Below are 576,716 nucleotides of genomic sequence, written 5' to 3' on the forward strand. Positions count from 1 at the left end.
TATGGAGGACAAAGACTCATATTTAACAGGGGTAGTCTGTGTAGTTAACAAGCTGTTATTAATGCATGTGATGGGAGCCTGTCAGCTTCAAACAGAACATTCTTGGGGAAGATTAAACCAAATTAAGTTTTATTACATTGGCCTCTTTTGGATGGACTGAATTCCATCAGGGTCTTACCCTGATGGAATTTAAACTGGGTATTAGTGCATTGTTTATGGGATGATTGGAGTTCTACTATCAGGCTGCACTTTGAAAGGTTTTCAAAATAATGATCAGATAACAAGCTCAATGCAGCAGTTTGATTTTTTTTTTGTTCAGATTGTACAGTAGTAGTTTTATCACTTTGTTCCAGCAGCAATATGTAGTCATGGCAGTGATTAAATTAAACTGTCAGACAAAGCTGCTACTTGCCAGACAGTTAACAAACAGAATGAAAAGGTGACATTCTTTAAGCAACTGAAACTGAAGGTAGAAAAACAACAGATATAGGATATTGCACCATCAATATTGTTCGTTCAAGAGTATGAAAGACTACTTTTGGGAGCTTTGAAGGTCTTTCTATCCAGTAAAATAATGTTTGTTCATGAACCAATTATATTAAACGTATTCTGCTTGCCAATTAAAAGTCGTTCTGCACTTCATAACACATGATTTGAGCAATAATATAGAAATGTTTACATATACTTGCAGGCCTATTATAAGTAACTAAGGGCACTGATATGATTATACTACAGGTTTCAGTACCTGTTTATCTGGTTTATCTGTTTGGAGCAATCCAGACTCCAGATATACTGCTGATTCTATGTGCAGAATTCTAACTGCTAAGGAGTGGGGGTGGGGTGGGGTGGGGTGGGGTGGGGGGTTCGTTGGGGAGGTGGGGAGGAAGGTTCGAGAGCAGGCAGGTGGGTTAAAGTCCCAAAAATTATCCCACCCACTTCCAGGATTTACCAGGGCACGTTTGCAGGCAAGTGGGAAACCCCATGGAGTTGTCAGCCGGAATTTTGTTCTTGTCAGATAGGAGCCGACCACCGACTGAAAGATCGGTAGTGATCCTGACTCTGCCGGGCCGGGGAATCCAGACTGGATTATACAGTCCCCAGGCCCTTAATTGGTCTTAGGCGGGACTTCCACCTCATTAAGGCAGGAAGTCCCGCCTCATGAAGCTGCTAGCCAATCAGGGGGCCGGCAGCTCTTAGTCCCAGCAGCGCTACCGGGAGCAGCTTCACGATCAAGATCAAGATGACGGAGAGGACAGAAAAGAGGTAAGTTTTTGGGGCCTCACCAGGGGTGATTCTGGTAAGGAAAGCGGGGGTGGGGGGGGGGGGGGGGCTGGGGCATTTGGGTGTTGGGGTGGTTGGGGCATTGGGGTGGCCCGCCGTTGACCACATGGTGTCAGATCAGGAGGGCCACCCCAAAGGTCGTCAGAAGACCACCTACTTTTTATAGGCGGCTTTTCTCAGGCCTGGGTCACCCGCCTACTAACGGTAAAATCTCCGTGGTGGCGGGCAGAGGCCCTTAAGTAACTGTTAACTGGTCACTTCAGGGCCTTGAATGGCCTGGGGCGGGCGGGCCATTTCCTGCCATCACCGCCCCTCGTAAAATGGCAGCGGGAGCGGGTCGGGAAGAGTTTCCCGAGCCTCCCGCTCCATTTTACGCCCCCCACCCCCCAACCCCACCACCAGCTCGCTCTTTGTAGGAGTGTAAAATCCGGGCTGTCGGGTCAGTAAATTAAATATTTAAATAATCAATTAATTGTGGATTTAACACTAACAACCAGCGCACGGGTTTCCCGAACTGTGTGGAACTTGCTAGGGTCAACAAAGTGAAAGCACAGCAGGGAGTCATTGAACAATGAAACTGACAGGCTGTAAAGTCTTTGAACAGTGAAACTGAAGGGCTGCAGCCCTGCCTATGTGAAAGGCATATGCTCACAGCAGTTGGTCTGAGAGCCTGAATTCAGTGCTTTATGGGTGATTTCCAACTTCTTGGAAGTCATTTCACCATGGACTTTACTCACCAGATCTGATCTTCCCTGCTGTCAGCCTTCACTGCAGCAACTTAAGCAGCTATAACATCAACCTGTGACGAGGAGTAGGAGGAGCAACCACACCAACAACAGCAGCAGCAGAAACAGCAACAATAACACCAACAGCAGCTGCCTTCTCCTTGGCCAAATGCTGCTCCATTGTTCATAGGGAATGCACACAGAGCTCCAACTCGAATGAGGTGATACTCCCAGCACAGGGTCTACAGGCAGAGAATCAGCTTCCTCGACATGACAGAGCAAAAGAGCCTCAGGAGACTCATGCTTTCATGGCAGGTGGTTGCTGACATCTGCAGCCTCCTAGAACAAGACCTCCTCGCAAAAGGGCTCAGTGGGCATGCTTTGCCAGTGGCTGTCAAGGTCACCACAAGCCCTGAATTTCTTTGCCTCAGGCTTCTTCCAGGGATCTGCTGGTGGTGCCTGCAGAATCTCACAATCAGCTGCTCACAAGTGCATATTCCGATGACCAATGCCATATTGGTCACTTCTGTTCACTTTGACACTGATGAGGCCAGTCAGACTCAGAGGGCTCTCACATTTGCTCCAGTGGCTGGATTCTCACAGGTACAGGGAGTCATTGACTGCAAACGTGTGGCAATCAAGGCGCCCTCAGACCAGCCTGAAGTGTTTAGCAATCGGAAGGGATTCTACTCCCTCAGTGTTCAGATCCTGTGTAACAACCGGAAGGTTACCATGCATGTCTGTGCAAGGTATCCTGGAAGTTGTCATGACTCCTTCATCCTGCTCCAGTCAAATCTCCCACAGGTTTCTGCACCTCCAAGCTGAGTGGGTAGTTCTATGGAGACAAGGGCTACCCTCTGTGGACCTGGCTAAGGACACAAAAGAACTACACGTATGCATGGACCAATTTCCGCACTCTGGCATCCAAATGTCGATTGCATTTTAATGTTAACAGCAAACCAAAACTTGGATCTATTAACATTAAGAAAATTACATGAATACTTTTTAAACTTCCCTTTGTAAAGCTATACTGCAACCAGCATGAAACCCAAGGTGTGTGAGACTGCCACATAACAAAAATAACCATATGTTTTTATCTTGCACCTTTAACATGGTAAAACATCCCAAGGCACTTCATAGGAGTATTATCAAACAAAATGTGACATCAAGCCACATAAGGAGATATTAAGGCAGATGACTAAAAACTTGATCAAAGAGGTAAGTTTTAAGGAGTGTCTGAAAGGAGGAAAGAGAGGTAGAGAGACAGGGAGGTTCAGGAAGGGAATTCCAGGGCTTAGGGCCTAGGCAACTGAAGGCCCTGCCACCAATGGTGGAGTGATTAAAATTGGGGGTGCCCAAGAGGCCTGAATTGGAGAAGCGCAGATATCTTGGAGGGTTGTGGGGCTGGTGGAAGTTACAGAGATAGAGAGGGGTGTGGTCATGGAGAGATTTGAAAACAAGGATCAAAATTTTAAAATTGAGGCGATGCTCAACTGGGAGCTGATGTAGGCCAGCAAACACAAGGGGTGATAGGTGAATAGGACTTGGTGTGAGTAAGGACACAGGCAGCAGAGGCTTGGATGACCTCAAGTTTAAGGAGGCTGCAAGATGGCAGGCTGGCTGGGAGTGCATTAAAAATGTCAAGCCTAGAGGTAATGAAGGCATGGATGAGGGTCAGATGAGTTAGGTGGGAATGCAGGAATGGAGTTGGGCGAGGTTGCGGAGAAATGGAAATAGGAGGTTTTAGTGATGGTGCAGATATGCGGTCAGAAATTCATCTCAGGGTCAAATACAACATCAAGGTTGTGACCAGCCCGGTTCAACTTCAGACAGTTGCTAAGAAGAGGGATGGAGTCAGTGGTTAGAGGGTGGAGTTGTGGCGGGGACTGAAGACAATGGTTTCAGTCTTCCCAATACTTAATTGGAGGAGCTTTCTGCTCATCCGGTACTGGATGTCGAACAAGCAATCTGACAATTTAGAGACAGTGAACAGGTCGAGAGAGGTGGTGTTGAGGTAAAAATGGGTGTTGTCAGCGTACATGTGGAAACTGACACTGCGTTTTCCAATGATGTCACTGAAGAGCAGCATGCAGATGCAAAATAGTAGGGGTCAAGGATAGATCCTTGGGAGACACCAGAGGTAATGGTGCAAGGAGAAGTCATTGTGGTTGATTTTCTGGCTATGGCTGGATAGATAAGAATGGAACCAGGCGAGTGCAGTCCCAACTAGCTGGAGGGGATCTGGGGAAGGATGGTCTGGTCAACTGTGTCAAAGGCTGAGACAGGTCGAGAAGGACAAGGAGAGATGGTTTACCACTGCCACAGTCATAAAGGATGTCATTTGTGACTTTGATAAGAGCCGTTTCAGTACTGTGGCAAGGGAAACTTGATCACAAAATCTAGACTGCCACTCCAGTGCAGTAGTGAGGGAGCGCTGTACTTTTGGAGGTGCCAACTTTTGAATGAGATGTTAAACTGAGTCCCCATTTACCCTCTCTGATAAAAGATCCCACAGTACTATTTTAAAGAAGAGCTGAGGAGTTCGTCCTGATGTTTTGGCCAATATTTATCCCTCAGCCAACATCACGAAAACAGAGTATCTAGTCATTATCACATTGTTAGTCATAGAATCATAGAGCGCTGAAGGAGACCATTTGGCCCATTATGCCTGTGCTGGCTCTTTGAAAGAGTGGTTTAGTCTCATTTTCCTGCTCTTTCCCCATAGTTCTTCAAATTTTTCCCCTTCCAGTATTTATCCAATTTTCTTTTGAAGGATATTATTGAAACTGCTTCCACTACCCTGTCAAACAGTCCATTCCAGATTATATTGACGCACTGCATAAAAGAAAAAGAAATCATCCTGCCTCTGGTTCTTTTGCCAATGACCTTAAATCTGTGTCCTCTGGTTATTGATCCTTCTGATAGTGGAAACAGTTTCTCCTTATTTACTCTATCAAACCCCTTCATGATTTTGAACACCCTTATCAAATTTCAGCTTAACCTTCTCTGCGCGAAGGAAAACAACCCCAGCATCTCTAGTCTCTCCACCTAACTCTGCATCTCTGGTACTATTCTGATAAATCTCCTCTGCACCCCTTTGAGGGCATTGACCCCCTTCCTAAAGCTTTAGGGCCAGAATTGGACACAGAACTTCAGCTAGGGCCAAAACTCTGATTTATAAATGTTTAGCAGAACTTCCTTGCTTTTGCACTGTATGGGGGAGATTTTATCCTTATGCCTTTTTAACAGCCTTATTAACTTGTCCTATCACCTTCAAAAATTTCTGTGCATACACCCCTCAAGCCTCTCTGTTCTTGCACCCACTTTTATCCCATAGGCTTCAATTTTGCTAACGTCTATTATGTGGTACTTTATCAAACGCCTTTTGAAATTCTATATACACATTAACCACACCACCTTCATCAGCACTCTCCTCCACTACAACAAAAACTCAATCAAATTGATAAAACAGGATTTGCCTTTAACCCATAGTTTTCCAAGTGGCAATTAATTTTGCCTTGGATTATCGTCTCTAAAAGTTTCCCCACCACTGATATTAGGCAGACAGGCCTGTAGTTACTGGGTTTATTCCTCTCACCTTTTTTTTAAAACATGGATGTAACACTTCCAAATGTCCAGACCTCTGGTACCACCCCCACATCCAAGGCGGATTGGAAGATTGTGGTCAGAGCATCCATTATTTCTACCCTTACTTCCCTCAGCAACCTGGATGTATCCCATTCAGTCTCTGACTTTTCTACTTTGAGTGCTGCCGACTTTTTAAGTGCCTCCGCTTTATTTTAATCTTAATAATAATACGTGGGAGCTTGTATAAACTGGCTGCCCTGTTTCCTGTAGCAGTGACTATACTTCAAAAGTTTTCATTTTCTTTCCCCGCAGCCCCTTCCAGGATGCATCCCGGCTGGCTGATCTTGATGCTCTCCGTGCCTATTGGGCTGCCTTTTGGAGCCATGACTGGCACCCGCTGCTCGCTGATAAGAAGTAAATGAGATCAGTGGACCAATTTGCCGTGGTTCTGCTACCAGGTACTTATGATGCATTCAGCAAGCCTCAATTTGGGCACAATCCAATTTCTCGGCTCATGTGTTACATCCCGCTTCAGCATAGTCAGTTTGTTTGGCTCCTCTCTGTCAATTCCTTTCACGACTGTAAAAACTTTAAGTCACCTCAAAGTTTCTTTGTATCCAAAGAAAACAAGCCCAATTTCCTTAGCGTTTCCTCCTAACTTCAAATCTGGGCATAGGGGGGCAATTTCACTGACTGGGCAGTAAACTGATGGAGTAGATCACCCACCCACACCTTATTATAGAACCTGCCCAATTTGAAATGAATATCAGGTGACAATCCACTCCATCAAATTACCACCCAAGTGATGAAGGTTAAAATAATCCCCATGGAATCACCCCCATAATCCTTCAAGGACAATAATTCCTTTCCTAGGGTCAGTTGACCAGACTGTTGTTGAGGAGATATATACAACCTCCTTTGATTTGTTCTCTGTCCCTGCTAATATAACTAGTCTCTTGGTCATTTTATTTTATGGCAACCAAGTACTCTGCTGTGAATGTCTAATTTATCTACAACCACTGTTAGATTTCTTCTCTGATCAATAAATTAACACATAATCTATCTTTTTCTTCCGTGTTCTCACACTGATTATTTTATACTTATCTGCATTGAATTGCATCTGCCATCTACTGGCCCAATTACCTAAAGGATCCACAGCCGGTTGTATTATTTCCTCATCAAGTTTGTAAATAAAACAAAAATATAAACATTTTGTTTTTTAACAGTCTAAATTGCATGTTGAAGTTCTGGAATGGGATTTGAATGAACAGACTCCTACACAGAGGCAAGAGTGTTACAAATTAGCCAATCTGGCATAGCCTTTTCTAGGACTCTCTACTAATTTGGTACCTAATTCTAAGGCATGCTTATTGCTGCTCTTGATACCTCCTTTATTGAACCTAGGTTGGTTTCCCAGCTTATGGTGACTGAAGAAGCAAGAATGTGCCAAGCCTCAAGGGTACATATTGTGGTGTTATACAATTTTATTGCTGCTGATAGCCCACAATGCTTCTTGGGTGCTTAGTTTTGGATTGCTACATTTCTCCTTAATCTGTTCCACTTAAGACAGTGGTAGTACTACATAATGGAGAATGTCCTCACTGTGGAGATGCCACTTTGTCTTCATCGGGACTGTATGTTCGTCACTCCTACCAATGTTATCATAGACAAATTTGTCTGCAACAGGTAGGTGGGCAAGGATGGGCTACAGCTACTTCCTTATTTTGGTCCCCTCACCACCTGAGACAGGTTCACTATGGCATCTATGTACTTTAGGATTAAGGAAAGATCTAGCAATTCAAAACTAAGCATCCAAAGGCAGTGTGGGGTTTCAGCAGCAGCAGCAAAATGGCCAGCTTAATCAATAGCAGTAATACTGAGCCATTCTTGGCGGTGGCAATTGAAGACCACCACGCACAGTGCCCTTGCTTCCCTCAGAGCTTCCTCCATCTCATATTCAACATGGTGTAACTACTGATTCGTCAGTTGAGGTGGTGATCAGCAAGAGGTTTCCTTGACTGCGTTTGACTTTAAGCTGTGACATTTCATAGGCTCCGGAGTCAATATTGAAGACTCCCAGGGTCACTCCCACCTGACTGGATGTCGCTGTGTCCTTAGTTCTGGTGGGTCTTTCCTGCCAGTTGGAGAGGACATAACTAGGGATAGTGATAGAGGAGTCTGGAATGTTAGCTGATACATATGATTCTGTTAGTAACACCATGTCAGGCTGTTGTTTGACTTGAACGTGTCCCAACTTGGGCACCGCTTCCCTGAGGTTACAGAAAAAGACTTTTCCGAGTCGACTGGACTGAGATTGCCAAGAGGTCCAATACCCTTGTCAGCAACTCTCATTTTCTCTGATCAATCAGCTTCATCCAAAATCATCACCAAAGTAAAAATAGATGATTGTTCCTGGAGAATTTGTATACCAAGGCAAATATCTCAACATCGATTAATAACCTGACAGTGATACCAAAACTATGTATTCCTGCATTTGAGAAAACACACAAACAAAGGTTGAAAGAAACTGGTTGCAATTACATTAGCTGTACAGAGACCAGCAGTGTGTGGTTGTCTTTGTGTAATATAATCATAATAAAAGACACAGAATACACTTTTCATAAAATAAGCATATTGCACAAACTGTTTATTATGCCATCTTCTTTAGCCAGACACTCCTAGCTCAACCACCATGTATTCTTCTTGTCTCAGTGAGCCAGCTGACTGCATCTGTCACAACACATAAATTTTGATGTATGTAACTGCACCAACTTTATAGTAACCCTATTCTTTCCTTCCAGCTGTCCTCTTTTCTCTTTCAAGGAATTTTTAATTTTGATGACATATTTAGGAATGAATTAGTGACTGAAGGTTGAAATTTGGTTCTAGTTTAATTGAGGGGAGATGCTTTTCCTGCCTGAGAAACAATTGAAGTGGCTCTTAGTTTAGATTTAGAATGTGAAAGCCAGGTTTTGATTGCTTAGAAATGCATTTCTAAATCTGTTGAATGGGACAATTCATTCGAAACCCACACAAAGGCCTTGGACAATCAACCCCGGTCTTTTCAAAAAGATTGACACTAAAAAGCAATGGGTGAAAAGGCCCAGAGTAAGGAGAAAGACATTTAACTATAAATAAATGAAGAAACTGCATCAGCTGGCTCTGATTTACAAGTACACAGCAGCCTATCTTTGACTTTGAATAAAACTAAACTATACGCAAATCTTGAAACTTCCTGGTAATCTTTTGAAAATAAGGAATCCTGGGATTGACGTCCTAGATCAGGTGCTGCAAGATGTCAAGCATTTTTCTCCTTGGCACAATTTGCACAAGATTTTTCAGAGCGGATTACTTTTTTTTGCTGAGAGTGACAACATAGAATCCCACCTTTTCACTTATTATAGTTCCTTCCAATTTTCTCAGTTTCAGGTTCACCTCATGTCCATGTGACTTGAATGGAGTTCTTATATCTATCACATTAATAAGCAGCATACTTTCAGGTAATCCTTTTAACCATTGTCTTCATTCCCTTACCAATTTACTTTCTTTCTTTTCATCTTGGATGCTTTTGATTCTCTGTTGGCTATTTTCTATGTCAGTGATTTTCATCAGTTATACATACCGAGATGGGTCATATTTGCCTAGACAATGGTCACACATATAAGACTGTGGCCAAACTACTCAAGCCCTCTTCTGATGTTGTTTGCTTAGCTCAGTACCTATACATTTGCCTGTTATTTCAAACCGTTTCCTCCCCTGCATGATATAGCTAATGAATGCATAAATCTGAAAGGGTGGACCAAACAAATAAACATTATTTTGGAATAGGCAAAAAACAATATTCTAATGAACTAGTTTTTCAAATGTTCTTTAGGTTGACTCTTTTGCAAGGGTGAATTAGTTTTGATGCTATAAACTATGATCTTGTAAATAATGCATGCTTTTTAAAATGAAGACAAGTTTCAGTTGTTACACAGATCGTAATACTCCTCGAATGCGAGGTCTTCTTATCAGAAGAGGGGAGGTTATTCTAATCATCTCTCAGTACATCCAAAATGGGCATATCTAATTTAATTTCAAGTAATTTGATAACTTAAAGCAATGTTCTAGATTGGATGCTGTAATTTAACTAAACAGGATTTGCAGCAATGATTACAAATCAGCCAATTTTTTCCCCATGGGTGTAGTTTCATCTTTATTGCTAAAAAAAATCACTTTGTAACACACACCAAAGGTAGAGAATGCCTTCAATGGGTACTGTCATTAGTTGTACCTCATTCAAAATATTGTTCTCAAGATGTATCAGTTGCGATCACTTTCTTGCCTATCGAATGTTCAAGTTAGTTCAGTACTTCAAAGGGATCCACCAAGAAAGTATTCCAGCCACAAAATATATGTAAAATTGTAAGGATAGGAAATAGAGAATTGGACATAAGCAACAATGAAAGCATCTGCAACACAGTGTACATTGGCAATGTTGAATCCAATGCTTAAAACAGTGCCTCAATTTATTTCCTTTCTGCTTTAGTTTAATGAAGTGATAACAGACTTAGAGCAGGTCAGCAGTTATGTTAATGATTTTATTATTTTGTTTAAACAGATCATGTTAGCATAAATATAACTGTTTTAAAAGACAGTTTCCATAGCAGATCTGAGGGAGCCATGTTTTTGGATGGATAGTGCCTTGTAAAGTGTTTCCCTCAGGGTACTTTTGTTCTGCCATTTCAGAAATGGTTGTGAATCTAAAAGAATTTTACACAGAGGAACATTAATGCATGTCACATAGCACAGTGGTCCATCATAAAATTTAGTAAATGGACATTATAAATAAATTAATACACTACTTTCTCTAAAAGACATTTTTGCCAAAAGGGCTCTAAAATTTGCAGTAGCTTTCAGAAACAGTCGCACATACATTTTTACGCACTCTTAACAAAGCATGTACTAGTCTGTCGACAGACCATAACACATTAAGAAATGAATAAATGAAAGTGATGAATAAATGAAAACTACTTACCCATAAAGAAAAAGATTCCCTAAAAAAAGTAGGTTTTTGAAATGTAAGATTTCTATTAAATACAGAATGCTGTATTTCAATGAAAACAAAATCTTGCATTTATATAGCAGCATCTCACATTACTCAGAAATGTCTCAAAGAACTTCACACACAATGAGCTGAATTTTATGAGGTTCTGGCGTCGGGGGTCATGACGGGACGCCCGGATATTTCTTCCGGGAGAGGCCCGCCATGACCCTCAACGCCAAGAAGGCCCCGCCACATTTTACCAGCGGCGGTGAGGCCTCGGTGCAGACCCCCCCCCACCACCCCACCCACCCCCCCCCACCCCCCCCAGGTAGGAGAGGGGAAGCAAAGTTGGAATAAATTTTAATTAATAATGTTAGTGCGGTGGGACTGTTAAACATTTAAATTTACCTGAAGGACTTGAAGCCCTTTAAAAATGGCACCAGGCCTACACGGTGCCGCTGCCCCCTCTATTTAAATGAGCCCCTGCGTGAAATATCCCGGGGGCACAGCAACGGCGCATCTACGCCTGAAGAGCGCCAAGATCACAGAGCGCACTGCCACAATTTGCGACACGCTCCTAAAATTCAGCCCAATTAATTACTTCGAAGTGCAGTGAATGTTGTTATGTAGGTAAACAAGACAGGAATTTTATGCACAGCTTTACTGAGCATCACACTTCAAAAGGTAATTAAATAAAGTTGTCAATTCAGTTGGAGTCATGGGACACTTATGACAGAGGCATGATTCGAATAATTCTTTCAAAAGGAAAATTTCTGTTATATTTTTGTATGAATTTAGATAGAGTAATATGGATAAAAATCTGCATTTGCATTAGCTGTGACTTTGAAAGATAATTCAATTTGTCTTGGTGACCACTGGGTAGTCAATGTATGAAATTGTCTAGAAATATCTACCTTTTCCATGGGTTTATTTGGCTGAACTAGATATACCCCATTTGATGTTTTGATAACAACAGCAAGTTGTTATATCCTGCAATGCATTTACCTAAAGGGGTGATGGAAGCAGATTCAATAGAAAATTTCAAGAGAATTGGATAGCTCGATGGGCTGAATGGCCTCATTCTGTGCTATGATTTTCTATGATCTCATGAAAGATTTTCAGGGGGAATATCTCTCACCAATCCCATCAGGTGTGTACTGTTCACAACTTATCTTCTTGACTGAAACAGTTAAGATTTTAGTTGTCTCATCATAGTGAAGAAAGTGACCAGAACATACCATAGGAGTTCTTAGCTCTCTGTATCACATTGCCTATTCCTCAGTGAGACATCAAAGTGGGACTTTGTTGAGATATTGTCCACAACATTTCATCACAAACTCAAATAAGTTAGATTTAGGTTGGAACACAGATCAGATGGTCAATTCTAGTTATGGAATGATGTGACCCATTAATGGTTTTATGTTGCATCTGAGTGACTCTATTAATTATGAAGGAGTTGTGCAGTGATAGGTGTTATCAAACCATTTCAGAAACATTGTATAATACCTTTTTGCCTTTTTATCGTTTCTCCTTGGCAATTTGCTTTTCTAATCTTAAACCAGCAATCCATTTTTCAGTGGCTGCCATGGCTGCTTGTGCGGGGAATCAACATCCATTGCTCCAGTTTGTTCACTGCATGGTCATTCTTTCCTTTCAGTCACATCTGGCCTCAGGATTTGACTTTTCCGCGTTTCTGCACCACGATATCTCCTTTTCAGCATCACATGCATTTGATAATAAAAAAGTCCAGATCAAAATTAGCAACATTGTGAAACCATTGTAGTCAGCTGAGTGAAAAGAATCTTCTGATAGATTCAGGAATCCTTATGTAGTACTTGATTGAATGTGAGTAGGTTGCTACTTTCTGAAAAAAACATAGTGCAGCAGTTTAGCTGATGTAGTGAGTTAGATATTGGTCTTTCACCCTACAGCCTGGCTTAAATGCAACTGGTAAGATACAAGCCTTCTTTGTCTGTGGGTTGCCCCAATCCCAAATGAAACATGTTTGAGCAGTTCTAGTGGATGTGGATCAACAGCAGAGAACTGCCTCTAATTTGTCGCACTCCCAGAGCTCACAGGATGGTCAATTTGGAAAATGAAAAATGGTACATCGTACTGATGCAGCATTTTTCCAATTTTGGGGCTGGGACACATTATTTGGGAAGAGCAGATGGAGCATTACTCTGCATCTGACATATTGGCTCAGGAATGTTTACCACTGTCAACAGTATGGTAAATGGAAAAATGTTCCATATTGCAGTGCTAACATCCTTCACCCTGATGAAAAAAAGTGAAAAAAGAAACAATTCAGGCATTTATGTCCTCATAGGAGAAGCATCATGTTGGTGTATTTTTTACAATTTGCTCCTTCCTCTCCCAAACATGCCAACTCTCATGAATTGATTGCAAGAGACATGATTTCTCAGTCCAATTCAGTCTCTCTCGTGAGAGGGCGCTGAAAACTCTGGATTTTTTACAGTCCTTTTACACACATGCATCTGGTCCAGGACTGTACATGCACACCCAACGGTCGCGCCCGCTCATGCACCTAGACACCATAAAGCCGACTGCAATTGGAAGCGGGGCCTGCCAAAGCACATTGCTTTGTCGAGCCTGGAGCTCGGGTGAAGCTGCCTCTCACAGGGATTTCCATCTTGTCCTGTTACTCATTGCTGCCTGAAACTCTTACTGAAGTTCTGAGTGATGTCAGGCAGATTCAGGCTCACTCTGATGAATGGGCCAGTACACAGCCACTGACTATCACTCTGAGAGTTGAGTCCTCACCTTCCTCTCTTCAGCTTTCAGAATGCTGAGCATTAGTTTTGACCTCAGTAGCTTACCACAAGCAGCACAGAGCAAGTGCATTCTTTGACCATCAAACTGAGGACTCCTCTCCCCATTCTCTTTTCCCTCTGACACTATAGGCTTTAGATATCCCAACTTGCCAACACCTGAGTTCTGCATGTTCATGAATTCCATCTGAGCTCCGACTCTGTTCATCCCCCGTTCCGGTTTGCATTGTGGGCATTGCTCCTTCTCCAAGGTATCTCAATGGTGTGTGTAAAACAATCACTCATTCTTTGTATAGACAGTGACTGAGGAGAGAGGAGTTAGTTCCTGCATAACTTACATACTTGAAAAGAGAAAGTTGCTAGGCTATGGGGTAAGTGTAGGGGAGTGGAACAAACTGAATAGCCATGATCATACCTGGATAACAAGTAGGATTTTTAATAGGTAATTTGTGAAGCATTTTCAGATGCAGTAATATAGTTTCTGTAAAGAGCTCTGACCTGTTAAGTGATTAAATAAGCCACTAATGAGGTTTATAAACCAACTGTCTATCTATATTGGTTTATGTTTGAAAAAAATAGAAACTCATAATTCTTTTAGCAAACCTCTTGACTTCTAAGAGTTTGTCTCATGATTAATGAGATGTTGGGATGGGACTGTCTGCTCTCCCGAAGGTGCTGACTCATGTTGGAGCATTGAACCACTAGTGCTGGTAGTCCCCTAGTACTTCATCCAAATTCTATTAATCATTTGACCATGGAGACAATATCATCCAAGCACAATTTTCTCCTCACTTAATTTTTGTTCAGTCGCACATGCACACACACGCACATCCATATGTTTCAATGCCAGTCATATAAAAGCAGTCAAAAATAAATTCACTAGCTACTTTCCCTATAACCTAGAATACACGTGGGCGTATTGTAGTATTTCCAACTTCACTGCAACTCACTCAATACAGGATTTCACCCTCGGATCTGTATCTCTCTGTACCATATGATGTGATACACTTATATTATGAGCTCTCGGAGCATATTAAGATGGAATGCAGCAGTGTGACAAAGCATTTCGTCACAAACTTGCATCCTCATTCATTGAAGAGAGGAGCAATTGCACATATAAATAATGTTAATTCAGCTATCAACTCAGAGATTCTGTTCTTCTAGGTTTTAGATACACCAGGGATCATCCACCATTCACTTTTACTTCGTAGCAAAATCGTTACTGATTTTCTCATGTTAATCTATGTAACTTTTTTTCTATCTTTAATGATCCTTATCTACTTGCATCAAATTATTTTTCATTCTGCCTTTTGGCATTTTTGTTTTCTGTTTTTTATATCTTCCTTGACTTCCTTATTTGATTTTTTGAAGAACATTTTATTTTTCTGTCCTTTGCGTGACTTCAAAAGGAATTTTTGAATCCGGCAGATTCCAGATTTGGACAAGGTGGTTCTAATATTACCCCTCCACTAGAAGCTGGAACATCTCTATTCACATTCTGAAGTGGAGGGCAGTATTATTTTAAAACCTAATTATATAGTTTCTGTGATCCCCTTGTATGAATTAAGCCAGACTATTTTAGCAAACAGCCTATTAAAGCTAGCATAAGGTGGGACCCAAACAAAAATAGGTCAATCCAAAGCAAACCAAAAAAAGTTGCGTGAGCTCTACTTGTACCATTTGGAAAGAGGTAGCGAGAGTATGACAGAGACACAAGATAGTACTTCGCAAACCACGCAAACTATGCCCAATTTATTAAAACTAGCTATCAGTATCTTTTATACTCGAGGCAAACTGGTATCTATGTACCTGCCATAACATAAAATCCTTCTGAATAGCAATAATTCTCATCCTTTTATGAATTAGCACTATTTGGCTACCTATAAATAATTCACATAAAACCAAAAGAAAAATCGTTCTAGATCTCTCTTATTTGACAACAAAAAGCCTGTAACCTATCCCAGTCTCTAGATTGCGAACGAGTGCATATGACCCTAGATATTGGAAAGAATAATATTTCACCTGCATTCTAACAAAGCTCTTCATCAATATAGTGAGAATCATTTGTAGAGGAAAAAATAGTGAGATTCATGCAAGGCTAGCCTTTCCGGTGGAAATTTATCACCCTAATCCCATTCTGATTACAATCATGATCAACAAGATCATTAGATGTTGTCAGTGCAAACCTAGAGCCAATTTCTGAGAGAGAAAAAATTGTGAATCAGTCATACATTTCAGTATAAAGCATCACTAGGAGAGTACTGATGTGAGGTAGTGCAAAGGTCCCTCTACACTGCCGCAGCAAATTGTAAACGCCAACCTTACTAAAGAATCCACGACTGCATCAGCATGATGCTTTCAGTTCCCATATTGTCAGTGACCTCTTTGAATAAGACGACCAATTTATTGGCCATTAATGCAAAAGTGTAAGTAAATTTGTGCTGTAGACTCATGCTAGTTATCTACTGGAATGAATCTGTCTAAAGCCATTTCACTTGGAAACCAAGCATTAGGGAGAAAAAGACGTAGCCTACGTTTTCCAAGTGTAGGCTGCTGGTTGGTATTTTGCCCACCACCAATTCACTTTAAAAGTCTCGTCCCAGATTTTCTAATATCGTTGATGGATGAGATACTGTATTATCAGCCTGAACTGAGAAAATTTACCTCCACATCTTATCTCTTTGATCTATCTTTGGTGACTTTGGTCTTATATAATGCATGCCTAATATCAAACAGAATATTAAAGAGGTCAACATCTAACTTCACCACATTCTATATTGTTTTATTTAGGCCAAATTGAGATCATAATTTAAAAAAAAACTTAGTTGTGGTGATTTATTTGTTATATTACACAAAGTAGGATCCAGTCACTTATTCATTTGGGAAGGTAGAGTAGGGATGATTCCCATTTTCTTTATTTGTAACTAAAACATAAACACATCTATAAAGAGCATATTTACCATTTTGCCACCAACAGTGAACAGGGGAAATCTTCGAGTCTGGGGCATTGACATCAAGTCAATCTCAGTATTTGGTCAGGAAGGAATAGGAAGAGTTCGTGAATGGAAAGAATGCTGACTTGAGATTTCTGAGCAGTCGTATCTCTGACTCAGCTTGTGGGTTGATGACAACTGTGCTGCTTTCAGGCCTCTACTCAACTTGAAATGTCAGATCTCCTCAGTGATACAGAGCAGCGACGTGATGCAACACATCTGTTGGCAGGTGTATTTTTTTCATGCCTGTAAATGGAGAGCGATTAAAAGGGAGAAATATCTTGTGTTATGCCATTCTTTATTAATATTATACAAACAAGTTTCTTCTGCTTCCTAAGAGGCATTACTGCAGCATAGATTGTGCCTTATATGTAGAAAATAGGAAAATAATGAATATAGACATCTTAGTCATCCAGGTAGATCGAGGACATTTCCCCCCCACACATCCACATGCCATACTTCCTCATCTCTGGACTGGTGATTCATCAGTCTACACTTGGGTGTTGAAGGTGTGTTTAATCTGCTCTGTTTTTATATAGGTGTCTGTTCATGGACATGATTTTGTTTATATACATAAATAAAGAATCTCTTTGGTTTCAATTGCAAGTATTACACTAAAATGTGCACTAACTATTTCTATTAAAACAATTGCATTAACCTTTATTTCCATTATAAGGGCTTTGGAACATTCCTGGATTATTTACAGCTACTCTGCTAAACATCAGTAATAAATTCTGTGCTGTTCAGAATACTGTATGCATAACAAAACGTTATTTGAAATTAAGTTCGTTTTTCAGATGAATATTAATTACTGCCATGTAATTACTACCTCCTCATCAAATTACTAATACATGATCATCTCCTTAGGTAAATTATTCATCCACATAAATATGAACAATTTGAGATTTCTTTTTAAACTGATAGTAACAAGACTAATGTTGACTGGCCAGAGAGAGAGAGCTCTATGGCTCCCATTTCCATACCAGCTTCGTAGGAAATGCTTCAATATGCTTGGCACTCATGTTGATTACAGACATTTCTTTTCCTCACCCGTATCTGATGACAACATAGCAATTTTTTGTTACACAGATGCAAAGCTGGCTCATTTGCCAATAACTCTGCTGCCAAATTACACTTGGCCAGGGAGATGAAAATTGTTCCCCATATGTCCTTCCTAAATATATGCTAAAAGTTCAAAATTATTTCTAAACTTGTTTCCCCAACACTCCTCTCCTCTAATCAGCAAGGGGAAAAGCTAGATAATTAGTTTGAAAAGTTTGGGACAAATTGTAGTTCATTTCTTAAGTCATAAATAGTGTTATGCTTATGGAAGTAGCTTGGGGTACATTATTTTATTATCTGAATTCCTAACTGAGCAAATTAAAACATTTACTTCAAGATTTCAGCTGCTCTGTAGCATTGCATGAAACCCCAAACTCTCAAAATGGCATGCACCGCGCTTCTGGCCACTTCCGGCACAGCGCCCCATATTGAAAAGGGTGCTGGCGCAGGCATTCCAAAAGCTCTTGATTTTTCTTGATTTTGGCAGATCATGACGCCAAACAGCCGTTTGGTTCATTCGACGCAGGTCCACTGAACACCTGTGCTAATCACTCTCTGGTTAACATGCTCAATGAACCTCCCCACCCCCACAACCACGCACCACCATCACCCCTTTCACACTAGTGCTATTTAAAGGGACAGGCAGGTGAGGTGCTTTTGACTTACCTCTGTCATTGGAAAGTTTGTGGAAGTACTGTGGAGTATTTTTGGAATTGCTGTGGTGAGTTGCTGGATTTGGCAGGGAGTGTTGCTGCATTGATACAGGGAGAGCAAAGAATTTGGTGACCAGTCCACACAAAAGCTACAACAGTAGGGGCTGTAGTTGCAGTGCCTCTGGGTCTGCAACATGACAGACAAATGGAGCACAGACTGCAAAGAGGGGAAACTTTGCGGTGAGGGATGGGGAAGAGGGTTCCCTATGGAAGGTCCTATCCACCAAGGGTTTTCAGGCAGCAATTCTCCTACCTCCACCTCAGCAGGAGATGACTGAGATTCATCAAGGACATGGTCACAGAAATTCCTTCAATACAACCTACAGCCTTACACCAGGGCAATGACGGCGCTACCAGAGGCCATCAAGGTCACTGTTGCGCTAATCTTCTATGTGACCCGGATCATTCCAGGTGGAAGCAGGCGACATAGCTAACATTTCCCAGTACACCAGACATTGCTGAATTAGGAGGGTGATGGAGGCCCTGTATTCAAGAAGAGGTGAGTTTATTGTCTTCTCTCTAAGCAGAGAGAAGCAGGATGAGCTAGCAGGCTTTGCCAGGAGGGCAGGATTCAAAATGGTGCAGGAAGCAATCAACTGCACACATATGGTTCTGCTGGCCTCACACGCCAATGGGGAGAGGGTCAAGAACTGCAGAGGGTCCCACTCCATTAATGTGCAGTTGGTGTGCAGCCATGCAGGTCGGTGAACGCCTGCTATCCTGACAGCAGCCATGATGCCTTCCTTCTGAGGCAGTCTGGTGTTCCCGTGTCTTCAGGTCACCAGGAAGAACCAGAGGGTGGCTGCTTAGGGACAGGGGAGACTCCCTCTACACATGGTTGATGACCTACCCCCTCTGCTACCTGACCATGCGAGGACAACGGACGTACAATGAGGCCCATGCCACCACCACCATGAAAACCATCGTAGAGCAAACCACCTGGGTGTTCTTAAGCAATGGTTTCCCTGCCTAGGTGGAAGCCTTACAATATTCTCCAGAGCTTGTCTCCAAATTTATGGTGCATCCTCCACAGCCTCGCTATTATGAGGGCATAGCCACTGCCACCAAGCATCTGGAGGCCACCTCGGGAGGAGGAGGAGGGGGAGGAGCATCCGGGACCCCTTTGCTCCTGACAGGCTGGCTGTGAGCACCTACTCAGACTCTGGTTCCATTAGGAGATCATCCCTTCACCACCATGGCTCTACTATTTCCCCACATTTCCATCCATTTGCGACATCCCATCAGTGTCCCCTTGGTCAAGATCTTACAATAAAAACCACCGACAAAAATCTTGCCACAGAACATCTTTATCCAATAACACATCCAATTATATAAACAGAAGTTAACTATTCAGCCTTGCGCATTCCCTTCGTGCCTGCCTTGCAGGTGCCTTTGCCCTGACCTGCTGCTCCTACACAGTACTACCCCAGTGGCTGCAGCATGGCTGCAGAGCGGCACCAGCAAGGGCACTGGTGTAATGGCAGCAGTGGGAGCATTAATGGTGTCATTCTGAGAGAGGACAGCAGGTTTGTACTCCATGTAGCCAATGGCATTCCCTTGGGGCAGCATCTCAGTAATTCTGCTGGAGCACAGATTGATGGACGCTGAGAGCCTGCAGCCCCTTTGAGCACTGAGAATGGCACCCATGATGGCAGCAGTCTGAGCCTGTGTGGCTGCAAGAATGGATCTCATGACCTCTGCCTGAACTTCCACTGTGGCACTGAGATGTTAGGTGCCTACTGCTTGTGCTGCAGTAGAAGCTGAGACAGTGGCCTTAAGGCGCAGTTTCAGGGCTGGGCCCGCATGTGCTGTCATGGAATCAGCCACCATTTCCATGGTGGAAAGGATGATATCCAAGCTTCGCTCAAAGCCTGCGCCTTGTTGGAGTCAGAGTCCTTCATGCTCCTTGACAGTGTCATGAAGGTGCTTCCATTATTAATATTTTTTGAGCACTCGTGTTTAAAGGATTGTGAAAATTGGTTCATTTGAAAGACTGAGAAGATGCCTGGGTTTTAAAAAAAAACTCTTACTGGAAAAGACACTGAAGTGCTAAATAAACTTAAGGAGCCTTGTTGGCTATTGGAACTATTTACAGAGATGTCACATGTCTAGGTTTATGGTTGTCAGGAGTTTTGGCTTTCTGATTTGGGCTTGGACTGTTGGTGTATAGCCTACCAAAAGAGAAGCCACCTTTTCCACCTGTTTTGACAAATCTTCTGAGAATCCAATGTGATAGCTGAAACCACTGATGCAGTAATTCTCCCCAAAAGCCTGCAAGACTACTCCTCGATGCCACTTGAACAGAACCGCTCCAGAAAGATCTCAGTGACAGCCATCTCCGTGCACCTAGATGCCAGACCAAAGGCCATCTGGAACCTTCCATCTTACCCTTTTTCTTCAAAAATTGACAATACTTTGGCCAAAGTATTTTTTTTAAGTTGATCTCTGCAGAGCCAGCCTTTTCATTTTTTTTTGCTTTAACTGCTGCGTGTATGTATATATGTTAGGTTATTTTAGAAGGGTATATATTTATACTTTCATATTTCAAACTGTGTGGTAATAAGCTTTGCAATTTTACTGAATACATCTTGTTTTATAATAAATCAATAATGTTGTTGTTTATTAAAGAAACATGGTTGGCAGATTTTTATTCTGAAACTAATATAGATAAAGAATATAGCTGACCATATCGGTAACTGTATAAAACATTTAAACATATGTTATGACCAGTGGAGTATTGGAACTAGATAAAGACAGTGCATTCCTCCAACCTTGGTCATAACAAGAGGCTGTCTGGCAGGCCTGTCAATGCACCAACCATCTTGGTGTGCATGTCCATCAGCATTCTTCTGTATGCTATCCACACTGAAGTCCTTATCTGAGTCCCCTGTAGAACTCGTGTGCAACCTTGTCCTCTAGTGAGCTGGCACATGAAATGTCCTTTTGCTCTGGCCTGGCTGCAGCCCAGTTGCCATATGCAGATCCCCAATCTATACTACATATCAAAGTTCATGCAATGCCAGTATCTGAATTGGTCTCTGTGACTGTCAGAGGAAGTGATGCTGCCTCTTTATTAGTAGTGTGGTATAGTTCTCGTTCTTTCTTCATAGGCTATTGTGGCTGAGCAGGCAGCAGTTCTTGGGTGTCTGAAAGCAGTACATCAGAAGAGGAGGATTGAGGATGAGGGAAGAGGAAACGGGATGGAAATCAAGAGGGCCACGGTTACACCACCTAGATCTTGCACATCATGCCAGACAGCAGGATGAGATCGAGGTGGGAGTTGAGAAGGGGCTTAAAGTAGGAACATACCATTATCCTGAATGTTCTCAGTGACGCTGGATGCAACTGATTCTGTTGTAACTGTTCCCATGATCATCTCCTCTGCGAAGCTCAGGAGATGTAGGTGTGCCTGGCCCCTGCCCGTTCTGCTCTTTCCCCTGTGATTGTGCGAAAGCTAATCCTGCCAGAGAGAGGGAAGAATGCCAGTAATTGTATTGCACTATGTTTGGGTGATGTGCTTGCCATAGCAGAATACCTGGAGCTATGTGGAGGCTGCAAGAGTTGGCTGTGAGTTTTGCATCACTGGAAGGTGTGTGAGGTTGAGGTGGAGTATCTGAATAAAAGCAAAATACTGCAGATGCTGGAAATCTGAAATAAAAACAAGAAATGCTGGAACCACTCAGCAGGTCTGGCAGCATCTGTGGAAAGAAAAGCAGAGTTAATGTTTCGGGTCAGCGACCCTTCATCGGATCCGATGAAGGGTCGCTGACCCGAAACGTTAACTCTGCTTCTCTTTCCACAGATGCTGCCAGACCTGCTGCGTGGTTCCAGCATTTCTTGTTTTTATATGGGGTATCTGAATGTTAGGTTTGAGATCTGACTGCCAGGGATGGCTGATGGATGAGAGATGGGGGCATGTGGTGCATTGAATAGTGTGAGAGATTGGTGGTGTGATGGGTACGAGATGTGCTTTGTAGATGCATACACTGGCTTTGACCACCCGTGTGAGAACATTCTTGCGACATTGCTGCTATGTCCTTGGGGCAAGACTCTGGTAGTTGGCCTCCCTTGCCACCTGCTCCTATTACCTTCAAACAGTGTTCTTTGAAGGCCTCTTTGCCCCCAGGAAAACATTAACTCTCTCCACCTGTCGATCTCCATCGCCGCATCTGTGAACCTAGGAGCTCTCTCTCTGCCCTGGTGCTCCAATTATTCAGCTTCTACTTGCAGCCAATTGCAGTACTGAAAGTCAGCAACAGCTTCCTCCTACTGAGTGCAGCTTCACTTTAAGAGGGGCAGGCTGGCTCTTAAGGTGTGTAGTCTAGCTGGAACACGAGCTAGCCATGCACACTGTGAGACGCCCTGATGAGCATTCTGCCAGCCAGCAGCGCATTTGACGTTGGGCTGAGTGCTACAATCAGGCAAATGAGGAGGCAGCACAAAGTTTACAAAGTGCTACGTGCCTCAATGCGACAGGGCCGCGCAGATCATAAATCGCAACCCTGTGCCCAAAAATGGGAGGAAACAAATTTTTAATGCTTCGTGTTGTAACACAAAATGTGTGCCTTTTGTTTTTGTCTCAATACTGTGGCTGCTCTGTGTCCTATCTAAGGGGTCCACTGCAGCAAGTCGTCAAGGCTACGTTGTTAGCACCTCCAAAACCCGCAACTCTCACCAAAACGAATAGCAAGGACAGCCGGTGCTTTGGAACACTGGTTCCCCTCCAAGTTGTAAACCATCCCCACTTGGGCATATGTCCTCATTCCTCCATTGCCACTGGGTCAAAATCCTGGTACTCTCTAACAGCATTATGGAAGTAGCTTCATCAGATGGACTGCAACAATTCAAGCAGACGGCTCACCATCATCTTCTCAAGAGCAACTAGGGATGGGCAATAAATGCTGGCCTTTACAGCAATGCCTATATCCCAAGAATTGAATACCTTTTTTAAAAAGTGTATGGAGGATAACTGTTGCATGACCCTTCAGCAGTTAAGAATGCCCTCTGAGATAATGCACCTTTTTAATGTTATATAATGAGCATATTTTATGGACATTTATCCATAATAAAAAATACTTTTTAAACTGAAAAGCTAGGCCATTTTTATAAGGTAGGAGTTGTGATTTTCCCTATGGATGCTGGTGTTTGTATGTCATTGATCAGTGTCACTATAAATGTGACAATATACTGTGGGATGTGTGAGTGTCAGTTTAACTTGGGAGTCAGATCAGCAATATGGAATTCAGTGAAACCGGGAGACATAGGAGACCAGCTCACGCAGGTAGTGTCGCATTTGTTGGTCTTTACACTAGCTGCAGTGTAACACCAGTCTAATATGAAGTACATGTTTGAAAGTGTCCAGGCAATGTCTTAGGAAGCTTTTTAAATTTGCGAAGGAATCTTTTCAATGTTATGAAAAAGTTAATGCTCTCAACTGCGCTCTCCCAATTTAAAAATGAATCCCCAAGGGGCGGAGCTCTATGCATGTTTATCACGGCTGGCTACACATCACGTTCTATAGGTATCAGTTTAAAACCAATATTTGTAGTCCAACACTTTATGACAATTGGGTTGCACTTATTTATTGGATAGTTCAGTGGCTCTGTAGTGACATTACACATGCATTTTCCCTCACATCTTATAACCAGTGGTAAGGAGCTACCATCAGGATTCAGAAAAGGGATAGATCCATGTCAGTTAATACTGATCCACTGCCTAATTATGCCAATTTTTTGGAATAGTAAAAGGGAGAAGTTGGCATAATCTACTCCATTTTTTTAAAAAAACCTTCTGCAACTTGAGTCTCTCCCAATGTTCATAACCATAAAATTATACAGTGCAAATGGAGGCCATTTGGCCCATCATGCCTGTGTCAGCTCTTTGAAAGAGGTATCCAAAGAGTCCCATTCCCCCATGTTATCAGTAATTTCAGTGCAGATGCCTATCCTAAGTGGAACAGAGCTCCAGTTGAACCTAGCTGACTAAATTCTCCCTTTGAAGCAAAAATGTTTTAGAGAGTTACCCTCAGCTCACAGGCAGAAATACAGCCTTCTATTCTCTAGCGTCAGACATGAAAAGAAACTTCAGCAGTGTAGAAAAGTCAGTGGATATCAAGGGCAAGTACAATGTTTAGACAGAAGTGGCATTGCCAACAGCAAAATCAATGATAAGCCCACTACAACCTGCAAAGAAAAACATTGTGGCCGCTCTAAACCTGAATTGCATATTAGATGTCGTCTAATAGGTTTTGGATTAAGTGTTCAGTTATGGGTAGTTCCAACATCCCATGTAGGCCTATTGTTATGGACCAAGATAGTGATTATAATATTTTGTTGCTTAGAAAAGGAACAAGATAATAAGATTAAATGGATAAGAACACAATCTTCCACTTTCAAGACCTTTTTATTCCTTCTTTTCATCTAAAATATTACCTGCAGAAGATGTTGATAGAATGACCCCTTGCACATGCTTAATAAAGATCTCATGCTGTGAACAGCTGCTGGTTGTGTCTGAACCATATGTGAAATATTACATCCTGTTATAAAATACAAACACCCAGTCAAACCTATATGCACACATTAATGTGCAACATAAGCATTTTTAATGAATTCATAATCCGATTCTGGTTTAGGCAGCATTTGTATAAGCTGTTCCTGTTAAGTGTCTGATTATAAGTCACATTTTACTTCATCTTGACTGATTCCATGCAATTGGATTTCATTGTGTACACATCTGTTAGGAATATATGGGGAAGTCTTAACAAGTTCCCACATAAGACAAGGCTGCCATCGTCAGACTGGATTGAGTAGTTCTGATTTTAATGTGTATTTCTTTGGTATGGTACGATGACAAATGAGTTCATGCATGCTTCTGACAGACTCAAGAACATGCTGTACGAGCTTAGCTAAAGCTAAATCTGAACTCCTTCAAACTGATGCAGCTCTGACACAGTCTTCTCAAAGCAGAACTCATTGATTGATGAGTGAGTGAGTAAAACCGTTTTAAAAGAGCAATGTCTGACATTTATGAGACTGTAGGCATTGTTCTACTTTATTAACAATGTAATATACCTCCAGAATATATAAAACATAGAATTTCCATGAAACTCAATGAAAGTATATTTGTCACTGTCTCCTCCTGTCACGATGCAATGCTGTTGTGAATGTTGACATAATAACAAGTCTCTAACAGTCTTAGGATCCAGACTTTCTCTGACTTTCGTAGTTGATGACATTACTTACAGTATGTTGTACACTATAATTTTGTGCAGTTGTGATGGGGTTTGTGGGTTCGTTTCTGATAGATCAGGGTCATATTAAAAGCTATGCTCTCCCAGGATTTTATAAACTACAGTAGATCTTACACAGGCTAATACATTGCTACTATACTGCCATTACAACACAAAAGGCAAAATGTATCAAACTATCCTCTCATTTGGCATTTCTCAGTAGTCTTTCCAGAAATGTTAACACGTGTGTTTAGTAGGTGCTTTCATGTAAAAAGACCATCTCTCAAAGAAGTTTCAAATCTCCCTGTACGATTACTTTGAAGTGTAGTGACTTATTATTGGGAAAACACAGCAAAAACTTTATGCAAAGCAAGATACCATAGGCAGCAACGAGGTTAATAACAAATTCCTTGTTTTTTTTTTAAATGGTAGTGCTGGTTCAGGAAAGATTGTTGGTCAGAACAATTGTTGCTCCTCCACAAATAGTGCTATGGGATCTTTACTGTCCACATCAGTTAACAGGCAGACTTCAGGTTAAGAATGAGGAGAAAGATTCGGAAAAAAATTATTTATGCAGAGTTGTTGGAGCGCGAGATGCTTTGCCACAGGGAGTAGTTGAGTCATACACCATTGCATCTTAAAGGGAAATGCGAATAATTACTTGAAGCCAACGAAGATAAAGGTTTATGGCAGGAAAGCTGGACAGTGCAATTAGTTCAGGATTGATTCTAGCAAAGGGGTGGCAGACATGATGGGGAGAGCTTTAACTAAAAAAGGCATGTTAAAGTCTTAAAAATCAGAATCTTAACTCACACCTGCCTCCAACTCACTCACTTCTGGCTTTAACTGTGGCGGGAAGATGGGCGGGGGACTGATTCACTGCAAGGAGGCGGGTTGGCACTTTAAATATTATGGTGAAGCTGCAAAGCCTCATTTTTATTTCTACTTTTCAGATTTAACTGTTGATGACTGTGTTTCCCAAATCTTGGGAAACCTGGCAGCCTCACCCAGGCGAGGGCTGCTGAATCCAGCATGCCTGCCAGTGCAGTTCTCTGCTATTAGGACCCCTCCTCTTGAGCCTACCACCTTTCCCACCACACCCCAGGTCTCCAATCCCGTCCAAGACCTCCGATTTCACACCCCTCCCCGCCAGCCTACTGAGGCCTTTGATGGCCCCTCCCACCCCGAGGCCTCTGATCCCCTTCCCAGTCCTCCAACTCGATCCCCCTCTGCCCCAGCCTCCTACCTCTCCACTCCAGACCTCTGACTCCATCCTTCCCCCCCACCCCCAAGCCTTTCACCTCCACTCCAGACCTCTGAACCCCCACCTGAGATTGGCAGCCCCACCAACACCGGGATCGACCACCTGCCCCCCCCCGGCGTTGATCTACCTTGTCCTGCAGCCTCCACCAATCTGCTCCCTATCCAACCAGAAGACAAGCCTGTCAATCAGGCTGGCTTCTAGACAGGGAATTGATCAGTGACATCATGCTCCACAGTATGTGCAAGAACCCCAACTTCCGCACACCTTACCAACCCACCCCAAGCTCCCGATAAGTTAAATTAAAATCCAGGCTGATGAGCTGAATGACCATTCCAAGTTGTAAACATCTATAATTCTGTGGAACAGTATCCCCATTACTTCTGTGCTTGTGGTGAATCCTGGTGAGAAAAGAGACAGGCAAAAAATAAATACTGCAGGTTCCTCAGTAATTTAAAAAAAACCTTTTATTTCAGCTCATATACAATGTTCATTCAGTTCTGGGAATGTAAGGGAGTTGAGGACTTGCTTCTTCCCTATTACATTGTAGCACCTGTCTGTCCTTAAATTCTGTTCCAGATCCATTCTTTTCTCATATGTACTGCTCTTCCAATTTGGTCCATTTCGATGAGTCTTTCCCACTTCCGTTCATATTGGTGATTTTTTTTAAAACCATAGAAAGATCTGTTTCTGATTTTTTTAAAAACCAAAGTAACAGTGGTCAAAGAGCTGCAAAGTCAGGTGATTGGATTTCAATGTGAAAATTGTATCTGAGGTGTGAGATTTGAATGTCAAATCAGTGAAGTAAGATGCATTTTACTGTGCTTTCATTGTCCAGAACTGTTCTGTTGTGATTTGTCACTGTTTTGTGAATGGAATCAAGCCAGCAGGTGTGAATTTTGCATGATGCACCGATTAAATGGAAGGCAAATACTCTGAACAGCATACGATGAAAACCAGTAAAGAAGGGACATACAAACTGAAAATGGAACAATGCGAATGCAGAATTAAGTTAGTTATTGAACTTGTTCAGGCACACCTTTTGATTAAAATTTTGTAGTTAACTAAGACTCAGCTGTTAACAAAAGCTTTATAAATAAAAATATCAGGATATTTCAAATTATCTTTCATGTACTGAAGCAGAAACTAAAGCACAATGTATTCTCCATATCACATTCGATCTGACAACTTTAAGCATTTTACTGTACATTTATTAGAATACTGTATTTAACAACTTAGCATTAATATTTTATATTGTAAAAAGTAAACAGAATACTTACATATTTGTCCAACAACAGATAGTTGACAACTGCATTGATTTTTATTGACTAGGAGGCATTATTCCAACAACAAATACCAATCAGCTAGATGCCTTGATGTTTTTGAACAGCACAAAGCCCCATAGAAAGTCACACAATGAGGTTTCTATTTTGCTCTGATTTTTGGTGCTCCGAAATGAGTTGCATATTGAGTGCACCTGGACATTTATTATAGCCTGCCTTATTGAGTGCACCTGACATGAAAGAGACTGAAAACAGGAATGAGTGGGGGTGGGTGAAGTGGATATGGTTCAGGGATAAAAAGAAAATAATGAAAACAAATTACTCTATTTACAAAAACATATTGTAATCCTTCAAAATTATATAAGTTAGAGCATCTTCAATGTGGAAAAACATTGGCAGAATTCGGTCTTGCTCATTTGATTTCCAGTTGTAATTGTGTTTAACTTCAGTTCTGACAAATTCTGAATTTTTAGGAAGTTTGAAGTGGTAATGTGTGTGAATATTTAGATGCACCAGAGATCCTTTGCCAATAGGTGAACCTAAGACAACAACTTGCATTGATATAGCACCTTTAACATAGTAAAATGTCCCAAGGCGTTTCACAGAAGCGTGATCAAACAAAATTTGACACCGAGCCACATAAAGGAGATAGCATGGCATGGCGGCACAGTGGTTAGCACTGCAGCCTCACAGCTCCAGGGACCCGGGTTCGATTCTGGGTACTGCCTGTGTGGAGTTTGCAAGTTCTCCCTGTGTCTGCGTGGGTTTTCTCCGGGTGCTCCGGTTTCCTCCCACAAGCCAAAAGACTTGCAGGTTGGTAGGTAAATTGACCATTATAAATTGTCACTAGTATAGGTAGGTGGTAGGGAAGGATAGGGACAGGTGGGGATGTTTGGTAGGAATATGGGATTAGTGTAGGATTAGTATAAATGGGGGGTTGATGGTCGGCACAGACTCGGTGGGCCGAAGGGCCTGTTTCAGTGCTGTATCTCTAATCTAATCTATGACCAAAAACTTAGTCAGAACTAGGTTTTAAGGAGAATTCTAAAAGACAGAAGGGTAGAACAGTGGAGAGATTTAGGGAGAGAACTCATCTGACCGTTAAAATTATCCATAGACAATCAAATCTGATGATAAGAGTAGACACCAGCAACTGGCCCAGGTCATGAAAATACAAGCTATCGAAATGTACTAGCACCACATTTTGACCAACAATGGTTATTTTCTGCCATCTAGTGGTGCATTTACATAATTCAAAGCGCAGAGCTCCAAATTCATTTATTATCCGGTAGCCTGACCATGCTGCACTTTGGGACGTTCAGCGATTTCAAAAACAAAACGCAGTTCCAAATTTCAGTGCAATCAATATAGTTTCTTTCTGAACTGCCAAACACCAAAACAAACTAATGAGCCCGGCCAGGTGGTCTAAGTTTCAGTAGGGGAGCATTTTGGGAACAGTGACCATAATTCCGTAAGTTTTACGATACTTGTGGATAAGGATAAGAGTAGTCCTCGGGTGAAGGTGCTAAATTGGGGGAAGGCTAATTATAACAATATTAGGCAGGAACTGAAGAATTTAGATTGGGGGTGGCTGTTTGAGGGTAAATCAACATCTGACGTGGGAGTCTTTCAAACGTCAGTTGATTAGAATCCAGGACCGGCATGTTCCTGAGAGGATGAAGGATAAGTTTGGCAAGTCTTCGAACCTTGGATAACGAGGGATATTGTGAGCCTAGTTAAAAAGAAAAAGGAAGCATTTGTAAGGGCTAGAAGGCTGGGAACAGACAAAGCCCTTGAGGAATATGAAGAAAGTAGGAAGGAACTTAAGCAAGGAGTCAGGAGGGCTAAAAGGGGTCATGAAAAGTCATTGGCAAACAGGATTAAGGAGAATCCCAAGGCGTTTTATACATATATAAAGAACAAGAAGGTATCCAGGGAAAGGGCTGGCACACTCTAGGACAGAGGAGGGAATCGATGCGTGGAGCCAGAGGAAATGGGCGAGGTACTAAATGAGTACTTTGCATCAGTATTCAGCAAAGAGAAGGACTTGGTGGATGATGAATCTAGGGAAGGGAGTGCAGATAGTCTGGGTCATGTCGATATCAAAAAGGAGGTGCTGGGCGTCTTGAAAAACATGAAGGTAGATAGGTCCCCAGGGCCTGATGGGATCTACCCCAGAATACTGAGGGAGGCAAGGGAGGAAATTGCTGGGGCCTTGACAGAAATCTTTGTATTTGGCTACAGTGAGGTCCCAGAAGACTGGAGAATAGCCAATGTCGTTCCTTTGTTTAAGAAGGGTAGCAAGGATAATCCAGGAAATTACAGGCCGGTGAGCCTTACGTCAGTGGTAGGGAAATTATTGGAAGGGATTCTTCGGGACAGGATTTACTCCCATTTGGAAACAAATGAACGTATTAGCGAGAGACAGCATGGTTTTGTGAAGGGGAGGTCGTGTCTCACTAACTTGATCGAGTTTTTTGAGGAAGTGACGAAGATGATTGATGAAGGAAGGGCAGTGGATGTTGTCTACATGGACTTCAGTAAAGCCTTTGACAAGGTCCCTCATGGCAGACTGGTACAAAAGGTGAAGTCACACAGGATCAGAGGTGAGCTGGCAAGATGGATACAGAACTGGCTCGGTCATAGAAGACAGAGGGTAGCAGTGGAAGGGTGCATTTCTGAATGGAAGGCTGTGACTAGTAGTGTTCCGCAGGGATCAGTGCTGGGTCCATTGCTGTTTGTAGTATATATAAATGATTTGGAGGAAAATGTAGCTGGTCTGATTAGTAAGTTTGCGGATGACACAAAGGTTGGTGGAGTTGCGAATAATGATGAGGATTGTCACAGGATACAGCAGGATACAGATCGGTTGGAGATTTGGGCGAAGAAATGGCAGATGGAGTTTAATCCGGACAAATGTGAGGTAATGCATTTTGGAAGGTCTAATACAAATGGGAAGTATACAGCAAATGGCAGAACCCTTAGGAGTATTGACAGGCAGAGAGATCTGGGCGTACAGGTCCACAGATCACAAAGTGACAACGCAGGTGGATAAGATAGTCAAGAAGGCATACGGCATGCTTGCCACAACCAGTATTTATTAAAAATGACAAACTTTTGAAGGAGCTATCAGCGCAAGCATCTTTGATTGGATCAGCCTCTGCAGCACACATCAGGCTGGCCATCAGAAAACTTAAAAGAAAGTCCCACTGGTGACATCTCCTAGATGCGTGTAAGAGATTGGCAGCTGGTATATTAATGCAGTTTGCAAGCTGATGAGAAATAAATCAGTACTTACACGTACATAGCAGTTTTAACATAGAAAGACATCCCAGCTCCATAGCAGCATAATTAGAAAAAAAGCTCAGTTAACAATGTCTAGCAAATTTTTCATACCATTATGCAAGGATGTGTTCATTTAGCTAGTTGGGAATGGCAATGGTAACTTCCTTAGAGCAGGCAATTATGGTTTGGATATGAAAGTATAATTTGTGCATATATAATTTTGGGCTTTGCGGCATAGATGTTTTAAAAGGTTGCTTTTTAGTTAGGCCATAACATGGTTATCTTCAAAATGGAAGCTTAGGTTGCTATTTTCATGTTTCCTTTGCTCATGTTTCTGGAGTTTCTGGAGATCCTGTAGGTTAAGTGAATATGCAATTCTGTCGGGAGGTGTTATATGTTAATAGTACAGACATTCTCTCTGGTCAGTGATATTTGATGGCAATTGACGCCTTGCTAATTGATGCATGTATTACAAATGGGGTGGGGGTGGGGGGGAAAGAGGGGAGTTATTTTGTTTCTTACTGTTACCTGGGTGTGAAGGACTGTGAGGATTAACATTGATTTCCAGGCTGTTGAGAAAGGACTTTGGGTTCTTAATGATACTTACTTATTGTGAAAAGGGTATTATTTACAGACAGAATGGCGAGAAAGAACTGAAACTCCAGTTGCCTTTCCTTTACTGCTGATAAATCAGCATGTTTTTGAAAAGGAAGAGGTGTGTGTTTCGCAATCCGAGTGTATGGCCAATTTGAATAATCAGCAGCACGCTTTTCATCAGTTTAAATAAAGAGGATTATTTTTATTCACACATTCACCCAGAAAGTCCAACGCTACGTCACTCACTCACCACTCCCACTCAAGAAAGAAAGCCAAAATGAGGATGATACCCTTTTACCAATTACAACCAAAGGAATAGTTATTCTGGCTCATCCTGGGGAAAAAGGCGTGCGTTGCAGACCCAGTGAAGAAGGCGTTTTTACTCTGGAAGTGGAGTTAGGTGGATTTGATAGCCAGGAGTTGTATATCGAAGTTGTTGCAGGACTCTCTCGAAGAGGTGGATTTTCAGCAGGTCATGGTTAGTTGCTTGCAGTCTCATTACCAAGACGTCGGTTTTCTGTACTGATGGACTTGGAAAGGAACAGGCTTGGAGACCAGAGGATGTTGTAGTCTCCGGTTTTAAGGCATAGGTGTTCTGCCTTTTGTTGCCGTCTCTCCAGCTATGGTTTGCCGACTGACCAGTTTCTCCCTGGTGCTTGGAGTAATAAGATGTGCTATCTGTGATTAGTTTTGGTCATGTGACCACCTGATCACTACTTTTATTGCCAGCCAGAATGATTTGAAGTTCGAAGCCATTGCTACACAATGTGGGATGGATGGTGGCCATTCACATCTACTTATGATTTAACTGCTTTTTTTTATAGCTCTCTGTTAAGTTTCGAGCTTGGAGACAGTGGGTCTAGGAGTCCATAGATATTGAGTAAATAAAAGAAAAATACTGCAGATGCTGGAAATTTGAAATAAAAACAAGTAGTGCTGGAAAATACTCAGCAGATCTGGCAGCATCTGTGGAGAGAAAAGCAAAGTTAACATTTCAGGTCTGATGAACTCTCAGATATTGAATTTTGGGTCAGACCAACAATAGGAGACGTGAATTCCACAAATGGTTTCGTCTTGGTATGTCCACATTTAAAGTTTAATCAGAGGTTGCCTGGATCCAGTATATCTAGTAAAGCATTTTGCCTTCTCTTCAGTAAATTCGTTATCATCTAGCTCCAATACACAGTGGTGGGTTGGAATTATAAGCACCCAAGTTACGACCACACAAGTTGGAGTTAAGCGATTAAGTATTCAAAACACTTTTGTTATTATGGTACCAGAAAGCATACACAGAAAGACAAAGAAGTTACAACATAGGAATAGGCATTCAGCCCAAGCAGTCAATATTGGCAGTTACCCTCCACATGAGCAAATGGTTTTAATCACATTTATCCTCCCCATTTCTATGTCCCTTCAACCACTTTTCTTTCATCCACTTATCAAATCTAATGTTAAACTTTGACATGGGGGAAATTTATATCTAACTCAGTGGCCAGGTGAGTTGGCTGCCCACTTTAAACCTTGTCCGATTTTACTCTCCTTTGACCTCAACCAAGAGTAAAATCAAGTCGGGGTGCAAAACGAGCAGTGGACCTGAAATCCATCCAGTGATTAGGTTAAAATTACCCCAATAGTTTCTGCCTCAACCATTAACACTGGAACAGAGTTGCACAACCTCACAAATCTGCGTGTGAAGTTTCTCCTGTTCTCTGTCAATCTTTTAATTTAAATCTTATACGTACAACCTCTCAACTACCAGAAAGTCGTCTATCTACCCAATCACATCCCATCATAATTTATATATAGTGCCTTTAAACATAATAAAATGTCCCAAAGCATTTCACAGGAGCGTTATAATTATACACAAAGCCACATAAGGCGATATTAGGGCCCAAAAGTTTGACCGAAAAGGTCAGTTTTAAGGAGCGTCTTAAAGGAAGAAAGAGGTAACAGGTCAGAGAGGTTTAGGGAGGAAATTCCAGACGTTAGAGCCCAGGCAGCTGAAGGCTCAGCTGCCAATGGTGAAGTAATTAAAACTGGGAAAGCTCAAAAGACCAGTTAAATGGTACAGATATTGCAGAGGGACGTGGGGCTGGTTTGTTCTTTAAAAATCAGTAAAAGTTGTACTTTATCTATTGATTTATTTTGCCTCTGTATAGATTTATGCCCTATTGTTTCGACCAAGGCGGGAGGAGCGCACTGTTAATTCAGTCCCACGTCTCCACAGGTCCTAACATATATTTAAATTTTCCCACTTACTGAAACAATCAGATATTCTATTTTTCCCAAGAATAAAGCACACCAACCAGGTTTCTTCAATAAACTAAATTAACCGATTATAAACCAAGTCTTAACCAATAATGAAGTAAACATACTCGTGAGCTGAAATATTAAAGCCCCTTATTTTATCCTAGCCCTCACACGCACACATACATACAAAAATTGGTTAACCGGGAAAAGGAAGGAAGGATTTTTGTTTACAGCTATTACAAAGAAATTGAAGGTATATAAAAAAAAAACTTAGACTGAATGGAAGTCCTTTGTTTTGATGAGGTGTCCCAAAGGCGAATAGTTGGCTGCCACTAGGAGTCTTCCTAGAACATTTTTTTCCAGGCGATGTTGAAGAACAATCTGGTTAGGCTTTCAAAGCTATTCAGCACAGAAGGCTTCACATAGCTCTGACATCAGGTGTGCAGCAACAAAGGCTTCAATTCTCTCACATTCAATGCAAAGTTCCTTCAAAGACACAAGGTTTTCTGCAAACATGCGGGATTTTTTCCAAACACATGAGGCAACAGTACAACTTCATGCAGGAAATGCTTTTCAAGAGCAGGCATTCTTCAAAAAGATATAATAGTTATGTGGATTTTCTTCTGTTCTCCTGGCAGGTCAATAAGCAAACTCCAACTGCTTGTTTTTAGCCAAACCAACTGGCTTTTAACAGTTCAAATTGAAACTAACTGTTCAGCAGCAATCCCGTGACAGCCATAAATTGTGGTCTGTCACTTCCTTGTAAACATCTGTCCCTTCAGGTTAGAACACAACCCCCTGCTGAGTTCTTTGCAAACATGTGCTTTCCGGTAAAATCTTGTTTACTGGTCAACCTTCTGGTGACCTTCATTTAAAAAAAATACCCAAAGTTCAGCACTCAATAGATGATTCGATGTCCAAAATTCAACTATAATTTCTTAGGACATATTTTACGAAGAAAAATAGAAGCACTCACCTAACACCTATAAAATGTTTAGCCTGAAATAAGGCTTCTCTTTGTGACTGTTACAACCAGGTGAGAAAGAGGTCTAGGATTCTCTTTCAGCCTTCACCTTTTCTTACTGTAACAGGGTTTAATTTTAAACAGTATGTTTTTAGCTCCCCCTTGATGAATCCTTTTTCACCACTTTCCAATTATAAGGCAAAGAAACCAGCATACAAGTTTTCTTAGACTTAAAAGATTGAAATTTATTAAACTTAAACACTAATTCGGCTAATGCCTACAGATACACGACACGCCCACACTTGCATGCATACGCGATACACACATGCAGATGGGGGCAAAAAGAAATAAAGTGCAACAGTTTCAGGCAATATCTGAAGAGTTTTTTGTTACGGGTCTTCGAGCTCACTGTAGAGTCCTTGCTTGTAAGTAGAGCTTGCTTTTCGTTGGGGCCCAGTAGTCTTCCTAAGCCTTGTTCACTGTAGGAGACTTTTCTCTCTTGGGGTTCATATGTCTCCAGTGGGTTTTTGGTGTCCGTAAAAGAGATGGGAGCAAAGAGTCAGGAGGTCTTCCTCAGTCCAAGAGCATACAGCTTTGTCAGTTCAAACACTGTCTTTCCAATTTAAAGCTCTCAGTTCAAACTGTGCAACAGCCAGTTAGTCATGTGACGAACTGGTGTAACCAGGTATGTTTGTGGATTGTATTGGAGCAAGCAATTGTTCTTTGTTCCAAGCAGTCTGCTAATATGCAAAAATGTCTTTCCAGCCAGGAGCCCTGGCAACCTCTTGCCACAGGCCTTCTCCCCTTCCCAGCAACAATTTGAAATTTAATGTACATATGGTAAAATTAATGTGACTCATTCTTGGCAGGTGGATTCCTGCATGACAGTGACACTTTTCTGTCCACCAGAGTGATTAGGAGAATATGGAGGGAAACACTGAGGAATAGGTTAATTGTAAATCCTGCAATGCTACGCAATTAATTCCACCTGTAAATTGTCTATGCCTGTTAATAGGTGGTATGGTCTGCTTATGGAAACTGCCTTGAACTTCCAAAGGCTAGAGGGGGCAACATGTGGGTACATTAAGCACCAGGGAGGCTTAAATCTGGATGAAAATGGGTTCCACCAGGCTTTTGTCCTCATAACCTCCCCAGGTTACAAGTGGTAATGATCTGGAACTCGCTGCCCATGAGGTTGAATGCAAGCAGAGACAATGATTTCAAAAGGAAATTGGATGAGCACTTGAAGAAATAAACTTGCAGGTCTACGATGATCGAGTGGAGGAGTGGGAATGACTGGACTGCTCTGTTGTGAGCCAGCCTGGACTCGATGAGCTAAATGGCTTCCATCTATTATATGACTCTTCTTTTGCAAGGCCTCAGGAGTTTAAAGAAATGTACTTTTTTTTTAAAAAAGCTGCTACAGCCACTCCACCTTCCACTTGAGGACTTGGATGTAGGTCTCTGCCATGCCCTTATTGATGTGGGTGACCTAAAAGCCTATTGGGTCAATTTGTGTCTTCACCACCTGGGCAGTAGCCTAATTAGGCAGATCACATGCCTTTCACAAAACCTCCCTGGTTCCCAATCCATTTAAATCAATGGAATGAAAATGAGACAGGCTATATAAATGACAGGCAAAGATAAAAATCCTCCCCCATTTTAGGCTTTGGGATCAAGTCGTCCATTCCCTGTGGGTAGACAGGGAGTTCTGCTTCACTGCCTTTATGTGCGCAGAATGGGACAGCTGGAATTTGAAGTCCATTGTGGGTGTTACTGCACAAAACTGACTAAAGCACGTTTGATGAAAGGTCACTAACCTGAAACATTAACTTAGTTTCTTGCTTTACAGATACTGCCTGACCTGCTTAATATTTCTGGCACTTTCACTTTATATATTGTTTGAATGAAAAAAGTAAACATACAGAAATTATGTTGTCAGCATTTAAAAAGGTATCAAGGTAGAAACGGAACCCCATTGCACCATTTTCTGGGGACAGTAAGGTCCAATTTTGTGGGTTGATGGCACACACCCCAAAAAGGCCTGAAGGAAACAAAACAAGGAATAGGAGCAGGAGTAGGCCAAACAGCCCCTCAGGCCTGCTCTGCCATTTAATAAGATCATGGCTGAACTTCTACGTCAACTCCACTTTCCCTCCCTATCCTGAATACTTCGGACTTCAAGTTGGTTTGGCGATTTTTCAGGTGCCATGTTTGCTCCAATTTGGTTTTCCACCCGTGGATGTGACCTAACAAGCAGCCATCAATGTAAAGAAAGATTTTTTTAAACTTTCACATGGAGCCGGGAGGAGCAGAAGTACTCCTTCCAGCTCCACAGCACTCGAGGGTGTCTGCAGGTCATGATCTGGAGCACCACTCCTTTTCTCCTTCCTCCCATTTTGGGACATCCCTGAAATGGCTGCTACAGTAGCAAGCAGGCTAAAATTGTTCATGGAAAATTAGCAAGCTTGTTCTGGAAAGGCAATAGATGGTCAGCTTGCTACAGGTGTTATGATGGGTCCCGATGCACAATTCTGGGCAAGCCTTGGGCCTCCTGGTCTGGGCACATGTTTGGTGTATTTATAAAATGTATTTACAACAGTTCATTTTGGGTACAAAACAGAACAAATTTTAATTTTGCAATATATAGCAGAAGCTATATTTATGGAATGTTGAAATAGAGGCAGCACTGCAAAGGTAAAGGGCCATTTATTTTTTTTCCTTTCAACTTTAGACGTCATTATGTTACGTTCATCTGTTCTATTTCTATGAACAGCACAGGTCAAAATTTACATTCAATTCAACTAATATGAAAATGAAGTCAATTAAATAAGAATCTAATTAAATACACAAGTGAAAATTGCAGTTCTCATTCAAAGATTCTGTACTCTATCTACTCTTTATAGTGTAGATGAACTACAGATCACAATTATAAATCAAACTTTAAAAGATTTTAGATAGTGTACCTTTAAACAAGAGTCACTAACTTTTACCACTATTGTTAAAAACCATATTAACCTTGTACAGAATCTTTAAACAAGGAGAAAAGATTTCACTGTTCACAAAAAACAAAAATTCAAAGACAGGAGTGTATTTATGCAAAAGTAGCACAAAAAATATGCAATGTTCACAAATAATACTGGAGTGAATTTATTAGTAGGTTCCTGCAAAAAACATACCTCAATATACCAAAACTTTGAATCCAGTACGATTCTACAATCTGGATTTTGACTTAATAATATTGTGATTTATAATAGTGATAATTTTGACAAATTACAACATTGGGAATAGCACAAATTATGGATCATTTTTCAAAACAAAGTATTTTAGTATTGTTTATTTTCAACAGATTGCAATCAACTGTATAAATGGTAGTTTTACAATTCTAAGGGATAAAAGACAATAAAGCATATTTTCATTTTATATAACATTCACATTTCAAATACTTTGATGTGCAATGCAATAAAAAAACTTAAAGTAGCAGCTTCAGAATGATCTATACTAGGAGTGTCATTACATGCCTCGAGTTGAAGTACGACATTTTGCTCTCAAAATAGAAAGGCCGCATAAAAATAATGCATAATTACAATTAGTATATGTCAGTCAAACCTAAATTGGCATTTTCAGCCACATAATCCAAATTAAATTATACTGCATACGGTTTAGTAACCAGCCTCCAGCAAGTGGTCAGTGCTTTTCACACCATTCCTTTTTGACTCAACAATGCACAATAAGCAATCTATTTTAAATAACGGTGAGCAAATTCATTGTGGTTCTCTATAGTAAGCATCTGCACATCAACATCAACAGACTACTTAACCTGTTGCAAATACCATTTTTACATTCTATGGTACAAAATGATTGTATAGAACTGGCAACAACCATTCTTTCATCTCAATGATTTTCAGTGCGACCTGATACAGACACCAACCTGGGGGCTCCATCACAATGCTGATGTCAACCAGTCATATTCTCAGCCGTCTAGGAAGGAAAAACAATGCCCAAATTAAGTACACTGCAGGTTCTCCAGTACACTTTCTTGGTACTATAAATGGAGACCAAGAAGTGCAGTATTTTATGGATCTCTTCTTGTATATATTATATATTCTTCTTAAAAAATAAAGATCAAACACTCTACAACTGAGTTAGCGTAATGAGTTAATTTCTAATTTTATGTAGTAATGCATATACTAATATATATACTAATGTATATACTATATACATACTAAGAGTTGAGATTGGTCAGCAGTCACAAACAAAAATTATGCTTCTATGGTATACAGCAGGTAAGATGAAGATGAGCTTTATTCATACATTTCCATACATGTAACTTTTATAATAGAAGTATTGAGTACCCAGAGTAGTCTACACATGATTTATACAAATTAATTTGCAGAAGTAACTGTACCAATAAATTACTTTAATTCAAATGAATGCAAGCGTAAAATGGCTATACAAGCCAAGTTAAAAATTCCCTTTGTGTATATAATGCATTTGTTTTTTTTCCTCCTTGTATTACATTTCAAAGACTGCTCCTTTATAGAAAAGGACATTCCAAACCCCATCTGTACTTCGTACTTTTCTCCTGCACCTACTGCTATGGATCACAGACACTAGAATTACAATGCATTCCATCTACGCCCTATATTGGATACTTGTGCGCCATGTCTTTAAATTTGGATTCAGTCCCACTGAAGAAATTTCTACAATATGCATACTTTAAAAATCAATTTAATCTTCATGAAAGACTTCATGTATGCCAAAGCGTGCCACATTGACCATAGAAGAAACAATAGAATTTTACAGCACAAAAACAGGTCATTTGGTCCAACTGGTCTATACCAATGTTTGCACCTCACTCAAGTCTCCTCCCAACCTACTTTATCTAACCCAATCAGCATAACCTCCTGCTCCTTTCTCCCTCATGCACTTGAGCTTTCCCTTAAATGCATCTACGCTATTCACCTCAACTACCCCATTTGGCAGCCAATTCCACATACTAACCATCCTCTGGATAAAGAGGCTTCTCTGATAGTGACTGTGTTATATTTATGGCACCTAGTTTTGGACTCCCCCTAAGTGGAAACTGTTTCTACACATATAACCCATCAAACCCCCAATCTTAAAGACCTCTATCAGGTCACCCCTCAGTCTTCTCTTTACTAGACAAAAAGAGCCCTAAGCCTGTGCAGTCTTCCCTGACAGTTACAACCTCTCAGTTCTGGTATCATCCTTATAAATAATTTCGCACCCTTTCCAGTGCCTCGATATCTTTTTTTTTTAAACACGGAGACAAGAACTGTGCATTGCACTTTAAATGTGGTCTAAATAAATTTCTACACAAATTTATAATTTTTCTGCTTTTCAACTCTATTCATCTGGAACTGAACCCTAGTGCTTTGTTTGCATTTTTATTGCCTTGTTAACCTATGTTGCTACTTTTAATGATTGTTGAATCTGTAATCCTGGAACTCTTTGCACCTCGAACCCACTAAAGACTCAATTTCCAAGGTCTCCTTATTTCTCCTATCAAAATGCAGGACCTCACATCTATCTATATTGAAGTTAATTTGTAATTTATACACCTATACTGCAAGATTATTAATGTCTTGTATTCTTTTGCAGTCTTCCTCAGTCTGAACTATACCCAACCCCAAATTGGTGTTCTCTGCAAACTTTGAAATTGTACTTCTGATTCCCAAGTCCAAATTATTTATGTAAATGGTGACCAGCAATCCCAGCAATGATCCATGTGGAAGACCACTTTACACCTGTCAGTCTGAGTAAATACTCTTATCCCTACTCACCTGTTTTGTAGGCAGCTTGCTTTCCATTCTGCTACTTGTTCTAACTCCACATTCTCTAGCCTTAGCCACAGTCTATAATGTGTTACCTTACAGCACAGAAGGTGGTCAGTCAGTCATTTGTGCCGGCTCTTTGAAAGAGCTATCCCAATTGGTTCCACTCCCCTGTTCTTTTCCAACAGCCCTGCAAGTTTCTCCCTTCAAGTATGCATCCAATTTCCTTTTGAAAATTACTACTGAATCTGCTTCCGTTACCCCTTGAGGCAGGACACTCCAGATTACTCGCTGTATACAAAAAAACCTCACTTCTGCAATTACCTTAAATTTATGTCTTCTAGTTTCCTTGGGGCAGTAGAAATATTTTTCCTTATTTACTCTATCAAAACCCTTCATAATTTGAACACCTCTACTAAGTCTCCTCTAACCTTTGCTCAAAAGGAATTTTGAAAATACAAAATATATTACAGCTACTGCATTATCCTTATCCACACTGCTACTCCTTCAAAGACTTCAATAAGGTTGATCGAGCATGACCTTCCCTTTTGAAATCCATGCTGACTATTCTTAATTACTGTGTTGATTTCTAGAGTTAAGTACCAGTTACCCCCGAATCCCGCCAAAGCAAATTCTTGTTGGAATCAACTGTTCAACCATGTGGATCTGCTAACCATAAGTTTGGTTATTATTCATTCTTAGGAACCTGCCTATTAACAGTTCTGTGAATCTTATTCTGTAGTGCCCTATTTCGTTGCAAATACATATCCTACTTGTATTTCCAGCATCAACATTCTGCTTATGTTCTGACCACATTCTACTTCCTTATTCATTTACTCAAAATACCTTTAAACCTTTTCCTTACATATAACTGCAAAATAGTAATTAAGCACGGACTAGTTACTCTAAAATATTGTGGCTTAAGAATATCATGTTTGATAAGTAAAAGTTGAAATTTATACTTGTATAAAACAAAGCCAAGCAATGCTAAACAGGCAGATTCCTCCATCAAATTAGCTGCAAGATTTCTGCTGATTTCCCTGATTAATCCTCTCCATACAATCTATTACAGATTTTATATCTAATATCCATCACATAGGGATTTTTTAAGGCAAAATGCAGGTTGTACTAGTGTAAAAGACTAGTCCTCCATAAAGGATGAAAACACTTCTAAAAGATGTCAGAAAGCTGACAAGTGTAAAGGGCTGAAAGGCTTTCTCTGCTGCAAAATTGTGAGATTGTATGTAACATGTATCAGATTTTATTGCACATCAATATTTCTTACTTTGAGTGAGTCAGTAGCCTTGCGCAGCTCCTTAATGACTGAAGCCAAGGCCTCAGGATTGATTCCTTGTTCACAAAGACGGACGCAAATTGAGAGAGACTCCATATCAAGACCAGTATTCAGCAATCTCGAAATTTCAAGGAGAACTGAAAGAAACACATTTATTTAATTTGATACTACTTGGTAACAAGTAAGACACTTGCATTTGAATAGCATCTTTCACAAACTCAGGACATCACAAACGCTTTACAGCCAATGCATTTTTTTTTTTAAAAAAGAGAAGTATTTCTAAACCACCACTGTTATAAAAGGTAGGAAATGCAGAAGGCAATTCACACACAGCAAGCTCACACAAACAGCAATGTAATAATGACCTGATGTTTAAAGGATAAATATTGGCCAGGATACTGGGAGAACTCCCCTGTTCAAATTAGAGCAAAGGGATCTTTATAGCCATCAGACAGGGCTTCAATTTAAAATCCTATCCAAAAAACAGAATCAGCCTAGACTTTATGCTCGAGTCTCTGGAGTGGGATTCAAAGGCAAGAATGCCCCCACTGAGCCATGGCTGGCATCTGTACAACACTACTAGCAGCTTACTTTGTTGTAATACTGCTCAAATGCTGCAGCTATTTGCATCTCAATTTGGTCATTACAATCACACTGAAGGCCTTTTATTGAAGTTCAATTCAAAAAATCTACAGCATTAATTAGGAAAATTCCCAAATACATAGATCAAAATTACTTAGCAATGCTCTACTTGAAGGGAACTGACAGAAATGTCAAGTTTGAACTTTCATGAATAGTAGGCTCATAATTAGAAGAGTGACGAAAGGAGCGTTCAAATTCTTCGCTGATTACAAATCAACTTTATGAAATAAGATGCCATAATTTTACAATATCTGTAAGTTACTCAAATAGGCCTGTATTCAACTTGTATGAAAGGTTGCTTATGCATGTGTTCTATTATGGGAAGTTTCTTTCAAGAAAAAAAAAATCAAATATTCATACATTTAAAATAGCAACTACTGCAATATGTGCTCGTCAAGTGAGAGATTTGTTTTTTGTTAGTGAGCAGACCTTTTTCTTGAATACAAGAACTTATAGTACAAAATTTCCTAAATCTCAAGACTTTGCCTCAAGAGCATTCCCTAGACTGTCAGCTGATGATGCCACAAGTAGATCTTCAATAAAGTACATTAGTTTCCATTTCAGGTCCGTGCAATACCAATGCTCAGAAATATTTAGTTCACACTTTACCACACAGGAGTGGATACTCAACAGACACCATTTTAAACCAGCAATGAATTAAAACCAGCAAAAACTAGAGGCAGAGTTTGAACCAGGTTGCTTTATATGAATGTCGAAAGGTTCATTATCCCACCCCAGGAAAAAGATACAAAAAATAAACACTTTATAACATAGGTTCTGTGTACTTGCGTTTTACCAACAGTTGTTGTATTGAAAAGCAATACCTACACCATCAATAAATGACTGTGATGTTAATGGTCAAAGCACACGGTGACAAAACCACACCTGCCAAATGGAAACTTATCAATATCATATGAACACTATTTGAACTTTTACTGGACATTGAACATGACTTGTTTAAAAAGACCACAGAACTGAACGGCTGAAAATATGGCTGCACATTTGCATTCTGAGAGACAGTTGAATACAGAGACAATGGAAGTGTGCCCTGATTCAATTAGCAAGATTTGGCTGGGCAACAGTGATGATCAAAAGACTGACAGCCATTGTCTATGTAAGAGCCAGAACTCCATCCCTCACCCAGAGTGTGTTGAGCAAGCTTTGATGAATCAACAACCCTTGCAGGCAATGCTGCTTCAAACAAAGAGCTGGTCACATGACTTACCTGGTCAACCTGGGAATTGATTGAATTGTGCCTCGCAGAAAGGTTTGGGGCAGACTGCAATTGAACTTCAAGAAGAAAGCACCGCTCTCTGTCTCTCTCTCTCCAAAGTTACAAGAGCCCCTGGAAGCAGCTGAAGAGAACTTCTTCAGCCTTCTGGTACCAACAAAACAAGTTGGAAAGTGTACACTGGGCCCTGAGAACTGCAAGACTTAACTCCAATAAAGGTTTTTACACCCAAACCAAAGACAGTAACTGAATTCCATTTACTACTCCAAACCCTTCCCCTTTAATTCTTTCTCCTCCTCTGTATGTGTGTTTATCATGTATGCACGCTAGCATGGTTGCGACACATATTTTTAGTAGTTTTAACTGCGAGTGATAAGGTTAATAAACTTACATCTTTCCTGTTTAAACCTAAGGATGCCGGTCTGATTGCTTTCTAATTGTAACTGTAAATGAACCAGTGAGCAAGGACTCACCGAGGTGAAGCTAAAGACACTGTTTTAAAAGGTTAAACCCTTTTACGGCCAAACTAGGAAAGGGTCGAGAGCGGAGACGGAGACCCTTTCCTTACCCAGTTGTAATAACATAATGAAGCATTTTCTCCTCCAATATGCCAGTTTCAGATGGTTGACTTATTTCACTGTATAGGGACAGGTGGGGATGTTTGGTAGGAATGTGGGATTAGTATAAATGGGTGGTTGATGTTCGGCACAGACTCGGTGGGCCGAAGGGCCTGTTTCAGTGCTGTATCTCTAATCTAATCTAATCTATGACCCAGAATATCATGCCAATACAGATTAAGTTCAATACTACAAAAACTCTGGAATACTTAACCCTGAAGGCAGCTTCCTTCCTTGCATCTGAGCACTTATCAAGAATGCTTATCTTCCCCTCTGGAAGAAAAAAATCACTCATCTCTAGCCCTACTGTTCCTCCAATGCTGCTGAAACCGAAATTCACACCTATATTAGTTTAATGCTCAACTTCTCCAGTGTTTTCCCAGTAATCCTCTCCATCTCCAACCTCCATAAATTACAGCTTATTAAGAACGTGGTGACCCATGCACTCACTGTACAAAGTCTCCAGTTTCTTTTTTTTTAACCCAATCCCTAGCTACTTGATTTCAAGATTCTTATACTTAGTTTCAAATCCCTCCATGGCCTTATCCTACCCAACTTCACTAATCTGCTCTAGGAATATCACAGAGACACATCATCAACAGCAGTATTTTACATACAAAATGCTAATTTAGCCTTGGAGCACTAGAATATTAATTATTAGAAAGAGTAGTAGTACTTCCAGCACTTTAGGTCCAACACTTTGAATTGGCACAGGACAAGTCCAATTGTTGTTACAAATCTCACCTCACCATCTGCAGAATAATTCCATTTCTCACACAAAGCATGAGACTTTAATAACAGCAATGAATATACTCGCTATCCCACCTATCATTTGTCAATCTGGAGAAAGGCAATGCAAGTAAATTAGAGCTACATTACAGGAATAATTAAGGAATACTTATGTAGAAATCAAAAGCTTTAAAATAACTGAATGCTTCTGATGGATGTGGGAACAACCAAAATTCCAATTTAAGTTCACAGTATTTACATCATTTTTCAAGATAAATTTATCAAAACAACAAAGCTAATACCATTTGCTACAGTTAAAAATATACTGATCATCCCAGCAAATGCAAGCCCTTGTTGAAGATGTTTTGACTGAGGTGGGAGGAGTGCACTGTTAATTCAGTCCCACAGCATATCAATAAATTATCCCACTTACTGAAACAGCCAATTAGATACTCTATCAACCCCCAGAATAAAGCACGCCAACCAGGTTTCTTCAAACAACAAAATTAACTGTTTATGATAAAACCAAGTTTTAACCAATAATGAAGTACATCTATATGCGAATTGAGGTTTTAAAGCTCCTTATTTTTTCCTTAGACCTCATGTACATACATCCAAAAACTGGTTAACGGGGGGGGGGGGGGGGGGGGGGGGGGGGGAAAGAATTTTTCATTACAACTGTTTCAAAGATATAGTCATGAAGACCCCCACCTGCCAAGAATGAGACATATTAATTTCATTATATGAACATTAACTTTAAGCTGTTGCTGGAGTGAAGAAATGACTTGTTTAAAGAGATCACCAGGCATTTGGCTGGAGGACACTTGCATACTAAGACAGTGCTTGTGGAGACAAAGCAACTACTCCCTGGTCCAATTAACCCAAGTGGATTTTGATTACCAGACACTGGTGTAGAAAGCTCACATTCCAGTGTCTGCGAAGATGGAGAATCCACAAACACAGGAGTGGTTAAACCAGCGAATCACATGACTAACCTGCTGGCCAACTTTTGGTTTTAAATTGCGTGCACAGGACAGTTTGAAGACAAACTGCAGATTGCAACTGAACTTGGAACGAGAGAGCCTCTCTCCTGGCTGGCGCTCTCTCGCTTTCTCACAAAGCTCTGAACCCAGTGAAGTCGCTAAATTGCAAGAGAAAAGACTCCTACATCGGAACGAGTTGAAGTGTGCACTGGGCCCCAATGAACAGCAAGACTTACCAACAACCAAAGACTCCACATCGAAGTCAAAAGGACTGTAATTACAACCCAGCTATTGCCTCAAACTATTCCCCTTTATTTTTTTTACTTTTTGTGTGTTTATCGCGTATGTTTGCTAGCGTGGTCACGTTGCATATTCGTACTCGTTAACCAGATTAGAGTTTAAGATTAATAAACTTCCACCTTTCTTGTTTAAAATTGAAGAAAACCTGTCTAATTGATTGCTTTACAACTGGAAAGCGGTGAATAAGGATTCACTGAAAGGGGAGCTAAAACAGTGTTTTTAAAAATTGAACCATGTTACGGTCAGACCAGGCAAAGGCTGAGAGGGAACCCCTAGACCCCTTTCTCACCTGGTTATAACAGTATGAAAGGAATAATAAAAACTTAAGACTATACTGATCTGGAAGGAAGTTCTTTGGTTTGGCAAGGTGTCCCAAAGTTGAACAGTTGGATGCCACTCAAAGTCTTTCCAGATGAAGTTGATGAACAGTCTGTGTCCGGTAGGCGTTCAAAGAAATTCAACAGTAGCAGGCTTCACATAGGTCTTCCATCAGGGTGTAGCAACAAGTTTCAGTTCTCACATTCGATGTAAAAGTCCTTTTTTTAAAATGCCAGATTTCTGCAAATTCAGGGTTTCTTCAAAAATGCAGGAGGCAACAGTACCACTTCATACAAGCTTTTGCTTTTCAAGAGCAAGAATTCTTTACAGCGAGGCAATACTTTTCTGGTTCCTCTTCTGATCTCCTGGCAGGTCCAAATCAAATTCCAATTGCCTGCTTTAGTCCAAACCCACTGGTTTTTAAACCGGTCAAAATGAAATCAAAACCTTCTAGAAACAAGTCACATGCCAAGTCATAAATCTTCTCATCACACAAAGGGTAGCTCAGGTCAAACCCCCTGCTGGTTTCCTTGAAATTACCTGGTCACCAGTATTTATTTACTGGTCAAAACCAGGGACCTCTCGTTGACCCTATCTTCCTTCCAAAAGCATCTATAAAGTTCAGCTATCTCCAGATGTCTCAATGTCCACTGAAATCCTTTTCAGTTTTAATATAAAATACCTAGTTTTAAACAAAAAATGGGAAATCCTCATAACAAAGAACATACCTAAAGAACATTTTAAAAAGAATGCAGCAATTAAAAGAGTCCTTTACTTCATAGTTCTTAGAAAAATTGATAATCCAGAAATATAAACTAAAAGAAATATGGTGTGTCGAATAACATCCTACTTGGAAACTGTATTTGTATGTAGGGAACCCGACTTTTGCCTTTCTCAATAGCTAAGGTGGACAATGATGTGCTACACAATGCCACTTCTGGGTCTTTAACAAAATCCATCCAAGTTAAATGGAAATTCTTCCACTGCATGAAGAAGTTGCAATTGAGGACATGCATCCTCATTAATGCAGTGAAAGTGCACTGTACAGTAACAGGGAAACATTATAAATTGCCCCTAGTATAGGTAGGTGGTAGGGAAATAGAGGGACAGGTGGGGATGTGGTAGGAATATGGAATTAGTGTAGGATTAGTATAAATGGGCGGTTGATGGTCGGCACAGACTCGGTGGGCCGAAGGGCCTGTTTCAGTGCTGTATCTCTAAACTATGTTAATGTATGAATTTCCTTTGCTCCATTTTAACAAAGGCATCAACTGGCCCATTCTAATATGCTTGCACACAAATATAACATGGCCCAATTTTGTTCCACAAAAGTGACCCAAAACTTGCACTCACTGCCTTTTCAAAACTTAATCCAAAGGAGGTCCTGCAGTTACACTGACTGCTGGAGGCCCCATCGTATTTGCGGAATGGGGTAGAGGTGAGGTAATGGTTAAAAGTTTAGAAAAAACAAATTAGTGATGGATCTGAGAATATGTTCAACATGTAATATGTGGTTGTACACAGGACATAACCAGCAGGGTTTGTCAAATGCGGTAGATAATTTTAGATTCATTAAACTCTACATATATCTAATCCACACTGACAATTTTATAAGAATTGCTTACAGCAAATATTGGATTCTTGAGTCAATGACATGCTGTAAGCCACATTACATATATTAAAAAATTAAGTATTATTATTTGTGTGAATCAAATACTCGGAGCTCTGAACTAATGTAATTTAAAGTTTGAAGTGATTTGGGCAGTGTTTTATGAAACTAGCAGGCCTGCCACTGAGTTGGAGGATATGCTGCTTTTTTTAAAATAAAAGGACAGGACCATTATACCACGTAATACCCAACACCACATTTTTCCGAGGCGACACAACTCTTTGGACTAAAAATCAGTTTAAAGAAAACTGAAGTCTTGCATCAGCCTGGACCCCAAGAAGAATATAGACCACCGAGCATAGTCAGCGAGGGAACCGAGCTGAATACTGCCAAGCAATTTACTTATTTGGGGAGCATCATCTCGTTTGATGCCACCATAGACAAGGAAGTGGACAATAGGCTCTCAAAAGCGAACAGTACATTTGGCAGACTCTACAAACGAGTGTGGAGCAGCCAGTCTCAGAGCACAGACCAAAGTGTACAAAGCCATAGTCCTCACCATCCTTATGTATGGCGCCAAGTCATGGGTCCTATATCGTCATCATGTATGCCTTCTAGAACGCTTCCATCAGCGCTGCCTCCGCAGCATCAAGATCCACTGGCAGGACCGCATCACCAACATTGAAGTCCTGGAAACAGCCATCATCACCAGCAGAGGCCCTTATCCTGCAAAGCCAACTGCATTGGGCGGGTCACGATGCCTGGATGGGCGACAATCACCTGCCCAAGATCATGTTGTATGGAGAGCTGAACACTGGTAAAAGGAACAGAGGGGCCCCATGCAAACATTTCAAGGACTCCCTTAAGATGTCCCTCTCTGTGCACCACTTCGGCCTTTAGATGCTACATCAGGAGGGCTACAAACACCATTGAGACTGAGCGAAGACTCAGCATCTAAAAGAAAAAGGAGAAGAATAGATGCAATTGCCTCCAGCAGCAACTACACTTTCACTTGTACCCATTATGGGAGAATTTGCTGGTCACAGATAGGCCTGACTAGCCACCAGCGGGCCTGCAACCAATGAGTACAACCTTCCCAAAATCTTTGTCTGCGAAGAAATGCAAACAGACCCAATGTTTTATAAAAGATAAATACAAGGAAGAACGATTACAGAATTGAATACATAGATAGATGCATCCCATGGCTTTTTGGAGATAAAAGTTTAAAAACACCATTCAATAAGCCACCATTACTGGATTTAAAAAGTTTTTAAGAAAACTACATATAGGACCAATGCCATTTTACTTGCAACTGAATGATTAGAAACTTGTAATATTAAGTGAAAGCTAGATACGACAATTAATAGATCATATGTATAACCGTGACATTGCTCATCATGGTTGGGAAGTATTTTTTTTTCTAAAAGCACGGAGTGTGATGCCAAGCAATATTACCAGTGACACTAACTTAGCAGCATTTGGGGCAGTCTTGGGATCTGACAGCACCGAAGGGAGTTGCGAAATGACTTTGTAAAAAATCTTTGAATGCTTAATTGAGTCTGTATTTGGCAGGCTCTCTGCAAGTTCAACTTACTTTAGTCCCACTCCCCCACCTTTTCCCCGTAGCCCTGAAAATTTACTCTTCAGATCTGATTCTCTTTTGAAAGCCAAAATTGAAGCTGGCTCCACCACACACTCAGACAGTGCATTCCAGATCCTAAACCAACTATTCACGGCGTAAAATTGTTTTTCCTCACGCTGCCGTTGCTTCTTTTACCAGTCAGTGTCCTCTGGTTGTCAATCCTTCCACAACAAGAACAGTTTCTTCACATCTACTCTGTCCAGACTCATGATTTTGAGCAACAAATCTACTCTTAATCTTCTCTAAGGAAAGCAGCCTCAGCTTTTCCAATCTCTCCATGTAACAGAGGTCCCTCATCCCTGGACCCATTCTTGTGAATCTTTCTGCACCTTCTTTAATGTCTTAACATCCTTCCTGAAGTGTGGTGCCCAAAACTGAACACAACATTCTAGCGGATGTTGGACCAGTGTTTTACAGAGATTTATAACTACCTCCTTTTGTTCTCTATGCCTCTATTTATAAAGCCCAGGATCCCATATGCTTTAACTGTTTAAATTCAAACTGGTTGATCAATATTTTTTCTTTGTTAACTTAGGCAAACTCAACAAATTTGTTTCAGCTGATTGAACACTGATTCATATCTATGCATAGCAACCAATCAAGGATGGCTGGTGCAGGAAAGGTGCTACACTGGTGCAGTAGGGAACATTCTCAGTTTATGGGGTAAGCATTTCTTTTATTCTTTCATGGGACGTGGGTGTCGCTGGAAGGCCAGCACTTGTTGCTCATTCCTAATTGCTTGAGCGGAGTGTCTTGCTAGGCCATTTCAGAGGGCAGTTAAGAGTCAACCACACTGTTGGACAGAATAAAAGGAACTTTATATCGTATGCAGAGGAAAATGTTTAATTTCGGAGGACCAACTTCCCTCGTGGATAAAAACATTTTTGGTGCAATTTATTAGAAACATTTGATAAAAATGGGTACAAAGTAGATACAGCACCTGGTACTGCTCAACCGTGTTGAAATGATCAACATAGCAAATACTATACAAAGAACAAAGAATTCCTGAGTGAGGGGAGAGTGACTGCCTCGACATCAAGGAAGCATTTGACCAAATGTGGCATCAAGGAGCACCAATAAAATTGAAGTCAACGGGAGTTGGGGGAATCTTCTCCACTGGTTGGAATCATACCTAACACAAACAAAGATGGTTGTGGTTGGTAGAGGCCAAACATCGCAGCCCCACTGCTGCAAGAGTTCAAGGGAGTGTCATCAGCCCAACCACTTATGGCTGTTTCATCAATAACCTTCCCCATCATCATAAGATCAGAAGTGAGGATGTTCGCACAGTGTTCAGTTTCATTCATACACCTCAGATAATGAAGCCATCCATGTATGCATGCAGGTTGCCATTGACCAGAAACGTAACTGGACTAGCCATATAAATACAAGAACAGGTCAGAGGCTGGGAATTCTGAAGAAAGTATCTCACCTCTTAACTCCCCAAAGCCTGTCAACCATTTACAAAGGCACAAATCAAGAGTGTGACAATGTTCTTCACTTGCCTGGATGAGTACAGCTCTGACAACACTCACCATTGAGGTAATGTTCCAGAAGTGAAGCTATCCAGCATTCATAGCATAAGACAAAGTACTGCACAAGGGAAAGTATTCCATTCAAACTACTGGTTTGTGCATTGATGAAACATAGCAGGTTTTGTGCAAAGGTCAAATCCTTCATAGAGGCCGACTTCACGAGTTATATCTACATTGTTACTCTGAAGCATAAGAGCTCAAGACAGATATGAAATGCTACTTACAGCAAATGAAGCAGCTCTATTTTGGTTACTTGATCTCCAATTGGTGAGTTTAGTTGTTTCTCCTTTGAATACGATCACACAACCAACTCTAATGTATCATTGACAAAAGTCCTGAAAGCAGGACTGTACCACCAGCACCATACCAGCAGGGCCTCATAGATCTTTTTTTTAACAAAAAAACAGACCAAGCACATAGAGTCAGAGTCGTACAGCATAGAAACAGGCCCTTTCATACCAGAGAACATCACCAAGGTTAAGAGTAGTTCAGGAAAGAAGGCCAATCAGATCAGGATATAGTGATTAAATCCAGATATAGTGATCAGGTGATGTCAAAACCTTTTTGCAGATTAGAATATAGCTTCCATTCATAGAGTACCTCCCATGTAAACACTTCACATTTAAAGGAGTTATTTTGAAGTGCAGTCATATTTGCCAATGTAATAGATGAGGTAAACAATTTGGAGGAAGCAAGGTCCCATAAACAGCAAGTGAATGGCTAGAAACACTCCTTTGGGGAGTTGGGAGAAAGGTACTTGAATTTATAAACTACCTTTCATGTCCCAAGGACATCACAGCCTCAGGTCTAGAAGGACAGTCAGCTAGAATTCCCTGTTCTACTTCAAATAGAAATATCAGTCAATATTATGTGCTCATGTCCTGGAGTGGGGATGAAGCAATAGTCTGATTCAGAAGGGGGTTAGGGAGAGAAAAGAATGGCATGATAAAAAATAAATCTTCTCGGAAGGGATTTTCAACTCTGGAAGATTGAGAGCTCCATTTGATAGGAAAATATAATGAAGCCTACTGTATTAATGCAAGAAGGGTGAAAGGGTGATGAGTTTTCAGCTCTATATTCTAACAAAGACTTCCACTACAGTAACACTACCTTTGTAGCTTCATGACACTACCACTGAGCCATAGTTGGCACCTTTAAATTAAATCATGGTGACCTGTACCTCAACCCCATTTACCCACCTTTGCTCCACATCCCTTGATACACTCCAGGAATAATGGCACTGCACAAAGACAAGTTACTTTTTTTAAAAATGTGTCCATGGGATCTGAGCATCACTGGCAAGGCCAGCATTTATTGCCCATCCTAAATACCCTTGAGACGGTGGTGGTCAGCTGCCTTCTTAAACCGCTGAAATCCATGTGATGTACCTTCATCCTGTGCTGTTAGGGAAGGAGCTCCAGGATTTTGATCGAACAGTGAAAGAGCAGTGATATAGTTCCAAGTCAGGATAGTGAGATTTGGAGGGGAACTTGCAGGTGGTGGTATTCCCATGCATCTGCTGCCCTGCTGTGGGTGACATTTGGGCCGTTTTTAACTGGAAACCATTCCGAATGAAATAGGGCAAGACTGAGTAACTCACCATTACTAAAACAAGAAACAACTCTTCCAAGTTTCACGCCTCAGGAGGTGGTCACCAGTAAAAAATATTAAGAGTCTAATTACATTAAAGGATACAATGAATAAAACACCTCTAAAATATACACGAGACAAACAAGCAGTCAACACGGCCCTCCCCATGGATCCTCCACATCCGGTACTTATGAACAGCAACTTTGGCCTGGCCAAGATAAAACCCAGGAGAAGAACTTCCCACGACAAGGCCTTCCATTGGATGCTCTCACCAGCACCGACATAATATTGCAATGAGGCGTGTCCAGACAGAAGTCGAAAACAATGAAGTGGAGAACGTGTAACAAAGGCAATTTGAGGCGAGGCAGGCGGGGGGGGTTTAAGGACCTCTTGCGAAACAGGCACCAAATGGCACAGGTCGACATATTTGAACTTCCTCAGCACATCTAGTCAAATAATGGTCAAGCTGTTCATGCCTAGATGGATTTGGCCACATGCCGGATGTGGATCTACAACATTCGGGCAACGGATGTCTAAATGTCCTGCCATTGCATCTGCATGCTCGAATCTGCATTCTAGTAGCTGACACCAGCCAAGTCCACTCTGTAATCATTCACTACCTCCACGACTCTGATTACCTTAGCAGCCGGGCTCTCCGCTCCACTAGCGCAGGCTGTATGTGGGAAAGGCCAAAGAAGTGGCTCGAACAAGGGGAAAAAAGGAGACAGACCACTACATCATCTCAACCCCATATAGATAATGAGAATGTACAGATCGGACACACGAAGAATGAAATAAACAAAGACTCACCATCCATCGTCTCCCTCACCGCATTCAGATTGGTGGCATTCGCCATTCCTCAACCTCTCACCCGGAAACACAGCCGGCTGGTCACCGCCCACCCGCTAAATAATTAAAAAAATATAAAATTCACAATATGGCCGGCACCTGCTTTAACTGGCTAAAATTATCGCACAGTGCAAGGACGAAAAATGAGACCTTTTGCTCATTCCAACATTCGGCTGTTGGTTTACTTTTGTTTCAATAAAGTTTATTGTCAGAGCGGCGGTTTGGAATCCTGGCGAGGGTTTGAATTTGATTGGCTGCTGCCAGAGTAAGCCGCTGATTGGTTATCAGCTGCCGAAGAGGAAGCTGCTGATTGGCCACCTGCTGCAGGAGGGCTATTCAACGCAACGTACTCGGGGAGAGAGGGAGAGAGAGAGAGAGAGAGAGAGAGACACGCTGAGGTAAAATATAATCAGTATAATTTAAAATAGAGAGAGAGACTGAGGTAAAATATAATCAGTATAATTTAAAATAGAGAGAGAGACTGAGGTAAAATATAATCAGTATAATTTAAAATAGAGAGAGAGACTGAGGTAAAATATAATCAGTATAATTTAAAATAGAGAGAGAGAGACTGAGGTAAAATATAATCAGTATAATTTAAAAGAGAGAGAGAGACTGAGGTAAAATATAATCAGTATAATTTAAAAGAGAGAGAGAGAGAGAGACTGAGGTAAAATATAATCAGTATAATTTAAAATAGAGAGAGAGAGACTGAGGTAAAATATAATCAGTATAATTTAAAATAGAGAGAGAGAGACTGAGGTAAAATATAATCAGTATAATTTAAAATAGAGAGAGAGAGAGACTGAGGTAAAATATAATCAGTATAATTTAAAAGAGAGAGAGAGAGACTGAGGTAAAATATAGTCAGTATAATTTAAAATAGAGAGAGAGAGAGACTGAGGTAAAATATAATCAGTATAATTTAAAATAGAGAGAGAGAGAGACTGAGGTAAAATATAATCAGTATAATTTAAAAGAGAGAGAGAGAGAGAGACTGAGGTAAAATATAATCAGTATAATTTAAAAGAGAGAGAGAGAGACTGAGGTAAAATATAATCAGTATAATTTAAAAGAGAGAGAGAGAGACTGAGGTAAAATATAATCAGTATAATTTAAAAGAGAGAGAGAGAGACTGAGGTAAAATATAGTCAGTATAATTTAAAATAGAGAGAGAGAGAGACTGAGGTAAAATATAATCAGTATAATTTAAAATAGAGAGAGAGAGAGACTGAGGTAAAATATAATCAGTATAATTTAAAAGAGAGAGAGAGAGAGACTGAGGTAAAATATAATCAGTATAATTTAAAAGAGAGAGAGAGAGACTGAGGTAAAATATAATCAGTATAATTTAAAAGAGAGAGAGAGAGAGACTGAGGTAAAATATAATCAGTATAATTTAAAATAGAGAGAGAGAGACTGAGGTAAAATATAATCAGTATAATTTAAAATAGAGAGAGAGAGACTGAGGTAAAATATAATCAGTATAATTTCAAATAGAGAGAGAGAGAGAGAGACTGAGGTAAAATATAATCAGTATAATTTAAAAGAGAGAGAGAGAGACTGAGGTAAAATATAATCAGTATAATTTAAAAGAGAGAGAGAGAGACTGAGGTAAAATATAATCAGTATAATTTAAAAGAGAGAGAGAGAGACTGAGGTAAAATATAATCAGTATAATTTAAAAGAGAGAGAGAGAGACTGAGGTAAAATATAATCAGTATAATTTAAAAGAGAGAGAGAGAGACTGAGGTAAAATATAATCAGTATAATTTAAAAGAGAGAGAGAGAGACTGAGGTAAAATATAATCAGTATAATTTAAAAGAGAGAGAGAGAGACTGAGGTAAAATATAATCAGTATAATTTAAAAGAGAGAGAGAGAGACTGAGGTAAAATATAATCAGTATAATTTAAAAGAGAGAGAGAGAGACTGAGGTAAAATATAATCAGTATAATTTAAAAGAGAGAGAGAGAGACTGAGGTAAAATATAATCAGTATAATTTAAAAGAGAGAGAGAGAGACTGAGGTAAAATATAATCAGTATAATTTAAAAGAGAGAGAGAGAGACTGAGGTAAAATATAATCAGTATAATTTAAAAGAGAGAGAGAGAGACTGAGGTAAAATATAATCAGTATAATTTAAAAGAGAGAGAGAGAGACTGAGGTAAAATATAATCAGTATAATTTAAAAGAGAGAGAGAGAGACTGAGGTAAAATATAATCAGTATAATTTAAAAGAGAGAGAGAGAGACTGAGGTAAAATATAATCAGTATAATTTAAAAGAGAGAGAGAGAGACTGAGGTAAAATATAATCAGTATAATTTAAAAGAGAGAGAGAGAGACTGAGGTAAAATATAATCAGTATAATTTAAAAGAGAGAGAGAGAGACTGAGGTAAAATATAATCAGTATAATTTAAAAGAGAGAGAGAGAGACTGAGGTAAAATATAATCAGTATAATTTAAAAGAGAGAGAGAGAGACTGAGGTAAAATATAATCAGTATAATTTAAAAGAGAGAGAGAGAGACTGAGGTAAAATATAATCAGTATAATTTAAAAGAGAGAGAGAGAGACTGAGGTAAAATATAATCAGTATAATTTAAAAGAGAGAGAGAGAGACTGAGGTAAAATATAATCAGTATAATTTAAAAGAGAGAGAGAGAGACTGAGGTAAAATATAATCAGTATAATTTAAAAGAGAGAGAGAGAGACTGAGGTAAAATATAATCAGTATAATTTAAAAGAGAGAGAGAGAGACTGAGGTAAAATATAATCAGTATAATTTAAAAGAGAGAGAGAGAGACTGAGGTAAAATATAATCAGTATAATTTAAAAGAGAGAGAGAGAGACTGAGGTAAAATATAATCAGTATAATTTAAAAGAGAGAGAGAGAGACTGAGGTAAAATATAATCAGTATAATTTAAAAGAGAGAGAGAGAGACTGAGGTAAAATATAATCAGTATAATTTAAAAGAGAGAGAGAGAGACTGAGGTAAAATATAATCAGTATAATTTAAAAGAGAGAGAGAGAGACTGAGGTAAAATATAATCAGTATAATTTAAAATAGAGAGAGAGACTGAGGTAAAATATAATCAGTATAATTTAAAATAGATAGAGAGAGAGAGAGAGAGAGAGAGAGACTGAGGTAAAATATAACCAGTATAATTTAAAATAGATAGAGAGAGAGAGAGAGAGAGACTGAGGTAAAATATAACCAGTATAATTTAAAATAGATAGAGAGAGAGAGAGAGAGACTGAGGTAAAATATAACCAGTATAATTTAAAATAGAGAGAGACTGAGGTAAAATATAACCAGTATAATTTAAAATAGAGAGAGACTGAGGTAAAATGTAATCAGTATAATTTAAAATAGAGAGAGAGAGAATGAGGTAAGATATAATCAGTATAATTTAAAATAGAGAGAGAGCGAGGTAAAATATAATCAGTATAATTTAAAATAGAGAGAGAGAGAGGTAAAATATAATCAGTATAATTTAAAATAGAGAGAGAGAGAGAGGTAAAATATAATCAGTATAACTTAAAATAGAGAGAGAGAGAGAGGTAAAATATAATCAGTATAACTTAAAATAGAGAGAGAGAGACTGAGGTAAAATATAATCAGTATAACTTAAAATAGAGAGAGAGAGACTGAGGTAAAATGTAATCAGTATAATTTAAAATAGAGAGAGAGAGACTGAGGTAAAATATAATCAGTATAATTTAAAATAGATAGAGAGAGAGAGAGAGAGAGAGAGAGACTGAGGTAAAATGTAATCAGTATAATTTAAAATAGAGAGAGACTGAGGTAAAATATAATCAGTATAATTTAAAATATTTAGCGATAACCTGCAATTCTCTGCATTTTTGCTACATGTGCTAATGTATGGACAATGTTTATTTGATTTAATGTACTTTATTTAATTTGTATCTAAGTGCAGTTGGCTAGTGTATTTGTGTACAATACATATTTTATACTGTGCCTCTGGACGTGCATGCGGTTCTGACAGGGCCACTTGGTTGTAGACCTCATTACAGACTTGGTCCAAAGATGGACAAATAGCTGAACGAGCAGAGGTGAACAGTTGCTGCCCTTGACTTCAAGCCAGCTTTGACTGAGTGTGGTGTCAAGGTCCCCTAGCAAATTTGAAGTCAATGGGAATTGGCGGGGCTGGAGAGGAACTCTCCACTGAGTGGAGTAATATCTAGCACAAAGGGAGATGGTTGTGATTGTTGGAGACCAATCATCTCAGCCCCAGGACGTCACTGCAGGAGTTCCTCAGGCCAGTGTCCTAAGCCCAACCATCTTCAGCTGCTTCATCAATGACTTTCCATCATAAGGTCAGAAGTGGGGATGTTCACTGATGATTACACAGTGTTCCATTCACAACTCCTCAGATAATGATGCAGTCCATGGCTGCATGCAGCAAGACCTGGACAACATTCAGGCTTTGGCTAAAAAGTGGCATGTAACATTTGTGTCAGGCAATAACCATCTCCCCTTGACATTCAATAGTCTTGCCATCGCTGAATTTTTTTGTATTCGTTTGTGGGATGTGGGTGTCGCTAGCTAGGCCAGCATTTATTGGTCATCCCTAATTGCCCTTGACCTGAGTGGCTTGTTAGGCCATTTCAAAGGGCATTTTAAAAGTCAATCATATTACTGAGAGTCTGGAATCACGTAGGCCAGACCAGGTAAGGACAGCAGATTTCCTTCCCTAAAGGACATTAGTGAACCAGATGGCTTTTTACAACAATCAACAATGATTTCATGGTCTAGCTTGTTAATCCCAGATATATTAATTGAATTCACATTCCACCATGTGTCATGGTGGGATTCGAACCCATGTCCCCAGAGCATTAGCCTGGGCTCTGGATTACTAGTCCATTACCACTGTGCCACCACCTCCCGACCATCAGCCTCTGGGGGTTACCACTGACCAGAAACTTAGCTGGACCAGCCACATAAATACTGTGTAGAAGCAGGTCAGAGGCTGGGAATTCTGCAAAAAGTAACTCACCCACCTGACTCCCAAAGCCTGTCCACCATCTACAAGGCACCAGTCAGGACTGTGATGGAACATTCTCTACTTGGCAGATGAGTGCAGCTCTAACCATACACAAGAAGTTTGACACCACCCAGAACAAAGCAGCCCGCTTAATTGGCACCTCATCCACAACCTTAAACATTCGCTTCCTCTACCAGCAGTGCACAGTGGCAGCAGTGTCTATCATCTACAAGATACACTGCAGCAACTCACCAAGGCTACTTCAACAGCACCTTCCAAACCTGCGAACTCTACACTTAGAAGAACAAGGGCAGCAGATGCTTGGGAACACCACCACCTGCAAGTTCCCCTCCAAGTCATACACTATCCTGACTTGGAATTATATTGCCGTTCCTTCACTGTCACTGGGTCAAAATCCTGGAACTCACTCCCTAACACCACTGTTGGTGTACCTACACCATGCACAGACTGCAGCTGTTCAAGAAAGTGGCTATCACAGCCTTTTCAAGGGCAATAAAATGCTGGCCTTACTAGCGATGCTCACATCTCATGAAAGAACAAAAAAAAGTGGTGATTTAACATAAGTGCAGCTTCTTGTCCTTCTGCATAAACTATGTTGCACTCAATATGTTTGCCCAGCTAGAAATTGATTCTTGTGAGTATATGAAAAATCCAGATCTGCAAGTTATGTTACTTGGACAATGGAGACAACAGTTCAATGAATTATATAGAGAACCTCAATTAGTTAACGTGGCTCCACAGAAACAGGGCATGTAAGCAGATGTGCTATGATACTGTTACTGGTGTATTGCAATTGGCACAACTTGCTTAGGCTAAGTAGTACTTCAAGGATTAATAACAAAAGATGTATAGAAAATATGGTTAAAATTAAACAGGGATCAGCCTAAACAGATGGATAGTAAAGAACTGATCCTCTATATGAGGAGACTTATTCAAGTAATTGTTTCATTTATCCAACTGAAGTGTGCAAAGAAACATTGATTCTTGGAAAAATAAATCAGAAATTCCATAGGTTCTCTTACAAGCTTTTATCCAAGTTTTCTATGAAGCTTACCCACTTATAACTACTTCCCTCTTTTGCAACACTTTTAGTTGAAATTTTCCTTTGCCTACATGTACTGAAGATCTTTGTCAAAAATAGTTATGTGAGCTCCATTGAAGAAAATCCTAATTTTATCTTATCACTAGTTTTAATTCAGTGATAATGACATGGCAATGGAGTAGAGATGTTATCGAGAATGTGCATTATATAGTGTTTTTAAGTAGAAAAATGTCCCAAAGTGCTTCAAAGAGACATAAGCAAAAAAAAATTATTTTAAAAAAATATATTGTTTACTTTTTCATGGTGTTTTGTTTCCCCAAGGATAAAACAACTGGAAGTGGAAAGGTGTTATATAAAAGAGTAATGGGAGATTTGAAGAATGAGACCAGGTTACGTGTAACACCAGACACACCTGGGCGCCCACCTGTCTCAAACCCTTTTGAGAGCCCCAGTGATTATGCAAGATTGCATGAGCTAGTGGTACCCAGTCCTTCTGTCTTCAGATTGGTGAAAACACCTGACTCACAGGTTAGACTGACACTTTTCAAAGTGGGTATTCTTTTCTGTTATGTTGCACAAAGTATTGTATTTTAATGAAACTTTTGGTTAAATGCATAACACTAATTAGCAGTACTGTAATTTGAGTTGATTGTTTTTGAAGAAAGGGTATATGCCATATGACAACTATATTTCAAAGAGTCATTCCAGATTGGATTAGCCAGTAGTAAATTAAAGATATTTGTAAATAGTTGGGTAAGAGGGAAAGGAAATGCTTCAATGCAAGGATTACACTGGCTGTCAAATTTTTTTTAAATTTACTCTAGTTTGGGATGATTTAAATTGTTAGTTTGAAAATTGCAGAAGGAATGCTTATTGTTCAGCTGAGTCCAGAACTGTAAGCACGTAATCTCGGCTGGCACTTCAGTGCAGTACTGAAGGAGTGCTGTACTGTAAGAGGTGTTGTCTTTCGGTCATTTGTTTCATTGCTGTTAGTGGGACTTTCCTGTGTGCAAATTGGTTGCTGTATTTCTTGCATTCCAACAGTAACTACACTTCAAAAAAAAAAAACTTCATTGGCACTTTGGGATGTCCTGAGATCTTGGAGGACAGTAAATAAATGGAAATTATCTCTTACTTTTGGTAAATGGCTTGAAAATGTATTACTTTCCTTACTTAGACACCTGGAAAATTCAGATGGTCCATTGGAGAGCTTGCCATCTTGCATCCGATTGAAATTGACCCAGAAGATGTTCATCAGCAATCTGCATACATGAACTGCTCCAGGTTACCTGTTTTATCCTACTATCTATCTAAATTACATATATAGTAGAATTTTGTTTGCCATTCAGCAAGGGGCTGAAGGCACTGGATACTGAAAAGGCAACGGGCTCTGACAACATTCTGGCAGTAGTGCTGAGTACTTGTGCTCCAGAACTGGCGACACCACTAGCCAAGCTGTTCCAGTACAGCTACAACACTGGCATCTACCTGACAATGTGGAAAATTGCCCAAGTATGTCCTGTCCACAAAAAGCAGGACAAATCCAACCTGGCCAATTATCGCCCCATCAGTCTACTCTCGACCATCAGCAAAGTGATGGAAGATGTCGACAGTGCCATCAAGTAGCACTTACTCAACAATAACCTGCTCCCTGACGCTCAGTTTGGGTTCTGCCAGGGCCACTTAGCTCTTGACCTCATTACAGACTTGGTCCAAACATAGACAAAAGAGCTGAACTCCAGAGGTGAGATGAGAGTGACTGCCCTTGACATCAGAGCAGCATTTGACTGAGTGTGGCATCAAGGAGCCCTAGCAAATGTGGAGTCAGTGGGAATCGGGGGGGAAAATTCCACTGTTTGAAGACATACCTAGCACAAAGGAAGATGGTTGTGGTTGTTGGAGGTCGGTCATCTCATTCCCAGGACATCACTGCTTGAGTTCCTCAGGGTAGTATCCTAAACCAAACTCTCTTCAGCTGCTTCATCAATGACCTTCCCTCCATCATAAGGTCAGAAGTGGGGATGTTCACTGATGATTGCACAATGTTCAGCACCATTCACAACTCCTCAGATACTGAAGCAGTCCATGTCCATATGCAGAAAGACCTAGACAACATTCAGGCTTGGAATGATAAGTGGCAAGTAAAATTTGTGTCACACAAGTGTCAGGCAATGACCATCTTCAACAAGAGAGAATCCAATCATCTCTCCATGACTTGAAATGGCATTACCATCGCTGAATTCCCACTGTCAACATCCTTGGGGGGTACCATTGACCAGAACCTGAACTGTACCAGCCATACAGGTACTGTGTTTACAAGAGCTGATCAGAGGCTAGGGATTCTGCAGCGAGTAACTCACCTCCTGACTCCCCAAAGCCTGTCCAGCAGTCAGGAGTGTGATGGAATATTTTCCACTTGCCTGGATGAGTGTAGCTCCAACAATACTCAAGAAGCTTGACACCATCCAGGACAAAGCAGCTCGCTTGTTTGGCACCTCATCTACCTACAACATTCACTCCCTAAACCACCGACGCACAGTGGCAGCAGTGTGTACCATCTACAAGATGCACTGCAGCAACTTTTTCGACAGCACCTTCTAAATCTGAAACCTCTACCACCTAGAAGGACAAGAGCAGCAGATGCATGGCAACACCACCACCTGCAAGTTTCCCTCCAAGCCACACGCCATCCTGACTTGGAACTATATCACCGTTCCTTCACTGTCAGTGGGTCAAAAACCTGGAATTCCCTTCTTAACAGCATTGTGGATGTATCTACACCACATATGGACTGCCACGGTTCAAGAAGACAGCTCACCACTATCTTCTCGAGGGCAATTAGGTATGGGCAATAAATGCTGGTCTAGCCAGCGATGCCCACATCCCATGAAAGAATAAAGAAAAGGGCGAACTTGTGAGGCCCTTTTGCTCTGGAGACGTTTTCTCGCTTAATTTCAATTCAGAATGATTTGATAATCTTAGCTCTGCTTTTTTTCTTAGTAGTATGTCCTCAATTAGTTCAGTAAGCCACCCATGATATTTTCTTCATAGCATTGCATTTTCTTGCACGAGAGGATTATATTGTGGATTAGACTTCATTTGACTGATGCCTGTTTTGAGCTTTAGGTTTAAATCCCACATTATAGTTTACTGATACCAATATACTGTTGTTTCCAATATTTATTTTGCTCAGGAGACAAGTATTTAAAGTGTGGATACTTTCGAATGTGGCCTACACAGGTATAAACCATGCAGTCTTGATTGTTCATTATCTGCATTAGTTGAGGGCCAAAACTTCTAATCACAATGTTGTCTGATTCTATTTTAAGTAGTAAGCTACAGTAATGAGCAAAACAATGTCTCTTGTAATTCAAAAATGTGGGTTAAAAAAAATTAAAAAGTTAAATTACCAGTGGAACAAGGTTATTTTTCTTTGTATTGTGTTAGGGGTTAGTTTCAAAGACAGCAGACTTGCGATGGTAATACTACTTTAAAAAAAATTTTTTTATGCTTTTAGATTAGATAATGATATTGAGGCAAGGAAACAAAAAGCCATTGAGGAGGTAAGTGCTTTGACCAAACTAATGAAAATGTTTCAGTGTGACATTAATTTTATGTAAAACCCTGCTAGCTAGTGTTTCTTTTTAATTTGTTCTTGGGATGTGAGTGTCACTGGCAAGGCCATCTTTTGTTGCTCACCCCTAATTGCTCTTGAGAAGTTGGTGGTGAGCCGCTTTCTTGAACCGCTGTAGTCCATATGGTGTAGGTGCTATTAGGGAGTTCCAGAATTTTGATCCAGCTTCAGTGAAGGAATAGCGATATAGTTCAAGTCAGGATGGTGTGTGGATTAGAGGGGAACTTCAGGTGATGGTGTTCCCATGCATCTGCTGTCCTTGTCCTAAATGATAGAGGTTGTGGTGGAAGGTGCTGCTGAAGGAGCCTTGGCGAGTTCCTGCAGTGCATCTTGTAGATGGTACACACTGCTGCCACAGTGTGCAGATGGTGGAGGGAGTGAGTATTTAAGGTTGTGGATTGGGTGCCGATCAAGTTGGCTGCTTTGTCCTGAATGGTGTCAAGCCTCTTTAGTGTTGTTGGAGCTGCACTCAACCAGGCAAGTGGAGAGCGTTCTATCATACTCCTGAATTGTGCCTTGTAGATGGTGGACAGGCTTTGGGGAATCAGGAGGTGAGATATTCTCCATAGAATTCCCAGCCTCTGACCGTCTCTTGTAGTTTATATGGTTGGTCCAATTAGGTTTCTGGTCAATGGTGACCACCAACACCACTGCGACCTAGGTTGTTGATGGTGGGCATTCAGCAATGGTAATGCCACTAAACATCAAGGGAAGATGGTTAGATTCTCTTAGTAGAGATGTTATTGCCTGGCACTTGTGTAGCACAACTGTTACTTGCTACTTATCAGCCCAAGCCTGAATGTTGTCTAGATCTTCCTGCATGCAGACATGGACTGCTTCAGTATCTGAGAAGTTGCAAATGGAACTGAACATTGTGCAGTCATCAGTGAACATAGCCACCTCTGATCTTATGATGGAGGGAAGGTCATTGATGAAGCAGCTGAAGATGGTTCGGCCTAGGACACTACCCTGAGGAACTCATGCAGTGATGTCCTGGGACTGAGATGATTGACCTCCAACAACCACAGCCATCTTCCTTTGTACAAGGTATTACTCCAACCACTGGAGGGTTTTCTCCCTGATTTCCATTGATTTCAATTTTGCTGGGGCTCCTTCATGCCACACTCAGTCAAATACTGCCTTGATGTCAAGGTCAGTCACTCTCACCTCACCTCTAGAGTTCAGCTCTTGTATGTTTGGACCAAGGCTATAAGGAAGTCTGGAAATGAGTGGCCCTGGTGGAACCAAAACTGAACTTCAGTGAGCAGGTTGTTTCTGAGAAAATGCTGCTTGATAGCACTGTTGACAACACCTTTCATCACTTTGCTGAGGATTGAGAGTAACTGATGGGGAGATAGTTGGCCGTATTGGATTTGTCCAGCTTTTTGTGCACAGGACATATTAGGGCAATTTTCCATAATTTCAGGTAGATGCCAGTGTTGTAGTTGTACTGGAAGAGCTTGGCTCGGAGTGCAGCTAGTTCTGAAACACAAGTCTTCAGTACTACAGCTGAGATGTTGTCAGAGCCCATACCTTTGCTATATCCAGTGCCTTCAGTCCTTTCTTGATATCGCCTGGACTGTATTGAATTGGCTGAAGACCGGCTTCTGTAATGGTGCAGTCCTCAGGAGAAGGCTGAGATAGATCATCCATTTGGCACTTCTGGCTGAAGATAGTTGTGAATGTTTCAGCCTTGTCTTTTGCACTGATGGACTGGGCTCTCACTATTGAGGATGGGGATGTTTGTGGAGCCTCCTTCTGTGGTTAATTGTTTAGTTGCCCAATACCATTCAGGACTGATGTGGCAGGACTGCAGAGCTTTGATTTGATCCGTTGCTTTGCTCTATCTATTGCTTCTGCTGTTTAGTATGCATGTAGTCCTGTGTTGTAGCTTCACCAGGTTGGCAGCTCATTTTTAGGTTTGTCTGGTGCTGAGTCTGGCATGATTTCCTGCGCTCCTTATTGAACCAGGGTTGATCCTCTGGCTTGATGGTAATGGTGGAATGAGGGATATGCCAGACCAAGAGATTACAGATTGTGATTGAAAACAATTCTGCTGCTCCTGATGGCCCACAGTGCCTCAAAGATGCTCAGTTTTGCAATGCTAGATGTGTCTGAATCTATCCCATTTAGTGCAGTGGTAGTGCCACACAACACGGTGGAGGGTATCCTCCATGTGAAGACAGGACTTTGTCTCCACAAGGACTATTGGTGGTCACCCCTACCAATACTGCCATGGACAGATGCATCTGTGACAGGTAGATTGGTCAGGACGAGGTCAAGTAGGTTTTTCCCTCTTGGCTTTCTCTCCACTTGCCGCAAGCACGGTCTGGCAGATATATCCTTCAGGACATGGCTCGCCCGGTCAGTTGTGGTGCTACCAAGCTACTTTAAGTGATGGACATTGAATTACCCCACCCAGAGTACATTCTGTGCCTTTGCTACCCTCTGCTTCTTCCAAGTCATGTTCAGCATGGAGGAGCAGTGAGTCATCAGCTGGGGAAAGTAATCAGATTTCCTTGCCCATGTTTGGCCTGATGCCGTGAGACTTCATGGAGTCTTGAGTCAATGTTGAGGATTCCTAGGGCCATTCTCTCCTGACTGTATATACCACTGCTGCCATCTGATGAGTGTGTCCTGCTGGTGGGACAAGCCATACCCAGAAATGGTGATGGAGGAGTCTGGGTAATGGCTGTAAGGTTGATTTGGTCATGTTGGGCTGTTGCTTGACTAGTCCCAAGTTTGGCACAAGTCCCCAGATATTAGTGAGGAGGACTTTGCAAGGTTGACTGGGCAGGGCGTGGCTTTGTCATTTTTGGTGCCTCGGTTCATGCTGGTGGTCAGTACCACTGACAATTAGTAAAGACCTTCTTCTCAAGTGAGTGGTTTCTACACAGCTCAGAGGTGTATACATCTATATGTGTACAGGTATGTATTGTTTAAGTCATGGCACTTGTTTTATAATACAATTCATCCATCCATGTACAATTGATCTTGGTCACAGATCGATTTTTTTTCTTAAGTTTAGTAATGCAGGGCAAATATAGATAACCTGGTAGAATATTAAAAGGTTGTAATTCAATTTTGCAGATCTAAATAACCAGGGCACAATTTGAATTTTCAACAATTTTTTAACTGATTGAATTATTCAATAATGTCAACTTTTTAAATTGTTTCATAGAATGGTACAGAACAGAAGGAAGCCATTCGGCCAATCGTGCCTTTGGTAGAACTGTCTAACTATCCTGCTGTTTCCCCCGTAGCTCTACAAATGTTTTCCCTTGCAGTATTTATCCAATTCCCTTTTGAAAGTTATTATTGAATCAGTTTCCACCACCCTTTCAGACAGTGTATTCTAGGTCACAACAACCCGAGTTGTAAAACAAAAATCTGATATCACTTCTGGTTTGTTGCCAGTCACCCTAAATCATGTATCCTCTGGTTAATGAACCTTCTTGCCACTGGAAACAATTTCTCCTTATTTACTGTATCAAAATCCCTCATGATTTTAAACACCTGTATCAAATCTCCTTTTGACCTTCTCCGCTCTAAGAACAGTACCAGCTTTTCCAGTCTTTCCACAGAACTGAAGTCCCACATCTTTAGTACCATTCCAGTAAATTTCTTCTGCACTCCTAAGCCTTTGACATCCTTCATAAAGTGCTAATTTGATTACTTTAGATCTATGGCAGGATGTTTCATAACTATATTGTCACTTGTAATGACTGGGCTATCACTCTTCGCTTTGTTTTGCACAAATGCTAGATGGGTACCATTCTATTTTTTGTTCATGGTTGATTGTCATTCTTAATCGATTGCTTTGAACACTAGTAAGCCAGTCATGTCAATGAGAGAACTCCCACTGGATTGTGTCTCAGGGTAGCAATTGAGAGATATGTGGCTAGTTTCTGCTAACTTTGTATTATGACACTGTAGACAGCATAGAGATGGATTCATGAAGACTTCACTGTGAATAGACAAACCTCATGCATAGGTGGCATCACTAGTGCATGGTTCAGTATCATTAGCAGAGTTTGTGAAGTTTTGCAGCTTTTATTAGTTTATTACCTGAGGAGATGGACATTAAAAGTTGTATAATGGATTGGTTTGCCATATAAACTTTCTGCTTTTTTTTTGAATAAACATGATTTGGGATTTATAGCCTAAGTCACATGGTCTCCGTGTTTTTATGCTATCTGATAGCTAATCGCAATAATGATTTTTGTTTATCGCTGAGCAATATTGCTATATCAGACATTGTGTGGATAATATCACACCTCATTTTGTTGGAGTAAGGGCTTACTTACAGGAGTGGCCTTTAGCACAGCTCATGAGAGGAATACCCGGTAAAACCCTAAAATTATAATTTTAAGCAGTACCATGTTGTAATATTGCTTGAATATTCACCTCGAGTTTGAGATTTCAGCATGTAATGTATCCTAATATTCTGTTTTAACTGACTTTTTTACTTTTAGTTTTTCTTGAATAGTCTCATTGTCCCTTCTCCCTGGACTCAAGCTGAGGGGAAACCAATTGCACAGTCCCATCGAGCCAAATGTGAGTTCTTTGAAAATAGCTGCGTTTTAGTGTTTTTAATTTTATGTAAAGAACAAAATTCTCACAAATGGGCCTTCTTCACAAAGTAGACTATGACAGCTGTTGGCTCATAGATGAGGATGTGAATAGAGCCATTATACATACCTAAGACCACAGCTTACACTTCTCAATCAGTTGTTTGCATGCCATTTACTTTTGGCTCAATATATTAGGTTCTGACAAAATCACTAATTATGTAATAAATTAAATATCTTCTTGGCATGCGAGATACCTAAAATAAGATGTTAAACACAAAAGTGAGGGATTTGTTTAGTGGGTGGAGTTGGATATGCAAGATTTAAAAATGTTTGGGAAATTAAAATGTAAATGCTAGATAGCGCAGTTTGATTCAGCACGCCAAGTTAGAGCTGTGTAGCAGTATTTGCCTCAATACAATTTGAAGATGTAATTTCAGAGTTTAAACAGTGTTCATTCTTAGTTTATCTATTTCGTTGCAACAGCAATTGTTTATATAATTTAAAATTCACATTTTTTTTATTAAATCAATAATTTGGACTTCAACTCCAACATAAAATTTTCTTATGAATTGGACCAAAGTTTCCTGAGTAAGTTGCTATTTTGCCTGATAATTCCCGAGGAAATCTAATAGCTGAGACCAGCAAAATCCCAGGTTTGCTAAGGGTCCAAAGTGTAGGAAATGGAGGCAAAAGTACCCACAGCTCCCATCCCTAGTCACTACACAGTGATGCCTGGGTCAGGCTCTGATACTGGTACTGCTGGTGCTCCGAGCTGTATCCCATTGTAAGCTTGATATGTTCAATGAAATTAGGATAAGGGGGTGGGTTGGTGGGCGACAGCGTGGAGAATTCCTGTTTGTCTATATTTGTGCTGAGTACCCCCAGTTTATGCTGTGTATTTTTGTTTTCCTGTTGGCTGCTACCTTTTCCAATATTCCAGTTGCTGTTGGTTCTCACATATGTATTCTGGTGCACTCAGCTTCTTTAGATGAGATTTATCTTTTTTTTTAAAAAATCGTGATTTTGTCTAGAGCCTTAATGGAATATGTAATGCATCTAAAGCAATTGCATTTCTTTAATTTCCCTTCCTTTCAGGTTCTTCCTGGGATAGGGATTCATCAGTTATATCAAAAAAATCTGTTGTATTGCCTGGGATGCATAATGGTTAGTAGTTGTCATGTAATAGCCTCGTGGAGTTCTGTCATTCTGTTGATTGCAATTTAGTGAATTATTTGTTCTACTTGTGTCCAGAACAAGTGCCCGTCTGAACTAAGAATTCATTTGTTCTTTGGATTTAAAATCAATTTAAATCACATAACAGACAATTTACAAAGCAACATAACCATAAGACAACATATTCCAAAAGTGAAACACTTGTGCCCTATGTCTCTCATAACTTTACTTTCTCACTAATTTTAATGCGATGAACAATTAAGTAGCTGCTTCATACTGGCATACATTTTGCATGCAAGGGGAACACATAACTAAATATGCCATATTTTGTTTTTATAGGAAAATTGCAATTTGTAATTCAGTGCTAACTATTACTTGTACAGTATATGATGAAGTGAAATTGTAAGAAATTAAACCTGCCTATTTATCTTTGTGCTTCATTTTTTTGGCCCATATATTGTCTTTACTAATATTTCCCCAGAAACATTTGGACATTCAGCTACAATATAATGCTCACCAATTGGTTCTCAAATTATAGGTGCTAAGAATTTTCCTGCAAATGATATTCGACTAACTGGTCTATAGTTACCCAGTTTCTCCGCCTTAAATGGAGGCTATATTGTGACAATACTTTAGTCTGCTGGCACAATTACATACCTAAAGAAGATTGAAAAAATATGATCAGAGCTTTTGCTAGCTGTTAAACATATCAAATATGTAATGCAGATAAAACATTTGTTAGTATAAGTATGAATAAGTAGTTTAAGGAGATTTATTCAATAATTAAAATTCTATTTTTTTGCAGCAGCTTGTCAGACTTTGCTGTCACTACCTGTGGACTTTGATCTAGAAAAAATAATAGGTAATGTATAAAGCATTAATGTGTTGTTTGAATGTTATAATTGAAACGGACAAAATATTGAGCATGTGTGGTACAAAACATTGCATTTCGGAGTGGCATGTGCCATTCTCTCTTTTTCAAAAGAAAGTGGAGACTGGGTGGGGGATAGGACAATCTGGAAAAGAAAAATGCATTCATCCTATCTGGGTCACCTTGTCACTTAGATCCATTTACAGTAGGGGTATTGATCTATGATCTTAAGGCTAAAAGTAGCTGCGGAGGCCACGAACTCTGGCTTTTGACGCCTAGGCAGCTCAGTCCTATTTAAACTTGTATTTATTTTTTGTTTTTTCCAGTTTGAATTTTTTGGGCTGGTGATTTGGAAAAGGCTATCTTTCACATGATTGTTTCATTGGTGGACAAGTTGTAAATTAGAACTTCAAATATATGCTAATTAATGGGAACATGAATTTAAGTGTTATATCCTGCCCTGAGGCTCCACAGTACAAAGACATGTGACCCACAAAGGCAAATATTTGGACATCCCTCATTTATAGGACCTGCTTAGACTCATTTAATATCATTTTGGCTTGAGACTTAAGACTGTTGTTAATTTCTGCAATTGCCCACTTGCTTTTATCTCCTTGCTTTTAATGAATCAAGGAGGGTTTTTATTTTGGCTAGTTGAGTGTTTGTCACATAGAAACCCCTCATTATGTTCTTAAATCTCCAAATCAAGCTGCTGAGAAACACAAATAACCAGAGTTTCTGGTTGCCCAATTTAGGGAGTGTGCACACTCTTCCCATAGGGGTTCTCCCAATTACCTTAGTGCAGAGAATTTAGATGCTGGTTGGTAAGGAAGAAGATTTGTAGATTCCTAGTATGCAACAGAGTATTGCTGGAGTTGAACCATCCAAATACAGAGTATACTAACACAGAGCACTGGTAAACTGTCACCTGTTTGTCTAGTTAGGGGCATTGGGTTGAAGAGTTTCCTGGAGCTGGATGCAAGATCCCCAGTTCAAGTGGCAGTTTTACCCCTCTGGGATCCATTTGTGAGTTTGGCTGGCTGGTCAATCATCAACAGTACTTTTGAATAATCCTAGACTTGCTTGGCTTAGGTATTGTATTACTGAGACTGCCACAGTTGACTTGGTTCCAAGCTTGCTTTATCAAGTTTGCCACCTTGGAGCCATCTAAATCCCAAAGACCATCCCATTCCCCAGGAGGATAAACACTAGTTGTTCATTTGACAAATGCTCACTAGCTAAACAGCAGCTACTAGGAGCTGTTCACAAACTTGCAGTTCCTTCTACTGGTAAACAATTTATATTTGTACCTTGACTTGACTTAAAATTAGTGCATCCATTTCTCTTGCCTTAATTAGGACAATCCATTACATCACGTTCATACTGCCAGTTTAGTTTACAACTTTAAGATATGTATCCTCTGTCTTGGTTACCTCATGATCAGATTAATCTCCCTTAGTAATAAAAACAAAAAGTGCTGGAAATACTCAGCAGGTCTGGCCACATCTGTGGAGAGAGAAGCAGAGTTAATGTTTCAGGTCTGTGACCTTGCATCAGAACTGGCAAAGGTTGGAAATGTAATAGGTTTTAAGCAGATAAAGTGGGAGTGGGGCAAAAGAGAACAAAGGGAAGGTGTTGATAGGACAGAGGGTCACAGAATAGCTGACAAGGAGGTCATGGGCAAAGGCAAAGAGTGTGTTAATGGTGTAGTGAAAAACAAAGCGTTAGTGCAGAGAGGGTGTTAAATGACAGAATAATGAAAGCCCTAGCCAAAAGCACAAACATGAAAAAAAATAGTGGGCAGGTACATGGTAAAAAAAAAATTGAATGATGAAACAAACTACAATAAAATAAAAAAAGGGGGGGAAGGGCAGGCAGTCATGCTCTGAAATTATTGAACTCAATGTTCAGTCCAGTAGGCTGTAGTGTGCCTAATCGGTAAATGAGGTGCTGTTCCTCGAGCTTGTGTTGATGTTCACTGGAACACTGCAGCATGCCCAGGACAGAGATGTGGGCATAGGAGCAGGGGGATGTGTTGAAATGGCAAGTGACAGGAAGTGGAGGTGTTCCGCAAAGCGGTCACCCAATCTATGTTTGGTCTCCCCAATGTAGAGGAGACCACATTGTGAGCAGCAAATACAGTATACTAAATTGAAAGAAGTACAAGTAAATCGCTGCTTCACCTGAAAAGAGTTTTTGGGGCCTTGGATCGTGAGGAGAGAGGAGGTAAAGGGGCAGGTATTACACCTCCTGCGATTGTATATGAAGGGGATGAGGTGTTGGGGCTAATGGAGGAGTGGACCAGGGTGTCGCAGAGGGAAGGATCCCTTCGGAATGCTGGGAGTGGAGGGGAAGATGCGTTTGGTAGTGGCATCACGCTGGACGTGATGTCTTTTTAGATACTAACAATCTATTGCTCTTTTAAACAAAAGTGTTCTGCTTACAGTGAGTCGTAAGCATTGTAAAATCAAAATTGGGCTCAATGCTCCCCAGTGCTTTGTTGATTCAGTATTATCTCCATGTAATAGTACCTTTTATGGATCTACTTGCACATTATAGTAGTTTTGCCTTGACATTTTTGGTCACATAGCGTTGCTGAATTTAATGCATTTTGCACTGGTACACCTAAATCCTTTTGGACTGTACAAATTGAGGGAATCTCAGAAATATTTGCCATTAACATGATATGCACTTCCTTGCCTTTATTTTGAAGAAAGGCACTTGCCATTCATCTGTCATAATACTAAATGTCTAGTTCATGGAATGCATAACTTCTGAACAACTTTGTATTACCAATAAACTTTAAGATATTTGAAGCAGAACTTCTGTTATTAATAATGGTATTTTGGGCAGAATACTTACAAAATTTTTGATAAATGATACTGTAGATGCTAACTATGACTATCAGTGATAAAAAGGTTTTCATTCATTGCAAATTTTAAAAACTAGTTTAATAATGGAAAATTTCTATCCTGGGCCACAACGGCTTGAACCAACTAAAACCAATTTTCACGGTCCAAAGACTGCAACATGATTGAGCTCAAACAGATTATATATTCTGAAAATTGGCATAAATTTTGCTAGCTAGTATTCCAGATGTGAGACCTCACTCAATGATAGCTAGATGCAGAAATCAGTGTAACCAATTTAAGTTTCTGGTCATTGAAATTAATAACTGAAAATTTAGGAGGGCCGTGAATGGAAATCACTAATTTTTGTACCTGATTGTCTGATTTGCCCTTCTAACCATTACTTAAAGGGCAATAAAGTATTGGGGGGAATGCTTTGTGTACCGAATAACTTGGATTTTGCTTTTTAAATAACATTTTTGGTGTCATGGGAACCATGAGTAAGGTCTCCTCTTCTATGTTGCTCCATTTCAAAAAAACAGGGGCTGCTTCTGAGCCTGCCAATCAGGAAATTCTCCTAGGGCAGCAAATTTCCTGCCTGTAATGTTGTTTCCCAGGATAGAGCAGCTCCAGAGTAATTCCCAATCCATCAGAAATTTTAGCTATGTTGTTAGTACTGGAGCTTCCTGTAGTTGATGACACTGGAGCAGCCAAGAGAGAGAAGCCCTATTTGATTGTCTCCATGGTGTTGAAAAATAATACCTCTGCCACAGGCACTTTTTCTTCTCCTTTAATTGTGCCTCAAATTTTACATTTATTGCAATCAAGTTTATTTCTGTGTTCAGGTGAACATTATAAGTTGGAAGACTCTGCTGATCAGTCCCATGAAAGCTTGAGTGCATCTTCACTTCGAAGGAAATTATTTATAGATGGTGAAAGAAGTTACTCTGATAACTCGTCCCTTCCTTCGCCAGAGCAAAGTCCATGTCCTGGCCCTATTCAATCCCACGGAAATCTAAGTTTAATGCAGTCTTCTCCATTTCGATGCAAGAGCCCCGCAAAAACTCCTAGTTCGGTAAGCTCTGTATAAAACTTCGAATATCATTTTTGGGACCCATACAGTGGATTATAAGGGCAAAGAGATTGCAGAATGTGCGGTTCCAATGTACTGTTCTGTAGTTGGGTAAGATGTGGCTTTATGCCTCCAGTCCTCCATAAACCGTTCCCGATTTCGGTCTCTGTCCATTGACTTCCAGTAACACAGCTAAGTGTTTCACCACAATAAAGAAGTGAAATAAGTAAACTTTCAAAAGTTCTGCTCACCAGCCAGTTATAAAGCAGCATTGGCAAAGCCATTGGCAGCATGTTGCCTGCCTCTTCGTCACTCAGGCGATGAATCTTGTTTTTATATTTGTTTATTGACGGGGCCGTAAAAGTGAGAAATTCTGATATATGGATTTATTGTAGTTAAACTCTTGAAAATATGGATGCCATTAACTAGCTTTATTGAATTCACTGTATTCTGTAATCAGTTGAAGGATGCTGCTTAATTTTTTTTTTATTCATTCATTCATGGGATGTGGGCATCACTCGCCAGGCCAGCATTTATTGCCCATCCTTAATTGCCCATTGAAGGCATTTCAGAGTCAACCACATTGCTGTGGGGTCACATGTAGGCCAGACCAGGTAAGGACAACAGGTTTCCTTCCCTAAAGGACATTAGTGAACCAGATGGGTTTTTACAACAATCGACAATGGTTTCACCACTAGACTAGCTTTTAATTCCAGATTTATGAATTGAATTCAAATTTCACCATCTGCTGTCGTGGGATACGAACCCATGTCCCCAGAGCATTAGCCTAGGTATCTGGATTACTGGTCCAGTGACATTACCAGTACGCCACTGCCTCCACATATTTTAAAATAAAAGTCCATCAATGGAGGATTTTCTTTTACGATTCACTGCATGGGGGCAAAAATGTTGCTCTGTGCCATTGTTGCATTATTAGCTGATGGTGGCTGCAGAATTGTTTTTTTAGAAAAAACTAATTTATGAAAAAAAAAACAGACAACTTGGTGCTATGATGCCAAAACTAAATTCACTTTCCTGATTTTTGATGACAAGCTGAGCTTCACTGTTTTCACCAACTCCAAGTCTCAATTTGATTAATGAATTATTGTGTGCTTCCATCTATTTGGTATCTTTTATTGTAGCAAGACATGACAGGAGATTTTTGGAGTTGGGATGGGAGGGAAACCAGTCTAAGGTGTTTTATATAATGAAAAGTTAATGTATTTTTCCAGTACAATTCTGTTTAGTTAAAAAATAAATTCACACTGCACGGTATTACTGCACTGAAAATTACTTCTGGATTGAAGACTAATTCATGAGAGGTCCCTCAGTAAACGGCTGGAATTCAGAAAATATTTTCAATATTCAATCTTAAATTTTTTTGGGGGGGCGGGGAGGGGAACGGTGGTAGAAAGGAAAGATGTTGTATGAAATTAACTTACTCTGAATGCAAAATTTTTTTTAAAGGTTGAGGTATCTTGTGTTTGTTTCAATAGTTTAATAAAATTAGTCAACTGTGCTCGTGAGAAACTTCTATCAAACTTGTTTGATTACTAACTGAGTTTTCAATATTTTTAGATTTAATTGACTGTGTAGTCTGGTCCATTTAGAACAGTAACTAGAGCAACATACCCATCATGTGGTTTCATTTGTTTCATTACTCTAGTATTCCTAAAAAAAACACATTATACCAAGAAATGATTGCATGCCACACAATACAGTAATGCTAGAGTATTATAAAGGATGTGATGGAACACCTGGAAAGCATGAACGGTATTGGACAAAATCAGCATGGGTTTACGAAAGGCAAATCATGCTTAACAAAGCTACTGGAGTTTTTTGAGAATGTAACTAGTAGAATAGATAAGTGAGAACCAGTGGATATGGTCTATTTGGATTTTCAGAAGGCTTTTGATAAGGTCCCACATAAGAGGTTAGTGTGCAAAATTAAAGCACACGGGATTGGGGGTAATATACAGGCATGGATTGAGGATTGATTGATTGACAGACAGGAAACAGAGAGTAGTAATAAACGGGTCTTTTTCCAGGTGGCAGGCTAGTGGGATACCGCAGGGATCAGTGCTTGGGGCCCCAGCTATTCACAATATATATTAATGACTTGGGTGAGGGAACTAAATGTAACATTTCCAAGTTTGCAGATGACACAAAGCTGGGGAGGAATGTGAGCTGTGAGGAGGATGCAAAGAGGCTCCAACATGATTTGGACAAGTTGGGTGAGTGGGCAAATGCATGGCAGATGCAGTATAATGTGGATAAATGTGAGGTTATCCATTTTGGTTGTAAAAACAGAAAGGCAGATTATTATCTGAATGGTGATTGATTGGGAAAGGGGGACGTGCAACGAGACCTGGTTGTCCTTGTACACCAGTCGCTGAAAGCAAGCATTCAGGTGCAGCAAGCAGTTAGGAGGGCGAATGGTATGTTGGCCTTCATTCCAAGAGGATTTGAGTGCAGGAGCAAGGATGTCTTACTGCAAATATACAGGGCCTTGGTGACACCAAATCTGGAGTATTGTGTGCAGTTTAGGTCTCCTTATCTGAGGAAGGATGTTCTTGCCATGGAGGGAGTGCAAAGATGATTTACTCGGCTGATTCCTGGGATGGCAGGATTGACGTATGAGGAGAGATTGGGTCGACTAGGCCTATATTCACTAGAGTTTAGAAGAATGAGAAGGGATCTCGGAAACCTATAAAATTCTAACAGGAGTAGACAGGCTAGATGCAGGGAGGATGTTCCCGATGGCTGGGGAATCCAGAACCAGGGGTCACAGTCTCAGGATACGGGGTGTGCCATTTAGAACCAAGATGAGGAGAAATATCTTCACTCAGAGGGTGGTGAACCTGTGGAATTCTCTACCGCAGAAGGCAGTGGAGTCCAAGTCATTAACTATATTCAAGAAGGAGATAGATGTATTTCTTAATGCCGAAGGGATCAAGGGATATGGGGAGAAAGCGGGAGCAGGGTTCTGCATTAGGCGATCAACCATGATCTTTTTTGAACGGCGGAGCAGGCCCATAGGGCCGAATGGCCTACTCCTGCTCCTATTTTCTATGTTTCTATGTTTTAATTGTTACATTTTTAATTTTAGGGGCAATTTTCATCAAGTCCCATCCAAGATGCCGGAAGAGCATGCAGTTTAGGGAGTCTGACAAGCCCCACGATTCCAGAGAAGTCTTCTGCTAATCCTGTGTCACCACCTTTGTCTCCGATTGGACTTCAGTTTGACAAAATACCAGTTTCAGGTTTGAACCGAATATTGTTCAGAACTTAACAGTGGTAGTCACTACTTCTATTACAAGCAAGCATTTTAAATGGAGAATTTGAAATTTAAAATTTGCTCTTGAATATTATTTCCCCTCTCCTCCCACACAAGGATAACCAAGTGATAATGTTATTTGTTATACCTGGAGGTGGTCCTGCTCTAAGGATCTTGCAGCGCTGTGCTTATTTATAACATTAGTTATAATAACACTAGTTAATCTGGCGTGAAGGAAGCCAGATTCCTAAAATAGACTGGTAAAACCCCTGAAAAGCTCATGCCTTCACATTCATTATTAAGGCATTCGTCCATTCAAACTGTAGCTCTAGAATAGTTTTTTTTGTGTCCTTGATTGCTTATTTAGAAGAAAAGTTATGGGGTAAACTGTCATGACTCTGCTCCCAGCACAAATTTTAATCAATGGAAGCATAGTTTGGAAATTTAAAATGCGTAGCTGACTGTACATTCTTTAAATATTGTTTGAATTTGCTACATCTCAGTAATGCTCCATTATGATTTGAGAAATACTTTTCTTCCAATTATCTTTTCGAAATAGCATGAATAGAGTCTCAAATTTTCCTTCAATATTCACTATGAATATTCTGATAACTGCTTATTTGGAAAAGTCTATTCTTTGCATAACTCATGTTTTTTTTTCCCTTTATGCAGAAGAAAAGGACTTTACTTTCATATCTCCTGTTGCTCCTTCTGCAGCAATCTTAGATGGGATTGTTGACCACTGTACAGAATCTCCTTTTATAGAAGGATGTTCGCCTATTAAAATATTCCCTCCTATGAATCCCAGGCTTCACAGTATTCTTTGTCACACTTCTCCTCATAAATTAACTCTTCTGCATGAACACAAAAATGAGGAGAGAACCCATTCTCCAGCACAAGCTAACTTGTACCCTGAAATGGATGCAGAAGTGTCCTCTCTGTATCTGGGAGCAGAAAATAAAACAAATTGTATTACACAACTCAATCTCACAGAAGTCAATGAAAATATAATAGTGCTTCAAGATGGGAATGAGGACCATACAGTCGATATGGCAGACCTAGGAACAACTGAAGGAGATGATAGCACATGGGTGAAAGAAACCGGGACCAATGTTAGTATTCCAATGACTAGCTCAATGACTGGAATTACATTTAATGTGGATAGCCCTCGCATGTACATGTCGCCTCTAGCAGAAAGCAGTGCTATTCCTTCTGAGAGCATTAGTATGCAGGTAAGGATAATGTTTTGAGCAGTTATAATTAAACTATCACTCCTATTGATTCTGAAGAAATCAATAAAAATAGTTTTGTTCTGTGATTTTTGACTGAATTATACGTGGAGAATAATATGGTTAGGTGTGCGTTGTAAAAATGTCTATAGTACTGAATTTTCAGTGAGTGTTAATGTACATGCCATGCCTTTTCTGTTATATGTATTGACTTTTTTAATTAATAGGCTGATAGTGGATATAATACACAAACCACTTCTGTGAGTAACATAATGGATGCTATTGGAACAGACAGCCAGCTTGGTAAAGAGCATTTGGAACTGCAGACTCTAGTTGGAACTTTACCTCCAAATAAGCTTGATCTAAAATCTAAGGTAATGTTACTGTGTCTTTTTAAAAAAAAATAAAACTAATGCATATGATCAAACAGTTTGCTTAGAGATGGAATTGAAATTAATATATAGACATAGCACTATACAGATTATGCATGCCAAAATATATTTTATGATTAACTTTTTTTATTATTAAGGTAAAATAATGGTAACAAATTAAAGTGAAGGTATTTACAGTTAGTCATTATGGCACAGAAGAGGCCGTTCGGCCCATTGAGGCCAAGCCAGCTGTCTGTAGAGCAGTCTAGTCCGTCCCATTCCCCTGCTGTATCCCCATTGCCCTGCAATTATATTTTCCTGCATAAAAATTGTTATATATTTAAATGTATTTTATATATATATATTATATACTTCTCGAGGTTCTGCCCCAGAATACAATTAGAAATCAGTGAACTGGTGAGAATTTCCACTGTTCTGCTGTAAAAAAAAAACCCTTGTTGAATGAGGTGTAACTAGGTTTTAACTGGCATATTAAGTTCATAATTATTGCCCTGAAAGAGCAATTTTGTATTTGTTAAATGTCAAATTTGTTGATTGGAAGAAATTCCACATCGTCACCGAGTCATTGAATATGTTTAAGGCTGAGATAGACAGATTTTTGAACTATAGGGGAGTCGAGGATTGGGGAACAGGCAGGAGAGTGGAGCTGAGGCCAAGTTCTATACTTTACTGTGATTGTAGAGAATATTGTGAGAATAAACTTTGAATTCCATTCTCAAATTCTTTGACTATTCTTTTTACCTTTAAGAGAAGTTTGATCATCTCAAATGTGTCATTGGGGTGGGCGAGGGACAGTATTTCAATCTGTCAGCCAGTGTTGTAGTGCATTCAGTTGACTATATTTTGTTTGGTGTTCTAGCCCAGTGTTCCTTTGGACTTGTGGGACAGTTTTGTTGGCCACCTCATTAGCCAGAATTGGAACATTTAATTATTGTATTGACACTGGCAGAAATCTAATATTGTACATCAATAAATTTTCAAGTCCCTAACAGTTTCTTGTTTACTATAGTGGAAAACCTCAATGATAAACCAGTGTCTAAACATAGAATAGCTAACTGGGTAAAGTGCATTTCACATTGTCTTCATTTAGTGGCCCAAAACGCAAAGTAAAGATCATTTCACTCATTTTACAGCTGCTTCCGGAACATCCCTCAATCGGGTGCAGATTGATAGCATTTTGCAGTGCTACCACATGGAGCAACTCGTGTTGCTAAAAAAAACACTAATTGACTCCACAGGGAGTTTGGCAGAGCTGACTTGATAGATGACAAAAATGTATTTTGCGGGTTGCCCTTCTAAATTGTATTGCTTTGGCATGCTATTACATGTGTTGAAAATATGGAATGAAAAAATATATATTGCTTACTTTGCATGCTTACATTCTGATGAGAACATTCTCTGATCACCATCATCCCACACAGTTATTCCCATAGATCCTGCTGAATGTTAAATCATCTAGGATTCGAGGAATACCAAGTAGTTAGTGGTTCACGTTTGTGTCAAAATATAGGCATGGCACATGACTTTTATAAGGAATGGGAAAAGCAAATTCTATAAGCTAACACCTTTTGTGCCAAGTATTGGTTCCTAAGGAATACATAAAAGGAGGCCAGTTTCTTATGTGCTTGAATGTTTGTTTGATGAATGAAGCCAACCCTACCAAGCAAGATCATTTAGTATGATGCATCTATGGGAGCTTATTTCTTCTCAGTGTATATTTACATAAATAATTTGGACTCGGGAATTGGAATTACAATTTCTAAAGTAGCGGATGACAGCAAAATGTTGGGGGTATAGTTAATACAAAGGAGGACAGCAAAAAATACAGGAAGAAATTAATAGACCTGCAGAATGGGCATGTAATTGGAAAATGAGCATCAATGTAGGCAAGTGTGAGGTGGTACACTTTAATAGGAGGAATAAGGAGTCCAAATACTGCTTGAAAATAAGTGCCTTAAATGAAGTAGAGGAAAAGGGATCTGGGGGTTCAGATACCCAAACTGCTAATGTTGTGACAGGGATTAATAAAGCCATTTTAAAAAGCAAACAAAGGACTAGGGTTCAATTCTAGAAAAACAGAACTAAAAAGCAGAGAAGTTATTTTAAATCTTGGTCAGACTGCACTTGGAGTACTGCAAAACATTCTGATCTTCATATTATCAATAGGCTTTAGTGGAACTGGAGAAGATACAACAAAAGTTTACTAGAACGATATCAGAACTGATAGGTTATGCCTATTGTGAAAGATTGAACAGGCTGGGACTCATTTTTTTATCCAGAAAAGGGGAGTCTGAGATGTGACCTGATGGAGGTTTTTTGATAAAGTAGACGTGGAAAACATGTTTCTATTTGCGGGGGAGACCAGAACTAGGGATGATAAATATAAGATAGTCGCTAATAAACCCAAGAGGGAATTCAGAAAAAATTTCTTTAACCAGAAAGTCGTTAAAATGTGGAATTCACTACCACAAGGAGGAGTTAAGGCGAATAGCATTTAAGGGAAAGCTGGATAGGTACATGAGAGAGAAAGGAACAGAAGGATATGTAGATGGGGTTAACCGAAGGATGGGAGGAGGCTAGTGTGGAGCATAAACATGGACCTGTTGGGTTGAATGACATGTTTCTGTGCTGTAAATACTACGTAACCTATGAAGGCTGATGTATTATATGCAAATTATTAACTTATCTATTTTATCAAAAGAACTTTTGTTTCAAATCAGAATTGACTTTTGGGAAAAATCATGTTCATTTCTCTAATTCCAGGATTTCCTTTGTTCGGAGTGTAAGGAGAATAAAGAAGTATTGGGAATGAACTCGGCTGCTAATTTAAATAAGCCTTTTTATATCAGTAGGCTGCGTTCAACACATGATGTGGTACTAAGCCAGAACATCTGCTACCTGAATGCTTGGAAACATCCCCATGAACAAACACTGAACAGAGTATTTAAAAAGAATGGTATGGCTTCTTGATGGAAGGCCTCTTGATAGCTTTAATCTGTAGAGAGAATGTGAAATTACCAAGTGCTGGAGTATAGTTATTAATGACCTGTTAAAGCAGGCTGTTATCTAGCAACTAGGGAGAATGTACACTTGAGTCTGCATTTAGGAAAGTTGTGCTTCTTGTCACCTCCACAAACACTGGCTAATCAGCTTCATTACACATGGCCATGTCACTCCTTTGCGGATGAGCTCACAGGTTATGATCTCAAAGTTTGGAATTGCTTGCTACTGGCTGCGATGCAGTGTGAAGTATAAAACTTTGTTCTTCATAAACTTTCTTTTATCATGCTCTTGTAATCAGACTCTTGTAATATTGGATTCAGGAGAGAAATAGTCTTACATCTGTAAAACATCCTATGAGATTTGCACATCATAATGCAGTTCTCAATCTAGTATGCATCATAGAAATTTCAACACAGAAGGTGGCATTTGTTGCATCATGCTTGTGCTGGTGCTAGCTGCATGTCAAAAGTACCCATTGTAACCTTAGTTCTGTACTCTTTTTTCCCAGACTGTTAATATTCTTCATATTTAATTCTCAAATTCTGAGATTGATTTGGCTTCAAAAGCCACTTGTGGCAAAGCATTTAATATTCTAATGACCCTGTGTTAATTTGGAAAATATTCTTTTAAGTTCTACATTTCTAATACTAATAGTAAATTTATACCAAGTCACTAACAATCCTAATCCTTGGCCAGCAACCTTTGCCAGAAGTACAATATTATTGGAGGGGGCAATTAATTGATATTGAGTGTAACTGCTGCGATTTCATCCTTAGCATGAAAAATTGTTCTGTTTCCAAATATTTTAATTTAAACCTCTTAGTCAATTTGACTTCAGATGCAGTAAAATAATTCATTTGTGCTTGTGCCTTAGGTGTTTGTGTCAAAGCTCAGAGAAACTATAACAATCAGTGGTAGGATACTGATCTATAGTTATGAATAGTTTTTTTTATTCTTTCATGGGATATGGTCTTCGCTGGCAAAGCCAGCATTTGTTGCCCATCCCTAATTGCCCTTGATAACTGAGTGCTTGCTAGGCTATTTCAGAGGGCAATTAAGAGTTGACCACAATGCTATGGGTCTGGAGTCACATGTAGGCCAAACCAGGTAAGGATGTCACATTTCCTTCCCTAAAGGACATTAGTGAACCAGATGGGTTTTTATGACAATTGATGAAAGCTTCGTGGCACCATTACTGAGCTTTCAATTCCAGATTTTTTTAATCAATTAATTGAACTTATTAATTAATTGAATTTAAATTCCACTAGCTGCTATAATGGGATTTGAACCCATGTCCCCAGGGAATTGGCCTGGGCCTCTAGATTCAGTGATATTACCACTACGCCACTGTCTCCATGTTTTGCATTATGATTAAGTACTGTGATTTCCAACTTCAAAATCTTCATACAAAATGCAGCCCAAATATTAGATTGAAGCTGGTTCATGTTGTATTTTCATAAAATCTGGTTCAGCAGTCTAAAGAATAGAGGATAGAGGGATTTTGTTTCACAACAGTAGCTGTATATTTTCAAGAATCACAATGAGAATTTTTTTACACTGCAGTTTGAGTTTTGAATGAGTACAAAGCATGAGTAATGCAATTTTTGAGCAATCTGTTGAATTTGGCTTTTGGGTCACTAGAGATTCTAATCAAAGCTAGATTATATTAAAAAAGCTACTGAAGATTCAATATCCAGTTCTTGTATAATTCATTTTATAAACCACCCCTGGATATAAATTGTTATGAAACTAATTACAATACAGGCTGTATTGTTTGCGTACATGTTTGCATTTGTATTCTCAACATCAGTAACTTTATGCAAGAGGCTATTTTATTTAAGCTAATTTTACCAGTGATACATTGTCTGAAGTATAGAAATGGCATTAAGTGATATAAATCAGACCAAAATTCATTATCTCTGCATGGTAGTTGATCAACATGCGCTGAATAATTGTGAGCAGATCCACTAGAATTTCGCTAAGTCATTTTATGCTCTCAGCAATTGTGTGGGTCAAATACATGAAACATTTGTCAATGTTGCTTCCAGCTGAACTGTAATGATACTTAAATTCAATGAAAAATAATTTCATACATATCTTGGATTCGTTTTTCTTTAAAAACTAACATTATATAGCACTTTTAGTATTGGAAAATATCTCGGTGCTTCAGAGGTATAATCAGACAAAAATTGACAGAGCAAAAGAGATATATTAGGAGAAGGGGGTGTATAGTATTATGGAGTGTATTGAATCGGAGGCTGGCCACAAGAGCACTAGAATAATCAAATCAAAATGTCAAAAGTCATGGATGAAGATTTCAACAGATGTGTTGAGGCAGGCAATGGAGGTGGAAGTAGGCGGAACTTGTGATGGACAGTATGTAGGGTTGGAACTTCGGATCAGAGCCAAATATGATACCATGGTTATGAGTAATCTGGTTCAGCCTGAGACGATGTCCAGTGAGGGGAATGGAATCGGTAGCGCAGTTAAGAAGTTTGAGATTGAGGCCATAGTTGATGGCTTCAGTCCTTCTGATATTTAACTGGAGGTAATTGCAGCATATCCAGGCCTGGATGTCAGATAAGTGGTCTAACAGCACAGAGACAGTAGAGGGACTAGTGAGATATGCAGGAGAGAGGAGGGCCAAGGACATCCTTGGTAAAGCCTGGCTCAGGTATAAAACTAAAACCCAATCCGGGCCCGACCCAACCACAGCCAACCTGAATCTGACCCGGGCCCAAGTCGTTCAATTTTTTGTTCATGCCCGATCCAAAAATATCGAACATGTTATTAGTACAGAAACAAAATAGTGTCAAAATGTAGATTAAAAAGAAAACTATACAAAACAAAACCCGACCACAGCCAACCCAACCCGACCCCGAATGCTGGACACAAAATATAGACCTGGCACGTAGTCGGGTTTGGGTCGGGTAGCCAGGCTTTAATCCTTGGTGGCCTTCAAAGGTAATTGTTCTGGGATGGGAAGAGGAGTCATTGATGGAGATGCTTTGGCTATGATTGGACAGGTGAGAACAAAGCCAAGCAAGGGCAGATCTGTTCAGTTGGACAACGGAGAAGTGTTGAGGAGGAGGATGGTATTAACTAACTGTGATGAAGGCTGCAGAGAGGATAGGAGAAATAATGTATCACAGTCACAAAGGATGTCATTTGTGACTTTGGTTCGGGCCATTTCATTGTTGTGGCAGGGATAGAAATGTTTGGAGAGATTCAAACATGGAACCACATGATAGATGGGCAACATGTTGAAGGACTTGCGAGGAAAGGGAGCAGGGAATTGGGACAATGGTTTGCAAGTATAGATGGGTTGAAGGTTTTTATTTAAGGGGAGCTGATGACTCTAGTTTTGAGAAAGATGAGCAGTACCTATTAAGGGGGAACCATTTACAATGTCAGCTAGCATAGGAGCCAGGAAGAAAGGTTGGGTGGTCAGTGGATTTGTAGGAATGGGGAGGGGGCAAGCAGGAGGTGGATCTCGTGGACAAGAGAGAGAGAATTAAGGGTGATGAGAGAGATGACGGTTTATGGTTAGGGCATGCAGAGAATCTGTGGGGGAGGGGTTTGGCTTGTTGGGAAGAGGAAAGGGTAGAGGCAGTTAAACGGAGGATCTCAATCTTCGTCATGAGGAAGTCCTCAGGTAAAGTCTATTTGAACCATACAGAACAGGAAGATTTGTTTCCAACTTGTTAATGTTAGCTGGTCTGAACTGGGATAGCAGTTAAGAATTCTTGAGTTTGCAGCAGTGACCCTTGATTAAATATTGTACAATAACGCCTGCTGAAAGTTCATGTGTGGATCGCAGACAAGGACTGAATCAGGTTTAGCTACAATTTACTGTTGAGGCTGACATGTGAATAATGGCCATTTGAGGCACTGGAGGGTTTATTTATTTATAGAATCAAACCCCAGATAAGAAGCCGATGCTTAGGTAAAGCAGTGAGGGTGGGGTGAAATTAATTGCTTTAAAGTTGAAAGGTTAATGTGGGTTTGGGGTAGTGCAAACCAGCTTCCTCTAACTCTTTGTTCTTTCCTTGCAGTACGATATTCTCCACCTCAGCTACAAGATGAGAAGTCGTCATGTTTTATGAAACAACCTCTTGAAATGACTGTGAAGGAACGTGAGCCCATTGGTGATACTTCTATGTCATTGTTTTAACTGTGTCCAAGTGGCAGCAAAATCCAGTCTCACAGGCTGGAAATTTTGTCTATTGACTGAATCGATGTAAAATCCATCTGTAAATGTCACGATTGACTTGGGGCATTAGTAACCTGAAAATGCCTAAACAGCCACTAGGATAAGTGGCAAAAAATCTTGACCAGCACTTATAAAAATGTTAATTGCATGTAGTTAAAGAAAAGCTATTTATAAAGTACCTGAATTTACTGATCAGTTACGCATAAAATCATGCATGTAAAGCAGCAGCTTGAGTCTATGCATTTTTTTTCATTCAAATTTATGTATAAGCAAAATATTCCCACTCATCAGACTTGTCAACAATGTTCTTATGGCCTGGCATGTATTGTATAATTTTTATTATGTAAGTATTTAGATGGAATTCATTATGAACTTTTTTAAACAAAACCTATAATCAGTGGTACCTTACCATCTTTTCAATGACTTGCCACCTGGCTCGGTCTGGAAACATCTAAATCAGGATCTTGACACTCCAAGAATAGTCTTGGATGCACAGAAAAGCTGGTACAATTAAGTTTAAATTTGGAATGAAAAATATACTCCCAAAATATTTTGATTTAATTTTTGCTTCTGATTTCAGTAATTAAATTTTTTAAATAGCAAAAAAATCTAATGTTTACATTTTAGACCTAAATGTTTAGTTACAATGGTCTAGTAGCAATATTTTATACTCAAATGGAACTACATGAACTTTTTAAAATCAAGATATTTAATAAAAAAAAGTTACCAAATCCTGTGTTTTAAACTTTTTGCTCCTTGGACTAGAATGTATTATTTTCTCTGGGTGTTGCACCAAAGGTGCATTTCAATATTTGTTCCATAAATGCAGATGTAGGATAGTTGAAGTAATGGCTTATTCATTCCTACACACTACTCTGCCAGAATTTAGGTGATTTACAGAAAGAAACACCATTTTTAAAGACCTACTGCAAACTCATATTTCCCAGAAGTTTTTTAAAAAAACAATTATAGTCTAGGATTGAAGCGAAGCTTGTTGTCACATGAACACATCAGATTTTCTAATTCTTACCACTGCCACTTTTTATATTAGCAGCTTACCTGTGGTGTTGGCTGATGGTGTTTAAGGGTAGGGGTGTAATTTTGTTTAATGGACAATTTTACTGCTCTGCTGCTTAGTTAAAGCAGTGTCTCTTTAAAGCATTTAAATATTGGTTGAAGCTCAGTTTAATTACTCTTTAAATTATTGGTCAGAACCCCAACATTAAGGTCAGTCAGCAATTGGCTATTCTGGTTCTTATCAACAGGTATTTTCTATTACTGGGTAAGCTCAGGACTACTTTGTTTCTTTATATTTGTCTGACTGTCACGAATGAGCTATAACAGCAGGAAGATCAAAGACATTATTTTCAGCTCAGCACCACAAATGCTGTTTCCTTACCTTTTATATTCTTCCCTCCCACTCAGTTAAGCTGAGCATAGTGGTACAGAACCTTGGTATTGTGTTCAATCCTGAGCTGAGGTTCAAATCCCATGTTCTATCCATTTATTTCCATGTCAACATCAATGTCTATTGACAACACCACTATCAGTCAATGAGATGGGGTTGGGTTGGGTTGGGTGGGCCTTAAGGCAGAAATTGCAGCAAAGTCTATTCAAACAGCGCACTACTGCAAATGTTTAAAGGGGTCTCTATGAACTAGAGGAAACAGAACTTGTAACTGAAACTGTAGCAACTTCTCCAAATTAAAGTTGGAGATTTCTTCAGCAAAATGCAGCAAGTGGAGAATAGTTACATATTTTACAAATTGTGTAAAATCAATCTGTCACCTATAGGTCTCCAGGTGTGATAGATGAGGAAATTGCTAATTCTAGCTGGGAATAGTGGTATATGTCGCCTCACAACACTGTCTACCTCTACTCCTACCTTAGCTACTCTGCTACTGAAAACCTCAAACACTTTGTGGTTTCCAAATTTGATTATTCCAATATCTTTGCTGGCCTTCCATCCTCCAGATGTCAATTTGTCCTAAACTCTGATTATTTCTTAGCAGCGAAGCCCACCTTTGACGGTTTCTGTCCCATTTGCTGGTGTTCTTACCTCCTCCCCTCCTGTCACAATAACAGTGTCCCCATGTTCCCTCACAACAGTCTCTACATTTTCTAGGTCTTTGTCTGCTGCTCCTGTCACTTTCAAAACAATCCCAAAACTAAATACTTTCCTATTCCCTCCACCGACTGTCAGAAGCACGGTTCCTCTGCCTACCCTTATCTGTTATTCCATCACTTCTACTTCCATCTGTCCTTCCCAGGCAAAACCTGTCCATTCTTCCATATGAAATAGCATTCCATCTAACCTGCTATATTCTATTCATTGCTCAGAATGGGATCACCTGTACATTGGGGAGACCAGCTGCAGATTAGGTGACTCCTGCACTGACCATCTGCTCTGGAAGTGAAACACTGACCTTTGGTTCACCATTTTACTCTTCCCCTCTGCTCTCTTGGCAAACCATATTTCACTTTTATAGCTGCAGCTTTGTCCCACCTCCCCTTTCTCTGTGAATAAAGGACCTCTGACTTCCCCCTTACCCTCCTCCACAACCCAGCCAGCCATGTGTCTATTATTTTGCCTTTCAATGGAGAATTTTCCCAAGCTTCCCTGATCTGTAATTTCCGAAGGAATCCCAGAGCAACCACCATTTTCAGCTATTTATGTACAGGGCTGTGGTGAGTGGGAGATCAATGAAAATTCCAGGCATCTATGTCTGACTACAATACTCCATTCTCTTGGGCTGGGACATCCCCATTGAAAAGCGACATTCATGACCCAACCATCAAGTGGCTTGCTCATGACTAAAATTCTTGGGCCCTGTGTACAAGAATCCAACCCCATATGCAAAAAGAACAGAGGTTTAAAAAAAATATGAACTTGGGCATATGTTGCTGCTCTTCCTGGCTTAGTCCACTCCTCTGCATTCTGTTCTACACCCTAGCCTGGCCCTCCACTGATGGCTCCCTACAGTTCATAAGATGGAAGCTCTCTTTAAATTTCCTGGGGTTGGAAGCTACTTCTTTATTGCAAAGGTTCTGCTCTACCTTGGACAGAAGCTGTAACTGGCCAGGAAACAATGCTCCAATAGCTATTATTGGGATCTATTGCTTTGGAAACTTAATTGAAAATTAAATATTAAAGATTTTTTAAAAAAGACTACCAAAAATATAATTCTCCCACTGTAATACATGAAAGAAATGTTGGGACGTGGATTCACTGGCAATGCCACATATATTGCCCATCCCTATTTGCATGAGTGCATTAAAAGTCAAGCATGTAATGTGGAACTGGAGTCACATGTGGACCAGATCAGGTAGGGGATGGCTGGTTTCCTTAAAGGATATTAGAACCAGTTTTTATGAATCAGGCAATAATCATGGTTATTCTATCCAGTGCCGGCCCTTGAACCCCAGCTTTAGTGAATTCACTTTCCAAACTTGCCATGATGAAATTTGAATTGACAACCTGGCTTGCTGGTCCAATACCAGAACCACTAGGCTACCATACCCTGTCCATAATGATTGTTTTCACAGAAGTGAAGGTAGACATAAAAACAGTAATGTGACTGAAAGCAATAATCAGAGGTAGGTAAGAGAGGTAGCTAGGCAGAGAGAATGGGGAACAGTATTCAGGAGTAGATGGCCTTGCTAATGAAGATAGTAGGAAAGGATGCAGATGCCAGGATTGGAAGAGACAAGGTATATGCTGACAGAGTTGTAAGAGATTACAAGGTTGTGGAACGATTTGTAAATAAAGATCAGGATTTTGGATTCAATGGATGGGAGCAGTTGCCCCTTTTGCTGTGTATATTTTGAAGAATGTAAGTTAGCAGACGACTGAGGAGTGTTGGAGACGTTCAGCCTGAAGTTGACATAGGCATTGAGGGTTTGGTGTTAGTGTGGGTGTAGTAGCATGTGTGGTTTGAAGGACATTAGGAGAAATGGGTTCAAAAATCAGCACAGTTGATATCCAGGGGTCAGTACCTGAAGACCTAGAAGTAAGGAACTTGAGAACTTGTAGAAAATTGGCACCTTCTGTGCTTTGTAGCCAAGGCAGGGATAAAAGAAAGACATTCATTTATATAGCACCTATCACAACCATAGGACACCCCAAAGCACTTTACTGCCAATGGAATACTTTTGAAGTTTAGTCATTGTAACATAGGAAATGATATCACAATAAATGTTTGTGTTGGGAAAGGCAAGGTTATCCTACATGTAAATTACAATTTCCCCAAGCATTATTAGGATTATCCAGATCAGTGAAATTAGAAACAGGACAAAAAGTGAGTAGTCTGCATTGTTCCACAGCCACAGAGATGGTTCCAGTTGGGATTTTATTCCTAGTACACAAAATAATCAGTTCATACTCTGTGTTTAGAAAGCAAACTCCTCAGTGGATAACTGTACAAAATGGCTGGGTAATTGGCTATGACAGACCTACTTGCATACAATCCTTTAATATGTGCGCTCACTGCAGCCACCCCTCCCACCACACAAATAAACTGCCACAAATGTTTGGACCACTTTTTCAACTGTTTACAGTTTGCTACCTAAAGTTTGTTTTAATTTCTAAACTGTAACTAAGATACTGTTGCTACGTTAAAGGATTATTGGTCAGTTTTCATTGCCTTTTTAAAAACTTGATTTTTCGATGTTTATAGTATTCTTAAAGGAGGAAAATCAGTGGAAAAAAGGGACTTAAACTTGCATCTATTGCTCTGCATAAATTGTTGTACATCATGCACAGAGACAGCAGAAATTCTGCTTTTAGTAAACAATGCTTTGAGGTGTGACCTTTAATGACTTCAGTCTTCAAGGGGTTATCAATGTGGTAACTGTCAATCCACTGCTCTCCTTGCTGCTGTATAAAGACCAATCTACACAGCTCCACATATAGATAATCTAAGCCCCCTTTTAATAAAAATCCAATCCAAAGATGCATGCACATCACATGTGACACGGGCACAGCACATTCAACCTGTTCGTGATACAATGCACATGCATCTCCAAACCAGATTTTAAGTAAGAAAACAATGGGGAATCTCATGGAATTTTTACCAATTCACCATGTGAACAAAAAGTCTGGGAATTTATGGGTCGAGATTGGTAAAAGCTGATTTTGATGACCCTTAGTTCTGGCCTAGAATAGTCAGTCACTCATCACAGACAAAGAAGTTTCAATACTGTGACTGCACCAACTCAACAGATTGTCCATATCCTTGTCCAGGAATGTGATTCCTCGGAATAGTCATCCTCACTGCCTTCAGAGTCTGATTCAGGTATATGTTTATGGTTTCTCTACCAATCGTTCTTTACAATATAACTGACAAATGGCAGGGAGGAAGTTGTCGAGCGAGGGAGCCGTGGTTTACTAAAGAAGTTGAAGCGCTTGTCAAGAGGAAGAAGGCGGCTTATGTTAGGATGAGACGTGAAGGCTCAGTTAGGGCGCTTGAGAGTTACAAGCTAGCCAGGAAGGATCTAAAGGGAGAGCTAAGAAGAGCAAGGAGAGGACACGAGAAGTCATTGGCGGACAGGATCAGGGAAAACCCTAAGGCTTTCTATAGATATATCAGGAATAAAAGAATGACTAGTGTTAGATTAGGGCCAATCAAGGATAGTAGTGGGAAGTTGTGTGTGGAATCAGAGGAGGTAGGGGAAGTGCTAAATGAATATTTTGCGTCAGTATTTACAGTAGAGAAAGAAAATGTTGTCGAGGAGAATACTGAGATTCAGGCTACTAGGCTAGATGGGATTGAGGTTCACAAGGAGGAGGTGTTATCAATTTTGGAAAGTGTGAAAATAGATAAGTCCCCTGGGCCAGATGGGATTTATCCTAGGATTCTCTGGGAAGCTAGAGAGGAGATTGCAGAGCCTTTGTCCTTGATCTTTATGTCGTCATTGTCGACAGGAATAGTGCCGGAAGACTGGAGGATAGCAAATGTTGTCCCCTTGTTCAAGAAGGGGAGTAGAGACAGCCCTGGTAATTATAGACCTGTGAGCCTTACTTCGGTTGTGGGTAAAATGTTGGAAAAGGTTATAAGAGACAGGATTTATAATCATCTTGAAAAGAATAAGTTCATTAGCGATAGTCAGCACGGTTTTGTGACGGGTAGGTCGTGCCTCACAAACCTTATTGAGTTTTTCCAGAAGGTGACCAAACAGGTGGATGAGGGTAAAGCAGTGGATGTGGTGTATATGGATTTCAGTAAGGCGTTTGATAAGGTTCCCCATGGTAGGCTATTGCAGAAAATACGGAAGTATGGGGTTGAAGGTGATTTAGAGCTTTGGATCAGAAATTGGCTAGCTGAAAGAAGACAAGAGGGTGGTGGTTGATGGCAAATGTTCATCCTGGAGTTTAGTTACTAGTGGTGTACCGCAAGGATCTGTTTTGGGGCCACTGCTGTTTGTCATTTTTATAAATGACCTGGAAGAGGGTGTAGAAGGGTGGGATAGTAAATTTGCAGATGACACTAAGGTCGGTGGAGTTGTGGATAGTGCCGAAGGATGTTGTAGGGTACAGAGGGACATAGATAGGCTGCAGAGCTGGGCTGAGAGATGGCAAATGGAGTTTAATGCGGAAAAGTGCGAGGTGATTCACTTTGGAAGGAGTAACAGGAATGCAGAGTACTGGGCTAATGGGAATTTTCTTGGTAGTGTAGATGAATAGAGAGATCTTGGTGTCCAGGTGCATAAATCCCTGAAGGTTGCTACCCAGGTTAATAGGGCTGTTAAGAAGGCATATGGTGTGTTAGCTTTTATTAGTAGGGGGATCGAGTTTCGGAGCCACGAGGTCATGCTGCAGCTGTACAAAACTCTGGTGAGACCGCACCTGGAGTATTGCGTACAGTTCTGGTCACCGCATTATAGGAAGGATGTGGAAGCTATGGAAAGGGTGCAGAGGAGATTTACTAGGATGTTGCCTGGTATGGAGGGAAGGTCTTACGAGGAAAGGCTGAGGGACTTGAGGTTGTTTTCGTTGGAGAGAAGGAGGAGGAGAGGTGACTTAATAGAGACATATAAGATAATCAGAGGGTTAGATAGGGTGGATAGTGAGAGTCTTTTTCCTCGGATGGTGATGGCAAACACGAGGGGACATAGCTTTAAGTTGAGGGGTGATAGATATAGGACAGATGTCAGAGGTAGTTTCTTTACTCAGAGAGTAGTAGGGGCGTGGAACGCCCTGCCTGCAACAGTAGTAGACTCGCCAACTTTAAGGGCATTTAAGTGGTCATTGGATAGACATATGGATGAAAATGGAATAGTGTAGGTCAGATGGTTTCACAGGTCGGCGCAACATCGAGGGCCGAAGGGCCTGTACTGCGCTGTAATGTTCTAATTCTAATAGGTAATTTTTCCACATTGTGTAACTACGCATTTAAAATTAAATTCTCATTGATATATTGTTCTGGAGACACCTTCCACATTCAGATCAGTCCTTGCTACACAAGTTCTGACTTCAGGATATCAGAAAATTTATGCTTTGTGCCAGAAACCTGCCCTTAGCTTCAACAAACATCTAGTTAGAATATACTCTGAACTAGTTTTGGAAAATGCAAAATGATATATAAAAATCTTCAACATTTTATTTTAAAAAATGACATTTTGTATTATAAAAAATGTGTAAACCACACAAATGATTTTCCTCATTATTATACATGGAGAGTCAACTCTGCTTAAAACAGACACTTTGCACTAAATGAGCTAGAACATGTACTGGCTGGAGTGATAGCCAAACAGAGTGGTAACTTTTCTAGCTTAGCTTGGTTTTCTTCATCTCAGGTTCTTCAGTTGCCGTACTTTTTAGTGATGAATTTCTTGGAACACTGACTCCAGGAATCTGTCACAAGAAACAAATTTACAAAATTTGTACACTGAGCTCTTTCAAAAGACTGATGGGTGGAGAGGACAGATGCTATTGGTTGAAACAAAGGAAATCTAAATTCCTCACATCTAATTATGAGATGCATTGTTAGTTTTGTCTTGAAGCAAAACTGCTAATTGGTAAAAGATTGAAAGTTTTAATCATCTCTAAAAAGGCCATCAGAAGAACACAAGAAATAGGAGGAGGAGTAGACCATATGGCCCATCGAGACTGCTCCGCCACTCAACATGATCGTGGCTGATCTTAAACCAATGAACTCCACTTTCCCGCCTGCTCGCCATATCCCTTGATTCCGAGAGTCCAAAAATCTGTCTATCCCAGCCTTAAATGTACACAATGATGGAGCATCCAGAACCCTCTGGGGTATAGATTTCTAAAGATTCACAACTCTTTGAGTGAAGTAATTTTTCCTCATCTCAGTCCTCAATGATCAGCCCCTTATTCTGAGACTGTGCCTCCGTGTTTCCCAATACATAGCATCTTCTGCACTAAAATGCACATCCATGTCTACTAGAACCAAAACCAAGTAGCCCCATATACATGGAAATGAGACAGCTTATCACAAATAGATGTGAGCCATACGTAAAACGAGCTAAAACAAAGTCACACACAGACTCTACATCTCCAGCTGTACTTACCACAATAGAGTGTGAACAGAGGGCATGTTTTCAAAATGGGTACCACCCCGAGCAGCAGAAACAATCTCTCAGTGTCTACCCTATCTAGACCCTTCAAAATCTTGTATGTTTTAATGACATTGTCTCTCATTCTTCTAAACTCCAGAGAGTACAGGCCTGACTTACTCAGCAATTGGAAACAAATGTATGGGAGCAAATTAGGGTTTATTAAGAAGGAAATGTTAACCCAATGAACTGATCAACCCTAGGCATAAACAGCAGAAAGGCATGGTTCATTACGAACATGATAAATATAGAACCTATTGCATACTGTAATGAATAATGGAGCAGGATCATGTATTGAGCAGCAAACAAGTTGGAACAAAAAGTAAAATGGAAAATTCTCCAAAACATCAACAAAAACCCAATTCACCACAAAGATGCTATTTGGCAATAAATCAGGCAAAAGAAGTGCCAAGATTGTAAGGATATCAGTCACAAAGCAAGGAGAGTTACTCTTTGGATGCCAATTATTTAACAAGGTGATTGATTGTTTGCTTGCTATTTAGGTAGAGAATCGGCATAAAGTGACTCCAATTGTCCTCTTTTTTTTATCATTGAGGGATAGACCATGGTGAATTGATATGGCTCCCTTCCTCAATTTGCTAGAAGTGAGGGAAGAGTACAAAACCTGGCTTATTCAGTCTGTCAAAGAACATCACTGAGAAGAGCTGAGTAAAGAGCTCTTTACAATAACTTATATTTCTATAATGTTCCTCACTTACAAAAAACTGTTTCAAAAGCACTTTGCACAGCAGAGTGAAAATGGAAACTGAAAAGGACCAAAAGTTTGCAGGAAGGAGCGGTGGATGAAGAGAAGTGTCTTTTATTTAATACAAGTGACACAATCTTAAAATTAGTCACGAGTTAAAGATACTGTGTTCCTGTCTCAGGGAGGGGACAGGAAAGCCAAAAGGCAAGCTAGATTATTTGGAATAGATACTACAATTTAAAAATGGCAAGCACTAATTATAAGCATTCAAAACAAGTATTTGTGCCAAATGGTTTACACATTAAACAACAGACAGCTAACTAGGAAAGTTACAAAATTGAACTCTTACCACTGGCTCAACCAATGCCATTCTAATCTTCTGGTGTTGGATATTTGATGCGTCCAATGTGATTGTCACAGTTACCTTATCAAACATGTTAAACGTTATGGATTCTACTGTTAAAGATGGGATCTGTAACAGTAAGAATAGAGATTGCCTTTATTTTCTAAATTCAATTTACCATCTCAGATCATAATTACTGCACATGCAACTTAGATATTAATTTTCCAGAATTTTTGTTTAAAAAACAATGTTTTTCTATGGCTTATAAACTCATTTTAAATTAATTAGGTTTTCTCAAGTCTGGGTGATAGTTCTAGTCTCCAATCTGATAATGTGTACATTTACTGTTCTGTGTACATTTACTTTAATGACACCTTAGTGTTTTAGACAAGTCTTTGCGCAAGCACTACAAAATTGGAGACGAGTCCAGCCAGAAAAAGAGTTTGTATAAAATTACATGAGGGTTAAGAATAAAAAGGATCTTAAATATTCTGCCAAAGTAAAATATAATTAGTTGTAAAAGGACTGGAAAGAAAATTCTGTACCTCTTCATTGTAGTGCACCTTTGGGGATTGTTTGCCTTTCTCTTCAAATAAAACAGTGCCCTCCAAGCCAAACTTTGGAATTAGCACCACAATGGCATTCTTTTTCACAAACAGAATATAACCGACTTCATCAACAAATCCTTTATTTTTAAAGAATAACTGCAATATGATTGGACAGAAATAAATTAGAACCTTATGGCAAACACAGAAAAAAGTAATTCTGAACCAACAAGATGACTTAGCATATTAACTGAACGTTCACAAAAAAAAAGTTCCTCTTAACAAAATCAGAATTATTACTTAAGAATGAAAAAGCATCTTGACTGTAGATAGGAAGATTGGCTTCATCAATACAAAAGAGTCTTAAAAGTTTGAGCAAACATCTGCATTTGTCTATAGAATAGGATGTACATCACTATATAGAATGTTTGTGCACAGCTGTAACATGCTAATATAAGCTGTTTGAGTAAAGAAATGCTTTACTTTACTTAGAAAACAGCAATGGGTAAGTTCCGGAAGTCTCTAACTTAAACAACAACAGCTCAGAAGTCAACTAAAGCTTCAGTTGTGCAGTTATATTACAGTTTTGTGAGCATTGGGGAGAGGTTTAAAGGAAAGAAAAATACAACAAAAAAGGTATTGAGTATGTACACTCTATTTAGCCTGGCAATAAAAATCTTCCTACCCAATAATCAGCAACAAGTCTGCAATCAATTGAGTAAACTTTGAAACTTGAAAAGAGAGCCTTTTCTACTAAGTTAAGCTTTTATGAGGTATGAAGTAATAACTGGATTATTTATAAATAAATATTTTGCTGTCCTATTAATTTTTACCTGAGTGTGGAACGCCACAGAGGCCCGCTGGGAATACTGTGCCATTTTGTGACGATAGTTGAGGTTATTACACAAAGCTTGTTGTTTGTGCTTGTCCATGATGTCTGGGTAGGTACAGTCAGCATTGATTGCCACAGCCAACAGACGATGTACTATTATATCAGAGTATCTACAATAAGGCAAAATACAGACATCATGAGTGACTAAATTACCAAAGCAATATCCATTACAACACTGGTCAAAAAACCCCAAAACGGTGTGTGAAACTTCCAATATCACATTTGCAATATACAACAAAGTATGGGATGTAAAACAGAAGACTGGAATTATATTTGTACAGGGCTAGTTTTAAAAAATTGTATGGCATTTGCTCAACATATGCTCTGACAAAATATACTAGATATTTGATCAGATCATATAACAGGATTCAAATTATTTTCAAACTAAACAGGAGAGAATTAACTGCATCCAACTATTACTCAGGCTGCAAAGAACATTTACCTAGTTTTAAGAACAGCGTGTAGCCTACACTAATTTGGGGGGGAAAAAACTGTCTCTGTAAAGAGACTTCTGCATGGAACTCCTTTTCAACACAATATGAGGATCCCCTCTCACAACCAACGGTCACTTATTTAAGGCTGCAGAAAGCACCCAAGCATCTGCAATGAGACCACCCTTCATAACAGTGGTTTCCTGTCCATGTCCTGCATTCATCTTACTCATGTGCTGAAGATTTTTTTTAAAAACTTGATACAAGATCCACACCTTCTGATAGGCGATGTGAAGTGGGTATAGATAGGTGAAGCGAGACCAAAGTGATGAAAGTCAGTATCCATTCCTGAGCAAAAATAGACAGCCTGCATCATACAACGTGTCGTCAGGATTCGCAAGAGCGTATTCAAATATGGGGAGCCAGGAACCTCAGCTTTATCCAGAGTTTCTGCCAGGGCCTTTGCTGAATCAGTCCTGATCTCTAAATTCTGAGATGAACAGGAAACAAATCAAGCACCACTGTTTTTTTTTTTATCTTGCTAGTAAAAAAAATTAACCTTACACCTTAATAGACATTAGTGCCGTGTCTGCGTAACAAATTAACATTTACGTTCCAGCTGTATGCTTTATAGAATTTCACTTAGCAAATCTATTTCTAACCATAGCTTGATAGCTAGGACTCCTGCTCGGGTGACCTCCACATCTTGATCAACAGATTTGAGAACTATTTTACAAGGCATTGTAAGAAATACACCAAATTTTTATTAATACTCCCATAATATAAGAAGCAATTTACTTACAGGGAATTTATTATCCAAACTTTGTGCTGTATTGTCTCTTGCCCCCCACATCTTCACAACACTTACTAAAGGCTAACCACACTCAAAATAACAATGTCAAAAACTATGATATCAGAGATTTATTCAGTACTTATCTATGATACCTTCACAGACTAAATTATTTCACTCAAAAAGCAGGCAGGGCATTCTGCCCAGCAGCTTTACATGACTTACTCAAATCCTCTCCAACAATACATTTCACAGCAGCACCTTGTTTGAGTCTCATGCAATTAAGAGAGCACTGAAACCATCACATGACAGTGATGTGTGTTTTATTTACTCACTTTGGATTTTGCTGCTTTGACAAGGATGTCATAGTTTGACGGTGGAGGTGCTGGATGCTTTCTGAGTAGTGCACACTCTGAAAACTCTTCATAAATTTTCTGTGCGACCGAAATATTAGCCAGCAACATGAACTCTTCTACCATTGAATTAGTTTCTCTGTAAATGAAATTAGGTTTAAATGTCAGTTGCCGAACCCATCATACTGGAGATTTATCTAATAAGCGACACAAATTTGCCTGGATGAATGCAGCCCCAACAACACTCAAAAAGTTCAACACCATTCAGGACAAAGTAGCCTATTTGATTAACATCCCATCCACCACCTTAAATATTTACTCGCTCCACCATCGTGCACAGCGGCAGCAGTGTGTAACATCTACAAGATGCCCTGCACCAACTCGCCAAGGCTTCTTCGACAGCACCTTGCAAATCTGCAATCTCCACTGCCTAGAAGGACAAGGCCAACAGGTGCATAGAACACGAAAACCTACAAGCTCCCCTCCAAGTAATACACCATCCTAGATTGAAAATATATCACCATTCCTTCATCGTCACTGGGTCAAAATCCCAAAACTACCAACCTAACAACACTGTGGGTGTACCTACGTTACATGGACTGTAGCGAAGCAAGGCAGCAGCTCCCCACCACCTTCTCAAGGGCAATTAAGGATGGGCAATAAATGCTGGCTTTGCCTGTGACAACCATTTCTCAGGCGTGAACAAAAAAAGCTTTACTCCTTCACAAAACAGGTGACATGTTTACAATTTCAATATTGTATGTTTTTGCTAAAGGGTTTGGTTTTCCTTTCACTTTCTTGCAACACAGAGTTTTACGACCAAATGATGAAAACGTACATAAACTTAAAGAGGGCTTTTCGAAGGAGATTAAAATTGACTGTTCCAAAAAACTAGAATTACAGCCCCTGCATTAGAAACAATGGATGAGATACTATTCAGACATACTGCTGTAGAATATCCTATCTAACCCCACATCTTTTCAGAAGGTCCAACAAAAAAATTACAAAGTATAAGATCTTGTATAAAACTTCATACTTTCAGACCCAAAGACTCAACAAGTTTACCCTGTAAGTAGCTGAGCCATTAGACTTGAAAAACCCCAGGTCAATCCTTAGTTTGTGGTAGGCTAGCCTGATCCAACCCAGGGTGGCAGCAGAGTTGCTCCAAGTAACATTAGCACCTCAGGTTAGGAAGGGAATAAAAAAGCAATTGCACAGGGTTCGCAATAAGATTTTTTTTTTCATTATTTTAAGTTGATCTGAACTGTGCAAAATATCACATTGCATCATGTAAAACATCCAATTCAGCTACTTTACAGTCGAGCATTTGGTGATGCAAGTTAAAGGCCTGCTACCCGACCCAAACCCAACGGGACCCGACAACATGTGTTGGGTTCGGGTCAGGTCGGGTTGTTCTTCTGGGTCCGGCTTTCGGGCTCGGGTCGGGTCTGGGTCAGGGTCAGGGTCGGACACACACAGTACTACCTTATGCTCTGCTGGGAGGAACAGGGAAGTTGAGTAAGTAAGCGTCAAAATTTGGAAAGCCTGCCTTAGCTGGCAGTCCGGGACGTCAAGAAGGGAAATGTGCATCCGGACTCCACAGACTCTGAGGCTGCACAGTGAGCGAGTGAGTGTCTCTATGACCTCATCACGCTCATGTTGCAGCTTCCTTCCATTCCATTCATCCAAAAGTGGTAAGTACAGTGAGTGTGGTTAGAAGTGTGTGTACAGAAGGGTGGTAAGGATAATCCAGGAAATTATAGGCCAGTGAGCCTTACGTCAGTGGTAGGGAAACTAATAGAGAGGATTCTTCGGGACAAGATTTACTCCCATTTGGAAACAAACAAACTTATTAGCGAGAGACAGCATGGTTTTGTGAAGGGGAGGTCGTGTCTGACTAATTTGATTGAGTTTTTTGAGGAAGTGACGAAGATGATTGATGAGGGAAAGGCGGTGGATGTTGTCTATATGGACTTTAGTAAAGCCTTTAACAAGGTCCCGCATGGCAGACTGGTGCAAAAGGTGAAGTCACACGGGATCAGAGGTGAGCTGGCAAGATGGATACAGAACTGGCTCAGTCACAGAAGACAGAGGGTAACAGTGGATGGGTGTTTTTCTGAATGGAGGGATGTGACTAGTGGTGTTCCGCAGGGATCAGTGCTGGGACCTTTGCTGGTTGTAGTATATATAAATGATTTGGAGGAAAATGTAGCTGGTCTGATTAGTAAGTTTGCGGACGACACAAAGGTTGGTGGAGTTGCGGATAATGATGAGGATTGTCAGAGGATACAGCAGGATATAGATCGGTTGGAGACTTGGGCGGAGAAATGGCAGATGGAGTTTAATCTGGACAAATGTGAGGTAATGCATTTTGGAAGGTCTAATGCAGGTGGGAGGTATACAGTAAATGGCAGTCCCCTTAGGAGTATTGACAGGCAGAGAGATCTGGGCGTACAGGTCCACAGGTCACTGAAAGTGGCAACGCAGGTGGATAAGGTAGTCAAGAAGACATACGGCATGCTTGCCTTCATCGGTCGGAGCATAGAGTATAAAAATTGGCAAGTCATGTTGCAGCTGTACAGAACCTTAGTTAGGCCACACTTAGAATATTGCGTGCAATTCTGGTCGCCACACTACCAGAAGGACGTGGAGGCTTTGGAGAGGGTACAGAGGAGGTTTACCAGGATGTTGCCTGGTCTGGAGGGCATTAGCTATGAGGAGAGGTTGGAAAAACTCGGATTGTTTTCACTGGAACGACGGAGGTGGAGGGGCGACATGATAGAGGTTTACAAAGTTATGAGCGGCATGGACAGAGTGGATAGTCAGAAGCTTTTTCCCAGGGTGGAAGAGTCAGTTACTAGGGGACATAGGTTTAAGGTGTGAAGGGCAAAGTTTAGAGGGGATGTACGAGGCAAGTTTTTTTTACACAGAGGGTGGTGAGTGCCTGGAACATGCTGCCAGGGAAGGTGGTGGAAGCAGATACGATAGCGACGTTTAAGAGACATCTTGACAAATATATGAATAGGAAGGGAATAGAGGGATATGGGCCCCGGAAGTGCAGAAGGTGTTAGTTTCGGCAGGCATCAACATCGGCGCACGCTTGGAGGGCCGAATGGCCTGTTCCTGTGCTGTACTGTTCTTTGTACACAATGGATGTAAAATGAATGTTGTCAACTGGAGAACGTGAACATCCCGGTGGTCGGATCAGGCGCGGGAAAAAATGGAAGGACTCGGGCCGGGTCGGGCTCGGGTCCGATGTGGTTCTGTCAGGTCCGGATCGGGTTTTTTTTTTCCAGACCCAAGCAGGCCTTTAATGTAATGTGAAATCATTGGAAAAATAGTGAATCCCAGAGCCATGGTTGGCACAGCCATTTCAAATGCTTCTGAGTTTGTACCCAGAATAAATATTGGGCATTAATTGCCACATGGGTACAAATATAAAACTAGTAATAAACAAGGTGCCAAAGTTTAACTGCTAGGGTTGTACCAAAATATTACTGAAATATGAAAGGTTTGCACTGGAGTCTTTTGAATTGATAGTGGTTCAAGTTCTGCAGTATAAATGGTACTACAGTTCCTTTTACAAACTGAATCATTTCACTCGCTGTGGCTCAAAAATTTTTTTTAAATGACTTGCATTTATATAGCCTTTCACGACCGCAGGACATCCCAAAGCATTTTACAACCCATGAAATACTTTTGAAGTGTAGTCACTGTTGTAATGTTTGAAACGTGACAGCAAATTTGCACACAGCAAGCTCCCACAAACAGCTATGTGATAATGATCAGATAGTCTGTTTTTTGTGATGTTGATTGAGGGATAAATATTGGCCAGGACAATATAATGTCATGGGATCTTTTATGCCCATCCGAGAGGGTAGGCAGGGCCTCGGTTTAAGGTCTGAACTGAAAGACAGCACCTCCAACAATGCAGCGCTCCCTCCACACTGCACTGGGAATGTCAGCTGGATTTTTGTGCTCAAGTCCTGCAGTGAACCTTGAACCTACAACCTTCTGAACCAAATAATAATTAAGAAACAATATAAGCACATAATTTTGAAATGTTAATACTAACAAACATGTAGTGATAGACAATAATGCAAGTTTTAAAGCATGTTATACAGAAGTAGAGAAACAAAATGGGTTCAATTCACATGATGGTTTGAAAGTCAATTTTGGAACTTCATTAAAAATCAGGTACTGTAATCACTGAATAAATTGCTTTAGTGCTTCATTTTTCAAAATTAACTGTCTAAAAATAAATAAAATCTAAAATAGAATTCTATTTTTTTCCTGTACTTTTAGAGGTTGATTAGCTTTAACCCATCACAATATGGGCGGCACAGTGGCGCAGTGGTTAGCGCCGCAGCCTCACAGCTCCAGGGACCTGGGTTCAATTCTGGGTACTGCCTGTGCGGAGTTTGCAAGTTCTCTCTGTGACCGCGTGGGTTTTCGCCGGGTGCTCCGGTTTCCTCCCACCGCCAAAGACTTGCAGGTGATTGGTAAATTGGCCATTGTAAATTGCCCCTAGTGTAGGTTGGTGGTAGGGAATATAGGATTACTGTAGGGTTAGTATAAATGGGTTGTTCTTGGTCGGCACAGACTCAGTGGGCCGAAGGGCCTGTTTCAGTGCTGTATCTCTAAATAAATAAATAATAAATTGGAAAAAAAGAATTCTACAAAATGAAATTCAATGACTTTCAAAGCTACCCAATTTGCAAATTCTTTTGTACATACTTTAGTTCTTTGGTTTGCAGGTCGATTGGATCATGGGTCTCGCTGTCTATGTGAAACCGCACTTCAGGAGAAGACAGCGTTAGAGCACTGAAAACAAAAACAGCTTTCAATTAAACAGTATTCAGATGCTCGTAGCAGCTACAACTCAAAGTCTGAGGCAGAATATAGCATCTAGCATTGAGTGAATTATTCAGTTATTCTCATTAATACTCAATATTATATGTCACATGGCCCCATCATTTTCTGTGGTTTGGGGGGAGGGGAGGGGAGGGGGCGGGGGAACTGGCTAACGATGCCTGGCCTTCTAAATGCACTAGGCCTCCCATCCGGACTATCTGGAGGCTGCCGGCATGCTCTAGTGGTCAACAGTCAGAGGTCAATTTGGGAGGAAAATCTACCCCTATATGTATTATATGGTGCAAGAACAGTTTTTTTAATCCGTTGATTCCAAGTCAGACGTGGCAACATTTTTACCATGTAATGCAAGTTGTAGATTTAAACTTAATTTAATATTTTGCCCTAGTGCTCGAAATCGAATAACCTTTGCTTATGTGCTCAGAAAATTGCCTTTGTTTAAATCAGGTTCATTGCAGGATAAATTTGGCCAAGACACCCCTGCAGCCTCAGTTTTACGCATCATCCAAAAGATGGCACCTCTGACAGTGCAGCACTCCTTCAGTACTGCACAGGAGCCTTGATTTTGTCCTCAATCCTGGTGTGGGACTTGAACCCACGACTTTCTAACTCAGAAGTGAGAGTTCAATAATAGAAACAACCCTAGATTATAGATTCCATTTTAGGAGAAGAGTGTTTTGTTTACATTTAAAATAAACTTTAAAATCTTACCCATTGTCAATCCTCTTCTTTTTCAGAACCTTTGCCAGTTTATTTAGACGGCGAAGTCCTAATGTAATCTCGTCATTCATACTTCCATCATCAATTCTCATCTGTGCTTCAGCATATGTGAGTGATGCCTGTTACACAAATGTGCAAGCCCAAAAGTAAACAGATACAAGTACACACACCAAATTTGTATAGAATTGCTTCCCATGGCCTCCAGAGTGCATCCTTAGGATTCAGAATGGAATGTAATGATATAACTAGCTAATTTAACTGCCAATGACCTACTCTCAATTTAAACCAATTCTCCCTTTACTCAGCCTGCTTGGACATCCTATATTTTGCTTTAATATACAGAGATTAAGATTATCAAACTATTAAATTTCGAACTGCATTACAGCTGTTAATACATTCTGCCACTGACTTTTTTTATTAAATAACAATCCTTCAAAGACATTAGATTTCACCACGATTAAATATGTATTCAAGAACTCACATGACAGCATTTTTGTGCCGTGCTCAATGTCCACGGCTTGCTTTTCAGTGAATACATATGAACATTTCAACAACAACATAGGCTATTGTGTCTGAATATACAACAAAGGATATTGAAGTTTAACAGGGTAATACTATAGATATTGTACATATGGAACACAATAATAGATACCTAGGAATAGTTAAAATACTGCAATCCAATCTCAGATTCAGATTTTATCAGCATTTAACCATTATCATCTGCACTGCAAGATTATAGATCCACAGAAAAATTATGGCACAGAAGGAGGCCAGTCAGCCGGTTGTGTGCGTGCCGACAGAAAAAAACAAGCTGCCCAATCTAATCCCACCTTCCAGCACCTGGTCCATAGCCTTACCAGTTACAGCACTTCAGCTGCATGTCCAGATACCTTTTTAAAAGAATTGAGGGTTTCTGCCTCCACCACCGTTCCTGGCAGTGAATTCCAGATACCCATCACCTGGGTGAAAAAGTTTTTCCTCTTGTCCCCTCTAATCCTTCTACCAATCACTTTAAATCTGTGCCCCCCCGGTAATTGACCTCTCCACTAGGGGAAACAGGTCCTTCCTGTCCACTCTATCTAGGCCCCTCATTAGGGTAATACCATGTAACTAAAAAAGGGATTTAAAAAAAATACATACACACTGTAAACATCATGGGGTTATTTAGATCATTTTCTGTTCTGGAAGCAGCTTTTCTCTAAGTTGATGACTGCTCACACAATCAGAAGCAACACTGTATGAGCATCATACTGAATAAAGGGTATACCATGATTGTGATGTTACAATTGCAAATTTATCCAGCATTAACTGGCAGTTGATTATTTTACATTTTTGGGTAGTATATGTTATATACTGTCTCATAAATCAGGACATCCAGGTAAGGTGCTGGCATGAAGTATAAAAGATTTCAATAAAAAGCAATTATTTATGTGCTAGATGGCATAAATTACATCTCTAGGCTTGTATGCCATAAGAAGCTGTGTAAAGATGAAATTCATACAAAAGACCTTTTAGTTAAAAAAAGGGAGCATTTAAGGATCATCGTAGATATGGTTCAAAATATTTCCTGTGTTCACACAAATTTATTTCTGGGGAAATGGAATGTGTGCTTGCATTTCAAAGATGTGACTAATGAAACTTCTTTCATTACATTAAATCTTAAATAAAGCTTTCTGGTTATCCCTCCCCATTCTCTTATACTTTCTATCATCTTCCCTGTTCCATCTCCCCAGCCACACAACCAAAATATTAAGCAGCCACATCAGGGAGCGTGCAGTGAATGAAAGAAATCCCTGAGCACATGGCATAAGAATATTACTTTACCTTAGAATTAATAACGCTTTTTGTAAACATAGTATGTAGGATTTCAGCATTTTGTGTCATTTCCCAAATGCAAGAAAATGAAAACCTATAAAAAAAATTGAAAACAAGTGACTTAAAATTTTCAAGTTAAAAAGAGGAACTGATTTATCAAATTACTACAAATTTAGTCTATTGTCCTCCTTATTTTTAGGCCTTGAGGAGGTGACAACTTCTTCCCAGGTTTCACTGAGTGCTGTGAAGTAGTGAATGCTAGACCTCATCTAATTTACTCACTGTAAGCAGATAGGTGGGGTAGAGGAAGGAAGGATAGTATACTTGTCTTTCAATGGCATAACTAAGTTCACGAAGCAAGCAAGTATGAACATAGGGCACGTACAGAAAAATAAGTTACCTCTCGACATTGGATCTTAAGGAGCAAAGATTTGAGCTCAGCAGTTCTGGAACCATGTCAATTCTCTATTGCAGAATAAAAATATCAGTATTATTGATATTGTGTCATCCTCTTTCTTGTACTGAAATAAAACAATACATCCCCTAGAGCTACAAACTTCACCAATGAAACAACATGAAAATATGGCTTTTACCTGCATAACTCAAAAAAGTCAATACAATTACGCCTGCATTATCATCTTTAATGCTTATAACATAATGATGGTTATGTACAAACCAAGTCCAATTTTAAAAAAGTGCATTTCAAAATTATTTTGATTAAAATTAGAATAGGAGGATCCTTACCTTGTCGCAAAGATATACTGTGGTCCCTCGATTTGCTGACTCCTGATCCAGAGCATTACCAGGGCGGATGAAATGGCTCACATCGGCTATATGTACTCCAACCTGTTTTGAACATTCATAGATGATATTATTATTCCCAAAGTACTCAGACAATATCTCAAATCAGATTCAAATTGAAGAATAGAATAAAATGACCACTTATAATCAAAAATAGGGTTGTAGTTCTAGGGAAGTACAACCTCTGAATGTTACCAAAATTAGAACATTTTATGCTTTAAAGTTTAACATATGAACATTTTAGTAAACGTAAATTAACTAGTACTAGAAGAACTCAAAATTATCTCATCTGGAGCATTAAAAACAAAATAACCCTCAGCAGTCCAGTTGTTTTCCCAACATTACTCAGTGAACTGTTTTGCTACATCCCACCATTCCAAAATTATTCTATTAACAGAGGTAGAAACAAATTAAATTCAATCAGTATTCTGATTTGTTAATGTTTAAACTTTCCAATTTAACAAGTGGTTCCAATTTTTCATTGGTGTGATCAGCAATACACAAACAAACTATTTCATTGGTCAGTTCTGATAAAGATGGCACCCAAAATATTAACCTCACTTTCGCTTTCTGAAGCCAGTGAACACAATAGTTTTAATAAAAACAGTTTTCTGCACAAATTATTTCTTATTTCAATATTTGCATTGCATTTCCACATCGACTGGAATTGAAGATAGCCAGCTGTTAATGTTAAGTGGTTCAGTCAACCTGCTAAACTGTGCTCAATTCAAAGGTACAAGGGAATTAGTTATTTCTTAAAACAAATACGTGGCACAAAGATGATTCTAGAACATAAAGTTACATGATGCCAATACCAGATGGAACTGGGAGTTCTAAATACCTCTTCATTACATCTTTCAATTTCTTGACTTCAAGTTTTTATTTCCAACTTTGTTCTTTTTAATCCAATTTCTTCCTTTTCAAGTATTTTTGTAGCATTCCCTTCCTTCTGTTATCACTTCATTACTTTCCCTCACAACACATTGATTTTCAAGATAACAATAATGAAAACAAATCTGTTCAAGAAAGATTTCTCTAACAAAATCATATGGATCGGGGCTACAGCAGACTGTAGCTGGGATAAGCTCCAAATGGAGTGGTACCCAGGAGAGCCCAAGACTGCCATTGCAACCACAGATGAAAGGTACAGATGCGGAGGAAACACTCAGGAAAATCAAAAGCTACAATTCTAATCTACTAGGAACTGCATGATTGGAGGCAAGCATGGGAACATGGGGTAATCTAAAAATGATGGACAGAATGGGTGGCCAAGGACTGAATTTAAGCATAACGGCCCATTAATAAGGAAATCTAACCTAAATATCTGTCTAAAGTCAGAAATCACCACCAACATATCCTTCGTGCTAAATTTGTATGATGCCAAGTTTGACCTGGAGAGGCATAATCAACCAAATCCCAAGTAATGCAACAATCCTGTTCTGATACTAAAATTTCTCATCTTCAAAACTACATCTAATTCCATCATGATGATACTGAATAAAAATGCTGTTAAATGATATTTTATAAAATGAACAGCTGGTCTTAAGTGTCTTGTTGCTTGAAAGAAGGTAAAATATTGTTTGAGGTTTCCACTCCCGATCATGGTTGTCTGACCCCCGCTGGAACAATAGGTGATTAGGCTTTGTGTGAGGAGAGATCTGGCTCAGATGTGATGGGCTCCTATCCTCAGGTAACTCACTAGCACTCAGTGTCCAATCTGACACAAAAAGAATGGACACCTGGTTGAGGTGCTAGATGACCAAAAGCATTTGTGGGACCATATTCAAACATGAATTGCTGCCTTCTACAGCACTGTGAACAGAAAACAATTTGTAGGGGAATGCAACCTTTCTTTTGAAAAGTAAAAATGCTTAACTGGAAAATTTTTACACATCAGAATATACCTAGAGCTGTTCAATAAACAGTCTGCAGCGCTGAAAGGTTAAAGAATAGAAAGAAGCAATTAGAAGCCAGTGAAGTAAATATGACCCCTCCATGGCCAACTAGAAATAACATCCTTCCACTATCTAAGCAGATGTAACACTGAATTACAAAAGTAATTCAATCAATCTAATTTCATAAGTTTAATCGGAAGTACTTCAGCAACAGAGAGAAAAATAATTGGTGTTTCAAGGAAATGCGTCTTGTAGTATTATGCAGTCATAACATTGATTATAATTATATGTTTTGTTTGTAGTGATATGGTAGTTCTTTATGTTATTTCTTGTATACTGGCCATCTCCTGTTATGTTGCTCATGCTAGATAGGAAGATATGTTGTATAAGGTCAGGAGTAATATAACATGTACTGTAAAATGTAATGTAATATTACTGAAGTGAATTACTAAAGTGTATCCTTTAAAAGGCTATAATTCAATTACTGTTAAATAAACACTGAGAGTCGATTTAGAATTTTATTCGTGTTTAGGCTGTAGTTCATAAACCTGGCTTTTTTTATTAAAGGGTTATTCCCAAGATAAGTTAAAAGTCTGCAGATATTCTGACTTTGCCATTTCTGTTGCTGGAAAGTGTCTCTACATCGCAAATGACTGCCTTTGTTTCATATCTTTTTAAAAAAACATACAAATTGTAATCTGTTAGCTGAGGGTAATGAAATTAAATTGTACGCTAAACATATCCACTTTATCACATTAACTAGATGATTTCCAACGGGTCAAAGGAAACACTGTTTCATAACATGAGGGGTGTTGTGCCATATAATGCACAACTTGCAGGGAAACCAATGTATTTTGACTGAATGAGTCAAATTACATTTTTATTACATGGCACCCATAGTATTTTTAAATGGCATTTTGGGGACGGAGTTTCATGAAACTGTCCATTTTTCTTCTCCTGTATAAATCTTCAGACCTCATTGCTGACCCGTTCTTGCTCTTCCACCCCAACTGCCAGCCAATTTGCTGTAGTACCAAACTGACAAGCTGCAGTGGAGTACCTACCTACTGGATGCCTGTAGCTTACGGATAAAATATTTTTAAAAAGAGGCCCGAACCTAAAAATGATTTTGGCCTTCCAAAAGTGGCCTTGGGTGGGTGCCCCACCAATATCGTATTCATTTTGGGCCCAACTTAAATGGCTCCTTAAGGTGCATGACAGCAGAATGGGGGCATACAGATTAGTCAAGTATAGTAGAAAACAGTAGGGGCCCTGGTGTTTGTTTGTACTGACGGTGATGATCCTGGGAACAGCTTTGAGTGCAGATGTTGTGAAATATCTAACTACTTTTATAACAGTTTTACATTACAAACTTCATTTTGAGCCTTTAAATGGTAAGGCTGAAGGAAATAAAATGGCAGATAATTGTTTTTTCTGTTTTTTAAAAAAAATAATTTAATTGGCTCATCTTCAACTAATAAGTTTGCATATCACTGAATTACATTTAATACATTTTAGTATCATCCAATTAATTGCAAGAAATTTGGATGTTATTAAGTTTTGCCAAATATGATGCTCACAGCACAGGAAGTGTACTCAGAGGTACCATTTTAATAGAAGGTAGGTAAGGTAGCTAGGCAACCTATTCCAGGTTGGTGCTCTAAAACTGATACAAACCAGATAATTTAAAGAAAGCTGTTACTACAATCTTTTCCTCTGGCTCAATCTAAATTTCTGTTCCAAGTCAAAAAGAGGCACTCTTACTCAAGCTTGTAAGCAGATTCAAATTCAATATTTTACCTCCAGATTTCCATTTTCTAACTCTCGACAATGCAGAGCATCATCAATATCAGTGCATCCAGGAGGGTCCACACTGCAAATATAGAGATGTCTTAGATCCATCCTCTCTTTCAAGTCCTGCAATAGTATAGAACAGTAACTTAATTGATGGATTATATGCGTTATGTCTGCTAAGATTCATGTTATTTTTCAATGTTTCTTTAAAAACAAGTACCGCAAACTACACATACACACACAAACTTCACTGTTAAAGTCTGATGAATTTAGTGAAATTAATCTAAGATGACAACTTCAAGAAGTCTTTAAATCTTCGAAATTGTGCCAAAAATTGTAACACAATTCCAGCCAGCTATAATCTTACGAAACACCTACAAGATGATCAGTGCTGGAAATATGTAGAAGGTGCATCAGCACTTGTAACTAGAAAATACAGGTTAATGTTTTGGTTCAAAAACAAGAAATGCTGGATTCACTCAGCAGGTCTGGCAGCATCTGTGGAAAGAGAAGCAGAGTTAACGTTTCGGGTCAGTGACCCTTCTTCGGAACTGACAAATATTAGAAAAGTCACAGATTATAAACAAGTGAGGTGGGGGTTGGGCAAGAGATAACAAAGGAGAAGGTGCAGATTGGACCAGGCCACATAGCTGACCAAAAGGTCATGGAGCAAAGGCAAACAATATGTTAATGGTGTTTTGAAAGACAAAGCATTAGTACAGATTAGGTGTGAATATACTGAATATTGAACAGCAGCAAGTGCAAACCTGAAGAAAAACAACCTGAAAAAAAGGTTTTGGTTATCTGCCCTTCATGCAAACTGAAAGCTAGAAGATAAAGTCAGCAGTTTATTGATTTTACATAACAGAAGGTGTTTTGGCGGGGGGTCACCAGGAGAAGATACTATGTGAATGTACAAACATGTTATAGCTTTGGTTATAATGCAATGACCTAGGAGACGAAAAGTGGTGGGCTTGTTCCCCACACGATGGTCCAGCGACCTAAACACTACTTTCATGTGACACGTCAATTTCATTAAATTTAGTGATTTATTTCCCGCTCGTGATTTGATCCCAACATACTCAAGAGGCGCAACAGAGTACATGACTACTTTGCTGAACACGTTCTTTCTGAAGAGTCAACCTGCCCTGCTTGTGGCATGCCACTTTATTTCATCACCCATTCTCACTCTTGGCCTTTCCATTTTTGGCCTCCTATACTGCCTCAACCAAGCTCACTAAAGAACAGCATTTTAGCTATTTCGTGGGAACCCTCTAATCCTTTTCATCTGAACAATGACTTTAATAACTTCCAACCTTAGGTATCGCTTTTACTTTCTTGATAATGCACAGTGGGTGCTTGTCATGTCTGTTGGCATCTGCGGCAAGAGAAGGCAGGTTGATACCTTTGTTGTGGGCCTTGGCCTCTGTTCAGTTATTACTGTGCTATGTGTTCTATTACGACCGACTGCTCCAGTCAAAGCCCCCAATCAAAATATACGATTCTGATTGTGGTGGGAGAAACGCACTGTTAATTCAATCCCATCGCTCCACAGATCACCTAACATATCATTTAAAACTTTCCAAATTAAATAAAGACCCAGCCAAATTACACCATCTATTAACCCCTTGAATGAGGCTAACCAAACCAGGTGTCTTTAAATCAACAAATTAACTCTTTAATTAGAAGAACTAAATTCTTAAACACTATGAAGATATAAACAACATTTAAAATAGAAAAAAAGAGTCCTTGCAAATTTACAGTCCAGTTTTGCTTGAAGTCCTCACAGAATGTTGCTTGAAGTCCTCACAGCCATCCAATGGGGAAAAAAGGTTCTTCCACAATAGAACAGTCTGTAGTCAAATTCCAGCAGTACGTGATGCTTTCCTTCTCCAGCGAATTTCAACAATTAACGACTTGCAAACACATTCGATAGAATCAATCTGACTTTAGAGTTTTTTTGAGGGATAAAAGATTGTCACAGTCTAACCTCCCTTCCTTCAGTTTAAATTACAAGAGATCTGTGTTTTGGCTTGACTTTTTTTTAAGAATTTTGAGAGATAATAATTCAACAAACTAAATTTCTCTTCCTCTCAGTTTAAATGGTTGAGAGCTCTTTTTTTCAGGTGCTAACATCAGCTGTCTATGTCTGTGTGTCTGTTAGAACAAACGGTCTTCAACTAAAAAGCCAGTTCAAAATTGAATTGTAACAAACATATTGCTTGATACTCATTCCCAGTGGCTGTTTCCATGGTATCGGGAATGCACCCTTTAAATCAGTCTCCAAATGGTTGTATCCAACGGCAACCGAAAATGCACCTTTCTATAACTCCTGAGGCTTGCTGGTTCTTAAAGCAACACTGATCCTTTGCAAGCCTTAAAGGCAAATCGCATACTCCCTGGAGAAAAAAACTACAGGACCATGACAGTTCCTTATGTTGCTTTCCTTCCAAGCTTCCTGTATCTCTGTTCTACCCTATCAACACTTTTATTCTTTTCATGTCTGTTTTATATCTTGGCACATTCTATACCACTTTTTACCTTTTTCAAATAAAACCTGTTTCAGAAATCACCTATTGCCTTACTCTTATTCCCCAGCTTTGTTTCACTCAGCTAGATTTTAAACCGTTTGCTTTAACTTCTAGCTTCCAGTTCTGTCAAAGAGTTGATAACCTGAAACATTAAAACAAAAGCAAAATACTGTGGATTCTAGGAATCTGAAATACAAACAGAAAATGTAGGAAATATTCAGCATGTCAGCCAGCATCTGTGGACACAGAAACTGCCTGTTTCTTTCATTTATGTAAGACAGTAATTGTGCAATTTTTATTGTTTACAGTGCGACATAACAGGGCACTCCAGGAGCAGTTATAACTCTTGGGAATTGAAACTGATCTTTTTTGTTAAACCTAATTTTTGAATACTTCTGAATTATTTAAAAGTTAACTTTAAAAAAAGTGCAGGATTTTCACACATTCTAATCTTAGTGCTTATAATCTGTTGTACTAAATCCAATATAGACAAGGGGCAGAATTTTCACTGACCCAACCCACAGGGAGCAGAAAGTCTGGGGAAATCCCACAGTTCCAAATTCCACCACCCCAACACTATAGAGTTTTCACAGCTTAACAGTTATCTTTAAACACTTTAACAGCTTAATGAACAGCTGGGCCTTCAGTCAGACGGGGAGCTGGTCCCTGACTACAGCAGCAGCAGTAAGTTGGCGCCAGGACTGGGTTTTCATTGGGGTGGTGTAAACGGAGGGAGCTCCTGATCCCAGAGGGGAAGTCAGTTCTTCAGAGGGAAGGCCTCATGGTTGGGGAGAGGGGAAATTGGGGAAAATTGGAGGCCTGGGCAGGTGGAGAGGGGAAGGAATCAGAGGTCAGGGTGGGGGGACATTGTGGAACCTCCTCAGGCAGGCACCTGGAACCAGGAGGTCAATGTGAAGGCACTTACCACCTGTGTTCCTCACCTTGAGAAAGCTGCCAAGTTCCCCAAGGCTCAGGAAACCTGGCCAACAACAGTTAAAGGTCAAAAGCTGCTTGAAAAAGAGACTCCCGGTATCATTATCATATTTAAAGCTGAAACCCACTTCCTTGAATCAGGTTGGCTGCCGGCCCACCTTCCAGCTTCAGTTAAAGCTGGAAATGGATGGGTTTGGGACAGGAAGATGATTTTTTCTGGCTTTAACATAGCACCTGACATAAACCTGCCTATTTTTTTCAGTTAAAATTTCCCCCAAGGCATTCAGTGGAAAAGTACATTAGAATTCAACACAGTTTTAAATGCAATGATTGTTGTTTTGGTCCTGGTTGCATTGACCTGTGCCTGAATTGGCCAATGATCACAACTATGAAAGCTTTTTAAACTAGCTAAAATGTCAAGAAAAATTCTCACTTCTTTATCTGAATTTGTACCGTAGTGGGATGAAAGAATGTCTTTCCAAACAATGTAAAGGTACAGTAACATATGAAAATTGTGGTGCTTTACACTTCAACACCCTCTCTAGACTGAATGAATAGAGGCTGAGATTTACTACACCTGTTCTGTGATTAGCCATGGCATCTTGGGCAGAAAACTAAGAACAGCCTGTGAAAAAGGCTGATGTGGGACATCGTGCTCCAGCAGAAGAACTTCAGTTTCTGTTTCTTTATCTCCAGCATTTCCTAGACTTCTGACAAAGTGGCCCTGTACAAATCCAAACACAGCACATTCATTTCTGGTTATATTTTGTTGCCTATTTTCCCTTTCTTTCTTGAGATCATTGAGTCTCTTTGGCATATGATTCCAGCAGCATCACCCACCCTCTAAGAAAGGGGGTGAAATTAGAATACTTACTAAACACATGGGAAAAAGTTAGGTTCTATGCATGCAGGTATAATGATTTCTTTTAACAGCCTACTAAGTCATAATATTTACTGCCAAACAACCTCTCTGGCACTGAAATTTTAATTTTACAAATGTGGAGTCTCATTTTTTCAGAATTTAATTGGTGTTGGAGTTTTTTTTTTAAAGAACTTTTTTCTGTTTGTCTTTTATCTCACAATCCCATCTTCCTTTACTTCCCTGTATTTCACTTTCTGTACATGATTTAAATCTAATTTATACTTCCTGGTTTAAACTATGCATGGCTCAGTGAGGATTCTTCAATCTGATTGGTTGAAGAGCCACACTGTTTTCCTGCCCTGCTCACTGATGCCACAGATGCCCTGTACAGGACACAATGCTGGATCAGACATCCAATGACAGTGAGTCTCCACTCAAAAGCCTGCAAAAGCGTTGCGGGCAGCTGCCTGCATAGTAAACGGTGAACGCTGACCACAAAGTCCAGGCATAAGGTTTCTCTCCTAAACCAGCTGAAACTATCTATGCTGTTGCTTTTTTTAAACACAGTTACATTATTCAATCTTTTTTTCTTCTCTTACACCCAAATCAACTCAAATTCAAGTTGTGTTTTGGGAACGAGGTAGAAAAGAGAATACTCTAGACATTCTACCACTAAACTGATTTTCCAAGATCTGGAGGGCAAAAGTTAATGAATTATGCACATTGGCCATGTTATTTACCAATAATCAATTATGAATTGTTTTAACGAACTTGCAATGATTACACTGTAGTTGTTGATCTTTTATTAAGGAAGTCATCAGGCACCAACAGCTGTTATTTGTCTGCAATAGCTGTTGTCAGCATGAAATAAAAACAGAAAACAGACACTCGTACATCTTATTTAAAATGACAGGTGCCTTTGAGTAATTTATGATAATCTTCAAACTCTGATGAAAGTTCTTGAGTTTCCTATTCAAATTTTATGTTGTCTGAACACTTTTGTTTGCAAGCTCTCCCAGGCAAACTAAACAAGCAAGTTTAACTGAAGTACTTACATTGGGATAGCGAGAATTTCTGGGCCAACCATCAATTACAACAATTATTCTCTGGTTCTCAAGTGCAGAGGACTGTCGCGTTTCTATTCGAATCCTAGGAATCCTGCGGTCTGCTGGTGTGAATAAGTGTCTTGTTGACTTGAAATACAAATAGAAATACAGGTAGTGGTGATACAAATTTCCAATTTTGAATCATTTATTACATTACTTAAAGAAAAGTAATATCACTCTCCAACTGTAAGCCCACCTCCTGAATTTGTGACTTTGAAATCATGCCACAGTACGATCTCCAGTTCCTTTTAATTACCCCAACTACTTTACCAGTCGGCTTTGAAAATTTTTTCTTCGTAGCGTTCTTCAGCTTAAAGAGAAAATAAAAATTTTACAACAGCATGTTATCAACTTTTATAAATGCATTCTTGATCTGAACAACTTGATAACAGTTGAATCAAATTTCCTGATTTTAAATCTTTTCATGTATAACAATTTTTAATGCAGATGAACGCTTTCTTCAATTTAACTAAACAAAAGCATGTAATTTCTACTATATAAATAAAAAAGCTATCACATAAAATAAAGTATAGAAGCTACGCAGCAAGATTACAAGTATTTAAATCTGATCTTAAAAAGTACAAGTCAGTATCATGTGCACAACAAATTACATGCCAATTGCTTTGTAATTAATGGCAACACCCAGCCAAATAGATACTGCACTCAATTTCTCCCACCCCTTTTAAGTCTCTTCAATATGTAGGTTTGTACCTACAAAATCAATCCTTTGACATTTTAAAGGTGCATAGACTCGCTACTCCCCCCGGCTTCCTTACCCTGCCCTAAACCTGTAGCGGTCAGCAAGATAACTCTTGTAGTTCCCATGAAGATCATGTCTATTTCATTTACTTTCAGATACTGGAATAGAAAGTTTGGTAAAAGCAATTTAAATTTCTTACTATGCCATCCACATTCCAGCCTGCACAATGAGTGGTTTTATTTCTGACAAGTTATGAAAGCATTGCAGTAAAGCACACAGCATTAGAACTCTTACAAGGCCTTCTTTCGCATCCTCGTCGTCAGCCTCAACTTGTCCCTCATCCTGAAGTACTACAGCTGATGGTGCCACCCACATCTCTTTGGACAGCAATTCCACCGCTACTACATCCTCATGTACAGCTCGATTGAGATTCTTCAGCCCCTGTATAAGGATCTGTAAAATCACAAAAACAAATCCAATTTTCATTTATATTAACAAAGCTTCTGAAAAATACTTTTTACAATTTCCAATTAACTTGGACAAAAAAATCCAATAAATTTACAAAGGAAGTGTGCAATGCATTATATGTCTATTTAATTTTATAGTATTATTGATACTACAAATGATTTTTTTCATTGATGCAAAAGAAAACCTAGCAGGAATACTTACAGTACAAAGTACACTGCCACATATATTATTTACAAAACCAGCTGAGATGTTTATTGTGACGTCTAAAGGATAGATTATATAATGAGGCCCACTATGAACTGCTATCAAGTGCCTCCCCTACCCCCAGCAGAGCTCATACGCTGTTCTCCGTAATAGAGATTCTCTCCAAGTAACTGCTTGCTATTCCACTGCATTCAACAGGACATTCTTTCCCATCAGTTGAGGTCTGTCCTTCTCTCCATGCGATTTGTTTTTTGTTATTATCTCCTCACTAATCTCAACCAGATATCTAACCTCCCTTTTTCACTCTGCTTAAAGACTCATTTCTCTTTCTCTCCTACTCAAATGTACCTTTCACTCTTGCTCCCATGTGCCTCACCCTCTTACTGCCCATCCCAACAAAGTGTAATCGGATGTTGCTCGTCCCTCACCTCATTCCCTTCCACCTCCGGTCTCTCTCTCTCTCTACAGCTCCTCATTAACCTTCCTCTACAACAATTTGTCTCTCATGTATTCCTGCCCAATTCCCTGACAGTGTTGTTAAAACTGAAGTCAGTTTATCTATTACACACTGGCTTCTTTAGTTATTTCCTTCACCCTCTCCTCTACTTTTCCCCTGTTCCATTACTGTTCACCTTTCCTTATTGGCTTTTTTTCATTCTCACATTTCAATATTTGTTTCTCCAACACTTTCTGCCTCCAATTCCTGAAGCATTTGCACTGTCACGTGGGAAGACTGTAAGGGAAGGACTGGACCATGGTATAAAATCTAGTCGTCAGGAAGTGCAGGATATAGTAGCTCCAGGAGGTGATGCTCTTAGGCATTGTAATCCTGAGCATCAAGGTTAATTGGCAGGCAAATTCCATCAGATGAACTCATGAATATGCTATGGCTGGGAGAGGAGATGAAGAGATGGTCATGCAATGGCTTCAGAGTTGCTTTGCTAAAGAAAGCTGGTTAATGAGAATTACAGGCCGGAATTGTATGCCACCCCAATGAGCCGGATGGTAGTGGGGGGGTGGCGTAAAATGGAGCGGAAGGCTCCGGGAGGCTTTCCCGACCCACTCCCGCCTGGGTCCCCCCTTTACGTAGGGCGGGGGGGTGGGGTGAAATTCGGCCCGCCCACCCCAGGCCAATTAAGGCCCTTAGGTGGCCTCTTAAGGGCCTTTGCCCGACTCCGAGCAGATTTTACGCATTGCAAGCGGGTGCCCTGCAGCCGGGAAAAGCCGCCTGTGAAAACCAGGCGGCTGCCATCGTCCGGAGGTTGGGGGGGGGGGGAGAAAAGAGTGCCTGCTCATCGGGCACAAGGTGCCCGATGGAGGGCTGCCCCCGCTACCCCAACCAGCCCTGGCACCCAACACGCTCCCCCACCCCCGCACTTTCTCCCAACTGACCACCCTTGCCTCACTGGGGCTCGACCGATTACCCCCGGTGAGAAAACTAAAACTTACCTTTCCTCCCCGCTCCCTGACATCTTTTCTTGACGCTGGCCTGTAGTCCCAGCAGTGGCCACCGCTCCCAGTGGCACTGCCGGGACTAAGAGCTGCCGGCCCGCTGATTGGCTGGCAGCTCAAGGAGGCGGGACGTCATCCCTCAAGTGGGTGGAAGACCTGCCTTGGGACAATTAAAGCCTGGGGACCCATAAAATATGGAACGGATCCCCAGCAAGACAGAAGCAGGTTCGCCACCGACCTTTACATCGGAGGCCGGCTCCCATTCGCCCACAGTAAAATTCCAGCCACAGTCCATGACAGACAAATTAAATATAAACTCCATCCCTAATAGAGTCTATTGTTCTGCTTGTGCAATTGGGTGAAGCAGTGGAGGGGGTTAAGTTCATTATTAAGTTGTGATTTCATTTTTTAAATCCATTTATGTGATGCAGATTTATTTTAGGAAGGGCGAGGAACAGTTATGGCAGCTGTATCCGAGAACTCCTCACTAGAATATGCATGGCAAAAACAAGTCGTGAAGAAAGATTTTGCTTAAAAAACCAACAGCAAATAAAGAAGTTTAACGAAAGTGGAAAATTATCAGAAAGGAGTAAAACAGGTACTTTACCAATAAGGATGGTCATGATAAATGAAGGCAAGAAATATTGTAAAGAGCTTGCAGGTGTCATCTTCAATTTTATGACTTATTCTCCTTGCCATTTCAGGTATTTGCTCACACTAAGCAACACTTTAATGACATATGTCATAGGAGTGGAAGACAATTCAAAGATGACTGAGGCTGTTAAAGTTACTATTGACTGAGTGCAAAGTAGTCACCAGCTAGCACTAATTGCTAAAGTGCTAACTTCTGTAAGTGAATGGAGAAGCTCTAGAGTGCATACTTCCGCCCCTTTTCCTGTACATCATTGGAATGGGTGCCAGGCATGTGGGTTGGAAAATTATTCAAGATCAAACATACATGTTCAAAGTTCAGACCTTAGTCCTCTCCTGAAGGCAGCAACTCATGCTGTGGCAACTGTAGTTCAAGTGATTATTTTTTTCAAATGAGTGCCAGGATAGTGATCATTGGTAAACTATAACTGTAGAGGCTAACAAATCTGAGGCTGATTACACACATGCACATCCATACCCAGCCAACAGGGACCAATTGATAACAAATGAGAAGAATTCTATCTAGTGCAATTGTCCCTTTGACAGCTTTCTTTCATCTAGACTATCAAAATATATTTTCTGGCCAGGCATCACAATTATTTTGTAAGCACCATTTCATTGGTTGCTTTAAACACAGATTACTGTGGATGACAAAAAAAAAATCAAAGGATATGGGGCGAAAGCAGGAACAGGTTACTGTGTTGGATAATCAGCCATGATAATAATGAATGGCGAAGCAGGCTCGAAGGGCCGAATGGTCTACTACTGCTCCTATTTTCTATGTTTCTATGTTTTCTAAACCTCAAAATATTCTCGGGTAAGGGAGGAATGTCACAAGGTGATGGAACATTCTTGGGATTCCAAAAAACACATACTCATACCTCACTGCACACAAATGCAGCATAAACCATGAATGTCAAAACTAACAACTGACTCCAATTACATCCAAATGATCTGTGGAGTTTGTGTCTCAATAAGGGAACAAGCCACAGACTGAGGGAGGGAATTCCTCCAGCATAAAATAGATCTGACATTTTTTAAAAATAGGTGGCAGGTTTGAAATAACTGCCATCTATGAGACTGAGACTATCAGTGGAGAAACTCCTAATAAAACATGTGGAATTTACAACTGATTTCTTGCCATGGAATATTAAAAAAAAAAAGATCCGAGTAGGATGCTATATGGCAAATTCATAAAACCGGCTGTAGTAGATATCAGAACATAATTTCCTGGAACTCCTGATAGAAAAGGCTTTTTTTTTTTCCATTTGAAGTCACTCACTTCCAAGAGCAGCTTTACTGCCCAAATTTGAACTTCATCAGTGTCCTGAAATCAAGACTGATAATTCATGCTGCAGGTATGACAATTTACAAGTGGATTAACATTGTCCAAACTCATTTGATGCAAGACCCTTACAGCCAGAGGCAACAGATTTTCACTGGTCAGTCTGGACTGAATTCCAAGGTTCCAAGTTTGAAATCCAGAGAACAACCTAAATTCCCCCAATAGCCAGACTTCCACTCCATTTTTCTAAAGATTTGATAACACCATTTAGGGAATTGAAGAAAGAAACAGAATTACCTCTTTGTTTTCTCCTTCTTCCCCATGGATCCAGACTGTGGCTTCCAGATAGTTGTCTCTGTTGGCTCGGAAGGTCCCTTGGAAGTAACGATTAGACTTTATACCTTGCTGTATTCTTGATAGAGGCAGATGTTCTGTGAAGATCACCCTACCACTCTCTATTTCATTCTACAGCGGGACAAAATTTTAGCTTTGATTATACCAATTAACTGTATTTGAGAATAACAACTTTGAATTCATATATCAGTATAAGGCATTTCATGTTAGATGATATTTCTATTCATTTCTTGTTGCAATTGAGAAAATCTGAGCCCACATTCCTCTAATATGCAGCTCAGCACAGTGCAGTACCTATTTATGACAAACTATTCGGGTAAATTCACTTATGGCAACTTCTTCTAACGTTGTAGTTCATCTGTATCCCTCAAAATCCTGCCTTAGACATACACGACCATTGGGTCAATATCTTGAAATTCTCTAGCTTAACACCATTGTGGGAGCATTAAAACCACCATGACTGCAGAAGTTCAAGGAAAAGGCCCATCAACACCTTCTCAGGGTATGTTGCCTTGTTAGCTCGCCCACGTACAAAAAAATATATATTTTTTTAATGGATGTTGGAACAATTAGATATGATCAAGTGTTTACTTTATTGGTGAGAGCAATTTTCATTAGAAAATGATCTGTGAGGGGCCTGTACAAAAAAACTAAAATCATAGACAACCATGAATGGGATGGTTGACCTTTGCGTTGTTTTAGCTTTTTTATATTCTTTTCTATTATTAGGAGTATATACACAAGGGAACAGCTACTGTGCTGAAAAAATGCAGATTTTATCCTTACATTTCAATCAGCCAATGGTGCATCAATGTAAAATAAGGGATATATTATGGCCACATATGTAAGACTGCATATCAACAAAGATCTGTGTTGAGAGAGAGCTTGGCAAGAACAAACACGCATATAATAGTCCTCAATTCAACCACAGTCATTTGCATTGCGATTGTAAAATTGAAACCATCACTCCAATTTTCTTTTGCAAAATACCTTCAGAAGACAGGGCAAAATAAAACCTAAAAACCACTTTGCCCCAACACCCCATCCCATGGAGCAATCTCGGAGAACGGTACTTACAGATGTATCTGAAATACAAGCTAGCCGATCAACCAGTTCAGGACTTCCAACCAAACTCTTGATATATTCATCACCTAAACGCAAGGAGGAAAATAGTGGATACTGAACAATGCAGAATCATAAACCACTCCAATGGAAGTTCAGTATGACAGCTGTAACATGAATGAAAATAACTAAACACATCAGGCATGAACAGCGTTGTAAAGTTGTGGCCTGAAATTATTCACGATTCAAACACAGGTCCATATGCTTTATAATAAACAATTATTCCAGTAATTCACAAGAATGATTGCTATTCCATTTCTAACATTCAGAGTTTTAGTATGTATTTGAAATCTTACAATATATTTATTATTGGCTTCAGGATGCTCTAAAAAGGGATTTGAACTAGTTGGCTTTGCTCAAAACCGAACACCCAAAAGGTTATTCATTATTTAAAGCAGGTACATTTGTCCTTGCTAATTCAATTTCAGCTGTTAATTCTTCTTTGTTGCTTTGATTTCACATCTTATCACGTTTATGTTAAAACTAACTTCATTTTGGGATTGAAGCATTGTGCGATTTCTGTAATTATAGACCTACATTGTTTTCAAGATATGAAGCAGCTCATATAGTAATTTTGGAAAATTTACTTTTAGAATGAAAATTGTGCAAAAAATACTAGCAGGTGTCTCACTGCATTACTGACGGGAAGTCAGAGGATGAGCAGGCTCTACCCCATGTGGTGGTGACAAGACTCTTCAGATTTATTGGCAATCGTATTATTTTTGGGCACGACAGCATAGTGGTAATGTTACTGTGAGAGAATTTGAACTCAATTAATAAACAAAATCTGGAATATAAAGCTGGGTTCAGTAATGATGATCATGAACCTACCAGATTGTCGTAAAAACCCATCTGGTTCAAATATCCTCCAGGAAAGAAAATCTGCTGTCCTTACCTAGTCTGGCTTACATGTGACTCCAGACCCACAGCAATTTGGTTGACTCTTAACGTCCCTCTGAAATAGCCCAGCAAGCCACTCAGTTGCATCAAACTGCTACAGAAAAACTGAATAGGAATAAAACCTGATGGACCACTTGGCATCGACCTAGGCACTAAAAACGACAAAGCCACACCCTGCCCAGTCGACCCTGAAAAGTTCTCCTCACTACATCTGAGAACTTGTGCCAAAATTAGGAGAGCCGTCCCACAGACTCGTCAAGCAACAGTCTGACATTGTCACACTGATTGAATTATATTTTATAGTGAATGTCCTGGGCTCCGTCCATCACCATCCCTGGATATGTCCTATCCTACTGCCAGGACAGACCAACCAGAGGTGGTGGCAGTGGTATACAGCTGGGAGGGAGTTGCCCGGAAGTCCTCAACATTGACTCCGGACCCCAAGAAGTCTCATGGCATCAGGTCAAACATGGGCAAGGAAACCTCCTGCTGATTACACCTACTGCCCTCCCTCAGCTGATGAATCAGTGCTCCTCCATGTTGAACACCACTTGGAAGAAGCACTGAGGGTAGCAAGGGCACAGAATCTACTGTGGTGGGGGAGTTCAATGCCCATCACCCAGTGAGGCTCGGTAGCACCACTACTGACCCAGCTGGCAGAATCCTGAAGGACACAGGTGTCAGACCAGGCCTCCGGAAACCAACAAGAGAGAAAAACCTATTTGGCCTCGTCCTCACCAACCTACCTGTTGCAGATGCATTTGTCCATGACAGCATTGGTAGGAGTGACCAGTGTAGAGACAAAGTCCCTTCTTTGTACTGAAGACATCCTCCATTGTGTTGTGCAGCACTACCATCATGCTAAATGGTCTAGATTCAGAACAGATCTAGCAGCTCAAAACTGGGCATCCATGAGGCATTGTGGACCAGCAGCGGAATTGTATTCAGCCACAATCTGTAGCCTTATGGCCTTGCATATCCCTCACTCTACCATTAAGTCATGGAACGAACCCTGGTTCAATAAGAAGTGTAGAAGAGTATTCCAGGAGCAGCACCAGGCATACCTAAAAGTGAGATGCCAAACTGGTGAACCTACAACACAGGACTACACGCATGCTAAACTGCAGAAGCAGTGTGCTATATATACAACTAAATGATCCCACAACCAACGGATCAGATCAAAGCCCTGCAGTCCTGCCACATCCAGTCGTGAATGGTGGCGGACAATTAAACAACGAACCAGAGGAAGAGGCTCCACAAACATCCCCATCCTCAATGATGGCAGAAACCATCACGTCAGCACAAAAGACAAGGCTGAAGCCTTTGTAACCATCTTCAGCCAGAAGTGCCAAGTGAATGATTAATCTTGGCCTCCTCCTGAGGTCCCAGCATCGCAGATGGCAGTCTTCAGCTAATTCAATTCACTCTACGTGATATCACGAATTGGCTGAAGGCACTGGATACAGCAAAGGCTATGGACCCTGACAACATCCCAGCTGTAGTACTAAAGACCTGTGCTCCAGAACCAGCCTAGCCAAGCTGTTCTAGTACAGCTACAACACTGGCATCTGTGTGACAATGTGAAAAATTGCCCAGGTATAACTTGTCCACTAAAAGCAGGACAAATCCAATCCAGCCAATTATCACCCCATCAGTCTATTCTCAATCATCAATAAAGTGATGGAAAGGGTCATCGACGGTGCTATCAAGCAGCAATTACTCAGTAACATACTGCTCACTGAGTTCCGCCAGGACCACTCGACTCATTACAGCCTTGGTCCAAAGATGGACAAGCTGGATGAGTTCCAGAGGTGAGGCGAGAGTGACTGCCCTTGACATCAAGGCAGCATTGACCAATTGTGGCATCAAGGAGTCCAAATAAAATTGAAGTCAATGGAGATCAGGGAAAAACTTTCCACTGGCTGAAGTCACAAAGGAAGATGACTGTGGTTGCTGAAGACCAATCATCTCAGACCTAGGACATCACTGCAGGAGTTCCTCAGGGTAGTGTCCTAGGCCCAACCACCTTCAGCTCCTCCCTCATAAGGTCAGAAGTGGGGATGTTCGCTGATAATTGCAGAGTGTTCAATAACATTCGCAAACTCCTCAGATACTGAAGCAGTCCGTGCCCGCTTGCAGCAAGACCTGGACAACATTCAGACTTGGGCTGATAACGGACAAGTAACATTTGCACCACACCTATGCCAGGCAATGACCATCTCCAACAAGAGAGAATCTAACCATCTCCCCATGACATTCAATAGCATTACCATCGCTGAAACCCCCCCTCCCCCCCACCACCATCAACATCCCGAGCACTACCACTGACCAGAAACTTAACTGGGCCAGCCATATGAATACTGTTGCTACAAGAGCAGGTCAGAGGCTGGGAATTTTACGTTGAGTAACTCACATCCTAACTCCCCAAAGCCCGAGCTCAACACCATCCAAGACAAAGCAGGCTGTTTGATTGGCACCCCATGCACCACCTCAAACATTTACTCCCTCCATCACCAGCACACAGTGGCAGCTGTGTATACCATTCACAAGATGCATTGCAGCAACCCAACAAGGCTCCTTCCACAGCACCTTCCAAACCTGCGACCTCTATCACCTAGAAGAACAAGGGCAGCAGGCACTTGGAAACGCCACCACCTTCACGTTCCCCTCCAAGCCACACTCCATCCTGACCTGGAACTATATCGCCGTTCCTTCACTATCACTGGGTCAAAACCCTAGAACTCCCTCCGTAACAGCACTGTGGGTGTACCTACACCACATAGACTGCAGTAAACCACCAGGTTCTCAAGGGCAATTAGGGATGGGCAATAAATGATGGTCTTGCCAGCGATGCCCACATCCCATGAACGAATAAAACAAATTGAAAAGCCACCTAGTGGCATGACAGGGGATCATGATTGGTCAGCGTGGAACATTTCTGCACTGGAATTTCCATAGGATCTGTTTAGTTTCCAATGGAGTTACCACTTAGGTGCACTGACTTTGGATTCAAAGCTTGTATTTTTTTTCTGAGACAGTACTTTACTAGAAAAGGAAACTGAAAGTTTCAGAGTTCGGGGAAGACAGAGCTGGTTAGGACCAGTTAAAACAGTCATACAATCAGAGGTGCAACCAGAGAGATGTGACTGGAGCTCAGGTTTCAGTTTACAAGATTACAGACTGCAGTGTTGAAGCAATCAGCAAGCTGTTGTTTTTAAAAAACAAGACAAGCTGCTGTGATTGGGACCTGCTTTTCTGGGAGCTGGCCCTTGGAAAATACAAGATGCTACAGCTGTTTTTGGTGCCTTAAACAGCTACTCTTGGAACCTCACCATCAAGAGTGTCGGGAGCACAACCGAGGACATTCGAGAGGCGACAAGACGGTTGAAGGGAAAACTGCAACGCTCGCTATCGATGGGAAGGCATCACATTTTGTGTCTGCATCTTGGAAGAGGGGATCTCGAAATCTACTTGAAAAGTTCAAAGGTCTGAAGGACGTTGTGGCCGTAACTGGTGCTATCTTTGCTGAGACGACTGCCCAGAAGACTTGTGAGATCTATCTTTGTTGCATTCGATAATTAACATGTAATCTTTAATCTCTATATAGACCATGATTTAACTGTTAGTTCATGTTTAATTTATGTTGGCTTTGGTTTGAATGTTAAAGTAAAATTTATAAAAGTGAAATCTTGCCCATTTGTTTTTTCTAAATTGGGGGCGGTCGGTGGATTGGATTCTTTTAGTTTGTGATCTCCACAGAGATCATAAAACTATGCATTCTTGAATACTGCCTATAGCAAATATAACTGGTTACAAACCTGGTTACTTCATAAGTGACTTTAGACACTTAGCAACAAAAGATTTGACACAAAAAACTAGAACAAACTTTCAGAAGCATCAATATTGCTTACTACAAGTGATTAATTACTAACCCTAACCCTTCATGTCCTGATAGTAATGACTCATGCTGGGATAGAGTCCCACAAGCAGCAAAAGCCCTATGGACCATTCTTCACAAATGGGCCTAGATAGCGCAATGTCAGCATACAATTTGACCATGACAGTCAATGTCCCTGATAGAATAAATGAGTTGGCTCTGTACGACTTAGTACCATATCAAATGGTGACTATTCTTATTGAACCAATATAGGAGCCTCTAAAGGACGTAACTGTTAAGCCAACCATCGTAACTTGATCATATGCTTGCCAATTACTGATATCTGGAGTATAACTAGGTATTTGCTGTTCTCAGCCAATTTACATAATTAGAAACCCGCTCACTACTGTTATTGCCCCTACCGCAATTGTAAAACACACTTTTCAAACAGTGTATTAAGCAGGATCTTACACTGGGGCGGCACAGTGGCGCAGTGGTTAGCACCGCAGCCTCACAATTCCAGCGACCCGGGTTCAATTCTGGGTACTGCCTGTGTGGAGTTTGCAAGTTCTCCCTGTGTCTGCGTGGGTTTCCTCCGGGTGCTCCGGTTTCCTCCCACATGCCAAAGACTTGCAGGTTGATAGGTTGTGGGATTAGTATAAAATGGGTGGTTGATGGTTGGCACAGACTCAGTGGGCCGAAGGGCCTGTTTCAGTGCTGTATCTGTAAACTAAACTAATACCTCGGTGGGGCTTGCCTACATGTTTTCCTAAAGAAATACTGTCTCTAATTCCATAAAGCACATACTTACACGTAAATGCTACTAGGCCATCTTCCACAGCACGCTCTTTGTTTTTTCTGTCATTTGTTATTAAGATAACCTGAAGCTGCACACTGTTGTTTGGGGATTTTTTCAGATGCTCGTTGTACCATTTCACCGCTATCCGTATTGCTCGGTCATTTCTGTCATTTGCACTTTCACCTTGTTCTTGCTCTATATAGGTATCCCTGAGGGGGCAACATATGCCATGAGTTACAGACTTGTTTTAACGGGAATTTTAAATTCTCATTCACAGATAGGTAAATCTATAAATCAGATCATCATCTGTTCTAGGCCAAACAGTAAGTTTTGCAAAAACCGCACTCGGAATTTTCACTGAAAACAGCACAAAGAGAATAACATGTTTAGAATTCACAAAGTGGCATCATCAATACGTTCAGAAAGTGTCACTAACCAAAAATGCTTTATAACTACCATCTGAACTGTGGGATGAGATAACGGTCTCATCACTCCAGGTATCTTTTTATACTTAACCTTATGATTCTACAGAATTTGAGGTTCACTAGGATTGTTTTAGTCAGTCTTCTGACAGTAGGCATCGCCATGTACAGGCTTGACCACTGCACTGAATCCTGTTGATGCATGATGGTATCATCACTAAAGCACTAAGATTGCAATATACTGTTTTGCAGATTTGTTATTACAAACTAATTATGAAACAATAGTCACTACATAATATCCATTTAACAGTAACACTAACTTGTATTTATATAGCAACATTAACGCAAAAGAAGTCCCAAGACGTGATACAAGAGAGCCACCTAACAAGAGTAGGGCAGATGACCAAAAACTTAGTCAAAATAGTAGGTTTCAAGAAGCATCTTAAAAGAGGAAAAAGAGACGTAGAGAGCCGGAGAGGTTTAGGAAGGGAATTTCAGTGCTTGAGGCCCAGGCAGCCAAAGGCACATCCACCAATAGCAGAACAATTAAAATCTGGGATGCTCAAGAGGCTGGGATTAGAGCAGCACAGACATTTCGGAGGATTTCACCACAGAATTTCACCAGTCCAGTTATATTTGAGAATCTCTCTTTTGGAAACATGTTAAGATCATGGACAATACTCTGCACAATTATACAGATATTTAGTAAAAATATTGCTTTTATGTTCCTAATTGTACCACTAGATGGAGAGGGAGGGAAAGGAGAAACAAGAGACAGTAAGAGAAAGAATGAGAGAATCAGGTCAGGAGGTCAAGTTCACACATTTTATTGTATAATCGGGTTGTCTCACATTTCCACTTAACCATATGTCCTTCACTGGTTTCATCATGTGCATCAACAGAAACCCACAATGACTTTTATTCTCCCAACTAAAGGCAATTTTAACAGTCAGACATTTGCCCCTACTGAGATTGGCTAAATTAGGACCGAAAAGGACCAAACTCAGTACATTTTTTCAGTGGCTCATTTTGTTCGGGGGATGGGGTTACAACATAGCACTTCATAAAATGCAATAAATGAAAAAAATTGCTTCATCCTGTGTTGGAATCCGTGGTTGCAAAGCTTGTTTTTTTTTTAAGACCCTAACAGAGAGGGAAACTCGAACTGAAATGGCAACCAAACAAACAGAAGCTGGAAAAACAACTTCAGGTTTCCAGAGAAACTGACACTGGTTAGAACCAGACAAAAGAAGACAGAGTCCTCCCCAGACCAAGCAGGAGTGCAGCGCTGGCAAGCAGAAGAAAGTGAAGACTGAATCCAGGCACAAAAACAAGAAATGCTGGATTCACTCAGCAGGTCTGGCAGCATCTGTGGAAAGAGAAGCAGAGTTAACGTTTCGGGTCAGTGACCCTTCTTCGGAACTGAATCCAGGAGTTGTTTCTGTTACTTAAAGTAGCCAACTAACCAGACCCGGCCATACAGTGCACAGGTTGTCGCCGATGGACTTGGATAAAGGGAAGATTAGTAAATCCATGCCATCAAGACTGTTGTAAGCAGAGCTGAGGGGTTCTGGAGAAGTGCACCTTGTGGTGAAGCTGGCAACCATGGAGGTCAGATTGAGAGGGAACTGCTGTCAGAGGAACAACAGCGGCTAAATGCTTGAAGAAAGGAGCAAAAAATCTACCTCAGGACCTTCAGAGTTGTGCAGAACTGTTGTAATTTGGTGCCATACATGATGAGTAGACTGCCCAGTGAAACCATGAGACCCATCTCTGTTGTATCTGATAGTTAAGGTGTAATTTGTAACATATATATGGACTATGATCTGTCTGTTGCTTCATGTTTAATTTATGTTGGTTTTGGTTTGAGTGTTAAAGTAAAATTAATAAAAGTAAACACAAGAACTAGGAGCAGGAGTAGGCAATTCAGCCCCTCAAGCCTGCTCCACCATTCAATACGATCATAGCTGATCTCATCTCGGCCACAACTCCACTTTCCTGCCTGTTCTCCATAACCCTTCAATCCATTACTAATTAAAGATCTGTCTAACTCCTCCTTAAATTTACTCAATGTCCCGGCATCCACCGCACTCTGGGGTAGTGAATTCCACAGACTCACGACTCTTTGAAAGAAGTAATTTCTCCTCATCTCTGTTTTAAATCTGCTACCCCTTATCCTAAAACTATGACCTCTCATTCTAGATTGCCCCACCAGAGGAAACATCCTCTCTTACTTTGTCACTTCCCTTAATCATCTTATATACCTCAATTAGATCTCCTCTCATTCTACTAAACTCCAGAGAGTAAAGGCCTAAACTGCTCAATCTCTCTTCATAAGACAAGCCCCCCATCTCTGGAATCAATCCAGTGAACCTCCTCAGAGTGAACTGCCTCCAATGCAACTACATCCCTCCTCAAGTAAGGGGACCAAAATTGTACGAAATACTCCAGGTGCGATCTCACTAATGCCTTGTACAGTTGCAGCAACACTTCCCTACTTTTATCCTCTATTCCTTTAGCAATAAATGCCAAAATTCCATTTGCCTTCCTTATTACCTGCTGCACCTGCATACTAGTTTTCTGCGATTCATGCACGAGGACACCCAGATCCCTCTGCACCGAAGCATTCTGAAGTTTCTCTCCATTTAGATAATAATTTGCCTTTCTTCCGACCAAAATGGATAACCTCACACTTATCCACGTTAAGCTCCATCTGCCAAATTTTTGCCCATTCACCTAACCTATCCATATCCATTTGTAAATTTCTTATTTCTTTATTGCAACTTACTATTCCACCTACTTTAGTGTCATCTGCAAATTTGGCTATAGTACCTTCTATCCCTGCATCCAAGTCTTTTATATAGATTGTAAATAGTTGGGGCCCCGAGGACCAAACCCTGTTGCACCCCACTAGTTACATCTTGCCAACCAGAAAAGGACCCATTTATCCCGACTCTCTGTTTTCTCTTGGTTAGCTAATCCTCTATCCAAGCTAATAAATTGCCCCTAACCCCATGTGAACAGACCTTGTGTATTAACCTTTTGGGCAGCACCTTATCACATGCCTTCTGGAAGTCCAGATAAACTACATCTACAGGATCCCCATTATCCACTTTACTTGTTCCAGCTTCGAAGAACTCCAGCAAATTAGTCAAACATGATTTACCCTTCATAAAACCATGCTGACTCTGATGGATTGAATTTTGACTTTCTAAATGTCCTGTTATTACTTCCTTAATAATGGATTCTAACAATTTCCCAACGACAGATGTTAAACTAACTGGTCTATAGTTTCCTACCTTCTGCCACTCTCTCTTTTTGAATAAAGGTGTTATATTAGCATTTTTCCAATCCACTGGAACCTTCCCCGCATCCAGGGAATTTTGGAATATTATAACCAATGGATCCAGTATCTCCGCTGCCACTTCCTTTAAGACCCTAGGATGTAGGCCATCAGGCCCTGAGGACTTGTCTGCCTTCAATCCCAATAGTTTCTCAGTACTTTTTCCCTCGTGATGATGACTGTTCTAAGTTCCTCCCTTTCAATAACCTCTGCATTACCTGTTACTATTGGGATGGTACTAGTGTCCTCCACCGTGAAAATTGAGGCAAAATACTGATTCAGTGTTTCCGCCATTTCTGTGTTATCTGTTTCCTAAATTGGGATCAATCGGTGGATTTGATTCTTTTTGTTTGTTGGTAGTCTCACAGGTATCATAACAATCCAATTTTATTCAGTAAAGGCAAGAAATATATCTGACTTGTAATACAACAGTTTGTTATTTCTTCATGTTTAGATCAGAATAGATTTTGCAGTTTCCTACTGAAGAACAAAATTCAGATTTCAACGGCACCAACAGAATGCAACTTTGCCTTCATCCAGAACAGTACTTCACCTTCTCAAATTATAAAGGAAATTACCATATGAAGAAATTAGCCGAGAGACAGAAGAAACATCACACAACCTCATGTTTTCTAAAAAAGATTAAATACTAAACACTAAATCTTAAACATTTATGTTTTATCTTTACTTACTTGTGATGTTCATTTGTGAAAGTGTAAAAATGCTTTTCATGGTTGTTAATCACATCTTTAATTCTTTTGTATACGGGAGCACTTCGATGCCTGACTTCTTGCAGCACTGTCTGTAGGATCACCACATTCTGGATCGTAGGATCCTCAAGAATATCAATCTAATAATATAAATAAAGAAAAAATGACAGTTTTGCACCAAAAAAAATAATAATCACAAAACTGTCTCAAATCTATATGTATGCATCCAATAAAATGTGGACACAATGCAGCAATATTCTGTTCCTTTTTAAACACTTACAGCTTCATGTTAGGAATCAGATGCATTCATATGATCTAACTGTATAATCAAATACAATTGAAGACACGTGGCACCAACACTTGAGCATGGAGCAAGAAAGTCACCAGTAGCTTCGTTGGCAGCACGCTCACCTCCAGAGACTTGAGAACAAAAGTATAGGACGACACTCCACTGCTGCATTAATGGGATACTGCATTGTCAAAAGTGCCATCTTCCGGATGAGACACAAATCCGAGGCATCAACTGCTCCCTCAGGTGGATGCAAAAGATCTCATGGAATTATTTTGGAGAAGAGCAAGGCAGTTACCCTAAGTGCCCTGGCCAATATTTATCCCTCAATCGACAATACTTAAAAAAAGATTATCTGGTTATCATCTTTTTGTTTGTGGCAGTTTGCTGTGCACAAATTGGCTGCCACCTTTCCTACAATACAACAGTGACTACATTTCCATAAGTACTTCATTGTTTGTAAAGTACTTTGAGACGTTCAACAGTCGTGAAAGGTGCTATATAAATGCAAGTCTTTCATTCAGCAAGAAGAAATATCAATTTAGTTTCCATTTAAAAGTTCAATTTTAGTTTCAGCATTTTCCTTCCACACACCTAGCTCATCAGAAGAATAGAACACACCAATAGTAGCTATGGGATGGAATCAAAGAAGCATTTGTGTTGCTGATTAAAGCTCACTTGCAATTTTGTCATGGGATACAAATTGCATCACATAGCTTCTCCTTGTTACTTATCTTCAAAACAAAGTACTGGGAGATCACCCTGTCATGGCATAACATTTTATAGCTAGGAATGTCAAGAACAGGGACAACATAGTAATGGCCAATTGGAAAAGGCACTAGTTTAACCAGATGTAAAGCACCACTTGCAGTCTTGGGCATCCCGTTAAAGAAAAGATTGCGCATCAGGTTGGCAACCTGCCAAAATTGTTTTGGTGTCTCTAGGAATCAACGATTTAATCTCCTGGACACTGCTGTGAACAAACCCACGACAAGAATCATAAGGTTACTGAAAAGTGGATTTTCTTTCCTTTTCTCTTTCAACACTTTATTAGTTATAAAAAATATTGGAGATAATGGAGCGGCACGTGGTGGAATGGTTAGCACTGCAGCCTCACAGCTCCAACGACCCGGGTTCGGTTCTGGGTCCTGCCTGTGTGCCTGATCGCGTGGGTTTCGCCGGGTGCTCCGGTTTCCTCCCACAGCCAAAGACTTGCAGGTTCATAGGTAAATTGGCCATTGTAAATTGCCCCTAGTGTAGGTAGGTGGTAGGAGAATGGTGGGGATGTGGTAGGGAATATGGGATTAACGTAGGATTAGTATAAAATGGGTGGTTGTTAGTCGGCACAGGCTCGTTGGGCCTGTTTCAGTGCTGTATCTCTAAATAAATAAATAAGATAAATAAATAACACAGGTCAGTGTCGATTGACACCACTGTGTCAGCCAATGCATGAAGGCAGGGCAGGACTCAAAGCAACCTGTCAATTTTACAGCAAATTAAATCTACTTAATCAACAGGATCTATTTAAATAGCGCACTACAGCAAACAGTCTACAGTATTTTTTCATAAAGAAACTCTACCAATTAAAGCAAACAGATGTCATGACTGAAACTTCTCCCAATTACAACAGGGCAATTTCTCCAACAAAAATGTGACAAGTGAAGGAGATATATGTTACAAATTGTGCACATAATGATCAAACTTAGTCACACGAACCAGAGGATGAAATTACCCAAGTATTTCCATTCTGACTGGGAATAATGTATGCAAACTATATGCAGAGATTGGTAGATCACCTGGATTAGGTACTGAAAAGGGGAATGGCAAGTGGCATCGTCGTCACAACACCTTCAAACCCACCTCCGAGTCAAAAGACTGGGGTTTCAAGTCGCACCCCAGGACTTCAGCACAAAAATCTTGGACAACACTGGCACCAAGGGAGTGCTGCACTGTCGGTGGTGCCGTCTTTCAGATGAAATGTTAAACCGTGGCTCCGTCTGCCCTCCCAAAAAGACATAAAAGGCGCTATATGAAAGAACAGACGGAGTTAACCCCAGTATCCTAGGCCAAATATTTATCCTACAATCACCACCACACACACAAAAAAATTACCTGGTCGTTATCACATTGTTGTTTGTGGGAGCTTGCTGTGCGCAAATTGCATACCAGGTTTTGTACATTACAACAGTCGCTACATTTCCAAAAAAAATACTTGGTTGGCTATAAAGCGCTTTGGGATGTCCTGAGGTGGTGAAAGGCACTATCTAAATGAAAGTCTTTTTTTCCTGGAAAAGCACGTGTCTCCCCTCCCCTTTACCTGGTGAAGCACCACGTTGGTGTCGGGCACCACATAGTGCGGCTGTGGGCAGAGGTCGCTGGTGGTGTGGGGCTGGTCGCTGAGGCCAGGCCGCGGCCCCGGGGCTTGGGTCGATCCCAATCCACGGGCCCCGCACTCCTCGCACGGCCTCCAGCCGCACAAAATGTCATCCCGCAGGTAGTGCTCGCGGACAATCTTCAGCACTCCTCCCGACCGCGTCTTCTTGACGAAAGTTTTAGATTTCAACATGGTTTTACTGAAAAAAAAATAACGATTTTATTTTTTAAATTTAAAAAAATCCGCCGCCATCAACCGCCTGCTCCCCCCCCCCAAACTGATGGCCGACCGAAACACAATTACCTTGCCTTCCCCTCTTCTTGTCACTCCTCGAATCTTTCATTTAGGGTTAAATCCAGGTACATTGCCAGATATCACATTTTGAGGATTCTTCCCCCCCTCTTTCCATCTATCTGTTTGAAGTTTATTTTTTTCTTCATTCGGTTGTGTCTGTCGTTGGATATTATTTTTATTTTTAAATTATTAATTATTATTGGATGAAATCCGCATAGAATATATAGTTACGATGTGAATAAATATAGTTGGAAAATGCTAAGAGTGTTTATGTAAAATGTAATGAAATTAAGGGTTTCCAGTCAGTTTTTGGTTGGCCAACTGTTTGCAATCTGCAGACGCTGGGTGATGGTTAACCTTTAACTAACTCAAACCCTCCTAATTTCCCACCACTCGTTTGGTTCTTTCCCCTGTGCAGTGTTTTGAAAATTATCATTGTTTTAATTGTCAGACAGCAAATGCAGCTGTTGCATATTCAAATAACCGAAAATATCATTCATGGTTATGTAAAAACGGCTGCTTTTGGTGACCTAGTTTGTGGCGGGGGAAGGCTGCGGTCCTCCGGCGCAGAGGGCGCTGTGATACGCGGACCTCCGGCGCGGGGAGTGGGGGCGCTGTGAGACGCGGTCCTCCGGCGCAGGGGGCGCTGTTGTTCCGTATCGCGTCGGCGTTGCTCGGGGTCCTACTGGTGATGGTGAGGCGCTGGGGTCTGGGCGGCATTTTCAAATAGCGGCAGTGTTTGTGTGTTCAGGCGCTGACTGAACCGGGTAAGTCGGTGCTGGTCGCTCTGAGCAGATTGTGCGCTGAGTTGGAAGGGTGCGGAGCTCCCTGAAGGGACGGCACGGTTGCTATGGGCCTAATGTAATCACACCGACAACTGACCTAGTGTCAGACGGTTGATGCCTGTCTTACCCTTTTGTCAATCGTTTGGGAAACGTTGCCTTTAAATCACACTTGCACCAGATGAAATGCTGTGTTTAACTAAAATTGTTAGCATTTCTATTGCAAATGCTGGAAATCACACAACGTTTGAAAATGCACAATAAATAGGGAAGGACGAGTTAATTTTTTGGGGAGTTGTGTGGGTGGGTCTAAATTGAAGAGCATTCATTCGGTCTGGAAAGAAAGGAAAACGGGTGAAGAAGGAACTACAAATATTCCAATCACGGGGCCAAAGTAGGAAATCGTTAGCTGACAAAAGATCCAAGTGAGGCAATGAAAAATAAACGAACAAAGAACGTGCGAATAACAAAAATAACGCAAAAAATGGGGAAATCATGCAGGGGTAAAGGCAAAATGGGGATAAAAAGGGCAAAGAAGATATGAGAGGTCTCCAATGAAAACAACACATACTGGAAAGATATTGTGCCCATGCCTATCTATTTCCAAAAAAAAACTTGCATTTATATAGCGTCTTTAATGTAGTGAAACACCCCAGTACATTTCATAGGCACATTAGCAGACAGACGCAGGGAGGATACGAGGAAGAACTATTTTGGACAGCGAGTGGAAATGACTTAGAACTCATTATCTACGAGGATGGTGGAAGCGGAGAGGATGAATGATCTTAAAAGGAAATTGGATACACTTGAGGGAAGTAAACTTGCAGGGCTACGGGGATAGAACAGGGGAATGGGATTGATTAAATTGCTCTAAAGAGAGCCAGCATAGGCTAAATGGGCTGAATGCCCTCCTGTGCCATAATGACTCTAAAATTTGACATTGAGCCACAAGGAGATATTAGGACAAATGACCAAAGGTTTGGTCAAAGAGATAGGTTTTAAAGAGTGCCTTAAAAGAGAGAGAGGTTTAGTGAGGGAATTCTATAATTTAGGGCCTGGACAACTGAAGGCACGACCGCCATTGCTGAGGAAATCGGGAATGCACAAGAGGCTGGAATTGGAGGAACCCACAGCTTCTGGAGGATTGTAGGGCTTGAAGAGGTTATAAAGATAGGGAGGGACAAGAACACAGGATGAGAATTTGAAATCAGACCAAAACCAAATTGTTCTGATGAAGGGTCACTGACCTGAAATGTTAACTCTGCTTTTCTCTCCCCAGATGCTGCCAGAACTGCTGAGTATTTCCAGCATTTTTTGTTTGTGTCTCTAATTGTTAACCTCCCTCTAATATTTCTGACAAAGGGTTTAGACCTCATGTCAATTTGCTTTCCCTCCCATTCCTAGATCTCTCAATACCCCTGCTGGAAAGAAAATGGAGATACAGGAAAAGTCTGAAAGAGTTTTTTTGATATAATGTCTGAATACACATTTAATTATCTTTCAAAATGCTGTCACTAGTATGTGGGCAAATGCAGAAGGCAATTTGACACAGAAAATTCCTCTAAACAGCAAATATGATAACATTTGTTTTCTCACTTGTATTGGTGGAAGGAGAATTGTTGGCCAGGCCACCAGGATAACCACCTGTATTTCTTTGAATAGTGCCATAGATGCTTCACGGCCATCTAACAAGGCAGATAGAGGGGAACCAGTGGATGCGGTGTATTTGGATTTTCAGAAGGCTTTTGATAAAGTCCCACACAGGAGGTTAGTAAACAAAATTAGAGCACATGGGATTGGAGGTAATTTACTAGTGTGGGTTGAGAATTGGTTAACAGACCGAAAGCAGAGAGTAGGAATACTTGGGTCATTCTCAGGATAGCAGGCTGTTACTAGTGGGGTATTGCAAGGATCAGTGCTAGGGCCACAGCTGTTTACAATCTATAGAAATGATTTGGATGTGGAGACCAATTGTAATATTTACAAATTTGCTGATACAGAACCAGATGGGAATGTAAGTTGTGAGGAAGATGCAAGGAGGCTTCAAGTGGACTTGGACAGGCTAAGTGACTGGGCAAGAACATGGCAGATGGAATATAATGTGAATGACTGTGAAGTGATCCACTTTGGTAGAAAAACAGAAAGATAGAATATTTCTTAAATGGTGAGAGGTTGGGAAGTGTTGGTGTCCGAAGGATCATGGGTGTCCTTGTTCATGGGTCACTAAAAGCTAGCATGCAGGTGCATCAAGCAATTAGGAAGGCAAATGATATGTTGGCATTCATCGCAAGGGGAATTGAGTACAGAAGTAAAGATGTCTTGCTGCAATTGTATAGAGCCTTGGTAAGACTACACCTGGAGCATTGTGTACAGTTTTGGTCTCCTTATCTAAAGAACGATATACTTGCCATTGAGGGAGGTTCAACAGAGGTTCACCAGACTAATCCCCAGGATGGCAAGATTCTCATATGAGGAGAGATTGAGGAAACTGGGCCTGTATTCTTTATAGAGTTTCGAAGAATGAGAGGTGATCTCATTGAAACTTACAAAATTCTTACAAGGCGTGACAGGGTGGATCTAGATAGGATGTTTCCCCTGGCTGGTGAATCTAGAAACAGGGGACATAATCTCAGAATAAGGGATAGGCCATTTAAAACTTAGATGAGGAGGAATTTCTTCACTCAGAGGGTGGTGAATCTTTGGAATTCTCTACCCAGGAGAGCTGTGGAAGTTCACTCATTGAGCATGTTCAACACAAAAATCAACAAATATCTGGAGACAAATGACATGGAGGTATATGGAGATAGCGCGGGAAAGTGGCGTTGAGATAGCTGGTCAGCCATGATCTAATTGAATGGCGGAGCAGGCTCGACAAGCTGAATGACCTACTCTTGTTCCTATGTTCGTGTGGCAGATGGAACCTTGGTTTAATGTCTCATTCAAAAGAATCTCCTCTAAAAACACTGCATTTCCCTATATGGCTCTGAAGTACGGGCTGAGGCTGATAAACGGCACGTAACGTGTACGTCTGAAGTGCCAGACAATGACCATCTCCAACAAGAGAGAGTCTAACCACCTCCATTGACATTCAATAGCATTACCATCGTAGAATCCCCCTCTATCAACATCTTGGAGGTGGTCAGTGGTGTGTGGAGCAGCGCCTGGAGTGGCTATAAAGGCCAATTCTAGAGTGACAGGCTCTTCCACAGGTGCTGCAGAAAAATTTGATTGTCGGGGCTGTTACACAGTTGGCTCTTCCCTTGCGCCTCTGTCCTTTTTCCTGCCAACTGCTAAGTCTCTTCGACTCGCCTTTATGGCTGTCCACCAGCTCTGGCGAACGCTGGCAACTGACTCTCACGATTTGTGATCAATGTCACAGGATTTCATGTCGCGTTTGCAGACGTCTTTAAAGCGGAGACATGGACGGCCGATGGGTCTGATACCAGTGGCGAGCTCGCTGTACAATGTGTCTTTGGGGATCCTGCCATCTTCCATGCGGCTCACATGGCCAAGCCATCTCAAGCGCAGCTGACTCAGTAGTGTGTATAAGCTGGGGATGTTGGCCGCCTCGAGGACTTCTGTAATAAAAGCAAAATACTGCGGATGCTGGAAATCTGAAACAAAAACAAGAAATGCTGGAATCACTCAGCAGGTCTGGCAGCATCTGTGGAAAGAGAAGCAGAGTTAACGTTTCGGGTCAGTGACCCTTCTTCGGAACTGACAAATATTAGAAAAGTCACAGATTATAAGCAAGTGAGGTGGGGGTGGGGAAAGAGATAACAAAGGAGAAGGTGCAGATTGGACCAGGCCACATAGCTGACCAAAAGGTCACGGAGCAAAGGCAAACAATATGTTAATGGTGTGTTGAAAGACAAAGCATTAGAATAGATTAGGTGTGAATACACTGAATATTGAACAGCAGCAAGTGCAAACCTGAAAAAAAACCTGAAAAAAACTGTGGACTTCTGTGTTGGAGATATGGTCCTGCCACCTGATGCCAAGTATTCTCCAGAGGCTGCGAAGATGGAATGAATTGAGACGTCGCTCTTGGCTGACATACGTTATCCAGGCCTCGCACCATAGAGCAAGGTACTGAGGACACAGGCTTGATACGCTCGGACTTTTGTGTTCCGTGTCAGTGCACCATTTTCCCACATTCTCTTGGCCAGTCTGGACATAGCAATGGAAGCCTTTCCCATGCGCTTGTTGATTTCTGCATCTAGAGACAGGTTACTGGTGATAGTTGAGCCTAGGTAGGTGAACTCTTGAACCACTTCCAGAGCGTGGTCGCCAATATTGATGGATGGAGCTTTTCTGAAGTCCTGCCCCATGATGTTCGTTTTTTTGAGGCTGATGGTTAGGCCAAATTCATTGCAGGCAGCCGCAAACCTGTCGATGAGACTCTGCAGGCACTCTTCAGTGTGAGATGTTAAAGCAGCATCGTCAGCAAAGAGGAGTTCCCTGATGAGGACTTTCCGTACTTTGGACTTCGCTCTTAGACGGGCAAGGTTGAACAACCTGCCCCCTGATCTTGTGTGGAGGAAAATTCCTTCTTCCGAGGACTTGAACGCATGTGAAAGCAGTAGGGAGAAGAAAATCCCAAAAAGTGTGGGTGCGAGAACACAGCCCTGTTTCACGCCACTCAGGATAGGAAAGGGGTCTGATGAGCCGCCATGTTGAATTGTGCCTTTCATATTGTCATGGAATGAGGTGATGATACTTAGTAGCTTTGGTGGGCATCCAATCTTTTCTAGTAGTCTGAAGAGACCACGTCTGCTGACGAGGTCAAAGGCTTTGGTGAGATCAATGAAAGCAATATAGAGGGGCATCTGTTGTTCGCGGCATTTCTCCTGTATCTGACGAAGGGAGAACAGCATGTCAACGGTCGATCTCTCTGCACGAAAGCCACACTGCCTCAGGCTAGACGCGCTCAGCCAGCTTCTGGAGCCTGTTTAGAGCGACTCGAGCAAAGACTTTCCCCACTATGCTGAGCAGGGAGATTCCACGGTGGTTGTTGCAGTCACCTCGGTCACCTTTGTTTTTATAGAGGGTGATGATATTGGCATCGCACATGTCCTGAGGTACTGCTCCCTCGTCCCAGCACAGGCATGGCAGTTCATGTAGTGCTGAGAGTATAGCAGGCTTGGCACTCTTGATTATTTCAGGGGTAATGCTGTCCTTCCCAGGGGCTTTTCCGCTGGCTAGAGAATCAATGGCATCACTGAGTTCCGATTTGGTTGGCTGTACATCCAGCTCATCCGTGACTGGTAGAGGCTGGGCTGCATTGAGGGCGGTCTCAGTGACAACATTCTCCCTGGAGTACAGTTCTAGGTAGTGTTCAACCCAGCGGTCCATTTGTTTGCGTTGGTCAGTGATTATGTCGCCTGATTTAGATTTGAGGGGGGCGATCTTCTTGATGGTTGGCCCAAGAGCTCTCTCAATGCCATCATACATTCCTCTGATGTTTCCGGTGTCTGAGGCCAGCTGAATATGACTGCATAGGTATTGCCAGTAGTCGTTTGCGCAGCGCCTGGCTGTTCTTTGTGCAGTGCTTCTGGCTGCTTTAAGTGCTACGGATGTTAACTCGCTGGGGGCTTTCTTGTAGTTCAACAGTGCAATGCGCTTAGCGGCTATGACAGGTTCCAGCTCTTCATTATGAGGTTGAAACCAATCTGCATTTCTCCTCGCATTTTTGCCGTAGGTGGTCAAAGCTGACTCATAGATGGTGTCTCTGATGTGGGCCCACTTAGTCTCAGCATCCCCTGTGGGAGTGTTTTGAAGGGCTGACACAAGTGAATTTAGAAATTTTTGTAACAGCTGTGGGTGAGAAATTCTGCTCGTGTTGATACGCGGGTGGCCCTTCTCTTGGAATGATGCAACTTCTTTGGTCTGAGTCTAACCTTGCTGCACACCAGGGAGTGGTCGGTGTCGCAGTCCGCACTGTGGAAGCTGCGTGTGATTTGAACACTGTTTAAGGTGGCTCGCCTTGTGACAATGAGGTCTAGCTGGTGCCAACGACGCGATCTTGGGTGCCTCCATGAAACCTGGTGACAGGGTTCAGTGTGAAAGAACAAGTTGGTGATGCAGAGGTTATGATAGGTATACAACTCAAGCAGTCTCTGCCCATTCTCATTCATCCTTCCAACGCCATAGCGCCCAAGGCAGGAGGGCCATGAGTCATGGTCGGCCCCAACCCTGGCATTCATGTCCCCCAGCAGGAATAGGTGTTCGGTGTTGGGGATGCTTCTAATGATATTATGGAGTTCCTCGTAGAACTGATCTTTAGCTTCAGGTGGGGAGCAGAGTGTTGGAGCATCGATGCTGAGTAGGTGTACTGGACCAGAGGTGGTGAGCAGTCGGATGGACAGTATGCGTTCCGAGCCATTTGAGGGAGGCTCTATCATGCTGAGCAAGGAGTTTCTGATGGCGAAGCCCACTCCACGCTGTCTTGGTTCTTCAGGATCCCTGCCCTGCCAGAAGAAGGTGTAGTCATGCTCTGCTAGAGATCCACTCGCGGGGAGGCGTGTCTCCTGAAGTGCTGCAATGTCGACATTAAGTCTACTGAGCTTGTTGTTAATGATGGCGGTCTTCCGAGAATCGTTGATTTGTGTAAGGTCTTCCGATAGGCCAGGACACACAGTTCTGACGTTCCAGCTTGCAAAGCGAAGGGTTGGTACTTTCTTTCCTTTTTTCGTGTTGTTTGGTGCGGTGTATCAGTCCACCTTTCGGGCAATGACCCTGAGCTCCAAGCACCCATTGAAGCAGGTGGCGGGACAGAACCTTATTGACCGAGGGCTGCCCGGTTTGAGGCGGGCGGTAGCTGTCCAGTGATGTGCGATGACCTCTCCCACCGACAAAGGCAACCCGTGGCGCCCAGTTTCTATGCCAATTTATCTGGACTTATAACCCGTAACTGCTGCCTTCCGTGTTGTTTCAGTCGCTGTGAGGCAACTATGGAGTGACCTCTCCATGGTGCATGCCTGGGCGAATTTATGGAGGTTGAGAGTTGTGTGTATTATCTATAAGATGCAGAAATCCACCAAGGCTTCTTTGTCTGCACCTCCCAAACCCATGACCTCTATCACCGAGAAGGACTAGGGCAGCAGTTGCATAGGAACACCACCACCTGCATGTTTCCCTCCAAGTCATACAACCTCCTGACTTGGAACTATATTGCCATCTGTTACGAACAGGTAGTTAATTTAATTTTTTTCCCTCTGATCAAATTTCCCTGTTTTTTCAATCACCTGTCTGTAAATTGATTCGTGTTTGAATTTCTTCCCCTCCCTCAAAAATGATAAATGACCGCTTCAACAATATGGATTTTAAAGTTAAAACAAAGAAGTATGGTTTATTAACACACTCTTAAACTCGGGAAGGGGTTTAACTTTGCCACGCCTGCTTACAAACATTCAGGGAAAGGTTAAAGGCATAAAAAAAGGCAAGGACATTTATTAAATAGAAGCTTATCTTAACTACTAGCTAATATGGATTTCAGTTAAAATTAGTGTCCATGAATTTCATTAAAAATGTCCGAAAGTTGGAGATCACTGATTAGAAATGCCGAATAGATGAGCTGTTGGAGATATCTCTTCTCTTGCAAATTCCTTTTTATTTGCACTCTCAAAGGTAGTAATGGAGATAGCTAAATTGCTGAAGTCACCTTATTTTTAGATGGAGAGGGAACTGATAAAAGTCAGAGCTTTTCTGGTGTTACTGCAGCTTGTCTTTGAGTTGGTTTATTTCTTGCTGGATTTTTCTTAGTGTGGCTTATATTTAATTTTTCTTGTTGAAAAGGCCTTAGAGAGAAAAGTCAATGCAGCTTGAAGGCAGGCTGTGGATTCTTGCAGCGAGGTGTATCTCTAGCACACGGCAGCTGTGTAGTAGAGGATAGGCTATGCTCTCAAACGGTTACAGTTTCAAGTCCACACAGGTTGGATAGGGATCTCCTGGGTCCTAAAGCTAGACTGTTCTCAAGTGGCTGTCCCACCGGACACCTCTCCTCCATTTTGACAATCAGAACACAGAAGTACAAACTTAAAACATGCTGTATAAAATGGCAGTTGACATTAATACTCAAATGAACAACATAATTTACAAGGGTAAAATATAAGCAAAATACTGCAGATGCTGGAAATCTGAAATAAAAACAAGAAATGCTGGAAATACTCAGCAGGTCTGGCAGCATCTGTGGAGAGAGAAACAGAGTTAACGTTTCAGGTCATTGACCCTTCATCAGAACTGGCAAAGGCTAGAAATATTTTAAGCAAATAAAGCTGGGGTGGGGCAAAAGATAACCAAAGAGAAGGTGTTGATAGGACAAGGTCACAGAGAATAACTGACCAGAAGGTCATTGAACAAAGACAAATGGTATGTTAATGGTATGGTGAAAGACAAAGTGTTAGTGCAGAGAGGGTGTTAATTGACAGAAAAATAGAACAGCCTGGCCCAAAGCACAAACATGAAAAAAAGCAGTGGGTAGGCACATGGTAAAAAAAAAAAATGAATGATGAGACAAAATAAAATAAATAAAGAAAAAATAACTAAAAATAAAAAGGGGGACCTGTCATGCTCTGAAATTATTGAACTCAATGTTCAGTCCGGCAGGCTATAGCGTGCCTAATCGGTAAATGAGATGCTGTTCCTCGAACTTGCGTTAATGTTCACTGGAACAATCCCAGGACAGATATGTGGGCATGAAAGCAGGGGGGTGTGTTGAAATGGCCAGCAACTGGAAGCTCAGGGTCATGCTTTCGGACTGAGCGGAGGTGTTCCGCAAAGCGGTCACCCAATCTGGGTTTGGTTTCTCCAACATAGAGGAGACCACATTGTGAGCAGCAAATACCTAAATTGAAAGAAGTACAAGTAAATCGCTGCTTCACCTGAAAGGAGTGTTTGGGGCCTTGAATAGTGAGGAGAGAGGAGGGAAATGAGCAGGTATTACACCTCCTGTGATTGCTTGGGAAGGGGATGAGGTGTTGATAATGGAGGAGTGGACCAGGGTCTCACGGAGGGAACGATCCCTTCGGAATGCTGACGGGGGTGGTGGGGGGGAGAGGGGAAGAAGCGTTTGGTAGTGGCATCAGGCTGGATGTGGCGAAAATGGCGGAGGATGTTCCTTTGGATGTGGAGGCTGGTGGAGTGGAAAGTGAAGGGGGTTTGCATCCATTTGTGACACATTCCTTCACTGTCACTGGGTCAAAATCTGGAACTCCCTACCTAACAGAATTGTGAGAGTACTTTCAGTATACAGACTGCAGCTGTTCAAGAAGGCAGCTCGCCACCAACTTCTCGAGCAGTTAGGGATGGGAACAAATGATGGCCTTGTCAGCGATACCCACATTACGTGAATGAATACAAAAAGGACAGGTATTAACCTGGCTTGAACCCTAGAATCTGAATTTTTGGGTTTTTTTCTATTTGCTGTTTTCCTTTTCATAATGTTACTTTTTAAAACCCCAATTTCTTATGTTATTTGCAACCTATTTCTCTGAGTCATTAAGAAGAGGTGGTTGGCTCATTCTAACCTTTGAGGAAGGGAGTGTTAAAAATACTTTTTTTTCCATTTTAAGATCCAGTGTCATCATCCTGTGCCAAAGTAAATCTTCCAAAGAAAAGCCATGTCCCGAAAGAAGTGTAAAGATGATAACAAAGCCCATGTTTCCAGCTCCTTTGAGTCAGAGGATATCAGTTTAGAAACGACTGTGCCTACGGATGACATTTCTTCTTCAGAAGAGAGAGAAGCTTCCACTAAAGTCACCAAACAGCTCATTGAGAGGAAGGAGCTTCTTCATAACTTACAGCTCTTGAAAATTGAGTTATCACAGAAAAACTTGGTCATTGACAACCTGAAGGTTGAATACCTCACTAAAGTAAGTCCTTTAATATGCCCCTTTCAGACCAATTTCAAATTGTTCAACAAGTGGTTAGAATGTGAAAGTTGCTACCATATGGAGTAATTGAGACAAATAGCATAGATGCATTTAAGGGAAAGCCAGATAAGTATGAGGGAGAAAGGCATAGAGGAATATGCTGATGGGGTTAGATGGTGTAGGGTGGAAGGAGGCTAAGGTAGAGCAGAAACACCGTCACAGACCAGTTATCGCAAAAGGTTAGTGTGCAGGTTCTGCAATTAATTGGGAAAGCTAATAGAATGTTATCGTTTATTGCGAGGGGAATTGAATGCAAAAGTAGGGAGGTTATGCTTCAGTTATACAGGGCATTGGTGTGACCACATCTGGTGCACAGTGTACAGTATTGCTTTCCTTATTTAAGGAAGGATGTAAATGCGTTGGAAGCAGATCAGAGAAGGTTTACTAGAATAATACCTGGAATGGGCAGGTTGGCTTATGAGGGAAGGTTGGACAAGCTAGCCTTGTATTTGCTGGAGTTTAGGAGAGAAAGAGGCGACTTGATTGCAACATATCAAATCCTGAGGGATCTTGACAGGGTGGATGTGGAAAGGATCTGGAACTAGGGGTCACTATTTAAAAATAAGGGTTCGCCCATTTAAGACAGATGAGGAGAAATTTGTTTCTTTCATAGGGTCGTGAGTCTTTGGAACTCTCTTCCTCAAAAGGCAGTGAAAGCAGAGTCTTTGAATATTTTTAAGGCAGAGGGAGGTAGATTCTCGATCAGCAAGGGGGTGAAAGGTTATTGGGGGTAGGCGGAAACGTGGAGTGTGATTACAGTCAGATCAGCCATGATCTTATTGAATGGTGGAGCAGGCTCAAGGGGTCGAGTGACCTACTCCTGCTCCTAATTCGTATGCATGTAAATTACCTGTTTGTGCTGTATATTCTATGTAAGTCTTCAAGTTATTGAATCCACATGGTTATGAAAGTCCTTCAATTTTTTTGAGGACTCCTATTTAAATTGTAAGAATGGATTCATTTTGGAAGGCTGAAGATTTCACAGATGTTCGACTTTGATTTTTGTTGAAAGTTCACTGAAAGGACACTTGAGATGTTATGTTTAAAAACAACCCTTACTGGATATCACATGCCTTAAGTTAAATAAACAACAGAAACCTTGGTGACTTGGGGGAGATGTTTACAGAGAAGTGACATGTCATGATTTATGAGGGTTAGTAGTTGGTTTCGTTTCTGAGATGTTGTTTTGGTTCAGTTGGGGTGTGGGATATTGTTGAAAGTAGTTGGAGATCAACCTGCTAGAGAGAACCCAGCTCATCTCTTTCCTCCTGTCTCTGTGAAACCCTACAATGATCCAGTGTGTGGGAGCTAAAACCCCTAATGCTACTTTTCTCCTGAGAAGCTGGAAAAACATGCCAGATTAATTCTCAACACCACCTGAACTGCTTCAGAAAAGATCCCGGTGACCTGTCTACATGTTCTCGGATGCCAGACTGTATGCCATTTTGGGACATGACATATCATCTGTTTTCTTCAAGAATTAACAAGTATTTTTTTTGTCTGTTTTTTGTAAAAAAAAAGCTCTGCAGAGAAAATTTCTTTTTTCCCCCTCTTTAACCAGTGTGTATGTGTGTGTGGGGTGGGGGTGGGAAGTATTTGAAAAGGGAACTTTCATATTTCAATCTTTGTGTTTTTGCTTTGTTACTGGATAAGTCTTGTTTTATAATAAACTGATAGTTTTGTTGTCTATTTATGCAACCTGGTTGGTGTATTTTATTCTGGGATAAAGAGTCAAGTATATGAACATATCGGTAACTGGGTAAACATTTAAATAGATGTTGTGACCTGTGAAGAAGTGGAAGTAGAAAAGACGGTGCACTCCTCCCACCTCGGTTGTAACAATGTGAAAAGATTGTGCATTAACTGTTTCCATAATACTGATCTGCCCTTTTCGAGATACTTCATAATAGGTAACCATGACTCCTGTTTTACTATCCTCAGTAAATGCTAAGCCTCTTTGAATAAAAAAAAAGTTGGTTTAAGTAGTACTCTCATTTTCCTCAATAGTAAATATTGGGAAGACTGAAGCCATTGTTTTCGGTTCCTGCTCTAAACTCCATTCCCTAGCTACCTACTCCAGCCCTCTCCCTGGCAACAGTCTCAGATCAATTCAGTTCCGAAGAAGGGTCACTGACCCGAAACGTTAACTCTGCTTCTCTTTCCACAGATGCTGCCAGACCTGTTGAGTGGTTCCAGTATTTCTTGTTTTTATTTCAGATTTCCAGCATCCGCAGTATTTTGCTTTTATTTATATGAGATCAATTCAGTCTGTTCACAACCTTGGTGTCACATTTGACCCTGAGATGAGCTTCCTGCCATCATTAATACCACTTGTTTCCACCTCTGTAACGTTGGCTGACTTTGCCCCTGCCTCATTGCACCTGTTGCTGAAACACTCCTTCATGCCTTTGTTACCTCTAGACTTGACTATTCCAATGCACTCCTGGCTGGTCTTCCACATTCTACTCTCTGTAAACTTGAGATCATCCAAAACTCTGCTGCCCATATCTTAACTCACACCAAGTCGCATTACCCTGTCATCCCTGTGCTCGCTGACCTACATTGGCTCCCAGTCAAGCGACATCTTGATTTTAAAATTCTGATCCTTGTTTTCAAATCCTCCACGGCATCGCCCCTCCCTATCTGTGTAATCTCCTCCATCCCCACAACCCTCCAACATATCTGCACTCCTCTAATTCTGGCCTCTTGTGCATCCCAGATTTTAATTGCTCCACTACACCTTCAGTTGCCTTGGCCCCAAGCTCTGAAATATGCTCCCCAAGTCTCTCTGTCTCTCTGCCTCACTTTTCCGTTTTAAGACACTCCTTAAAACCTACCCCTTTGATCGAGCTCTTGGTCATTTGACCTAATATCCCTTTTGTGGCTTGGTGTCATAGTTGGTTTTATAATGCTCCTGTGAAGCGCCTTGGGACTTTTTATTACGTTAAAGGCACTATTTTAATATAAGTTGTTGTTGGTAAGGATCCAGTGGGACATTGCGACCTTTGCTGGTTTTGTATTTCACGAAACAAAGATGTAAAAGCAGCAGAGTTCTTCATGAATGTTGCAGGATTTACATCCATTAAATGTGGGAACAAATCAGCGGACCAAGGAATTGATTCCAGCTCTGTGTAAATGTGGCTATAAGTGGGTGCGCAGTTTGTTAAATACAGAACACAGTGGATCATAGTTAATTTGCACTGAGGCATCAGATACTAAATATTAAAGCAGTCCTTTAGGATGCCGTTTTTTAGTCTAATTGCACACACTGATCTGGGATACATGTTACTGAAACAAGCATCTTTCTGGGTAGTTTGAGTCTTTCAAAACTTTGCAGTAATGCATTGTTTTAAACCAACTGAGTTTAACACCCTCTCCCCACCCCCGCCTAATTTCTCTCTCTGTTTCTCTGCGGCACAGATAGAAGATTTGGAAGAACGGCTGAATGATTCTCTTCACCAGAAGCAATTGCTACAGGTCCGTTTGGAGAACCAGCTGAAAGTTCAGCAGGATGATGCCAGGTGAGTCTTCAACACATGTATAATGCGATGACTTTTGAAATCCTCTCCTAGTATTCAGTTTTCCAAACTTTAAAGCTGCAGTCCCCTCTAATAGGATCCCTATGGGGAAAAAAGTTTCTATACATAATTAATGTGGAATGTAATTTTTTTTTTGATAAGTGTTTGAATCAGAAGAAAATATTTAGCATTCTTCAAGTGCTCATATCACCTTACCCTCGCTGCTCTGTCTGGAGCTGAACTGGAAGGGCAGAAGTCAGAATGGTAGGTACATGTGCAGTTTGGGGTATCTCCATCAGATAACTAAATCATTTTATCAGTTTTATTTCTCTGCTCCCACCTGTCAAGGTACAATTGTTTTAGTTTTGACACAGCCACAGAAAAAAAAAAGTGCACTTTTTAAAATAAAGTCTGTGCTAACAAATGACTTTATTTTATGATGCAGGAGACGTCAAGATTTACGAAAACAGGAAATGGAAACTATTTTAGAGAGACAGAAACAACTTGAAGAGACAAATCAGCAGCTGCAAGAACGAGCAGGGGACATTCGTCGCAGTTTGCGCGTTCTGGAATTGACTGACGATCAGTATGCAGAGTTGAAAACTAGACCTGAAGACCAGCTTTCCATCCCAGAATATGTATCTGTAAGTAAAAGCTTAACAGCTAGATTTTACTGTAATCCTTTGACTGTATGGTACTGTTGCAGAAAATATTTAATTGCCATAAACTGCAGTTCTGTACAATTTCTATTACTGAAACAGTGGGGATGGATTTAATCTAGAGTGTTGGGGTGATTTAAAGATTGGAAAACAAGTAGCATGGATTTGAGCCATATAGTGATCATATTGAAAATAGGGAATGTGGAGTAGGTTGAGAATGAGAGTAGACTAAGGAACAAATGAGGTATTATGGTGCAGGAAAAGCAGTTTTTTTCAAAGAGCTGGAGCAGATGTGATTGGCCGAATGGCTGCTTCCGCAAAATTCTGAGATTCTATAAAATTAAGGGCATTTTAAGGACTTTTATCTTTTGTTTAAAAATACAATAAGAACACAAAGGTACAGTAAGCCTGACTACAGCAATTTATTTTTAATGTATCTTGTATTATTATAAACTGTAATATTCAATAGCTCACCATGTTAAAAAAAATTGTCCTTACGTTCCTTTGTTTGCCCCTCTAGATCTGCTATGATTAATTTTCCTCACCAGATGGTGCCATCGTATCTCATTTGAAAATCACTATCTTGGTATTGAAGTAGTTTCTGCAGAGCACATGCTATGCATCTTCCACTGAATTTAATTCATAAATGCATCATACGTTTAAGATATTTCCAGAAGCATTTTGTCTCCAATCAGCTGCTCATTTGTTGATTTTTGTTGCAATGAGGTCTATGAAAAATGACTGCTTGCCATTCTGACTTGCATAGTTCCTATTCAACAATAACTACTTGTATTTGTAGAAGTTCTTTAAATGTAGAAAATCATCCTAAGGAGCTTCACAGAAAAGGAATGTTTGTTAGATTCATTTGGAAAAATTAGGAGTGATGACATAGAGGTTAGTTAAAGAAGTTAATCTTAAAAGCAGGAACGGAGATAAAGAGACAGACCTATGGCTGAAGCTTCTGCTATAAAATAGAGTTGGGGATATGCAGGGGTGGTTAGACTAGGTCAGACTCCGAGAACCAGAGGGGATGTAAGGCTGGAAAAAGTTGAGGACGTAGGTTGGGCCAAGACCTTGGAGAGATTGGTAGATGAGAACAAAGATTTTTAATTTGGTGGAAAGGAGCCGGTGAGGGGAGCAATCTTCGTGTGGAACAGGTTGCAGGTGGTGGGTTTGGATGAGCTAGAATTTTTGGAGGATGAAGGCTGGCAAGGAAGCATATGCAAAGAGAGAAAGAATGGAAGAAAGGAGAAGAAAAGAGATGGAGGAGGAATTGGGAACAAATTGAGAGAATGGGCTGAATTTTATTCGTGGTGAAGGGGCCTGGAATATCCTTCCGGGCGAGGCCTGCTACAGGCTTGATGCGGAGAAGGTCCCGCCCCATTTTACTGACAGCAGCAAGGTCTTGTGGCAGCCTCCCAGCCGCATGGCGACAAAGACTTTATTTAAATGTGTTAATTAAATTAAAATGAATGAATAATGACTTACCTTGTAGAGACAGCCATTCCACGCTGATATTCTGGCCAGTTGCCGGAAGTCCCGTGCTGTTCAGAGATCCCGGGGGGAGGAGTGAAGTTTTCAGGGCAGGAGTAGGGGGGAAGCGAGGAAAACTCTTAGGATTAGCTGAGGGGATGGTGGGAAGGGGTGGAAGGGCAAAGATAATTACATTTGGGGTGAAAGATCAGGACCGGCAAAAAAGCTTTTTAGAGGGGTGGGGTGGGTGGGTGGTGGCGGGAGAGAAATAAATTTCTTGTTTGGTCATTGGTGGGGGTGGAAGAGGGGCTTCGATCTTTGAATTCAAATTTAAACAGTCAATTAATGTGCAGCACTCTAAAAAATTTAAATTACCTGTCAGGGTTTGTAGCTGTTTAAAATGGCACCGGTGCCGGTGGCGCCAGATGACACTGCCAGGGACGAAGTGCCCACCCACTCTGTCATCGGAGGCGGGCAGTCCGCCCCCTCCACGTTAATGAGCTGCCACGTGAAATATCACGGTGGCTCCGCAGCGCACGTCTCATGCGTGCGCTGCGCACTTTTGGTAGTTCGCCGCCAAGAATGGTGGTGAGCTAATAAATTTCAGCCCAATGAGTGTGTGTGTCGTAGAGAGGGGGAAACATGAAAGATTTCAAGAGAGACAATAAATCAGAGACGGTAATGCGAAGAAACATTATCTGTACAAGCACCATACCATCGCCATGGATTCCATCCCTCTTCTCAGCCGTTGTCTTCGGTTGAACCAAACTGTTCACAATCTCTGTGTTCTTCTTGACCTCAAATTGAACTTCTGACTCCATATACTTTCCATCACAAAAACCATCTACTTCCACCTCCCTAACATCACCCATCTCTGCCGATGCTCCAGCCCATTGGCTGTTGAAATCCTTATTGACAGCTTTGTCAGCTCCAGGCTCAATAGTTCAGTGCTTCCCTGGCAAGGTTCTCATCCTTAACCCTGCATCAACCTAAGCTTTTACAAAATTCTGCAGCCCAAATCCAATCCAGCACCAAGCCCTGTTCACTCATCATCCTTGGCTCACGGTCCCCAAATTCCTCAAATTTACAATTCTTATTTTTCTGTTTAAATACCTTAATGGCCTCACCCCTTCCTACCTCTCTAATCTTCTCTAGCCCTTCACTACTCTCAGAACTCTTTGATCCTCCAACTCTGGCCCCTTGTGCATCTCCCAGTCCTTTCACCCCACCATTGGCAGCCATGTCATCTTGGCCTTAAGATGTGGGTTTTCCTCCCTGCGCCTCTCTGCCTCTTCACCTCCCTCTCCTTATTTAAGGCCCACCTCTTTCATCAAGCTTTTAGTCACCGTTCCTAATAGCCTTTTTGGCTCGGTGCACCTTGGGTTATTTTTCTATGTTAAAGGAGCTATATAAATGCAAGTAGTTGTTGTTAAACATATCTTCTGCTGACTTTAGAGCCACTTCTGTAAGCAAGTCAAATGGTTAGTTATGCTTCCAACAAATTTGTCTTCTACAGATCTAACAGAATATCTAAGAAAAGTCATGAGCAAAAACAAAGATCAGTACAGCTTGAACCAAACTGCAATTATTGAAATGAACATTGAAACAAAGCACTTAATGATATCCCACTGTAATGTAGCAATTTGATTATTTTCTTCTCAACATTCTGCTACAATGAAAGATGTAAAATGAAAACCCGACTAATAATTCAACAACTAGCTCTCAGACTGCGAGACTCTAAGATTTCCATTTTGACTATGCAACACAATACAACACTGTGTGTGCAATGTGAAATACCATCCTTTAACAGTTTTGTATCTGAATAATTTTATACTGTCCTCCACTTGTCTTGCCAAATTATATTGATTTCCATATATAAAGTATGGTGTTAGTGAAATCTTTTGTTTTCATTCTGGTTAACACTAGCCAAATTTGCATTTGTAGTTTAGTGTTCTTGAAGCATCATTGGAAATAAAAACATGGTTTGTCGACCTCATTTAGTAAACTGTAGAATCCAACACAAGTAATTATCAAGTCATAATGTTTATAATCCTCTATCATATCTTCCTTCTTATTGCTAGATACGATTTTATGAAGTGGTGCGACCTTTGAGAGAAGAGATTGAAGAGTTTCGACAAAAGAAAGCCAGTCTTTGGGAAGAGAGCAACAGCCAGAAAAATCAATTGAATAGCTTGATTGAGGTTGATAACTTTTTCTATTTTTTGAATTGAAATGAATATATTTTAAGTTGGATTGACAGTCTTAGAGTCCTCATGTTTGTAACTAATTATTAGCAGTACAGTCATGGCTGTGTGGATTTATTCAACACAATGTTTTGCACAGACAGCAGTTTTCAAAAAATTATGGCTTTGCACTGTTTACATCACAACAACTGTTTAAAAAAATGTTATTTCTACATTTTGATCTATATATTTAAGCAACTTTTTGGATGGGCCACTTTTTTTAAGATGTTATGGTGTCACATTATCTCAGCTTTATCTCTTTAAAAAGTAACTTCTCACATTTTGTTGTTTATTTCAGGGCACTTTTTGTTCTACTGTAACTTCTATTTTCCTCTACCAAATTTACTGCAGTTTAATTTTACTGTCCTACTTCCAATCCACTGAGTGTAGTCTCTCTTATCCATATTCATATTGCTCCTGCAATAGAATTTCTTTCCTGTTAACCTTTTCTGAATGACTGATGGAGCCTTACCGCTGGTGGATGTGAATGGCTTAAAAAGTGATCACCTTGACATTGCAGTAATTCAACTGACGCTGCAGTGAGAGTTTGTGTTTGATGTTTATTAGGTTCGTATACAAAAACATCTGTCTCCATTCATTAACATCAAACTTTATTTTCAGAAAATAAGGGTAATATGCTGCTTGTCTTAATCACTGTTAAAAGCAATTTCACAGGGCCTGATGGTGTGTATCCCAGAGTACTGAAGGAAGTGGCCCGAGAAATAGTGGATGCATTGGTGGTCATCTTCCAAGGTTCTATAGAGTCTGGAACAGTTCCTACAGATTGGAGGGTAGCTAATGTAACGCCACAATTTAAAAAGGGAGGTAGAGAGAAAGCAGGGAATTATAGACCAGTCAGCCTGACGTCGGTAGTGGGGAAAATTCTAGAGTCCATTCTCAAAGATTTTATAGCAGAGCACATAGAGAACATTGGTAGAATCGGGCAGAGGCAGCATGGATTTACGAAAGGGAAATCATGCTTGACAAATCTACTAGAATTCTTCAAAGATGTAACTAGTGGAGTTGATGAGGGGGAGCCAGTGGATGTGGTTTATTTGGACTTTCAGAAGGCTTTCCACAAAATCCCACATAAGAGATTAGCACGTAAAATTAAAGCGCATGGGATTGGGGGTAGTGTATTGCGATGGATAGAAAATCGCTTGGCAGACAGGAAATAAAGAGTAGGGATAAATGGATCTTTTTCCGAATGGCAGGCAGTGACTAGTGGGGTACTGCAGGGATCGGTGCTAGGACCCCAGCTATTCACAATATACATTAATGATTTAGATGATGGAACTAAATGTAATATCTGCAAATTTACAGATGACACAAAACTGAGGGGGAGGATGAGTTGTGGGGAGGATGCAGAGAGGCTTCAGGGTGATTTGGACAAGTTGAGTGAGTGGGCTAATGCATGGCAGATGCAGTATAATGTGGATAAATGTGAGGTTATCCACATTGGTAGCAAAAACAGGAAGGCAGATTATTATCTGAATGGCTATAAACTGAGAGAGGGGAATATGCAGTGAGACCTGGGTGTTCTCGTACACCAGTCGCTAAAGGTAAGCATGCAGGTCCAACAGGCAGTAAAAAAAGCAAATGGTATGTTGGCCTTCTTAGCGAGCGGATTTGAGTACAGGAGCAGGGATGTCTTGCTGCAATTATACAGGGCCTTGGTGAGGCCACACCTGGAATATTGTGTGTAGTTTTGGTCTCCTTATCTGAGGAAGGATGTTCTTGCTATAGAGGGAGTGCAGCGAATGTTTACCAGACTGATTCCTGGGATGGTGGGACTGATGTATGAGGAGAGATTGAGTCGGTTAGGATTATATTTGCTGGAGTTCAGTAGAGTGAGGGGGGATCTCATAGAAACCTATAAAATTCTAACAGGACTTGACAGGGTAGATGCAGGAAGGATGTTCCGGATGGTGGGGGAGTCCAGAACCAGGGGTCATAGTCTAAGGATACGGGGTAAACCTTTCAGGACTGAGATGAGGAGAAATGTATTCACCCAGAGAGTGGTGAGCCTGTGGAATTCACTACCACAGAAAGCAGTTGAGGCCAAAACATTGTATGTTTTGAAGAAGGAGTTAAATATATCTCTTGTGTCAAAAGGGATCAAAGGGTATGAGGCGAAAGCGAGAACAGGCTACTGAGTTGGATGATCAGCCATGATCATAATGAATGGCGGAGCAGTCTCGAAGGGCCGAATGGCCTATTCCTGCTGCTATTTTCTGTGTTTCTATGAGCTCCCACTTTGCGAATCCTTGTTCACAGCTTTCCAATTATAAGGCAAAGAAACCAACACACCAGGTTTTCTCAGGTTTAAAGGAGAAAAGTAAAATTTATTAAAACTTAGACTTAAACTCTAATATGGTTCATGCCTACGGATATATGACGCGCCCACACTAGCATGCAAATGCGATATACACATGCAGATAGGGACAGAGAAGAGGAAAATGTATTAGATTGGGGTTTGAGGCAATATCAGAAGAGTTTCTTGTTTACTGTGCTTCGAGCTCACTTTATTGTGGGTAGTCTTGCTTTTCGTCAGGGCCCAGTGTTCTTCTTAAACATTGTTCACAGAGGAGACTTTTCTCTCTTTGAGGTTCACGTGTTTTCACAAGATTCAGTTCCATGGGAAAGAGATGGAGGCAGGCAGGACTGTAGAGGAGGTTCTGTTCCAACCGGAAGCACACAGCTTTCTGACCTTAAAGACTGTTGTCTCCAATTTAAAACACTCTCAGTTCCGACCTGTGCAACAGCCAGTTAGTCACATGACTAAAACTGGTCTTACCACTTCTGTGTATTGGGGAAGCAACGACTTGGTCCCCATTGTTCCAACACTGTCGGTTACTATGCAAATGTCTTTCCAGTCAGGGGCTTGCAATTTTAAGTTTTACTGTTCATGTGGTGAAGTAATGTGTGCCTCAGTCTTGGCAGGTGGGTTGATTTGCCCAACAACACCTATTATTTTAGTCTTGGCTGCTGAGTCTGTCTACAACAGACTTTGTTAGCTCCATTCCTGAAGATAGGAGTTGTTCGCACGGAATGCACTGTTTTTGATTTCAATATGTTTTCCCTAAAGCTAATTCAGATGTGGATAATGGGTTTCGTCTTTAACAGATAAATCTGTTTATTGACAGTTCAGGTGGAATGAGCTGACCTCTACTCCATTTTGTCTTTGGCACAAATGTGTCAATTTTATTGTGGTTCAGTTCTACAGTTAACTTTTATTTCATAATTCCTCCAATTCATTTCATATTTCCTCACTGTTTCCTTCATTAGCATGACACTTTAACGTAATAAAACGTTTCAAGGCACTTTGCAGGAGCATTATAAAATAAAGTATGACATTGAACCACCGTAGGGCAGATGACAAAAACTTGGTCAAAAATATAGTTATAAAGAGTGTCTTAAAGGAGGAAAGCGAGGGGGAACAGGATAGGGAGCGTATTCCAGAGGTTGGGACCGAGGCAGCTGAAGACATGGCCACCAATGGTGGAGTGATTAAAATCAGGGATGCAAATGAGACCAGAATTAGAGAAGTGCAGATATCTTGGATGGTTGTGGGGCTGAAGGAAATGGGAGGGGTGAGGCCATGCAGGGATTTAGAACCGAGGAGGGGAATTTTAAATCAAAACATTGCTTGACCGGGAGCCCAAATAAGTCAGCCAGCACAGAGGTGATAGGAGAACGGGACTTCTTGTGACTTAAGGCATGGGCAGCAGAGTTTTGGATGACCTCAAGTTTGCAGAGGGTAGAATGTGGGAGACCAGCCAGAAATGCATTGGAATAGTCAAGCCTAAAGTAATAAAGGCATGAAATGAATGTTCCAGCAGCAGATGAGCTGAGACTTGGGTGAAGTCGGGCGATGTTACAGAGGTGGCAGGATGGCACGATGATGAAATTGGAAGCTCTTCTCAGTCAAATGTGATGCCAAGTTGGCGAACAGACTGGCTTAATCTCAGACTGTTGCCAGGGCGATTGTGGAGTCAGTAGCTAGGGAATGGAGCTTTGAGCGTGGACTGAAAACAATGGCTTCAGTCTTCCCAATATTTAATTGTGTGATATTTGTGCTCATCCAGTACTTGATGTTGGATTAGCAACAGTGAAGGGGTTGAGAGACAGGTGAGTGTCATCAGCATACATGTAAAAACTAACGTCCTGCTTTTGGATGATGTCGCCGAGGGGCAGCATGTAGATGAGAAATAGGAGGGCACTAAGAATAGATCCATGGGTGGCACCGAAGGTAACGGTACGGGAACAGGAAGAGAAGCCATTGCAAGTGATTCTCTGGCTACGATTAGGTAGAGAATCATGGAACCAGGTGAGAGCAGTCTCACCCAGTGGACAGTGGAGATAGAGATACGGCACAGGAGGAAGCCATTCGGCTTTTTTTCGGGGACTTTTTCCTGTTTCCAATTTTCTCCTCTGCTGAATGTGCCTGAGGGTCACTGGATAGTGATCAGGAGCAGGACTCCTGGCCATTTTGCCCCTCCCGAGGTCAGGGGAACTGAGGGACAGTACTACTCTGATAAAATCAGCATACTGTACATAGATGGTGGTGGCTGTATCTGCTGGATGGATGTTCTTGCTTTTCACCTCTCTCTTTGAAGGTTCATTATGTCATTCGCAAGTGGCAGGATGGGCGAGTGACCTGTACGAAGGCTGTTGGTGGTGGTGTCACTCTATCATCTGCTGCTGGAGGCCACACTTCACTGTGGGTCTCCTGATTTTCAGTCCATTGTAGTCTTTGAAGTGTCTGACCCCTCTGCTCAGCAACCCCCTTTGCACGAAAGAGAAACTGGTTCATCAGCATGTGGGAAGCTCAAGAGCACAAATCCATTCCTTTTCACAGTGCTGCAGACCAATGTGCAAGAAGACACTGTCTGCCAAATTCAGGGGTAGCTACAGTTGTAGCACCAATACTGTGCATTTGTATTGTGACTTTAACAAAGGAAAATGTCCCAAGGTGCTTAACAAAAGCATAATCAGACAAAAATGGACAATTAGCCAAAGAAGGATGTAATGGCAGGGGTGACTGAAAGTTTGGCCAAAGTAGTAAGTTTTAAGCAGGGTCTTGAAGGAGGAGAGAGCATTGGAAAGCGAAAAAGTTTTTGGAAAGGAATTCTAGAGGTTAGGGCTTGGACAGCTGATGATCCGGTGGTGGGGTGGAAGAGAGTGGGTAAGAGGCCCAAGTTTGGAGAGTTCTAGGGTTGGAGAAGGTTACAGTGACAGGGAGGGGCCATGCCATGGAGGGATTTAGACATGAGAATGAGAATTTTAAATTAGAGACCCCTCTAATTTAAAGGTCAGCAAGCACAAAGGAAATGGATGAACAGGACTTTGTGAAGGTTCAGATGTGAGCAGCATAATATTGAGAGAGCTCAAGTTTACAGAGAGTGGAGGACAGGAGGCTGGCCTGGAGGAATTAGAATAGTCAAGTATAAAGGTAACAAAGGCATGAATGAGTGTTTCCGCAACAGATGAGCTGAGGCGAGGCAGAGATTGGCAATATTCCGGAAGTGGAAATAAGCAGCCTTTGTAATAGAGAGGCTATGGAAGCTCAGCTTGGGGGCAGATAGGACAGTGAGTAAATGTAATCATTGAAAACACGTCTGTGTCAACAAACCCATTTAATATTTGTACTTCTGCAACTGCACACATTTCTCTATGTGTACAGTTATTGTTTAATGTTTTGGTCTGGGCAAAAGGTTACCCATAAGTTGCATCACAGTATCACCCTTCAGGGTCAAAACTTAACCCTCCAACAGGAGCCTCTGTATTTCACAATACTGATATAACAGTTATACTCTCTGTATGACTGGGTGTGGGAAGCCTTGGTGGAGAGGCACAGCCCAGTGGTTATGGATTGTGTTAGCTCTGGATACTTTGAGAATTGGTATCAGGTTCAGCAGCTCTTACCTTGCCATTGGAAAGAGTCGGGTTATGTTTTCTCTGCTTGCCGTCAGTTAGAACAGTGTTCTGCCATAATAGCAGTTCTTGTTAGTATGTATCGCAAACAGAAAAACCTGCTTTGCTCTATTTAATATCCGTTGGGTGGGGATGGTATGAAGAGAATGGAGGATCAGTGCAAGGGAGGCAATCTACCCTTTTCTCAACTGTGCTCCCTTATCTTTTTCCCACATTTTCTGTCAGGTTGGAACTGATTGTAATAAAATATACAGCAGTAGCTCTCAGCGCTCAATAGTTATAAACCACTGAACCATCCAGATTGGAAGACCACAGCTTTGTACCCAGCTAGCTCATCTCAGTGGAGCCACCAATGTAGGCACTATAGTTTTCCTCAGCTCCTCCAGCCAAGGTTACTAAAGCTAGTTATCTTTTTGCCCCATCTCCTCAATCACTATGCAGTGACTACTACTGCATGGTGTGCATGTAAGTGTTGGGTGAGGACAAGTTGTGATGCCCCAGAGTCAAATATCCTGTCAGCACTCAATATCTGGGCTCCCATGTGAACAATGGCCACTTAACATATCAAAGGTTCACCTATCATACTGCACCTAGGCTAAGTCAACATCTTGAGGAGGGCATGGAAGGTATCAGACAGAGGGCACCCAGTATCTGTGGAACTGTGCTCAGCAAGGGGCAGCACCTATAGCAGAGGAGAGCACCCAGAACCTCTGGTACCCAGAGTACCTTGATGCATAAATATGGGAATGGGGAATTGTGGTTTTAAGCAGCTGAGTGCTGGGAAGGAGCTTAGAGTTCCCTGGCTGTTGTTCTGCCCATACATCAGTGTACTGCTGCAGAGATCAGCGTGAAAGGAAACTAAATCTGAGCGTAAGAATGTACATACAAAAAATGCTTTTGGAAAAGGGTTGTTTTGACTATGTGTGTGGCAGTTGAAATGACAGGCATGCGTTTGTCCCATATCATTCCTATTTTATCCATCCCCGGCAGTGAGGAGATTGGATAAGTAAACATTTTCCCATCTCTGTTTCATCATTGCGGTTCACAATCTTTATAAGAATTTAAGCAGTTCCCCTAATGACTCTATTGGTAAATGCTCCATATGATGTGCACTGAGTCATGTACATGAGCAAGTGTGCAAGTTCAATGTCAGCTCATATCAGCTGGGACAGCAGTTGGCCTCAGGAGTGCAGGACCAAGGAAAAGTAAAATCAGCCAAGGTCCGTGCTCCTGATTGATAACCAGTGGCTGCTGAAAAGTGAATCAACAGGCAGTCCTTACAATCACACAACAGGCAATCTTTGCCCTGCTAAATAAATAGGAAGTCCTTAGAGTTACACTGTGAGTAGTAGCAGTTGGATGCTACAATTGGTAACCCAATCACCCCTGTGCTATGGAAAGGAAAACTTAACCAAGGCCCCAGAGGAGGCTGAGGGGTGACTTAATTGAGGTATACAAACTTATGAGGGGTCTAGATAGAGGAGACAGAAAGGACCTGTTTCTTTTTGCAGAGAGGTCAGTTACCAGGGGGCACGGATATAAGGTGATTGGTAGAAGGATTAGAGGGGACATGAGGAAAAACTTTTTCTCCCAGAGGGTGGTGGCTGTCTGGAATTCACTACCAGGATTGGTGGTGGAGGCAGAAACCCTCAACTCATTTAAAAGGTACCTGGACATGCACCTGAAGTACTGTAACCTGCAAGGCTATGGACCATGTGCTGGAAGGTGGGATCAGATTGGGCAGCTAGATTTTTCAGCCGGTGCAGACACGATGGGCTGATTGGCCTTGTTCTGTGCTGTACTTTTTCTATAGTTCTATCTCCCCTTGACACTCAATGGCATTTGGATCGCTGAATCCCCCACTATCGACATTCTGGGGGATACCATTGACCAGAAACTGAACTGGAGTAGGCATATAAATACCGTGGCTACAAGAGCCGGTCAGAGGCTAGGAATTCTGCGGCGAGTAACATACCTCCTGACTCCTCAAAGCCTTTGCAACAATCTTCAGCCACAAGTGCCAAGTTGATGATCCATTTTGGCCTCCTCCTGCTGTCACTAGCATCACAGGTGCCAGTCTTCAACCAATTCGATTCACTCTGCGTGATATCAAGAAACGACTGACGGCACTACATGCTGCAATGACTATGGGCCCTGACAATATTCTGGCAATGGTACTGAAGACCTGTGCTCTAGAACTTACCACGCCCCCAGCCAAGCTGTTCCAGTACAGCTACAGCACTGGCATCTACCCGGCAATGTGGAAAATTGCCAAGGTATGTCCTGTACATGAAAAGCATGACAAATTCAACCCGGCCAATTACCGCCCCATCAACCTACTCTCAATCATCAGTAAAGTGATGGAAGGTGTCGTCAACGGTGCTATCAAGTGGCACTTGCTTAGCAATAACCTGCTCACTGACGCTCAGTTTGGATTCTGCCAGGACCACTCAGCTCCAGACCTCATTGCAGCCTTGGTTCAAGCATGGACAAAAGAGCTGAACTCAAGAGGTGAGGTGAGAGTGACTGCCCATGACATCAAGGCAGCATTTGACCGAGTATGGCATCAAGGAGCCCTAGCAAAACTGGAGTCAAGGGGAATCGGGGAAAACTCTCCGCTGGTTGGAGTCATACCTAGTGCAAAGGAAGATGGTTGTGGTTGTCGGAGGTCAATCATCTCAGCTCCAGGACATCACTGCAGAAGTTCCTCAGGACCATCTATCTTCAGCTGCTTCATCAATGACCTTCTTCAAACATAAAGTCAGAAGTGGGGATGTTCGCGACTCCTCAGATGCAGAAGCAGTCCATGTAGAAATGCAGCAAGACCTGGACAATATCCAGGTTTGGGCTGATAAGTGGCAAGTAACATTCATGCCACACAAGTGCCAGGAAATGACTGTCGCCAACAAGAGAGAATCTAACCATCAGCCGATGAGTTGAGGGCACAGATAGACACATGGCAACACAATATCATTGCTATAACAGAAACTTAGCTTAAAGAGGGGCAAAAATGGCAGCTCAGCATCCTTGGATATAGAGTTTTCAGGCGGGTTAGAGAGGGGAATAAAAAAAGGCCGGGTTCTAGCATTATTGGTTAATGAATCAATAACAGCTGTGAGTAGGGATGATATGCTAAATGAATCATCAAATGAGGCCATATGGGTGGAGATCAGAAAATAAAAAGGGACAGCCACACTACTAGGATTGTACTATAGACTCCCAAATAGTGAGAGGGCGATAGAAGAGCAAATATGTAGGGAAATATCTGAGTGCAAAAACTATAGGGCAATAATAGTAGGGGATTTCAACTACCATAATATCAACTGGGATACAAACAATGTGAAGGGCACAAAATTCTTGAACCGCATTCAAGAGAACTTTTTAGCCAGCACATAAACCCAACGAGAGGGGGCACAATTCTAGATTTAGTCTTAGGAAATGAAGTTGGGCAAGTGGATGAAGTAGCAGTGGGTGACCATTTTGGAGATAACAATGATAATAGAGTTAGTTTTAGCACAATCATGGAAAAGGACAAAGATAAAACAGGAGTAAAAGTTCTAAATTGGGGGAAGGCAAATTTTACGAAACTGAGTGGTGATCTGGCGAAAGTAGACTGGAAAAATCAGTGGTAAACCAGTGAGAATCATTCAAAAGCGAGGTTCTACAGGCACAGTGTAGGCATGTTCCCACAAAGATAAAGGGTGGTACGACCAAATCTAGAGCCCCCTGGTTATCTAGAAGCTTACAGGGTAAGTTAAAGCAGAAAAAGAAAACTAATGACGATCACAAAAAACATAATGCTTTAGAAAGCCTAAAGGAGTATAGAAAGTGCAGGGATTAAGTAAAAAACAAAATTAGAAAAGCAAAGAGAGGACATGAAAAATTATTGGCAGGTAAAATCAAGGAAAACCCGAAGATGTTTTAACATTAAGAGCAAGAGGATAACTAAGGAAAGGGCAGGCCTATTAGAGCTGTGCAAGGGAACTTATGTGTGGATGCAGAATATGTGGGCAGGGTTCTTAATGAGTTTTTTGTCTCTGTCTTCACAAAGGAGAGGGATAATGCAGACATGTAGTAAAAGAGGAGGAGTGTGAAATATTAGATATGATAAGCATAATGAGAGAGGAAGTACTAGAGGATCTGACATCCTCGCAAGTGGATAAATTGCCAGGGCTGGATGGATTGCATCCCAGGTTGTTCAAGGAAGCCAGGAGGAAATAGCGGATGTGCTGAGGATCATCTTCAAATCCTCACGGTTTGCGGGCAAGGTGCCAGAGGATTGGAGGTTTGCGAATGTTATACCACTGTTTAAACAGGGTGCGAGGGATAGACCAAATAATTAAAGGCTGGTCAGTCTGACCTTGGTGATGGGTAAATTATTAGAATCAATTCTGAGGGACAGGATAAACTGCTACTTAGAAAGGTATGGATTAATCAGGGATAGTCAGTATGGATTTGTTAACGGAAAGTCATGTCTTACTAACTTGATTGAGTTTTTTGAGGAAGTAACAAGGAGGATTGATGAGGATAGTGCAGTGGATGTGGTCTACATGGATTATAGTAAGGTATTTGACAAGATCCCGCATGGCAGACTGGTCAGAAACATAGAAAATAGAAGCAGGAATAGGCCATTTGGCCCTTTGGGCCTGCTCCGCTATTCAAAAAAGATCATGGCTGATTGTCTAATTCAGTACCCTGTTCCCGCTTTCTCCCATATCCCTTGATCCCTTTGGCGTTAAGAAATATATCTATCTCCTTCTTGCATATATTTAATGACTTGGCCTCCACTGCCTTCTGCGGTAGAGAATTCCACAGGTTCACCACCCTCTGAGTGAAGAAATTTCTCCTCATCTCAGTTCTAAATGGCATACCCCGTATCCTGAGACTGTGACCCCTGGTTCTGGACTCCCCAATCATCAGAACATCCTCCCTGCATCTAGCCTGTCTAGGACCTGTTAGAATTTTATAGGTTTCTGTGAGATCCCCTCTCATTCTTCTAAATTCTAGTGAATATAGGCCTAGTTGACCCAATCTCTCCTCATACGTCAATCCTGCCATCCCAGGAATCAGCCAAGTAAATCTTCTTTGCACTCCCTCCATGGCAAGAACACCTTCCTCAGATAAGGAGCCCAAAATTGCACATAGTATGCCAAATGTGGTCTCACCAAGGCCCTGTATAACTGCAGTAAAATGAAAGCCCATGGGAAACAGGGGAATGTGGCAGGTTGGATCCAAAATTGGCTCAGTGACAGGAAACGAAGGGTAGTAGCTGACAGATGTTTTTGCGAATGGAAAGCTGTTTCCAGTGGCATTCCACAGGGCTCAGTGTTGGGTCCCTTGCTGTTTGTGGTATATATTAATGATTTAGACTTAAATGTGGGAGGCATGATCGGAAAATTTGCTGATGACACAGAAATTGGCCGTGTAGTTGATAATGAAGAGGATAGCTGTAGACTCCAGAATGATATCTGGAGTGGCGCAGTGGTTAGCACCGCAGCCTCACAGCTCCAGCGACCCGGGTTCAATTCTGGGTACTGCCTGTGTGGAGTTTGCAAGTTCTCCCTGTGTCTGCGTGGGTTTTCTCCGGGTGCTCCGGTTTCCTCCCACAAGCCAAAAAACTTGCAGGTTGGTAGGTAAATTGGCCATTATAAATTGCCACTAGTATAGGTAGGTGGTAGGGAAATATAGGGACAGGTGGGGATGTGGTAGGAATATGGGATTAGTGTAGGATTAGTATAAATGGGTGGTTGATGGTCGGCACAGACTCGGTGGGCCGAAGGGCCTGTTTCAGTGCTGTATCTCTAAACTAAACTAAACTAATTCCTCTTGTTTTGGTTTCCCTCTTGCAGCACGTTCTCCCCTTCAGTTGGTTGTACAAAAGTTAATTCCTGACATCCCTTTACTTGCTGTCACAGTCCACAAGGTTAATATCTTTGTGAAATTGAAAACACTTGACACGGTTGCTGAATTGGAAGTGCAAATTGTGTATATAGGCCTGAAATGACTCTGAAGCAAAGCAGACTGAGATGTCCACTTTGTTTAGGGCCCAATCTGACATTGGATTCAGGCTGTATTTCCGTCTAAAGCAAAGCCACATTTTACTGATGCTATGGTTATAGTATGAATGCATTCTATAACTCTCTGATCAGGTTTAAAAATAGTAAATTTCTATTGGGTATATCATTTAGAATATTCCAATCTTTGTACTTCCTCCTATTGTTGTGTCAGTCCTCTATCTTGGTTTATCTGTAAAGTAATGTAAAAACTGGCCAGTTATGTATTCTTCTCTGAAGCTTTCTCCATCACTTTTGTTTGCTTTTGTAGCTAGATTTTACAAAAATGTGATGATAAATATTTTACACAGAGCATAATTATGACCTGTTAAACATGTCAGAGTTTGTACTAGACATATTGGCTGGGATTTTATCTGGGTGATGGGGGTCTCGACCACTAGTAAAAGCACTGGCGAGAGCCCAACATCGCCTCCTCTGGGAAGCCCTGCCAGATCAAGTGCCCATTAGGAACTTGAGTGGACAGTGGCAGGCCTTCCCTGGGATCAAGGATCAAGGGGAGGGATGTGCAGGGGACTCGGCAGCAAGATGGCTCTCAGCGGGCTCCTTCCATTCTGATGCTGGGTCCCCCCACCCCTCCAGAGCTGGCAAGCAACTTACATGGGTTTGCTTAGCATGCTCCCTGTGCAGCAACAAGCCCACCCGTTGCTCAGCTAATTCTGGTGGCAATGGGATGAAGCCCTTAATTGGTTATTAATTGCCCACTTAAGGGCCTCAAATGGCAGATTTAATTTGGGTGGAGGCAGGAAGGTGCTGGGGCCCCCTCCCCCTTCCACCCCCGCCTGATTAGATGCTCTCCCCAGCTCCAAACCTGACACGGGGGAGAGCATAAAATTCCCTCCATTAAATTTTTTTAAGTGCTTTGGTAGGTGGTGGAACAATAGGACTGCAATTTTTAAAGAAATATGTTTTGTGTCTTTCCTTAGATATTTTGTCAGTACAGTGGTGCTCGTCACTCCTGTAAGCAAACTTAGTGACATATTTAGGGGTGGAACTGTGTATCCAATGTCTAACTATACAATAGGGGAGTCGCAGTAGAAAAACACTAAGATGAGGCTAGCTACGAATTGTTATGCTGCCCTCCTTCATACCATGTGAAAATACACAGTTACGGTTATGATCAGACTCACTTAATGCCAATTCTCTTCACATGATACACAATATTGAGCACGTTATGCTTCCTCATCAGAAGGTCGTCTTACTTAACATAAACAGAAATAACTCCTACATGCTAAATTTCTGAGCCTGTCCTCTGCTGAATCCGAATGCTTGTATGTGTGACTCTGCCTGCATCTTTTATCTCCATGTTCACAAATGGAAGTTACGTCGGATACCTGCTACTGACTGCCTGGAAGTAGCACAGTGGCTGTAAGCCGTTTATCAATTACTGCAACAAGCTATAAAATAATTAATGTTTACAGACTTTGGAGATGGTTTGCATTTTAACCACCTATCATTTTTTAAACTTAGTGAATACACTTCGATCTTAAAAAATCTAACAGTTAAGTGCAATTCTTTGAGACCCTTTCTACGGAAAGATGGTCAAAAATCCTGAAAGATTATTTCGCAACTTAGAGTCATGGAGAAATGCTAAATATCACAGGAACATTTATTTAACACTTAACCTGTTCCACACTTAACATCTTTAGAGTTATGAATCTGAAAGGAGAACTCGTTCTGATCTTGAAGTACGTTGTCAGCGCCTCACATTGGAACTAGCAGACACCAAGCAACTTATTCAGCAAGCGGATTATAAGAGAGAGAATTATGACCGGGTGAAGCAGTAAGTACATTCATTGTGATCTTTTTTGGTAGTTTTTAAATGATTGTGCATTTACTTTGTACATAACTTCAAATATGGACCCAAAACCTGATAAAGATAAAAGTAGTATCCATTTGCACCTGTCAAACCCCACCTGTACCTTGGGCTGTCTCTGATAGGAATTCCATTTCACCTCCATTGGAGAGTTCTACATTCAGATAGTTCATTTTGAAAACAGGGACAGACATTGGACTTCTTCAGGTCTTTTTTTAACTCGGTTTGACACCATATTGGAGTTGCATTCTGTGGCATCAAAACCAAGTGATATAATGTGGAATAAAAACAAAGTACTGGAAATATTTTTTAAAATTTCATGGGCGGCACAGTGGCGCAGTGGTTAGCACCGCAGCCTCACAGCTCCAGCGACCCGGGTTCAATTCTGGGTACTGCCTGTGTGGAGTTTGCAAGTTCTCCCTGTGTCTGCGTGGGTTTTCGCCGGGTACTCCGGTTTCCTCCCACCACCAAAGACTTGCAGGTTGATAGGTAAATTGGCCATTATAAATTGCCCCTAGTATAGGTAGGTGGTAGGGGATTATAGGGACAGGTGGGGATGTGGTAGGAATATGGGATTAGTGTAGGATTAGTATAAATGGGTGGTTGATGGTCGGCACTGACTCGGTGGGCCGAAGGGCCTGTTTCAGTGCTGTATCTCTAAATAAAAATATAATACTCAGTAGGTCTGGCAGCATCTATGGCAATATTCTGTGGTATAACGTGGCTTGCTTAAGGATGTCAAAACACTGCATTCCAGTTTTAGATTGTGTCCTAACTCCGGAGTTATATTGTCACTTGTGCACCCACTACCCTGTCTTTGGAGGACTGAAATGTAAGTATAATGTTCAATATGTATACCTTACAATTTATATAATTTAAAAGTATTACTCAAGTGTGACCGAAATAGTGTGCCAAAAGAAGTGTGCCAAATAGCAGGTGCAAGCTAGATGGAAGACATGTATATTAGCAAATCCCCTATTTGTACTGAATGTGGTGAGTCAGTAGATTTGCTGAAGTATGGTGTCTAAAGTGTGAGCCTGAAGAAAATGTGTGCTATACAGAAGACTTCTAATAAGGCACTGAACTTATGACGGATATTTATTCCTGTGAGTTGCCTTGTACTTGTGTACATATACTGCAAGTGAGTAGGTAATGAATAGTTCAAGTATCCATCAGCTTTGGTTCTATTGAATCAGAATGTAACAAGAATGAAAAATCAGTGGTACCTAATGGATATATGTGCCCTTTAGAAAGAGAAATCAAAGCTGATTAATAACAACATGACAGAAACTTTGGACATCTAATTTTGAAATTATAAAATATTGATGTAGCATTTTGCTATTATAAATGTTGACATAAAAGCAAGACTCAAAACTTGACGTAGGGAGTTAGCTTAATGGGGTTAGAGGGTTGCAGTTATTTGCAAGAGTTATAATGTACTATAGATATCTGCACACAAACAAAAATTGTGATTAAACCTCACGATATTGTTTGCCAAAGCTGTCTTGTTCGATATCTGCTGAGGTTTAGCAGTGACAAATGTATATGAATTGTGTTTAACTCTGAACATATTTATTATGGGTCAGGTCACATTCCATGTTATTTGTTTCAGTGAGAGAGATGCGCTTGATCGGGAGACTTCAGAGCTCAGGAAAAAGCTAGAATTACTTGAAGTGACACATAAGGCACAGACTAAGGAAAGAAATGATTTATCCAAAGAGGTATGTACATTGATATAGAAGTTTACTGTCCTTACTAATTTTACAGTTAATGTATCATCTAGCTCTTACTGGATGTTTACTGATTCATTTTCTTCAGTTTATTAATTGTCAGGAAATCTAACAGTATTACACCTGTGCGTCAGCCTTGACTCACTTTATCCTCTGACTCAGAAGGTCTTGTGTTCAAGCTCTGTTCCAGAGACTTGAGTACATAAACAAGGCTGACATCTTGGTGCTGTACAGAAGGAATGATGCATTGTTGGAATGAGATGTTAAGTTGAGGCTCGACTTCCTCTATCAGGTGGACGTAAAAGGTCCCACAAAACTATTCGAAGAGGAGCATGGGTTTATCCCAATATTCTGATCAACATTTATCCTTCAGCCAACATGACCAGTGTATCTGGTTATTTATCTTATTGGTTCAAATAACCCTTTTTCTATTATTAATCAAGTATCCAATTGACTAAATGTAAATGGACTAAAAGTCACAAAAATATCCATGATGCATCAGTAACCAATCGAGCAAATGTTTTTTTTTCTCTAAAGTTAGCATTCATAAACCAGCAAGTACCAGAAAACCATCTAGAATTATAGCTTTCATCCTGCTTTCAAATCATTCAGTTACTTCCATCATACTGTTTTCAGCCAACATTTTCATCATTCCCACTAGTCTGTGTATTCAGCTAAAAAAAAAACACAACTGCACAATTCAGAAAACATCAATACACTTAACTAGAAAATTGGCTGTTTAGAATTATGCCTGTAAGATGTTTCTCCATTTGGGCCTTCCCTTCTGTCTGTCTAAAGCCTGGCTCGAGTTGGAAATTTCACATGGACTTTGGGTTTTGAGGATTTCAGCTGTTATAGACAAATGCTATACATAGGACAGCTACATCATGGGCATTGTAGTTTTCACACTGCTGTGGGGCTACAATGTTTGGAGTGCATCACAATAATGGCAGAGATAAAGATCAGGGGTTATAGCGCATCTTGGCATTATCTGTGCAAGAGAAAGCTAGCTGTCGGCCCTGTTTTTGTAAACGTGAAACAGCCAGAGTGCATTGCGATATCTGTGTTAAAGAAGTAACTATTATGTGCAAGTATAAAATGCTTTAATTTTTATTTGTATTCTAAAGTAAAGATAATTAATTGATTTTATTTCTCTATTGACAATATGAAAGGCACAATTCAACATGGTGGCTCCTCATCAGAGCCCTTTCCTATCCTGAGTGGTGTGAAACAGGGCTGTGTTCTCGCACCCACACTTTTTGGGATTTTCTTCTCCCTGCTGCTTTCACATGCGTTCAAATCCTCTGAAGAAGGAATTTTCCTCCACACAAGATCAGGGGGCAGGTTGTTCAACCTTGCCCGTCTAAGAGCGAAGTCCAAAGTACGGAAAGTCCTCATCAGAGAACTCCTCTTTGCTGACGATGCTGCTTTAACATCTCACACTGAAGAATGCCTGCAGAGTCTCATCGACAGGTTTGCGTCTGCCTGCAATGAATTTGGCCTAGCCATCAGCCTCAAGAAAACGAACATCATGGGGCAGGATGTCAGAAATGCTCCATCCATCAATATTGGCGACCACGCTCTGGAAGTGGTTCAAGAGTTCACCTACCTAGGCTCAACTATCACCAGTAACCTGTCTCTAGATGCAGAAATCAACAAGCGCATGGGTAAGGCTTCCACTGCTATGTCCAGACTGGCCAAGAGAGTGTGGGAAAATGGCGCACTGACACGGAACACAAAAGTCCGAGTGTATCAGGCCTGTGTCCTCAGTACCTTGCTCTATGGCAGCGAGGCCTGGACAACGTATGCCAGCCAAGAGCGACGTCTCAATTCATTCCATCTTCGCTGCCTTCGGAGAATACTTGGCATCAGGTGGCAGGACTATATCTCCAACACAGAAGTCCTTGAAGCGGCCAACACCCCCAGCTTATACACACTACTGAGTCAGCGGCGCTTGAGATGGCTTGGCCATGTGAGCCGCATGGAAGATGGCAGGATCCCCAAAGACACATTGTACAGCAAGCTCGCCACTGGTATCAGACCCACCGGCCGTCCATGTCTCCGTTATAAAGACGTCTGCAAACGCGACATGAAATCGTGTGACATTGATCACAAGTCGTGGGAGTCAGTTGCCAGCATTCGTCAGAGCTGGCGGGCAGCCATAAAGACAGGGCTAAATTGTGGCGAGTCGAAGAGACTTAGTAGTTGGCAGGAAAAAAGACAGAGGCGCAAGGGGAGAGCCAACTGTGCAACAGCCCCAACAAACAAATTTCTCTGCAGCACCTGTGGAAGAGCCTGTCACTCCAGAATTGGCCTTTATAGCCACTCCAGGCGCTGCTTCACAAACCACTGACCACCTCCAGGCGCGTATCCATTGTCTCTCGAGATAAGGAGGCCCAAAAGAAAAGAATTGGTGAAGGAGACTTTGATTTACTCTAGTTTTATAGGAAAGTGCTCAAGAAGCACTTTGATGCTGACCTGCAACATTGTGACTGAGTCAGTTCATCCCAGATCATGGCAAATGACCTCTCGTTCAAGTGCTGGCCATTGGTCAGCTACATTAGTGCTACATTGTAGATTGAAAAAAAAAATACAACACTAACTTGTATAATCACTGAAAACCAAAACCTGATCACACATGTACAACCCACCACTTTCCACAAAAGCCCAGTAACACAAGTTACTCTCAGTTGTGAGTTTTATGTTCTGTGCTGACCTGAAATGCTTTAAATAGTCACTGTTCATAAATTCTATGTGATTAAGAAATGGAGTACCTTTAGTGTATATTTTAATCAGTTAAATGTATTTGAATAAATATTTGATGTAGAATTTTACAGTATTTACAGAACTCTCAATTTGAGTATGGTTCTATGTCGACGTCTGGTTAATAACCTTGCTTGAAAATGTACAACATCTTCGAATTTATTTGTCCGCTGATAACTGTTCAAATCAGTCAAGAATACATGTAAGATTCAATTACCTTCAATCAAAGCTGTTTCTTGGTGCCCCACACAGGTGGCAGCATTACAACAGTCTGTTAGTTTGCTGCAAAAAGATAAAGAATATTTGAATCGCCAAAATATGGAACTGAATGTCCGCTGTGCTCATGAGGAAGACCGTATAGAACGCCTTCAAACTCACCTTGAGGAGGCAAAGCGAGCTAGGGAAGAAATGTATGAAAAATATGTAATTTCAAGGTATGTCATATTCTCTAAGATTGAGATTTTCATGTTAAAATGAAGGATTCTTTTTCAGTTCATTGACCCGACAATGCAAATTCCATGGTTCAAAATAATTTTAAATGTCTTAGGACAGGAGACCCCCAAATGCGTAGCATTCCCTTCCCAGTACAGTCCAGCACTAATCTTTTTTTTTATTATTCTTTCATGGGATGTGGGCGTCGCAGGCCAGGCCAGCATTTATTGCCCATCCCTAATTGCCCTTGAACTGAGTGGCTTGCTAGGCCATTTCGAAGGCATGTAAGAGTCAACCACATTGCTGTGGATCTGGAGTCACATGTAGGCCAGACCAGGTAAGGACAGCAGATTTCCTTCCCTAAAGAACATTAGTGAACCAGATGGGTTTTTACAACAATCGACAATGGTTTCACGGCCATCATTAGACGAGCTTTAAATTCCAGATTTATTAATTGAATTCAAATTCCACCTTCTGCTGTGGTGGGATTCGAACCCATATCCCCAGAGCAATACCGGGGTCTCTGGGTTACTAGTCCAGTGACAATACCAGTACGCCACTGCCTCCCCTGAAGAAACACAAATGAGGTTGTTGTGAATTTGCTGTCCCTTGTTTCAAAAGCCATACACAGAAGCATTATAATTTTTGCAGCTTCATCACTGACCTTATCTATGTTCCACTTCAATTTTCTTCATTATGGCAATAATCCTATTGAATTTCCCTGATGTCTTTGAGACACCTTTGAGAGGTGTTGATTTTATGGATGTTAAAAAAAATATTTTGTAAAACAATGCTGCAAATTAGTTTCACCTTCCTGCAGATAACTAGCAGCAGAAATGAAAATGTTGTTATAGAGTATGTCAAATCACAGGTCTCAAATCAGTTTGCACTGCATCCTTTTGAATTTGGAGAATATGTAGGTTCTTCTACATTTAGACAAATTTGAAACAAGTGCTGTAGAGTTTACACAGACTGCCACACCAAGGTATGCAATGAAGGTAGACTGAGTTGACATAATTATTTTCACAAAAACTTGAATTTAAAATAGTTTGCACTATGCATAAGCTTTTATCTCAAACCAGGATGGGTAAATCATGTTTACACATATACAAGACTTCAGAACCCTGTTTCATTATTTAATTACTTCTGGAGTTGCCGTGACATATTTTTTGTTGAGTCAAAAACCCTGAACCAATAAGCATTTTTGTAATTTGTCAGCTGTTAACTTTTAAAGGATACAAATGTACTATTAATGTTATGGAAGGTTGTCTGTTGAGCTCTATATACGCCTCCAGTAATCCACGTATAAATTTTATCATTCATTTCACATGTTTGGTGTTAATTCTGACTATCAGCTCCACTTCATCACCACCTCTCTCAACCCCCACCACTGTTTGTCTGACATCCAGTCCTAAATAAGCCAAAAGTTTCCTTCAGTTTATCATTGGGAAGCCATTGTACTTGGTCCCCGCCATGAACCCCAATCCCCAGCCACCAATTCTACTGCACCCCTCGCCCCCGCCCAAGCCATTGTCTCAGGTTGAATCAGACTGTTTGCAAATTCGGTGTCCTATTTGACGCTGAGCTGAGCTTCTGACCCCATAGCCTTCCTATCACCAAAGACGACTCCTACCACTTCCATAATATTGCCAATCAATGCCCATGCTTTGTTCTATCTGCTATCGATACCCTCATCCATGCTTTTGTCACCTCCAGACTTGATTATTCAAATGCACTCCTGGTCAGCTTCCCATCTTTCAACTCCATAAATTTAAGCTCATCTAAAACTCTGTTGCCCATATACTAAATTGTGCTAAGTGTCATGGTCCTGTAGTTTTTGTTTCTGGGAATATGTGGTTTGCCTTTAAGGTTTGCAATTGCTTTAAGAACCAGCAAGCCTTGAGAGTTATAGGAAGGTGCATTTTCGTTGCCTTAGAAACAGCCATTTGGAGACTGCGATTCAAAGGGTGCATTCTCATTGCCATAGATACAGCCACTGGGAGTGAGTTTCATGCGATACATTTGTTACAATTCAATATTGAACTAGCTTTTTAGACAAAGACAGTTTGTTCTAACAGGACACACAGACAGAGGACACAGACAGCTGTGGTGTCAGCACCTGGAAAAAGAGCTGTCATCCATTTAAACTGAAGGAAGAGGGTTTTAGTCTGTTTAATTATTATTTCTCAAAATTCCAAAAAGAATGTCAAGCCAAAACAGAGATCTCTGGTAATTTAAATTGAAGAAAGGGAAGTTAGACAGTGACAATCATTTTTCCCACAAAAGCTCTAAAGTCAGATTGATTCTGTTGAAAGTGTTTGCAAGTCGTTAATTGTTGAGATTCGCTGGAGAAGGAAAGCAACATTCTGTGAGGACTTCAAGCAACTTTGGACTGTAAATTTGCAAAGGCTCTAATTTTTTCGATTTTATATGTTTATATCTTCATAGTGTTTAAAAATTTAGTTCTTCTAATTAAAGAGTTAATTTGTTGATTTAAAGACACCTGGTCTGGTTAGCCTCATTCAGGGGTGAATAGATGGTACAATTTGGCTGAGTCTTTTTTTAATTTGGAAAGTTTTAAATGATATGTTAGGCGATCTGTGGAGCGACAGGACTGAACTATCAGTCCGTCTCTCCACCACAATCAGAATCGTATATTTTGATTGGGAGCTTTGACTTGAGCGGTCAGTCGTAACACATTCACCAGCTTTGTGTTCATTGACCTGTATTGGCTCCTGGTCCACCAACGCATCAATTTTAAAATCCTCATCCCAATGTTCAAATCCCTTCATGATCTCATCCTTCCCTATCTCTGTAACCTCCTTTAGCTCTACCACCCTCTGAGAACTCTGCATTTTGCTGCCTCTGATCTCTTGTGCATCCCCTACTTCCTTCACCCTGCCATTGGCAGCTGTGTGTTCAGCTGTCTAGTCCCTGAGTCCTATAATACTTGCTGTAAACCTTGCCCTCTCTACCTGTCTCTTTATGATGCTCCTTAAAACCTAGCCCTTTGACCAAACTTTTGGTCACCTGTCCTAATATTTCCTTCCTTGACTTGGTGTCAGTTTTTTTTGTCTGAGTATATTCCTGCGAAGCACTTTGAGACGTTTTGCTACGTTAAAGATGTTATATAAATGCACATTGTTGTATATCATTCAATTATTTATTTATTGTAATAAAAACATAAATGTGCAAGGATTATAAACTTAAGGACAAGCCAGTCTGATTGTAGAATGTGTCCCATCGTTGTGTATTTTCTTAGCACACACTGGCTTTTATGCAGTGCTTAATGTAACATTTAATTCAGTATAAAAACTAAAATGAAAGCAATTTTGATTTTTTTTATTAAAGACTCATGTTCCACATGGCCGCAAAATATTTACTTAGCGGCAACAGATTGGAAATTGTTAAAGCTGACTGTATAGGGCCCTTTCAAAATGATGCAGTAGTGTGCACATCTTTGATAATGAACAAGCTTTAAAACAGTTATCAAACAGTAAAATATTTATTTAACTTGACTAAGTTTCCATTAATGTTGTTCTTTAGACTGATTCACTGCAGTGAGTATTTTAATCAGTTGTGTTATGGACCTGTAGAATTCACCATATTACTTTTCTTTTGATGGAGATAAATCTTAGCACATTTGAAACTTCTTTTAAAGGGACCACTATAAAAATGAATATGAAGACAAGCTTCGTCATGAACTAGAGCAAATCCGAGTGAAAACAGACCTGGAAATTGAGCATCTTCGAAGTGGCTCCAAAGAAATGTATGAGAGGGAAAACAGGTAAAACATTATCCACTATCTGTAAAAGAAGTAGCTGAATGAACTCCTTGAATTCCTACTCGTAAACTGCAAAGGAGCAGAAAGAGAGACAGACAACAAGTCATCAGAGAAGGGTGAAAGAGTAGTCATGTTCTCTGACTTGTCATATGCAATGCTATGGGAGACTGTCTCATGTGTTAAAAGCACTTTTACCAGAGTATTAGTATTGAGAATTATTCATGAGATACTTGAACCATGCTTATTTCAGACGGCAGCTCATAGAGTTTGTGGATGGGTGAGGGTTGGGGGTGGGGAGAAGATGGTTAGAAATATATCAGCCAAGCTACTGGATGGTTCAGCAAGTTTATCCGGTGAATAGCTGACAATACAGATCAACAAACTTTGACTTGGCTGATCTCAACTGCAACATTAGTAGAGGTATAACATTTGCTCTCAGTAAAATTCAGCTGGCTTCCCATTTCTGATTGTTGTTCAGCAACTCCTGCTAGAAGCACAGATGTGGGCACTGGATGAGTTTAAAATTCCATTGGGCTTTGCTGTCCCACAATAGGATGTGTTACTGGAGTATAATTGGCCTATGTAGCTTTACCTTAGCAAGGAGTCAATATCTTTGCCAAAACTTTGCGAGAAAAAGAAATTCAGACCATGTTTTAACCAGAATGGGCTGAGAAAGCAGTCCCTGACAAACTCTGTTCACTAGCCACTGACTCCGTCCCTCTTCCTGTCAACTGTCTGAGGCTAAACCAGATGGTTGACCAATCTTGGTTTTGCTTTTAACCCCGTGATGAATTTCCGACCACATAACAATGCTGTCACTAAGAGAGCCTACTCTGCACCTGTAACATAGCCCAACTCCAACCCTGGCTCAGTTCATTTGCTGCTGTAACATTTTTCTTACCTCTAGACTTGACTATTGCAATGCATTCCTCACTGGCCTTCCATCTTCCACCCTCCTTAAACTTAAGCTCATCCAAAACTCTGCTACCCATATCTAACTTGTAACAAGTCGCATTCACCCATCACCCCTGTGTTCGCTGACTTAAACTGACTCCCAATTAAATAATACCTGAATTTTAAAATTCTCATCCTTATTTTCAAATCCCTCCATGGCATGGCCCTTCCCTATCTCTGTAATCTCCTCCAGTTCTACAACTCTCCGAGATATCTGCACTCCTCTAATTCCGGCCTCTTGAGCATCTCTGATTGTAATCGCTCCACCCATGCCTTCAGTTGCCTAGGCCCTAAGCTCTGGAATTCCTTCCATAAAACACTCTACCTCGCTTTCCTCCTTGAAGACGATCCTTAAAACCTACCTCTTTGACCAAACTTTTGGTCATCTGCCCATATATCCCCTTATGTGGCTTGGGACGTTTATTAGTTTATTATGCCTCTGAAGCGGCTTGGGACGTTTTATTATGTTAAAGATGCTATATAAATACATGTTGTTGTATTCTGCCCCAAAGAATGTTTCCAAGAAAGTTTAATGTTTTGACATCATATAGGACAGATTCTTTTAAAATCAACGTTTAATAATCATGATCAGAAAGGCATGCATTCCAAAGTAAGCATTCTAAATACTCAGCAAACAACAGAGATGTTCATTTTCTGTGATTCAAATACACAAATATAGTCTTTAATTACTTGATCTGATTGAAGATGAATGCAAAAATAAAAAATGTACTTTATAACTATTTTATAGCTTATAAACTACACACAGTGTTAGGTCTGCAACTACACTGGCAACTGAGATTATAGGCAAGTGGACACAATAAATGTGTTTGCATCCGTATGCATGCATGTTGCCTGAGTAATTCCTGGTGATCCAGTTTATGCAAATGACCAAGTTCAATCTTGTACCATACGTGGTAAGCAATTACGTAATTCGTCATTTAAATATGCAAACAGTGTTAAATGAATTTAATCTAGGTATTTAAAATAGGCTAGACATTTTTTTGTTTCCTTATTTAGTTTAATCACTTAGTTTGAACTTATGAATTGGGCTATGAAGAATGTTTCATGTATTTTAAAATGTTTATGTAGATTTTTTTTAAAAGGAAGAAGTTGAGATATTCTTTTAAATGCAGATTTTGAGGTGCAATATTTTTTCAGTCCTTGTATGTACTCATGCTAAAGAGGACCACCATATAATTTGCAGTATGGAATTACATCTAATTTGCACACTATAAATCAACAAAATAAAGTGCAACAGAAACAGGGGGAAATAAAAATACTCAGCAGGTCAGGCAGCATCTATGGAGAGGGAAAGAGAGTCGACGTTTCATGTTGACCTCTTAAAGTGCACTTGATTTCTGAGCCTATGTGTGGAACCTCGATACTCCCTGGCAAATCTTTTGCACCATATTTGCAGGTAAATACTAAAGTCAAAATCAGGCACAAGGAATGTTAGTATTGCCTTCAAAATCTTAACCATGCAGCTGGACCCAGTGCCAGACGTTTCTCACCTCTGCTTCACTCCAGCATATCTGCTGCTGAAACCCTCATTCAAGCCTTTGTCACCTCCAAACTGGATGATTCAAATGGTTGCCTGTTTGGTATCCCATCCCCCACTCTGTAAATTTCAGTTTACTTAAAACTTTGCTGACCATATCCTACCCTAGAATAGGTCCTGTCAGGGAAGCTCCCCCTCGTGCCCGAGCCAATATTTATCCCTCAAGCAACATCCCTAAGATAACAAATTATCTAGTCATTTTCTCATTGCTGTTTGTGGAAGTGTGTTGTGCACAAATTGGCTGTCACATATCCTGCATTACAACAGTGCCTGCATTTTAGAAGTCCTTCAATGGTTGTAAAGTGCTTTGGGATGTCCTGAGGCCATGAAAGGTGCTATATAAATGTAAGTCTTTGTTTTTCATCTATCCTATCTTTGCTGCTGTGCATTGGCTGCTGCTCCTTCTCTGTTTCCAATTTAAAATTCTCATCTGTTTAAATCCTTTAAAGGCCTTAATCCTCCTTATCTCTCAACACCAGAAAAAGTTAGGGCTTGTCCATTCAAGTGCTCGTGAATTTTTAGCTATCTGATGAGTCTTAATTACTGCCAACAACCTCTCAGACACTAAAAATGTACTTTTATAAGTGTGGAGTCTCATTTTTTCAGATTTTAATTATTGGATATTTTATAAAAATTAAAATATTTTCTTCGTCTCTCCTTTCTCTCTCTCTCTCTCTGCATGATTTTACATTAAATTACATAGTCTAGCTTACTCTTCCTGGTTCAGACTTTGCGTGCCTCAGTAAGTATTCTTCAATCTGATTAGTTGAAGAGACACTCTATTGCTTGCCGGCTCATACATGCCCCAGATCCTCTGTAGAGAGTGCCGCACTGTTTCAGACTCCTGGTGACCGTAAGTTGCAGCTCAAAAGCCCAGGGCTGCTGTAAGTGTAATGAATGGTGAGTAGTGTTGGTTAGCCACTGACTGCAATATTCAGGCATTGTCTTTTTTGAATGTTTTGTATCAAGTCTGTATTTTCTGCATTATGTGGCAGTTCGATCTGTAAGTCAAATAATTCATTCCTTTGCTCATGGCTTGCTCAGTTTAAAGTTATGTTCTTCTCCTGGTTTTATCCACACGTGTCAGGTTCAGGTCGGGTTGGGTCGCTCTTCCGGGTCCAGCTTTTGGGCTCGGGTCTGGGTCGGGTCGGGCCGGGTCTGGGTCTGCTGGGAGGAAGAGGGAAGTTGAGCAAGTAAGCGTCAAAATTTGAAAAGCCTGCCTGAACTGGGATTCCGGGACGTCAAGGAGGGAAACGTGCATCCGGACTCCACAGACTCTGGGTCTGCGCAGTGAGCGTCTCTATGACGTCATCGCGCTCATGCTGCAGCTTCCTTCCATTCCATCTATCCAAAAGTGGTAAGTACAGTGAGTGCACTATGGATGTAAAACAAATGCTGTCAACTGGAGAAAGTAAACATTCCGGTGGTCAGGCTCGGGTCGGGTTGGGCGCGGGGAAAAATGGAAGGACTCGGGCCGGGCTCAGGTCCGATGTGGTTCGGGTCGGGTTTTTTCCAGACCCGAGCAGGCCTTTAGTTAGGGTGGGGCATTCAGGAGTAAGTGAATTTTTAGTGGCATGATCAGTCATAGTTGCTGCCAAGTAACCTCTCTGGCTCTGAAATATTAACTTTACTTGTGTGGGTTCCTATTCCTTCAGAATTTAATCAGTTTTGAGATCTTAAAAAATAAAATTTCTTAAAACGTTTTCTCTCTTTCTTTTATCTCTCTCTCATAATCCTATCTTTGCCAATCTTCCTTTCATTTTCTGTAATTCCTGGTTTATACTTCCTGGTTTAGACTCTGCTGGTAGGATTTTCACCCTGATATGGGGGTGGGAATGGAGGTGGATGGGCACGTAATTTTGCGTCGCCAGTGGGCACCATCCAGCCCCAAGCCATTTTGGGGAATGCAGGATTGGGGACGGCACGGCTACCAGCCCACAAGTGGCGGGTAGCTAGTTAAGGTCATTAAAAGGCCAACTAAGACCGTTTATCAGAAGTGGATTGGAATTTTTCAGTCAACTTGCAATGCAGCAGTCTGGAGGGCCAGCACTCCAGAATGACTGAGGCACTCCCCACCAACTGATCATAGCTGCAGCAACAGGCTGCCCTGTGAAGGAGTTTCCTGTCCACAATGGTGGCCTGAAAGTTGTGGCCATTTTTAATAAATCTTTTATAAGTGCTGAGAAGACACCTCTAAATGAAGGAGTCATCTTTCTCACTTACCTGCAACGGCAGGCTGCAGCTCCTTCCCTGCTGGAGGGCCTCTTACTGGCCCAGCAGCTTTGGGAGTCTGCCCACTGTCCTTAATTGGGAGCAGTGCCTTAACAGTACACCATCTGGAGAAGCATAGAATCACTGACAGCAACTTCTGGATTTCCACATTATTCTGTGCATGTGTGTAAACCTGGCTCGGGTATAAAATTAAAACCCGACCCGGCAGCTGCCAAGCCAACCCGGGCTTGAGTCCTTTAGCTTTTTTAAATGCCTGACCCAACCCGAAAATAACAAACATATTTTTGAAACAGAAGAAGATCATAGACTAAAACAAAAACAATACTAAACAAAACAGTACAGTCCAGCCCGACCCGAGCCCGATTGTTGGACGCCAAATACAGACCAGACCCGACCCGAACCCGACACATGTACTTGGGTTTAGTCGGGTTCGGGTCGGGTAGCCAGATTTTACATGTGTGGATTCCAGAAGTTACTGTCAGTTTCAGTGGAGTAATGACAGTGAATGCTAACAGTTTCTCCATTATTATTGCAAAATCTGGGCCATTATGTCCTTTTTTTGAACTTTTTTGGGGTATCAGCTGAGGTACTAGTTATGTCTATACCAACAAACTGCTTTATAGAAAAAGGTTAATCGATTTTATCGGAGAAAATGTACATACTAGGGGTGCAGGTTCACATCTGTGATTATCCACACTTTTACTCCTTTTGTATTATTTCTAATGTAGTGTAACAGCTTCTATCTTGTTTATGCTTGGAGTTGATTTGACAACAGTGGGAAACTGCACTTGTGTTAGATTCATGCCTACACCACACTGATGCTGCCACATATGATTGATTACATCCATGTGTAATTATTACTAAACTATATTTGCAACTTTGGAACACTTGCAACGAGTGGAAATTCAGACCAGTCTAACAGTCTAAGGGGCGGCACAGTGGCGCAGTGGTTAGCACCGCAGCCTCACAGCTCCAGGGACCCGGGTTCAATTCTGGGTGCTGCCTGTGTGGAGTTTGCAAGTTCTCCCTGTGACTGCGTGGGTTTTCGCCAGATGCTGCGGTTTCCTCCCACCGCCAAAGACTTGCAGGTGATAGGTAAATTGGCCATTGTAAATTGCACCTAGTGTAGGTAGGTGGTAGGGAATATGGGATTACTGTAGGGTTAGTATAAATGGGTGGTTCTTGGTTGGCGCAGATTCGGTGGGCCGAAGGGCCTATTTCAGTGCTGTATCTTAAAATTAAAAAAAATAAAAATAACAGTGCCAACAAGGGCCTTGCTGGACTAGTGGTCATCTCACCAAGTAGTCCTGCAACACCAAATTTTGCCACAGTACGCTGTTTATATTTGTCACTGCTGGTAGTTTTGATCAGAGGCAAAATCCCTAATTTTGAAGAGTTTCACTGCCTCACGTAATGAAGGTTGAGTTATTTATGTAACAGGGCTACCTCCATCTATGCTTTTGCTATCTAAGATGATACAGTAATAATGGCAGTAGACCATTTTAGTTACCAATCTTGACAGGGTCATGGGTGCTTGGATAGTGAGTGTGGGGGGTAATGAACCTGAACAGCTTTTCCAGTGTGACTAAAATTTCTATTCTTCTTTTCTTGGTGTTTACATATAGATTCAGTGTCCCTGGATTTACTTTGGTATGCAATTGGCTGTACCTGTTATTTTTCAATATTATTTTCTCTGCTAATTTGCCTTATTGCCTCTATCAAACTGAATTTTATATTCATAGGGCCTCAAATTTTCTCACCCTTCATGTGAATAAAAGGGAGAGGGAGTATTCGAATAATGTTGGTCGTTTTTTTGTCAGTGGTTCTAAATATTATTTTATGATTTACTATATCAGTCATCTCTACACCAAATTTGGTATGAACAAAGGTTGAAAATCTTTGTATTTCTTATAGGAAAACAGTGCCACCCACGAGTTGTTGAAAGAAAATAAATCTACACACATGGGGGTGGATTTCCACATTTGTTTCGCATTTACTGAAGTTTTTTTTTTAACTCTCTACTAATTCAGAAATTTGAGAGAAGCAAGAGACAATGCAGTTGCAGAAAAGGACCGAGCTGTTGAAGCAGAAAAGGATGCCCTCGCAAAATGTGACCAACTTCTGGAACAGTAAGTTATTGTTGGATTAGCCCTGTCCTTTGCTGGTTGAATGTACAGAAAATTCATCATTCTTGCAAGTCCATGTTGGTTCAAACTGGATAAACATTTTGTTTTTAGCCAATGCATTTCATATTATCTACTGCTGTAATAATTTATATACAAGTCATTTTAGAGATTTTACCTCTGTGCTGCAGGTGCGGTTTCCTTCACTGCGTGGTAGGTGTAATGCTAACTGTAGTGACTTGGGGCATTTGACATATTAAGACACAGTAGTCTGAGTCTTTGCTGAGAATAGCAATCTTTGCTATGGACCAGGATATTCAAAACAGCATAATTGAATTTCTATAAGATAAGAGCAAAATACTGCAGAAGCTGGAACTCAGAAATGAGAATAGAAAGTACCGGAGAAGAGCAGGTATGGCAGCATCTGTGTCTTTTGTTGTACACGTTCAATAAACTTTTAATAGAAATAATTCTAGCCTGAACATTGCCCATAAATTTTGTTTTATTCTTTTATGGGATGTGGACATCACTGGCAAGACCAGCATTTGTTTCTCATCCCTAAACGTCCTTGAGAAGGTGGTGGTGAGCTGCCTTCTTGAAGTGCTGCAGTCCATCTGGTGCAGTTGCACCCACAGTGCTGTCAGGGAGGGGGTTCCAGGATTTTGACCCAGTGACAGTGAAGGAATGGGGGTATATTTCCAAGTCAGGATGCTGTTTGACTTGTAGGGGAACTTGCAGGTGGTGGTATTCCCATGTGCCTGCTGTCCTTGTCCTTCCACGTGGAAGAGGTCGCGGTTTTGGAAGGTGGTGAGTTGCTGCAGTGCATCTTGTAGATAGTACACACTGCTGCCACTGTGTGTCGGTGGTGCAGGGAGTGAATGTTGAAGGTGGTAGATGGGATGCCGATCACGCAGGCTACTTTGTCCTGGATGGCGTCAATCTTCCTGAATGTTGTTGGAGTGGCACTCGTCCAGGCAAGTGGAGAGTATTCCATCACATTCCTGACTTGTGCCTTAAAGATGGTGGACAGACCTTGAGGAGTCAGGAGGTGGGTTACTCGCAGCAGAATTCCCAGCCTCTGACCTGCACTTAGAGCCATAGTATCTATGGCTGGTCCAGTTCAGTTTCTGGTCAATGGTAACCCCCAGGATTTTGATAATGGGGGATTCAGTGATCGTAATGCCATTGAATGTCAAGGGGAGATGTTAGATTCTCTCTTATTGGAGATTGTCATTGCCTGGCACTTGTGTGGCACAAATGTTAACTTGCTACTATCAGCCCAAGCCTGAATGTTGTCCAGGTCTTCCTGCATATAGACAGGGACTGCTTCAGTATCTGACGAGTTGTGAATGGTACTGAACATCGGACAATCATCAGCGAACATCCCCACTTCTGACCTTATGATGGAAGGAAGGTCATTTTTGAAGCAGCAGAAGATGGTTGGGCCTAGGATAGTACCCTGAGAAACTCCTGTACCAATGTCCTGGGGCGGAGATGATTGACCTCCAACAACCACAACCATCTTCCTTTGTGCTCAGTATGTCTCCAACCAGTGGAGAGTTTTTCCCTTGATTTCCATTGACTTCAGTTTAGCTCGGGCTTCTTAATGCCACACTCGGTCAAATGCTACTTTGATATCCAGGGCAATCAGTCTCACTTCACCTCTTAAGTTCAGCTCTTTTGTCCATGTTTAGATAAGAAAGCAGGAATATTCTAGATAGAGAATAAAGCATTATTTTATGGTGACAAAATAATTTGTTCATCACAGTATCAAGACAGATCAAAGTAGGATAGCAAATTGTGAGAAAACCATAACTGCTCTTCAGATGGTACAATGAGTAACTGGATCCATATTGTGCTAATGAGCTGTACAGATCAGGAGACCCCAAAGCTCGATTGCTAAATCATGCCGACTTTAGTTAATGTCAGGCAGTGCATGCAGTTGTTAAAAAGGGCCATTGTATTCCTGGGGTGGGAAAGATAAAAGTCACCTAGCTTTCTTATATTGATCTTTAATGACTTTTACTGCGAAGTGGACAACAAGTGACAAAAGAATCAGGCTTGGCTGAGGTACCTGCCACTGTCAAGCAGAATGCTGATTCTCATTGTAAAGGTTCACACATCAAATTGGCGATGGCCTGCTCCTGCCATAGAACTGTATCACAACTTTTGGGAAAGGAGTATAGAAAAGTGAGGAAGTAAAAAACGGTGCCAAGCTTTGATCCTCAATTTTCATATTTCTTCTTCCAGAAGGACTTGGTAGATGTTTGAATTATGATAGCTGATCAAAACTGGCCAACATTTCTGTGAAAAAGTGGAAACCATACTAATACTGCCCAAATGAATACTGCCTGTGTATTAGCAAGAGAGAAATACTGCTGACTTCTATGTTTGAATGACTGAGTGCCTGTCATGTGGCAAGCCCCTCCCCATCTGTGGTTTTAAGCTTGTTTTCTGCAGCAGAGAGTAGACAAGCAACTGAACCTTGACACCTGACTCATGCAGACCCACGTGGGGGTCCCTCTTTCTCCTCTCTCTCTGTTCATTCCAGCTTGAAAGCTTTCAAATCCTGCCTGTTGACTGACCACCTTTGCATACTCTAGCTAAAGTCAGAAACCCCGTTGGAGGAAATCATCAGCATCACTTTCTCTAAGAAACCCACCGAACCAGTCATCTACCTCTTCAACTAAAAACCTCAGGACCACTGAATTCAGCTGGAAGCCAAACTCCACAGACTGTATGCCTTTTTTTATGGACTCTAACTCAACCAATCTACCTTTCCCCACTCTGTAACCTATTTGTGTGCGTGGAAACCTCTAGTGTATCTGTGTGTGAGTGAAAGTAGGCATGTTTATTATTTTTATTAGTTCAGTTTAGGTACAATAAAGTTAACCTCTTTCTTTGTTAACTCAAGAAAACCTGTCCAGTTGGTTCTTGTTATGATCATAGCAAGTAAGTAATCAAACACCTACTGAATTGGCCAGTACATCCACTTTAAGAAAGAATTAAACCTGTTGTGGTCAAACAAGAAGAGGGAACTCCTTTGACCCCTCCTCACTTGACCCTAGCATTTCCGTGAATTGGTTTTGGTTCAAGCTCGTGGGGTTTTATATCAATGTTATGCGACACATCTGTTGATATGTAGTGTAAGGATGTTATAATGACATCATTGTGTAGTCTGGCATTGAATGGGAAATTGCATATTTAAGGTAGTTTCACATCATTAGCACTGCAGCATGGTGTTTAAAGTTTAACTTTGAATGTTCAGTGTAAAAAATCCTAATATTTTGTCACGTTTTATCTGCCATTCGAAATCTTGCCATTAGTTAGGGAAGCACACAGGGTACATGCTTTGCATATGTATAGAGGCCTTCCTTCAGTCTAATGGGAACAATGCAAGCAAGTTGTATAACTAGCTGCCTGGCCCTATCATTGTTGCAGTCATTTGTTGTAGTATTAATGAGGAGTTTTGTGCCTCATTCTTCTTGGGAGTTGGATCTCATTTTTAAGTGTTTCTTATCTTTATCTTGGTTTTCTCTGGATATGGTAGTGTTGTATCTAAATCATATATGCCCTTGGACATTCCCATTTTATGGTAAAAGATCAGTTTAAGTTAGAGATGTGGCCTGAATGCAAGTTCATTGAAATAAAATGCTGGAAAAGGGCTTATATTTGGAGCGCTGCATGAATGCATGACTTCACCTGCATAAGCTTCATCTCCATTCAAGGATCTTGTTTCTTTTTTCTAGATTGTGAGGGATATCAAGGACAACACTAAAAGTTTTTGCAACTATATTTAAGAGAAAGAAGGTGGCTATGAGTAATGTATGCCTTGTTATGTCGACACAGGTGATATTGTAATTGGCAGTCAGGAAATGGCAGACTTGCTAAACAGCTACTTTGTATCAAATAAAAACAATGTTGGAAATACTCATCAGATCAGCCTGCATATGCAAAGAGAGAAACAGAATTAATGTATCAGATAAATGACCGTTCATCAGAATTGGAAAAAGCTAGAGATGTACCAGGTTTTAAGCAAGTAGAGAGGCAGGGAAAGGGCTTCAGGGGAAAGAACAAAAGGGGAAGGTGTGTGATTAGGTGGAAAGCAGGAGAGATAAATGACAAAAGGGATTATGGTGCAAGGCAAAAGAAAAAAGGTGGTAATGGACAATAAGAGAAAGAAAAACTAGTTCCAGAGGAACTGCAAATGGCAAAAGCAGAATCATTTAACATGGTTCCACATCAGACTTATTTATATGGACTCCCAAAATACATTCAGCAAGGTTCCACCTAAGAGACTGTTAACAAAAATGGGAGAACATGAAATTGGAGGCAACCTATTGGTTAGAAAAGGGAATTGGTTAGGAGTTAAGAGAAAGTGAGTAGGGATAATCTATATGTACTCAAATTGGTAGAATGCGACAAGTGGTGTCCCCCAGAGATCTGTACTGGGGCCACAGTTTTCCACTATATTTAGGAAAGACTTGCATGAATGAATGGAGAGCTGTATATCTAAGTTTGTTGACACCAGTAAGTTGGGTGGCATAGTAAATAGTGTAAATGTGAGCAGAAAGTTGGAAAAGAAGTATGTGGGCAACATGTGAGATCATCCACTTTGGAACTAAGAAAGATAGATCAGGGTATTTTCTAAATGATAAGCTAGAAACTGTGGATGAACAGAGAGATTTCGTTGTGAACCCACAGAAATTACTAAAAGCAAGTGGATAGGCACAAAAAGTAATTGCAAAGTCTAATGGAATGTTGGGCTTTATCTCGAGAGCTGGAATGCAAAGGCTGGAAGTAATGTTATAGCCGTACAGAGCTCTGGTTAGACCCCTTCTGGGGTACTGGCCCTCATAAAGGATATTTTGGTCTTAGAGGGGATGCAGTGCAGATTCACCAGAATGATACCAAGGCTAACAGGGTTAAATTATGAGGATAGCTTGCATAGAGTAAACTTGTGAGCCCATGAATATAAAGGATTATGGGTGATCGATTCAAGGTGTTTAAGATGGTGAAATGATTTCATAGGGTAGATGGAGAGAAACGGTATCTCAGGTGTGAGAGCCCAGAAAAAGGGGACTTAACCTTAAAATTAGAGCTAGACTATTTAGGGGTGATGTCAGAAAGCACTTAGTCACACAAAGGGTAGTGAAAATCTGAAACTCGCCAAAAAATTATTGAAGTTAGGTCAATTGAAAATTTCTAAACCGAGATGGATAAGTTTTTGTTAGACAAGGGTATTAAGCGTTATGGAACCAAAACTTGTAGATGGAGCTAAGATACAGATCAGCCATGATTTAACTGAATGATGGAACAGACTTGAGGAGCAAAATGGCCTACTCTTGTTCCTATATTACATGAGTATTTCCATTAAAGAGGTGGAAGGAGGCAATCTTGAGTTTAATGTATATTTATACATCCACCATGGTCAGCAGAGAACTAGAACCTCTTATTGGGAGTCCATGTTCTTCACTGTGAGCATTTGGACAAGGAAGAGTGGTTAATGCACTGAATAAATACTGATGACTTCCTACACAACTTTTCATTATGTCGCAAAGTTTCTTTCTCCGAATTACATTGAACTTTTGTTCTTTTCTCCTTTTTTACCTAGTTTTCAAAGGTGTGAAATAAGCCGTAAAACATGGAGTCCTAACAACAGTATAATAGTTAACGACAATGACAAGCTGTTTAGCCTTAGGAACAAGGGAACAAAAATAGGCCATTCAGCCCTTTGAGCCTGTTCCACCATTCTATTAAATAATGCCTGATCTGTATCTTAACTACACCTACAAGTTTTGGTTCCGTAACACTTAATACCCATTTACCCGCATTTAATCTATATTCTTACCGAACAAAAATCTAATCATCTTAGTCTTGACAATTGACTGAGGAATCCGCAACCTTTTGAGAGAGAGAGTTCTAGATTTTCACTACCCTTTGTGTGGAAAAAGTACTTGCTGATTTCACTCTGAAATGGCCTAGCTCTAATTTGAAGATTATGCCCCATTTTCTGGATTACCACATCAGGGGAAGTAGTTTCTCTCTATCTACCCAATCTAATCCCTTCATCATTTAAGCAACTTGATTAGATCACATCTCAAATTTCTAAACTTAACAGAACACGAGTCAAATTTATGCACCTTCTTAAGGCGATGGCGTCATGGCTGATCTCAGTCATGTCCTTGTCTGACATCCACTTGTGTGCAGTTTTCATGGATCACTGGGTATTTCTTCATTTTACAGGCTAACAGCTATATTTTCATGCGATTCTTCGTAAAATTGGTTTGGCATTCCTGCTATAAAGAAACATGATGTTCTGCCAGACATAAGAAGGAAAGAAATGGTAATCAGATTATCATCAATTACAAGCCTGCTTGAACCTTGGTTGAACATGTTGAGGCAAACTGAGTTGGTTTGGCACAAAAATAGGGCTGATTATTATATTAGATTAATACTTGGTTTGGAAAATATTCATTTGTGCAAGGTGATAGCTCAGGGTGTAAAAGAATCACCAGATGATTTTGTATTGATTTATCATGTTAGTAATGTTTTGAGTAAATATTGTACACAGGGATCATTTTATAGTGCAGCCACTGTAATGACAGCATTTATACTTGAGTCTGGTGTCAAAACGGTATGAAAGACCTAAAGTGTAATTGGGCATGAACAGGAAATTTATTTGAAAACTAATACAGAAGTAGTGGTTCACAAATAAATGTTTTCAATCATGAAAGAGGGATATTAGGATTGTTTAGATTAGAGATACAGCACTGAAACAGGCCCTTCGGCCCACCGAGTCTGTGCCGACCAGCAACCACCCATTTATACTAATCCTACACTAATCCCATATTCCTACCAAACATCCCCATCTGTCCCTATATTTCCCTACCACCTACCTATACTAGTGACAATTTATAATGGCCAATTTACCTACCAACCTGCAAGTCTTTTGGCTTGTGGGAGGAAACCGGAGCACCCGGAGAAAACCCACGCAGACACAGGGAGAACTTGCAAACTCCACACAGGCAGTGCCCAGAATCGAACCCGGGTCCCTGGAGCTGTGAGGCTGCAGTGCTAACCACTGCGCCACTGTGCCGCCCGTTCTGAAGGACAGACTGATAGGTCAACTGAAGAATTGTAAAAGCAAGTAATATTCCTTCAAATGCACATAACCGTCTATGAAACTGCGTGTGAAAAAGAATTTCTGCATTAGAAAGAAACTAAATTTGGCCATAGGCACAGCATGGCCATGTTTCTAATTCAGCACCAATCACCAGTGCCAACTAGGAGCCTGAATTTAATCCAATGAACAAATAGAGAAAAAAAAGACCAGTAGGTGAATCTCCATTCTGGCATGTAGAGATTGGAAGCACAGTTGCAATTTTAGAAAGAATATTGTTCATTTAGCTGCTTTGTGGAGTATGAATTGGGCGCACCTGACAGATGCCAAGAGGCAATGATAAAGTTATATAAACCTTGATAAACGCTCAGATATAAGTATTGGGCTGCAATACTAGAAAAATGATATTAAGGCTTTAAGGAAGTATTAGCACAGATTCACTAGGATGCTGTCTGGTCTGAGAAATTGGGTCTTTTTTCATTCGAACAATGCAAATTGCGATATGATAGAAACGTGCAGAAGTATGAAAGGATGGTTAAGAAGGTAAGAGCCCATGGGATCCAGGACAATTTGGCATTTGGATCAAAAATTGGCTAAGTGGCAGGAAGCAGTGGGTGATGGTTGAGGGTTGTTTTTGCGAGTGTAAGCCTGTGACCAGTGGTGTGCCGCAAGAATCGGTGCTGGGACCCTTGCTGTTTGTAGTGAACATTAATGATTTAGGCCTGAATATAGGAGGTATGATCAATAAATTTACAGATGACACGAAAATTGGTGTCGTAAATAGTGAGGAGGAAAGCCTTAGATTACAGGACGATATAGATGGGCTGGTAAAATGGGCGGAGCAGTGACAAATGAAATTCAATCCTGAGAAGTCTGAGGTGATGCATTTTGGGAGGACTAACAAGGCAAGGGAATATACAATGGATGGTAGGACCCTAGGAAGTACAGAGGGACCTTGGTGTACAAGATCACAGAAGGCAGCAGCACAGGTAGATAAGGTGGTTAGGAAGGCATATGGGATACTAGCCTTTATTAGCCACGGCATAAAATATAAGAGCACGGAGGTTATGATGGAGCTGCATAAAACGCTAGTTAGGCCACAGCTGGAATACTGTTTATAGTTCTGGGCACCACACTATAGGAAAAATGTGATTGCACTGGAGAAAATGCAGAGGAGATTCACCAGGATGTTGCTTGGGCTGGAGCATTTCAGCTATGAAGAGAAACTGGATAGGCTAGGTTTGTTTTCCTTAGAGCAGAGAAGGCTGAAGGGGGACCTGATTGAGGTATACAAAATTATGAGGGGCATTGATAGGATAGATAGGAAGAAACATTTTCCCTTTGCGGAGGTGTTCATAACCAGGACGCATAGATTTAAGGTAAGGGGCAGGAGGTTTAGAGGGTATTGGAGGAAAGAACATTTCACCCAGAGGGTGGTTGGAATCTGGAACGCACTGCCTGAAGGGGGTGGTAGAGGCTGGAACCCTCACAACATTTAAGAAGTATTTAGATGAGCACTTGAAACACCATAGCATACAAGGCTACGGGCCAAGTGCTGGAAAATGAGATTAGAATAGCTAGGTGCCTGATGGCTGGCACAGAAACGATGGGCCGAAGTGCCTGTTTCTGTGCTGTCTAACTCTATGACTATGTTTTAGGGAAAAGGTTGCTCCTTGACTGATGCTTTTTGATCAATTAGGGAGCAGCCTTTTGAACCAATTAGGAATCAGCCTTTATCTAGTTCTCCATGCCCAGGAATCTTTAGGCAGAGGAGAATGGGTAGAGGAAGAGGGAGGTTTTGAATTTAATGTGTATGTGAATCTCAATTTGTGCGTAGAAGTGCATCTCTTTGGATGCCTCACTTTTGTGTTGCATGGTGGGAGAAAGGGTCTCAGTTTTTATGTATGAAGGATCACATTTCTGTGTGTACCCAACTCACAGTTTTGACGCAGCTTTAAAAATTGTCTTATGGTATATATTTCGGAAGATGTTAGAGACATATTGCTTTCATGCTCGTGATTGTAAAGAAACAATTTATTTTTACATTTGGTGTGTTCCGCAACCCCATTCAAAATAGCCATCCATAATTTTATAATTCTGATTAGTAGATGATCTGAGGTGTTGTCCTGGTCTTCAAATCCCTCTGCAGTCTTGCATCATCTCCCATACCCTTTGGTCCACCGATTTCAGCTTCTTGTGCATGCCACCGATCTTTGCCCCACCATTAGTGCAACAATCTTCTGGGGCTACCTGCGTAAACAGTCCTGCTTCTCTACCCTTCCGTCCACCCTTAAAAATCTTATGAAAGTGCATTTTTTAGGCACCTCTCCTAATATGTCTCCCATTAGTTGGCTTTTTACTTTGCTGCAAACTGCCTTGGGACATTCTGTATGCTAAAGGTGTATTGTAATACGAGTTGTTGAAGTGTTGAAATGCGATCTATTCTCTCAACCTTTGGTCTGAATTGTTATTTTGGTGGATTTGAAAATGTAACTTTCAGTTTTATTTTGGTTCCCATTTAGAATACATGCAAGAGTCCTGTCCACTCGGTTGAAATATTTTCTGTATACACTAAACTCTGCACGTATGTTAATGGCATATTATCAGGGAGGCGGTGGCGTAGTGGTAATGTCACTGGACTATTAATGCATTGCCCATACTCTGGGGACATGGGTTCGAATCCCACCACGGCAGATGGTGAAATTTGAATTCAATTAATAAATCTGGAATTAAAAGCTCGTCTAATAGAAACATAAAAAATAGGAGCAGGAGTAGGCCCTTCGAGCCTGCTCCGCCATTCATTATAATCATGGCTGATCATCCAATTCGGTAGCCTGTTCCGGCTTTCGCCCCATACCCTTTGATCCCTTGAGACCCAAGAGCTATATCTAACTCCTTTTTGAAAACATGCAATGTTTTGGCCTCAACTGCTTTCTGTGGTAGCGAATTCCACAGGCTCACCACTCTCTGGGTGAAGAAATTTCTCCTCCTCTCAGTCCTGAAAGGTTTACCCCGTATCCTTAGACTATGACCCCTGGTTCTGGACTCCCCCACCATCGGGACCATCCTTCCTGCATCTACCCTGTCAAATCCTGTTAGAATTTTATAGGTTTCTATGAGATACCCCCTCACTCTTCTGAACTCCAAAGAATATAATCCTAACCGACTCAGTCTCTCCTCACATCAGTCCCGCCATCCCAGGAATCAGTCTGGTAAACCTTCGCTGCGCTCCCTCTATAGCAAGAACATCCTTCCTCAGATAAAGAGACCAAAACTGACGATGACCATGAAACCATTGTCGATTGTTGTAAAAACCCATCTAGTTTACTAATGTCCTTTAGGGAAGGAAATCTGCTGTCCTTGCCTGGTCTGGCCTACATATGACTCCAGCTATGTGGTTGACTCTTAAAGCCACTCAGTTCAAGAGGAATTAGGGATGGGCAATAAATGCTGGCATAGCCAGCGTTGCCCACATTCCACAAAAAAATGAATTTAAAAAAATGAAGTTGGCGCTAACTGGTGTGTTCTGGATTGTGAATCACTGATCCCTCTATTAAAACCATTCCATGACATCTACAGGCATTCATGCCCATCAACAACAGATGCTGCAAGAGTATTTTCAATCTGGTATTTGGAAGACATCCAAGCTGGTGTTTCCTTAACCTCCTCTGTAGATATATTTGTACTGCAAGGCAGTACAAGAATTTTTAAGAATTTATGCTGAAATATTTATCAGTATAGGTAATCCAAGACTGAAATGTATATAGACTATTCTGCTGCCGTCAGTCAACTTGAACATCTCAAGTATAAAAAAGGTATTTCTCTATTTCAGTCTTGCAAATTTTATGAAAACCTAATCAGAGGTGATGATGTGTCATAACATTAGTGCTCTGAGCTTTAAGAATGCTCCAGAATGATGTACTACAAAGCCTGCTGCTTAAGTTAGTTGTAAAAGGCAATCTTTTAGTAAATTTTAAGCACAAATGATTATTTAAACATTCTTAAGCAAACTCTCCAGATGGAAGCTGAGCTCTCTGAGGACTGCTGTTGGCTTGACCTTAAAAAGAAAACAGCTCAGAGCTACATTTTCAGATACATACCTGAGTACAGACCTATGTGAGACCTACTGATGATTCTCCCTCTAATTTTCCCTCCCTTCGTGGAAACTATCTGATTTCTAACTGGCAGTATGAATTGTTTGCAGTTAGAGTTGTACTTGCACTCCATGGGTGGAATTTCAAGCTCTCCCCTGCAGCTGGTTTGGAGGCGGGAAGAGCCCGCCACCATCCCATCTTCGCCGAAATTTAGTCTGGGGCAGGAAGGCCTATGAACGACCTTCCCGCCCTGCTGCCAATTGAGACCCTTAACAGGGTATTTAATCCTCAATTAAGGGTCTCTTTCCACCGCAGCCACAATTGCCCATATGGCGGGTGGCCCTATCGCCGTACTGCAAGCACGGCACAGAAAACCGTGTGGTCTGCTTCCCGTGGGTATGGCGGGGGGGTGTGTTCCTTCGTTCAAAGGCACTTAGTGCCTGAATCAGGGACCTGGTATCGGGAAGTGGGGGGCCCGCTGATGGCCACACCCTTGCCCTTGCTACCGAACTCCCTCCCCCACCCCGCAAGACCCCTCCCGCCCTCTTCTACCTTAAGTCTTTGTTCAGTGCTGCTCCTCAATGTCTGGTTGCAGTGGCTTTGCAGTTGCCAGCCTCTGATTGGCCAGCAGCTCTGCAAGGCAGGGACTTTCAGTGACGGGGTCTATGGAAGGCCCACTGCTGTCAAGTTAAGTGCCTGATTAGCACTAAATTCTGCGGGCCTTCCGTGGAAGACGCAACCCGGGGATCTCAGAGTTGGTTTTCCCCAACGTCGAGACCCCCGCTGCCAGCATAAAATTCCACCCCATGTTTCCATGGCAATATTCATTGCTGCTTCAGCACATTTTGCATCATTGTTCCTGTCTCTATTTTTGTGACTCACAGTATGTAGTATAAAATAAAGTTTTCTGTTGGTTGACTGTTCAGTTGTATTTTAGCACTAAACCTGCACCATTGCAGAAATACCAAGAAAAGACAGGCTGTAGTAAGTTTTTGGATTTATGAATGGTTGGGAATGAATGAGAGAAATGCATGTTTTTTTTCTGTATCTTATATTTTCTCTTGACCCTTTTAATGAAATGCGCTTTTTTCAAATCGCATTTCATTCCGCTCGGTGTGGAGGTGTCATGCAGGCCTGCCAAGAAAGAGGCACATTAATTTTGTCATGAACATTGATGTTAAATTGTTGCTGGAGCGAGGAAATTACTTGTTAAACAGATCAGCTGTGGCTGTCAAAGACATTTGTACATTAACAGACAGTGCTTGGAAGGACAAAGGACCATTCCCTGACACATTTAACCCACAGTGGACCTTGATCACCAAATATTGTGTGTAAGAGGAGCATTCCAGAGACTGCTAAGCTGATACAATCCAGGATTGGTTAGACCAGCTAACTTGACTAACTGGTTGTTCCAGGGTCTTTTGAACTAGCCACAGAGAGTTTGAACTCAGAAAGACTGTTTGCTGAGAAGAGCTCTCCTGTCTGCTCCCATCTCTTTCTCACAAGCCTCTGAATCCACTGAAGACACATGAACCCCAAGAGAGAAAAGTACCCTACAGCGAACAAGGTTCAAGAAGAATACTGGGCCCCAACAAAAAGCAAGATCTATCTGCAATCAAGGGCTCTACAGTGAGCTCGAAGAACCATAACAAAAACTCTTCAGATATTGCCTCAAACTTTTCCACTTTATTTCTTCTGCTCTGTTCTGTCTCTATCTGCATGTGTGTATCGCATATGCATGCGAGCGGGGGCATATCGTGTATCCCTCGGCAATAACCGAATTAGAGTTCAAGTTTAATAAATTTCAACTTTACTTATTTAAACCTAAGAAAACCTGTTTGTGCTGGTTTCTTTGCCTTATCATTGAAAAGCGGTGAACAAAGGGGAGCTAAAAACACTGTGTTTAAAATTAAAGCCTGTTATGGTAAGACCAGGTGAAGGCTGAGAGGGGCCCCTAGACACCTTTCTTACCGGTCGTAACACTTAAGTTTTCTATATCTCATTGCAGCCTCTCTCTATCTTCTGCTCAAGTTTGCATTCCTGCCTCACTTTGTACCGTCAATAAACGTCGATATATTACTCTTTGTCTAAGTCATTAGTATAGATTGTAAATTGCTGAGGCCCCAGCACTGATTCCTGCAGCACTCCACTAGTTGCAGTCTGCCAACTTGAAAATGCCCCATTTATCTGTATTGTTTGCTTCCTGTCCGTTAGTCAATCCTCAATCCATGCTAATATATTAGCCCAACTCCACGAGCCCTTATCTTGCATATTAACCTTTCATTTAGCACCTTATCGAATGCCTTACTGTTCTATTCTATTCCTATTCCTAATATAAAAGCAAAATACTGCAGATGCTGGAAATCTGAAATAAAAACAAGAAATGCTGGAAATACTTAGCAGGTCTGGCAGCATCTGTGGAGAGAGAAGAAGAGTTAACGTTTCAGGTCACTGACCCTTTATCTACCCTACTAGTTAAATCCTCAAAAGCTCTGATAAATTTGAATTTCCCTTTCATAAAATCATGTTGACTTTGGCTGATCATACTTTGATTTTTCTAAGTGCATTGTTAAGACAGTTAATAATAGATTCCAGCATTTTCTTTACAAGTGATATCAGGCTAACTGGTCTGTAGTTCCCTGTTTTCTCTCCCTCCTTTCTTGAATAGCGGAGTTACATTTGCTAACTTCCAATCTTCTGGGACCATGGATCTCTACCTCTTTTGGAAACCTAGCATGTAGACCATCACGTCCCGGGGATTTGTCAGCCTTTAGTCCCTTAAGTTTCTGCAGTACTTTTCCCCTGCTGATATTAATTACAGTAAGTTCCTCACTCTTATAAACCACTTGGTTACCCTCTATTTCTGGTAAGTAATTTGTGTCTTCTACTGTGAAGCCAGACGCAAATTATTTGTTCAGTGTCTCTGCCATTTCTTCATTCCCCATGATAATTTCTCCTGTCTCTGCTGCTAATTTTACTTTAGCTGCTCTCTTTTTTTGATACTTGTAAAGGTGGTGTTGAAATGATGCAGATAATTAAATATGAAGTCAGAATTGAATGCTGAAATTAAATATTAAGAGAAACTCAAATGTGCACCATCCAGTATAGTAACAATGAACTTTGTCTCCAAAGTTCTCCATTTTATAAACCTAATTTTACAAAATTTAGATTATAACTGAAGTGTATCAAGCTGATCTTGAAATACTTCAAAGTTCAGAAGTACATATAAGTCAATCGAAAGCAATGTTTGCTACCCTCTATAAAGTGATTAAATGTCGTTTTAACTAAGGGAGCAAGAAGCTATTGTTGGACTTTGCGAATTGATAATTTGTCTTTATGACAGTTGTTGAAACTGAGATAAACATTTAAGAGTAGTGAACTTTTGCTGCATGATGTTATACATGTATGTATTATAGGATAATTTAAAAAAGGACTCATTGTTGGTATCTAATTATAGTGTAAATGTATTATATATGTGAATGGTAAATGCATTATAATTAACACAGCTACTGTTAGAAGGGAATTGGAAAGATATTATTTGTTAAAGAAAGAGGGAAGAAATGGATAATATTAAAAATGTGTTCAGGAGCTGTCCCAGAAGCCGTTAACAGTCAGCTGACCTAACTTATACTGAAGTACACCAGGAGGTCTCTGCAAAGCTGGTACAAATTGATCATGGTAGATACATTTCTAGTCGTCGTCTTCTTCTTTGGTCTCCTTGTCTCGGGAAACAATGGGTAAGTGCCTGGAGGTGGTCAGTGGTTTGTGAAGCAGCACCTGGAGTGGCTATAAAGGCCAATACTTGAGTGACAGACTCTTCCACAGGTGCTGCAGATAAAATTGGTTGTCAGGGCTGTTTCGCAGTTGGCTCTCCCCTTGCGCTTCTGTCTTTTGTCCTGCCAACTGCTAAGTCTCTTCGACTCGACACACTTTAGCCCTGCCTTTATGGCTGCCCGCCAGCTCTGGTACATTTCTAGTACCTCTCCAAAATATCCAAAAATGTATACACCCAAGAGGATCAAACTAACCCCGCTTCACAATAGTACCACCTTCTTTCTGGCTTTACCATTCTCAACAACTTCACTAAGTTGTTTGCATCCTACTGAAAATGACCTAGACTTGAGTGTACAGGGCATAATTTCAAAATTTGTGAATGACACAAAACTTGAAAGTATTGTGAGCTGTGAGGAGGATAGTGATAAACTTCAAGAGGACATGGACAGGCTGCTGGAATGGGTGGACAAGTGGCAAATTAAATTTTGTGCAGAGCAGTGTGAAGTGATTCATTTTGTTAGGAAGAACGAGAAAAGCAATATAAAATAAAGGGTGCAATTCTGAAGGGTGTACAGGAGCAGAGGGACTGGCGGTATATGTGCACAAATCATTGAAGGTGGCAGGGCAGGTTGAGAAAATGGTTAATAAAGCATAGGGACATGGAGTACAAAAGTGAGGAAGTTATGATAAACCTATGTAGAACCTATGTTTGGCCTCAACTGGAGTATTGTGTTCACTTCTGGGCACCACACTTTAGGAAGGATGTGAAGGCATTAGGGAGGGTGCAGAAAAGATTCATGAGGATGTTTCCAGGGATGAAAAACTTCAGTTAAGCTGGGGCTGTACTCCTGTACTGGCGAAGAGAAGATTAAGAGGAGATTTGACTGAAGTTTTCAAAATCATGAGGGGTCTGGACAGTACTTAGGGAGAAATTGTTCCCATTGGTGACACCGATTGAAGCTAATTGGCAAAAGAAGCTGTGGTGCCAAGAGGAAAACCTTTTTATGCAGTGAGCAGTTAAGATCTGGAATGCACTGCCTGAGAGTGTGTGAAGACAGATATAATCATGGTTTTCAAAAGGGTGTTGGATAATTATCTGAGGAGAACATATTTAAAGGGTTATGGGGAAAAGGCAGGGGAGTGGGACTAGGTGAGTTGCTCTTGCAGAGAGCTGGTACCGACACAATAAGCAGAATGGCCTTCTGTGCTGTAAGCATTCTATGAATGATCCAGAATTCAGTGCAGTCACAATTTTGGTGGCAAACTGTAAGTTAGACTGTTCTGTTCCCCAATAGCCCAGTGCTGAATTTCCACCACAGTTTGCTGGAACAATAATTAGAATCTGTCACAGGGAGCAAAGAAGCGGATCGGGGTTGGGGAGTGGTAGAGGCTGTGTGGCCAGTGGATAGTTCAGAATACATTTTGCATGTTGATTTCTGTGAGAATTTCAGTCTCATTTATTTATCGGTTTATTAATATTTTCCAGCAAATTACTTAAATCTATAAGCAAGAATAAATTTAAAATAAATTAATCTAAGCTGGTCAAACCGCACTTACAAAATGTGAACTGTATAATTTCAGTGAAAGTATAGTTTCCCTTTGGTTTCATGTATGTAATTAGTAACTATATAAAAGGTTAAAGCTTAAGCAGCAGATGTCTTTCTTTCCCTTTCTGTTTCCTTCTCTTTCTTTCTATTTCTCTGTCCCCTGTGCTAAAATTGATCTGCCATTTAGCCCTAGATGAATGCCTTGGTTCATTTACTTTGGGAATCTTGGGTGGGAAAAATTTGTTAACATTGATACTTTAGAAATATAGTGGATTTAAAAAGTAAGATGAAATAGTAACATTAGTAACGCTCTTACATTCGAATGCCCTCCAGCACCATTCTTTAATGATCACAATGGCATTGCCAGGTGAGGGGGTGGGGTGATGGAGTGCACAGTGTCATGACAATTAGCTGCTCAACTCTTTTTGTCCAGGAAAACGGTGAAACGCCACATATGTTACACCAAGGTACTGGAGCTTTAAACCCGAGATACCCCTAATTACGTAGATTAAAAACTTCATATTTTGTTGCAGAAAATGATTATAGCTCAAGTCCCCTAACAACGTGGATTGTTAACATTAATCTGGTGTGTTGTTACTTCCTTTGCCATTAAAAGGGCAGTTGCATTGTGGTTATCTTCATACTTATACATTATAGTTTTTATATTCCCTTGTGCAATATATCAAATATAAATATCAGATTGATTTAGATGAAACAAGGAAAGTAAATTGTATTTTATTTCAATAACTTCTCCATATAACAGCATTATTTAATACTGGTTTTGTATTTAATTTATATGTCCACAGAATAAATGTGACTGGAGCTATTTTATTATTGTTAATCTATAGTATTTAGGTGCTTTATAGCAATAATATCATATTCATGTACAGAATAAAGACAATAGTATTGTTTTGTTTACAGTGGCAATGAAATTGGATAGTATAGATTGGATTAACTTTTATCTGTTATTTATGGAGTTAAATATCTTGGCTTTATGACTTAATTGTTTAACATAACTCTGAATTTAGTACCTTATTCATCTTCAAAAAGTGGAGCTTCGAGATAGGAACAAGTTGCAGAATCACAGAATCAGTGCAGAAGGAGGCCATTCATCCCATTGTATCCACACTGGCTCTCTGAAAGACCAATTCCCTCAGTTCCATTCTCCTGCCTTCTCCCCATAACCCAGCACATTCTTCCTTTTCATATAACTGTCTAATTCCCTTTTGAATGCTTCAGTTGAACCTGCCTCCACCACGTTCTCAGGCAACGCATTCCAGACCTTAACCACTCGCTGCGTGAAAAAATTTTCCTCATGTCACTTTTGCTTCTCTTACCAAATACTTCAAATCTGTGCTCTCTCGTTCTCAATCCTTTCACGTGTGGGAGCAGTTTCTCTATCTACTCTGTCCAGAACCCTCATGATTTTGAATACCTCTATCAAATCATCTCTCAACCTTCTCCAAGGAAAACAATCCTAACTTAGAGTCATAGAGTCGTACAGCACAGAAACAGGCCCTTCGGCCCATTGCGCCCATGCCAACCATAATGCCTATCTATACTAATCCCATTTGCCTGCATTAATTCCATAAAACTTCTCCAATCTATCTTCATAACTGAAATTCCTCATCCCTGGAACCATTCTCGTGAATCTTTACTGTACTCTGTCCAATGCCCTCATGTCTTTCCTAAAGTGCGGTGCCCAGAACTGGACGCAATACTCTAGCTGAGGTCGAACTAGAATCTTATACAAGTTCAACATAACTTCCTTGTTCTTGTAACTCTATACTCCTGTTAATAAAGTCCAGGATACTGTATGCTTAATTAACTGTTCTCTCAACCAGTCTTGCCACCTTCAATGACATATGCACATATACACCCAGATCCCTCTGCCCCTGCACCCCCTTTAGAATTGTACACTTTATTCTATATTGTGTCTCCATGTTCTTCCTACCAAAATGAATCATTTCACATTTCTCTGGATTGAACTTCATCTGCCACATGTCTGCCCATTCCACCAACTTGTCTATGTCCTTTTGACGTTCTACACTATCCTCCTCACAGTTCACAGTGCTTCCAAGTTTCGTATCATCTGCAAACTTTGAAATTGTGCCCTGTACACCAAGGTCTAGGTCATTAATATATATCAGAAAAGCAAGGTTCCCAACACTGATCCCTGGGGAACACTACTACAAGCCATCCTGCAGCCCGAAAAACATCCATTCCCCACTACTCTTTGTTTCCTGTCACTCAGCCAATTTCGTATCCATGTTGCTACTGTCCCTTTTATTCTATGAGCTACAAGTTTGCTCACAAGTCTGTTGTGTGGCACTGTATCCAAACACCTTTTGAAAGTCCATGTACACCACATCAACAGCATTGCCGTCATCAACCCTCTCTGTTACCTCCTCAAAAAACTCCAGTAAGTTAGTTAAACATGATTTTCCCTTAAGAAATACATGCTGGCTTTCCTTAATTAACTTGCATTTGTCCATGTGACTTGATTTTGTCCCGAATTATTTTTTCTAGAAGTTTTCCCACCACCAAAGTTAAACTGACTGGCTGTACTTGCTGGAATTATCTTTACACCCTTTTTTGAACAAGGGTATAACGTTTGCAATTCTCTAGTCCTCTGTCACCACCCCCAAGACTAAGGAAGACTGAAAAATTATGGCCAGTGTCTCTGCGATTTCCAGCCTCACTTCCCTCAGTATCCTTGGATGCATCTCATCTAGACAAACACCAGAAGCAATTCATGTCTCATAATGCAGAATACTAAAGTACTTCTGTTGGTTTCCTTTAAAGCTAAATATAACTTAATTTAAACAAAATCACTTCCACATGTATTGTATAAATAAACTGTACTGAGGATCAGCTGAATATCTTTACGCTCATATATTGATTCATGACTTGGGGGTTCCCCTGTGTCTGTCTGCTGACTGATATATATGTTATGCATTGATTCAGCTGTACATCACCTCACTAAAGCCACTTTGATGAATCATGGTTATTGCTTTGTTTATACATCTTCATTAATCTTCTTCTCCTCCTTCTTCTTCAGTTAGTTAAACATGGCCTCCTTGTTTCGAGAGACAATGGGTAAGTGCCTAGAGGTGGTCAGTGGTTTGTGGAGCAGCGCCTGGAGTGGCTATAAAGGCCAATTCTAGAGTGACAGACATCTTCATTAATACAAATTATATATCCCTTCTCTCATCCCCTCATGATGATGTGATTTTTGCATGGCTTGTAAATAATACTAATGTACTATCATTCTTGATAGAAAGCAAAAAAAAAAATTCTTGGATTCCTGGAAAAAAGTGAACCTTACAGGATGCAACTTACACTGCAGTGTTTCGGAGGCAGTTCTCACGTAAATAAGGAAACATAGCGAGCAGCACTATTTAATAAATATTGCATTCTTTCAGTGCCCTTCAGTATCTTAAGAATTCCTGAACATTGCAGATTTGAATTGTGAGGAAGCTACATTTTCCATTGTGCGTGTGACATTTATATTTCCTGTTTGTTGTCCTGTGATAACTTTTTTAAAAAACATGTTGTTCCTTAAGTATTTTATTGTGATAGTTGGACTCTGAACTGAATGATCTGTACAGGTTAGGCAATTTCTTATCAGAATATCCTTTTTTTTTGCATGAGAACCATTGTAGTTTGTTGTGAAATAATTCTTGGTTGCTGCTACCCTCAGTAAAATTAGTTCACCTTACCTATACTTCACAATTGGTTTGATTAGATTGGTTTAACTTTGGTCTGTATTGATTTATGGAGTTAAATATCTTCGCTTGATGGCACAATTTTTTAACCAACTCTGAATTTAGTACTTTGTTTATCTTGAGGGGCTTTGAGCTAGGAACTAGTTGCATCTAGACAAACACCGGAAGCAATTCATGTGTCATAATGCAGAATACTGAAGTGCTTGTAATAATTTTCTTTAAAGCTACATATAACTTAGTTTAAATAAAATCACTTCCACATATATTGCAAAATAAACCACCATGACGGACACTTTTGCATACGCACCAAAGAGATCAATATTAGCTGAGCAAGAAGAGTGGCTGATAACCATTTGTTCTTAAGGGCTGCACTGTTGATCTAGCAGGGAAAAAGTATGAAAATTTGGAGAGGAGCCATAACCAGACATGTATTTCATATTCCCTCATGGTCATCAAGCAGACAGAGTGCAGAAGCAGGTTGCCTCCTCAAGTTCTTAAATGCATTTTATGCATGGCCAAAAGATACAAAAATAAAATAAAAAATGGAGAATTGCATCCCCAGTGTCCTGGAGAATATTCATTTTTCAACCATTATCACCCTAAACAGATTAATTGGGCCTTCATCTCATTTCTGTTTTTGGTATTGCGCTGTGTGTAATGTGGCTGCCAATTTTGGCTATATCGCAATAGCCATTGCACTTCAGAGCAGTTTGTTGTGTGTGAAATGTTTTCAGACATTTCTAAAAGATGTTCTCAGGACTACATAATGCAAGTCATTTTAGTTATGTTGAACATAACCAGTTGTTCAGAATCCACATGTTTGAACTATTGACACAAACAAATTGAGCAATGGTTACTGCATTTGAGGTCATTTGTGTTTGTATTGCACTGAAATAATTTTAAACATGTATTGGATCGTTAAAGATTGGTGTCTCATATCAAATTGAAGTTCTAATGAAATAAAAATTATTTGTTTCTCCAGACTAAATTACAATGGAATGCTTTCTCCTTGCAAAAATTGTTTTGGCTAATAGCAAACAAATGAATTCAGTAAGTGCCCGTGGACATAACTGTTCCCATTCGTGTTTTGGTACTTATCAATACAATATTATTGTGGTTTGAAGATTGACAGAATCATAGAATTGTTACAGTGCAGAAGGAGGCCATTCAGTCCATCGTGTCTGCACCAGCTCTCCAAATGAGCCAATCACTAGATGCCATTCCCCCGCCTTCTCCCTATAACCCTGCACATTCTTACTTATCATAAGTTCCATTTTGAAATGTCAGACCACCTTAGCTCTTTCTACAGTGTTGAAAGACAAAAATATTTTGAGAAAAATACACCTCGTTTGTACGACTAAACAGTTTAATCTTTTATATATACTAGTGGATTTACCATTGCCTACTCAGAGTAAATTGGAGGATTATGCAGTTTTATAACAGATGTGTTGTACTGAGTAGCAAGCAATATATTATTCTGGTGGCAGGATTGAACTATGTGTTTAACATAGCCTATTCCTTTAAGAACACAAAGACTAATTCCAATAAGTAGATACAGCATGAGATTAGTTTAAAAACATTTTTAATACTTGCTTGGTTGTGATTTGTTGTTGAATTTTATGAAGAGGATATTTGATTTGTTTAGGTGCAAGCTCGACACTTTTAATTTGATGGTTGCACTAGATGCAAAGTTTTGTTTGTATGTAGTTATGTATGTACCAACAAATATCCCATGGTTTTGCTCATGGTAAGTCAGAAGATTTAATATTCCAAAACATAGACATTTACAGACCATCCTACCTCTTTGAGCTCTTCACTAGAGCAATATAAATCTAAGCTCATAATTCTGCTCACTCCTCATAGCATTGGGTCTTCCTGTCCTCAAATATTTATATAATTTTTATCTTAAAAATGCAGCAGTCTCCATCTAAACCACTATCTGCAGCAAAGTGTTTCATTCACCAACAACTGCGTGTAGAAATTTGTCCTCACTTTTCCAGTGATCATTTTAAATTGGTGATTCCACATCACTCACTCTCCAACCAGAGGAAATAGGCTTCCCCTATTCATTGTCTCAAAATTCTTCATAATTACATAAATCTTTCTTGCGTCTCTTCATAAGCCCGGGAATAGCACCACCTCCCACCACCACCCCAATTCACAGTCAGCACTTTCAGATCCCAGAACATCATTCACACTATTCCTATACCCAGGTATCTTTACCTCCGTGTTCCCATATCTCAGGACCTGCCCTCCAATGTTCTCAAACTTCAGAAATTCCATTCCGACTGCTTTCACATCTAGAGACCTGCACAGTATATTTTTTTAACTCCTGGGAACCTTCTCCAATGTTCCTTTGACAGCTCAAGTGTACCAGTGAAACTTGCATTGCTTCCAGACCTGAGGACTTCACCCCAGTTCTACCAAACCATCGCACTGCACTCAAATCTCTGAAAACCTACCTGAAGCCAGTCATACACTATTAATACCAAAGACAAGAATCTCCCCTCTCATAAAGCCAAAGCCAAACCCCACTAATCCCTTCTCTTCCCAACAGTGGTGTACCTTACTTGCCATCTTCCTCCATATCCTTGGTTTCAGCAAGTAAGAGATAAAAATTGTGGGGCAGATAGCAGAAAATTCAATAATGAGATAAGATAAATATATTTGGAGATCTGAACGCATAGAAGGTTACAGTTAACAGGGTGAATGGTTGCTCTGGCTGGGGGAACAAATATGGGTGTGGGGAACGCAGGTGATAAAGGATGGGGTGAGGTTAGTTGAAAGGATGATGGGGTGATGCTGAAATGGCCTCTGCACGGAAGCAAGGTTTATATGACAAAATGGAGGAGAAAGGAGTCAATACAGTAGTGGGGGCATTGAATGCATATGCAAGTGGGTGGGGAGGCACTAAGTTGGGGTGGTATGGGGATAACAGGAAGAATAGTTTGTCATTATGAGGTGGGGAGAGATGGAGAGGATACTGAGGTGGCTTCTGACTGCCCTCCCTTCTGGTAGCATAGCAAGCAAGTGGGGGATGAGTGGAAATGGTTGAATGGATGCTTTGTGGGATAGGGGAAAAAATGGGAGCAAGCAGCTGGTAGTATGGTATTGAGAGGAAAGCAAGAGGCACATGAGAGGGAGACATAGGAAGTGAACCATCAGGATGTAGGCCCGACACTGGAAAACATGGCCTGAAGTCCTGAGTGACTCCCTTCTATACCACTGAACACCAAGGATCTCATTATTGAACACCATCTGCCCTTCCCCTTGTGCCCTCTTCCTTCCTTTATCTTCCTCTATCGTCTCTCTGCTCCTTTTCTTCCCTTACCCTTCTTGCCTTTCCCTTCCATGCCCCTCCCTTCCTCAGCCTCTCTGCCTCCTCTTCCTTCCACTCCCCTCCCAGCTTGTGAGGCTCACTCTATATGAGCAACACTTGACAATCCTTTATTACAGCAAGTAACTATAGAAAATTGTGGGGAGGTTTGAAAATTTCTTTCCAAACTTGATTATAAATTTGAATTTTGTGATTTGTGCATTGCAGCTGCAACATGAAATCAGTGCTTGATACCTCATCCAGGTACAATATCAAACTGTGACACTGCGCAATCTATAAATTTGGAAATGAGTAACAATGATTATGTGCAACATTCAGTTCAGTTTTGATGTACGTTGAACATGATTGCTCATTAAATGGTGCATGATGTAGCAATGTTAGATTTTTGATTAAAATGGTTCAACAGACAAATTTATAAGCTATGAAAACACCAACAGTTTAAAACTTAAATGTTTGGCATGAAGAGAGTTTACTACAGATGTTTTCATGAATCAAGACTTAAATTCACTTCTTGAAGTTCTATATCCCACAAAACATCAAATTTCATCATTCGTAAAAAATTGTGTTGCTTTAAGTGTTTAAATCTCTTGTGGAGTTTGGAAGGAGCTGCCGAAAAAATATGGTTTTATAAATGCTGTATTAGATCATTACTAATATATTTGACCAAACTGAAATTCTTTGGATAATTGCTTGCTGCAGAATAGCTTTAATAAAAGAAGCTGATGTATGTTAGCAATTTTAATGACGAGAGTAATTTACCACGACATACTTGGGCATGCACAGACTGCAGTTTGTGTGGTGAACAGTTTAATGAAGATAAAATATAATTGTATTGCATTTAGTTTACACTTTTACACAATTTTTCTTGCACCAACACACATATGCTTATAGTTCTTTAAATTTTCTATTTTTCATGAATTGTTGAATATTACAGTACTTGCCCTATTTGCTCATGGTATTAGAGATGTGCTGCAGCGCAGTAAATACATGCTTTGAATGCCTGTAAATCCTTGGTACAGTTGTTGAGCATACCCAGAGTTTTAAGCAAGCAAAAAAAGATTGCTCACATTCAGGCAATCCAAAGTTTCTGAGCCAACAATGACAGATGCTGTGATACAGCTGAGATCTAAAATGATTTAGGAAATTACTCAAACTACATTTTGTCTAGGTCAAGATGAAAAAAGGAACAACGTTTTTGAGATTCTTTTTCTATGCCTGGAGATGAGGACTCAGCACTAACTCGCTGTTGGTGCTCGCTGCCATGAAATCCTTTCATTTACAGATCCATAAACATGGCTACAGCATTTCATAAAGCTTGGCTCTCCATATGTGTTGTGCTAGGAATACAGTGTACAAAAAGCAAGTTAAAAGTCACCTTGATTGTATGTGTAAAATAAATCACTTATCTTATAAGTGTTTCCAATTACCGAGTTGGAAGATATTGTCTTACGCTATGTAGTGTATATTATGTTACCAGGGCCACTGTTGAAAAGTTATTGTGTGTTTAATATGTAAAGTATTATTGGCCTGTTAGAGCTATCTTTAGGTTCAAATTGTGTCATTAACTCCATGTCTTTGTGGAAATTGAAAATAATTGGCCTGTCTTTAAGTGGAGCTGTACATATGTACTCTTAACCTTTTCAGGACAAATATAACTGGAAGGGTTCTGCAACTCCATTGTAGTTCACGGGTGCGTGGAGCAGGGGGAGAAGTCATTTAACTAACATGATCACTTATTGGGTATTGACTAAGGTACAATGCCTGCATTTTATAAAATATCACTTCCTATTATGTTTTGCTTTATGATATCGTCTTGCCATAGTTTCATGTAATCTACTTGATGTTTGTGAATTAGCTTATGGAACTTTAACATTTAATAGTCTTGTCATATCATTGGAGGGGTTTTTTTTTGCTTTCCCATTTTTTATTTTCCCTGTCCAAAAATAGTCTCTCCTGGGGTATGGTTGCACTGAAGGCAATAACCCTCAAGTACCTCATCCAAGTGTTCAGTCTTCATGTATAGGCCTGAACAATGATTATCAACAACAAGCTTGTCTATTGAGATTTCAGCCTAGTCAGATGCTTTCCAAGTCCAACATGCATGCCAGGCTCATTCTGGTTAATGGTAATTGAGATTGGGAGTAACAGCCCTCACAAAAATTCTCCCACCTCCCCGGCCCCGCCCCATACTGGACACTAAGTGCATCCACCACTGTCAAACCTAAGACCAGCTCACTTAGAAAAAAAAATTGATCTAGGATAACCCTGGTCTGTGTGTCCTACTTAACTACCATAGTTCGTACATTTTAACAACTCACCCCATTCGGGAGAAGTCATATGTTCATCAAAAATCTTAATGGAAATGTGAGCACTATTATTATAAATTGATGTAAATTGACTAAAGCAGACATTCCATATATTTTCCTACCTCTCTCTCTTACTTTCTAGGTTTAGGCAGATGCAGGTCAACACAGACAGCCGCATATCTGAACTCATGAATCAGACAAAGCTAAAAACGTTTGAGGCAGAGCGAGCTCAGTTGATGCAAGAGGAAACAGCCAAGAATCTCAAGCAGTGCCAGGTGGAATGTGATAAGTACCAAAAGAAACTTGAGGTAACACAATTGATATTATTTCAGGGCTACCAAATCGAATATATGTACGGAAAAAATACCAATCAAAATGCTGAATTGCTATACAGAGTGCCAAATTGATCCACTTTTTGCATTGTGCATTTTACTGTTTAACTTAACCACCTTAGATAATGGCCCTGAAATTCCTGCACATCAGATGATGAACAAGGATGCAAGCAAAACAGGGTTGGAGGAACCAGAATTCGTGACTCATTTCTGGGTCTCTGCTTCCATTGTTTATATCCCAAAATTCTGGAGGAGGTGAATATTCCTTGCATCCATCCCTCTTCTGTCTTGAAGCCATTGCAAGTGGCGGAGCTACTGCCCCCTGCCTGTTCCAACTTCAAATACATCTGAAAAAAGCAGGCAGATTTACTAATCCACCATGGCAGTTGGAGCATAATGCCTCTTTCCCAATGGTAATATTGCTGTTACGGAAGCAGCACCAGAGAAACTGCCAGTGTTTACTTTTGGAAAAATGTAACTCGCTGCTGAAAGTGGCCAGGCCCCCCTCCCCACAATCGAGCAATGGGGTACCACTTCAACATCCTTGCCCTTCTACAGAACAGTGACCAAGGAATTAAATAGTGTAAGTGCCAACCCCTTTATGCAATTGACACCATGCCATGGATTTGGAACCGGAGCAATGCCTAGCTAAACTGGCAATCAGAAGTCCCAACACACCATACTTCTGGTAGTGGGGAGGGGCTCAAGGAATTTTCACTATGAACAATGTCACAGTACATCCACTGGTCTTAGTATAATTTTGCTAGTTATTTTGTATTCCAACTCTATGCACATCTAACTGTATTTACTTCATGTAATGGAATTTGACCCACATCCAATGAGGCCAATTCCATGGAACCAAAAGTAAATTTAGCAACTTGGCAAGGCACAGTACATACTAAGCTACATCACAGCACATATTGCATCTCGTTTCACTGACTTAAAACAAAAGCCCAGTATGAATCACTGTCTTCAAAAGGAGGGGGAGAAGAAGGGAAAATCTGACAAAGAAGTGTGGCTTCTTTCTTGAGCCTTCTTGTATTATGTGTCCTAAAACATTTGAGTTTATATCAGTAAGTGGCTATCCTTTTTTGGAAAGTATCTTTTCCCATTCCCGATAAAGCAGTCCATTAGCACTTTGCACTTAGTATTGGAGGGGAGAAAAGAAGCTAGCGCTTACCTTTCCTCTCTGGGGGCACAGGGTAGTTTTGGTAGAGGAGATTTGGACCTGATAGCACTTGATGTGTTCTAGCCATATTTGATAAAGATGATTAAACCAGATATGCTCTTGAGGGAGCAAATGTGTGGGGGTCTCAATGGGGGAATAACTATGATACGAGAGAGAGTAAAGATTTTACTGGGGACAAGGGCAACAAAAGTGGCAGTGGGGTGTGATTAGGCAGTTCAAGAGCTTCAGAAGTATCATGGTAAATGGAAAGTCAAAGTATAGGCAGTTGAGAGTTTGAAATTTCAGTTTAAATTGACTTGGGAGTTTTCTTTCAGAGAATGCAGGATTGACTTAGTTCATGGAAAAAAAAAACGCTCAACAACAGCCATTAAAATATGGTGCACTTGAATATTTATACAGCACCACAATCAGATTGAATAGGTCTGAGAGTTCTTAAAGGAAAATGGTTTCAGCTCATTAGGTAAAACTGTGGCACCAGAAGTCTGGAAAGTAACAAATGTTATTCCAATCTTAAAAAAGATCAGAAGCTTGATCCTGGGAATTATAGACTGTTACCTTGACTACTATAATGAAAAAAATATTAGAATGTACGATAAATGAAGCTTTTGAGGTGAATCTAATGAGTACAACCAGTGCTTTCCAGAAATCATTAAAATGTCTGCTTTATTTTCAACATTACCTACATACTCTGAAATTGCTACTTGATTTCTAAAATTAACAAATAAAATGTTCTCTTAAAATTAAAAAAACAAAGTTTTCTTTGGAACCTAAAATAGTTTTTCAAAAATATTTGCCTCTGCTTTCATTATTAGTGCTATCATTAAAAGCCAGTGGTTTGCCTAAGGCATGTTGTGCCGTTTTGGAATCCATTGACGATGTATAGGTGACCTTGTAGTGGATATTGGCTGCCATGTAGTTTTTAAAGCATTTGCTAAGACATCCAACATTTTTGAATTCCGTCATGAAGTTTAATCAATGTGCATGGTTTAAAATGGACTAATCATTAAAAGTAATTCTTAATTAAATTAATTTGAAAGAGTATCCAAATCCTTACTTTCTACATGACATGGATTAAATTGAAATATCTCCGTTTGATCACCTTTTCTCACATATATGAAAGCAACTTCTCTTCATTTCTTAGTGTAAGATGAACCATCTGAGGGGAGACGCTGTTGTAGTGGTAATTGTTGCTGAACTAGTAATCCAGAGGCCCCGTCTAATGCCCTGGGGACATGGGTTCAAATCCCACCACAGCAGCTGGTGGAATTTAAATTAATTCAATTAAAAAACCTGGACTTGAAAGCTAATCTCAGTAATGGTACCATGAAACTATCATCGATTGTCGTAAAAGCCCATCTGGTTCACTAATGTTCTTTAAGGAAGGAAATCTGCCATCCTTAACTGGTCTGGTCTACATGTGACACCAGACCCACAGCAATGTGGCTGACTCTTAACGGCCCTCTGAAATAGCCTAGCAAGCCACTCAGTTGTCAAGGGCAATTAGAGAATTACAACAAATGCTGGCTTTACCAGTGACGCCCACATCCCATGAAAGAATAAAAGAAGCCTTGTTAGTATAATTAAAATATTCTTCAATTCCTCAGTCTTCACGAGTAAGTGAATGGTTGTTATCTCAATGGGAGAAATGCAACTGGATAGTCTACTTTTAAGGTCATCTAGCTTCGCCTTGTACATAACTGTCTTAACATAGCATCTTTAAGGTTGTATTCCACGTAACATCTCTTTATTACTAGCAGGAGTCATGACTCGTACATTCATTCGAGAAAGGTACTAATCCTTTTAAGTCATATATTTTATGTGCTTAGTATAGTTCTGGTAGTTTAGTACAGAAGTTTATAAATGAGTTATTTAGAAAAGAGGAATATTCACAGATGTAGGGAGCTATACACCAGGTGACTCGTGTTTGTGTTGGTGGGGAGGGGGGGTGACTTGATGGACCAAAAGCCTTTTTGTTCTGTGACATTCTATGAAGCTTTTATGTTTTTGGTGGAATTTAAATTATTCAAACAATCAGCGAAATTTCAATTTCTTAATCATTTAAGCTACACAAAATGAGAGCTAGAATATGTTTTAAGACACACAAGTAACAGGATTCTTGCCTCCACTGGGTCAACACTCTATTTATTTGCACTGCACCTGGTAACAAAATTGCAAGGTAACATACTCCACTAGACATGCTAAATTGTAAGGTAAGATCTTCAGTATAGATGCAATAGAAGGACACTGCAGTTTTCATTCACTCCTATATATGACCTAGTCAAGGAATTACAAATTCTCTGAAGACTTGAGTGTAAAAATCAATCCAAACTGCAATTTCAACTCTGATCTCCCCAATGAGTAAGTACCATGTTACAATATTTTTAGAAGATTCAAGAAATTTTTACTGCAGTTATGGCTAAGCATATTCATCCTTGAGCATTTACTTTATTTCTGTGTCATGAATGTTAGAGTTGCATAATACTTGAAGTTAGGATATTGAAACTAGTATTTTTGTATAAAATAATATTTAAACTAGGTGCAAAGTTTCTGACTGATAATTGAAACAGACTTCTACATGCCAAAGTAGTAGCAGTAAAATCAAGACTTGAGCTCAAACATCTTATCTTTTCTGTGTTTATTCATTGTTATGAGTTTGAAGCTATGCAACAATAAATGTTACATAATTAAGCTTAAATATATTTTTCAGGACAAACGTGATTCTGGTCAAATTAGGGCTGTGTAAATGAAGTATAGGAGTTTCTGAAATAAAAACAAGAAATGCTGGAAACACTCAGCAGGTCTGGCAGCATCTGTGGAGAGAGAAGCAGAGTTAACGTTTCAGGTCAGTAACCCTTCTTCAGAACTGAAGAAGGGTCACTGACCTGATACGTTAACAATGCTTCTCTCTCCACAGATGCTGCCAGACCTGCTGAGTGTTTCCAGCATTTCTTGTTTTTATTTCAGATTTCCAGCATCCGCACTATTACACTTTTAATAGGAGTTTCTGACATTGTAATACTGTTACAACCAAGGCGGGAGAAGTGCACTGTCTTTCTCTAGTTTCATTTCTCCACAGGTCACAACATATATTTAAATGTGTACCCAGTTACCAATGCGACTAATTATATACTCTGTCTATTTTAGTTTCAGAATCAAATCCACCAACCAGGTTTCTTTAATAAACAACAAAAGTATTAATTTATTATAAAACAAGACTTAGTTAATAAAGATGCAAAGATTTAACACAACGTTTGAAATATGACAGTGTACCCTTCTAAATACCCAACACACATACATGCAACAGTTAAAGGAAGAAAAGAGATGCTTTGCCCAAAGTACTTGTTAATTCTTGAAGAAAAAGGATAAGATATGTTACGTTTCAGATGGAATACAGTCTGGCGTCCAAGTACACCTAGACAGGTCACTGAGATCTTTTCAGAAGCAGTTCGTTCAGGAGATGTCAAGAGGAAGTCTTCCAAAAGCTTCTCAGGACAATTGCAGCAACAGGCGTTACAGCTATCACACGCTTTTTTTTTTGCAGGGTTTCTCAGAGAGGTGGAGAAAAGATGAGCTGGGTATTTCTTTCAGCAGGCTACAAATCCAACTGACTCAAAACAGTATTCAAAAATGAAACCCATTCTTGAGCACCATAACTCTTGACATGTCACTTCTCTTGTAAACAGTTCCCATAGTCAGAAGGCACATGTTGTTTACTTAGCTGAAGGCGTGTGGCATCCAGTAAATGTTTTTAAACCGAGTCCTTCCAGTGACCCTTTAAAATAAAGTCCAGCATCTATGGAATCACTTCAGTCCTCCAATGAATCCATCTCCACAATTCTAAAACACGAGTCCTCAAAAAATATTTTTTAAAAATGGAGCACTTTCTTAACAATACACATGCTTAAATCGGGAGTATTGTTTCCCCAATTTTGCATGCTGGCTTTGGGCAAGGCACAAGGTGCATATGGACATTCATTCAGAAAATTATAGCTATTAAACTCTTTGATATGGGTTAATTCCCTTTGGTCCTGCACTGGTTAGCACATGTATGTGTTAACATTGCTGAGTGGGTTGCAAAATTTCATTTAATTATGCACTTAAGACCCCTGCGTCATCAAAGAACAGTACTTTATAGGAACAGGCCATTCGGCCCTCCAAGCCTGCGCCGATCTTGATGCCTGTCTAACCTAAAACTTGCACTTCCGGGGACCGTATCCCTCTATTCCCATCCTATTCATGTATTTGTCAAGATGCCTCTTAAACGTCGCTATCGTACCTGCTTCCACCACCTCCCCTGGCAGCAAGTTCCAGGCACTCACCACCCTCTGTGTAAAGAACTTGCCTCGCACATCCCCTCTAAACTTTGCCCCTCGCACCTTAAACCTATGTCCCCTAGTAACTGACTCTTCCACCCTGGGAAAAAGCTTCTGACTATCCACTCTGTCTATGCCACTCATAACTGTGTAAACCTCTATCATGTCGCCCCTCAACATCCTCTGATGTTGTAAAACTATCGACATCTACCCGCCTATAGAAGATGCTATAAATGACCAATTTCCAGCTTAAGTATGTCACATGACATTAGCTACAACAGCATAAGTTGCAAACCATTTTCTATAAATCGTCCTAAACTTCAACACATGGGCAACTCTCTGTCTCTACAGCAGTTCAAATAACAGGTTGCTGCCCCAACCCCAGAATTGGGAAAGCAAGCATTGCACAGTAAAAATCAACAATTCCTGTTAAACGGAAAAAAAAAACTTGCGCTTATATAGTACCTCTCACAGCCAATGAAGTACTGTTGAAATGTAGTCACTATGCAATATAGGAAATGTGGCAACTACTTTGTTCATAGTGAAGTCCGATAAGCCACAATGAAATAAATGGCCAGATCATTTTTTTAGATGTTGGTTGAGGGATAAACGTTGGCTTGGAAAGAAGGGAGAGAACTCCCTTGCTCCTCTTCAAATAATGCCTTGGGATCTTTTACGTCCACCTGAGAGGGCAGAAGGGGCCTCAATTTAACATCTCATCTTTAAGGTAGCATCTCCAATAGTACTGCACTCTTTCTGAAGTGCCAGTGTAGATTATAAGCTCCAAAATCTAGAGTGGGACTTGAACCCACAACCTTCTGACTAAGAGGCAAGAGTGCAGTGAGCCAAGGCTTACACCTGTTGATTGATGCTTTAGTTTCTTCCCCGTCCCCTGTCATACATGTCACAACTTAACACCCTTTTTCCTGCTTCCATAAATTTTACATTCAAAAACAGAAGCATGCGTACCTGTCTGGAATATTAATGCTCCTGAACTAGCTTTCAGCAATCTTCATGCATGTCTTGTCTGCTCTGAATGAGAGTAAAAAAGCCACAAACAGGTAATCATTTCCCAACAACAGGACGATTTCTCAAACTCTAGATGATATAACAAAGTGTTTGCACTTTTTGAAAGGCAACCCACCACATGCATTCACCCCGCCCCCCCCCCCCCCCCCACCCCCAACTCCTCCCGGAAAATAATTTTAGGGCACTGGAGAGATGGGAATCTGTTAATCTGTTATTCCTCAGGCAGGGGGAAGCTCCGTCCCCAGCGGAAATGAAAATTTGGATGCTGCTTCTCATTGAAGTAGTTTCCTCACCCTTGCTCTTCAAGTCCCTCACTCTCTACATCCTCCTCTGTCCCCTCCTCATCCCTCTACTGTATTCTTTTGCCCCTCTCCTCCGCCTGCCATCCCTATCCTCTACCTCTCACCAACTCTTCTCACTTGCCTATTCCCACTGCGTCTATGTCGTCCTTCCCCTTTCTTCCTCTCCTTCCTGCTTCCTCCACTCCTCTCATCCCATACTCACCGTTTCTTCACTCCCTCTATTCCATATTCCTCTTCCCTCCATTCTCCATCCTATCCTTCCATCTGCCTCCTCACCCCTCTTCCTCATTACCTTCCCCTGCCTAGCTCCAGTTATTCCCCTGCCTTCTCCTTTACCTAACTACAATAATTGTGTTTTACTTCTCATGTATAAAGGCACTGGAGATTCACTAGGTAATGTAAAACTCTTTAGTGTGTTAAATTAACAGCATAATTAGCATTTTAAAGTAAATAATTCAATACCTGTGCTTAATACGACAGAGGAATTTTATATGAATGTGTTAACTAGCTGACTGACAAAGTTAAACCTTCCACTGTGTAATTTATCTTTACAAGTTAATATGTAAAAACAGGTTTACAGTTACTTGCAATTTCTTGCATTATTGTCTTAACAGGTTTTAACAAAAGAATTTTACAGGCTGCAATCATCAGCAGACAAGCATACCACAGAACTTCAGGCACAAAACTCGGAGCTTCAAGCACGATTGGTGATCTATGAGAAGCTAGAAGAAGAGCTGGATGGTGTTATAATGCAATCAGCTGAAAGTAGGTCAACATGTAATAGTTGGAATTAGGCAGAGATCACTTTTTAAAAGTAATTTAAAACTTTGAAAATTAAGTCCTTAGAACAGGGTTGCCCAACCTTTTCGGGCGGAGAGCCGCATTATGATTTTTGCTGGGCCCAGGGGGCTGGTGAGCACATCTCGAAAAATAAAGGCATAAAAAATTTATCTTACTAATAAAAACAACAAATGTGCATTTTTGTGAAGAAGCTTTAAATGAGAAGACTTATTTATTGACACTTTCTCGTCACTATATTGAAAATTGATTTAGTGACATACCTGGCATTGTTTTTGCTGGCATAAGTAGCCATCGCTGTCTGCACACTTGAGGTAGCGATGCAGAGTATTTTGGTTAGATGACCACCTTTCTGGAGAGACCTTGATCTCTCTTGCCCCGCCTCCCTGCGCTCTGTATGCGTGTGTCTCGTTCCCTCTTCCTTCCCCTCTAACACAGATTGAAAGTTTTGTGCAAAAGATGCAGGGGGAGTATGAGGAAACACTTTTTTGCGCAGCAGGTGTTAATGACCTGGAACTCGCTGCCCGCAAGGGTCGTGGAAGTAGAGACGATCAATGACTTCAGGAGCAATTTGGATGGCCACCTGAGAGAAATAGACTTGTAGGGCTACAGGGATTGAGCCAGAGAGTGGGACTGACTACATAGCTCCGTGGTGAGCCGGCACGGGCTCGATGGACAAAATGGTCTCCCCTGGTCTCTCTCCCCTCCTCCCTCTCTCTCTCTCCACCTCCCCCCCATCTCCTTCTCCCCCCTCTCTGTCCTTCTCCACCTCCCCTATCTCTGTCCTCGCCTCTCTCTCTCTCTGTCCCCCCACCTGTCTCTCTGCCCTCTCTCTCTCTATCCCCTCCTTTATCTCTCTCTACCTCCCCCCGTCTCTCTGTCCCCGCCTCTCTTTTTCTGTCTCCCCCTCTCTCTGCCCCTACCTTTTTTTTGTCCCCCCCTCTCTCTCTGTCCCCCCCGTCTCTCTCTGTCCCCCTCTCTCTCTGTCCCTGTTCCACCTTCTCTCTCTCTCACTCTCTCTGTTTCTCCCCCCTCTCTCTTTCCCCCACACTCACTCTCTCCGTTGCAGAGAGTGGAACGCTCTTTTAAAAAAGATGACTGTCACTTCCACAGCTCACAGCTGCTGACCTCGGGAACAGTTGTTTCCCAACAGATTCTTGGTTTTCCGGCAGGATTTTCAAAAAATGTCAGAACCCGCCAGAAAACCCGGAGTCTGTTGGGAAACGACTGTTCCTGATGCCAGCAACTGTGAGCTGTGAAATTGCCAGCGCAATGTTTTTAAAAAGCACTGACTTTTAAAAGAACTTTAAAAGAGCGTTCCACTCTCTGCAACTGTGTGAGAGTCGGCAGCCATCATCTGTGAAACTGACAGCACAATAGTTTAAAAGCTGGATCTGACAAAGGGAAATTTCTCATCTCCAGTCACGGTAAGGATGAGGGACGGCCCCAGGAACAGTTTACATCCACAGGTCGGATGGAAACGTTTGGCAGGCCGGATGCTGGCCCGCGATGCGTATGTTGGACATCCCTGCCTTAGAAGGTCCAATGGATTTCTGTTTTGTTTTATTTATTCTCAGAATATGGGCATCACTGGTAAGGCTGGCATTTCACTGTCTATCCCTAATTGTCCTTTAGCACATAGGGAGAGAAAGAGAGTTTAAAAATAGCACAGGACCTCCAGGAGCAGCAGAGCACATCGAGAGCGAGAGAGTTTATAAACGGAGCAGGTACTCTGTGAGCAGCAGAGCACATCGGGGGGAGAGAGAGAGTTTAAAAACTGCAGGAACTCTGGCAGCTGCAGAGCACGTCAGGGGAAGAGAGGGATTTAAAAACAGCACAGGAACCTGAGGTGTGACATCACAGGAAAGTCATAAATTGGCTGAATATTACTGCTTTGAGGGGAGTGATCCGAGAGCTTTATCTTTCAAAACCCAGGTAATTTATCAGTAATTGTAAGGTTTTATTAGTATTAGTAAAGTTTACTAGCGGTAATTAAGCTTATTGAGAGTAGTAGGGTTTATTAATTATAAGTTAATTAAGTAAAAAACAAATTAATTATCGCATAATAAAAATGGCAGGGCAGGTGATGTTTTGTTTAGTTTAGTTTAGAGATACAGCACTGAAACAGGCCCTTCGGCCCACCAAGTCTGTGCCGACCATCAACCACCCATTTATACTAATCCTACACCAATTCTATACCACATCCCCACCTGTCCCTATATTTCCCTACCACCCAGCTATACTAGGGGCAATTACTAATGGCCAATTTACCTATCAACCTGCAAGTCTTTGGCATGTGGGAGGAAACCGGAGGAAACCCACGCAGACACAGGGAGAACTTGCAAACTCCACACAGGCAGTACCCAGAATTGAACCCGGGTCGCTGAAGCTATGAGGCTGCGGTGCTAACCACTGCGCCACTGTGCCGCCCATGTGTTGCGACTGCATCATGTGGGAGTTCCTGGATGTCAGTGTGATCCAGGGCAAACACTCTGCAGTATGTGTTTGCAGCTGCAGGAACTTCAGCTCAGAGTCAGTGAGCTGGAGGTTGAGCTGGAGACATTGCAATGCATTAGGGAGGGGGAAGGTTGCATGGATGCTTTGTACCAGGAGGCGGTCACACCACTTAGGATAGGGTCTTCTGATTTGGTCCACGGTCAGGGACAGGAGGGTGTGACTGCAAGTGAGGCAGTTATGGGGCCCCAGAACGTAGAAGTGGAGGAGCCTCAGCCTTTGCAATTATCTAACAGGTTCAGGTTCTTGCAACCTGTATGGATGAAAGCAGGGGCTGCAAGGTGGATGAGCAAACTGACCCTGGCACCATGGTACAGGAAGCCATTCAAGCGGGGGGCATTAATAGAAATGTATTGGTAGTAGGGGATAGCGCAATCGGGAGATAGACACAGTTCTCTGCAGCTGAGAGCGAGAGACCAAACGGCTGTGTTGCCTGCCCGGTGCCAGGTTTCGGGACATCTGCTCTGGGCTGGAGAGGAACTTGAAGTGGGAGGAGGAGGATCCAGTGGTTGTGGTCCACATGGGTTCCAACGACATAGGTAGAACTAGGAAAGAGGTTCTGCTGAGGGAGTATGATCGGCTAGGGTCTAAATTAAAAAGCAGAACCTAAAAGGCAATAATCTCTGGATTATTACCTGAGCCACGAGAAAATTGGTACAGGGTAAATAAGATTAGAGAGTTAAACGCGTGGCTCAAAGATTGGTGTGGGAGAAATGTTTTCGATTCGTGGGACATTGGCACCAGTACTGGGGAAAGTGGGAGCTGTACCATTGGGACGGTCTTCACCTGAACCGTGCTGGGACAAGTGTTCTGGCGGGTTGTATAACAAGGGCGGTAGAGAGAGCTTTAAACTAAAATAGTGGGGGCAAGGGATCAGGATTGAGAAGATGTGATAAATTAAGTAGAGAAGGCAAGCAAGTGAGCAAGGTAGCAATAAGAGAAATGATGATCAGAGTGTGGCAGGAAGGGACAAAGTGTCAAACCTAAGAGTGCACCAGCCGATAAGACTAGAGGTTACAAAAATAGTAAAAAGACAGAACTAAAGGCTCTATCTGAATGCTCGTAACATTCGTAACAAAGCAGATGAATTGACAGTGCAGATAGTAATAAATATGTGTGATCAGATAGCCATTACGGAGTCATGGCTGCAAGATGACAAAGACTGGGACCTGAATATTTAGGAAGGACAGGAAGCTAGGAAAAGGTGGAGTATTAGCTTTATTAATTAAGGATTACATTGTTACATTAGAGAGAGATGATCTTTGTTCTGGACATCAAGATGTAGAACCAGTTTGAGTAGAGATGAGAAATAGTTAAGGTAAGAAATCACTTGTGGGAGTAGTTTACAGGCCCCCTAACAGTAACCACGCTGTAGGATGGGGTAAATAGGATGAAATAATGGGGGCTTGTGTGAAAGGTGTGATGATAATCGTGGGTGATTTTAATGTACATATAGATTGGACGAATCAGATTGGCAAAGGTAGCCTGGATGATGAGTTCATAGTGTTTTCTAGACAGTTTCTTAGAGCAGCAGGTTCTAGAGCCAACCAGAGATCAGGCTATACTAGATCTGGTACTGTGCAATGAGACAGGATTAATTAATTACCTCATAGTGAAGGCGCCCCTAGGTAGCAATGATCATAATACGATCGAATTTCACATTCAGTTTGAGGGAGAGAAGGGCGAATCTAAGACTATTATTTTAAACTTAAATAAAGGCAATTATGAGGGCCTGAAGGCAGAGCTGGCTAAACTAAACAAGCAAATTAGGTTAAGGGATAGGTCTGTCGAGATGCAGTGGCAGACATTTAAGGAGATATTTCAGAATACTGAGATAGTAGTTTGGTTTTAATTTTGCAAAATTACCCAAATTCTGGAAAGGTCTCATCAGATTAGAAAATAGTGAATGTGACTCCTCTATTCAAGAAGGGAGGGAGACAGAAAGCAGGAAACTACAGGCCAGGTGGCTTAACATCTCTCATAAGGAAAATGCTGGAATCTGTTATTAAGATGATTATAGCAGGGCACTTAGAAAATCTCAATGTAATCAGGCAGAGTCAACGTGGTATTATGAAAGGGAAATCACGTTTGACTAATTTATTGGAGTTCTTTGAGGAAGTAACAACGTGGATAAAGGGGAACCTGTGGATGTGCTATACTTTGATTTCCAGAAGGCATTTGACAAATTGCCACATCAAAGGTTACTAAGCAAAATAAGAGCTCATGGTGTTGGGGTAACATATTAGCACAGATAGAGGACTGGCTAGCTAACAGGAAACAGAGAATAGGCATAAATGGGTTATTTTCAGTTTGGCAAGAAGTGACAAGTGGAGTGCCACAAGGATCAGTGCTGGGACCTCAACTATTTACAATTTATATCAATTACTTGAATGAAGGGACCGAATATATGGTTGATAAATTTGCTGATGACACAAAGATAGGTAGGAAAGTAAGTTGTGAAGAGGACTTAACAGTCTGCAAAGCGATATAGATGGGCTAAGTGAGTGGGCAAAAAATTGGCAAATGGAGTATAATGTGAGAAAATGTGAACTTAACCACATTGGCAGGAAGAATAGTAAAGCGGCATTTTATTTAAATGGAGCGAGATTGCAGAACTGTTAAGTACAGAGGGATCTGGGTGTCCTGGTACATGAATCGCAAAAGGTTGGTATGCAGATTAGGAAGGCAAATTAAATGTCTTTTATTGCAAGGGGAATGGAATATAAAAGTAGGGATGTTTTGCTATAGTTGTATAGGGTATTGGTGAGACCACATCTGGAATAGTACAGTTTTGGTCTCTTTATTTAAGAAAAGATATAAATGTGTTAGAGGCAGTTCAGAGAAGGTTCACTCAACTGATACCTGGACTGGGAGCGTTATGAAGAAAAGTTGGACAGGTTGGGTCTGTATCTTTTGGAGTTTAAAAGAATGAGAGGTGATCTTAATGAAACATATAAGATCCTGAGGGGACTTGACAGGTTGGATGCTGAAAGGATGCTTCCCCTTGTGGGAGAGACTAGAACTAGGGAACACAGTTTAAAAATAAAGGATCGCCCATTTAAGACGCAGATGAGGAGAATTTTTTTCTCTCAGGGTTGTGAGTCTTTGGAACTTTCTTCCCCAGAGAGCAGTGGAGGCAGGGTATTTGAATATTTTTAAGGCAGCGATAGATAAATTCTTAACTAACAAAGGAGTCAAAGGATATGGAGGTAGGCGGGAAAGTGGAGTTAAGGCCACATTCCGATCAGCCATAATCTTATTAAATGGTAGAGCTGGCTTGATGGGCCCGAATAGTTACTCCTCCTAATTTATATGTTTGTATGTATCATGAGATTTTAGGGAGGATACAGTTATAATACACTCACTAATCTCTATCAGTAGAGTCCAATAGAGTTTAATTGGGAGACCAAAATATATTGCCGACTAACTTAGACTGAGCTTATTGACCAATGAGCTATGCGCATGTACTTGGATGCATACTCCACATTTTTGACATTGAGATTGTGGTCAGAAACATCCACTTTCTCACAACATTAAAAACTTTGAAAATTAAGTCCTTAGAAGATCCAGTGGATTTCTGTTTAGTTTTATTAATTCTCAGAATATGGGCCGGCATTTCACTGTCTATCCCTAATTGCCCTTGAGCGGGTGGTGGTGAGCCATTTTGAACTGCTGCAGTCCATGTGGAGAAGATACTGTCACAGGGCTGTAAGGTTATGAGTTCCAGGATTTTGACTTAGCCACAATGAATGAATGACGATATATGTCCAAGTTTAGATGGTGTGTGACTTGCAGGGGAGCTTGGAGGTATTGGTATTGCCATCCACCTCCTTCCCTCATCCTTCTAGCTAATCGCAGATATGGATGATGCTGCCGAAGAAGTCTTGACTACTTACCGCTGGGTATCTTGTAGATCCTGTACATTGCAGTCATAGTGCACTGTTGATGGAGTGAGTGGTTTTTAAGCTGGCACATGGAGTGCTGATCAAGCTTTTTCCTGTATGGTGTTGAGCTTCTCAAGTGTTGTTGCAACTGCACCCATCCAGGCAAGTGGAGAGTATTCCATCACACTCCAAAGTTGTGCATTGTAGGTGGTGGAGAGGCTTTGGGGAGTCAGGAGGTGAGTCACTTGCCACAGAATACCCTGCTTTAGACCTGCACCAGTAGCCATGGCATTTACATGGCTGGTGCAGTTGAGTTTCTGGTCAGTGCAGTCTCCCAAGATATTGATCTTAGGGGAATTTAACAATGGAAATGCAATTGAATGTCAAAGGGAGGTGGTCGAATCTCTCTTGTTGGAGATGGTCATTTCCTGGCAGTGTGCAGGATAAAAGTTACTGGTCAGATATCAGACAATTCTAGGTGTTGCCCAGGTCTTACTGCATGCTACATTATTTCAGGAATTGTGAATGGAACTGAACACTGTGCAATCATTAGCTAACAGCCCTACTTATGTTTAGTTTTTTAGTTTAGAGATACAGCACTGAAACAGGCCCTTCGGCCCACCGAGTCTGTGCCGACCATCAACCACCCATTTATACTAATCCTACACTAATTCCATATTCCTACCACATCCCCACTTGTCCCTATATTGCCCTACCACATACCTATACTCGGGGCAATTGCTAATGGCCAATTTACCTATCAACCTGCAAGTCTTTGGCATGTGGGAAGAAACCGGAGCACCCGGAGGAAACCCACGCAAACACAGGGAGAACTTGCAAACTCCACACAGGCAGTACCCAGAATTGAACCCGGGTCGCTGGAGCTGTGAGGCTGCGGTGCTAACCACTGCGCCACTGTGCCGGATGGAGGGAAGGTCATTAATGAAGCTACTGAAAATAGTTGGGCCTTAGAGGCTGAAGAACTTGGGTGGAGCTAGTTCACTATTTTAGAAGCAATGAGGACAATTGTTGTGCCCTACTGGAACACTCAATATGGTCAGTTAACTCAGCACCTAATAGCCTCTCTGATTTGTATGGATCAGTTCCACACATATTGCACGTTTAGTCTGTGAACCATTGGAGAGCCTCAATCCTGTTTTTTTTTATATCCATTAGCCCCAGTCCTGTTTTTGTTTATATCCATTAGCCCCAGTATTTCATCTCAAAAGTGAGGAACAGTAAGATATTTACAAAATCCACAAAGATAAATACCTAATGAATAGTGCAATACAGATTTCCACATATTAACCCAAAGCTGCAATTTAAGGATAATAATAAGGATCATAATAAATGTATTATACGATCCAAAAGACTATACGTTAATGCATTAATAATTTTACAAGCTGCCATCTATGGTCAACTGATCAACCAGGCATATTTTAATCTTTCAAAGTCTATGAGCATATATTTAAATTAATTTTGTTGCTTTTCCACAGTGGAAAATGAGGATGATGCAGAACGGGTTCTTTTTTCTTATGGCTATGGTGCTAATGTTCCCACAACAGCAAAACGGCGCCTTAAGCAGAGGTAAGAAATTGAGACTATTCTTTCTTTGTTCTCTTTCTGGCTACTGAGTATTTTACCAGATGCAACATGAAATGTCACTAGAATGTAAATTGAAGAGATTTTTGAAGCAAATTTTGCAATCTTTTCCTTTCCAAACCAAATAATAGTTCCCAGGCAGCCTGTTTCAGCTTTCATTTAGTTGATATCAGAGCCTCGGCTGCATGCACGGGGAGGCAGTGGCGTAGTGGTATTATCACTGGATTAGTAACCCAGAGACCCAGGGTATTGATCTGGAGACATGGGTTCGAATCCCACCACAGCAGACGGTGGAATTTGAATTTAATTAATAAATATGGAATTAAAAGCTAGTCTAATAATGGCCATGGAACCATTGTCGATTGTTGTAAAAATCCATCTGGTTCACTAATGTCCTTTAGGGAAGGAAATCTGCTGTCCTTACCTGGTCTGGCCTACATGTGACTCCAGACTCTCAGCAGTGTGGTTAACTCTTACATGCCCTCTGAAATGGCCTAGCAAGCCACTCAGTTGTACCTCACCACTACGAAGTCAATGAAAAGGAATGAAACCGGATGGACCACCTGGCATCGACCTAGGCACCAGAAACGACAACGGCAAACCCAGCCCTGTCGACCCTGCAAAGTCCTCCTTGCTAACATCTGGGGGCTTGTGCCAAAGTTGGGAGAGCTGTCACACAGACTAGTCCAGCAACAGCCTGACATAGTCATACTCACGGAATCATACCTTACAGACAATGACCCAGACACTGCAATCACTATCCCTGGGTATGTCCTGTCCCACCGGCAGGTCAGACCCAGCAGAGGTGGGGGACAGTGATCTACAGTAGGGAGGGAGTTGCCCTGGGAGTCCTCAAAATCGACTCTGGACCCCATGAAGTCTCATGGCATCAGGTCAAACATGGGCAAGGTAATCTCCTACTGATTACCACCTACCGCCCTCCCTCAGCTGATGACTCAGTACTCCTCCATGTTGAACACCATTTGGAGGAAGCACTGAGGGTGGCAAGGGCACAAAATGTACTCTGGGTGGGGGACTTCAATGTCCATCACCAAGAGTGGCTCGGTAGCACTACTACTGACCGAGCTGGCCAAGTACTAAAGGACATAGATGCTAGACTGGGTCTGCGGCAGGTGGTGGGGGAACCAACACGAGGGAAAAACATACTTGACCTTGTCCTCACCAATCTGCCTGCCACAGATGCTTCTGTCCATGACTGTATTGGTAGGAGTGACCACTGCACCGTCCTTGTGGAGACGAAGCCCCGCCTTCACATTAAGGATACTGTCCGTCGTGTTGTGTGGCACTACCACCGTGCTAAATGGGATAGATTTCGAACAGATCTAGCAATGCAAAACTGGGCATCCATGAGGCGCTGTGGGCCATCAGCAGCAGCAGAATTGTACTCAACCACAATCTAACCTCATGGCCCGGCATATTCCCCACTCTGCCATTACCATCAAGCCAGGAGACCAACCCAGGTTCAATGAAGAGTGCAGGAGGGCATGCCAGGAGCAGCACCAGGCATGCCTCAAAATGAGGTGTCAACCTGGTGAAGCGACAACCCAGGACTACTTGCATACCAAACTGCATAAGCAGCATGCAATAGACAGTGCTAAGCGATCCCATAACCAACGGATCAGTCCTGCCACATCCAGTCGTGAATGGTGGTGGGCAATTAAACAACTAACTGGAGGAGGTGGCTCTACAAATATCCCCATCCTCAATGAAGGGGGAGCCCAGCACATCAGTGCGAAAGATAAGGCAGAAGCATTTGCAACAATCTTCAGCCAGAATTGCCGAGTTGATGATCCATCTCTGCCCCCTCCTGAAGTCCCCAGCATTACAGATGCCAGACTTCAGCCAATTTGATTCAGTCCGCGTGATGTCAAGAAACGACTGAAGGCACTGGATACTGCAAAGGCTATGGGTCCTGACAATATTCCAGCAATAGTACTGAAGACCTGTGCTCCAGAACTTGCCGCACCCCTAGCCAAGCTGTTCCAGTACAGCTACAACACTGGCATCTACCCTGCAATGTGGAAAGTTGCCCAGGTATGTCCTGTACACAAAAAGCAGGACAAGTCCAACCCGGCCAATTACCGCCCCATCATTCTACTCTCAATCATCATTAAAGTGATGGAAGGTGTCATCAACAGTGCCATCAAGCAGCACTTGCTTAGCAATAACCTGCTCACTGAACTCAGTTTGGGTTCTGCCAGGGCCACTCAGCCCCTTACCTCATTGCAGCCTTGGTTCAAACATGGACAAAAGAGCTGAACTCAAGAGGTGAGGTGAGAGTGACTGCCCTTGACATCAAGGCAGCATTTGACTGAGTATGGCATCAAGGAACCCTAGCAAAACTGGAGTCAATGGGAATCAGGGGGAAAACTCTCTGCTGGTTGGAGTCATACCTAGCGCAAAGGAAGATGACTGTGGTTGTTGGAGGTCAATCATCTGAGCTCCAGGACATCACTGCAGGAGTTCCTCAGGGTAGTGTCCTAGGCCCAACCATCTTCAGCTGCTTCATCAATGACCTTCCTTCAATCATAAGGTCAGAAGTGGGATGTTCGCTGATGATTGCACAATGTTCAGCACCATTCGTGACTCATCAGATACTGAAGCAGTCCGTGTAGAAATGCAGCAAGAGCTGGACAATATCCAGGCTTGGGCTGATAAGTGGCAAGTTAGATTTGCGCCACACAAGTGCCAGGCAATGACCATCTCCAACAAGACAGAATCTAACCATCTCCCCTTGACATTCAATGGCATTACCATCGCTGAATCCCCCACTATCAACATCCTAGGGGCCATTGATACCATTGACCAGAAACTGAACTGGAGTAGTCATATAAATACCGTGGCTGCAAGAGCAGGTCAGAGACTAGGAATCCTGTGGTGAGTAACTCACCTCCTGACTCCCCAAAGCCTGTCCACCATCGACAAGGCACAAGTCAGGAGTGTGATGGAATACTCTCCACTTGACTGGATGAGTGCAGCTCCAACAATACTCAAGAAGCTCGACACCATCCTGAACAAAGCAGCCCGCTTGATTGGCACACCATCCACAAACATTCACTCCCTCCACCACCGACGCACAGTGGCAGCAGTGTGTACCATCTACAAGATGCACTGCAGCAACGCACCAAGGCTCCTTCGACAGCACCTTCCAAACCCGCGACCTCTACCATCTCGAAAGACAAGAGCAACAGATGCATGGGAACATCACCACCTGCAAGTTCCCGTCCAAGTCACCCACCATCCTGACTTGGAACTATATTGCCGTTCCTTCACTGTCGCTGGGTCAAAATCCTGGAACTCCCTTCCTAACAGCACTATGGGTGTACCTACCTCACATGGACTGCAGCGGTTCAAGAAGGCAGCTCACCACCTCCTCCTCAAGGGCAATTAGGGATGGGCAATAAATGCTGGCATAGCCAGTGACACCCACATCCCATGAATGAATAAAAAAGAAAAAAAAATGCATGTAATGTCTGCCCTTGTTTTACCTGTAATATGTTGTTTTTTGTTGGATTATTTATTGATTGTGTTTCAAATATTGTGCTAACTAAACGAGACTCTACCACTGCTATTCATGTATATTATCTCTCATTTCTATTGACCGTGAATTCATCTTATATAGAAATGGTACATGTGTGCACAAGAGTATGAAATGCAAATGATGCTGAAAGCGAAGATACCCAGAAAAAGAGGTTGAAACTGAACAACAAATTCAGATTAGATTAGATTAGCGATACAGCACTGAAACAGGCCCTTCGGCCCACCAAGTCTGTGCCGAACATCAACCACCCATTTATACTAATCCTACACTAATCCCATATTCCTATCAAACATCCCCACCTGTCCCTATATTTCCCTACCACCTACCTATACTAGTAACAATTTATAATGGCCAATTTACCTATCAACCTGCAAGTCTTTTGGCTTGTGGGAGGAAACCGGAGCACCCAGAGAAAACCCACGCAGACACAGGGAGAACTTGCAAACTCCACACAGGCAGTACCCGGAATGGAACCCGGGTCCCTGGAGCTGTGAGGCTGCGGTGCTAACCACTGCGCCACTGTGCCACCCAAATGGTTGAATATCGGGTCCTTCTCTTACTACCCATTTCTCAGCCAGTATTGTTGACCCAACTTTCAACCTTGAGTTTCCTTGAGAAAAGTTATGCTTTAGAAAACTGTTGCACGTTGTTTTTCTAGTGTTCTCCATTGTTATTTGAGGTAGAATCAAATTCAAGACATGATTTTTTTTGTCCCAGAAACTGAAATTTTTAAGATTCTAATTGTAGAATTGTCCTGGTCAGTTTATGTCCCTCATTCTACATCACTTAAAAAAAATTACCTGGGTCATTTGTCTCTTAGCTATTTGTGTGTTCCTTGCTGTGTGTGGGCTGGCTGCTGTGTTTCCTGCATTGCAGTATTTGCTACACTCCAGAAGTACTTGATTGGCTGTGAAACGCTTTGGGACATTGTGGGGTTGTGAAAGGCACTATATAAAATGCAAGAAAGAACAGATTAAACTTTTGAAGACTAAGAACATACATCTAAATCTTCATACCTTCCTGTAAGTCCAAGGTTTTATAATTAGCTAGGGTTAAGAATAAAATCTTGGCAACTGTATGACAGAGGGTTAGTGTGCTACAGTATAACCTCACGCTAATGGCCCATACATTCAACCCTGGTTTTAACAATCCCAATGGAAAGACCCATTTTCTTTCAATGGAAATTAGCCCTACTACAATGAACACTAATGCAGGGATCGCCTCAACTGATCAGGAAATTTTTTTTTATTCATTCATGGGGTGTGGGCGTCGCTGGCTAGGACAGCATTTATTGCCCATTCCTGATTGCCCTTGAGAAGATGGTGGTGAGCTGCCTTCTTGAACCGCTGCAGTCCAGTGGGGTAGGTACACCAACAGTGCTGTTAGGAAGGGAGTTCCAGGATTTTGACCCAGCGACAGTGAAGGAACGGCAATATAGTTCCAAGTCAGGATGGTGTGTGGCTTGGACGGAAACTTGCAGGTGGTCATGTTCCCATACAACTGCTGCCCTTGTCCTTCTAGGTGGTCAAGGTCACGGGTTTGGAAGGTGCTGTCTAAGGAGCCTTGGTGTGTTGCTGCACTGCATCTAGTCAATGTTACACACTGCTGCCACTATGTGTCGGTGGTGGAGGGAGTGAATGTTGGAGGTTGTGGATGGGGTGCCAATCAAGCGGGCGCTTGGTCCTGGATGGTATCTACCTTCTTGAGTGTTGTTGGAGCTGCACCTATCCAGTATTCCATCACACTCCTGACTTGAGTCTTGTAGATGATGGATGCTTTGGGGAGTCAGGAGTGAGTTACTCGCCGCAGGATTCCTAGCCTGTGACCTGCTCTTGAAGCCACAGTATTTATATGGCTACTCCAGTTCAGTTTCTGGTCAATGGTAACCCCCAGGATGTTGAAATTGAAAGATAACCTATTGTAATGCAAATCCCACATGACCTATGAATTCGTTGCCTGATAAGATGGTCTGCCATTTATAAACAAACTGCAACAAGGCAATGATCCTAAGGGAGCAGTTTCGACGCAGTAACTGGCATGCGGCAATATGCTTAAGATGGTGAGTAAGAGATAGTCTTTGTCTCTGAAGACAAAACTTCAAGTCATGGATGATCTGGACCATATAGGAAAATTGCAAGCCACAATCTGCAAAGCACTCGGCTTAGCAAAGAGCACTGTGTGTGACCAATAGAGGAAAAATCAAATTTGCTATCATTGAAGATGAAATGCCAATCCAGAGGAACAAAATGGCAGGGCATTAAATTTGAAGAAAACCAAACCCCAACCCGAACAACTATTAATGACGAGGGCAGCATTGAATCAGTGACAATGAGTCAGAGGGGACAGTGTCTTTTTATGTTAATCATACTAATTTTAAAATAATGTTATTAAAAATGTAAAAAGAAGTTGGATTGTAGGGAATGCATTCCTTATAGGCAGTAAAAAAAATGGAGTCATAGAGTTACACAGCACCGAAACAGGCCCTTCGGCCCATCGTATCCGTGACGCCCATCAAGCACCGATCTAATCCCATTTTCCAGCACTTGGTCAGTAGCCTTGTATGCTATAGCGTTTCAAGTGCTCATCTAGATACTTCTTAAAAGTTATGAGGGTTCCTGCCTCTACCACCCCTTCAGGCATTGTGTTCCAGATTCCAACCACCCTCTGGGTGAAAAAATGTTTCCTCAAATCCCCTCCAAACCTCCTGCCCCTTACCTTAAATCTGTGCCCCTCAGTTATCAACACCTCCGCTAAGGGAAAATGTTTCTTCCTATCTACCCGGTCTATGCCCCTCATAATTTTGTATACCTCAATCAGGTCCCCCCTCAGCAACCCTAGCCTATCCAGTTTCTCTTCATAGCTGAAATGCTCCAGCCCAGGTAACTTCCTGGTGAATCTCCTCTGCATGCTCTCCAGTGCAATCACATCCTTCCTATGGTGTGGTGACCAGAACTGTACACAGTACTCCAGCTGTGGCCTAACTAGCATTTTATACAGCTCCATCATAACCTCCCTGCTCTTATATTCTATGCCTTGGCTAATAAAGGCAAGTATCCCATATGCCTTCCTAACCAACTTATCTACCTGTGCTGCTGCCTTCAGTGATCTATGGACAAGTATACCATTGTCCCTCTGATCCTCTGTACTTCCTAGGGTCCTACCACCCTTGCCTATGTCCAGACTGGCCAAGAGAGTGTGGGAAAATGGCACACTGACACGGAACACAAAAGTCCGAGTGTATCAGACCTGTGTCCTCAGTACCTTGCTCTATGGCAGCGAGGCCTGGACAACGTATGTCAGCCAAGAGCGACGTCTCAATTCATTCCATCTTCGCTGCCTCCGGAGAATACTTGGCATCAGGTGGCAGGACCGTATCTCCAACACAGAAGTCCTCGAGGCGGCCAATATCCCCAGCTTGTACACACTACTGAGTCAGCGGCGCTTGAGATGGCTTGGCCATGTGAGCCGCATGGAAGATGGCAGGATCCCCAAAGACACATTGTACAGCGAGCTCGCCACTGGTATCAGACCCACCGGCCGTCCATGTCTCCGCTTTAAAGACGTCTGCAAACGCGACATGAAATCCTATGACATTGATCACAATTTGTGGGAGTCAGTTGCCAGCGTTCACCAGAGCTGGCGGGCAGCCATAAAGACGGGGCTAAAATGTGGCGAGTCGAAGAGACTTAGTAGTTGGCAGGAAAAAAGACAGAGGCACAATGGGAGAGCCATCTGTGCAACAGCTCCGACAAACAAATTTCTCTGCAGCACCTGTGGAAGAGCCTGTCACTCTAGAATTGGCCTTTATAGCCACTCCAGGCGCTGCTTCACAAACCACTGACCACCTCCAGGCGCGTATCCATTGTCTCTTGAGATAAGGAGGCCAAAGAAGAAGAAGACCACCCTTGCCTTGTTAGTCCTCCCAAAATGCATCACCTCACACTTCTCAGGATTAAATTCCATTTGCCACTGCTCTGCCCATCTTACCAGCCCATTTATATCATCCTGTAACCTAAGGCTTTCCTCCTCACTATTTACCACCACCAATTTTCATGTCATCTGCGAAGTTACTGATCATGCCTCCTATATTCACGTCTAAATCCTTAATGTACAGTACAAACAGCAAGGGTCCCAGCACCAATCCCTGCGGTACACCACTGGTCACAGGCTTCCAATCGCAAAAACAATCCTCGACCATCACCCTCTACCTCCTGCCACTAAGCCAATTTTTGATCCAATTTGCCAAATTGCCCTGGATCCCATGGGCTTTTACATTCTTAACCAGTCTCCCATGCGGGACCTTATCAAAAGCCTTATTCAAGTCTATGTAGACTACATCAACTGCTTTACCCTCATCTACACATCTAGTCACCTCCTTGAAAAATTCAATCAAGTTTGTTAGGCATGATCTCCCCCGACAAAGCCATGCTGACTATCCTTGATTTTCCCTGCCTCTCCAAGTGGTGATTAATTCTGTCCTTCTGAATTTTTTCCAATAGTTTCTCTAACACTGATGTTCAACTCACCAGCTTGTAACTACCTGGTTTATCCCTGCTACCCTTCTTGAATAATGGTACCACATTCGCTGCCCTCCAGTCCTCTGGCACATCTCCGGTGGCCAGGGAGGATTTGAAAATTTGTGTCAAAGTCGCTGCTATCTCCGCCCTTGCCGCACATAACAGCCTGGAATACATCTCATCTGGGCCTGGGGATTTATCCACTTTTAAGCCTGCCAAAACAGCTAATACCTCCTCCCTTTCAATGCTAATTTGTTCAAGTTTGTCACAATCCCCCTCCCTGATCTCTACACCTACATCGTGCTTTTCCTTAGCGAACACAGATGAAACCTCACCTACATCCTCCGGCTCCACACACAGATTGCCACTTTGGTCCCTAATGGGCCCTACTCTTTCCCTAGTTATCCTCTTGCCCTTAATATACTTATAAAATGCCTTGGGATTTTCCTTTATTTTGCCCGCCAGTGTTTTTTCATGCCCCCTCTTTGCTCTTCGAATTACTTTTTTAAGAACCCCCCCCTACACTTTCTATACTCCTCTAGGGCATCCGCTGTTTTCAGCCCCCTGAATCTTCCATAAGCCTCCTTTTTTTTCCTTATTCAATCCTCCATATCCCTTGACATCCAGGGTTCCTTGGATTTGTTGGTTCTACCCTTCACCTTTACAGGAACATGTTGGTCCTGAACTCTCTCTCTTTCCTTTTTGAATGACTCCCACTGGTCTGATATAGACTTTCCTACAAGTAGCTGCTCTCAGTCCACTTTTGCCAGATCCTGTTTTATCATATTGAAATCTGCTTTCCCCCAATTCAGTACCTTTATTTCCGGTCTATCTTTGTCTTTTTCCATAACTACCTTAAATCTTAGAGTTATGGTCACTATTCCTGAAATGCTCCCCCACTGACATTGATACCACTTGTCCGGCTTCATTCCCTTGGATTAGGTCCAGTACCGCCCCTTCTCTTGTAGGACCTTCAACATGCTGGCTCAAAAAGCTCTCCTGTATGCACTTTTAAGAATTTCGCCCCCTTTAAGCCTTTTGCACTTTCCATCTGTAACAATCCTGTGCATGCCAAATGCATTTACATTCCTTGCACCTGGCATTGCTATGGCACAAAGTGGCATTGCATTCCTGTCAAGTTGACGTCTTTTCAATATGTCCATCTAAATATGGACAGACGCAAAAAAAATTCACCTATTCTCCCTTTTCCTTATTCTGCAGAGGCTGTGTATGAACTGCAGCTGAGATCTTCACCCCATTAATCCAACTCTGCATAAAGAAAGAACTTGCATTTATAAAGTCCCAAACACCCTGTTACAGTGTCACACTGCTAGTGGCCTCTATGCAGCTAATAAAAAAATGTTTTTAAGGCCCCTGCGCTATACATAGCATGCTGGAAGACAAGGAAAATGCTGTTCCCTCACATCCATTATTGTGGTGCAAATGATGGGAAGTATATTGGATTACATTCCATCATTGAAATGAATTACAAAACACACACCCACATATAGCCGGACATACAGTATATCATCAGTCACTTCCGATGGTGAATTGAAGTGATATTAAAATGGGTGGGGATGCAGAAGAGCATGTCCTTGCCCCTGCCTGCCCTAATTCCATAAGTATGCTGGCCACCTTCCCTCTTCCTTGAATCCTTTCTTACTTTAACTCTTCAAAAATGAAATGTTTAGTTTAGACTATATGCTCTATTCAACAAATATTTGGTCACAAATGAGCTAATGAAAAACCTGTTTTATTCAGTAAGTCAGCCATTTGAATGTAATTAGCAGGTCCAATATTGGGGAAAAAGGTATCTATCAATCTTGAGTTTCAGACACTTGTTTTGCAATCTTTTCTCATGTTTTTATGATGCAGTCAGATGCTTTCGGCAACATTGTTTAACATCTCGATAGGCGAACATACTGGATATTTAAACAGAAGCAGGTCTTCATTCTCTAATTAGTCTTTCTCAAACATTTTTGAGATTCCATTCTTATCCTTTAGTTCTGCTCTAGGGCAGAAGTTTAATTTAAAAAAACTTTTGAGAAATGCAGACAGTAAAAACACTAAAGTATTCAAAGTAAATCCAGAAGAAGTAAAGCAGTTGAAATGAATCTTGACTTTAATCTGCATAAGATTTGACTACTTTTGCACTGGAGTGATAACTTTGTGTTTAATTTTGATCATTAGTTTTTTGCTAAAGATTTTGAACTCCTTGAGAACAAATGTATGACAAGATGTTGCTAAACGCTTTTAGAACATCTGTTAATTTTAAGATTTATTTTATGCAGGTAGTGTACATCAACTTTTATAAGGAAGGATCTTTGAGTTAGTAAACATCATACTTCAGTTAAAATTGCAGACAGTAACTGCTGCACTTTATAGATTTTGTGCTGTTTTTATTGTGAAACGAAACAAATCTAAATTCATCCACATATAAACACACCTAAAGTGGAGTTTTGGTTGGCAGGAAGATTTGAGTGGTTTAATACCTGTTAATTTAATAAAAGTGACTTCTAAAGGCAGGATTCCTTATTTCCAAGCGGGAAATAGCAAAGTGAAAAAGATTTGAGTAAGACTGCTAGCTTGACGAGCAGTTTTGGCATGCATTTGGAAATCACTCACATTGAACAAGAGCATTTCCAGGCCTCCGCAATACCTAAGATGGCAGATATGATAAAGTACTAGAAGATTGCTGTTAGCCAGCAGTTGCAATCTTACAAAATTGATGCTTCATTATATAGGAGGAGCTGTGATAAGGAGAAAATAACTGCAACTTATTCATAAATGTTGGCTTTACTGAATAGTGCAGTCGCTTATCAACAGCAGTCATCTTTGATTCTCCTTGCTCTGAGCCGCTTTTGCATTGCTGTGCATGACATCATAATCCTATCACGGGTGGAAGCTGTAAGGGAATTTCCCAGCTTTTTCAAACATGAAGCAAATGCCACATGCAGCTAAAGGAGTGACATAGGCCTTCAAGTATCTTTCTATATATAATATAGATTCTTTTGACTTTACACTGTAAGTTAGAGAACATAGTCACTCTCTTTATCTTTTTCTAATGTATTTGTGTTGCTGATTGTATCACACTCATACTTCTGCTTTGCTCTTTGCTGCTTCTTTTCCTTTAGTGTGCACTCTATCGGTTCCGAAGAAAGGTTACTCACCCGAAACGTTAACTCTGCTTCTCTTTCCACGGATGCTGCCAGACCTGCTGAGTGGTTCCAGCATTTCTTGTTTTTATTACTACTACCCCTTTACTTTTCTACCAGCCATTCTTCTTACTACCTGTTCATTTATATCACTATCCCTGCATCGTCTGCACTGCAACTCACTTGCAGCCCCTGCATTCTCACCACCGCCTTCACCCCCCCCCCCCCCCCCCCCCCACCCTCAGTCACCTCAAAGGCAATGTTGAGGCTAGGCAACAGGAACTAAAAACAATCTAAAATTTCTAGCACTGATTGTGTTGCTATCTTTTCTAATTCCAGGCATGTGTTCCATCATATTTAATAGTAACTTATCACATTCACCAGTAGTGAGGTAGATTCACTTTTTGAAAAGGTCTTTCACATTGGGGAATTTGAGGCAATATACTGTTTAAAGTGAAACTGAAATACTGGCAATGCACAGGTGTTATGTATTTCCAGTATTTGCATTTACTATTTCTGGTATTTCCTTACTGCTAGAGTACATCTGCTGTGAACAGCCTATTCCAGCAAAGGGAATGGCATAGACACAAGACTCTGTGCTTCAACACAAGAAAAATAGATGCAAATATTATCAGCAGCATGAAGTGGTCTTTGTCATTTTCACCAGATAGGAATTAAATCAGTTCAATCCAGCCTTAAAGTGAGAATACATTACCCTGTTCTGTTCCCAGAATCAGGAGGACTGTAACTGGGTCCTCTACAGCTGGCATGCTGAGTGCTTCCTGACTGAATCAGGTGGCGTTCTGTTTATCTGCTATCTAACCTGACCCAAGGACAGTGGTACCCCTGGATCTCTGTGGGGCTTAACAGATCAGTGACTTACTCTCCCACAGTCGTATCTGGGATCCATAGGTGACAAGATGCTGTAGGTGCAGAGGTGAGATTGCTGCAATATATGGTTTTCTCGAAGTACCCTGTGGACAAATCTTAGCAAGTTCTTCGTTGTGTTTATTTCCTCAGCTGTTTGGGTTTCGGATGTTTATCCATGTTATGAGATTTTATTGGAGAATGCTTGTATTAGCATCTGCTGTCCAAGTTGCAAATATTTTTAAATGATATATATTTCATTTTAGGACTTTTGTTCTTAGCTCATTGACTTTTGTAAGGAAATAATGTGTTATCTAAAATGGCAGGTTTTATTAAAAGGGCACCATCAGCATAGAGAGATACAGCACCAAAACAGGCCCTTCGGCCCAACGAGTCTGCGCCGACATCAACCATCCATTTATATCAATCCTACATTAATCCCATTTTCCCTCTCACATCCCCACCTTCCCTCAATTCTCCTACCACCGACCTACACTAGGGGTAACTTTTTTTTTTACAATGGCCAATTTACCTATCAACCCGCAAATCTTTGGCACGTGGGAGGAAACCCACACAGTCACAGGGAGAACTTGTAAACTCCGCACCGGCAGTACCCAGAACTGAACCCGGGTCGCTGGAGCTGTGAGGCTGCAGTGCTAGCCACAACATGAAAAAGAATGCATCAGTATATTTTTGCATTTGCAGACATATATTGCAATGGCACAAAATACATCAGATGTCGATTCTGAATCATGAAGACGATGGTAAATTGTTCTTCATCCTTACTCCTCCAAAAGAAGATTTGCTAAATATATTTTCATGAAGGTAGCATCTCCTCTGTTCAAAATAATTGAACGTACGACTGCTAAGAAGCAATCTTATAGGATGCAATGAGGAAAAGGCAAAGGGGGCAATCATTCCTCTGACTTTTCTCTTGACATGGAGTACTTGATATGACCACATTTTATACAATTTATTTTACACATTTTATTCAGAGAATGACACCTACATTTAACGATCAGTAATCTAGCTTGTACATCGAATAATAAATATGTATTTTCTTAATTGGTTAATTTCACAAAAATATGAAAGTATCTTTTTGAAAGTTCTTCATGCACATTAGAAACTTTTTTCACATTATTTGTTCTTTTCAGTAATCTATGCTGGACGTACTCCTTTCTGTAATCATTAAAATAAAAAAAAATCATGATTACGTGGAGCGCCAGTAAAACCTTACAACATATGAATTTGCTATTTTGCAGGTCTTTTCCTGCCCGTACAGCAAACTGCAAATTAAATGGTAAATTAAACATGATCTCAGTATTATTAGTAGCATGTCATTCAAGTTGTTGCCCCTACATGCTGCTGTATTCAATGGAAGATTTCCCAATTCATAACAGGAGTTCTATGATTTATTTTGTTTCGATTATATTTCTATAGTAAGATTAGCATTACTGAATTAGGTGTGGGTTTTGATTCCCAATCACTAGAATAGTTATTTTTATCATTTGGAAATGCATTTCCATTTAGAAAGGAATGCTCCTTTACATTATTTGTATGCAAAGTCTGTCATTTAGCAATTGACATATTTATAAAATAGTCTGTGTGGTTTGATATAGTTCATTGAGCAGAGATTTCATCACTCATTGTATTTCCTTGGTTATAGCATTCAATAGAAATCTTTTTTCAAGTTGAAAAAATTGATTTCTTTTGTAAAGAGAAAAGACAGATTAATGTTTCAGGTGTAGATTTTTGTGAAACTCATTTGTGTTCAGATCAGAGGGCTGCAATTGAAAGTTATGCTGTTCTTCAAGGTTGTTTTGAGCTTGCTTAAAACAGCTTTGGAAGCTAAGTTGGCAATTGCAGAGGGGATGAAACAGAGATGTTCAGCGGAATAGGTGCACCATGGGTTGATGCAGTTCATTAAGCTGCTTTGATTTACTGTAAGCTGAACATACCAAGCAGCAGTTATGATCAGATTAATTTAGCTCGACCAGTGCAATTTACCATTGTGTAATGATAACAGATGCCCCTCTACGTTGCTTTCATTGATCTCACCAAAGCCTTTGACCTTGTCAGCAGACGTTGTCTCTTCAGACTACAATGAAAGATTGGATGCCCACCAATGCTACTAACTATCATCACCTCATTCCATGACAATATGAAAGGCACAATTCAGCATAGCGGCGTCTCAACAGACCCCTGTCCTATCCTGAGTGGCGTGAAACAGGGCTGTGTTCTCGCACCTACACTGTTTGGGATCTTCTCCCTGCTGCTGTCATGCGTTCAAGTCTTCAGAAGAAGGAATTTTCTTCCACATAAGATCAGGTGGCAGGTTGTTCAACCTTGCCCGTCTAAGAGCGAAGACCAAAGTACGGAAAGTCCTCATCAGGGAACTCCTCTTTGCTGACGTTGCTGCTTTAACATCTCACACTGAAGAGTGTCTGCAGAGACTCATGGGCAGGTTTGCGGTGCCTGCACCGAATTTGGCATAACCATCAGCCACAAGAAAACAAACATCATGGGACAGGATGTCACAAATGCCCCATCCATAAATATCGGCAACCACACTCTGGAAGTGGTTCAAGAGTTCACCTACCTAGGCTCAACTATCACCAGTAACCTGTCTCTCGATTCATAAATCAACAAGCGCATGGGAAAGGCTTCCACTGCTATGTCCAGACTGGCCAGGAGAGTGTGGGAAAATGGCACACTGACACAGAACACAAAAGTTCAAGTGTATCAAGCCTGTGTCCTCAGTACCTTGTTCAACGGCAGCGAGGCCTGGACAACGTACGTCAGCCAAGAGCGACGTCTCAATTCATTCCATCTTCGCTGCCTCCGAAGAATCCTTGGCATCAGGTGGCAGGACTGTATCTCCAACACTGAAGTCCTCGAGGTGACCAACATCCCCAGCATATTCACTCTACAAAACCACCGGCGCATGAGATGGCTTGGCCATGTGAGCCGCATGGAAGATGGCAGGATCCCCAAGGACACATTGTACAGCGAGCTTGTCACTGGTATCAGACCCACCGGCCGTCCTTGTCTCCACTTTAAAGACGTCTGCAAATGCAACATAAAGTCCTGTAACATTGATCACAAGTAGTGGGAGTCAGTTGCCAGCGATCACCAGAGCTGGCGGGCAACGATAAAGGCGGGGCGAAAGCGTGGCGAGTCGAAGAGACTTAGCAATTGGCAGGAAAAAAAGTTAGAAGCGTAAGGAGAGAGCCAACTGCGTAACAGCCCTGTCAACCAATTTTATCTGCAGCACCTGTGGAAGAATCTGTCACTCTAGAATTGGCCTTTATAGCCATTCCAGGCGCTGTTTCACAAACCACTGACCACCTCCAGTTACTTACCCATTGTTCCTCGAGACATGGAGGCCAAAGAAGAATGATAAAAATGAAGAACACACCACACATCCCCACGTCAACTTCTAGGACCAAGCGATGGATATTCTGTTCAGTCTGATTAATGTATTCCATCACTGGACAAATGCAATCTTTTTAGAGCACTGAAACTGTTACTGTTGTCAAGTGTAGCTCCCCATTCAATTTGACCATACAAGATTAATCTTATACTTTTCTTAAGTCTAACCATTGACAAACCACTGACCACCTCCAGGCGCGTATCCATTGTCTCTCGAGATAAGGAGGCCCAAAAGAAAAAAAGAAACCATTGACATGAATTTATGAATGGGAAATTATGTTTGACGAACCTGTTGGAGTTTTTTGAGGATGGTACTAATAATTGATAAAGGGGAGTCGGTGGATGTGGTATACTTGGATTTTCAGAAGGCTTTTGATGAAGTCCCCCACGGGAGGTTGGTTAGGAAAATTAAAGCACATGGGATAGGAGATACTATACTGCCATGGATTAAGGAATGGTTAACCGGCAGAAAGCGGACAGTAGGGATAAATGGGTCATTCTCATGTTGGCAAGCTATGATTAGTGGGGTACCACAGGGTTCAGTGCTTGGGCCCTAGCTGTTCACACTATATATCAATGATTTGGATGTGGGGACCAAATGTAGTATTTCCAAGTCCACAGTTGACACAAAACTAGGTGGAAATGTGTGTTGTGGGCAAGAATGTGGCAGATGGAATATAATGTGGAAAAATGTGAGGTTATCCACTTTGGTAGGAGGAACAGATGTGCAGAGTATTTCTTAAATGGTAAGAGATTAGAAAGTGTAGATGTACAAAGGGACCTGGGTGTCCTTGTCAATAAGTCACTGAAAGCTAACATGCAGGTGCAGCAAGCAATTAGGAAGGCTAATGGTATGTTAGCCTTTATCGCAAGAAGATTTGAGTACAGGAGTAGTGAAGTCTTGCTTCAATTGTATAGACCTTGGTTCGACCGCACTGGAGTACTGTGTGCAGTTTTGGTCCCCTTCCCATAGAGGGAGTGCAACGAAGGTTCACCATGCTTGTTCCCGGGGTGGCAGGACTGTCCTCTGAAGAGAGATTGGGGAAACTGGCCATGTACTCTCTAGAGTTTTGAAGAATGACAGGTGATCTCATTGAAACCTACAAGATACTTAAAGGGATAGACAGGGTAGATGCAGCTGAGATGTTTCCTCTGGTTGAGGAGTCTAAAACCAGGGGGCACAATTTCAAAATAAGGGGGAAGCCACTTAGGACAGAGATGAGGAGAAATTTCTTTACTCAGAGGGTTGTGCATCTTTGAAATTCTCTACCATAGAGGGCTGTTTATGTTGAGTATGTTTAAAGCAGAGAATGACAGATTTCTAAATACAAATGACATAAGGGGATATGAGGATAGTGTGGGAAAAAGGCATTGAAGTGGATGATCAGCCATGATCATGTTGAATGGCGGGGCAGGCTTGATGGGCTGAATGGCCTACTGCTCCTATGTTCCTATGACATTCCCGATCCTTCAATTATAAAAGCTAAACTTCTTTAGCACTCATCTGTATTAAGGAATATGTAATTATGAAACATTGTGGAACATTGTAACTTTAAATGGACAAATATGCTTCAGTCTATTAATTGCCTTCTCCTTTCTTCTGTCACAGTGTTCACCTTGCAAGAAGGTTGTTACAATTGGAAAAGCAAAATTCACTCCTTCGGAAAGACCTAGATTGTCACAAGACCCATGCTAATGAATTGAGTCAAGAGGTAAATTGTATGACAAAAATGAAGCGTGTTTGTACACAATGGATTATTTATTACCGGCCACAGTGGACACTAGATGCAGGTCAGTTATTGATTGCTGTTTCTTCAATTTGTAGGCAATATATATTGCAGTCTGGCCGATATTCAGACCTGAGTCAGGTCTGAGAAGTCCTTGTGTGCATTTTCTGATTTGTGGCTTTGGACCTGGATGGGAACCCATCTATCAGGTTATTTAATGCACTTGTCATTCATCAATGAATCAAGCTATCCCGTTCAATTATAAACATACTATGTGTTTGACAACCTGGGCTTTTTTGGTGATTTTGATTGACTGTAGGTTAAAGATATGAATCTGGTCTCTTGAGGGCCAGGGCCAATGATTCTTTGACAGAAAGTGTTATTATTAAGAGTTTCAAATTATGGACTTTCATCTGTGCTAATTTCTTTGGTTAGTCTGAAGACAGAGAATAGATTGGGCTAAATCAGTGGTTTCATGGTAGTGTTTCAGCATATGAAAGTGAGTCTGTGTACGAAGGACTTATTTTATATTGAGAGATAGCTCAGAAGGAGCATCTGTTGTTTTGACAATTCGGGAAGAATAGGAAGTCTTATAATCATTTTAAATATGCTTTATAGTGTTCATTTACCCATTAAATGTTAAAGAAAGCCTCAGTCTGATTGAATATATATTCATTCACAACCAAAGATGGGATCATGTGGTGGTAAATGATACAGTCCAGTAAGTTGGAGTACAGTGACTAGAGTTGTCTGTTTGATCGCTACACCTCATATTGGGCAAGTAAAAAAGGATGAATTCTGTTTTACAGGAACATCACGTCTATTTACCAAAGTGGACAGACAGTGATGTTGACCCAAGAAATATATCATGTATCAAAGTTCAAAAATATAACAGTTGTATTTTTTTGGCTCCCAACTCCTTTTCATTATTCAAGCCCCTCCAACCCACAAGCCTTTGTAGCAAGTAAAGGAAAACTTGCAGTTGCACCTTGCTACATCAACAGCTAGTCTATTTACATCAGCATAAAAGTAGTAATTTCTTATCCATACCCTCTGGAATGTTCCACTATCACTACAAGCTTCACCTTCCCAAGAGGCTAAGAACTGGGGAACATATTAAAGTTTACTGTTATGGTAAAATGGTCAATTTTCTCAAACAGATCAAATTTTACAGTTGTCTATTAATTGATTTATGTGTTGGGTTGTACGATTGTATGCATATAAGATTTACACAGTTTTTGAGAGAGCTTACTTCTCTGCTTTTTTTCTTACAATCGTAAAACTTGTGGACTTGAGCTCCACACATGTAGTCTATTTTCTAGAGTATAAACACATACAACTTCCTGGAAACCATATTTGGGAATATAAGGGCTAATTCCTCCAGCGAGCAGTAGCATTAGCCAATAAATCATAAGACAGCCAACTGATTGTCAAACCATTTAAACTGCTCTTTGTGAGCCCTAGTTGGGGAATCAGCCCTATCATTTTCTCTTAGCAAGCAATATTTATCTTGAACTTTCTGCAAACTCCAAGACTTTCCTTTGTTTCTCATAGAGGGACACTGAAAATATGATAATGGTAGGACATCCTAGCCTGTGTTATGGAGACTGGGAATTCCCACTTCTTGATATTTGTAAACTATAAAAGGGCATCCGTTACACAGGGTTAAAATTAAAAGGATTTGGGTGTGGTCATTAACCATTCATTAAATATTTGTAGTCAGCATGAGGTTTTTACCAACAAATCTAATCAAGCGCTGGATGAGATTTTTTTGAGTATTTGAGTCAAAATAGATTGCCTGTAAGTGTAATTTGGAATAGTGTGTGCAATTTTTTGTACCTGGTCGTCAAAGAATCGAAATGGATTGAAAGAGTTCAGTTGACAGCAACAGGAAAGATGCATGGAATCAAAACTAAATTTCGAGATAGAGGAATGCAACTGAATACATTGGACAAAAAAGATGTAGAGTGGACAATTGAAGTATTTAAAATATCTAAAGGGCATGATTAATTTGTAACTGGTTTTGTAATTAGTTAAGTTAAATGTGATTTGCAGCAATTTAAAAAAAAAATTCATTCATGGAAGTGGGCATTGTTGGCAAAGCCAGCATTTATTGCCCATCCCAAAATACCTTTGAGACGGTGGTAGTGAGCTGCCGCCTTGAACTCTTGCCATCTTTGTGATGTAGGTTCATCCACAATGCTGCTAGGTGGAGAGTTGCAAGATTTTGACCCAGCGACAATGAAGAATTATATATTTCCAAGTCAGGATGGTGTGTGATTTGGAGGGGAAATTGCAGGTGGTGATGTTGCCTTGTGCCTGCTGTCCTTGTTCTTGTAGATGGTAAAGGTTGCGGGTTTGGAAGGTACTGTCAAAGAAGCCTGGTGAATTGCCTCAGCGCATCTTGTAGATGGTACACATGGCAGCCTCGGTATGCCAATGGTGGAGGCAGTGAATATGTAACGTGGTGGCTGTTTAACATTGGGGTACAAATCAAGTGGGATGCTTTGTCCTGAATGATGTCGAGCTTCTTGTGTTGTTGGAACTGCAGTCATCCAGGAAGTGGAGAGTATTCATTCCATCACACTCCTGACTTGTGCCTTGTAGATGGTGGAAAGGCTTTGGGGAAATCAGGAGTTGCGTTACTCACTGCAGAATACCCAGCCTCTGACCTGCTCTTGTAGCCACAGTATTTATAGGGCTGGTCCAGTGGAGAACAGGAATATAAAATTGACAAAATTTGCCGCCCCTCCCAAACAAAAGGTTGTAGAAACAGATCTGGATAATCATCTAATTAAAAGATAGATTAATTTGAGGGCTATGTATAGATATCTCTATTCCATGCAGTAGTTAAATTTCAATTCTTTTACTTGGACATTTTATCTGCTGTTGTTCTACTACATAATGGAGATTACCTATGTTGATCAAAGACTATGACATTGCACACTGCAACACAGTTTGTCAAAAGGAGAAAGCTAAGAAGACTTTTGTCATTGGTAATGAAAATGCAAGAAAGAATATACAAAAGATGTGACAGCAGTTAAAGAAATTACAATGAAAGCAGTATAAGTAGATTAATATTGTACATAAATACAATGCTCAGCAAAATCTATTAGAATTATAACATCCTAATAATTCTCAACAGAGTATCACTATCTTGGCAGAGAAAGTTAAATGCTCATGCTTACGGTAATTGGCAAATGAAATGGGGGAGGTGAGACTTTTTTATGCAGTGAGTTATGATGCTCTGGAATGCACTGGCTGAGAGGGTGGTGGAAGCAGATTCAATAGTTACTTTCAAAAGGGAATTGAATATATACTTGAAAAAGGAAATATTTGCAAAGCTAAGAGGAAAGGACAGGGGAGTGGGACTAATTGAAAGCTGTTTCAAAGAGGCCGCATAGGCACTGTGTCCCAAATGTCGTCTTCCTCTCCTGTAAGAATTTATAATATTTTATCTCTGAAGTCAACATGATTGTTTTTACGAATAAAACCAGAAAGTGCTGGAAATACTCAGCAGGTCTGGCAGCATCTGTGAAGAGAGAAACAGAGTTAACGTTTCGGGTCTGTGATCTTTCATCACAACTGGCATAGGTTAGAAATGTAATAGATTTTAAGCAAGTAAATGGGGGGGGGGGAGGTGGAGAAAGAGAACAAAAAGGAAGGTGTGTGATAGGGCAGAAGAGATTAAATGACAAAGATGTCATGGGACAAAGGCAAAGGGAGTGCTAACGGTGTGGTGAAAGACAAAGCATTAGTCCAGAGAGAGTGCTAATGACAGAATAATGAACAACTCTGTCCGAAAGCACAAATGTGAAAAGCCAAGTTTAAGGCAGGGAACATGGTTAAAAAATAATAAAATAAAAATAATTTTAAAAAGGCCAGTCAGGCTCTGAAATTAATGAACTCAGTGTTGAGTCCAGAAGGCTGTAGGGTGCCTAATCAAAAAATGAGGTGCTGTTCCTCGAGCTTGTGTTGATGTTCACTGGAACACTGCAGCAGGCCAAGGACAGAAATGTGGGCATGAGAGCAGTGGGTTGTGTTAAAATGGCAAGCAACCGGAAGCTTGTGGTCATGCTTTCAGACAAAGCGGAGTTGTTCCGCAAAGCGGTCACCCAATCTGTGTTTGGTCTTCCCAATATAGAGGTGACCACATTGTGAGCAGCAGTATACTAATTTGAAACAAGTACAAGTAAGATGCTGCTTCACCTGGAGGAGTGTTTGGGGCCTTGGATGGTGGAGGAGAGAGGAGGTAAAATGTTAGGTATTACACCTCCTGCAATTGCATGGGAAGGTGCCGAGATGTCGGGGGTAACGGAGGAGTGGACCAGGGTGTCGCGGAGGGAATGATCTCTTCAGAATGCTGATGGGAGGGTAGGGGGAGATCCATTTAGTGGTGGCATCACGCAGGAGGTGGCAGAAATGGCGCAGGATGATCCTTTGGATGTATAGGTTGGTGGGGTGGAAAGTGAGAACAAGGAGAACTCTGTCACTGTTCTGGGAGGGAGGAGAAGGAGTGAGGGCAGATGTGCAGGCAATGGGTCAGACACGGATAAGGCCCCTGTCAACCACAGGTTGAGGAAAAAGGAAGACATTTTGGAAGCATTCTTGTGGAAGGTTTCTTCATCAGAACAGATCATCGGAGGCCGAGGAACTGGGAGAATGGAATGGAGTCCTTACAGGAAGCAGGGTGAGAGGAAGTGTAGTCAAAGTAGCCATGGGGGTCAATGGGCTTATATTGAATGTTAGTGGACAGTCTATCCCCAGAGATGGAGACAGCGAAGTTGAGGAAGGGAAGGGTTCTGTCGGAGATGGACCATGTGAGAGAAGAGTTGAAATTGGAAGCAAAGTTGATGAAGTTTTCCAGTTCGGGGCGAGAGCAGGAAACGGCACCGATACTGTCATCATTGTACCAGAAAAAGAGTTGGGGGAGGGGCCTGAGTAGGACTGGAACAAGGAGTGTTCGACATACTCCACAAAAAGACAGGCATAATTAGGACCCATGCGGGTACCCATTGCAACACCTTTTACTTGAAAAAAGTGAGTGGAGTTGTTCAATATGAAAACAAGTTCAGCCAGGCAGAGGAGGGTGGAGGTGGATGGGGGTTCGACCCATCGTTTCAGCCTGTTGCTACACCATTAAACCTATTTCTTCCTATCTTAACTCTATCTTTTCTCCATCTTTTCTCCCTGGTCCAGTCTCTTCTCACCGACATCTGTAACTCTTCTGATGCCCTACATCATTTTGACAATTTCCCGTTTCCTGCCTCCTCTTCATTATAGACGTACAATCTCTCTGCACCTCCATCCCCCATCAGGACGGTCTGAGTGCTGTCCGCTTCTTCCTTGAAATGAGGCCCAACCAGTCCCCATTGCTTTTCCGCTTTGCAAAACACCTCTGCTCAGTCCACAAGCATGACTCCAAGCTTCCACTTGCTTGCCATTTCAATTCATCACCCTGCTCTCATGCCCACATTTCTGTCCTTGACTTGCTGCAGTGTTCCAGTGAACATCAATGCAAGCTCGAGGAACAGCATCTCATTTTCTGATTAGGCACTTTACAGCCTTCTGGACTCAACATTGAGTTCAATAATTTCAGAGCATGACTGGCCTTTTTTAAATTTTTAATTTTATTATTTTTTTAACCATGTACCTGCCTTAAACTTTGTTTTTCATGTTTGTGCTTTTGGACAGAGGTGTTCATCAACACTCTCTGAACTAATGCTTTGTCTTTCACCATACCATTAGCACTCTCTTTGCCTCTGTCATATGACATCTTTGTCATTTAATCTCTTCTGTCCTATCACACACCTTCCCTTTTGTTCTCCTTTCCCCCACCCCCGCTTCATTTGCTTAAAATTTATTAGATTTTTAACCGTTGCCAGTTCTGATGAAAGGTCTGAAACGTTAACTCTGCTTCTCTCTCCACAGTTGCTGCCAGAGCTGCTGAGTATTTCCAGCACTTTCTGGTTTTATTTCAGATTTCCAGCATCTGCAGTATTTTCTTTTTATTTGAATGTTTTCCCAAGTTGTTTCACAAGTTCTGAGACAGTTGTCATGCACAAAAGGAGCTGTAATGAAATAAACAAATGGAAGAATTATAAATTAAAGTCAACTGTTAAACAAACCACAAGAACATGGACACTTGTACCATAGTGGTCACGGAACCCCTCCTGTATTGGAAATCAACAAACCTGTCTATAAAGAAGGAACCCATTAACCTTGTCTGAAATAGCTCTGGGGAGAACCCCCTTGAAATTGAAAGGAGCACTATTGCACATTAATGACGCTTTCAGCATGATTTGTAGACCCAGTAAAAACACATACAGTAAAAACAAATAAGAACTTAGTTGAAACAAAAGGCTAGTTACACAATGTGTTGAAACATAGGGGGGTTGGGTGGAAAGGGGAACAGCAACGATGCTAGCAGACTCAGCGTCCTTGCACATACCAGATAAAGGAGTCACTATGGACACGAGATACGATTTGACTCACAGTAGAGAATGGGAAACTGTAAAGAAATGAACCAGGTTCTCACTGAGCCAAATAAGGAATTATCATTATGTCATTATACCAGACCCCAATGAGTAAGTAAGAGGAGAGGGTCTTGGAAACAAGACTTAACCCCTGACTGAAACTGGGGAAGGCACGAGAACCCCAGGGAAGAACACTCAACAAGATACCCCTGAGCCAAGCGCTCAGAGAACAGAAGAGCAGCCACAAGTCCAAGACTGATCACCTCGTGCCTTGACGGGTAGTATACTGTGCAAGTTAGTGAGAGCTTGTACTTGATGATTTAGTGTGTGCATAAAATATTGATATACCTTTCACCAATCCGCTTCCATGGATTCTTTTAAGAGTAAGTGAGGATTAGGCACAACAGATTAAACTAACAGAGGCTTCTGGAGACAGAATGACTCACAGCCTAAACCAAAATAAATAGGTATGAAGTAGCATCTTGTTACCAGCATGGTCCTCACTCAGACATCAATAAGTAGCCATGATTATCTCATCCTTGTCCATTGTGTGGTCACATCAGGGAAGAGGGCCATGCGTTTCTCGAATGTGGTGGATTTTTACCTTAAAAAGCTAGCCCTCTGGAGAGAGAGGGGAGATCAAGCAAATATCTCAGAAAGCAGTCCAGCCAGAGGCTGTGAAAGAGATCCGGCCAAATAAGAAGAACCCTGCTGAACAATAAATGAACAATCACTACAGCAAAGACATCACTTCAGTGACTTCAAGACTCTCCATCTGTGAAGATAACAAGTTCCACACCACCAGCTTTGTGCTGAGTTGTAATCACTAGAATCTACAACACCTCAACAAGTTCAAGGCTACAAACACCCAGACCTGCACTTTTAAGAGAGACTTTCCTCCTAAGAAGATTCAACACGAGCACTTACCTCACTTTGGACTTTAAACTACCTACCCTTTTCTCCCTGTCTATTCTTGTGTGTCTGTGTGTATGGGTGAGGTTGTGACCATTTTGGGAATTGTGTAAAAATATATTTTTTTAAACCTACAGGAAAACCTGTAATTTGTCTGTTTATTTGACCCAAAAGACATTCGGGGGCTAACGCAACATTTTAACCAAACATTATTGCGATCAGTGGGAACCACCCACACCCCTTTCCAACTGTTTGTAACACAGTAGTTGATTACTATCATCAGTCTAATTTTTAAAGTTTACTGGCTTGCAATATGAATGGAGCTTTTCATAAGTACCTGAAATGTTGTGGTGTCCTGAAAACCGTACAATAGTTTGTTGGAATGGTTTATGGTGATCGGGATAAGCAGATTGTTCTATGAGAGATAATCCTGAATGTAATACTGAATTTTATCAGGTTGAAACTAACGCCGCCTCCCTTTTTGAAATGTTGTTCGTGGTATTTGATTTTTTTTTAAGTGAAACTGTGCCGCTTGCTAAATGTTGTAAGGGAAAAGTATGTTCCAAGGAATGTAAAGTATCCTGGTTTTTATTAAACAGAAACTGCCACAAGAAGTAGTACAGAAACAAATGTGGAATTGTAATGCAGCAGCTGCCAGATAAAACACATTGGACAATGCATTGCTATCTGAGAAAGAAAATATAGATATTTGTAGTGGGTCCATTGCAATGTAGAAATGTAAACCACTACTTCAACTTTTATTGTTTTGGCCACTGATAATGTTATTATAGCTCTAGAATCATGCTTTTGATTATTCTAACTAGTTATATCCCCTGATGTGTACATGTGGACAGCTTTTTTCTTGTTGGGTATTTCTAAGCATTTGAAAAAACAAATTCTGGACAGCTTGTCAACTGAATGATGTCTTGTCGCCCACATAAAGAAAAACTGGTTCTGTCAGTATCATGTCATTGAAATGCCAGCCAACACATCATGAAAGCATGTTTAAATAAATATACCTTTTGTCGACAGGTTTGGAAGACTTTCAAAATCTAATTTTGCTCTTTTGTATATTGCAGGCTTTTTAAAAACAAGTCAGTGATGAAAGCAGAATGGGAGTTTGCATTTTTTAAAAATATATAAAGGAAAGCAGGCATTGATAAAAATGGAACCAATAAAAGTAGTGACCCGAATTTTGTGGTGCTAATGATGTCAAAAATATCAGTTTCATTAGTCCATTGAGACTGACAGCAACTTCGGGAGTCCAAGCGTGCGCAGAACAACTCAGAAATCCAGAAGTTGCTATCAGTGATTCTACACTCCTCCAGAGGGTGCGCTATTTAGGTTCCGACTAGAGTGCAATCCCCGAGTAATCAGTGAATTCAAAAAAAACTTTTACTCTGTTAGTCTAGCTGTAAAAACCCTTGAAAAGATTACACCTTGTTGAATGAGGTGTAACTGGATTTTTAACAGTGTACTAACTTCATAATTACTGCTAAATACCCTCACTGGCACTAAAAAGCTAATTTAATATTTGTGGAATTTCTCCATTCTGATAAAATTTCACATTTTAATTTTTTTTTCAGTTCATTTATCTATTTATATTTTGGCTTCTATCTAAATCCAATCATAATCATTTATTTTGTTATCTGAAAATTTAAGTTAATAGTGAAGGAAAAGTGCTTTTAACTTTCTGGTTTGCTCTGTGAGAATACTTCAGTGTGATTGTCTGCTTATCCTACTTGCTGACATCGCTACGTCGGTACGCCGGAGATCCCTTGACATGGCGCCAGATTTAAACTGCTGCCGGGAAAGGGGAAAACCACACCACAGAGATTGCTAGCTCTTTGTGGGCAGCTTTCTTCGAGGTCAGCACTGATGCTTTGCTGCTGCCTGCAAAATCTAGCCCACTATTTTATTAAGCTCTCAGTTTTTGGAAAATTGTTTTTCAACAATTGCCGAATGTTTCTTTCCATCAGCAAATTATAAATTGACTTGCTTTTAAAATCAGTATTCTTCCAATTGTTTTAACCTTTCTGGTATATTGATAAATCCATGGCTTTATTAGCACTCCACATCCTTGGTGATTTTCATGTCCATTTAAACTCCCTTTGCCTCTCTCCTCAGATTTCATTGCCCTCCTGTTTTTTTGAAACACCTCTCTCCATATGAACTCTTTTACCCAAATTCACAGCTACCCCCCCCCCAAAACTTTGTCATTTCATGTAGTCTCGCTACTCCCATGCTCTCAATCACAGACAAGGCCATCTCCGATCACTTCCTTGATCCATTTCTACCTACATCTCCCTACCCCAAACCACATGGTTTGTCATCCATGGCTCAGTTGTTAACACTCCTGCCTCTGAGTCAGCAGGTTGTGGATTCAAGCCCCACTCCAGGACTCGAGCACAAAAAACAAGGCTGACACTCCAGTGCATTAATGAGGAAGTACTGCACTGTCGGCAGCACCGTCATTTGGATGGGACATTAAACTGAGGCCTTGTCTGCCGTCTCAGGTGGACGTAAAAGATCCCATGGCTCTATTACAAGGAAAGGTAAGGGAGTTATCCCAGGTGTCCTGGCCAACATTTGCCCCTCAATTAACATCACAAAATCAGATTATCTGACCATTTATTGCATTGCTGTTTGTGAGAGCCTGCTGTGCCTAAACTGTCTGCCACATTTCTGATATTACAACTGTGACTACACTTTAAAAGTATTTCATAGGTAGTTGTGAAAAGCACTATATTTCGCAAGTCTGTCTTTCTTTAAACCAACCTCTGTTTCTTTCAAGATTCACCAAGTCACTTAAAATTACACTTTTAAAATGTCAATGGCCATGCCTTTGACCTTCCATTTTCCACAATACTTTTGCAGCTCTCAACCAGCTCAAGCATTTTCTCACCTCTGTCTTTGATTCCCATGTTTTCAGTAAAACCTTCTCCCATCCTGGTTATTATCCCTGGTATAGCCTCCATCTTCAGTCTCTCAAGTCCAAAGGGTACAGACTTGAGTGTATCTAGTATACAACTAGGTTAGCCATCCTTCATCAGATCTGGCTGGATCACGTCAGACGCAATTAAGCTATGTCCTCTGCAAAATCCACCCACTACTCCAGGATCATCCTGGCAACCAAAGAAAATCCCTGGCTTCTTGACTCCACTATCGACTTCATAAACCCCCCCTCCCCTCCCCCAACAACAAATACCCTGATTCCATACCTTTCTCTAGTTTCTCTCCTGTCTTCCTTCATGCCCTTTCCATGCCCATCTTGTCTATGAGACACATCTCCTGCTTCCTTGATCCTGTGCCCACCAATGCTGACCACCGATGTTCCCGAACTGACCCCTATGTTAGATGACATTGTAAATGGCTCCCTTTCCTTAAGTACTGTTCCATGTCCCTTTTAAAAGGGCATCATCAACCCCTTTCTCAATGCCTCTGTCCTTGCAAACTATCACTCCTCACCCCCCCCCAACTCCAACCTCTCCCTCCCTCAAAAGTTCTTCAACACATTGTCATCTCCCATCTTTCCTGCAACTGCATGTTTGAACTTCTCCAATCTGATTTCCATCTCTACCACAGCACAAAAATGGATCGAACCACAGTCGCACATGACATCCTCTGACAGTAATCATGGTCCCTTATCGTAGAGCCTCACTACCTGACCTGAACCCGATGAAACCCAACTACATGTGTCGGGTTCGGGTCTATATCCGGTGTCCAACGTTTGGGTTGGCTGTGGTCGGGTTTGTTTTGTATTGTTTTCTTGTTAATCTGCGTTTTGACGTAATTTTATTATAACATGTTTGATTTACAGGTCGGTCGGGCACGAAAAAAATAGAAGGACTCGGGGCCCGGGTCGGGTTCGAGTTGGCTGTGATTGGGTCGGGCGTGGGTCAGGTTTTAATTTTATACCCAAGTCAGGCTTTACCTTATTGCTGTTTATCCTCCTTGGCCTCCATACAGTCTTTAACACTTAGCTCCTGCATTATCTTTCCTCTGCTCTCCAGTGCAGTGGGATTGTCTTCACTCAGTTCCACTCTTACTTATCCAGTTGTAGCCAGGACGTGTCCAGCAATAGCTTCTCTTCCCACCCCTTTGGTAACATCATCTGAAGATGTCAAGTGAACAACTACCAGCTTTAGCTCTCCCAACTATGTGCACAAATAGTTGAAGGTGGGAGGGCAAGTTGAGAAAGCTATTTAAAAAGCATACAGTACTCTGGACTTTATAAATAGAGGCATGGAGTACAAAAGCAAGGAAATTATGTTGAACATCTATAAACACTGGTTTAGCTACAACTAGAGTATTGTGTTTAAATCTGGGCACCGCACTTCAAGAGGGGTCTGGAGGGTACAGAAGATATTTACTAGAATGGTTCCAGGGATAAGGGCATTCGGTTACATGGACAGATTGGAGAAGCTGGGGTTGTCGTCCTTCGAGCAGAGAAGATTGAGAGGAGATTTGATAGAGGTGTTCAAATCATGAGAGGTCTAGAGAGAGTAGATAGAGGGAAACTGTGACCATTAGTGGAAGGGTCACAAACCAGAGGATACAGATTTAAAGTAGTTGGCAAAAGAACCAAAGGCAATATGAGAAAAAAACCTTATTATAGAGTGAGGGATTGTGATCTGGAATGCACTGCCTAAAAGGATGGTGAAGGAAGATTCAATCAAAGCTTTCAAAAGGGAATTAGACAAGTGCATAAAAGGGGTGAAAATTTGCAGGGCTATGGGGAAAGAGCAGGGAAATGGGATTAGCTGGATTGCTCTTGCAGAGAGCCGGGACGGATGTGACGTGCCGAACGTCCTCCTTCTGTGCAGTGTGATTCTCTTACTACTCTCATTCCTCTCTATTGTCAGACTATCAAGTCTTGAATGAGCCACAATTTCCACCAGTTAAACACTGAGAAGACTGAAGTTGTCATTTCAGCTCCTGCCACAAACCCTTGCCACCAACTCTATTATGCATTCCACTAGAAATAATAACAAAGCAACATTTAATGCTTTATGAAACTTTAATCAGTTTCTGAAGTGGTTTCTTTCACCACAAACTGGGTTTCTTTATAAATAGGCATTGTGAGAATGATCTTGCAAAAGCCCTAATATGTATCTTCACCAAAATTTTTGACAGAGCAGGGTGGTCCTTCCCTTTCCCTGGTGCTTGAGGTCTTTTCCATCTGTAACAGGAAAGTGCTATTTTATTTTGTCTACATATGGGTTGTAGTTAAAAAGGAATACATATGTAATACATTAATGATTACCCAATAGCTAGAAGATAAATCCAAAGGCCACTTTGTGGTGTACACAGGGAGAATTGGAAGCAGACAATATCCAAGAGAGAGAAAAAGGCCTCCAAAAATGTTATTTTTCTGTGCGTTGAGGCATGGACTGCAATCCAGTGAATCTTTGCACTGCTTATATTTCTAATGGATATAATTAAACTAGAAGGAGACAATCAGCTTTTCTGCCATTGTTAGAATTGTTTGGGCATGTGGTGGGGCAGAGCTGCTGCCATGAATTCTTCGGATGCTAGTTCATACCAGTGATTTACTACACTATGAACCTATGACCACATTCATGTTTAATTAGCTATTTTGCTTTCATCAATCTTAAAATAGCATTATTTATATGTCTGTGTACTTTCCTTGCAAAAATATTTTGTTTATTTCCAGTACCTCTTCGCTTGATGATTTTGAAAAGGGAATTTTAGTGAGCATGCTAACATGACTAATTTTGACATACCTCTTCAGATAGTCCAGCATTTAAACTTGGTTGGAAATTCCAGGTGACTACTTGAAACTATGTCTTATTTTTCTCCTTTCCTGATGGCAGTGCCTAGACTGGGCCACAGTTCCAAGGGAACCATTAGCTGTCTGACACCTTGGCTGGAATTTTATGCCCCGAAGCGTGCAGGCTGGGGGCCTAAAATTGAGTGGGAGGGAGTGGGGGGTGCTGTTCCTGACCCTCTCCCGCCCCCGCTGCAATTTTACGTGGGGCAGCAGTGGCAAGAAACGGCCCTCCCATCCCAGACCAATCAAGGCCCTTAAGTGGCCAATCATTTGGCACTTAAGGGCCCTCGCCCATCACCTCAGGTATTTTACCCTTGGCTGGCGGGCAGCTGAGGTCTCAAAAAGCCTGCCTAGTAAAACCAGGCAGCCTTCTTGCTGGCTGGTGGGGGCTCTCCTGATTAGGCACCCTGTACACCATGGAGGGCCGCCGCTGAGTCCCCAACTGCCCCTAAAACACAACACTACCCCCACACCCCCCCAACCAGCCCCCCCCCCCCCCCCCCCCCCCGACCTTGCCTCGCCAGGGCCCAACCAATTGTCCCCAGCGAGGCCTGAAAAACTTACCTCCTTTCCCAGGTCACCCTTCTTCCTTCGATGGCTGGGTTTTCAGCAGTATTCACTGCTCCCAGTGGCACTGCTGGGACTGAGAGCTGCCAGCCTGCTGATTGGCTGGCAGCTCCATTAGGCAGGACTTTCTGCCTCAAGGAGGTGGAAGTTCACCCAAGACCAGGCCTGGGGAGTGAAAAATCCCAGTCTGGCTCCCCAGGCCTGGCAGAGGTGGGCTCACCATTGACTTTTCAACCAGTGGACGGGGTCTCCCACCGAATGAAAAATTCCGGCCCTCTTCACTTGGCCATTTTTTCATGTACCAGTCAAGAGAATGAACGTCATCGGGGCTGTCCAACCAGGGGATAATTACTGCAGAACTTGTTCTCGTGCACTTTCCAGTAGAAGACTTGAAATAATGATCAGAAGGGCAACTCTGACAGATTTATCTACCTCCCTAGCTTAGGGATACTAAGGCCATCCTAACTGAATTCAACTGCACAGACCAGGGATCAAAGCTATGCCCTTGCTCATCTGTATGGCTTAAGATAGCAGTAGTTACCTTCCCAGCTATTATGGGATCACAAAATAGACTAGATGAAGCAATTCTCACAGATGTTCATAAGTTTAAAATGTAGCTGATAATATTGCCTGCTTCTTAGCTGCATAAACTAAGACTTTGGGTAATTCCTGTAAAAAAAAATCTATTTTTGCCCTCTCTTTGCTGGATAAAATTTGGGCTGGTGTTCCATTCTGTTGGGTGTTGCCCTACTAAAGTGTCAAGGAAGTGTTGAGCTAGTTGACAGAAGTTTCCTCCATTGTTAGACTGATCTGCATCACGACAGCTTCATCCTCTTCAGTTCTGTAAATGAACAAAATAAATGTAGAGTACAGAGAGTGTAGCATTTTTCCTTTTGGTTCTAAATATTAACTCCAGCCAGCCAGGGACAGTTCAGTTTCTATATGGAGTTACCCATGCTTATTGTCAATGCCGTGGGCATGAATCAGTTCTGTTATCAGTTAAGCTGATTCTAGGACTCACCATTAAGTGCATCTTTACTCTGCGGTGCTACGTTTTGGTGCCTGACTGAGGATGTGTGTTGAACAGTTCAAGAAGTAGGAAACTGAAACTCATCCATATTTAGTTCAAAGGCAAGAGCTCAAATACTTCAACTCTTGGCCAGTTCACGTGCCTTGGATTTCAATTTTATTTGTCTTTAGGGGAAGAATAGTTGGGAGGTTATTGTCTTTGATCGCTTCCATTGGCATGATGCACATACAGTTTTCGAACTTACCAGCTGAATTAGCTGCAAGTTCACTTCCTGCAAGACTGAAAGCCACAGATTTAAATCAAGAGGAAATATCAGTTATTTATGATTCAATCACTGTTTCCAAGTTCAAATTATGGTTACATTGAGTAAACGCTTTACAGTATTGCATAATTAAATACATATGCATGTTGATTATACAGCTAATGATCCCTGAGGCACAGTGTGGCTTTCGAGCACAGAGATCCACATGCTGTTCTCCCTTCGCCAACTACAGGAGAAATGCCGTGAACAACAGATGCCCCTCTACGTTGCTTCCGTTGATCACAGCAAAGCCTTTGACCTCGTCAGCAGGCGTGGTCTCTTCAGACTACAAGAAAAGATTGGATGTCCACCAAAGCTACTAAGTATCATCACCTCATTCCATGACAATATGAAAGGCACAATTCAGCATAGCGGCGCCTCATCAGACCCCTTTCTTATCCTGAGTGGCGTGAAACAGGGCTGTGTTCTCGCACCTACACTGTTTGGGATCATCTTCTCCCTGCTGCTCTCACATGCGTTCAAGTCTTCAGAAGAAGGAATTTTACCTCCACACAAGATCAGGTGGCAGGTTGTTCAACCTTGCCTGTTTAAGAGCGAAGACCAAAGTACAGAAAGTCCTCATCAGGGAACTCCTCTTTGCTGACGATGCTGCATTGACATCTCACACTGAAGAGTGTCTGCAGAGACTCATCGACAGGATTGTGGCTACCTGCAACGAATTTGGCCTAACCATCAGCCTCAAGAAAACAAACATCATGGGGACAGGACGTCAGAAATGCTCCATCCATCAATATCGGCGACCACGCTCTGGAAGTGGTTCAAGAGTTCACCTACCTAGGCTCAACTATCACCAGTAACCTGTCTCTCGATGCAGAAATAAACAAGCGCATGGGAAAGGCTTCCACTGCTATGTCCAGACTGGCCAAGAGAGTGTGGGAAAATGGCGCACTGACACACAACACAAAAGTCCAAGTGTATCAAGCCTGTGCCCTTAGTACCTTGCTCTACGGCAGCGAGGCCTGGACAACATATGCCAGCCAAGAGCGACGTCTCAATTCATTCCATCTTCGCTGCCTCCAGAGAATCCTTGGCATCAGGTGGCAGGACCGTATCTCCAACACAGAAGTCCTCGAGGTGGCCAACATACCCAGCATATACACCCTACTGAGCCAGCGGCGCTTGAGATGGCTTGGCCATGTGAGCCGCATGGAAGATGGCAGGATCCCCAAGGACGCATTGTACTGCGAGCTCGTCACTGGTATCAGACCCACCGGCCGTCCATGTCTCCGCTTTAAAGACGTCTGCACACGCGACATGAAGTCCTGTGACATTGATCACAAGTCAGTTGACAGCGATCACCAGAGATGGCGGGCAGCCATAAAGGCGGGGCTAAAGCGTGGCGAGTCGAAGAGACTTAGCAGTTGCCAGGAAAAAAGCCAGAAGCGCAAAGGGAGAGTCAACTGTGTAACAGCCCAGACAACCAATTTTATCTGCAGCGCCTGTGGAAGAGTCTGTCACTCTAGAATTGGCCTTTATAGTCACTCCAGGCGCTGCTTCACAATCCACTGACCACCTCCAGGCGCTTACCCATTGTCTCTCAAGACAAGGAGACCAAGAAGAAGAAGATCTTAAATCAAACTGTCCCAGCTTGATTTCAGCTTTCAAAATGGCTTCTTATTCCAGCTTGTTTTGATGAGAAATTACTTTTTTTAAATACATCTTCCTGTTTACATGCTGCATTTATGTTCATTTTAGTGAACTGTGAAGAAAAGGAGGTGAGATAACTGAACTTAATGAGGAAGCATAAATTTTAATAAATTCCTTTACATTGGAGTGCCAGAGTTACATTTGTAAAATTGTATTGTGATTTTCTATAGAACAATTGATTTGCGCTTTTTTCTCCATTTTTTAATATGCAGTTTATTTTTCATATCTGACAAAATATTATTTTTCTGTTTCTCCCTGTTGCCTTTTGACTCCTCACTGTTACATGTTGACATTTCTGTTGAAGTAACTGGCCGTGGGAAATTCTTCCCCTGCTTTTGTTTCACCAATTCTCTCAAGGTCTCTGCCTTTAATGCTTGTGTTTTGTACATATGGTTAAATGTCAAGAATTCCTACCTGAGGGTAACTTAAGTCCCAGAAAAACACTGCCATTAAATATGTAATAAACCAAGAGCAAACAAACAGAGCTGTTATGAATCCAGAGGCTAAAACTACTGACCTGCTAGTTGCGCTGTAAATTTACCAGGGCGGAGGGGGCATTTTGTTTTTGAATTCTGTTTAATTATTTAAGCCCTTGTGTAAACCTGGTTGTTACGTTAAACCACTTGAGGAGAATCATCAATGTTACAGAATTCTAAAAGTATGCATGTTGAAAAAAAAATTGAAGTATCATTTTGTTTTCAAGTGGGTAACTGGTGCAGTGATACTTATCCAAAATGTGTCACACTACTTTAAGCTGAGCATAAATAAGAGATTTTATACATTTTTTAAACCAACGCTAACAGTTTTAAACTTGCCTGTTCCTTTCATATGATCCCAATCACTCTGTGCCAGCTAAAGCACGCTGAACTAATACAGCAAGAATAACAAAAGTCCCATTTGATCATAATCCAAGATGATTTGGAAGGAATACATGTACTCTAGAAAGGCATGCAGAAAAACTGTAGTCATCAGCAAGTAGTACCACAGGGAGTGGGACTATCCACAGCCCCAATACTGTAAAACTGAAACGTTGTGAAGCTTGCATTTTTTAGTGGCTGTTCGTTCTGGAACAACAAAAGCTTAAATGCTCACCTGAAAGCAATATGTGCCAATAACTAAATTCTGAAATATCAAAAGCTGAATTCTGGAATATTTTTAATTAACGTCATCATATGTGGAAGATACATTTACCACAAATTCATGGAGTCTTTCTCTAAATGGAGCCAAGCATTTACTCTTGAAAGGCCCAGTGACATATCACAAATATGTTCCAGGATCACAAATAATATTTTGAAATTCTCTTGAGAATTGCCAGAAATAAATATTTTTAAAATTGAATGAAATTAATTTTTAGTTTATTTTCACATTTTTTTGTTATAAAATGATTTAACTTCAAAAGAAACTTGAAAAAATTGTTGTAATCACCTTTTTTGATCTTTTCGGTGTAAACAAGAGAGCATATGATCATAGTCAGATTAGGTGTTCTACAGTCGACTGAATTTAGATATAAACTAAGATCAGTAGAGGCAATTTTCATCTTTACCTACAATTTCTGCTGAGGTACTAATCATTTTCAGAAATTTTTATAATTGGCCATTTATGTGGCTTAATAAAAAAGCTGCAATGAAGAAATTGCAGATCTTGCTAAAAGCTGTTTTTTTCACTCGTTCATGTTACGGCAATATCGAACTTGACAAACATCATTAAAAATAACTAGAGATCAAGAGTGCATGCCAGGCCATCAGCATTTCACGTTAGCATTCGCATTTCGAGGCCTGGTTAATGTTTGCTGCCAAAGTCAACAAAAGCCAGGTTCTTTGCCCCAGTGTCACTCTTCTAGTCCTGCCATTAGTGCAAGGGATCCTGGCTGCTGTATATTAAAGACAGATTTTCACAAGAGCAAGGCTTCCTGCTTACAGTATGCAGAAGCTGAAATTCTTTGCATTAACAGCAGGGGCGAGCGAGTGAGAAAGAGATAATACATGTCAATGAAGATGGAAGGTGTGCAGAAACAGGGATTGCTGCCTAGAGGGTAAAGTAAGAGAAGCTGGAAGTGGTGCTGTCAGGTGGAGTAGGAAGGAGGGTGCCAGCATTAACTGACAAAACATGGCAGGGAGAGTGCCAGCATTTACTGGATGGGATGATGGGGGAGAGGGTGAAGAGAGTGGTATGCTGACATGAACTGAGAGTGGGAAAGGATACCCACTTCAACTGAGGATTTTGGAGGAGGAAAACAATGCCAGTTTCAAAGGGGAGTAGGAAAAGAGTGCCAAGATGGAAGGAGAGGAGAATGCAAGTATGAACAAGGGGGGAGACAGAGAGAGTGCAGGTGAGGTGGGGGTGGGAGGCAGTATTGCATCGGGAATCCAGAAAGAATGGATTTCCCTCAGATCCTGCCAAATTTAATGACAGGTCCTGCCAAATTTAACAGCAAGATTCAATTACCATTTTTTGATGTCGTTTGTCAGCTGCAGCCAACCAGATTGAGAGGTTGGCTGGCGGTTGGGCAAGTAGGCCTTCAGTGCCACAAGTAGGGAGCAAAAAGAAAGGAGGAAGGGATCTGAAAGGCCAGGGGAAGGTGGGTATGGAGGGAAGATTGGAGGCCAGAGGGGAGTTCAAGGGGTCGGGGGAAGATCGGAAACCAGAGGATAATCTAAAAGGTTGAGGGATGAGATTGGAGGCTGGTGTTTTGGGGAAAGTCAAGGTCTGGAACAGAGGGGAGATTGGAAGGAGGTGAGACGTCGAATCACAGTGGTTAGGTAAACTGATCCAGCAGATAAGTGAAAAGGCAATTACCTCCTGGACCCTCCCTTTAGCTGCCAGGTTTTCTGAGGCCTCGGAACCGCAGATGGCCGGGGTTAAATTTAAAATGGTGGTTAATTCTGAGGAAAGTACCCTAATTATAATATGTAAATGTCTAAACCGCCTCCTGTGAGTGGGTTGGTTGCCCCCTGTGCCCCCCCCCCCCCCCCCCCCCAAACCCGTGCTACCTCCGTTAATATAGGAAGTGGACAGATTGAGATTGGGCTTCAGATTTTTAACTCATCGCACTAAACCCAAACCAATCTGTTCTTTTGAGTTAAAATTCCCCCCAGTGTCTCTGTGAAGGCGTGGTGAGTTGAATGGGGTTCAGTGTTTCCGTGGAATTTTACTGAGGGGAAGATGTGGGAATGACAGTTGGGGAAGTGAGGACCTGTTGAAAATCCAAATCACTTTTTCTTTTTCTTAGATTAAAAGTCTCTCAACTGGGAAATATATTAGTATTTAAAATTAACCAGAATGCATAATTACTAAACATTTAATTTTTCTGAGGAACATGTCCCAAAAAGCATTGCCAATTTTGGGTATTTTACAATTGGATTTCCACCCCGCCCCCCTGGCTTTCATGTGCATTTGTTTCTCAAACACAAGTGAAAGAATGTTGGGTCTGCTGACAGCTTCAGTAACAAAGCCGTACAACTACTTATCTCCATCTCAAAAGCTTATAATAAGGGCTGTTCTTGAATTGTCAAATTTTTGATGCTTGTATTAGGTTTTCAGGGGCTGTTGCTAGTTTTGTAGGCTGGTGCCTGTGAATAAAATGTACTGATTATTGTTTTTTTCTCTTCCCTGCCCGCAATTTCTTCAAAACAATGAGTTAAATATAACTTTTGATCTCATACTTTCTCTTTACATTTGCAGGTTTAAGATAAAATTCCCCAGGTAATTGTTTGCCAGTGAGATCCACATTGACTTCTGCCATTAGTAACTGGGTGTGGGAGAGTTATATAAATTACAAATTTAAATTCGTAGCTGCGAGTACAAGTTCAATATCTGAAGATAAATGGATTTTTTTCTTGTGTGTAAATAAAATTTCTGCATACTTTTTTTTAATGGTGGGCACAATACTGCTCATGAGACCATGTTTCCACTCTTTTCCCCTTTCTCTTGCACTGCATTCTCCTCCTCCTCTCAAACTGAATGTCTCCAGTGGTAAGAGACAGCAGAAAAAGTAACAACCATAGAAGCATAGTTTAGGGGTACAGCACTAAAGGAGGCCATTTGCCCATTGAGTCTGTACAGGTCTTTCAAAGAGCAATCCAGTTAGTCACACACCCCCATTCTTTCCCTTCCTTCTTTCCTGTTTTAACAGCATCTGTAGTTTTTTTTATTTCTGTAAGAACTAAATATGGGCATAGATTTTGCTATCAAAATTACAGTAAGACTAATGGCACTCACTGTTATTTATGCGCAAATGGTACTGAAACTTCAGGTATGATATGCGGTTAAACTTAAAAATTCAATTCACTCACTCTAATTTACACTTCATTCTCAGTCCCCGTGCTATGATTTTTACCATCCTTCAATTATGGAAAAAAATCCCTCCATGTCCCTGACAACCTTCAAGCCTTAGTTGAAGGTTTTATAGTATAAGTATTATATATTGGATTTTCTTCCTGTAACTTTTTTACCCGTTATTGTGTTTCATTATTTTAGTGTATTTCTTCATTAATTTACAGGAATTCAAAATGGTTAATAGAAGTGTAATGTTTCCAAATAGAACAAAGAACAGTACAGCACAGGAACAGGCTATTCGGCCCTCCAAGCCTGCACCGATCTTGATGACTGCCTAAACTAACACCTTCTGCACTTCCGGGGCCCATATCCCTCTATTCCCTTCCTAATCATATATTTGTCAAGATGTCTCTTAAACGTCGCTATCGTATCTGCTTCCACCATCTCCCCTGGCAGCAAGTTCCAGGCACTCACCACCCTCTGTGTAAAAAACTTGCCTCGCACATCCCCTCTAAACTTTGCCCCTCGCACCTTAAACCTATGTCCCCTAGTAACTGACTCTTCCACCCTGGGAAAAAGCTTCTGACTATCCACTCTGTCCATGCCGCTCATAACTTTGTAAATCTCTATCATGTCGCCCCTCCACCTCCGTTGTTCCAGTGAAAACAATCCGAGTTTTTCCAACCTCTCCTCATAGGTAATGCCCTCCAGACCAGGCAACATCCTGGTAAACCTCCTCTGTACCCTCTCCAAAGCCTCCATGTCCTTCTGGTAGTGTGGCGACCAGAATTGCACACAATATTCTAAGTGTGGCCTAACTCAGGTTCTGTACAGCTGCAACATGACTTGCCAATTTTTATACTCTATGCCCCGACCAATGAAGGCAAACATGCCGTATGCCTTCTTGACTACCTGATCCACCTGCGTTGCCACTTTCAGTGACCTGTGGACCTGTATGCCCAGATCTCTGCCTGTCAATACTCCTAAGGGTTCTGCCATTTACTGTATACCTCCCACCTGCATTAGACCTTCCAAAATGCATTACCTCACATTTGTCCGGATTAAACTCCATCTGCCATTTCTCCGCCCAAATCTCCAACCGATCTATATCCTGCTGTATCCTCTGACAGTCCTCATCATTATCCGCAACTCCACCAGCCTTTGTCTCGTCCGCAAAAATACATGGCGATTAATGATAGATGCACTAATGTTTAAGATAAATAGGCATAAATAGGTTTATGGATCCAAATTGAAAAATTACTTTATATTGTATTCTTAGAGGAAATCATTGAACTAGTCATGCATTCCTGGGATACCCCTCTTTATTCTTTAACTGTTCAAATTCCAATACATTAATTTAAGTATTTATGTCAGCTCGTTCCATTTCATTCATTCCCTGCTGAATTAATTATCATTGCACTCACATTCCTAATGACCTACAAAGCTTTGCGGGTGCATGGTACATCAAGTACAAGTAAATCCAATCTCTTATAGCAGTTATGCTATGCTACCTGTCTGAGAACTTCAACTGTAGAGTGAGAAGCACAGCCAGCAAAACTGGAGTTATTTTGCAGACTATGCCACATGCACTCTGCCAACCAAGAAAGAAATCTGTACATGCACTTTTCTAGCAATTTTTTTAAATATTAAGCAATACCAGGCAGTAGCTCAATTTTCTTACAAGCTTTCTTATGTTAATTTTTATTGAAACAAAAATAACTGAATTAATAGTAATTCAAATTAAACATTTTTAAGCTAACTTATAAAGGACATACTTTAAGGTAATTAATCACAAAACAATCAAAATTGTAGACAACAAAATGTTTTTTTTTACCATTTTTAAACAGACACTGATTGCCATGCTACACTGTGGCAGTAATTTTCCTTTTCACAGGAGCACTTTAAATTGTCTGTGGTGTCCACCCTAATTTTTTGTTTATTCATTCTTACGATATGGGCATCACTGGCGAGGCCAGCATTTATTGCCCATCCCAATTACCCTTGAGAAGATGGTAATGAGCCGCCGCCTTGAACCGCTGCAATCCATGTGGTGTAGGTACACCCACAATACTGTTAAGGAGAGGGTTCTGGGATTTTAACCAGAATTGCACACAATATTCTAAGTGTGGCCTAACTCAGGTTCTGTACAGCTGCAACATGACTTGCCAATTTTTATACTCTATGCCCCGACCAATGAAGGCAAACATGCCGTATGCCTTCTTGACTACCTGATCCACCTGCGTTGCCACTTTCAGTGACCTGTGGACCTGTATGCCCAGATCTCTGCCTGTCAATACTCCTAAGGGTTCTGCCATTTACTGTATACCTCCCACCTGCATTAGACCTTCCAAAATGCATTACCTCACATTTGTCCGGATTAAACTCCATCTGCCATTTCTCCGCCCAAATCTCCAACCGATCTATATCCTGCTGTATCCTCTGACAGTCCTCATCATTATCCGCAACTCCACCAGCCTTTGTCTCGTCCGCAAAAATACATGGCGATTAATGATAGATGCACTAATGTTTAAGATAAATAGGCATAAATAGGTTTATGGATCCAAATTGAAAAATTACTTTATATTGTATTCTTAGAGGAAATCATTGAACTAGTCATGCATTCCTGGGATACCCCTCTTTATTCTTTAACTGTTCAAATTCCAATACATTAATTTAAGTATTTATGTCAGCTCGTTCCATTTCATTCATTCCCTGCTGAATTAATTATCATTGCACTCACATTCCTAATGACCTACAAAGCTTTGCGGGTGCATGGTACATCAAGTACAAGTAAATCCAATCTCTTATAGCAGTTATGCTATGCTACCTGTCTGAGAACTTCAACTGTAGAGTGAGAAGCACAGCCAGCAAAACTGGAGTTATTTTGCAGACTATGCCACATGCACTCTGCCAACCAAGAAAGAAATCTGTACATGCACTTTTCTAGCAATTTTTTTAAATATTAAGCAATACCAGGCAGTAGCTCAATTTTCTTACAAGCTTTCTTATGTTAATTTTTATTGAAACAAAAATAACTGAATTAATAGTAATTCAAATTAAACATTTTTAAGCTAACTTATAAAGGACATACTTTAAGGTAATTAATCACAAAACAATCAAAATTGTAGACAACAAAATGTTTTTTTTTACCATTTTTAAACAGACACTGATTGCCATGCTACACTGTGGCAGTAATTTTCCTTTTCACAGGAGCACTTTAAATTGTCTGTGGTGTCCACCCTAATTTTTTGTTTATTCATTCTTACGATATGGGCATCACTGGCGAGGCCAGCATTTATTGCCCATCCCAATTACCCTTGAGAAGATGGTAATGAGCCGCCGCCTTGAACCGCTGCAATCCATGTGGTGTAGGTACACCCACAATACTGTTAAGGAGAGGGTTCTGGGATTTTAACCAGCGACGGTGAAGGAATGGCCATAGGTTCCAAATCAGGACGGTGTGTGTCTTGGAGGGGAACTTGCAGGTGTTGGTGTTCCCATGCATCTGCTGCCCTTGTCCTTCTAAGTGGTAGAGGTCAGGGGTTTCGAAGGTGTTGTCAAAGGAGGCTTGGTGAGTTGCTGCAGTGTATCTTGTGGATGGTACATATTGCTGCCACTGTGTGCCAGTGATGGAGGGAGTGAATGTTTGAGGTGGTGGATGGGGTGCCGATCAAGCAGGCTGTTTTGTCCTGGATGGTGCTGCACTTCTTGAGTGCTGTTGGAGGTGAACTCATCCAGTTAAATGGAGAGTATTCCAACACTCCTCACTTGTAATTTGTAGATGATGGACAGGCTTTGGGGAGTCGGGAGGTGGGTTACTCACCACAGATTTCCTAGCTTCTGACTTCCTCTTGGAGCTACAGTATTTATATGGCTGGTCTAGTCTAGTTTCTGGTCAGTAGTACCCCCAGGATGTTGATGGTGGGAGATTGGGCAATGGTAATGCCTTTGGATTCAGCGATGGTAATGCCCTTGAATGTCAAGGGGAGATGATTAGATTCTCTCTTGCTGAAGATGATCATTGCCTGGCACTTAAGTGGCAAGTGACATTCATGCCACACATCAGCCCAAGCCTAAATATTGTCCAGGTCTTCCTGCAAATGGGCACAGCCAGCTTCAGTATCTGAGAAGTTGCAAATGGTACTGAACACAGTGCAATCATCAGCGAACATCCCCATTTTTGACCTTATGTTGGAGGGAAGGTCATTGATGAAGCAGCTGAAGATGGTTGGGCCTAGGACACAACTCTGAGGAACCCCTGCAGCGATGTCCTGGGGCTGAGATGGTTGGATTTCAACAACACAGCCATCTTCCTTAAAGTATTTAATTTACCATGACGCTGGGGAATTGTCTAGGTAAGGGCACAGACCATGGGACAGGCAGAATATCCAGCCTACAGCATCTTGGTATTGCACATTGTGCATATTGTTTAACTTACCCAATTTTTATTCCAGAGTGAGTGTCAGTTTAGAAATAAATGGCCTCTGGGCAAACCTAGCAAGTTGTGCCAGTGTTCAAGGTAGGGTTCAGTTATCGACTGGTGGGTGCGTTGAAGGCTGGTTATTGGAGTTGATTGAGTCTAACTAACCCTTGTTGGCTTTTTATTGTCTTTTGGATTTAATGTTTGAAATATTGTGTGGGGAAGCTGTTCATCTGTAATTGGTAGCAGGGAAGGACTGAGAGTCAGGTTTTGAAAATTTTAATAAAAGCAAAATACTGCAGATGCTGGAAATCTGAAATAAAAAACAGGAATGCTGGAAATACTCTGCAGGCAGCATCTGTGGAGAGAGAAGCAGAGTTAATGTTTCAAGCCAGTTCTGATGAAGGGTGACTGACCTGAAACATTAACTCTGCTTCTCTGTCCACAAATGCTGCCTGCAGAGTATTTCCAGCATTTCTGTTTTTATTTCTGAAAATTTTAACCTGTTCAGACTGATTGAAAACAATGGGCCATAATTTTCTGTAGGAGTGAATGTAACAGCATCGGCCATTCGTTAGATTTTCCCTTGCAGGTTTAGGTTTTTTAAATTTTGTGTGGCAGGTTGCTGAAAGTGCAAGTTGATAACATTCCAGAGAGAAGAAATTGGGCATCTGGGACCTTAGTGAACAGGGTAACCAACCATGTATCTCCTTAACCAATTAGATTGAAAGCGTGTGAAATTAACAGCACAAGGACTGAGAATAAAGTGTAAGGTTGAGTGGGTGAATTCAATGTCAAACCAAGTACAGAAGGAGAAATAAAGAGAAAAGGAAAGATTGGATTGAGAGAGGTGAAGGAAAGGATTAAAAAAAATTACAAATTATATGTTTTACATTTTTTATTTTTTTTAATCTCCAACAAATAAAACCAGAAGTAATGAGACTCCACACTTGTAATAGTTAATATTCAGTGCCAGAGAGGTTTACTGTGAGTAATTAACACTTATCCATGGTTAAAAGGATACTTAGACTTGACTTAACTTTCTCAGGAGAGTTTAGGTTGCACCTTCTGTGCAAATACAGCAATTTCTAACCATTCAATGCATTTCAAAGCTGAGGCAGACAGCGAGATGCCATATTTGCAAAGCTAGCAATGAAGCAGTGCATCTCAGACAGAAACTTTTGAATTTCCATGTTTAATCTCACACTGCCCTCACTGAAGTTGCATTTGCACATACATAACAGTGAATGTCATTAGCCTCACCATTATATTGACAGAAAATTATGGGCCATTGCTTTTAGACCCAAAGCACTTTGTAGTAACTGGGCAGAGGGGAATACATCTCCATCCATTTAAATGGGGTAGATCACTGAGCCATGAAATGTCCCTGTGCTGGAGTATAATGCAGTTATATTGGCGGTCCCCAGGAAGCAGTGAGGATGGATGGGGCGCTCCAACATAGCTTTCATTTAGTAATTCCTGTAGTGTTAGAATTTTGGACATACTCAGAAAATGTAGAACTGACCTTATTTCTTACAACCCCTCCAGCATTTGTACAGATGGTAGAGGTATGATAATCCATCGTCTTGTTTTTTCAGGTGGTGATTGTATGCAGATAGATTCCTACTCTGTCAGTTTTGTTTCTTCAGAATTTCTTCCCTGCATTGCTGCTTCTAATATCTGTGTTTTCTGGACACATCAGTAAAGCTAATGTTTTCATATAAAGCTATTTTTGTCCTGTCTTCTTTGGGACAAAGGTAATAAGTTTTGCAGTGTTGTGAGTGGATAAGCAATTCTGTACTGGTTAGAATGGTTTGATAGGGAATACTTCTTGTAACTGGTGCAAGAAGCTGATACTGTAGTTTCAGTAGGGGAGCATTTCGGGAACAGTGACCATAATTCCGTAAGTTTTACGATACTTGTGGATAAGGATAAAAGTAGTCCTCGGGTGAAGGTGCTAAATTGGGGGAAGGCTAATTATAACAATATTAGCCAGGAACTGAAGAATTTAGATTGGGGGTGGCTCATTGAGGGTAAATCAACATCTGACATGTGGAAGTCTTTCAAACGTCAGTTGATTAGAATCCAGGACCGGCATGTTCCTGTGAGGATGAAGGATAAGTTTGGCAAGTTTCAGGAACCTTGGGTAACGAGGGATATTGTGAGCCTAGTCAAAAAGAAAAAGGAAGCATTCGTAGGGCTAGAAGGCTGGGAACAGATGAAGCCTTGAGGAATGTAAAGAAAGTAGGAAGGAACTTAAGCAAGGAGTCAGGAGGGCTAAAAGGGGTCATGAAAAGTCATTGGCAAACAGGATTAAGGAGAATCCCAAGGCTTTTTATACGTATATAAAGAGCAAGACGGTAGCCAGGGAAAGGGTTGGCCCACTCAAGGACAGAGGAGGGAATCAATGCATGGAGCCAGAGGAAATGGGTGAGGTACTAAATGAGTACTTTGCATCAGTATTCACCCAAGAGAAGGACTTGGTGGATGATGAGTCTAGGGAAGGGAGTGTTGGTAGTCTGGATCAGGTCAATATCAAAAAGTAGGAGGTGTTGGGCGTCTTGAAAAACAGTAAGGTAGATAAGTCTCCAGGGCCTGATGGGATCTACCCCAGAATACTGAGGGAGGCAAGGGAGGAAATTGCTGGGGCCTTGACAGAAATCTTTGTATTTGGCTACAGCTGAGGTCCCAGAGGACTGGAGAATAGCCAATGTTGTTCCTTTGTTTAAGAAGGGTAGCAAGGATAATCCAGGAAATTACAGACCGGTGAGCCTTACGTTAGTGGTAGGGAAATTACTGGAGAGGATTCTTCGGGACATGATTTACTCCCATTTGGAAACAAATGGACGTATTAGCGAGAGGCAGCATGGTTTTGTGAAGGGGAGTTCGTGTCTCACTAACTTGATCGAGTTTTTTGAGGAAGTGACTAAGTTGATTGATGAAGGAAGGGCAGTGGATGTTGTCTACATGGACTTCAGTAAAGCCTTTGACAAGGTCCCTCATGGCAGACTGGTACAAAAGGTGAAGTCACACGGGATCTGAGGTGAGCTGGCAAGATGGATACAGAACTGGCTCGGTCATAGAAGACAGAGGGTAGCAGTGGAAGGGTGCTTTTCTGAATGGAGGGATGTGACTAGTGGTGTTCTGCAGGGATCAGTGCTGGGACCTTTGCTGTTTGTAGTATATATAAATGATTTGGAGGAAAATATAGCTGGTCTGATTAATAAGTTTGCAGGCGACACAAAGGAGTTGGAGATAGTGATGAGGATTGTCAGAGGATACAGCAGGATATAGATCAGTTGCAGAACTGGGCGGAGAAATGGCAGATGGAGTATAATCCGGACAAATGTGAGGTAATGCATTTTGGAAGGTCTAATAAAGGTGGGAAGTATACAGTAAATGGCAGAACCCTTAGGAGTATTGACAGGCAGAGAGATCTGGGCGTACAGGTCCACAGGTCACTGGTGGATAAGGTAGTCAAGAAGGCATACGGCATGCTTGCCTTCATCGGTCGGGGCATAGAGTATAAAAATTGGCAAGTCATGCTGCAGCTGTACAGAACCTTAGTTAGGCCACACTTGGAATATTGCATACAATTCTGGTCGCCACACTACCAGAAGGATGTAGAGGCTTAGGAGAGGGTACAGAAGAGGTTTACCAGGATGTTGCCTGGTCTGGAGAGTATTAGCTATTAGGAGAGGTTGGATAAACTCGAATTGTTTTCACTGGAATGACGGAGGTGGAGGGGCGACATGATAGAGGTTTACAAAGTTATGAGTGGCATGGACAGAGTGGATAGTCAGAAGCTTTTTCCCAGGGTGGAAGAGTCAGTTACTAGAGGACATAGGTTTAAGGAGCGAGGGGCAAAGTTTAGAGGGGATGTGCAAGGCAAGTTTTTTACACAGAGGGTGCTGAATGCCTGGAACTTGCTGCTGGGGGAGGTGGTGGTAGCAGGTACGATAGCGACATTTAAGAGGAATCTTGACAAATACATAAATAGGATGGAATAGAGGGATATGGACCCCGGAAGTGCAGAAGGTTTTAGTTTGGACAGGCATCAAGATCGGCGCAGGCTTGGAGGGCCGAATGGCCTGTTCCTGTGCTGTACTGCTCTTTGTTCTTTGTATGAGCAATGTGTCTAATTTACATCCTTAAAATGGAGTGCTTGCTACTTCCTTGGAAGTTTAATTAAAAATAGTATTTTGTGGATACTGTAAGTAGTTCTTTATCAAACCACAGAACCAACAGCCTAAGTACTCACCGATTGTTGATGGAATTATTTGATACATTATGTTTAATTGTGGCTAATCAGTATTTTTGTGTTGAGAGGTATGAATATATCTTATAAAATGCATTAAATCACTTTTATTTATCGGGTTGTAGATCTGTTCATGGTCTTTAGATTTTTGTTTTAATTCACCCACCAATTGATCACCATTCTCTTTTGCTCCCTTCCAAAGAAATTGATTTGTAATCATTTTCAGAGCTGATAAACTTTAAGTGATTGATTCCATGGCTGTTTTAATAATGTTACATAATTAGATTGTTAGTAAAATTAATTATCAACAAGATGTTTCTCTTATTTTCTTCCTCTAGCTTGCAAATGCCAAAGCCTTGCTTAATCAAGTGCAACAGCCTTACAGCTATCTTATTGAGACCGTGCGCCAGAGAGATTCTCAGATCCAGACATACAAAGAACAACTTTCACAACTGGAAAATGAAGTCTGGTAAACATCAAGAATTATTAACTTAACCAAAACTGAGGTTATACCTATCAGGAAAGACTGGACAGGCTGGAGCTCTTTTGTCTAGAAAATAGAAGACTAAGAGGTGACGTGACAGAGGTCTTTAAGCTTATGAAAGGATTTGATGGGATAGACATGGAGAAGATGTTTTCACTTGCAGGTGGGACCAGAACTAGGGGCCATAAATATGAGATAATCACTAATAAATCCAACAGGGAACTCAGGAAAAACTTCTTGACCCATGGAGTGGTTAGAATGTGGAACTTCCTACCACATAGTTGAAGCAAATATCATGGATGAATTTAAGGTGTAGCTAGATAAGCACATGAGGCGGAAAGGAATGGAATACATTGATGGGGTTAGATGAAGAAGAGTGTGAGGAGGCTAGCGTGAAGGAAAAATCCCAGCATGGACCTGTTGAGCCAAATGGCCTGTTTCTGTGCTGTAACTAATTTGTAATATTTGTAAAAATGAAAAATAGTTCCAGTCTTTTAAAAGAAAATACTGATAAATCTAGTCGAATCATGCAATACAGCCCAGCAAGAGCCTCCAGAAGCATTGTGCTTGCTTACTACATAATATTGCAATGAAGAAAAGTTTGCTGCTTCTGGAAGCTGAAAATGATGATGAAGATGGGGTGGTGGGCAGGGTGGAGAGGACCTCCCTCTCCACAGAATGACGAGGGTGTACAGGGAAAGGAGGATGTGGATCAGGACATGGATGAAAATATTGCCAAGGCTTTACAGAAGGTATTTGCAGCATGCAATTTATTACTCCTGTGTCATATAAAGCTGCAGGAACTGTACAATACATCATAGAATTTTTCCAAATGTCACAGACAAAATATTAGGTTATCAAACATTCTGCAATTGAACCAAGCCAATCTACATTTTTAATTCCTTTTCTCAGTTTCCCAGGGCCTTGTGTTGAGTCATGTTGGCAATGATTGGCAAATAGTTGACAAAAGTGTGGATAAAGGATTTAGTGGCAGTGGGAATGATGTAGGTATTCTGCAAGTTAATATTGCAGACATGGAAATAAACAGTCGTAGTAGTGGCTTGGAAATTTGCAGCTCAGCTTAGGGTTGAATAGGACACCAAGGTTTCCCAACATCTGATTCAGCCTGAGTGAGTGATAAAGGAGCAAAGTGGCTTTGGTTGACCCCAGATTCAGCTAGAGGAAATTTTGACTCATCCACTGTTAATGGCAGGCAGTCTGCAAGTGCAAGGGTGATTGTAAGATGAAGGAAGGTGGTAGAGGTAAAGCTGGACAATCATCAGTATGCCTTTCAAAGCTGATCCCTTGCATTTTAGACGTTTCATCAAGGCACAACTAAGGATCAGAAGGGGACTAATGACAGATTCTTGAGCAACTCTGCAGAGGCAAGAAGAGAATGGCTGAAAATACACAGGCTGTGTTAGGACAGACAGGAGTGCAACCATGCAAAGGTAGTCCCATGTAACTGGACAACAGAGGAAATTAATGAAAACTAAATATATTCATAATTTCATATGAGTCGAAAACTCAGTCCTGGCCTCAATCCCCATTCATCTTTTGAAGTCAACCTTTCACAGTAACTTTAAAAGACAATTCCAACTGTTAATAATTTCGGATAAATTCACAGGACAGTTAACAGTGCGTTTTTATCTCTATCCAACTAACCACAGTTGGTGGTTCCAAAAATTACAAATTATCTTTGAGGATTTTTTACCCTCCTAACATTTTTCCTATCAGATCTGGAAAGTAGTTTAATGGGCCTATGATGGCCAATTTATATTCTAGATTTTAAACAAAGTTATAAGTAAAAGAACATGTGTGGTATTACACAGTTTCTTTTATTGTGTACATCAATTTGATTTCCTCCTTTTTGGCATTCAGCATCAGAATTGACCATTCTTAGATCAGATTGCATGCAGAGTGAAGCTCTTAGTACTTTGTCACACCAAAGTGTTTCAGCAGTAACCACAGAAGAATGGTCCTTCCTGCATCACTGTGAATTTTATGCTGCTGTCACTGGCATCCTTGTGGCCGCTCTGAATATTAATGCTTAGTTATGTGGCATTTTGTGCTTTAGACCACACTCAACAGGAACTGGGTTGAGATTGTTCCAACTCAGTTCACTTCGAACTTGTATAGCTGGCGTGGAGAGAGATTTTCAGCTGATCAGTCGGGGCTGGATTTGAACCCAGATGCCAGAGAGAAAAGTCAGTCTGGTAGCCCTCTCTGCCTCCTAGTCACTGCTGAAACAAGTTGGAATTGTATTTGAACAGTCTCTACACTGCTTTTATGAATCCATATAGTAGATTAGGGCTCATCAGAAGAGAAGAGCCTTTCAAATAGACTTTCATATTGCTGTTATTTAATGTGGTGTTAACTTATTCAAAGTGAATGGATTGATGCTGCTGTTAAAGTGGAAAATCTAGACTTTTACATCTGCTATGTTGCGCTACTCATATTAGGACAGGAGTACATTCCATCAATTCCATTAGTACACTTAAGCACATACTTCTAAAAGGGAAGTTCAAAATGGTGACAGTGCCATATTTCTTGCAGACAATCTGCCCTGGAACTGGCTTCCACTTGTATCTAAAGAATGTCTCTATTTAGAATCATAGAATGATACAGCATAATAGCTGGTCAAAGAAATAGCCAGAGGCTATTTACTTACTAAAATCACCTTTTTTCAAACTAATACATATACCATGTCCCCGAAGCAAATTTTATTTTTATGTGAATATATGAATCAGATTTCATCCCATAAAATTTGTATTTGTGTTGATCGAAACATTTATCTCGCTGCAGTGGTTTTGCTATAAGCCTCAGGTACCAGATTTCAAATTTGGGTCTTCCTTGCACATATGCCAAATGTCAGCATTTCACATTGATTATCACTGTTTTGAGGGCCTAGACTATGTGTAATAGTATTTACTGGCAAAAATCATTGTGGGCTGGGCCTTTGCCCCTTCGGCCCCTCTCCTATGCAAGTTCCGTCACTAATTGACTAAACCAGACACCCCAAGTACGAATCGAAAGGGCCCCAGTTTTCTCTGTTGGAATCTACCATGCCATAACTTGTGTTTAACATTAGTGATCCACTTAAAAAAAAATTCTTATGTTGGATGCAACATTAGCTGTCATTCATATCTTCCAGTCCTATCTGAAACTAGATGTTTTATTTTCTTCAGCTTTGGATCTGTTTTGCAAAGATTGAACTTTAATTGAACTGGAACTTAAATTGGAATTTGTTTGCATAGACTGTCACAAGCCCCAGTCAGAGAACCTACAAATCATCAATAACAGTATTAATTTCATTTAAAGTGAATATATATAATTTAATATAAAAACAGATAACGATCTGCAGCTTGAACTTGAGTTGATGAATCAATTATACCTGGCCTGGTTTCTTCCCCTAGTTTGTGACCTGAGCCTGAATAAAAAAATGTTTTAAAATGATTGGCACCAAGCATGATTTTAATTATTTTTGCTGTTTTTGGACTGAAACCAATGTTTCCAAATAACAAAAGTTTCAAAATTTACATCTCCTGAACTTTCCTAGCCTTCATGGTAACTCGTATCTTGCTGCTGATGCAGCCTCTGACCATCCTGACATCTTAGATATCTGTGAATTATTCTCCAAGGTCCCAACGGCAAATAAGTGGGTAACGATCCACAGCAGCAGTATATTTTGGCAGGACCAAGGCACAGCTAATGGCAGAATTATTCCCTGCTTTGGCATGAGTTGTTAACCTCTTGCAGGCAAGATATGGAATCAAATATTATTTGAAATCTTCTTGACTGAAGGTGTCCTCAGAGAAGATGCTTTTGGAAAAGTTCATCATGCACCTTTTGCTTATGATTCTATTTTTATCTGCCTCTTGCTGTCAATAGGTTCTTATCTAGTCCCAGGTACTCTGTTTTCTTGATCAACTTGTACTGTCACCATGAAAATTGGCAAGGAAACAAAAACATCCCTAGGCCATGCTGCATCTTCATACTTCCTTTTGGCCTTACTCAAATTAATGGCAAGTTAAATTTATTATTATCTGGCTTCTGTTATATAAGAATTTGACCACCCCTTGTCTGCAGCTAAAAGCCTTTGGAATGTAGCTATAATTGAACAGGAAAATTTGGTACCTTGAACTAGTGCCCGTTCTACCAATAAGAGATCAAGGCTTATACCCCTCAGTCTCCATGGGCAGCCAACGTATGGTTCTCAGTGCTCCTGAACTTAAACAACTGGACCTCCGGGAAAAATAGCAATAATGCAGACCTAACATGTTAGTATATCTTATGAGGCTCTTCTGACCAGCTAAATGCAGTGAGCCATTTTAAAACACACAACACAAAAATGCAAGCGTGTGATGCATATCATAAGTACAAAGCCCAATACCAACTTGGCATGATGTTTCCAGGCCTGTTTATGCTCTAAAATAATCAATTATTTCTATTAAAATCACAGCATACTGTTGATACTGGGTGACCTGGAGGGCGGCACAGTGGCGCAGTGGTTAGCACCGCAGCCTCATAGCTCCAAGGACCCGGGTTCGATTCCGGGTACTGCCTGTGTGGAGTTTGCAAGTTCTCCCTGTGTCTGCGTGGGTTTTCTCCGGGTGCTCCGGTTTCCTCCCACAAGCCAAAAGACTTGCAGGTTGATAGGTAAATTGGCCATTATAAATTGTCACTAGTATAGGTAGGTGGTAGGGAAATATAGGGACATGTGGGGATGTTTGGTAGGAATATGGGATTAGTGTAGGATTAGTATAAATGGGTGGTTGATGTTCGGCACAGACTCGGTGGGCCGAAGGGCCTGTTTCAGTGCTGTATCTCTAATCTAATCTAATCTAAATCTAATCTATTGCCGGGAGGCGGAGAGCACTTGCACCTTGAGCAGGTGCAAAGATGGTGATAACATGGGCACGAGGCAGAATTGACATCATACCTCCCACCTCCTGCCTCTTTCTCTTGGCTCTTTGCTTGACAGGAGCTGATTCTGGCAGTGGACCTTACTACTTGTTCCCAACCCAATTCAGATCTGAGCAGGGTGCAAGCTTCTATGGCCAACCAGGTTAGTTTTAAGTGTGAAGGTGGAGGGCTTCTAGCTGCTATTTTTTGGACAGCAGTCAGAAGGCTCTGAAACCAGCGACTATTACTGCTGCTCCGAGCCTCTCAGTCCTGCCACAGAATTTGTCTTTCCTCCCACACTTCCAGATGCCAGTTTGAGCTATTGCCAGGCAAACAGGAGGTGCCAGAGTTGCCGAATGGCGAATGACAAATGGTGAGCAGCACAGTTTACCATGAAAATATATAGATTTCCACCACCATTCTGACTGCAACATTTGCACAAACCATAACCCATGGTTTCCAGCAGTTGGATGTGCTGAGCTTCAGCTGCAGCTACTTGTCACTGCAATTTAGTTATGTAAGACACCAAACTCAGCTTGTATGAGTGCATATTGTCAAGTCCCACTTCCAGCAGCCATAGTATATCATTTTTCAAATGCTTTTCTTTCATAAAAGTTAACTTTGTTTATGAAATTTTTACGGCGGTGGTCATCTATTAATCCTGAAAGTTGTAGTAATTTTCTGATTACGACATGGAGTTCCTGTTCACTTAACCTGCAAAAAAGCATTTGTTAAATAAGATGTGGTATCCTTACTATACTCAAACGTATCTGTTTTTCTTTCAGTCGGTTAAATAAAGAAAAAGCAGCTTTGCTTCGCATGAAGAACCAAATGGCAGCAGATCTAGAGAGACTCTTGAATCAGCGGGAGGTATTTTTTTTCAAATGCCTATACTCAAAAGAAACAGCTTAATGTAGTGGTTGCTGCTTAAAATTTGTGATAATGTTTTTTGATTCTGAAGAAAGTTTTTTTTTAAATCAAGTTGAATCTCTCCTATGACTTAAAGCCTAACTATCTGCTTCATACCATAATAGATCAGATAGACACCTCCATAGATGCCAAGGTACTGCAAATTTGTAGGCTTGTCTGCTCTTAAGTGATATCTTGACTTGATCCAGCTACCATACTAAGAGTTTTCATGCACCTTTGAGATCTAGCAACTTCATCACAATATATAAGTGGTGATTGCATCACATTGACATCACTTAATACATGAGGGAAACTGACAGAGTAGAGGATCTGTGGAACAAGGTCCCAGGAAAGCAATTATTATGTTGATTAACTTTTTTTTTTTAAAAAAGCTCTATTCATTTCTAATTCAAAATGGATTGACAGATTGAAAGGAGTAAGTGCAGCTTGGTCATATGCTGTATGAGATATAAAGGTTTGCAAGCTGCTGGGATCACAGAAATATCATCCCATGGAAAGCAAGAGAACTTAGCAAGTTTATGTTATGAACTTGCTCAGTGATTTTAATTATATAATTAAAATCGGTTAAGCAAAGAAATTCAAAGGTAGTTGTTGTCCCTGGAGTATTAATGAGAAATGGCCTTAAGCAAATGGTGTGTTGATTTGCTTTTAAAGTACAATAGACAATCACAGGGTTATATTTTAAGAATGTACCTGATGGGAAAGATTAGTAAGCTTTACTATCTTAATACATTGCTCGGACTGCATACAAGAAATTTATGTGGAAAATGCAATGTCTTCATTTAATGTGTAATATACACAGCTGCAAATCTACCCTTTGCAAAAACATTCAAATAAATTCTAAAATTAGCTAAATGTATTTACTTCCAACAGTTTGACAGGCTCAAAATGGTGCTATTGTGCCATACATTTGATAATTAGCTTGTAATCGTTATTAAAAGTATTTTATAGAAATACTCAACAGGCAAAATACTCTGCCCATCTCTGAAAGCAAAGCTCTGAAAAATAAAAATGTCTTAATGGCTTTTGAAATCTGTTTGCTATGCACTGGGATTTATAAATAGCATAAACGTGCATCCAAATCTTGAACACCAATATATTTATAAATTCTTATTTTTAATTACTGCAAGATTCTTCATAATCATTTATATTTCTCTGTGCTAAACTGTTTAAGTAATAAAATAATAGCTGGAAACTTGATAGCACAGTGTGGTTAGAATAATGTCCTTTCACCTTCAAAGCCTGGAGTTGAATCCAACCCAGACTTGGTAAAACTGTGCATTTGTGCTGGTTTTAAAGAACATAAATGAAAATACTATGTCTTTAATTCTGTGTATAACTGACTGGAATATGGGAACAGGAATAGATCATTCCTGTCCTGGAGCCTGTTAGATCACGGCTGATCTGTACCTCAACCCCACTTGCTTGTCTTTGTTCCATATCCCCTGATAGCCTTACCAAACAAAACCCTGTTGATATCAGTATTGAAAGCTTCAATTGACCCAGCGTCCATAGCCTTTTGGGAGACAAAGTTCCTAATTTCTACCACCCTTTGTGTGAGAAGTTGCTTCCTACTTTCACTCTTGAGTGACTTGGTTCTAACTTTAGGATTACACCCTCTTGTTCTTAATTCCATTGCCAGAGGAAGTAGATGCTCTTTTAATACCCGATTGAACCCTTTTATCATTTTAAACACCTTGATTCGATCTCTCCCTCAATCTTTTATACTCAAGGGAATACAAGTGAAGTTTATACAACCTGTCCTCATAATTTAACTCTGTATCATTCTAGTGAATTTGGGCTGCACCCCCTTCAAAGCCAGTAAAACCTTCCTGAGGTGCAAAGCCCAGAAGTGAAAGCAGTCCCCCAGATGGGATCTGAATTCTACCTCACAATCAATTTCCAACCCATATTGCAAGCTTTCCACCAAGTCCGTGCACTTTCATTTTTGTTAATAATCTCTTGTATGGAACTTATCAAATGCCAAAAGGCATATGGGACACTTGCCTTTATCAATCGAGGCATAGATTACAAAAGCAGGGAGGTCATGTTGGAGTTGTACAGAACTTGGTAAGGCCACAGCTGGAGTACTGTGTGCAATTCTGGTCGCCACATTATAGGAAGGATGTGATTGCACAGGAGGGGGTGCAGAGGCGATTGCCTGGGATGGAACATTTAAGCTATGAAGAGAGGTTGGATAGGCTTGGGTTGTTTTCGCTGGAGCAGAGAAGACTGAGGGGTGACCTGATCGATGTGTATAAGATTATGAGGGGCATGGACAGGGTGGATAGGGAACAGCTGTTCCCCTTAGTTGAAGGGTTAGTTACGAGGGATCACAAGTTTAAGGTGAGGGGCGGGAGGTTTAAGATGGATTTGAGGAAGAACTTTTTTACCCAGAGGGTGGTGACGATCTGGAATGCCCTGCCTGGTAGGGTGGTAGATGCAGGTTGCCTCACATCCTTTAAAAAGTACCTGGTTGAGCATTTGGCACGTCATAACATTCAAGGCTATGGGCCAAGTGCTGGCAAATGGGATTAGGTAGACAGGTCAGGTGTCTTTAATGCATCGCTGCAGACTCGATGGGCTGAAGGGCCTCTTCTGCACTGTGTTATTCTGTGATTCTGCCTTCTGCCTGCTTTTGTAATCTATGCCTCGATTGATAAAGGCAAGTGTCCCATATGCCTTTTGGCATTTGATAAGTTCCATATAGACAATATCCACAGACACTGTTTTAAAATGCATCACAATGGCAAACCCAACCCTGCAAAGTTCTCCTTACTAACATCTGGGGGCTTGTGCCAAAGTTGGGAGAGCTGTCCCACAGACTAGTCAAGCAACAGCCTGACATAGTCATACTCACGGAATCATACCTTACAGACAATGTCCCAGACACTGCCATCACCATCCCCGGGTATGTCCTGTCCCACCGGCAGGACAGACCCAGGAGAGGTGGTGGCACAGTGGTATACAGTAGGGAGGGAGTTGCCCTGGGAGTCCTCAACATCGACTCCGGACCCCATGAAGTCTCATGGCATCAGGTCAAACATGGGCAAGGTAACCTCCTACTGATTACCACCTACCGCCCTCCCTCAGCTGATGACTCAGTACTCCTCCATGTTGAACACCACTTGGAGGAAGCACTGAGGGTGGCAAGGGCACAAAATGTACTCTGGGTGGGGGACTTCAATGTCCATCACCAAGAGTGGCTCGGTAGCACTACTACTGACCGAGCTGGCCAAGTCCTAAAGGACATAGCTGCGAGACTGGGTCTGCGGCAGGTGGTGGGGGAACCAACACGAGGGAACAACATACTTGACCTTGTCCTCACCAATCTGCCTGCCACAGATGCTTCTGTCCATGACTGTATTGGTAGGAGTGACCACCACACTGTCCTTGTGGAGACAAAGTCCCACATTCACATTGAGGATACCGTCCGTCGTGTTGTGTGGCACTATCACCGTGCTAAATGGGATAGATTTCAAACAGATCTAGCAATGCAAAACTGGGCATCCATGAGGCGCTGTGGGCCATCAGCAGCAGCAGAATTGTACTCAACCACAATCTGTAACCTCATGGCCTGGTATATCCCCCACTCTACCATTACCATCAAGCCAGGAGACCAACCCTGGTTCAATGAAGAGTGCAGGAGGGCATGCCAGGAGCAGCACCAGGCATACCTCAAAATGAGGTGTCAACCTGGTGAAGCTACAACCCAGGATTATCTGCATGCCAGACTGCGTAAGCAGCATGCGATAGAGCTAAGCGATCCCATAACCAATGGATCAGATCGAAGCTCTGCAGTCCTGCCACATCCAGCTGTGAATGGTGGTGGACAATTAATCAACTAACTGGTGGAGGTGGCTCCACAAATATCCCCATCCTCAATGATGGGGGAGCCCAGCACATCAGTGCGAAAGATAAGGCTGAAGCATTTGCAACAATCTTCAGGCAGAAGTGCCGAGTTGATGATCCATCTCGGCCTCCTCCTGAAGTCCCCAGCATCACAGATGCCAGACTTCAGCCAATTCAATTCACTCCGCGTGCTATCAAGAAACAACTGAAGGCACTGGATACTGCAAAAGCTATGGGCCCTGACAATATTCTGGCAATAGTACTGAAGATCTGTGCTCCAGAACTTGCCGCGACCCTAGCCAAGCTGTTCCAATACAGCTACAACACAGGCATCTACCCTGCAATGTGGAAAATTGCCCAGGTATGTCCTGTACCCAAAAAGCAGGACAAGTCCAACCCGGCCAATTACCACCCCATCAGCCTACTCTCAATCATCAGTAAAGTGATGGAAGGTGTCATCAACAGTGCCATCAAGCGGCACTTGCTTAACAATAACCTTTTCAGTGACGCTCAGTTTGGGTTCCGCCAGGGCCACTCAGCCCCTGACCTCATTACAGCCTTGGTTCAAACATGGACAAAAGAGCTGAACTCAAGAGGTGAGGTGAGAGTGACTGCCCTTGACATCAAGGCAGCATTTGACCAAGTATGGCATCAAGGAGCCCTAGCAAAACTGAGGTCAATGGGAATCAGGGGGAAAACCCTCCACTGGCTGGAGTCATACCGAGCGCAAAGGAAGATGGTTCTGGTTGTTGGAGGTCAATCATCTGAGCTCCAGGACATCACTGCAGGAGTTCCTCAGGGTAGTGTCCTGGACCCAACCATCTTCAGCTGCTTCATCAATGACCTTCCTTCAATCATAAGGTCAGAAGTGGGGATGTTCACTGATGATTGCACAATGTTCAGCACCTTTCGTGACTCCTCAGATACTGAAGCAGTCCGTGTAGAAATGCAGCAAGACCTGGACAATATCCAGGCTTGGGCTGATAAGTGGCAAGTAACATTCGTGCCACACAAGTGCCAGGCAATGACCATCTCCAACAAGAGAGAATCTAACCATCTCCCCTTGACATTCAGTGGCATTACCATCGCTGAATCCCCCACTATCAACATCCTAGGGGCTACCATTGACCAGAAACTGAACTAGAGTAGCCATATAAATACCGTGGCTACAAGAGCAGGTCAGAGGCTAGGAATCCTGAGGTGAGTAACTCACCTCCTGACTCCCCAAAGCCTGTCCACCATCTACAAGGCAGAATTCAGGAGTGTGATGGAATACTCTCCACTTGCCTGGATGGGTGCAGCTCCAACAACACTCAAGAAGCTCGACACCATTCAGGACAAAGCAGCCCGCTTGATTGGCACCCCATCTGCAAACATTCACTCCCTCCACCACCGACGCACAGTGGCAGCAGTGTGTACCATCTACAAAATGCACTGCAGCAATGCACCAAGGCTCCTTAGACAGCACCTTCCAAACCTACGACCTCTACCAACTAGAAGGACAAGGGCAGCAAATACATAGGAACACCACAACCTGCAAGTTCCCCTCCAAGTCACACAACATCCTGACTTGGAACTGTATCGCCGTTCCTTTACTGTCGCTGGGTCAAAATCCTGGAACTCCCTTCCTAACAGCACTGTGGGTATACCCACCCCAAATGGACTGCAGCAGTTCAAGAAGGCAGCTCACCACCACCTTCTCAAGGGCAATGAGGGATGGGCAATAAATGCTGGCCTGGCCAGCGTTGCCCACATCCCATGAATGAATTTTTAAAAACTAAACAATTGGGTTTTTACCTCAATCCAACAGTTTCATGGTCATTTTTACTGCCAACTTTTATTTATAGATATTTTTAAACTGAATTTAAATTCTCAAGCCAGTATGGTAGGATTTGAACTCACATTCAAAGATAAACTGTTCTAGCAATTTAGTATTTCAAGAAAAGCAGTTCAATATCCAAACTTAATTCTAAATAATGAAGCAGTGATAATTAAATTTGGTGCTCTAAAGTAATATTTAGGCCATTTTTCTGTGGACAAAATATTATGTAAAAGTACCATATTTTTCCTGGTATAAGAGTGTTACATTCAAATCTTATACATTGCTTTTAGTAATGCAATTTACAAATCAGTTTTCATGGTACTTTAAAGTGTGTTGATATGATGTGATGAACTTAATCTGTAAAATTTAGTAATAAAGGAAAAAATTGGTTCTAAATAATACACGCTATGGAGTTGTATCTGGTGTTACACATGCAGAGACTTGGTTTTTATTATTGGGCTTCTTTCAGTTACCCTTCAGTGTAATAATTTGCGAGCCATCATATGCATCCTGTAATCCTTAAATCGAAATCACTTTGCAGTCATTACTGTCAGTGTAAAATTTAGCTAAAGTTGAATGCTATACTAGTTATTCTGAAAAGAACAGGCTTTTTGGCAGGGGGCTGGCTGGAGCATTAACCATACTTGTTGTGTCCCTTTAAAAAAAAACTCACTTTATAGCTGAACAGACTAGTGAAATTCATTGGAGGAAATTGAAGGGGATAAACCTGCTTGTGTCATTTAAAGATGTTTGTAGAAATATTGGCCCAGTGTATCTCCAGATGTCTAGTTAATGAGGTTCAGCTGGCATGAAATTTGGCAGAGAGCCCACACTGCATTACAAGAGTGTTTTGCTACAAGATCTTTCTTGCTATTTTTACCTTACAATCCGCCAAATCTTTAAATTGTGGAGGGGAATTTTTGTAAACTTTCCTAATGCTTGGAGCATAAATTTTAGATTTTGTGCTCGAGTCAGATTAAATTGTGTTGCTTCAATCATTCAGTTATATAGTGTGGGCGTATCTGGTGTATATCACAATTTATCTACTTTTATGCTAAAAACTGCCCCTGTGAATCCCCTTGAAGTCATTTTGCGTGCTGTGCTGGTCTCAACTTCATCAACAAGTTGACATTAACTGTGCTGCCTTCCAGGACAGCTGCACTACACTGACAGCTTTTTTATATGCGAGTCACAAAATGCCTGGTTACTTACATTAAGTGATCAAGGCACTGGTGCACCAATTCCTACTTTGGTGTATTTAAACATATTGTTTTTAAGCTTTGTTGAATAAGCTTAAATCTTGATTAATTTTGATTTTAAATATGTTTTTCATGTAGAAATCGTTGACTTTTTGATCAAAATTGTATGAGTAAATGCAGTCATCAATTATTAATTGAAAAGCTCAATGTCCCTGCAGTAAACCGAGAAGTTTTTTTTTCCAAAAAAGAATCCAAACTGTAAATGATTTTGCATACCTTAAATGCTTGATTGTAAAAGGGGCTGCATATTAAACCTCCAGGCGCGTATCCATTGTCTCTCGAGATAAGGAGGCCCAAAAGAAGAATATTAAACATGTGTAAAACAAAACACTTGACCTTATTTTGCTCTTTAAAAAATTGCATTTGAATTTTTTAAATGGACACCTAACCTGGATTTTCTTCATATAACTCAATTCTCAGTTAGGAAATGGGGAAGGGGTCTTTATATGTATAGGGAGTTGTTTTACTCACTCCACATTTTTCAGTGTCACTTCTGACTGACATCAAAAACAAAAATAGGCAACTACTTTTAAATGAGGAGGTAATGGCATGGTGAACATCATACATTACATTTTCAGGTATTGCCGCATCTATAATGCTACACGTAAATCACACCATACAGAATGGACAGAGTTAGGTGGTAAGTGAAAGTGCATTTAAAGTGCCCAGTTGTCTTTATAAAATAATTCATAGCCTGTTTCTCAGTTAATTTTGAAAATTAAGGACTTCACTGAAGTCACTCATTTGTAACTTGGCCTAAAAAAGTCAATATTTGTATGTTAGATCAGTTATTAAAAAATTCAAGGTGCATCTTACAATTGTTAAATAAATGCAGAAGGAGTAAATTAGCTGCAATTACCAATAAAATTGGACAGACAGCAAAGCATTTGGTGATCCTGTTACCTGTCCATTAACAATTTTTTTTAATAACAGTTATGTTTATATTTTGCAGGAATTGGCAGTAATGAAGCAAGTTCTGATAAATTTGCATAACAAGCAGTATGGTGGCGGCTTGCCGGCTTCTCGAGATGAAGTCAAAAGCAATGCTATTGCGCAAGCAACAAAATTGTCTCTGAGCATTCCCCCAGATGAGGATGAAAACATCTACAAACCAAAACCAACTCTTTTTGTAAGTAATCTTTTTATCTGAAGCAAAGAAGACGTCAGTTTTTCACCAGTCCAAATATTTAGGCTTCTTCCAGTCATATGAAATATAGGAACCAAGAGTAGACAGTTCTGTCCCTTGTGCTAGTTCAACCATTCAGTCATCGTGGCTAATCTGCACCCGTCAACTCCACTCCATTTACCCATCTTTGATCCATGCTCCTAACACTATCAAACAAAATCTATAGATGTCAGTCTTAAAAATGTCAATTGACTTAACATCCGCAACTTTCTGGGTTCCAGATTTCCAACAGTAGTGATCAACTTTCAAGCACATTCCAAAATGTTATTCATCTTGCCTGCTTTTATTGGACAGATTGCATAATTCTCAATAAAAATGCTATTTTTTGCAGAGATCTGTTTCATATTGAGGTTTTCAGTGCTACTATGTTTTTTCAAAAAGGAAAAAATGTAGAGATACAAGGAGAAATGGGAATAAATCTTAAAGGTGCAATGGTTTTTTTTGAAACCCCTAAAAGTTCTCTACCTCCTTGATCAAGGAAATGTTAATTCCTGAGAAGCTATTATTGCTGGTTGTCATCACTGTCATTTCAAATTCCATCCTTTCCAAGCACTTATGTTGCAAGTGATGTAATTTAAACACCATCTCTGTTAGAAATAGTTGTCCTGCTCCAGACGTTACACAGTCACTCAAAAAGGCTAATGGGATGGCACAGGACCCATAATTAGAGCACATGAAATAAATCACATGCCAGGAGGTTTTAGTTTTATATAATTAATGTAATTTCATGTGCTAAATGAGCAGCCCAACTGTAGTATTATTTTACATAATTGGACTTTTTTTAAAACAAACTTACAATGAAAACTGAAACATATGTGAACATAATTTTGATGTCAATCTATATATGTATAATTTGCCAAATTTCTGCTTCATGTTTTAAGAGTCTCAGTTCTCTCATTCTGATCACAGAGACCATTTACTGAAAAGTGGAACTATACCACAATGAAGGGTAAAAACAGATTTACTTTTTTTTAAAATCATTGTGCTAAAGGAACTGACAACAGAAAGTATTCTGTATAACACATCAGCAGAACATTTTTGAGCACACTAACTGCACGTATCACTTACAAAATATGATGCCCATGTGCTTTTAATAACACTGAGTTCAATAGTTTCAAGTAACAGAGGGAAAATCTGGGGAGAAAACAGAACTATAGGGCTGAATTTTACCGACCCCTCAATGTCATGGTGGGGGGTGGGGCGGGTGGCTGTGTGTGGAGGGCCCGGAAAATGCCTCCGGGAGAGGCCCACCTTGGGCCTCAATGCCAGGAAGACCTAGCCCCATATTGCTGGCGGCGGCAAGGCCCAATGGCAGCCCCCCACCGTTGAGCGATGGGAGCAGGATTTAAATATGATAATGAATGTAAATTAATGACTTACCTGTTCCCATCAGCTGTCCCACTGTGATATTCTGGTTGGTTGCCAGGACTCCTGCGCCTTCGGATCTCTATTTGGAGATCCAAGGCGGAACACTGGTTGGGAGAGGGGAGCAGGTAAGGTTTCAGGATGGTGAGGGGATGTGAGGGAGTGGGGTTAATCGTTTCCGATTGGTCTTGGGATGGTGGGAAGAGGCAATGTTCATAGTTTATTAACTTTGGAGGTGGGGGGAGATCGGGAGCACAAGTTAAGTTTTTTTGCGGGGAAGAGGGCAACTAATAAATTTGATGGTAATTGGAGGGTGGGGGGGAGAGAGGGTCAGGATACCTTTATTTAATTTTTAAAACTCCTCTAACTTTAAAATTTTTAATTAAATGTAAGGGCCTTTAAAAATGGCGTCGGCGCCTGCGCAGTGGGACAGAACGCACGCCCCCCTCCACATCATCGGTGGGGGGTGGGTGGGCAGTCTGCCTCAGCCATGTAAATGAGCCGCCGCATTTAATATTGCAGCGGCTCCGCGGAGTAAAGCCCGCTCGTGCGGGCCACCATCTTTGAAGCTCGCCGCTTGTAAAATGCAGCCCACAGCGCTGGGTTCAAGAGTAGCAGTACCTAACACATTGGTACCAGAGGTAGCTAGGCAGGGTTCATTCAACGTATCAATGAGGATTTTTCCTTCTACCGATCTTGAACGTTTGAAAATAATAAGAGACATGGAAAAAGGTGGCATTTTTGTGACGTCTCATCACCCACATTGACATCCATCGATCCTTAGAGGTACACATAGAGATAATAGATAACAACAGAAAATGCTGGAAATGCACAGCAGGTCAGGCAGCCTCTGTGGAGAGAGAAAGAGAGTTAACATTTCAAGTCGGTGACCTTTCATCAGCATTTTCTCTTTCTATTTGATTTCCAGCATCAGCAATATTTTGCTTTTGTATGGCGATAAAAGGCTCCCCCCCAATGCTAGACTAGACAAAACTCCTCTATTTACACACTTCTGTTTTCATTGTGCATGTTTAGACCTTTTCAATTTTACCGCTGTTGTGTGCTTGCTCATTTTTGAAATGGTCATTGATGTGACTGAAAAGAAGTAGAGACAATCCTCAGGTGTGAGTGACTCTGAAAAATTATTAATTACAGTTCAGTGTATTACTTAATGCCCAACATTGTATGTTGTACCACTCATGTTAATCTGACTTGTGTTGAGATCAATACTACTCAATGAAGCATCATGTCTTATTTGATCTAATTTTTATGTCACTCAGAACCTTCTGAAATGCAACTGGCCTCTTAAACAGGAGAATGAAATTGATTTTGAAATTCATTTGACAATGGATCAGGAAATCTTAGTTATTTGTGACCACTAACAAAAATAAAAATGTAAACAATGTTTTGACATTGAAATGATTGATGTATTCATTCAAATTGATAGAGATTTAGTGGTGCAAATATCAGTAACAGAATAGCAGGACATGGGTCTACAATAATAGTTTCTTACAGAATAGCGGTATTTCTGCACATTGAGGGAGAGAAAATCAGCAGGTATGCCACTCGGGGACTTAGTAAAACATCTGACACATGGATTGAAATTAATTTTACAATCCTGGCCTTAATTTACCCTATGTCTCCTGGGAAATGATGTATGTACAATGGGGGGGAGAGAGAAAGAATAAAGGGGGGAAGAATATATTTTAAATGGAACAAAAAAACTATTGTGTTTAATTCGTAAATTAAGTCCTTTATGGCGAACTGCTAAGTCTTCAATAAGGAAAGAAATAGCTTGTTCTCTGACTCTATGCCAGGATGCCCAACTTGTGACCCTTGAGCCATTAACAGCCCTTCACCCTGGCAGTCTGGCCCGTGAAGTCTGGGCAATTTAGTCCAATATGTGCATATATTGTTTTGTGGGCTAGTGCGTTAGGAAAGAGCTTTTTATTATTGTTGCCTCATTAGTGGACAAATTCTCAATCAGAAGAATTATTCTTGGCATCAGCAACTTGTGATATGTACAAATTAATGACAGCATTCAAATAATCAGTACATGCCATTGTGGTCCATGAAGGCTGTATATAATAATTGGGTGACTAGGTACTGTGCCAAAAAGAAAATAATCTGCAAGGTGCCTCCTGGTACCACCTCCTTAAATTGTGCAGTGGGTGGGTCTTTGATTTTTTTTTTTACTCTTAAGGGTTCCCTGAATAGAAAATGGATTCCAGATTCTACATTCTTCCTAATCTGAATGAATTTTTTCTTGCAGACAAATAGAGAATGTCCTGCCTGGTACACAAAGTTGAAGCAGAAGAATACCTGACATTTTTGAAGTGTGTTTAAAAGACTTAGTAAATTCTGCACTTCTTTATCCGGCTGATTTTCAGTAACATGATCACACAACTGAAGATGCAGGTTTTCAAATTCAAGTGCTGTGATTCCAATTGTATGTCCGTTGTTTGTGAACCACTTGTGGGGCATTTACACTATAGCTGTAGTATCGGTGTGAAGCTTAATGCTGCAGTTATAGTGTAAATGCAACCTGACTCTGAAGTCAAGGTTGACCTGAAACCAGAGCAAAGCAGAATGAGTCTCCTGAAATAGGGAGTCTCACTCCACTTCGCTTCATAATTAGTTCAAGTCTTAAAACCCAATTTATGCTGCATAATATTAGCAGCGATATAATGACTAAATCATTTGTGCTGATACCAAACTTGTAATGTAAATACACCCTTATTTGTACAACTAAAGGGACCGTAGGTTTGCACAGATGTCATTGTTATCGATGTACAGTAGTTTGTTTTATTACTGTGATGGGCAGCCAGGTTATATTTGTAATCCTGCACTGCACATGTTTAAAAAGAAAATGTCAATAAAGGTTTTATTTCCATTTATATCTGTTTACTATTTTACATGGGTGTAATGCTTTAATAGCCAGTTTACCAATATAACATGGTTTTCAAATGGCTAGTTAGTGTTCTGCTAATGCTTTGTTTTTCTTTCCAGTTTTTCCCATTTGTAAAGCATTTTTCTGGAGTACAACAGAAACAATAGGTTTAATTTGTTAGAGACTTTAGATTATAATTTTGTCTCTTTTTATGGGTAACTTTCCTGTTTTTGTCCAGGTTCCCCCAGTTTTTCCCTGTCTGGAACATAGACTGCAACCTGTTCCTAGGTTTCCACTGATCTTGCCCTGAGGCAGCCACTATGGAGCCATTACTCTTTCCTTTTCCATACCCAACAGTACATCAGAGATAGGGAACTCAGTAATGTAAGGGATTGAAGCTCACTACCTTAGCTCAACATACTACATATTGTTGTCCCAACATAATGCCCTCCTCACTACTGCTCACACTTATGTTAACATTTCCACTCATCTTTACTTATCTTTAATACCCAGTATATCTAAGAATCTTCATGATTGTTTATTTCCAAAGCCAAGGTGCAACATTTTCATGATGAATGCAGCTAGCATTTCATGTTTGACAAGGTAACCATGAGCCTATACCAATATGCAGCCAGAGTCATTGCACAAGTCTTATGTAATAAGGCGGCACAGTGGTTAGCACCGTAGCCTCACAGCTCCAGCGTCCCGGGTTCGATTCCGGGTACTGCCTGTGCGGAGTTTGCAAGTTCTCCCTGTGACCGCATGGGTTTTCGCCGGGTGCTCCAGTTTCCTCCCACAGCCAAAACTTGCAGGTTGATAGGTAAATTGGCCATTATAAATTGCCCCTAGTATAGGTAGGTGGTAGGGGGAAGGTGGGGATGTGAGAGGGTAATGGGATTAATGTAGGATTAGTATAAATGGGTGGTTGATGGTCGGCACAGACTCGGTGGGCCGAAGGGCCTGTTTCAGTGCTGTATCTCTAAGTAAATAAATAATGTACCCAAAGGAGACAAGTATGTACACTGCATTCACATACGCACATAATTTCATTCATAAAGCTAATGCATTCTAAGATTTCGTGCCAAGAAGTTCAAAACATCCAAGTACGGTGTAATTCAACCTATCTGCATTTCAATTTTGACCTTTACGAACAAAATAATCTGTAATGTCAAAACAATTTATTGTTTGCAATATAAGAATAGGCCATCAAGCACAAAGAATATCAGGTACTTTTGCTTCGAGTAAAGATGGATGTTCTTATTTGGGTTCTATAATAGTCCCGTTCACATTCCAATGAGATTGTTTATTTCACAGCTGCAACTTAAGCTGGACGAGAGCCAAATCATATTAAGGCCTGTCTGGTGTAGTACAAACCTCATTAATTGCTACATAGCCGCACTGATAGTCTCAACAGGTGAAGTGCAATATGCAACCAGAGTGTTAAGGTTCACTATATTTTGTTTCTCCTCCCCTTCAGTTATCTTTGTTTTTCAACAACAAACATTTATATAGCTCTTTTAACATAGTAAAATTTCCAGGGCGTCTCACAGGTATTATGAGACAAAATTTGACACAGAGCCACAGAAAGATATTTGGACAAGTGATCAAAAGCTTGGTCAATGAGATAGGTTTTAAGGAGTGTGTTAAAGGAAGAGAGAGGGGTTTAGGAAAGGAATTCCAAAGCTGGGCATTTGAAGGCACAGCCATCAATGGAGTGAAGGAAATCATGGATGCACAAGAAACCAGAACTGGAAGAATGTAAAGTTCTGATGGGAGAGGTGGGGAGGCATGGTTGTAGGGATGAAGGAGATTACAGAGATGGGGATTAGCAAAGCCATGGAGTTTATTTTAACACTCCTAAACGCGCTGAGACTTGCTTGGGTTTTGGTTCCATAGAAAAAGGTCCCCCTCCAGTACTACTGCCCAGTAGACATTCCTCACAAATGAACCCAGAGTGTCAGTCAGACGCTCAACCATGTACGTCTTGTGTGTAGGAATTATCAAATAGCACTCGAGAGAGAGCATTTTCTTTCAGTAATCCAGGGGTGCTGAGGCCAACTGTAACACCCCAAATGACAACGATCTGAGCTCAGTTAATTCAGCACAGACCAAAGGTTGAACCTGAAATATTGTTTGATTTGTGTAGCCCAGTTTGGCAATAAGCACCGTATTTTGAATGAAAGCCTGGAGGAGTTAATGATGTAATTTATTTTGGTACTTGTTTTTATTTTGAGAGTAAATTCAGTATCACATTTTACTATCCATTAAAAAGAAGCTTATCTGTGTGTTTGTTATTTAGTAAGAATCCCAGTGCTCGGCTGCAAGTTTTTAAAGAATTTTGTAAATCTTTACTTTGTCTGAATTGTAAAATTGATTGCTGTGTGTTGTACCTTTCATGATAAAAGTTAATTTAGTAGTTTATTTGGAACCACCAAATGCCATCATTTTGGCCCTGAATGTCCTCAGACTTGCTGCAGCCAAATGTCCCTTTATCAACCCGGAATGGGGTTTGCACAGCACTTCTGACAAAGTTAATGGTGTAGTGATAGAAAGTCTGAGGAAAATCAGGACCTTTGTATAACTTTTATAGTGCATTTAGGTTTTGGCAAAATTATTCACTTAATGCACACAGTATACCATTACATACTGGAAATGATGCAAGAATTTTTTGAGTAAAGACAGAAAATTCTGGAAATACAACAGGCAGCATCTTTGGAGAGAGAAACAGAGTTAAAGTTTCAGGTTGGGGACTTTTCATCAGAATTGGAAAGTGTTAGAGATGTAACAATTTTTAAGGAAGTACAACAGTGGAGAGGGGAACAAAGGGTGGAGGCAGGAGAGATTAAATGGAAAAGGAGATAATGCGACAAGTACTGTAGATCGCAACGTAAAAGTTAACCTTTGAAGCTTCCAAATATTGTTCCAAAAATGAGGGTCGACTTGTATACCAAGTATAAAATGTGCTAAAAAATTCAACACTGGTAATTCATATTAAATTAATGTGGCACAGTTTATTAAATAAATTAATTCTACAAAGATACCTTTAACCACAATCACCGTTTTAAAACCCGTCAAATTCATTGTCTTCATCCAAAGCAAAGAGTTTATCGAATTCATTGAGTCACTTTGGCTGTGCATCAGATGTGGCGCTTTCAGTTTCATAATCATCCCTCTGCAACACATCATCTCCCTCTCCATCCATTGAATCGGATATTCTGCATTTTTTGAACAATGTGATGACAGTTGGTGCCTCCCACAATTTGATGACGAAACCACACAAAACATCAAGTTTGGCAGCATGCATATTTCCACTCTTTGCGAAGGTTTTTTCTCCGTCAACCATCCACCCGTTTCATTTAACGCCAACATGATCCTTAAATGGCTTGTTGAGCCCCCAGGTATGACTGCAATGTGGGTGTTATTTCTTTGCAGGCACCTCTTGATCTCACCGGTAATAGGGGATCCAAACATGTCCCACACTAATAAGCTGCATTCTTTACGTAGGCCACTGGGATACCTATTCCGCACATTAGCAATCCATAACTTTACTCCATTCTCATCCATCTAACCATTGTCATGGACATGCACAAAAGCTCCTGCATGGAGCTCAGCATGGTTTTACATTTGAAAATTACCATAGGCTTTAATTTTGTTCCGTTGGCCATGCAGGCTGGTATCACCGTGAAAATTGTCTTCTCATCTGTAGTTTTCACAAGAATTGTTTTCGAACCTTTCCACTCCACAGTTCAGTTGCTGGGCATATCGAAATTCATGCACATTTCATCCATGTTGCCAATTTGGCTGCTTGATCCCTTGCACATGGGTAAGTAAACTATGCATTTGCAGGGTGAAAAATTGAGACTGACTGACAATGCAAGTATAGCATGTCTTGGCTGAAAAGGGGGGGTCGACTATTAAGCTGAGTATATGCAAAAAGATGATTTTTAGGGCTGTAAAAATGGAGTCGCCTTATTCGCCGAGTCAACTTATATGGCTGCTATGGTAAAGAAACAAAAGATGAGTCTGGAGGACCTATAAATGGCAACAGCAGATTCATTATCAGCACAATGTGTCCAAACAAAAAGCAATGAGTATGATCTGAAATTGTTCATAGCTCGGTCCGTAGAAAGTCGGACCATCTCTTCAGACAGCACGGCAGCATATCTGCAGGAAGGTGGGCCAAATTTCAGGCTACTGCCCTGGGCGATATAATAGCTGCAAAATGTTCTTATTGCAGACAACACAACCCAGTATCTATTGACCCAGAGCCTGAGCAGAAGGTTCCCATTGTCACTTCCAGGTAGGTTTTTCTGGGCCTGTACAAATTATTGGTGGCATCTTGACAGGTATGGCCAAACATGTAATTATGTCTCCTGATCACCCTGGCATATTTTTATGTAATAACATGTAAAGTGTGCAGTGATTTAGGTGCTTCTGAAGAACCTTTCAGTGCATTGATCAAGAGTCACATCTCGGTGTGATGCCATCGGGAGTCTGCCTGCACAATCCCCTTTTGGAACAGGGAGCCCCAACCAGTAGCTCGTCAGTCACTCAGAGTGAGATCTGTTACTTTTCTCTAGATGTAGGTGGTGAAGCTTGGAGCAACTCTCATGCAGTCTAACCAACCTGAAACTCCTTACCCTTCCTTATTTCCATGAATCCGTGAAGGGGACTTCTACCACATTTCCAACAAAGTTAGGACAGTGCAGCAACAGAAAGTCTGAGCAAATTCAGGGCCAAGAAGTCCTTGCACATTCCAACCCCAGTTGAGCACCTATGTTATTCAGAAGACTAGACAACTATCACAGAGGTTGCCAGACTGGAAACTCTGGTGTGTAACACGCACATACGAAGTAGGAGCAGGAGTCGGCCCCTCGAGCCTGCTGTGCCATTCAATAAGATCATGGCTGATCTGATTGTAAACTCAACTCCACATTCCTGCCTACCCCCAATAACCTTTCACCCACTTGCTTATCAAGAACCTATCTACCTCTGCCTTAAAAATATTCAGAGTCTGCTTCCACCGCCTTTTGAGGAAGAGAATTCCAAAGACTCATGACCCTCAGAGAAAAAGTTCTCATCTCTATCTTAAATGGGCAACCCCTTATTTTTAAATAGTGACCCCTAGTTCTAGATTCTCCCACAAGAGGAAACATCCTTTCCACGTCCACCCTGTCAAGGCCCCTCAGAATCTTACATGTTTCAATCAAGTCGCCTCTTACTCTTCTAAACTCCAGATACAAGACATAACTTACAAAGAATATACAGCACAGAAACAGGTCATTCGGTCATCTCACCCTCTCAATATATTTTCCTATTCCTTTCTCCCATGTACATATCCAGCTTCTCTTAAATGCATTATGCTGGTCGCTTCAACCACTCCATGTGATAGCGAGTTCCACATCAGAATAGAAACATCTTGTCTCTGTCTAACCTATCATTTTAAAGAGCTCTATCAGGTCACCTCTCAGCCCTAGCCTGTTCAGTCTTTCCTGATAGTTGTACCCTCTCAGTTCTGGTATCATCCTTGCAATTTTTTTTTTGCACTTTCTCAAGTACTTCTATATCCTTTGTATTACATGGAGATGAGAACTAAGCACAGTACTCTAGCCGTGTGGATGAACCAAGGTTCTATATAATTTTTCTGCTTTTGAATTCTATTGCCCGATAGATGAACCTTTTTTTACACTCTTTATGGCTTTGGCTTGGGGAAATAAAGAATAGGGCTACACCACTAAACTAACTGGGTCTCATATAAGTGGCTATAATATTTAATTTGAGTCCCGTGACAGATCTTGCAACTTTGGGTGAGGCTCAAGCAACTGAATAAAATGGGTTAATGGGAGTCCTGAAACCTAGCCAGCTCAAACAGGCTTTTTGAAAAGCAGATGGTTTTAGCTCCTAATAAAAGCATTGGCAATTTTTGTGTGCTTATCGATACTCTTCTTTTTCTTTTGGGCCTCCTTATCTCGAGAGACAATGGATACGCGCCTGGAGGTGGTCAGTGGTTTGTGAAGCAGCGCCTGGAGTGGCTATAAAGGCCAATTCTGGAGTGACAGGCTCTTCCACAGGTGCTGCAGAGAAATTTGTTTGTTGGGGCTGTTGCACAGTTGGCTCTCCCCTTGCGCCTCTGTCTTTTTTCCTGCCAACTACTAAGTCTCTTCGACTCGCCACAATTTAGCCCTGTCTTTATGGCTGCCCGCCAGCTCTGGCGAATGCTGGCAACTGACTCCCACGACTTGTGATCAATGTCACACGATTTCATGTCGCGTTTGCAGACGTCTTTATAACGGAGACATGGACGGCCGGTGGGTCTGATACCAGTGGCGAGCTCGCTGTACAATGTGTCTTTGGGGATCCTGCCATCTTCCATGCGGCTCACATGGCCAAGCCATCTCAAGCGCCGCTGACTCAGTAGTGTGTATAAGCTGGGGGTGTTGGCCGCTTCAAGGACTTCTGTGTTGGAGATATAGTCCTGCCACCTGATGCCAAGTATTCTCCGAAGGCAGCGAAGATGGAATGAATTGAGACGTCGCTCTTGGCTGGCATACGTTGTCCAGGCCTCGCTGCCGTAGAGCAAGGTACTGAGGACACAGGCCTGGTACACTCGGACTTTTGTGTTCCGTGTCAGTGCGCCATTTTCCCACACTCTCTTGGCCAGTCTGGACATAGCAGTGGAAGCCTTACCCATGTGCTTGTTGATTTCTGCATCTAGAGACAGGTTACTGGTGATAGTTGAGCCTAGGTAGGTGAACTCTTGAACCACTTCCAGAGCGTGGTCGCCAATATTGATGGATGGAGCATTTCTGACATCCTGCCCCATGATGTTCGTTTTCTTGAGGCTGATGGTTAGGCCAAATTCATTGCAGGCAGACGCAAACCTGTCGATGAGACTCTGCAGGCATTCTTCAGTGTGAGATGTTAAAGCAGCATCGTCAGCAAAGAGGAGTTCTCTGATGAGGACTTTCCGTACTTTGGACTTCGCTCTTAGACGGGCAAGGTTGAACAACCTGCCCCCTGATCTTGTGTGGAGGAAAATTCCTTCTTCAGAGGATTTGAACGCATGTGAAAGCAGCAGGGAGAAGAAAATCCCAAAAAGTGTGGGTGCGAGAACACAGCCCTGTTTCACACCACTCAGGATAGGAAAGGGCTCTATCGATACAGCACAGAAACAGGTCATTCGGTCATCTCACCCTCTCAATATATTTTCCTATTCCTTTCTCCCATGTACATATCCAGCTTCTCTTAAATGCATTATGCTGGTCGCTTCAACCACTCCATGTGATAGCGAGTTCCACATCAGAATAGAAACATCTTGTCTCTGTCTAACCTATCATTTTAAAGAGCTCTATCAGGTCACCTCTCAGCCCTAGCCTGTTCAGTCTTTCCTGATAGTTGTACCCTCTCAGTTCTGGTATCATCCTTGCAATTTTTTTTTTGCACTTTCTCAAGTACTTCTATATCCTTTGTATTACATGGAGATGAGAACTAAGCACAGTACTCTAGCCGTGTGGATGAACCAAGGTTCTATATAATTTTTCTGCTTTTGAATTCTATTGCCCGATAGATGAACCTTTTTTTACACTCTTTATGGCTTTGGCTTGGGGAAATAAAGAATAGGGCTACACCACTAAACTAACTGGGCCTCATATAAGTGGCTATAATATTTAATTTACTATGTTCCATGCATTAGATGTTTGTGCTGGATAGTCTGCCATTTTTTGCATTTGCTTTCTTTCCCATCAATAATTTCCTTTCTTAGTCTTAATTGCTGCTGCCATTTGACTCACACCAGGAAAATAGTGCAGATGGGTTCATCTTTGGGTGTCCCAAATTTGCTGCATTATTTGAACGAAGAACAGGCGGTCACGAGGTGCCAGCAAATGCAGGGCAACATCAGCTGAAACATTTTGTCTACCCCATTTCTACACCCAAGAACCACGGTCTTGGGCCATGCATACCTGGACATGTTAGACAAGATCTGCATTTGCTGCCTCTACTTCACAAGTTAGGCTCTCACAGCTGTATCATCTACTGCAAAATCTACAGGCAGCATCTGGAAGAGGGGCAAATCTTCCTGTAAAAGTGAAGATTACCACAGCATGAAGCTTTCATGCTACTGATTCCAAGCCACTTCAGAGGACATCTACCACATCAGGCAATCTGCAGCATGCACATTTATCTTGCAGGTGACAAATGCTTTGTGTTCACTTTCCTGATAAAGACAAGTCATCAACTGGAGCAAAGCAGAGAGCTTTCACTGGGTGACAAGTTTCTTGAAGTGCAAGGCATCAAAATGGCATGCACATGAGCTTCGGGGCAACTCTTATTAACCTCATAGCCCATATGAATATCAAGAACTGGATTTCCGCCCCAAAAGGGGGGGCAGGAACAGAGGTGGACAGTGTGCTGGTTTGCTGCCACCATCCTGCACCCAAGTCATTTTCCTGCAGGCTGAATCGGGGGCGGAATGGCTGTTCATCCACAAGCAGCACATAGCTTGCTAAAATAATTATAAGGTCAATGATCAGAGGCCGACTGTAAAATTTCAGTCAGTCTACGGGGCCACTGTGGTGGCTGGAGTACACAACTACCTGGAGGCTGCCTCCTGGCGGCAAACCCAGCAGGCTAACTTTGATGTCCCCCACCTATCTGGCCACGGCTACGGCCACAGGCTGTCCTGTGGTGGTCTGGCATCTCTGGCCAATTTTTTTTTCCAAAAGTTTTAAAAGTGCTGAGAGGGCACTTCAAAATTGAGGCACCCTCTTTCTCCATTACTTGCAATGGCAGGCTGCAGCTCCTTCTATGCTGGAGGGCCTCTTATTGGTCCTCCAGCTTCGAAAGCCCGCCTGCCATCCTTAATTGGACAGCAGACGTACTCTGGCCATTAATTGGCCAATCCAGGCAACATCTCTGGCGGGTTGCTGCTCCCGATACAATGTGGGGTTGGAACCCTCATTTGACCCTGACGTCAGGGTTCTGACCCAAAATGCAAAATCCTGCCCCAAGAGTCTGGCAGCATAATGGTGATGTTACTGGACTAGTAATCCTAAAGGCTTGGATTAATGATCTGGAGGCATGAGCTCGAATCCGAACATGGTAGCTGGAGAATTTAAATTCAATTAGTTAAATAAATCTGGAATAAGAACACAAGAAACAGGAGTAGGCCATTTGGCCCGTCGAGTCTGCTCTGCCATTCAATAATTTCATGGCTGATCTGATCTTGGCCTCAACTCCACTTTCCTGCTTGCCTCCCATAACTCTTGACTCCCCTGTAAATCAAAAATCTGTCTAACTCAGCCTTGAATATATTCAATGACCCAGCCTCCACTGCTCTCTGGGATAGAGAATTTCAAAGATTAACCACCCTCTGAGTGGAGAAATTCCACCTCATCTCCATCTTAAATGGGAGACCGCTAATTTTGAAACTGCTCCCTAGTTCTAGATTCCCCCACAAGGGGAAACATCCTCTCAGCATCTACCCTGCCAAGCTCCCCTCAGAATCTTATAAGTTTCAATAAGATCAAGTCTCATTCTTCTAAATTCCAATGAGTCGAGGCCCAACCTGCTCCACCTTCCATCATAAGACAACCCCTTCATCCCAGGAATCAACTTAGTGAACCTCTGAACTGCCTCCAATGCAAGTATATCACTCCTTAAACAAGGTGAGCAAAACTGTACACAGTTCTCTTGGTATGGTCTCACCAATGCCCTGTACAGTTGTAGCAAGACTTCCCTGTTTTTATACTCCATCCCTCTTGCAATAAAGGCCAGCCTTCCATTTGTCTTCTGAGTTACTTGCCGTATCTGCATGCTAAATTTTTGTGATTCATGTACAAGGACAAGCAGAACCCTCCATACAATAGCATTCTGCAGTCTCTCTCCATTTAAATAATATTCTTATCTATTCTTCCCATCAAAGTGGACAACCTCACATTTTCCCACATTAAACTCCATCTGCCCAACACTTAACCTATCTATATCCCTTTGCAGAGTCTTTGTGTCCTCCTCATAACTTACTTTCCTTCCTATCTTTGTATCATCAGTAAATTTGGCTACAATTCACTCGGCCCCTTCGTCCAAGTCATTAATATAGATCGTAAATAGTTGAGGCTCCAGCACTGATCCCTGTGACACTCCACTAGTTACTGTTTGCCAACCTGAGAATGCCCCATTTATTTCGATTCTCTGTTTCCTGTTTGTTAGCCAATCCTCTATCCATGTTAATATATAACCCCCAAATCAAGAGCTCTTATCTTGTGCAGTAACCTCTTATGTGGCACCTTATAGAATGCCTTTTGGAAATCCAAATACACTACAGCTACTGGTTCCCCTTTATCCAGCCTGCTTGTTACATTCTCAAAGTACTCTAATAAATTTATCAAACATGATTTCCCTTTCATATAACCATGTTGACTCTGCCTGATTGTATTCTAATTTTCTAAATGCCCTGCTACTTCTTCCTTAGTAATGGATTCTAGCATTTTTCCAATGACATATGCTAGGCAAACTGGCCTATAGTTTCCTGCTTTCCGTCTCCCTCCTTTCTTGAATAGAGGTATTACATTTGTGATTTTCCAATCTGCTGGGACCTTTCCAGAATCAAGGGAATTTTGAAAGATTACAAGCAATGCATCCACTATCACTTTCAAGACCCTAGGATGCAGACCATCAGGCCCAGGGGACTTGTCAGCCTTTATTCCCATTAGTTTTCCTAGTACATTTTCTCTAGTGATAGTGATTGTTTTAAGTTCCTCCCTTTTGCCTCTGGATTTTCTACTATTCTTGGGATGCTTTTTGTGTCTTCTACTGTGAAGACAGATACAAATTACTTGTTCATTTGTTTGTTTTCCACTATTAATTCCCCAGTCTCATCCTTTAAGGGACCAACGCTTACTTTAGCTACTCTTTTCCTTTTAATACACTAACTAAAGCTTTCACTGTCTGTTTTTATATTTCTTGCCAGTTTACTCTCCTACTCTAATTTCTCTCTTTTTTAGCCATCTTTTGCTGGTTTCTAAAATTTTCCCAATAAGAACATACAAATTAGGAGCAGAAGTAGGCCACTCAGCCCCTCAAGCCTGCTCCGCCATTCAATAAGATCAATTTTCTGACCCACCACTGATCTTAACAGCATTGTACGCCTTTTCTTTCAATTTATACTATCTTTAACTTAATAATAAGCTAGTATCAGAAACTACTGAATTGGTCTAAAAACCCATCTCCTTCACCCATTAGGGAAGGAAGTCTGCTACCCTTACCCAATCTGGTTTATATGTGACTCCAAACCTGCCACAATGTGGCTGACTCTTGACCTCCCTCTGAAATGGCCTAGCAAGCCACTTGAGCAATTAAGGATGAGCAATAGATACCTACATCCAATGAATGAATAAAAACAAAACTAATGTTCAAATGGTATTTGATCATGGAACCATCATTATACTCACTCCTTTGGTGCACCTCCTGTAGCTAAATTACTAACCCTTCAGCATCAAAGGAAGTGATTTCCTGTGCTATTGTAAACAATTAGTATGCTTGTCTGCGGCCACGATGACTTCCCTTTCAATGCCAAGCTGCAGTCCTTTAAGAGTTATTGTCACACTGGATTTTCCATTGTCCAGCCAAAGATGCTACAAGCCAAACCTTCTGACCAAATTTTTAATGGACTAGTAGCTCATTTGAATTAAGGAGAGGAACTATGATCAATTTGATGCAATTGACAATGATAGGGTTGATGGTAACTGACAGTCAGGAATGCAGCTGTGAAATAGGTCTGTTTATTTTTCAAAGCTGCTGTTCAAAAATCAGAAAGTACTATCATGCTGACCAGACACACAAAAATTGCACAATCTTAAAAAAAATCTCTCAACTTACACATAAAATTCATTGATTAGTTTAAGGAATACCTGCAAGAAGTTTCCTTGAATCAGTCTGAGGTTTTATCTGGATCTTGAATTGGAACCTTCGCCTGGGAGCTGGTGCTGGACATTCCACCTATGATTGACAAATGGTGCATGTGCGTGCGTGACAGAGGCAGTGAGAGAAACATCCTGTGGCAGTGCTGGCTATGTACATAATTGCAAATGCACATATTTCAGACAACAGCCTCACTGATGTTTGATGATATCAGCCTGGTTTTTGCAATTGTAATGATGGCCAAACTGTCAGTGATTGCCATCATAACAACTGTGAAACTGACAGCAACTTCTGGCCTCTGCACATACACAGTTAAACATGGAACTCCAGAACTTGTCAGTGATTCCCTGCTCCTCCACAGCGTGTAATGTTGAAGTCGCCACAGACTGAAATCTTCTGCAATCAGCTGCATTAACATGTACTTCCACTTTTACACTATTAGTCTTGCTGTAAGAGCTCTTGAGAAAGTTACACCTTGTTGAATGAGGTACAACTGGGATTTTTAACAATTTACTAAGTTGGTAATCACTCCTGAACAACGTCTCTGGCCTTGAAAAACGAATTTTATATTTGTGGAAGATCAAATTTCTCCATTATGATTAAAAGAAGTCCACACATTCTAAAAATACATTTTTTTAAAAGTTTGTTCAGCTTCTACATTAATCCCATGTTTACGTTCCGATCTTTATTTTGCTTTATGTAAATTTTGTTTAAAAAAATTGATGAAAAAGTGAAGGATAATCAGTGCATTTTATTTCCAAGTTTGCTGTCTGTGAGAATTCTTCAATGTGACTGGCTGCGTAGGCTGGTTGATGACATCATTGTTGCTGGGTTTGGGACATTACCTACAGTTGGTGCCAGAATCAAATTAATGTCGAAAAAGGTGACATCCACACCACAGAGATCACTAAACTTTGTGGGCAGCTTTCTTCAAGGTCAGCGGCAAGCACCGTCACTTCACCGCTAATGGTAAAATCCAGACCAATCTGTCTATTCATCAGCTTGTGTATGTGACAGATCAGAAATTGGTCCTATTTATTGTGATAGAACTTTACATTCTATCTTTTTATATAAAAGGTATGGAAGAAATACATGGTGCTTTTGGTTGCCTGACTACTGGCAACACCTATGCAGTCATATTCAGCTGGCCTCTGACACAGGAAATATCAGAGGAATGTATGATGGCATTAAGAGAGCTTTTGGGCCAACCATCAAAAAGATTGCCCCCCTCAAATCTAAATCTGGGAACACAATCACTGACCAACGCAAGCAAATGGACCGCTGGGTGGAACACTAGCTGGAACTGTACTCCAGGGAGAATGTTGTCACTGAGACCGCCCTCAATGCAGCCCTGTCTCTGCCAGTCATGGATCAGCTGGATGTACAGCCAACAAAATCGGAATTCAGTGATGCCATTGATTCTCTAGCCAGCGGAAAAGCCCCTGGGAAGGACAGCATTACCCCTGAAATCATCAAGAGTGCCAAGTCTGCGATACTTTCAGCACTGCACTAACTGCTTTGCCTGTGCTGGGACGAGGGTGCAGTACCACAGGATATGCGCGATGCCAATATCATCACCCTCTATAAGAACAAGGGTGACCGCGGTGACTGCAACAACTACCGTGGAATCTCCCTGCTCAGCATAGTGGGGAAAGTCTTCGCTCATGTCGCCTTAAACAGGCTCCAGAAGCTGGCTGAGTGTGTCTATCCTGAGGCACAGTGTGGCTTTCGAGCAGAGAGATCCACCATTGACATGCTGTTCTCCCTTCGCCAGCTACAGGAGAAATGCTGTGAACAACAGATGCCCCTCTACGTCGCTTTCATTAATCTCACCAAAGTCTTTGACCTCATCAGCAGACGTGGTCTCTTCAGACTACTAGAAAAGATTGGATGCCCACCAAAGCGACTAAGTATCATCACCTCATTCCATGACAATCTGAAAGGCACAATTCAGCATAGCGGCGTCTCATCAGACCCCTTTCCTATCCTGAGTGGCGTGAAACAGGGCTGTGTTCTCACACCTACTCTGTTTGGGATCTTCTTCACCCTGCTGCTCTCACATACGTTCAAGTCTTCAGAAGAAGGAATTTTACCTCCACACAAGATCAGGTGGCAGGTTGTTCAACCTTGCCCGTCTAAAAGCGAAGACCAAAGTACGGAAAGTCCTCATCAGGGAACTCCTCTTTGCTGACGATGCTGCATTAACATCTCACACTGAAGAGTGTCTGCAGAGACTCATCGACAGGTTTGCGGCTGCCTGCAATGAATTTGGCCTAACCATCAGCCTCAAGAAAACGAATATCATGGGACAGGACATCAGAAATGCTCCATCCATCAATATTGGTGACCACGCTCTGGAAGTGGTTCAAGAGTTCACCTACCTAGGCTCAACTATCACCAGTAACCTGTCTCTCGATGCAGAAATAAACAAGCGCATGGGAAAGGCTTCCACTGCTTTGTCCAGACTGGCCAAGAGAGTGTGGGAAAATGGCGAACTGACACGGAACACAAAAGTCCAAGTGTATCAAGCCTGTGTCCTCAGTACCTTGCTCTACGGCAGCGAGTCCTGGACAACGTATGTCAGCCAAGAGCGACGTCTCAATTCACTCCATCTTCGCTGCCTCCGGAGAATCCTTGGCATCAGGTGGCAGGACCGTATCTCCAACACAGAAGTCCTCGAGGCGGCCAACATCCCCAGCTTATACACCCTACTAAGCCAGCAGCGCCTGAGATGGCTTGGCCATGTGAGCCGCATGGAAGATGGCAGGATCCCCAAGGACACATTGTACAGTGAGCTCGTCACTGGTACCAGACCCACCGGCCGTCCATGTATCCGCTTTAAAGACGTCTGCAAACGCGACATGAAGTCCTGTGACATTGGTCTCAAGTCGTGGGAATCAGTTGCCAGCGATCGCCAGAGCTGGCGGGCAACCATAAAGGCGGGGCTAAAGCGTGGCGAGTCGAAGAGACTTAGCAGTTGGCAGGAAGAAAGACAGAGGTGCAAGGAGAGAGCCAACTGTGTAACAGCCCCAACAACCAATTTTACCTGCAGCGCCTGTGAAAGAGTCTGTCACTCTAGAATTGGCCTTTATAGCCACTCCAGGCGCTGTCCACCTCCAGGCGCTTACCCATTGTCTCTCGAGACAAGGAGGCCAAAGAAAGAAAGATGGAAGAAATACATGGTGCTTTTGGTTGCCTAAATGTGTTTACCGCAAGCAGAAGCTACATTTAGACCTGTCTGGAATGTAGCCCTAGTAACTGTTTGAAGGAACAAGCCTTGCTACTGGGAAACAGGCCCCTCTGTAGATTCTGTGGAAACTGACTGATTTCTTTGTTCTGATGTTAGTCAATTGAAGTAAAGGTACTTCAATGGATTTGTGGCTTGCATCTATTATTAGGCTGTCAGGCTAATGCTAGCCTGTTGCTATTGTGCTTTTTGTTTGATAAAGGCTTGTGAAACTCGGGACACAAGTAGTATTCAGGCCTGACCAGTCAGAGGACCCACAGAGTCTATCAGGGGTTAGGACTTGATTGACAACACCTTACCCATGCAGGGGAATGGATGTGGCTGTTTTCCAGTCGTTCTTACTGGGGCCATTGGAATCAAAATGAATATCTAAAGATTCTGATGATTAAATTAACCCTCACATAATTATAGGTACTGGAGCAGGTACAGCAGTGTTAGGAGAGTTAGTGAAGGGTCAAACCTTTTGTTATTTTTGCACATCCATGGAGATGCAAGTAAAAACTTGGATAATAAATTACATTTGCCATATTAATTTTCAGCTGCAGTCTAATTGTTATTTTTAATAAATTTGCATTGTCATTTATTGCCTAAACCAAGCAGTCTGATAATCTTTAATATTCCACGATATTTTTTTTTATTTCCAAAATATACTTTATTCATAAAAATCTGTAAAAATTACATTGCCAAACAGTTTCCAAACAGCACCAAAAAATACAAACATTGCAAGGGAGATCAGTTTCCTTCAATACTGTCATGAGTTTCTTCCCAACCCTTCCGTTTCACAATTGTCATGTCAATTACAGTTTTACATTTACAGCAATTGAGAATATTAACGATACAGTTCGAGGGGTTTCCCATGGATCCAGCCCCTCAGTCCAGCTTGGTGGGGGAACCTTACACTGTGGTCTTTCCCCATTGAGCCTTTGCTGCGGCTGCCCCAAGCTTTAGTGCGTCCCTCAGCACGTAGTCCTGCACCTTGGAATGTGCCAGTCTGCAACATTCGGTGGTGGACAACTCTTTGCGCTGGAAGACCAGCAAGTTTCGGGCAGACCACAGGGTATCTTTCACCGAATTGATAGTCCTCCAGCAGCAGTTGATGTTTGTCTCGGTGTGCGTCCCTGGGAACAGCCCGTAGAGCACAGACTCCTGTGTTACAGAGCTGCTTGGGATGAACCTTGACAAAAACCACTGCATCTCTTTCCACACCTGCTTTGCAAAGGCACATTCCAGGAGGAGGTGGGCGACCGTCTCTTCCCCACCACAGCCAACGCGGGGGCATTGTGCGGAGGGGGCGAGACTTCGGGTGTGCATGAAGGATCTGACGGGGAGGGCCCTTCTCACCACCAGCCAAGCTACGTCTTGGTGCTTGTTTGAAAGTTCTGGTGATGAGGCATTCCGCCAAATGACTTTGACGGTCTGCTCGGGGAACCATCCGACAGGATCCACCGTTTCCTTTTCCCGTAGGGCCTTGAGGACATTCCGTGCAGACCACTGCCTGATGGACCGGTGGTCAAAGGTGTTTTCCCGCAGAAACTGCTCCACGAAGGATAGGTGGTACGGCACCGCCCAACTGCACGGAGCGTTCCGCGGCAATGTGACCAGGCCCATCCTTCGCAACACCGGGGACAGATAGAACCTCAGCACGTAGTGACACTTGGAGTTTGCGTACTGGGGATCTACACACAGCTTGATGCAGCCGCACACGAAGGTGGTCATCAGGATGAGAGCCACGTTGGGTACATTTTTCCCGCCCTTGTCCAGAGATTTGAACATCGTGTCCCTCCGGACCCGGTCCATTTTAGATCCCCAGACGAAGCGGAAAATGGCTCGGGTGACTGCCACGGCGCAAGAGTGGGGTATGGGCCAGACCTGCGCCACGTAGAGCAACAACGTGAGCGCCTCGCACCTGATGACCAGGTTCTTACCCACAATGGAGAGAGATCGCTGCCCCCACATGCCCAACTTTTGTCGTACCTTGGCTACTCGCTCCTCCCATGTTTTGGTGCACGCCCCGGCCCTTCCGAACCATATCCCCAGCACCTTCAGGTAATCTGACCTGACGTTGAAGGGGACAAAGGATCGGTCAGCCCAGTTGCCAAAGAACATGGCCTCGCTCTTGCCGTGGTTAACTTTGGCTCCCGAGGCCAGTTCGAACTGGTCGCAGATGTTCATCAGTCTGCGCACGGACAGCGGATCCGAGCAGAAAACGGCGACGTCATCCATGTACAGGGAGGTTTTGACCTGAGTGCCTCCGCTGCCTGGGATTGTCACCCCTCTTATGCTCGCATCCTTCCTAATAGACTCAGCAAAGGGTTCAATACAGCAAACAAACAAGACCGGGGACAGAGGACAGCCCTGTCTGACTCCAGATTTGATCGGGAAACTTTCCGATTCCCACCCGTTGATTGAGACTGCGCTACTGATGTTTGTGTAGAGCAGTTGGATCCAATTGCAGATTCCCTCCCCAAACCCCATTTTGGAAAGCACGTCCATCATGTAGGTGTGCAATATCCTGTCAAAAGCCTTCTCCTGGTCCAGGCTGATGAGGCAGGTGTCCACCCTCCTGTCCCGTACGTAGGCGATCGTATCCCTGAGTAGCGCGAGACTATCAGAGATCTTCCTGCCGGGTACAGTACAGGTCTGATCGGGGTGAATCACCAACTCCAGAGCAGACTTGACTCGACTGGCTATGACTTTGGACAGAATCTTGTAATCAACATTAAGCAGTGAGATGGGCCGCCAATTTCTGATTTCTGCCCTCTCCCCCTTCTGCTTGTAAATGAGGGTGATGATGCCTTTTCTCATGGATTCTGACATGCTGCCGGCCAGGAGCATACTCTCGTATACTTCCAGCAGGTCCGGGCCGACCCAGTCCCACAGGGCCGAGTACAACTCGACCGGTAAGCCGTCGCTCCCGGGAGTTTTACTCGTCTAGACAGACTCGACGGCCTTTGTCAGCTCGTCCAGAGTTAGCGGCTTGTCCAGTCTCTCCCTCCTGCTGTCATCTAAGACCTCTGTGATAGATGACAGGAAGGACTGGGAGGCTCTGCTGTTTGTGGGCTTCGCGTCATACAGCCCAGCATAAAAGGATTTGCTGATCCCTAGTATGTTGGACTGCGAAGACGTTACCGAGCCATCTTCTTCCTTCAGGCTGCTGATAACAGAGCTCTCTCTGTGTACCTTTTGGAAGAAGTAACGCGAGCACGTCTCATCCTGCTCGATGGAGCGGACTCTGGACCGGAAGATGATCTTGGAGGCCTCCTTGGCAAAGAGCGAGGCCTGCTGGCTCTTCACCTCTTGGAGGTCCTCCTTGACCTCGACCCCCATTGACTGCAACCGGAGTAGATTTTGCATAATTTTCTGGAGTCGGGACACTTCCCTCTGTCTCTCTCTCGCCTTCTGAACACCTTTGTGGATGAAGAACCTCTTGATGTTCTCCTTAATCGCTTCCCACCAGTGAACTGGAGACTCAAAGAGGGGTTTCACGGTCCTCCAACCATTGTAATCCCTTTTGAGTTCCTCAACGTTCTCTGGGGTCAGCAGTGTCGCATTGAGCTTCCACGTCCCTCTGCCAACCCGCTGGTCGTCCTGTAAGTGACAGTCGGCCAGTAAGAGGCAGTGGTCGGAGAAGAACACCAGAATATTCCACGATATGAGGCCTCAAAGAACATGAAATGGTTCATGTTAATTCCAGAAAGCTATTACTGTTGTGAGGGGGTTTCTATTCAATCCCTTCACAATGCTACTTTGCCAGATATTGTATATGAAGTCACACTCCAGTTCATAAGGAATGAAGGCCTTCTTACAGGAGTGAGTTTTCACACAGAGCCCAAAAGGAATATCTAGACCAAACTAAAAATTTAATAGACTTCAGTGTTTTACATGCAACAGCTGTCAAGGCATGAAGCCTATAAGTCCATAGTTGCCAACTGCTTGTGTTTAGCATGAGCGATTAATACCTGTACTTACACTGGTCAATATAGATGGTGTGGGTTTGAGCAATGTAAGCTCCACCTCCTATTTAAAATGGGCTACTGTACATGAAAAGCTTATCCTGTGGCACATTGGTGGGGGATTGTAAAACCCAATGAGGAAGCAGCAAGGGCTACAGCTCACCAAAGTAAGGGGAAACAGTGGTAGTGGCAGAAAAGTTGGGCAATTGTTCACAATGTCACAGCAGAGTCATGTGTGCAGCACTGCTCTCTTTTATGCTGAGGAGTTGTAGGTACTGTTACAAAAATTTTTCCAAAGAAGTGCTTGGGACTGATGAACACCCTCCAGTAAAATTGCAGGTGCCAACTGCATGGAGGGAGGACACTAACTGAGTCAAGACAGCCACCTTTTATTTTTCTTTTTTCTTTTCTTTTTTTTCTTTGGCCTCCTTATCTCGAGAGACAATGGGTAAGCGCCTGGAGGTGGTCAGTGGTTTGTGAAGCAGTGCCTGGAGTGGCTATAAAGGCCAATTCTAGAGTGACAGACTCTTCCACAGGTGCGACAGAAAAATTTGATTGTCGGGGCTGTTACACAGTTGGCTCTCCCCTTGTGCATCTGTCTTTTTTCCTGCCAACTACTAAGTCTCTTCGACTCGCCACACTTTAGCCCCGCCTTTATGGCTGCCTGCCAGCTCTAGCGAATGCTGGCAACTGACTCCCACGACTTGTGATCAATGTCACAGGACTTCATGTCGCGTTTGCAGACGTCTTTAAAGCGGAAACATGGACGGCCGGTGGGTCTGATACCAATGGCGAGCTCGCTGTACAATGTGGCTTTGGGGATCTTGCCATCTTCCATGCGGCTCACATGGCCAAGCCATCTCAAGCGCCGTTGACTCAGTAGTGTGTATAAGCTGGGCGTGTTGGACGCCTCGAGGACTTCTGTGTTGGAGATACGGTCCTGCCACCTGATGCCAAGTATTCTCCGGAGGCAGCGAAGACGGAATGAATTGAGACGTCGCTCTTGGCTGACATATGTTGTCCAGGCCTCGCTGCCATAGAGCAAGGTACTGAGGACACAGGCTTGATACACTCGGACTTTTGTGTTCCGTGTCAGTGCGCCAATTTCCCACACTCTCTTGGCCAGTCTGGACATAGCAGTGGAAGCCTTTCCCATGCGCTTGTTGATTTCTGCATCTAGAGACAGGTTACTGGTGATAGTTGAGCTTAGGTAGGTGAACTCTTGAACCACTTCCAGAGCGTGGTCGCCAATATTGATGGATGGAGCATTTCTGACATCCTGTCCCATGATGTTCGTTTTCTTGAGGCTGATGGTTAGGCCAAATTTGTTGCAGGCAGCCGCAAACCTGTCGATGAGACTCTGCAGACACTCTTCAGTGTGAGATGTTAAGGCAGCATCGTCAGCAAAGAGGAGTTCCCTGATGAGGACTTTCCGTACTTTGGACTTCGCTCTTAGACGGGCAAGGTTGAACAACCTGCCCCCTGATCTTGTGTGGAGGAAAATTCCTTCTTCTGAAGACTTGAACGCATGTGAGAGCAGCAGGGAGAAGAAAATCCCAAAAAGTGTGGGTGCGAGAACACAGTCCTGTTTCACGCCACTCAGGATAGGAAAGGGGTCTGATGAGGTGCCGCCATGTTGAATTGTGCCTTTCATATTGTCATGGAATGAGGTGATGATACTTAGTAGCTTTGGTGGACATCCAATCTTTTCTAGTAGTCTGAAGAGACCACGTCTGCTGACGAGGTCAAAGGCTTTGGTGAGATCAATGAAAGCAATGTAGAGGGGCATCTGTTGTTCGCGGCATTTCTCCTGTATCTGACGAAGGGAGAACAGCATGTCAATGGTCGATCTCTCTGCACGAAAGCCACACTGTGCCTCAGGGTAGATGCGCTCGGCCAGCTTCTGGAGCCTGTTTAAAGCGACTCGAGCAAAGACTTTCCCCACTATGCTGAGCAGGGAAATTCCACGGTAGTTGTTGCAGTCACCACGGTCACCTTTGTTTTTATAGAGGGTGATGATATTGGCATCTCACATGTCCTGGGGTACTGCTCCCTCGTCCCAGCACAGGCAAAGCAGTTCATGTAGTGCTGAGAGTATAGCAGGCTTGGCACTCTTGATTATTTCAGGGGTAATGCTGTCCTTCCCAGGGGCTTTTCCGCTGGCTAGAGAATCAATTGTATCACTGAGTTCCGATTTGGTTGGCTGTACCTCCAGCTCATCCATGACTGGTAGAGGCTGGGCTGCATTGAGGGCAGTCTCAGTGACAACATTCTCCCTGGAGTACAGTTCTAGGTAGTGCTCAACCCAGCGGTCCATTTGCTTGCGTTGGTCAGTGATTATGTCCCCTGATTTAGATTTGAGGGGGGCGATCTTCTTGATGGTTGGCCCAAAAGCTCTCAATGCCATCATACATTCCTCTGATGTTTCCGGTGTCAGAGGCCAGCTGAATATGACTGCATAGGTGTTGCCAGTAATCATTTGCACAGCGCCTGGCTGTTCTTTGTGCAGTGCTTCTGGCTGCTTTAAGTGCTACGGATGTTGACTCGCTGGGGGCTTTCTTGTAGTTCAACAGTGCAATGCGCTTAGCGGCTATGACAGGTTCCAGCTCTTCAATATGGGATTGAAACCAGTCTGCATTCCTCTTCGCACGTTTGCCATAGGTGGTCAAAGCTGACTCATAGATGGCGTCTCTGATGTGGGCCCACTTGGTCTCAGCATCCCCTGTGGGAGTGTTTTGAAGGGCTGTTACAAGTGAATTTAGAAATTTTTGTAACAGCTGTGGATGAGAAATTCTGCTCATGTTGATGCGCGGGTGGCCCTTCTGCTTGGAATGATGCAACCACTTTGGTCTGAGTCTAACCTTGCTGCACACCAGGGAGTGGTCGGTGTCGCAGTCCGCACTGTGGAAGCTGCGTGTGTTGTGAACACTGTTTAAGGTGGCTCGCCTTGTGACAATGAGGTCTAGCTGGTGCCAACGACGCGATCTTGGGTGCCTCCATGAAACCTGGTGACAGGGTTTAGTGTGAAAGAACGAGTTGGTGATGCAGAGGTTTTGATAGGTACACAACTCAAGCAGTCTCTGTCCATTCTCATTCATCCTTCCAACGCCATAGCGCCCAAGGCAGGAGGGCCATGAGTCATGGTCGGCCCCAACCCTGGCATTAAAGTCCCCCAGCAGGAACAGGTGTTCGGTATTGGGGATGCTACTAATGATATTATGGAGTTCCTCGTAGAACTGGTCTTTAGCTTCAGGTGGGGAGCAGAGTGTTGGAGCATCGATGCTGAGTAGGTGCACTGGACCAGAGGTGGTGAGCAGTCGGATGGACAGTATGCGTTCCGAGCCATTTGAGGGAGGCTCTATCATGCTGAGCAAGGAGTTTCTGATGGCAAAGCCCACTCCATGCTGTCTTGGTTCTTCAGGATCCCTGCCCTGCCAGAAGCAGGTGTAGTCTTGCTCTGCTAGAGATCCACTCGCGGGGAGGCGTGTCTCCTGAAGTGCTGCAATGTCTACATTGAGTCTACTGAGCTCGTTGTTAATGATGGCGGTCTTCCGAGAATCGTTGATTTGTGTAAGGTCTTCCGACAGGCCACCTCGTACATATAACTGAGGAAGAAGTGTTCTGGTATCAGGGGCAATGTAAAAGTAACTCTACTCCCTTTTCCTCACGCTGCTTGCACTGCTTATCAATCATACCACAAACCTAATTTAGGAACTCCCATTTCTTCTCAAGAGTGCCATTTCAAGCATTGCACGCAGCCATTGATCTTTATCATCCACTCTTTCATTGAAGCACAGCTCTCAGAGAGTAATGGGTGTGGCCAAAATACCTCAGGGTTCATTTATGCCTGCATTGATTTGCTTCTTGTTTCAATTATGCCATGCCTTTGGAATCTGCAAAAGAATGCCTAACCTCTAATTGTAAGGTTTAGTGCCAAAGCAAACAGACACTGAGAATAATAAAACTAATAATGGAGAGGTGGGGGGGGAAATGGAAGGTGACCCAGCAACACCAACTAACATATGGAGGAAAATACAGATACAGGTAAAGGCAGGCAAGTAAACGTACCGTTTCCCTTGTTGAACATTTTGTTTACTTTCGGCAAAGCTTATGCTGTGAACAGATCCTTGTCCAAACTTCAAACTGCTGACCAAACTTTCATATTGACTTTAATATTTACAGTTCCTCTTTTCTTTCTTGTCCCATTACCATCCTCTATTGCCTTCCATCATCATCCCTTCTGTCATTTCATCACTCCTGCCTTTCACCCTGTCACAAATCTTCCCTTTCGTTCTCATAGACTCATAGAATGATACACAAGAAATAGGAGCAGAAGTAGACCATATGGCCCTTCAAGCCTGCTCCGCCATTCAATACGATCATACAGCACAGATTTCCCCTCCTCCCCCAACCACCGCCGCATCCCCCCCCCCACCCCCCCCCCCCCCCAACCTTTCCCTGCCTCTAAACTTGCTTAAAACCTATTACACCTTGAACTTTTTCCAGTCCTGACAAAAGGTCACTAACCCGAAATGTTAATTCTGTTTCCTCTTTCCACAGATGCTGCCTGGCTTGCTGAGTATCTCTAGCATTTTCTGTTGATATATTTAGTGCTGACTGCCTGACCGGCAGGCAGGAATGATAATTGGGGGACCCGTGGGGACAGTCCAAGGCAATCAGTAGAGAGGCAGAGGTTCCAGGCTGCGATCGGGGCTGGGTGAGGGTTAAAATGGGGCAGATTTGTTTTGGATTTAGCTCCCTCCGTCCAAGTGCAGGCTGTGTCCTCTGGTTCTACTGTTCTGGTTAAAGTGAAACAGCTTATCATGGTCTGCATTATTGAGTCCCGTTAGAATCCTAGAAACAATAATGTAAATTAATATCCATCAATCGAATAGGACATTCAGCCCATTCTTCCACCCAAAATAAAATCACTTTGCCTTAAATTACATTTATGCTATATTCCTAGTTGCCCGAAACACTAGGTTTTCTTTTAATGGAGCCACAGAAGATTGGCTACAGAGGTAGCTATATTATAAATTCATCAGTTACTAAACTTTCATTTTATATGTACCATTGATTTTAAAAGCTTGTAAATTTCTTCTTATAGTAGAGCTGCAGGCACATTTTTGTGGTATAAAAGGCAGTTCAAATATTTATTGTTACATATATACTGTTACATGTGCAAGTATGTAGTACATTCCAATATCTTATTAAAAAATAAGCTTTTTTTAAATTAACATATTAAAGGTTAGATGGTCAAATATTTACACACATATCTAGTCAGCCATCTATCTTTATCATAAAGTTAGAAAATGTTGGAGATACCCAGCAGGTCTGGCAGCATCTGTGGAGAAAGAAACAGAGTTAACGGCTGGGAATTTTATGTAGGTGGCAGGGGTTCTGCTGCTGAGGCCAAAAGCAGGGCAGGCAACGGGACCTGGGGCATGGCGGCTCGCCCCCAAGAGCTGCCGGCCCAATCAGAGGGGCGGCAGCTCAACAGCCTCAGCAGCACCACTGCTGGTGATGGCCACTGCTGCTCCCACAGTCAGGGAAATGGGGTCTGGGGTGTGCCGGAACCTGTCAGGCAGGCCCGGCGAGGGAAAGGGGGAATGGTCATGGAGGGTAGCGGTGCCTTTGCCATGGGGGTGGCCACTGCTGCTGGGTGGGGGTTCCCTCTGTGGGCCAAAGAGTTCCCAAGAATGGGGGTCCCTCCCAGATCCCGCCAGGTTTCACTGGACAGTCTCCCCACGCAGCAGAGAGCCCTCCAGCAGCTGGTAAAATGCCAGCAGAGACAGGAAGAGGCCCTTAATTGGCCCCTTAAGTGGCTCAATTGGGCTTGGGCAGGTTTCCCGCCAATGGCGAAATGGCACAGTGGTGGGAAGATGACAGGCACACCACCCGTTGCCTTTTTGCCAGCCTTCCTGCCTTCCAGCCCGTCCCCAAACAGCTGGTAAAATCCAGCCCAATGTTTCAGATCCGTGACCTTTCATCAGAACGCTGAAATATTAACTCTGCTTCTCTCTCCACAGATGCTGCCAGACCTGCTGAGTATTTTCAGCATTTTCTGCTTTTATTTCAGATTTCCAGCAACTGCAGTATTTTGCTCTTGTATCTTTATTATAACATTGTTATATAAACAAAATCTCTTGTTCACATTTTTTTACATCAAACTGTCACACTTAATCATAGTCAAAAATATTCCAATCCAGTCAACATTGCTGACTCACTTACAGCTGGGTTCATATTCAAATTTGACTCACTTCAATTCAAATTCCACCTGCCTGATCGGCTGATAATACCAAAGTATTAATTGTGGTTTTCTCAAATGCAACTTAGGAAAGATAAACCAATCAAATCACTCAAATACTTACTGAATTCTTTTCTAGCCAACACTTTCTCCTTTGCTTACTAATGGCAGACTCAATGTAGTAAAATATTAAATTGTTTATTTTGAGTACCATTCATTCATGTTTTTATTCTGAAGCCTCAACTTCCCTAAAAAGCCTAGGTTTTGAGTTTATAATTTTCCCAGATTCTGTAAATTGAAGAGATTTAACAGCTGCAGCTGTTCCTACGATTCCCAGTATGTTTCTATAGGAGAATAACAAGCAGGCAAAGAAAGTGAGAGATACAATGAGAGAGGATGCAGAAGGAGAAACACTGACACTTGCCTGACTGAAATCGGAATCTGAATTTGGAGGAATGATGCAAATATCCAACAAGTAGCCTCTTTTCTTTGACTTCATTTTCACATTCCCTCTCTTCCTTCTCTCCTACAGCTACACATATTGAACAGTTGCATTACATTTCTCAAGTTTTGACCTGTGCTCGAAGATATTATCTTGGGGATGCATTGTAATTGACTGCCCTTATTTCTTACTTTAGGCTTTCTCCAAGATTATGGCAGTCATTCCTGCCTATGCTTTCCCTGAAATCTTAGGAGCTTTTCCAGTTGGTAACAGGTCTGGGCTTAGACCAGATACCGTATTCTTTCTCCTAGGAAAAGTGAAGAGATTTTCCTTGAAAAACATGATACCAAGTGACTTGCTTGATGCAGTTATGAACTGCAGACTGGCTAATCTACAGATTTCCCCTGCGGCAGCCTGGAAGAGTCCCTTGGCACAGAAGTCCAGTGCAATTGTCAGCTGCACAGCAACAGGGTGAGCTGTTCTAATGCTTGACATGGTATGCAGACCAGACTATAGCAGAAGGCATAGCTTTGTTATTGCATCAGCAAAGACACTGAAAGACTGTTTTGGCATGCTCTTGTCATTGCCTGTCGACCCAAGTCCTGGTGTAGCGGCAGGTTCACATGCAAATTGTCTTTGCAACTGCAGACATTGCCCCACCGTAAAATGCATCCAGATTGAGAAAAATAGGTGACCAAGCCAGATCCAATCTTCATGAGTGATACTTGAATATCAGCACTTTTTTCTTAGCAATCAACATAACTTTTGCAAGGAAACCTGATTTGGTCTCTGTCCCCTGCTTTGATAACCAATTTTAAATAAAACATCAGCTGGCTTTCTCTAATCATCTGTTTTAGATCTTTGATGGTTTCTCTATCTATTCTTAGGGGGACAGAAGAAGGAGCAAAGGAGCAGGATATCTTATTATCCCAACTGTTTACTTTCCGTTGACTGCTGCACCAACCCACCACCTGCCCTCATCACCACATTGCTATGCAAACTTTTCCTACAGAGTGAAGGTTATTTATCTGTTGCCAGCATAGCATAACCGTATGCTGCAGTCACTAGGAGCTGTGCAAGACAAGCTGAGGCTGCCATCACCCATTCTTTTTTCTGATCTGCTTAGAGATGCCACCCCACCACTAACCACGCAGCCTCACCACCCCACGCCCCCCAACACCAGCCCTGCAAACATTACTCGGCACCTCTCCAATGTTGAGAGACCCCCAATCCTAAAATCCCACGACGCAATAGTCCACTGAATTAATGTCAAACTTATAATTCTGGGGCCTACTTTTGTAAAATTGAATCATCAGTGTAGCAATCCCAATACTGTAAATTGGGCTTCTATATATTTTATAGGACATCTATTTTCCTAAAGGAAAAGCACTACTGGTGAAATTAAATAATTCATAGAAACATAGAAAATTTACAGCACACAGATCTTCTTAGCCTACTTCTCTGAAAAATGCAGAGCAATGCTTATAAAATGTAATTGTCTCCCAGTTGTTCATGCGTGTTTGATTGAGGGAATTAAGATGCTAAAGTATCTTAGACACAATATTCTTTCAATGCAAACAGAACTGCTGGAAACACGCTGCAAGTCAGGCAGCATCTATGGAGAGAGAATCAGAGTTTAATGGGCTGGATTTTATGATCTCGGTGGCAAGCTTCAGAAATGGCGGCCCACCTCCGCGGAATGCACGCCAAAGAGCTGCCACGATCTCAAGCGTCCAGTAACAATAAAATTAATTATTTGCCCTTCCCACCCCCCCCCCCAAAACATTTACCTTTCTCATCTGACCTACACCCCCATCCCCCCAAACTGCACAAACTTTAAACTACAGCCCTTCCCACCATCCCCTACACACATGACATTAATTTGACCCCGTTTCCCTCTCCTCCTGCACTGATAAACTTACCTCCTCCCCCTCCCACCAGTGTCACGCCTCGTTTCCCCGGATGAGGATCCGAAGGCATGGAAGTGCCAGCCGCTAGGCCGAAGATCACAGAGGGCTTTCAAGACGAGGCGTAAGTATATTTAAATTAACTAATTTAATTTATTTAAATATTCAAATTGTGGTCCCATTGCCCAGTGGCGGGGAGGCCGCACGGTGCCTCACTGCCATCGGGACGATCGGGCCGGGTCCTGCTGGAGTTGAGGTCCGTGGTGGGCCTCATCCAGGGCCATCTTTAGGCCCTCCCCCCCACCCCACCCCCCGCCACGGATCCTGATGTCAAGGGCTCCTTAAAACCCAGCCCAATGTTTCAGGTTGGTGACCATTCATCATCCACCACTACCATCACCACTTTTTTTCACATGACTGAACTTGTTCTTATATTGAACAACAGCAACTTTGAGACCTCTCACTTCTTCCAAATTAAAAGTATCACAATGAGAACTCGCATGGCCTTGTATTCCTACCTTTTCATGGGATGCGTAATGAACTGACGAACCTTAAACCTGAAACATTGGACAGAATTTTTACTGGCCTGACCCGCAAGGAGTAGGTTGATCAAAAAGTCGAGGGGAAACTACAATTTGGGATTCCCCCACACGGAGTGAGGGTTAACTCCACAGCATGTCAGTGACATCACTGACCGGTTTCCCGCCCAGAGGTCCAGCCTGATTGACAAGCTGGACCTCCAGCCAGCTGGGGAACCAGTCAGTGACAGCTGCAGAAGCATGTAAGTACATAGGGGGTGGGGGCGTGTAGATGGGGGGGGGGGTGTCAACAGGATGGGGGTGGGCTTGACCAGGGCAGGGGAATGGGGAACGGTGGTCAGTCAGGAGTAGTGGGGGGAGGCGGGATGGTTAACTGGGAGAGGGAGCTCAATCGGAGGGGGAGTTTTTTGGAGGATGGGGGAGGAGGGGTATTGATGGAGTGGGCTGTCGATACAAGAACAGATCTCAGAGGCCTTATGGGGGAATCGAAGGCCTCAGTGGGTGGTGGGGGGAGAAGGTTGGTGGAGGGATGGGAAGGTTGGTGGGGGGTGAGGTGGAATTGCCTGATCTTGAGAGCTTCACAGGCAAGCGCCTGGAACCAGGAGGTAGGTGTGAAAGCACGGACATCCTGAACCCACCAAGTTCTCACCTTGGTAAAGCTGCCGGGTTCCCCTACGCTCAGGAAACCCAGCCGAGAGCAGTTACATTTGAAAACTTGTATGTCAATGAGGATTGCAGCCTCATTTATCATAATTAAAGTTGCAACCCATCTCTTTGCATTGGGTTGGTTGCCCCACCCAACATCCAGCCTCAGTTAAATCCAGAAATGGGTGGGTTAGAGGTGGATTTGAGTTGCGAAACAGTTTGTGAGACTTTAAGCCTGTGAACTCTGCTTCTCTCTCCACAGATGCTGCCTGACCTGTTGAGTATTTCCAGCATTTACTGTTTGTATTTCAGATTTCCAGCATCAAGTTCTTTGCTTTTATAATATTCTTTTAACCAGATTTTCTTCTGCATGTTGTTATCACCACAGTGCAAGCTCAGTTTTACTCTACAAAAACAATCATTCTCAAGAGTCTTTGGTCATTTTTATCTGGTACAGACCTAATTTTTTCTTCAATCTCCCAACATTTAAGATGCCAAAGGGACTGGGTGGCACAGATGGATTAGAACATTAGTCTTTCACTTCTGGAATAAGGGTCCCTCATTCTCCGCCTTTCATAAACACTAACTTGTTTAAGATTCATGTGCCTGCATCCAATCACACACCAATTTCCATGCATCCATCACTCATATTTTCACCGACTTGCATCAGTTCCTTGTTCCCCGATGCATTAAACTTAAAATCCTTCCTTTTGTCATCAAATCCTAAATGACCTCACCCTCCCATATTTCTCGCACCTTCTCCAGCCTTCCATCCACTCCTGCATCTCTGGGCTTCAGAGCATTCCCTTCTCTCTTTGTTCCTACATTACTGGCAGAGACCCTACTTTCTAGATTTCTGGATTTCCTTTCCAATAAGTCTTTTGTCTCTCCGCACTCCCCTTTCCATTTTTTGAGCTTGGTCACTTCTCAATTCCAGCACCATATCGCGACAACCACTCATTTGTTCTTTTTATTTTATTTCCCTCATTCTTCAATGTAAAAAGCTGTGAGATATTTTAACATTAAAAGTGCTGAATAAATTCACACTTGTTGAATGCAGTAGTGGAATGACAAGCTCCTTTCACTGCTAGCTGCAAAGAGCCTTCAATATGTGAGTTTCGGAAATTGAAACTCAGTTCCTAATGGGTACACGCTCCCCTGCACAAAAACTGCTCCCAAATAAGTTAGCTGTTTTACTCAGGCCATAAGGCGGCTGATTTAGGAAATGAAACAATTAATACTGGTGTATTGGGCGTTTTCTTCTGTGTTTGGACTTAAAGACACTGTTGGGGCAAAGCTGAATGGAGCTTTACTCTGCACTTAGCTGCTCATACCTGTCCTGGGAGAGCTTGATGCTAATACTGGTTGTCAAGGGTGGAGAATTTTAAGTGGTATTAAAAGCAAACCCTTCGGATAAGTGCTGAGATCACAGGATGAAGAAAATGGAGAGGGAGGGGGCATTTGTGCTGTTGATGTAAAAGCAGTGCAGACTGGGTAGGAATTCAGTATTGTCTTTTACAAGGTATGTTATATTTTAAAAGAAATATGTGGTAACACCAGAAATATAGGTTTTTCCAATTTAAAAGGCGGCATTCTCACAAAATATCTGTGTTGATTTTTCACAGCTCAGTTGCATGATTCACAATAATTTAAAATGATGGTAACTTTAAAGGCCATTGTTGTTGAGGTTTTATACTTAAGTGCAACATGAAGCCAAGTTTTGCTTTTCGGATGTGGTTTTTAAATATTTCTAAATTACACAACATTTTGATTCATGAAAGCTGAAGTGTATGCCTCTTAATCCAAAGTTGCTTAGTTCAAATGATCTGACAATTCAATTTAGCCTTAGCTTTAAATTCCCATGTTGCTGCCTTATTTACATTTCTTAATTCAAATTATTATATAAATCAAAATTTTAGCACAAAATGACTGGATTATCAGAAGTAGACTGCATTGGGTTACACAAGTCTTTTTAAAAATAGTCCATCTGATGAGTCTCAATTTATACAAAATAAGAAACTGCATTTGTAAATGAAAATTTGTAACATACATGCCAACCATCAGATTTTTAAGCTAACAGTTAGCTTTTTTAAGCCATGTATGAACTTGTTCATGTTTTTACAAGAAAAAACAGGTTTCTTTTCTGCTGGGATTGGAACTTGTCATTCTCAACAAATCAAATTGGTCGGATGGTGGGACTGAAGGCTGTTAAAAGCAATCAATCTCATACAATTTTCTTCCCTGTTAGTTACACACAAAGTTGAGCGAGAAATATTCTCAGATGAACCGATGGTTACTGAGAGTTGCAATTGCAGGTATGCTTACTTAATGTTTTCCCCTGAAGATTGTGAAAATTGTAACAAATTGCCAAAACGGAATTTTAAAAAAAAATTCTCAAAATTTCTGGAGCATGTCTGACATTTGACTGACTTAAAGATTTACTTTCTTCAAGATTACGTACAGAAGCTTTTTTGAGATAAAGTGGTTGTGCCTGTTATGAATATATTGACTAGCTTCATTTGAGCATTGCTGTTACTGTACATTGATAAAGAGTGTACAATGAATTAGGTTTGTACCAGAAATAAAAGAGGGAATGAGGCTGGAATTGGAACTGGTTACTCAATTTTATAGAATTACACTGAATTCCCATAATAATGACTTTGATATATGATCCAGTTAGTTGTCCTATTTATGGATGAGGTAGAGTTTGTTCTGTGAAAGCAGTTTCCAGTTTGTTTATGTGCTTATGGTGGCGGTCCCTTGGTTATATAGTAAACAAGAGAGCTCATACTGCCTACAGTGGAGCAGTTAACATTTAAAAGGAAATGGGAGGACTAATAGTAAAAAAGATTTCATTTATATAATGCCCTTCACAACCTTGGGATGTCCCAATGAAGTACTTTTCAACATGTAATCATTGTCGTAATATAGAAAATGTGGAAGCCAATTTCTGTATACCAATATCCCACGCACAGTAATATGATAACGACCAGATAATTTGTTTTCTTTTATGTGTTGGTTGAGGGATAAATATTGGCCCAGGCACCGGGCATTACTCTCCTGCTTTTCCTCTTTTACGCTCATCTGAACAGCAGATGGGGTCTCGGTTTAACGTCTCATCCAAAAGACAGTACCTTTGAAATGTTAGGCTAGATTTTATGCTCAACTGGGAATGTGAACCCATTACCTTCAGACTCAGAGGCAAGAGTGCTCCCACTGAGCGACATGATAATAATCAATAAGGTTGTGACAGATTGCAAGCCCCAGACTGAAGGCTGTCAGCCAGGTGCACCTGAATTGGCAATGCTCAACACATATACTACAGTAAATTACAACCTTTTAAATTAGAAAAGGCTGTAATTCTGGTGATACAATATATTCTGAGCCTCTTCCCATTTTTATGTGTTTTAGGTTTTTTTTTAAGCAATTGCAGTGTCATTTTTTAAATTTGCAGTACAAGAAAGTAAACCTTTTTGGCAGAGGAAAAAGAGCAATAGAGTCATGAAAATAATGCTGATGATAATCACAGTTGAACACTCAGCACTTTAGAATGACTCTCCTCTGTCTGCTATTTTAATGAAGGGCATTAACCCATTTATTTTAAATATGTTATCCCTTCTGTTAAATAATAGACAGAGGACTGTCATACTAATGCATGAAGCAATTGTCCAACCAACAGTAATCTATATCCTCATATAAGAAAATGTTTCATTGAGAGATTGATTGCCATCTAAAAGCTGAAAAAAACAGATTACGCTTTGGGTCTAGCCTTTCAATAAAACTTTTTTTTAAATGAATAATGTTAACTCACTCATACCCCTCCTGAAGTTACGCAACAATAAAAGTTATTTGTTTAAATAGCTAAATCAGCATGCCCTACATTTCCGACATTACAACAGCGACTACACTTCAAAAGTACTTCATTGACTGTATAGCGCTTTGAAATGTATAAACGCAAGCCTTTCTTTCTTATGCCTTCAATTTATTTAATCCAGCGCAAGGCTCTGGGCTGCTGTGGTTTCAGGACAGATGCAATAATGAATCAGATTGTTCTGTGCCTGTAGAATGCACCCCTTCACAGGATTATGGCAAGTGTGTGTTGTTAAAGATTTCAATTCATAAATTAACAAAGTATTTGAGGTCAAGTTTATTGTACAGTCTAAAGTTGTGCTAAAGTTGATACAACCATTTTAATTTATAACCCTCCAGAGAAAACTATGTTTGGCTTGAAAGGCAGAATTATGTTTGGCTCTAAAATGTCAGAAAATGCACCAAATAAAATCAAAATAAAGGAGGCTCCAGGTCTCTCGAATGAAAATCTCTTGGCTTGAGCACTTACTTCTCCCTTCTGTAATATCGAAATCCACCGTGGCTGCAGAGTGGACTTTGTGTACTTTATTTTCTGCTGCAATAAAAGTGATTGAATATACTTGCAGCTTAAGTTATGACAATCCAGCGCACATGCAGCTTTGTTTTTGTTTTTATGCATCATAAGGCTTACATTTTGGGCTTCTTTTTATCTGTCAGCTTTTCAGGAACTGTGCCAGCTCTTTTTTTTAAGCTGTTGGTCAGTTTTTGTCAGTTTTCTTGGTTAGCATGTATGTAGTAATATGTCACAGAAATTCATCCTTTGTAATATAAAGAACAACCTATAAAAATATGCACAATTTTATACCAGCCATTTTTTGCTTCAAGTAAAATTTGAATCAATACCTGTGCCTCAGAGCCCATGGAAATGAGTTACAATAGAGATGTACAAAGTCACACAGTGAAAAAACAAAACACTGCATTAAATCATCAAAGATTGAATGCACTTCAATGAGCTAATAATTTAAAAGTTCAACTGAAGTAGGCAAAGCAACATAAATCAAAATTTCTGTCACAACTTCTGCCACAATCTTTGTTGCTACTTCCATTAAGCTGTAAAAGTTCAGAAATCTGGACCTCAGCCCCAAACCACAGTCTCCAGTTCAACCTGGCTGCATGTTTGCCTTCCCCGGAGGGACTCAAAATGCACCTGCCTATAGGTTCTCACAAAAACTCCTCTGTCGTTTCACATAACAAAAGTGCGGCCCTCTCCTCCACTCAATGACTACCTCCTCCTTCTTCCGGTGATCCCTTGCAGATTTTACTTCATGTTCTAACCTCATAGAGGAAGGAAACCACAGAGTGATTACCTGGGAATATAACCACAAAAGTGAGGCTCAATCAATTTACAAAATCAATTTGTTCATTTCCTATTTACAAATTAGACCATAGTGAATCCTGTATAATGTGCCTGTGGCCTCAATAATGGTTGCACTGTGTACAGACTGTTCCAGCATTGTCCATTCATGTAGTCAGTGCTCTTTAGCTCTGCCTGCAACTTGACAACCATTGTTTTTTAAAACTTGTTTGAGCTCGGAAAGCTGGAATGAGCAGCAGTTTGATGCAAACAATGGTTGTAATTTAACGCTTCAAATTCCATTTGTGTAAGTAATTTATTTTGTGTGATCTCAATTACACTCACACAAACAATAGAGGGATGTGTTGGGGTGATTTGCAAGTCTCCCTGAAAAGTGTTGGCTTCCATCACTTCCCACCCCATCATTTAAGAACTGTCTGATGCCATCAAAAGATAATATCAAAAACTAAATTGTAATGTATGTTGTTCACTGCCACAATGCCTCTGTTAGAATTATTGTAGATCTAGATGTTTAATTCAGTGAACCTGGCAGTAAGTCACCAAGTATTTCTTGTGTAAGTTTCATCAACAAAATAATTGCCATCCCAAATTTATGGGGAGACTGCAATGGGGGCATTGGCAATTTACAGCATAAAATACAAACAATAATTTATTTAACAAGCAAAAGTAAATCACAGATTACAATCTATAATTTGCAACATGCCGTAAGAATTAAACATCAAGGCTTCAGCAATCTAATTACTCAGGTGGATGTAAATTCAGGGGAATTCTCCCGGTATCCCAGTCAATATTTATCCCTTAACCAACATCCAAAACATGGTCTGGTCACTTATCTCATTGCTGTTTTGGGGACCTTGATGCGTGAAAATTGGCTGTTTGCTACATTACAACAGTTACCTGGTGTTTACATAGAACCTATAGCACAGAAACAAGCCATTCAGCCCAACTAGTCTGTGTCAGTGTTTATGCCCCACAGGAGGCCTCCTCTGATCCTCTCTTCATCGAACCCTATCAGCATATCCATTCCCTTTCTCCCTCATGTGCTTATTTATTTATTTAGATATACAGCACTGAAACAGGCCCTTCCACCCACTGAGTCTGTGCTGACCAACAACCACCCATTTTATACTAATCCTACATTAACCCCATATTCCCTACCACATCCCCACCATTCTTCTACCACCTATCTACACTAGGGGCAATTTACAATGGCCAATTTACCTAACAACCTGCAAGTCATTGGCTGGAGGAGGAAACCAGAGCACCTGGCAGAAACCCACGCGGTCACAGGGAGAACTTGCAAAGTCCATACAGGCAGTACCCAGAATTGAACCCTGGTCGCTGGAGCTGTGAGGCTGCAGTGCTAACCACTGTGCCACTGTGCCACCCCAATCTATCTTTCCTTAAATGCATCTACACTATTTGTCTCAACCACTCCTTGTGGTAGCGAGTGCCATGTTCTTACCACTCTTTGGGTAAATAGGTTTCTCCTAAATTCCCTACTGGATTTATTAGTGACTATCTTATATTTATTGTCCATAGTTTTGGATTCCCTCACAAGTAGAAACATTTTCTCTACATCTATCCTATCAAGCCCATTCATAATCTTAAATCAGGTCACCCCTCAGCCTTCTCTTTTCTAAAGAGCCTCAGCCTGTTAAGTCTTTCATGATAAGTATATCCTCTCAGTTCTGGCATCATCCTTGTGAATTTTTTTTGCACCTTCTCCAGTGCCTGTATATCTCCTTCAACTCCACAACCCTCTGAGATATAGGCGTTCCTCTAATCCTGGCCTCCAAATTTTAATTGTGCCACCACTAGTGGCAGCGCCTTCAGCTGCCTGGGCCCTAAGCTCTGGAATTCCCTCCCTGGACCTCTACGACTTTCTACCTCTCTTTCTTCCCTGAAGGCGGTCCGTAAAACCTACCTCATTAACCAAGCTTTTAGCCATCTTCCCTAATATCTCCTTATGCTGTTTGGTGTCTAACTTTACTATATAACGCTCCTGTGAAGAACCTTGGTACATTTTATGATGTTAAAGGTGCTATATAAAGGCAAGTTGTTGTTGTTGTGCCAACTCACCTGAGGGTGAGATCATATCCTGACTTCGAGGGTCCAGGCCTCTGTAGAAGGCTAATGAGCATACATCAGGAGCTGCTAGGTACACTGGGTAGCCTGCCAGCAAGCTTGTGCACCAATGGCTTAGAACATCCATCTCCAACTATTCTCAAGGCTTTCTGCAGACCACAGAGACCACTCTGTCCAGCCTGGATAAAGCGTCAAATCCTTGAGCATGCCAGTAGTGCCCACAGTGATGGACCCTCTGCTGACAGTTGCTATCCATGGAGATGGCTGCCATCTTGGCTTTGGGGGCCAGTGTTGACAGGAGATTTCAAAGCACCACATCATTCCTAAACTCTGTCCTTGTGCATAGGAGTGCAGAGGTGCAGTCCCAGGGGAGTGGTTTTGACTCCACGGGTGGAGTCCTCTCAGGGTAACAGTATGCTTATCCTCTGCTACCCACTCTGCCAATACCCTTATTAGTGCCACAAGCCAGCTAGTCTAGACTGCACCCACTGAAGGAAGGCAATCTGATGGTGGTAGCAAGGATGATGGTAAGAAGGATTGAAAGACTACTGCTTCATTGGGGATTTTGCCCATTTAATGGCGTTTCTAGTGGCAACAAGGCTTGTGCTGTTGGCCGGCTCAGCAGCTGTGGCTGGGATCTTCGCAGAAGGGGTAAGCCAATGTAAGGGGGGTGCTGCCACCCAGAAGCCAGCATGTCACCTGGCAGCCTGGTTGGATAAAGGCAGCACAGAGGACTGGTGCAGGATAAATGTAATCATAGCTGCTGCCAGGAAAATGGGCACAGACCTGCATGACACGATGGCTGTGGTCACAAACAAGCTGGATGTTGAGGGAGTGGAATCTCTTTCTGTTCCAAATTATACCGGGCTGGTGAGGGGGTGCACGTAAGGCAAGCAATAGCACTTTGCACCCAGGGGAAGCCATGAGGGTGAAATCTATTCCTCCCTTGTCCTGGGAAAGAGACATAGTGACTTCTCATGGCATAGAAAGCCTCGGTGACCTCTCTGATACAGCAGTGGACTGTGAGATGTAGCAGATATTACTTGCTGCAGACTGGAAGGAGCCTGTTGTATAAAAGTTAAGGGCCATGGTGACCTTGCGAGCCAGAGGCAGTGCTATCCATGCCGTAGTATGAGGTTTCATTTCTAGATGCAGGAGGTGACATAGTTTGCTGACAGGCTTCTTGTGAAGCCACCTTAGACATTGCTCCGCAGTGAAATTAAGAAAGGAAAGGTGTTCCCTGAAGACCCACTGTGGGTATGGCCTCCTGCACAGTGCCCCTCCCCCATCCTCTGTGAACTGTTCCCGCTGTGTCATATCATCCTTGCTACTCCCTTTCATCCTCCAGCCACACAGGCAGGTCTACCAGATTACCCATGACTGTAGTAAAACTGTGTAGAAAGCAGCCAAAAGCATTGAAGCACTCGCAAAATCATCTTGTCAGCAGTCAGAATTAAATTTTCCCAGTCAGAAAACAGGCCAAAAAACACCCAGAGGTTAACCAGCAGCCTAAAATGATAAATCAGCAACTAACCCATACATAATGGATGAAGAATGAGCATTCAGCACTGCTGAAGGGTTGTTCCTATTTCTGAGCTCCACAAGTTGCTGGACAGGTTTAGCAAGAGCTGAGTCAGATGCTGGGGCAGCCCAATATCACAAAAGGGTCCTACAACAAGCATTGGAGCCTTATCATAAATATTTTAATCAGCAATTTAAATAGTTTTGGCATGCACCCTGGACGCCTATAGAGCAGCCAGTCCATTATGGTGGAAGGTACACTGCCAGCATGTTGGATGTTTAGGTGCACATTTTGCAACTGAAATACTGTCACAGTGCCACTGAATTTCTAGCCCTTGGTCTCTGAAAACCATTCCCCCTTATGGCTGTGAACTGAGAATTGCACTGAGTGGAATCATGAATGCAAATCTGTACCTGACCTGCAGAATACCATTCTCAAATACTTATTGACATCTTTTGGAGTATAATGCGGGAAAATGTGAAATTGTCTATTTTGGCAGGAAGAATAAAAAAGAAGCATATTATCTAAATGGTGAGAGATTGCAGAGCTCTGCGATCCAGTGATCTGGGCGTCCTAGTGCATGAATCGCAAAAGGTTAGTATGCAGGTACAGCAAGTAATTAGGAAAGTTAATAGAATGTTATCATTTATTGCGAGGGGAATTGAATACAAAAGTAGGGAGGTTATGCTTCAGTTATACAGGGCATTGGAGAGACCACATCTGGAGTACTGTGTACAGTATTGGTCTTCTTATTTAAGGAAGGATGTAAATGCATTGGAAGCAGTTCAGAGAAGATTTACTAGACTAATACCTGGAATGGACGGGTTTTCTTATGAGGAAAAGTTGGACAGGCTAGGCTTGTATCCACTGGAGTTTAGAAGAGTAAGAGGCGACTTGATTGAAGCATATAAGATCCTGAGGGGTCTTGACAGGGTAGATGTGGAAAGGATGTTTCCTCTTGTGGGAGAATCTAGAACTTGGAGTCACTGTTTAAAAATAAGGGGTCGCCCAGTTAAGACAGAGATGGGGAGAAATTTTTTCTGAGGGTCATGAGTTTTTGGAACTCTCCTCAAAAGGCAGTGGAAGCAGAGTCTTTGAATATTTTTAAGGCAGAAGTAGATAAATTCTTCATAAGCAAAGGGGTGAAAGGTTATCGGGGGGTAAGTGGAAATGTGGAGTTGAGGTTACAATCAGATCAGCCATGATTTTGTTGAATGGCGGAGCAGGCTTTAGGGGCCGAGTGGATGGTCACTCATTTCCTACCCTCTGCTTCATTATTTCTCTCCATGCAGTCACCACCTTCTGGAAAACATCTTTGGAAAATATACAAGGAGGAATTATTTCCCAGAGTGTAGCCACCTGATCCTCAAGTTTTGCAATCTTTTGCTCAACCAGAACGACCTGTGGACATGCTTCTCCTCGATGTCCTGCATCAAGTCTTGCCCTTGAACCTGCCATGTCTATGCTCCCAGTTGCATGTACTTATCACAAGGAATATCTCCAGAACTTTTATTTCTTACCTGCCCTGATGTTACAGTTATGGGCGTACTCCTTCTTAGCACCAGCCTCCCTTCCTTACCCCATTTCAACTCACATTTGCTATGTTACGTTTCATTCAGGTGGCCTTGTAGTTGATGTACCCTCTCAGTTGCACACAAACATGGGAACGTAGCAACAGAGTAGGCCATTCAACCCCTCGAGCCTGTTCCACCATGCAATTAGATCATGGCAAAACTATTTCTTAACTCCAACTTCATGCCTTGGTTCAATAACACTTAATACCCCTACCTAACAAAAATCTATCTCAGTTTTAACATTTTCAATGGACCATCAGCCTTATCAGCTTTTTGGGGAGAGTTTCAGATTTCCGCTATGCTTTGTGTTTGAAAGTGTTTCCCGACACCACCCCTAAAAGGCTTGGCTCCAATTTCCCACCAAAGGAAATACTTTCTACTATGTACCCTATCAAATCCTTTAATCTATTTAAACACTTCAATTAGATCACCCCATAATCTTCTATACTAAAGGGATTACAAGCCTAGTCTATGAAAACTGTCCTCATAATTTAATCCTTTTAACCCTGGCATCATTCTGTTGAATTTGTGCGAAACCCCCTCCAGGGATGCAGCACCCAGAACTAAGCACAGTACTCTAAATGGGGTCTCACCAAAGCCATGTGTAATTGAATTATTTTATAACTTTTTTCCACAGTTACAGACCATCTTTTCTGCTTAGCCACTCACACTTACTGGTTTAACACTACTTTAATGTAACATTTTGTATCTTGATGTACTACTGTCTAATTTACTTCTCAAAAGTGTATATTACATATATTTTATGGAAGAATGCATTCTCTTATTCAGCCATTATACATTTTAGTCTTCTAGGTTGAAGAAGCATAATGTAAAAAGGTTTCCATAGAGCAGTGAGATGTGGAATGCAATCCATACAAATCACTCGTACAAAAGAATTTTAATTTCTACTTCGTGTCATTTGGTTTCCTTCACGTTTATCCTTGAACTAATGATGCTGATGCAATTAAGTTATGTGAAATAGCGAATTCCCTTCGGCTATTAACAAATAAATGGATCAATTTAAATCTCATTCGACTTTGCTAAATTGATAATATCAGTTAGAATATCCTGAGTGGCGTGAAACAGAGCTGTGTTCTCGCACCTACACTGTTTGGGATCTTCTTCTCCCTGCTGCTCTCACATGCATTCAAGTCTCCAGAAGAAGGAATTTTCCTCCACACAAGATCAGGGGGCAGGTTGTTCAACCTTGCCCGTCTAAGAGCCAAGACCAAAGTACGGAAAGTCCTCATCAGGGAACTCCTCTTTGCTGATGATGCTGCATTAACATCTCACACTGAAGAGTGTCTGCAGAGACTCATCGACAGGTTTGCGGCTGCCTGCAACGAATTTGGCCTAACCATCAGCCTCGAGAAAACGAACATCATGGGACAGGATGTCAGAAATGCTCCATCCATCAATATCGGCGACCACGCTCCGGAAGTGGTTCAAGAGTTCACCTACCTAGGCTCAACTATCACCAGTAACCTGTCTCTCGATGCAGAAATCAACAAGCGCATGGGAAAGGCTTCCACTGCTATGTCCAGAATGGCCAAGAGGATGTGGGAAAATGGCGCACTGACACGGAACACAAAAGTCCAAGTGTATCAAGCCTGTGTCCTCAGTACCTTGCTCTACGGCAGTGAGGCCTGGACAACGTATGTCAGCCAAGAGCGACGTCTCAATTCATTCCATCTTTGCTGCCTCCGGAGAATCCTTGGCATCAGGTGGCAGAACCGTATCTCCAACACAGACATCCTCGAGGTGGCCAACATCCCCAGCTTATACACCCTACTGAGCCAGCAGCACTTGAGATGGCTTGGCCATGTGAGCCGCATGGAAGATGGCAGGATCCCCAAGGACACATTGAACATGCAAGCTCGCCACTGGTATCAGACCCACCAGACGTCCATGTCTCTGCTTTAAAGACGTCTGCAAATGCGACATGAAGTCCTGTGACATTGATCACAAGTCGTAGGAGTCAATTGCCAGTGATCGCCAGAGCTGGCGGGCAGCCATAAAGGCGGGGCGAAAGTGTGGCGAGTCAAAGAGACTTAGCAGTTGGCAGGAAAAAAGACAGAGGTGCAAGGAGAGAGCCAACTGTGTAACAGCCCCGACAACCAATTTTATCTGCAGCGCCTGTGGAAGAGTCTGTCGCTCTAGAATTGGCCTTTATAGCCACACCAGGCGCTGCTCCACAAACTACTGACCACCTCCAGGTGCTTACCCATTGTCTCTCGAGACAAGGAGGCTAAAGAAGAAGATCAGTTAGAAGGTCGTGAGTTCAAATTCCACTCAGGATATGGGCACATAATCTAGGCTGGCACCAGTACTAAGTCAGTGTTACACTGTCCGAGATATCATCCTTCAGAGGAGGCATTATAACTCCTTCACCAACACCACCAAAAACAGGTTAACCAGTCACGCATCCAATGTTTGTGGGATCTTGCTGACCCTACTTTAAAATGAAAAGAGCACTTGATTTTTTTCCAAAAATATACTTTATTCATATAAAATTGCAAAAATACTTTACAAAGCAGTTCAAATTTCACATTTTGGAAAGTACAATACAGAAAAACATAAAGTGCCTCACAATTCTTGCCATTCCATTGGCATTATATAGTAAAAGACATTTTGGTTCAAACAGCCAGAGGGGTTTTACACAGGTTCCAGCCCCTCAGTTCACTTTGGTGGGAGGACCTTACACAGTAGTCTTTCCCCATTGAGCCTTTGCCGTGGCTGCCCCAAGCTTCAGTGCATCCCTCAGCACGTAGTCCTGGATGTTGGAATGTGCCAGTCTGCAACACTCGGTCGTGGACAACTCTTTGCACTGGAAGACCAGCAGGTTTCGGGCAGACCAAAGAACATCTTTCACCGAATTGATGGTCCTCCAGCAGCAGTTGATGTTTATCTCAGTGTGCATCCCTGGGAACAGCCCGTAGAACACAGACTCCTGCGTTACAGAGCTGCGGTATGGATGAACCGCGACAAAAACTACTGCATCTCTTTCCACACCTGCTTTGCAAAGGCACATTCCAGAAGGAGGTGGGCAACCATCTCTTCCCCACCACAGCCACCTCGAGGGCAGCGTGCGGAGGCAGTGAGACTTCGGGTGTGCAGGAAGGATCTGACGTGGAGGGCTCTTCTCACCACCAGCCAAGCTACATCTTGGTGGTTGTTTGAAAGTTCTGGTGATGCGGCATTCCACCAAATGACTTTGGCAGTCTGCTCGGGGAACCATCCGACAGGATCCACCATCTTCTTTTCCCGGAGGGCCTTGAGGACATTCCGTGCAGACCACTGCCTGATGGATTGGGGGTCAAAGGTGTTTTTCCGCAGAAACTTTTCGACGAAGGGTAGGTGGTACGGCACAGTCCAACTGGATGGAGCGTTCCACGGCAATGTGACCAGGCCCATCCTTCGCAACACTGGGGACAGATAGAACCTCAGCACGTAGCGACACTTGGAATTTGCGTACTGGAGGTCAAACACAGCTTGATGCAGCCGCACACGAAGGTAGTCATGAGGATGAGGGCGATGTTGGGTACATTTTTCCCGCCCTTATCCAGAGGTTTGAACATCGTGTCCCTCTGGACCAGGTCCATTTTGAATCCCCAGATGAAGCGGAAAATGGCTCAGGTGACCGCCACAGTGCAGGAGTGGGGTATGGGCCAGACCTGCGCCACGTAGAGCAACAACGTGAGCGCCTCGCACCTGATGACCAGGTTCTTACCAATAATGGAGAGAGATCGCTGCTCCCACATACTCAGCTTATGTTGTACCCTGGCTACTCGCTCCTTCCAGGTTTTGGTGCACGCCCCGGCCCTTCCGAACCATATCCCCAGCACCTTCAGGTAGTCTGACCTAACGGTGAAGGGGATAAAGGATCGGTCAGCCCAGTTCCCAAAGAACATGGCCTCGTTCTTGCCGTGGTTAACTTTGGCTCCCAAGGCCAGTTCGAACTGATCGCAGATGCTCATCAGTCTGCGCACAGACAGCGGGTCCAAGCAGAAGACGGCGACGTCATCCATGTACAGGGAGGTTTTAACCTGAGTGCCTCCACTGCCTGGGATTGTCACCCATCTTATACCTGCATCCTTCCTAATAGACTCAGCAAAGGGTTCAATACAGCAAACAAACAAGACAGGGGAGAGAGGACAGCCCTGTCTGACTCCAGTTTGGATCGGGAACTTTCCGATTCTCACCCATTGATTGAGACTGTGCTACTGATGTTTGTGTAGAGCAGTTTGATCCAATTGCAGATTCCCTCCCCAAACCCCATTTTGGAAAGCACGTCCATCATGTAGGTGTGCGATATCCTGTCAAAAGCCTTCTCCTGGTCCAGGCTGATGAGGCAGGTGTCCACCCTCCTGTCCCGTACATAGGCTGAGTAGCGGGAGACTATCAGAGATCTTCCTGCCGGTTATAGTACAGGTCTGATCAGGGTGAATCACCAACTCCAGACCAGACTTGACTTGACTGGCGATGACTTCGGACAGAATCTTGTAGTCAGCATTAAGCAGTGAGATGGGCCGCCAATTTCTGATTTCTGCCCTCTCCCCCTTCATGAGGGTGATGTTGCTTTCCTCATGGATTCTGACATGCTGCTGGCCAGGAGCATACTCTTGTATACTTCCAGCAGGTCCGGGCTGACCCAGTCCCACAGGGCCGAATACAACTCAACCGGTAAGCCATCGCTTCCGGGAGTTTTACTCGTCTTGAAGGACTTGAAGGCCTTTGTCAGCTCGTCCAGAGTTAGCGGCTTGTCCAGTCTCTCCCTCATGCTGTCATCTAAGACCTCTGTGATAGATGACAGGAAGGACTGGGAGGCTCTGCTGTCTGTGGGCTTCGCGTCCTACAGCCCAGCATAAAAGGATTTGCTGATTCTTAGTATGTCGGACTGCGAAGACGTTACTGAGCCATCCTCCTCCTTCAGGTTTTTGATCACAGAGCCCTCTCATTGTACCTTTTGGAAGAAGTAATGCGAGCACGTCTCATCCTGCTCAATGGAGCAAACTCTGGACCGGAAGATGATCTTGGATGCCTCCGTGGCAAAGAGCGAGGCCTGCTGGCTCTTCACCTCATGGAGGTCCTCCTTGACCTCAACCCCCATTGGCTGCAGCCGGAGCAGATTTTGCATACTTTTTTTTGGAGTGAGGACATTTCTCTCTGTCTCTCTCTCGCCCTCTGAACATCTATGAAGATCAAGAACCTCTTGATGTTCTCCTTGATCGTCTCCCACCAGTGAACTGGAGACTCAAAGAGGGGTTTCAGGGTCCTCCAACCTTTGTAATCCCTTTTGAGTTCCTCAACGTTCTCTGGGGTTAGCAGTGTAGCATTGAGCTTCCATATCCCCCTGCCAACCTGTTGATCATCCTGTAAGTGACAGTCAGCCAGTAAGAGGCAATGGTCGGAGAAGAACACAGGCTTGATGTTGGTGGACCTGACCGTGACAGCACGGGACACAAACAGGTAGTCAATCCTGGAACTGGCAGACCCGTTCGATCTTGACCATGTGTATCTACGCTGCGCTCCGTCTGCAGGTTTGCTGAAGACGTTTGGCATCTTTTACTGGTTCTATTAAGAATCTGGACGTAGCGTCCAGTTTGCTGTCGTCTCTGCCGGATCGTCCAGCTGCATCAATGATGCAGCTGAAGTCACTGCCTAGGATGACCGCCTGGACATCGCCAGCAGCAGTGGGAGCTGCTAGAAGACGGTCAGCCGCTCGCTGCATTGAACCGGGGCGTACACGTTGATCAACCGGAGCGGAGCATTGTTGTGCATTAAATCTGCTACGAGGAGGTGACCGCCCACCACCTCCTTAACTTCAGAAATGGTGATGTTACGTCCCCACAGCAGAATACCCAGGCCGGAAGAATGGGAACCAGTGCCCCCTGACCAGATCGATGGCCCGTGGGACCACCATCGCAACCATTGCCTATAGGTGCAGAGGTGTCGTATTCCACACTCCTGCAGAAACAGTAGGTCGGCTTTCACCTTGGCGAGGTAATCAAAGGTTGAAACACATCACGTAGTGGATTTAATGCTATGCACATTAATTGAAGCAATCCTTATAACCATTTTTTTAAGTTAGTTGTTGCTTCCCATACCATTTGTCCTTGCTAGTCCCAGTCCTTCGGGACGTTCCTGTATTCCCACAATGTACGCAAGCTGTTTCATGATCGTTGTGCTCAGAAACCCCTCCTGGTTTTTCATGCAGGGTTTGTTCCGCTGGGATGACATCAGGGAGGGGTCTTGTAGGCAGCAAGGATTGAGCTGTCCTCTGCTGTTCCCCTCTGTTCCTCCTCGAAAACATCACTGCTCCCGACTTCCTGGAGCTGGGGTGCGCTGGGCATGTCGCTAGGTCTGGCGCGCGCTGGGCCCATCACAGCTTCCAGTGCCTGGGAGCTGGGGGTCTTTATCTTCCAGCTCCTTTGAGTTCTACCACCTCTTTTGAAGGGGCCATCGTTCCGGCACTTCCTCATCTAGTGAAGAGGAGCTGCTGCAGTTTGTCTCAGACGGTAGCCTCCTCTTGCCACTGGTTTGGGTGGTGGCCTGTTCCGCTTTTGGAGGCTTTTTCTTTGTACTTTTCCTTTGTAGCACTTGTCACTGACCTGTTTGTCCATCTGCTGCCTCCTCCTCCATTGGTTCTGTCTGTGGAGGAGGGGTTTCCGGGCGCAGGGTAGGTGCTGGGTCGCTGGTTTCAGCTGCCTCCCCGTTCTTCTCCTTCTCAGGTAGACTTTCCTCGCTGCGGAGAGGGTTGCTTGTCTCCGTTCCAGCACCGGACGCCTTCGTCGTTCCTTCTCCCGGCCTTTTCTTGGACCTTGCCGCCTGAGCATAACTGAGGCAGCGTTTGGGGCAGGTTTTGTAGAGGTGGCCTGCCGCACCACACAAGCTGCAACACTTACTCTGCTTACAGTCCTTGGTCTGATGGCCTTCCTTCTTGCAGTTCTTGCAGACAACAGTTAGCTGCCACGTGACCAGATTTGCCACAGATGCGACAAACTCTGGGATGCCCAGCGTAGACCAAGAAGCCTCAACTTCCCCGATAGTGAAGCTGGAGGGAGGGTGGATAATAGCTCCATTGGCATCGACCTTCAAGGTCACCTTGACCTGCCGCTTGCTGGTCCAAATCCCAAATGGGTCCTTGACATCAGTCCTGCCGCCGGCCACCTCGACGTACCTGGTGAGAAAGGTGAGTACATCCACCACAGGAATATGGGGGTTGTAGAGGTGACTTGTCACCATCTGGTCACGTTGTGACAGAAGCATGAAGAGTGGCTCCGCTGTGAGGATGGACAGCGGCGCCAGGTTCCCGTTCTCCTTGAACACCTTCAGGAACTTGATGCATCCCACCACGTTCTTAAACGTCACGTCGACATATCCACTGCTGGGGAAGTCTTGCAGGCAGAAGATGTCCGTAGCTTGGAATCCATAGCAATCGATGAGGATTTTCTTGATGAAGAAGGCGCGATCTCCTTCATTGTCCTTCGCCACCACCCGAACGGTGTTATGCACACCCTGGCCTGAAACTCGAAGATTGGTTATAGCCATTTTACTCAAAGCATACCCAGGATCAAAAGCCACTGATCATGGTTTCTCCCCTAGAAGAACTTTTTTTTTGATCATCGTTTCTCCCCTGTCAGCTAAGATTCCCACCCATTGATTGAGATCAATGCTACCTCCTAGCAGCTCAGCTGTGCAGCAACACTAAAGTTCCCATGCAGGCCAAGTCCAAGTTAGCCCGTTTAAGTTACATCACATCCGCGACTGTGTAAGTGAAATTAAAGGTCCCGCGCACTTAAATGAAACAGCCGCATACAATAAAAAAAAATTAGAGGGGACATTGGTCAGGACCTGTAATTTGTTTTCCTGCAGATTCCACATGACGCACAGTTAGCTCATCTCTATAATTTATGCATGCACCCACCAAGAAAAGCTAAATTGAACAGGCTGAGTTCAGCTGATAGATTTCTTTCCTGATGGTATAAATTAAACTACTTCCACTTCTTCCTTTTGCCAAGCCCACACTAGCACACTTATCTTAATAATGCCGCTAATTCTGTTCATTCTTCAAAATAGCTATAAACGGATATTTTCAAATCAAAGTGGTCACCAGATTTTCTACAGCTATTAATGTCACTTACAAAAGTGCTGATTTGGTCAGAACTGCAGTTGGATAAAACAGAAACGTAAAAAATGTCAAGCATCTCCCCACCGTGTGAATATTTTTAGCAATAGATGTCTTGTTAGTGCTAGGTTAATTGGATAGTACAGTTGCTTAATAGTCAAATAAATGACCTCACCTCACCAGTTTGTGCAGTTGTTGTGGTTCAGTATGTTCATCGTATTCATTCTGTTTATTGAATGAAAAATAGTTGTGGGGGCTTCCCAGTGGTTTAGTTGATGTAAGGGAGTGAGTTCCTGAGCAGTACAAACCAGTAGGACACAAATTAAATTCATAGTCTATTGAGTTATCCTCTGCTGAAATTTTCGTACGTGCATAGGATTAGCTCAGCAATGATTCCCCACTCTCCTAGCTGAATATGCCTGCTAATACTCTCTGTCTAACCTGACATGGCTTCTTCAGCAATGTACAAGACACTAACCAGTGCCTGTTGAACTATGTCCAACACTGGTCTGTGCCTTCAGGACTTTGGGGTCAGGTTTGAGATCTTGAAACCAACAGGCGAACTTATTAAAAGAAATACAAAATGGGATATCTTTTGAACATGAAAAATTGAGCCTGTTCTGCCATTCAATACGATCATGGCTGATCTTGTTTCAACTCCACTTTCCTGCCGGCTCGCCATATCCCTTGATTCCCTGTGAGATCAATGATCTGTCTATCTCAGCCTTGAAAATACTCAATGATGGCGTATCCACAATCCTCTGGCGCAGAGAATTCCAAAGATTCACAACCCTTTGAGTGAAGAAATTTCTCATCTAGTCCTCCATGATCAACCCCTTATCTGAGGCTGTGCCCCTGTGTTCTAGATTCCCCAGCCAGGGGAAACAACCTCTCAGTGTCTACCCTGTCAAGCCCCTTCAGAATCCTAAGAATTGGCAATACAAGAAAGACTTGTACCTTTCATGACCTCCAGGATATCCCAAAGTGCTTTACACCCAACAAAGTAGTCCCTGCTGTAAAACAGGAAACATGGCAGCCAATTTGCAGATAGCAATCTCACACAAATAGCAACCAGATAATCTGTTTAGTGATATAAAAACAAGAAATGCTGGAAAAACAAGAAATGCTCAGCAGGTCTGGCAGCATCTGTGGAGAGAGAAGCAGAATTAGCGTTTCAGGTCAGTGACCCTTCTTCAGAACTGGCAAATTTATCTGTTTAGTGATGGTGGTTGCGGGATAAAAATTGACCAGGACACCAGGAATAACTCCCCTGCCCTTCTTCAAAATGGGGCCATGGGATCTTTTACATCCACCCTAGAGAGCAGACAGGGCCTCAGTTTAATACTTCATCTGGAAGACGGCATCGCCAACAGACTGCACTGGAGCATCAGCCTAGATTTTGGTGCTCATGGTTCTGGTGTGGGACTTGAACCCACTACCTTTTAATTCAGAGATAACAGTGCTACTGACTGAGCCACAGATTCCTGCTACCCAGTGCCCCCCCTCTTTTTTTTTTGGTCAGCCAGGTGTCAGGTTTCCATCTGTGCCATTCATGTTTGAGTCCAAGCCAACTACTGAAAGACCTGGGCATGGAGAATTTCTATTTCCCTGATTTGAAATGGACATTTTTCCCTTCCCCCACCTCACCCTCTTCTCCCATCCTACTTACCTAGGTCCAGAGAGCTTAGGAGCAAGTTGGCGGTCAGTTTATGAGCTCCGTATACATGTAGGGGTTATGTGGAAATTTAACGAGCTAGAACTTCACTGCTTGCCACAGCATGAACAGTCACTTCCAAGAGAGGAGGAAGAACTGATGATAAGGAAAGGAGAGGCAAAGTATATCACAAGCACTGTGATGTAAGCAAATTTATGGTAATTTTCCATGAAAGGATATTACATGTACTCTTCTATTGGAGTCAGTTACCAATCAACTGGATCACTTTATGAACTCACCAATGAGAAGTGAAGCAAGGATAGACAGAAGCTCCTTTAACACGAGTACAGTATAAGATTGGCAATGACAAGTGGTTACTATTGACTTGTTGTCTGAAGTTCTATCCAAGATGGAATCAGAGGGTTGCCTGAAGGCAGCTGTGTGCGACGCCAGATAATTTACTTTTTATTACATGTCTGTACCATTTAAGAGCCATGTTGTTCAATATCACGAATTACATTTCATAGTGAACTCTGGTCTGGATGTTTGAATTGTGCCCCACTTGGAGGTTTAATACTGGTGCTTACTAAAGGACAGGAGTAAGTTATATCATTACTTCCAATCAGAGCAATTTTGTTCCTTGCACTGCACATTTCTGTTCCTGGAGCAGTTCCATCAATTTAATATATGACCTAATTTCTATTGAACAGAAGTGAACCCAGGACTGTATCTGAGTAGTAACAGTCAAAACCAAATATCATAGGAGCAGGAGTAGGCCATTCAGCCCTTTGAGCCTGCTCTCCCATTCTAGATCATGGCTGATCGTCTACCTCAATGCCATATTCCCACACTATCCCCATATCCCTTGATAGCATTAGCAACTAGAAATCTATCGATCTCTGTCTTGAACTTACTCAGTGACTGAACTTCCACCACCCACTGGGGCAGAGAATTCCAAAGATTCACCACCCTCTGACTGAAGTTCCTCCTCATCTCAGTCCTAAATGGCTTGCCCTTTATTCTGAGATTGTGTCCCCTGGTTCCAGACCCCACAGCCAGGGGAAACATCTTTTCTGCATCTACCCTGTCTATCCCTTTAAGCATTTTGTAAGTTTCTATGAGATCGTCTCTCATTCTTCTAAACTCCAGAGAATACAGGCTCAGTCTCCTCAATCTCTCCTCATAGGACAATCCCAGGAATCAGCTTGGTGAACCTCCGCTGCATTCCCTCTATGGCAAGTATATCCTTCCTCAGGGAAGGGGACCAGAACTACACACAATATTCCGGGTGCGGCCTCACCAATACTCTATACAATTGAAGCAAGACTTCTTTGCTCCTGTACTCAAATCCTCTTGCGATAAAGGCTATCATACCATTTGCCTCCCTAACTGTTTGCTGAACCTGCATGCTAGCTTTCAGTGACTTATGAACAAGGACATCTAGGTCCCTTTGGACATCAACCCTTTCCAATCTCTCACCATTTAAGAAATACTCTGCACCTCCGTTCCTCCTACCAAATGGATAACCTCACACTTATCCACATTATATTCCAACTGCCATGTTCTTACCCACTCACTCAGCCTGTCCAAATCCCCTTGAAGCCTCTTTGCATCCTCCTCAGAACTCACATTCCCACCAAGTTTTGTGTCATCCACAAATTGGTCCCTACATCCAAATCATTGATGTAGATTGTTAACAGCTGAGGCCCAAGCACTGATCCTTGCAGTACCCCACTGGTCATAGCCTGCCAACTTGAGAATCATCCATTATTCCTACTCTCTGTTTTCTGCCTGTTACCCAATCCTCAATCCATGCTAGTATATTACCTTTTAATTTTGCTTAGTAACCTCCTATGTGGGACTTTATCAAAAGCCTTCTGAAAGTCCAAATACACCACATCCACTGGTTCCCCCTTATCCACTCTGCTAGTAACATCCTCAAAAAACTCTAACAAGATGGTCAAACATGACTTCCCCTTCACAAATCCATGTTGACTCTGCCCAATCAGACCTTTATTTTCTAAGTGTCCAGTAATCACATCCTTTATAATAGATTCTAGTATTTTCCCTACTACCGATGTCAGGCTAACAGGTCTGTAGTTCCCCGTTTTCTCTCTCCCTCCTTTCTTAAACAGTAGGGTTACATTTGCAACCTTCCAATCTACAGGCACCATTGCAGAATTTATAGAAGTTTGAAAGATGATCACCAATGCACCCATTATCTCTGTAGCCATCTCTTTCAACACTCTAGGGTGAAGATCATTGGGTCCCGGGGATTTGTCAACTTCCAGTCCCATTAATTTCTCCAATACTACTTTTTTACTAATCCTAATTTCTTTCAGTTCCTCAGTATCACTAGACCCTTGGATCTCAATTATTTCAGGGAGACTTCTTATATCTTCATGAAGACAGTCACAAAGTAATTATTTAGCTTCTCAGCCATTTCTCTATTTTCCATTATAAATTCTCCTGTCTCTGCCTGTAATGAACCCACATTTATCTTCGCTAATTTTTTCCTTTTTACATACCTATAGAAGCTTTTACAATCCATATTTACATTTCTTGCTAGTTTACGTTCATATTCTATTCTCTATCAATTTTTTGGTCCTCCTTTGCTGGATTGTAAAATTCTCCCAATCCTCCAGTTTACGACATTTTTGGCAACCTTATGAGCCTCCCCGTTGATCTAATACTATCTTTAACTTCCTTTGTTAGCCACGGCTGACTCGCTTTCCCTATTAGGTTCTTTCGCCTTAAAGGAATGTATGTTTTTAAAAAACCATGCATTAATTCTTTATATACTAGCCATTGCCTATCCACCGTCAAACCTTTTCATGTATTTTTCCAATCCACCATGGCCAACTTGCTCCTCATACTTTCATAATTGTCCTTATTTAGATTTAAGACCCTAGTTTCAGATTGAACTACATCTTTTTCAAACTTAATGGAAAATTCCATCATACTATGGTCACTTTTCCCTAAAGGTTATTTTACTGCCAGATTATTAATTAGCTCTTTCTCATTGCATAATAGCCTGTTCCTTAATTGGTTCCTCAACATATTGTTCCAGAAAACCATCTTGGACACATTCGAGGCATAATTCTTCCACAGCATTAGTGCTCATTATATTTACCCAATCTATATGTAGACTGAAGTCACCCATGATTACTGCATTGCCCTTGCTACATGCACTTCTAATTTTCTGATTTATATCATGCCGTACATTACCACTACTGTTTGGTGGCCTGTAAACCACTCCAATAATTGTTGCCTCTTGCTGTTTCTTAGCTCCACCCAAACAGATTCTACATCCTGTTCTTCCGATCGAAGATCCTCTCTCACTAATGCACTGATCTCATCCCTTATTATAAGCTCTACCCCACCTCCTTTTCCTTTTTGCCTGTCCTTCCTAAATGTCAAATATCCTTTAATATTCAGTTTCCAGTCTTGGTCACCCTGCCGCCACGTTTCTGTAAAGGCAATTAAATCATACTGTTTACTTCTCCGTGTGCCATCAACTCACCTATCTTGTTGCAAATGCTGCGTGCATTCAGACTAAGGTGCCTTTAACTCTGCCTTTTTAACACTATTCTGTATTTTGACTCTGGTTGGTTATAGCATGTGTTTTTGCTGCTTTGCACTTTCATTCACAGCTTTTCTACTTCCCATAACCAGCTTTGTTTTTCTCCTATTTGAATTCCCTCGCAGGTTCCCAACCCACTGACAAGCTAGCTTAAACCCTCCCCAACAGCATGAGCAAATCTCCCTGCAAGGATATTAGTCGTGGTCCTGTTATGGCGTTAACATATCCATCTTGTACAGGTCCCACCTGCCCCAGAATTCTAAAGCCCTCCCACCTACATCATTTTTTTTCTATGTGCTACTGAAAGATTAGATTTCATTTTCACATAAACTGGATTGCAGTCAACACAATACATTCGGATGAAGAGGCAATCACAACAGGTCCAATTTTAACACTGTGTATGTGGGTGGGTTTGAATGAGTTTAAATCTCACCCAACATTTCAACTTACTTTCCTCACTTTCTGTAGCTGAGGTTGCAAACAAAAATATTGATGTCCAAATACTTGATAACTCCTATTTTGTTCTATATTCATATCTATGGTTGTGCAGATATGAAGAGGCATTAGTGAATATATATATTAGGGAGCTTTCCCTACTGGCCACACGCATCAGAAAATTGCAAATGTGTCATTTTCTGTCCATTAAAGTGATTGCCCACGATTTTCTGTAATGCATGACTGGCAGGTGAGGCTCCCATCACTAGTGTAAACACAGAGGATTAGTACCTTTAGCTACTTTAAGGTAATTTGAAAACATTTTTGGAACAACAAGAGAATGGGATTTAACTTGGTTCAAATCCTGCAGGTCTTGCTCAAAATTATCCTTTGATACAAAGATTAAACGATCCCATGAATGTCAGATAGTAGGTATCATTAATATTGGAGATAAAATACAGTAAAAAAGGCTATCTATAAGTGCATTCGTCAGGGCACAGTTAAGATAATGGTAGGGTTGATGAAGAAGGTGAGCATGTAATGTAGAATAAGTAAATGGCAGAGATTTTCTCAGTTTTTACAGAGAAGGTGGAAAATTTAAATTGTAGATCCACCAGAGAACAATAGAACTGTTTGAATCGATCACTATTCAAAGAGAAATGCTACTCTAATAGCTACTCAAACTTAACACACACATATCATAGGGACCTGATGGTCATTATCTAAGGGTCCTGAGGGAGCCTAGAGAAGAAATTACAAAGGTTCTGACTACAGATATTCAGAATTCTGTGGAAATTACAATTGTACCAGAGGACTGGGAAGTTGAAAATGTGACTATCATTATTAAAAGGATAAGGATGAGCCAGGAAGTTACAGGCTTGTAAATGTTACTTCAAGTGTTGGTCAAGCTAAAGTGTTTGACATGGGATGTAATTGCTAAGCACTTGAGAAACATTAACTAATCAAGGCCAGTCAGCCTAAAAGGCAGGTCCTGCCTGACCAAACTTATTGAATTCTTTGAAAAGGTAAGAGGTTAGATAAATGAGATGTGGCTTATATGGAATTTTAAATTTGCATTTGATAACGTATCACATTAGAAAGTTATGGATAAGATAATGGACCACAGACCGAAGGGGGAACTGAGAGATGATTGTATAGCAGAAAGCATAGGGGTAAAAGGAAGTATCTCGGACTAGAAAGATGTGGTAAGTAGTGTTCCATGAGGGGTTGTGTTGATACCACTCTTGCTTACGATATACATGAAATAATTGCACTTGGGAATTACATTATATTGAAATCCCCGAAACCAAATTGAGGGGTTTGGCAAATTTCGATCAGGATTGTGAAAAACTGCAGGAGGGCACTAATGGGATGGCTGGATGGGATAATAGATGGCAGATGCAATTCAAGACAGAGGAGTAAGAAGCAGGAAAGAAATACACCTTCAATGAGAAACTTTTAAAAGGAGCAGAGGAACAAATGGTTCTTTGTCGGCAGCTGCACAGATCATTAAAAGTAACAGCACAAGTAGAAAAGAAAATAAATCCTTGGTTTTGTATCTGGAGGTGGTCAAGAAATTAGTTACACAGCAGATCTATTGTGTGGAGTTTTAGACACCTCAATATAATAAGGCTATGAAACAATGGAGAAGGTGCAGTGTGGAATCATTAGGATGTTACGTGGGATGAGGGGTTAAAATTAAGAAGCGCAAATCAAAGTTATGGTTTTTTTCACTACAACTTGAAAATCTTAAGGACTGCCCTGATCAAGGCTTTCAAGATTATGAAGGGTTGTGATGTGTAATTTTTTTTCCATTGACTAGCAATACTTTAACAAGATGGCACAAATTTATGACACTCACAAAGAATTGGACATTAGAAAATAAATCTTCGCACAGTGGGTGTTTACAATGTGGAATTTCCTGCAATTGGAGCAGGGTCGTCTTTGAGCAGGGCACAGAGACGTGTTACAATCGCCTCTGACACTGGTGCTCTGACATCTGATGGCATGTCATGTGGGGCCTGTAGATGCATGGCAATCGTAATGGCGAGCTCCCCTTGGGGGCTGCTGCTCACAACCGGGGGCCTCTACATGGATCGCACCTGCCTGTTGATTTTGTCTCTGGCGCATACAAATCCTTAGGAGCAGAGGATCACACAATGTAGGATGAGCCATACCTATTTCCATGTGATAAATAAAGTTGAACCCTTCATGTATTCAATGGTTCCTAACTGGGCAGGCATTGGTGTTGATGGGTAGATCAGCTGCTTTCCTGAATCAACTAACTGGCATGCCATGGCATTGCCCATCTTGGCCAACACTCAGTGGCGCAGCATGACCACATCAAGATCTTACCAGCTGAAACAACTGCCCTCACCTCCCCTCAGGATAAGCTACAGTTGGATTTGAATGTACTTGGGAATTGGGTAGATGGGTAGACAGCTAGCAGATGAAATTCAATGTAGAGAAATGCAAAGTGCTTCACTGGGGTCTAAAAGTCCAAGAAGGAACTATTACTTAAATGGAAAGAAATTAACAAGCATGGAAAGTGAAAGAGACCTGGAGGTCCTGATTGACAATAAATTGAAGTTACTGCAATAATGCTTGCTGGCAGTGAATAACCCAAATCCGATGTTGGGATGTATTAAAAGGTCAATGTTGAGCTGAAATAGTGAGGTAATCCTGCCATTTATAAATTATTGGTGCAATCATACAAAAATATGAGCATATGAATTAGGAGTAGGCCACTCAGCCCCTCGAGCCTGCCCCACCATTCAATGAGCATGTCTGATCTGACTGTAATCTCAACTCCACATTCCCGCCTACCCCCGATAACCTTTCACCGCCTTGCTTATCAAGAATCTATCTACCTCTGCCTTAAAAATATTCAAAAGACTCTGCTTCCACCACCTTTTGAGGAAGAGAGTTCCAAAGGCTCAAAACCCTCTTTATTTCTGTCATAAATGGGGAGGTGATGGCATAATGGCAATGTCATTGGGATAGTAATTCAAAGGCCCAGGCTAATGCTCTGGGGACATGGGTTTGAATGACAGATGGTGAAATTTGAATTCAATTAATAAATCTGGAATTAAAAAGCTAGTCTAATTGTGACCATGAAACCATTTGAAGTGTGGTGTCTGAATATGCTAAAAGCACACTAGATGCAAGACATTTTTACTACTATATATAATCAGATTGTTTGTCCCATTAAAATACTGGAAGCTCTGACATCAATCCAGGGCAACTGGCACATTGTTGTATGGTAGTATTTGCTTTTACAGAGTGGTGAGAAATACAAGTACCACATACTTAATAATGCTTAATTACTTAATTCATAGAAACCTATTCATTAAAAGGCACACTTGCTGGAGCCTTATCAGTCGTTGTTTATTCTTATGCTTCAAGTTTGAAGACATCTGGTAGACTCCCCATCTTCAGCAAAGATTTTCTTCTCCCCTGAGAAAACTGCCATTGTCATCAGGGTAATTCTATATAATCAGTTTCCAGAACACTTCTACAAGCTTAAAGCATCAAGGGCAGGAACAAGGCATGGCTGAGGATCACTGGCAAGTGCACTCATATTCCCTTTTAATAATATTTGAGGACTGTTTCGACTTAAGATGATGGCTCCCTTTTAATATTGAAAGGGTTAAAGTGATACCATTTTTTATTGCGTAGTTTCACACATGTTTACTGAAGTTGTAGATCTACTCCACAGTTGAGGAAAGATCAGTAGAGCTCGTGCAACAGTCCATTAAAAAACACATTTACTTTCTAATGTGCATGCCGTTTTGACTAAATTGCACCTTGGTACACCATGTTAAAATATTTATCACTTTCTCATTAATCACTGACATGTTCTTGCAATTCCAATAACCACAAATATGGATGTCGGTTATAATGTAACCTTTTAGTTCGATTTGAGAAATTGCATTAGCTGCACAGTTTTGGACAACATGCTAAAGTTTTAACAAACTGAGGAAACAACATGAATTCATTCATCACTTTATGTCCATGTTCAGAAGGTGTGCTCTTTCAATAAACAAATAAAATTAGCACTGCGTAAAAAAAAACTTTAGAAAATGTCATGGTCCTCCTCCACCTCTCTCAGATTTTCTCTCCTCTTGAAGCCACTGATTGTTACAGGGATACAATTGCATGCCTGCTGACTACTTTCCATAACGTTATCCAAGTGATCATTTTCATGGGTAAGCTTCAAGCTATTCAAATCATGTACAAATCACTTGGAAGGGCAATGGCAGCAGACGCATGTGAACACAACCACCAGCAAGTTCCCCTCCAAGTCACACTCCATCCTGACTTGGAACTATATTGCCATTCCTTTACCGTCGCAAGATCAAAATCCTGCAACTCTTCCAAACAGCACTGTGGGTGTACTACACCTCATGGACTGCAGTGGTTCAAGAAGGCGGCTCACCACCACCTTCTCAAGGACAATTAGAGATGGGCAATAAATGCTGACCTTGCCGGTGACACCCAAGAACGAATTTAAAAAAAAATCACAATCAAACCCAGTCCTGTCCTCCCCAACAACCACCCTTTCCAATTACCATTAGGAAACAAAAACAGAAAGTGCTGGAAATACTCAGCAGGTCAGGCAGCATCTGTGGAGACAGAAGCAGAGTTAACGTTTCAGGTCTGCTTGAAGCGAATAGTATAGACGCATTTAAGGGGAAGCTAGACAAATGTATGAGGGTTACAATTATAGATTTAGATGAGGAAAGAAGGGAGGAGGCTTGAGTGAAGCATAAACACCAACATGGACAGGTTGGACTTAATTGCCTGTTCTGTGCCGTATATCCCATGTAATCCCATGTAAAGGTTGAATACCTGCGAGGCACACAAAAGAAAGGATCTCCAATGTGTGAGAATTATTTGTAGGCTGATCTTCCTCATTGCCTGTGACTTCAGTATTACCCCCCTCCCCTCTAGATTTGCAAAGAACAGAGCTTGTTTTGATAGTTTTGTTGCACTGGGTGTCATTGTAACTTGATGCCTTTGCGAAACATTGTCCCATCTGGAAATTATTCTCGTTTTTTCAAAGACTACTGTTTACTATTACAATTTATTTTAAATACTTTACAAAAAGAATGACTGCAACTAACATTGATATTAACATACAGTAAAATCTGTTAGAGAGAAAAAGGGGGAGGTAAAGATGGGAAAATTCACATCACATTCTCTCGGAGCCTCAAGAAATCAAACAATGTGGCACTGCTCAGATGTCTATTGCTCACAGATACAGTGATCCTACTCAGTCCCCAGATACGCTCCACCTCTGCTATTGCACTTTTCAGAAGACTTTCTTAGCAATAATGCAGCAACTTCCATAATTATATTTTTAAAGCTATAATACTTAAAAATTCTTGCTGAACTTCATTTCTTCCCTAACGAATTCCCTCATGCTCCTTTCTCTCAGCATGACTAAGACCTATACATATGCTTTTAAAATGTTGGTTCAGTGGCTAACTGCATCCTGTACTTGGTTGCACAGGCCAAAAAGCCAACTTTGATCCTCTGTCTGCATTGTGTTGTGTGATCTCGACCAAAGCAGCAGTAACCAACCTTATCACTATGGTGCTTACTTGGGATTTCTGCATTGTTTTAAAAGTTGTTCTATTTGCAGCTTTTGAATAATGTTCTTTACTTTTATTAATAAAAGGTTATTTGCTAGAAATCCGAAGTTGATTTTTATAAATAAGCACAAAGGGTAGAGAAAGCCAATCATATTTTTTCCAATGTAACACACAGCTGAGGGGGCCAGTGAGTAGCCTGTTCCTAATCGTTTACCAATATCATTAGTCTCTGTCACGAGAATACGAGGATGAGTCTTCCTCTGATTATATGATTTTAAAAAGATACGTTTGTGGGATGTGAGCAACACCTGCGTGAAGAAGGGCCTATCCCCAGAAGAGAGTCTAACTGTACACGGCTAAACTATCTCCAGATGTCCAAGCGTCAGTGTCAGTGCAGGCTGAGGCTCTCCTGGGAGGCCGTCAGCGATCTCTGTGCCAAGATTCTGGACAAACTGAGACCCATGGGGGTTGGTGGACACGCAATACCAGTGGCTCTGAAGATCACTGTGGCTCTCAACTTCTCTGCCCCCAGAACTTTCCAGGGATCCACTGGGGACATGTGTGGGATTTCCCAGGTTGCTGCCCATCAAGGAGTTGACCAACGCCCTGTTCAAGAGGGCTGATGACTATGTGCACTACCAAACAGATCCAGAAAGTCAGGTGGAGAGGCCCATTGGCTTCAGAGCCATCGCTGGATTCCCCCAGGTCCAAGGTGTCATCGATTGCATGCATATGGTCATCAAGGCACCCATGGACCAGACAGTGGTCTTCATCAACAGGAAGGGCTTCCATTCCATCAATGATCAAATAGTCTGCGACCATTGGCAGCGGATCCTGCAGGTGTATGCCTAGTTCCTGGGAAGCAGCCATGACGCCAGAGCTCTTCTGGGCCCCTCCCCCCGCAATGTGCCTTCAGGAATGGATTCACAGGGACAAGGGCTACCCATTGAAGGCATGCCTACTCCCGCTTGTGAGGAACCCATGCACTGCAACACAGGAGAGGTAAAACACCTGCCACAGGTCCACCTGAGTGACCATTGAGCAGGCCATTGGGCTGCAGAAGATGAGATTCAGGTGCCTAGATCACTCCGGTGGAGCACTTCAGTATGTCCCAGTATGTCCAAGGGTCTTGCGTATCTTGGTGGTCTGCCGTTTCTGCAAAACCTGTGCTGCAGATGGGGGAGGACTTGAAATAAAGAGGACCTCATCGATCACCACTCCTCATCCGACAAGGAGGATGTGAAGCTGAGCAGATGGCGCAGGATGAAGAAGCCCTTGGACCAGAGGCAAGAGAGGCTCGGGATGATCCTGTACATACCCATTTCTTGTGACCCTGATATCAGCAATCTGTACAATAAAACCTCAGCTTTAGGTGCATCTTATATCGCCTCCTTCATCATGCACATTAGAGGCCTGCTCAGGTCAGGAAAAAAGAACCCGACCGAACCACAGCAGGTCCGAGCCCGAGCCCCTCCGATTTTGCCCCGAGCCCGACCCGACCCGAGCCCGACCCCCCACTTTACTTACCTTCTGACAGGGAAGCTCCACGAAGCTGCAGTGCATGCGTGATGACGTCATAATGACGTCACTCGCTCACTGCGCAGACTCAGTTTCGTCCCGGACTCCCAGCTCAGCTAAGTTTTTTAAATTTCAATACTTACCAGCAGAGCAATTACTGTGTGTGTCCGGCCCGACCCGACCCGACCCGACTTGGACTTGGCCCGACCCGACCCGAGCCCGAAAGCGGATCCGGAAGAGGAGCCCGACCCGAACCGAACCTGACACATGTCATTGGGTCCTGTCGGGTTCGGGTCGGGTAGCAGGCCTCTAATGCACATCGCCCAGTGCTCAGGTTCACCACACGCACACTGGCAAAGCTGAGCAGATGCAGCCTACTCCAACACGAGCAGCCCATTTCGGAAGCAAGGCTGTCGATCAAATCTTACAAGCAGTGAGATTTGAAAGTATGATCAATAGCAGTGAGTCAAACATTTATTGAGCAGCACAGCATGATTAAGCCTTCACGTATACAAAATCTAAACACCCATAAACACAAGTGGAGTTAGGTGCTCTTCTTAACTCACTTTCGTGTGCTCCTATGTGCTGCTGCCCCTGTGCTTGCAGCTGACGTAGAGGGAGGCTGCTGATCAGCCTGCCGCGTGGTTGGGACAACCTTGGCATTGTCCTCTTGCTGCCTGAACCTGGAGGGCCCCGGCATGCTGAGGGGCTCCTGCACAGGTGCAGGACCCTCCTCTGTCATCGCAGCTACTGGGGGCACAGGCAGAGGGGCTGAGGAGCCACTGTCCATGCTCGGAGCACTGAGAGAATTCCCCAGAAGCAGAAGGCAGGCACTCCTCCTCCCTTTCAATGCAGACTTGCACCTCTCTGCTGACCTGAGAAGGTGCCTCATCCCGCTCTTGCCTTGTCACTACTTCATACCGCTCATGGTCAAGGCGATAGTCTATGCGAATCTCCAACATCCACTGGATGGTGTGCTGGAGATGGCTCTCCATGAGGGTTGCTAATCTTTCCATGGAAGAAGCCATGCGAGCACACGGCTGCGACATGGCAGCAATCATGGCCTGGATGGACTCCTCCATCATCCAAGCATGGCTGTGCATAGCTCCAGCAGATGTTCCCTCGCCTCTCTCTGCAGCTGCAACAGGTGTCGTATTGCCAACGACTCCAGAGGCACTGTGTCATCAGCCTGGGGCTCAGCATGGGCCTGGCCTCTCACAGTCCTCCGACTCTCAGTTTCCATCACAGGCTCCGTCAGCCGTTCGGCCGCGTCTGTGATGTCCTCACCAGGTTTTGACCCTGAATCTAAACACCAGCGCATACTGCTGACGTGAGAGCACTGGTGGAGGGTATGGGGGAATGATGTGATGCTGAATCTCCTCTGAGGATCCTTCCTCTTCCTCAGAGGTGGAATGCTGGCCCCCGGTCTCTTGAACTCCGCATTCTTTAGGATCACCGTAACCTGCATTAGAGAACAGAAATGTTGAGGGGTTAGGGGCTTCCCATTTAAACATCTCAGCTATGCCTGATGTGGGGCTCCATGTGTCCAGTGGCAGACTTGTTCACTCACTCTCCTGTGATGAAACTCCTGTTTTGCCATCAGCAATAGACTGACCTGAGACCCAGCCAGTTCCAAGGCCTCCACTTCCATCGGGGCCAGGATATACAGGTCTGGAACCCTTCCACTGGTCTTGGCCCTTTTCCTGCAGGTGTGTGCCCATTTCTCCTGCAAGCACAAGGAGGAAGACTATTAGTTTCCCCACAAAGACTACCACAGCACTTATGCTAGTGGCAGCCCATCAGTCCGTGTTGGGGGCACACAAATGCCTCCTCCACACGGCCGCTCTCAAGGAACCTTACGGGATCAACAATGACAGATGGGCACCTCTGGACAGGATATGCTGCTTCCTGACCTCCTTGCCACTGACTAGCTGGTCACCTCCTCCCATGAAAGCACCCTCTCATATTGCCACATTAAGCCCCAAAGAGGAAAGTGGAATGGAGTACTCACCTTGGCAGAGTGAAGGAGGTCATTGACGTGTTTGCGGCACTGCACCCAGGTTCGGGGCGGGGCGGGGAGGGGAGGGGAGGCTACTGACCTCCCCTGCAATCTCCATCCAGGCTTGCTTGGTCAGGCAGGCCAGTCTCCTCTTCCTGTCCCTTAGGAAGAGGACCTCCCACCTTGCCCTTGCAGCCTGGAGGAGTACCTGCAGGGAGGCATCGCTGAACCATGGGGCCACCCAGGGTCTTTATTCTGTGATGGTTGCTGCTGGCTCATGTTCAGCTCCTTGGGCTTCAGCTGTAGTCAGGCAGCAATAGGGGTCTTGAGGCCAATTAGGAAGGATCTCCTTTAAACCAAGTTGCAGTGAGCACAGGGCTGGCAGCCCTTTAAATATGGTGAAAGCACCTGCCGTTGAGTCAGCTGACACCACCATTGGTGCCTCATCTCCTGCCTCTGCTCCTTAATTGAACGGGGCCCGCGCCTCCCATGTGATTGCTTTCGGTCAGCCACTGGACACCCGAGAGGAAGCAGCACCTGTTTCCACTGCCGCTGACAGGACCTGACACCTTCTTATAAAATTCAGCCCATTGTGTGGGACCTCCGATTTATTAGTCCAGTACAATAACCACTAGGATAGTATCGTGGTTATTTCCTCCCTTCATGTAGGGAACTGCTCCACTTCTACTTTCCTGTAATGTCATGGCTAAGATTGGAAACTGTGTACATTTAAATGCTTATCCCATCATTGTGTAGCAAAACCCGTTGGAGCACAGTTCATTATGCCGCTATTGTGTCCCATAAATTTGAATTCTTTGCTTTGTTGTTAATGACAGAAAAACAGTTTTCTAAATTTGGACTTAATTATATGCAATGTGGAATGATAATTCCAGTTTTCCCTTTGCTCAGAAACCTATGAGCAACCACAACAGACTTGAGTTAAAACAATCATTCCAGCCAAGAATCTGAATGGCTCCAACTCCATAGTCGGAACATTTGTGCGAGATCTGTCTGCTGGCTTTGTCCTCAGTTTACCTGATGTTTTCATTATGCAGAAGATTTTAAAATAAAGTTGCCACTTTTTGACAGATCAACTGATTTTTCAATTGCCAAGACATGTACGGTGAAATTTTACCTAATGTTGCAGAAAAGAAATTGATACAAAAAAAAACTGTATTGAAGGGTCATCTTTCAATATATAAGCACTTCTACACATGATGTAAAATTATGCTTTTGTCCATTCATCTGGGACTGGAATAACTAATTAGTCCATAAATAAAATGAGATTGTGTTTTATCATTACAAAATCTAAATTTAAACTGATTCTCTTTTGCAATCAAAATTTGTGGGGTCACACAGATTGAAATCTTGTTAATTTAAGATTGCATCTTGTTAACTGTTCTTGGTCAACATAGGCAATGTAATGTTGGCCAGAGAGGCATGACGATCTATGAAAATTGTTTACATACTCGTTTCTTTCATTTCATTTTGGTCTGTGTTTCGATGCCAACAATAGGAAGGAAATGAGATGCTGAGCTTTTAGAGAAGATTTGTGCTGGTGCAACTTGGGAACGGAGACTGAAAAAGACCCCCAGGACAAAGTAAGAGTTGGAAAAGTGCAGAGAGTAACAAGAAAAAATCACATTGGTAAAAGTCAGAAGGCCTCAAGAAGGAAATGAAATAAAAATTCCATATGATTGCCAATCAGATGTCTGTACAAGATCCCATTCCCAGCTTTCTGAGTTGGTCCTGGTATAAATTCCAGGATAATATTGGAGTAAGTTTTATGCTTTGTTTTCTGTGTCTGGTGAGAATACAGATCTTACTACAGTTTCATTCTTGTATGTCATGCATGTGTAAAACTATAGAAAAATGATGGCCAAAGAACTGTTTGCTGAGAAGTAATGGAATAGACTGGGTAACTGTATTCAATCCATACTCCTAGACTCGTACTGAGCCTGGATTATAGCACTGGGTCTTGGAATAAAGAAGACTGATGATTGTTTGAGAAATTGACCCTCAGATAGAATGTTAGGAAATACAGAAGTACACTCAAACCACCAATGCCTTACCAACCTTTATCTTTACTATAACACCTTTAATTTTTTTATTATACAAACCACTGCCTCATACCCGCCTAAATTCATGAGTAATGCAAATGTTCTCAATTACCATTATATCACATGGTATTTTTTAACTTCACAAAAAATGTTTTATTGGGAAGGCCAGAATCTGATGTTTGGAAATGACAGGGGGGAACAACAGAGAGGAATTGAAAAGGAGGAAAACAGGGTCATGATGGATTTGAATGTATTTAGTGCCTTTTTAATTTGCTTCACTGCAGATGTGAACCTCCTTTTACACACACTGTCCCTATAGTTGTATTCTATTTTATCACTGCTAAATTTTGCTCCTTTCTCCTGGCTTTGTATGGCAAAAAACTACACCACCGATTGAACACTTTTGTGGCTCAAATTATAATCTGTCACAATGGTATTCTTAATATGGTCTGGTGAAAACAGAAGTTCACCATGTATCAAGTATACCTAAGGAGCATAGGAACAGAAGTAAGCCATTTAACCCATCAAGTCTGTTGTGCCATTCAATTAGATCATGGCTGATCCATACATCAAAACTCCATTTACCTGCCTTTGTTCCAATCACTCAATACCCTGATCTAAAATAGCTGTCAATCTCAGTTTTGGAAATTTCAATTGACCAATCATCCACTGCCTTTTGGGCAGCGAGTTCCAGATTTACACTGCCTTTTGCTTGAAAATAATGCTTCCTAATTGTATTCTTAAGTGGCCTACATCCAATTTTAAAACACTAACTTCTGACACCGATCAGAACATCGTTGCACATGCACAATCGGCTCGCGCTGCATCTGCCTGTATATGCACAGTTTCTCTCACCTCTGACATCATTGGTGTGCGCCCGTCTGACGGTGCCAGTACCGGTTTGCGCCTGTGCGTGGTGACATCAGCGCACACTGGAAATTGCCGGTGGTTCGCTCAGCCTCTCTCTTGGGCTCCGGGTAACAGCGTGTCAACCACTCTGCCTCTCGCTGCCTGCAGCTCAGGGAGCCATCCTGTCCGCCATTGCCTTGCTCCCTCCACCGCCTCTTGTTCGCGCCACCCTCCTGCACTCTGTGCCACACGGTGCTCCAGTCTCCGGCTGTTGCCAGCCGTGGTCTATCGGACTCCATCTTGCTCCAGCTAGGGCTTGACACCTTGCTCTCTAATGCAGCAGACCTGCTCCTTTCCCCCTCCTCTCTCTTTGTTTTCCCTAGTTACAATGATGGATCAAACCCTTTCCCATTCACTACCACTGTATACAATCCCATTGGACCCAAGCCCCTTCCCATTCAGTCCCATTGTACTCAATCCCAATGGATCAAATCCCTTCCCATTCACTTCCACCACACACATTCCCAATGGACCAAACCTCTTCCCATTCCTAGATCTGCGCCATCAAAAATGCAGGCAGCAGCCTCGGTCATCGCTGGCTTTGATGTCACAGGCACTGCAACTACATGTGTGGAAAATTCACCCTCTGCAGTTGCAGCATCACCAAACTCAGCCATTTTAAAATTATGGCCTCTTGTTCTAGTTTCTCACACTAGAAGAAATAGTTTCTCTCTAGCTACCCTATCGAATCTCTATCATTTTAAACACGTTGATTAGATATCTCAACATTCTAAACTCAGGAAATACACTAGGTTTATGCAACCTGGCTTCACAATTTAACGCTTTAAACACTGGAATCATTCAGGCAAGTCTGTGCTATTCCATTCTCAATTCCAATATATCTTTCCTGAGGTTTAGTGCAACTAAATGTCATACTACAATGGGGTCTGACGAAGGCTTTATACAAGAATGACTTACTTTTGAACTTCAACCCCCTCGAGATAAAGGCAAACATTCCATTAGCCTTTTGGATTTTTTTTTGTGCCTGTGCGCAACCTTTTAGTGATTTTTGTGCATGAACACCTACATTTCTTTACCCCTCCACTGCTCCTAGTCTCTTACCAATAAGGAAATACACTGATTTATCTTTCTCAGATCTAAAGCCTCACACTTCCTTACATTAAATACCATTTGTCATAGTTTTACCCACTCATTGGATGGGATTTACATTCTGGGGTCAGGACCCCGATGTCACAGTCACTTCCAGATCCTGATCCCACGCCGGCAATACGTATGCTTTGCAATTATGATATGCAAAGGAGGTAATTGGCCTGGAGTTGCGTTTGCCACCCAATTAGTGGTGACGGATGTGGGAAGGAGGCAGGACTTAGACAACAGCAGGCCCAATTTAATGGGCAGGAAGCAGCCATTGCTGATGTTGCCTTTCACCCAAGAGATGGAGGATGGTGAAGAGCAGAGGACATTGAGAAAGGAGGACCCCTGTGCCAGGGCAGCCCCACTACTTTGCAGACAGCTCACTGAAGCTGCAACAGAAAGGCTGCAAGGTTCACCAAGAGAGCGTGGCTAGAGGTGGCACATGAGGTCAGCAGCAGAGAAGTGGTGGAGAAGGAGCTGGGTAGAGTGCCGGAAGATTTCAATGACCTTCTCAGGTCTGGAAAGATGAGTTCAAAGATAGACCCAAATGGCATGCCTCCTAGTCACCAGTAACCAGACTGCAAAAGAGAGAGGCATCCTGAGAACACATAGGGTTCTCCTGACTGTGGTAGAAATGTGTGCTCAGTAGCCCTGATGACCCATAAGCATAAGTCAAAACCCTGGTTCTGCTGGTCAGGAGGCTGGAGTGCAGACTCCAGCAGCGTATGGGCAATGGGGGCGAAGGGATGAGGACAGAGGGGCAGGAAGACTCCAGACTCTCCACCTTACACAATCTTCATCAGCACACTCCATCGCCCTGCCAACCCTTGCCTCCCATGCTCCTGTGTATCGCCAACACGAAACGGAAACTCACGAGTCAGCCTTAGTGCAACAACTTTCCCAGTGCTTTATAACTTAACATTTCACCATTATTTACATCAGAAACACCCAAGTGATCCACAACTGACATTACCGATGCAGTGGCCTGTGCTTTTGGCCACTCCTACGAGGTGCTCCCCCTCTGGCTGAGGATGAGGTGGAGGCAGACTGCTCGGTAGTGCCTGTCTGGGACTGAGATGCCCGTGGGGGCACCTCCAAAATAAAAACAAGAAATGCTGGAAATACGCAGCAGGTCTGGCAGCATCTGTTGAGAGAGAAGCAGAGTTAACGTTTCAGGTCAGTGACCCTTCTTCACCTCCAAAGGCTGCTGCACCACAATGCTGTGGGACAGCCTCTGTCACAGGGCATGACTTCAAAGATGCTGTGCCCATCAGAGGGGCCATGGGGGCAGATCTCTGGGGAACACCACTTGCCGAATCCCACTAATCAAAGAATAAACTCTTTATCCCTACTCTTTGGTTGGGAGGTAGGAGACAATTTGCAAGGGAGACTGTAGAATCTAGAGAGCCAAATACCTCAAACATGCAACTGCAGATCAACATCCATATCTTAATGTGTGTGGCAATGAAGACATTGAAACATGTGCTTATTGTGGGGGGCAATGTATATTACTTTGCTCAGGAGGGGTGCTTTGTTTAATTAAAACGAGCTGCCGGATTAGGTAAACATCCTACTGTGCCCAGTAATTACAAATTCTCATTCTAATGACTCTCCTAATTTGTTTCTGTTTGATATTAGATTGGAGTACGAATGGCAATTAAAATGAAAATGCTAATGTTGTGAAAGTCTAAAGTAGATACTTTGATCAAAACATGCTTTCTATGGAAGAAAACTGGAGCAAGGATATAGCTCACGGCAATCGAAAGTTTGTACATGTCGCTGCTGTTTTTTGTCTCTCTTCTTCCCCACTTCCCCTAGTGTTTCTTGTAATTGAGTGCATACACCAATTTGGTAGGCATTGCAGCAGTGCTGCGCAAGATACTTGCAGATGAGACAGGCCAATTTTTCCATATAAAGTCATGCTTGCAGTCAGATCCTGCAGTTTTTTCTGGATTTCCATACACTTGCCTTAAATTGTCCTGTATATTTCTCAAGATTGCCTCTCAGACTCCTTTCACACTTGAATGGCCCACATTTCTCCAGTCTTTCCTCTTTAACTCAGATGTTTGACACTAGGGATTAGCCTTGTGCTTTCAGGGTTTGTGAAAAAATAATGCATTAGAGACTTAAGTCTAAATAACGCATCAGCCCTAAGAGGATGGAGTCTCCTGTGGAGCTGAGGGGGTAAGTCTCAGTTGTATGCTGGTGAAAGAAGAGCCCAATCCAGGATGCACACATATTGCATTGGAAGCCAAATCTCACAAACCTCAAATTCATTCAAACTGACCTGGTAGACATGACACCATTGTGGTCTGTCAGTGACTGTCTTCCCAGGTATCAGCCCAAAGATGGAAACAGTAGATTTAATTAAATGTTCAACACAAATCATAGAATCATAGAATGGTTACAGCACAGAAGGAGGCTATTCGGCCCATCATGTCTGTGCCGGCTGTCTGCAAGAGCAACTCACCTAGTCCCACTCCCCTGCCTTTTCCCCCTAGCCCTGCAAGCTTTCTCTCTTCAGATAATTATCCAGTTCTCTTTTGAAGGCCTTGATTGAATCTGCCTCCGCCACAACCTCAGGCAGCCTTTCCAGATCCTAACCACACTGCATAAAAAAGATTTTTCTCATGTCGCTGTTGCTTCTTTTGTCAATCACCTTAAATCGGTGTCCTCTGGTTCTGGATCCTTCGGCTAATGGGAACAGTTTCTCCCGATCTACTCTGTCCAGACCCCTCATAATTTTGAACACGTCTAGCAAATCTTAAGCTTTTCTTCTCCAAGGAGAACAGACCCAGCTTCTCCAACCTATCCACGTAACTGAACGTCCTCATCCCTGGAACCATTCTTGTGAATCTTTTCTGCACCCTTCTAATGCCTAACATCCTTCCGAAAGTGTTGTGCCCAGAACGGCACACAATACTCCAGTTGAGGCCGAACCAGTGTTTTATTCATAACTTCCTTGTTTTTGGACACTATGCCCCTATATATAAAGCCCAGGATCTGATATGCTTTATTAACCACATTCTCAACCTGCCCTGGAATCTTCAATGAATTGTGTTTGTATACCCCCAGGTCTCTCAGCTCCTGCACCCCCATTTGAATTGTACTCTTTAATTTATATTGCCTCTCCTTGTTCTTCCTATCGAAATGAATCACTTCACACTTTTCTGCATTAATGTAACATAATTTTTGTGCTTACAAGGATATTACCACCATAGCACTAGAGATAGTATTTACAGAAAGACACCATTTGACCCAGCATTTCATTTTCATATTATTCATCACCACCCCAATCTTTCAATTCCTCTCTGTTGCTGCCTCCTGTTTTTTTTCTAGAGTTTCAAGTTATTCATTAGAAATGTTCTAGGAAGGAAAGGACTTTCCTTTCAAAGCCATCTCACAAATGTTTGATACCTGACAGTTTTTATAGAATGATAGAATAATACAGCGCAGAAGGAAGCCATTTGGCCCATCAAAGCTCTCTCAAAGAGGAATCCAGTTAGTCTCACTCCCACTTCTTCCCTACATCCCTGCATTTTTTTTAGCTCTTCCAAGTATTCATCCAATTTCCTTTTGATGGATACTATTGAATCTGTTTTCATCACCCTATTAAGCAGTGCATTGCAAATCCTAACCACCCGTTGCATAAAAGAGTTTTTCCTCATAGCACCTTAAATCTGTGCTCTCTGGTCAATCAACCACTGTCAATAGTTTTCCTTTATTTACCCCATCTAAACCCTTCATGATTTTAAACATCTCTATCAAATTTCCTCTTAACTGACTTTGCCCAAGGAGAACAACCCCAACTTCTCCAGTCTCTCCAGATAACTGTAATCTTCCATTCTGGTAAATCTCTTCTGTAACCACTCCAAAGTATTCACATCCTTCCTAAAGTGTGGTGCCCAGAACTGAACACATTACTCCAGCTGGGGCTGAAGTGCTGTTTTATATTGGTTCAGTGTAACTTTGTGCCTCTAGTTATAACCTCCAGGATCACATATGCTTTATTAACTGCTTTGCTAACCTGTCCTGCCACCTTCAAAAGTTTGTACACAAACACCCCAGGTCTTTCTTCTTGCACCTACCTTAAAATTGTACCATTTAGCATGAATTGGCTCTCTGCATTCTTCCTACTGAAGTGTATCACCTCACACTTTTCTACATAGAATTTCATCTGCCATGTCTCCGCCCAATCCACTAACCTGTACTTCTGAAGTCTATTACTATCTCCCTCACTGTTTTTGTGTCATCTGCAAATTTCAGAGTTGTGCCTTGTACCCCCCAAGTCCAAGTTATTAATGCACACTAAAACAGCAGTGATCCTAGTGCTGAACCTTGGGGATCTCCACTGTATAATTCCCTCCAGTCTGAGAAACAGCCATTCAGAAATTGAACTGGAGCAGCCATATAAATACCGTGGCTACAAGGGCAGGTCAGAGGCTAGGAATCCTGCGGCGAGTAACTCACCTCCTGACTCCCCAAAGCCCGTCGACAATCTACAAGGCACAAGTCAGGAGTGTGATGGAATACTCTCCACTTGCCTGGATTGGTGCAGCTCCAACACTCAAGAAGCTCGACACCATCCAGAACAAAGCAGCCCGCTTGATTGGCACACCATCCACAAACATTCACTCCCTCCACCACAGACGAACAGTGGCAGCAGTGTGTACCATCTACAAGATGCACTGCAGCAACGCACCAAGGCTCCTTAGACAGCACCTTCCAAACCCGCGACCTCTACCACCTCGAAGGACAAGAGCAGCAGATGCATGGGAACATCACCACCTGCAAGTTCCCGTCCAAGTCACACACCATCCTGACTTGGAACTACATCGCCATTCCTTCACTGTCGCTGGGTCAAAATCTTGGAACTCCCTTCCTAACAGCACTGTGGGTGTACCTACCTCACATGGACTGCAGCGGTTCAAGAAGGCAGCTCATCACCACCTTCTCAAGGGCAATTAGGGATGGGCAATAAATGCTGCCCTGGCCAGCGACGCTCACGTCCCATGAATGAATTTTTTAAAATTGCCACAACTCTTTTTTCTATCCTTTAGTCAATTTTGTATCCATGCTGCTACTGCCTCTTTTATCACATACACTTTAATTTTACTAACAAATGTAATTTTTGGTACTTTATCAAACACCGTTTGAAGGGCTATATACACAATATCAACCACACAGCCCTCATCCACCTTCTGTTACCTCATCAAAAAACTCAATCAAATGCTTCTTTATCTATTTTTATTGCATCCAATATCCGGACAACCTCCTTGTTGACTATAATTTTGGCAAAGTCCTTCTCCTTGGTAAGCACCAATGCAAAGTACTCAATTAGTACCTCAGACATGCCTTTTGCCTCTACCAATAGATCTCCATTTTGATCCCTAATCAGCCTCACCACTCCACTGACAAACATTTTACTATTAATATGTCGATAAAAGACCTTTGTATTTGCTTTTACTGAGCCCCCAATCTATTCTGGTACTGTCTTTTCAGAGTCATAACAGCACAGGAGACCATTCAGCCCATCAAGTCCATGCTGGCTCTCTGTAGAGCAATCCAATCAGTCCCATTCCCCCACTCTATCTCCGTAGCCCTATAATTTTATTTTCAAGTGCCTATCTTGTTTCCTTTTGAAATCATTCATCGTCTCCAATTCCACCACTCTCATAGACAGCAAGTTCCAGGTCATTACCACTCGCTGTGTAAAAAAGTTTTTCCTCACATGCCTCCTGCATCTCCTGCCCAAAACCTTAAATCTGTGTCCCCTAGTCCTTGTACCATCAGCTAATGGGAACAACTTATCTTTGTCTATCTTATCTAAGCCTGTCAAAATCTTGTTAACCTCGATCAGATCGCCCCTCAATCTCCTTTGTTCCAAGGAGATCAACCCTAACTTTTCCAACCTAACATTGTAGCTAAAATCTCCCATCCCTGGAACCATTCTGGTAAATCTCCTCTATACCCTGTTAAGGACCCTCACATCCTTCCTAAAGTATGGTACCTCTTCTTTCCTTTCTCACTTCTCCTCTTGACTTTATATTCAGCTTGATTTGCCCTTGTATTACCAAGCTGATATTTATCCTCTGTCCCTTTCTTCTGCTTCATCCGACTCTCCAACTTTTTTGTCATCAGGGACCTCTGGCTTTGGCTGCTCTCCCTTTCCCTCTTGTGCAAATGCACCGAGACTGCACCTGAACCATTTCCTCTTTAAAGGCTGTCCATTTCTCCATCACATTTCTGGTCACCAGTCTTCGAGTCCAATTGACCCTGGCTAGACCCCTCCTTAATTTACTGAAATTAGTCATCCTCCTGTTAAGTATTATTCTAGATTGCTCCTTGTCCTTCACCCTAACTAATCTAAACCTTATGATACCATGATCACTATTTCCAAGAAGCTCCAACTATGGCATTCTCCACTTGCCGCACTTCATTCCCAAGGACTAGATCCAGCAATGCCTCCTTCCTCATTGGGCAGGAAACATACGGATCAAGAAAATTCTCTTGAATACACTTCAGGAATTCCTCCCCTTCTCTGCCCTTAACATAACCACTGCCCTATTAAATATTGTGGGAAAGTCTCCCGTTATCACTACTCTTAGTTCTTGAACGTCTCAATAATTTCATTGAAATCTGCTCCTCTATCTCCTTTCCACTATTTGGTGGCTTATAAAATACACCAAGTAGTGTGATAGCTCTTTTATTGTTTCTGAACTCTAACCAAATAGATTCTGTCTTTGACCCCTCAAGGACATTCTTTCTAGAACTGTAATATTTTCCTGAATCAAAACTGCTATTCATTTTTGCTTCCATATCTTTCCTGAATACGTTGTACTCGGGAATATTAAGAATCCAATCCTCCCCTTTTTGAGTTAGGTCTCAAGTTATCAGCACGACATCACATTCCTACATGGCTATTTGCCCCAGCAGCTCAACAACCTCATTAACCACACTTCCTGCATTTACACACATGGCGCTGGATTTTCTGCTGGAGATGGGGCTCCCTGCCAGGCCAAAAAGTTGGGGGGAGCCCCCCTCTGCCTCATCGTGCCAGGAGCGGTGGCCAGTCTGGAAGGCTGGTCGTACAGTCCAGTGGAAGGGGGGTCCCAGGCAGTAAAGTTATTCCTGGTGGGGGTCCTCCATAGGCCAAAAATTGCCCCACAAAGGAGGGCACCACCACCCACCCACAGAGAGTGCACCTCGTTTTTACAAGGCAACCTCACCGCGTGGCGGAGTCAAATCCCCCCGCCCCCCAGGAAGAGGCGCTTAATAGGCCACTTAAGGGCCTTAATTGGCCTCTGAGTGGGCAGGCCATCGTCTGCCTATCCCCCAGGTTAGTGGAGAGCAATTAATAGAACATACAGCATTCTTGGCTTCATTAATAGGGTCACAGAATACAAAAGCAAGGAAATTATGTTCAATTTAAAGAGAACACTGGATTGGCTTCAACTGGGGTATTGTATCCAACCCCCAGGAAGATGGCAGGGCAACGGGAAGGTGACGGGCTCTCTCCCTCACCACCCCAACCCCCACGGCTCTCCGTGCCCCCCCCCCCCCCACCAACCTCCGATCCTGCCTGGGGGGCCTCACAAAATCCTGGCCACGCATTTCAAACCTAACCTTCATATTTTCTATGATCCCTCCTAATTCTGTATTATTTCTAACATCCTCTCTCTCTCTTAGTTCTCTGTGTACCTTGTTTCGACTTTTTAATGCTACATCTTGGTGCCCAACCCCCTGCCAAATTAGCTTAAAGCCTTCCCCACAGCACTAGTTAACCTGACTACAGGGATATTGGTTCCCGCTCAGGTGCAGTCTGTCCATCTTGAATATGTCCCTCCTGTCATAGATCTGGTCCCAATGACTGAGGAATCTGAAATTCTCCCTCCTGCACCGTGCCTCCAGCCATACATTAGCCTGCCATTTTCTACTCTCAGTAGCACATGGCACTGGGAGTAATCCAGAGATTACTACCTTTGGAGTCCTGCTTTTACCTTCCACCTTAGCTCCTTAAAGTGTGACTGCGGGACCTCAACCTTCTTCCTCCCTATGTCATTGGTTCCAATATGGACGACAATTTCTCCCTCTTCCCCTTCTGGCCCACCGCAGAATGTTCTGAACCATCTCATCGATGTCCCTTACCCTGGCACAAGGAAGGCAACATACCATAAAGGTGTCACATCTATGGTTGAAGAACGACCTGTCTGTCCTCCGACTATCAAATCCCCAATTACTATGGTACTCCTGCACTTTGCTGTACTGCCCTTTCAGTACTTATCCTCATGGTGCCAGGTTCAGGACTGGACTACAATCCTTCAACGTGTCGTCACCTTCATCACAGAATGGTTACAGCACAGAAGGAGGCCATTATGCTTGTTGTGTCTACGCTGGCTTTCTGAAAGAGCAATTTACCTAGTGCCACTCCCTGCCTTCTCTCTGTAGCCCTGCACATTCTTCCTTTTCAAATAACAAAACAATTCCCTCTTGAATGTCTCGATTGAACCTGCCTCCACCACATTCTCAGGCAGTGCATTCCAGATCCTAACCACTTACTGTGTGAAAAAGTTTTTCCTCATGTCGCCATTGCTTCTTTTGCCAATTACTTAAATCTGTGCCCTCTTGTTCTCCATCTTTCCACCAATAGGAACAGGTTTTCCCTATCTACTCTGTCTAGACTCCTCATGATTTTGAACACCTCTATGAAATCTCTTATTAACTTTCTCTTTTCTAAGGAAAATGTCCCAACCTCTCCTGTCTATCCACATAACTGAAGTTCCTCATCCCTGGAACCATTCTTGGGAATCTTGTTTGTACCCTCTCATGCCTTCACATATTTCCTAAAGTGTGGTGCCCAGAATTGGATATAATACCCCAGTTGAAGCCAATCCAGTGTTCTCTTTAAATTGAACATAATTTCCTTGCTTTTGTATTCTGTGACCCTATTAATGAAGCCTAGAATGCTGTATGTTCTATTAATTGCTCTCAACTAACCTGCCCTGCATCCTTCAATGATTTATGCATGTATACAGCCAGGTCCCTCTACTCTTGCACCCCCTTTAGAATTGCACCCTTTAGTTTGTATTGTCTCTCCGCAGTCTTCCTACCAAAATGAATCATTTCACACTTCTCTGAATTAAATTTAATCTGCCTCTTGTCCACCCATTCTACCAACCTGTCTATAACCTTTTGAAGTTCTACACTATCATTTCCCACAGTTCAAAATGTTTCCAGGTTTCGTATCATCTGCAAATTTTGAAATTGTGCCCTGTATACCAAGGTCTAGATGATTAATATGTATCAGGAACACCTGAATATCTGTTTGAGGATGGTACACTCCCGGAAAATTCATGCACTGCCTGCCTTTTCCTGTTCTTCCAGGTGGCTACTCATTCGCTATTCCAAACTCTAACTAGCTATGGGGTGATTATCACCGGAACCTATGATCCAGTAAAAATGCAAAAAATTAGGCCCCAGGACATATGACGTGTCCTGATGTTCCCACATGGTGCCAGAATTGCAAGCTATGGGTGGCAGCCCTCCCTCCTTTCTAATTAGAAACTCAAGATAAACGCCTGAGATATAAGAAAATTATTTATATAACTGCTGTTAACCTGATTTAACTTACATTATTTTTCTATTCATTCCTCAAAGCAAACTACACAGTGGCGCAGTGGTTAGCACCGCAGCCTCACAGCTCCAGGGACCCGCGTTCGATTCCGGGTACTGCCTGTGTGGAGTTTGCAAGTTCTCCCTGTGTCTGCGTGGGTTTTCTCCGGGTGCTCCGGTTTCCTCCCACAAGCCAAAAGACTTGCAGGTTGATAGGTAAATTGGCCATTATAAATTGTCACTAGTATAGGTAGGTGGTAGGGAAATATAGGGACAGGTGGGGATGTTTGGTAGGAATATGGGATTAGTGTAGGATTAGTATAAATGGGTGGTTGATGTTCGGCACAGACTCGGTGGGCCGAAGGGCCTGTTTCACTGCTGTATCTCTAATCAAAGACTAAAAAATTGTTTACTCAAACTGAACAAGAAATACTGAGATATTAAGAACATAAGAAATGGGAGCAGGAATAGGTCATTTAAACTTGCACCCCACCATTCAATACAATCATGGTTTGATCATCTGCCTCAACTATCCCCAAATCCTCAGGTTCTACAGCTCCACTGCATTTGGACTGGGTGCAAGAAAACACCTTCTTCCTTTCTACTCCCACCAAGTTCTCAGCTTTCACTATTTGTGACCCACCAAATTCTCAGTTTTCACTCTGTTTGTGGTCCACCCAAGCTCTGCACTTTTGCAACCAAGTACCTATTACACACCTTTTGAGAGTGAAACAAGTTACAACTACTTAATCAGCTTCCGGTTCACAGGAAGGTCATCGACCTGAAACGTTAACTCTGTTTCTCTCTTCACAGATGTTGCCAGACCTGCAGAGTATTTCCAGCACTTTCTGTTTTTAATTTCAGATTTGCAGCATCTGCAGTATTTTGCTTTTATTCCAATTCACAGCATTTACCATCTAATCAAGCAAACCACTTATTGCTGATTGCCTGTTGACTACCACTGACCTTGCAGTTTCTTTTACAAGTTCAAGCTGAATTCCAATCTGATGATTACATTCCTTATACCTACCAGTGAATTCCTACTATCACTGTGAAGTTTCTGATGTGGGACTTGATGCCACAACTTTCTGAGTCAGAGGCAAGGATGCTACCTACTTCCATGTCTGTGAACTTCCTGAATGAATCATGAGCAATAAGAAGCACTTGCAACAATCACATGAATTATGAGTGTTGCTCATGCTGATACCGGAGAGCTTGGTTCCCTCCTGTGAAAGTTTTAGGCTTACTTAAGGATGGAATATAAAGAGTAACTTCAATTCACAATTAAGAGTACTTGTCTTTATATTTTAAGGGTGCCATTGGTTTAGTTTCAAACTGAACATTGGCCTTTTTACTTCTGTGTTCTGTGATGCACATGCATTGACTAACTTTACAATGCATGTACGTTGGAAAAGCAAATATCAGAATGCAGCAGTGTGAATACAGAACTACAGCCATAATCCCATTCACAGATCAGGTGTGCACTTGGCAAAAAGACGGAAATTGTATTAATGATTATCCATTTGATCTGGCCTCCCTATGAATCAGATATGTGCATTTCATATTTTCTGTCCTTTCCAGTTTAAGATTTCCTTATTCCCTGCATCATTTCTTGAATGGGAATGGGCGGGCAGGCAGTCAGCTCCATGCTTCTCCTGAGATCTTAAGCCAAGTTCAATGGGTGTGGCAGAGCACGACAGGTTGCTAACTTTCTCTACATTTTCTATGAGAGACTGCTGGATTTCCCCTTTGTCCCTTCCCCTTACAATATGCCGAGCATCAGGAGATCTCTGTATTGAGTCAACTTTTATACAGGCAATTTATTAATTGATTTTCTATATTTAGTTTTGTCATAAAGCTCTCATCTATAGTGGGTGTGAGGTACAACTCTTCACTTATTGAAAATAATGTGTCAGTGCTTGCTGATCATAAGTAGTCAACAGAAAATATAGAAATTGTAGAATTGAATCTTCCTGATTCTGAGAAGGTGAAAAGAGAAATTAGATGAGAAAATACGTGAGAGCTATATACAAGGTTGGAACATTCTCAACTTTCAGGATTAATTTTTGCTTTCTCACTGACACAAGAGATTCAGAAATTGGTTGTCAAAGCTGTGCCAGAAAAGGTGACAATATAACAGTTCAAACATGTGACTGACCAAAAAGAGTCAAGATTAGTCTTGACTTGCTTCAATTTAGTCCCAAACTGGTGCTCTGAACAGAGCATTGCACAACTGTGTCAGCTGTGGCTCAATGAGTAACTCTCTTGCCTCTCAGTCAGAGCTCAAGCCAAAGTCCAGAAACTTGAGCACAAAAGCTAGGTTGGCACACCAGTGCAGCAATGAGAGAATGCTGCATTATCGGAGGTGCTATCTTTCAGATGAAACAACAACTTAAATTGATATAGCGCCTTTAACATCATAAAACATCCCAAGATGCTTCACAGGAACATTATAAAACAAAATATGACACCGAGCCACATAAGGAGATATTAGTTCATATGACCAAAACCTTGGTCAAAGAGGTAGGTCTTAAAAGAGGCAAATGAGGTACAGAGGCGGAGAGGTTTAGGTAGGGTATTCCAGAGCTTAGGGCCTAGGCAACTGAAGACACAGCCACCAGCAGTGGAGCGATTAAAATTGGGGATGTTCAAGAGGCCACAATTAATAGAGCACAGATATTGGAAGGTTGTGGGCCTGGAGGAGATTACAGAGAAAGGGAGGGACAAGGCCATGGAGGGATTTGAAAAGGATAAGAATTTTAAAATCAAGACGTTGCTTGACCAGGATCCAATGTAGGTCAATGAGGACAGGGGTACTGGGGGAACGGAACTTGGTGCGAGTTAAAACACAGGCAGCAGAGTTTTGGATGACCTCACATTTGCGGAGGGAAAATGTGGGAGACCAGCCAGCAATGCATGGGAATAGCCAAGACTAGAAGTAACGAAGACATGAATGAGGGTTTCAGCAGCAGATGAGCTGAGACAGGACTGAAGTTGGGCGATGTTCTTTCTTTCTTTCTTTGGCCTCCTTGTCTCGAGAGACAATGGGTAAGCGCCTAGAGGTGGTCAGTGGTGTCAGTCGCTGTGAGGCAACTATGGAGTGACCTCTCCATGGCGCATGCCTGGGCGAATGTATGGAGGTTGAGAGTTGCCCAAGCGTCAAAACCCCCCTCTCGGCCTTTCTGGTGGGGTCCAAAGGAGTGCAGAGCACGACGTTTGGCACCGGTATGGCTGCAGGAACTGCCGGAAACATGCCAAAGGTGACACATGACCGCCTATGGGGTTCCACTCCGGATTTTCTGTTAGGGTTTACTCCCTTAGCCGTGGTCTCTCCCGAGACGCCCACAAGGCAGCTGTTCATTTGACAAATAAAACAAGTTAGGGTTATACCCTCATAACCAAAAAATACTTGCTGCAGTCAGGTGGGAGTTGAACAGATGTTATGGCAGTAGAAATAGGCGGTCTTAGTGATGGTGAGAATATGAAGTTGAAAGCTCATCTCAGGGTCAAATATGACACCAAGGTTGCGAACAGACTGGCTTAATGTCAGAGTGTTGCTAGGGAGAGGGATGGAGTCAGTAGCTAGGGAATGGGGTTTGGAGTGGGAACCAAAAACGATGGCTTCAGTCTTCCCAAAAGTTAACTGGAGGAGATTTTTTCTCATCCAGTACTGGATGTCGGATAAGCAGTCTGATAATGTAGAAACAGTTCAGAGGTCAAGAAAGGTGGTGGTGAGGTAGAGCTCAGCGTCATCGGGGTACATGTGAAAAATAACGACGTGCATTCTCTTTTTTTGTTCGGGGATGTTGACGTGGCTGGCAAGGCCAGCATTTATTGCCCATCCCTAATTGCCCTTGAGAAAGTGGTGGTGAGCTGTCTTCTTGCACCACTGCAGTCCTTGGGGTGTAGGTACACCCACAGTGCTGTTAGGAAAGGAGTTCCAGGATTTTGACTGAGTGACAGTGAAGGAATGGTGATATAGTTCCAAGTCAGGATGGTGTGTGGCTTGGAGGGCAACTTGCAGGTGGGGGTGTTCCCATGCATCTGCTGCCCTTGTCCTTCTAGGTGGTAGAGGTCGCAGGTTTGGAAGGTGCTGTCTAAGGAGCCTTGGTGTGTTGCTGCAGTGCAACTTGTAGATGTTACACACTACTGCCAGTGTGCGTTGGTGGAGGAGGGAGTGAATGTTGAAGGTGGTGGATGGGGTGCCAATCTAGCGGGCTGCTTTGTCCTGGATAGTGTCAAGCTTCTTGAGATTTGTTGGAGCTGCACCTATCCAGGCAAGTGGAGAGTATTCCATCACATTCCTGACTTGTGCCTTGTAGATAGTGGACAGGCATTGGGGAGACAAGAATTCCTAACCTTTGATCTGTTCTTGTAGCCACAGTATTTATGTGGCTGGTCCAGTTCAGCTTCTGGTCAATGGTGACCCTCAGGATGTTAATAGTGGGGGAATCAGCGATGGTAATGCCATTGAGCATCAAGGGGAGATGGTTAGATTCTCTCTTGTTTCAGACGGTCATTGCCTGGCACTTGTGTGGCACGAATGTTACTTGCCACTTATCAACTTAAGCCTGGATGTTGTCCAGGTCTTGCTGCATCTGGACATGGGCTGTTTCAGCATCTGAGGAGTCGCAAATGGTGCTGAGCATTGTGCAATCATCAGCGAACAACTTCATTTCTGACCTTATGATGGAGGGAAGGTCATTGATGAAGCAGCTTTAGATGGGTGGACCAAGGACACTAACTTGAGGAACTCCTGCAGTGATGTCCTGGGACTGAGGTGATTGACCTCTAACAACCACAACCATCTTCCTTTGTGCTTGGTATGACTCCAACCAACAGAGAGTTTTCCCCCTGATTCCCATTGACTGCGGTTTTGCTAGGGATCCTTGATGCCATACTCGGTCAAATGCTGCCTTGATGTCAAGGGCAGTCACTCTCATCTCACCTCTGGAATTCAGCTCTTTTGTCCATGTTTGGATCAAGGTTGTAATGAGGTCAGGAGCTGAGTGGCCCTGGCGGAACCCAAATTGAGCGTCAGTGAGCAGGTTATTGCTAAGCAAGTACTGCGTGACAGCACTGTCGACAGCCCCTTCCATCACTTTGCTGATGATCGAGTGTAGACTAATTGGGCAGTTGGGTAATTGGCTGGGTTGGATTTGTCCTGCTTTTTGTGTACAGGACATACCTGGACAATTTTCGACATTGCCGGGTAGATGTCAGTGTTGTAGCTGTACTGGAACAGCTTGGTTAGGGGCGCGGCTGGTTCTGGAACACAAGTCTTCAGTACTATTGCCAGAATGTTGTCAGGGCCGATAGCCTTTGCAGTATCCAGTGCCTTCAGCCATTTCTTGACATCACATGGAGTGATTCGGATTGGCTGGAGACTGGCATCTGTGATGCTGGGGACTTCAGGAGGAGGCAGAGAAGGATCATCAACTCAGCACTTCTAGCTGAGGATTGTTGCAAATGCTTCAGCCTTATTTTTTGCACTGATGTGCTGGGCTCCCTCATCATTGAGGATGGGGATATTTGTGGAGCCTCCTCCTCCTGTTAGTTGTTTAATTGTCCACCACCATTCCCAACTGGATGTGGCAGGACTGCAGAGCTTAGATCTGATCCAATGGCTGTGGGATTGCTTAGCTCTGTCTATTGCATGCTGCTTCCACTGTAGTGGAAGTAGTCCTGGGTTGTAGCTTCACCAGGCTGACACCTCATTTCTAGGTATGCCTGGTGCTGCTCCTGCCATGCCCTCCTGCACTCTTCATTAGTCCCCCGGCTTGATGGTAAGGGTAGAGTGGGGGATATGCTGGGCCATGAGGTTACACATTGTGGTTGAATACAATTCTGCTGCTGCTGATGGCCCACAGCACCTCATGGATGCCCAGTTTTGAGTTCCTAGATCTGTTTGAAATCGTTCCCATTTAGCACAGTTGTAGTGCCACACAACACGATGGTGTGAAGACGGGACTTCCTCTCCAAAGGACTGTGCATTGGCCACTCCTACCAATGCTGTCATGGACAGATGCATCTACAACAGGTAGATTGGTGAGCTCAATGCTACACAACTAACCCCAGAGAACGTTGAGGAACTCAAAAGGGATTACAAAGGTTGGAGAACCGTGAAACCCCTCTTTGAGTCTCCAGTTCACTGGTGGGAGGCGATCAAGGAGAACATCAAGAGGTTCTTTATCTTCAAAGGTGTTCAAAGGGTGAGAGAGACACAGCGGGAAATGTCCCAACTCCAGAAAAGAATGCAAAATCTGCTCCGGCTGCAGTCGATGGGGGTCGAGGACAAGGAGGATCTCCAAGAGGTGAAGAGCCAGCAGGCCTCACTCTTTGCCACGGAGGCCTCCAAGATCATCTTCCGGTCCAGAGTCCGCTCCATTGAGCAGGATGAGATGTGCTCGCATTACTTCTTCCAAAAGGTACACAGAGAGAACTCTGTGATCAGAAGCCTGAAGGAAGAGGACGGCTCAGTAACGTCTTTGCAGTCCGACATACTAAGGATCAGCAAATCCTTTTATGCTGGGCTGTACGACGTGAATCCCACAGACAGCACGGCTTTCCAGTCCTTCCTGTCATCTATCACGGAGGTCTTAGATGACAGCATGAGGGAGAGACTGGACAAACCGCTAACTCTGGACGAGCTGACAAACGCCGTCAGGTCATTTGAGACGAGTAAAACTCCCGGAAGCGACGGCTTAGCAGTTGAGCTGTATTCGGCCCTGTGGGACTGGGTCGGCCCGGACCTGCAGGAAATATACGAGAGTATGCTTTTGGTTGGCAGCATGTCAGAATCCATGAGGAAAGGCATCATCACCCTCATCTACAAGCGGAAGGGGGAGAGGGCTGAAATCAGAAATTGGTGGCCCATCTCACTGCTTAATGTTGACTACAAGATTCTGCCCAAAGTCATCGCCAGTCATGTCAAGTCTGCTCTGGAGTTGGTGCTTCACCCTGACCAGACCTGTACTGTACCCGGCAGGAAGATCTCTGATAGCCGATCGTATCTCTGAGTAGCGAGAGACTATGTACGGGACAGGAGGGTGGACACCTGCCTTATTAGCTTGGACCAGGAGAAGGCTTTTGACAGGATATTGCACACATACATGATGGAAGTGCTTTCTAAAATGGGGTTTGGGGAGGGAATCTGCAATTGGATCAAACTGCTCTACACAAACATCAGTAGCACAGTCTCAATCAATGGGTGGGAATCGGAAAGCTCCCAATCCAATCTGGAGTCAGACAGGGCTGTCCTCTCTCCCCTGTCTTGTTTGTTTGCTGTATTGAACCTTTTACTGAGTCCCTTAGGAAGGATCCGGATATAAGAGGGGTGACAATCCCAGGCAGCGGAGGCACTCACGTAATAGCTTCCCTGTACATGGATGACGTCGCCGTCTTCTGCTCGGATCCACTGCCGTTCGCAGACTGATGAGCATTTGCGACCAGTTCGAACAGGCCTCGGGAGCCAAAGTTAACCACGGCAAGGGCGAGGCCATGTTCTTTGGGAACTGGGCCGACCGATCCTATGTCCCCTTCACCGTTAAGTCAGACTACCTGAAGGTGCTGGGGATATGGTTCGGAAGGGCCGGGGCATGTGCCAAAACCAGGAAGGAGTGAGTAGCCAGGGAACACCATAAACGAAGCATGTGGGAGCAGCGATCTCTCTCCATTGTGGGTAAGAACCCGTTCATCGGGTGCAAGGCGCTCACATTGTTGCTGTATGTGGTGCAGGTATGGCCCATACCCCACTCCTGCACCATGGTGGTCACCCGCTTTATCTGGAGATCCAAAATGGACCGGGTCCGGACGGACACGATGTTCAAAACTCTGGATAAGGGAGGGAAAAATGTACCCAACGTCGCCCTCATCCTGATGACCATCTTCGTGTGCGGCTGCGTCAAGCTGTGCGTAGACCTCCAGTACACAAACACCAAGTATCACTACCTGCGGAACGCTCCATGCAGTTGGACCAAGCCGTACCACCTATCCTTCATGGAGCAGTTTGTGTGGGAAAACACCTTTGACCACCAATCCATCAGGCAGTGGTCTGCACGGAATGTCCTCAAGGCCCTACGGGAAAAGGAGATGGTGGATCTGGTCGGATGGTTCCCTGAGCAGACTGCCAAAGTCATTTGGCAGAATGCCTCATCAACAGAACTTTCAAAAAAGCACCAATACGTAGCTTGGCTGGTGGTGAGAAGGGCCCTCCCCGTCAGATCCTTGCTGCATGCCTGGAGTTTCTCCCCCTCCACACGCTGCCCTTGAGTTGGCTGCGGTGGGGAAGAGACAGTTGCCCACCTCCTTCTGGAATGTGTCTTTACAAAGCAGGTGTGGAAAGAGATGCAGTGGTTTTTATTTAAGTTCATCCCAAACAGCTCTGTAACACAGGAGTCTGTGTTCTACGGGCTGTTCCCAGGGATGCACACTGAGATAAACATCAACTGCTGCTGGAGGACCATCAATTCGGTGAAAGATGTTCTTTGGTTTGCCCGAAACCTGCTGGTCTTCCAGTGCAAAGAGTTGTCCACGACCAAGTGTTGCAGACTGGCACATTCCAAGGTCCAGGACTACGTGCTGAGGGACGCACTAAAGCTTGGGGCAGCCGCTGCAAAGGCTCAATGGGGAAAGACCATTGTGTAAGGTCCTCCCACCAAAGTGAACTGAGGGGCTGGATCCATGGGAAACCCCTCAGACTGTATACACCAGATATGGGTTAGCTGTAAAATGCACATGACATGTAAAATGGAATGGAAGGGTTGTGAGGCAACTCACTCCTGTATTGAAGAAAAATGATTTCCTTTGCACTTTTTGGAATGTCAACTTGGTGCTGTTTTGAATTGTTTTGTAATGCATTTTTTTTTTTAACAGATTTTTATGAATAAAGTATATTTTTGGGGAAAAAATAGATTGTTGAGGTTGAGGCAAAGTAGGTTTTTCCCTCTTGTTGGTTCCCTCACCACCTGCCACAGACTCAGTCTATCAGCTATGTCTTTTAGGACTTGGCCAGTAGTGGTGCTGCTGAGCCACTCTTGGTGATGGACATTGAAGTACCCCACCCAGAGTACATTCTGTGCCCTTGCTACCCTCAGTGCTTTTTCCAATTGCTGTTCAACATGGAGAAACGATGTTTCATCAGCTGAGGGGGGCACAGTAGGTGGTAATCAGCAGGAAGTTTCCTTGCCCATGTTTGACTTGATGCCATGAGACTTCACAGGTTCCGGAGTCAATGTTGAGGGCACCCAGGGCAACCTTCTCCCAACTGTATACCATGGGTGATGATACCAAGGGGCACCATGTAGATGTGAAATAGGAGGGGGGCAAGGATAGATCAATGGAGGACACCAGAAGTAATGGTGTGGGCATTAAACTGAGGGCCCCAGCTGGCCTTCCGGTGGATCTAAAAGATCCCGATGCAAAATTTCAAACAGCAGAGGGGTTTTCCCTGATATCCTGGCCAATATTTAGTCCTCAACCAACATCATTAAAAAAAAATTATTAGGTCATTGTCACATTGCCTTTTATGGGAGCTTGCTGTGTGCAATTGGCTGCCATGTTCTCTCCATTACAAGAGTACTTTGTTGGCTGTAAAGTGCTTTGGGATGTCCTGTGTTCATGAAAGACATTATATAATTGCAAGTCTTTCTTTTCAACTGTTTAAAGTCCTGGTGAAAAGCATTTTTGAACAGTTTATTGGTGGTTAAACCATTTGAACAGCTAATCAGTAAACTACACTCCTGCACAATCCTTGATTTAACAGTCATCATAGTGATTAAATACATGATCAAAATTCAATCTTTGCTAGCTTAATGCTTTATAGAGTCATATTTTCAAGTACGAAAGATTGAAAGCAAGAACACTTTGATGCTGTTACCAGCTATGAAAATGTTTATGGCAATCTCCTGGCTCCAAATGATGCACAGCAAATGAACAATGCATTCCTGTTATTTCATTTGCAGATGAAAAATTCGTTTTAGATGATTTCTCCAAAGCCATTAACGACTGCTTTCAGTAAGTGGAATCCTTCCCTTTTATATTTACTTTTCTGTTATGGATGAAATGAATACGAATACTGGAGAAATGCTCTTTCTCTTTAAACATGCATCATTTGGAGCATACTTCCTTTATAGAAAATGCATTATCCAAACGTAGTATGTAAAATTCCCAGTATAACAAATAATAACATTAAAAGCTAAAGACTTGCAGGTTGATAGGTAAGTTGGCCATTGTAAATTGCCCCTAGTGTAGGTAGGTAGGTGGTAGGAGAATGGTGGGAATGTGGTAGGAAATATGGGATTAATGTAGGATTAGTATAAATGGGTGGTTATTGGTCGGCACAGACTCGGTGGGCCGAAGGGCCTGTTTCAGTGCTGTATCTCTCTATGACTCTAAATATGACTCGCTTGTTTGCTATTTATTTTAGAATTGGAGCTTTGATCATTTAAAAATTCAATAATTGCCAATCCAAGATGCTTAAAGAAATTGTTTACCACATTTTGCTATACTTTATTTAGGTTATAGGTTGTTAGAAATACTCTGTTTATCCTCACCTGTAAAACTTTGCCTCAACTCTTGGAGACCAAAGCTTGGGCCAAGGCAGGCACATGTTTATAGACGGAATCTTGAATATCTGTAAAACAGTAAGGGTTTATCTTCCTAAAATATTTCAATATGTTTTACATATGTAATTGAATGGTTTCAATTAGAAATATTCCATAGAAGTTTTAGAAATTAGCACAATTAATCTATGAATTACAGACATTGTAACACTGACCATCAATCGTAGAAAAACCTATAGCTCCTAAAGCCTATAATGGGTCTTACACACTTGAGGAAAAAAATCTATTATTGCAAATGCTTAATGCTGTATAGTCTTAATGTGCTGTGATTCTAAAAAGCTTAATACTTACTTCTCTAGAACTGTCTGGCTTTCAAAGAGGTTTTCATTGTAAGTAAATATAACTGAGCTGTCAGAAAATCTTTGTTTATCTATCTATGTATCTATCTATCTGGTACCTGTGAAAGTCAGGAAAGTAGTTTAGAATGTTTTAATGTACTTCCTGCACCTACTTCTCCTTTACCCTTAACCCATTTAAGGTAACAATTATTTTGATGTTTTCAGTATTTAAAAATTGATCAAAAACAGAAACTATTAAAATTTTTGTTCAAAAATCATAAGGGTAAAATGACTATTACATTTTTGGGTGGAAATTAGAGAAAAATTCAATGTTCTTTTAAAAGCTTTGGATTCTGTCCTGCCCTCCCTGACCAGTAAATGTAGGATAATTTCCTCTATTTCAAGGATTACTTTTCTGTGGAGTTTTTTTTAAACAAATGCATTATTTCTGTGTCAGCTTGACTGAGATCGTAGCAGATTTGCCTCCAAGCACGGAATTTGTGCGTTTCACTCCAGACATGATCACGTAATCTGGGCTGATACTTCAAAGCAATACCATGGGGATATTGTGTTGTTGGATGAGATGTACTACCCTTTAGATAAGGGGTTGATCCACTCTGCAGGTGAGATTTTACAGCCACTCCATCCCAATACACTCCTCTTCTCACCTATCTAGCACAGAGTGATCACAGAACAGAGTGCACTGTAACCAGAGTGCAAAAGTTGGGAATTTGGTGCATGAGACTCTCTGGTAAGCAGTACTGGGTGAGTAGTATCCAAATAAAATGTAGTTTGTCTTTTTCATTTTTATTTTAACTTTTTGAATTTAATTTAGAATTTTCAAAACTGTAATAGAAACTGGACGTTAGTCAGCACTCAACAGAAACTGCCTATCAGCTGTAACTGATTGCTTGATTTGGCCCTAATTACCATGAATAGATGCATAAGAAAAAGTGTAGGTCATTTAACCCCTTGAGCCTGTTCGCCATTCAATGAGATCAACGCTGATCTGTGACCCAACTTCAATGGGCCTTTGCCCCATTCCCTGAAAACCTTTGGCTAACAAAAATTTATCAAACGAAGTTTTAAAATTAACAATTGACCTAGCATCAATTGCCTTTTGCAGTAGAGTTCCAAACTTCAACCACCCTTTGCATGAAGAAATGTTTCATAATTTCACTCCTGAAAGGTCTGGCCCTAATTTTTTAACCATGACCCCAGTCATAGACTCCCTGCAACTAGCAGAAATAGTTTCTCTCTATCTACGCTTTCTGTTACTCCTTAGTCAGCAGTTGTAACTTTGGTGGGGTTCAAAAAAAAAAGTGTACAAAAGTAGACAGTCTCAGCTGATGCACAGAGGGAATGACACAGAATGATTGCAGAACAGTGTATGGGAATTTGGTGCAAGTGGGACTTCAGTGCAGAGGCAGAAGTAGGTATTGCTTTTTGCCTCCAATACATGTAGTTCATGTAAGCTTGAGGCAGTAAGTCCAGTGTTTTATTGCATATCGTATGTAGAAAAAATAAAAAAACTTACAACAAACTATAAATTAGATATAAATAATACACAATAACAAATGGCAGAGCAGGTTGTGTGTCTGGAATGCAGTATGTAGGAATTTGTAAACAGCGAAACTATCCAGAGTGAGCACATCTGCAGTGGATGTTTCCATCTCAAATCTCTCCAGCTCAGAATTATTGAGCTTGAGTGCAAGTTGGAGACACTCTTGACACATAAGGGAGAGGGTGCAGTAGATGGTCAGTTTGCCAGACTTCAATCATGCCTCGTAGACAGGTGCAGGTTCCAAACAGGATCTGTGTGACTGATAGTGTACAGAGTACGGGGAACCCGGACAAGATGGACGTTGAAGATCCACAGAAACTGATTCTAGTCAACAAATACAATGTACTTGCTACCTGTGAAGGTAAGGATAAAGATTGTGGGAAGGATAGCCAGAATGCAGACTATGGGTCTTTGGAGCAGGAGGCTTCCCAAAAGGGGGAGGAGGAGAGGAAGCATAAAGTGGTTGTTGTGGCGCATCAATAATTAGGGGAGGGGTAGTATCCTTTGTAAGCATGATGGACAGTTCCACATGGTATGTTACTTGCCTGGTGCCAGGGTGTCTCGGATCGTGTTTTTGGGATCCTTAAGGGGGAGGGGGAGCAGCTCCAAGTCGTGGTCCACATAGGCACCAACGACATAGGTAGGAAGAGAGATGGGGATTTAAGGCAGAAATTCAGGGAGCTAGGGTGGAAGCTTAGAGCGAGAACAAACAGAGTTGTTATCTCTGAGTTGTTGCCCGTGCCACGTGCTAGCGAAGCGAGGAATAGAGAGAGAGAGGAGTTGAACACGTGGCTGCAGGGGTGGTGTAGGAGGGAGGGTTTTGGTTTCCTGGATAACTGGGGCTCTTTCTGGGGTAGGTGGGACCTCTACAAACAGGATGGTCTTCACCTGAACCAGAGGGGTACCAATATCCTGGGGGGGAGATTTGCTAGTGCTCTTCGGGGGGGTTTAAACTAATTCAGCAGGGGGATGGGAACCTAAATTGTAGTTCCAGTCTACAGGATGTTGAGAGTAGTGAGGTCAGGGATAAGATTACAAGGACGCAAGAGGGCACTGGCAAGCAAGAACTTGGTTTAAAGTGTGTCTACTTCAACACCAGGAGCATCCGGAGTAAGGTGGGTGAGCTTGCAGCATGGGTTGGTACCTGGGATCTCGATGTTGTGGCCATTTCGGAGACATGGGTAGAGCAGGGGCAGGAATGGATGTTGCAGGTTCCGGGATTTAGATGTTTCAGTAAGAACAGAGAAGATGGTAAAAGAGGGGGAGGTGTGGCATTGTTAATCAAGGAGAGTATTACAGCGACAGAAAGGACGTTTGAGGACTCGTCTACTGAGGTAGTATGGGCCGAGGTTAGAAACAGGAGAGGAGAGGTCACCCTGTTGGGAGTTTTCTATAGACCTCCGAATAGTTCCAGAGATGTAGAGGAAAGGATAGCGAAGATGATTTTCGACAGGAGCGAGAGTAACAGGGTAGTTGTTATGGAGGACTTTAACTTTCCAAATATTGACTGGAAATACTACAGTTCGAGTACTTTAGATGGGTCAGTTTTTGTCCAGTGTGTGCAGGAGGGTTTTCTGACACAGTATGTAGACAGGCCAACCAGGGGCGATGCCACATTGGATTTGGTACTGGGTAATGAACCCGGCCAGGTATTAGATTTAGATGTAGGTGAGCACTTTGGTGATAGTGATCACAATTCGGTTAGGTTTACCTTAGCGATGGGCAGGGACAGGTATATACCGCAGGGCAAGAATTATAGCTGGGGGAAAGGAAATTATGATGCGATTAGGCAAGATTTAGGATGCGTAGGATGGGGAAGGAAACTGCAGGGGATGGGCACAATCGAAGTGTGGAGCTTATTCAAGGAGCAGCTACTGCGTGTCCTTGATAAGTATGTACCTGTCAGGCAGGGAGGAAGTTGTCGAGCGAGGGAGCCGTGGTTTACTAAAGAAGTTGAAGCGCTTGTCAAGAGGAAGAAGAAGGCTTATGTTAGGATGAGATGTGAAGGCTCAGTTAGGGCACTTGAGAGTTACAAGCTAGCCAGGAAGGATCTAAAGGGAGAGCTAAGAAGAGCAAGGAGAGGACACGAGAAGTCATTGGTGGATAGGATTAGGGAAAACCCTAAGGCTTTCTATAGGTATATCAGGAATAAAAGAATGACTAGAGTTAGATTAGGGCCAATCAAGGATAGTAGTGGGAAGTTGTGTGTGGAATCAGAGGAGATAGGGGAAGCACTAAATGAATATTTTTCGTCAGTATTTACAGTAGAGAAAGAAAATGTTGTTGAGGAGAATACTGAGATTCAGACTACTAGGCTAGATGGGATTGAGGTTCACAAGGAGGAGGTGTTAGCAATTTTGGAAAGTGTGAAAATAGATAAGTCCCCTGGGCCAGATGGGATTTATCCTAGGATTCTCTGGGAAGCCAGGGAGGAGATTGCAGAGCCTTTGTCCTTGATCTTCATGTAGTCATTGTCAACAGGAATAGTGCCAGAAAACTTGAGGATAGCAAATGTTGTCCCCTTGTTCAAGAAGGGGAGTAGAGACAGCCCTGGTAATTATAGACCTGTGAGCCTTACTTCGGTTGTGGGTAAAATGTTGGAAAAGGTTATAAGAGATAGGATTTATAATCATCTTGAAAAGAATAAGTTCATTAGCGATAGTCAGCACGGTTTTGTGAAGGGTAGGTCGTGCCTCACAAACCTTATTGAGTTTTTCGAGAAGGTGACCAAACAGGTGGATGAGGGTAAAGCAGTGGATGTGGTGTATATGGATTTCAGTAAGGCGTTTGATAAGGTTCCCCACGGTAGGCTATTGCAGAAAATACGGAAGTATGGGGTTGAAGGTGATTTAGAGCTTTGGATCAGAAATTGGCTAGCTGAAAGAAGACAGAGGGTGGTGGTTGATGGCAAATGTTCATCCTGGAGTTTAGTTACTAGTGGTGTACCGCAAGGATCTGTTTTGGGGCCACTGCTGTTTGTCAATTTTATAAATGACCTGGATGAGGGTGTAGACGGGTGGGTTAGTAAATTTGCGGATGACACGAAGGTCGGTGGAGTTGTGGATAGTGCCGAAGGATGTTGTAGGGTACAGAGGGACATAGATAGGCTGCAGAGCTGGGCTGAGAGATGGCAAATGGAGTTTAATGTTGAAAAGTGTGAGGTGATTCACTTTGGAAGGAGTAACAGGAATGCAGAGTACTGGGCTAATGGGAAGATTCTTGGTAGTGTAAATGAGCAGAGAGATCTTGGTGTCCAGGTACATAAATCCCTGAAAGTTGCTACCCAGGTTAATAGGGCTGTTAAGAAGGCATATGGTGTGTTAGCTTTTATTAGTAGGGGGATCGAGTTTCGGAGCCACGAGGTCATGCTGCGTGGAGTATTGCGTGCAGTTCTGGTCACCGCATTATAGGAAGGATGTGGAAGCTTTGGAAAGGGTGCAGAGGAGATTTACTAGGATGTTGCCTGGTATGGAGGGAAGGTCTTACGAGGAAAAGCTGAGGGACTTGAGGTTGTTTTCGTTGGAGAGAAGGAGGAGGAGAGGTGACTTAATAGAGACATATAAGATAATCAGAGGGTTAGATAGGGTGGATAGTGAGAGTCTTTTTCCTCGGATGGTGATGGCAAACACGAGGGGACATAGCTTTAAGTTGAGGGGTGATAGATATAGGGCAGATGTTAGAGGTAGTTTCTTTACTCAGAGAGTAGTAGGGGCGTGGAACGCCCTGCCTGCAACAGTAGTAGACTCGCCAACTTTAAGGGCATTTAAGTGGTCATTGGATAGACATATGGATGAAAATGGAATAGTGTAGGTCAGATGGTTTCACAGGTCGGCGCAACATCGAGGGCCGAAGGGCCTGTCCTGCGCTGTAATGTTCTAAAAAAAATTCTAATCTCAAACCAGTTTGAAAGGATATTGGAAAGTGAAGAGAAGGATCCAGTCATTGTGGTCCTTGTTCAGACCAACAACAATCTGGAAGAGTAGGAAAGAGTTTTTTTGGAGTTTGGAGAGTACCAGGAACAAGGAGCATAAATTAATGAACAGGACATCAAGGTTTATACTATCTGAATTATTGCCCAGGTCAAGTGCAAATTGGCATACGGGTAAAACAGATGAGGGAGGTGAACAGCTGGCTGAAGGAGTGGTGTGGGAAAGAGGGGTTCCATTTCATGGGACAATGGCACTACTACTGGGACAGGAACCACCTGAACCAGCCTAGGTACAGAGTCCTAGCAGACAGGATAAATAGGGCAATCACAAGGACCTCAAACTAGAAAATTGGCTGTGGGGCGCTCAAGTGGAAAAGGTAGTATTTATAATAGGTCAAAATAATGAAAGGGATGAGAGTAGAATAAGAGTCAGAAATTGTGCTTTAGGCAGTATGGGAAAATGGAAACTAGAACTTAAAGTGATTAAGCCAGGCAAGAGAAATAAGAAACATGCGAGCAAAACAATAGAGCAGAAAGGACAGGTTGGGGTGTGTGGTCCAAATAAGTGTAAAAGAACAAAATAAATTAATTGCAGGTACAAATTCAACTTGGAGGTTATGACATGGTAGTCATTACTGAGACTTGGCTGTAAGACGGTCAGGACGGGAACTAATACACCAGTTGTAAGGTCTACATCAAAGATAGGGAAAATGGTAAAGGGAGAGCACTAGTCTTAATGGTTAAGGATGAATTTACTTCCATGATAAGAGAGAGTCTACTGAGAGATAAGCAGGCAGTGGAGATTTTCTGGATAGAATTGTGAAATAGAAAATGATTCAAGACTGTCATGCTCCAATAGCAATGGTAAAGTGGTAGATTGTACAAATGCAGAGATTACACAAGTATGTAACAAAGGTATAGTGATTTTAATGGGGGATTTTAACTTTCATATCGACTGAGACAACCAGACTAGCACAAGTCAGAAAGGTAGTGAATTTCTTGAGTGTATCCAAGATAGTTTTCTGCAACAATATGTCTTAGAGCCAACAAGGGAGAATGCCATATTGGATTTAGTAATGAACAATGAGATAGCCTTAGTCAACAGCCTAATGTTTTCAGCCTCATGAATATTTATCTAATAGCGATCCTAATATGGTTGAGTTTAACGTAATGTTTGAAAGGGAGAAACGTGAAACAGATGCTAAAGATTCTGCATTTCAGGTAAGGCTGGCTTCAATGCGATGAGACAGAGACTGTCCACAGTAAACTGCAAGTCTGTTAATAGGTAAAACCACTGAACATGAGTGGGAGGTGTTCAAAAAAGAATGTAATGTGATACAGAACCAGTTTATACCCCTAAGGGGCAAGAGCTCTTCTTGCCAAAACAAAATACAGGTTTGGATAATTAGAGAGGTAAGAGCCAATATAAAATTATGAGAGAAAGCATACAAAAATGAAAAAAAATAATACAGATCCTGATGAATGGGAGTGATACAAAGAACAGCAAAGGGTGGCAAAACAGATAGTATGAACTATAAAAAGGGAGGATGAAAAGAAACTTTCCAGGGATATCAAAATCAATACAAATTTTTTAACAATTATATTAGGAAAAAGAGAGTGATCAGGAGCAATGTGGGGCCCATTGAAAACTGATAACGGTGATATTGCCAATGAAAATAAGGAAAGGGCGGGGGACATATTTAATATTTATTTTGCATCAGTATTTACAGTAGAGGAAGATGTCACCACAGCAGAAATCCCGAAGGAACTAATATTGAATCAGGGACAGGGTCTCAGCAGACTTAACACAAGCAAGATAACAGTAATGAAGAAAGTAATGGCACTAAAGAGAGACAAATCCCGAGGAATAGATGGTTTCCATCCCAGGGTTTTAATGAAAGTAGGAGAGACATTGTAGATGCCCTAAATATAATCCTCCAAAGTTCTCTTGATTCGGGAACCGTTCCTTTAGATTGGAAAATTGCACACATCACTCCATATTTAAGAAAGGTGAGAGAGGGAAACCAGGGAATTATAAATCAGATAGTCTAACATCTGTTGTCAGGAAATTACTAGAGTGTATAATTAAGGGTATGTTGAGTCAACACCTTGAAACTTTTCAGCTGATCAGAGAGAGCCAGCATGGATTAGTAAAGGTTAGGTCATCTGAATTTTTTGAAGAAGTGACTGCAATAGTGGACTGGGGATTGTCTATGGTGTTATTTATATGGACTTCCAGAAGGATTGATAAAATCCATCATCAGAGAGTGTTAGCTAAAGTTGAAGCCCATGGAATTGAAGGCAAATTATTGACTTGGTTTGGAAACTGGCTGAGCGGCAGGAAATAGAAAGTAGGGATAATGGACAGGTACTCTAATTGGCAGTATGTGACTAGTGATATCCCGTAAGGATCTGTATTGGAATCTCAACTATTCACTGCAATTATTAACGACTTAGATGATGGGATAGAAAGCCACATATCCAAATTTGCCAATGACACAAAGGTAGGCAGCATTGTAAGCTGTATAGATTGAAGCGTAACATTCAAAGAGCTATTGATGGGTTAAGTGAATGGGCAAAATGGAGTCAAATGGATTGCAATGCAGGCAAATGTGAGGTCATCCAGGATAGAACAGGGTACTTTGTAAATAGTGAAAAACTAGAAACAATGGAGGTCCAAAGGGACTTTGGGATCCAGGTACATAGATCATTAAAATGTCATGGACAGATACAGAATATAATCAAAAAAGTAAATGGAACACTGTCCTTTATATCTAGAGGACTAGAATATAAGTGGATAGAAGTCATGCTTCAACTATACAAGACCCCGGTTAAACCACACCTGGAGTACTTTGAGCAGTTCTGAGCACCACACCTTAGGAAGGATATACTGACTTTGGAGGGAGTGCAGCATAGGTTTACCAGAATGATACAGTGTTTTGCTTTTAATTTACCAAAATGATACCTGGACTCCAAGGGCTGAATTATGAGGAGAGATTACACAGAGTAGTTGTATTCCCAGGAATTTAAAAGGCAAAGGAGTGATTTGATTGAAGTTTTCTAGATAGTAAGGGGCAGTCATAGGGTCATAGAGAGAAACTATTTCTGCTGGTTGGGAAGGCTAGACCTTTCAAGGGTGAAATTAGGAAACACTTCTACATGCAAAGAGTGGCAGAAGTTTGGAACTCTCCTCTGCAAATAACAATTGATGCTGATCAATGTTAAATCTAAGATTGATAGTTTTTTGTTTTTCTCAGGTATTGAGGGATATGGACTTATAACCCGTAACTGCTGCCTTCCGTGTTGTTTTAGTCGCTGTGAGGCAACTATGGAGTGACCTCTCCATGGCGCATGCCTGGGCAAATTTATGGAGGTTGAGAGTTGCCCAGTCGTCAAAACCCCCCTCTCGACCTTTCTGGTGGGGTCCAAAGGAGTGCAGGACACGACGTTTGGCACCAGTATGGCTGCAGGAACTGCCGGAAACATGCCAAAGGTGACACATGACCGCCTACGGGGTTCCGCTCCGGATTTTCTGTTAGGGTTTACTCCCTTAGCCTTGGTCTCTCCCGAGACGCCCACAAGGCAGTGGGGTTGTTGGGGCCCCTACACAGGTGTAGGATGGTGCCGGTGGGAGGAGGGGATGCAAGGGGGAGGGGTAGAGGGAGGGGGTGGGGGGGGGGGGTGCAGGGGAAGGGGGTGCGGGGTGAAGATGGTGCGAGGGGGGGGCGGGCTGGGACGGGGTTGTGAGGGGGTGAGCTGAGAGGGTGGAGCAGGGAAGGGGACGGGGGTGGGGGGGGTGGAAGGGAGGTAAAGGGGGGGGGGAGGGGGGGGGGAAGCTGGTGCAGGTAATAAGCCATTTCCTCAGTGCCCACCATCGACGTCCGGAAAGCTCATCCACGTCCTTCGGGAGGTGAAGCATCATTTGGCAGACTTAGAGGTGATTACATTTGCTAAGGGTTTTTTTTTGCAGTGGTTTAAATAAAGGCATGCAGCATTGCCGACAGTGCGCTGCAGATGCTCTCCGAGCCATCTCCCGCGGGCGCTTTGAAGTTGCGGCCGGGGGGGCCGTTCGTGGATTTTTTGGGTGTTCGGGGCACCTTTTCTCAGGACTTCTCTCGGGTCCCGCAGCTCCTTCTTCACCGCAAGGGGAGAGCCAACTGTGCAACAGCCCCGACAAACAAATTTCTCTGCAGCACCTGTGGAAGAGCCTGTCACTCCAGAATTGGCCTTTATAGCCACTCCAGGCGCTGCTTCACAAACCACTGACCACCTCCAGGCGCGTATCCATTGTCTCTCGAGATAAGGAGGCCCAAAAGAAAGAAAAGAAAGAAGAGGGATATGGAGTAAAGGATGTATATGGAATTAGATCGCAGATCAGCCATGATCTCATTGAATGGTGGAACAGGCTCGAGGGGCAGAATGGCCTACTCCTGTTCCTATCTTATGTTCCTTTATATTAAACCAAACACTCATCTGACTGTTGCGATGATTTACATTATCATTAAAGATTCCAAGGCATGACTCAGTCTGCATGGAATTCTCCCAATGTCCTGGCTAAAATTCCCCTCTCAACCAATTCCATCAAAAACTCGTCATTTATCTTATTATTATTTGTGGGATCTTGTGATTGTCACAATAGTGGCTGCATTTGCTGACATAGTTCAGAGTCACTGTATGTACATAATGTCACATAATGTAAATAGAAACTTGTTTTTTCCCCAAAGGGGTTCCTTTGATTTGTGTGGAATTAAAAAAAAAAAATTCTTCTGTCAATTCTGTATTACATTTATTTCAATGCTAGGGTGTTGCGAGCTGTCTTTGGGCAATGTGGTCATATTTACCAGGCCCGATCAGTGGCATCTGACAGATCATTCTGCCAACATAAATCATCCTGCCAATTATGGCAGACTGTTGGAGACAGTAGTGGGGCTTCCAAGCCAAAACAAACTTTATAGCGTGGTGTGTAATCCTAACATTTTAAAAACACATAATGATGCACACAAGGCAATGCTGTTGCCTTTAATGGTCTAAGAAGTAAAATAGAATCACCATTTAGCATGATCCACTTAGGACAATAGCACTGCAGCATAAATCATGCACAACGTAATTTCTCTTTATGCACTATAGAAACCTAAGTATAGGAACCTATTGCCTTTTTGAAACAGAGTGATCACTTGTTTTAGACTAGGTTTGTTAAAAAAAAATCCAAAAATGAGTTTCTTTGTTGCATAAGATTCCAGATTTCCAAAAGGCCTTCGACAAGGTGCCGCACAAGAGGCTGCTGCATAAGATAAGGATGCATGGCGTTAGGGGTAAAGTATTAGCATGGATAGAGGATTGGTTGACTAACAGGAAGCAGAGAGTGGGGATAAATGAGTGCTATTCTGGTTGGCAATCAGTCACTAGTGGTGTGCCTCAATTGTTGGGACCACAATTATTTACAATTTATATAGATGATTTGGAGTTGGGGACCACGTGTAGGGTGTCAAAGTTTGCAGATGATACTAAGATGAGTGGCAGAGCAAAGTGTGCAGATGACTGTGAAACTTTGCAGAGGAACGTCGATACATTGAGTGAGTGGGCAAAGGTCCGGCAGATGGAATACAATATTAATAAATGTGAAGTCATTCATTTCGGTAGGAGTAACAGTAAAAAGGATTATTACTTGAATGGTAAAAAGTTGCAGCATGCTGCTATGCAGAGGGACCTGGGTGTCCTTGTGCATGAATCGCAGAAGGTTGGTCTGCAGGTACAGCAAGTAATTAGGAAGGCAAATGGAAGGAATTTTGTCCTTCATTGCTAAAGGGATTCAGTTTAAAAGCAGAGAGGTTATGTTGCAGCTGTATAAGGTACTGGTGAGGCCGCACCTGGAGTACTGTGTGCAGTTTTGGTCTCCTTACTTGAGAAAGGATGTACTGGCACTGGAGCGGGTGCAGAGGAGGTTCACTAGGTTGATTCCGGAGTTGACGAGGTTGGCTTATGAGGAGAGACTGAGTAGATTGGGATTATATTCATTGGAATTCAGAAGAATGAGGGGGGATCTTATAGAAACATATAAAATTATGAAGGGAATAGATAAGATACAAGTAGAGAGGATGTTTCCACTGGCAGGTGAAGCTAGGACAAGAGGGCATAGCCTCAAGATTAGAGGGAGCAGATTTAGGACTGAATTAAGAAGGAACTTCTTCACCCAGAGGGTTGTTAATCTATGGAATTCCTTGCCCAGTGAAGTAGTTGACGCTTCTTCAGTAAACGTTTTTAAAGCTAAGGTAGATATCTTTTTGAACAATAAAGGAATTAAGGGATACGGTGAGAGCGCGGGTAAGTGGATCTGAGTCCACGAAAAGATCAGCCATGATCTTATTGAATGGCGGAGCAGGCTCGAGGGGCCGGACGGCCTACTCCTGCTCCTAGTTCTTATGACTGGAGTCTGTTTACAACAAAAATACTTGCATTTATATAGCATATTGATAAGAAAAAAATGTTTATCAGGGCTTCTAAGAATGTTTTTGAATAGTAGAGTACCATGAAATCTTTATAAACGTTCCTAAACATCCCAAAATACTTCACAGAAGCATTATCAAACAAAATTTGACACTCAGCCACAAAAGGAGATAAACAAAGAACAAAGAAAATTACAGCACAGGAACAGGCCCTTCGGCCCTCCAAGCCTACACCGATCCAAATCCTCTATCTAAACCTGTCGCCTATTTTCTAAGGGTCTGTATCTCTTTACTTCCTGCCCATTCATGTATCTGTCTAGATACATCTTAAAAGACGCTATCGTGCCTGCGTCTACCACCTCCGCTGGTAATGCGTTCCATGCACCCACCACCCTCTGCGTAAAGAACTTTCCACGCATATCCCCCCTAAACTTTTCCTAATAGATATTAGGACCTCAAAGAAGTCGCGTTTAACAAGCCACATCAAAAGGAGAGAGAGAGAGCACCAGAGAGGCAGAGAGGTTTAAGAAGGGAATTCCGGAGGTTGGGACCTAGGCAGCTGCAGGCATGGCCACCAATGGCACAGCGATCAAAATCAGGGATGCTCAAGAGGCCAGAATTGGAGGGTGCAGAGATCTCAGAGGGTTGTAGGGCTGGAGGAGGTTAGAGAGATATGGAGGGATTTGAAAACAAGCATTGTTGGACCAGGAGCCAACGTAGGCTTGTGAGGACATGGATTTAAGACAAACTTAAGAGGTTTATCAATGTCATGTGAACCCTTAGATGTTGCATCCTTGAAAAAAATCCAGCTTGTTTTCACCCATAAATGTACAGGAGGATGTCTAAACTTAAGTTTGTGGCTCACATATGGTCCTTGAACTCCTGCAACATCTGGTCATTGAAGCTCGGCTGATCCTGTATTATTAGCTGTTTTTTCCTTTTTAAATTTTGGGTGGGGACTTGGTGGTTTGTAAAGGGTTCTTCCTAGTACCATCAACTCATTGGTGAATAAATCCTAAACCAGTGAATAAAATCAATTGACTTCAGTTCTTGAATTGTATGTCAATTTGTGGACACAGATTTAAAGTTTATAACGATTCCATGGTACCCTTCTATTCAAAAATATTCTTAGAAGCCCTGATGAACATTTTTTTCTTGTTATCAAGGTAAAAGTATACTTGCCATCCAACTGTGCCACATTGAGAAACTTTGCATACACTCCAAAAGTAACAAAAACATTCTATCTGAGCACGTAACACCTTAAGACAACTGGAAGGGAGGGGATTTCTTCTTGTAACTGCATCAAGTGCCAGGTTAAATTTGAGCTTAGCACGTACCTGCTCTGTTAATGTGTAACTTGATGCCTTAAGTCTTATTGAGAGAACCGCCCTTCTCCCCCTCGTTGATTGGTAAGACCACACGTCGCTTGAATGAGGACGGGCTCCTGATTGGTGAGCTGGAATGTCAGTCATGTGGAGCCTGGGATCCTGCAGTGGAAGGGAGAGTGTCAAAAGTGCCAGAATGTTTAGACGCTCGGCATTCGCTGGGCGTGAGTGAAAGCTGTGGGAACAGGGAGTTTACAGCAGATGCTGGTCTTGTGCAGTGCAAAAGGCATCTCTTATTAAATCCATACACACACTCTGATTGTGTGAAGCAAATGGCCAGCGGTGCACTGAGGGGCAACTTGGACGAGCCCGTCTTCACTCAACTGAAGCCGGTGAGTCTTCGCACGGAGGAGCAGGCGGCGATGTTCGAGGGCATGAAGACTCCCTCGATGAGGATGCTGGCGGGGGATGACCTGGCCCAGGTATGGCTCCAGTGGGAGAAGGGGAGATACAGTGACTGGCACTTAATCTGCGCAGAATGAGCACGTCTGCTCAACTGCAGCATTAGTAACACTTTTTTTTAAAACTTTTTTTAGTTTTTGGAAACAACTTTTTTTTTTGTAAATTCCCATCGCAAAAGTCTTTATATATCGTTTTGAGAATGCATCGTTGCAATGAGTTTGTGAAAAGTTGGGATTCTTTTCCAGGAAGTACTGGAATGGAAGACTGGCTCTGATTTCCAAGTGTTTCCTTTCATGTTCCTAACTTATATTTTATAACCCTCTGGCTTCAAACTTATAATGTTACCGTAATCCTTAAAATGTTTTTTTTTAAAGAGAAGGATAAATGCCACATGTTGTGGAAAAAAACCTTTTCCCGCCCATATATCTTTTAATAGTGTTTATTGGAGTTTGATACAAGTACTGCCTGTTGTGAATGAGGGCGATGATAACGAGACGTGTGTAAACACTGCGAGGGTGAATGACCGGCCACAGGAAACTGCTGTGGTAATGCCAGTGTCTCGCAGTTGGCATTAGACTTCAGACCAGAGACCCAACTCTTCCAGGAGAATTCACCAGTTGTGACATTTAGTTGCAGCCTCTCAATATTGACTTCCACCGCGTCTTGAGTCAAAAGTTAGTTACACTAGCTTTCAGGAAGGGGAAGTTCATTGAGATTTTTGTGCACTGGGGGTTGTATATGGAGTTGGCATAGTTTAGCACGTAGTTTTTAAAAATATACTTTTGACTTGACGATACACAGTACAGTTTGATAGGCAATCCCACGATTGCATCTCCTCTTCCTCCTAGTTCCAGGTCACAGGAGGGAGTGGCTCAATCTTGTAAACTGGTAACTGGTGGTGTTGGAATAGGTTAAAGTGATGGGATGTGTTTTGGAGGAGTGGGGGGGGGTGGTGGTTGCGGGTAACATGCTCTCCATTGCCCTCAGACTGTATAGTGTGCAGTATGCACCAGGCGAGGGCGAGGATGTGTTGTATTTTTATTTTTGATTTTTTTTTTTGGGGTCATTGGCTGAGAGCTGCAGCTGGTTTAGCACTTGCCATGTAGCATTCAAGCATCTGACTCTCTCCTCGCCCACACAACGAGTCATTGAGACGAGAAAAAACTTCCCAGCACTTTGAAATTCTCCCTGAGCCACTGTACCGAAAATATGCCAACGACAGCTGGAAGATCTATAATCAGAAAATTCTAAATGTGCGGCCAGGACCAAACTTTGTATCTTTTTTTCAGGGGTTGATGGAATCAGAATTCGCTGCATTGTTGGTCAAGTATAATCATTGATCATATTTTCCATTAGTCAGCTGATTTTCATTGGTGGACGGGGTGGGGAGGAGGAAAAATATTGCTAAAACATATTTGGCATTATGTGAAGCTTTTGCAGATGAGGGGGGAATGTAACATTCGTATCATTCATATCTTCAATGGCACTGTGCTTGATGAATGTTTTCCTGATGACTGTGAATATTCGCCACCCCCGGGCTGTGTTCATCTGTGTCAGACCATTACCCAATGGTGTTTTCTATTTCAGATATTTTGATCTGTTTTGGAAAATATTTGAACAACTGTCTTGCAGTTTAAATTTTGCTGCAACTTTTTTCGGAACTCGTAAGGAATATATAACCTTATTTCCCCTGTATGCTGTATGGTATTTATGTATTTTAATGGATTTTTTTTTGTTTAAAATTTAAAATCTCAGTATAATACACTCCCTAAGTAATTAAACGTGCTGTTTCACTTCGAATGGTGGCCCGCATGTCATAATCCTTATACTTAATTCCTTTGCTATTTTGTAATTAGTTATTAAAATTGCCGAGCAATATGGATATGTTGCACAAAACATTTTGAGATTAAGCCACTCTCATTGTAAAGTTTGTGTATTCAACTGGTTTGGAAGATCAGAGCAAAATAAGTACAGGAACAAGAAGCAGTTGGATTAGGTTGCTGTTGTGAGAGTGCAGTGAAATGTTTCTGGTATGCTGGAGGTGGCTGTTAATTCCTGGTACCAGTTATAGATGACTCTGTACAATCCTATCCCAAACAAATGGAATGGCTAGAATTGTAATCTACCAAAAGTTCATCTGTATGGTAGACCTCTGTTAAAGATGTGTACCTGTGTTAAATATATGCATTATTATTGCTGGACAAGTTTAAATGTATTCATACCAATGTTGTTTAGGAAAAGCTGCATTTAAGGCAATGTGTATTTTTAGTTTAGTTTAGTTTAGAGATACAGCACTGAAACAGGCCCTTCGGCCCACCGAGTCTGTGTCGACCATCAACCACCCATTTATACTAATCCTACACTAATTCCATATTCCTACCACATCCCCACCTGTCCCTATATTTCCCTACCACCTACCTATACTAGGGGCAATTGCTAATGCCCAATTTACCTATCAACCTGCAAGTCTTTGGTATGTGGGAGGAAACCGGAGCACCCGGAGGAAACCCACGCAGACACAGGGAGAACTTGCAGACTCCACACAGGCAGTACCCAGAATTGTATTAATGTTAATTCATTACTTAATTCAAGTTGAAAGTGAAATTTAAAGTGAAAGGCTGGTAATCGTCAGTACATCACCCTAGTGTTGTATAAATAGTACAGATACAATCTATAACTGTACTGCTAAATTTGTTTTGAACAGTTCAAGTGGATGTAGTATGAAATTTTAAATGCTCAACATGATTTCACTGAAATCCTGGTGACAGCACTGAGTTGCATACCATCAGCTGAATTAGGTTTGTTTTAACCCTTCCAATGGGATCAGTCACCAGTTTTCAAGAATGTTATGGATTATGCAATTTAATTGCTGCTCAAGGCTCGCTCGATGCTAAACATCTTCGTATACTTGGTTTTAAATATATCTTTTAATTGTGCAGGTGCATGTCCCGCAGTTAACCTTGTAACTTCTGACTGTGCATTTAAAAACGTAACAGTAAGATATTGTTTTCTGCCACATATTATGAACCTGTTGAAGGGTATTGAGTTTAGTTTTGGATTACATAACTTTTGTCTCATGTTGCCATTGCCAGTTTTTCATTCCAGAACCTATGACGAACTTAAAAGCGAAGAACATGGACTGGCATGAGTGCACATTTTGTGATTTTTGAAGTTGACTTCCCCTAATTAATGTTGGAAATAAATGGCCCTATGGACAAATAAATGCGTGTGGGGTAGGGAGGTTGAGTAGGATAAGAGCGAAGAGGTTTTAAAAAAAAACCCAGGTAGCAGGACAGGTAGATAAGGTGGTCAAGAAGGCATATGGGATGCTTTCCTTTATTGGTCAGTATACGAATTGCGAGGTTATGCTAGAACAGTATAAAACACTAGTTAGAGCATAGCTAGCGTATTGTGTACAGTTCTGGTCACCGCATTACAGGAAGGATGTGATTGCACTGGAGAGGGTACAGAGGAGATTTACAACAATGTTGCTAGGAATGAAGAATTTTAACTGAGGAAAGATTGGATAGGCTGGGGTTGTTTTCTTTGGAACAGAGGAGGCTGAGGAGAGATTTAATTGAGGTGTATAAAATTATGAGGGGCCTAGATAGAGTGGACAAGAAGGACCTATTTCCATTAGCAGAGAGGTCAATAACCGGGGTGGGGGGTTGGGTGCATAGATTTAAAGTAATTTGTAGAAGGATTAGAGGTGAGTTGAGTAATTATTTTACCCAGGGGACTAGGTTATGTTGAGCAGAATTTGTTATCCTTACAACAACTTGCATTTACGTAGCACCTTTACCACAGTAAAACATTGGAATGCACTTCACAGAAGCATTATCCAACAATATTTGATTCCGAGTCACAGAAGGAGATATTAGGGCAGGTGACCAAAAGCTTGGTCAAAGAGAGATGTTTTAAGAAGCATCTTAAAGGAGGTGCGACAGGTAGAGAGGCAGAAAGGTTTAGGAGAGAATTAGGGATTGCCAATGGTGAGGCAGTGGAAATCAGGGATGCACAAGTGGTCAGAAGGGGTGGAACACAGAGATCTTGGAGGGTGGTAAGGTTGGAGGAAGGTACAGAGATAGGGAGGGGTGGATCATGGAGGGATTTGAACAATAGGATGAGGATTTAAAATCCTCACAAATGCTAATCTTAACTCTACTCCTGGCCTGTAATGAACTGTTTAAAATTACCTTTGAGGACCAGACTACAATTGTATCTAGCAGTCAGCATCTGGGATTGGAAAGGATCAGATCCCCACTCAGCCCAGTAAGGACAAGCTAGTGAAAACCCGAGTTTCCACCCTGAAGATCCATAATCACATATCTGGAACTTCAAACGTTAGCGGAAAATTTTTAAGTATTTTAGAAACATAGAAACATATGAGGATTTACAACACAGATGGAGGCCATTTGGTCCATTATAGCTGTGCTGGCTGAAGAAGAGCAATTCAGTGCCAATGTAGGGTAAGTGCCTCAAGAATATAAGATAAATCAGGAAGTAGAGATTAGGGGCAGGATTTTTCTGTGGACTTCAGCACCCCCACTGCCAGATTCAAATGGAGGTCACCTGATTTGGCCAATTAGTGACCCGAGGGCAACCAATTAAGGATGTTGGGCGGTCTTGTAAAGCTAGAGGGCCAATAGAAGACCTTCCAGTTCGTAAGTAGCAGCAGGATGCTCTTCCAGGTAAGTGTGGGAGTGGTCGCCCCAAATTGGAGGTGCTCTCTCCAAATTTTTCACCATTAAAATAAAAGATGGCCTTTGCAATCAGGCCACCACTGTGGGACGGGGCAGCAGCCCCTCTACAAGGTGACCTGCGGCTGCTGCTGAGCCCCAGTGGGCACCTGGAATGCTGGCCTCCACCCGCGGTCTGCTGCCGGGAGACTGTTTCCAGGCAGCTAACCTGTCCCCTGCCACCTGTGGGAACTGGAGGCTGAGCGGAATATCCCATTCCCCCTCTGGGAAGATGGCCCAAGGCAGGGATGGAGCCGGGGAACTGACACACAGGCTGGCGGCGCAAAGTTCTGTGCATGCCAACCTCCATTCACACTCCTGGCATGGGATAAAAATCAAGCCCTAGGTGTTTGTTTTAAAAGGGAAGGTGGAAGAAAAGATTGAGGCAGGTAAAATATTTCAACATTTTGAGGTCCTCAAAGAATATAATGTAAGAGACAATCATCTTCTCTTCTTTGGCCTCCTTGTCTCGAGAGACAATGGGTAAGTGCCTGGAGGTGGTCAGTGGTTTGTGGAGCAGCGCCTGGAGTGGCTATAAAGGCCAATACTAGAGTGACAGACTCTTCCACAGGTGCTGAAGAAAAAATTGGTTGTCGGGGCTGTTAACACAGTTGGCTCTCCCCTTGCGCTTCTGTCTTTTTTCCTGCCAACTGCTAAGCCTCTTCGACTCGCCACACTTTAGCCCCGCCCTTATGGCTGCCCGCCAGCTCTGGCGATCGCTGGCAACTGACTCCCATGACTTGTGATCAATGTCACAGGACTTCATGTCGCGTTTGCAGACGTCTTTAAAGCGGAGACATGGACGGCCGGTGGGTCTGATACCAGTGGCGAGCTCGCTGTACAATGTGTCCTTGGGGATCCTGCCATCTTCCATGCGGCTCACTTGGCCAAGCCATCTCAAGCGCCGCTGACTCCGTAGTGTGTAATACAATGTAAGAGACAATGTGATGCTTTATTTCTATACCATAGGATGTAGGGAGCAGGAAGATAGGTGTAGCATGGTGTAATTGGAAATTAGAAAGAACAACTGAGGGAACTTCAGAAGATCACCAGCTCTAAGAGTATTGACAAATGAAGTAAATTGAGAAAGATAACAGAGATTGGGGATGAGATGTGAGAGTTTGTTTATCAAGAAATTAGCCTTTCCTTGCATCCTGACCAGTACTATGTTAGAACCTTTCCAGATCTCAACATTTCTTGAAAACTTGAGCTTTGGATTTTTCCATTATTATTTTAACTCTGATTCTGGGATACCTGTGTCCGTGAGATAGTTCCTGGCATTTATGTTAAATCAATTTTCTGTTGCTCAAGTAAAATTAGTTTAAAAGTATGTCTCAGGGTGATAGAAATCTGATTTAATAGCATTAATGCCAGGAGTTGGCTTTGAGGAGCTTCATAAAAGAAAAATATAAAAGCACCTTTAGATAAAACTTGGGCTTTGAAGAGAGCTAATAGATGTTGAGGAGAAGCAACAAGGTAAATTGAACAATTACTGAGGTATGAGGGTTTCAGTTGAGACCAAAGAAGACTGGAGAGGTTAGAACTGTTGATCATTGAAGGGCGAAGAGATAGCAGCTATAGGTTAGACTTTGAAGGGATAAGAACATTACAGAACAACAGTCTCTTTTTTAAAAAAAAAACTTATTGTGGATAAATTGGTTTGAATTAAGCAAAAGGAAAGAATATCTTTCACCTGCCATGATTACTATTAGAATTCCGTGTGTAATATGTCATGAATAAACATTGCAGCCAATGATTGATTTTCAACTGACTAACAAATTTAGCTAAAGGTCATTCGCACAATTGTGTGAATAGACGATTGGCTGATGACTTAGCAAAAGCAACAGGGAGAAACTAATCTAATTGACATAGTGGTAAGAAATCATACTGATGCAATGATAAATGGCATTCAAATGTTTGCCCACCAAATATTGTTCCACTTTGCTATTCATTCATTCTTTCTCCACTCACTGTACATTCCATTGAAGATTACACAAGCAAGCTTACCCAAATTCAGATATTTACTGAGTATGTCCGTGCTCTGAATAACTTCAGAATTTTGACCATTGCATTTAATGCTTTCCTTTCTTCTAAAAGCAACATTGGGTGAAATATTCATCCAATCAAACATTTCCGTTTCGTATCAAATACAACTAGTGTTTTTGTAACTCTTCTAATAGGTAGAGGGCATCCAGTATTGGGCCGGGTCTCCTCTTGCACTTGTGTGTTAATCATACCAGTTACATATGTGCTAACAATCATTATGCACTGCCAATATGGGTTGTTCCACAAAATAGCAAATCCACACTGACAGAAACTAATTTTATAACCTGTGTGTTTTTTTACCGTATTCACAACTCTCAAAATAAATTCTGGTCCTGTAAAAGGCCAGTCATAATTTTCTCATTGACAATTATAGAGATGATGGCTGAGTAAATATTGTTTTCATACATTTGTGTATTTCTTATACATAGTTTTTAAGCAGTTCAGTTTTGGGATGGAAGAATGGGTAAATGAGCACTACAAATTTTACAGAATATTGTGGCTCTTCCCTTTTAGTTGCCCATTAATGACTCAAAGCACAAAAAAATAGCCACCAGTCTGAAGTGATTTTAGAAAGTGAGAAATAGTTGATGTTTTTGTTTAAGTAGGGCACAAATCAATGCTTGGGATTTCCTAATACCATCTGTGACATTTAATTTAGCACATTTAAATGTAGTCAAAAGTGGAAAAGTGTTATTTTTAGATCTCTTGCTGTCTCCATGTTTCTTGTCTGTCCCTGTTTCTCACTCGCTTTCTTGTGTTGCTATCATTCATGCTTTCTTGTCATTGCTTCCTCTCATTCCAGAGGTACATTTTTTTAAAGAAGCACAAACAAAATATTAAATAAACAACATCATAATATAGTTCAAGTTTCAGTGACTTTAAAAATAAAACACACAATATGGAGAAAGAGTACGGGGGGATTGCTCTTGAAAGAGTCAGTGCAGACTTAATGGGCTGAATGGCTTCCTTCTGTGCTGTACTATTTTATGATTGTAAGATTTAAAACATACTTCTAAAGCTTGAAGAGAGCTACAGCCAAATGTTCTCTTGTGACCCGTGAGTTTACAAACCATTAGCACATTCATCATTTTAAATTATTCTTTCATTGTTTTTGTTCCTGCAACTGTATCAGCTTCATTAAACATTAACTTTTACATGCAGTAACATTTAAAATACAGTTCATTGGCATTCTTAAGTGTCTGCACCTGGACAGATAAAGCTTATTCTCCAATCTGAATTGTTTGCAGAATTAACATTAGACCAACACTGTTCCAGCTATATTTTAAGGGAAAAGGTTGGAAAGGTGAGCAATCTAAACACAATAGTTTTATTTCTTGCTACCTGTTAAGCTTTGGGAAATTGTACACATAAAGTTGACTTTGTTTCAAGAAAAAAGTTGCGACTAGACTTATTCTACATGATGCTGCCCTCTGGCTTATGAAGAAAATGTGAGCATTGTTGAATAAGTGAATATGTATTCTAAAAATGGATTAGTGTCTAGGTACAACCATTATAAAGGGTATTTAGAAGTTTTCCAAAGAGATGCTCAGTTTCTAAATGACTTGTTTTGAAAACCTATCCCAATGCTAAGGTTGGCAGCTTGAGTATGTTTGGATTGTGCTATATGCAATATCTGCTGTATTAAGCTTTACGATGTAGTCTTTCTATTTTCTGAAGCTGTGATTATAAAAAATGTTAGTTGCTAATGGTGATGTGGTTCTTTTGTTGAATTAGTAATTGTCTTTTGAGCCTTCCTTATATATGTGCATGGTGAAGGAACCTGCAATTTCTAACAGGACAGTAATGTCCTTTAACTAATTCTGGGGCACCAACATTTAAGTATCTGTCTTCAGCTCCAGACTTGTATAACATTCAATCATTCGATATGGAAAGTGTTACAAAGAGGAGTGTAGAGATCTATTTTCCATAAAGTCTGCTTGTATTAAGAAACAACTAGGATTACTTTCACTTGAAATCATTCACTTAAGGTTTTAATGACCTGAACTGTGAACGCAGTCCCTGGGGGTTTAAGGTCAGAGCTACCCAGTCAGCCTATGTATGGGGCATGTTCAATGGAATTAAATTCTCAATCGCTGTACAGAAATTTTTTTTTTAATGCGCTGGGGGTTTGCATCCAGAAATGTCATGCGCTATTATATTGATGTCAAATTCCTGATTTGCAACTAGGAAGAAAGAAGTGGGCTGCTTAAAAAAAAAAAAATTTCCCCACCTATGACCAGCTCGAGAACATCTGGAGATGTATGCTTAATTAACTGCAATTGGTGTCTAATAAAGCCCTATGTTACATGAAATCAGCCAAGGATGATGATTCTATTCTTTCTCTCATGCAGTCTAGGCTTGACATTTTCCCCAGGGTGACTTTGTTGAGGTTGGGAACTTGCACTCAAGGAATTTACAGGCACCGATCTATTTCTTTTCACACTATGGCAGTGCTTCTGTGTCCAGAAATGAGGCCGAGCATTGTCCGGTTGCCTTTGTGCTTTTAAAAATAAAAACAGTTTTGAGACCTGAAGTCCATGGTTAATAGATGACCCTTTGTAAGCCACCTAAGTTTTGGTCTAGAATTCTCAAGTTCGAACTTGAGAATTTCTATCCTGAGGCCAATAGCACAGGAGCACAATGGGTGCTGGAGGACCACAAAATCTGGCTAAGATTGTGCTGAACATGATTTTCTGGTGGGTACTTTAAACCAGCCTAAATTGACAAAATGAAGCCCTAGCTTCCTTTAACCCTGTGAAACCTGGCATGATTGTCCATCTGTTTAGAACGGGATTGATTTTGGTGCTCACTTTGCTTAACTAGGGTGGAGCTAAGGAGTGATCGAGCTCTTTGACGTCAAGGCTTATTAGACTTTGTCTTTGTTTTGGACCATATTTTTAGTACAAGCTTTTTTTTTAAAGCTGCGAATAATGTTCAATCCAGTTTAATTTTACTTTAAGAAAATGTTTTTGGCGTGTTTAATTGGAAGCTGAATTAGCTGAATGTTGTCTGCTAATTCGCTGGCAAAGAGATACTATAGTAATTTAGCAGAGGAAAGAGGGGTAAATAAAGGGACATGGCAAAACTAGCAATACAATTTCCACAGGAGCTCAGGAAGATGTGAGTTCAAATCAGTAATGGGGGTTGGTTTTAGAGCGTCCTAGTCCCATATTTCATGGTCGAGTAGTACAAGATAAGATAAAATAAAAGGCAAAAAAAAAATTAGGACAGGGACAACACTGCTGCTGATGGTGAAGCTCGATCCCTCCCTCAACTTTTCAGTCACTGCATCCTGCTGTCCTTTCAAACAAAGCAGTGCTCTTCTCTCATCTCCTGCGGCACAACTCTACTGTGCCAGCCATCACACTGGGGACTTTGGCTGTTCCATCAGTTGTCCACAGATTCTGTTTCCTGCCACTGCATTTATTTTGCCAACCACTTTTTTTTTCATGCCCCAAAAAGACTTTGGAGTGACTGAAATTTGACCCCATAAGCAGCTACTTTTAGATGGTGCATCGTATTCATTTCCCAACAACTATCTAGCACATGCCATTTCTTGCACCATCTCTTTGGTAAGCTCCCAGAGCCAGGCTCAGTATGGGCAGAGATCTTGGCATCAATATGTAATTATAGCCAATCCTGAGCTTCTAAAAAAAAAAACCTATATACAGCTTTTAGATTTTTTTTAAAATAGGTCAAAAGCTTAAACTTCCATGATGGAAATTTCTTTTAAAAATCTGTTTTATTTGAAACAAGATTAACTGGAATAATGCGACGGAGTCAGTCATCTTGATACAAACAATGATTGTTCATTTTCACCTGCCTGCAGTCTTATTAATGTTTAATGTTTGGTAAAGAATCGAAATGTATATATTTTGTAGCGGTATAAACACCAATGTGGATAACTTTTCAACGTTGACTAGACTGAGCTTTTTGGAAGAGTGATGCCCAAGTTAAATGGTTGCTTTTTGAAGTTTAGTCTTTGTCAATCAGCATCACTGATCTTGTCTCTTCTGTTGCAGTTCTGATTGTCTTTCCAATATTTCAGCAGAGAAGTTGAGAGATGCAGTTGACTGTATCTCAAAACAGTGGCTGCCTCTAGGCTGCAATTTTTAAATATCTTGTCTGGGTTAGCAAAATTTTTCAGCGGGTTTTTAAAATGCTATGCCTTGTAAGAAGTGGTATTTGTGTCTCGTCTGTGTTTGATTTCATTTTGACAAATCTTCAGTGAGGTCAATTTGAATGCACTTTGTTCTTGTATTTTTTAAATTATGTTTTCTTTTAACTTACATTTATTATGTACTGCCTTTTTACTTTTCATACAGACTAGGTGTGAGATGGAGAAGTATCTGTCACCCCAGCTGCTGCCAGTCCCAGAGTTGAAGAAGTACAGAAGGGACAGTGCCTCAGTGGTGGATGAATTTTTCCAGGACGAGAGGACCTCGCCATACAGCGTCAACATCAATGTTATTCTGCCCGACATCACTTACCTGCGAACTGGCCTTTGTAAACCCCAAAGACCATCCATGGTTCAGCCCCATTCAGAAGCGGTTACTGCTTTTACCCAGGCAAACAGAACAATTACGACCCATGCCTTGCCAGAGTTCACCAGTGTGTTTAACACTTCGCAGCCGACGGATGTCAACACTGCGTTTATCAAACAGGAGCTGCCCTCTCCTGAAATGCACCTGCCTGCATCCCCGCAACAAGGTCAGTTGTACCAGCTACTGAGTTCCCCAGACTTGGTAAGCATTCCTGGTAACACTTCTCACGCACAAGATAATGCGGCATGTATGGGCAAACTTACCAATGCTTCCGTATCAACAGGAATGACTGGCATGAACACGCTCGCCACAGTGCATCCACAGACGGCAGTGAAACGCTTCCAGTCTATTTCAACGGGCACTTTTGCTGTGCCAGCGCAGTTCTTCCCGCAACAGCCGACCTACCTGCCACCCTCACCACCAAATTCTGAACCCGGAAGCCCCGATAGGCAACCAGAGCTGCTGCAAAACATGACGCCACCTCCATCATATGCCGCCTCTATTGCCTGCAAATTGGGGTCACCCACTGCAGCACATGCGCTCCCAGCAACCTTGCAAGTAACACAACAGAACATCCCACTGCCTAAGTTCAACCGGAGAAACAATCCAGAGCTAGAGAAGAGAAGAATTCATCACTGTGACTTTCCAGGTGCGTTTCAGTACAATTCTAAAAAGAATTTCATATTACACAGAACATGCAGTACAGAAAGAGGCCATTCATCCCAACTAGTCTTTGCCAATGTTTATGCTGCACATGAGCCTTCTTCACCCCTCTTCATCCAACCCCATCAGCATATTCTTCTATTCCTTTCTCCCTCATGTACTTATCTAGCTTCCCCTTAAAACATCTTTACTATTCAGCCTCACCTACTCCCTGTAGTAGCGAGTTCCACATTCAAACTACTCTCTGGGTAAAGATGCTTCTCCTGAATTCCTTATTAAGTGACTAGCTTACATTTATACCTTCTAGTTTTGGCCTTGCCCACAAGTGTAAGCAAGTTTTCTTAAGATATGACCACTAGTCTTGGGTTTTATTTCAGAATTTAAAACTCCTTTAAGTTAAAATTTAACAATTAAAACAGGAAAGATAATTATAATCTGTGTAATACTTTACCAGATAATTCAAATATTGCTGTTTTGCTAGTTGAAAGAGTAATGAATTTCCTTTAATAGTCTAGTTTTTCATCAATAAAATCTTATTTGAAAAGGAGGGTTTCTTGGCAATTAGTGAATGGGAATGGAAATCTTTCAGATTTAGGATGACATCATAGTACAGCTGAATCCTGTTGTAAACAATTTGTGGGTCAGACATTATTGCTGAGATGTGGATGTACATATTGACTTGATTGCAATTTGTTTGGATTAGAATTACATTCATAATCTGAGTGCAACGTTAAACAGTATGTCTGCTGAACAACTAGAGGCTGATTCCCTGGCCTCTTCCATTCTCTTCAAAGATCATTTTGATTCTCTGCCTCTTTCCACTGACATTAAAAGCCTCCCAAAAACCTCTCTCTTTGACCCAGCTTCTGGTTTTCGTTATGCTCCCCTCCTCTCAAATTTTCTCTGGCTTTTGCTTTCTAAAACACCGATCCATTTTATTACACAAAGAAGTGTTTTATAATGATGACGTTGTCATCCTACATTATTGTTGAAACTGATAGTAGATAAGAACACATGGTATGTTACATGCCACAGTTCTTGCAGATACATAAATTGACGCTGTTATGCAGCTATACAGCTGTATGCAGTATTGAATTGCTTGCTGGTAGGGTTAATGTCACTCCTTGGTATGAAGCTTGGATTGTATGGTGGGAGAGGGGAAAGAAATAGAGATTTGTTGGGTAGTGTTTGCTGCCTGTGGGTGCTGAAGGGCATAAGGAGCTGAAATCTGCCTATTTAGTGCATCCTGAGATCTCTTTGATTGTATTGGCTTAGGTGGGTATTATGACAGCAAATATGGATATTAAGACAGCAAGGAATGGGCTTTGTGTTTTAATTCCTAGTGCAGCTTGCATCACTTGCTCTGATTGGCAAGTGTCTTGCAGCTTTTTTTTTTGTCAAAGTGCTTCTTGTAAAGGGATTGGGATTGTGCCAAATCACTCAGAGCTACCACCTTGTTGCTGGGACACATGAGATTGAATAATTTCTGTCAGGTAGGGTGAACAGGTGTGACAATGTGTTGGTAAGGATGGTTATTCCTTGAAGACTTTCACGATCTTCATCTAGAAGGGCTGCAGAAAGGGACAAGGCTACAGGTTATGTTGGCCTGTGCCCTAGACAGTGACTGCACTTCAATTCCTACTAATTTTGAGTAAAGAAGTTTCTCCTGAATCCCCCATTAGAATTATTCATGACTATCTTATGCTTATGGCCCCTAGTATCTATCTCCCTCCTTCCTAAGTAGAAACATCTTCCTTATATCTACCCTATCAAGAATTCATTCATAATTTTAAAGTCCTGGATCACCCCCTCAGCCTAAATGCAAGCCCTTTCCTTTCCTATGATTCCTCCACCATTCATTTGATTTGAATTAATTGAAATGTTCGGAGGGTGTATGGAGTGAGGTATAAGCAGTGAAAAATTTTGAGCTAGCCCCCTCTCAACCTGCTACAGGTCGCGGTCGTACCAGTCAGCTTGAAGTCCTGTTCCCAAAATTTATGACCGCTTTGTGTGCATTATGATGACCAAGAACAGTATTAAGCACAGGCAGGAGGTACCTGGGAGGAATTCTTGTTGCAGCAGGCTAGTTCTGATGGGGTTAGTTTCGACTGCATTTTAGGCAGTAGAACTTGGAGGTCGCTTTGAATCTGGACAAATGGGCATGGGGGCAGAATCTTCTTGGGTAATGTGGAACTTGGCAGTGAGCCTCTGCAAGGCCATGCATCTGATGCTAATAATTATAAGTTCCTTCAGGCTTGCTATCTTGCAGTTTTCTTCACTTGTAGTGAACTGCCTTGCCTGGATTATCAAGTAAAAAGGACCAAAGCTATGTTGTCTTTTAATGGGTGTGTCTTAAAGGCATTTTTTAAAGATTCAGCATAGTTGTCATAATGAAGTCCAGGACAGTTCTGGTTGCAATGGGCATTGGTTAAACCAGGCAAATCAGCTATGATTTGTGTACAGGTTTCCACTATTTCAACAATTAAAAATACTATATAGTCACTATCATGTTCTCATTTTATGAAGATAAAGGAAATACATTGTAAGAAATACAAAGATGATTGGTTATGTCTTACTAGTTTGAGGATTAGGCGTGTCTCAATTTTTTTTATCCCTTTTAATCTCCTGAAAATGTTTTTGTACTATTTCAGGACTGTAGGTGTAACCTAACTGATCTTTCCTTTTGTGTGTGTGTTTATATATAATAATTAATGCAAAAAAGCATTTAAAATTCTCTCGTGATTAAACTCAGGCTGGAGAATGTTTGTTTTTGTTTTTTTCCAACTTCTTTCTTCTCATCTCTCCTGAAGACTGGCTCCTTACAGGATGTCATTTGCCCTCTGGCACCTGCCAGCCATTGCTCATATGTGAGCCCTGGAAACAGCAGCCAGTCTCAACTGTGCCATTCTCTGAAATACTGCATACAACTCCTACATTGGGACACTAGATAACTATCAGTAGCAGGAGGACATCTGTAACCATTCTTGTTTCTTAGCCCAGAGCTATTGAGGCTTGTTGTACTTGTCATCCTGTAAATTCAGATTACTTAGCACAGACTGTGAATTAATCCTGGAAATGTTATGGGCTTTACACATGACTGGCCAGTCTTGAGTCAGCAGACAGAGTGCTAATTCTTCATTCATCCCAACTTTGAGGGAGGGTGTGGGGTGTTGTGATGGTTAAGATGATCTACTGATGGCCTGTTAACTGCTTACAATGGGAGAGATGCAGACTGTCAAAGGATCCATTGAGGCAAACACTGGGAATTTCTGTTGGGGGTTCTCCTGATCATCTGCTGCAACTTCGGTGAAAGCCCCCAAAGAAATATCGTGGAAGGACTGTTGACACAGTTTGCCCAGAGTTTTCACTGGCGTTCTCTCCCACAATCTTTAAAGATCTTAAATTGACAGAACATCAGTTGGGAAAATACTTCTGGTCCTTCCAGGATGTGCACTTTGATATATTAGTGTGTGTTAACTGCTCATTTAAAATATTAGCGCATGTTTTGCTAGTGCTGCTGAATAGCCTTTGTGTGATATAGCACTGTTGAATTTCAATGGCTTATTGAGCACTAGTTTCTCCTGCTGTAATGCTTTTTTTATTGCTGTAGGATTATATGTTTTCTCCATGGTGGTTGTCCTTCCTGCAGAGAAATCTTAAAACTCAGCAGTGGACTATTTTTTCATTTCGAGGTAGTTTTCAAGTTGATTATAGATTATTGTGTTTTCTCCTCTTCTGGAGGTGGTCGTTCTTGTATGGCTGCACAGATTGTGGTCACCCTCTATTGGCTATTAATAGCTTGTGTCAACATGCTGTTTGAGCACGAGGGAATGCATTGGGCTGAATTTTGCCATGAGTGTTGGGAACCCGATGGCATAGCCCACCTGCCAGTTGAAAGTTATGGGAGGCGGCCAATTAGTAGGCTGCTCTGTGTTCACCGCCCAATTAGGGACTGTGGGCAGGTTCGGAAGGTGGAAGCTGTGAACAGCACGGCCCACTGCAAGGGAGGCTGGTAGCCTTCGCTGTGCAACCAGTGGGAGTTCTGCAGAGGCCCAAGCAGCAGGGAAGCACTGGAGGTATCGGGAGCAGCTGGGGCCTTATTAGGCCCATGATGATTGGCGACATCTGTCTCCAGGAATTTCACACACTGTGGCAAGGCTGTGCCATGGGAAGACAGCAGCCTTGCCATTTGCTGCCAGTATCATTTAAATATCCTTCATCTGTAACGCCACCTTGCCCTCCCGCTGTGCAGCTGCCTCCTTTTTACTTGCCAGGGTGTGGACAAAGCGAGGGGTCACGTGACGCTGGCAAAGTTGCTATGCTGCTTTAATTAGCACCATTTAAGTGGTTCCTTAACTGAGTTGATTGCATTCTGCTGCTCTCTGGGAAAACTCCCCCCATTTTCACTCTCCTTAACCCAAGGGCATTGAGTTTAAGTGTGTTCTTATTGCCACCCTAGCTTTGATCAGCTTAGTTTGCACAAGACTGAATCTCTCATTTTCCTAATGTTTAAACTTTAATTACTCACTAAGCCATCAGGCACGTTCTGGTTACTGCTGTGGGACTTTTTTTTTTGGAAAAATCATGTCACTTCTTGGGTCAAGGTTTTTTTCTATAGGTACTGAAAGAAGAAAGGTAAATTGGTGTAAAAATAGAAAATGCTGGAAAACTGGTGGTAGCATCTGTGAAGAGAGAAGCAGAGTTAATGTTTTGGGTCAGTGACCTTTCAGAACTGGATAATGTTACAATTGAACAGTTTTTAAACAAAGATCCAGGGAAAAGATAGTTTGAGGGGTGGGGGGGGGGGGGGGTGGTTGTTGGTGGAAAGAACAAAGGGGAAGGTCATGATAGGGTGGAGTGCAGGAGCGATTAAATGACAAAGGATGATGTAAAAGGAGGGTCGTAATAAGACAAGAAACAGAAAGTGCCTCTAGAAATGCTGTAAATGTAGAATGAGAGACAGGGAGGAAGCTTGGAAAGATTGGCAGCAAGGAGATTGGTCCAGTGGCTTGGGAATGTGGTGGAGAAAGGTGGGTAGACATGAGCTGTGCCAACTACCCTGCCAGTGCATCATGAAAGGATTCCACCTCAAGTGCCAGCCCACACCACCTCTATTCCCAGCTGTGCTGGTGCAGGTATCCTCCATTGTGATGATGGTTAAGATCTACAGTTAGTTAACTTGGTGTTAAGGCCAGACAGCTGTCAAGTGTCTATTAGAAAGATGAGCTTGTGTTTGTGAAGGAAATTTTATGTTGTTTGCACTGAACTCCAGCACAAACACATGCCAGAGGCTAAGAAATTATTGAATATATTGAAATATATATTGGATATATTGAAATTCTTCCTTCAAGTTCCAATGCACAAAAACCAAAGATAAAATGATTAATGTATCGGCTCGATGACCTTTCGGCAGTTCACTCATCACAGATGCTGCCTGACCTGCTGAGTGTTTTCAGCATTTCCTGCTTTTATTTCAGATTTCCAGCATCTGCAGTACTTTGCTTTTGTTCGAAATGATCAGTCACCAGTTTCAAACATGACTTATTTTAGGTTTGTTGCTGAGAATAAAATCTTTCAACATGTGATGTTATCTCCAGTTCGACCCATTAGCTTCGACAGAGGCATTGTAGATTTAGAGGAAAATGAAAGCTCAATTCATGCTGTTCAGTGTACTGTTTAATTCCAATGATGGTCCGTCCTGTTTCCCTCCCTCCCTCCCTTCTCCTTTCCAAGATCTCCAGGGCCAGTGTGAAATGTTCATTTTTCTGTAAAGTATGCATGCTTGCTTGCTTCCTCCTTTTTTCCCTGAAATGTTGACTAGCCAGCAAGGAGGAAATAAAAAGTGTATGAAGCTCTGAATCGAGGAGTGAGAAATCACTGGTAATAGTCACAGAAATTAAATGTCAAGATTTCTGAGTAAAATGATGCAGTAGAACTTGGTTTTAGTGGTCACTTTCACATACTGGTTGCCAGAACTGTAATACGCGTCGTTGTGATTGTGTTTCTACATAAGTCAGTTTGGTTTGGTTATATTAATCAGATTTGTGGTACTGTACCTTGTAATCTGTTGCTCTAACCAGGAAGTTCTTTCCTTGCTGGCACATTCTAATTAAAAGTGCAGTGCTGCCATTGTATTTGTAGCACAAAGGAACAGGCTTCACTTTGAATATTGATTTACAAAGCAAGTACTGGCATTGTTGGTTTGGAGTTGCTCTTTTATCAGACCTGAAAGTTCACAGGCAGAAATCTAATGCTGTAAGAACTCTGAGAGCCGGTCCTAGTACGTCTTGCTTTGTTGCTCCCCATCTGTCTGCAGTTACAAGCAGAAGACAGGTGAAACGGAAAAAAGTAAAAGGGAAAAAGGAAAAGTAGACGTGAACTTGTTTCTGCTTTATGGCTTTTTATTGGATTGCTGGTTGTCTGTTTTTTTAAAAATAGCTAGTGAACACAACCAGCAAGGCTACAGATGTATGTCAATATTGAAAGACGTTTGAGTGAGATCTGAGTTTGATCTGTTTGAAATCTTTGCTCCTCAGATCAAGTTACCACTCAGTTATAATGAAAAAAGTGGACCTTTCCAAATTGGTTATAACTGAACTACATCATAACTGGAAAACATATGCTGTTAACATTGAATTTCCCTATAAATAGGATTGATTTTTTTTTTCCAATTACAATGAATTGTATTTTTTTCTGGATTGAAAGTTTTTACAGATTGTAGGTCTCCTCAAGAAATAAGGATAATAGTGATTGTTTGCCTAGATTTAAATCTCAGTGGTAGCACTCTTATCTCTGAGGTAGAAAATTTTGGGTACTAGCCCTGCATCAGACACATGTGCACACAATCCAGGTTGACATTTCAGTGTATTACTGAGGAATGCTTCACTGTCAGTGGTACCATCTTCTGATAAGACATTAAACTACAGCTCCATCTGTCTTCTCAGGAGGCTGTAAAAGATCTAATAGAACAGTGGCGCAGTGGTTAGCACCGCAGTCTCACAGCTCCAGCGACCCGGGTTCAATTCCGGGTACTGTCTGTGTGGAGTTTGCAAGTTCTCCCTGTGTCTGCATGGGTTTCCTCCGGGTGCTCCGGTTTCCTCCCACATGCCAAAGACTTGCAGGTTGATAGGTAAATTGGCCATTAGAAATTGCCCCTAGTATAGGTAGGTGGTAGGAAAATATAGGGACAGGTGGGGATGTGATAGGAATATGGAATTAGTGTAGGATTAGTATAAATGGGTGGTTGATGGTCGGCACAGACTCGGTGGGCCGAAGGGCCTGTTTCAGTGCTGTATCTCTAAACTAAACTACTTGGAGAAGAACAGTGGAGTTCTCCCTGGTGCTCTGACCAACATATATCTGTACAAGGTTTTGGGACATCTGAGATTGTGAAAAATGCTATATAAATGCCTGCTTCATTTGCCTACATTAAACAATAACTACAAATGAAGTCTTGAAAGGCACTATTTAAATGCAAGTTTGTTCTTTCATTCTTGGCTCTTGCATTTAAGTAGATGCGTAATTAAAATTTTCTTAAATTGGAAGTTTCTCCCATATTTCCCACTTGGAATATGTGATAAAATGTCTCAAAAAGCTTTATGTTGAGTTGCTGGCAATTTTACTGTATATGCAAAGTGGTGATCAAGATGATGTTCTAGTAGTTAAAAACAAACCATCAAATTTTTAGCCTCTCGCCAATAGATGCTTTTAACCATCTGTCATTTTGTTTTCTAGGTTGCTCTAAAGTGTACACCAAAAGTTCCCACTTAAAAGCGCACCTGAGAACTCACACTGGTAAGAGCTTTTTTAAAAATTATTTATTGTTTTTAATATGCCATAAGTGTATTTGGGTTTAAAATAGAGAAAGTTGACAACTGAATGCACACTGTTTTGACTTTGTTTGGCACGTTATAGAGGGGTAAATCTAGTAGACACTAGTGCGACAGTAGGAAATTAAAAGCAATGCCAAAATGCTGGTGGGTGTGGTCTGTATGGGCCTGGTGCACTTCTTTTTAATCTAGGCAACAGTTCACTTTGTTTTAGAATTGGCCTTGCCTAATGGTGTAGATCCAACATCTTAAAGTTTTGGTTGTGTGACCCTATAGCATGCACATCACCCAGAATTTCATTGTGTTGGGTGAGGAGGTGGAGAAGAAAAGAGGGGTGGAATTTTTTAAAATATTCTTTCAGTATTTGTTTCCCATCCGCAGTTGACCTTGACAACTGAGTGCCTTGCCAGGCCATTTCAGAGGGCAGTTAAGAGTCAACCACAGTGCTGTGGGTTTGGAGTCAGATGGGTTTTAAGGCCAATCGATGATCGTTTCATGGCACCATTACTGAGACTAGCTTTTAATTCTAGATTTGTATTAATTAATTGAATTAAAATTTAACTAGCTGCCATGGTGAGATTTGAACCTGTGTCCCAGAGCATTAGCCTGGGCTTCTGGATTACTAGTTAAGTGACATTACTGCTATGCCATCATCTTACCCTGAGGAAATCAAATCGTGAGGCTGACTTGAGAGAATGTAGTCTGAATCAAATTCAACTGAAAATACTTGCAATAAAAAGCAACTGTGCTGTTGTGACTGTTCCTGTCTATAGCACTTCAGCAAGAATTAATATCTAATTTTTGCAATAATATCTGCATTTTCAATATTGAGGGGGTTGAGGAAGCACTGAAAATAGTACCAGACCCTGCATGGTTTGAGGAATGCATTTCTGCTGCTGATGCACTTTTACAAGTACAGGTGGTACTTAGCCTTTATTAACAATGAGGGACTTGCTGAACGATTCACCTTCAACCAAATGTAAGCTTGTTTATTTAATTCTCTTGGTTCCATGAAAACACTGCTGATCCGAATGGCTCACTTGGCTTTGTTTCTGTACATCAGTCATGTCAAACCCCTTCATAATTTTAAAGACCTCTACCAGGTCACCTCCCAGCCTTCTCCCTTCCAGATAAAAGAGCCCCAGCTTGTTCAGTCTTTTCTGATAGTTGTACACTCCCACTTTAGGGAAGTTGCTGTTAAAATCGGGTGGCAGAAGGCCTCTGCTAGGGACCCAGAGGTCCAGTCCCCCAGCACAAGGAGGGGCCCTTGCATTCCTGCTCTTCCTGCCGCATAAGGAAAGCTGTAAATAAAAAATGTAATGATAAAAGGCTCTTCTCGCCCTGGCACTGCTCCAGCACTCAGATCTCAGGTTAAAATGCCTGTCTGATCCCAATGACATCTTTGGAGCCCTATTTGTAGTTCTTGGAAAGGACACCACTGGCTTAAGGTGAATTGTTTATCACCTGGGATTAAAATTGAAGTTGATCAGATCGAGGCGGGAAAGTTGAAGGACAGAGTTAAAATCGACCCCATCCAACCCTTGAGCTTGGAACAGGTTTAACTATATTGATACTGTACAGTGTGGAAATTCGCCTTGGGCATAGTGCAAAATGGGCATTAGTGAATCAACAACCTATTTATAATCTGCCCAATTTTCTTGTCTATTGACTTCAGTGGTGAAAAAGTGGCAAACTTTCTGATCCTAACCACATTGAAGCAACAGTGAACCTTTCCTCTACATTTGCCATACACTTGTCTGCAAATAAATGTCATAAATCTTTGCTGAACCTGTTTTCAACAAATATACATGAATTGGAAAACAGTAATTCTAGCTGTATTTGTTTATTCAAAAATATAGACTTGCCTTCGGATAATTGTTTCATCTTGACCGTGATATGACCATCCTAGTCTATACAAGTAAAAAGCAAACTCCCCACCCAAGTTCATGATTAACATGGATTCAGATCCGGTGTACATTAACACTATCTCTGCACAAGATCTTAACCTCAAATACAAATCAAAGCGGCTAAGTTTTTCGCCCCAGTGCCATATTTACCTGTACCCATGAGCATTTATAGAAACCACAGCTTTTGTCGTTAAAACACCATGAGACACACGGGTACAAACTTGCAGCTGAAAAAATAGGATGTCGCGAATGAACAGCAATACTGACAGAATAATCACAGGTGAAAAACATTTCTTTTCAACCATTGCAATCAAGCATTCTGAATAACTAACAATTTGCCGATGAGGACTAAGTTTCTGACTTCACTTCTGCAAACTGATATTTTAATGTTCAACTTTAGTACTTTTTGCCCTTATTATGACACTGGCTTACAGATACTAGAGTAACTAGAACACTATGTACAGGCAAAATGGATGTAAAGAACTTGTAAATTAATTTACTTTAAATTCTACTTTTTTTTTTATTATTGAAAGACTTTAAATGTGAAATTGAATGCTGTTGCTATTGACTGACTCATCTGTTTCATTTAAAATGCAGCTGAAATGGTGCCCAAATGGCATGATTTTACAATCAACTTTCCCAATAGGATGGGACATTGTTCTTGTCCATGCACTGAAGAAGGAAATAAGGAACAGTATAAAGGAAATAGGATAATGGGAAAGATAAAAAGAAATGTAAAATCAATGGAGACAGCAAAATAATTAAAAGATTCTTTCTCAACTAAAAATTGCACGCAGATGTTGAATATTTTTAATATGCAAAAATTACGTACTGCCAGCTTTAATGTTCTTGAAATCTAACATTTCGAACCAACCACAAGGACTGAATAGAATGTGGGTTGCAAAGCAAATAAGTGGTGGTTTTGGGTTTTTAACATCATAGTGTAAATATAGCTGCTCAACTCCAAACAAAATTCACTTTATAAGTTTTTGCCATTATTTGTGAAATAGTAAAATCCTTAAACTTGGAATAATAATGTTAAACTTCAGTTTTCATGTTGCTGTATGGTGTTGAGTTTCTTTTCAACCTTGGATCTGTGTTGTCATGTGGGATTTAACAGCATCGTGAATTTGTTGGAATTGCCTGCTGCATTTTGGAAAATAAAGGCTCAAAAATTAACTTGGTGAACGTAAGAGAATGAGTTAATGCGATATGTTGCATAAGCAACTGTGAGACAGAGCCAGCTGTAGAACAAGTATTTTAAAAGTTGCAGAGTGCTTTGAAGTGGTGAATTACAGTGGAGAGTGTTTCACCTCAGGGTTGATATTACTATGGCAATGTAATTTCAGGTAAATCGGGTATTTATTAGTTGTGTAACCTGGTCTAGTAGTGCACAAGTACTAAAGCCACCTGAATTTAGAATTGTCTGTACAAAGCCAGTCATTGCTGGTTGGAGCGGAGGACTAGAAGTTGTCTGTGGTATGGACATACAGCCAAGTTCTCTTATACTCATATGCATGTTTGGCGCATGAGCAAGTGCAAGAAAATGAATCCTGTTTTGACTCTCGTATAACTTTCCTACATTGTGCAGCTTTTAACACATGTACAAATACACGTACTGGAGTTGTGCAAGTTTGGCTTTTATTTTTATGAACTGGTTCTAAGAAGCACTATTTTTTTTACATGCCTTGCTTGACTGAACTCCAAAACAAGTACAGATAACTTGCTTGTCGTACCTTTATTAAAATCCTCAGTTCAAGCAGATAGCAATTATATATAATTTCAGCTTTGCACAAGGTCTGCACGGTGACCTGTGTTGGGGTCTAGTTTTTATTTTCACTGAAGTATTGAAAATGACTTGATCTTGTGGGCAATTATAGAAAAAGGAATCTTTCCCAGATCACAGGGGAGGGGAAATAATCCTTTTTGTTTGTTGAAATTTGGTGTCATTTTTAACCATTGCAAATTAAAAGGATTTTTATTTCTCCCCCGTTTCTATCAGATTTATTTGCTGTCCCTTTTACCTCGATGACAAAGCTGCAGTGTGTAAAAGAAAATATTGTTGTGTAGGTTTGAAAGGCATGTGTGATCCTGCTGGCACTCATTTGATCTGTAGCAACCAGAAAAACAAGGTGGAGTATATGCCCTTCAGCTAGAAGTAATTTTGAACTGAACTTTGCAAAAAAAAAAAGAGATTGGTGTCTTTAAAACAAAAACTAAAGCCTCTGATCACGATTGTGAAGTTTTCAGTAACTTTGAATATGTGCAGCTTTTTAATCACTCATTATGTGGGGAGAGAAGGAATACTTATAATAGACGTTTTATAGTGTCTATATCTTTCGAACTCGGTGATTTATTACCCTCAGCGTAAAATCTAAGGTTACTAAACTGTTACTGAAGTTTACAATTCAGAGGATTTGAAGCCGTCATTTCTGGCACTCCCTGTGTAGTCTCCCTGCATCCATAAGCCAGTTTGGTAGTAATTAAGGCTCTTAGTGCGAGTCAGCATTGCAAGATCTTTATCAAAGTACAGTATTGTGAGTCTTTTGAGATGCATGTTATTCATTGTATTGTGAAAAGGGTATTAAGGCAGTCACTGGCAGTCTAAACAGTCTGCCTGCCACTGGTTTTGTCTCTGAAAGTCTTCAGACTGGTTTTTAGCTTTGGGGTTGTCAAAATGCTCGGTTTTATTTTTAAAGGAACTTCTGGCCTCTTCTGTAGAATTATCTGGTCAACAATGAATGTTGAACTGGAATTGATTGTTATGCAGGAGCCAGATGAATACTGTGCTGGTTTTCCGTGGCAGGTGCTGTTACAGCACTGATGAATCAGCCTGAATCACCGACACAAAGCACAACTTTGGAGGTGGGGGTTGAAATTTAGAGAAGGCGGCCAGCTTAATTTCATTTGAAAAACAAATGCAGATTTTGGCATGGTGGAAGTGTAGTTAAGGGAATGGGATCCTATCCCATGAGTCTTAACTAAAGATGTCCAGTGCATTTTCTGATCTATTGTAAATGTTTTGGTTTGTGGAATCTCTTAAAACTTGTCAAAACCACTTAAAAATTGTGGTTTGGAAAATGAAGAGAGTGCGTGACAACTTGAGAATTTGTCTGGTGATAGTAACATGCAGGTATGTTAAGTCAGCAGTCTTTAATACATGTTAAGTGACTGGTTTTTGCATTCCACCCTCTCCACATACAGAAAAATAATAGTCTCACAAGGCCTTTAAAAGTAACTCACCTGTCAATAAAAATTTGGAATAATGCATTTGTCTTTCAACAAAAAAATCTTAGTTCAGTGTTTGGTTGCAAGAATATAAAACAGAGTGATATTTCTTAGTATTGAATGATTTGTGACACCATTTTTAAAAAAAAACTACAGTATCATTTGGAGTTTGTTTCTCTGAGTCAATTTCTTTTGGCATGAAAGGTGCTCAGCAGAGGTTGTTCAGAGGCAATATTCAGTGCATGGGGCAGCATTGTATGGCAGTTTGAGGATACTATCAGCTAACTAATTCTCCTAATGGTGAATTTACAAACCCAACCATTACTGCCTAATGAGACGTGAAGGAAGTCCGTTATTTTCCTTGCAGGAAGGAATAGCTAAAGAATGACCAGGGCCGGTGCTGCACAACATCTGATTGCAAAAAAACCCAGTAAATCCAGTTGTTAGCAGGAGTGGGGTCCCAGCACAGAATTGTCTCTAATTTGGCAATAACCTGGTAGTGTCACTGAGACAGGCCTATGTATGGCAGCTGTAAATGAAAATTGCATTGGAAAATCATTGTTCCTTTTTACAAATTCCTACATAGCCTTGCCACGCTACATCTGCAAGCTCCTCAGCTCTGTGTCTCAGTTCATCCCTTTGGGTTCTCAGACTTGCCTCTTGTGCATGGCCTCCTCCCATACATCCCCATGATGGCAGACTCTGGAACTCCCTCTCTAAATTTCTTTGCTTTTCTACCTCTCCCTACCTTTTAGGTTTCCTCAAAATCTGTATTTATTATTGTATCTTTGGTCATCATGCCAGACTGTCCTCACACTATTTGGAATCCGTTGTCAAGTGCCAGGGACATCCATTTCGCATCTTATTAAAGGTATTGTGTAGGAAATAGGAAAAATTGTCACATTGATTCCTAAGGTTAAGACCAACGGTGTTTTACTGTGCAACATCTGAAGTATTTTGCCACAGCTGAGAGTGTCCAAATTGATAATCTTCACTTGGCTTCAGGTAGTCATTTCCACATGATCATCTTAGGCTAGAAATCCGTTAAGGTTTCTCAGAGCAGGGTGATATGCTGCCAACCATAGTTATTTTTATTTAAGGTGTGTCAGTCTTGGCTCAGTTGGTGGTATTCTCACCTCTGAGTCAGAAGGTTGTTGGTTCAAGTCCCAGTCCAGGACTTGAGCACAAAATCTCAGCTGACACTCCAGTGCAGTACTGAAGGAGCGCTACACTATCGGAGGTGCCATCTTTCAGATAAGACATTAAACTGAAGATCCCATCTGCCCTCTCAGGTGGGTCACATGGGACTATTTGAAGAACAGGGAGATTTCTTGTTGCTGTTCTCAACAGTTATCCTTCAGCAACATCATTAAAGCAGATTATTAGTTACTTCATTGCTGTTTGTGGGACCTTGCTGAAATTGGTTGCTGTGTTGACCTACACAACAGCGCTACACTTCAAAAGTACTTAATTGGCTGTGAGACACTTTGAGGCATCCGAAGGTTATGAAAGGTGCTATATAAATGTAAGTATTTTCCACAGCGTGATCATTCCTTGCCTTCAGTCCAGAAAAGGAGTAAATCTCGCCATCAAGAAAAATGCAGATAATTTCATATCAAGAATATTGAAGAAATTCATTTTTTCAGGGTTTTATTATGGCTGAATTTAAAAATGAAAGTAGTTTAGTTTAAATGTAACTTCTGGAAGTTCACATAAAACCAAGGGGACAATTTTAACTTTACTCGCCTGGCAGAAACTTGCAGTTAAAATTGCTCAGGTCACTTGCCTGGAGCCACTGGGAGCTGGGCTTCTGTGATTCTCATCTGCTCAACTGAGAGGCCAATGCAAAAGGCCCCAAAGGTAGGTTCATAACATTGCTTTTACGTTCCTTTTGCTGTCAGGAGGGGCAAGAGTCTTCTAGGCCCCACAAGGAAAGCTTAGGTGTCTCCTTGAGCAATATGGCTACATTGTCAGGCATGGTTCAGTTGGTAGCACACTCTCTCTCTGAGTCAGAAGTTGAGTTCAAGTGCCAGGTGTTCCCAGACTTGAGCACAAAAATCTAGGCTGAAATTCTAATGTAGCACTAACGGAGTGCTGTCTTTCAGGTGAGCCGTTAAACCGAGCCCCTGTCTGCCCCTCAGGTGGATATTGATCCCATGACACTATTTCAAAGAAGAGCAGGGGACTTGATCCCTGGTGTCCTGGCCAATATTTATCCCTTAACCAACATCACAAACTGATGATCTGGTCATTATCATATTGCTGTTCATGGGAGCTTGCTGTGCACAAATTGACTGTGGCATTTCGTACATTACAACAGTGACTACACTTCAGCAGTAGTCGAATGGCTATAAAGCACTTTGGGACATCCTATGGTCGTGAAGATGCGATATAAGTGCAAGTCTTTTCTCTTTTTTTCTCTCCCCCACCCCCCAACACACTTATGGAATGCGGGCACCCCATGGGATGGCCCAATGGTCGATCCCGTCACTCACCCACCTTCGACGGGTGACCTCTGGGCTGCAGAATTTCCGAACGAGATACAGGTCAGTTGATGGGGTTTAAATGACATCCCAGAGTAAAAAAAAGTACCCTGAAGTTTATTTTTGGAGTAGCAAGTGAGTTTATAACTCTCAGTGCTAGTCACCTGATGAAAACAGACCCACAGATAAAATTGAGACCCATTTGAAATAGGTTGCAATGAAGCTTGGAGAAGTGGATGGTCCCGAGCTGAAGAAACCAAAGAATATGGTCCCACCATTGGCAACATCTTGTCAGAAATGCTGGCTTGTGGTTTGAGACAATGTGGGAATTAAGACATTCCAACACAATAAAGGTTTGGTTCAGCATATAGAATTACAAGTTACAGCAAATATAATTATAATGGCTTCAGCCTAAGCCTTGTGCTGATGCTATTCACTGCTGTATTGTCACAGTTTATTGCAGGAAAGGTGGAGTTTACAACCTTTATTACAGCTAGAATCTAGTAACAACAATACTGCATGTTTTTAATCTGTAATCACACAAACAAAATTGTGGGGATATATGGGTTTAAAATATTAGATTTGTTAGTTGATCATTAATTAGAGAGGCAAGCAGGTGTTTTCATTCAAGGTCTCCCAACAAATTGTCCAAAAATTGTTTCCTAGTAATTTGTATACCGTTATTTATCAGAAGCTTTAATCAAGATTAAAGGTGTGATAGGCACTTACTGGCTATAGAATCATATAACCCCAGTAATAATCTGACCATTTACAGCACTGCCATATAGTTCTTCTGGTTAGAGGCTGTTACTAATTTGGAGCAGTGCAGAGTCAGTAATGTCGTTTGCTGGCTCTACATAGTTTTCTTGCTAGATAAAGGAAAGCTCCTTGCGCAGATTTCTCCTGACTGGCATTCAAATGTTGGTTCAATTTTTAATAATGTGATACTGATGATTTGTGCTCTGGCACTCCTGGGACATGCATCTTGGGGGAAACCATGGTTTCTCATCGATTTTAATATCAGTGGGAAGAAAGGCAGACTACTTGCTCCCAATTTCTTTCTTCCGCGGGCCATTCCTTACTGCAAGTGCAGACTAACCCATGCCTATTCTCTGCCAACATTGATCCTAAAGAAATTGAAATACTTTGAAAAGCTGCACCAGTTGCATTTGTGCTGCAGCCAGTGATCAGTCAAGGTGCTGCAATTCCACTTGAGGTAGTCTCGCACCATTTTGCAAAACAGGTAGTTCTGCGTTGGGCATCTTTAAAACAGGTTTTGCAAAGATACAAGTGAACAATTAATAAAATTGTAAAAGAGAAGCATTCCTGTTAATCAAGAAAACACGGGCAGCTGAAGTTATCTTCGGCTGATTCGTCCACACTCATCATTGGTCTGACCCCTCTGTCTCAGGAAGCATATGATACAACAGGCTCACAATCATGTTTCATACTCCAGCTGTGGTTGGGAGAATAATTAGAGGTACGCTTGAAGTTTGCATTTTTGGGGCGAAAATTTTCTTTTAGCAGGTTCACAATGTTACTTGAAGCCATTTTTAATTGGAGCAATGTCATATTCTAAAACTATATGAAACTGTTGTAGAGCAAAACGTGTTGCACATTTGGATCATGTTACTGCAAGTTAGAGATCTGACTCAGACTGGTGATTAGACACATAAAACCAGGTTTCAATTTGACCTGTCTCACTACAAAGAGGTTTTGCTCCAATTGCATCATTCTGCAAAGTTAAATTTTAAACTTGATTGAAATGAATCCCATTGGACTGTCTTTGTATAGGATGCAAGCATGATGGAATGAAGTGCATGCAATGTTGATATGTCAATCCTGTGTCAGAGTGTTGGGTTCTCAGTGTAAGAGTACACAGAAAGTGAAGTGAACTGTGAGTTTACTCTGGATGAGTTTGATCCAAATTTGCTCACTGCCTCTCTGTAATTTGAGCTAGACAGCCTAAAATTAATTTTTTTTTTTTGTCTGGGAACACTTGATTGCAACAATAAAACTCAAAAATAGAAGCCAAGTTTTAACAAAAAAACACAACCAGTTGGTGCCAAGTCATATATAGAGTGTCACCAGTTACTGTAAATCAAGCAGTGACAACTCTTGTGCATCAGTGTTGGCTAAATTGAAGTTAACTAAAAATAAAATCTGAATGGAACATTCAAGGATTATGTCTGTATGGATTCAGCCTAAATATTTTCTGAACAGGGAAAAAAAGTGTTTGATGTACTTGGAGCCCTTACCATGTAAGGGCATTGCGGCTGCCACCTTCTTGAAGCTGTGTGTCTTTAACGCTGCATCTTAAGCTTCCGGTAGCTTCTGCTGCCTCTCCTATAGTGCTCATGGCATCTTTACTTTTAATGGAGCAGCAACCGGCTTTTGGAACAGTTACAATTTCCACAGTAAAATGAAATGGGGTGGGAGGAAGCTCGTGTGGAACATAAACACTAGGGACTATTTGGGCCGAATGGCCTGTTTCTGTACTGTAAATTCTTAGGTAATTCTATGTAGCAGATCCCACTTAAGGTTGGGAGAAAAATCTGTACGACAACACAAAACCTGATACTTGAAGGAATATTGTATAATATGGATGTAGTATTGTCTTATTTATCTGCACACATATGTAAAACTTGCCGATAAAATACACTATGCTCATCACTTATTGATAATGCCCCTGTTATTACAAAACTCTATTCTCTGACTCACTGAGCCATGCCATGGGCTATGTGCTAAATTTAGATTTTACTTCATATTTATATTCTTTCTATAGCAGTATTTTTAAAAGTATGCTTATGGCTGTTCTCTCAATTTCTTCAGGGTAAGAAACTGGAAGCAATGAAGCACAACATTCGAGCACCTAACTTTGTACAAGTCATTGTCTTCTTTGGCCCCTTGTCTCGAGAGACAATGGGTAAGCGCCTGGAGGTGGTCAGTGGTTTGTGGAGCAGCGCCTGGAGTGGCTATAAAGGCCAATTCTAGAGTGACAGACTCTTCCACAGGCGCTGCAGATAAAATTGGTTGTCGGGGCTGTTACACAAATTGGCTGTCTCCTTGCACGTCTGTCTTTTTTTCCTGCCAACTACTAAGTCTCTTCGACTCACCACTCTTTAGCCCTGCCTTTATGGCTGTCTGCCAGCTCTGGCGATCACTGGCAACTGACTCCCACGACTTGTGGTTAATGTCACAGGACTTCATGTCGTGTTTGCAGACGTCATGAAAGCGGAGACATGGACGGCCGGTGGGTCTGACACCAGTGGCGTGCTTGCTGTACAGTGCATCCTTGGGGATCCTGCCATCTTCCATGTGGCTCACATGGCCAAGCCACCTCAAGCACCACTGGCTCAGAAGGGTGTATATGCTGGAGATGTTGGCCGCCTTGAGGACTTCTGCGTTGGAGATTTGGTCCTGCCACCTGATGTACAAGTGGCACTGCTGTTAACCAGCAGCTCAGACCTCTGCAGCAGTTGACATTTTGGTAGCGGGGCGCAGTTGGGGATGTGTGTGAGGATGGTGTGTTTTAAGCGAGGTACTGAAGGAAATGACTCTCAAATCAGACATTCCCTCTAAGTGTTCACTACAACACAACAAAAAGGCACTTTCCGTATTCTGCAAAGCACCTGTAGTGAGTGCATTGCAATCCAGCCATAACAGATTACACTGCGTTGCATCAATAATTTTTTTTTCCTGAAATGCCATTTGTGGTTGCACATGAAGTGAAGCATAAGCAATTCAATTGAACACTTCAATTCTTCAGCATATTGCCCTAATCTGATTCCATCAGTATAGATTTGTGACTCAGTTTGTAATGAGTGGCAGTCTCAGGATTTCCACTAAAATCTTTGCCTGGCATTCCAAATTAGTAGCTGAAAAATCATCACATGACACATTGGGAGATCATTGCATACCATCAGTTTTTTTTTTTAAAAAAGCAACAAAGCCAGAATTCTCTGAACATTTTTTTTTATTTCCAAAATATACTTTATTCATAAAAATCTGTAAAAAAAAAAATACATTAGCAAACAGTTTCAAACAGCACCAAGTCAAAAAATACAAACCGTGCAAAGGTGATCAGTTTCCTTCACTACAATCATGAGTCGTCTCACAACCCTTCCATTTCATTTGTCATGCCATTTAACATTTTTACATTTACAGCAAATGAAAATTTTCCCGATACAGTTCGAGAGGATTCCCATGGATCCAGCCCCTCCGTTCAGCTTGGTGGGAGGACCTTACACTGTGGTCTTTCCCCATTGAGCCTTTGCTGCGGCTGCCCCAAGCTTTAGTGTGTCCCTCAACACGTAGTCCTGGACCTTGGAATGTGCCAGTCTGCAACATTCGGTCGTGGACAACTCTGCGCTGGAAGACCAGCAAGTTTCGGGCAGACCAAAGGGCGTCTTTCACCGAATTGATAGTCCTCCAGCAGCAGTTGATGTTTGTCTCGGTGTGCGTCCCTGGGAACAGCCCGTAGAGCACAGACTCCTGTGTTACAGAGCTGCTTGGGATAAACCTCGACAAAAACCACTGCATCTCTTTCCACACCTGCTTTGCAAAGACACATTCCAGGAGGAGGTGGGCAACCATCTCTTCCCCACCACAGCCACCGCGGGGGCATTGTGTGGAGGGGGCAAGACTTCGGTTGTTCAGGAAGGATCTGACGAAGAGGGCTCTTCTCACCACCAGCCAAGCTACATCTTGATGCTTGTTTGAAAGTTCTGGTGATGAGGCATTCCGCCAAATAACTTTGGCGGTCTGCTCGGGGAACCATCCGACAGGATTCACCGTCTCCTTTTTCTCGTAGGGCCTTGAGGACATTCCGTGCAGACCACTGCCTGATGGATCGGTGGTCAAAGGTGTTTTCCCGCAGAAACTGCTCCACGAAGGTAGGTGTTGCGGCACGGTCCAACAGCATGGAGCGTTCCGCGGCAATGTGACCAGGCCCATCCTTCGCAACACCGGGGACAGATAGAACCTCAGCACGTAGTGACACTTGGAGTTTGCATACTGGAGGTCTACATACAGCTTTATGCAGCCGCACACGAAGGTGGTCACCAGGATTAGGGCCACGTTGGGTACATTTTTCCCGCCCTTATCCAGAGGTTTGAACATCGTGTCCCTCCGGACCCGGTCCATTTTAGATCCCCAGATGAAGCAGAAAATGGCTCAGGTGTCTGCCACAGCGCAGGAGTGGGGTATGGGCCAGACCTGCGCCACGTACAGCAACAACGTGAGCGCCTCGCACCTGATGACCAGGTTCTTACCCAAAATGGAGAGAGATCGCTGCCCCCGCATGCTCAACTTTTGTTGTACCCTGGCTACTCGCTGCTCCTAGGTTTTGGTGCACGCCCCGGCCCTTCCAAACCATATCCCCAGCACCTTCAGGTAGTCAGACCTGACGGTGAAGGGGACAAAGGATCGGTCAGCCCAGTTCCCAAAGAACATGTCCTCGCTCTTGCCGTGGTTAACTTTGGCTCCCGAGACCAGTTCGAACTGGTCGCAGATGCTGATCAGTCTGTGCACGGACAGCGGATCCGAGCAGAAGACGGCGACATCATCCATGTACAGGGAGGTTTTAACCTGAGTGCCTCCGCTGCCTGGGATTGTCACCCCTCTTATGCTCGCATCCTTCCTAATAGACTCAGCAAAGGGTTCAATACAGCAAACAAACAAGACCGGGGTGAGAGGACAGCCCTGTCTGACTCCAGATTGGATCGGGAAACATTCCGATTCCCATCCATTGATTGAGACTGCGCTACTGATGTTTGTGCAGAGCAGTTTGATCCAATTGCAGATTCCCTCCCGAAACCCTATTTTGGAAAGCACGTCCATCATGTAGGTGTGCGATATCCTGTCAAAAGCCTTCTCCTCCTGGTCCAGGCTGATGAGGCAGGTGTCCACCCTCCTGTCCCGTACGTAGGCGATCGTAGCCTCGCGCTACTCAGGGATATCAGAGATCTTCCTGCCGGGTACAGTACAGGTCTGATCAGGGTGGATCATCAACTCCAGAGCAGACTTGACTCGACTGGCTATGACTTTGGACAGAATTTTGTAGTCAACATTAAGCAGTGAGATGGGCCGCCAATTTCTTATTTCTGCCCTCTCCCCCTTCCGCTTGTAGATGAGGGTGATGATGCCTTTCCTCATGGATTCTGACATGCTGCCAGCCAGGAGCATACTTTCGTATACTTCCAGCAGGTCCGGGCCGACCCAGTCCCACAGGGCCGAGTACAACTCGACTGGTAAGCCGTCGCTTCCGGGAGGTTTACTCGTCTCGAAGGACTCTACGGCGTTTGTCAGCTCGTCCAGAGTTAGCGGCTTGTCCAGTCTCTCCCTCCTGCTGTCATCTAAGACCTCCGTGATAGATGACAGGAAGGACTGGGAGGCTCTGCTGTCTGTGGGCTTCGCGTCATACAGCCCAGCATAAAAGGATTTGCTGATCCTTAGTATGTCGGACTGCGAAGATGTTACCGAGCCATCTTCTTCCTTCAGGCTGGTGATAACAGAGCTCTCTGTGTGTACCTTTTGGAGGAAGTAACGCAAGCACGTCTCATCCTGCTTGATGGAGCGGACTCTGGACCGGAAGATGATCTTGGATGCCTCCGTGGCAAAGAGCGAGGCCTGCTGGCTCTTCACCTCTTGGAGGTCCTCCTTGACCTCGACCCCCATCGACTGCAGCCGGAGCAGATTTTGCATATTTTTCTGGAGTCGGGACATTTCCCGCTGTCTCTGTCTCTCCCTCTGGACACCTTTTGTGGATGAAGAACCTCTTGATGTTCTCCTTGATCGCTTCCCACCAGTGAACTGGAGACTCAGAGGGGTTTCATGGTCCTCCAACCCTTGTAATCCCTTTTGAGTTCGTCAACGCTCTCTGGCGTCAGCAGTGTAGCATTGAGCTTCCACGTCCCTCTGCCAACCCGCTGGTCGTCCTGTAAGTGACAGTCGGCCAGTAAGAGGCAGTGGTCAGAGAAGAACACCGGCTTGACGTCGGTGGATCCGACCGTGACAGCACGGGACACAAACAGGAAGTCAATCCTGGAACAGGCAGACCTATCCGATCTTGACCATGTGTATCTGTGCTGCGCTCCGTCTGCAGGTTTGCTGAAGACGTCGTGCAGTTTGGCATCTTTAACTGTTTCTATTAGGAATCTGGACGTAACGTCCAGTTTGCTGTCGTCTCTGCCGGAACGTCCAGCCGCATCGATGATGCAGTTGAAGTCACCGCCTAGGATGATCGGCCTGGACGTCGCCAGCAACATGGGAGCTGCTGGAAGACGGTCAGCCGCTCGCTGTGTTGTACCGGGACGTACACGTTGATCAACCGGAGCGGAGCGTTGTTGTACATTACGTCTGCTACGAGGAGGCGACTGCCCACCACCTCCTTAACTTCGGAGATGGTGAAGTTACCTCCCTGCAGCAGAATACCCAGGCCGGAGGAACGGCGATCATTACCCCCCGACCAGATCGATGGCCCGTGGGACCACCATCGCGACCACTGCCTGTAGATGCTGAGGTGTGGTATTCCACACTCCTGCAGAAACAATAGATCGCCTTTGACCTTGCTGAGGTAATCCAAGGTTGAAACACATCGCGTAGTGGATTTAATGCTACGCACATTAATGGAAGCAATCCTTCCACCCATTTTTTTTTTTTTTATAGGTTGTTTGTTGCTTCCCATACCATTTGTCCTTGCTAGTCCCAGTCCTTCAGGATGTTCCTGCATACCCATAGTGTGCGCAAGCTGTTTCACATTAGTTGAGCTCAGAAACCCCTCCTGGTTTTTCATACAGGGTTTGTTCTGCTGGGGTGATATCGGGGTGGTCTTGTAGGCAGCAAGGATTGGGTTGTCCTCTGCTGCTTTCCTCTGTTCCTCCTCGAAAACATCACTGCTCCCGGCTTCCCGGAGCTGAGGTGCGCCAGACGTGTCTTTGCTCTCGGTGTCCTGGAGTTGGGATGCGCTGGCCATGTCGTTCAGTGTGGCGCTTTGGGGTTGGGGCACGCCGGGCCCATCACAGCTTCCAGTGCCCGGGGGCTGGGATGCTTTATCTTCCAGCTCCTTGGAGTTCTGCCGCCTCTTTTGAAGGGGCCGTTGTTCCAGCATTTCCCAGTCCAGTGAAGAGGAGCTGTTGTAGTCTGTTTCAGAAGATAGCCTCCTCTTGCCACTGGTTTGGGTGGTGGCCTGTTCCGCTTTTGGAGGTCTTTTCTTTGTGGTTTTCCTTTGTACCACTTGCCACTGACCTGTTTGTCCATCTGCTACCTCCTCCTCCATTGATTCTGTCTGTGGAGGAGGGGATTCTGGGCGCAGGGTAGGTGCAGGGTCGCTGGTTTCAGCTGCCTCCCCTTTCTTCTCCTTCTCAGGGATACTATCCTCGCTGCGGAGAAGGTTGCTTGTCTCCTTTCCAGCACCGGACGCCATCGTCGAACCTTCTCCCGGCCTTTCCTTGGACCTTGCCGCCTGAGCATAACTGAGGCAGCGTTTGGGGCAGGTTTTGTAGAGGTGGCCTGCCGCACCGCACAAGTTGCAACACTTAGTCTGCTTACAGTCCTTGGTCTGATGGCCTTCCTCCTTGCAGTTATTGCAAACAACCGTGCTGCAGTTTGCTGCCACGTGACCAGATTTGCCACAGGTGCGGCAAACTCTGGGCTGCCCAGCGTAGACCAAGAAGCCTCGACTTCCCCCGATAGTGAAGCTGGAGGGAGGGTGGATAATGGCTCCACTGGCATCGACCTTCAAGGTCACCTTGACCTGCCGCTTGCTGGTCCAAATCCCAAAGGGGTCCTTGACATCAGTGCTGCTGCCGGCCACCTCGACGTACCTGGTGAGAAAGGTGAGTACATCCACCACCGGAACATGGTGGTTGTAGAGGTGAATCGTCACCACCCGGTCCCGTTGTGACGGAAGCGTGAAGAGCGGCTCCGCTGTGAGGATGGACAGCGGCGCCCGGTCCCCTTTCTCCTTGAACGCCTTCAGGAACTTGATGCATCCCGCCACGTTCCGGAACGTCACGTCGAAGTATCCACTGCTGGGGAAATCCTGCAGGCAGAAGACATCCGTCGCTTGAAATCCACAGCAATCGAAGAGAATTTTCTTGATGAAGAAGGTGCGATCAATCGATGCATCTCCTTCCTTGTCCTTCATGACCACCCGAACGGTGTTCCGCACTCCTTGGCCTGAAGCTCGAAGATTGGTTATAATCATTTTACTCAAAGCCTACCCAGGATCAAAAGGCAATGATCATGGTCTCTTCTCTGCCAAGTAAGTACTGATCAGAACAGATGCTACACTTGATCTTAGCCAAAAGGCCGAGAAGCGAGAAGAATTCTCTGAACATTCAGCCATTGGTATTCACTAAAATGATTAACACGAAATGGGCTTCTGGCTGGAGTTTTACAGAATACCACCATTTGACCTCATTTCTAAGTGCAACTAAAACCAATGCGGTGTTTAAAACTGATACCACATGATGCAGAAATAAAGGCATGCTTTGTGTATTTTGTTGGAAAAACGTATTAGCATTTTGGAGTAGCAAACTGTTCTCTCTCAAGCAAAACATTTTTGGCACTATAATCTTTGCATGGCCACAGGAGATTGGGCAGGGATTTTTTTTTTTGCATTGTTCCTTTAAATGACTGTTCCCTGATGCAAAGTCCTGGAGGTTGAAAATTTTAAATAAAAACTATATTTTATCCAGAAATATCTAATAAATTTAACTTATTTTGCATTCTTGCTTACTGATAGTGAGTTATCTACCATTACTACTTGTGCTAAGAACATCTGTTCTCTACCAAAGTCTCATGTAAATGGGTTAGGTCAGGGGTATGTGGTGTGCATTTCTGTGGTCATTCAATCACAAATTTTGTATTCATGATGCTACAGGTGCTTTTTCCAGCCAATGTAGTCATAAAGTCATCTGGGATTCAGTAAAAAACGTGGTTATCGTTACATTTTGTACCTATGGTATATTTGTGGTGATGTAGTGTCTTGTTTCACACAGGTACCCAGTAGTGTATGTTCTGATACTGTACTAGCAACTCAGGAGTTGAGTTGAAACCTGACCAATTTGGGGAAATTGAACTCAGTTAACCTGGTAACTTGTGGGCCAACACAGAAAAATAAAACGTGCGACTGGTTTGCTAATGGCCTTCCTCCAAAGAAGGGTATCTTCCGACCCCACCCCATTTTGTTTACGCACAACTTATGACTGCAATGGGTGTGGAGTAAACTTTTGTATTCCATTCTTTTCAGTCAGCCAGACTGCAAAAGAAGTTAATAAATTATGATCTATAGAAACCATTTTGTTTCTATTTTCATTGTTTTTAAACCTTTTAATTAAAAATGAAACTGAGTCTTTTGCCCTATCAGTAATGGCTGTACTTACAGCAGATAAGACCCTGTGCTCTGGAATTCTCTTCCTAAACTCCAAATTTTCATCTCCCCCTCATCCTTAAAACCATCTCTTTGATCAAGGTTTTGCCACCCCACCCCACCCCTAATTTTTGCCTTGGCAGCTCTATGAAGTAACTTGGGACTTTTTATTTTATTGCTGAAGATACCCTATAAATGCTTGTTGGTTGTATGTTATGATTCTGTTTCATAGGATGTTGTATGTTTGAGGAAATGGCATCCCTGTTCTTATTAACTTGCATTTATATTTGCAAACTCATTGCCAAGAGCTTTTTCGAACAATTTCCAAGTTGATAAAATCTGTAATAAGCAGAAAACAGTGACACAACATCCAAAACTTGCTGCTTGCTCATTTCTACTGCCAACTAAGGTTTAATACCCATTTGATAATAGGAACGTAGGAATTGCTAACCAGAGAAAAAAACTAAAATAAAAGCAAAATACTGCGGATGCTGGAAATCTGAAATAAAAACAAGAAATGCTGGAACCACTCAGCAGGTCTGGCAGCATCTGTGGAAAGAGAAGCAGAGTTAACGTTTCGGGTCAGTGACCCTTCTTTGGAACTAGTCAGATGATACACAATTATGATTAGTCAATGTTATTGTATCAATTGTTTAATTATATGTAGGTGGAGATTGTCAATTGGGGTCTTACTTGAGCACTTGTAAGGAGACACTTATTGAGACTGTGGAAGGTTTTGAGTGAGGAGTTATTTGTTTGTAATCCCTTTTACTGTGTCCAATAAAAGTGAAACTGAGTAAAGATAGGCTACAGCAAAATCCTTCCACAACAAGCTTTCTGGAATTTAACAATATCAATCAATCTCTAACAATCATTCTACAACAGAGCTGAACATGTGGTATAGGGTTCCATTGTCTTGAATTATCTCTGCTTACATTGCACGATACCCAGGAATCATTTTGACATTGCCTGATTGTGTAAAATGGGTGATAGCGAATTTGCAGCCAGTTTTGCATCTCCCTGATTTTTATTTCCTTTTGAAGTTAATTGATAACTGCTGAGCTTCCCAAATCTTTACACCAAAGGAACAGACTTCCAGGAAAATTTAGTGGAAGCAACAAGCCCAGATTTTTAATGAAATAATTGGATACTCTAATGAGAATGTAAGATCTTTCTGGGTGGGTGAACCAAGATCGACTTGATGGTTTCCTTCATCTGTGACCTTTTTGTGATCTTATGATTTGTAAGTATTTACAGCATTGTTAGGATTGGTGAGAATAGACAAACCTTCTGTTGTTTACATACTTCTACAACTATGTAAATACCTTTTTTCTTGCATAACAGATAATGTCCTAAATAAATTTTCCAGGAAATTGCTTGGCCAGTTTGAAAAGGAGGCAATTCTCTTTCCATTTTCAGAATGATGCTTCATTTGTTCCGATTGTAGAATAAAATTCCAGCCCCGAAAATCTGTCTGGTGACAAACTTTTAGTGTGACTCAAGGATGCTTTCTTTAAAGCCGGTCCAGTTTGCAGTGGTTTTATGCAAATTATCTGTTAACCTTGTTAAATTGTGATTCTTCAAATGTGAAGCATAAGACATCACAACTATATGGGGCAGGCTGGGTTGTTCTTTCCTTGAGATGTTGTCCTTTTGTCTGAAAATTTAAGCTGAAACTTTGACCACCTTTGCAAGTGGATGTAAAGGATTTCAAGCCACTGTTCGAAGAACAGGGGGTTATCCTTGTATCTTGGCCAACATTTCTCACTTGACCAGCATTATCAAAAACCGATTCAGTGATTGTTCATCTCATTCACTGTTTGTGGAATCTTCAATGTGCAAATTGGCTACTTTATTTGGCTACACAACAATGATTTCACTTAAGTAATTGGTTGTGCGGAGCTTTGGAATATCCTAAGTACATGATAAGATGCTGTATAAATGTTCTTTCCTAATATCGCACGCACTTCACAATTTCAATCCGATTATATATTTTTGATGGGATCTGCCTAGCAAAGTGCTGTAAAATGGTAATTGTACTACATATTTTTTATTTTGTACTTCCAAGACATACACAAAATATAATTAACCTTATGCAGCGCAATTTTGTTGCTAAGTCTTTATTGTTGAAAGAAATGAAAAGGCTTCAGTATTTGGGTGGTGTAGTACATTAGTACTTGAATCGTAGGACAAGGGGACTCACTCACCTGATCTGAGTTGCAACACAAGTACTAAGTAAAGGTCAGTGCTTTATTTTTGAAGAACATGGGAAAGTCACTCCAGGCTGTTTTTTCTACCTTGTTAGCGGTTTAGAGTGGTATTGGTAAAGGTATAGTGGCCTCTGCCCTCTTTTTTAATAAATATGTGTGCGGGTGACGTGGTGAGACCTAGAAAACAAAGTAATTGAGCAAGCTTATAAAATAAATTTTAATCTTGTGTATCGAGTTAGCTAGAAGCAAACGTGATTTATCTTTCAGCATTAATCTTAGAGGAAATTGCAACAATGATGCATTTGTGAATGTTCTAATGTATGGCAAGGAATGCCATAAACTAGGATGAACCAGTTTTAAAGCATTATTTTTCATCTCAATGTAGTATTGTAATGTTTTTAAATTGCAATTACGCATTGTGTACACTTTGGGCTGCTATAGAACACACATGCTAGCAAAGGGAAAGTGAAAGTAAACGTAAAACAGAATAAAGACGTCTCCCATTATGTTTAGCAGCATGCAGTCTCTGTCCCTCTGTCTCTGCCTGACATATATTAAACTCGCTAAACCTTACTCCAGTCCCGACAGACATTACACTCTATATAAATATGAAATTCTATTTTTTTAAGTTAATGCACTATTCAACAATTGATAATTCCTTAGTTCTTGGCCAACCATGAGTGAGAGCAAACCCTAATGATTTGCAGGGAGTTCCTTGTGGAATGGGATCCAAAAAATTGGCATTGTCCACTCCTTATTGGCATGTGTTTTTAGATCTGTTGGTTTGTTTACAGACCCATGAGTAGCTTTTATAGAACATGAAAATGCATGCACATCAGTCCCTCCTACCTCCAGGTGCAGACACTGCCTGTTTCCTGGATCCCAATCCATGAAATCTACAATCATCATGGCTGCTGCTATGTATGTTCTGAGAATCTTGGAATCACAACATTTAAAGCACAAAAGGAGGCCATTTGGCCTACCATGCTTGTACAATGCTAACTCTTCAACAGGAGTTGTTTACTTGGATCCAAGTTCCTTAGCTGGCCTCTATCATTTTCAAATTCTATTTTTTCAACAACTTATCCAATTCCCTTTTGAATGATAAAGGGTCATCCCAATAGTACCAGGTAATGCAGAGGTTATAGAAAGGGAGGAACTTAGAACAATCATCATCACTGGGGAAAAAGTACTGAGCAAACTATTGGGATTGAAGGCAGCAAGTCCCCAGGGCCTGATGGCCTACATCCTAGGGTCTTAAAGGAAGTGCAGTGGAGATAGTGCATCCATTGGTTATAATATTCCAAAATTCTCTGGATACGGGAAAGGTTCCAGTGGATTGGAAAAATGCTAATATAACACCTTTCTTCAAAAAGGGAGAGTGGCAGAAGGTAGGAAACTATAGACCAGTTAGTTTAACATCTGTCGTTGGGAAATTGTTAGAATCCATTATTAAGGAAGTAATAACAGGACATTTAGAAAGTCAAAATTCAATCCATCAGAGTCAGCATGGTTTTATGAAGGGTAAATCATGTTTGACTAATTTGCTAGAGTTCTTCGAAGCTGGAACAAGCAAAGTGGATAATGGGGATCCTGTAGATGTAGTTTATCTGGACTTCCAGAAGGCATGTGATAAGGTGCTGCCGAAAAGGTTAATACACAAGGTCTGTTCACATGGGGTTAGGGGCAATTTATTAGCTTGGATAGAGGATTAGCTAACCAAGAGAAAACAGAGAGTCGGGATAAATGGGTCTTTTTCTGGTCGGCAAGATGTAACTAGTGGGGTGCCACAGGGGTCGGCCCTCGGGGCCCCAACTATTTACAATCTATATAAATGACTTGGATGCAGGGATAGAAGGTACTATAGCCAAATTTGCAGATGACACTAAAATAGGTGGGACAGTAAGTTGCAATAAAGAAATAAGAAACCTACAAATGGATATGGATAGATTAGATAAATGGGCCAACATTTGGCAGATGGATTTTAACGTGGATAAGTGTGAGGTTATCCATTTTGGTCAGAAGAATAGAAAGGCAAATTATTATCTAACTGGAGAGAAACTTCAGAGTTCTTTGGTTTAAGAGGGATCTGGGTGTTGCAGAAAACTAGTTTGCTGGTACAGCAGGTGATAAGGAAGGCAAATGGAATTTTGGCATTTATTGCTAAAGGAATAGAGTATAAAAGTAGGGAAGTGTTGCTGCAACTGTACAAGGCATTGGTGAGACCGCACCTGGAGTATTGTGTACAGTTTTGGTCCCCTTACTTGAGAAAGGATGCACTTGCATTGGAGGCAGTTCAGAGGAGGTTCACTAGATTGATTCCAGAGATTGCGGGGGGCGGGGTGGGGGCTTGTCTTATGAAGAGAGATTGAGCAGTTTAGTCCTTTACTCTCTGGAGTTTAGTAGAATGAGAGGAGATCTAATTGAGGTATACAAGATGATTAAGGGGATTGACAAAGTAGGCATAGAGAGGATGTTTCCTCTTGGGCAATCTAGAACAAGAGGTCATAGATTTAGGATAAGGGGTAGCAGATTTAAAACAGAGATGAGGAGAAAGTACTTCTCTCAAAGGTTCGTGAATCTGTGGAATTCACTACCCCAGAGTACGGTGGATGCCGGTACACTGGGTAACTTTAAGGAGGAGATAGACAGATTTTTAATTAGAAATGGGTTGAAGGGTTATGGAGAACGGGCAGGAAAGTGGAGTTGAGGCCAAGATGAGATCAGTCGTGAACGCATTGAATGGCGGAGCAGGCTCGAGGGGCTGAATTGCCTACTCCTGCTCCCAGTTCTTATGGCAATGACCTGAAACATCAATCATAGCTTCCTTTTTCCACAAATGCTGCCTGACTTGTTGAGTGTTTTTAGTTTTCTGTTTTATTTCAGATTTCCAGCATGTACAATATTATGGGTTTATTTTTCCCCTTTTAAATGATGTTATAGTCTCTGTCGGAATAAAATACTTTTCACAAGTGATTGCGTCCTAGCCATAGTACTATCAGAGAATTATCTTGGTTTACATCACTCCCCAGTGCCTTAGCTCCAGTCTTTTCAGCATGAACTTGTTTGCTTTTGAAAAGTAATGCATGAATGTGATCTACAGGTACTTGCCTGGTGACATGCTTTTAATAAAGTGGTGTAAGAGGAGGCAGTATGCATCTTTATGTTGTCCAACCAGAATATTGATAACATTGCTATCAAGTAATTAATGTCAGCATCCTTTCATTCTAGGGGAGAAGCCTTACAAGTGCACCTGGGAAGGATGTGACTGGAGATTCGCACGTTCCGATGAACTGACTCGCCACTTCCGGAAACACACTGGGGCAAAACCCTTCCAGTGCACTGTGTGTAGCCGCAGCTTTTCACGCTCTGACCATTTAGCCCTGCACATGAAAAGACACCAGAACTAGAAGATGGATCCTCCCTGAGGCTGATGTTCATTATGCAAACAAGACATTGTTTTCTAAACAAAATACCAGATGACCATTGTGTATATGGTAACCTTGCTGCCAGGGCTTCCTCACCTCAGTATACAGCAAAGAAGTTTTGATGAAACACACAACCTTGACCTAAGGTTTTAAAACTGGAACCCTGTATATTTTGTACATATTCACTGGGAATTAAGAGCTGTGTTTAATAGGCAAGCTTTATGAAATTTATAAGGGGATTAATTTTTCTTGGTTATTTTAGGTTTTCTTTATGTAAAAACTAAGCTCACGTCCATTTCATAGACACACTTGCACTACAGTGTAGTTGGTTAGTACTGGTATTTACAAATGCCAAGTTCACAGCGTTAAGCTTTTTCTAATGTTTTGACCAAAGCACTGTATGGTCTTGACAGTGTTTAGTAAATGTAGCTGAAGACATTGAAAAAAAAAACTTATAAAGGGCACAGTGTGGACTAATGCAGATAATATTTTCTACTGAACATAGAAAGGGAATGCAGCCTAGTTAATACTTGAGGGTACCGAATCACTTGATGGAAGTTCTCATCTCATCAGCAGGATGTGAGGTGTTGAATTTAACTGTATTACTACAAAAGGTTACCTGGGCTAAGACAGCTAACCTGAGTTCAATAAGACAATAGTACAGAATCATCATACGTTTGGGGTGCTTTTATATATTCAGTGAATGGAAACCAATTTGCCTTCGAGATTTTGACAAGCTGATTTACACTAGCCTTGTCAAATCTTGTTCTCGTATCCTCTCTCTCAAGTCAGCTTTCAAGCCCTGTGACATTCTGACATGATGTTACAAGGCTGCCCACAGTAGGAAAGAGGAGTTTGGCCCTGTTTGCTGAAGACCGTGTTTAGGTTGCAGTCAGGAAACTACAGTTTGGGTTTGAAACCCCAAGTTACTGGAGCTTTCGCTTCCAGTTCCAAGTGCAATTAGGAATGCGATTGCTTATCTGACTTAATGCTTACACTCCAATTTTAGCATCTCTGTGAGGCTAAAGCTGCTGTGTAAATGTTGGCAAAAATAGTCTCTACATGCATTGGAAATTCTCAATGCCTTGCGGAATTGGATTAATTCTCAAAAGGCTGACTATTAAGTTTATAGTTATTTTAGCACTCCATTCCAGTTTGAAACTACTGCTGCAATAAAGATATTTATATAAATACTGTACAGACAGTGGCACTGCTGCTGAGCAGAATGTCTCATTCTGCACTCAAAAATAGTAGAATTCTTCTATTGTTTCTTATTAAAGAATTTTTTTTTGTCTGTTTTTGTTAAAAACAATTTGACGTGACATTTTTTCTGATGCACCTCTGTTATGTATTAAACTTGATCAGGAAGCTGAGGATTTAGCTTAACCACACTTAGCCACAGGATCAGCATTGTATGCTGAAAGATTCAAAGCAACAGTTATCTCTTGTTGCATATGTGGGCAGTTCAATCCAAGGGAAACCTCGATTCCTGTTGCAGGGAGCTCCAGATCTTGCCTCTTCTGAACTCCTTTTTTTTTCATTTCCTGGGGTTGGGGGGAAAGCAGGAGAGAAGATGGCAGTTTTTTTTTTAAATTGTTGAACTATGATGCTGTAACTCTTAATGTGTGTGAAATTGTTAAAATGCTTTTCTAGTTGAATGGGAATATTATGCTTTTATGAGGTGTGGAATTTATTACTAATGGGCTGTGTAGGCTTGAGCTGGCTGATTTAAAGAAGGCATTTGAAGCCAAAGGCTAACCTCCACTTTGGGTCTGACTTTGTGACAAGACAAAATGCTGTTAAGATAATTATCTTGTTTTATTTATTTCTAATCATAAAATGGCTTTCTAACTGGATCGTTTACAAACCTGTTAAATTATAGTGTTCTTCATTGTGATGGCTTGGCAAGGAAAGGTAGTGAGAATATGTAAATAGCATTGAAAGATGTACATAATTTTATAAGATGCTGCAAAGTTTATACTTTGAACAAAGGGGCAAATGTGGCTGTCATTTTGCTTCGGCTTGACTTTCTTCTTTGTTACATTGTATTTCCCTTAAGTTGTTGTGGCTGTATATTACTTTCTACAACCTGCATTAAATAGAATGAGAAGGTTTGTGTTTGTCAGGGAGATAAATGTAAATAAAAAAAAAACTTCAGTAATAAAATGTTTTAACAAAAGCCCATCGCCCTTCTTTGTCATCATTATTCTTGTAATATTTCCTACACTTCAAAAAGTACTTTGGCTGCAAAGCACTTTGAGGGCATGAACAACTGTAGAAATGCACGTCTTTTGATAATCATGGTGTTCAGGTTGCTACAGGCAGTTTACTGCATGTGTAGCTGTCAAACTAAGGACATCTGTTAGCTCCTTACGTTTTTTATTTTTTTAAAAACTAACATGTATATAATGCTAAACAATAGGTTTCTTTTCCAACTTTCAATCTGATCTCGCAAAGCTGTATCATTAGCTAGATTGGTTAATAACACTATGCCTTGTATCCTAGAGTGACATAATTAATATAAACTGAGGCTTCAAGAAGCAGCAGTGTCTCCAATTAAGATTTGTGTTCTTCCTACTCAAAGTCTAGATTTGGTGATTTTTATCTACCTATCTTCATGGCCTTAAACACTGTTATGTTGCTGTAATAATTGTTTCCATCTTTAAAAAAGGAATTGGCCACAATGTTAATATCATTTTTGGTCCTATGCCATCTGTTTCTCAGCGAGGGGAGTAGTTTAATTGAAATTTTCAACACAGATCGATAGATTTTTAATGAATAAGGGTATAAATAGGATATTGATCAAAGGCAGGTTAATGGATTTGAACTACGGATCAGCCATGATCGTATTGAATGGCAGAACAGGCTCAAGGGGCTGAATTGCTTACTGTTCCTATGATTAAAGTGGTGGAGTAACACATTGAAGTGGATGCCAGGTTTCTTTCTGTGCTTTACCCATGAATTACTGATCCCTGCTGTGTGACGATGCAGCATTGCTTGACCTTCTACACTGCAGAATTCAAAGGGAGCACGGTCACTAGGTACTTGGCAATTTCCTCCTGATGGCCAGCTAAAGAGCAGCAGTTGAAGATATCTGGAGGGAAATCAGTCACTTTTTGTGTAATCTCTTTGGTTAGGGTGAAGAAAATCAAACAAGTATACTAAGGAAAAGTAACTTCATATTTTGGCATAAGGTGAAACCAGGACTACTCAAAGAAAGAAAGACTTGCATTTATATAGTGCTTTTCACCACCCCAATGTCCCACAGCACTTTACAGTCAATGAAGTATTTTTGAAATGTAGCCACTGTTGTAATGCAGGAAACACAGCAGCCAAATTGTGCACAGCAAGCTTCCACAAACGGCAATATCATGATGCCTAAATAATCCCTTTCTGTAATATCAATTGAGAAAAAAATATTGGCCAGGTCATCAGGGATAACCTCCCTGCTCTTTGAAATAGTGCTGTGCCATGGGATCTTTTGTATCCACCTGAGATGGCAGACAATCATCAGTTCAATGTGTCATCTGAAAGACAGCATTTCCAAAAATGCAGTACTCCTTCAGTCCTCCTTCAGTACTGCACCGAAGTGTCCAGATTTATGTGCTCGATTTTCTGGAATGGGACTTGAACTCACAACCTCCTGATGAGATTGCTACAAACTAAGTGACGGCTCACACCAAAACAAAATATGCGATGAACACTGCACAGTTTTTGATATAACGAAACCTGCCTTGTCTACTCATTGGTGGCAGTAATTGTGATCTAGATGACCTAACTCTCATATGACAATCGTTGAGCAATAATTCGATAAAACTTAAACTTAGGAACAAGAGTACGTCATTTAGCTCTTTGAATCTGTTCCACCATTCAATGAGATCATAGCTGATCTGCAACCTAACTCCATATACCTGCCTTTGTCCCATATCTCTCAATACCTTTGGATAAAAAAATCTATTATTCTCAGATCAATTTGCCTTATTGATTATTTTCAGTACCATTTGATCAGCCCTTGAGAGCAGGTTTCAGACCTCCAACTTGCTGGTTGGTGGTGGGATGTTATTTATAAAATAACCTGTATTCGTGCAGCATCTTTCATATCCCAAAGCATTTTGCAGATAATGAAATTTAAAATGCAGTCAGTGCTCTGATATCAGCAAACGCATCAGTCAATTTATACATAACGATGTCCCACAAATAACAGTGAGATAAATGACCAGTACTATATTCTTGGCTGATGGTGACTTTAGGACAAGTACAACTACAAGTTTCCCCCACCAGGATTAGGACACTATTAATATATAATGAGTGGCACAGTCAAATTAAATATGTGTGTGTGTTGTTAAATGACAATTTAGTTCTCGTAGTCAATAAGGCAGGTTATATCCTGTGGTCCCCTGGTCATGAAAGGTACCAGACAAAACTGGGCATTATGTGATCACAATCCAAGGTTACCTGGACTCTGAAGAATGGGAGGTTATTAGAGAAACACTTCCCCAGTCATGCAATGCATCCTGGATCTGTGAATGGCCAATTTTGCCAGACTTGCATGGAGGTTTTCCAATCTGTTTAGTTTTTGAGCAACAGGAAACCAAAGTTTTTTTTATTTCCAAAATATACTTTATTCATAAAAATCTGTAGAAATTACATTACCAGTTTGAAACAACACCAAGTCAAAAAATACAAACAGTGCAAAGGAGGTCCGTTTGCTTCATTACTATCATGAGTTGCCTCACAACCCGTCCATTTCACATTTGTCATGCCAATTACATTTTAACATTTCACAGCAAATGAAAATTTTCCCGATACAGTTCGAGGGGTTTCCCATGGATCCAGCCCCTCAGTTCAGCTTGGTGGGGGAACCTTACACTGTGGTCTTTCCCCATTGAGCCTTTGCTGCGGCTTCCCCAAGCTTTAGTGCGTCCCTCAGCACACAGTCCTGGACCTTGGAATGTGCCAGTCTGCAACATTCGGTGGTGGACAACTCTTTGCGCTGGAAGACCAGCAAGTTTCGGGCAGACCAAAGGGCGTCTTTCACCGAATTGATAGTCCTCCAGCAGCAGTTGATGTTTGTCTCGGTGTGCATCCCTGGGAACAGCCCGTAGAGCACAGACCCCGATGTTACAGAGCTGCTTGGGATGAACCTCGACAAAAACCACTGCATCTCTTTCCACACCTGCTTTGCAAAGACACATTCCAGGAGGAGGTGGGCAACCATCTCTTCCTCACCACAGCCACCGCGGGGGCATTGCGCGGAGGGGGCGAGACTTCGGTCGTGCAGGAAGGATCTGACGGGGAGGGCTCTTCTCACCACCAGCCAAGCTACATCTTGATACTTGTTTGAAAGTTCTGGTGATGAGGCATTCCGCCAAATGACTTTGGCGGTCTGCTCGGGGAACCATCCGACAGGATTCACCGTCTCCTTTTCTCGTAGGGCCTTGAGGACATTCCGTTCAGACCACTGCCTGATGGATCGGTGGTCAAAGGTGTTTTCCCGCAGAAACTGCTCCATGAAGGATAGGTGGTACGGCTTGGTCCAACTGCATGGAGCGTTCCGCGGCAATGTGACCCCAGGCCCATCCTTCGCAACACCGGGGGCAGATAGAACCTCAGCACGTAGTGACACTTGGAGTTTGCGTACTGGAGATCTACAAACAGCTTGATGCAGCCGCACACGAAGGTGGTCACCAGGATTAGGGCCACGTTGGGTATGTTTTTTCCGCCCTTGTCCAGAGGTTTGAACATCGTGTCCCTCTGGACCCGGTCCATTTTGGATCCCTAGATGAAGCGGAAAATGGCTCGGGTGACCGCCACAGCACAGGAATGGGTTACGGGCCAGATCTGCGCCACGTACAGCAACAACGTGAGCGCCTCGCACCTGATGACGAGGTTCTTACCCACAATGGAGAGAGATCGCAGCCCCCACATGCTCAACTTTTGTTGTACCTTGGCTACTCATTCCTTCCAGGTTTTGGTGCACGCCCCGGCCCTTCCAAACCATATCCCTAACAGCTTCAGGTAGTCTGACCTGACGGTAAAGGGGACAAAGGATCGGTCAGCCCAGTTCCCAAAGAACATGGCCTCGCTCTTGCCCTGGTTAACTTGGGCTCCCGAGGCCAGTTCGAACTGGTTGCAGATGCTCATCAGTCTGCGCACAGACAGCGGGTCCGAGCAGAAGACGGCGACATCATCCATGTACAGGGAGGTTTTAACCTGAGTGCCTCCGCTGCCTGGGATTGTCACCCCTCTTATGCTCGCATCCTTCCTAATAGACTCAGCAAAGGGTTCAATACAGCAAACAAACAAGACAGGGGTGAGAGGACAGCCCTGTCTGACTCCAGATTGGATCGGGAAACTTTCTGATTCCCACCCATTGATTGAGACTGCGCTGCTGATGTTTGTGTAGAGCAGTTTGATCTAATTGCAGATTCCCTCCCCAAATCCCATTTTGGAAAACACGTCCATCATGTAGGTGTGCGATATCCTTTCAAAAGCCTTCTCCTGGTCCAGGCTGATGAGGCAGGTGTCCACCCTCCTGTCCTGCACATAGGCGATCGTATCCCTGAGTAGCGCGAGACTATCAGAGATCTTCCTGCCGGGTACAGTACAGGTCTGATCGGGGTGGATCCCCGACTCCAGAGCAGACTTGACTCGACTGGCTATGACTTTGGACAGAATTTTGTAGTCAACATTAAGCAGTGAGATGGGCCGCCAATTTCTGATTTCTGCCCTCTCCCCCTTCATGAGGGTGATGTTGCTTTCCTCATGGATTCTGACATGCTGCTGGCCAGGAGCATACTCTCATATACTTCCAGCAGGTCCGGGCCGACCCAGTCCCACAGGGCCGAGTACAACTCGACCGGTAAGCCGTCGCTTCCGGGAGTTTTACTCGTCTCGAAGGACTCAACGGCCTTTGTCAGCTCGTCCAGAGTTAGCGGCTTGTCCAGTCCCTCCCTCCTGCTGTCATCTAAGACCTCTGTGATAGATGACAGGAAGGACTGGGAGGGTCTGCTGTCTGAGGGATTCACGCCATACAGCCCAGCATAAAAGGATTTGCTGATCCTTAATATGTCGGACTGCGAAGACGTTACCGAGCCATCTTCTTTCTTCATGCTGCTGATAACAGAGCTCTCTGTGTGTACCTTTTGGAAGAAGTAAAGCGAGCATGTCTCATCCTGCTCAATGGAGTGGACTCTGGACCGGAAGATGATCTTGGAGGCCTCCGTGGCAAAGAGCGAGGCCTGCTGGCTCTTCACCTCTTGGAGGTCCTCCTTGACCTCGACCCCCATCGACTGCAGCCGGAGCAGATTTTGCATACTTTTCTGGAGTCGGGACATTTCCCTCTGTCTCTCTCTCGCCCTCTGAACACCTTTGTGGATGAAGAACCTCTTTATGTTCTCCTTGATCGCTTCCCACCAGTGAATTGGAGACTCAAAGGGGGGTTTCATGGTCCTCCAACCTTTGTAATCCCTTTTGAGTTCCTCAACGTTCTCTGGGGTTAGCAGTGTAGCATTGAGCTTCCACGTCCCCCTGCCAACCCGCTGGTCGTCCTGTAAGTGACAGTCGGCCAGAAAGAGGTAGTGGTCGGAGAAGAACACCGGCTTGACGTCGGTGTGTCCGACCGTGACAGCACGGGACACAAACAGGAAGTCAATCCTGGAACGGGCAGATCTTGACCATGTGTATCTGCGCTGTGCTCCGTCTGCAGGTTTGCTGAAGGCGTCGTGCAGTTTGGCATCTTTAACTGTTTCTATTAGGAATCTGGACGTAGCGTCCAGTTTGCCGTCGTCTCTGCCGGATCGTCCAGCCGCATCGATGATGCAGTTGAAGTTACCGCCTAGGATGACCGGCCTGGACGTCGCCAGCAGCAGTGGGAGCTGCTGGAAGACGGTCAGCCAAAGTGTGTAATAACAATGCAACCAGTAGTTGAGGACTAGCCACTTCTCGTGTAACTGTAGCCCATTTAAAGAATGAATGTACCTCTTAAAGTAAGGTGATATGATGATCGGATAAGGAAGTGGAATTGAAGTAGATGATCAAACATGATCTTTTTGAATGGTGTAGCAGGCTCGGGGGGCCATATTGACTACTTTTGCTATTTCTCGTTTTCTTATGTGTCATGCTACTCTTATGTAAATCTGTGCCTCTACTAGGAGGTTTTTGGAACATAATGTATTACAGGCAAGAACACCAATTCTCGGACACAACTGTGGAGATACTTGGGGAGCAGGTGAGACTATACACGCTGGTTCCGTCCCCCTCGAATGATAGGAAAGTGCCCAAGCAGATGCTCCAACAGGTTTGGAGGGAGGTGACAGACAATATCAATGCCATCGCATTACTCCCAGAATATGGGTTAAGTGCCACAAGATACTTAACAACCTAACCCCAACAGCAAGGATGAGAATGGTCCCTTCCTTTCCCTGTTTCTTTGCATTAGGTCCAGCCACAGCACTTTCCTTTCTCCAGCACTCCAAATGCTTTACACATGCTTCTCCATGAATGATAAGAAGACACTGTACCAACTGTGTGTGAATGTGAAGGGACTAAGGTAAAAAGGGAACTTTAAAATTTCGATCTGTGTGTTTATGTTTTACTTCATTACTAGTTAAGACTTGTTTTATAATAAACTGATAATTCTTTTCAGTAAAGAAACATCATTTGTGTGTTCTATTCTGGGAAAAATAGAGTATATGATTGACCGTATCTATAAGTGGGAATATTTAAAATAATATGTTGTGACCTGTGAAGAAGTGGGACTAGAATAAACAGTGCACTCCTCCCGCCTCAGTCATAACACTTTCAACTGACAACTTCTAAGTCACAGTTGTTTAGCTGCTTTTACAAACCCTTACCAATCACATTGTTCACTAAACAGCATGAATAGTTGCTGATGAAGTTGTTTTTTCTGTCTCATTGCCATCTGGCCAAGTGATTATAGCTTCTTCCAAATACTTGGAAATACAGCTACTATTGTCTCCCCACATGCAGATTCAGGCAACCTTTCAAAAAGAAAATGTAGTACATGGTACAAAACAATCCTACTTATTTCCTACTGTTCTGTGTCCAGAGGAACTCATGCAAACTAAATTCCAGAGCATCAATCCGATACAGAGCGGTTGAAGGAGGTACTAGGAGGCCTGACCAAAAATATTTAGTCAAAGGTGTAGGTTTTTAGCGGGGTCTTAAAGGAAGTGGAAGGTGGAGGGGTTTAGGGAGGGTATTCCAGAGAATGAGGCATAGACAGCTGAAGGCATAGCCACCAGTGAGAGCATGAAGGAAAAGGGGGAATGCAGAAAAGATCAGTGTCAGAGGAACAGAGAGCTCCTGAGCATGTAGGACTGGAGGAGATTACAGATATAGGGAGATGCAAGGCCATGAAGTAAGTTAAACACAAGGATTAGAGGTTTAAACTGGAAGCACTGGGGGCCCAAGAGTCAGTGTAGGTCAGCAAGGACAGGTGTGATGAGTGAACGGCATATTATGCAGGCAGCCAGAGGTTTAAATGAACTGAAGTGCATGGAAGATGAGAAGCTAGTTAGGAGAGCATTGGAATAATTGAGTTGGAAGGTAATAAAGGCATGGATGAGTGTTTCAGCAGAAGATGGGATAAGACAGGGATGGAGACAGCTGATGTTGTGGAAGTGGAGGTAGGTAGTATTAGTGATGGAGAGGATATGGGGTTAGAAGCTCAGCTCAGGGTTGAATAGAATGCTGAGGAGACAGTGGCTGGGGAGGGAGATGGAATTGTTGACAATGGAATGGAGTTTTTGCATGGGATCAAAGACAACAACTTTGATATTCTTAATGTTTAACTTGAGGAAATAGTAGTTAATCTAAGATTGGATGTGGGACGAGTAGTTTGACTACACAAATGCAGTAGAGGGATGAAGAGAGATAATGGATAGGTAAAGATGGATGCCGTCAATGGATATGTAGACACTGACCCCATGTCTTTGAATGTGGACAATAGGTAGCATACAGGCAAGGAAGAGGAGGGGGCCAAGATGGATCCTTAGGAGACTCCAGAGGAAACGGTGCAGGGATGGGCAGAAGAACTATTGCTAGAGATGATATGGCTAAGATTGAATAGGTTATTGAACCAAGAACTGTTTGAAGATTTTGTACTTTTACTTGGAGAATCTCAGCGCCTTTATGTTGTAGCGAATATGTGCTGTTCATCTCAGTCCAGGTGACAGGATATTAATAGTGAAGGAATGAAGGAAAAGGGAGGGAGGGGCAACCCAAGCAGAGATTCAGCAGTGAGAAAGAAACAGATGTCAGAGAAAATGTATTGGATCACAGGGACAAAAGGAATCTTAAATTAAACAGCAAGTAAATGCAGAATGGTAATGCATGTGCAATTTTAGTCCATCTGCCTTCAGTTGTTTTAATTAATTTGAACCCTATTTACAGACTGTGGACATAATGGGAGGGAGACTATCTGTGTAAATATGTGAAACGAATGTATTTACAATTTCACTATTCAGGTACAAAGGAACTCTTGCCCAATCTCATTAATTATTTTCTAAATTGTTTGATAAAACCTCCTCCATGTATGAAACTGCGAACTTAAAAACTGGAGCAGGTGTGTTTCCACACCAGTGTTTGGAGCATTTGCACTTTCTGGAGCCTAAATCCAGGTGTGAGAAATCGCGCAATATAGAGTCATCGAGTCGTTAACCACACAGAAGGAACCCATTCGGCACATCAAGTCCATGCAGCTCTCCACGGAGCTGTCCAGTCAGTCCCACTCCTCCACTTGATCCCCTTTTCCCTGCAAGATTATTTCCATCAAGTGGCCATCCAATTTTCTTTTGAAGTCATTGATTGCCTCCGGTTCCACCACCCTCATGGGCAGGAGTTCCAGGTCATTACCACACACTGCGTAAAAAATTTCTTCCTCATATTCCCCCTGCATCTCTTGTCCCAAATATTCAATCTGTGTCCCCTAGTCCTTGTACTATTAGTTATACTGGAAAGTCTTATCATGCAGAAGAGGTTTTTTACTGTCTAGAGTTAGCAGTTGGTACTATTAAAAGACATAGTCCAGGTGTGCCTTTCAATAAAAAAAAAGATCAAAATTAGAGATTTAGTGAATCAAAATGTGTCATCATTGCCATTGGTTTTGGCATTGTTGTCTTTTGGTAGATTTTATGGAAGTTCGGTGCTCAGCATCATGACTGATTGAATCCCAGCTACATTCATCACCAATTAGCACACATTACCCAGTCATTATTGATTGTCAAGATGTGGTCACTTACAAAAAGGGCAGTTAACTTTCAGAATACATTTATCAGTAAGGCAAAACATTGCACCCTGCCACAGCATATTTGATTTACTCTGAATTCTAACCACCCTAATTAACGGTTACCCAATTGTTCTATATTTATTTAGCTGATTGTCTTTGATGCCTCACCACAAAGCATTTAATTCATTACATTCAATTAGACCCAATCAAACTTGTATTAATGTAATAGAATGCTTCAAAGCTGCAAAAATACATATTTCAAATGCCATGTAATCAGCTTGCAAACTTTAATTGTCTTAATGGACTCAGAATCTTGAGTAATTTACACACAGTCCTGTTATATGTCTCATAACTCAGTGGACTCATGATTCATTTGACAGAAGGCATTATATAATGAGTGCAGCGAAGTGAATTACAAGCAACTGAGAGGTTGAAATTACATCATAAACTACAAAAACAGATTTGAGTAGTTTATCTTTTGCCATCTCAACCCCAGGATAACATTGCCACCTAAATTCACTCAGTTTTCTTTACAAAGCAGTGAATTTTCTTTTAAAGTTGTGTTGATTAGCTACTGAGAGATTATAGTGTTTCCAGAGACTGCCTTTTCTCCTCTGGAACCTGGGACTAATGCTGAATAAAACTGAAGGGTAAAGAATCTGCCTTAAGTTGGACATTGAGGTGCACTGGAAAATGAGTTTATTCATCTCAAGCCAACTTTCAATGGACACGTGCATAGCACAAAGATATTGCTAAATTCAGTCAGTCCATAAAGAGGGGAGTGTGGGAGTGTTACATTGTAATAGGAAGTGCTGTTCTGAGGTTGAGACAATGGCACATTGTAGGAGTGAGGTAGAAGCAATTTGTCTCTGTCTGGCTGTATTGTTCCTGGCCAGGGAGTGCTTTGTGCTAACGCATGTTTCCAAGATGTAAATGATTCAATGCATGAGTCTCTCAACTCGGTGCGATGAAAATAAAGAATTTGTAGTCTTCTTTGATGAAAATACATTTTGATATTTGAATTTGAAATGCTATACAAGGTTTATTTTCATGATAGGAGGAAAGTTCAGTCTCTGTTATGTTATGATCCTGTAGTTTTTTTTCTCCTGGAAGTATGCAGTGTGCCTTTATGGCTGGAACAGGATCAGTACTACTTTAAGGTAACAAGCTCCAGGGACTGAGTCAAAGGATGCATTCTTGTTGCCAGAGGATACAGCAGGCTTCAAATATGCATTCTCATTGCCGTAGGATACAGCTACTCAGGACCAAGGACATGAGATACATTGTTGCCAATTGGCGTTTGAAACTAGCTGAAAAACTGGCTTTTGAGTTAACAGAGACTCAGGCAGACAGCTGGAGTAGCATTTACTAAAGGAAATGAGAGTTCTCTCTCGGTTTATTTAAACCCTATTTATTACACTCTCAGAATTCTGATGTCAAGCCAGATTAATTTCTTAAAAGACAATAATCAATTGTTTTAACTACTGAACTGTAATTGCTGAAATTCATCACTGGAAAAGAAGAACATCAATTCAACTACTGACCTAGACTACGGACTGTTCTACTGTTGAACTTTTTTTTCCCCCATCGCATGGCTGTGAAGACTTCAAGCAACCTTGGACTGTTCCATGTTGGAAGATTTCACTTTGGCAGGACACTATTTTTTCTATTTTAAATGTTGTTTATATCTTAGTAGTATTTAAGAATTTAGTTTTTCTAAGGAAACAGTTAATTTGTTGATCTAAATACACATGTTAGCCTCATTCAGGGTTAATAGATAGTACAATTTGGCTGGGTCTTTCTTTAATTTGGAAAGTTTAAAACGATTTGTTAAGCGATCTGTGGAGGGACGGGACTGAATCAACAGTGCGTTTCTCCCACCACAATCAGAATCATATATTTTGATTGGGGGCTTTGACTTGAGCCGTTGGTCGTAACAGTTATACGTAGAGCAAGTAATTTGTTAAGCGATTATAAGTGACTTATTGCTCAGTTCTGCTAAGAATCCATTTCACTGCCTTAGAGACTTTATTTGCAGAATTGGGGGAACTGGACTGTATTTCTGTGCTTCTGAAAGAAGTTGCCACAGTCCACTTGGGATTTTGCTTCCTCAAAGAAGAAGACAGGAGTTTCCCCTTCTGAATCCATGTTGACTTCTGTTGTTGTTATACAAAAGTATCTTCACGTTTACTCCTGATTATAATATTCATTATTTCACGTGGATTTGAAATAAGTCTAATGGATTGGTTGTTGCTTGTATTGAGTTGTTGCTCTTTTTGTACATGGGCAGCATGTTAGACTGCTTCTAATTTAATGGTACTTCTTCAGAGTCATTCCTTGTGAACCTTCTATCTCTCACAGCATGAACTGCTTTTACTTTCCATGTCTCCCTTAAATATAGGAGTACACTGTTTGGGATAGAAATGAAACACTGTACTAATGCGCCTCGGGGCTTGCCATAGTCATGTGACCTCTACCATGAGGCACACACTGCAGCCTGCCATCACAGGCTCAGTTCAGTGATGAGACTGTCCAAGCAAGACTGTTGGCCTGTGAGCTCGTAACATACACCTCCTCCTTTTCTGTCCATTCTATTTTTCTAAACAGTTTTTACTCCTGTTATATTTGTTTCTCCACACAAATGTCCTCCCACCCTTCTTCATCTAACCCCATCAACATATCCTTCCATTAATTTTTCCCTCATGTGTTGATCTAGCTTCCCTTTAAATGCATTTATGCTATTCACTGCAACTACTCCTTGTGCTGGTGAGTTCCATATTCTAATCACACTTGGGGTAAAGAAGTTTCTCCTGAATTCCCTATTGGATTTATTGGACTATCATATTTATGACCCCTAGTTCTGGTCTCCCACTGAAAGGGAAAACATCTTCTCCACGTCTATCCTATCAAACCCTTTCAAAATCTTAAAGACCTCTGCTAGGCCATCTGTCAGCCTTCTCTTTTCTAGAGAAAAGAGCCCCAGCCTGTTTAGTCTTTCATGATAGGAAATCTCTCTCAGTTCAGATATCATCCTTGTAACTTTTTTGCCCCTTCTCCAGTCTCCCTATATCATTTTTATAATAGGGAGATCAGAACTGTTCACAGTACATTATGGGTTAATGCTAGAAGGTGTCCATGATTTAAGTTAATTGCACAAAAGCAAATGGCGGAAAATACAGAGTGGCAGAAGTTAAGGCCGCTTCCACTGCGCCAGTATACGATTGACCAATCAACCCATGGAATCTATTTTTATCTGCCTGCGCAGATGAGAATGTTGGAGATCATTTTACATACAGAGCTCTTGAGAGGTTTCCAAGGAGTCATTTTGACCATAAATGCTTGAATCTCACAATACCTGGCCTGTAGCTATATGGAAAATGCCATGCCAAATCAAACACACAGTCATCTCTATTTTTCTGGAACCAACAACAGCAAGTTGCATATATATAGCACCTTTAACATAGTAAAATGTCCCAAGGCACTTCACAGGAGTTTGACACTGAGCCACATAAGGAGATAGTAGGATAGATGACCAAATGTTTGGTCAAAGAGGGAAATTTGAAGGAGTGTCTTAAAGAAGAAAAGAGAGGTACAGAGTCGGAGAGGTTTAGGGAGGGATTTCAGAACACAGAGCCTTGACAGCTGAAGACACGGCCGCCAATTGTGGAGCAATTAAAATCGGGGATGCTCAAATGACTAGAATTGGAAAAGTGCCAATATCTCAGACAGATGTAAGGCTGGAGGAGATTACAGAGATAGGGAAGGGCAAGACCATGGTGGGATTTGAAAACAAGGACAAGAATCCTACTATCAATACGTTGCTTAAACAGGACCCAATGTAGGCCAACCATCACAAGGGTCATGGGTGAACGGGACTTGGTGTGAGTTAGGACACAGGTAGCAGGGTTTTGGACGACCTCAAGTTAATGACAGGTAGAATGTGGCAGGCCATCTAGGAGTATGTTGGAATAGTCAGGTCTAGAGGTAATGAAGACATGGATGAGGATTTCAGCAGCAGATGAGCAGAGGCAGGAGTAGAGTCGGGCAAAGCTATGACGGTGGAAATAGGTAGTCTTAGTAATGGAACGGATATATTGTTGGCAGTTCGTCTCGGGGTCAAATATGACACCAAGGTTATGAACAGTCTGGTTCAGTCTCAGAAAGTTGGCAGGGAGAGGGATGGAGTCAGTGGCTACGGAGTGGAGTTTGTGACAGGGACCGAAGACAATGGCTTGAGTCTTTCCAATATTTAGTTGGAGAAAATTTCTTCTCATCCAGTACAGATGTCGCTTGAGCAGTCTGACAACTTAGAGACAGTGGAGGGGTTGTGAGAGGTGGTGGTGAAGTGGAGCTTGTTGTTCTCAGCTTATATGTCAAAACGTACATTGTGTTTTGGATGATGTCCTCGAAGAGCAGCATGTCGATAAGAAATAGGAGGTGGCCAAGGATAGATCCTTGGGGGATACCAGAGGTAACGGTGTGAGAATGGGAAGAGAAGCCATTTTAGGTGATTCTTTGGCGATGAATGGATAGATAAGAATGGAACCTGAAGCAGCTTTATATGTCTGTCTTCTGAAGTGCTTTTGTGGCAAATCTGAGAACCGATTATTCAATTATTTATTTATTTTTGCCTTACACCAGTGTTGGGCCTGTGTTGTTATGTGGACCTGTTGCATGTGTGCCAACAGATACTAGGCCCTGAGTCCAGGTCTCGCAGTTGATGTGCATATTATATATATTGGCTGTGTGGTAATGTGATGGTTGCATTACATGAGAACCTTTTAGGATTCAGTTTTCTCCTCCTCTTTCTCCTTCTCTTAAAAAACAATAGTTTTAACACCAATGGTTGCACCTATTACCTTCCAAAATTAAAACTACCCATTTTATTCAGACCTTCTCAATTCTGTTTCAAACTACACATGACAAGTTTGAAAGCTTATCATGCCATAGCAGCAGTTGTAGGTTTGTTTAAATGTTATGGTATCAACAATATTCCTTGTGCCGGCACATAAAAACAACTGGTTGGAAGTTAAAGGAAAACACCTGTCTCAAAGAAAATAAGTCGGGGGAGGCGGTGCCGTAGTGGTAATGTCAACGGACTAGTAATCCAGATGCCTAAGCTAATGCTGCGGAGACATGGGTTCAAATCTTACCATGGCAGATGATGAAATTCGAATTCAATTAATGAATCTGGAATGAAAAGCTTGTCTAATAGTGACATAGTGACCATGAAGCTATTGTTGTAAAAACCCATCACTATCCATTAAGGAAGGAAATCTAGTCTGGCCTACATGTGACTCCAGACCTACATCAATATATTTGACTCTTACATGTCTTACATGCTTTCTGAAATGGCCTAGCAAAGTAGCTCAGTTGTATTCAACCGCTACAAAGTGTAAGAAAAGGAATGAAACCAGACGGACCACTCGTTATCGACCTAAGCACTGGAAATGACAATGGCAAACCAGCCCTGCTGACCCTGCAAAGTCCACCTTACTGACATCTGGGGGCTTGTGCCAAAATCAAGAGAGCTGTCCTATAGATTAATCATGCAACAGCCTGACTTAGTCATACTCACGGAATCATACCTTGCAGACAATGTCTCTGACACGACCATCACCATCCCTGGATATGTCCTCTCCCACCAACAGGACAGACCCAGCAGAGGTGGCAGCACAGTGGTATACAGTCGGGAAGGAGATGTCCTGGGAGTCCTCAACTTTGACTCCGGATCCCATGAAGTCTCATGGCACCAGGTCAAACATGGACAAGGAAACCTCCCGCTGATTACCACCTACCGCCCCCACCTCCCTCGGCTGATAAGTCAGTGCTTCTCCATGTTGAACACCAATTGGAAGAAGCACTGAGGGTGGCAAGGGCACAGAATGTACTCTGGGTAGGGGAATTCAATGTCCATCACCAAGAGTGGCTCATTAGCACCACTACAGGTCGAGTCTTAACGGACATAACTGCTAGAGTGGGTCTGTGGCAAGTGGTAAGGGAACCATCAAGAGGGAAAAACCTACTTGACCTTGTCCTCACCAATCTGCCTGTTGCAGATGCATCTGTCCATGACAGTATTGGTAGGAGTGTCCACCGCACAGTCCTTGTGGCGACAAAATCCCACTTTCACATTGAGGGTACCCACCATTGTATCATGTGGCACTACCACTGTGCTAAATGGTATAGATTTTGAACAGATCTCGCAACTCAAAACTGGGCATCCATGAGGCACTGTGGGCCATCAGCAGCAGCAGAATTGTATTCAACCACAATCTGTAACCTCATGGCCCAGCATATCCCCTACTCTACCATTACCATCAAGCCTGGGGACCAACCCTGGTTCAATGAAGAATGCAGGAGGGCATACCAGGAGCAGCATCAGGCATACCTAAGAATGGGGTGTCAGCTTGGTGAAGCTACAACACAGGACTACTTGCATGCCAAACAGCAGAAGCAGCATGTGATATGCAGGGCTAAGCGTTCCTACAACCAACGGATCTGATCTAAACTCATCCAGTCGTGAATGATGGTGGACAATGAAACAACTGACAGGAGGAGCAGGCTCCACAAATATCCCCATTCATTATCCCAGAGAGTTGTGGAGGCTAGATCACTGAAAGTATTTAAATAAGAGGTAGATAGATTTTTGAAATATCGGATGTTGAGGGCTATGAGGTGCTGGCATGAAAGAGGAGTTAAGGTCTGGGGCAGATCAGCCATGATCTTATTGAACGGCAGGGCAGGGTTGAGGGCTGAATGACTTACTCCTGCTCCTATTTCGTATGTTCTTATTATGTTCAATGATGGGGAAGCTCAGCACATCAGTGCAAAAGACAAGGCTGAAGAATTCGCATCCATGTTCAGCCAGAAGTGCCGAGTGGATGATCCATCTCGGCCTCCTCTTGAGGTCCCCAGCATCACAGATGACAGTCTTCCACCAATCCGATTCACTCCATGTGATATCAAGAAACGGCTAAAGGCACTGGATACTGCAAAGGCTTTGGGCCCTGACAACATTCCAGCAATAGTACTGAAGACTTGTGCTCTAGAACTAGCTGCACCCCTAGCCAACCTGTTCCAATGCAGCTTCAACACTGGCTTCTACCCGGCAATGTTGAAAATTACCCAGGTATGTCCTGTACACAAAAAGCAGGACAAATCCAATCCGGCCAATTACTGCCCTATCAGTCCACTCCCGATCATCAGCAAAGTAATGGACGGGGTAGTCGACAGTGCTGTCAAGCGGCACTTGCTTAGCAATAATCTTCTCACTGATGCTCAGATTGGGTTCCGCCAGGGCCACTCAGCTCCTGACCTCATTACAGCCTTGGTCCAAACATGGACAAAAGAGCTGAATTGCAGAGGTGAGGTGAGAGTGACTGCCCTTGACATCAAGGCAGCTTTTGACTGCGTAAGGCATCAAGGATCCCTAGCAAAACTGGAGTCAATGGGAATCAGGGGAAAACTCTCCTTTGGTTGGAGTCATACCTAACACAAAGGAAAATGGTTGTGATTATTGGAGGTTAATCATTTCAGTCCCAGGACTTCACTGCAGCAGTTCCTCAGGGTAGTGTCCTAGGCCCAACCATCTTTAGCTGCTTCATCAATGACCTTCCATCCATCATAAGGTCAGAAGTGGGGATGTTCGCTGATGATCGCAAAATGTTCAGCACCATTCGTGACTCCTCAGATAATGAAGCAGCCCGTGTCCAGATGCAGCAAGACCTGGACAATATCCAGGCTTGGGATGATAAGTGGCAAATAACATGTGCACCACACAAGTGCCAGGCAATGACCATCTCAAACAAGAGAGAATCTAACCAACTCCCCTTGACATTAAATGGTGTTGCCATTGCTTAATTCCCCACTATCAGCATCCTGGATGCTACCATTGACCAGAGTCTGAACTGGACCATCCTCATAAATATTGTGGCTACAGGAGCAGGTCAGAGGCAGGGAATTCTGCAGCGAGTAACTCACTTCCTGAATCCCCAATGCCTGTCCACCATCTACAAGGCACAAGTCAGGAGTGTGATGGAATACTCTCCACTTGCTTGGATGGATGCAGCTCCAACAACACTCAAGAAGCTCGACACCATAAAGGAAAGAGCAGCCCGCTTGATTGGCACCCCATCCACAAACATTCACTCCCTCCACCACCGGCGCACAGTGGCAGCAGTGTGTACCATCTACAAGATGCACTGCAGCAACTCACCAACGGCTTCTTCGACAGCACCTTCCAAACCCGCGAGCTCTACCACCTAGAAGGGAAAGGGCAGCAGATGCATGGGAACATCACCACCTGCAAGTTCCCCGCCAGGACACACAATCCTGACTTGGAACTATATCACCGTTCCTTCACTGTCGCTGGGTCAAAATCCTGGAATTCCCTTCTTAACAGCACTGTGGGTGTACCCCAAGGACTGCAGTGGTTCAAGAAGACAGTTCACCACCACCTTCTCAATGGCAATTAGGGATGGGCAATAAATGCTGGCCTCGCCAGCGAAGCCCACATCCCATAAACGAATAAAAGAAAGTTGGAGAACATAGACTTTGCAAATTTAACAGGGTTTTAAAAAATAATTTCTTGGCTGTAGATAGTACTAACGATAATTTTTTAACCAGAATGTGCAAGAACAAACGGACATTTTGTTCAAATGGATTAGATGCAGTCTTAAATCTTTTCGCATGGATAGAAAGGAAATGTGATTGATTTTTCAACCACTGTATTGTGGTGTCATGAAATTATATTTGCGTGTAGCCAAGACAATAGTCTGGATTGAGGTTTTGCCAATTTTCTTTTGTTTGGCAAGCTGCATGTGACAATAACAGAAACTCAACACACTATTATTTTGAACCAAAAGAACACGAGTTAACCTTGTTTTCCTCAATCACATCAATTTTGTCTTATCCTGTCAGGGTATGTAGTGGCCCAGATTTTGTGGTCAGCGGCAATCGTACGCCGCTCAACATTTATTATACTTACTGTTGTCCACAGATTTTTCATGAGCTTTTGCACTGCAACTTCAGTCATCGGGTGTCTGATACAATGTGGTGTCCTCCACAGCGGAATCTGGGACCTGTGTTATCAAGGCATGCACCAAGCACATGGCCTCAGCCAACCAAATTAAAGAATCCTTCCTGAGGCACAGTCTAAACCAGGAAGTAGACATGATTTTATTTTGAATTGAGTATTCTGACTTGCACATAGACACGTTGTTGCTTGCCCCATTCACACAGATCCCTAGATCTCTTGTAGAAAGTGCTGTGCTGTATTGGAGTCCCGATGACCGTATGTTGCTGTGCAAATGCATATGAAAAGCTTGTGGGCAGCGGTATGGGTAGTGAGTGGTGAGCACCATTCATTCACCGCTGACTGGAAAATCCAGGCCAATATGTTTAAGATTAGCCTCAGCGCCCATCATTGCATCACTCTCAAATGAATCGATGTCCAGCATGGTGAGTGTTGCGTACTTTCTCATTTATAATCACTTAAATAGAATCTTTATGGCCAACTGTACCATCAAGCCTAAGGTGTGCTACGCAAACAACTCTTGCATTGAACCTTTGGAGCAATAAGCTTTGTTTGCTATGTATGTTTTGATAAAAGCAGATAGTCTGAGCTCCATAAATTTTCTATCAAAGAGAAACACTGTCGGCATTAACTGGCATCTAATTGATCCAGGTAGTTTACGGATAGGCAAGTGTGATCAGACAAAAGCAAGATCAATAAAGGTGGACGTCAGAATGTTGCTCAAAGTATTTACTGTCTTTTCTTCAACTCACAGCCTATTTTTCTCTCATTTGCTAATTACATTTACTAATCCACGGATCCTAATCATTAAAGAATGTAAGTTTTGAAGGGACTGCCAAATTTTATCATTTATTATCAACTATATAAATGTAATGCTTGCATGATTATTAACAATCTGAGCCTTTTGTGTTCCACTAATGATCAAAAACCAGTAATAATTTAAATTTGTTCACGTAATTAGACAACATTTCGATTGTTTAATGTCAGAAAGTAAAACAAAACTGTAACATTTAATCTTGCTTTCACTCACTAATCGCTTGATCCTGAACCTGACAATGTGACGGAGTTGAGCTAACATCCGAAATGATATAAATCATTGATCCAAGGTGTTTCAGTTTGAATCAGCTTTAACTTTGTGTTTCTGTGTGTATCTGTGCGTGCCTGCGGATTTCTGTGTTGTGTGTGTGTGTCTGTGTGTACGTGCAGGTAGTTAATTCAGTCCCTCACACTTTCTGGATTAGTAATTCCACCTGGCAAGTAGTCTTGATTCCATCTGCACTCACCGTTTAAAAGCATGACCTTGTAAAACTTTGCAGAAAGGTAGCAATAAATAAAAATATTTTAAAGTTACTAAATAGTTTATTCCCTTCTGTAAAGGTGGTAATAACCTTCTGAGAATAAGGAAGAAATTGTCTGCGAACTCCTCCTACAAAGTAAACTATTTTTTTGTAAAGACAAATGTAATCGTTACCACTTGAGTTAATTATAAATGAAGGGTTGCTGACATTAATTTTTATTGAGGGTTACTTTCAATTTCTATCTTTCTCTGTTGGGCAAACTGTAATAGGAGGCATATGGGCAACAGCAATTCTTCTAAGGACAACAGCTGAAGGAAATAGAGGAAGCAAGAGTCTTGAGGGTCAATATGAATTTTACTAATTCTACTAAACTAAACTGATGAGTTTCTGGGGTGTATTTGCCAACCCTCTAAACTTTTATTTCCAGTGAAAGTCTCCAGTCAGCTTTATCTGTTCAAATGGAGATGATCATGCTTGACTTTTGTTTCTGTGAGTCTAAGTATTCTGCTGTTGTTTCAAATTATTTTTCTTCCTTTTTCCCCCTTCAGAGGGTGACATTCTCTCAGACCCCCAACTATGCTGCTGTTGATCTGACTGATCTTGTGGCATACATTATTGCCCCTATGAGGACCAAAACGATCTATCTCGCTCTCATCTTTATCTCCATTATTTCTTCTCCAGCTCACTTACCATGGGAGTTGGAAAAGAAGTGATACAGATAGTTGTCAATAGAGATATATAGATAGATAAAAGCACAGCTGAGATTAGTAGCTTAGTGCTGTGGTAAACTCTGCAAAGGCACAAATCATGTTTCTCCCATCCCATGAAATGCACATTGAGGTTTTAATGTGCGATTCCCCCATTTATTCATATTGTTTGACTAACTAAACTGCTAGCTGGTCTGTGATAAACCATCCAAAATGTTTAAAAGACCATGCGTACATCATATTAGGAAACAGCTTGTATTATATTTATTTTTATTTTAGACATTGGAACTTTAGATTGTGCCTCATGGGGTGGCAGAAACATGATTTGTTTTTGTTTTCTGCAACATAGTACTGTCAATCTGCCTTATGTCCTATTCATCCTGCCTCTCATGGCTGTACCTCAACAAGCCTGGAGAAAGTGCACCAGCTGCCAGTGCAGAAAATGACCAAATTATTTTTATTTTCATCCATGCTGTAATAGTGAGGTCGGGGGTTGGGGGGTGGGGGGTGGTGTGGGCACGGTTTGGATAATAAAGCAGGTAAAAGCTACATTTTTTAACACTAGTTTTAGTAACATACAAAACAGATTTCCAGAATTGTAAACACATCTGCTGAAAGGAAACTGATGTATTAGACACAACAGAGACCTGTTTAAACCAGCACATTGCTTCAGAGTTTAAAATACCAGGCTTTCGAGCCCACAGTAAAGACAGACACAATGCACATGAAGGCATGGCAATATGGACAAAAGAGGACGTTGTATCTTTTATTCAGATCTTTTCTCATGCTCAACACCAATTAGCGTGGCAGTAAGTGAGCCCAGGTTCACTATGACTGTACCTAGATATGCCCTGTGTTTGGTATTGTAACGAGCCCAGATAACAAAAAAGAAACCATTTTTACTGTATCCAGGTTACAAAGTAAAACACAAGCCCTTTCATGATCTCCTAGATTTAGGAAAGTGGTAGATTAATCACTATCAGAACAAACTTACTGACAGTAGCAGATTAGCAGTAGTAAAGACAACAGCAGATTTTAATAGTTTAATGAACATTTAATCGTACTGTCTTTGTGGATACAAAAATTCTAAACAAAGGCAGTACTTCTATGCATTTACTGACAGTTAACCTGGACCAGCATTGGTGTGCCAATTCTTTATGTAGGGATTGATATTGCCCACGGAATCTTGATGTGCCATTGCAACACACATTGTATGCAGTGGGATGAGAAGGTCTGGTGTTTCAGGAGCAAAAGCCTTGAGATATACCCATGACATCTTCTGAAATTTGATAAAGATCAAAGGAGACAAGAAATGTATCTTTCACAATCAAATAAAGCTGCAAATGGACACTTGGTGGGCCACTTTAGCCTACCCACCAGGCAGAAACTGATGGGATTGGGTGCAATATTGGTTTTACACCCTGCCCGATTTTACTGTCCATTGAAGTCGACAAATAATATTGAGCGAGTGTAAAATCAGCGTTCGACCGGATCCCATGTGTTTTTCACCCGGCAAGTTAAGTTAAAATTGCCCGCTTAAAGAGATGAGAGAATGTAGAATCTACTCAATTAAGCATGGAAGTCATGGCTTTCATCTGAAACAGCTTGTGCATTTCCAGCAGAATGCTGACTGCTGCAATAAATAAATTCAAAGTGGTGGCCCATTTCTAATAAATATTATAATGAACAACTTACAACAATTGGAAGTGAGTTGGGAACTCCATTTTTGCCACACATTTCTGACTGACAAACAGCAGAGGAAAAATTAAAGAGGCATGTTTTCTAGAGCTGGTGAATAATTGCTTCCTCTTCAGTTTGTCAAACAGCCACTGCAATCACCAGCTATTCTAGAAGGAGGGAATGAGGATGCAACTAGTAGGTTAGATACAGGGGAAACAGTAGATGTAGCATACTGGGATTTCCAAAAGGCATTGAATAAGGTGCCACACAAAAGGTTAATAGGAAAGATAAGGACTCGTGCATATGGTGTAATATATCACCATGGATAGAGGGTTGGTTAATGAGTGGGCATAAATGGGACATTTTCAAGTTGGCAGGCAGTAAACAGTGGAGTGCCACAAGGGTCACAAGGGGCCTCAGCTATTTGTAATCCATATTAATGACATAGATGAAGAGACAGAGAGTAATGTATCGAAGTTTGCTGATGACACAAAGGTAGGTGGAAAGGTAAGCTGTGGGAAGAACACAGAGAGGCTGCAAAGAGATATAGACAGGTTAAATGAGTGGGTAACAAGATGGCAGATGGAGATTATGTAGGGAAGTGTGAAGTTATTCACTTTGGTTGTAATGGGAGAAAAGCAGAATATTTTTTAAAAGGTATGAAACTTGTAAGTGTTGATGTTCAAAGAGACTTGGGTGTGCTTGTACAAGGAACGCAGAAAGTAAGCATGCAGGTACAGCAGGCAATTAGGAAAACAAATGACATGTTTGCCTTTATTACAAGGGGATTGGAGTACAGGAATAAAGAATTAAAAACAAAAAATGCTGGAACCACTCAGCAGGTCAGGCAGTATCTGCGGAAAGAGAAGCAGAGTTAACGTTTCGGGTCAGTGACCCTTTTTTTTTTGTAGAGATACAGCACTGAAACAGGCCCTTCGGCCCACCGAGTCCGTGCCGAACATCAACCACCCATTTATACTAATCCTACACTAATCCCATATTCCTACCAAACATCCTCACCTGTCCCTATATTTCCCTACCACCTACCTATACTAGTGACAATTTATAATGGCCAATTTACCTATCAACCTGCAAGTCTTTTGGCTTGTGGGAGGAAACCGGAGCACCCGGAGAAAACCCACGCAGACACAGGGAGAACTTGCAAACTCCACACAGGCAGTACCTGGAATCGAACCTGGGTCCCTGGAGCTGTGAGGCTGCGGTGCTAACCACTGCGCCACTGTGCCGCCCATAACTAGCAAATATTAGAAATGTCAAAGGTTATAAGCAAGTGAGGCGGGGGTGGGCAAGAGATAACAAAGGAGAAGGCATAGATTGGACAAGGCCACATAGCTGACCAAAAGGTCATGGAGCAAAGAAGTCTTGCTACCATTGTGCAGGGTTTTGGTGAGACCACATCTGGAGTACTGTGTGCAGTTTTGGTCTCCACATTTAAGAAAGGATATACTTGCATTAGAGGCGGTACAGTGAACGTTCACTAAATTGGTCCCTGGGATGAGGGGGTTGTCCTATTATGAGAGGCTGAGTAAATTGGGCCTGTACACTCGAGAGTTTAGAAGAATGAGAGGCAATCTCATTGAAACATACAAGCTTCTGAAGGGGCTGGATAGGGTAGACACTGATAAATTGTTTCTGCTGGTCGGGGAATCTAAAACATGGGGGCACATTTTCAAGATAAGGAGCTGGTCATTTAGGACTGAGATGAGGAGAAATATCTTCACTCAAAGGGTTGTGAATCTTTGGAATTCTTTATCCCAGAGGGTTGTGGATGCTCCATTGTTGAATATATTTAAGGCTGGGATAGATAGATTTTTGGTCTCTCAGGGAATCAAGGGATATGGCGAGCAAATGGGACAGTGGAGTTGAAGCCTAAGATCAGCTATGATCGTTTTGAATGGCGGAGCAGGTTCGATGGGCAATATGGTCTACTCCTGCTCCAATTTCTTGTGTTCTTGTGGGAATATCCAGTGATGATAATATTAAATGGAAATGCTTATGCAAAAATGGATGGTAACACAAACATTAGTATTTAAAAACTCAAAATTTTAAGGAAATGTATGATCTTTTAAAGTTTATTCAAAGGAAACAGTCAATTGGAACACAATAATAATTGAGATAATTACTCTTAGAAAATTAGGAAGGACTTAAAGAAATATAGGTGATGTTACAATCAAGTTTGAATCTGGCCAAAATTAAAACAGATTTAAGGGAAACAAGAGTCTAATGTGGTTAAGTAGGAATGTAAAAGAATGTGTTATGGATAAGCAGGTAGCCTTCAAAATGTAGAAAAAATCTAATAGGCAAACGATTCAGTATATTCTAAAGACTTGCTAATGTACTGTGGTGTCTGGGGAGATTGGGGCCTGGAGCTGCAAACCTCCTTTTTTTTTTGCTTCCTGCTTGTTTCCATGTACACTGGTGGAAGTGGTCAGACAAGATCCATGCCTGGGGAGATAAGCACAGTTTTCATGTAGTATCGAAGCACTGGAGGAACTAGATAGCATGCAATTAACAAAGGGCAAGCTTAGAAAACAGTCAGGTCTCCTTACAATAGACAACATGTGTGACCTAGACAAATTCAGGATCCCTGACAATTAGCGTGTGCTTAATATAACTCAATCATTTTGAAAAACGTTTAAGAGGCAGCATGTAATATGTAAGTATACGATCCCTTGTGCGAAATTTTTTTTAAACCAACTTGATAAATCTAGGGTTACACTTTCCTCTTTACTTTAAAAAGGTGTAATGATATTTTCTTCATTGTCATTTACGGCCTACTTAATAAAGTGGCAGAAGTGTCTGATTTTTAAATGAGCTATGTCACAAAATTCGATTTTAACAATGGGAGCTATTAATCATTAAGCTGTTGCAAAGAAGCTTTAGCATTTCTCAAGCAGCTAATGACCCACTTAACTGGGTTAAATCATAAAATATTGCAGCATTTCAGCTGTGGACCTTGCAATATTTATGACTAATACCATAACAAAAATAACATAAAGCCCTGTTTATAGATGTAACATTAATTGTTATTATCTGCAATGGAAAAATCACTTACAAAATTATGTCCAGACACATGATGTAATAGTTTCCAAAATCTCAACATTTTCTAAATTGTTATTGTTGTGCAGTAGTTCAGTTGTTAAATGGAGTACAATATAAGAGTTTAGATGTTTTTTCTAATAGATGTAGAGATGGTTAAACCAGGGAAAACCCTACCTGCAGCAAGTTCTTATGTGGTTACGTGGTTACAAGAAGACAAAATTTCAAACAACAAATAAGATTTTACAATTTTACAATTTACATAATTTCCAACCCACTTTGCCTGGAGTTCTACAATTAATCAAGTCATGATGACGAATACATTTACTGTTTGTTTTTATTTCCATTGAATTCTGTGCTGGGATGGTCAGTTATTCTTAAAGAGTTCACTGAATAAATCACAATACTGAAAACATCGTTAATATTACAGTTCTTATATCCAATGAGTAGCTTTTTTACTGCAATATTAATGTTACTTTACTAAATAAACACATTTTAAAATGTTTTACTCTAATTTCTGTTGCTATTAATCTCGTCCTTCGGATGAGATGTTAGACTGGGTGAACATAAATGATCCCGTGACACTAATTTGAGAAAGAGCAGAGGACTTCTGCCCATTGCCCTGCCAATATTTATCTGTCAATCAACATCACTTAAAATATAGATTATCTGGCAGTTATCACATTACTGTTTGTGGGTGTTTGCTGTGTGCAAATTGGCTGCTGTGTTCCCTACATTATAACAGTGAATACACTTCAAAAGTATTTCTAAAAGGTGTAATCCACACAACTTTAAAATTTGATGACCTTTTAAAGGTCCTCCCTCCTGCAGGTCACTTCCCAGGCTTCCTTCCCACCAAGGGCGAGCTGAAGACTGGACTTGCAACATGCCCAAGGGCTGGATAGTGGTGGGACAATCTTCCCTTAGGGTTAATTGAGTTTCCACTTGCTTTGGCTGGAAGATTCAGATGCTTGTCTCACACTCCACCAGAACACATGACAATTTGAAACACAAAGAAGATGAAAACTGGCCCCATTTTTGACGTGTCAAACACATTACTACATTATAACTGATGTTATTGCATCACAGCATAGTGATGCTCAGCATAGTGGGGAAAGTCTTCGCTCGAGTCGCTTTAAACAGGCTCCAGAAGCTGGCCGAGTGTGTCTACCCTGAGGCACAGTGTGGCTTTCGAGCAGAGAGATCGACCATTGACATGCTGTTCTCCCTTCGTCAGCTACAGGAGAAATGCCGCGAACAACAGATGCCCCTCTACATTGCTTTCATTGATCTCACCAAAGCCTTTGACCTCGTCAGCAGACGTGGTCTCTTCAGACTACTAGAAAAGATTGGATGTCCACCAAAGCTACTAAGTATCATCACCTCATTCCATGACAATATGAAAGGCACAATTCAGCAATGCGGCGCCTCGTCAGATCCCTTTCCTATCCTGAGTGGCGTGAAACAGGGCTGTGTTCTTGCACCTACACTGTTTGGGATTTTCTTTTCCCTGCTGCTCTCACATGCGTTCAAGTCTTCAGAAGAAGGAATTTTCTTCCACGCAAGATCAGGTGGCAGGTTGGTCAACCATGCCCGTCTTAGAGCGAAGACCAAAGTACGGAAATTCCTCATCAGGGAACTTCTGTTTGCTGACGTTGCTGCATTAACATCTCACACTGAAGTTTAGAGGGGATGTGCCAGGCAAGTTTTTTACACAGAGGGTGGTGAGTGCCTGGAACTTGCTGCCAGGGGAGGTGGTGGAAGCAGATACGATAGCGACGTTTAAGAGACATCTTGACAAATATATGAATAGGAAGGGAATAGAGGGATATGGGCCCCGGAAGTGCAGAAGGTGTTAGTTTAGGCAGGCATCAAGATCGGCACAGGCTTGGAGGGCCGAATGGCCTGTTCCTGTGCTGTACTGTTCTTTGTTCTTTGTTCTTTGTTCTTTGAAGAGTGTCTGCAGAATCTCATCGACAGGTTTGTGGCTGCCTGCAACGAATTTGGCCTAACCATCAGCCTCAAGAAAACGAACATCATGGGTCAGGACGTCAGAAATGCTCCATCCATCAATATTGGCGACCACGCTCTGGAAGTGGTTCAAGAGTTCACCTACCTAGGCTCAACTATCATCAATAACCTATCACTCGATGCAGAAATCAACAAGCGCATGGGAAAGGCTTCCACTGCTATGTCCAGACTGGCCAAGAGGGTGTGGGAAAATGGCGCACTGACACAGAACACAAAAGTCCAAGTGTATCAAGCCTGTGTCCTCAGTACCTTGCTCTACGGCAGCGACGCCTGGACAACGTATGTCAGCCAAGAGCGACGTCTCAATTCATTCCATCTTCGCTGCCTCCAGAGAATCCTTGGCATCAGGTGGCAGGACCGTATCTCCAACACAGAAGTCCTCAAGGCGGCCAACATCCCCAGCTTATACACACTACTGAGTCAGCGGCGCTTGAGATGGCTTGGCCATGTGAGCTGCATGGAATATGGCAGGATCCCCAAGGACACATTGTACAGCGAGCTCGCCACTGGCATCAGACCCACCGGCCGTCCATGTCTCTGCTTTAAAGAAGTCTGCAAACGCGACATGAAGTCCTGTGATATTGATCACAAGTCGTGGGAGTCAGTTGCCAGTGTTCGCCAGAGCTGGCGGGCAGCCATAAAGGCGGGGCTAAAGTGTGGCGAGTCGAAGAGACTTAGCAGTTGGCAGGAAAATAGACAGAAGCGCAAGGGGAGAGCCAACTGCGAAACAGCCCTGACAACCAATTGTATCTGCAGCACCTGTGGAAGAGTCTGTCACTCTAGAATTGGCCTTTCTAGCCACTCCAGGCGCTGCTTCACAAACCACTGACCACCTCCAGGCGCTTACCCATTGTCTCCCGAGACAAGGAGGCCAAAGAAGAATTGCATCAGAAAAAGAACATTGGGCCCGATTTTAACTCTGTGCAAGTGGGTGTGTTTTGAATGGGTTAAAATTGGGTCCACTGTGCATCTGGCATTTCTTCTTGCCCTCCAAAAACAGGTTTATCAAGGTTTATGAAGAAAGTGTGCCTTTGAAAGGAATACTTATGGTGAGATTCCTATTTCAAAATGTAGCAGACACAATGCAGCTTCAACTGTAGAGGATCGTTACAAAATGTACAGTACATAGTCTACATACAGTGTATATTTTAGTTTACATATGTTTTCATCCATATGCAGTGTACGATGGTTATTTTGATGAAAGAGTAGAACAGACACTAAGTCTGCTATGCTAAAAAGACATGCCAGTTTGAATGTCTGGTTTTAGCCTGCAACTTTATGGCTAATTGGACATTTACCGTAATTTAAACTTGCCTGGAGGCACTAAAACAGACATCAGCAGTTTTAACACTCAAGCACTTCTTCTTCTTCAGATAAAATTGGTTGTCGGGGCTGTTACGCAGTTGGCTCTCTCCTTGCACATCTGTCTTTTTTCCTGCCAACTGCTAAGACTCTTCGACTCGCCACACTTTAGCCCTGCCTTTATGGCTGCCCGCCAGCTCTGGTGATCACTGGCAACTGACTCCCACGACTTGTGGTCAATGTCACAGGACTTCATGTCGCGTTTGCAGACATCTTTAAAGCGGAGACATGAACGGCTGGTGGGTCTGATACCAGTGACGAGCTCGCTGTACAATGTGTCCTTGGGGATCCTGCCATCTTCCATGCAGCTCACATGGCCAAGCCATCTCAAGCGCCGCTGGCTCAGTAGGATTTATATGCTCGGGATGTTGGCCACCTCGAGGACTTCTGTGTTGGAGATACGGTCCTGCCACCTGATGCCAAGGATTCTCTGGAGGCAGCGAAGATGGAATGAGTTGAGATGTCACTCCTGGCTGACATACGTCGTCCAGGCCTCGCTGCCGTAGAGCAAGGTACTGAGGACACAAGCTTGAAACACTCGGACTTTTGTGTTCCGTGTCAGTGCGCCATTTTCCCACACCCTCTTGGCCAGTCTGGACATAGCAGCAGATGCCTTTCCCATGCGCTTTTTGATTTCTGCATCGAGAACCTAGGTAGCTGAACTCTTGAACCACTTCCAGAGTGTGGTTGCCGATATTGATGGATGGAGTATTTCTGACATCCTGTCCCATGATGTTTGTTTTCTTGAGGCTGATGGTTCGGCAAAATTCGTTGCAGGCAGACACTCAAGCACTGATAAGAAGCAATTTCTGTGGAATGGTATAAGTAGCCTCCATGCACCCACTTCCATTGAATGGTGTGGAGAGCACTGGCTGACACACACAATGGAATATTTCAGGAACTGAAGGTGCACAGATTCACAGATGCAGCACTAGAAATCCTAGTGGAGGAGGTCCAGAGGAGGAGGGAAGTCTAAACCCACAGTAGGTTGAAGGAGTCCACCTCTTTCTCCTGTCCCCTCTGCTGCAGCAGCTGGTGCTGCTTTGTCTGGCCTCTTCTCCTCCTCCATTCCTCATCTAGATCAAGGGAGACCCCTAGCAAGATGCCCATGACTAAAAACTTCCTTTCACCTGGTGACTCCTATAAGGTGCCCAACAATTTAGAGTGGCACAGCACTCACTGTTTTTAGGTCAAGTTCTGAGAGATTTTCTGGAAGAAACGTTGCTTGAGTGTTGGTGACATCTTTAAAAGTAACAACAACAACTTAATTTATATCGCACTTTTAACGTAATACAACGTCCCAAGGCGCTTCACAGGAGCATTATAAAACAAAGTATGACACCGAGCCACATAAGGAGATATTAGATCAGATGGCCAAAAGCTTGGTCAAAGAAATAGGTTTTAAGGAGTGTCTTAAAGGAGGAAAATGAGGTAGAGAGGCAGAGAGGTGTAGAGAGGGTATTTGAGAGCTTAGAACCTAGGCAACTGAAGGCACAGCCACCAGTGGTAGAGTGATTAAAATTGGGGATGCTCAAAGGCCAGAATTAGAGGAGCGCAGATATCTTGGAGGGTAGTGGAGCTGGAGAAGATTACAGAGATAGAGAGGGATAAGGCCATGGAGGAGAATTTTAAAATCAAGACATTGCGTGACTGGGATCCAATGTAGGTCAGAGAGCATAGGGATGATAGGTGAACAGGACTTCATACGAGTTAAGACACAGGCAGCAAAATTTTGGATGACCTCAAGTTTATGGAAGGTAGGGAATAGTCAAGTCTAGAAGTGACAAAGGCATGAGTGAGGGTTTCAGCAGTAGATGAACTGAGGCAGGGACGAAGTCAGGCGATGTTGCAGAGGTGGAAATAGGCGGTGTTAATGATGGTGCAATTATGAGGCTGGAAGCTCACCTCGGGGTCAAATGCGACACCAAGGTTGTGAACAGACTGGCTAATCTCAGGCTGTTTCCAGGGAGAGGGATGGAGTTGGTAGCTGGGGAATGGAGTTTGGAGCGGGGACCAAAATCAATGGCTTCGGTCTTCCCAGTATTTAATTGGAGGAAATTTCTGCTCATCCAGTACTGGATGTTAGATAAGCAGTCTGATAATTTAGCAACATTGGAGGAGCCGAAAGAGTTGGTGGTGAGGTAGAGCTGGGTGGTGAGCAGATGTGAAAACTAACACTGTGCTTTCGGATGACATCGCCGAGCAGCAGCATGTAATTGAAAAATAGGACAGGGCCGAGGATAGATCCTTAGGGAACATCAGAGGTAACAGTGTGGAAGCAGGAAGAGAAGCCATTACATGTGATACTCTGGCTACCATTAGATAGATAAGAATGGAACCAAGCGAGTAAAGCCCCACCCAGCTGGATGATAGTGAAGAGGGTTTGGAGGAGGATGGTGTGGTCAACCATGTCAAAGGCTGCAGGCAGGTTGAGAAGGATGAGGAGGGATAACTTACCTTTGACCCAGTCACATAGGAAGTCATTTGTGACTTTGATAAGAGCTGTTTTGGTACTATGGCAGGGGCAGAAACCTAATTGGAGGGATTTAAACTTGGAGTTCTGGGAAAGATGGGCCTGGATTTGGGAGGCGACCACACATTCAAGGACTTTGGAGAGGAAAGGAAAGTAGGAGATGGGATGGTAGTTTGCAAGGACAGTGGGGTCAAGGGTTGGTTTTTGTTGAGGAGAGAGGTGAAGGAGAAAAGGACACCTGAAGAGAAACAAAGTGTCTGAGAAAGTCTCCTGATGTGTTTCACAAATCCTCTTCAAACCTCCAGCAGTTAGTAATCAGTGGATGTGAGCATGACATTAAGTAGTGCTTGCAATTCTCAGCAATAACTTACTTATTTCTGTTCAGCTAGTTGCTGTTAGGAGAGGCCATTAATTGAAGTGTTAGCAACCAAAATGGTGTACAATCTCTTTACTGAGCACAAGCAAGCAATTTAATAAGACCCTTAATGATCCTGCGGGCAGCCATTCCTAGCATGCGCTTAAACTCCTTTACCAAGACGGCGACTTGCGCTAAAGGCAGGCTAAACAGATATTGCAGCTCAAGACTCCACCTAGGCCACCATGGAGGTTTTTTAGTGCCTAAAGTATCCAGGGAAAATTGCACCCTTTATGTTTTAGCCCATATACAGTGTATACATTTTACTCCATGGGGTTGATTTTAACTGTTCCTGCCCATTTTCTATCCCATCCGATTTGAAATCAGCCCCATGTATGTTTCTTTTCTGACATATATGGAAACCAGTCACTATGCTTAAGAATCTCCAAAAGAAATTCCCATGAACTGTTTCTATTTGTTCAAAAGGGACTCTTACAGGGACACAGGCTATTTAGTAATATTAGAGAATGTCAGTTCTAGTCAGCAAGAGCCAGGATTAGGAACCGCCAATGTGCGTAGGTGAACTATTGGAATTTAACTAACTAAAACCATAGAGCAAGCTATCACAGAATAACTAGAAAGCTTCCTGCTCGGTTTAAAAATTCTCATCCTTTTATGCAAGACCCTCAATGGCCTAACCCTCTCCCTATCTCTGTAACCTCCTCCAGTCCTACAACCCTCCACAATCTCTGCATGTTTCTGATTCTGGCCTCTTGGGCATCCCTGATTTTTTTCACTCCACCATTGGCAACACTGCCTTCTGCTGCCTTGACCCTAGGCTCTGGTATTCCCTCCCTAAACCTCTCTGTCTTGCTACCTCTCTTTCTTCCTTTAAACTGACCTCTTTTACTAAACTTTTGGACACCTATACTAATGGGCTGAATTTTATACTGGCGACCGGGGTCCCGGCACTGGGCCAGAAGGTGTGTGGAGGCGCCGCCTCGGCCTTCCGTCAGAATCCTTGTTGCAATTCCACTGCAATTAACTGCCCACCATTGAGGGCGCCAACCCTTTAAGGGATGAGCTCCCGCCTCCAGAGTTGCTCACCAATCGGAGGGCCGGCAGTACTGGCAGCACCAACTAGGAGCAGTGGCCACTGCTGGTACTAGAGGAGGCCCTGCAGTACTGAAGATGTCGGACATGCCGCGAGAGGTAAATGGGGTTGGGGGAACCGGGGCCATTCAGACAGGCTCCGGTGATGGCTTGGGGGGAGTGGGTGGTTGGGTGTCTTCCTGGAGAGGGGCAGCAATTGCTGCTGTGGGGAGGGCTTTCAGGGGGCTCTAGATTTCCTCCAAAGGAAAGACACCTCCGACCCACTAGGAAGCTGCCAGGTTTCCACACCGCCTTCTTCACGTCAGACTAAATTGGAAGGCGCCGGAAGGCGATGGGCACTCCACCCACCCCCACACCCCCACCCCCCCCTGCCCCCGGCCTTGTGACACAATTTTATGGGCTTTCCGCCTCCATTCCCATCCCTAGGGGCCCATAAAACTCAGCCCAATATCTCTTTATGTGACTTGCTGCCAAACTTTGTTTGATAACACCCCTGTGAAATGCCTTGTGACATTGTTGCTATGTTAAAGGCATTGTATATGTGCAAATCATTGTTGCTGCATGCTCAAACCACTTCGACCATTGGATATTGGTTTGCATGGTTGTCTGGAGCCAAGTGAGAATAATCCCAAACCTAATGATAGGTGTATTCCTCCAGGTTCCATTAGTAAGCAATGTTTACTGATCAATTATTAACAATGCTCTGGAGTACAGAAAAACTACCTGGTTCATGTTTCAGATTTGATCTACCACACAAGATTGTCTCAGTTCCAACATTGCTTCACCAGCTGAGTCACGTTGGGGTCAACACGACCTCAAAGAGACCCTATATACCTTTGTCTCTTCCCCAGTAAGGGGAAATGACAACATTTATATGATACCCTTTTCATAATAATGTCCCTGTGTGCTTCACAAATAGATATATTTAAAATAACAACAGGCCCAGCTGGTTGTTAGACAATGGAATTTAGTCTGTCTATTCTTTCCTACAGCCATTTTTAGATTGCTCATTTGATTGTATCCTAACTTCATACCTTCATAAAATAAAAACACAGCAAGCAAAACTGAGTTATGTAGGACAGGCCACAATTTGATTCTATCCTCATCACATGGACATTTAACAAAGAACATTTTGTTTTAAGCTGTCTTGAAAGTACAAGAAATAACAGGTACTTTGGACAATTCTTTTAACTGAATGTTATGGGTGGATTCATTAAAATTTGAGAAATCGTTCTATGTGCGTGTTCATTTTCAATGAGATTAAGTATGCCCAATGGTGTCAAAGTATGTTGTTGCTGCAATGCATTGTTAGGCCCTATGAGCTCCAGCTCAGACAAAGGTCTAGTGGTTAGTCTGGGACCACTGTTGGACTCAAACTGCACTGTGCCAGGACCAAAAGGCCCGAGAATCAATGGAAATTGGTCTTTGGGCTTTATAAACACTTGCGGCCTGAGCTGCCCGCACTGATTTCTGTGGATATGAAAGAGACTCCAGGATGGTATGTTGCCTCCCTGGTGCCAGGGTCAAGGATGTCTCTGAACGGGCAGGGGGCATTCTGAAGGGCCAGAGGTTGAACAGCCAGAGGTTGTGGTACACATCGGTACCAATGACATAGGCAGGAAGAGTGATGAGGTCCTGCAGGGGGAGTTTAGGGAGTTAGGTAGAAAGTTAAAAGACAGGACCGCTAGGGTTGTAATCTCGTGATTACTCCCTGTGCCATGTGCCAGTGAGGCTAGAAACAGGAGGATAGTGCAGCTAAACACGTGGCTGAACAGATGGTGTAGAAGGGAGGGTTTCAGATATCTGGACCATTGGGATCTCTTCAGGGACAGATGGGACCTGTACAAGAAGGACGGGTTGCATCCAAACTGGAGGGGCACAAATATTCTGGCTGTGAGGTTTGCTAGCGTCACTCGGGAGGGTTTAAACTAGTGTGGCGGGGCGGGGGGTGGGGGGGGGTGGTGGGGTGGTGGTGCAGGGTGGACAAGAGCAGTAGGACAGCAAGTGAAATAAATGAGGGGGAAGTAGTAAATAAGGCCAGTAGGACTGAGAGGAAGAGGAGGCAGGGAGATGTTACGGAGCACAGCGGGACTAGTGGTCTGAAGTGCATTTGTTTCAATGAGAGGTGTATAACAGGTAAGGTAGATGAATTTAGAGCTTGGATTAGTACTTGGAATTATGATGTTGTTGCTATTACAGAGACTTGGTTGAGGGAAGGACAGGATTGGCAGCTAAATGTTCCAGGATTTAGAAGCTTCAGGTGGGATAGAGGGGGATGTAAAAAGGGTGGAGGTGTTTCATTACTTGTTAAGCTATACTGTGGGAGGACACCTCGGAGGGGTCGTGCAGCGAGGCAATATGGGTGGAGCTCAGGAATAGGAAGGGTGCAGTCACGATGTTGGGGGTTTACTACAGGCCTCCCAACAGCCAGCGGGAGGTAGAGGAGCAGATATGTAGACAGATTTTGGAAAGATGTAAAGGTAACAGGGTTGTAGTAGTGGGTGATTTTAACTTCCCCTATATTGACTTGGACTCACTTAGTGCTAGGGACTTGGATGGGGCAGAATTTGTGAGGAGCATCCAGGAGGGCTTCTTGGAACAATATGTAGATAGTCCAACCAGGGATGGGGCCGTACTGGACCTGATATTGGGGAATGAGCCCGGCCAGGTGGTCGAAGTTTCAGTAGGGGAGCATTTCGGGAACAGTGACCATAATTCCGTAAGTTTTAAGGTACTTGTGGATAAGGATAACAGTAGTCCTCGGGTGAAGGTGCTAAATTGGGGGAAGGCAAATTATAACAATATTAGGCAGGAACTGAAGAATTTAGATTGGGGGCAGCTGTTTGAGGGTAAATCAACATCTGACATGTGGGACTCTTTCAAACGTCAATTGATTAGAATCCAGGACCAGCATGTTCCTGTGAGGAAGAAGGATAAGTTTGGCAAGTTTCGGGAACCTTGGATAACGCGGGATATTGTGAGCCTAGTTAAAAAGGAAAAGGAAGTATTCGTAAGGGCTGGAAGGCTAGTAACAGACGAATCCCTTGAGGAATATAAAGACAGTAGGAAGGAACTTAAGCAAGGAGTCAGGAGGGCTAAAAGGGGTCATGAAATGTTATTGGCAAACAGGATTAAGGAAAATACCAAGGCTTTTTATACGTATATAAAGAGCAAAAGGGTAACTAGGGAAAGGGGTGGCCCACTCAAGGACACAGAAGGGAATCTACGTGTGGAGCCAGAGGAAATGGGCGCGGTACTAAATGAGTACTTTGCATCAGTATTTACCAAAGAGAAGGACTTGGTGGATGATGAGCCAAGGGAAGGGAGTGTAGATAGTCTCAGTCAACTCATTAACAAAAAGGAGGAGGTGTTGGGTGTCTTGCAAAGCATTAAGGTAGGTAAGTCCCCAGGGCCTGATGGGATCTACCCCAGAATACTGAGGGAGGCAAGGAAAGAAATTGCTGGGGCCTTGACAGAAATCTTTGCATCCTCATTGGCTACAGGTGATGTCCCAGAGGACTGGAGAATAGCCAATGTTGTTCCTTTGTTTAAGAAGGGTAGCAAGGATAATCCAGGAAATTATAGGCCGGTGAGCCTTACGTCAGTGGTAGGGAAATTATTAGAGAGGATACTTCAGGACAGGATTTACTCCCATTTGGAAACAAACGAACTTATTAGCGAGAGGCAGCATGGTTTTGTGAAGGGGAGGTCATGTCTCACTAATTTGATTGAATTTTTTGAGGAAGTGACAAAGATGATTGATGAAGGAAGGGCAGTGGATATTATCTATATGGACTTCAGTAAAGCCTTTGACAAGGTCCCTCATGGCAGACTGGTACAAAAGGTTGTCACATGGGATCAGAGGTGAACTGGCAAGATGGACACAGAACTGGCTCAGTCATCGAAAACAGAGGGTAGCAGCGGAAGGGTGCTTTTCTGAATGGAGGGATGTGACTAGTGGTGTTCCGCAGGGATCAGTGCTGGGACCTTTGCTGTTTATAATAAAGAACAAAGAACAAAGAAAATTACAGCACAGGAACAGGCCCTTCGGCCCTCCAAGCCTACGCCGATCCAAATCCTCTATCTAAACCTGTCGCCTATTTTCTAAGGGTCTGTATCTCTTTACTTCCTGCCCATTCATGTATCTGTCTAGATACATCTTAAAAGACGCTATCGTGCCCGCCTCTACCACCTCCGCTGGCAATGCGTTCCAGGCACCCACCACCCTCTGCGTAAAGAACTTTCCACGCATATCCCCCCTAAACATTTCCCCTTTCACTTTGAACTCGTGTCCCCTTGTAATTGAATCCCCCACTCTGGGAAAAAGCTTCTTGCTATCCACCCTGTCTATACCTCTCATGATTTTGCACACCTCTATCAGGTCCCCCCTCAATCTCCGTCTTTCTAATGAAAATAATCCTAATCTACTCAACCTCTCTTCATAGCTAGCGCCCTCCATACCAGGCAACATCCTGGTGAACCTCCTCTGCACCCTCTCCAAAGCATCCACATCCTTTTGGTAATGTGGCGACCAGAACTGCACGCAGTATTCCAAATGTGGCCGAACCAAAGTCCTATACAACTGTAACATGACCTGCCAACTCTTGTACTCAATACCCCGTCCGATGAAGGAAAGCATGCCGTATGCCTTCTTGACCACTCTATTGACCTGCGTTTCCACCTTCAGGGAACAATGGACCTGAACACCCAAATCTCTCTGTACATCAATTTTCCCCAGGACTTTTCCATTTACTGTATAGTTCACTCTTGAATTGGATCTTCCAAAATGCATCATATACAATATATATATAAATGATTTGGAGGAAAATGTAGATGATCTGATTAGTAAGTTTGCGGATGACACAAAGGTTGGTGGAGTTGCGGATAGTGTTGAGGATTGTCAGAGGATACAGCAGGATATAGATCGGTTGGAGACTTGGGCGGAGAAATGGCAGATGGAGTTTAATCCGGACAAATGTGAGGTAATGCATTTTGGAAGGTCTAATACAGGTGGGACGTATACAGTAAATGGCAGAACCCTTCGGAGTATTGACAGGCAGAGAGATCTGGGCGTACAGGTCCACAGATCACAAAGTGACAACGCAGGTCGATAAGGTAGTCAAGAAGGCATATGGCATGCTTGCCTTCATCGGTCGGGGCATAGAGTATAAAAATTGGCAAGTCATGCTGCAGCTGTACAGAACTTTAGTTAGGCCACACTTAGAATATAGCGTGCAATTCTGGTCGCCACATGACCAGAAGGACGTCGAGGCTTTGGAGAGGGTACAGAAGAGGTTTACCAGGATGTTGCCTGGTCTGGAGGGCATTAGCTATGAGGAGAGGTTGGATAAACTCGGATGGTTGTCACTGGAACGGCGGAGGTGGAGGGGCGACATGATAGAGGTTTACAAAGTTATGAGCGACATGGACAGAGTGGATAGTGAGAAGCTTTTTCCCAGGATGGAAGAGTCAGTTACTAGGGGACATCGGTTTAAGGTGAGAGGGGCAAAGTTTAGAGGGGATGTGTGATGCAAGTTCTTTACACAGAGGGTGGTGAGTGCCTGGAACATGTTGCCGGGGGAGGTGGTGGAAGCAGGTGCAATAGCGACGTTTAAGAGGCATCTTGACAAATACATGAATAGGATGGGAATAGAGGGATACGGTCTCCAGATCGGCGCAGGCTTGGAGGGCCGAATAGCCTGTTCCTGTGCTGTACTGTTCTTTGTTCTTTGATTTCACTTCCACAGGCAGTTCACCGAAGCCATCTGCCTCATTGAAAGCTGCCCTCAGGTAAATCCTGTCGTCGGGGGTGGGGGTGGGGGGATGGTGGGGGGTGGCGGGGGGTGGGGGGGCGGTCGAGAGGAAAAAGGTTGGGGGGGCAGGGGGGTGAGGTGTTCGGGCTGGGCACTGGCGAATCCTGTGGAGTCAGACCTGCTCCTGCTGGTAGCATGGAAAGGATTTGTTAAAAATGAACAGTTACTTTTTGTCGGTGATTGTGGGAGATGCTAGAATCCTGAGCAGGGTGGCCTGATACCTAACCAGCTCATTGCCAACCAATTTTGTAAAGGAGCCACTAACAGGTATTCGTCCCTTGATTTCCATCTTTAAGGGGCCTAATGATGTGGCCTAATGATGTAAGACAAAGGTCTGTCGAGATCGGGTGCAGGTTGTCCCACTGCTCAATTGGTATGCTGCGAGTCTTTTCTCATGCGTTAAATGGCATTTTCTACCTCTATCATTCTTGTTATGGCATGTTCTAAGTTGGAAAGTTGCCATATTATGTGGATGTTATTGTGCAGTTCATGAAGTTACGTTTCATGTTGTATTTACATATGAAAGCATTTTTGTTCTTCAAATTATTTCTCTTTGGTTCTTTTGCCTTCTCTGTCCTGAAGACCATGCATCATTCCCCATGTGAAAGCAAACAGCCAGCATGTTTCTAGGCCTCTGCTAATGCAATGACACCTGCAATAAGGAATAAAAACAGTAAGTGCTGGAAATACTCAGCAGGTCTGGCAGCATCTGTGGAGAGAGAAACAGAGCTAATGTTTCAGGTCTGTGACCTTTCATTAGAACAATAAGGAGGTGTACAGAAGCAGTCAATTTGATTTCCCACATGGTTTACCTTCCCTTCTTACCTGCACTTTCCCAGGCTTGCAGCTTTTTGTAGCCTGGATTAGATCAGGAATTCAGTGTATGGAATATCCCAGCTTTGAGACTAGAGCACCCAATTGATATGCAACCTATTGCACCATTGGGTTGTGTAATGCAAGTCATAGTTTGACTCAAAAATACAAAATTAAAAATGTTATTGCACCATGAAATGACTTCCTCAGTGTAGTTCCTTCTTTAAAGTGTCAAAGCATTACATTAGCCTTTAAAAGCAAATAATATAATTTTGTAAACATAAGATGATCAAGTGATTATGTAACATTAATGTCTAGAAATGCTTAATATCTTGTGTCGGACATGCACTGACTGTCCATAAACGTAATTTCCTGCTATCACAATTGTTTGGTAGTAAATCAGCAAAAATGTTTATCACACCAGGAATCCTGAAACTGGAAATAATCATGAGTGTTACTGTGCTGTTGAGGAAGTAGTGGATTTAAGATCGATGATTAACCAATTTTGTCTGTAACTTTGCCTTTTGTCTGTAACCACCTCCAGCCTTACAAACCTCCAAGATCTCTGTACTTCTCCAGTTCTGGTCTCTTGAGCATTCTCGATTTTAATTGCTTCACCATTGGTGGCCTTCAGTTGCCCCAGCCCTAAGCTCTGGAATTCCCTCCCTAAACCTTTCCACCTCTCTACCTCTCTTTCCTCCTTTAAGAGGCTCCTTAAAACCTACCTCTTTGACCAAGCTTTCGGTCACCTGTCCTACTATCTTCTAATGTGGCTTGGTGTAAAATTTTGTTTGATAATGCTCTTGTGACATGTCTCGGGATGTTTCACGGTATTAAAGGTGTTATACAAATGCAAGCTGTTGTTGTGTTTGTCGTGTTAGGGCCAACAGTTCAATGGCCTCCAGATCCAAAAGCATGACATTGGTATGGCCTTTATCCAAGAGGTAGCCGAACTTCATCCATTAATTCTGCAAATGTAGTTAGATCCTCAAAGATTTATCCTAGGACCAGTGGCCCTGCGGTTAAAACTTCGGGGACTTTTGATTAATACCCATAGTGGGGTTGGGGTGAGGTGGGAAGATGTTAAATGTCTAATTTTGGAAACGAGTTTGATATTCTTAGATTGGTTTAAGTTTGACTGAACTTGGACATAGAACCTTAGGTGATCTACTTCATTCAATGCAGGTTTAATGTTACAATGGCTTAATTCATATGCAAGTAATTCACATTAAGCAACAAAAACACACCATATTTATTGTTCAATTCTTATTCATCTATACTTATTGAGCCAGAACATAACATAAATAACTACAATATCAAACAATTTTGCTTTTCAAGAGTGGTCTCAGTTTTCATGTTGCCTGGAATTAAGATTATCATCCGTGCAGCAATATGTACCAGATGGTTCATCTCAGTTTAAGTAACAGGAAATAGGATGGCAAATTGGGTCTTATCAATTAGCTAGTTTTCTCATGTTTACTGTGAAACAAAACATGTGTAGCACAGCATCATATTACAAGCCATAGTCTGTGGTGCATTGTAAGGAACCAAGCACAGATTCAAATCGACATGAGGAAAAACAAATCAAATCAAATAACAAATCAAAGTGTGAGTGGGAGTGGGGGGGGGGGGGGGGGGGCGGGGGGTGCGGTGCCGTTCCCAACGCCTTCCTGCCTCTGCTGCAATTTTACGAGGGGCGGCAGCGGCGAGAAACGGCCCGCCCATGCCATGCCAATCAAGGCATTAAGTGGCCAATTAATTGCCACTTAAGGGCCTCCTCCCACCGCTGCTGGCTCAGGACCCCAGAACACCGCCAGGTAAAACCGGTGGCCTCCTTGCGGGTTTGGGGGGGTGGGCTCCTAATTGGGCACCCTGCCTCCCACGGAGGGCCCCCCTCCCAAAGCCCCAACCGCCCCGCACTGAAATAAAGTCCCTTGCCTCGCCGGGGCCCGGCTGATGGTCCCCGGCGAGGCCCCACAACTTACTGTTGCTCCGGGGCCGACGTCCACGAGCCTGCTGTCGGCTGGGTTGCAGTCCCAGTAGTGGCCACTGCTCCCGGTGGCACTGCTGGGACTAAGAGCTGTCACCCCACTGATTGGCTGGCAGCTCTTGGAGGCAGGATTTCCTGCCTCAAGGAGGTGTAAGTCCTGCCCAAGGCCAATTAATGGCCTAGGGAGCGTAAAATCCTGGGGTGGCTCTCCAGGCCTGGTGGTGGTGGGCTCGCCCCTGACATTTGGGCCAGTGGGTGGGGCTTCCCGCCCCACGTAAAATTCTGTTTGAATGTGAAGCCGAACTGTTACAGTTCAATGACTCTAAAAAAAGAATTGACCAGCTCAATCTTCAGGATGTATGCTGCAATATGTGGTAAGTAAAGTATAGGGATGTAAAAGTACTGAAACGCAATCATTTACTATTTTTATATGTGTGCAGCCATTGTCTTCATTCCTCCATCTTCCTGGGGCACCATCTGTCAACATTGTGGAATAGTTTGAACCAGATTAGCGTCCTTTTGCTCTCAATATATAAACTTTCTGGTTATTTTGTTCAAATGCCTTTCTTTAAGTTCACAATATCATTCTTTTGTGACTACCCCTCAGCAAAAACAAGCCAGACATCACCTAAAAGAATAAAGTTCACTTGATCTAGGGTAGTGATTTCTGTTGTTTTAGCATGCCAATTAGATTGTAGGTATATCAATGATCAGTGGATGATACAAGTATATGTGAGCTCAAACACCAGTAGATGGTTTTCACACATGAATAAAATGTACTGTTCAGTTCGTACACAAAGCTGAATATTTAATTTTTCTTCTGTATGAAGTGGAGTCCGTTACATCTCATGTTCCTTGTCATAATAGATAAATGGGATCTGAGTGACTGGATCTGAGAAACACAGAGTAATAAAATAACAATAGATGAACAAAAGAGCTCCCACTATGACTTCATTTTTCATCTGTCTTTTCCGAGGCTTTTTATTTCTTCCACTCCAAACTCCACAGTCTCAAAAATTTTATACTCATGTGAAAGTTAAGCATGGGACAGTACATTATTTATACTGGCCTGTGACCAGTTTATCTCATTGATGTAGTCACTGCTGGAATGAAAGACAGAAAAAGAAAGCAGGAACTTGCATTTATATAGCACCTTTCACAACCTCAGTACGTCCTTTACACCCAATGAAATGATTCTTAATGCAATCACTTTATGGGGGTTAATGCCTCCATTAAAATAATGAAAACTGAATTTCAAATGCATGCTTTAGCATTTGTACTACTACCCCATTATTTGATGTTCCAGGCTACTTACCTGGCCTGGAGGCCACTGATGGGCCCACATTGGCCTTGTGAAGGCTAGTGTGTCTCGAAACACAGAATGAGCATCTGAACAGGAGATTTCACCCCTGGCTCTGCCCCAGGCTGTCATTTTGCCTTGTAAAGAATTGATAGAAGTTCTGCCCTTTACGATTGCAACTGGGTTGTTAGAATTTTCCACCAAAGTTTATAGCAGAAGACTTGCATTCCCTGAGGAATTTTTGGTTAATCTTCCAGCCGTGAAGAAGCTCATTTTCAGATTTGATCCAGTACAGTGCTTTAAGCGGCCGTCAGGAGGTGTGCCACAGAACTTAACACTAATTTGTCCATTGTTTCTATCCTCTGTCTCACTTCCATTTACTTTAAATACCTCCCCTCACCACTTACCACCTGGTGAAAAATTGATCATAGGTCTCTTTGCTCAGAAATAGTTGAAATTAGAAATTGTCTGAAGAAAGATTAAGGGTAAGAGCAAAGTTCTAAATGATGTTGGTACATTGCATTGATTAAATTATTATTTCATGTGCTGTGTACATATGATAGTTTCCAATGGCAATGAACTGGAGTAAGTCTAAAACAAAATGAAAATTGATAATTGATACAAGGGGCAGTTCAAATCTTTGGATGGCTGTTTGATTGAGTGTGTCAGCTGGCAGCTGCTCTTGGGGTTAAATTATGAGGATGTATTGAATAGACTAGACTTCTATTCCCTTGCATATAATAAATTAAGAAATGATCTAATTGAGGTGTTTAAGATATTTAAAGGAGTTAATAGGGTAGATGGAAATAAACTATTTTCTTTGATGGTGGAGTCCAGAACAAGGGGGCATAACCTTAAAATTAGAGTAGGTCATTTAGGGGTGTTATAAAGAAGCACCTCTTCACACAAAAAGCAGTGGAGATCTAGAACTTATAGGGCGGCACAGTGGCGCAGTGGTTAGCACTGCAGCCTCACAGCTCCAGCGACCCGGGTTCAATTCTGGGTACTGCCTGTGTGGAGTTTGCAAGTTCTCCCTGTGTCTGCGTGGGTTTACTCCGGGTGCTCCGGTTTCCTCCCACAGCCAAAAGACTTGCAGGTTGATAGGTAAATTGGCTATTATAAATTGCCCCTAGTATAGGTAGGTGGTAGGGGAATATAGGGACAGGTGAGGATGTGGTAGGAATATGGGATTAGTGTAGGATTAGTATAAATGGGTGGTTAATGGTCGGCACAGACTCGGTGGGCCAAAGGGCCTGTTTCAGTGCTGTATCCCTAAATCTAAAAATCTAAAACTCTCGCCCAAAAAACTGCTAATGCTGGAGTCCAATGAAAATGTCAGTACTGAGATTGATAGGTTTGTGTTAGGTAAGTACCTTAAGGGATATGGAACCAACTATGATCTAATTGAATGGCAGAGCAGCCTCGAGGGGCTGAATGGCCTACCCCTACACTATGTTCCTTGGAAGCCTGGACCATTTTGAGGGCTGGGCTTCATTCACTTGCCAACAGTGAGCTGCACACCACCAGAAGCTGGCCTGTCCTGCAGGAAGATAGGCCTTGGGGAGCGTGCACTGGAGGAGGTTTTGACTGAGAGATGCCCAGGGACAGAATCACAGAATTGTTTCAGCACAAAAGGAGGCCATTCGGCCCATTGTGTCTGCACCGGCTCTCCTAGTGCCACTCCCTCTGTCCCGCCTTCTCCCCGTAACCCTGCACATGCTTCCTTTTTATATAACAATCTATTCCACCACACTCTCAGGCAGTGCATTCCAGACCTTAACCACTCACTGTGTGAAAATGATTTTCCTCATGCCGCTTTTGATTCTCTTACTCATTACCTCTCGTTCTCGATCCTTTCACAAGTGGGAACAGTTTCTCCTTATCTACTCTGTCCAGACACCTCATCAAATCTCCTCTCGGCTTTCTCTTCTCCTCGGAAAATAGTCCCAACTTCTCCAATCTTTCTTCCTAACTGAAGTTCCTCATCCCTGGAACCATTCTCGTGAATCTTTTCTGCACCCTCTCCAATGCCTTCACATCCTTCCTAAAATGTGGTGTCCAGAACTGGACGCAATACTCCAGCTGAGGCCAAAATAGTGTCTTATACAAGTTCAACAGAACCTCCTTGCTCTTGTACTCTATGCCCCTATTAATAAAGTCCAGGATACTGTATGCTTTATTAACCACTATCTCTACCTGTCCTGCCAGCTTCACTGACTTATACACATATACGCCTGCTCCTGCTCCCTCTTTAGAATTGTACTCTTTATTTTATATTGTCTCTCCATGTTCTTCCTACCAAAATGAATCACTTCACATTTCTCTGCATTAAATTTCATCTGCCACTTGTCCGCCCATTCCACCAACTATGGGCCTGTGACCCTTTGATGTTCTACACTATCCTCCTCACAGTTCACAATGCTTTCAAGTTTTGTATCATCTACAAACTTTGAAATTGTGCCCTGTACACCAAGGTATAGGTCATTAATATATATCAGGATAAGCAAGGGTCCCAACATGGATCTCTGGGGAACTCCACTACAAACCTTCCCCCAGCCCAATAAATATCCATTAACCACTACTCTTTGTTTCCTGTTTCCTCTCTCTCAGCCACTTCTGTATCCATGTTGCTACTGTCCCATTTATTCCATGAGCTATAACTTTGCTCACAGGTTTGTTGTGTGGCACTGTATCAAATGCCTTTTGGAAGTCCATGTACACCACATCAACTGAATTGCCTTCATCAACTCTCTCTGTTACCTCTTCAAAAAACTTCAAGTTAGTTAAACATGATTTTCACTTAAGAAATTCATGCTGGCTTTCTTTAATTAACTCGCATTTGTCCATGTGAATTTTCCCCACCACCGAAGTTAAAGTGACTGGCTTGTAGTTGCTGGGTTTATCTTTACATCCTTTTTTGAACAAGCGTGTAATGTTTGTAATTCTCCAGTCCTCTGGCACCATCCCAGAGTCTAAGAATGAAAAATTATGGCCTTTGCCTCTGCAATTTCCAATCTCATTTTCCTCAGTATCCTTGGATGCATCTCATCTGATCCTGGTGCCGTATCCACTTTAAGTGCAGACAGCCTATCCAATACCCACTCCTTCTCAATTTCAAACCCTTCTAGTGTCTGAATTACCTCCTCTTTCACCATTGCCTGGGTTGCATCTTCTTCCTTGGTAAAGACAGATGCAAAGTATTAATTTAATACCTCAGCTCTGCCCTCTGCCTCCATGTGCAAATCCCCTTTTTGGTCCCTAAATGGCCCACTCCTCCTTTTACCACCCTTTTACTATTTATATATCTATAGAAAACTTTGGGATTCCTTTTTATGTTAACTGCCAATCTCTTTTCATTCTCTCTGTTTGTTTCTCTTATTTGCTTTTTCACTTTCACTCTGAACCTTCTATATTCAGCCTGGTTCTCAGTAGTATTTTCTACCTGGCATTTGTTGTAAGCACACTTTTTCTTCTTTATCTTAATCTTTATCTCTTTTGTTATCCAGGGAGCTCTGGAATTGTTAACCCTACCTTTCCCCTTCGAGGGAACATACCTTGACTGTGCCCAAACTATCTCTTCATTGAAGGTAGCCCATTGTTTACCTACCATTTTCCCTACCAACCTTTGACTGCAATTGTTTTGCACCAGCTCTGTTCTTATCCCATTGAAGTTGGCTTTCCTCTAGTTAATTATCCTTACTCTGGATTGTTCTTTGTCCTTTTCCATAGTCAACCTACACCTTATGATACAATGATCACTGTCCCCTAAATGTTCTCCGACTGACACTTGATCCACTTGGCCCACCTCATTCCCAAGAACCAGGTCGAGCAGTGCCTCCTTTGTCATTGGGCTAGAAACAAACTGCTGTAGAAAATTTTCCTGAACACACTCTAGGAACTCTTGCCCCTCTCTCCCCTTTACACTACTACTATCCCAGTCTTTGTTTGGATAATTAAAGTCCCCCATTATAACTACCCTATAATTTTTGCATCTCTCCTTAATTTCCTTGAAAATTTGTTCCTCTACATCCTTCCCACTAGTTGGTGGCCTATAGACAACACTGAGCATTGCAACTGTACCTTTCTTGTTCCTTAGCTGTAGCCAAATAGATTATGTCGTCGACTCCTCTGGGACATCTTTTTTCTCTAGCGCTGCAGTGCTCTCCTTAATCAATACTGCCACCCCTCCCCTTTTTTTCCTTTCCCTATCTTTTCTGAACACCTTGTATCCAGGAATATTTAACACCTAGTCCTGCCCCTCTTTGAGCCAGGTCTCTCTTCTAGCCACACCATCATATTTCCACATGTTAATCTGCACCTCTAACTCACCAATCTTATTAGCAACACTCCATGCATTCATATACATGCAAATTAATCCTGATTTAGACTTTATTACTTTCTCCCTTACTCTGACCCCCTAATAACTTACTATTTCCTTCTCTAGTGCTACCTATCTCTGCTAGTATTCTGTGCACCTTGGTGTTCCTATCTGATATTTACTCCTGATACCCACACCCCTGCCAAATGAGTTTAAACCCTCCCCAATATCAATAGCAGGGAAAGGCTGGAGCACAGGAGGGCAGCAGCCCACATTATTTTTCTGGGGCCAAAAGGAACACTCCTGCTTTTCCTGGCCCCACAAAAATAACTTTAGCACTTATTTGTTCAGGCCTGTTCTGTCAGGTTTTACAGAGCGAAGCTCCCATGAGACAAAAAAATTCATTGGAATCCTATATACATTATAAGACTACTATATGCATTGCTTAATGAAGCTTCTGCCTGATCCAGGTGGGTGCTAGTGGAAAGCAACGGTGACAATGGTGGCAGGCTGGGAACCGGGCAGTAGGTTCACTGCCTCCATTTTAATGCCTCAATGTACATTTCCATTAGGTAGAGTGAGTTAAAATCACTTCCACGAACTTTCAAGTCTCAAACCACATACCACAACTCAAGAAAATACATTGCAATCCTCATGACCATTGCACTGTCATCCTATCATAAGGATTGTGTAAAAGCTGACAGTAATTTGATGAAATACTTGCCAACATTTATTTTCTGTGGTTCCTTCTCTTGAGACTAATTGTTATCCTTGCAGCTGCAACAGCAGAAGTGGCACAAAATATGACTCATCTGATCAAATACTGGAATAACATGGAACTCGTCTGTACTTGCTGCTTGGTGACATGGGAGAGTTCAAGCAGAGATACCCAAAAGGAGTTCTGTTCATACTCAGCACAATACATAGAGAGTACATATTGTTGTGTTCCCTGGGTTTTTACTTTAAATATTTTCCTTGGGTTCAGCTGCTCAAACCACTTCCCATCAGTCAGGCTTCACTTCCCTTTGAACTGGAGTGAGCCTTTGCAAGCCCAATATTGAAGCCATTTGTAGCAAGCCCAGCGATTGAACAGAAAACCATTGTTGATGATTTCGGCATAATGGTTATATTGCATGGCCTCATGGGATGTGTCCTTGACTTTAGAAGACAGTAGAATAATCATTCCTCTATTTAGGGGTTCAGGAAATAACCGGATGGGTGGATAAGTGAAAAAAACAATGAATGATATTCTGCAGATTTTCAATAGTTACAGCCTTAACAAACAGCTTCATCTATTGTGCTAAGCTGCAATATAAACTGGACTGGGCACAGTCTTGTTAAATATTAGACTTTAAGTTTATTGCAGGCTTTTCATGTCTGCCTGTTTGTTTTCTCTCTGATGGCTTCAGGCAGACCATCAAATTTTAATATAGGCCAAGGAATACTTTTCCCTAATTTGACTGGGGTCAAAGGAAATTTGGATATATGTTCTTAACCTGAAAAAGAAATGCCAGACATACGTACAGAAGCTTGTATTTGAGTTGAATGGCCTGACTCCTCTCCTGATGAAGCTTAGCCAGATATGGTGAGGCCTAGTGGCCAGGGAAGGTAGAGCGCAGGCAGCTAACCTGTTGGTGGGGCGGAGGGCTACAACTTGAGACAGGACCCAGAGCCACAGAGATTTTGCCCCATTTAACTCCTGGATCCATATCTGATTGGTGAAGGTGGCAGGGCAGGGAATCAAGTGAATGTTCTGCCTGCTCTACCTGACGTCTTGAGGTATGCCTTCAAAGATTTTCTAGTTATCCTGGAAACAACATTAAGTGTTGATGAGAATTCCATTGAAGGCCTTGTAAATAGCCCTGAACTGCCCAAGTCAAAGGTAAGCGATCCTAAAGAGGATTTTTAAGAATTCTTTCACGGGATGTGGGTGCCGCTGGCTAGGCCAGCATTTATTGCCCATCCCTAATTGCCCTTGAGAAGGTGGTGGTGAGCCACTTTCCTGAACTGCTGCAGTCCATATGCTGTATGTACACCTAAAGTGTGGTTAGGAAGGGAGTTCCAGGAATTTTGACCCAGTGACAGTGAAGGAACAGCAATATAGTTCCAAGTCAGGATGGTGTGTGGCTTGGAGGGGAACCTGCAGGTGGTGGTGTTCCCATGCATCTGCTGCCCTTGTCCTTCGAGGTGGTAGGGTTTGCGGGTTTGGAAGGTCTTTGATTGTCTTTAAGAAAAAAAGACTTTTTGTCCCTTAAGGGCATCTTAATATTCTAACAACATTTAATCTTCAGCCCTTCTTGTGTTTTACTCTCCAATGTTGGAGTGATATGGCACCATTCTGATTATCTTATAGGCTACCGTGGGCCAGACACCACCAAAAAACTTTTTCTGTGGCAGGCTGCTCACCCAAATGCTTGTAATGATCCAGTCCTCCTGATTTGGAACAGCATTGGCATCGTTGGTTAACATCTGGGAGTCAGAATTTTCTGGGTTCAAGTCCCAGTCCGGAGATTTGAGCACAAAAATCTAGGCTGTCACTCTAGGACAACACCGAGGGAGTGCTGTACTGTCGGAGGTGCTGTCTTTCAGATGAAATGCTAAACCGTCTGCTGTCTGCTCTGTCAGGTGGACATAAAAGATCCCATGTCATTATTTCGAAGAAGAACAGAGAGCGATTCAGGGTGTCTGAGCCAACATTTATCCCTCAATCAACATCACAAAAACAGATTATCTGGTTATCATCACATTGTTGTTTGTGGGAGCTTCCTGTGTGTAAAATGGCTGCTGTCTTTCCTACATTCCAACAGTGACTACACTTCAAAACTACTTCATTGGCTATAAAAAGTTTTGGGGTATCCTGAGGTGGCAAAAGGCGCTTTATAAATGCAAGTCCTTCTTCCTTTCTCACTCCACTGCACTTCTGCCAGCCCTGAATTTTAGGCCCAATAATTACATTTTGGTGTTTTCTGTACCAAGACAAGTTGGTCCATTTCCTATGAGAGAATCTGGTATTTATCCCCACGTGTGCTGTCACAGAAAGAAAGAGCCCAATTCCATGATGCATTGGGGAGGATTTTCAACTACCGACTGCCTGTTTACAGCCTGAATGTAGGAGGGGGTAGTTTAATTAAGCAAATTGGGATCATAGACCAGGTGTAGAATCCCAATTACAATTTTCCTAGTGAAATTGGTGCAGCATACAGTTTTTTTCAGGCAGTGGGTGGCCTAACCAATGGCACTAAAAAGTGACCACTTGACACCACTCAGAAAACCTACGTTTTATCTTTCATCAGAACATTCATACTTCTTCTGGCCCCACTAAAATTCTTCTAGCCCACTGCTGACTGATTCTCCATCCCCACCCAAGCCACTGGGCTTTACCTGCTGTCTGCCTGCATGCAGAAGATGACAGATTTTCCACCTCATCGAAACCACCAAGCTGCTGAGGAAGGCCCAATTGGTGCCTGCAGCTTGCAGTAAAATATAAATGAGGTCTGAATCTGATAGTGGTTCGGTCCTCCTAACTGTGTCCTTGAGCAGTCAATGTGGGAACACCACCAAAATCACCCCTGGGTCCAACTTGAAGTTGTCCCTCACCATGGACAAAATGCTTTTATAATATAAGTAGCAGTTTGTAGACGTACCTGCACGGTGGTATTTTGTTGTCAGGTTGGTTTGAAATTGGGCTGGTTTTATTCTGATTTTATTCTGGTCTTATTATTAGGTTATTTTACGTTCCAGTGGAGTGGTCTTGTTATGCACAACTGAGAAGCAACAGTATATACCAATTTGTTATTGTATGTCTCACCATTAACTCCATTCTTCATTCTGGGAATTGGGTGCTGGTTTGTTTATGGAGACAAGCGTGACTGCTTAATGCTTAGTGAATGGATTTTGAGGTTATTTAGACCATGAAAGGAATGTAAAAGCTGACATCTTGAAATGTAACAGATATTCAAACCTATGGTGAAAATGTATTTTTCTTTGCAAGCATAAAGTGAATGTGCATATAGAATACCCTTTATTGTTAATCAGGATTAATGCAAATCCATTGTAAAGGATATATCTGGGTTTTATTTACTTTTCTATAGTCTATTTAATGAATAAAGCTTGTTCTTTCTTTGCTGTATTTTGCTGGGTTTCTTTCTACCTATTATGCTTTATGCCTTTATTATTTTCTCACCCCCCTCTACTTTTCTTTCTGTTTCATGTCTATTCATTTGACAGTCTTGTGTGTTTTTTTCTTTTTGTTTCTATTTCCTTTTTTATTTCTGTTTCACTTTCTTCAACTTCTCCTGATTTCTTTTGCTGGGACTGTGAATGCTTCTTTAAATCCAGGCCTCCCTGGAGTGGTAAGAGAAACAATATTTATTGTTTATAAAATATTTATTTTATGGTGGTGTCATAGATACCTCACGGAGACAAGTGCCATGTTCAATAATGTCAACTTGCTCTTGTACGCTCAGCTCTACTCACGGTACGAACACCTCGATTTTAAAATTTTCATCCTGGTTTTCAGATCCCTCCATGGCATCGCCCCTCCCTATCTATGTAACCTCCTCCAGCCCTACATCCCTCTGAGATCCCTGTGCTCCTTCAGTTCTGACCTCTTGCACATTCCTGATTTTATTCACTCCACCATTTGTCAGTTCATCAAGGTCCCAGATGCCCTGTTGACATCACTGTGCCTTTATCAGCTTGCACTTCCAGCAATTGGCAGTGCTAATTTTTTTTGAGCAGTAGGTTGAGAAAGCAATCCAATTCATGGGGTACACTGTGAGATGTCCTGTTCCAGCATATTCTGGGGCCATTATCAAAATTCACTGCCACTACAAAGGTTGGAGGTTTGGTGAACAGCATGACACACTGTAAAAAACTTTAAAAGTACATGGGCACGTTAATAGAATGGGTGGACAGATAGCAGATGTAATATAATTCGGATAAGAGTGAGATCCTGCATTTTGAGTAGAAAAATAATGCCAAACCCATGAACAGTGAAAATGAACAAAGAAACCTATTGGATTCAAATGAATAATATCCTAAAAGTGTGAGTAAAGTTGATAAAGCTATAAAAAGGACCAAAAGTATTTTGGATTTTACAAATAGGAACATAAAAGCTCAAGAACAAACAGGTAATGATACATGGTTAGGATACGGTTGGAATCTAATGGATGCTCAATTATATTAACAAAAGGACAGGGAGGGGAAAGCATATAGCAACCAGAAATGAAAAAAATATAATCATGAGGAGACATCTGAGACAGTCAGATAATTTCAGTTGGAGCAGTGAAGAGGAAATTTAATAGAGTTATTTAGAATTCTGAAGACTAGTTTCTTTACTTAGATTGTCAGTGATGAGAGGTCATCAATTATAACTATCACTGAGAGTGAGAAGAAAAATTAGGTGAAATGTCTTTATTCAGAATATTGTTAAAGCACTGCAATCTTTACTCTAGTACATGGTTGAGAATGTTGTATGGATTTTTTTTATTTGTTCATGGGATGTGCGTGTCACTGGCTAGGACAACGTTTATTGCCCATCCCTAATTGCTCTTGAGAAGGTAGTGGTGAAGGTAGTCTTCTTGAACTGCAGTCCATGTGGAGTAGGTACACTCACAATGCTGTTAGGAAGGGAGTTCCAGGATTTTGACCCAGCGACAGTGAAGGAACGGCGATATAGTTCCAAGTCAGGGTGGTGTGTGACTTGGAGGGGAACTTGCAGGTGGTGGTGTTCCCATACAACTGCTGCCCTTGGCCTTCTAGGTTGTAAAGGTCATGGGTTTGGAAGGTGCTGTCTAAGGAGCCTTGGTGCATTGCTGCAGTGCATCTAATAGATGGTACACACTGCTGTCACTGTGTATTGGTGGTGGAGGGAGTGAATGTTTGTGGATGGGGTGCCAATCAAGCGGGCTGCTTTGTCCTGGATGGTGTCGAGCTTCTTGAGTGTTGTGGAGCTGCACCCATCCAAGCAAGTGGAGAGTATTCCATCACACTCCTGACTTGTGCCTTGTGGATGATGGACAGGCTTTGGGGAGTCAGGAGGTGAGTTACTCGCTGCAGGTTTCCTAGCCTCTGACCTGCTCTTGTAGCCACTGTATTTATATAGCTACTCCAGTTCAGTTTCTGCTCAATGGTAACCCCAGGATGTTGATAGTGGGGGTTTCAGCGATCGTAGTGTCATTGAATGTCAAGGAGAGATTGTTAGATTCTCTCTTGTTTGAGATAGTCATTGTCTGGCACTTGTGTGGCGCAAATGTGTGGTGCAGATAATGGATAAATATTTGTAGCAGAGGAAAATCGATGGAAATAGGAAAAGAAGAGGTCAATGCAATGACTTTTACATTGCTCTCAGCACAAACATAACGGCAAAATGTCTTCCTACTTTGCTGCAAACCTCTATGGTTTTGCGATACTATCAAATTAACAGGTGGATAGTGGAATTTTGAATGGCACCGTTACTGTCAAAATAGATCTTTGCTTCCAGTGCCTGACAAGCATACAATGGTAAATCATAAATATTCTGGTTATTAATTTTATTAATTGGAAAATAGGGAGGGTTGCAAATTGAGACCTATTGTCTGACCGATGCTCCCATTGAGTGAGACTCTGTGCCAGGAGCGCTAACTCGTACAATATACCTGAATATATGCAAGTATGCATACAAGGAGTTTCACTATGTTTGAACAGTGGGCAGTGGTACATTTCAGCACTGCTGTTCACTATCACTCTAAGCAAGTACCAGGTTTCAAACTGGTATAACAACTCCATTAACGCTTAGCAGAGGAATTTGAAAATATTTTTAACTGTGTTCTAGGGTTCACAAACTACTGGGGAAAATTCAACTGCATTCTTTGCACATTTTTCATTGTGATTATAATCACTAATGCTGATAGCAGTTTGTTTGTTACAATTTGTGGGAAAAGAAAATTCCAAACTGCAGTGTTTGGTGATGGCACATCAAAGGGAACCTGTAGATAAATATCTCTGTGTACATATCTCAGATAAAATTATTTAATGACCTACTTTAACAATGAAGTTCATGTGTTGAAAAGATTTCCCCAAATGCTGAATGATTATACAACACTGCAGCTCACAGCATACAAGAGTGCAAGATCTTGACTGTAATCATATCCCAGCAGCAATTGCATTACTATCCTGTAATTATCACTTGGATGATAGCCAGACAGGTCATTGGGTTTAAAACAGAAGGAAGGCGGGGGTGAGGGGAAGGAATGTAGACAAAAGCTGGCTCAGTCTGACTAACTCACAGATCACTTACCTGTGAGAGATAGTATTCCTTTTGGTGGGCATGGTGTACTACATAAAATGTCCTCGTACACCAAGGAGGCCCCAATATCCAGCTCGGAAGTGGTAGTCAGTTTTCACTGAGGGCCACGTGATCAATGTCTTAAGTGAAACGTGTTGTCCTTTAGTGAGATTGTTCATTTATATATTCACAGTGCAAAAATGTTGCTAATCCAATGAACTTTATGTGTGAAACTAAAGGGTCCAGAGAGAGGCAATATCACCAAAGGCTCGTTTTACCTTTCTTTGGTCAAATGTGGAGCTCAATTTGCATTGGAATTAGCTCAGTCTTAATTCTTGAACAATGTAACATATAACATATTTTTAAATGAGTGCACATTATGAAACCCTACCTTTGTGCAGCTTTTTCATTTCTGCTCACTCCCTATTTTACCTCCCTTCCCTTTCCTTTCCTGAAAGTGCTGACTCACTTATACAAATTCACAAGTGCCAACAGTTGTAGTGTCTATATAAGTCTTTAGAATGAGTGTTCAGAGATTACTTGATTGTGAGAGCATTGCAAAAACACCCACACATGCTCTTCTGAGCAGGGTGTAGCAAAGACCCTGGCTATATGTTTTCCTTTCACCAGCTTAGTCATAGAGGATGTCATTTGTGCCTTTGGTTAGGGCCATAACAGGAGGAGCAGTAACCTGGTTAGACAGATTCTGGAATTCCTTCCGTAAGCCTCTCCACCTCTCCACCTTGCTTTCCTCCTTTAAGAGGCTCCTTAAAACCTACTTCTTTGATCAAGTTTTTGGTCATCTGACCTAATATCTCCTTATGTGGCTCGATGTCATATTTTGTATCATAATTCTCCCATGAAGCGCTTTGGGATGTTTTATTACAATTAAGGCACTATATAAATACAAGTTGTTGTTGGTTAGACAGATTCAAAGAGGGAAACTTCAATCCAAAAAAAAGGGTGGCTTTGGGCCGGGTGGCAGATTAAAATCTTACAAATCAGAATCCCAGCCCAAGCCCACCTCCAACACGCCCACTTCTGGGTGGATGACCAACCAGCTCCAAGGAGCGGGGGTTGGAGGGGCGTTGGCACTTTAAATATGATAATGAGGCTGCGAGCCACATTGTTATTCTACCTTTTGATTCTAACCATGGCCAAGCCTCAGGAAACCTGGCAGCGATCTCCAGACGAAGGCTGGCGGATCCAGGAGGTGAGTGCTTTTACACTTACCTGCTGGATCAGGCGTGCCTACCCTGGTGACCCCCACTATCGGACATCCGCCAGGCTTCTCCATGAGCCCTTTGACCTTTCCACCTCACCCATGAGGCCTTCCAGACCTTTGACCATCCCCGCCCAAGACCTCTGACCTCACCTGCCCAGGCCTCCGATGCCCCCCCTCCACACCCCGACCTCCAATTGCCTTCCTAGACCTCTGATACCCAACCTCCTCTCAACCTCTCCGCCTCTATTACACCGGGTTCAGCAGCCTCCCCCCCAGGATTACCCCCCCCCCCCCCACTGAAGAGATCACCCTTCCCCTTCCGTGATCAACTCTCCCTTTCCCCCAAGGTTCGACCTCCATCGATTGACCCCACTGCTCCCACCCCCATGATTGACCACACTCCCCACTTCTCCCCCCAACCCCGATCAACACCCCCCGTCCCACCCCCGTCCCACACTGGGGTCACCCCCTTCCACCCCAGCAGTCCCCCATTTGAACAAGCTTCCCCCCAGAGTTTGACCCTGCCTATTGATCCCACTCCCACCCCACCCAGGATTGGCCATACGGCCAACAACGTCGCCCCATCGAATCAGCACCATCCGATTGATCCCCAATCCCCTGTCCCCGATTGACCTCCCTTCCTCCCCAGGATCAATCTAATTTCTCCAGCCCAACGCCAATCAAATGCCCTCCCCTCCCCCAGATCGCACTCCCTTTTCTCTTTCAGACTGGTTTCCGAATAGGAAACCGTTCAGTGACGTCACGCAGACATAGCACCACAGCATCCCAAATTCGGATACCCTGTGCCTTTGCAACCCCCTTGCTCTCGCCGGGTCCGGTAAGCAAAAACACAGCCCATAGACTCAGAGAGCTGAATCTTGACTGCCCAAGGAAGTCCCGCTGCTGGGACTGAAAGCAGGAGCCGACCCTGCACCAGCGGGCGGCAACACCTGGGGGTGGCAGTTGCCAGCGCCGGCTACTTAACAGGCTGCCACCGGGGCCTCTGTCCAATTGACATAGGCGGCCTGCCCCAAAGAGTCAAAGGACCGGCAGCTCAGCAGCCTCAACAGCGTCATTGCTAATGGTGTCACTGCTGAGGCTGCAGCTCCAGAATAAGGGCACCTCAATGGCATGGGGAGGTGGGGGGGGCACCCTCAAAAAGTGGTAAGTTTGGTTGGGGAAGCTGGGGCCAGGGAGGCAGGCCCTGGTGATTGGGGGTGGGGTCCGACCGTGGAGCTTGGTGGCCAGTTAGGCATGGGGGTTGCCATTGCTACCAGGGAGCCCCTTCGTGGGCCATGAGGGGACAATCAAGGAGGAGCCACCCCACCCAGAGCCCATTGGGAGGCCACCAGGGTTTACCTGGCGGTTTCCCCACTTGGTGGCAGGCCCTGTAGATGTGGGCAAAATGCCTGCGGGGCTGGGAAGTGGCCCTTAATTGGCCTTTTAAGTGACTCAATTGGCTGCCTAGCGGATAGGCCGCGCCCCTGAGCTGCCCACCGCTGACAATCTGCCATGCCATCGAGAAGACATTGGCACTCTCCTGACGCCTTCTCCTGCCATATTGCCAGCCCTCCTGCCTTGGATTCTGTTCAGATAAGCAGGTTAAAACAACTGAAATTGATGGTTTGTTGGGAAACTGGAAGGAACCCATTGAATTCTGCCTTTAACCCAAGCGCATTATTTAGTATGTGCAAACCCCCTATGGGATAGGTGGACAATGTGGTTTTGAACCTCACTGCTTCAAAGGGTGGTGGAGGCAGAAACCCTCATCACATTTTAAAAAAAACACTTGGATATGTACTTCAGGTGCTGTAACCTACAGGGCTATGGACCAGGAGTTGGAAGGTGGGATTAGACCAGTTAACTGTTCTTCAGCTAGCACAGACACAGTGGGCCAAATGACCTCCTTCTATGCCATAAAATTTTCTATGTTTCTATAACTTCCATTTAAATGTTTTAAATGGTCATTAACCGATGTTTTAACCCAGGATTCTGACTTTAACTCCGTGTGCATTGGTTTCCCAGTCTTCCTTTGAAGACTTTGCAGGTCATTTTTCGGCTACCTTGGAGTATTTTTGCCTTTAATCTGCACTTCCCAGCTGTCAGCATTCACAGAAGAATGGGAGCCGCTGATGCAGCTTAACTTTGGACCTCTGATGAGGAAAAAGAAGAGCATCACCAGCAACGCCAACACCAGCAGCAGCAGGAGCAGCTTTCTCTTCAACCACCTGGGGCTCCAGAGAACAGAGGAGATGAGCTCCAGCTCGTAGGAAGTGACATCCCAACACAGGGTATGCAGGCAGAGGATAAGCTTCCTGAACACCTGTCGGGTGGTCGCTGCCAATGTGACCAGGCGGGCATGCATTGCCTGTGGCAGTCAAGGTCACCTCAGCACTTAATTTCTTTGCCTCTGTTTCCTTCGGTACCTGCTGGTGCTATTTGTCGAATCTCTCAATCTGCTGCCCACAAGTGCATCTCCTAGGTGACAGATGCCGTATTTGTCAGGGCTGGCACTTCTGTGAACTTTGCTCCTGATGAATCCAGGGAATCATAGATTGCACACCTGTGGCAATTAAGGCACCCTCAGATCTCCCAGGAATATTCACCAACCAAAAGGGATTCCACTCCATCAATGTTCAGCTGGTCTGCAACCTCCGAAAGATCATCATGTATGTCTGTACAATATACCCAGGGAACTGCCATGATGCTTTCATCCTGTGTCAGTCAAGTCTACCAGAGTTATTAACATCTCGAAGCAGAGTCAGGGGATGGCTCCTTGAAGAGTAGGGCTACCCTCTGGCGACATGGCTAAAGACAACAGAGCCCACATGAGCACAGGAGTTGTAATCGAGCAATCAGTTGGGATGCTGAAGATGCAATTCAGGTGCCAGGACAGATCTAGGGGCACCCTTCAGCATGAACCAGCAAGGGTTTCCAGTATGATAGTGATCTTCACCACCTTGCATACCATTGTGCAGTAGTGAACAATGGAACTGCAGGAGGAGAATGAGGAGGAATAATAGGAGGAGCAGGAGGAAGAGGGAGAGTCCGATGTGATGAGGGCACCTGCAGCCTTACACTTGGCTGCCAATGATGCCCAGGATGGGGCTGATTCAGACACACTTGGTTAATCTGAGCCATTGACGCACCAATTCCGAACCCATTGTGCCCCCCTCACCCCAAACCCCCAGTAGAAATCGGTCCTACAGCAACAGTTCATCTCTCTCACTGATACTATTGCTCGTTTGTGGCTTTAGAAGGGTCGGAGGCAGGCTGGTCATTCCCCTGAACAGACTGCTCAAATGCTGTTGGCTGACATCCTTTGGGTTTTAGAGCCCATGAGGACAACTGCAGAGGTTGCCCCACCTGTACCTATGACAGACTCAGCCAACAGGATAGAAGGCAGCATGTGGGCTCAGATTTGAGGAGGGGGCAAGGGTTCAGGAGTGGAAGAACTTTGATCAGAGTCCCTAGTTCCATGTGCCCTTTCTCCATCTTCCCTCTCTTGGCCCACCTGCACTTTCCTGCTAGCCAAGAGGTGGAGAGCACTTTGCTGCACTTCAGTGAAGGGCTGAACAGAGCTTGGAGCATCCTGTACCCTCTGACAGGGACTCTCCCTGTCTCCAACACCTGCTCCTGCTCACTTGTGATGTGTGCTTCACCATGTGACAACCCAACTGCCTGACTTGGAGGAGTGTGTATCTGAGCGGGTGCAGAATGCACAAGAGTCCTCTGACAGAGCATCCTCAGAATGAGACCTCCACTGCGGTGCCTTTATTCTCCTCCAGCACCACCTCTTGAGGGATGCTTGTAGGACCTGTGGGAGATGAAAGATGTGAATTAGAACTGACAAGGTGAGAGGGTTCTAAGTCTTCATCGTGCAGATCATCATACTTCAGTTGCTGGTGACATCAAGTCAACATGAATGAGTGTTGTCTGCCATGCGGTTATGTTATTTTGAATTTTTATCACCAGATGGCTGGGATACTCCTGTCTCTCCATCGGCAATGTCCATGTATGCCGAGATCCAGCTTACCTGCAGTGCCTTCACCTCTGCAATTATCAAAAGTGGAGATGACAGGAGGGCAACCACTGGTTCTCTGCCTCTCCCTGCTGTCCTGTGCTCCTTTCTCCTGCAAGGAGTGAAAGAAGAGATCAATGAATGTGAGAAGTGGAATCTTTTGAAAGATTGGAAGGACAACATTGTGGAGGGTCACTGTGAGGGATGAATGTGACGAAGGTAGGTGTCATTGGTGACTGGTCAGATGGGAATGCGAGGAGGATCCTCGACAGAGAGGAATGGGTACAGCTGCAAGGTTTGTTGGACTAAGGAGTGATGTGCAGCAGAAGGCTGGGGAAGGCAGAGCGAGAGGGTTTGTGCTTGAATGTGACATGCCACTCCCCTTTCCTACCTCGATGAGATCATTGAACCTGTTGCGGCGCTGTAGCCAGGAGCTGCTCACTTCCTCGGCCACTTCCAGCTGCACTTCCTTGTTCTCTGCGACAAACTTCTTCCTCCTGTCTGCCAGAAGCACAATCTCCCTGAGGGCACTTACAGCCACAACATGATATCCGTGGACGCATCCGAGAAGCGTGGTGCTGCCGTTCCACGTTGAGACTACATCTGTGAAGTTACTGGTTCTGTTACAACACTTCTTTACCATTAACAATCCTTCAATCCATGCCGAGTCCCTTTAAATAGTGGAGCAGAAACAGACTGATGTGGGTTGTCATCACACCTGATCATTCTAACTGGTCAGGAAACCCAGAAATCAGATGCAAATGGAGTGGCTGAGTTAAAAGAAAAACACTAACAAACACACTGCTGAAAAGTCCAGGCCTACTGATGTACTATCAGCCTTCCCTGCCACGAGCAGGTTCGACAGTTAAAATTCAGTCCAAACGTTAAGTTATGGGAGAAATGGTGATAGATCTGGGAAGTGGTAAGATATTATGGTCTGTAGCACTGACACAATCAGGCTTCCTTATTTCCTATTATGTTTGGACTTGAGAGGAAGGTTTGTGCAGTTCTGTAACTTTAGATTGTATATGCTTTCTTGCAGACTTTGGCAATCTCTCACTGGGCTCTGTCTTTAGATTGCCCTCAATTGGTTTCACTTTTACTTGTCCTACCATAGCTGGAGAATCTCTAGCAGTGGCTTTGGTTTCCATTCTGCACCATCAGCTCAGAAATCATAGAATCATAGTCATTTATGGCACAGAAGGATGTCATCGAGTCCATGAGCTCTCCACAGAGCTACTCAGTCAGTCCCACTCCCCCGCTCGATCCCCATAGCCCTGCAAGTCTATTTCCTTCCAGTGGCCATTCAGTTTCCCCTTGAAGTCATTGATTGTCAATACGTCCACCACTTTCCAGGTCATTACCACCCGCTGCGTAAAAAAGACCTTCCTCATATTCCCCTTGCATCTCTTGCCCAAAACCTTCAATCTGTGTCCAATAGTCCTTGTGCCTTTAATTAATGGGAACAGTGTTTCTTTGTCTAACTTAACTAAGCCTATTATAATCTTGGAATCCGCAGTATTTTGCTTTTATTTTAGTATTTAATTCACTGCCACTTCTCTTCCAGGAATGCCTACCTTGAAGAAGTTCTGCTCTTCTCTCCGACGGGATTTTCGTTTGTCTCTTGAGTGATTCCAGCATTTCTTGTTTTTGTTTCAGATTTCCAGCATCCGCAGTATTTTGCTTCTATTATAATCTTGTATGCCTCTATTAAATCTCCCCTCAATCTCCCTTGATCTAAGGAGAACAGTCCCAGCTTTTCCAACCTAACCTTGTAACTAAAATCCCCCATCCTTGGAACCATTCTGGTAAATCACCTCTGCACCCTCTAAAGGACCCTCACATCCTTCCTAAAGTGTGGTGGCCAGAACTGGATGTCCAACTGAACTCCAGTTGGGGCTTAACCAGAGCTTTGTAAAGGTTCAGCATAACTTCCCTACTTTTGTACTCAATGGCTGAATTTATGAAGCCCAAAATCCCATATGCTTTACAGATCACTGTCTCAATATGTCCTGCCACCTTCAAAGATGGAAGTACATGCACCCCCCCAGGTCCCTCTGTTCCTGCACACGCTTTAGAACTGTTAATATATACATTAAGATTATATTGCCTCTCCCTATTCCTTCTGTAAAAGTGCATCACCTCACACTTGTCAGTATTAAATTCCATCTGCCACCTGTTTGTCCATTCTGCTCACCTGTCAATGCCCTATTGCAGGTAGTTCATAGCATCCTCACTGTTTGTCACACCTCCAAGTTTGGTGTCATCGGCGAATTCCCTAAAATCCCCTAGTTTTTATCCTTAGGCCCTTCCTCATTCTTATCTACATGGTGTTCCTTGGCAACATCATTCCCAGAACATCATTCTATCACAAATATTGCTTGTTTCTCTCTCAGGAAATGGCCTGTTTCAGCTCCAATTCCACTCTACCTACATCCATGCCTTTGTCACATCCAGACTTGACGACTCCAATACTCTATTGGTCGATCTCACTTCCTCCATAAACTTCAGCTAATCCAAAACTCTACTGCCCTCAAACTGCCCAACAGCAAGTCCCACATGCTCATCAACCATGTGCTCATTAACCTACATTGGTTCCAGGTTCCTCAATGACTGAAATTTTCAATTCTCCGCTGAGTGTTTAAACTGCTTCATGATCTCACTCTCCTAGGGGTGAATTTTCGGCTCGGGGTCCATGCCTCCATTGAATCCCTAGATGGAGCCTTACAACCCGCAGCAGAGCACATATCATCTTCTCCAGCATCGTGATGCAGCTGATGTACAGCCAGTCGTCCTGGCTAGTCTTTGCCACTGGATAAGGTGCATTAGCCGCGACAGAGCAACTTGTGCAGGCAAACATCTTGCAAGCCTCATCTGCTCTGTATGGAGAGCTAGATGGTGCCAGTAGACCCATTGGGCAGCCAAAGCTAAGACATAAAGACTCATGCATTTCATACCAGATTGACCAAAACAGCTGGGAACAATCTGCACATGACTGAAGCACTTTGGTGCTGAATCTTCTCACTGGAGCACAGAAATTTGAAGAACTATATCTTCAGGTTGGTACAGAAAAGTGCCATTGCAGGAAGGAGCATGTGGCAGTAGGCCCTGCATTAGTGAATGGTGACATACAATGCCCCCATTGCAACTGCAATGCCTGGCTGGAACTGGACTGTACTCCCACCTGAAGATTCACAACGGATGAGCAATAGATGTGAATCATCAGCAACGATGCAAAGCCAGAGAGAATTTTATCTTTCAGTATTGCTACTTTATTTAACTATAGTAAAAGCAATAAGAATGCATATTGGAGAAGAGATACATCATCTCTAAATGTTCTTAAAGGCTCAAGTTTGGTGTGGCTTCTATTTCTGTTCCTGTCTGGAATGTGCTATCGGTTAAAAAAACAGTACATTTTAAAAAAGGCAGTTAGTATTGAGTGCAATCAGATCTGGCATCAGTTATGTTTAAATAGCTGTTTTGTTTTGGGAGTTGTTGGGAACAGACATTTGACACATTGGGTTTGTTGATCAAATTTTAATCCATAGATGGCAAATAAAAATAACATCGATGCACTTCTTAATCCACAAAGTCGATACATACAGTCAGAGTGATGGAAACTTCTGGCAAACAAGACCACTCTTATTTAGTATTCAGGGGAAAGCAGTTTTTTACTTTGTAAAGCCTTTGTGGCCTAGGCACATGAGGTAAACATATTTTGATACTGTGCACAGTCTTCTACAATTCCAGCAGAGCTGATGAAAGTGGTTCCACGCTCCAACTTGACTAACCTGTATTTCTAGATCTATCCAGAAGATTCAGCAACACAGATTCATTTTTTAACAGGTGCGTGAAGCCCTGAGGGTAAACCTCTCACAGGTTAACACTGCAAAACATGAGAAAAAGTAATGACATTTGACCTTTTTAAAACTCAGTTGCAACTGTCTCATTCAATACTGCTGATGGCATTCCCAGTCTTACTGATAATTATATCTGAATGTTATAATTACTTTTATTAGAGGAGTTTTTCCTGGTATCCTGGCCAATATTTATCCCTCAAAGAACATCATTAAAACAGATGAGCTAGTCATTATCTCACTGCTGTTTGTGGGAGCTTGCAAGACAATATGTACTTATTTTTAAAGGTGTTGGCCTAGAAATTTGGCTGCACCCATTCTTGGGCACCTCACCCGGACAGTGCTAGCAATCTGCGTACAATGGGAAGCTCCGAGGAGCCAGAATTTTGGGCCTTGGACCTCATTATCATGTAGATGTTACAGCAGTAGAAGCCAAAACAGGTTTATGTGCCTATGTTCAGGCAAGCGATTGGGTAAGATCAGTGGGGGTTTGGAAGAGGAACAGCTGGGCCTCAGGGTGCAATCGGAAAGGGTGTTGAAAAAGAACATTGCGGGGGTCTTCAGTTTTTTTATTCTTTCATGGCATGTGGACGTCTTTGGCGAGGCCAGTATTTATTGCCCATCCCTAATAGCCCTTGAGAAGGCGATGGTGAGCTGCCGTCTCGAACCGCTACGGTCCATGTGGGGTAGGTACACCCACAATGCTGTTGGGAAGGGAGTTCCAGGATTTTGACCCAGTGACAGTGAAGGAACGGCGATATAGTTCCAAGTCAGGATGGTGTGTGGCTTGGAGGGGAACTTGCAGGTGGTGGTGTTCCCATGTGACTGCTGCCCTTGTCCTTCTAAGTATTGGAGGTCATGGGTTTGGAAGGTGCTGTCGAAGGCGCCTTGGTGAGTTGCTGCAGTGCATTATTGGGATGCTGGGAGTGCTGTTGGAGGCAGCTAGAAGGTTGGGGGTGGGGGAGATCGGATGGCACCTAGATGTCAGAGTCAGGAGTGAGGAGCGGTGGTGATTGAGGTGAGTAGTAACCGTTTTCCATTCTGTGCTGCTTTGTGGTGGTTTTTTCTGAGGCAATCAGCACTGGGGCTGGCTGCCTCAGACGCAAGCCAAATGTGCAAAAAGGAGCAGAAGCAGGCATAAAGCCCCTTTCCTGCATGACGTGGGTAAAGGATGCCTCTTGTTTTCCTTTACCAAAATGGCATCTGGCCAAAATCGTGCATCGCAGACACCATTTCAGACATAAAATGGCACCGTAGTGCTGGAAACCTGGGTACTACAGAGCCAAGTTTCTAGCTGTCTTGGTGTGTAAAATTGGAGAAACTTGTGTGTTTGATTTGTACATCCATCATTAATTTTTCCATTCATCTTAGCAAACAACCTCTGTGCTCACAGTAAGTTCCTACATTCCAACAGTGACTACACTTCAAAAGTACTTCATTGGCTGTAAAGCATTTTGGGATGGCCTGAGTCTGTGAAAGGTGCTATATAAATGCAAGTTATTTCTTTTCTTGGTTTCAGAATCTTGATGACAGATATCACTCCAAACAGTTTATTTTTGGAGAACTATATCACACATTCTATAAAGGTGTCATATTATGCAAGCAGAATGAATTCTGAATCCTGAACTACGATGTTAAATAGCAAAACAGAACGCAAAATACTGCTGATCCTGGAAGTGTGACAAATAAAACAGAGAAAGCTGGGAACATCCAGTGTGGGTCAGGTCACATCTGTGGAGAAATAGAAATCAGTCTGTTGAGGTTTCATCTTGACTACAACATCAGCTGACCAGTCTTCAACAGAAACTGCTGCCTGACCTGTTGAGTATTCCCAGCATTTTCATCTTTTTGTTGTTTATTAATGAATAACTGTTTTTTAATAAGAGCTTAAGAAATAGGAGTGGGAGTAGGCCAGATGACCCCTCAAGCTTACTCCACCATTCAATATCATGGCTGACCTTTAACCTCAACTCCACTTTCCTGCTCTATTTCCAGATCCCTTGTTTCCCTTAGGGCTGGATTTTAACTTACTCGACCCACTGGGAGCAGGAATAGTGCATGGGAAGTGGTGGGGGGGGGGGTGCGGTGGGGGGGTGGAGTGGGTGGTGAAGGGGGTAGAGCTCGGGGAACCTATAAGTTAGAGTTCCCTTGCAAACCGCATAGTGTTCGTGTGACATCATTGATAGGTTCCCCGTACGGAAGCCAGCCTGACTGATTGGCTTGGCTTCTAGTGGAAGGGCCCCAGTCTGGGGGACAGGCTTGGCTTCTAGTGGAAGGGCCCCAGTCTGGGGGACAGGCTTGGCTTCTAGTGGAAGGGCCCCAGTCTGGGGGAGGCTGCAGGATCAGGTCGGTCTGTGCCCTGGGGGTTGGTAGGGGAGGGTGTTGTGTTGTTCCGGGAGGATATGGGGTTGATCCGGGGGGTGGTGCGTCAACCTTCAGGTTGGGCAAATCCTGGGGTGGGGGTAGGGATTTGAGTTTGGGGGGGGGGGGGTGCATCGGAGGCCATGGGAGGGTGGGTCGCAGTCTTGGGGAGACAGAATCAGAAGATTCTGAGGAAAGCTCAGATGCCTGAGGGAGGATCGGGGAGGGTGATGGGGTGTTAGAATTGAAGGCCTGGAGGGGATGTTGGAGGCCTAGGTGGGGTTGAGGGGCACAATGTTGGAGGCCTGGAGGTGTGGTGGGAGGCCTTGTAGAGAAAGTCAGGGGAACATTGGAAGGATCATGGGAGGTTGCCTGGGCATGTTCCTCGCAGCCTCATTATATTTTTAAGGTGCCAACTCACCTCCTGGAATAAAATGCTCGACTGCCCCAGACCCACCTCCATTAAAACCAGAAGTGGGCAGGTTGGAGAAGGGTTGGGAGGGGTTCAGGATTCTGATTTTTTATCCTTCAACCCCCACCATTCAATGCTAACCAACCCACTTTGTGTGGTTAAAACTCTGCCCTTAGTGTACCAAAAATCTTTCAATCTCTGTCTTGAATATATTCAACAACTGAACATCCACAGCTCTCTGGGGTAGAGAATTCCAAAGATTCACAACCCTTTGAGTGAAGAGATTTCTCCTCACCTGAGTGCTAAATGACCGACCCTTATCCTGAGTCTATGACCCCTAGTTCTGGACTCTCCAAATAAGGAGTCCAGTCCAGAATCACTGAATGTCTCATTATTTTGCCGTTATGTCCTTGTTACGACCAGGTGAGAAAGGTGTCTAGGGGTCTTTTACTGTCTTCACCTGGTCTTATTGTAACAGGGTTTAATTTTTAAACACACTGTGTTTTGATCTCCCCCTTTGTGAATCCTTGTTCACAGCTTTCCAATTATAAGGCAAAGAAATGAGCACACTGGATTTTCATTAGGTTTAAAGAAAAGTGAAATTTATTAAACCTTAAACTTAAACTCTAATGCGGTTAACACCTACAGATATACGATGCGCCCATGCTAGCATGCACATGCGATACACACATGCAAATAGGGACAGAAAAGAGCAGAAGAAAAATAAAATGGAGAGGTTTGAGGCAGTCTCTAAAAGGGGGTTTCTTGTTACTGTTTCTATGTTTCCAGTTCGCTGTAGAGTCCTTGATTGTAGACAGCTCTTACTTTTTGTTGGGGCCTAGTATTCTTCTTAAACCTTGTTTACTGTAGGAGACTTTTCTCTCTTGGGGTTCATTTGTCTTCAGTGGTTTCCGAAGCTGGTAAGAGCAAGATGAGAGCAGACAGGAGAGAGGTGTTCTCAGTCCAGGAGCTAACAGCCTTTTGACTTCAAATTCCCTGTTGGAAGTTCAAATTCAAAAATCTCCAACAGTCAGTCATGTGACTAAACTGGTCTGACCACATCTGTTTGTGTATTCGGCCATCTTAGTAGTTAACCTGGAATGCTTCAACGTCTGGTAATCAAAAGTCCATTTTGGATTAAATTGGAGGAGGGAATTGCCCCTTTGTCCTTTGAAGTACTTGTCTTGATATTGCTAATGTCTCTCTACAGCCAAAGTCTCCAATTTAAAGCAAGTTCTTTCTTCACCATCAGTAGTTTAAAATCAATGTTCATGTGGTGAAATTAATTTTCCTCATTCTTGGCAGGTGGGGGGCTTGCCTGTCATCATGTTATGGCAGCATTCAACTGAGGTGCAAACTGGGCACTAGTCCACAACAATAATTTTGGCCCTTATTGCCTGTCTCATTCAGGGTGACCACAAGGTTGGCTGGTGTGGAAATAGAAAGCATACACTGTGTTCTGTAGCCTTGCTGTACATTATTCAACAGTTGAAGTAATTGTTATAAGGTACACAGTGTATCTCTTTTCACATCACGTCCGGTTCTGCCCACACCAGACCACAGTAGCAGCAAACCATAATCTAGATATTCGAACTTTGGCTATTTAAACAAACATGTCAAAGGTAGAGGCACGTTACTGGGGTTTACGGGATCGAATGTTTACAGAACAAGAAAAGTCACGAGTGACAAAACCAACCTAGATGTGTTGTGACTTTGGGTTCACAAACTACATAAATGTCACACTCATTAGAAACTTGCTGAGGATTGTATTTTCCTCTGTGTGAAAAGAATAACTCCTCCAGCTTTATAACCCTCCGAGATTTCTGCGCTCCTCCATTTCTAGCCTTTTTCACATCCCCGATTTTTATCATCGCGCCATTGGTGGTCTTCAGCTGCCTGGTGCTAACGTCTGGAATTCCCTCCCCAAACCTCCCCGCTTCTCCATCGCTCTCTTATCCTTTAAAATGCTCCTTATAACCTACCACTTTGACCAAGCTTTTTGTCAGTGTCCTAGTATCTCCTTATGTGGCTTGGTGTCAGATTTTGTTAGATAACGTTCCTGTGAAGCACCTTGGGACATTTTACTATGTTGAAGGTGCTATATAAATTAAAATTGTTGTTGTAAAAAGTGCTAGCAAGGCAGGTAAAAAGCAATAGCAAACATTTCTTCCGTTTTCACTATTAACTCTCACTACCATGCCAAAATATGTTAATGAAGGTTATCATATGAAAAATAAGAGTTGCTTACTAAGCAGTGGCTAGTCATTGTTACAGGGCAATCAAGAGAAATTTATACAATTTGGGATAAAGATAATGACTGAGTTCATTGTTCAGATCATACCTGTCAGTTGGCTTTGTGAAGAGAAGGCAAAGTATCAAAGTTCAAGTACAGCCCTGTTGGTAAATAGTGCAGAAGGGAGTTTTTCATTCCTCCAGCATGGGTGCAATAGCCATTACAAGTTATTGCAAAGTACAGTGGGAGCTCAAGGAGAGGCTGTCTGGGAATGCAGAACAAATGTTGGTCTCACAGGTTTTGGCAGAATTCCATTGCCAGTTTTGTCAGTGTCCATTCTTTGTGAGTTAGCCTACTCTGAGTGTCAGCAAGATATTCAATCATGCAATGGTGTCTTGGTTGATTCACACTTCACCTGATATCTGCTTATATGCACCTGGAATTGCTGGATAATGATCAGGAGTAAAAAGACAGATCATGTTCACATAACACCTTATTGCATCCCTCAGAAGTGTCCCAAGATACTTCGCATTTAATGAAATTCTTTGAAATAGTGTAACTACAGACATTATGATGTGACTGTAGTCAAAGAATCACCTGCAACGGCTTCTCTTCCCACTTGTGCACCATTACCTCTGGTGTACCCCAAGGATCTATCCTTGCCCCCTCCTATTTCTCATCAACATGCTGCTCCTTGGCGACATCATCCAAAAACGCAGCATTATTTTTCACATGTCGCTGACGACACCCAGTTCTACCTCACCACTGCCTCTCTCGACTCCTCTGCTGTTGCTAAATTATCAGACTGCTTGTTTGATATCCAGTTCTGGATGGGCGGAAATTTCCTACAATTAAATATTGGGAAGATTGAGGTCATTGTTTTTGGTCTCCACCACAAACTCGGTTCCTTCGCTACTGACTCCATCCCTGTCACTGGCAACTGTCTGAGGCTGAACCAGACTGTTCACAACCTAGGTGTCACATTTGACCCTGAGATGAGCTTCTGACCACATATTCGCACCAAGACCAAGACCACCTATTTCAACCTCCGTAACATTGCCTGACATCGTTACTGTCTCAGCTCATCTGCTGCTGAAATGCTCACTCATACCCTTGTATCCTCTAGACTTGACTATTCCAATGCACTTGTGGCTGGCCTCCCACATTCTTCACTCCATAAACTTCAGGTCATCCAAAACTCTGTTGCCCTTGTCCTGACTTGAACCAAGTCCTGTTCTCTGTGTTATGAACAGGAGAGAGATGATAGGGATGGCTCCCCCTTTTCTACCTCTCGACTGACCAAAGAAAAACTGTTTTTAAAAAAGTGTTTTAACCCCCGAGTGCTTTAATTGGCAAGAACAGACAAATGACATGTTTTCTCGTAAGTTTTAAAAGAAAGATAAATATTTATTATTCAACACCCAAAATATATGCAACTACACCCACTCTCACACTCATACAGATTCATACACACTCAAAACGAGATCGAGATTGATAAGTAACATGCATTTAGGTCTTATGAATTTTTGCAAAGTTCTCTGTTGCACTTGCTTTTGCCTGGTTGAAGATTTGAAATGGTGCAGGCCTGTACTCTTTTCCTTGTTCGCTGAAGGAAAAACATGGGAGGTTTAGGAGGACAGAGACAATGTTGCAAGTTTCTCTTGTTTGATTCCAGTCAAAGTCTGTGGAAAAACCTTGCTATGGTTTTTCAGGTGCATGAGTTCAAAGCCAACTTCAGTCTCTGCCTTAATGCTGGTAATGTTAGGCAGGGCCCTTTCCCTTCGATGGCATAGAGGTTTCTCTCACTCTCTCCATTTCTTTCTCTGCCCAGAATATACCTTTATTAAAACAGCTTATCTGAAACCTAGTTTCTGTTATGTAACCAGAGTTTCTCTTCCATTGAATTCATAAATAGTTTCTGATGGTCAGGTCATTGCCAGACAATGGAGTTCGGGTGTCACTCAATTACATACTATAGAACATAGAACATAGAACAGTAAAGCACAGTACAGGCCCTTCGGCCCATGATGTTGTGTCGAACCTTTAACCTACTCTAAGATCAAACTAACTACCTACCCTTCATTCTACTATCGTCCATGTACCTATCCAAGAGTCGCTTAAATGCCCCTAATGTATCTGCTTCTACTATCACCGCTGGCAGCGCATTCCACGCACCCACCATTCTCTGTGTAAAGAACCTACCTCTGACATCTCCCCGAAACCTTCCTCCAATCACCTTAAAATTATGCCCTCTGGTGATAGCTCTTTCCACCCTGGGAAAAAGACTCTGGCTATCCACTCTATCTATGCCTCTCATCATCTTGTACCCCTCTATCAAGTTACCTCTCATCCTTCTTCGCTCCAATGAGAAAAGCCCTAGCTCCCTCAATCTTTCTTCGTAGGACATGCCCTCCAGTCCAGGCAGCATCCTGGTAAATCTCCTCTGCACCCTCTCTAAAGCTTCCACATCCTTCCTATAATGAGGCGACCAGAACTGAATACAATATTCCAAGTGTGATCGAACCAGGGCCTTATAGAGCTCCAGCATAACCTCGCGGCTCTTAAACTCAATCCCCCTGTTAATGAAAGCCAACACACCATACGCCTTCTTAACAACCCTATCAACTTGGGTGGCAACTTTGAGCGATCTATGGATATGGACCCCAAGATCCCTCTGTTCTTCCACACTGCCAGGAATCCTGTCTTTAAGCCTGTATTCTGCATTCAAATTCGACCTTCCAAAATGAATCACTTCACACTTTTCCAGGTTGAACTCCATCTGCCACTTCTCAGCCCAGCTCTGCATCCTGTCAATGTCCCGTTGCAACCTACAACAGCCTTCCACACTATCCACAACTCCAGCAACCTTCGTGTCATTGGCAAACTTGCTAACCCAGCCTTCCACTTCCTCATCCAAGTCATTTATAAAATACTATATTGTGTTACGACCGAGGAGGGAGGAGTGCATTGTTTATTTCAGTTCTACTTCTCCACAGGTCACAACATATATTTTAATTTTCCCACTTACCGATACAGTCATATACTCGATTTTTCCCAGAATAAATTGCACTAAACAGCTTTCTTTAATGAACAACAAAATTATCAGTTTATTTTAAAACAGGTCTTAACCGGTAATGAAGTAAAACCTAAACACACAGATTGAAATTTTAAAGTTCCCTTTTTACCTTAGACACACACACACTCACACTCACCGGAGAAATAATGGGTTCTTTGTTCAGACCTCTGTTACAGACAAAACTAGTTGGGCTGAATACTTGCTCATTCTTGAAGAAAACAGCAGATGAGATATGTTGGGTTCCAAAACTGGCATACAGTCTTGCCTCTGGGTACATGTAGATGGGCCACTGGGATCTTTTAGAACAGTTCTTTTCAGGCGGCATTGAGAATTAATTTAGCAGATTTTTCTTCAAAGACAGGAGACGAGATGAGTTGACACTAGACTTTGCAGGGTCTTTTACAGAGGTGTTGTAAAGCTGAGCTGGGTTATGGTCTTCTCTCCTTCCTTGGGAATTCTCTTCTCCTTCTGCAGGCTCTTTAAACATTCAGCAAGAATCTGCTCTCTTCCTCTGTGACATTTCTTCAGCAGGCTGAACTTTATCCCATTCCAGAAGGTAAACACTGACACTACAATCAAACACTTGTGAGTTTTCTGTTGTCTCAGGTGCATGTAACTTTCCCTTCTCTGCCCACATCTTCCCTAGTTACCAGGGTTTCTGTTCTATTTTTAACTTGAGTCATGTGACAACCAGTAAACATTGTTACCAAACCAATTCTTTCAGTGTCCTCTTGATGACTCTCTTGAAAAAAAAATCTTCCAACATTTCTTCAGTTTACTATGAATTCCTCAAAAAATATCTTAACAAAAAGAGAATCACTTTCATAACACTTAATAAAGTAGAGCTTTTCACACCCATTCCTCGTGCATGAGTCGCAGAAAACTAGTATGCAGGTGCAGCAGGTAATAAGGAAGGCAAATGGAATTTTGGCATTTATTGCTAAGGGAATAAAGTATAAAAGTAGGGAAGTATTGCTGCAACTGTACAGCACCTGGAGCACTGCGTACAGTTTTGGTCCCCTTACTTGAGGAGGGTTGTAGTTGCATTGGAGGCAGTTCAGAGGAGGTTCACTAGATTGATTCCAGAGATGAGGGGTTAGTCTTATGAAGAGAGATTGAGCAGTTTAGGCCTTTACTCTCTAGAGTTTAGAAGAATGAGAGGAGATCTAATTGAGGTATATAAGATGATTAAGGGGATTGACAAGGTAGACATAGAGAAGATGTTTCCTCTGGTGGGGCAATTAGAACAAGAGGTCATAGTTTTAGGATAAGGGGTAGCAGATTTAAAACAGAGATGAGGAGAAATTACTTCACTCAAAGGGTCGTGAGTCTGTGGAATTCACTACCCCAGATTGTGGTGGATGCTGGGACATTGAGTAAATTTAAGGAGGAGATAGACAGATTTTTAATTAATAATAGGTTGAAGGGTTATGGAGAATGGGCAGGAAAGTAGAGTTGAGGTCAAGATGAGATCAGCCATGATTGTATTGAATGGCGGAGTAGGCTCGAGGGGCTGAATTGCCTACTCCTGCTCCTTGTTCTTATGTTCATTCTCTGAGGTTCAAGCTTAGAGTCAAAAGGTTTGCCACAGTATTATTGACCTAGTTGGTTGGAGAGGTGCAGCCATTACCAAAGAAAGGGCCATTTGCATCTGAATGACTTCTCAAAGATATGTCCAGAAAGATCATTTGTATTTTATTAACTTCGTCAAGACTTATCCAAACATGAAAATTAGCTCAGAGATCTTGAAGTTTCATATGTCTTGGCAGGAAAGAAAAAGGTGACCTGATCTCTCAACTCCATTTTGTTTGATAGGAAAAGTGTCCATTTTGGGTTTATCTAATAAGTTCATTTTATAGTTCATATGTTCAAATTGCGTGAACATGACAATTGATCACCCCTGTGCTCGCGGATCTACACTGGCTCCCAGCTAAGCAAAGCCTCAATTTTAAAATTTTCATCCTTGTTTTCAAATTCCTCCATGTCCTCACCCCTCCTTATCTCTAGAACCTCCTCCATACACACAACCCTCTGAGATATCCGCACTCATTTAATGGCATATTGAGCATCCCCAATTTTAATCACTTCAGCTTTAGTGGTTGTACCTTTAGCTGCCTAGGCCTCATGCTCTGGAATTCCCTCCCTAAACCTCTCCACCGCCCTACCTCTTCATCCTCTTTAAAGATGCTCCTTAAAATGTATGTCTTTGACCAAGCTTTTGACTCTTTGCCCTAAAATTGCCTTATGTGGCTCAATGCCAAACTTCGCTTTATAACACCCTTGTGAAGCACTTTGGGATGTTTTATTATGTTAAAGGCTCTACATAAATACAATTTGCTGTTGTAACTGTCAAAGCATAGGCAAATGCAGCAGCCAATTTTCACACAACAACATACCACAAACAGCAATTGGGTAAAAATAAACTGTAAATCTGTTTTTGGTTGAGGGAAGGAAGTTGGCCAAAGATACGTCTCTATTTTTTTTTTAGCAGTGGGAATCAAGCGATTGATGTGAAAGGAGTTGTGAGTAAAATGTGTTCTACTACTCCCTGGCCGTACTGTCCCATGCTGCTAGAAAGATGCAGATTTGAACAAAGTCTTTGTGAAGAAAACCCAGAGAAGCAACATTTTTTTTCCATTCTATACTATAAGTGATAGTGCCACTTCAGATATCATATGGCATGAAGGCTAATATCAGCTGGGTAGTTGTTGGCATTCTAAATTTGCCAGAGTCTCTGGGCCAGGCATGGACAAACCAGCCAAGATTCCTGTTTCTAATTGCTATCCAGTGACCCCTAGAAAGTGAGTGTGTGTTGATGATGGCTGATGGCAGGATTGGGCTCCGCCATAATGATCTCTGTGATTGGATGCTTGTTTACTGGGCTGTCAGGATCTACGGAAATGAAGATTGGCTAGCAAAGTTCCAGGGGCTGCTGGTGCCTGTGGAACTGTACCCCAGGATGAGTCAGTGTCTTCAGGAGAGGACAGCAGAGTAGAAAGTAACAAAGCAAAATAAGGAAATTGATCTTAGAGGAAAATGTAGGGTACGATTTTCCTTTAGATTTGGGGCCTAGGCTGCATGTTAATGAATGCACTCCTTCAACTCTGAAGCAATCTGTCAGCACTGACTCAACAAGACTTTTTCTGGGCAGTGAGAGTAGAATGAATTTGGGTAGGTGTACTGACTTTGAGTGAAGTAAAGAATGAAAACCACAAACAACGTATCTTGACATGGCCTAACACGATGGTATGGATTCACCTTTAGGTCCGTACAACAACAAATGGACAACTGGATTGGGTATGGGCAAACCTATATAAACTTTCCATGTTTGTAGCAATGGTAAATGAGGCTTAAGTGATGGTATAATTTTTATATTTGTGATAGTGAGGACAAAAATGATTGAGCAAGTAACTACAGTTACTTGTTCTGTGCAGGTGTCCAGTTCATACCTTCTGACTCAAACTGTCATTCTCCTCTCCATGGTTATATACATGCACAGAGCTTCTCTCCTCCCAATAGTTAAAATTTATATGTTTGGAAAACAAGGGTGGGAGTGTCTACAATGTCCAAACAGGATAACCCTCCACATCTCACTCTGGAACAATTATTTTCCATTCATCAGGCAATCAATGAGAGGAGCAAGCATTTCCAGGTGAGGTATAGCACAGCCAGATGTAGCATAAAGGTCCCTCTCTTCTTCCTCCTGTAATGTGCCTCAACCCCAAACCTTACTCTTCTGTAATTTGTTCCCACTTCAGCCATCCTGTGGCCTCTGAGTCAGATTGCCAATTAGTGCCACATTAGGAAGAGTTTTGGGCAGTTGTCCCATGTGGACTGGACTGGATTGTGACTGCCCAAACTCATTCTGCATAGGATGTTTTTAGTCAACAGACAGAGGAAACATCATTTCACCAGTCTGGGCTGAATTTGAACCCACGTCCCTGGAGTGGAATGTCAGTGACCATGCCATCCACTTCAGGGGTGCACTTTTAAAGTCTCTTTTAAATTATAGCTAGAGTTATGCTTCATCGGGTATTAACCCCAGGTGAGGTGAGGTTACTCTTCCAGGGATCTTACACTCCAGAGTTGAGGCTATGAAACAGAAACGCTGAAATGCAACCTGCAGCTCCCCAAAAGTACCTAATGAATAAAGTGGGAACGAGTTGAAGAAATCTTTCAGTGTGATGAAAAGAAAGGAAAAGGAAGACATCAAATTAGATTGTGAAGTGATCTATTTGGAAAATATTTGCTAAAAGCTATGCTTTAAAAATACTGCAATGCAGGGTATGAAACCAATAAGATACGTGGAGGACACATTAAATAGAAGTAGAGTGAAAAGACAAAGCAGTCTGAAATAGTAAGTTGGGAATAAGTGTTGGGGTAGTTTGATTATGGGGTGATAGATATTAAAAGACTAGAGAGTGATTAAGAAGAATAGTAAAGGAAGGAATAAAAAAAGAGGTCAATCAAAGTGTCAAATTTGGAACAAGATTGCAGGGCCTATATTTCAAGGTGCAAAGCATTATGGAGCTAGAACCACTAACTAGAATGGAAGGAAATTATCTTGTAGTCTTGATTGAAACTTGGCTTCAGCTGGGATAAAACTGGGAATTGAATATTTCTTGCTATAAAATTTTAAAGGGAAGTAGAGAAGACAAACAAAAGGATATGATTTATTAAGAACCTGATCAGAGCCATGCACCAGAACATTTTAATTGATGGTGGCACTCAGACAGGATCCATCTGTGCTGAGTTAAAAAAAGAGATTGGTTACCAATCTGGGAGCTCATTAAGAAATCAAAGATGACATTTGTAGGAGCTTTAGAAAAGCTTGCAGTAGTAACATATTAAATAGGGATCATTAACTGTCCTAAGGTAGATAAGATAAATCTTTGTGATCAAATTGCTGGCATGCCCATTGTTACTGCTGAAGGCCTGAACCATTTTAAGGCCTGGGCTTCAGTTACATGCAGCCAGTAAGCTGCAGGTGCCAAACAGTTACGCTGCTGCAGCTCACCAGAGCTGGGACATGGGAAAATAGCTGCCTTCCACATTGAGCTGTCCAGTAGGTTGGGCTTGTAGTGGTGTGGGGGTGGGGTCAGGTGGAGGTAAACCTGGAGTTTTGTGGTTCCTCCTGGCCCCCACAGCGAGAAAAGTTAAAAAGGATCTTCAGCAATTTTTCCATTAAGGATTGGTAGTTAAGCCACTCAAAGTCTCATAGAACTAGAACTGTCCCCACATCATCTCAACACCCTCACCAAGATGCCAGTGTGAATGGGAGAGGTATGTGAACCAAAGCATTTTCAGGCTGCTACTGCCCTGTCTACATCACACAGGGGACCCTTAAAATTAGCCATGGTTTCTTTAATTGATATGTTTTATATGCAATAATGAAGGATGTAGAATTAGATATGTGGTGTAAAGAAGTCGGACAAATATGTGAAGTTGCAAAACTCTTTGGAGATAATGACTATTATCATTACACTGATAATAGATAAAGATTTATGTAACTAGGACTGTAGAGAGGGTTTTAAATTAAATAGTGGAGGAGAGGGTTCAGGTGAGGGGAAATTTAGAAAATTAATGAGACAGGACAAGACAATAGGTAACAATACGGGTAATGATAAAAAGAGTTTGACAGAAAGGAACAGAGCATACAAAAATAAGAATGCACCAGTAAATAAGGTCAGAGTAGGGAAAAATGGTAAAAAGACAGAATTAAAGGCTCTTTATCTGAATGCACACAGCATTGGATGAATGGATTGATACCCATTTATTTCTATTTGTGCTATGTGATAGCCTTTACAGAGATATGATTGCAAGGTGAACAAGCTGGAAACTAAATTTTAAGGATATTTGACATTTCGGAAGAATAGGAAGAAAGGAAAAGGAGGTGGGGTAGCTCTGTTAATAAAGGAGGAGATCAGTACAGTAGTGCGAAATAATCTTGGCTCGGAAGATCAAGATGTAGAATCAGTTTGGGTGGAGGTAAGAAATCGCAAAGGAAAGTCACTGGTGCGCGTAATTTATAGGCCCCTTAACAGTAGCTACACTGAAGGACAGAGTATAAATCAAGGAATAATAGGGGCTTGTAGGAAAGGTACTGCAATAATCGTGGGCGATTTTAATCTTCCTATAGATTGGACTAATCAGTTGGGCAAAGGCAGCCTGGAGGATGAGTTCATAAAGTATATTAGGGAGAGCTTCTTAGAACAATATGTTCTGGAACCAACCCAGGAGCAGGCTATTTTAGACCTGGTAATGTGTAATGAGACAGGATTAATAAATGACCTCACAGTAAAGGATCTTCTAGGCACGAGTGATCACAACATGATGCATTTCACTTTCAGCTTGAGGGTAAGAAATTTGGGTCTGAAACTAGCATCTTAAACTTAAATAAAGACAACTACAGGGTACAAAGACAGAGTTGGAAAAAGTAGACTCGGAAAATAAATTAAAAGGTAAGATAGTAGAGAAGCAGTGGCAGACATTTAAAGAGATATTTCATAACTCAACAAAGATACATTCCATTCAGAAAGAAAGACTCTATCAGAAGAATGCACCAGCTGTGACTAACTAAGGAAGTTAAGGATGGTATCAAATTGAAAGAAAAGGCGTACAAACCTGCAAAGATTAGTGGTAGGCCAGAAGATTGGGAAAATTTTAGAAATCAGCAAAGGATGCATTAAAAAAAAGATAGAGGGAGAAATTAGAGTATGAGAGTAAACTAGCAAGAAATATAAAAGCAGACAGTAAAATTTACAAATATATAAAAAGGGAAAGTGGCTAACGTAAGCATTGATCTCTTACAGGATGAGACTGGGGAATTAATAATGGGAAACAAGGAACTGGCAGCAGTATCTCATGATAAACAAACACATGGGTTTATACTCATACACATAGCTGCCCTATGGTGTGAAGTCTTCTCCAAAAACCTTCTAAGCTACAATAGATAAGATTTTGCCAGGAGTGCCACATTGTTTGTGCAATCAGGATGATGCGTTGCTCATGACTGCAGTAGAGGAAGAGAATTTTCAAGTGTTGGATGAAATGTTAAAAAGGCTCAATGATTACAATGTGAGATTGAAAAAGAGCAAGTGTGCCTTTGTGCAATGAGGTAGTTTCCCTTTGTCTAAAAAGCAATAAAAAATGACTACAGCCAGTGAAAGAGAAGATAAAGGCTATAGTCAATGCCCCAAAGTCAAAAGATGTGTCTGAGCTTAGATCTTTTCTAGGCATGGTCCCATACTACTTGTGATTTCTTCCTGAGCTTGCACAGTGTTAGCTCCACTACGAGTTGTTGAAGAAAGATGTGAAATGGGAATGGTCTGAAGCACAAGATGCTTATGATGCATGTAAGAGAAGCTTGACGAGTGATGCACTACTCATTCATCATGACACAAATTGTGACCTGAAACTAGCATGTGATACTTTAAACTGTGTTATTGGAGCAGTAATCAGTCATGTCAGCGATGATGATCAAGAGAAGCCCAAAACATTTGCATTGTGTACCCTGACCAAGTGTGAACACAACTGTGCACAGATAGAAAAGGAAGTGCTTGAAATCATCTTCAAAAATCAAAAGTTTTCACCAGTTTTTGTTGGGTAGAAACTTTATGCCAGTAACAGATCATAAAGCCCTAATCCCTGTTCCGGGACCAAGGTCTGCAAACGACAATGGCAGCAGTCGTCTGTACTTCTCTCACAGAATGACTACAACATTGAATATCCTGGTTAGAAAGAGAATGCTATCATTGACGCATTGTTGCATTTGCCACGTGAGGACTCAGAAGTAGGATGTGAAGCTGCACATATGAGTAGTAGATGATGACTTTCCAATCACTGAAACTGATATTGCAGCTGAAACTCAGAAAGACTCAGTGTTGAAAAGAATCTACAAACAGACATTGACTGGATGGATGGACAGAATTTGACCAGTGTACATGAGGAACTGAAACCGTTTCACAGTCGTCACTATGAGTCATCATGTGAGCAGGGCTGCATTAAGTGGAGTCGTAGAGTGGTCGTATCCAGTGTTATGACCAAGGCGGGAGTAATGCACTGTTAATTCAGTCTTACTACTCCACAGGTCACAGCATATTAGTAAAGTTTCTCACCTACCAGAAAATTTGTCAAATTAAACACTGTATTTATTCCCCAGAATAAAGCACACCAAACCAGGTTTCTTTAAACAACAAAGTAACTATTTATTAATAAACCAATTTTAAATGATAGAGATAAACCTATATGTCTGAACAGATTTTATAACTTCTTATTTTTCTTAAGCCTCATGCACACATATACATTCAAAACCCAGCAGTTAACCGGTTTTTAAAATGATGTTTTAAATTAGAGCTGTTTCTTAGGAATAGTAAAATAATTGTGTTGTAAGTTCTGGTGGGTTATTTCCGGTTCAGTGAGGTGTCCCAGAGTTGAATAATCAGATTCCACTCAAAGTCTCCAGGTGAAATTAATGAACTATGTAGTGGGTATGCATTCCAGGGAATTCATCTGCAGCAGGCATCACACAGATCTCCCAGCAAAAGGTTGCAGCAACAAGTCTACTTGGATTTCTAAGTAGCAGTCCAACAGCAGAAACTTTCCTGAGGTTTCAGGATCTTTCAAACACACAAAAAGGTAAGAGGAATCACTTTTCGAGGCAGAGAGTATCCAGAGACTAGAGACAACAGGGATCTTTCCACTCTTAACAATGCAAGGTTTTGTTTCATGCAAAGGAGCCTTTCTCCAAAGCAATGATTCTCCACAGAGTGTGGCAACTCCTCTTCCTGGGTATTTTCTCTGTCTTCAGACATAAACAGCAACAAGAATTTCAGCTTCCATATCTTAGATTTGCAATTCCTTCAAAGTGCCATTAACTTCATGAAGAAATTCAAATTCAAGAGAAAGAGATTTCCAAGCTATATTCTTACCCAGTTTATAGCATTAAACTGGTATTTTACTTTCTTTCAGAGAGAGATCTCTTTCTCTGGTCTCCAACAGGTTCCGCCCAAACTGGTTTCTTCTTGCAAAGAGAAACTAAAAACTCCCCAGCAGCCAATCATGTGGCAGCCATTTCTCTCTGTTGACTGGCTTGGAAAAACAGATTGCCTTGCAATTTCCCCACCCAGTTCAGCATTCACTGCTCGCAGAGAAATCCCTTTTCTCAGTCTTAAAGGCACACAGACAACTTTTGTGACACTAGTTCTTTGAAAGAAAGGATTCTGGCAGAATTCCAGATTGAACACACAGGAATAGTCAGTATGACATCCATAGCAAGAAGTTTTGTTTATTGGCCTGGTCTAGCCAGTAATCTAGAAACATTGGTTAGCAAATGCGCTATCTGTCACAGCTGTAAAAAAATAAGCCATCTAAAACTCCTTTGTAATCGTGGCCATGGCCAACTCGACAATTTCAAAGAGTTCATGTAGACTTTTGTGAGAAACATTCATGTAAGATCACATGATCCTGGCAAGGGATGAACCAAAACATGAACACGAACTGCTTGATCACGAGCTAATGCCAGAGTTTGACCTAGTTCTGACTTCAGTGTCTGAAGTATCAATTTCTGAGAAAGAAACAAAATCGACTGTAAGTACTGAACCAAAACCAAATAGTCCAAAACCTGACTCTATGCCAAAACCTGTAAGGAGATCAGAAAGACTTCATAAACTGGTTATCAAACTTGATTTGTAGATATAGTTCATTGTAGAGAAACAAAAAGAAACATACTTTTCTTTTGAAAGGGGAAGCAGTGTAATGTATTTGTATATTATGCTATTGACATAATGATGTGATGGCGTGACAATGTAATAAATTTAATAAATACTTCTATGAACTGGCCATGCTTGGTGACCATTTTATCTGCTAGTGCCACCTGAGTATATTACAGAAGGGAACCTGGAATGATAGTGACAGCCAGTACAGTATTGGCAATTGGCCTGAATTTATAAAATTACTGTCTTTCTTTCTCGGGGGCAGATGGCACACTTGGCAGGGTTGGGAGGGGAGCTGGGCAACCACCCCCTCCCACCTGACCCACATCGGATGGGCAGGTGCTGGAGTTTCTGGGAGTTGTGGGCAGGTGGAGGCTGGAAGTATGCCCAAAGTGGCACTTACATCAATTTGTCCCATTCAAATGAGATGTCCTCTCACTGACTTTGCAAACTCCAATGGGGCCAACATTGGAGTACACCATCAGGAGTGATCCTGAGGTAACTGCCAGCATTCGAGCCGGAGGAATTTTCCTCTCTACCTAAACTATGAGATTGCTGTTGAAGGGAGTTGAGACCATTAATGAAGCCTTGCACTTTGTGAAACCTGCCGTGATGTGCTCTCTTGTGTTGTTAACGTCTTTTCACCTGACAAGTAATGAAAGTGTTTCTCTTTTGCAAGTAAGATCTCTCTCCTTTGTCTCATGCATTGGCACGCTGAAGATTAATTGCGTAAATGTTTTGCATGGTGGTTTCCAAACATCCACTCCTGTTGAAATTTAATCAGCTGCTCCTGTGCTGGAACTTATGCTGAGGTGTTGCTCAAGGTATAAGTTGGTCACGGACAGACCTCTTCCAACATATATCAGCTTGCAGTTATGCATCACCTTGGAAAATGTTCAGTATGCTTTATTACCTCTTTCCTACCTCCAGTCTTGACTATTGCAATGCGCTCCTGGATTGCCTCCCAGCTACCACCTCTGTAAACATAAGCTCATCCAAATCTCTGCTGCCCATGTCCTAACTTGCATCAAGTTATCCTCACCCATCACCTGTATGCTCACTGGCTTACATTCACTCCTGGCCTGGCAGCGCCTCGATTTTAAAATTTTCGTCCCCGTGTTCAAATCCCTCCATGGCCTCACACCTCTATAATGTTCTAGAGCCCTTCGACCATCAAGATCTTGCCAGTTCTGTCCTCTTGAGCATCCCCAATTTTCATTGCTCCTATATTGGCTGCCTTGCCTTCAGCTGCCTAGGCGCTAAGGTCTGGAATTCCCTCCCTAAGCCTTTCTGCCTCTCCACCTCTCTCTCTTCCTTTGTTATTCTTTAAAATCTACCTCTTCGACGAAGTTTTAGGTCACCTGTTCTAACATCTCTTTATGTGAGTTGGGGTCAAATTGTGTCTGCCAATGCTCCTGTGTAGCTTTTGGAACATTTTACGGCATTAAAAGCACTATATAACATTTATCCTTATCTAAGCCATGAATCACCAATGAAGGTGCAAAGAAGATTTTCAAGAATGATATGACAAGTTGTTGTTACATGGTAGCAGGAAGAAAATAGATAAAGGGAATAAAGGTGTAGACACTGGAGAGTTAGCAGAGGTGACAGAGAGCTTGGACAAAAGATGTGTCAGAAACCTACCTAGGTAGGTATGCACCCCCTCCAGTGCCAGTACATCCTTTCTCAAGTAAGGAGACCAAAACTGCACACAGTACTCCAGGTGCGGCCTCACCAGTACCTTATACAGCTGCAACATAACCTCTCTGCTTTTAAACTCAATCCCTTTAGCAATGAAGGACAAAATTCCTTCCATTTGCCTTCCTAATTACTTGCTGTACCTGCAGACCAACCTTCTGTGATTCATGCACAAGGACACCCAGGTCCCTCTGCATAGCAGCATGCTGCAACTTTTTACCATTCAAGTAATAATCCTTATTACTGTTACTCCTACCGAAATGAATGACTTCACATTTATTAACATTGTATTCCATCTGCCAGACCTTTGCCCACTCACTCAATGTATCGACGTTCCTCTGCAAAGTTTCACAATCATCTGCACACTTTGCTCTGCCACTCATCTTAGTGTCATCTGCAAACTTTGACACCCTACACGTGGTCCCCAACTCCAAATCATCTATATAAATTGTAAATAATTGCGGTCCCAACACCGATCCCTGAGGCACACCACTAGTGACTGATTGCCAGCCAGAATAGCACTCATTTATCCCCACTCTCTGCTTCCTGTTAGTCAACCAATCCTCTATCCATGCTAATACTTTACCCCTGATATAAGTGATCAATTAATTTTTTTAAAAGAGTTCATCAGGACATCATTAAAGGCATTTAATGAGCATCTGTTCTACATATTCTCCTCTGGGTGGCATTTTTCCATCTACGAAAGAGAATGGACACACAGCAAACAATCCATTTATGTGGGGTGTCTTCTCTTGGTGCATCTTTGGTGATGGCTGTGAAGGCCAATCCTTGAGAGGCAGTTTCTGCCACATGTGCTGTATGTGAAGCTACCAAGTGACACTGTGAGTTGTTGTTTTTGGCGTTGGTACATGTTGCCAAGCTGCTGTAGCAACTGGTCATTGTGGCAGTGTATGCCAGTCCACAGATGTGTCGCCATTTCCCTCATTCACCAGCTAGTGACTCCCAGGTGTGATAGTTAACATTTATAGCCTTCATGTCACAATTGCAAGCATCCTTGAAGCAAAGAAGAACTCTCTTAACAATCTAATCTGGTGAATTTTTTACTTCTCTCAGTTCTGTGAATATAGTTCAAGCTAAATATCTCATGAACAATCTTATCATCAATGCCTTTCAGAATTTAATTAGATCACATCCCTTCTTAATGTTATTCAATCCAATAAATATATGTTCAGTCCTGTTTCACTCGCTTCGGGAAATAAAATTCTAAATCTCGAAATTATCTGTGGATATCTTTTGACTTTTTATCAATGCGCTTTTGAAAGTAGACTAGCCAAAATTTCAAACATAAACTTATGAATGAGGCAACGGATTGAATTAAATAGGTAGTTTTGTTTACAATAATTTTATCTGTAATACCCCCAAGATGCAATTTTTTGCAAATAGCCTTGCCATAATGGACACATTCAGTGAATGGTCAGTAGTTACACACAATTCTTTTCATTTCACATTTTTGTCCTGAACACCTGTCCATTCCGAGGGAATTGCTTAAGAAAAATACTATTCACGTAAGGGGAGGCATTTCTTGATGTTCTTAAGTCCAACCCCACAGCTTTTGGCTTATTTCAAAATTGAATGCATTTATTACGAACATGCATTTCATGTTTTCTATACCAGTATGAATAACTTTCCATTTATCTATGTAAATATCCTTCTCTCATTCTTTATCATTTTTATTTAACTTATTAACATCATTAGAATTGGCTATTGACCCTAATATACTTACAAATCACCTATGGGTCAGACTGTTCTAACTTTCTTTTTATCTTTGAGATTACTAAGACAGATATGGCTGTGTCAATGATGACATGTTTGCTCAATACCACTAAATCTGGAATAACTATGTTTATAGGTTCATTTATCAAAGATCTTTATTTGGAACATAGTTTTTTTATTTAAAGCCAAATCTGTCACTTAGGCAATGAAGTAATATCTCAGCTTACCTACAAATTTAACTGTTTCTATGTGGTTGGGCATATACAATTTCTACAATTTCTATTAAGTCCCTTTCATTGTTGAACACCTTTGCTCTGCTGAAATTGTTACTGTGTTAATCACTATATATAGTGCAAGATTCCAAATATTGATCTTGTTTATGCTTCACAAGAAGCTCTTCACACCTTACTGCATCTAATCCTATCAGCATAATCTTTTATTAGTTCCATATTTTAACTGCTGTCTGGATAAAGCAGTTTCTCCTGAATTCCCTAGTGGATTTATTAGTGAAAATCTTATATTTATGGCCCCTAATGTTGGTCTCGCTCACAAGTGGAAACTTCAGGCTAGAACTTTCTTTGCCCAGATTTTTTTTGAGGGGTTCACAATTCATGATGCCCATTCAGATAGAGGTGGGTAACACACAAGATTTGTGAACCCACCTTATCTGAATGATTTTGGCACTAACTCCTGCGCCTCCATCGCTGGTCTCTGCCTCTTAACACCGCTGGCGAGCTCTGCATACAGCAGGAGGCCAAGACAACTTTGTTTGCTGATCACATGGTCGAAGTAGTCTGCTCTTTCTTAAAGGCAGGCTGTCTTTTAAAGGAAAACTGGACAAAAAAGATTGCTACAATAGTATTTCTTAGAAATTGAACAGTGTAGTGTTTGATTGATCAGGGTTTGATTGTATTAGTCTGTCCACTTATCTGTGTTCACTGTATTTGATTGCTTAAGCCTTTGAGTGGACCTTCAGAGTTAAAAGTGAAACTAAAAGACACAGCTTGGATCTTGTGCAGAGAACACACACTGGCTGCTATCAGGAGACATGTACTGCAATTGTGTAAGAGCTGTTAGAGTTTAAACTGCTGTAAATAAATCTGTTGGTGATTTAATACAAGTGTGATATCTGCATTGCTCTGAGATAAATCAGATATACATACTAAATCCAGCAACCTGGCGTATACATAACAAACAGCAGGGCACACAAAGGGTACATATTCAAAGATGCAGCACTGGAGGAATTAAAGCTTCTGGTGGGCAGGAGGAAAGATGCCATGGACCTAAGGGGAGGGAGGGGGTGGTGGGGTTGGGGCAGGAGACCATAAAGCAGATAGCCAGAGAGAAGCAAAGACTTACAAATGACATGAAACTAATAAACCAGTTGCAGAGCTGTTATTTTTGTTACCAAGAAGACTGAGAGATTCAGGATCTTTATTCCCAAAATCCAACTCATAAGAGTAATAAACATTTGGGAAAGTAGCTATGAGTGGCAACATTTGTGGTTAAATTGGATAATCCCTGAAAATGTTTGAAGGGATCATGATGCATGATTAACCCGCACTGCTGATTAAAATGTAGGCAAGACACCAACTTTGTGCTGCCTTCACAGTTCCATGGTTTATGCTTGCAGTCAGTGCTCCCCACGCTATTCATTGGCTGCACGCATCAGTATTGGGCTCAATGACAGTACTTCACAGCACTACTTAAAACTAGCCTGCTCTTCTGAAAGGGAAGGTGCATGGTGGCTGCTGGAGGTGCTGAGATCATTGGGAATTGTGCTGTGCAACAAGGAATAATGGCTGACCATGGGATAGAGCATGCAGGAGGTTTTCAAATGCTGCACTGATATGCTTCACCTCACCCTCACACACTTAGCTCTGTTGCAAGTCTCAAACCTACATTTCACACCTTGCACACATTGCCAGCCATTCAACCACGACAGCCACATCACCCACATAGATTGCATGATGCTCACTGACACACTATCCTCCCTCTTACAAGGGAAAGTGGATAAGTGGAAGCAGCAGGAACTAACTGGAGGAGAGGTGCATCTGCATGCAGAGACAGCACTGGCCATTATGGGAAGGACTGTGCCAGCAATGTCTGAAGCCATTGAAGATGAAGGTATCCTCATAACTAATTCTCCTTTTCTCATTCTACATCTTCTTCATCCCTCATTCTGTTCTGGCAGTGGAGAAAGAGCAAGAAGACAATGAAGATCAACACTCAATTTTGTAGTTGCAGCCATCAGCTCAGATACTGACACTGTGTGCAGTTTAGAAGATAGGATAGGTGTTGGGATTTGCACATGATGAGACACCAGGCACAAGCAGACAGGGAAGAGGAATAGGATAGTGCAGATGCTAGCTCCCCGGAGGCTGAGGTCACACATTAGATCTGCTGCAGAGGAGTCAAATGATGACTTCGATGGGCCAGGCTATGTTCATTGTCAAGGAACATGGAGGAATACGGCTTGCGCGGACTTGGCACAGGGCTTTGTGCACAGCGTGCAGCCCATGCACATGGAATATGTGGCCAGATCCATCAATACACCTGTGGAGCCAACCATGATGCTGCATTTGATGGCCAATGTCTTAGCTTCCATTGCTGCACAAACAGCATCCACCCAATGTCTAAGTACTGCCATGGAAGTTCGGACTGGCTCTGGATGCCAGTGTGCAAAGGGGCTTCCAGGAAGTCACAGCGAATTCTAACCAATTGATTTACTGAATTATGAACTGAGATTAAAGCATGTTGGTGAACCTTCTTTATTTTGGGCTTAATTATTGAGCCACTACATTGGTGCAGAGGGCTTGCTGCAAATATTTTATGTTCATTTGAAACAAAGGCTGAAATTCTGAAAGAGAGGTGTCAGGCAGGTTCCCTGGCATGCTCCCACATCTAGCCGCTTTTCCCAAGGGCGAGCTGGGTACACGGATGGCAACCTGCCCAGCAGCAGTGGAATGCCAACTAAGGCCATTGAGGGACCAATTAACTGGCATTTTCATAGCGCGATGGCAGTTTGCCAGAGGTGAACAGGACCCCCGTTGTGTCTGCAGCTCATCTCCTCACAGGAGGTGAGAACACAGCGGGAGGTCAGTGTACCATTATCTGAGTTCACAGGCTCATGTCCAAAGGAGCAAAAAGGTCTTGTGCAGCACATCTGAAGGCAAATATGTTCATTTGGCCCTGGGGACTGATCCCTGAGATGGTTCTGCCCACTATTTATAGGATGCCATTTCCACCATTAGGTAAGCGCCTCCATCTTGTGGCACCCTCTCACTCTCTGTCTGCCTGAGCAGCGCTCCCTTTTCCCAGTGGGACTGTTGGCTGGCCCAGCCTTCAGTCCCTCCAATTGGTCCTCCCGCATCGTGTGCCACCTGCCATTCCATAATTGGACAGCGAACGCCAGGGTGATGTACTAATTGGCTGCCTCCCATAAAATTAAGCTGGCGGGCACAATACTGGAACACACAGGGTCAGGACTCAAGTGGTCCCGATGTTGGGTTTCCAACGCCCATGGGAAAATTCAGCCCAAAGTGTTACCTGATTAAACATGAGTGAACTCCTTTTCCCACAGGAGTACAGGTGCTATACTGAAAATAGTTTCAGGTTGTTATCTAGAAAATTTTAATGGATGTTCAGTATGTATCTTTTTGAGGTCTTTTATTTCAAATTATTTCTCTTTCACTTTTTACGAGCTCCCTGGGCCATGCAGAAATAGTAGCCACAATATTTTCAGGGAGATGGGGATGGTGCAGGGATAGTTGAAAATGACTGAAGAACCTGGCAAAGCTGGGACGCAGAGGTCCAGCTGGACTTAACAGTAGGACCTCATTATAATTTTTTGGATCCATTTTCTGGTCAAATTGACAGCCTGGCCGGTGCCCAGGTGGAAATACCAGTGGCAGAAGACAACGGCTGGGGACCCTTGGGGATGCAACCCGGCAATCAGGAGGAGGGAAGGTTGGCCACTATAGCAGTGTGAGGGGGTGATTATCGGACATGGTGGCAGAGGGAGAAGGCAGGCAATTGGGATGTGGGGTAGAGAGAGACCACAATTGGCGGGGGTGCAGGGGGGATGTTGACAGCTTCTTTGAGCAGGAGTGCTTCTTCTGGGCCACAAGGAGTGGTGAACGGGTCACTGGCAGTTACCTGCCTCACCTAGGAAACCCACGCAGCAGTGGTGAATTTTAATTGGGCTCCCAATTACACTATGGAAACCCAATTTAAATATGTTAATAAAGTACAGTGAGATGCTCGAATGCCACAAAATCCAGCAGCATAATAATGGCAAGACATGTGTGTGCAATGGGTTAGTGTCACGTTTTATGCATTTGATGGTTTAAGCTCCATGGACCCTATCCTGCCTGTTGTGGGGGAGCTAATATTGAGGCAAGTGATTGAGAGGACAATTGTGTGAACTGAGCCAGTCACAAGAAAATACAAGAGTGGACTGGTGATTCCATTGTTCCTGATTTCCATCAGTACCTTCCCAACATTGTAGGAGTTTGTGGGCGTGACCCCACATCCTGCCACTGCCGAGCATTGCCAGTTTGAGGCCCTACGCGTTCCAATGGATGCTTGTGCGTTGTTGTGTTTGACATTCAATCTTATTTCAGACCATCTCCAGCATGTTCTTCAGTGTAGAATAAAGGTTGTGACTCTGAATGATCATACAATGTGTGTATATCAAAAGTGTGTCCCAGTATTCTTAATACAGCTTTAAGACAAACTGAGGTCTCCGCTCGATACCACTTGGGATCAAGTGCTTTCAGTTGCTTCCTCCAGTGCTCTGAGCTTCTTATTTCTGTGGGAGTTGTCTCTCCCTGTCCTATGTGTATTTGTGCAATAGCATGACCTGAGGATGTGAAAATAGCATTCCTTTGTGATCTGGCTTAGATACTTGTGTCATTTTCATGAGTTTTTCCTCAGTCTTCCCTAGTGATGGAATAAGTTACCACATGGTGAAGTGACCAGTTTCATCGAACATAAATGCATGCCTTAAAAATACTATTTAAATACATTTAGTCCACAGTAAAATGAATATGCAGAACAATGATGATTAGTTTCACTTATGTCCATTATGACTACTAATGGTGGCATCATAACATAAAAACAATTAACATGCTAAGCTACCTCAATTCAGTGGGTCAGCTTTCTTGACTTAAAACTAATTTCCTAACTCCCCTATTCGGTGTTCCATCCTCTCATAGCTTTTCTGGCCCCCACCCCCCTCCCCCACCCCTTTCCCCCAAATGTTCACAGTTCTCTCTGTTTTTAAGGCCTGATTCCTGGGTTTTCCATCAAGCTGAGGGCCCCAAAGCCCAATATGGAACCCACCAGCCTAACTTGACAATGACCACTGCTGAGTTGAAATGAATAGAATTGTCACAGGCAGAATGAGTGTGAAGGATCATCTGTCATCTGTCATTGTCTGAAGGCTGCTGGTCCAGCCACGCTGTCTGAAACCTAGCCGATACCTACCTATGCTCTCTACTGTCCTGTAAATCTAACCTCTTGAGAACTAAGTTTAACTTAATGGTGACAATTTTTAATTCATATATTGCATTAAGGTGCCACCTTGGCAGCCTATCTGAAACCCTCTAACATTACTTCTTTCTCAAGACCAACTATTTCACTTAACAAAGGCAAATGGATCCCAGCAAAGTTTAACTGTATACAGGCAAATTAAAGGAATGATATAGTCCTCTTTTCCAGATTTTGGATATGTCTAACCAAGCTACGTTTAAGCTGTATCTGATTACAATTTTAGTTTTCTCATCACTCTTCCAAAACATAATTAGCACTGATTATATCGTTAAGCAAGGAAGCAACACCTGCAGTTACTTTAGGGTAAATGATTGCAAACTTCATTTTGCCAAATCACATGTAACTTCTGGTTAAGTAACAGACACATCAAAGGGAACTAGCTCCAGCCAAAATAAATGTATGGTGTATCATTACAGTCTAAATCAATTTATTGCCCTGGAAGATAATCCCACTGTTATTCAGAAGAGATACAGGTTAGGTCCTGCGCAATGCTGTGTGCTTAAAAATGTTGAGCAAGTCCATACTAACATGTTTTGCCTGCATACTAAAGCTCGGTTTGTGCAATAATTACAATTTCCATGCGTATCCATCAAGATTCCACTTTCTCTGTCAAGTCAAAGTGCATGATAAAGTGTGGAATAAAGCCAAACCAAAATGAATACCAGTCACATATTTTATTTATGTCTGACTACAGTATATGAATACATAATGGTATCGCAACCTCTGATACAATTGCATGGAGCTCTTTTAGCCTCAGATTAATTGGCATTAGGTATCACCTCAGTTTTGCAAGGTTATACCAGTAACCCAATTCTTGGTATCCAGAATGCATGTCTCAGGGAATTTTTGTGTGCCTTTGCTACCAACATATGAGTAGTTTACTGGGAAATTATTAGCAAACAAATGAGTAAACATATGGAAATGAGTAAAATCAGGTCCCGTGCCAAATTTCAGAAGTTTGGGTGAAGCTCTGTACATAGCCTTGGCCATTGAAACTGTAAGCATAAGTGCTGTGCAGACGAGACCTGCTCAGATACCAATGTCCAGCAATTCGATTCACTCCACCCAACATAAGAAGCAGATGAGTCCACTGGAGACAGCAATGACAATGGTCCCTGTCAACATTGCCATGATAGCGTTGAAGACCTGTGCACCAAAGCTGGCCACTCCACCTAGCCAAGCTGGTACAGCACAGCTATGATACTGGTATCTACCCAAGAATATGGAAGATTGCTCAGGTATATCCTATCAACAAAAAACAGGACAAATCTAACCTACCAATTCCCATCCTACCAGTCTCCTTCCAATCATCAGTGATGCATGGAGTCATCAAACAGTGCCATCAAGCAACAGCCACTCAGCAATAACCTACTCATTTATAGCACTCCAGTTTCTGACCACAGTAATGCCATTCTGTCCACAGTGCTTCTCTCCCACTTTCTGTACCTCAGCCCTACCTATTCTTGATGACTCCACCCTACATTCATCAACTTCCTGTAGAATGTACAGCCTCAGAGTGCTCACAACCATCAATCCTCTTGCAATGTAATAGCACAATCGCATCCTGATTTCCCCTACACTCATCTTTCAGTTCCTACTACAATGTGCAGCTGGTGCAACCACAAAAGGATGCTTCTGCAGGTGTGCGCGGGATTTCCCGGCAGCTGCCATGATGCTTTTGTCCTGTGGCAGTTGACTCTCCCTAATCTCTTCAGACATGGAAGCAGAGTTCAGGGGCGGCTGCTAGGTGACAAGGGATACCGTCAGAAACCCCAATACGAAAGCCCAACAGTGCTACAATGAATTCCATATCACTTCCAAATACAAACAGGCGCCTGGATGAATCTGGATGTATGTACCCTTCAGTATGTACCAGCCAGGGTCTCTAGGATGGTAATGTCTTGGAGTTGCAGGAGGAACAAGGTGCAGAGCTCAGATCCTCTTGGACGATTCAGACGGAGAGGAGGAAGAGGATTATGAGGCCGATGCACCCCCGGCTGCCAACATTGTTGAGAGGGATGCCAGAGATGGCCTTAATGCAATGTTCACTGAGGCTGTACTAGTGCATCCATGTCATAAGGAAATGCAAATGGCACTCTTCCTGCTCCCCCCAATACCACTGACACAAAGCAGTTCTGCAACCAACCAGCAGCACCTCAATATTCCCCCATTGTTACCTGTCAATTCATGTCCTCACATTCATCAGCAAACAACTTAGAAGGACACTTACCACCCAGGACTGAAGAATGGACAAGACAGGAAAGTGGTGAAAAATAATATTTTACGTGATGTAGGTAAAGAACAGAAACTTATCAAAACAACATTTTTTCATGCACCCATGTGTGTACCTTTGTGCAACTATAAAGTTGAATGCTCCCTTTTTCTGCATTCATACACGGTCCAACCCATGTTCTTCAGCAGAGGCAGCTGCTCAGGTTTCTGCCTTGGCTGTTGACGTGCTAGTGGCTGACGTCCTCGAGGTTCTGTAGCCAGTGACGGCCCCGCCAAAGACTGCCCACCTCCACCTGTGCAGAGGCAGACTCAGCCACCAGGAGACAAGTTAGCACGTGGGTTATTGATTGAGAGTTGGATTCTGGGTGAAAAGCGGAAGCATTAATGGGCTGAAATTTATCAGCCTGTCGTGGGTCTCGGTAATGGGACTGGATGAGGGTGCCACTTGTCGCGTTTGCGGCTGGTTGGCCGCAATTATGCGGCAGCTGGCCCATTTGAATGCAAGAGGTGGAGGGCCCGTCTCATTGGAGGACAAGTGGCGGATGGTGAGACATTGATGCCATCATCAGCAGCAATGAACGCAGGTTCTGGCACCATATTGAAAGTGCTGCCCGCCCTGCTTAAACTGCTGCTTCACTGAGTCACTTTGCTGCTGCTGTGCTGCTGACCGCCCCCGACTCAAGTCCCTGTGCCGACCAATGCCTCATAATGCCAGGAGCTCTCCGGAAGACAAGAGGGACCATGTCAGGCGGAAGACACCAGGTGACCCCACAGTTCAGCTCCCTGTGGATTCTCCTCCAGGCTGTAAGGGAAAGGCAGGATCTCCTCTTCCCAAGGGATGGCAGAAAGAGACCCTGCTGCCTGGCCAAGCAAACCTGGACGGAGATTGCAGAGGTGGTCAGCAGCTGTGGAGTCACCCTTCGAATCTGGGTCCAATGCTGCAAGAGGGTCAATGGCCTCCTTTGCTGTGCCAAGCTGAGTCTTCCATACCCATCCCATCTTTGAGGCTTGCATGTGGACACACGGGAGAGAACGTGACATGGTCAGGGAGTGGCTGCAAAGTGGGTGGCAAGGGGCAGAAGCAACAGCAGATCATGTCAGATGCGTGGCTGCATCTGCAAGACTGCTGGCCTTCATCCTAGCTTACCACCCGCACGTCCCTTGAGAGCAGATGTGAGGAGCAGCTATTTGGAAGCCCCCATCAGGGGTCAAAGGCTTAACACCAGAACAAGTGTCCTGTTGGTCTCCATGGGAAGACTAACAGTGTCCCTCTTTCTGCTAGCAGGAAAAGGGCAAAGACTGGAGGTGGGATTCTGGACATCTGAAAACTGACCCTGGCAGAGGAGGAGGTCCTGGAACTAGCAGCCTCCCAGGGTGGCTGTTCCATAGGAGACAGAGAGCCTGGAGTGTTCCCGCAGCAGAGTAAGGAGACATTGTAGCCATGTGCCCACTACCGCCCTTCTAGAGAACCGCATCACACAGGGTTGGCAGGGGCTGATCATTGCAGCAAAACCTGAAATGTTTCTGTTTTCTCATGCAGGTCGTGGCACTTTGAAGGGAAGATCATCTGCTGATGTCGCTGGAATCCTGTCGTCCTCTGAGGATGAAGAGGAAGAATCCTCAGAGGGTGCGCTGTCACACCGTTCTCCTGCACCCTCCACCAGTGCAGATACTCTCACCCTGGTCAGTATGCGCTCAGACTTAGCAGGGTCACAAGCTGTTGAGAGCAGTACACATGTGTCGGAGCAGCTGATAGAGGCTGTGACTGGCGAGGCTACGGACAGTCGGAGTACTGTGGGAAGCCAGGCCCTTGCTGAGCCTCAGGTGATGACAAGCCTCTGGTGTCGGCAGCACAAAACATACTGGAGAGGTAAGCGAACATCTGGCGGAGCTACCAGAGGCAATGCGTAGTCATGCATGAAAGATGGAGGAGTCAATCTATGCCGTGACTGCTGCCATGCCTCAGGCAGGCAAGCTTATGGACTCCTCCATAGAGAGGTTGCTGACCTTCCTGGAGAACCAGAGATGCGCGCAGACCTGCACACACTCGCCTTGGCCATGAGCTCAATGCAGCAGTGACGAGATGGGAGGGGGGTGGGTGGGCATGGGAGGAGGTGCAATGCACCTGCAGTCTTCTCCATGTCCTTCTTCTTCTATGGTCAGCAGGGGGCTCAAGTGAGCCTTGACAGGGAAAAGGAGAAGCTGTCCTCCACATCTGGGGGCTCCATCAGGGCGCTCTGAATGTGGTCAGAAGCTCCTCAACCCCTCCAACAGTGACCGATAGCAAATGTAACTCCTTTATTCAAAAAGGGAGGGAGACAGAAAGCAGGAAACTACAGGTCAGTTAACTTAACACCTATCTTAGGGAAAATGTTAGAAGCTATTAATAAATAAGTTATAACAGAACACTTAGAAAAATTCAAGGTAATCATGTCGAGTCAACATGGTTTTGTGAAAGGGAAATCATGTTTAACCAATTTATTTGAGGGAGTTATGTGTGCTATGGATATAGGGGAACCAGTGGATGTATTGTACTTAGATTTCCAGAAGGCATTTGATAAGGTGCCACATCAAAGGTTATTGCAGAAAATAAAAGCGCATGGTGTAGGGGGTATCATATTGGCATGGATAGAAGATTGGCTAGCTAACAGGAAACAGAGAGTAGGCATAAATGGGTCATTTTCTGGTTGGCAAGATGTAATGAGTGGTGTGCCACAGGGATCAACTTTTTACAATTTATATAAATTACTGAGATGAAGGGACCGAAGGTATGGTTGCTAAGTTTGCTGATGACACAAAGATAGGTAGGAAAGTATCTTGTGAAGAGGGCATAAGGGGGCTACAAAGGGACATAGATAGGTTAAGTGAGTGGACAAAGACCTGGCAAATGGACTATAATGTGGGAAAGTGGGAAATTGTCCACTTTGGCAGGAAGAATAAAAAAGAAGTATATTATTTAAATGGTGAGAGATTGCAGAGCTCTGAGATGCAGAGGGATCTGGGTGTCCTAGTGCATGAATCACAAAAGGTTAGTATGCAGGTACAGCAAGTAATTAGGAAAGCTAATCGAATGTTATCATTTATCACAAGGGGAATTGAATGCAAAAATAGGGAGGTTATGCTTCAGCTATTCAGGGCATTGGTGAGACCACATCTGGAGTACTGTGTACAGTATTGGTCTCCTTATTTAAGGAAGGATGTAAATGCTTTGGAGGCAGTACAGAGAAGGTTTACTAGACTAATAACTGGAATGGGTGGGCTGTCTTAAGAGGAAAGATTGGACAGGCTAGGCTTGTATCTGCTCACATTTAGAAGAGTAAGAGGTGACTTGATTGAAACATATAAGATCCTGAGGGGTCTAGACAGGGTGGATGTGGAAAGGATGTTTCCCTTTGTGGTAAAATCTAGAAGTAGGGGTGATGGTTTTAAAAATAAAAGGTCACCCATTTAAGACAAAGATGAGGAGAATTTTTTTCTCTCAGAGGGTCGTGAGTCTTTGGCATTCTCCTCCTCAAAAGGCAGTGGAAGCAGAGTCTTTGAATATTTTTAAGGCAGAGGTAGATAGATTCATGATAAGCAAGGGGGTGGAAAGTTATCAGGGGTAGGTGGAAACGTGGAGTAATCAGTTCAGCCATGAACTTATTGAATGGTGGAGCAAGCTCGAAGGGCCGAGTGGCCTGCTCCTGCTCCTAATTCGTATGTTTGTATGACCCCAGCTCCACGAGCTTCAATGAGCAAGGAGGCTGCTGCACCGATGCCAGAACCACTCAGTCAGCCGGGGCCCTCGAGGCCTCAGGGAGACAGAGGATGGCCGTCCAAGTCATCCCAGGCCAAGGGATAGCCCGGTCAGCAGTCTGCCTCCACCTCAGCTGCTACCACAGGGGAAGCACTTCGTAGGAGCAAAAGGAAAAGCATGAGGAAGAGCATCTAGATACACTTGGGGTTTCACGGGTGTCTGCAACTTGGTCTTGTTATTGGATATTGTAATTATTCAATAAATGGAGGTCACCTTTCATGGTTGAGAATCTCTTATGCTTTCCCTGCTGCTCTGTCAGATGCCACCTTCAAGCTTGCTCCCTCACTGGGCTGCCAGTGTCGGGGCAGGCTGTGTATGGATACTTTCTCTGCTTTGTACATGTGCCTGGTGAACCTGGATGCAAGGCACGGAGTGTGATAGGAAAGAGTTAATATGCAGAATACCAATGAGGTCAGTCTTTATTGAGTTCATTTGGAACGGGCATCATGGTGACAGAAACCAGATATGTATGAGATTGTCCCGAGCTTCTCTCGCGCCTCCCTCAATGGCTCTTGTCTCCAGTACAGGGGCTTCATCATCCCTTGCTGCCTGCTTGGCATACTCCTCCATATCCTCCTCATTGGATGAAGAATGGCATTCAATCATGTCCTCTTGAAGCAAGGTCTCCCCTCTCTGCAGTGCTAGATTGTGCAGAGCACAGCAGACCACCACGATATTCTTTTTGCAGCGGCGACAGGGAGAGCGAGGTGACAGCTGGGTAAGTAAGTCCTATATATTTGGGCAGCGGCTGAACCTGAGACACTACACCTGTAGTGTCTCCCACCCGCCCTCCTCCTCTAACCAAAAAAAAAGGACTCGGTGGTGTGCAGATAAGGTAAGGCTTTTTCTATTTCTTTTTTTTTTGCGGGATTGGTAAAAACTTTTCGTTCCTTTTTCATTTATCTAAGTTAAGACTAAGTTAAGCTTAAGATTAAAAATGGCAGGAGATCTCAGACCCGTGTTATGCTCCTCTTGCTCAATGTGGGAGCTCAGGGACATGGCTGATGTCCCTGACTCCTTCACGTGCTGGAAGTGTGTCCAGCTGCAGCTCTTCTTCGACCGCATGACGGCTCTGGAGCTGCGGATGGACTCACTTTGGAGCATCCGCGATGCTGAGGAGGTCGTGGATAGCACGTTTAGCGAATTGGTCACACCGCAGATTAGGATTGCTGAGGGAGAAAGGGAATGGGTGACCAAAAGGCAGAGAAAGAGCAGGAATGCAGTGCAGGTGTCCCCTGCAGTCATCTCCCTCCAAAACAGGTATACCGTTTTGGATACTGTTGAGGAAGATGGCTCACCAGGGGAAGGCAGCAGTAGCCAGGTTCATGGCACCGTGGCTGGCTCTGCTGTTCAGAAGGGCGGGATAAAGAGTGGAAGGGCTATAGTCATAGGGGATTCGATTGTAAGGGGAGTAGATAGGCGGTTCTGTGGTCGAAAACGAGACTCCCGAATGGTATGTTGCCTCCCAGGTGCACGAGTCAGGGATGTCTCAGATAGGCTGCAGAACATTCTGAAAGGGGAGGGTGAACAGCCAGTTGTCGTTGTACACATAGGCACCAATGATATAGGTAAAAAACGGGATGAGGTCCTACAAGCAGAATTTAGGGAGTTAGGAGCCAAGTTAAAAAGTAGGACCTCAGAGGCAGTAATCTCAGGATTGCTACCAGTGCCACGTGATAGTCAGAGTAGAAATGAAAGAATAATCAGGATGAATGCGTGGCTTGAGAAATGGTGCAGGAGGGAGGGGTTCAGATTTTTGGGACATTGGGACCGGTTCTGGGGGAGGTGGGACTATTACAAATTGGATGGTCTACACCTGGGCCGGACTGGAACCAATGTCCTTGGGGGTGCTTTTGCTAACGCTGTTGGGGAGGCTTTAAACTAATGTGGCAGGGGGATGGGAACCAAATGAGGAGGTCAGTGGACAGTAAGGAGGTAGTAACTAAAGCCTGTAAGGAACTAGATAATGAAGTCAGCGTGACTAAGGGAAAGAGTAGACAGGGAGCAGATGATGAACGCAAAGGGACTGGTGGTCTGAGGTGCATTTGTTTTAATGCAAGAAGTGTAGGTAAGGCAGATAAACTTAGGGCTTGGATTAGTACCTGGGAGTATGATGTTATTGCTATTACTGAGACTTGGTTGAGGGAAGGGCACGATTGGCAATGAAATATCCCAGGATATCGATGCTTCAGGCGGGATAGAGAGGGAGGTAAAAGGGGTGGAGGAGTTGCATTACTGGTCAAAGAGGATATCACAGCTGTGCTGAAGGAGGGCACTATGGAGCACTCGAGCAGTGAGGCAATATGGGCAGAACTCAGAAATAGGAAGGGTGCGGTAACAATGTTGGGGCTGTACTACAGGCCTCCCAACAGTGAGCGTGAGATAGAGGTACAAATATGTAAACAGATTATGGAAAGATGTAGGAGCAACAGGGTGGTGGTGACAGGAGATTTTAATTTTCCCAACATTGACTGGGATTCACTTAGTGTTAGAGGTCTAGATGGAGCAGAATTTGTAAGGAGCATCCAGGAGGGTTTTCTAGAGCAGGGAAGGGGCCATACTGGACCTGGTGTTGGGGAATGAGCCCGGCCAGGTGGTTGAAGTTTCAGTAGGGGACTACTTTGGGAATAGTGATCACAATTCCGTAAGTTTTAGAATACTCATGGACAAAGACGAGAGTGGTCCCAAAGGAAGAGTGCTAAATTGGGGGAAGGCCAACTATACCAAAATTCGGCAGGAGCTGGGGAATGTAGATTGGGAGCAGCTGTTTGAAGGTAAATCCACATTTGATATGTGGGAGGCTTTTAAAGAGAGGTTGATTAGCGTGCAGGAGAGACATGTTCCTGTGAAAATGAGGGATAGAAATGGCAAGATTAGGGAACCATGGATGACAGGTGAAATTGTGAGACCAGCTAAGAGGAAAAAGGAAGCATACATAAGGTCTCGGCGGCTGAAGAAAGACGAAGCTTTGGAAGAATATCGGGAATGTAGGACCAATCTGAATTGAGGAATTAAGAGGGCTAAAAGGGGTCATGAAATATCTTTAGCAAACAGGCTTAAGGAAAATCCCAAAGCCTTTTATTCATATATAAGGAGCAAGAGGGTAACTAGAGAAAGGATTGGCCCACTCAAGGACAAAGGAGGAAAGTTATGCGTGGAGTCAGAGAAAATGGGTGAGATTCTAAACGAGTACTTTGCATCGGTATTCACCGAGGAGAGGGACATGACGGATGTTGAGGTTAGGGACAGATGTTTGATTCCTCTCGGTCAAGTCGGCATAAGGAGGGAGGAAGTGTTGGGTCGTCTAAAAAGCATTAAGGTGGACAAGTCCCCAAGTCCGGATGGGATCTATCCCAGGTTACTGAGGGAAGCGAGAGAGGAAATAGCTGGGGCCTTAACAGATATCTTTGCAGCATCCTTAAACACGGGTGAGGTCCCGGAGGACTGGAGAATTGCTAATGTTGTCCCCTTGTTTAAGAAGGGTAGCAGGGATAATCCAGGTAATTATAGACCGGTGAGCCTGATGTCAGTGGTAGGGAAGCTGCTGGAGAAGATACTGAGGGATAGGATCTATTCCCATTTGGAAGAAAATGGGCTTATCAGTGATAGGCAACATGGTTTTGTGCAGGGAAGGTCATGTCTTACCAACTTAATATAATTCTTTGAGGAAGTGACAAAGTTGATTGAGGAGGGAAGGGCTGTAGATGTCATATACATGGACTTCAGTAAGGCGTTTGATAAGGTTCCCCATGGTAGGTTGATGGAGAAAGTGAAGTCTCATGGGGTCCAGGGTGTACTAGCTAGATGGATAAAGAACTGGCTGGGTAACAGGAGACAGAGAGTAGCAGTGGAAGGGAGTTTCTCAAAATGGAGACGTGTGACCAGTGGTGTTCCACAGGGATCCGTGCTGGGACCACTGTTGTTTGTGATATACATAAATGATTTGGAGGAAAGTACAGGTGGTCTGATTAGCAAGTTTGCAGATGACACTAAGATTGGTGGAGTAGCAAATAGTGAAGGGGACTGTCAGAGAATACAGTAGAATATAGATAGATTGGAGAGTTGGGCAGAGAAATGGCAGATGGAGTTCAATCAGGGCAAATGCGAGGTGATGCATTTTGGAAGATCCAATTCAAGAGTGAACTATACAGTAAATGGAAAAGTCCTGGGGAAAATTGATGTACAGAGAGATTTGGGTGTTCAGGTCCATTGTTCCCTGAAGGTGGAAACGCAGGTCAATAGAGTGGTCAAGAAGACATACGGCATGCTTTCCTTCATCGGACGGGGTATTGAGTACAAGGGTTGGCAGGTCATGTTACAGTTGTATAAGACTTTGGTTCGGCCACATTTGGAATACTGCGTGCAGTTCTGGTCGCCACATTACCAAAAGGATGTAGATGCTTTGGAGAGGGTGCAGAGGAGGTTCACCAGGATGTTGCCTGGTATGGAGGGCGCTAGCTATGAAGAGAGGTTGAGTAGATTAGGATTATTTTCATTAGAAAGACGGAGGTTGAGGGGGGACCTGATTGAGGTGTACAAAATCATGAGAGGTATAGACAGGGTGGATAGCAAGAAGCTTTTTCCCAGAATGGGGGATTCAATTACTAGGGGTCACGAGTTCAAAGTGAGAGGGGAAAAGTTTAGGGGGGATATGCGTGGAAAGTTCTTTACGCAGAGGGTGGTGGGTGCCTGGAACGCGTTGCCAGCGGAGGTGGTAGACGCAGGCACGATAGCATCTTTTAAGATGTATCTAGACAGATACATGAATGGGCAGGAAGCAAAGAGATACAGACCCTTAGAAAATAGGCGACATGTTTAGATAGAGGATCTGGATCGGCGCAGGCTTGGAGGGCCGAAGGGCCTGTTCCTGTGCTGTAATTTTCTTTGTTCTTTGTTCTTTGATATGTGAGATTCTCACTGGGGCATACTGCAGGGCTCCACCGGATCGATCCAGGCACTGGAATCTCATCTTCAGCAGCCCAATGACCTGCTTGATGGTAGCCCGAATGGAGCTGTGGCAGACATTGTACCTGTCCTCTGCTGCAGTACGAGGGTTCATCACAGGCATGAGTAGCCATGTCTTCGATGGGTTGACCTTGTCCCCAAGAATTCATCCCTGAAGGCGAGCGGGGGGCCAAAAAAGCTGTGGTCCTTGGGACTGCCAAAGTTTGTAGGCATCGAGGCTGCTTCCTGGGAAATGGGTACACACCTGCTGGAAACGCTTTTGGTGGTCGCATACAACAGAATTGCAGAATTCCTACAGCAGAGAAGGAGTCCTTTCAGCCCATCGTGTCTGCACTGCCCTCCGAATGAGCAATTCATTGAGGAAAGATGTTCTTGCTATAGAGGGAGTGCAGCAAAGGTTTACCAGACTGATTCCTGTGATGGCAGGATTGACGTATGAGGAGAGATTGAGTCGGTTAGGATTATATTCGCTGGAGTTCAGAAGAGTGAGGGGGGATCTCATAGAAACCTATAAAATTCTAACAGGACTTTACAGGGTAGATGCAGGAAGGATGTTTCTGATGGTGGGGGAGTCCTGAACCAGGGGTCATAGTCTAAGGATATGGGGTAAACCTTTCAGGACTGAGATGAGGAGAAATTTCTTCACCCAGAGAGTGGTGAGCCTGTGGAATTTGCTCCCACAGAAAGCAGTTGAGGCCAAAATATTGTATGTTTTCAAGAAGGAGCTAGATATAGCTCTTGGGTTTAAAGGGATCAAAGGATATGGGGGGTAAGCGGGAACAAGTACTGAGGGATGAACAGCCATGATCATAATGAATGGCGGAGCAGGCTCGAAGGGCCGAATGGCCTACTCCTACTTCTATTTTCTATGTTTCTATATTTCATCTAATGCTATTGCCCTGCCTTCTCCCTGTAACCCTGCACATTCTTCCTTTTCTGATGAAAGTCCAATTCCTTTTTGAATGCTTCAATTGAATCTGCCTCCAGCACACTCTCAGGCAGCGCATTCCAGATCCTAACCACTCGCTGCATGAAAAAGTTTTTCCTTCTGTCGTTTTGCTTCTTTTACCAATTACTTTAAATCTGTGCTCTCTAGTTCTGGATCCTTTCACGAGTGGGAACAATTTTTCCCTATCCACTCTGTCCAGACCCCTCATGATTTTGAAAATCTGTATCAGATATCCTCTCAGCCTTCTCTTCTCGAAGGAAAACAGTCCCAACTTCTCCAATCTTTCTTCATACTTTAAGTTCCACATCCCTGGAACCATTCTTATGAATCTTTTCTATACTCTCTTCAATGCCTTCACATCTTTCCTAAAGTGCAGAGCACAGAACTGGACGCAATACTCCAGCTGAGGCCAAACTCGTGTTTTATACAAGTTTAACATAGCCCCCTTGCTCTTGTACTCAATGCACCGACTAATAAAGCCCAGAATACTGTATGCTTTATTAACCACGTTCTCAACCACTTTCAATGACTTATGCATATATACCCCTCGGTCCCTTTGCTCTTGCACCCCTGTTAGAGTTGTACCTTTTCTGTTCTATTGTCTCTCCATGTTCTTCCTTCCAAAATATATGACTTCACATTTCTTCATTGAATGTCGATGCAGTAGAAGTCCTTCCTGTTGATGAAGGCTGCTGGCTGCTCTGTGGGAGGCTTGTTGGCCACATGCATGCAATCGATGACACCTTGCGCCTGGAAATCCAGCAATGGCTCCGAATCCAAAGACCCTCTCCACCTGATTGTCAGGGTCGGTTTGGTAACGCATATAGTCTGCGGCCCTCTTGAGCAGGATATTAGTCACCTCCTTGATGCAGCTGTGGGCTGCTGCCTGGGACACCGCACACATGTCCCCAGTGGATCCCTGGAGAGAGCCAAAGGTGTAGAATTTGAGTGCCATGGTGATCTTCAGGCCCACGGCCATAGGGTGTCCATCAAAGCCATGGGTCGCAGCTCATCCTGCAGCATGGTGCATAAGTCAGTGATGGCCTCCCCGGAGGAGTTGCTGTCTTCACTGACACTGCCACTTGGACACCTGGAGGTAACTGAGGCAGGTCTGGTACACTTTCTGCCATGGATAAGCCCTTCTAGGCGTGGGCAACTGCTGTGACTCCCCTAGTCAATTTTCACCAGCTTGCCCAGCTGCCACCTGGCCCTACCTCACTCTGAGTCTCTGCTGAGCAACTCAGGGATCTACAACGACTGGATGTATGGGATCCATTCCAGCCGGTCACTCCCCCTCCTGTGCACTGCCCCTGGAGGGAGGACTTTGCTTTTGGAGCTTTCTCCTTGCCACTCCCCTCTAATGACAGACTAATGCCCCTTTCCACTCACCCTTGCTTCGAGGGCTGCACCCCCTTTACACCTCTCTTGCTTCGAGGGCTGCCCCCCCTTTACACCCCTCTTGCCTCGAGGGCTGCACCCTCTTTACACCCCTCTTGCCTTGAGGGCTGCACCCTCTTTGCACCCACTTTTGCCTCGCGGGCTGCGCCGCTGACGGGCAATGGCTGCTGCACCCCCCTGTTCCTCTTCCTGGATGCATACAGCATTCCCCATGCCTGCTTTCCCATGGCAGCAGTGAGGCCTTGGCTTGGTGTTGCCACCTTTACACGGCCGTGGATCTGAAGACATGCGATCCCAGTGTGCCGTTCACTAAATAGGAAAGCCCCTGTAAAGTTTGAGTCAGCCTAATGCAAATATATGTTAAATTCTTTTTCACCAATTATTATTGCAGTCCCGCCACATCATTGTGGCAAAGCCGCCTTGGAACTTTTAAACTTTTAAAAAAAGGAGACAAAGAACTGATAAAGGATGACTGCCAACAGCTAAAATGACCACCTCAATTTGCATCTAAATACCCTACATTCCAATGTATCAAGGTGGAGACATAGGTCTGGTAAATCTCCAACCAGAACAATAGCCTGACAACTTTGAATAGGCTACCTGCCTTGTGTTCATTAACAAACCATTAAAGGCAGTCTTGGAATATTAACACTGGTGGAGATGGACCACTCAAAGGGTAATCACTGAAAAAATGGTACCCTGAGAGAGATTAGAATTCTTAGACATGATCTAATTAAGTTGCAAAAGAAAGAATACACTGGGCCATCATATGACAGACTCACCATCTGTGTGAAACTAGCTGCTCCTTCTCTCTACAGACAAACAAGCACCTGAGACAGACCAGTGAAGGATCCAAGTGAGGTCTGTATCTCTCCCGGCCACCCTGCAAGTTTGAACCCTGCTTGCTGACTGCAACCACCAAGCCTATCATTGCTGCAGACAGAGATCCTGGGAAGAAAACCATTAGCATCACTGTCTCCAAAAAACACCCTGAACTAGTTGGCCACCTCTACCAGCCAGAAACTTCAGGACCACTGAATTCAGCCAGAAGACAACTGAATTACCAGACTCCACAGACTGTATACTCTTCTTTTATTGTTCTGGACTCTAATCCAACTAATCTATTCTTCTCCACTCTGTAACCTATTTTTGTGTGTGTGATTCTCATGTGTGTGCTTGTGAAGGTTGGAGCATAGTTTATTATTTTACTTAAATTGGGTTTTTTAAAAAATACAATAAAGCTAACCTCTTTCTTTTTTAAACTTAAGAAAACCTGTTCGATTGGTTCTTTTATGAGCATAGCATGTAAATGGTTAAACACTCATTGAATTGGTAAGCATATCCACTTTTTAAAGGAAATAAACCCTGTTGCGGTTCAACAAGGAGGGAGCCTTTTGACCCCACCTCATCTGATCGTAACAAAGTGCAACTCTTTATTTTCTTCTTTTCCTCCTTAAATAATGGAGCTCTGAAATGGATTCTTCCCCAATTTATTTTAATTCCTTGAACAACACAGATAGCCCAGGGAAAGCCCTCAGTGAGAGAAAGATGCTTGTTTATGCAAGAAATGCTGACAGACAACTTGGTCAACAATCATTTTGGAATTTTCTGCTCCTGGCGATACATTGTGCTTGATTTTAATTCTATCTAATTGAACGGTTTTGAGTGAGTTAAAATCTCACCCTTTGTTGCTGTCATCACTTGCAAGATGGAAAGGGCCGAAAATCTACCTGAGTAATAGGCGTGGGCCAATATTAATGTTGCAACTTATACAAGAGGCAATTGGGTCTGGAGCTAGCCGTGGCCACAGTGGGGAATAGTGGCTGCAATTGGGGATGGAGCAACAGCAATTGGGGGAGGCGGGAGCAGTGGTGATTCGGGTGGGGGTTGAGCAATGGCAGACAGCGGGCTATGTTTTTTGAATGTGGGGGTCAAGCAGAGAGTTCCTGCTCCTTCTAGTTCCATGTTCAGGTAAGCGTCGCGGTTCCGGCCGCATCCGGTGAGCTCTCGCTGGCCCTTGAAAATCTGGGGGAGATGGTGTAAGTCTCACGCTGGGCCGTACCCATTTCCGCAGCAGGTCTCCAAGGTGAACAGCCTCTGGCATGTTGAAACAATGTAGGTAAGGGAAGTCGGCAAGTCAGATCCGTAACTTTGGGATAAGGATTGGCTCTAAGGGCTGGGTCGGTCGGGCTGGGGTGCGAAGCAGGGCTGGGCACGTGCAGCGGCTGGACAAGGCGCCGCCCTCCAATTTTTTTTAAATTTTGGGCGGCACAGTGACACAGTGGTTAGCACCGCAGCCTCACAGCTCCAGTGACCCAGGTTCAATTCTGGGTACTGCCTGTGTGGAGTTTGCAAGTTCTCCCTGTGACCGCGTGGGTTTTCGCCAGGTGCTCCGGTTTCTTCCCACAGCCAAAGACTTGCAGGTTGATAGGTAAATTGGCCATTGTAAATTGCCCCTAGTGTAGGTAGGTGGTAGGAGAATTGTGGGGATGTGGTAGGGAATATGGGATTAATGTAGGATTAGTATAAAAATGGGTGGTTGATGGTCGGCACAGACTCGGTGGGCCGAAGGGCCTGTTTCAATGCTGTATCTCTAAATAAAATTTTTTAAAAAATCTTGTTGCAGCCTGCAATGGTCCCTTTAAGGACATCCTGTTGGACCACGTGAAGACCTAGCTTTTCTGAGTGCAGCTGGCATTGGCTGCCTCAGGCAAGCGAACCAATCTCAAACAACTGCTAGGCCCCTTACTGGATATAAAAAGGACATAACACCTGTTTCAGGCTTGTCACTGCATGTTATTTTTTTGTCCTTTACCAACATGATGTGCACTGTAATGAATGTGCCCACCATAGGAGGCTGAGTTGCACAACTGAATTTCGAGGCTTTCATCTTGGTGTATGGCCTTTGAAAAGTCCAGATGTCTGATGTAATTCTGTATCACCTATTTGTCTGTATGATACTACATTTTTATTTTACTGGAAACAAAAATTCTGATCCATTAAAAAAAAATACTTCAGAGCAACTTTAGGCATTGGCTTTTGTTGCACTCAAAGATTAACTTCATATTGATTTTGAATATACTATAAGAATTGAGTGAAAAATATTCACAGCTTGGGCTTTGCCTTCTGTTTGCCCTTTTGTTTCTTTAAGCTATACTTTTACTGTTTATAGCTCTTTTTATTCTCTATTGTTTTCAACAACACAATTGTCTTTAGCTGTCCGACAGTTGAATGAGTTACAAACTTCTCCACGACTTCCAATGCCAATGTTGCTTTGTGCTTGATTACCAGGGTGAGACGTCCGAATAAGGTTACCCCTTGCCACCTAGAGTAAGATATTTATTTGCTGCAAGTCATACCCAGTGTTCGAGCTGGGAACTGCCCAAGCAGACAATTTCAATTATCAAGCTTTTTAACTGTCGAGAGCTGAAGTGACTTATTTATTGCTATTTTCCTGATCTGTAGGCTAATGTTTGGTGGACAAATTAATATAAACAGAAGTAGGTAAAAGCTGATCAGTTAAAAAAAACTGGGGTTCTCAACCTCCACAGGGCCATTTACGCCAGTGTTGATCCTCTGAGCTGGGACAGCTCCCTACCGATGTTGCCAACTGCGACCCTGTCATAAATTATGGGGTCAACTCGTTTTAATATCCATTGGTGATTGAGTCATGCAACTGCTGTGAAATGTGAGAGTAGTGTCTGAGTTGGATGGAGGGAGGCTGCCTTGGAAATTAGGAACACAGCTTTTAAAAAGACCATGATTGACTAAAGTTTGCAGCAGCAGGCTCGGGGGAGCAACAGGCAAGTAGGAGAGTGCTTGGCATGGTGAGTTGGCTGTAACACAGCTATAATGGTTGATGCTGTGGTATACTGTATTAAACTGGCTGATTGTATTGTAATATCTTTTGTATACTGCCTCTCTGCTGCCCTCGCTGTTGGGAGGTGTAAATAAAGATCCAACATGGCTGCTCCCACATATAACCTCATGTCAGTTTTACTTAGTAAATACACAACAGATGTTTGTGTGACTTTGTTTCCCTTTTTAAACAGTGAAGGATTTACCAGCAGCAGCCAAATAAAAGGGGGTGCAACATTGCAAAGAGGCAGGAAAATGAAGCGCATCACTTCACTGAGACCGACTTTCTGACACTCCTTTTTTTGTTCGTTTCATTGGATGTAGGCATGGCTGGCAAGGCCAGCATTTATTGCCCATCCCTAATTGCCCTTGAAAAGGTGGTGCTGAGCTGCCTTCTTGAGTTGCTGCTGCGGGTACACTCACAGTGCTATTAGGGAGGGAGTTCCAGGATTTTGATCCAGCGACAGTGAAGGAACGGGGATATATTTCCAACTCAGGATGGTGTGAAGCTTTGGGGAGGAACTTGCAGGTGGTGGTGTTCCCATGCGTCTGCTGCCCTTGTCCTTCTAGGTGGAAAAGGTTGGGGGTTTGGAAGGTGCTGTGAAAGGAGACGTGGTGAGTTGCTGCAGTGCATCTTGTATATGGTACACACTGCAGCCACTGTGTGCAGGTGGTGGAGGGTGTGAATGTTTAAGGTGGTGGATGGAGTACCATGACACCGCTCAAGCGGTCTGCTTTGTCCTGGATGGTATAGAGTTTTCTGAGTTTGTTGGAGCCGCACCCATCCTGACAAGTGGAGAGTATTCCATCACACTCCTCACTTGTCCCTTGTAGATGGTGGACAGGCTTTGGGGAGTCAGGAGGTAGGTTACTCGCCACAGAATTCCCACTCACTGACCTGCTCTTGTCGCCATAGTATTTATGTGGCTAATCCAGTTCAGTTTCTGGTCAATTGCAACCCCCGAGATGTTGATAGTGGGGGATTCAGCAATGGTATTGCCATTGAATGTCAAGGGGAGATGGTTAGATTCTCTCTTGTTGGAGATCGTCATTGCCTGGCACTTGTGTGGCACAAATGTTACTTGCCACTTATCAGCCCAAGCCTGCATGTGGACACAGACAGCTTTAGTATCCGAGGAATTGCAAATGGTACTGAACATTGGACAATCATCAGCAAACATTCCCATCTCTGACCTTATGGTGGAGGGAAGGTCATTGATGAAACAATGGCTGAAGATGGTTGGGCCTAGGACACTATTGTGAGGAACTCCTGCAGCAAAGCAGAGAAAGACTGATCGGATCCATGGGAGGAAACCACAGTGAAATATTTTATGTGCCTTTGGAAGGGAAGTGGCAGTAGCACTGAGTGGCCCCTGTCTAACTTGTAAAACTGCAAACTATTGCCAGAAAAAGTTCAACGACCTGACAACGGTAGACAAGGTAATGGACCAGCCCCAGTACCTTTTCTTCCTTGGGCACCATGGCACTAATGCACTGGTCACTGTCTAAAATTAATAGCTACACAAGTAACGGTTCAGACTGAGATCTGATTAGGGGTAGTCACTAGCTCAGAATCTTACACTATGTGTCACCATCTCCCCTAACAGCAATTACTTGCATGCAGAATTTTACAGCTCCTTCCTCCAGAGGGTAATGTCAACAATTCTATTCCATCAATTGTCCAATACCACCCGGGAGACATCCCTCATATACTAGCTCTTCCCTTAATCTTGTTACAGGAGAAACTTGCTGACAATGTCTATGAAAGGTGAGGGACCAGTGAGACCATTCCAAACATCAGAAAGCTGACCATGCTTATAAAGGACCAGCCAAGGAACTACTAGGGAGACACTTTGCTCCAGCCATGGGGATGGCACGATGGGTACGTACCTATATTGACAGCATGGCATTTCTATGATATAGTGCACAGCCATAAGCTCCCACAACCATCTGTCTCCTTAGACCTATTCTTAGCTTATGCCCTTCTTTCCTGCAGATCCATCATAGGAAAAGGCAGGGGTGCGGAATGTTAGAAGATGAGGAAGGAGAGCCGAAAGGAAGAAAATTCTTCTTCGTGACCATGGTGATGAAGATGAAGAGGATGATGTGGAGGTAAATCTCACACAGGAACATCAGAAGCATGTTCCAGCACCATGTTCTGCTGCCATACCTCTTGTCACTTACTTTCATTCACCAGCTCAGATACATTCACCCCCTGGGGGAATTAAATAGAGGGTGTGACATTAGGTGATTCACAGAGCAGAAGGAAGCGGGAGGGGTGGGAAATTAGGTGATGATGTGCCACCTTCTCAGTGGGGACTACAAAAAAGGCTGTTCATGGATTCAGAGTTATGGGAGCAATTTTAACTGAATGCACCAGTGGGGAAACTAATGGTGTCAGGAGCATCACTGACTTTGCACCCCCTCCTGATTTTACTCCCCATTGGAATCAGTGAAGAGTAATATTGTGGGTTGTAAAACCGGTTTTCTACCTCATCCTGTGGGTTTCCCACCTCCAATTTAGGTTAAAATCACCCCTATATGATCTCATGGGTACTCACTTGAAAAGAAGGATGCTCGTGGACCATCAAACCTTTGTACAGGCTCTGTGCTCAAATTCTGTGTGGCGACTCACAGCAGCGACTCTGGAGTCTACAGCCCACATTCACAGGCATCATTAGAGTGCATGGTAGCTTCAGTGGAATCTGCAACAGCCTCCCATCTAAGAAATGGCCAGAGATCATTTGGTGTCACTTCCCCTGCTGAAGCACAGCAGTCGACCCTGATGTTAATAGAGGGCACTTAAATTGACTAATGGAATACTCTCCACTTGCCTGGATGAGTACAGCTCCAACAACACTCAAGAAGCTTGACACCATCCAGGACAAAGCAGCCCGCTTGATTGACATCCCATCCACTATCTCAACATTCACTCCCTCCACCACCGATGCACAGTGGCAGCAGTGTGTACCATATATAAGATGCACTGCAGCAGTTCACCAAGACTCCTTCAATAGCACCTTCCAAACCCGCGGCCTCTACCACCTAGGAGGACAAGGGCAGCAGATGCATGGGACCACCACCACCTGCAAGTTCCCCTCCAAGCCACACACCATCCTGACTTGGAACTATATCGCCATTCCTTCACTGTCGCTGGGTCAAAATCCTGGAACTCCCTTCCTAACAGTACTGTGGGTGTATCTGCACCCCAAGGACTGCAGTGGTTCAAGAAGGCAACACCTTATTCAATGGCAATTAGGGATGGATAGTAAATGCTGGCCGAGCCAGAAATGCCCACATCCCATGAACGAATAAAAAAAATTTCACTCCAGCTGGAGGGCTTCCATGTTCCAACATCCACACACATCTGATTGTGAACCAACAGAGACTGAGGTTTGCCACTCACCCTGGTAGTGTGGAGAAGCTTGCTGAACGGCTTGCAGCACTGGATCCAGGTTCTCCGAACAATGGCTGATTACCTCCTCTGCAACCTCCATCTAGGCTTTTCTGGTAAGCTTTGGAGGTCTCATCCTTTGGTATCGAGGGAAGAGGGCCTCCTGCCTTGCTTCAGCAACTTGGAGGAGGATATGCAGGGAGTTATTGCTAAACTGTGGGGCCACCCGGGTGCTTGTCTCTGTCATGGCCACAAGTGGGTTAATGCCCTCCAAAGGTGTTGTGCTTGGGATGCCTTGGGGATCTGGTGGGTCACCCATGTGGTCAGTGGCAAGTGAATGGGTGCTCTGAGTGGTCTTGAGGGTCATTATCACTGCTTCATGGTTCTCTGATATTTATGTGTACAACCTAAAAGTCTTTGAAATAATATTCTCAGAGCCACTAAAGATGCTGGCAGTCCTTTAAACTGGCTGTCAGCACCTCCTTCCAGCTGTTGTCCTGCCTCTGTTGATGCCAACCTTCCTGCCCACGTGTGCTTTTTTTACAAAAGTCTGGGCCAATGTGGCGTTAAACTGAGGTACTATCTACCTATTCAGGTAGTTGTTAAAGATCTTTTGGCAAAGCTCAAAGAAGTGTGTAGGCTTTTCCCAATGTCTTGGTCAATATTCCTCCATCTAAAATACAAACGTATGGGAATAATGGAAAGACCCAATGATCTGCCGATCCTGTCCCATATAATTGTGAGGCTTTTGCATCACAATATAGACACTCCCACCCACCTGGAGGCATGTAATCTCAGAAGATCAGCATTCACTGCACAAGCTGGCAACCTGTTCCACAGCTCCACCATTCTCTGGGAAAAGAAGAACTACCTAACATCCAACCTAGTTTTGACATTACATAACATTGTATGCATGGCCCCTGGGCCTTCCTACCTTATCCAGTTGAAACAATTGTTCCACATAAACACAATTCAGTGCCTTCAATGTTTTATGAAGCTTGATCAAATTGATCCGAGTTTATGGTTTTCTGAGGTGAGCTGAGCCATCTCTTATCTGGCTGGCTAAGGTATTTAACCTGGGAATCAATCTTGTGGCCCTCTTCCACACTCTTTCCAGAGCCACACTATCCCTCACTAAGTGAGAAAACGGAAACTGGATGTAATATTCTAGCTGAGGCCCACTTAAGATCTTGCACAAGGACAAAACAACTAAAAATAAACTAAACTGTTCATTCACCTCATTGCTTTTGGGGAACATTGCTGCAACAGAATGGTCGCCATTTTTGCTGGTTGACAACAGTCAATACACTAAGGTAATATTGTGAAGCGCTTTGAGATATTTAAATGATGTAATAAGGCATGATATAAATCCAAACATTATGCTCTTATTTCTTAAGAATTGAGAGATGAGCACTATGTAATTCTCTGTATCCGGAAGAAATGAGGCCCACCATTTCCAGGAACCAGCGCATACCAGGCTTTGCTTGAATATTGAATTATCTTAATATAAACATCAATGCTTTTCCAGAAAATATTCACTTTCTTGGAATAAGGGAGTACTGTTCATTCTTTGTTGCAGGACTGTCCACAGATTTGGCATTTGATAGCTTCCAGTCTGTGAGAATCCTATTTTATTGCAAGATTCGCCAATTCTGCAAACAGTGCAAGAATTAAAGGTGCAGAACTTCTCATTTATCACAGCCAAGCTATTGAATATAATATATTGAGCTGTCATTAAAAAATGTACTGTAAATGAGTGAAGAGACAACCCAAATGAAAGATTACCTAAAGGAACAGGAGCTTTAGAGAGCTTGACCTCTTTTGCTTACATAGGCAATTAATAGGGACATTGCATATTTTATTAAAGGAATGTAAATAATAAAAAGAAAAAAAAAGACTTGCATTTATATAACGTCTTTGATGACCACTAGACATGTCAAAGTGCTTTACAGCCAATGAAGCACTTTTGAAGTGTAGTCACTGTTGTAATGTTTGAAAAGCAGCAGCTAATTTGTGCACAGCAAGCTCCCACAAACAGCAATGTGATAATGACCGGATAATCTTATTTGTGATGTTGATTGATTGAGGGACAAATTATGGCGCAGACAGTGGGGAGAACTCTTTCTGCTGTTCTTCGGAATAGTGCCATGGAATCTTTTATGTCTACCCGAGAGGGCATACGGGCCTCAGTTTAACGTCTCATCCGAAAGCGGCACCTCCGACATAATAATTCAAAATATTGTAATAATGAATTAAAAAAACTAAAATCATCAAATATAGTTACACAATCAGGTCCTAAAAAGAGTATAAATGATATAAAAATCCATGAGAAATCACATTAGTCCTGAAATGATACAGTGCTCTAATTATTAACGAAGACTTTCTATCAAAGCAGCACTCGCAATTGAAATAATCATGATCAAGATTTAGCTTTCTAAATTCGATGCATAAATTGGTATGCATGAAGCTGGTGAAAAAGTTTCCTAATCAAAACATGGTTTCATACTGATATTAAAAACTGGACAAATGACTTGTAACTGATGGCTCACTGACTGAAAAAGGACCTCATGACATCAGGATTGCACAAACTACAAGCCTGAATCACAGGTTATGTGGTACTCTCATCATTGTCATATATAGATCATATTTTATCATGAAATTAGTAAGCAGTGCCTCAAGTGGCTTGTATGAAAAGTAAACCATAGCTGAGGTAACCACAACTGCAACTCATCTGATGAATGATTCAATAGGTAAGGGGTCAGGCTGAAATGGAGGGAGAGAATCCATTGCTACACACTGTTCCCCCATTAGGACACTTTAGAGCCTTTCCATCATTACCCTTCCCAATAGCAGTGTGGGTGTACCTACACCACATGGATTTCAGCAGTTCAAGAAGGTGGCTCACCACCACCTTCTCAAGGGCAATTAGGGGTGGGCAATAAATGCTGGCCTTGCCAGCAACGCTACCAGCCCATAAAAGAATTAAAATAAGAATACCCAGGAACTATTACTGGGCATCACCTGGCAGCTGCAGGGATTGGTGGTAAGAAGACTGGTCCTGAGGGAAATGGGCCTGTAACCTGGACCCAGTCATAATTTGTACGTGGTGGATGGGGAAGCGACAGTCCCAGTCGGAGCGGGGTGGGAGGACGGAAATGAAGGTCAGGGGCTGGCAGGCTGCAGTGGGCCTTGTCACCCAATTTTCCTACTGTTTCTCACGTTGTTGCGCCCAGGCAGCAGCATGTCCAGTATGCCAGGATTCAGAGGGTCAGGTGCATGTCACTTGTCCACAGATTCTATCTTTCCTATATGTTCAGCTTGCCTTCCTTTGTTTTTGGCCTCCCATTTTTTTTACAGTCTACTGTTTTTGCAAAGTCTACCCATGTACATTTAATCTTTTCGTAGCTGTATTCCATTAAATTTTCTTCGAAGCCCTTAAGGACTGTTGGATCATGTTGGATATCCCATTCATGCTTTAACTACGCTTCCTACATCGGGGCCAATGTGTTTAGGGAGTGAGTTGAAATGATCTAAATAACCTGACCTAATGCACTTATGTGAGATCAGGCTGCCTCCTTTATGTGCACCTTAAGTAGAGCACTATACTCTTAACATCTAGACTTAGGGGTAAATAATCACATTTGATCTTTGGAATGCAGTATAACTGAAAAAAAAAGTTTTAAAATAAAATAAAAGTTATTGCACTGTAAACGTGAAGTAGGGCAAGTAAAGTGTGTTGCAGTAGGACAACATCTGGTAATAGTGATCATAATATCATTAGGTTTAAAGTAGTTATGGAAAGGGACAGAGAAAAATCAATGGTAAAAAATACCCAACTAGATGAGAGCCCGATTCAATGATTTGAGAAGGAATCTATCACAGGTGAACTGGAAACTAAGATTGGTCAAGAAAACAGTAAGTGAGCAATGGCAGGCTTCAAGGCCTTCATGTCTAAATAATCTGATTGGGTTCTTTTGATGAAGTAAAAGAGAGGTTGATGTAAGTGTAGTGGATGTTGTATATATGGACTTTCAAAAGGCATTTGATAAAGTAACTCATCACAGACTTATTCAGAAAATAGAAGCACATGGTATTAAAGGGATGGTGGCAACTTGGGTATGTAATTGGCCGATGGATAGAAGGCAGAGAGTAGTGAAAATGGATGTTTTTCTGACTGGAGAGAAGTATGCAGTGGGTTCCCCAGGTGCTGGTATTAGGACCATCGCTTTTCTTGTTATATAAATAAATGACCTGGACGTTTATAGGGAGTGCAATTTTGAAGTTTGTGAATGATACAAAGCATAGCAACATAGTAAATTGTGAATGTAATTGTAGCCGACTTCCGGAGGAGTTAGACAGACTGGTGAAATGGGCAGACACATGACAGATGCAATTTAATATGGTTAACTGTGAAGTTATACACTTTGGAAGGAACAACATGGAGAGGCAGTATAATCTAAATGGTACTATTGAAGGGGGTGCAAGAGCAGAAGGACCTGGGGTGCATATTCACAAATCTTTGAAGGTGGCAGGACTAGTTGATAAGGCGATTAAGAAAGCATATGGGACAACTGGTTTTGTAAATAACGCATTGAATACAAAAACAAGGAAGTCATGTTAAACCTTTACAAATCTCTGGTTAGGTCTCAGAATTGTGTACAATTCTGGTCACCACACTTTGGGAAGGATGCCAAGGCCCTGGAGAAGCTACAAAGGAGGTTTACCAATATGATACCAGAGATGGGGAATTTCAGTTATGTGGGGAGATTGGAGAAGCTGGGATTGTTCTCCTTAAAGCACAGACAGTTAAGGGGACCTAAGAGAAGTAATCAAAATTATGAGGGATCTTGATAGAGGTAGAGGGAAACTATTTCCTCTGGCAAGTGGGTTGGTAACCACAGGACAAAACAGCCCACTTGATTGGCACCCCGTCCACCACCTTAAACATTCACTCACTCCACCATGGGTGCACAGTGGCAGCAACGTGTATCATCTACAAGATGCACCGCAGCAACTCGCCAAGGGTCCTTCGACAGCACCTTCCAAACCAGTGACCTGTACCACCTAGAAGGACAAGGGCAGCAGATGCATGGGAACACCACCACCTGCAAGTTCCCCTCCAAGCCACACACCATCCTGACTTGGAATAATATCATAATTCCTTCACTGTTGCCGGGCCAAAAACCTGGAACTCCCTCCCTAACAGCACTGTGGGTGTACCTACACCACATGGATTGCAGCGGTTCAAGAAGGCGGCTCACCACCACCTCCTCAAGTACAATTAGGGATGGGCAATAAATGCTGACCTTGCCAGTGACACTCACGTTCCATGAATGAATAAAAAAAGTTCATAGATTTAAAATAATTGGCAAAAGAACTAGAGCAGAAATGAGGAGAAATTTCTTCACACAGATGGGTATTAAGATCTGGAATGCACTGTCTGAAAGGGTGAGGGAATTATATTCCAAAGGAATTTTAAAAAGCAATTGGACATGTATTTGAAGAGGATTAATTTTCAGGGTTATGGGGGGGAAAAGCTGGGGAGGGGGGTAGGTGCTAAGTTAGACAGCTCTTTCAAAGGTCTGGCATGGATTTGACAGATTGAATGGCCTCCTTCTGTGCAATGAGATGCTACAATTATACAGTTCCTAGCAGCTAATTGGTGGGAGAAATAAATGAGACACATTTCACACACAAAGTGAACCTGTTATCACAATAATGGTTCTTTTAACCAAATGACTGGGCACACAAACTAAACAATTCCCTGGGGTAATAGACACAGTTAAATTATACAGAACGGAAAAGTGAGTGATGAGGCTCAGTCAAGAAAAAGTTGCAGTTTCCAAATGATGTCATTAGATCAAGCATTTACCTCTAAATTTGCATATAAGTTGGATTTTGCATCCAGAGGAAATATAGATAGTTTTATATTGAATTACTTACTGCTCCAAGTCTTTTTGCACGTATCTATCACAGTGACAGCAAGTCCAACCATGATTGGTGCAATAAATTTCAGCCTTTTAAATTATCAGTTGTATCAATAAGAAGATTTGAAGCTTGCTTTTTTGATACACCTGTTGATTTTGTCCTGCAAAGATATTCTGAAGACAATCTCGGTTGTCACATTTACACATATTGGGCTGAATTTTATGAGCGCGCCGCAAATTGCCATCGCTCAGGCCTGCAATATTTTGCCATGCAGGGGCTCATTTAAATGGAAGGGGTGGAGCGGACACCCCCGATGACGTAGAGGGGTAGGCTACTCCATCCCCAGCAACGGTGTATGGCGCCACCATGCAGGCACCGGGGCCATTTTTAAAGGGCTTCAGGTCCTTCATTCCCATTTCAATTTTTAAAGGGCCCGCTTCACTGAAACTTGCTGAAAAGTTTTATTCCAAATAAAATTCCCCTCTCCCAGCACCCCACAATGAGTTCTCATTTATTACAGTGCCATAGCTCCCCAAAAAAGCACCTTTTGATTTCTTGAACATTCCCCCCTAACGTCAGAACATTTGACCCTCAACCCCTTCCCATCCTCCCCACAACCAATTACAATAGTTCTCCCCCCCCCGCTGTGAAAATTTCACTCCTCCCCCTCCCTGCTAACTTCTGGCAGCCAGAATATCAGCGTGGGGTGGCCGTGGCTACCAGGTAAGTAATTATTTATGAATTTCAATAGCATTTGCACATTAAAATGAAGGCCCCGATGCCGTGTGGTGGGGTTGGGTGGGGGGGAGGGGCCGCACTGAAGCCTCGCCACTGCTGGGAAAATGTGACGGGGTCTTCCTGACGTTGGGTGTCGTGGCGGGCCTCTCCTGGAAGACTTTTCTGGGCGTCCCGCCATGACCCCTGACATCGGAGGGCTAATTAAATTCAGCCTATTATTTTATGATGTTAGTAGAAGCTTGATATAATTTTGCTTTAGGTGAATTGAGTTGAAAAGCAAAATTGTGTCTTTATTGAGTTGGAAAACTGTGTGGTAATTTTCTCAAGGGTAAGTAAGGATGGGCAATAAATACTGGCGTTGCCAGCAACACTCATATCCCATTGTCATGAAGCTGCTTCCATTATTAATATTTTTTGAGAACTTGTGTTTAAAAGACTGTCGAAAATACCTGAGGAGATGCTGGACTTGCTTTTTTTAAAAAAAGGGTCACTGGAAGTACACTTGGAACTTTTAAAAAAATAAACACTTACTGGAAGTCACATGTCTTACACTAAGTAAACAGCCAGAGCCTTATCGACTATGGAGCTGTTTGGACGTGGCGAAGTCACATCTCTGGGTTTATGGCTATGGGGTTTTGGTTTCATTTTTGGATATTGTTTGGAGTTCAGTTGGTGTGTATCCTGCTAAGAGAGAAACCACCCAACTCATCCTGTTTTGAAAAATCTTCTGAGAATCCAGTGTGATAGCTAGACCCACTGATGTGTAATTCTCCCAAAAATCCTGTAAGACTCCTCCTTGATGCCTCCTGAACAGAACTGCTCCAGAAAGATTCCAGTGACAACCGTTCCAGTGTATCCGGATGCCAGACTGAAAGTCATCTGGAACATTTCATAACTTATCCTTTTTTCTTCCAGAATTAACAATTATTTGGCCAAAGTATTTTTGTTTTTATAAAGTTGATCTCTGCAGAGAAAACGTCTTTATTTTTTCTTTAACTGGTGTGTGTGTGTGTTGGGTTACTTAGAGAAGGGAATGCATTTATACTTTCATATTTCAACCTGTGTGTTAATAAGCTTTGCATCGTTGTTGAATAAGTCTTGTTTTATAATAAATTAATAATTTTGTTGTTTATTAAAGAAACCTGGTTGGTGGATTTGTATTCTGAAACAGATAGGTAAAAGTATATAATTGGCCATATCCATAACTGGCTAAAATATTTTAAATATATGTTCTCACCAGTGGAGTAGTGGGACTAGAGGGAAACAGAAACCTCGAACCTCAGTAGTAACACCATGAAAGAAGAAAAAAAATCACATAGGACACTGCCCTTTGCTCCCTTAGGGATGAAAGAAAGAACTTGCATTTCTATAGTGCCTTTCACAACCTTAGAATATCTCAAAGCACTTTACAGCCAATGAAGTATTTCTAAATTGTAGTCACTATTGTAATGTAGGAAATGCAGAAGTCCATTTTGCACACAGTAAGCTCCCACAAACAGCAAAGTGATAATGACCAGTTAATCCTGATGTTAATTGTAGGGGTCAATATTAGCCAGGACACCAGGGAGAGCTCCACTGCTCTTCTTTCAAATAGTGCCATGGGATCTTTAACATCCACCTGAGAGGACAGACAGTGCCTTGGTCCAACATCACCTCTGGCAGTGCAGCACCCCCTCAGATTTTGTGTTCAGGTCTCTGAAGTGGGTCTTGAACTCACAGCCTGTTAACTCAGGGATGCAAGTGTTACCAATTGAGCCATGTTTGACCAGATGAGAGGTTAAAGCTAGGTCACAGTGGCAGCCACAATTCCCACAGATGAGAAGAACATTCATAATTTTGGGTACCAGGAGTAAACCTTATAACCTTTTCCTGCAATACATCCTTGGATATTTCCTTGGTGACCAGACCAGAACCCAATTCTCATGGTGCAAAGTATCAGTATGATGACCTTTGGCCTATACAAAGGCACCAAGCCTCCTTAGACAGCACCTTCCAAACCTGTGACCTCTACCAACTAGAAGGACAAGGGCAGCAAATGCATGGGAACACCACCACCTGCAAGTTCCCCTCCAAGCCACACACCATCCTGACTTGGAACTATATCGCCGTTCCTTCACTGTCGCTGGGTCAAAATCCTGGAACTCCCTTCCTAACAGCACTGTGGGTGTACCTACCCGACAAGGACTGCAGCGGTTCAAGAAGGCAACTCACGACCACCTTCTCAAGGGCAATTAGGGATGGGCAATAAATGCTGGCCTGGCCAGCAACGCCCACATCCCATGAATGAATAAAAAAAATACAAGACTGAATTGATAACAGCTTAGCTTTTGGATTGCCAATATACCATGATCTTACATGCTGTGTGTTGATCTATTACTCCCCCCAGATCAGAAAAGTCAAGTAAGATGGAATCTTTCCCTTCTGTAATGATGGTGACTTCCATTTACTACAGTATTACAAATTACTTTAGCATTCAGATGGCATAGTATTGGATTTCATTCCTTCTTTTGCAACTTAGTTTGAACAGTGCACTCATATTTTAATTGCTGACAGTAATTATTTGCTTCTCATTCTTTATGCATTATTATTTTCCTTTAACTTTCTTTCTTGAACTGGCACCCATGTGTCGTGTTGTAGTGTTTTGAAATTGCACTTGCATTGTGCATTATGTACTCTAGAGGCTGCTGTAGAACATATATGCTAGCAAAGAGAAAGTGAAACTAAGACAGAATAAAAGGAGAAGCCTTTCTGTTCAGTTGCTGCAGTCTTTGCCTCATACCCTATACCAAATCTCACTCAAGTCCTGAGGACATCACACCTTGTAACAGACAAAGGTAAATTGGAAAACTGCCAAGCAAGGATGCAATCTACTGGGGGCGGGGGAATGGTTTGAGGCCCATGAAACTGTCTAACCAGGGCAGTTTCATTGCAGTGTAATTGCCATTTACAGCTCCTTTAGACCATCATTTGTTTCCATACTTGTCCCATTACCAACTCCTTTTACCTTCCACCATCATCCCTTTCGTCATTTAATTGCTCCTGCGTTCCACACTATTACAGACCTTCTCTTTTGTTCTTTCCTCCCCTTTTCCCTGCCTCTGCACTTGCTTAAAACCTACTACCTCTCTAACTTATTTCAGTTCTGCTGAAAAGTCAACGACCTGAGGGCTAAATTATTTTGTCGGTCCACAGATGCTTCCTGACCTGCTGAGCATTTCTGGCATTTTCTGTTTTTTATTTCAGTTTCATGTGTCAACATATTGGATTATTTTGTGCATGTTGATATTAAACTTGGCACAAGAAGCATCACAGGTTCCTGATATGATATGTAGCATAACAGGAAAAAAATAATTTTTGTCTCTGACCCAGTGAAATTGCTAGTGATTGGACAAAGGCTAACAGGAAGTTTTAATTCCTTCATGATATGTGGGTGTCACAGACTAAGCCAGCATTTGTTGCTTATCCCTAATTACTCTTGAACTCAGAGGCTTGCTAGGCCATTTCAGAGGGCAGTTAAGAGTCAACCACATTGCTGTTGGTCTGGAGTCACATGTAGGTCCAGATCAGGTAAGGTCGGCAGATTTCCTTCTCTAAAGGGAATTAGTGAACCAAATGGGTTCTTATGATAATCAATAATAGTTTCATGGCACCATTGCTAAAACTAGCTTTCAATTCAAGATTTTTGTTAACCAATTAAATTTAAATGTTACCAGCTACCATGGTGGGATTTGAACCCATGTCCCCAGGCAACAAGCCTGGGCCTGTGGATTATTAATAATAAAAACAAAAAGTGCTGGAAATATTCATCAGGTCTGGCAGTATCTGTGGAGAGAGAAGCAGAGTTAACGTTTCAGGTCAGTGACCTTTCATCAGAACTGGCAAAGGTTAAAAATGTAATAGGTTTTAAGCAAATGAGGGAAAAGAGAACAAAAGGGAAGGTGTTGATAGTATTGAGGGTCAGAGAGATTAACTGACAAGGAAGTCATGAGGCAAAGGCAAAGAGTGTGCTAATGGTTTTTAGTTTAGAGATACAGCACTGAAACAGGCCCTTCGGCCCACCGTGTCTGTGCCGACCATCAACCACCCATTTATACTAATCCTACACTAATCCCATATTCCTACCGCATCCCCACCTGTCCCTATATTTCCCTACCACCTACCTATACAAGGGGCAATTTATAATGGCCAATTTACCTACCAACCTGCAAGTCTTTTGGCTTGTGGGAGGAAACCAGAGCACCCGGAGAAAACCCACGCAGACACAGGGAGAACTTACAAACTCCACACAGGCAGTACCCAGAATTGAACCCGGGTTGCTGGAGCTGTGAGGCTGTGGTGCTAACCGCTGCGCCACTGTGCCGCCCTCTGGTGAAAAACAAAGCATTCGGACAAGCAAAGGATTATTAGTCCAGTGATATTACCACTACGCTACTGTCTTCCCCCATCATTTCAGAGGATATGATTTCTTTACTCTTGTGTGCAATATTGCTGAAGTTAAAATGATATTGAGGAAATCTGAATTCAGTGAGTGAGACTAAGGGTAGGATATTCATCTCCAAAAATGTGACTGTAGTGTTTAGAAGGGTATTGGAATATCTGTTCACAAATGCAGCAGAATGATATCTGGATGCTTAATGGTCATGTAGATAAGGTGTGTATCCACTTTGCATCCTTTATGGGTAATTTAAGCCCGCAGTCTGAAAGGATCTATCACAAATACTTTAGTGTTTAGCATATTTTCTTAAGTGGTGCCTGTGATAGAATTGTCTTATATGGTACCTCTAGTAATTCAGATAATTTAAAAATGAAAAGTTTTGCATTATTTGTACATTAGTTCTTTGCAAAAAAGAGTTGCATTCTTCCATGCATTGTTTATATTAATTAATTTGTAGGGCTATGGGGAAAAGGCAGGGGAGTGGGATTAGCAGAGTTGTTCTTGCAGAGAGCCTGCAAGGACATGATGGGCTGAGTGATATCCTTCTGTGCTGTAACCATTCTGTGATTCTATGATTGTGATTGAAAGAATGCTACTGCTTCACAGTTGTGCTAACTCTTATTCAAAGCCTTCCATGTGATTAAAAATGCTAAGTAATATGATCCAGAAGAATTTAACAATACATGGATAAGAGAGAGCAAAATAATTTGTTCTTCTGTTAAAGAACTTCAAACTGGTGATAAATGTATTATTTAATTAAGAGCTAGTTGTAATAGATGAAAAATCATGGAGGCAAAAAATTCTGGCAAATAAACACCAATCCAATGAAATTCTGCACAAGAAGAATTTGTTCCAAAGTGGTGATTTCAAATTCCCTTCAAACAAGTTCAGAAACTAAATATAATTTTTGTGCATGCCTGGCTTAGATGCTCTTTTGCCCAGTCTCTTGCTCCTTTTGAGGTGCTAACCCAGTGGCTACAACACGGGAGGAGACTATCCATTCAAAGTGCTTGAGATGACCATGGTGAGTGAGAAGGCTTGACTGCAAACTGCAGCATTGTCATTATGACCAGGGTGGTCTGTCCTACCTGACCCACTAATGTGGGTACTGGTTGAGGCATGCTGTTGTCCTGAGAGAGGAGATAAGGTACCCTCTCATGGGACCACTGCAACTTGCATGTAGCTATACCTCAGCATCCCACTGCTCTGCGTGTAAACAGACCCCATGAGTGGTTTCATGGCATGGAAGCTGCTGTCTATACATTCCTTCACACTGAGCAAACTGAGGAGATGGTAGAAGCCAAAATCTATGAACATACGAATTCGGAGCAGAAGTAGGCCATTCGACCGCGCTACCCTGCTCTGCCATTCAATAAGATCTGTTTGTGTCTCGAATTCCACACTCCTATCTGCCCCTGATAGCCTTTGATTCATTTGCCTAACAAGAATCTATCTACCCCCACCTTAAAAATTATTCAATGACCCTGCCTCCACCACCTTCTGAGGAGAGAGTTCCAAAGTTACACAACCCTCAGACAAAAAAATTCTTCTCATCTCTGTCCTAAAAGGGTGACCCTAGTTCTGGACTCCCCCACAAGAGGAAACATCCTTTTCCACATCCATCTTGTCAAGACTGTTCAGGATCTTATATACTTTAATCAAGTCTCCCCTCATTCATCTAAACTCCAGTGAAAACAAGCCCAGTTTGTCCAACCTTTCCTCATAAGACAACCCGCTCATTCCAGGTATCAATCTAGTAAACCTCCTCTGAACCACCTCACTTTCACATCCTTCCTTAAACAAGGAGATCAGAACTGCACACAGTATTTGAGATTTGGTCTTACCAATGCCCTGTATAACTGAAGCATAACATCCTTACTTTTATTTTCAATTCCTCTCATAATAAAAGATAACATTCCATTAGCCTTCTTTATTACTTGCTGTACCTGCATACTAACCTTTTTTGACTCATATACTAGAACACCTAGATCCCTCTGCACCTCGGAGTTCTGCAGTCGTTCTTCATTTAAGTAATACTCTGCTTTTTTATCCTTCCTGCCAAAGTGAACAACTTCACATTTTCCCACATTATACTCCACCTGCCAGATTTTTGCCCATTCACTCAACCTATTTATATCAGTCTGCAAGCTCCTTTTGTTCTCTTCACAACATTCTTTCCTATCTATCTTTGTGTCATCTGCAAATTTAGCTACCATGCCATCGTTCCCCTCATCGAAGTCATTGATATAAAATGTAAAATGTTGAGGACCCAGCACAGACCCCTGCGTGACTCCACTCATCACATCCTGCCACTCAGAAAAGGACCCATTTATGCATACTCTGTTTTCTGTCAGCCAGCCAATCTTCTATCCATGCTAATATGTTACCCACTACACCATGAGCTCCTACTTTGAGCAATAACCTTTTATGTGGCATCTTGTCAAATGCCTTTTGGAAATCAAAGTACAGTATGTCAACGGGCTCGACTTTATCCATGGCACATGTTGCTCCTTCAAAGAACTCCAATAAATTGGTTAAACATGATTTACCTTTCACAAAGCCATGCTGACAATTGCCGATGACCTTGAGTTTTTCTAAGTACCCAGTCATAGCCTCCTTAATGATCGATTCTAACACCCTCCCCATGACAGACATCAAGCTAACTTGCCTATAGTTGCCTGTGTTCTGCCTTCACCGCACCCCACCCCATTTCCTGAATAGAGGGGTTATATTTTCTACTTCCCAGTCTGATTGAACCTTTCCAGAATCTAGTGAATTTTGAAAAATTAACAATAACGCATCTACTACCTCATTAGCCATCTCTTTTAAGACCTAGGATGGAGCCCATCAGGACCCGGAGACTTGTCAGCTCGCAGCTCCATCAGTTTGGTCAGTACCGCTTCCCTGGTGATTGTAATTTCACTTAGTTCGTCTCTTCCTTCCACCTTCTGATTTACAGCTATTACTGGAATGTGTCCTCTATATGAATGGCAACAGTCTGAGCTTCCATCAAAGCTGTTACCACAGGTTTCAAATTACACAAGCCCACTGCAGTGTGTACAGAGGTACTCCATGGTTGACTACATTGATTCAATACTGTCTGTGATAGCCCCATGCATGTTGGAGGTGGGGTCTTCAAGACTATCTGGTATTATGTACAGGCTGTCCAAACCTTTAGACAGTTGATGGTGCACAATTAGTCTTATTATATAGACTAGTCTCTGGAGGTAGTCATCTGTGCAGTCTATAGCACAGCTCCAATATATGATCTTGCCCTCTGGCGAGCTGGTTCCTGGGTTGTCTTCATCTCCTGCTCTGGCTCCTGTGCACTTGTGCTCAGTGACCCTCTCAATGCAGCCCACTCTAACTGACTATTTGAAGTAAATGAGGTTCTGATTTCTGAGCTTGGACTTGCAAGAGCGAATGATAGTGTGCCCTTACTTGGACTGTCTTTCTCTCTCTCTGCTGCAACTGGAGACCGGGAGAATGGTTAGCTGTTAGTGGTGAGGATTATTTGAAACAGGCCAGTGGCAGCTCAAAATGGTAGCAGGTTGTCATGCCGGATGTGTGGGGGGGATGACAGTTCAGTGAGAAGAGAAAACCGGTAGGTTGGGCAAACACCCTTCTGCCTTGCCACCTTCCAGATCTGGCTTACCCTATGCCTATTACATCAATGGCTACCCTTCCTATGTGGACAGCACTTTGAAAGGTGGTGGCACTCCTCCAGTGCATGCCTGCTTCATCTTATTGTGTGGCCTACTTGCCCTACAAGAAGAAAGGGGATATACTAGTGTGAGGTTTGTGAAGGACTGTGAGGAACTGCATGTCAGGGCAAGTGAGTGCAAGAAAAATTTCACATGTGGGTGGGAAATGAGATGTGTAAATGTGAGGAGAGTAGCAGAGTGTACAAGTAGGAGCTGAAGGAGGTGCAGTGCTGCTGTGATTGGAGGAGAGGAATGGGAAGCGGGGAAAGATAGACTTGTGACTGATGTGGTGACAGTTAATTCAGGGCTAAGCAGAGAGCAAGAAAAGTGCAAGTAGACATCTTACTTTAGCAGCTCTAGCCATCATTGAATTTTCTTCAATATTGCTGTGAGGTCCTCAGCACAATTAATTGTGCATTCACATGCTCAGTCACATCTGCCCACTGTTGCTGTGCTAGTCACCTTGGTACACTTCACCTGGAAACAGGACCCCCTTTCTCCTGCCGCCCTTCTCTCCACGGACTTTCATAGAATTGCTTGAAATTCAAGGGACCTTTGCAAAGCTCATTGAGTTTGAAGTCTCCAGCATACAACACAGGCAAAGTGCATCTTCCCTTTAAGATTTGTAGGCTGCTTTTAAATTGGTGTGTCTCATGTCCCCAGAGAGAAAGCTGCCAGAATCAGTGCATGTAGTGCTGATGGCTCACCCATCATACGGAAAAAAGGCACAAACCAGAAAGTGGTTCCTGCTTCTCACTCACATCATTACCATGGATGCCATACCCACTTTGCATCCATTTTGGATGCAGGTTAAAAATTGTCAGCAACATTTCCATAAAGATCAACCTGGCTTCATTGGTAGTCTCTGAATATAAAGGTTGTGGTTTCAAGCACCAGTCCAGGACCTGAGCCTATCATTTAGGCTTGCACACTGATGCATTGTCTGAGCTGATCTCATTAAACCAAAGCTCTATTCTTTAGAGCTATGGGAAGGATGTGGGGCAGTGAGATGAGTTTGGGATTGATACAGAGCTATGGGGAGAGGGGCGGGGTGGTGGGGGTGGGGTGGGCAACAGTGGGATTCATTTTTGATTGATACAGGGCTATCCCAGCACAGATAGGATGGGCCAAGCGGCCGGCCTCCTTCTGTGCCTTAAACTTTCTATGATACTAATTGACTGCTCTAAAAACAGGTTAACTGCTCACTTATTTCATTTCTACCTGTGGGACTTTGTTGTGTGCAAAATGGATGTTGCACTTGCCAAGGCAACAATAATGGCTTTGCTTCAGAAAATGATTAAATTAAATATGAAGTATTTTGGGATGTCCTGATAAATGTGTTTTGGGCTCTTTAAAAGTGCAAGTTTCTTTGTTCCATAACTCCGTAACAGAAAGTTGGAGAAAAAAAAATCTAACTTAAGTAGAGCAAGATTTAACCATTCCTTTATAAAGTATAAGCCCTGATTTTCCTCTTCTGTGTACCTGAGGGAAACTCAGTTCACAAGTGCAAAGGAGAGGGAAAAGGGCAAAAACCTATGATGGGTCACCATCCACTTTATGGTGGCTAGGGATTTTCTTGGGATGTGTTCTCACACCTGGAGAAAGTGCAAGCTTGGGGCATCTATGGAAATGAAATAGTTGTGGCCTAATAAGACCTTCCACCTCATTTTCTTCCAGGTATAGCAGGTGGTTGTGCATTGAGAGAGTTGATTAGAGGTTGGTGGCAGCCTTTAACTCTTCAAATTGGAGTATCTGAGAGGGGCAGACAGAAAGATCTCAAAAGGTAAGTTGCACCTTTTTTTTCCTACAGGTCTCCGATATATCATCAGGGACGAAGGCCTTGTGATGTTGGAGAGCAACCAAAGGCCCCAAATCTGACAGCCATTTCTGCAGCACTACACCCCTCAGGCCTTCAATTCTACCTGCAGGTCCCTGTACTATCTTGTCAATGTTTATTAGTATCGAATGAGGAAAGTAGACTCTGGGTCAATTTACTGGGAGTTTATTTACAGGGGATTTCTTACTAGGGTATCTACATGAACACTGATCAGCATGACGTACAGACTCATGCCATCACATCCTGTGATGATGCTTAAGGTCTATATACATAATCTTCCTAGCAACAGCTTATGTACATTTATGTACTACTTCTACCACCCACCCCCACCCCGCCCCCCGCCAAGTCTCTGACTTCAGTCGTCAGGTCTGTAACGCTGTGGGGTTTGCACAACTCTGCCACAGCGTGTTCTTCTTTCACTTCTTTGGGGTATTGAGTCTTTTAGTTCTTCTTCCTCACTTTCCTGTGTGTGAGTGGAACTATCAGATGATTCATGTTCTTTGTCTTCCCTGTTGTCTGTGTTATCTGTTGTTGATTGTGTCACTGGTTCATCAGCTCTCTCTAGCAGCTGGTTCTCTTCATCTCTCATCAATTCTTTATACGGATTGCCAGTAGCAAAGATCTTCTATTCCTCCTGATCCATCCTTGGTCTCTCTGAACTATGTATCCCACCCTCAGGCATTTTGTCTGCAAGTGGCAGGTAGCCAATTGACTATTAATGGCCACTTAAGGCCAATTGTCGGAGGCAGCAGGTGATAGTGCAGTTGCCTGGAGGAGGCCGCCCAGCAGCAAACTGGGGATCCAGCTCTCCAGGCAGGTTTAGAGGCCCTCCTGCATGCCTGGGATCAGCTACAGCCGCAGGCTGCCCTGTGGAGGGGGTTTCTCTTCCCCCCCCCCCGCCCCCCACAACAGTGGTGGCCTGGCTGCATGGCCGAGAGTTGTCATCACAGTTGCCATCGGATGAGCAGAGTTAGCAGAGGAAGTGGTTTGCACTTGCTTGGTCTGTTGAGGGAGTCATTGAGTGGGACCACCACCAGAGGCTACCACACTGGCATCAATACAGGGGCAGCCTCCATCACTGGGCCCTGCTGCATAGATGGTCCCTCAATCGGAGGAGCCAAGGAGGCCATTGATGATGATGGTGCTCCATGAAAGGTGGCACTCTCATCCACATCAGTGACTGCCTCAACCCTTTCGTGGCGCTGTGGATTGCTAGAGGGGACCACCAGCTGGAGCACAAATGGCATCTCCTCCAAACATCTTTGTGCCATCAATGCCACTGTCTGGTCAATGCTATAGAACATGGCATGCATTCTGTATTCCAGCATCCAATCAGAGTGCTGAGACATATCGCTCTCCATGATATTAGCTGCTCTCTCAATGGAGGAGCCCATGCGTTCAAAATTCTGACCCATGGCAGTGCATATGAGCTGAATAGACTCCTCCATTTTCAGCCCATGACTCCACATTGCCTCCGGGTACTCTGACATGTGGGCTCACATCTCATGCTCCTGGCCAAAATAGAGCCGCCTTGCTTGTGACTCCCGAGGCTGTGCATCTGTGCCCATATGAGCATGGCTGTGTCTGTGCTCCGTCCTCCTAGGAGACTGCCCACAGTTGACTCTGCCATTCTCACTTGACCCTGCTCACTCGTGACATGCCCTTCATCCAGTGCCACCCTTTATAACTGCGCTTGAGGATCCACCGATGTAAGTGTATCTGTGCTGATGGTGGGTGCGCTTGAATGACTTGAGAGTATTGGCCTTGTAGCTTCCATCTCGTCTGAAGCCCCTGGTGATGTTGCTGTGGCACTGACATGCTCCCCCTCCACATCAGGCCCTGAGGGAGACATAAGAAGGAAATCATGAGAGCTCACCTCTGACAGCAGATGCTCTACAGTGCTGAGGCTTCTCAACGCAGCTGAAGTTTTGCCCTGCTGTCGTATGGGGAGGAGTGCAGTCTATCCCCTTCATCTACAGAATTCAGTGGCTTTTCATCCTCTCCTTCAGGTATTCCCATTTCTCCATCGCCCACTTCCTCATGCGACACCACCCTCACGATGTCAAAAGCTGCCTCCTTGATTCTAGTAAGGATGGCAAGCTGGAACACTCCTCCACCTGTGTGAGCCCTCTCCCTGGCATTGTGCATCACCTTCTCCTGCAAGGACACAGAGAGAAAGAGATAAGGCAATGCTGACCTCTCTCGCCAATTCCAGCAGTTTATTTAAATGAGATGCTGCATTTATCAGTGCTGCCAGCTCCTCAGTAGCACGAGGGATTTGAGCCTTGCTCAGGGGTCAATACTTATCTTGGGTACATATTTCTCCCATAGTCAGGAGTACCATGTGCCCTCAGGCTGCTCAGCTGGTGTGTCTGCTGGTGGCTGCTGACCTGGAGGCCTGTCATCTGGGTGTTGCGCTGGGCTCGCCTTGTGTAAGCTGGTTACCCATTTACCCAAGTACCTTCCCCCATATATTGTAGAATCTTGCCTTACTCTTGATATCAATAGGACATAACAAGTATTTGTTCTCACAAAGTAGTTTATTTATCTTATACCTAAACTACAGTTATACTCACTATGCTGGTAGTTGATAACCCCGCATACAGGAGTTCATCGGGTGGTCACTCCGCCGAATGGGTTGTCTTCACGTCTTCATTGACTCACCAGTTCACTCTTCCCGACTTGTGGTATGTGGCTTTATACTCCTTTCTGACCCTGGTCACTTGCCAATATCTCAAATTGATCTTCAGTGCCTTATCAATCCCACCACAGCTAAGACCACCTTGATGTGGTCATATTCTGCTCTAAGCAGGGGGTTCTTACTTGCATACGAGCAATAGATGTGATCGCTGCTTCTTGCAAACACAGTAAGACAGCCATTCACATGTATTCCGAGAAGACATTGTCTGTGAGAGTTGTTGTAGACAGAGTGTCTGATGTTGTAATAGTCTGGGGCTACCACCTTAATGACATGTTCTGACTCATCTGTGTCTATAGGTCTTTGTTCAGTGAAACTATTTTTAAAAAGTCCAATATGAGCCCAGCGATGATGTCTTCGGTCAGAATTCTTCTCCCTTCGTCGCATGTCCTCCACACTCCATGTTACTATCTTTGTCAAACTCTGCACATGAAATTACCAGGTCCCAGTTTACATTTATAACAAGCACATTTTGCTAGTTGATAAACTGTTACAAGCAAATAGCTGAATAAAAAACCTAGCTTAAAAATACATTCCCCTGACGCTTGCCAGAACGGAGAAGGTCATGGAGCCTTTTACAGCACTGCACCCATGTCCTCCTCAAAACACTGTGACTGCTCACCTGGTCTGCCACCCGCAGCAAGTTCGCTCCGTTTGGCTCGGTAGACTTGTCCTCCCAATCTTCAGAACAACCTTTATTTGGCTCAATAGCAGGTAGCCCACCATCATAGTAACGTAGAAACAAGAGGAGGCCATTTAGCCCCTCGAGGCTATTCTGCTATTCAGCGAGATCATGTGACCTGTGCTGATCAGTGCCCTAACTTCATATACCCACCAATGCCCCATATCTCTTAGATTCTTCTTCACCAAAGGTATTATTAATCTTAGATTTAAAATGAGCAATCGATCTAGCATCAATTGCCATGTGCGGAAAAGACTTCCAAAATTCAATCACCCTTTGTGTGTAGAAGTGTTTCCTAATTTCACTCTTGAATGTTCTGGCTCTAATTTTTAGACTATGCCCCTTATTCCTAGGGAGGGATTTTATACTGTCCCCCACGGCACGGAAGTTATTGGCGGAAGGTCCATGGCCGGCCTTCCCACCCCACCGCCAATTGAGGCCCTTAAGTGGGCAATTATTGCCCAATTAAGGGCCTCATCCTGCCTCCATTGGTATTAGCCCAGTGGCGGGCAGACCTGTCACTACACAGGGAGCATGACAAGCAAACCCATGTGGGTTGCTTACCAGCTCTGGCGATGAGGAGGTCCCTCATTCAAAGGCAGTTAGTGCCTGATCAAGGAATCTGGCACAGGGAAGGGGGCCTGCTGAGATCCATCCCCCTGCCCTAGCTGTCCACCCCCTACAACCCGCTCCCCTGCAACCCCCAGTCCATGAAACCCCTCCTGCCATGCCTCACCGGTGGCCTGGGTCTCTCGACAGTCCTCGGCCTTGGGTGGGTGTATTACCAGCAGCAGCCACCACCTCCACGACTCAGGGACTTCCGTCACCGGGGTCCTTAATCTCAGGAATCTGCTACCCACTTAAGTGCCTAATTGGCAGTTAGCCTTCCCCAAAAGAGGCGGTGGGGGCTCTCGCCAGCTCTTCAGCTGGTGGCCGAGATCCCCTTCACCTACATAATATCCCCCCCAGACTTCACAACTAACATAAATAGTTTCTGTCTCTCTACCCTATCTGTTCTCTTAATATCTTGAAAACTTCGATCAAACCACCCCTTAACCTTCTAAATTCCAAGGGATATAACTCCTTGTATTCTAGTCCTCTGGATATCAAGGCTAGTATACCATTAAGCTTTTTGATTATTTTCTGTACCTGTTCATGACATTTTTATGATCTATGTCCATGGACCCCCTAAGTCTCTTTAGACCTCCACTGTTTCACCATCAGAAAAAGTGGTCCAACCCTCACATTTGCTTACATGAGTCCCAAAAGGTTAGTATGCAGGTACAGCATGTAATTAGGAAAGCTAATAGAATATTATCATTTCTTGCGGGGGAATTTAATACAAAAGTAGGGAGATTATGCTTCAGCTATACAGGGTATTGTTGAGACCACATTTGGAGTAATGTGTACAGTACTGGGGTCTCCTTATTTAAGGAAGAATGTAAATGCATTGTAGGCAGTACAGAGAAGGTTTACTAGACTAATACCTGGAATGGGTGGGCTGTCTTACGAGGAAAGATTGGACAGGCTAGACTTGTATCCGCTGGAATTTAGAAGAGTAAGAGGCGAAACATATAAGATCCTGAGGGGTCTTGTCAGGGTGGATGTGGAAAGGATGTTTCCCCTTGTGGGAGAATCTAGAACTAGGGGTCACTGTTTGTTTAAAAATAAAAAATAAAAGGTCGTCCATTTAAGACAGAGATGAGGAGAAATTTTTTCTCTCAGAGGGTGGTGAGTCTTTGGAATTCTCTTTCTCAAAAGGTGGTGGAAGAAGAGTCTTTGAATATTTTTAAGGCAGAGGTAGATAGATTCTTGATAAGCAAGGGGGTGGAAGGTAATCGGGGGGGTAGGTAGAAATGTGGAGTAATCAGTTCAGCCATGAACTTATTGAATGGTGGAGCAGGCTCGAAGGGCCGAGTGGCCTACTCCTGCTCCTAATTTGTATGTTTGTGTGTACATTGAAGTACATTTTCCACAGTTTTGTCCATTCACTTAATCTATTAATATTGCTTTGTACTTTTATGCTTCCCCCTACATTTTCTACAAATACCGCCTATCTTTGTGTCATTGGCAATCTTGGATAAGTGGTTTTCTACTTCATCATCTTAGTCGTTAATAAATACAGTGAATGGTTGAGGCCCCAACACAGAACCTTGCGGAACAGTACTAGTCACATCCTGCCAATTAGAGTACCTATCCATTATCCTTACTCTCTGCCTCCTGCCGGTCAGCCAATTTCCTAACCAGGTCAATAATTTGCCTTCAATTCCATGAGTTTCAACTGTGGCTAACAGTCACTTATCAAATGCCTTCTGGAAGTCCATGTAAATGACATCCACAGACATTATCTTGTCCAATACTTCAGTCACCACTTCAAAAAAATGCAATCAGCTTTGCAATACATGACCTACCCTTTACACATGCATGCTGGCTGTCCCTGATCAGCTGAAATTTTCAAGGTGTTCACTCACTCTATCCTTAAATTATAGACTCTAATAATTTCCCAACACAGATGTTGGGCTATCTGGTCTAGAATTCCCTGGTTCAGTTCTCTTGCCTTTCTTAAATAGTAGAGTGACTTGTGCAATTTTCCAATCTAAAAGAATGATTCCAAAATTGAAAGAACATTATTTGAAGATATATTGAAACAAAATTCCCTCTCCGTCTCCTCCCCCACATCTACTTCGATCAGTGGCTCAAAAATTATGGGCTCTGCACTGCAATTCCCAGCCAATACTCCTTGCCAATGGAGAATTACACCTACCCCACATGCCTTTTTTAAAGAGCTTAATGAAGTTGTTCTCCCACTTTTAAAGATGTGTGCATCTGAACCAAGAAGTCTCTGCTATTTTGTTGCTGTTAAAGTTCTACCGTTCAGTGTATGTTTCCACTTGGAAAAACATCCATTAACCATGTGTTGTTAGAGAACTTCCTATCCATGCTGCTACCTTCCTTTCAATATCAAGTGTCTTCATTTAATCAACAAGCCTGCTATGTAGCAGCTTATTAAATACGTCTTGAAAATCCATCTCCACAACCCACGGCATTTCCTCCTCAAACACACTTGAATAGTTCTATTAAGTTTGACAAATATGACTTGCTTTTTACAAATCTCTGTTGCTGTTCATTAATTTAAACGAATATTGATGTTATCTTGTATTATAATCTCTTGAAATATATCCACTGTTAGGATGACTTGTCTATAGTTATCTGATTTGTCTCTTTTTACTGTCTTAAATAGAGGTGTTAACTTGCTAATATGCCAATCCTCTGGCACAACTTCCATAACCCAAGGATGTTTTGAGAGATTGTGATGAAGGCCTCTTACTGTCTCTTGTATTGCCTTCAGCGTTCTAGGCTGCATGCCAATGGAGCCTTTTCCATTTTGAATGTCACCATTTTTTTCAGTGCTATTTCCTTGTCTCTGTCTAATCCCATCTAATTGCTCCACCTCCTGCTGTTGTACCTTTTCATTCGCATTGTCACATTCTTCTGTAAAAGAAAAACGTGCAAGCTACTTATTTAGCATCACTGCCATTCCTTCAACTTCCAAGAAGATTTCCTTTTTCATAGTTGGTCCTTCCCTTTCATTAGCTATGTTTTATGTGTTAATGAAATCCTTGAACATTTCTCTCTTCCCTGCCAATCCTTTTTGTATTCTGACTTTCAAATCTTTCTTGCTTCTCCTTTACATATTTTCTATCATTTGTTGGATTTTAATAGCCATATATTTGTCATATGCCTATTTTTAAAGTCTTATTTCAACATCATTGGATAAGGTGTCATATGGCATGATGATTGATAAAATCAAGGCCCTATGGCTAGGTAGTGACATCCCTTTTCTAGCGAAATATCTCGAATAATTTCCTTTATAAACATTTTCTGCTGTTTGCCTACTGTCTTATCTGCCACTTTTTTCTAATTACTTTGGGCTTTTCTTTTATAAAATCTATTTGAAATTCACATTTTTCACTCATACTTTTGTTTTTCATGGTCCCTTGTCCTTTTCAATGTATATATCAATACTAATTATCTCACTGTTACTGTTTCCCCACCTCATATTACCCATTTGCCATTGTCCTTTTCCTAGAACTAAGTTCATCAGAGTCTCATTCCTTGTTGATCTAAAAGCATCCTAATTCTGATTCTGAATTCATGAACTTTCATAATATAAATGATTTCCATAATCACATTCTACTTCATCAACCTCTTAGGATAGTTTTCTCAGAAGCTTGTTCAAATTTCTATTTTTTCTGGAAATCTGTCAAAAAGATCACTCCTATATATTTGCACTTCTTTCTGTTTCTATGATTTCACCCCCCCCAAATTTCTTCTATTTATTCATTTCTGAAAATCTGTATGAAAGGATTGATGTTGCATTTTTAATCTTTAACTCTCCTGGCCGCATACTGTTTATTTTCTCACAAACCTGTTTGCCAGACATGGCTTTGTTGAGTTGGGTCACATAGCGTGATTTGTTCCTGGGTGTTATCTTGTTGGTCATTAATGCTATTCATTTTTGGGGTCATTATTCTGTTTCAGTGTCTGTTTGCTGCCAGGGCTTTTAAAACAATTCTTTTACCACTGATATTAATAAAAACCACTGCCCAGATGTGGTTCCTTTCCATGTTAAGAAGGGAATGCAAATTTATAGGGAAATCATTTAACCTTCCACCACAATTTAGGTTTTTTTTTTAAACCAACAATTAGACATGTCTGCAGCTGGTGGTAATTTTGCAAAGTGGATGGAATTCTTGGCACAGTTGCTTGTACTTTGGAACTGGTTAGACTAGTTGCAAGGAGAGCAACTGTTGTACTCATTTTCATGATTTGCTGCTCATATTTCAGCCCCCCACCCCCTCCATATGATGCTTCTTTGTTGAAACATGAAAGGAACTGCTTCTGCTCTTGGGGAGCAACATTGCCCTCAGTCTGCACAGGTTCAGTGGGAATTGAGGAGATACTGGCTTCCAAACAGAAATGGCCAGGGCTACATTCACATGAGACCTTGTTGCGTGACACTGTATCTGGGGTTGATGATGGTGTCTTGGCATTTGTGTGGGTCAATAAGCCAACTGGAGGACTGATTTTTCTGGTTGCTCGGTTAATGCCCATCCTTTCTAATGTCAATAGTAGTACCAACTGTGCCAGTTGAGAATCAATCTCCTGTAAGGTAGTCTTTCTTCTACTTACTGGAAGTACCAACTTATTCAATTGAAGATTTAATGCACTTAGCCCACCCTTGAAGTATATCCCATTTAGTCTGAACTCTACCTTGAGTTTCTTGAGAATAGATTATGTAACTAATTTCAATCAGCCTTTCTTTCTGGACCTGTAAGAAACCAACTGGAAGGCAGAATCTATATGTTGTCATTGATTGTGACTTACTCTCTCCCTCATCCCCGTGTGATGTATGCTACTGTTTCTGCTATGTTTCCATCTCTGGTGGGTCCTCTGTAATCACAGTTTCATCATGTGGTTCTAAGAAAGACTTGGGGCAGAGGTTTATGCGGACCTTGGGGACGGGAATGGGGGCGGGGGAACATAAAATTGAGACGGGACACGCAGACAGGAGCTGGAATTTTATGGTGAAGCAGTGGCCCCGCTCACTGGCTAAAAAGTCAGAGAAGAGCCCCCCTTGGAAGCTACGAAGCACTTTTGCTGTTAATTGGCCTCGTTTAGGACTTTGGCCCCACTGAGGCAGGAAGTTCTGCCTCCAAGAGCTGCTGACCAATCAGAGGACTGGCAGCTCCTCAGTCCCAGCAGCACCACTGAGAGCTGTGGCCACTGCTGGGACTGCACCCAGCAAGCAGAGGATGATGGATGCTACCCTTCAGGAAGGTAAGTGGGGTTCAGGCGTCGCCAGGACAATCGGCTGGGCTCCTGTGAGGAGAGTGGGAGTCGGAGAGCAGGGCAGGGGGTACAATTTTAGTGGGGAAGCCTGTGCAGCTGGGGGGGGCGCCCTCCATGAGGTACACTGTGCCTGATCAGGAGGGCCCCCCCCCCCACCAGCCCATAAGGAGGCCAACAAGTATTACTGGGTGGACTCCTCAGGTGCTGAAGTGCTATTTGGATATCTGGAGATAATGGAGGCAGGTCTGGTACACTCTCTGCCGTGGATAAACTCTTCTTGGCACAGCTGGCTGCTGTGGCTCCCCTAGTCAATCTTCAGCTTGCTCAGCCGCGACCTGGCCCTGCTTCTGAGTCTCTGCCGAGCAGTGCGGGGATCTACAAAGACTGGGTGGATGAAACATAGAAAATAGGAGCAGGAGTAAGCCATTCGGCCCTTCAAGCCTGCTCCGCCATTCATTATGATCCCCTCACACCATCTCTTCAGCCACGTATTCATCCGATATATCCTGCTATTTCTACTCTGATTAGCACGTGGCACTGGTAGTAATCCTGAGATCACTACCTTTGAGGTCCTACTTTTCAACTTATTTCCGAGCTCCCGATACTCTGCTTTTAGGACCTCATCCTTTTTTTTTACCTATGTTGTTTGTGCCAATGTGTACCACGACCACTGGATGTTCACCCTCCCCCTTCAGAATGTCCTGTAACCGTTCTGAGACATCCTTGACCCTAGCACCAGGGAGGCAACATACCATCCTGGAGTCTCTTTTGCGGCCACAGAAACACCTATCTATTCCCCTTACAATTGAATCCCCTATAACTATTGCATTCCCACACTTTTTACTCCTCCCCTGTGCAGCAGAGCCAACCGTGGTGCAACGAATTGGGCTGTTGCTGCTTTCCACTGAGAGGCCATTCCCCCCAACAGTATCCAAAGCAGTTTTGCAGGGGAATAACCACAGGAGATTCCTGCATTGCCTGCCTAGTCCTCTTGCTCTGTCTGGTGGTGACCCATTCCCTACCTGCCTGTGGGGTCTGAGCTGCGGTGTGACCACCTCTCTATACGTGCTATCCATAATACTCTCCGCCTTGTGGGATCCATTCCAGCTGGTCACTCCACCTCCTGTGCGCCGTCCCTGGAGAGAGGATTTTGCCTTCGGTGCCTTCCCTTGCCACTCCCCTCTGATCACAGACTAATGCCCCTCTGCGCCCGCGCTTGCAGTGAGAGCTGCACCCCCTTTGCACCCACAATTCGCTCAAGGGCTGCACCCACTTTGCACTCACTCTTGCTTCGAGGGCTGCACTGTCAGGCAATGGCCACCGCACTCCCCTGCCCCCCCACCCCCCAATCTCGTTCCTGGGTTCATCCAACGCTCCCATGGTGGCACTGAGGCCTTGCCTCAGTCCCGCCACCTTTAAACAGCCGGGGATCTGAAGGCAAGCGGTCCCCGTGCACCATTCACTAAATAGGAAACCCCCTCCCCCCATAAATTTCAAGTCAGGCCGATGCAAATTTATGGTAAATATCTTTTCAGCAATTATAATTGCAGTTCCGCCATGTCATAGCGACAATGCCCCCTTGGACCTTTCCCGCCACTGACAAAATCCAGAACCAACATCACAACATCGGGTTTCTGGGCAAGCACCTCCCCTCCCAATTTTTCAGTCCTCCACGCCTCCAATCCCACTCTTGCTGGCCGGATAAAATCCAGCCCACTGAGTGTTCTGCTGGATGTTGCTCTCCATCATAGTCGCTGATCTCCCAATGGAGGATGCCACTCATGCACCAGTCAGAGATCGTGTAGCACACGAGGCCTGGATGGGCTCCTCCATTGTCTGCGCTTGGGTACGCACAGCCTCTGGCATCTCTGCCAGTTGTGGCCTGACCTCTCGCTGCAGCTGCAGCATTTCCCGTGATACTGGCGACACCAGAGACACATCATGTGCCTGGGGACAGCGACTGTCAGAGACCTGGGCTGTCACAGCCTCCGCCAGCTGTCCGGGTGCATTAGTGATGTGTTCACCAGCTTTTGTGCCCAAATACCCATCTGCATTAGTGGAGGGTGCAGGTGACACTGGGCCCTCTGAGACACCTTCCACCCCTCAGAGGTGGCAGGCTCTCCAACAGTCTCAGAGGCTCTTTGGGTGGACACCACGTGACCTGCCTGATAGAACAGAGATATGTAAGGATCAAGGTCCTCCCCTCCCAACATTGCACACACCCCAACATTAGAAATCCCTGTAGGCACTGGATGCCTGATGAACAGCATGACTCCATTGTTGCAGATGCACCTTTGTACCCCATGACGAGCTTACTCACTGTCTTGAGAAGGTGCCCCCATCTCTCCATCTGCAACCCACCGTCCATCCTGCGGCCCAGCCAGCTCCATGGCCGCCTCCTCCTCCATCGGGTCAGAACATGGAGAAGTGGCAGCCTGCCACTGGTCTTGACCTGCTCTCTCCGATTGTGAGCAATCGTCTCCTGTAGAGAGAGGGAAGGAAGCTGTTGGTCCTCCAGTGAGGACAGTCCCAAGACATAGGCTGTTGGTAGTCCAGCTGCCACTAATGGGGGCACACAGATGCCTTCTGCATGTGGCCCCTTTTCAGGGACCGTGTGAGGGTGTGCAGTGACAAATGGCTTCCTTTCATGGACATTTCACCATGCCTCAGCCAGTTTGCATACATCCCCTGACCCTTTGCCCACACCTGGGTGGGAATTTCCTCTCCAGCCAATGCACCCTCCTGCTTTGCCAAATGTGATACTCTCTCTAAAAGCAGTGGAAAATATAAGGTATAAGCAGAGAGAGAGAAAAGCAGAACCAAGAGAGAGTAAGAAACAACACAGAAAAGCACAAAGATTGCTATCAAGAAAGGAATAATCAGACAGTGGTGAAAATTTGTGTTATAAATGCTGTATATAATTTATTTCTGTTCTGTTCTATTGGTAGCTTTTCTGTATAAATCCATTTAAATCCTCATTTAAGAAGCTCCTTAAAACCACCTCTTTAACCAAGCTTTTGGTCATCTGATCTAATATCTTCTTAGGTAGCTTGAAGTCAAATTTTGCTTTATAACACCCCCGTAAAGTGCCTTGGGTTGTTTTATGTTAACGGTGCTATATAAATACAAGTTGTTGTTGAAGCGAAATATCACCTATTATTCCCATAGTGCTCTTGGCAAATTTTGTCTTGAGAACTGTCGTGCAAAGGAAAAACTTGAGCACAGTTTATTGTTGCTGGATGTAGTACCTGCTTATGTAGGAACAGGAGTAGGATA

General features: G+C 42.4%; 5 protein-coding genes, 1 long non-coding RNA gene and 1 pseudogene across 17 annotated transcripts; 3 read left to right on the forward strand and 4 right to left on the reverse strand.

Moving 5' to 3' along the window:
- Positions 1-10,160: 10,160 nt before the first annotated feature.
- On the reverse strand, positions 10,161-16,679 carry LOC137371032 (uncharacterized). Its single transcript, XR_010975171.1, has 3 exons — positions 16,373-16,679; positions 12,127-12,484; positions 10,161-10,336 (listed from the first exon to the last, which is right to left on the reverse strand). It is a non-coding gene; the product is annotated as an uncharacterized lncRNA (long non-coding RNA).
- Positions 16,680-37,654: 20,975 nt separating this feature from the next.
- mzt1 (mitotic spindle organizing protein 1) lies at positions 37,655-54,360 on the reverse strand. Its single transcript, XM_068034285.1, has 3 exons — positions 54,147-54,360; positions 42,132-42,277; positions 37,655-39,029 (listed from the first exon to the last, which is right to left on the reverse strand). The coding sequence occupies exons 1-3, from the start codon at positions 54,190-54,192 to the stop codon at positions 39,006-39,008; spliced, it is 216 nt and encodes a 71-aa protein (XP_067890386.1). The 5' UTR covers positions 54,193-54,360; the 3' UTR covers positions 37,655-39,005.
- Positions 54,361-54,535: 175 nt separating this feature from the next.
- On the forward strand, positions 54,536-87,243 carry bora (bora aurora kinase A activator). Of its 3 annotated transcripts, none has more exons than XM_068034286.1 (13): positions 54,536-54,583; positions 60,579-60,806; positions 61,435-61,541; positions 63,775-63,820; positions 68,367-68,448; positions 69,561-69,629; positions 70,444-70,500; positions 74,204-74,433; positions 77,540-77,693; positions 78,380-78,939; positions 79,164-79,310; positions 82,092-82,284; positions 86,387-87,243. In XM_068034286.1, the coding sequence occupies exons 2-13, from the start codon at positions 60,621-60,623 to the stop codon at positions 86,503-86,505; spliced, it is 1,950 nt and encodes a 649-aa protein (XP_067890387.1). In that variant the 5' UTR covers positions 54,536-54,583; positions 60,579-60,620; the 3' UTR covers positions 86,506-87,243. The 3 variants fall into 3 exon arrangements, with proteins under 3 accessions (XP_067890387.1, XP_067890388.1, XP_067890389.1); XM_068034287.1 differs by having other exon boundaries at positions 60,579-60,785; XM_068034288.1 differs by lacking the exon at positions 69,561-69,629.
- Positions 87,244-94,117: 6,874 nt separating this feature from the next.
- dis3 (DIS3 exosome endoribonuclease and 3'-5' exoribonuclease) lies at positions 94,118-135,926 on the reverse strand. Of its 2 annotated transcripts, XM_068034291.1 has the most exons (22): positions 135,767-135,926; positions 135,407-135,662; positions 132,783-132,940; positions 128,338-128,534; positions 122,705-122,778; positions 121,571-121,738; positions 117,508-117,666; positions 116,710-116,823; positions 116,463-116,600; positions 115,123-115,269; positions 111,088-111,204; positions 107,336-107,437; positions 106,992-107,056; positions 106,601-106,685; positions 104,768-104,895; positions 103,922-104,008; positions 99,167-99,323; positions 98,317-98,531; positions 97,552-97,720; positions 96,719-96,877; positions 96,180-96,302; positions 94,118-94,396 (listed from the first exon to the last, which is right to left on the reverse strand). In XM_068034291.1, exons 2-22 carry the CDS (start codon positions 135,653-135,655, stop codon positions 94,310-94,312), a joined length of 2,898 nt encoding a protein of 965 aa, XP_067890392.1. In that variant the 5' UTR covers positions 135,656-135,662; positions 135,767-135,926; the 3' UTR covers positions 94,118-94,309. The 2 variants fall into 2 exon arrangements, with proteins under 2 accessions (XP_067890392.1, XP_067890391.1); XM_068034290.1 differs by lacking the exon at positions 135,767-135,926 and having other exon boundaries at positions 135,407-135,746.
- pibf1 (progesterone immunomodulatory binding factor 1) lies at positions 135,449-291,297 on the forward strand. Of its 7 annotated transcripts, none has more exons than XM_068034294.1 (19): positions 135,449-135,822; positions 138,202-138,306; positions 146,112-146,411; positions 149,892-149,992; positions 150,435-150,633; positions 154,203-154,322; positions 168,022-168,155; positions 169,801-169,909; positions 172,934-173,115; positions 176,775-176,900; positions 183,672-183,770; positions 209,816-209,981; positions 217,453-217,603; positions 225,531-225,621; positions 242,779-242,881; positions 272,936-273,066; positions 278,772-278,856; positions 286,802-286,978; positions 290,673-291,297. In XM_068034294.1, the coding sequence occupies exons 3-19, from the start codon at positions 146,160-146,162 to the stop codon at positions 290,724-290,726; spliced, it is 2,280 nt and encodes a 759-aa protein (XP_067890395.1). In that variant the 5' UTR covers positions 135,449-135,822; positions 138,202-138,306; positions 146,112-146,159; the 3' UTR covers positions 290,727-291,297. The 7 variants fall into 7 exon arrangements, with proteins under 7 accessions (XP_067890395.1, XP_067890396.1, XP_067890399.1 ...); XM_068034295.1 differs by having other exon boundaries at positions 135,449-135,583; XM_068034296.1 differs by lacking the exon at positions 135,449-135,822 and adding an exon at positions 136,274-136,451.
- A 100,190-nt stretch (positions 291,298-391,487) lies between these two features.
- klf5a (Kruppel like factor 5a) lies at positions 391,488-437,398 on the forward strand. 3 transcript variants are annotated; one of them, XM_068032935.1, is made up of 4 exons: positions 391,488-391,787; positions 402,878-403,745; positions 411,494-411,553; positions 435,023-437,398. In XM_068032935.1, the coding sequence occupies exons 1-4, from the start codon at positions 391,638-391,640 to the stop codon at positions 435,199-435,201; spliced, it is 1,257 nt and encodes a 418-aa protein (XP_067889036.1). In that variant the 5' UTR covers positions 391,488-391,637; the 3' UTR covers positions 435,202-437,398. The 3 variants fall into 3 exon arrangements, with proteins under 3 accessions (XP_067889036.1, XP_067889038.1, XP_067889037.1); XM_068032937.1 differs by having other exon boundaries at positions 391,683-391,787; positions 402,883-403,745; XM_068032936.1 differs by lacking the exon at positions 391,488-391,787 and adding an exon at positions 392,899-393,089.
- LOC137371615 (U2 spliceosomal RNA) lies at positions 428,396-428,530 on the reverse strand (annotated as a pseudogene).
- Positions 437,399-576,716: the final 139,318 nt, after the last annotated feature.

This window comes from Heterodontus francisci, chromosome 6, assembly GCF_036365525.1.
Source record: "Heterodontus francisci isolate sHetFra1 chromosome 6, sHetFra1.hap1, whole genome shotgun sequence".
Taxonomy (NCBI): domain Eukaryota; kingdom Metazoa; phylum Chordata; class Chondrichthyes; order Heterodontiformes; family Heterodontidae; genus Heterodontus; species Heterodontus francisci.

What these genes read in the sequence shown, in the direction of transcription:
- mzt1 (XM_068034285.1), bottom strand. Translation starts at nt 54,192, where the DNA reads ATGGCGAATGCCACCAATCTGAATGCGGTGAGGGAGACGATGGATG. An exon ending in GGTGAGGGAGACGATGGATG is followed by an intron (nt 42,278 to 54,146) that starts GTGAGTCTTTGT and finishes TGTTTCTTTCAG; the next exon opens with TTCTCCTTGAAATTTCGAGA. An exon ending in AGGCTACTGACTCACTCAAA is followed by an intron (nt 39,030 to 42,131) that starts GTAAGAAATATT and finishes TTTCCTTCCTAG; the next exon opens with ACGGCTGAGAATATGACTGG.
- bora (XM_068034286.1), top strand. Translation starts at nt 60,621, where the DNA reads ATGGGAGATTTGAAGAATGAGACCAGGTTACGTGTAACACCAGACACA. An exon ending in ACAGTCCCATCGAGCCAAAT is followed by an intron (nt 68,449 to 69,560) that starts GTGAGTTCTTTG and finishes CCTTCCTTTCAG; the next exon opens with GTTCTTCCTGGGATAGGGAT. An exon ending in TGATCTAGAAAAAATAATAG is followed by an intron (nt 70,501 to 74,203) that starts GTAATGTATAAA and finishes TTCTGTGTTCAG; the next exon opens with GTGAACATTATAAGTTGGAA.
- dis3 (XM_068034291.1), bottom strand. Translation starts at nt 135,655, where the DNA reads ATGTTGAAATCTAAAACTTTCGTCAAGAAGACGCGGTCGGGAGGAGTG. An exon ending in CATGGCTAATCACAGAACAG is followed by an intron (nt 111,205 to 115,122) that starts GTGTAGTAAATC and finishes ATACTATTGCAG; the next exon opens with GACTTGAAAGAGAGGATGGA. An exon ending in TGGCATTGGTTGAGCCAGTG is followed by an intron (nt 94,397 to 96,179) that starts GTAAGAGTTCAA and finishes TTCTTGTGACAG; the next exon opens with ATTCCTGGAGTCAGTGTTCC.
- pibf1 (XM_068034294.1), top strand. Translation starts at nt 146,160, where the DNA reads ATGTCCCGAAAGAAGTGTAAAGATGATAACAAAGCCCATGTTTCCAGC. An exon ending in AGGTTGAATACCTCACTAAA is followed by an intron (nt 146,412 to 149,891) that starts GTAAGTCCTTTA and finishes TCTGCGGCACAG; the next exon opens with ATAGAAGATTTGGAAGAACG. An exon ending in GAAAAATATGTAATTTCAAG is followed by an intron (nt 173,116 to 176,774) that starts GTATGTCATATT and finishes CTTCTTTTAAAG; the next exon opens with GGACCACTATAAAAATGAAT.
- klf5a (XM_068032935.1), top strand. Translation starts at nt 391,638, where the DNA reads ATGGCCAGCGGTGCACTGAGGGGCAACTTGGACGAGCCCGTCTTCACT. An exon ending in CGGGGGATGACCTGGCCCAG is followed by an intron (nt 391,788 to 402,877) that starts GTATGGCTCCAG and finishes CTTTTCATACAG; the next exon opens with ACTAGGTGTGAGATGGAGAA. An exon ending in TCATCACTGTGACTTTCCAG is followed by an intron (nt 403,746 to 411,493) that starts GTGCGTTTCAGT and finishes TTTGTTTTCTAG; the next exon opens with GTTGCTCTAAAGTGTACACC.